General features: G+C 42.3%; 9 protein-coding genes and 2 long non-coding RNA genes across 62 annotated transcripts in view; 4 read left to right on the forward strand and 7 right to left on the reverse strand.

The window, feature by feature from the left end:
* ERI3 (ERI1 exoribonuclease family member 3) overlaps positions 1-43,272 on the reverse strand; it is a 200,039-nt gene extending 156,767 nt beyond the window's left edge. Inside the window, exons 1-5 of the mRNA XM_079980539.1 lie at positions 43,250-43,272; positions 25,155-25,423; positions 9,202-9,318; positions 2,890-2,949; positions 567-658 (exon numbers count right to left, since the gene is read on the reverse strand). Coding sequence (XP_079836665.1) covers positions 567-658; positions 2,890-2,949; positions 9,202-9,318; positions 25,155-25,400 — 515 coding nt within the window. The 5' untranslated portion in view covers positions 25,401-25,423; positions 43,250-43,272. The remainder of the gene's footprint in view (positions 1-566; positions 659-2,889; positions 2,950-9,201; positions 9,319-25,154; positions 25,424-43,249) is intronic.
* Positions 43,273-64,860: 21,588 nt separating this feature from the next.
* On the forward strand, positions 64,861-410,177 carry RNF220 (ring finger protein 220). 13 transcript variants are annotated; one of them, XM_079980326.1, is made up of 18 exons: positions 64,861-64,952; positions 70,014-70,105; positions 80,251-80,992; positions 199,622-199,696; positions 280,920-281,049; positions 300,057-300,113; positions 302,937-302,982; positions 318,046-318,141; positions 326,004-326,046; positions 343,183-343,304; positions 344,663-344,795; positions 368,328-368,424; positions 369,110-369,196; positions 371,645-371,700; positions 375,235-375,313; positions 393,806-393,914; positions 397,006-397,080; positions 406,964-410,177. In XM_079980326.1, the coding sequence occupies exons 3-18, from the start codon at positions 80,368-80,370 to the stop codon at positions 407,033-407,035; spliced, it is 1,902 nt and encodes a 633-aa protein (XP_079836452.1). In that variant the 5' UTR covers positions 64,861-64,952; positions 70,014-70,105; positions 80,251-80,367; the 3' UTR covers positions 407,036-410,177. The 13 variants fall into 13 exon arrangements, 12 of the variants coding, with proteins under 12 accessions (XP_079836452.1, XP_079836455.1, XP_079836451.1 ...); XM_079980329.1 differs by lacking the exons at positions 64,861-64,952; positions 70,014-70,105 and adding an exon at positions 73,260-73,475; XR_013839873.1 differs by lacking the exons at positions 64,861-64,952; positions 70,014-70,105 and adding an exon at positions 402,452-402,543.
* Positions 410,178-432,020: 21,843 nt separating this feature from the next.
* On the reverse strand, positions 432,021-437,319 carry TMEM53 (transmembrane protein 53). The gene is made up of 4 exons (XM_079980530.1): positions 437,147-437,319; positions 436,623-436,735; positions 433,471-435,434; positions 432,021-433,009 (listed from the first exon to the last, which is right to left on the reverse strand). Exons 1-3 carry the CDS (start codon positions 437,208-437,210, stop codon positions 434,778-434,780), a joined length of 834 nt encoding a protein of 277 aa, XP_079836656.1. The 5' UTR covers positions 437,211-437,319; the 3' UTR covers positions 432,021-433,009; positions 433,471-434,777.
* A 3-nt stretch (positions 437,320-437,322) lies between these two features.
* ARMH1 (armadillo like helical domain containing 1) lies at positions 437,323-454,917 on the forward strand. 17 transcript variants are annotated; one of them, XM_079980424.1, is made up of 14 exons: positions 437,352-437,600; positions 437,907-437,957; positions 441,612-441,638; positions 442,252-442,473; positions 442,886-442,954; positions 443,775-443,941; positions 445,501-445,697; positions 446,767-446,851; positions 447,764-447,886; positions 448,632-448,704; positions 449,737-449,866; positions 450,886-450,963; positions 452,418-452,532; positions 454,473-454,917. In XM_079980424.1, exons 4-14 carry the CDS (start codon positions 442,268-442,270, stop codon positions 454,535-454,537), a joined length of 1,308 nt encoding a protein of 435 aa, XP_079836550.1. In that variant the 5' UTR covers positions 437,352-437,600; positions 437,907-437,957; positions 441,612-441,638; positions 442,252-442,267; the 3' UTR covers positions 454,538-454,917. The 17 variants fall into 17 exon arrangements, with proteins under 17 accessions (XP_079836552.1, XP_079836550.1, XP_079836551.1 ...); XM_079980425.1 differs by having other exon boundaries at positions 437,910-437,957; XM_079980426.1 differs by lacking the exons at positions 437,352-437,600; positions 441,612-441,638 and adding an exon at positions 437,323-437,345.
* LOC307218349 lies at positions 438,302-450,875 on the reverse strand. 2 transcript variants are annotated; one of them, XR_013839933.1, is made up of 3 exons: positions 450,685-450,875; positions 444,096-444,205; positions 438,302-441,614 (listed from the first exon to the last, which is right to left on the reverse strand). It is a non-coding gene; the product is annotated as an uncharacterized lncRNA (long non-coding RNA). The 2 variants fall into 2 exon arrangements; XR_013839934.1 differs by having other exon boundaries at positions 441,561-441,614; positions 444,155-444,205.
* A 5,938-nt stretch (positions 454,918-460,855) lies between the features above and the next one.
* Positions 460,856-483,099, reverse strand: KIF2C (kinesin family member 2C). Of its 3 annotated transcripts, XM_079980310.1 has the most exons (21): positions 482,965-483,099; positions 481,028-481,122; positions 479,019-479,123; positions 475,969-476,017; positions 474,463-474,585; positions 474,169-474,288; positions 473,554-473,654; positions 473,051-473,146; positions 471,854-471,908; positions 471,266-471,428; positions 469,507-469,597; positions 469,132-469,195; positions 468,783-468,874; positions 467,828-467,970; positions 466,591-466,795; positions 465,294-465,404; positions 464,716-464,783; positions 464,181-464,289; positions 463,988-464,092; positions 463,640-463,763; positions 460,856-460,970 (listed from the first exon to the last, which is right to left on the reverse strand). In XM_079980310.1, the coding sequence occupies exons 1-21, from the start codon at positions 483,026-483,028 to the stop codon at positions 460,891-460,893; spliced, it is 2,163 nt and encodes a 720-aa protein (XP_079836436.1). In that variant the 5' UTR covers positions 483,029-483,099; the 3' UTR covers positions 460,856-460,890. The 3 variants fall into 3 exon arrangements, with proteins under 3 accessions (XP_079836436.1, XP_079836437.1, XP_079836438.1); XM_079980311.1 differs by lacking the exons at positions 481,028-481,122; positions 482,965-483,099 and adding an exon at positions 479,478-479,621; XM_079980312.1 differs by lacking the exons at positions 481,028-481,122; positions 482,965-483,099 and adding an exon at positions 479,322-479,408.
* Positions 481,101-512,133, forward strand: CCDC17 (coiled-coil domain containing 17). Of its 12 annotated transcripts, none has more exons than XM_079980240.1 (33): positions 481,101-481,341; positions 486,089-486,295; positions 486,668-486,805; positions 487,698-487,760; positions 488,519-488,636; positions 489,423-489,582; positions 489,807-489,926; positions 490,369-490,502; positions 492,206-492,340; positions 493,242-493,468; positions 494,091-494,176; positions 494,551-494,766; positions 495,275-495,497; positions 495,833-495,943; positions 497,089-497,246; positions 499,953-499,994; positions 500,312-500,453; positions 500,635-500,727; positions 501,678-501,885; positions 501,993-502,099; positions 502,580-502,720; positions 503,573-503,727; positions 504,034-504,154; positions 504,943-505,059; positions 505,474-505,571; positions 505,664-505,876; positions 506,270-506,444; positions 506,948-507,130; positions 507,934-508,185; positions 508,584-508,652; positions 509,538-509,615; positions 509,913-510,058; positions 510,119-512,133. In XM_079980240.1, exons 2-33 carry the CDS (start codon positions 486,107-486,109, stop codon positions 510,120-510,122), a joined length of 4,422 nt encoding a protein of 1,473 aa, XP_079836366.1. In that variant the 5' UTR covers positions 481,101-481,341; positions 486,089-486,106; the 3' UTR covers positions 510,123-512,133. The 12 variants fall into 12 exon arrangements, with proteins under 12 accessions (XP_079836366.1, XP_079836368.1, XP_079836362.1 ...); XM_079980242.1 differs by having other exon boundaries at positions 509,913-510,017; positions 510,647-512,133; XM_079980236.1 differs by having other exon boundaries at positions 509,913-512,133.
* Positions 506,298-509,546, reverse strand: LOC307218330. The gene is made up of 3 exons (XR_013839906.1): positions 509,038-509,546; positions 506,976-507,207; positions 506,298-506,431 (listed from the first exon to the last, which is right to left on the reverse strand). It is a non-coding gene; the product is annotated as an uncharacterized lncRNA (long non-coding RNA).
* Positions 511,905-530,929, reverse strand: NASP (nuclear autoantigenic sperm protein). 7 transcript variants are annotated; one of them, XM_079980296.1, is made up of 15 exons: positions 528,327-530,929; positions 526,434-526,490; positions 525,937-526,047; positions 523,420-523,500; positions 522,952-523,055; positions 521,178-522,032; positions 519,447-519,607; positions 517,376-517,452; positions 517,215-517,288; positions 515,950-516,138; positions 515,507-515,673; positions 514,814-514,870; positions 514,659-514,730; positions 512,525-512,674; positions 511,905-512,059 (listed from the first exon to the last, which is right to left on the reverse strand). In XM_079980296.1, exons 2-15 carry the CDS (start codon positions 526,481-526,483, stop codon positions 512,015-512,017), a joined length of 2,193 nt encoding a protein of 730 aa, XP_079836422.1. In that variant the 5' UTR covers positions 526,484-526,490; positions 528,327-530,929; the 3' UTR covers positions 511,905-512,014. The 7 variants fall into 7 exon arrangements, with proteins under 7 accessions (XP_079836422.1, XP_079836421.1, XP_079836416.1 ...); XM_079980295.1 differs by having other exon boundaries at positions 512,525-512,653; positions 521,178-522,128; XM_079980290.1 differs by having other exon boundaries at positions 521,178-522,128.
* Positions 530,930-531,072: 143 nt separating this feature from the next.
* Positions 531,073-549,308, reverse strand: AKR1A1 (aldo-keto reductase family 1 member A1). 3 transcript variants are annotated; one of them, XM_079980513.1, is made up of 9 exons: positions 549,140-549,308; positions 543,613-543,708; positions 540,532-540,651; positions 539,995-540,146; positions 539,081-539,276; positions 537,313-537,512; positions 536,395-536,467; positions 534,026-534,112; positions 531,073-532,600 (listed from the first exon to the last, which is right to left on the reverse strand). In XM_079980513.1, the coding sequence occupies exons 2-9, from the start codon at positions 543,700-543,702 to the stop codon at positions 532,535-532,537; spliced, it is 984 nt and encodes a 327-aa protein (XP_079836639.1). In that variant the 5' UTR covers positions 543,703-543,708; positions 549,140-549,308; the 3' UTR covers positions 531,073-532,534. The 3 variants fall into 3 exon arrangements, with proteins under 3 accessions (XP_079836639.1, XP_079836638.1, XP_079836640.1); XM_079980512.1 differs by having other exon boundaries at positions 543,613-543,707; positions 549,180-549,275; XM_079980514.1 differs by having other exon boundaries at positions 549,126-549,223.
* Positions 549,309-554,802: 5,494 nt separating this feature from the next.
* Positions 554,803-563,380, forward strand: PRDX1 (peroxiredoxin 1). Of its 2 annotated transcripts, none has more exons than XM_079980531.1 (6): positions 554,803-554,952; positions 558,030-558,146; positions 559,128-559,281; positions 559,914-560,036; positions 560,704-560,834; positions 562,892-563,380. In XM_079980531.1, the coding sequence occupies exons 1-6, from the start codon at positions 554,850-554,852 to the stop codon at positions 562,975-562,977; spliced, it is 714 nt and encodes a 237-aa protein (XP_079836657.1). In that variant the 5' UTR covers positions 554,803-554,849; the 3' UTR covers positions 562,978-563,380. The 2 variants fall into 2 exon arrangements, with proteins under 2 accessions (XP_079836657.1, XP_079836658.1); XM_079980532.1 differs by having other exon boundaries at positions 554,844-554,952; positions 558,036-558,146.
* Positions 563,381-565,471: the final 2,091 nt, after the last annotated feature.

The raw sequence follows: 565,471 nt of genomic DNA on the forward strand, positions 1-565,471 counted from the left end.
AAGCAAGAAATACAATGTTCCTTGCTCTTCAAGTTAGTCATCATTTCTGAAAGAAAGGATCTTCAAACAGACAGTAATGTGGTTCAAGAAAAAATGCACCTGCCATTATCCTGCACTCCGTCTGTTTACAATATGGACTATTTAGACAGGGGGAAAATGCTGAGATGCAGGAATTTATCAAAGCATGCAACTTCTAGGGATACGCGGGGACCTCAGCATCTTGTGTATCTGACCAAGGAAATGATGGGTGCCACCTTTACTCCCAAATGTGGCATGCTCCATAATGTCCCCTCCGAGATGGCTAAGTGCTGACACAGAGGCAGAGGGAGAGAGTGACAGGCATGATATGACCATCACTAGACATGTATCAGTACCATACCATTTGAAGACATTTTATTTCCAAAAGGGTGTGCTACCTAGAAAGTTAAGATATAGGAGAAATGGTAGCACACACTTCCCTTCTCCAAAATAAGGAAGATACATGAAAATCCTAGCACAGGAGGAAATATTGAGAAGTGGCAAGAGTGCTCATAGCATGAATGCATAATCCTCCATCCCATACTCACATTACTTTCAAGTCCCAGTCTCCACAGGTTACAAAAATCGACTTGACGCTGGGATCCAAGAGGCCTTCCTTTGCCATCCACTCATCGACCCTCTGAAAGAAACAGATGAGCTTTCTGAGACATGGAAAAGAGACACAACAGTTAAATGCTGATAAGCCTCACAATCACAAGAGAAGAAAATTGTGATCTTATCCGACACGGCTGTCCCCCCTCCCATCTCATTCTGTTCCCCTCCTCATCTCTATGAAAGTATGCTTGGACCTTTGAAGATTTCTGATAGGAGACATCAAGCGGCCAGAAAAGGGGTGATCTTATCAGGAATCACAACACTTCTGCTTACAGAATGGCCGTCACATTTTAATATTACTTGGCCATTTCCTGTGTGTCTTGAATAGCCTTCCCCACACCATAATACAGATAGCTTGTTAAATCAACAGTTACAAAAGGTCCTTTTTCAACATACCCAAAGCAATTGCCTACAGAATCGTGTTTGGATCTGAACAAGCTGGACTTTTAACCAAGGAGACCCATCAAGAAATCAAATGTGGAATAGCAGAGTACAAAAATAAGGGTTCTTATCCAAATCAGTAGGGAGTGAGAAAGCCTTGCAAATAAATAATCTTGTAAACATAATTATTCCACTGTTTTATTAATCTAACAAATATCAACTTATTCTCTGTAATAGACAGGTGTAAGGACACATTTTCCTCTTTCCAGAAGCAGAAAAGTGGTACAAGAATATGAAACAAGGACAGCAAATAGGGCACAGGGATCAAAAGGGGCCAACAACATGGGAACAGGCTATATAGTAGGAGCACTGGAAAAAACACAAGGAACCATGCAGGGCATTAAAATAACAGGTACTTTCACTATATTGTTTTCTGTGCCTGCTTAAAAAAACCTGTGTTCCATTATGCTTACATGAATTTAATTTTAACATGCAATTTTAACAAGTGATTTTAGTACGCATAATTGTTTTAAAATTACTGATTTTAGTTTACATTTTGTAATGTATCTTGTTTTTAATGTTTGTCTCTTATTAATAACTTGGAGGTATTTTGCTTGAGTGGTGTACAAATTTCATTAAATGAATGAATACCAAAAAAAAGACCCCAGGCACATTCTTGACACCTCCAGATACAGGTAGCAAAGACTTCTGTCTGAAACCCTGTAGAGCCACTGCCAGTCATTTTAGGCAATAGTGATCTAGATTGTCCAGTGGTCTGACTAAATATAGGATAGATTCTCATGTTCTCAGCAGGGTGTATCAACCCTTTGCTGGAGCTGCAATTCTTCAAGTGCCAACGTTACTCAGTAGCTCCACCCTTCTGGATGGAATTGTAAAATATAATTGTTTCATCCTGAGCACCCTATGCAAATTTTCTTCACTTGTCTTATATTGAATGGGCCTTCAGGGTATCGCTGGTGGCCCTAACCACAGAAAGGAGACCCAAAGAGTAGTAAACTATGAAGGTTCATTCCACCTGTCAGGGGAGATTTTTGAGCAAAGAGCAGAAGAAAAGTCTTCTCATCCGGGCCAGCTGAGGCTGCTTCTAATGCAGTCAGGAGAAAGACTCACAACTGAATAGCATCCAGGGATTCATAGCTGTCCCCTTTCGCTTCACTCAGGCAATTTCAAGCTACCCCTGAAGCAAGAGAGCACAACTTTAACCTCTAATCAGATTTCCTTACACTAGCTGTGGTTACAATTGTTTTGATTAAGAACCATTAGGCACAAATCCTGATGGGAGCAACACATCGAGCTGCAGTCAGAATAGGCTCTCCCTCCTGGAGGACTCCATCCATAGATGCCAAACAACAAAAGCTATTGATTGTAAAAGTACTTTCAGCTAATTAAGCCTTAAATGCGGCAGGAATTCAACATTAAGCAGATGGCACTATTAAGATTATCTCCTGCATTCAGGACCCTCACAGACAAGATTTCATGGGCACTATTCTTTCTGTTTATTACCGAGTATTTAAGTAGATATGTCCATTAATTTATCATCTTTCATGCAGTTGTCTTAATGCAACATTGCTGACCCCTGAAGACCATCTCCTGTAAGAGAGTCCCCCCAACACACACCTCCCCTCATGACTTCTGGCAGGAGTCTGGACATGCTGTCAGTACCTTTGACAAGAACAGCTGGAAATGACAGATCAATGGTTCAATATTCTCAACAGCATGTCACTGATGTGACAGCAAATGTTATTCTAATGAAGCTGTAATCATAGTCAAATTACGTGGTTCAATACACAGGAAGAGGAAGGGGGAAGGGAAAGGAGGTGTCAGAGGTCAGGAACTAAAGGTTATTAGGCTTACCTCAAGCACTTGCTGGAGACTGGGCTGTCCATCCACCATGGCTTGAATAATTCCAGTCAGCTGAAACAAAGGAAATGGAGAAAACAAAAACAAAGAAATCAGTGATAACACTAAAAAGAATGGATTTTTCCCCCTGCTCTTCTCACTGATACTGCAAAATACTGCTGTGCTGCATATAGATGATACCAAAGAACTGGCACTCATAGAAATCCAGATGAGGGATCTGTCCGAAGCAAGGAAGAATACTGTTCTAAGCTTCACAGTCAGCTAAGTTTGAGATTTTAAAGGAGACCCAAACACAACAGTTATCCCAGTTATAACATGAACGGTCTTTGGTTAGAACAGCATTTTCTCTCAGCTGAGATTTATTTGAGGCCTGTATCTTCCTCTTGCAGGCTGGGGCTCCGGCTCACCAGTTTGATCTATCAAAATTAATAGAACTAAAATTATTCCTTGCCCAGGCACAATCAATCTTGCCCACATCTCTTCTCTTCTTGTGCACAATAATTTAGCTAATAGAGCTGACATATTCAGGGGATGAGTCAGAAGGATCCTCCTCTTTCAATTCAAGGTGTTGGACTAGATGACATCCATGCTTCCTTTCCAGAGCCACACTTCAGTGATTCTATGAACCTGTTCAAGATGTATGTTCAGTGTCCTCCTTAATGTACCAACTGCAGTTGGTGGATGAGAGAGAGCCTTTTCAGCTGTGGCATCGAAACTGTGGAACAGATCCACATGCATGTTCATGCACTCTCTCAGCCTCAAACTGTGATTGTGAGCAAGTCAGTGTCTCTTACTTACACTCTAGTTCGCTTCTCATACAGTAGGGCAGAGGTTTTCAAGCTTTTTGAGTCCATGGCTCCCTTGACCAAGTACATTCTTTCTGCGGCACCTCTATGGGGCTCATGAGCCCAGTTATGTCACCCCTTGCCTGCAGAGCTGGCAGCCTCTCACCCTTTTTCGAACACCCTCCCTTGTGGTGTGTTCCCTCAGCCTCCTCCCCTCTCCCCTCTCCTTGGGAGTCCTATGGGCAGCCACAGCTGCCATGCCTGGTCTCTCAGCTGCCCCCCCTGCCCCAAAGAGAGGTGCCTTCTCACACATGGGCCTGGGAAGTACCCCCTCTCCAGCCCCAGAGGCACCATTCGCCTGCAGAGTTTGTAGCCAGGGCTGCTGCAACAAACAGCTGTGCAAGCCTTTGGAAGGCAGAGATGCAAGAGGGCATCGGAGGGAGGGAGGGAGGGAGGGAGGGAGGGAGGGAGGGAGGCACCCCTGACTATCATTCAGGGCACCTCAGGGTACCACAGCACACTGGTTGAAAACTACTGCTTTAGGGAATGGAAGAGAAGAGGCGACAGCCTTGCTGTTTGTCACAGAAGAACAGTTGTCATGTAATGATACAATGATATCAGGACCACTAGTGCTATATGAATACTTTCTCCAGAGTATCAAATATTTACCTTAGGGGAGCCCTGCAGTTGGTGCTCTAGTTTAATAGAATAAGTAAAACGCCTGCCATTTTAGTGTGCAAGTTTTTTCAGTGCCATTCCTACCGCATCCCTTATTTACATTTTACAGCCCAAGGTGTCTTCGGACACTCCCGTACACTAGTGATTAACACAAGAGAAAAGGAGCATAAATAGATAAATAAAATAAACCTCTCCGGAAAAGCGAGATGCTCAGGGCATCAGTGGTGCTGCTTTCCTGGGAATGGAGGAATAAGTATCAAAACATTATCAGACAGGAGTACAAAGCTATCTTTCCAATTTTATAGACATTCGCAAATTTAATTTGAGAAAAATACTTTGCATTTTTAAAAAGCGCAAAGACATCATTCTCAGTACTCTTTTTATACTTACACTGTTATTTCAAGAAGATCACCCATGGGTCTACATTAAGCCTGAAGCAAATAAGTTTCATAGTTAAGACAGAAACATAAGGTTGTGTACAATGCTGCTGTTCCATTTGCACAGCAGACTTCCACTTATGCAAAGAAAGTTCCCCCTCCTCTCCCCTGCAGCCCCCCACCACCTCAAAATCTGCTCCAGAAGGTTGGAGGGCCTTCGCAAGCTGATTTTGGGAGTGCACAAGGAGAGGCATGGAAGGGGAAGTCCTGCTGTTCACTTGCAGAGTATTGACTACAACTCAATAACTCTACAGCAGTGATAGCCTAGAGTGAAAGGGTAGAGTGATCATTTTGCTTAACAAAATACACCAAACTGATGACAAAAACACAAAGGTTAGTTAGTCCCAGGCCTCTGTTCTGATACAGGAAACCCTAATCCTTATGTACCATTGGGAGATGCTTAATAATAAAAACTCCATACACAAACCCTTCACAACTTCCCTCCCCCCATCCCACCAGGGTGATCTACCACCATGTGCCCTGTGGGAAGGATTCCAGGAGTAGAAGGAAGGCTGCTGCAGCTGGACTATTTCCTTCCCACAAGATCCTGATGGGTTTTTAATAGTATTGTTTATTGTATTTTTAAAGTATGTAATTGAATGTTACTTGTAAGCAGCCTTGGTAGGATTTATATCTCAAAAGGGAAAATATAAATAATTTAAATAAATAACACTAAATAAACACACAATTTGACACTTTTTAGTAGATTTATAATGGGGAAATTTCTTTCTATAACCAAATCTATTTAGCAAGCAGCTTTATTGTGAAAGGCAGATAATAACCTGCACCCCACAAAAGCCAGATTGTCACTGAACCTCTATTCTAAGAATTAAGCAAAGGCCAGACTTGCATTTGTATTTCTTTTTTGCTATAAAACTTCTGTTTCACTCTTACAGTGCACAACATTCTTCTCTATCCCCATTCATTCTTTTTGGTTTAATGCAACTAAATGTAAAGTGGTTTGAGTCTATAGTAGGGATACATAAGGCAAGTGAGCTGGCCAGTCTTTAGGATGGGGAACCTGTGGTCCACCCAATATTGTTGGACTCCATCAGCTCCAGCCAGCACTTTCAGTCCTGTTTCCCAACTGAAACCAAGCCCAGGTACATGAAACTTCATTTTGACTCTCCCTCTTCTATTGCCTCTCCCACAACCACAAGCCAGTTCTCAAATATTCAAAATTTAGGCTGTAGACTCCTCAGGGGCGTGTGTCCTGCCATTTCTTTATGTTGTAAGTGCCACTGGTGGTGCTATACAAATAATAAATAATATTAGATAGAAAACATGGTGCAGCACCAGCAAGCAAGATTCCATGCTTGCGTTTCTTTGGCTGGCTATCATTGGAGTGTGTGTGTGTGTGTGTGTGTGTGTGTGTGTGTATAAAGATTAAACTCCAGTTAAACTGTAATTGAATCTAATGAATACCAAATACCTGACTAGCTGAATAAGCAGCTCATAATGGAAAATTATTTTCTTGCAGTAACATCCCTAGAATGGTAACATATACCTTTTAGGGGGGAATTTTTAATTTTCAGAATGCAATGTTCCTCTAGGTGGACTCCTGAAGTTCATCAAGTCATTATTAGGTGGAATTTTAAGAAGAGAGGGGGTCAGAGAGGCTGCATTCTTGAAACTGTTTTAATATTAATCCATAGTTTAATTAGGTAATAGCAGATGCCTACAGGCTTCACATACTCTTGAAAAGGAAAATAAGTGTGTATGTTAACCGTTCTATGCCTCTTTCATTCCTTTTCTGTGTTATGAGAGAAAAAAATTCCCTAACAACCAAAAATGGACTGCAAAGAATAGAGCGACATGGACCAGAATCCAAATCTATTCTGTATATGGCATGGCTGTTCCTGCAAGTCCAGTTGAGATGTCTATTACAACATGTTCCCATATTTTCTGGAATCAATTTCAGTTTATGCACCCTGATGATGTGAACAGTTTCTTGCTCTCTTGACTCCTGTCCATTCTGGTTGGTGAAAGCCAGTTGAGGGTGGGGCCCAACCAGGTAGGTCCAGGGTGTGGTGAACACATCTTTGCACAATAGAGTGGTGCCTGGTGCCCTTAAACAAGCAGTAGTGCATCCACCCATAGAGAAGCCCACTCTGGACCCTGCAGTTCACAGTAACTATCTCCCAGTCATGAATGCCCCCTCATGGACAAGGCGGTAGTGATAGTGGTGGTGGTACTATTGTAGGAGTTCCTGGAAGAGACAATCTATTTGAAATTGGCTCTAGGAATCCCACAAGATTCCCTCTTTCTGTCTTGTGATTACCACCAGTATGTTTCAGCTGAAAATATGAAAAAACAAATAGTTCATGCTCAGGTTTATGCTTCCCTGACCCCAGGCTAAGAAGAAAACACCTACGGTCTGCCCACCTGGCTTTAATAGTAGCCAGAATTTGAGCACTTTACACCGCAGGCCATTGTGGAAGAGTACAGTGTAGTATGGAAAAAAGAAACTATGTAAGTTGGTCCATGTCTTCTAGCTCCCTCTGTTGACAAAGTATTTCTGGCCCTGTGAGCTAGGTTATCTAGGAAAAAAACCAGCATTAGCCCAGACTCACAATTCTGTTTAATTCCACATCAGTAAAATAGATCTCATGGTGCTCCAGGCAACAAGTCACATTTTTCAGATAACTCCACAGAAATTTGGATAAAGGTGTGCAATTAGTCAATTTGCCACATATGCTTCCCTTTACCTTGGCAAGCCCTGCAGCTTTCCCTTATGGAAATGGCGAAGACAGAAGAGGGCAGCACACCAGACACTTCAAGACAATGTCAACAGCATGGATTTTCCTCTGGTGTTTATCTCGTACACCATCGTATTTCTAGCTTGAGACAGTTTGCTGATTACATAAGCACTTGTCTCTGGCGTACCATCAGATAATCGGACCTGGCCTTTCTGTGCAGACAAAAAGACCTATAAAGCTTACTGTCTATAAGTAGAGGTGCAGAGACAAAGCCTTTTACCAGCATTTAGCAAAATCAGTGCTTTGGGGAAAGCATAGAGGAGGGTTGCCGTTCACAGCTATTTAGACAAAAGCTTACAATAAGAGGTGAGAGAGAGGATACACAGGGGAACAGAAGAATAAGGGGCTCATTAGGTGACCCAGGAGCTGTGTAGCCTGCTACCCATGCTATCATTCACCACACTAGACACTACCATGACAGCTAGAAACGCTGGCAGAAGATGGGAAAGGATTTAAATACCCTTGAATGTCATACAAAAGGGAGAAGTTGGGCCACGTTCACCTTGTCCCATCATAGTAACATGCAAAGACATGACATGCACCTGTTCAAATGATACCATGCATGCATCTGCTCAAAATGCCACATTTTGGCATTTTGGCATGGAAAATTGCAAGCAGAATTTCTGCTTACGGTAGAGCAATAGCCTCCCCTTTCCCCCATGCCATTTCCAATTGCTGTCTTTGATACAGAAGTTGATCTAGGTATCAGGATCCCAGCACTGAATAGATTGTGAGCATAATGTACAGTAGTTTGTCTTGAATATTTCACTGTACCACAACTTCTTTTCTTCTCCATTTTAAAACTAGGAAATAACTAGGTTATTTTGGTGAGGAAGCCAATACACCAGACTTACCAGCAAAGTTTTAGCATTATATGAATTAGCCTGGAGAGTTGATGGCATACACTCTCCCCTCTCTTCCTTTCATGTGTAGCAATTCCCTCTCCCTTTCCTAACTTGCAGCAAACCATAATCCAGGGTTTAATTTTTTAAACATTATTTTTACTCTTAAAAATGCTCCAAGAAAGGAGAGGGGAAAAGTGGCTTCATGATTGGCACAAGGGCCAGCCAATCAATGCAATGCAAATCCAGCTTCTGTTGAACATCAGAAAAACAGTTTCCCCTGAGTTTAGTCTGGAGCAAATGATTTTACACGCACTTCAGAGTGGGCTCACTGGTAAAATTATGTACATCTAGATGCATCCTGAATTTGGCAGCCATATTTAATCAATGCACAAACTACTTCCTGCTGAACTGAAGTTTTTGCATGGGAACTGGACAGTGGCAGGAAGGCAATAAGGAAACCGGGGGAAATATGTTGAACCAGTGTCAGTGGCTACGGCTGTTTAAGGTACAAATCTGATCCTGCTGCAAATTCTCACTAGTTCCAAAGCTTGTACTAGAAACTGCCTAAACATTTTCCACCATTTCTCCATGATGAGGAGAGCTAGAAAATGAGTTACAGCTATCAATCTTAGCTTTGTAAAAATCAAACTCCCTAAACTACTTCAATGATACAAGTATATCAGAAACTAACTAATGCATTCTAGTGCACTAATAAGAACAAACAATAAGCTAAGATTTCAGCAACTGCAGGGAAACTGCAGCAACAAGAAATATTCAACTCTAGGAAAATGAAGCATTTTACCTCTGTGCAGAAAGGTGTGAGCTGTGGATGGACCACTGGCTGCACATACATATGGAAGGTGGATTCAATCTCCATTGTCCGACCATTTAGCTTCAGGATGGGGAACTCAATGATCTCCTACAATAAGAAAATTAATACATTAAATGTTACTTTTAAGAAACATTCAGGGAAGTTAAAAGGCAAGCTACAACTGAAAGGAAAGTACAGGTACACGTAATATCTGACAAAGAGCAGTAGTCAGGATGGGAACAATGGCTTGAAATCGAAACCGAAGAACTACAAGCAGAATGAAATGAAATGGGGATTTCCTGCCCCCTCCATCCTGCTGAGCCCCTTGCACCCCTCGAAAAACCACTCAGGAGGGTCACTGAATGCAACACAGAAGACTGCAGCAACATGAGCAGAATTCCCTGCTGTTATGGCTCCGTTGGATGGATCCAAGGCAAAGGGATTTTTCTCAAAGGACCTCACCGTTCTACACAGATGGGCAAATTTAGTCCAATTTATTACTGCATCCCTTCTCCAGGACTTATTTTTTGCAGCCACAACACTCTCAAAAATCTTGCACTGAAGCCAACCACACACTGGTTAGGGCAGGAAAGGCAGCAAAGAAGGCCTATTTTGCTGCTGCCACTTCATCCTCTGCTAGTCAGCTGTCACTCTGCTTTGCAGTGATCTTAATGCCCTAGTTGGTAGAGAACCATATGAGGTGTCTAATGTCAGAATTGGCTGGGCTTTGTGGGATCAGCTTCAGTTGATGCAGCCTGAGGACGTTGACAAGTTGCTTGCGGCTATGCATCAAAACTACTTACTTGAGCTCAGTTCCTCAGTGATAATAAAACTTAGCCAGAAGGGCATGGCTAGGTGGATCCAAGCATTAAATGGCAGGGTGGTGTCTGCTGCTGTGAAAAAGGCAGTAGTGTGTCTATGCCTAAAATTGTTCGCCCTGCGCCCACTAGTCTGGCTATCAACTGGTTTCTAATACACCTTTCTTGGGAAGTTGATTGAGAGGGTTACGGTATGTGCAGCTGTAGGCATGCTTAGATGAAACTGATCTAGACCCATTTCAGTCTGGTTTCAGACCTGCTTTTGGGAACGAATCAGCCTTGATCACCCTAATGGATGGCCTTTACTGGGAGAGGGCTAAAGGGAGTGTGGCATTGCTTCATCAGCTTGATCTCTGTTATTTTTATACCATCAACCATGATATTCTCCTGGACTGGCTCCGTGGGATGCTCTGGAAGTAAAAAATGCTATTGCCTGCTATTGACTGTTTACTACATTTCTGTAGATCTTATTAAAATTGTTAGCATTAAATATTATCATTACTTATTATATGTGGCCATCTGTTACATGATACTTTGCAAAGAGCAGGCTTCACAAGTTCCTACCCAAGGGGGCTTTAAACCTAAGAATACACACATGAAATAGAGGAAAGGGAGAAAAATGTACATTGCATGTAAATATACAAATAAACTTCAGCTCACATACCACAATATCATCCCATTTGTCCCAGGTGCAAATATCTAGAACTGTAGGCACAGCCTGTTGGGTTTCCGCTTTTGAGAAACTCTTCCACAGAAACTCAAGACAAATGTTAGACTATCTTCCACCCACACACCATATCCATATATACACAAACACTCATGTACATAACCCTGTACACTGTAGACATTATTATGTTCTGTGGTAAATTTATACTGATAAGAAGGAAAGAGAAACAACAGCATGTTCGACTATTTGAAAAATCAAAAATTTACATGGGCTTGTTAATAAAAAGTTTAAGCAAATGCAGTTATGATAGATTTAGCAATTATTAAAATATACACATAGAATTTAAAAAAAACATCCAAGGAATAAAAACGATAAACTCCTTTGTCTCTTTCCTCCACACTCCACCCCCTCCCGAGTTTAATGTAAGAGGAGTGACAATTTGCTTGGTGTCTTTAAAGGATAATTTGTCTGCGTTATTTAATAGAGAAGCATGATGCTGGGGCTCTGGAGTGCAAATGAGCCCACTGAGTGATAGCCAAGCATTGAGCCTCTCAAATCACTTGTGGAGAAAAGAGAGAATAAAAAAAATTGCTTTTTAATATTCAAAAACAGTTTGCAAAATTTAATCAAAGCACAGCAAAAGCTAACATTTTTACCACTTTGACATTTTTATTAGTGCTTTCATAAATTTTTAAAACATGAATAGAATTAGTTTAAAAACAACAACAAAAAACTGCCTGAAAACATCTGGAAGAGGGAAAAGACGACGAAAGAGAAAAAGAAAAGCTCCTCTGCCAGGCAACATTTGCATCTTAAGAAGCCAACTGCTGCTGTGCAGGCGCTGAACAAAGCTTTTGGGCCATGACCATACCATCACTGCCCATCCTGACTTGTGAGGTCATAAATGTCAGGCAATGACATCAGTATGCTGAGAAAGCAACATGTATACAACAAACAACTTTAAGATTTTGACTGTGTATCCCTCCTTTGGAAATAAAAAAGGAAGATAAAGAAAAAAGGAACCAATGATTAAATTCTGTAAATACTCATCTTAAGCTTTTATTCGGTGGGCACCAATATAGAATTTATTAAAACATAGGATATACAGAGCTCTAATCCTGCAAACTACATTTAGGAGAGGTAGGTATCACAACACCACCCTCTATATCAGAGGCAGGAGAACTGTAGAGAGATAGGGAGAGTGAGGAGAATTTTTCTATTTACAATTTAAAAGTATGAAAAAAATCAGAAAGATATTAAACACTCAAGAGCAAAGTTAAGATGTAACTGCTTTTCAGCATTCTGCTATTATAAAGCAAAGAAAAGTATACTGCTAGGAAAAATAGATACTATTTGTCAGATGAAATGAATTTTAGTATAGGGAATCTCCATGATGAGGGCAGACCATCTGTACAAATTTCAAATAATTCAGATTAAAATGCCTTAGTTACAGCAGCTTACAAATTTTGGCTGGAGTGATTTTTGCCACTTCCAACTTTTTTGTTTGTTTCTGGCCAATAGATAATGTATCTTTTAAGATAACAGCAGTACATGACCAGGACAAAATTCAATAGGTACAATTTTACCGCTTGCTATAAACACACACTAAATTCCTGTTCAGTGATCAGCAATTACATGAAGGGTGATAACTGTTACAGAAGGTGCACTTCACAGCATTTCCTTTAAAAAACGGCGGGGGGCATTTTAGAAATCAAAAGATTTTTAGGGTTTGAAAATTACAATCGTAATATCTTTAGAGATTGAAAATTAAGGGCTTGCACCTTAACTTCTGCAGAATGTAAGCTTTCTAGTCTTTCTATAGGCTCACATGCTGCATTCATATGCCCTCAACTAGAGCAGAGTATGCCTGAAAAACTGATGTGCTGATAATACCCATTAGTAACTTTGCTCAATTTACTTTTGATTCAACATGCACATGAGCGGGGTCTGCAGTTGATAACAAATTTGCATGAGCTCGGTTGTCATATTTTAACATAGCATATATTGTATTAAACAACAACATGCCACTGCTCCTATTTCAATGCAACCACAAGCTGTAACCAGGGTTTGTTGCGGGGCTTGGAGAGACAAGCCACAAGTCTCTGTTTGGATACCATGCTAAGTAAAACCCTGGCTTAGCTCACAGGAGTGCAGAAGGAAGACTGGGAAAGGGGTCGGTGGCAGATGTTCTTCTCCAGAAACGTCCTGCTCTCCCCTCATCCTGTGCAATTCACCTCAAGGAACACTCCTCAGGTAGAGAAACAACATATGGGTATATACCCCACCTTCAAGTTTCCCTTTCCCCACCATGCTATATGCCCCCTGCTCACCCACGAGCCTCATGCAACACACAGCAAGAAGTGGACATGGTCTGTCAGTGATAGGGCTTTTAACAGCATCAAGCCTGCCTAAATCTCTCTCTTCTACTACTCCTAGCAGGTCAACTCGTGGGACAACAGATGATCTTAGGCATTAAGGGAGACAGACCCAGGCAAGCAGCACAACTTCAGGAGGGCTAGTTTAAAACAGCTGGAGGAAATAAAATGAACAAGTCTGAAAATTTTTATGATAGCCCAAATTATTGCCGGCCTATGAAAACTATCAGACTACAAAAGACTGACAGGGAAAAAATCAGATGCCCTCGGGAAAAATACAACAGCTTTACTTTCCCACCTCCTTTTCTTGGCTTTCTTGAAAGGAGCAGAAAGGGCCTTCCCAAAAGGCTGTTATCCCAAAGATCGGGGGGGGGGGGGGGGGGGGAGAGAGAGAGAGGCAGAGAGAGAGAGAGAGAGAGAGAGAGAGAGAGAGAGGGAGGGAGGGAGAAAGAGAGAGAGAGAGCGCAATGACTTTTTCTTCCAATGTCTGACAATGTTTGTTCCACCGTATCTACAACAACAGATACCAGCCCTATGAAATCAGCACCACTGCTCACTAACAATGTTAACCAGCCCCACAATGAAATGTAACCTGTGACACCCTGCGCTACTTTCCATTTAAAACTTCCATTTGAAGCACAGCAGAATTTGGGGAGCCTGCTGTCCATCCTGCTAATAAAGACAAGTGTTGGGACCTTTAAAGCTGCCATTCATCTTACGCCTTTATTAATTTCCATTTTCCTAAACCCATGATACATCATGAAATTAGGAGCTGACATTCCTGCAGAAACAAAAATATCTATCAAACATAAAGAGGGAGAAAAAGCGCTCCATTACCCAGAATTTATGGCTTAAAGCCGATCTGTTTCCACTTTTTTTACAAGCATATGGTTTGTTTTAGATAGCCAAAATGTTATTACAGATCTAGAATTTCATTAGGAGCTATTATGAAATGGTAAGCACTTACACACACACAAACAACAGGCTGTGTTTCAGAGCACATAGACACAGACTGGCAACTTATCCAGCTTTCAAGTACTAGAATACATTCACACTGTCAACCCAATTCACAAAGAATTGATGGGAAAAGAAGAACAGAGAGAGGCTGGCAGTTCACGTGGTTGACCTAGCTTGAGCAAAGGGAGTTGGTGCTGCAACAGTACCACCACAGGAAGTACAGGGACAGTTAAGAACGTTTCTGACTGAACCAAATTGGTAGTGCAAGTACAAAAAAAAAAAGCATATTTTGGAAGTTCAATCCACCTTTGCCTTTCCACCAATTTAAACACTCTCTTTCTTAGCATTCCTGTTTGTTTGTTTTTAAGTGAATCATGCCACTTAAGTCAGGCACGTTCCATCAGCAGAATATTATCTGTGTTCTGGCCACACCACCTCTCTTCCAAACTCTGACCTAACAAAGGAAATCCCCACCCTCTGCAAAGTCTTTTGCGCAGCATTAAGCCTCAGATTTTGCCCACTGTTGACAGATTAGCAATCCAGGACATGACACTCATATGCTTAAAGAACCCCATGACACCAGCACCTCAAACACTGAGCCTAGTCATCACACTGCACTTTCCAGGCAAGCAATAACTGTTGTATGCCCAAATTGTGCACTGTCTATTTTTGCTTTAGGATTTTGCCACAATGCCAGCACAAGTTCACTACAACATGAGATACTACAACTATTACTCAAGGAATTATTATGCCATTCCCTTAAACTATAAACAGAGCGAAACCTGTTTCTGTCTGCAAAGCACACTGTCACAATCTAACTAAAAAGGAAGGCAAGGATTCAAATTGCTGCTGATGAAATAATAATCTTTTTAATTCTCTCTATCCATTATTATGAAATCTGTCTACAATTACTTGATTTGAAAACGTCTGCACACAGCCCCAACTCATGCACAAACATATTTGCATTTATATGGTGGGAACACAGTTTCTCATAGCAATTCTAACCTATAAGAGAAACACTAAAAATCAGCTCAACACACACACACACACACACACACACACAGAGTGTGTAGAGAAAAAAGTTATAAATACTCTTACCAAACATGCCTGCTTTAAATCATTCTGTACACAAAAGTCTGCAGTACTTGCGTTCTAAGGAGTTGGCAGCCCATGAAGTGTTTCTGACCCACCACCCTCAAAGGAAAACACACACGCACATGCACACACAGGCAGCCCCCTTATGTAATTTGCCTACCCCACAAAAAGTCGTCAAGAAACAGATGGGAGGCTGAATCTCAACTGGCCTGTTGAAAACTTAAAAGAACTTCCCTTTCCAAGGGATTAGGAAAATTCATGAGGGCCTGTGATTTCAGCACTATAAACCCACCCTATATTTCACTCCACCCTCCTAAAGAAAAAAAAAGCACAACCTCCTTAGCATGATGTCGCTAAGACAAGGAAAAGGGGGGGACGGGACCTAAGGCTCTAGAAACTGTGAGCTTTCTTGCTAAAAGGAAAAGCTACAAGCTTAACTACCTAAAAAACTTCTGAAGAAATCTTGACTTGGGAACACAACGAAAAGAATTACACCGATATCCACAGCGGAACACTTTGTCCACAATATTGGAGGACCTTATTAGATTACAGAAATAAAATACCCACAAAAACATTCAGACTCTCAAATGTTTATCTGAGCAGTGGACAAGAAGCACTCAAAGATCAGTATAAATTTATTGGCAGTGGATAAGATTACCCTATTCAGTTCAAAAAACCACAATTGAGAATAATGTATTTCTGCCCCCCGCAACCGCCCTTGCCATTTTTATAAATAAATATAAAAAAATGAAAGATGCCACAGGAAAATCAGAGCTGACTGTTCTTCCTGCAATAAAAAAGCCCAGTGGCGATGATAGTAAGAGATGTTTCTGATAAGAGAAAGGGCAGCATTCCTTACTTAAAAGACATCCTATTTGCACCTCCAAGAGAGGAAGGAAGTCAGAGTTTCAGCAGCAGCAGCTCATTTCATTCAACAGTTTTTCTCCTATTCTTTGAAAAAGACAAGAAAAAGTCATTTTATGTACAAGGAGCTTGTTTCTTAAACAAACACTTGTGTTTTTGATTTACACCACAGGCTGCTCCTAAATAATTTATGGCGGGTTAAATTTATTGCATAGCCCTGGCCGGCTGCAAATTCGAATTGCCAAATAATTAGATTTTAGGGCAATGCTTATAAATTATCCGCCGATTTGTCCGGACTTGTTTGTCAGTCGCTTTGTGCTCCAGGTCATCTTTGGCATTTTGCTGTTTGTGTTTTAATTGCTGATTTACACTTTGACAGATGAGAGTTGATGCCTCCAAGTTGGGGAGGGGGAGTAAAAGATGTGATAGAAGAATCGGAGATCGTAGAAGGCAGGGGTACCATCCCCCATCTTTTTTTCAAAGGCAATTAGAAGAAGGGACAGCATGTGGACAGTACTGGCCTAGTGAATTTTTAATTATTATTTTAATGAGAGCTGGCTGAGTTGAGCAGTCCTACACTGGCCTCCAGGGGTAATGGACAACATGGCTAAACAGCCGTCTGCCCCCACCCCACAGAGAGACACACAAATACACCCTCAAAAATTCTACAGAACTGACCACACAGACTCATTACAAGAAAGAAAAGCCACTACTGTATTAGTTTAATGAAGGGTCGTTAACTATTCCAACACACATTTACATATATTGTCATTCCAGCTCAACACATCTGTCTTGAAATACTTAAACCGGTATGTTAATCAGTTAACCAAAAAGCCTTTCTAGAGAGTAGTCAATTCCAAATTACATTTGCTGCAGCTACCTGGAAAAAATAAATATGCATACTATATATGTAACAACATGCACACAGAACATAGAATTTTAAATTTAACTGAACTGTCAAATGTATATGTGCAGGAGAAGCAAGAAAATGCCAATTACATAAATGCTTAAAAGTTCCATGTAATGCCTTAAAAGAAAATATTATGAAAATGATCTACCGGTGGTACATGACCCCAGTCAAGCTTGCAAAAATATATCATTTGCCTAATAATAAGTGTTGGAAATGTAATGAGACTGAAGGCACTTTCTACCACCTTTGGTGGACCTGCCCAAAGGTTAAAGCTTTCTGGGAAATGATCTATAATGAAATTAAGAAGGTCCTTAAGTGGACTTTTCCTAAGAAACCAGAGGCTTTCCTTTTGGGCATGGTGGGCCAAGTGGTGTCAAGGAAGGATAGGATTTTCTTTATGTATGCCACTACAGCAGCAAGAATTCTACTGGCAAAGTATTGGAAGACGCAAGAACTACCTACTCTGGAAGAATGGCAAACAAAGGTGATTGACTTTATGGGACTGGCCGAGATGACGGGCAGAATCCGGGACCAGGGGAAAGAGACAATGGAAGAGGACTGGAAGAAATTTAAAATATATCTTAAAAATAATTGTAAAATTGAGGAGTGTTAAGATGTCAGGGGGTAAGAAGTAAAGAATTGCAGCAGTAAACAGAAAATTTAAGAATTTTTTTTTTTTATGAAAGGGAATTAGGACAACGGACCTAAGGGTTGCTAAAGAACCATTAAACAAGGATGCAGGGATGGGGAGGTATGGGGAAGTCAAAGAAAGAAGGGTATGAACTGATGAGCTTGAAGTTGTACTGTTTTATATTGTTCTTTATTATTTGTGTGGAAAATTAATAAAAATTATTATATAAAAAAAAAAAGTTCCATGAATAAGGTTTAACAACACAGTAAAGTGGCATGAGATAATGAAGCAGAAAAAGACAATTATATGCTAATTTCTGCTGCCAGAGTTCTGAATTCTATGCTTTCCCCTGTAACTTTTTCAATTCATAACCTTTGCCATTTCACACCATTAATAAATCCTAAATTTAACATACAGTGGTGCCCCGCAAGACGAACGCCTCGCAAGACGGAAAACCCGCTAGACTACAGGATTTTCCGTTTTGGAGGCGCTTTGCAAAACAAATTTCCCTATGGGCTTGCTTCGCAAGACGAAAATGTCTTGCGAGTTCCTGCGGGTTTTTTCCCTCCCCCCCCCTTTTTCTAAGCCACTAAGCTGCTTATCAGCTGATCCACTAAGACGATAAGCCCCTAAAAGCCGGTAGAAGCCGCTAATAGCGCTAATCCGCTAAGCTGTCAATGGGCTTGCTTTGCAAGACGAAAAAACCGCTAGACGAAGAGAATCGCGGAACGGATTCTTTTCGTCTTGCGAGGCACCACTGTACTAACTTAAAGTACTGTGTCCCAAGCATCTCCTCCTCTTAAGTCCAATTCTACAATATATCTCTGATTTGGTTGCCCTTACACTCTTCATAATATCTAGCTACATTCACTCTGCAGTAAATCATTGGCCTTTGATACTTGAGGTGTGTGCTTTTAGAACTCATCCTATTCCTTATAATTGTACAGTAGTTTGTTTTAACTGTTTTTAAGTCTGAAGTTCAAACTGTTGAAACCTGCCCTGGGACCTGCTGGAGAAGGGCAAGTAATAATTTATTTCTCCTACCACCCCCTTTTAAACACAAAATCATTATCATTCAAAAATTTAGGAACCTCAAAATGCAGTATAGTAACCATCCACTGAGGTCACTGTTGAATCACAAACCATACTACTTAGTGTGAGCTGAAGTTCACAAGTTTAAAATTAATACAATTTTTCATAAATGAAACAGGGGTGAAGTGTTAAAAAGAAAATTTATGCAAAGGCCTATAAGACTACACAGGTTGCCTTAAGTGAAGAATCCAATCTGTATAGTTCAACCAAGACTGGAAACAAAGAGACAAAATCTGAATTTTTAAAAATGTTTAGAAAGAAGGCAGGAATCAAGAATGACTCTTCAACAGGTATTAAGAAACAAGTTTAATATGGACAGAATGCCGCAGAGCTTGGGACCCTCAGGCCCATGGGCTGAATGCAGTCCTACAGGCCTCTCTATCCAGTTCTCAGGGCTCTTCCCCAGGTCATGCTCCCTCCACAAATACTTCTGCCTGGCTGGAATGTATCCTGCAACTGTGATAATGCCTCTTGCTTGCCTGCAAAAACCTCTGATTTGTGTGAGACTAAAATGTAGCCTGGTGCACTAACGTAAGAGCCACATCCACACCCACTTTTGCAATACTGGCATGTTGACTCCAGAAAAGCTGACCATGAGGAAATTCAGCCTTCAGGCTTACCCCTGAAGTAGATGGGATACCCATACACAGGCAGCCAGGACACCTTTGGTGAAGGCTGTTCTCCAATTGGAGCACTCACAGATCACAAAAGTAGAAGATGAGGAGGAGGAGGAGACACAGGCACTTCTTGTACTATTACATATTTCTTTCCTCTAAAGCAGGAATGGCTAACCCCCAGTTCAGGCAATTGATAACAGGTCCCCAAGGAATTTCTTCTGGCCCCAGAAGACCAGAAGATTTTGTCAGCTCTAGTAAAAAAGGGGGGGAAGTAGACATAGCACTCATTAATAACCCCCTCCTCAACTAATCTGCACAGATCTACTGAGAAGAGGCTGTGTGCCTGTATGTACAAGCAAGATTGTGGTGTGGCCACAAGACCCACCACTGACACGCAACCCTCATCGAGTGTTGGTCAAGGGTGAAAGTGGCCCTCAGACCAAAAAAGTTACTCATCCCTGCTTTAAGGCAGATGGTGGAGAATACTGTTTAAGATAGGATACCAGGCTCAGTAAACTGCTACCTTTATCCTAGCAAGGCTATTCTTATGTGGGAATTTGCCAGAGTCATAAAATGGAATGTGCAAGCGAAATGGAGGAACCAGAATAATGTAGAAAATAATATTAATGACCTTGAATGTCAGGAAAACAGTATGAACCAAAGCATGTCTCTGAGTCAATTCATATAACCACTGGATGTGTATTAGCTGCTTGAAATTCCTTTACATGCCAGCTCACTGTCCCTGGCTAGCCGCTCCATACAAATACCACCAGAGCAAAAGTCACATGTCAATAAACAAATGCTACATTGGTACCTGGTTTTCCATATATGGCACTGTCTGTACACCATTGTCTTGTCACAGGAAAAGAACTAGCGGGCAGGAACTTCAAGTAGTTACCACATATACGAAATGGTTGTATGAGGTTTCTGAACTCCAAAGAATGTAGTGCATGTGCCTGAGGCATAGACTTAGACAAGGCAAAGAATCTAGGGACACACACTTTTAGACTTATGATCAAGAATGCCACCCATCAGACTATATACACTACAATGCAACTACACAAAGCTACTGATGTAACAGGAAATGTCATTTTTGGTGACCATTAGTGAGAGCCATAATAAAGAAATAAATCTGAGTACCTCCAGAGCACATGGCTCTGGAATTCTTGGGGCACTTTGCTGCCTTTTTAAAAACTAAATTGCTTGAAGATTGTTACATAGAACAATTACACTAGTAGCAACGTTACATTAATTAAACATTAAACCAACTAGCACTGCTACAAGCAAAAAAAATTAAATACACCCTCACTAGATGAGATACATTGGACACTGCCTTTTTCTGCTACTGGAGCTGAGCATTTTCTTTTACTGCAGATTTTAAGCTTTTAACTAAATTTGTAAGCACTAGTAGCCCATGTCAAAGGATTCTTACAAACCTGGAGCTGTGAACGCTGTTTTCAAAGCTCCCCCGCAGGGATCTGGCAAGGTGGGGCCTTGTCACTGGCGGAGGAAGGGGGGGAGCGCACCGCCCCCGGCAGCGCAATCCCGGTGGGATGTGATCATGGCTGCCCCCCCACCCGCACTGGGCATCAGGCCCTCGCAGGCGGCGTGCCATGCCCCCAGGACACCCGCCAGCCTCGCCCTCGCCTGCTCTCCACCCCCCGTTCCCGGAGCATGAAGCTCCACCACTGGGCCTTGTGTGTCAAGGGAAGCTGCCTTATACCAAGTCAGACCATCAGTCCACCTAGCCATACCTGAAGATACCAGGGATTAAACTCAAGACCTTCTGCATGCAAAGCAAGCGCTCTACCACTGAGCTATGGAAGAGAAGTAGGTCCAGCACTAGCAACTGGAATACCTGGGAATTGAGCAAAGAGGACTAACCAGCATTGCTCTCCCCAGCCCTTCCCTTTTGCTGCTGCCAGCCTCCTCTAGAGGAGAAGAAAGGGAGTCAGCTGTAAGCCTGGTAGGAAGTCCCTGCCTGCTCTGAACTGAACTTAATCCAGGCTGCTGTGGGCTCCTAAAGTGCATTTACTAGCACCAGTTTTGTGGACCAACTTAATTTCAGTTTTTTTGGTAACTTTATTTTGGTTGTCTTAATTATAGATGTCATTATAATACAGAAATTACCCAATGATTGTTTTTATCTTATTTGAATGAATCAAAACCAGTGCAGCTGCTTCTCTGCTGGTGGTGGAGGTCGCAAGGCAGGTACGCTGCCCATGTGGGCACCTCCTCACTTCACCTCAGGGGCAGGACAGCCCTGGTTCTAGGCTACTTGCTCCATATCCCAGCTTTGCCGTGCCTGGCCCTCTATTTTATTTCTGACTTATCGCCCTGATCCTACAGACTGGTCCCAAGCACAACTCCTGGTCCTCATTGTGTAAGCCATCAGGAGTAAGTTGCATTCCATTTTTTAAGACGATGGCTTTCTCAGAATAAACCTGGAGTTATGCCCTGAAGCTAAACCTCTTATGCTGAAGTTCACAAGGGCAATGGCTGGTTAGTTCAGGTGTTGCTGTTCTTCAATCTGTCCTGAAGTCCAGGGCTCTAAAATGAAGCTCTTTAAATAATTTTCAGCAAAGGATTCTGCAAGCATAGGTTAGCTAATCTACACATCAGCTTGTTCTCCAAAAACGCCTCTCTATATTCACATTAAATGCACACAAGTAGAGATATATAACTTTGACACACAGAGCAAGTTCTCATTTTTAGTAAGATATTTTTGAGTAAAGTCTCTTTAGTGTCTCTATAGGTTCCAACAAAAAGCATAGCAAGACAGCCCTGGGCAAAGGAATGCATGGTGCAGGTGAGCCCTGGGCACAGTTGATGAAAAGATCCAATTGAATAACGTCCAACCTTAATGCACTATCTTCCCCACAAAATATATAGCCAAGCTGCAACGGCACATATTGTTACATATTCCACAGCAAGGACTTGGGGGGCATAGCTCCTTAAAGTTGTAGTAATAGTATTCCACTCATGCTCCATTTTTACTACCAGCTGTAAAATAGCTCCACATGCATCATGGTTTTGCATCAAAATGAACACAAGTCCAAAGGGACATGCTAGAGCAAATTTACAGCTTTGACAGGACTTTGCACCCAAGGCTGGGTGCACAGGAAACAGCCAGAGAAAAGTTAAGGTTTTCCTGCAGAATTACTCTCAAAAAATCAACCGCGCCTTCCCACAGACACACAGGAGTTTTGGAAGATTGTTTTTAGCCAGTTTATTTCAGGTTACTGTAAGCCTGTGACTTATGTGCATTTAACTTGTGAACATTCAGCTTTACGTGTGTGGCAAAAAAAATAATACGGGGCAGAAAAGGGCTAAGATTCCAGGAAAAAAGACTTTGGCAATCCCACCTGCCACTGAACCTAGTGGGTTTCAACTATACACAATTTTGGCTTCAGGCACAACCCCCAGAATGTAATGCCCGTGTAAGTTTCGGGGTTAGTGTAGTTCCTCTCCACACAGCAAAGTAACATAAAAGAAGGCACATCTACAAGATGGCTAATATTGAGCTGCATCTCCTCTAAGAACTGAGGCACAGATTAAAAATACTCTTTGAAACAAAGTAAGAAGAGGGCCTAGAAAGGAAGTTGAAGATGGTAGCGTGATTTAAAGTGAATATCACTCCAGTATTCTCCAGGGCACCAATTATTGGGGAATGAGAAGGAGGGGACCTTAATGAAATCTACACCCCCACCCTCCAATTTCCCCCCCCCCCACATACCCATTTAAGCTAAGCAAGATCCAACCAAATTAGTATTCTATAACTTTAGGTAAGAGGACAATACAAAAGGGTTGGGCCCTTGATCCACCACAACCACCTTCAAGCATTATGGTCCCATTAGAAACAAACAAATAAAACAAAATCAGGAGGAAAGTGCTTAATATAGCTTTAAAATACTTGAATGCTTAATGCATATTGGAAGAAACACACTTTGTCAGCCCAATGAAATAATATACTAACCATATTGGCTCACAATTCTAACTGCAAACCTGAATTAAAAACAGCCAGATGACATGGCTCTACTGAAACCCACAATCCTGAGTGTTCATTACCATGCTGACGAGGAGGCTCATTTTGATTTAGCAACCCTTTCCAATTCAAAATATTAAGCAGGGAGACTAGAGATCTCCATAGCCATAACAGTATAGAAATCTCAGCTGCATAATACATAACAGTCATATGCAATATCCTGAGAATCTCCACTTTCATTTTTTAAATTAATTTTCTTGCCCTGCTTAGCTGTGAATAATGCTGGATTATTCGCATTTAGAAGGGGAAACCAGAAGGGATACATATTGTTTGGGCTTCTGGTGATCATGAAGGAAAGAACTAACGCATCTCCCTAGGTCTACCTGCACTCATACTGCCAGAGTATCCCAGGTGTTTCTTTCCCTTCCACTGCTCTGCCAGAATAACTTCCCAAACTGTAAATGCCACCATTTTTAATTAGACTTACTGAGCAATCCTAACACCAGATCAACTTGCTACCTGGGAGTTAGGACTGTGGGGATGTGGTGTGTCCTCTGCTGACTGAAAAGAGCTCCAGCGGCTGGGGCTACATCTGCTGCAGAGGCCATTACTATGCCAGTGAAAAAGCACTTATCTACTGTTGGCAGTGTTCCCACTGACAGCAGTCAGCATTGGGGCCCCAAACAGGGTGTTCTGGGGCAGGAGTGCAATTGAGGCAGCCTTGTAATCACTGGATCCCAGGCCCCTTCCCATTCAATGGGCATTCCCTAGGAATGGTCCTCCCATCCAAACAAGCCTCGAAATAGATCTTCCGGGGAGGGGGGCGCTGGCCAAAATAGACAACCATGAATGCGGGGAGAGGTAACTGTGCCCCCCACACCTCTCATCCTGGACTGTCCATGCCAGCAAGGGCTTGGCATGTGGTGGTGGACCATCCATCGCTTCACTCCCCATTCCTCCCCACATCAGATTGCACTCTTAATCAAGTAACCCGAGCAAACAAATAAATTTGACTTTCTGAATAATTTTTTAATTTTTTATTGCAGAATATTAAGTATGTGTTGCATAGAAACACAGACCCAACTGGCAATATGGGAACCTACGCAGTGTTTCCAGATGTATTTTCCACGAGGATGGTAAATTCTAAGCAAAATTGCGGAAGCAAGTTGTGCAATCAAGATTGATCCAGAGACCCGGAACAGCTGGAAAGTACCTTTTAAAGTGGTAAAGAACACTGGACTTCAAAATTACCACTGAGTGAGAAAAATGCAAACAGGGAAAGTCAACAATTTGAGGTGCTGTAATTCCAGCTCCTCTGTCAAATCCAGCATACATTCACACTCAAAGCTGTTTCGCTATCTTGCAAATTAGGGGAGTTGGCTATTCCCACTGAAAAGAACACAGGCAGTGTAAAGGACAATAAATGCATTATCACAACTTAGAAAAGATGAACTTTCCTCCAGAGTCCATGCTTTCTTAGGAGAAAAGGCTCGATAAAAAAATGCATCATGAAGCTCCTCATGCCAAGAGAAAAACAAAGAGGTGGAACAGCAACTTACAGGAGTGAACAAAGGGAAAACATATGACAAATTATTATGAATTTCTCTAACACTTTTAAATGCAGAATATGTTTCTGTCTTCATAATGACCCTGTGTAGTAAGTAGTTTCTCATTTTAAAGATGAGGAACTGAGGGTGTAAGAGTGGATTGCCAAAGTGTGAGCTTACAAGGAAGCCTAAGATCTGAATATTCTAATCCAGATTCTACAGTATCTGCTAGTGAGATATAGATATCTCAAAAAAGGGAAAGAAAAATGCTTAGGAAACAACTACTCTTCAGATGCAACATGTTGGAAGACACAGATTGCAAAGCCCTCAATGCCAAACAGAAGGTCTCCTGTAGAAAACTAGACAAACTAAAGCCAAACAATTACCTGTGGATGGATTTGCGGCTTGTCACATGTGGCCTCAAAATCCAGCACTAAGAAGTAGTGATACCTCTGCGGGGGAAAGGATGACATTGCTGCCATGGAAGCAAAGCCGTGAGACGCCAGTTTCCCGGTTGTAATGGAACTGTACCGCTGGAGAAAAAACCGCAGAAGGGAGCGCAGAGTATTCCTCGCTCTTGGGAGTAACTTGAGGTGAAGCCTTGCTGCTGTGGTACGGACAAGTGCTACCATTGAACACCTAGCAGCATCTGGAACTTGAGAGAGAGAGAGAAAGAAGCTGGTGTTACTCCCAGATACACACTTTACAGATCAAAATTTGTATTTCCATGATGGCGGTAAAGTATTTGGGTGGAGAGATGGAAATTAATTCTTATTAAAATAATATTTATTTAAAATACGTACACCCTGCCATTGAAACAAAGTATCCACAGCAACAACAAAATAACAAGAACAGTAAAAATGCAAGAATCAAATTATTAAAATATCATATAATGCAGTTCAATAAAACAGCAGGAGAAATAAAAACCCTTTATACACCTCCCTTCTCAAATGCTTAACCCCTGCCCCCCAAAACCCTTTTTTAATACTTGCTACCAAATAGTGAAAATAGAGCTAAGAGAGCATCTGGTGAGCACAGTAACCATGAGCAGCCAACACTAAAAGTTACTATGCCTGGTCCAGTTCAGATTCAACAATGGATATGACAAATGGAATAGCACATGGGTCAGCAAACTAAGGCCTGGGGGCCGGATCCAGCCCTATTGCCTTCTGGATCCGGCCCGCGAATGGTCCACAGTGTGGATTGGTGTGGGAATTCTGATCTAACGCTGTGCCATTTCACACACACACACACACACACACACACACACATTGCAGTGGTGCCTCCTCCCTCCCTCCTCCTGGCTTCTCCCCACCCTGCCTAGAGGAGGAAGGGGGCTGGGCTTTGTTGAGCTGAGTGCCATTTTAAGCAGCCCCTCTCTGGAGCCAGCCCTTTCACACCGCTCATCGTCTGTCCGCCACCGCCAGCCCCTGCCACTCGCAAGGCACAGGTAAGCAGCCACTGGGGCTCGTCCAGTGCTGTGGAGAAAGGAGGGGAGAGTCATGGGGGGGATTCCCTCCCCCCAAAAAATATAGTTTGGCTGCCCACAAGGTCTGAGGGACCAGCCCTCAGCCCTCTGTGGAAAAAGTTTGCTGACCCCCTGGAATAGAATGAGTAGAACATAAACTAGGAAAACACATGTTCAGCTCCCTTCTAGAGTATGAAGCTCACAGGGTGACCTTGAAGAAGTCACAATCTCTCAGCCTAACCTATCTCAGAGGATACAATGCAGGGAAGACTATGTACATACAATGAACTCTTTGGAGGAGCAAGGTTGTTGTTGTTTTAAATTTTTTTGCTGCTATTTGGCATCACTGCAAACTATGTATACATATGATTAATAAACTTTTAAATCATACTGATCAGTGACTACCTTCAGTGCTACTTACTTGTACCATATTTGTGCAGCTTCTATAGCAGTAGCTTATACTACAGATGTCTAAAGACAGCCAACTGTAAGCTTCACCTGTTAACTCATTCTGACCACAAGAGACCTGCATACACATACCTAAGACCTTGGCACTGAACCCTCCCACCCACCCCCAACCAAAAAAAAAAAAAATCCTTCTCAAGATGCTTGATCTTCTGCACCTTTCCTAAATGGATCTCCAAGATAAAGTTACAGCCTTGCAGAGGTTTCCTATAACATTGTACCCTGGAATACTGAGCAAGGATTAGAAGAACACTCGGCTTTCCACGTTGAAAGCTCAAACTGAAAACAAAGAAACAGAGTTGAATCCAATGATGCATGAGCAGAGTTTCACTAGTGCAACGACACTTTCCCATCCTCTCCTTGTGTGCCACCAAAATATGCTCTGGGGGGTTCCCAAACCTCTGGAGCAGATTGGGGGGGGGGGAGCTGCAGAGCAGATGAGAGGGCAATTCCATTGCACAACAGAACAACCCGAAACTTTTAAGACCCTTCGAATCATTTGTCTATACTCAAAACTAGCATAACGTGCAGGATGAAATTATTCAATACCTTAGTATGTTAGACCAAGAACACATCTTAAGTTGGCTGAGTCACCCTTACTAGACCCAACAATACTAACTGAGCAATACCAGCACCACACACTCTACCTAAATCCATAACTTTTCAGTAGATCTTACTGTGCCATAAAGTTCATCCCCAAAGGCCCTGGCAGGTTAGTGCTAGTTCTTCTCTCCTGCTGATGGAGGCTACTTGCGGTGGAAAACTGCAAAGCTTTAGACCTACCCTCCATTGGTATGTATATTATTCACATCTTCCTGCTGCAAGCAGGAACAGGAAAGACCCTTTGATGACCATTAGGTGGAACAGAAAAGACTTTCCACCAAAAACACAAAGGCAGGAGGCAGAGTCCCTCACGAACATTAGGGGTTATTTATACAACAGACGCCAACTGCTCCTCTGTACCCGTTAGTCTATCAGGTAAATAATGCACGTGCCAAAATACACACTTAATGAGGTAAATAATATGCCTTAAAGAAGAACTAAAGCTGTATTTACCTGGGAGACCAGTGAAGGGCCAGATTAGAAGATAATTGAAGATGAGCAGGTCAGGTAAATACACATTTTATAACCTTCACACAGAAGGATTTTTGGTTAGAGAGATGCAATCACATGCACACAGAAAGGTTAAAGACTGGGCCACTTTGCAAGTGGAGATTTTTACAGAATAGGCTGGTTCACCCTGTGGTGCATTAGCACCAGGGGAGGGGGAGAGAGAAGAGGGGAAATGGCAGAAGTGAAAGATGTTGCTTCCATAAAGCAATGGACCAAGCCTCAGAAACTGGAAAGCCAAGCTACAAAAATAATAAGCAGCTGCCCTTGTAGCCTAACATTATATTTATCCTAGAGGTTCCTTGCCATAACTACCATCTTTCCATCTAGCGCCTTTTATTGTCATTAATAAATACATTACAGCCAAATAGAAGTTAGTAACAGTCACTTCCAACCCATCATAGAGTAACATGTATTTGAGAGAGACGCCTTTTAAATCTTCAAAGCTGCCAAGCTGTGTAGCTGTAGGGCTATCAGGCAGATGTAATGCTCTGGAGTAAAACAGCTTCGCTAATATTTTACTGTGGCAAAACCCAGGCCCTCGCCAACTGTACAGGGAAGTATACAGAACAGGAAGAGCCATTGTATCAAATATTAAAATATATCCAAGAAATGCATGCAGCTGTACCCAGCACCCAGCCACACATGCTTATTTCATATATATACACCTCTTACACATAAATAAATTTTCATGAGCATGAGCAATTAACCCTATTTTAGAATCTAGCTCTGTGATTTGTACAGGGGCTAAGACAAATTGCCCCTTTCCCAGCCAGTAACATGAAACAAGTTTAACTGATACTTTTCTTATTGAATTGAGATGATGGGATGTCTCCCAAACCTATTCATGTGTAAGGCTTCCACAAACAACTGCTTTGCTTCATCTTCTTAGATATGAAGCCTGCACCAGAGCTTGCCATCCTCAAGGGAGAAGAATTTCAGTCATGGAAGAAAAGTAAAGGACAGAAGTCCATAATAATCACACATATCCAGTGCTTATTTTCTTGAAAGAGAAGTGTCAGGGTTCATATCTGTCTGGATATCCATCTTCTAATATGGAAGCCCTGCTCCAGCTTCCAGATTTAAGATATACCATGGGGTAGGAGGACCGTGGTTCCTTTGGGGTTAAGGGAATTCATTCTACATGGGCTGAGAAAAATTCTCCTTCATCACCATTTAACTTCACAAGTTCTGAAGTACTGCTTTTAAAGCAAGTGCCAGGACTCATTGCACAGATTCAGAGGGGAGGAGTTGGATGAAATTAAGAAATGCCCATGAGAAAGAGCACACAAATGGCAATACTGACATTCAGACCTCAACAAGCTACTTTTAGAGAAGGGAAGCAGCGATAACATCCCAGAAGTAATTGTCTCTATAATAGCCCCAAACTTTGAAGAAGTTTTTTTCCTAGAAGCCAGCTCATACGCCATTTTAAACTACATTTCAGTGTTCATCTCCTCAGACCCACCAAAGTGGCATCAGTCCCCAGATACCATTCTGATTCTGAACAGTTAGTGTGGTACTGACTAAGGGGTGTGTGTGTAGGATCCCAAGTCCAAGCTGGGAGGATAAGAAACATTAACAAAATCTGTGTGTCATATTCTTTTTTAAAACATGTGTGTTCTGTAACCTTTATAAACTCTGACCTGGTTTGGGCCTGCCTGGTGCAATTTGGCCCATGACACTATTTCCCTCAAAGCAACACCAACCCACCCATCAGCTGATATTGCTGGTGGCATCAGCTGGTGGGCGGGACTTCCTTTAAAAAGCATGCTCTGCCCTGATCCCTTCAACCTCCAAAAAGGATCAGCATGGAGCAAGCTTTCCAAAGAATCAGCAAAAGTAGGTAGACCCAATTTTGTCTTCATCACTGTGCAACAGAGCAGTCACTGCCAGAGTCGGTCACCAGCACTGGCAGAGACTGCTCCATTGCACAGCAATGAATAAACAGGTGATGTTTTGCAGCACTCTTTGAAGCAGTCTCCTCCCTTTCCCTTTAAAGACCACTGGAGCAGTGCTTCAAAGAGCACCTGCTTATGGGCAATCCCCGCCCTCCCATGCTCAGATGGGATTGCAGGGTCTGCCTTAAAACAGGCGCTCTTTGCAAATGTTCCCCACTCCCTTAAAGGGTGCTCCAGCGATCTCTAAAGTGGGGATGAAGCTGCTGCAAAGAAGAGTTTCCAAGCACTTTTCAAGTGTCTTCACCATTCCTTTCAAGTGCTGATTGCCACAGGTGAAAATCACGTAAAGGGGGGGGCCACGGCACAAGACTAGGGGGCCACAGAGGGAAGTGAAGAAAACAGAGAAGTGACTGAGAAAAGAAAACAGAAAACGGAGAAGTGAAGTATTTGGTAGAATGAGATTTCAGTTGCGCAAATTATTTACGCAGCCTAACACGGAATCGCCTTAACATAATGGACAGAGGTTATCTTCGGTTATCCCTCACAGCAATAGAACAAGATATAAAAAAGCTTGTTTCTGGTCATCAAGCACAAAGGTCACATTGATCAAGAAATACTTAATAGTATAATTTTTATGTAATTGTATTTTGTACTAATTATAAAAATTATAAACAAAACATGCTCTATTTACAAACAAAACATTTAAATGGTTAGCTTTCTACCAGTAGGATGGGGGACCACAGAAAGGAAACAAGGTCGGAAGAGGGTCATGGTTGGGAAAAGGTTGAGAAACACTGATTTATAGCTTGTCAGTTGTCCAGGAGAGCTAAACCACAAGCCAAGATTTGGATAACACAACAAGAGAAGCCATGGTTTAGCACAGCATGGCACAGCAGAGGAACTGGGGAGAAGCAATGCAGCTGAGATCTCCTCTCCAGAAGCTGACACATTAGAGCTTAGCCATGATTTGGCTTAGCATGACATGTGAACTAGATCTCTCTCTCGCTCTCCCTCCCTCCCTCCCTCCCTCCCTCCCTATCTCCCCATTATGAGTCATGGGGAAGGAAAATGAACTATTCAGGGACCTGAACTCCTATCCTCCAACCACAGAAAATCCAGTTGAAACTCACTCATGTAGTTTCCACAACTTCATCAAGCATCATTTCATGTTTTCAACCTGTCACAGGTTCAATATCTATAATTTCTTCAGTAAATAAATGAAAGCTGAACTTCTGAGTTTTCAAAAGATCATTAAGAAATAAAATGAAACGTCATCTAGATAAACACAGAGAGAATGACGTTTTTCCTGCATGTCAAGGGTCAGATTATAACCTTTGACTGAGCAAACCATCCCAACTGGCCAGTCATGTCAATATTTCATATATATTTTCCAACTACAGTGGTACCTCGCAAGACGAATGCCTCGAAAGACGAAAAACTCGCAAAACGAAAGAGTTTTTTGTTTTTTGAGTTGCTTCGCAAGACAGATTTCCCTATGGGCTTGCTTCGCAAGACGGAAATGTCTTGCAAGTTTGTTTCCTTTTTCTTAAAACCGTGCATTCACTTCGAGGAGCAACTCATAGCACGCGGTGTGGTAGCATTTTTTGAGGTTTTTGAAGACTTTGGTGATTTTTGAAGCTTTTCCAAAGTCCGTGCTTCGCAAGACGAAAAAATCGCAAGACGAAAAAACTTGCGGAACGAATTAATTTCGTCTTGCGAGGCACCACTGTATTACTACTCCATGTTGCTATAAAATACGGCTAGGCATCATGAAGTACTTTAACAGAGTCAATGTGTGTGAGACATGGAAAAATGTACAACATTCAAACACCCAATAACTCGGAAAATATCCACCTGGAGGAGTGCAAGCTAAGACATTTATAGACCATTACAGATTATAGAAACTTGTCCATGATTTCATCTCCTACTATTGGTAACTTTTTCTTATGAAATACTAGAATGCTTTAAAAAAAGAGGAGGGGTTAGTTTGCTCAATACATTCTGGCACCTAGGGCAAGTTTGTCTGTGCTCTTGGTCACTAGTATATCATACAAATAATCCTCTCATTTTTCTATTGATCGGAAAGAAAACTACCATATGTCCCTAATCAACAGCTCCTTTCAGATGTTGCCTCCACAAGTAGACTAAACATGTGGAGAGGAGTCTTGCAACTGCCAGTCTCACCTCCAATGCACCCCATTTTCCCTATCCCCATCCTCAACTCATAAAGGTAGGTGCACAAGAGGGGCTGCCTACCCTGTATAGACGTAGGCACTCCACATACTGTGGAAGGTTTCCAATTGCATTGAGCATGTTCACACATACAGTTGTACAGATGATGGTCCCCTTCTCGGATCTTTAGCCCTATGCACAAAGCCTGTATGTGGAGCCAACATGTACAGTTACACGCCCCACATTGACTCTGTGCATTGAGGGAACATGCCAAAGGAACTAATGGCATGTGCATATTTTAAGCATTTTTATACATTTCAGGAACTAGAAATTTCACAGATAAGAAAAATGAAAATTATATCTGATTCAGATGTTGAAAGGTGCTGATAATGTAGATAATAATAATATTTTTTATTTATACCCCGCCCTCCCCAGCCAAGGCCGGGCTCAGAGCGGCTTACAAGCAATAATAAAAACAAGAAGAATGATTACAACTTAAAAACAAAAATAAAATACAACATTAAAATAATGGAACATTAAAATATTAAAATGTAGCCTCATCGCAGGAGGAGAAGGAAAAGAAAGAAAGAGAGAGAGAGGGGGGGGGAGGGAATCAAATTGGCTCCAAGCCAAAGGCCAGGCGGAACAACTCTGTCTTACAGGCCCTGCGGAAAGAAATCAGATCCTGCAGGGCCCTGGTCTCATGAGGCAGAGCGTTCCACCAGGCCGGAGCCAGAGTTGAAAAGGCCCTGGCTCTGGTTGAAGCCAATCTAACTTCCTTAGGGCCCAGGACCACTAAGGTGTTGCTATTTATGGACCTTGAGGCTCTCCGTGGGGCATACCGGGAGAGGCGGTCCCGTAGGTATGAGGGTCCTAGGCCGTGAAGGGCTTTAAAGGTCAAAAGCAGCACCTTAAATCTGACCCTGTACTCCACTGGGAGCCAGTGCAGCTTGAAAAGCACTGGGTGAATATGCTCCCATGGCAGAGACCCCGTGAGGAGCCTCGCTGCAGCATTCTGTACCCGCTGGAGTTTCTGGGACAGCTTCAAGGGCAGCCCCGCATAGAGCGAATTACAGTAGTCAAGCCTGGAGATGACCGTCGCATGGATCACTGTGGCCAAGTCGGGGCGGGAAAGGTAAGGGACCAACTGCTTGATGCGGCAAAGGTGGAAAAATGTCGCCTTGGCTGTTGCTGTAACCTGCGCCTCCATGGAAAGGGAGGCGTCAAGGATTACACCCAAACTCTTAACGGAAGGCAATGGCACTAATTGGGCTCCCGCAAGAGAAGGGAGTTGGTCCCTCATCCCCATGCCATCCCGACCTAGCCATAGGACCTCTGTCTTCGAAGGATTTAGTTTCAATCGGCTCCCACGAAACCATCCAGCCACAGCTTCCAAGCATCTGGTCAGTGTGTTCGGGGTCGAGTCAGTGTGGCCATCCATCAGCAGATAGAGCTGAGTGTCATCAGCATATTGGTGACAGCCCAGCCCAAAGCTCCGGATAATCTGGGCAAGGGGGCGCATAAAGATGTTAAAAAGCATCGGGGAGAGAATTGCGCCCTGCGGCACTCCACACACCAAGGAGTGGCGCGATGACATTTCCCTCCCTAGTGCCACCCTCTGACCCCGACCAGAGATAAAAGAGCACAACCAGTTACGGGCTATGCCCTGTATCCCCACGTCTGCGAGGCGGTGGTCCAGAAGATCATGATCGACCATGTCAAAGGCTGCTGACAAATCTAAAAGGATCAGCAGTCCTGACCCGCCTCGATCCAGGTGTCTACGGAGATCATCTGTTAGGGCAACCAGAGCCGTCTCCGTCCCAAAACCAGGACGGAAACCGGACTGAAATGGATCTAATGCCGATGTTTCCTCCAGAAACCTACCAAGCTGTTCAGCAACCGCTCTCTCAATTACCTTACCCAGGTATGGAAGATTTGAAACTGGGCGGTAATTGGAAAGGTCTAAGGGATCTAATGAAGTTTTTTTTAAGAGTGGACACACCACTGCTTCCTTCAGTTCCCCTGGGAATGTCCCCGTGTCAAGGGACAAATTGATAATTTCAACCAGGGGGGTCCGCACAACATCTGGACACTCCCTAATCAGCCAAGACGGGCACGGATCGAGGAGGCAGGTGGTGGGCCTACCAACTTGGAGGAATCTATCCACATCAGTAGGGAGTATCCGATCGAAATGGTCCAACACTGGACCTGAAGTCAGTCGAGGGGCCTCCAGTTCAGTCACTGTATCTAAATTGGCAGGGAGGTCACGGCGGAGCAACAGGACTTTCTCCGCAAAAAAACTCACGAATGCCTCACAGCTGTGGGTCGAATTTGTGCTTAAATTTGGTTGTCCTCCTAAGGACGTTATTGACCTAATTATTCTAAAAAGTTGTGCCGGGCGAGAGCTAGCGGATGCAGTGGAAGCTGCAAAGTAAGATTTCTTAGCAGCTTTCATAGCCGTCTCATAGGCTTTCATAAGCGTCCTATAAGATGTTCTTGAGGCTCCGTCACGAGATGTGCCTGAGGTTGAGGTATTATGTAAGTAACAGAAATTTACCCACCCACTCCCCTCAAAATAAATGAGACAACCTTTATAGAACACAAATATATCAATCCAATAAAATATTGAAGATAATTTAAAAGTATTTCAGAAATATTTTACATTTGAACATGGCAACACTGGGGTGTGATGAGCCATTCCAGTTGGCTGCATTATTAATTAATAATGATGTGATAATAATTAATAAAAAATAGACTACTAGAAATATTAAGAGGATACAATATCTTAGCTATAGAAGACACAGGTTCTTGAGTGTGTGTGTGTGTGTGAAAAAAACGGTCAGAGCTGAGGCCCATGATAGCCTCCACACACTGTAGGTGAAATTAACTTGGCACTTCCAATTGTTCTAGAAAGTTACCTGACCAAAATAACTACCTAAAGATTCATGAAGATTCACTTAAAGCTTAATTATATTTTGTATTTTGATATCCCTGTAGAACAGAAGCAATATTGTATTGAAATTGGAGCTTGCAGGGGCTGGGAGATTTCCCTTCTTTGGCAGGAGGTAGCAATTCAAATGTATTAATATCCCATTTCACATATTCCAGGGCCAAGCTCTGGCACAGAAACCGGGTTGCAGGACTAAGCCCTGGTAAACTCTGGCTCAATTGAGCTCTGATACTAAGCTAGATGGTGTGACCCAGGAAGGCACCACTTATGCTGCATTATGTTCCCAGCTGCACTACACTGTTTGCCAAGGGGCTACTGGGAAGCCCTGGCACCAAGGCTGCTACACAGCCTGGATATATCAGAGGAAAAAGTAATAGAAATAGGGACTGTGTGTGTGTGTGTGTGTGTGTGTGTGTGTGTGTGTGTGTACACATGCACATCCATCCCCAAGAGGGGGAAACAAAGGCAGACAATGGCAGGGAAGAGACCTCACCTGCCCCACGAGAAATGCTTAATGCCTGCCTTGCAGTTACAAAGAACAAACAAGCAATGAATGATACTCAGGCATGCAACTAATTTTTGCAGTGAGACGTGTTAGCCTATGAATCTTCGTTTTATGGGATCTTTGTGCATAATACTAATATTTAAATTTTACAGGCAAGTGTAATTAAAACAAATCAAACCCATGCATGGGCATAAATGAGACAGATAATTCCAATAGCTGGTTTTCAACAAAAAACCACACCAACCCAGATAAATTCATACAACAGTCAATCATTGGCGTTTGTTGGCATCATTCTGTAGCCAAGTGCTGCAAGGTTGTTGTTCTTTTGTGTAATTTACTAAGGTTATATGCCCTTTTCTTCTTTTTGGTCCTGTCACCATTAAGTCCAATGAGGCAGCATATTGCATCTTCAAAATATACGCCAATCCAAAAGCAGCACCTTCATTCCATCCCCATAATACAAGATCATATTTGCACTGTAGTGTGTACAACCTCTAAACTGTTGCTTTATACATGAGATAACCCACCCATTAAAAGATTCTGGGTCTCAGCCTGAGGGCAGTTTGTGATGCACACGCAAACCAACCAGTTGCAAAAGCTTGCACTGGTATGCCAAGAGCTGGAAGCATCCTATGCCAGAAAAAGTCCATGTATGCAATGGAAAAACCAGCATTCACTTTGTAGGGATATAAGGCCATAACAGCCTTCTCAGGGGTAAGCCTTTCACTTCACCTAGCACTTTCAGAGGGACATGTACCTACATTTCTACACTGGCAACACTGTCACAGTAGGAAAGCAATAAATGAAGCCCAAGTCCACTTCCACTAATCTCCATTCAAATTGCTTTTTTCCTTTTTTAAAATTTTTATTTAAATAATAAAGCAAAAACAGAACACCAAACGAAAAGAAGAAAAAGAAATTGGAAAAAAGTTCAAAAACATCGAAAACATACTTATTGCATATTACTCCCCCCACCCACCCGCAGCTTCCCTCCACCACAATTCAACTTCTTTAAATCTCTATAAAATTTCTAATATGTACATCATATTAGCTCCACCTATAAAAGGGGCTTCATCACCACCATCGAGGAAAAAATGTATATATTAAAACATTAAAATCAGAATGTTGTGGTGCTTTCAGAACTCTAATAATAATAATAATAATAATAATAATAATAATAATAATAATAATTTATTATTTATATCCCGCCCATCTGGCTGGGCCTTCCCAGCCACTCTGGGCGGCTTCCATAAAAACCAAAAATACAGTAAAATCACACGTTAAAAACTTCCCTGAACAGGGCTGCCTTAAGATGTCTTCTGAATGTCAGGTAGTTGTTTATCGCTTTGACATCTGCTGGAAGGGCGTTCCACAGGGTGGGCGCCACTACCGAGAAGGCCCTCTGCCTGGTTCCCTGTAGCTTTGCTTCTCGCAATGAGGGAACCGCCAGAAGGCCCTCGGCGCTGGACCTCAGCGTCCAGGCAGAATGATGGGGGTGGAGACGCTCCTTCAGGTATACTGGACCGAGGCCGTTTAGGGCTTTAAAGGTCAGCACCAACACTTTGAATTGTGCTCGGAAACATACTGGGAGCCAATGTAGGTCTTTCAAGACCGGTGTTATATGGTCTCAGCGGCCGCTCCCAGTCACCAGTCTAACTGCCGCATTCTGGATTAGTTGTAGTTTCCGAGTCACCTTCAAAGGTAGCCCCACGTAGAGTGCATTGCAGTAGTCCAAGCGGGAGATAACCAGAGCATGCACCACTCTGGCGAGACAGTCCGCAGGCAGATAGGGTCTCAGCCTACGTACCAGATGGAGCTGGTAAACAGCTGCCCTGGACACAGATTTGTTCAGAAGTGTTCAGAATATGTTTTTTTTAAAAAAAATCAGAGAAAGAAGGAAAAGAACAGAGGGTTATGGAACAAATGGATGTATGACCATGGTGCCATAACGTCCTCTCCCGCTTTCTCCTTGTGGCAGGAACAAGTGTGCCTCTGTTAGGATAACTAACCTATGGTGAAAATTAAGATAGAGACTCAGTCTGTCAGGAAGGATTAAATCAGCTTCATTTATATGCTAGGGTGTATGGTGTAATACCTCTGGTGGAGGACATGTTGTGCTCCTTCTGGGGTAGTTTCTCCAACTTTGGTCCCCACCCTGCACTCAACTGTGGCTCCTAGAAGCTGTCAGCATATGACAGCAGCCACACTCCAGGAAAGGGCTTTGACTGGCCAGCTAAGCAAGGTGAGGGTAGTCGATGGGTCTCAAACTCCCAATGAGTTAGGGTCTTCCCCTGCATGCAAAGACAGTCTCTGGCAGATTGAGCAGACGAGACCAATAGTGGGTCCAACAGTCAAGAAGGTGGTTTCTGCATGTGCTGTAGAGGGAAGTGAGGGGCAGATGGGGCTCATAAACCTAGGAAGGTAGCCCATCTAGGAGAAAGAAAACTCTGATCCTAATCCACCTCTGCCTTGCAAAAGAAAAGACTGAGGAGTGAACCCTACACAAATCCAAAGTGGAATCCTTAAGAGGGTTGGATGGCACCTTGTATGCCTTCTTCTGGCAACTCCTTCAGCCAAGCTGGTGTCAAATGTATTGCTCTGCTTTCCTTTGGTCCACATCAGTGAGGCCAAGAGGGGGGTTTTGTTGTCTAGGCAGCCCAGGACCTCCATACACACTGCCCAGGCTTGTGCCCCAGAGAGGTCACTTCGGTGCTGCTAACCCAGAGGTTTGACTTCACCCCCAAAGGTGCACTCCACTGTCTTTCAGGATAGGCAGATGCCAATAGTATTCTGAACCCATAAAGCCTACAGTCCAGTTTATACTTAAAACACATCTTGAGTGTATTTGAAAAATGTACTCATTAGTATGATGACTGAATGCAGTTAAACTGGTTTTGTGAGACATGAACAAGCCTAGCCTCCTCTCAGTTTTGCACATTGCCTCCTTCCCACATGTACAGGACGTTCTGAGGAGAACTTCAAAAGCTTTCACTTCTATTTTTGAATAACCATATCTTATTATGAAATTTGTACCCAACCAATTGTGGTCATTCTTAACTATGGCTAGTTTCAGAGACGCTAACTTCAAACCAAATTTCCTGAAGCTGGTTTACTTGAAACTAGCCACAATTAAGATTAACCTCCATTTGTTCTGTTTGGAAGGTTTAATTAAAAGAAGGAGAGAGAGCAGGAACCCAGAAGTCTAGGCTCATGGATGTCACACTAAACATAGGTTAGTGCAGGAGCAAGGAATCTTTTTCAACCCTTGAGTCAAGCCTAGTTAAGTCTCATGCTCTAGCGACCAAACTATCTTACTGTATCTAATGAAGATTCAGTGAAACCAGTGTTAGAAACTCATATATATAAGCTAGGCGCCAAATGGCTCCTTAAACCAGGATTACAGTCACCAAAATGGAATGTCTATTGCCATTTTCAGGCCAGGCAGTTCAAAAGTCGTATTTTTCAATATGACTTTTTGGTTCCTTAAAATTCAATCTGATTGTACAGATAAAATATAAGAGATACAATTCTACAGAATGTGTTGTGTGTGAAAACAGTCAAGATCCAAGGATGGTGGAGATGTCAGGCACCATCCTGGTCCCTGGGCATCTTCACTTGGTCGCAAGTGGCCAATAGTCAGGTGCAAAATGCACATGGTGAATTTTGAACACTGAGTGAAATCCACAGGTGCTATCCTTAACTGCAGGGTGCAGAACTTTTTTGGCCCAGAAGACCAGATCTTTATCTTCCTCCACTGCCACAGGCTGTGCTCAGTGCTTCCCAAGCACTGGGCTTGCGAAGCACTTTGCACAGAGCTTCTGAACTGCCCGACAATCAGCATACCTGTCAGTCAGCTCAGGACAGCAATACCTCAAGGACTGCCTCTATCCATATGAACCTACCCAGACACTGCAATCATCATCTGAGGCCCTTCTCCATATGCCTCCTCCATAAGAGGTCTGCAGGGTGACAACACGAGAATGGGCCTTTCCTGCAGTGGCTGCCTTGCTGGTGGAATGCTTTCCCCAGAGAGGTTTGGCAGACACCGTCATTATACACCTTTAGGTGCCAGGCAAAAATATTCCTCTTCAACCAGGCTTTGGGCTGATTAATATTCTACGGCCTTTTAAATGTGTTTTTTTTGGGGGGGGCTACTGGTTTGTGGGGAGGAAGTTGTTCTCGTTTTATTATGTATTTTGTGTTTTTTATCTTATATTTTTACATTGTGAAACTGCCCTGATATCTAAGGTATACTAAACAAATACATACATAAATAAATAAACAAACAAATTCATATAAATGTATGTCATATAAATGTAAATATGGCTTGCCCAAAATAGTCTCATAGGCCAAATGGGGAGGACTGGTGAGCCAAATTTCACCTGCACACCTTATGTTACCCCAACACAAAATACTGGAACCGTGCACAATTTATATTTTGTCTCTTGATGCAGACAAAACTCCCTACATCAAAGCAACTATGTGTGTACCATAATTAATAGAGCCAAAATGAAGCTAGGCATTAAAATGTTCTTTTAAGGAATAAACCCAAATGTGAAATCCTTCATCCAAAAGAGGTATTGGAACAGGATTCAGTTGCACGGGGGGGGGGGGGGGGAGTGGTTAGAGAAGAGGTCCAACATTGTTATTCTATCAGCTTGGTAAACCTATATGGATATTCCTAGCTGATCACATTTATTTTCTTTTTACAGTACTAAAACAGGTTTCTACATCTAGTTATACACTTCAGATTCCAGTAACTTCCATTATATGGTACAATCCTACATATGGCTATGGGCAAAAATTGCTAACTACCCTGGTTTAGAGTTAGTATAGAGGAATAGCAGGGCATCTGTGCATTTAACAGCTGTGTGGCAGGCAGAAATTCTAGTGTGGAAATACAATTGTGGGGAAAGCCTCAACTAATGGCATTCTGTCAGACATCTTAGCGCTTGTATGTGGCCCCTAATTTATTTGGCTCCTCTGTACCACCTGCAAAGTGGTCACTGGTTTGCCTATGATAAACATGCAAATTTTATGGAAATCAATGGCCTCTTGCCAGTAAGGTGGAGGGACTAAATAACATGCAGTGTACTAGGAACAGAAAACCCTACTGGCACCCATGAGCCATCTTCTGAATAAGTGAATCATTATGGTCAAAATGTTCACTGAACATTTTATATGCAGGAAATGTAGAACTGACCTACTGTAAAGCAATAGAATATGTAAGTAAATATTCCATCCTATAACTGAAGAATCAGGTTAAAAACTTTATTTAAAAAATCAACTTAGCTTCAGGAGCATATCTGAAACCACAGGTTTTCTTACCACTCCTCAGTGAGCCATTCACTTAACAACTTTTGGCACATCGATTATTTTTCAAACAATATAATGAGCAAAATCTCACATGCCAAACTTACATACAAGTGTCCTGAGCATTAAAAAGGACTACAAAAAATGTTTTAAGTAACACTACAAAAATAGAAAAATGTCTTACAAGGCAACTATTTTCAGAAACTCCCTAACAAAACTCCTCCTCCTAGCCACCCACTATCCCATTTGAGATAAAGTACAATTCAGTTAACCATGTCTCTGCTAGATCCTCAAGACAAACCTGTGTAGATTTCAAATTGTGCTGTAGAGATCCCCGAAACTTTTCATAAATTCCCAATGACAAAATCAATAATGAAAGCTAAGCTTTCCTGAAGCACAGTATAGCCACAACTGTTTATTAAGTGTTGGCGCATTCTGGAGTGTGTTCTTAGTTCGTGTAGAATGATTGTAAGGCCCAACTAGATTATCCAACACCACACACAAAGTGTGTGACTAAACACACAATTCAGCTACAGTGGTACCTCGGGTTACCGACAGTTCAGGTTACCGACACTTCAGGTTACAGGCTCTGCTAACCCAGAAATAGTACCTCGGGTTAAGAACTTTGCTTCAGGATGAGAACAGAAATCGTGCAGCAGCAGCAGCAGCAGCAGCAGCAGCAGTGGGAGGCCCCATTAGCTAAAGTGGTGCTTCAGGTTAAGAATAGTTTCAGGTTAAGAACGGACCTCCAGAACGAATTAAGTTCTTAATCCGAGGTACCACTGTACTCTACAACACACAAAGATATTCTTCAGCAAACAAATTAATGTGGAAACAAACTCTGGAAGCCACTGAACTAGAGGCAACATCACACAAGCCTGGCAATGGTATAGCAGAGAAATCTAATTCAATAATCATGGCAAGCTAGAAAGAATGCTAACTCACACCTCTCCATCAATATATCAATACAGTGGTACCTCGGGTTAAGAACTTTGCTTCAGCATGAGAACAGAAATTGCACTGCGGCGGCAGCAAGAGAAAGATAGCTAATGGATTTCTGTTCTCATGCTGAAGAAAAGTTCTTAACCCGAGGTACTATTTCTGGGTTAGCGGAGTCTGTAACCTGAAGCGTCTGTAACCTGAAGCATCTGTAACCCGAGGTACCACTGTACATGCCTTTCTATGTGAGATTCTTATAAATGGAAATGTGGTAAACAGTGTACACTGTGAAGGCAAGTACTGACAGAGTGATCCTCCCAACAATGTTTTACTCAGAAAGACATCTCACTCAATTCAACGGGATTGAATTCCTGGTAAATGGTTTAAGATTGCAGCCTAAATGTGCAGTGGTAGGCTCCTTGTCCTTGTGTTTCCCCAAAAGTATACTCCCCCAAAGTCCACATACCCACTTTTATATATTTTAATATTTACCACCCATCCATGCTTCTATTCCTCAGTTACTGGTAAAGTTTATGCATGTGTGTGAATATAGATTAAATGGTTAGTTTTTTCCAACTCTAGAATTCCATGGAACACCTGCAGCTGTATCAAATACAACCCTTAAATATTTAAAAAGAAATAATTTAATTAACAACCCCAGTCTACCCATCACCCCAATTCCTCCTGTCACTACAGTCCATTGCCTTAGATTCTGGCTTGGTCTCTACCAGATCTCAATTCTCAATGCATCCATACCTGACATAACCCAAACATAGCAGCATCACTTCTGACCCAAGTCTTAATGCTACACTGGCACACCTCTCTTGCCTCACTCTTCCAACTCCAGCTTTTCTCAACCTTGGATCCACAAAATGATGTGGTACTACAACTCCCATCATCCTTAGACAGCAAGACCAGTGGTCAGGGATCAAAGGAGTTGTAGTCCAGCAACATCTGGGGACCCAAGGTTGAGAAAGGCTGAGCTAGATCCTTTGTGCAGTATAGGAACAACCTATAACCCAATTAAACCAAAACCCCTTGCTTCCAACCCTTGGCCCAATGCAGTCTGCCTTCTAGATCCGATATACCCTCGTGTCTCAACACTACAAGAAGATCCTAGGCACAGGGGGGAAATACTGCACCAAAGGCATCCAGCCCCCTCCCCGCAAACCACGGCATTGCTACTCCGTGTTCGCAGTCTCCTATGCAAATTCCTCTATGCTCAATGGCACGCGAGCACACACCGGCTAGCACAGGCCCAGCACCCCCCAATGCACCTTTGCCAGCCAGGCCTTACTGGGTTCTCCCTTGCATCTACCTCAGCCCATCCCCCCCACTCGATCTTGATAACTCCGTTTCCCAAGCGCGTCCCGCCCGCGCTGACAGGGGCACCGGCGTCCCTTGATCCAAATACTCGGTGAGATCCCCCTCAGCCCGTCGCTCCAGGCCGAGCTCTGCCGCCCAATGCCGCCTGCTCAGCTCCCCCAACCCTGGCCGTAGGGCCCAAGCGGGCCCTTAAAGCCCCATCCAACACGCCCCTCAGCTCCACGCCCCTTAGGTATCTCCCTATCTAGCGACACCCGACACCCCCGCCCCCCAGGACGGCCCCGGCCACCCCCATCCCTCAGCACCACGAGTCCCCAACAGCAACCACTCACCTTCGCGCCCTCTGACCCTCGAACTCACTCTAAGCGGCAGCCGTAGCAACCAACCACAACTGCGGTTCCCGCCCTAAGGGGCGGGATTCCCGGATTCGGACATGCGTACACCAAGTTTGCCGCGCGCCGCTCTCTCCTGTGGCGTCGTGGGAAATGTAGTTTTCAGACCTTTCAGCAAAGCGGGGAGGCGGAGATGTGTGTGGCTGGAAGCATCCCGGAGCTCGCCCTTCCAGAGAAGGCAGGAACCCTTGGAATGGAGATTAAAGTTATGGCACGGAAACTGCTTTTAACACACGGGTTTCATATCATTATGTGCGCTCAGATTTGGCTTCAGCAAATCTTTTGAATTTTAGATTCCAAGCACTTTGTTTTAATTCAGACTTCTCGTTGCAGGACATTTCTCTTTATTGGGGAAAGCCTCACAAAAGTAAGCATATTTAGAATTGGGTTAATAGTCTTTAAAGGTGTGTTATGTGTATTTAAATATATGCTAGTGAATTTTCTTAGAAGTTTTATATTTTTGTACTTTAAATATTAACTTTAAAAGTTTTATGTAATGCAAACATAAAGTATGTATATAATAAAGTTTAATTTTAAGAGGGGATAAACCAAGAGTTTTAAATGAATTGTCAAATCTTGTTCTCCTTGGGATAGCACCCTTTTAGATAAGACAATAGCTCATCCCCATGTGTCAGTGATTTTGTATTTACACACCTTTATATTTAATGCCTCTTTATTATCTACCTTTTTTATAACTTTTCAGTCTAGTAACATGTTAACAGTTTAAAACTGTTGAGCAATACATCCCTTTTACTACTTAATAAGTAAGAGGAAAATATAAAACATATGTAGGATACGTTCCCATTTTTAATGGAAGGTGAGAGGCAAGAGTTTTTTGTGGCTACCCATTGAAGATGTGTCTAACCTAGTTTTTAAGACTGCAATCCTAATTATGTCTACTGAGAAGTAAATCCTGTTAAATTCAATAGGGTTTACTCTCCAGTAAGCGAAGTTAGGATTGCAATCTAATACAGTAGTATTATGTTATACTATTATTTATTTTTGTCCTGTTTTGTGGCCCAAAGGCTCCCAAAGAGGCAACCAGCATATCAATGGGACACACACACACACACACACACACACACACTAAATACAACACATAAATCAAAATAATCTAAAATAGCAAAATTACCAAATAACCCCCAATCTCATTGGATAGTGCCAATATAGACATGTCTACTCAGAGGTAACCCAAATGGGGCTTATTCTCAGAAAATTGCAGCCTTAAATAGCAACCCTATACTCCAACAGGGTAGAACACAACAGTAAATCAACCACAGCATCTGAAACTCTGTAGGCTCAAAGAATCATAGCATTGCAGAGTTGGAAGCGAGCCCAAGGGTCATCTAGTCCAACCCCCTGCAATGCAGGAACCTCAACTAGATCATACATGACAGATGGCCATCCAACATCTGCTTAAAAAGCTCCATTGATGGAGTCCACCCCCTCCAGAGGGAGTCTCTTCCACTGCTGAATAGCTCTTACTGTGAGAAAGTTCTTCTTGATCTTTAGTCTTGATCTCCTTTCTTATAACTTGATTTCACTGGTTTGGGTCCTACCCTCCAGAGGAGGGAGAAACAAGCTTGCTCCCTGTGATAGCCCTTAGATATTTGAAGATGGCTATCACACCTCCTCTCAGTCTTTCTTACCCAGGCTAAACATATCCAACTTCCTCAACCACTCCTCATGAGGCTTAGTTTCTAAGCCCTTTATAATCTTAGTTGCCCTCTGCACATGCTCCAGCTTGTCAATATCCTTCTTAAACTGTTGTGACCAGAACTGGACACGGTACTCCAGGTGTGGTCTGACCAAAGCAGAATAGAGCAGAACTATTATTTCCCTTGATCAGGACACTATACTGGAATAGTATTAACCCACAATGCCATTGAAGACAGAATCAGGATTCAAGATGATCTTAAGAGATTGTAGAACTGGGCCCAAACTAACAGAATGAATTTCAGTAGGGACAAAGGGACTTGGGTAGGAAGAAACTGCTGTAGAAATATGTTATGATGCAGAGAGGGGAACCCATAACATAATATAGACAGAAAAGTAAGAAATGGAGCTTACCTCTCGCCTCATTATGTTTGACACACACACAAAAAAAGAAGACAGAATGGCATTGAGAAATAAAGGGTCTCATTGTTATCTCCAGCAAAACTCAACTCCCTTTCTGTCTCTCTGTACACACATAGACCCAGAGGAATAAAGAGGGTTAATGCTGGTAGCAAAGTTCCTGGCATGGTCTAGTGTTCTGCTATGTCCAGTATCAGTGTGTGGCACCATCAGGCCAACGCTGTGGCCCCAGCATCCCCGCATCCCACAAGGCCCACTGTTCTCATTCAAATGTATTTGTTTACACCTTCAGTCATTTAAGGGACCTGTGCCTAAACCATCACTACTATCTTAATTCCCTCACAGTGCCTCTGGACTCCTGACATTGCTTCAGCTTGTGACTCTACATTCCAGCCCAGAGGAATGAAGATGGTGACAGATGCATTCTTCTGGTCTGGTGCTCCCCTCAGCACCAGCAATATATCCAACTACATTCTGCTTGGAGAAGACCCATTAGTGGATCTAATATGATCATGCTTATTGACTTAATTGGGTCTACTCTGATCAGGACTAGCACTGGATGCAGCCTCTAATGTAGAAGCATATCTTTCAGTAACATCTTCTTTCCCCCTCTTCCACATCTGAATGTAGCAAGGAGAACAGACGTCAGAAAGGAAAAATGTGGGTTAAAAATATACATAACGCCTTTCAAAATAAAATTATTCCCAGGGCAGTTTACATAGTTATTTATTTATTTATTACATTTATATACCACCAGGACTTTTTTCAGCTGCAATTCACTGGAACTCAGTTCTGACACCTCATAGATGGCTCATATTGCCATTATAAGAGAACAAGGGAGGTGTTCCCTTATACACTTCTTTTTCCAGAAAAATAGTACTGTATACAGTACCACCTTTTCCTCCAAGGAGCTCAAGGTGGTACACAATTCAAACTCCCCCCAATAAAACTACTTAAAATATAATAATCATTTCAACACAGTAAAATATTGTTAAAAGCAATATGCCAAACAGTAGTTCAGCAGAGTACTGAATAGCATAATACGAGTTTGTGCTAATTCTGTTTTACTGCTTCACTACTTTAACACTGTGCACTTTCTTATTCCTGATTCTTATATTTTCTTGGTTCTATTTCTGGCATCTATTTTGCAGAGCCTAACCTCTCATCTACATTTTCCATGTACGGTAATCACCTTTGATTTTATTCTCAACTTGGCTTGAACCTATGATTCCTGACTGTCTGGTTACTATCTTTGGCCCACTCCTGTTATCTCCATGCTAGGTGCAGTAGTATCTTTAGTTACAACCTGTGTCATACCAGGAAGGGCTAAAGAGGAACAGGCAAACTGAATTAAATTTGGGCAGGGCTGACCAGGCAGTCAGTCATAGGCACTGTCAGTGCATCCTATGTATTGGAAGACATCTAATTCTCTGATCAATGGTTTGGTTTGAGGATTAGGAATGAACCTTATGGGCAGGTGCTCTCTTCTTCCCTCACATTGCTTTGATTAATAGAACTTCCTGATTTGTCAAACATTTTGCTGCACACTGTGGTTTGAACAATCTCTCAGGTAATTCTTTATCTTCCAAACTATAGTTTGTAGGACTGTAGAACAAAATATCTGGATGCATTTTATTTCTCTTGGAATCCTGGAGGACCTCTGATTATTACATGGGATTTGGCCCTCTCAAGAGAGGTTTCATAGGGATTGGCCAGAGCTGTTATGAGGAACTGAAGACCAAAGAGCCAACTATGGCTCTTCTGGATGAAAAATAGAGTATGGAGCAACCGTCCTCCACTATCTGAGGCCTCTTAAAGAAGGATTTGTGGTGGGTCCTATATCAAGAAAAGCTGTTAAAAGCACAGGAACTGTGCCAGATTGGGTGCGGGGGGAGTCCTCTTGTAGAAAAGGCTTTGTTTTAAAGCAGCTTAATTAAAATTATGCGTAAGGGTTACAACAGATAAAGTTATATGTTCAAGAGGTAATATAATTTGGCAGAATAAGGGCAAGATCTCGTATTTTAACAGCACTCAAGTCAGTGGGAGGGTGAAAAGCAGGGAAAGAGATGGAATAACTTGAAAGAGCTTTGTATGCTCTTTGGCAGTTTTGGTCCTATGCTGGGAAATTGGGATGGGATTTAGGAAGCACGGGAAATTGCAACCGATGGCTGCCATTGCCTCAGGCCAGGGTGGTCTGCCATAGGTCCCCCACCAAATTTAGTACTATCCCATGGAGAATTAAACTTAGAGCTCTTCAAGAGCTTCAGCATCAGCCAGAATGGATTACACAACCGTCTTGTTTCTGAAAACAATTTCTGTATGCCAGCACAATCACTTTGGCTGAGTACAAATATTGTGATGATGTCTGTAATACCCATAAGGAGAAATATTATATTATGCTATGTTCTGTTTAACAAGTTAATAATGTGTCGGACCAAATCCTTAAGTTCCTAACTTTGCCAGTGGGACTAATTAACCATCTTGGAGGGAATACTAATATTCACAGTGAACATTTTTATATTCTTGTTGTTTCTTGCAACCATGCCTTTAACTGCAATGCGTTTGGCTTAGAGACATTACTTTGAAGATATTTATTGCCTATTTTCTCTCCTCAGTTTTTCTGCTGCTTTAATTTCCAACAAGATATTATGAGAAGTGACATCAGTAATAACTGTCACAGAGTAAAGGTGTTTTCTATGTGTTGATGTTAGAAAGAAGATGCAATCCCACAGATCTGTCCAATACCCCTGAGAATGGCTGTAGCATGAAAAATGGAAAAGTCCATATTAGGCCAATACCTTAATTAGACTGATCAAAATATTGCAAAATAATGTGCAAGCCTTTGAGTTCTCCATAACGTCATCAGGTTAGATTGTAAATGGAGAGAGGGGAGAACTGATTTATTTTATGTTCTTCTTGTTATTATTCTGAAATGGCGGTCAATATGAAATATTCAGCAAAGTGAAATACACCTTAAATGGGTAACAAAGACAATCAGGATGAGGATGATAGTTTTAGAGTAACTAAGTAGGTTCCACTAAATCCATAGTTCATCTCATATGAGTTGCTGTAGGTAAACGCGTAAAAAAGGAAAAATGGGTCAGGTTGCTCGGAGCCTGAAGGTTGCGAGTGAGAGCAATGCCATATGTACACCACTCCCTGGTTCCATATTCAATCATGAAAAGAGATTATAATATTTTCTACATCCATAATTATGCACTGAAAGATCAACATCTACCATTCTTTAACCACACTGAATCTGAGTACAAAAGGGTGATGGAAGTGCATTGAGGAGTAACTAATCCAAGTTTTTACTTAGACTTAACAAGGGCAGATATTAGATTTTTCTCTCTAGAACTCATGCATTTGGTAAAAAGGCTGCTTTGTGACTCTGAGGCTTCAATCCTATGCTCCACTGAACACAGAGGGACTTACTTCCAAGTAAGCGTCCAAAGGATCAGGCTGCAAAAATATTGTCCTGTCCAAGGAAAATGTCTAAACAGATTTTATAACTGAGAATGTGTTTTTTGTTTCTTTTATTTTCAGATATGCCTGACTTTTCCTTTCTCTGCTGAATAAACTTTATTTTATTTTTAATCAGTACTATTTCTATGTAATCTAATGGTTTCAGCCTAGATACCTATAAGCCTCAGCACACCTTTTTTTCCTTGTTACCTGAATAATACTGTATGTAGAAGGGCTATTGTGAGACTGGAAATCTTCTTTGAATAATCAAGAAAAGATGCATGGACTTCACATCAGTTCAGCTCCTTTTTAAAACTAGATGTAGCAGTCATAACAAACAAAAGTGTATCCCATAAGAGCCACCTTCTCATTTTCCCATCCTGAGTTACATTCTCAAAATCACAACAGGGAATAGTTAGATAGATTTAAATATGTGGTAAAAATATGGCATCTATTTTGTGTCAGAATTGAAACTGGCTAGGCTAATTCTGTACTAAGTCAACCTCAGTCAGGTTATGTTAAGTTTACCAGCTCATCTAAAAGAGCTCTTTAGTCTATGAAGGGATTCCAGAGATATAATAACATCAAGGTATGCCTAACAATATCATACACAAAATAGCTGTATTGCTTATTTTTGTCATATGTGGATTATGTTGCCTTTACATTTTTACTCCACGGCTAAAGGCTTCTCAAGAGCACCCTTCTTGTGCAACACAAAGCATAATTGTTGGCCAGCCAGAAGCATGATTATCTCAAATCATAGATATGGGGAGATTTGGTTGGGACCTTCCCCAGGGCTAATTAATTTATCTTGTAAAGTTTGGTTCAAAACTAGAAGGCCCTCCTCTTGGAGATCTTGGGAAGCAGAAAAAAAGCAAAATACAAAATTGGACCAAGTTACCTAAGTGACTGCCTCACCCCATATATTTTGTAAACTAGTCTGAGGTTGTTTTTGTTTTCTTTCTAGAATCAAGCAGTATATAAATTTTATGAAATAAATAAATCTGTGTAATAAATGTGTCCCTGCTTGGCAACTTATCAGATGAGAAGAGTACAACATGCCCCAGAGATGCACTTAGTTTGTACTTGAAACTGAGCTTTTTAGTGTTGCAGCTCCACCACCCTGGAATCAATTCTCAGCTAAAATTAGACAGACACCCAGTATCATTATATTTAGGCACCTACTGATTATTATTTTTAAATAAGGCTTTCATTGTGGTGTGACAGAGTCATAAGAACATAAGGAGAGCTTGCTAGATCTGACCAATGACTCATCTAGTTCAGCATCCTGTTCTCACAGTGGTCAACCAGATGCCTTTGCAAAGACCAAAAGAGGGATCTGAGAGCCGCAACTCTATCCCCACTTGTGATTCCTAGCAACTGGCATTCAGATGCATACAGCTTCCGTCAGAGGAGGACAGTCATTTATGAAATATTAATTGTACGTCTGTTTTTATTGTTTGTATAAAGGCCTTAAATTTGCTATTACAATTTTGCTCTCAACATTTCAAGAAACAGGGCTTGAAGAAGTCACATGGTTAACACCCTGAGTAGACCAGCCATTGTCCTAACAAGGGAGGTGTCTCCATATATGGTTTATTCAATGTTACTGGTTCTGCACGGAGAGGGAAGGATAGGGAGGGAGGTAGCAGGGAATGACAATATGAATAAATTGCTCCATTATTTCAGGGATGGCCAACCAGGGGATAGTGGATTAGAGGGGTTTTATCTAGCCTTGGTGGACCTCACCATCTTGAATCAATATGTGGCAAATTTTAGCCAAAATATTAAATCTTAACCAAAGCTGCTCTCAAAAGCAGTGGAAAATGAATAATGTGATTGGAGAGTTACACACTTTAATGTTATATTTATTTTTGTGCCTGAGCACATGTGTTCCACAACTGAAAAGTACCAATTGTGGTGCTGATTTTATGGTAGAGCCTGATCAGCCTTGAAGGAATCTGATTCTTCAGCAAAATTACCTTCTAGCCTCTACACTATGGCCCAGGGCCAGGGACAGTGTGGCCCCTATCAACGCAGATTGGCCATGCATTCATTTGCCAATGTACTTTTCTATACTTCAACTTCTCATTTTCTGACTAACCATATCTCCTGCTGTTGAGTTGGTAGGAAGGTGATAGTCCTTGCAATCCTTCTAAAGTGAGATCTGTGATCTGGAGCGGGGGGGGGGGGGGGGAATGAAAGAGACTACTGTTTCAGTCCCTTGGAAGTTCCTCACAGAAAAAGCAAAACTCTGTCCTTTAGAACTGAGCTGTATCCATTCATCGTATCATCTGGAGGTTGCCTTCTGATGTGGCTCAGGTGGAAACTGGCCGGGGCAGGAGGAACACTTTTTGCTAACGATAGCCTGACCACTGTTGTCAGTGTGCTGATAACCTCTGGGTTGGATTACTGTAATATTATTGAGGTTAGTCTGGAAGCTGTAGTTGTGTGGTGCCTTGACGGCTTGCTGGGACAGAATATCACCAACATGTTACCCCGCTGTTGGAAGAATTCCACTGGCTGCTAAATAGCTGTACGGCTTGTTTTGATGCATAAAGTCCTATACAGTTTGGGACTAGGATACCTGAAAGATCATCTCACCCCTTATATATCCAGCCAATCACTGCACTCTGTAAGTGATGGCCTCCTGCTTATACTGTACCATATTAACAGAAGGTCCATTCTGCATAATAAAGGAACTGAGCCTTTAGTATTGTGGCACACACCCTTTGGAATTCCCACCCCTTAAATATTAGGTGCATTCTCTGTTGTATTGTGCCTATGAAAGACTTATCTCTTTCAACACGTGTGTGTGTGTGTGTGTGTGTGTGTGTGTGTGTGTGTGTGTGTTTTCCTGGATGCCATTCATTAATTTATTCGTTCATTCATTCATTTTCTATACCACCCTTCAACCGAGGATCATAGGACAGTTTACAATATAAAAGCACAAAGATACACAATGTAACAAAAGCAATACCCCCTCCCCCGCCCTAGTTTAAAAGACCAGATTGTTTAATTAGCTAAAGGCCTGGGAGAAGAGGAATGTTTTTGCCTGGTACCTACAGATATGTAGCAAAGGTGCCAGGTGAGACTCCCTGGGGAAAGCATTCCACAATCAGAGAGCCACATTTGGGACAATCCCAGCAGAGATTTTAAGTCACAAAATATGCAACAAAGTAAAACATGAGAAATATAGACTTTTAGACCTTTAAAATAGATACTTTATAGTGATTTCTAAAATATCCCTTTTTAAAGTTTCTTTCCAAAGTTTCCTTCTTCCCTCAGCATAGGAAAAGACCATGTTTTGTAAGTTAAAAAATGGTTTACTTACAAACTCTACAAAGGTCAGATTCATGTTATTCAGAAATAGTTGCACATGCAGTAAAACATAGCTTACTTACAAAGTGTTGAAAGTTTCTAAATTATTGGTATAGAAACTCAAGGGAGAGAGAGCGCTGTGTGAACTGAGCTGGAACAACTGGCTCAAACTTCTTCACACACTGAGTTTCGCAGTTAGACTGGGGAGAAAGAAAGGTTTGATTACCTAGTTCCTCCTAAGGTGAGGAGAAGTGGACATAGCCAAGTCTGGCAGGTCAGCTTACTGTATGATATTAACCGCTTCATGCATTAATTAGACTTCAGCACATTGGTTATATGAGGATGGTTATCCCACACCTTTTAGGTAGAGAATTTTCCCAGTCTCTACTTCAATTGGAATTGTTTGTAAGATGCATTTATTGTGTTATTACTTGTTTACTACCCTAGGCTCCTTTGGGATGAATATATATGTAACAACAACAACAACAACAACAACAATAATATCATCACCATTTGTACTGTTGAAAAAGCAGACAGGTCTTCCTTTTGCATTGTGCAGCATTGCTGGATGCCTGCCATTCAGGGATGTTCCCTGGATCTCAAACAATCATTACTGTTGTGACCTGCAACTGAACTAAGAGACAGATGTCCCTGACTGAGTAGGCCAGTGTAGTAATGTGCTACCTTATCCCTCATGCCACCAACTTGGGTCTATTTAATTTTCTCTTTGATTTTAATACAGATTTATTGAAAGTTTCAGTTATCAAAACAAACTGCAGTGGCAAATTGGTGTTCGTCTGCAGCCCTACAAGCACCTATAAACCTGCCATGGCATGAAATAAATGGCACTATATTGGAGGTCAGTTATTGCAATAGTAATCCTCCTGGGATTTCCACTGTGCAGTTTAATATTTTTCTTATTACCCTCTTTCTTCATTGCTATTTATGTCTTTCTCTTTACATTCAGAGTAACATGCTGCTGTCCACCTCAATAGGCAGAAAGTCACCTCAAATAAACCTGTGAACGATGCACAGCCAGAAATCCCCAGAAAATATGTCTAAGAGAGGCCTCATGACACCAGGGACAACCTTATTAAAAAACATTCCGGCCAGGCCCACTGCTTGTTTTTCACCGATACCTCCAAAAGCTCTCTTTTCTGTTCTTTCTCTTACCAGCAGAAGTTGGTCCTTCAGGTAGCGTTGTCTCAAGTTCTGTTAGGACAGCAGGAGGGGTTAAGTAGTGCCCAGGCCGGAGGAGAGGTGCTGCAGGGGGGGAAGGGTCTGCTAGGTTGAATAGCAACATGATTTTCACAACCAAAAGACGAACAGAACCACACAGCAACAACTGGAACAACAACCACAACAGCAGCAGCAGCAGCAGGAGCTGTGCTGCAACCGGAGACAAGATTAAGGCCTAGGCAGCCTTCTCCACAGGAGACCCTCAAGGTAACACTGGAGCCGCTCTGGATGTGCTTCCTTTCTATCACCATGATGTGAGAGGAGGGGTGGAAAGCAAAGAATTATACTTGGCTGCCATGCCAGCACAAAAAAAGCACACCCTCATGAACCTCACTCCTGCCCCCCCAACCAACCAACCACACTTGCAGTGGGCACTATTATTTCCATGTAGCTGCCTTTGGGATTTCACAGATTGCTATCCAATAGATGCTGATTACAGTGGTACATCGGGTTACATACGCTTCAGGTTACATACACTTCAGGTTACATACTCCGCTAACCCAGAAATAGTGCTTCAGGTTAAGAACTTTGCTTCAGGATAAGAACAGAAAACAGGCTCTGGCGGCGCAGCAACAGCAGGAGGCCCTATTAGCTAAAGTGGTGCTTCAGGTTAAGAACAGTTTCAGGTTAAGAACAGACCTCCAGAACGAATTAAGTACTTAACCTGAGGTACCACTGTATATCAAGGAATCCCTGTGTTGCTGAGAGGCCAAACTCACCCTCTTTCCCCATATGGCACCTCAGAAAGTCTCCCCTACCACCGCCTCCCATGAAGGAACCAAGGAACTGTGCACTCTGATTTCCGGAAAGGCCTCCATTAGGACTGTTTTCTCTGTGTCTAGTGTTTATTCTCAGGGATGCTCAGATAGGGATTGCCTTCTCTGAACACTAGGGGTCGCTCAGCAGGTCTCTTCCTGCATTTCTCACAGGCTCTGCTTCTGGGCCTAGTCACCCTTGCTGCAGGGACCTTTCCTACAGCGGGGTGGTGGTCAGACAGAAATTGAGAACTTCAAACATTTACACACGTGGAAGCTACTGCTGCAGGAAACAGGTTTGGCTCAGCCCAGGCAAACTCCTATCACGGACTGGGGAAGGAGCGACAACCCGCTCTGGGTGGCAATGGCCAGCCCAGCGCATGAACACTCTCAGGGAAGCATTAGCTGTGGGATAAACAAAGGGTTGGGGGGAGACAGGCATCTAGCAGGAGGGAGGTCCAAGGCAACAGGTATCAGCAGGGCAGAGTGGGATAAGGTGCAGACCTGGACAGATGCCGTGAGCTGAGGGAGGAGAGGAGGGCGGGCAGCAAACAGGAGGGTCATCAGTAGGGGGCAGGCCATGTGAGTCAGAGGGGCAAAGAGGCCAGGAGGGGGCTTGACAGTATATTGAGGCCCTGCTGCTTTATGTCCCAAAGTATTTCCTGGCATTACATTCCTATCCTGCAGTACCAAGGCATGCAAAGCCACTTCTCTCTCGTCTCCCCTTCAGGTGCCCTGGTCTGAGAGACTCCTGCCCACCCAGGCTGACATCCATGGGCAGCTACCACACCAGCACCTCATTGTATTGTATGGCACATGCCACCTTTGCTGCTGTTTTCGAGAAGTGTGCCGTGTGTCCCCCCCTCCATATGACTGAGGCAGTGGAGCTGCGTTTTCAACGTTCACAATGCACACTTGATCACTATATGTGCTGAGCAGTGAGCCTGACTGTAGCATGCATTGTGCTCCGGCACATCCATCAGATAAGGGCCTCAGCAGGCAGCCATGGACAGTGGGACGGAGAAGACAATGGTCAGTGACATCCCACATGCCTTGTCAGCCAAACCAGGGGCGGGGCGGGCAAATGCCAGTGGTAGGCAAGGCCAAAGTCAAAAAGCAGGTGGAGGAATGCTGGTGATTCCTACCTTGGAACACTAAGCTACATTCCAGCCATGCAAAAAGTCAGAGTTTTCCACATACACATCTCTCCATCAAGGCAAGCAAGAGGCATTGTCATAGAACACATGCCAGCCAGGCAAAAATGCTTGGTGTGGGGCAGGGCCAGTGAGGGGTGTGGCTTGATAAGAGGGGTTATGGCATGGGAAGAGAATGTGGGCTAGGAGAGTCCCAAAGGCCAGATAGAGATGCCTGGGGAGCTACATTCAGCCCCCAGCCAGATGTCCCCCCCCCAATAATATGTTTTTCTCCAGTTTAAAAGTCAATAACTTTTAAACTGTAACTACACTGGATTGCCCTAATTCAGGGGCTGTCCTGCATACATCATTCAGAATTACCAGCTCAGCAGTTCCCGCTTCAGACTGGAGCATCTGAGGCTTTGTTATATCATTAGGGGTTTATTCTATTGCCACAGCAGCATGTGCAGCTGTGCCTATGAGGACAGAGTCTTGGAGGAAATACACTGTTCTATGCAGCCAGATGATTCACCTTTGCACATAAAGAAGTTTTGTTTTTACAGCTCTTGTTAAAGACATTTTCTCATCACGGCACCAGACATATTAAAGCCCACAATAAATTACACTCCCGCCCACCTAGAGCTCAAGCACACTGTTAGTTAAAGTTTCCTACCCAAACTTCATTTGCCTGCTTGTTGACACTGGGATGTTCTAATGGTTTGATGAATACTTCATTTTTCATATCTATATGCTATGGATTGGTTATATCTATACTGAGCACAATTTTGAGGTCAGGGTGAGAGCTAGGGTCAAGTTGGACGTATGATTTTGGCTTTGTTTGGGTTTTATGTTTGATGCACAACAAAGCAAATGATCCCTGAGATAAACTCATCCTCAGAAAACCCTCCAGAGAAAAGGTCTATGCTACAATTTTTTCAGGTCACTTGTCAGTTGTTTATCCACTGTACACCTTCTGTTTGTTTCACAGAATCATTGCTGAAGCTGTGCATCTTTGTGATGGTGCCCTTACAGGAATGCAAGGCAAGAAGACTACACGGAATGGAAAAGGCAACAGAAGGATGCAGAGGATACTGGAAAAGTAGAGCTGAGCGACCATCATTGTGAGCCAAACTTAATTTCCCATAGTCCCACATAAATTAGGGGTGGGAATGTTAGAAATGTCGATCCTATGTGAACCAGGTCAAATTAAATCACATTTCCAGGCTAGGGAAATTACTTTTGCCTGCAGCAAAAGAGAATGGCACACAGCACAAATTAAGGCAAAGAGCCTAGTGCCCCTGGGCTGGCTGCACTTGTATCCACTTAATGCACAACGGATGGAATCTGTAATTAGTGCATTGCAATGGATCCATGTGGGACACTTGCTGACTGTCTGGTAGAAGGTTACTTTGGCAAGGGAACTGGAAATGGGATCTGTCACAAATCTCTTTCTAGTTAGGAACTAAGCCCACCCTGGATCCATAAAGAGGTGTGCTCTTCTATCTCTCTTGATGTCCCAGGCAGGATTGCGAAGGGTCTGTGAAAGACTCCTGTTGGGAATTGTGGAGAGATGCTTTCAGCTAGTATGGACCATCCTAAACCAGCTGGATCAATGGTTTGATTCAGTATAAGGCAGCTTCCTATATTCTTCTTGTTGGGAGGCTATCAGCAGGGCTGACCCAATACATTTTAGCACCTGAGGCACACCACAAAATAGTGCTCCCCACCTCTGTCCAGGGAAGGAGGGGTGTGTGAAGATGTGCATCAGGAACAAGGGGGCAGAATAAAGATCTACATCAGGAACAAGGCTGGTAGGAGACCAGCAGCACCTCCCCAGAGACTGATATAGAGGCAGCATTGTGGGGGCTGCCGAGGAGGCGGCAGATCCAGCCCCCAAGGAGCATGCTGCAGCTGTCATTGCCACCACCACAGCAAAAGCAGGTGATGCATTCCTTGGAAGCTGGATCTGCTGCCCCTGTGATTCCTGCCACCTGAGGCATTTGCCTCACCTTGCCTAATGGATGGGCTGACCCTGGTAGTCAGGATCAAACCATTAGGCAGGGCTTAAAAACTAATCAGTAAGATAAAAAATCAAAGTGCACAAGAGCATGTTGGTCAGACAGAGTTCCATGGAGAGAGATAGCCCTCTTAATACTCCTTCCTCCTGAGAAAAAGCCAATGGCCAGCTTTGGCATAGTAATTCAGGAAAATTATTGCCTGAGAAGGTGTAGTGATAGTGCTCACCACATTACGACTGTCACTTTACTCAGAAGCCATAGTGTTGCAATTTGCAACATAGGACAATTGTCAGCATTTCCTGACATGCCTACCACCAATAAATGTTTAGGGTGATCTTCAGTGGCATACCAAGAGTCAATTGTCAGTTTACTATAAATTGACATGGCTGAAAGTCACATGGACAGAATTTCCCCATGGTTAGATAAACATAATCTATTGAGAATTAATGTGTTTTGTATAGTTCGGTGCATCCACAAGTTTCTTTCCCCCATGGCTGCCACAGATTATTGTCAGAATCAGCATTGAGAGTACTTGGAGATTTGTATGAGCTCATTAATGTTAACTTAGTGCTTTTGCATAATCTAGCACAGATCAGATGCTTTAGCCTTCACTGGGTTGTTGTTCCCATATGTTAAAAAATGACAAGTCATACTCACTCTCCAAAACAAATCACAATAATTCCTTTATTGAAGCATTTCTTTGTTCTCCTTGAAATGTTCCCATGATGCCTATATAGAAATGGACAAAGACTGGGTGGCAGGTCAAAAGGGATCACTGATCACTTGTATTGCTCCACTCTTTCCTGAGATTAACTGTAATTTTTTTTACCATTTGCTTTTCTTCTCCTGTATTTAGGCTTTGAGAAGCGCTATATTTCATACTCTGTAGGTTGTCTGATGCAATCATCCCCAGGTCTGTGGCTGGGATTCCTGAAGGATTATAGCTTTGCTTAAAAGTAATATTTTTATTTCCTTTGTGCTTTTCAAGCCCATAGAGTTACATCATAGTTGGGTTTCGAACAATTCTCTACCATATAGAAGAGTAAACATGAACTTGTTCCTCTTAAGGCTGTGCTTCTCAAATGTTTTGAACTTGGCCCCCTTTCTAAAACTACTGCACATTCTGCCAGCACCAACCATCTGCTGAGCGCACAGATATCCTTGCATGCATCTGAGTGCATGTATTCTGCTGCAGTGCATGGAGATCTATGTATCAAGAAGGAAGGATATTAAATATTACTTCTGTTACTCAGTTGGTAGAGCATAAGACTCTTAATCTCAGGGTTGTGGGTTCAAGCCCCACGTTGGGCAAAAGATTCCTGCATTGCAGGGGTTTGGACTATATGATCCTCATATTGTTGTTGTTTAGTCGTTTAGTCATGTCCGACTCTTCGTGAACCCATGGACCAGAGCACGCCAGGCACTCCTGTCTTCCAGTGCCTCCCACAGTTTGGTCAAACTCATGCTGGTAGCTTCCACAACACTGTCCAACCATCTCATCCTCTGTCATCCCCTTCTCCTTGTGCCCTCAATCTTTCCCAACATCAGGGTCTTTTCCAGGGAGTCTTATCTTCTCATGAGGTGGCCAAAGTATTGGAGCCTCAGCTTCAGGATCTGTCCTTCCAGTGAGCACTCAGGGCTGATTTCCTTAAGAATAGATAGGTTTGATCTTCTTGCAGTCCATGGGACTCTCAAGAGTCTCCTCCAGCACCATAATTCAAAAGCATCAATTCTTCGGCGATCAGCCTTCCTTGTGGTCCAGCTCTCACTTCCATACATCACTACTGGGAAAACCATAGCTTTAGGCCTCTTCCAACTCTACAATGCTGTGAATCTATTACCCTTTGCCTGCTCCATCTAGACAGACAGATGACAGAGGTGTAATTTAGGGAGTCCAGGAAATTTAATTTCCCACCTGTATTTCAGGCTACATATGTTTATTATGTACTCAGAAGTTCTTATATCTCTGGCCCATTTACTCGTTCCACACTTGGACAAGACATGATTGCATCTGATTAAATGGATCTAGGTGCTAGATTTGTATGTTTGTATTGCAAAGAGCTCCAAACTGGCTGTGAAGTGCTCCAAAATAACAAATGAGCTTCACTGTGAAAAATTATGCGAGACACAAAGGAGCAAAAAATCCTTACTTCAAATATATAATGAAGAGGTTCAAGCTGGAAGTAACTGACCAGAAAGGGATTTTGGGGTTAGGATGGACAGTTCCATTAAAATGTCAACCCAGTGTGCAGCAGCTGTGAAAATCAAATTTATTAGGGATCATTAGGAATGGGTTAAAAATAAAAACTGTATACAAATCTATAGTGTAACCAAGCTTGGAATATTAGTTGCCATGCTTAAAAATGATATTGTAAAGCTGGAAAAGGTACAGAAAGGGGGGGGGGACCAAAGTGATCAGGGAATTGGAACAACTTGCAAAGAAGAAAGGTTACAAAGCTTGGGGCTAACTAGTTTAGGGGGAAAGGTGACTAAGGGAGGGTATGTTATAAATGTATTAAGGCTTTGCATAATGTGGGGAAAGTGCTCAGAGATGTGTTTTTCTCTTTGTCCATAATACTAGAATCTAGAATAAAGAAATTAATGGAATCAGTTCAATAATCTGGAATGATGTGAGATTCAGGACAATCAAAACACCATACTTTTTCAGACAGCCCATAGTTAAAACTACGGAATTTGCTTCAACAACATATGGTGAACATAAAAGGGGAATTAGATAAATTCATGGAGGATAAGGCCATCAATTGCTATTAATCATGATGGCTATGTAACACTTCCAGGATCAGAGGCAGTAGGCCCCTGAGTACCAGATGAAGGAAGATGATGGCCTCACAGAGTAGTTGTGTCCTACTTTTCAACTTCCACTGGGGCACCTGGAGGAGAAACAGGATGCTGAATTCAAAGGGTCTTTTGTCTGATTTAGTAGGGCTCTTTTTTACCATCTTAGATTCACCAGCATAAAGTTATAATTATATGCTTCTCTGGAAAAAAAATGCAAAAAATAAAATAAAATATAAAATAAAATAAAAATAGTGACAATTGTTTTTTAAAGGAACCCCAGAAAAATCTGGGGTTAATTACACCTTTTTGCATTTAATCTTTAATATCTACATGAGTGGGCTTTCAAATCTTGATAGTCTTTCTTCACTAACACTTCATCCCTGAATTATGAATTCATCACTGACAGGCAGGCTTTGTGGGGCTGGCATAGAGGAGAGAGGAGGAGGAGGAAATAACAGGGCTTGCTTGGTTTCACATATTGATCTGAAAGGCTGAAACTGAAAAACTAATTCCTCCTGGATTCCTATCCACCCAGAGCAGAAGTTGTTTCATTGAGTTGAAGGCTTGGATTCTTATTGTATTACAAAAGATTAGAGACCGACAGAGTATCATGAACGTTCCTTGCTTCAGTATGTTAGGTTTAGATACCATCTGTTATTTTTTGGGATTTAGACTAGGCAACCCTAATTCCTAAATTCTGATTCTTTCCAGCAGAGGGCATGGGGCAAACACACTATTTTAGCGGGTAGTGATCTTTAAAAGCCTGTCCAAAAAACAGGGCTTAATATGAGCTAATGTTCTCTAAAGGTGGGTCCCAGAATTTGTTTTCCATCTGGAGCTCAGCCCTGGACATGTGCATTTGCATCCTGCTAAAAAAGAAGTAGCAGCTCCTGGCTTCTGCTTGCACTTATATTTCCAACAGTCCAACACAAATCATGTTTACTTGAAACACCCATCTCATGGATTTAAGTGGAATTGGCTTTGAATTAAATATGCTTAGAATTACTAGTCTTAAAGAGATGCAGAACAGAAAATCCCTATATTACATATCACTTTCCAAGCAGGTATTTTTATACCGTTAGATAACTTCCTTAGCTAGAAAATAAGTTAATCTACTTCAGTGTCTACAGTAAAACAGACTAATCAGTGTGAAGTTAATGCCAGATACTGGATCCATATCACAACTAGACTGCTTTCATGTGTAGGTGTGCCAAGACCCAGTTGACATAATCACCTTGATGTAGCAGTGCAGCCACTACAAATTACCATCTCCAGCTTATTGGCCAATCTTGTGACTTCTTCAGCATGTGTTGACATGGTGACTCTGTGCACATCTTAAAGCATTTTATGTAATATACAGTTTGTGGTCTTTTCATGTGTCAGAGCATTCCCTACTTTAGGGAGAAAATTACAGCTCCTGGGGCCTTCACCACCTTATCAAAATGGTTGTGGGAATAAGCCTGTACCTGAATGCTTTCCAGTTCCTTATTTCTCTCCAGAAACAAACAGCGGAGCCAGGGGTTCAGGAGAAAGCTCTGCTTTGTTTACAGCTTCAGTCTGAAGTAGTTGCTTGGCTGTAGTAGTTGCTTTGCCTATAAAGGGAAGAAGAACTAGTCATAGTCTGCTGGTCAGTCCGGGGGGCTATATCAGGGAAATGGGAGTGATTTGGATTCAAAGTCTCCTCTGCTCCACCCCAGCATCAGAGCCAAACCCATGCTTTTTTTCATTTGGGTCAAAGCCTGGCAGGCCTCAGCTGTCCCCTTTTCAGCCCCTGCCATCCTCAAACCATGCCACCACGATGAGGTTTCCAACCATTGACCTCCTCTTGTTTGTAATTACCTTTCGGTTTAAATGTTTAAAATGAAAACATAAAACAAGAATAGCAAAGTTAACAAGATACAATATCAAAGTGCACACAGCAGTGCCTCAAGATGTCACATTTCAAGTCAATAGGTAAATTACAATAAAATATAGTTATAAGCCAGAGTGGACTGAAATTACAGAGAGTTATCTTTAAGCAGAGTCTAACCTTTGAATATAACTTATTCACAATGTTATCTGCCCTGATGGATATGATATAAAGAGCTTCTATATTACATCAGATTTATCTCTCTTAGCAATGCTGCTAATTACTCAGTTTTGATATACCAGTCATTCTGATAATGCCATATCCCCAAATTCTGTCTAGCTGACCTTTCATGGTGAACCCTGTTGTCTTCCAATATTAACCTCCTTATCTGACTGTGGAAAGGGGGTTCCATGGTATCCTAAGACCCCTCAGCTGCCCTCACATACAGCAGAGAATTGCTCCCTTCATCTGTAATGGTACTATTTTACTGTAAGATGCATACCTAATTAAAAAGGAAAAACTCCTGCCTGTAAAAGCAACAACTTTGAACAACTTTGATTCTGGCAAAAAACTTAGCTCTGCTCTGCAAGTGAAACCAAAGCTCCAGCAAGTTCCAAGAGAGGTCTTCAATAATCAAACTAAATCCACAAATTTAATTGTATGCCTGAAAATAACACACCTGTGTTTAAACACATGGAACATACACTCTATATACAAAACCTTTTGATCCTTCCAGCCATAGGTGCTGGCTCCCTGGGGCCCTGGGTGCCCGAGCACCTACAAAATTCTCCATGAAAGGGCTGGGCACCCACAAATTTCGGCTCCAGGACCATGCACGCTTCATGGCACCCACAGATCTGAGCACCCATGGTCATGCGGCCAAGCTGGCACTCCTGCTTCTAGCTGATCACCTGTTGTTTCTTACCGTATTGACCCGAATATAAGCTGCACCCAAATATAAGTTGCACCTTTAAAATTGGGGGGGGGGGGGAGAAAAAATACCTGAATTTAAGCCGCTCCATTCCTCTCTGCTCTTGGCTGCATACTGGACAGGGGAGGGGGAAGCCACACTGTGTTGCCTTCGGCTTTTCCCCTTCCTCGCTCTCTCCCTTCTTGGCCTTGGGGGAGAGGACAGGGAACCAAGTATGGGGCTGGCGCCTCTTTGCCACGCTCCTGCTGCTGTTTGCTCCGTGCTCCTGGCTGCATACCGTAAGGTTGCGAATATAAGCCGCACTTTCACTTTTCATGATCGGAATTTCGGGGGGAAAGTGAGGCTTATATTCAGGCCAATATGGTATTTAATGTTTTGGTTATTTGGAATAGCATATCAGAAAAGCCAAATTAGGTCAGACCAATGGTCCATCTAGCTGGCAGTCCTTTCCTTAGCAGGAACCTTCCTAAAGAATCCTAAACAGTGCCCATATCCAGGTGCTTTAGGAAGGTCTAGCTCCTAAACGTAAGGATGCACTAAAAGCAACATGATAGATGCCTTTAGAACATGATATAGCAATAAATTTGTTGGGTTGTGTGTGTGTGTGTGTGTGTGTGTGTGTGTGTGTGTTTCTAGTGGTTCAAAAGAATGTGTCTGCTAAGCCCATACCATTGCAGTGAGTTATAAAAAGGGAAGGAATGACTAGAGTCATTACATTTCTGAGTACCAAGGCTTCTTCCTTAGGAATAAGAGAATCCAGGACTGTAATATTTAATTCTTTCCTATGATTTGTCATCACAGTAGTAGGGTATTAAAGTACCTGATCTCAAGAATACTTAAACACATGTTCAACTTTTCTCAAAAGGGATTATTAATTTGGATAAAGTTTCACATGTATTTTGAATAGTTGAAGGATTTGAAGCTCTTGTAGTCTCCTTTGGATTTGGAAAACATGTTCATAAGAAAGACTGCACTTATAATTGTCCCTGACTAATGTGAAGTTGATATATCCAGTTCCCTCCCTCCTCCACTCTTTCTAACAGACACACAAAATCTGCACTTCTGTGCATACACACTTCAAAAATCATTGAATGTAATTTTAAGTGGAATTCCGCCCCCCCAATAAATATCCTTCCTAAGTTGGAAGTACTACTGACAGCATACTTATGAATTTGGAAATACACAAGACAACTACCAAAAACATATAGGAACCAATATTTATTTTAAAATATTTATATGCTGCTGTTCTGGGCAAATGTTGCTTTTGTAATATTTTTAAATAAGGTTCTGAAGCTGAAAGCTATATATTACGTTTTGCTGACATGGAATAGTTTGCTGCATCAATAGTGCTGTATCAGGTTCTTCCAGATAATTTACTGGACCCAATGTTGACATTATTATTATTATTATTATTATTATTATTATTGCAGAAACCAACATGTATTCTTATTAATTTACATTTTGAAGGTTCCTGCTGAAAATACTAAATGCATCTGACTTCCTATCCTTTAGCATGCACCTATCATACTTAGCCTCGTTGGTGACATTTTTCAGTGGTATGCTTCCCTGAGTAATGTTGCTGGGACTGCCATAATATGGCCATTTGGAATAGTGCAGCTGCTCCTGCTGTTAACAAGGAAGATGTAAAGTGCCTAGAGAGTTCGCCCCTCAGCCACAGCATCTCACTGATTTCAGAGGCTTGGAATGTTGCATCATTTTTATTTTGGAATATTGTATGTGTAAAAGGGGAAAGCTTATTGCTTGGCTCATTTTATTCCCATCATCCCAAAGTTTAATCGCATTCAGGGTGGCAGTGGGAAGGGTGATGATAGGCTAAGAGGTCTGACTCTGAGGTGACTTAAAGTGTGTGGTTCATAGCAGCCCAGGAGATGTGCAAAAACAGTGGAAAATGTGCTGACCTCAGCTCAATTGCAACAGCACACTAAAAATTCTGCTTGGTTTCAGGCTTGTGGAACGCACAGTCACTATTGTGGATTTCAGCAGTTTCCAGAAAGAATGTGCTAGTCCAAAGACAACGTATTGGGATGACTTTAATGGTGAGTGTCGTTTATTGGAGGGATCCTATGCAGCATGCTTAGAATTGGAGTCTTTTTTTTTTATAAAATTTTTATTAGGTTTTCACATTTTATAAAACAAAAACAAAAACAAAAACAAAACATATATATTTTTAAACTCTTATTTTCATTACCCCCTTTCCCTGACTTCCCCCCACCCCCTCTTCATACATCCCAATTCCAAAAATTAGTTCAGCAAGTTCTTATCTCCCATCTTTAACATATTATTGTTTTTTTTAAACTTAATCCTTTTTACTTATCCAAATTTAATTTATCCAATTCTCTTTTAAACATTAAATCTTTTTTTTTCTAAGGTCGACCTAATTACCCTTCCACGAATTTCTCCCTTTGTATTTTTGTTAATTATATGTCATAATGGCCAGATACAAAAATCATAAAATTTTGAAATTCTGTTCTCCCCTCCCTCCCTACCCCAGTTTCCATCCCTTCCCAAGCAATTATCCTAGCCCGGATTCCTCACATCAGAGGCCTTCAAGTCTCTCTCTGCCGATTTTGTTGGTAGCCCTTTTTGTTGGTCCTCAGGTCTCGAAGGAATTCTATCTCAGTCACATCATATTTTCTTCCATCCAAGATACTTAATAGCAGTTGCTGCAAAAAGTCAGTTGATCTCCCATACTCAAGGAGGAAGTCCCAATCATATTTCTTTACTCTTTTGAATTCCAATATTCCAAGTGCTCCCGGGACTTCCTCCTTCATCTTTCTCATCTTTCGCAGATTTGTAATCCAAAGCTCTTCTTCTTTATTTCCTGACAATATGGGCTTCTGATTGATATTTTCCTGCACTTTTTCCATTCCTCCTTTTCTCTCCACCGGTTCCAAAAAAGTTTTTTCTGGTTCAGCTGCAGATTCCTTATCAGGCAAATCCTTTATGCATTCAGCAGAGTCGTTTGTTTTGGAATTCAAGGTCCTATGTTCTTTGTTCATAGCCGTACTCTGCTCTTGCAGGATTCCCACGAGAAAAAACATTCTTTCTATCTCTACCAGTAATTTTCCCTCTGCAGCCATTGTAATGTCTCTAGTTCCCCCTAGGGGGATTACAGTTGCTTGATAGTCCTTTTCCAACAGCCCGTTACTTTGTTGTTTATGACTACGTTGTTTCCAGCCACCTCAGTTCAAAAGCAACACTTTTAGTTCAGAAAGTTATTAAATAACAAAGTTCTTAAATTTTAGCCGCCCGTTTGACAGCTCCTTTGACAGCTGTCAAACTCCTTGTTCTTTTTCCTCCGGCTCACACACAGGACGCTCCCGGGTTCGGGAGGGGGGGGTTTACACAAAAGCTTCCAAAACTCCTCACTTTCTCTCCAGCACAAAGACTTCTTCTGTCAAACTCATGGAAATATTTTTTATCTAACACCAAAAACAGTACTCTCTACCTTAGTCCACCGATCCTTGCTTTAGATCGTTTGTAGATAGGGGGGTGCGGACTTCCCTTTAGCACATCCCCCGGTTGTACCGAATTCAAAGATATAGATTTTAAAGTCCAAATTCCATTCTACTCACGGGTTATTTGTTTCCAGTCCGAATTTTGGGAAAAAAGTCAGCGCTGTCCGGCCATGGCACGCGGCTTCGCTCCACTGAAGTAGCGGTCTACTCTCAGCACCACGCCGCTCCCCGTACCCTCTCCGTAGCCTTTAAAAAGGCTCTTCGTGGGTCAGGGAGGGCGCTTAAAGGTGCCCACCGAGTCACCAAGTCTGCAGGCTTCCGCGCCTGCGGTTTCTGAGGGTCCCCGCGTCGCCGGCGCGGTAGGACCCGTCTTCAGCAGAGCCGATTCCCTCCGGAGCTCGGAGGGAATCCGCCATTAGCCGATCGCGCTAACCCGGAAGTCTAGAATTGGAGTCTTTGCAAGGAGTGAGTAAGGTGGGTTGTCTCAATAGATCAGGTAAGTATGAAGAGGGGAGTAGGCAGGAAAGTTGGTAGTTCTAAATTAAATTAATTAGGTAAAGGGCTGCAGGACCAGGAAATGGAGCATGAGCAGATGGGCAGAATATGATGTAGTATCTGTGAGTTGCACATGTGAGGTGCTTTGATGAACAGACAAATTCAGCTAGCAGGAAGGAAAAGCAATTCAGTATAGGAACAGGAAAGGACAGAAAAGAACCAATCACAGTAGGAGCAAAGCAAAGATACAGTAAAACTACTTGGCTCTGTGAAGGCCTATAATTTGCCAAAGACATGCAGTAGCTCATGGTTCTCTGAAGTCCACCAGTGGCTGATTAACCGGAAAAAAATGAGACACAAACTTATAATTGTTGCACTTTTCTGTTCAGGGGACTAACTGCATTTGACTTTAGAATTTGTAAGTTTTGTTAAAATGCAGGCACTTTGAAAAGGTCTAATACAACTTTATTGTTGAAATAAGAATATAAATTGTAATTGTGAACATTTCACATTTTTTAAAGAAATACATTTTCACTAAGTCAAAAAAGTATTCAGATTAATAAACGATTTGAGAAAATATCTATAAGATTATGCAGGTAACTAAAAACTATAGCAACAGCAAACAGTTATCAATAGTTGAGAAGTAATTGCCTTGTTTCGCTATTTAATTAATGGCTGATTGAATTCAAATATTAAGGGCAACAAAATTGCTGGGTAAAGCAATCTAAAATCAGAAAGTCAACAAAAATATAATTAGATAAAGCAGCACTTAAAACAATCATTTTAAAACAGATAGAAAACTACCCCTCCCCTCAAAAATCAGCAATAAGGAATTCCAGAAAAATAAAAAGAAATTTTTTTTACAGCAAGCCATTCTAATTCAAACACATAATCCAGTGACACAATGACATACCTATGTTATACAATTATATTGCAAAACCCAATGACATCCCATTTAAAAAAAGATTTACTGGGTTAAGTCACATACATAAAATTAAAGTCATCTGTACAGTGAAAATGGAAGTTATGGGGTTTTTTCTCAGATGGATTTGCAATAAAGATAGGTGCCCATCATGAAGTTACAGGACTTGGACACTGAGGACCTGAGTTAGGGAGGTTTGTTGGTCACCAGTTCTCCCTAGTGTTATACAGTGTTATACTGTGGAGGGAGCGGGTGGCACTATGGTCTAAACCACTGAGCCTCTTGGACTTGCTGATCGGAAGGTCGGTGGTTCAAATCCATGTGACAGGGTGAACTCCTGTTGCTCTGTCCCAGCTTCTGCCAACATGACAGTTCTAATGCACACTAGTGCAAGTAGAGAAATAGGTACCACTGCGGTGGGAGGTAAATGGCATTTCCATGCACTCTGGCTTCTGTCACGGTGTCCCATTGCTTGATGTTTTCCTTGGGAGGGCTATGCCCTAGTAGCCCTAGTGTAAGAAACTGCAGTGATAAGATCATCGCTAGGTGGACAGACACCAAGCTGCTTCTGAATTTCTTGGATGGAGCTGACTGCTTGGTTGAAAAAAAGAAATATGTCAGTGTTCTCCCTCATCTTTGTCAATGGCTCAATCATTAGCACTGAATGATCACAACTCTGCTCTGCTTCTTTGCTCTCCATGAGGACATGTTGATTTAGTCAGACTGTGTGGCATCTGTCAGTGTCTTGCATGGATTTTCTGTTGCTTAATGAATTTATTTTGTAAAACAAACACCTTCTTACAGTCCACACATCTATGGGTTTCTAACACATTGGGGTTGGGGTTCAGGCACAAATTATATTTTTGTTTTTACTTCCTTTTTTTGAGAATTGGCCAAATGTTTTCTCACATTTGTTACGTGTAAAAGTTTTGTTTAAAAGTAGCATTGCTGTGAGGGTTGATTTCTTACTGAGGTTTTCCCCACAAATCAGTCATTTATAAAGTCTTGCCTGTTAATAGATCTTAAGGCAGGCATTCCCAACCTGCGGCCCTCCAGATGTTTTGACCTACAACTCCCATGATCCCTAGCTAACAGGACTAGTGGTCAGGGATGAGGGGAATTGTAGGCCAAAACATCTGGAGGGCTGAAGGTTGGGGATGCCTATCTTAAGGTGTTTCACAAGGGTAATTTTCACTTTAAAGTTTTCTCACACCCAGTATACTTGCAGAATTTAATTCTTGCTGGCACTTTTGGATAGATAATTACAACCTTCCATATTTTGAGTTGTATTGTAGGACAATATTGCTGTCTTTCCTGATATTCAGGTTTTGCAGAAGCGTCTCTTCCCCCATCGTTCAGCCCAGACCCTGAGGTCCTTCTCAGAAGGTCTTCTACTGGTTCCTTCACTACGAGAAGCGAGGTTACAGGGAATCAGACAGAGGGCCTTCTCGGTTGTGGTGCCCTCTCTGTGGAACACCCTCCCTTCAGATGTCAAGAAAATAAACAACAATCTTTTAGAAGACATCTGAAGGCAGCCCTGGATTGTGAAGTTTTTAATGTTTGATGTTTTAGTATGTTCTCAAATATACTGTGAGCTGCCCAGAGTGGCTGGAGAAACCCAGCCAGATGGGCAGGGTATAATAGCAATAATAATAATAATAATAGCAATAATAGTAATTCCAACCAGGATTAAGCAGAGGATGTAATCCATCCCTGAGTTCCCACATTATGTTTCTCTTCAACCATCACTCATGTCTACCTTCGCATCACTCATGTTACTTGCAACAGATGTAGGCAGTGTATACCAGAAGTTTAAAGCGGATCAAATGCTTCCCTGGTGTGCATGTTTGTTGCATCATCCACAATATCTTGTCCTCATCTTCAAAATGCAGCACTGGACTTTTTGGAAGCCCTTTGGAAGCAACTTTGAACCTTGCTTAAAGAGGAGAAAGTACTTTCCATTTAATGGAAACTGCTTCTCCTGCCCTGCCCTGTTCCTTAAACTTCTGATTTCAGCAGTTTAGAGGATCAACACAAAACAGCTTCCAAAAGATAATTTCTAAAAAGTGAGAACCCTGGCTTAAAATTTGCCTGGAGAAGTTCTCAAGAATCCTGAAGATTTTGTCAATGACCTGGAAGCACTGACATGGACCATAATCACCTGTGTGTGAGCAGCTTATCAAACAGCACTAAGCCTGGTTTCCTGTTGTTGGATACCCCAGCTCAGATGAACAGAAAATCCGAATCCTGTCCAGGGAGCAGCAAGGCAGAGCAGTTGACTGACTGCTGCATCCCATGTCTGCTGACTCAATAGGTGAGTGTGCATTTCTTTCTGGGTTTTTTTTTATTTTACTTCAGTTTCAGGCTGGTATAGTTGAAGAATTAGGGCTCTTTGGGGCCCCATGTGGCTGCTGGTGCCCCACATCAACCCCTGGGCAAAGCTCTCCGAACCAACAATGCTCCTCTCTGGCAACAGAGGCCAGTGGAGCAGTAACAACACTCTGTCCTGCCTGCCTCACCTTCTACATTGTAAGGGCATCTGATCCAGCATGCTGTTCTCACAGTGACCAACCAGATGCCTGTGGGAAAATCTTGAGCAGAGATTGGGCTCTGCTACAATTAATACATTTTACAACAAATTCTGAACACAGGCAGTGAATGAAGGGTGCAGTTTGCCTCATGATGCAAGTTACAGGTCAGAGAAATCCTGTTGATGATGGAGGTAAGGAGCCCATGGTCCAGACATTATGGGACTCTGGTTCCCACCCCCAACCAACATGACCAATGGCCAGGGATGAATGGAGGTGCAACCCAGTAGGTTCACTATCCCTGGTACAGAAAATAGATATGGGGTTGAAAGGATTCCTTTGTTCCTTAGCACAATACTTCATGTGAACATGACAGTAAAACACAGTGTTAAAGTCTTGCACCTGCCACTGATTTCTACATGCAACAAAGGACATCACCAACCTAGCCAGCTTCTAAATCTGTTTTCCAATACGTCTTACTTTCCAGTGATGGTAAGGAACGCCATGGAATGTCGCCGAGGCAATTAGATCAGTGCCTGACAAAGTTTGTTGTTCTAAGTAAGGCTGATGGTAGCTAGGTGGTGGTTCTGTGCACAAGGAAATGGTGATGAATTTGGATATGCTGTGAATCAGAAGTCCGGAAGAAGGAGAGCTGGTAATGATGCAGTGAAACACAATAACAATTTTTAAGGGTCTGGAATTACTTTCATATGGGGAGAGACTAAAATGTATAGGGGGAAAGGGAATATGACACACAACAGTACTAGAACCAGAAGCGCCAGTTAAAATCAATACACATAAAGTAAGTAACAAAACCAGTCTATGTAAAGAAGCCTCATATGTAGCTCTGTTGGTCTCTAGAACTAACTGGTTAAAAAAAAAACCCCACTAGAGCAGAGGTTTTCAACCTTTTTGATTCCATGGCTTCCTTAGCCAACTACATTCTTTCTGCAGCATCCCTGTGGGACTCTGGAGCTCACTTATATAACCCCTTGCCTGCAGAGCTGGCAGCCCCTCACCCCTTTTTGAACACTCCCTTATGGTGTAAGGGATATGATAGCCATGTTCAAATATATAAAAGGATGTCACATAGAGGAGGGAGAAAGGTTGTTTTCTGCTGCTCCAGAGAAGCGGACACGGAGCAATGGATCCAAACTACAAGAAAGAAGATTCCACCTAAACATTAGGAAGAACTTCCTGACAGTAAGAGCTGTTCGACAGTGGAATTTGCTGTCAAGGAGTGTGGTGGAGTCTCCTTCTTTGGAGGTCTTTAAGCAGAGGCTTGACAACCATATGTCAGGAGTGCTCTGATGGTGTTTCCTGCTTGGCAGGGGGTTGGACTTGATGACCCTTGTGGTCTCTTCCAACTCTATGATTCTATGATTCTATGGTGCTCCATCAGTCTCCTCTACTCTCAGCCCAGGTCGCTGAGCTGCCCAGCCCAAAGAGAGGTGCCTCCCAGAGGCACCATTTGCCTGTGGAGCTTGTAGCCAGGGCTGCTTCAATAAACAGCTGTGCAAGCCTTTGGGAGGCAGAGACGTGAGAGGGCATCAGTAGGGAAAGAAAGAGGGACAAAGGCCAGCGTTGCTCACAGCACCCCTGACCATCATTCAAGGCACTCCAGTGTGCCACGGCACACTGGTTGAAAACCACTGCACTAGAGTAACAAGGAAGTAAAGGACTATCTCCTAAGGTGGACAGGCCGAGTCCCATAGTCAGGCCGTATATCAAATGCACCTAATCTCTTATGGTACTCAAGACCAAGTGCTGCCGCCTATATGACTCTCTTACTATTAAAACTCAGACTTGTCATGGTGTTGTTCACAAGTGACACTTGTGTCCCAAGCACTCATGCTAGAGAGTAAGTTCTGTTGTACTCAGGGTGCTTCCAGGTATGGGGCTTTGTATTGTAATAGGGTAGTTTAGATATTGCAAATGGGTTGTTGGCAACAGTTTTTTTAACTTTACTCACCCCTCCCACCTGAACAGGTAAATCTGGATTAAATAAGGGTTAAATACACACTGGTGTTTTGAAGCTATGGATGCTGTGAAAACTCTGCATGCATCCCACTATAAACACTGGCAGTACCCTCAGTGTATCTTACTTATAAGGACAACTTTTAGCCTGTAACACATTTTCACAATAGAGTTTGGGAAGGACCTATGAACTTCACTTGGGATATGTGTGCAGTATGTAGGTGTTGTCAATTCAGCGCTGCAACCAGATGAGAAATCAAATGTTGTCCTGACCTGTAGCAGCCAATGTAGGCTTGACTTCAGAGTTACAGACTAAGCAAGAGGTGATTTAAATGTAAAGGGGGTGGGGAATATCAAGGTACTAAAACAAACAAACGAGATCGTCACCTTTAGTGTTACATGTGAATATGTCTATGAACAGACAGATAAAAGCGGTACCATTAGCACTGCAGGCCAATTTAAGCCTTTACAAAGGAGAATGTTGAATGCTGTTGATGTGGGAGAAAGCAGAAGAGCTGCTTTTAAATCGAAGAAATCACAGAAATTGAAAGGCAGATTTAAGCATTACTGGTGAAAAGAACTCCATCCTAGACGGGATGTGCTCGCTCACCCCCAACCACCCTGAGTTTGAAACGCGAAAACAGCTCGACCCTAACCTCCCCGACCCCCTTCGCCAGCTCCCAGCCAAAGTTCATGCCTTGCTCGGTGTGGGGCAGGACGGGGGGTGACGGACGGGCTCATCCCTGAGCAGCTGTGCGTCCCAGCTGTGGACTCCATTTCCCAGGCTTCCTCCCTGCCCTAATGTATTCCGTTCTCAGGCCGGCTCTGTGCCTGTGTGTGTGTGTGAGAGAGAGTGTGTGTTGTGTTTGAGAGCGAGAGCGAGCGTGAGTGTGTGTGTGTGAGTGAGAGAGAGAGAGAGCGAGCGAGCAGCTAGGAGTCCCTGGGAGAGTGGAGGCTCATTCACTGATTAGAGGCAGCTTCGAGAGGCAGCGCTGCGCTCTCCTTGGCTCCCAGCAGCCGTGTCAGGCTCCTGCTCACTCCCATGCTGGCCGAAGGCGCTTGCACACACGCGCCGGGCTTAGCACGTCCGGCTCTCCTCCCCGCGCAGTAACAGACCAGGCTCTCGCTCTCCGCAGCCTGACATTAAAGGGGGACGCCACCTCTCGAGGAATTTCCACGGTGAGTAGCGGGAGATCCCAGGGGTGCATGCGAAGAAGCCAGGGGTGCATGGTGCATTGTTTGTGCGCGCGCGTGTTTGTGCCTAAACGTATGTGTCGACCTAACTTTCCAGCAGGGGATCTCCGGGGTTTCGATTCAGTTCTCTGCCCTCGTACTTTCCCCCCTTTCTTCTTCTTCTTCTTTTTTACTTCTCTTGCAAATGCGGGCGCCGATGTTTCGAAAAGTCAAACTTTCTGAACCAAGTTTGCCTCTCCATTTTTTTCTCCACGCCCAGCTCCTCGACGCAAAATTCCCACGGAAGAAGATGCTCATCGGGGTCCAGAGGTGGGGATGCTGAAAAAGCGCGCACGCGGGGGGGGGGGGTTGGAATCTTAATGAGTTTTTTTTAAAAAAACAACAACAAAAATCTGATCAATATGGTGCCCCCTCCCCTTTTAAGGGTAGCTGTGTTCCCGGGACTCTCCTCCTCCTCCTGCTGTTTATTTTACTGGGGAGGGGGGTGGGAAGCAGGCGACACGGGGAGGGGGCTGGGTGGGATCAGGTGCCGGGGGAAGAAGCCTGCAAAACGCAGCCGAAAACCGCGCGGCTCCAATTAGCGCAAACAACATTTAGTTTTAAAAAGGAGAAAGAGAAGAGCGGGGGGGGGGGGGGGAGAGAAGCGATCCCTGTGTAAGCCCGGGAGATACTTCCCGGCTTTCCTTCGCGTGTCCCACGGTCTTTGGCTGAAATAACGCAGTTTCCCCAAACAATACCCAAGACTCGGGGTGGGGGGTGGGGTGAAGAGGACCTTCGTCGAAAGGGACAAGCCTGCTAGTCTCCCTCTGACACGACCTAGGTAGATATTATTTTTTGCACAAAACTCAAAATGTTTAAAAATCCAGCATTTGCTCTGTGCGTAGAAAGCACCGCATAGAGTCAGGATCGTCTTCGCCCTATCAGCTTTCAGTTTTACTACGGAGCGGGCGCACATGTGAACTTTGAGTATTAGAAATTACATAACCGCAATTAAGGCGTACTTTCCGCCTTTTTTTCCCCTCCTCCTTTTGTCCCAAGTTCCTTTTCCCTGCCGCGATGGTTGCGCACGTGAAATGCTTGCAGTTTGGAGGAAAGGTTGAAGTTCGGACAAACAACTCTCCTTCCTTCAAAGAAAGTCCCTCTCCGCCTGCATTTTTATCTCCGAGATGCAAACCAATTTTTTAAAAATTGGTCTTTAGTCGTATGTTTGCAATTATTCTCCTGCAATGAATAGCATAGCAAAAGCGATGTTGTGTTGTAGGGTCAACACCGGTGCAAGTGAGCAAATAGAGAACCCGGCTGGGAACCCGGTTGGCGAGAGGAAGTGGAAGGAAATTGGAATATGCATAGTTTAGCTGGGCTTCCTTAGCAAAACTTTCTTCACATTTTCAGCCCGAAGCCGAGGAACGGCCAGCTTTTGAAATGAAACAACAGCAGCCGCTGCTTGCAGCGGGGTAGGGAAGTCAGTACAGAGGTTGCAAGGAAGGGGAAATAATTCCTCACCTTGTAGATCGAAATACATAAAAAACATCTGCTTGGGCACAATGAAATCATTAGGCAATGTCCAGTTCAGGAGTTGCATTGAATGCTTTCGCCTTCCAGGCAGGAAACGTGCAGGGAAGGAATTGTTGCAATAAATTCAAACAGCACGAGGCATCCGCACATTTGATGAGCTTTGTTTAGTATTTTAAAAAGAAAACGAGCCTTGAACAGACTGCAGAGATTGGGGTGAAGGGAGATAGATCTCTGCTCCCACTCCACCCTCCCCGCACATATTTCCTGGAAGGAATGAAAAATTTGATTCCTTTGCAAAGTTGCGAAACCGATTTTGCACAGTTATTATTCTTATTATTATTTTTTCTTTTGTCGATGCAGAGCATTTGGCGGGGGTGTTCAGTGAAAAAAGTGACCAGGCGTGGCCGAGCGGGCGTATTAGCGGGGAATTAGTTTCCGATTCCTGTATCTCTCCAATGCACTTTCTGAAATCTCTACCCACTTTTTTCTTTTTTTATCCCCGATGTGGAGAGGACAGTGTGTATATAAAACATGGTTTGAAGTTGTAGTAAGCCGACCGAATTCTTTTTGTGCTCAGTTTAGACACCGGGAAAAGGACAAACACCTGTTTTGATTTGCAACTGCAGAAAGTGGGAGAAGGGCGGGTTAAAGCTCCTCCTATGAAATTAAAAGCGTGCTTGTTTTCTGCTTTTGCTGGAAATTGGAGATTTCTGGAACAGAACTTTAAGATCCAAATCGATCAAGTATTATTTCTCTACCAGAAAACGTAAGAGTTTGAATAGTTTAATTTTACACTCCACCCCCCCCCCGCCGCCGCTTAACTGTGGAAGCGTTGTGCGTCCATCTCGTGCCCCTTTTTGGGTCGGGGCTGGAGGATGAGATGAAGGCCCCACAATTTGCAGATCAGAACCTCCTTACTTTGTGTTGTTTACCGATGATTAACAAACGCCTTTTGGCGGCTTCGACTTCTGCAAGTTATTACTTTGCTTAACAAAAGAAGGATGCATTTTGCAGGGGTAGGGTGGAAATCTGTTATCTGTTTTAGTACCTTGGCCCGTCCCCGTACTTGAATTTTATTTTCCTTGTTATTTTGTTGTTGTTGCAAAGCCGGGGGGGGGGGTCGCAAAGCGAATTGGGGAGAGGCGAGGCGGCCCCTTTGTTGTTGCGCCAAGGGGCCCGATTCACCATTGGTTTCATATAAATGTGAATAGATCTTCGTACTTTCCGAACTGGCATTTTGGTCGCCGAAAAGGCAGTGCCCTTATTCCGCCTCGCCCCCTATCCCGGCCACCGTCTCATAATCTAGTTTGGACACCCACAGTTCCAAAACCATCCTGATGTTTAGTGACAAGGAATACAGACCTATAGATTTTCTTAATTCAACACTGGGATCTCCTGCTTGTTCTTGTCCTCAATCTTGCATTTGTTTTCATTTATTAGGAGGAAATCCAGTTTAGTTTGAATAAATAATCCAGTTGCACACTAAATCCCCCCAACAGCTGGGATAGTTTTGTTTTATATTATCAAGATTTTCTCAGTAGGAATAAATCTCCAAATTCCTGCTTCTAAAATTATGTGATTACAAAGTAACAAGAGCTCAACCTGTAGTTTCCAACTCTCTGTTCTTTCCTAACAGCTTGAACTCTTAAAGAAAAAGTTATTTCTTTCTCTCCGCAAACTGCAGGATTTTTTTTTTATTCCGTTTTTTTATTTATTGGAATTGGGAAATAGCAGGAGGATCACAAAAATGCAACCTGTTTTAGTAGTGCGGGATGTGTGGTTTATATGTTTTAATTAAGAATGGCAAAGTAATTTGTTACACAGAAACTCTGCCTTGCTTTTCTGGGTTCTGTATATTAATATAAAATTTATATTAATTAGCAAATGAGTTTTCCACCTGCAGCTTGTGACCAACTCTGTTTATCCACTTGCATGATGGCTAGAAGGATGCATGGTGAATTCTGCATTATCTTAGCCTCTCTTCATTTTAGTAGTTCTCCTCTGGGGTAATTAAAAATAACATTATAATAATTAATAAACAGAGCAACCAAAACCTAAGCTGTGCATAACATGTTAGATTTTGTTCTAAGTTGTGGGTTTGTTTTTGTTATGAATAAAGGCTGAAGCTTTTAATTGGGATTCTCTTGGTCTTGCCGCTTCACTTTGCATTTAAGTAATCGGTGCAAATGACGGGTGTTCTTGCAAGGAATCATGCTTATCCATAAAGCCAAGTGGTGATTTTAAAAATATAAGTAAACAATTTTTAAAAATTATTAATATTATTATTATTTGTGTGCTGATCTAACTCGGATACCCAGTGGACAGTTTATGTAGCTTCATAGATTTATCTCCACCCCCATGGCCTCCTCCACTCCTTGTTTAGTTAATTTAACAAAGACTTTTTGCAATCTGTTTGGAGTTTGTCTGATGCCATGGAAAAGTATCTGCTGATTTATTTGGTTGCTTTTCGATTTCTGTCGCTAGACCGTCTTTTCTCTTCCTTTCAGCGAGGATGTCAGCTGTTATTACTTCCTATTGATCCCTTTGCAAAGTGAGAAGTGAACTAAAATTAATGTCAATTCCACTGCTTGGATCAATAGCTGGAGTTATTTTAATCTGGATTTGCACAGGGTGCTAAATTAAAAAAATCAGCATAGAGGCAGAAAAGTAACAGTTACTTACTTTGGCTGTGCCCGCTCCCTTCCAGTCACCCAAATGTTTCATCAGGCTGGTTATCCTGCAATCCATATTTTTTTAATTAAGCAGGTCAGTTAGTTTTCTTATTTTGGGTTCCATATTTAAAAACCAATGACATTTTGACATTGGGAGTGTATTATCTATAGATTTTCATAATGACTGGCCTTGCCGCAGCCTCATCTGTACATGCTCCTAATGATGGCGGTGATAGGGGATAATCGTGTGGGGCAAAGAGATGGTGGAAAAGAAGGTAAGAGACAAGGAGAAAATGGGGGAGAAAAGGATGCAGGAGGTTTTTTTAAAAAAAAAATAAACTTGGCTTGGTGCAATATCATAATATGTTGATTTATTCTCTATGTAATGAAGTTTGCGAACGAATAGGGCGATTGGAGTGATTCACAGTATTCTACAAGGAGTGTCAAGTGTGGCTTCCAGATTACTAATTTATGAAATACATTTAACGTAATGAGGTGACAGTGGAAGTAAAAATAGAAAAGCAGGCACAGAGGCATTAGTAGTGTGCTCTCACCCCCCTCATTTATTTAAATCCTAGAAAGGCTATGGTTTTCCCTCAGTCCCATGGGTCAATTCAGATATTAATAGTGTATTTATGTATTTATCTGGGTAGGGTGTTCCCCTCCCTTTAAAAATAATTGAAAATGAGCATTCAGGTCTCCTATCCCCTGCTTCACCTTCACCTATTATTGCAGTTTTTTGTTTTAAATTTGTTTGCTTGCTTTTCTGTGACAAATCAGCTATGCAGAAAACAGTGCAGAAGGTAACTCCGAAAGAAGGCCGTCCAGATTCTCCATGGCATCTTTCTGTCCATGGCTAGTACTTGACAGAAAGTTATTTAAAATTTGGAAGCAACCAAAACTTTGTTAATGTGAGATCTATAATCTGGTGATTTAGCACTGATGTGTATCAGGAAGGGAGCCAAATGAGGAAGAGGCAAGATGATGCCCTCTCATCTTCACACTTAATAACAGTCACTGAGCGTCTGGATACAGAATGGGAGAAAAGGAAATGTTACTGCTGGACAGCATGAAAGGCGCAGTCAGGATTCCACAGAGTTTGTTAACCTAGCCTTGCTCATTCACAGAATACAAAAGCCACTCCATTAGAAAAGAGACTCTTTCAGTAAGTTTTATTTGCTATGTCTGACCTTCTGGATCTAACAGGCACATTTTGTAACAGCTTTTTTATTATATGATTTTTTTGTGGCCTTTTGAGTGCCGCAAGGCTAGCACATTGTTTTAAAGTAACAGTTCTCTTACATTCAAGGGCATTGTGGCATTCTGAATGGTTGGCAGTGGAAGCTTAAAAAGTGGAGGGGGGTTGATTCTAGGTTGAAGAGGAGAGAACGTGATTTTGATTTCAACTCTAAAAAGGGTTAGAGGGAAAGTTAATTTTATTATTTATACATACATGTAAATGTAAATATCTGTACTGATACTTTGCGAGTGGGGATAATAGGTTACTTAGAATTTGTAAGTAATTTAAAGGAAAAGCAAGCCTAGACGTTTTGTTAACATTTTTCTCTAAATGCTAATGGCATATCCAGGACAGTTTACAAATCTACTTAAGCATGAGCGCATTAGGAAGTAAAATTACTGATCCGTTTTGTGCTGTCCTCAACCTAAAAGGCAGATGCTTGCAAGAGATCATATGGCACTGGCTCCCATTATGATTTTAAATATTGTCAGAGACGCCAAGCACTTTATTGATGAAGTTGCTGCTGCTTTCGTAAAAGCACACAAACACCACATGGAACAATTCAGAGAAATGTATAAGAGAGGCATGTTTATGCCCACATGCACCATTGAATATAAAGTGAAATCTATAACTTGTATGTATATCTGCACAGGTAAATATTCACATGGGCCTCTACAACAGAAAACAGATACGGTTTCTACATTATTTTTTCTTAATGGGCTGTGCAGATATATGCAGAAATGCTTGTTTGTAAATTGTGAATAACTTACCACATTTTTAAAATAGTAATTACTTTCTTTAAACATAATAACCTAAAATTGCCACCACTGATTTCCACAGTCCAATATTTCCCCCCATATTTTTGTCTGTAAGGAGTCAGGTCATTTGCCTTTCATTTGCTCATTAAAGATTGTTTTCATCCCATATAGCCCTTATTCAGAGCATTCGGTCCCCACAAACCACTCATTCTGAACATGCACTAGTTTCTTGCCCTTCTTACAGCAGAAGGTGAGGTCAGAGCAAGTTGCACTACCTGCATGAACCACAGAGTAGTGTTGGTGTGTGGAAAAGTGCCCCGTTTTATTTACTTTTAGTGGGGATCTTCTCTTGACTTCAAAGTTTGGTGCTAAAGCTGGTAGCAGGAGAAAGACTTGTGCTGACACACCCTTAGTTAGAGACCCTTCTAGTTATTTGTGAACTTTTCTGAAAGAGAACACATGGAGGTTTGGTTCTTTGCTCATACAATTTTCTTGTTGCATTCATGATAGGTAACTGTCCAGGACTGAATGGCAATTAACTATTTCCTCCCCTTTCCCCTTCTTTTTCTCCACAGCTTTGGAACAGTGATGAAGCCTCAGTGAGACCCCCCAGCTCTACACCCAGACGTTGCTTTGTTTTCCATCCAGGGAAGACCGTTTTCCTTGCGGCCCTGTCAAGGAAAGAGACTCCGATGGACTTACACCGGGCAGCCTTCAAGATGGAAAACTCCTCCTACCTTCCCAATCCTCTGGCATCTCCAGCCCTGATGGTTCTCGCTTCTACCGCTGAAGCAAGCCGCGATGCTTCCATCCCTTGCCAGCAGCCAAGGCCCTTTGGTGTTCCAGTATCGGTGGACAAGGATGTGCACATCCCATTCACTAATGGCTCCTATACTTTTGCCTCCATGTACCACCGACAAGGTGGTGTGCCAGGAGCATTCACCAACCGTGATTTTCCACCTTCCTTGCTGCATCTGCACCCCCAGTTTGCTCCCCCCAATCTGGACTGCACCCCAATCAGCATGCTGAACCACAGTGGCGTTGGGGCCTTCCGTCCCTTTGCCTCCACTGAGGACAGGGAGAGTTACCAGTCAGCTTTTACACCTGCCAAGCGTCTGAAGAACTGCCATGACACTGACTCTCCCCACCTTCGCTTCTCAGACGCTGATGGCAAGGAGTATGAGTTTGGAGCCCAGCTCCCATCTGGCTCCCCCGGCTCCCTCAAAGTCGATGACACGGGGAAAAAGATATTCGCTGTCTCTGGCCTCATTTCGGACCGGGAAACCTCATCCAGTCCCGAGGACCGAAATGATAGATGTAAGTACCTCAACTTTGCTTAGCTGGGGCAGAAAAATGTTCAACAGCTATGTTTTGCAATGCTAGGAGGTGTCATAATACTTGTGCTCCTGTTTTTTTCTTTAAACTTATGATAATGGGTTACAGAGGGAGGGGGATTGAAGGGAATCTACGCAAGGAAGCTGTTATTCTCATACTAGATTGGGATGCTGAGTCACAGAAAAATGACCAACATTCCAGAAATGGGAGGGAATCTCTATGTTGTGAATTCATTGAAGGTTGTGTCCCTGTAGTTACGGAGGAACATTTGTTCCAGACCACTTGCCTATTCCATGATTGTTGCCCTACTGTCTTGTTGAACTCCCTTCCCTTCCTCCCGCCCCAACCCTTTCCCTCACATATTTGTCTCCGGTTGTAATCAGTGCACCATTATTTGCTCCCCTGATCAGTGTAAAGGCATTATTATTGGGTGTTTAGCGTAAGCCAACTTAAGCCCTTTCATCAAAGCAGAGAAAGAAAGAGAGCTGGTGATGCTCTAGGCAAGGAGATCACCCTGCCCCAATAACTCTTAAATGGGCAGAGATGTTTCTTGCAGTTCCTTCTTCAAATTCAAAAGTGATATTATTTTTTGCAGGCCGGGAGCCAAGCTGAAGCCAGCCTGTATAGTATTTGTTTGGGGAGCAATGCCTGTTGCAGCATTCCTCTCCCACAGCTCACCCCCTTGGTCATTAAGTGCCATGAGCTCCCCACCTAAGAAGTGGAAGATAAGGCAGTATTTGGCTTATGATGGTCCGCTCCAAATTCAAATGCACAGCTTAGATGTTGAGCTGAGATTTCCCCCCCCCCTTTTGTTCGTTCTTGTGGGACCTTGTCCCCTCCCGCTTATTTTCCTCCCGCTTATTTTCCATGGAAGAACCAGCAATTTATTTATTTTTTAAAAAAACTTCTACGTAGCTTCCCAGTTACCCCTTGGATACCATTTTTCTTCTGCTCCTTTATGATGCCGAGGAGAGTAATAGAGACGTTGTTGCGCTCTCTCCCCTGTCGGTGCTGCTTCCTCGGGCTGTCTCCTTGAATTAGGCACTGTGTTAACTTCCCAGTGCTACGAGGCATCTGCCGAAAGCCTGCGTACCTTGTCAATAAAAGTCACCATAAAATCAACCTGCCTTGTAAATCCATCGCTCTTTGGTTTTGAAATATGCCATGAGTGTGTCTTTTATGTCAACGTTTGTAAGTGTGGAATGATTCCCTCTTGAAGACAGAAGCTACATGTTGCACTACAGACGTGTGCGCTCTCTTTTGCCCTAGAGCGGCTTAAGCTGTGTAAGAAGAACTACTTGCATGTGCTTTTTGGTCTTTGATACCTGTGTGCAACAGTTAAATGTGTGTGTGTGAGAGAGTGAGTGAGTGAAGTAGGGAAAACATTAATAAAAGGAGGAAAGAAGAGATGTATCATGTTCCCAATTATATGTTTAAACTCCATATGAATATAAAACTCACTCAGATCATGCACACTGGAAGATAAAAATAGTGTAAAAAGCTGGCTTGCCAATTCAATATGTCTAGAGCATATTGAAGATTGCATGTTGCTAACTCCTGTCAAAAACTAGTATAAAATACCTTATATTAATAATTTGACAATATTTAGAAAGAGGATATGACGGTGGGCACATCTGTGTTTACATGTACTCACACACATTGTCTGTCTTCCTCTGTTCAGAAAGGACGTATCTTCCTTTCACTGACTTTGTTGTTAGGAGTACTGATGAATTCCCAGATAGTAAATAGATGAACCTCATTAAAATATGCCATCTAACGGGGGCTGGGTTGGGGAGGGTTTAAGGAGGAAGTTTTAGAAACACACATTGAAAGTTGGAATAAAATCTGTGCAGATGGTTTGAAAGGTGTCAAGATACAGAACGTTTTTCTTCCTTGATTATCCATTTGTTGCCATAAAAAACATATAAATTATTTTGAATTTATAAAGCTCTTGTGGGAACAAAACAAAAAATGACTTTTTACCCAATAGGCTAGGTAAAGTGCATATTAATGGAGACTGACCAGGTTCAGCTCTAGTCCCGAATATTGCCTCTCATCTAGTTAAAACTTTATTTTAGCAGGCAAGGGTTTTAGAGGCATTTTATTGAAACTTCGTGCATGCGTGTGAGCGAGAGAGCATTGTTGCAGCTACTTACGACCTTCAGATACCCTTGGCATGTTTAGATATTATTTCATAGGATATATATTTGTGGACATTTCAGTATTTTGGAGAAGAGTGGGGTGTATGTTCCATGTATGAAAGGTTCTTTGTTGATAGCTGATATAATGTGTCTGAGGGCTGAAATAGCTTTCTAGTGACACCACAGCTCGGAACAAAATTAGAGATATTTGCATGTATGTAAATGTGTCCTTATGGGCTTTTATAAATACCTGGTCATTGGCCCCTAAAAAGCTGTCTCCGTTTTCTTGCGCAAACAGTATATACAAACCTTTCCTGCGAAACAAGGATTCTTTTCACCACCACTCTAACATACATTGCAGATAAATGGTGGTATAGACAGGCTGGTCGGCAAAAGTGTATTGATGGAGGTAGTAAAAGCCATCAGATCAGCAAACCCTTTATGCCTCCAATAGACACCCTACAGAATTGCCGGACTGTACTGTTTATTTGTATTTTCCCAAATACTGCAATGGAATCATACCACATGACGGGTGAATAACTTTAATTGCAACACATAACATTCCTTGTGCCGCCACCAACAGACTAAATTCCATTTTTTGTTTGTGTCTTGTAATTTCAGAGTTGGATTTCTCACTAACTGGTTCATTGATTTTAAGAAGGGGAATGCTACACAGTGGGTTTGTAGGGTGTGGTTTTTTTGTTTGTTTGATAAAAAAACACCTAAAGACAAAGCTGTCCAAGGTGTTCTACAATATAAATAACAGGGCTTGATGAAGGAAATGTGTGGCTTTCTAGAGATATAAATGTGGGAATCTCATTGTATTAATTAGATACTAAGTGATACTTCGCGTATTTATATTCCCATGAGGCTACATTCTTATCTCTGTTAATTAGTGTTGTAAATTTGGATTGATTCTCATACCCTCTTGAAAGTCGTTTAGGATTTACTTTGGTATAATAGAGTTTTGGGTTCTGGCTCCAGAATATGTTCTGAGGTTTCACGAAATAGCCTAGTTTACGGGGTCGAACTTCAGATTTCAGTTTGGATTCAGCACTTTACCAGTGCACAATTGTACCCCAAGTCAATGGCAGAAGTTAACGAGTGCATCATATGCCTTTAACATATTTTTGCTAATTATTATTTTGCAATCCGCTTCCTGGAGAGAGGTCCGCGGTACCTTAGCAAATACACTTCTTTCCTCTGGATCCCTAGGGTTCCAGAAAAGTTGGAGTCTCCAGGAGTTGGGCATGATCTTAGGAGGGTTTGTTAAGGCAAATGTTTTGTCCAGGTAGCTCTGTTTAGATGTTCATTGAGCATGCTAATGACATTTATGGAACACTGCTTACACTGCATTTGTGTTGCACAGGCATCTACATGGGGTTCTTCAGACAAACGTGTCCTCATTAGTGTGGAAGTTTCCAGCTGGAGTGGATATAAACGTATCCCTGTGTGACAGATATCTATAACTCTCCTTTTAAAAACCCTCTTTATTCTTTGGCTTCTAAAATAAATTGTCCTGACTGCTCCCCACAGACTAGTTGCCGCAGTGTTTCCTCTCAGCAGGGGGAACTGGCAGAAAGGTCCGCAGCAGCACCTGGATCATGCAGAACAATTTTTTTTCCTGCTGAGCAGAACCACTTGGTTGTTGCAGTTCCCTTCCCTCTGTTCATTTTGGGGAACTCCAGAATGCATTGTCTCCTGTATCCCTAGAGTTACTTGCAATCTCTGCCCTTAAGTTTGAGTCTACAAATGATGCTTATTTCTGTTTGAGTCACTTTTATTCTTTATTACAGCTATTTCAAAGTTTAGCCTGTTGCAGAAGAATATTTCTGGACCTTGCTTTCCACATAATATGGAACATAGTTCTTTGTCTCTCTTTAGTTTGAAGAATCATATTTCCAGAGCCTCTTCTTGGCTCTTTGGTTCTTTCTAGCAATTTAGTACCAAGTGCCCCTGGAATGAAGCATGTAAACAAATGGCCAATCTAGGAGATCAGGACAGGGAATAAGGCACCATTGACTTCTTCATACTTCATTATTTTCTCACAATTTTGCGTCACAGTAGGGAGTGAACTTCTTGTTTGGGCAGCTTTTGAAAATCACTTCAGTAACTTGTAGCTTTGAAACTAATGAATGGAAACATCTGAGAGCAAATCAAAGCACTGTTCTGTTTAAATGCCAAACAGGAATTAATAATAATATATCAATTCCTGGTTTTTCTTTTCTTTTAGCATATTATGCAATGAACTCAAATTTTGCTTTAACTGTGGCTCCTTCAGCAGAGCACGTGTTGTCCAGCTGTTTGCATACTAGGGCCTATACTAAGGGAGGGATATGCATTCTAATTATTCCATGTGCAATTTGTAGACATGATGTTTGATTGGGTTTTTTTATTTGTTTTTTTACTGCTGTATACTGCTATATCTTCAAGCCTTTCCTGTGAAATGTTTTAACTACATTAAATTAGGAGCTAGAAGGAAAACCATGTTGTGAATAGCTATTTGGGATTAGGATTACTTTCAAACATAGTGAAAACAGCTATGTTTCTAAAGAGTTTTGTGTGTGCATGTTTGTATGAGGGAGGATACTACAGGTGAGTTTTAAATGAGTGAAAACTGGATTGTGAATACAGAAAAGATCGTCCTGACAGGTCCACTTTTGATGTCAGTTATGCCAATTAAAACTCATGGATTTCAGTAGCATCATTCCCAATTTGTACTGGATTTCAGATTTTTCCAGATATGTACTGGTTTGTCATACCTCAGACTTCAGTGGAGCCCACAGCCAACCTCTTTCCTACACCTTTATTTCTGCATTTTGGCTTCAGCTTTCCCTTTCTCCCCCTCAGCAAACTGTTGCCGTGACTCCTTGTCATTGTCCGTCTCTTTTAGTTGTATTGTTGGAATAAAGAAATGTTTGGGCCGTTAAAGTGGCGGAGAGCTGCGTGTGAGCTGCTCCAGTTCTGCCGGCTGCAGGACCATCTGGCCCTGGCTCGCATCCGCTGGTCTCCAGCTTCTCTTTCTCTTTATGTTAGCTAGGGCTATCTTGCACACTTGGAATGCCTAATCACCATGGTGAGAGGATGGGCCTTGCTGCCTGCCCCTTCCCGTCAATTGTCATGCAGAACCGATCGGGACAAGCGTTTTCTTTGCGGCAGTCGCTTGCCCGTCTTTGCCTGGCTCTTGGCAGAAGGACGGCTTTTAATTGATCATTTGTGGGGGAGGGCTGGGGTTGTTTGAGCCTCTCAAATGTTTCCCCACACAGTCTCTACCACCCGGCCAGATTTCTCATTTGTTGGGAAATGTTAGTGATTTAGCTTTTCCTTCGTCTTCCTTTTGGACTCCTGCTTGTTGCTGTTTTATGGGGAACTCTGAGGGCTTGTAACTGTGACTCCAAGGAGCACTGAGCAAGATATAAATGTTGTGTTTATCTATCCACAACTGGGAAAGCGGCACATATGGGCACTAAATGTTTATTGTCCTTCTTTCCACTGTGTGTTCATGTTTGTATTTGCATGAACGCTTATGGATTTATTATCTATGGGCAGGGTGAACTCTTAATCTATTTTGCTTCATGAACAAATCTAACCCTTTTCACCAGTCCTAAAAACATGCCCCCAAATCTGGTGGTTGAATCCTGTAGAGATTGATTAAATGCTGAACTTGACAGAGTTTTCTGTTAGAAGAAGATTTTAAAAATATATATACAGTATATAGAAAGAAAAATTCTTTTTGGATTACGGAGCACTGGAAGTGAGGGATAACCTGTGCTGATTTTTGAGGCTTGTGCTTTTTTGTGTAATCTTTAATGCCACAGTTTCTTTTAAGTATAGAAGAAGAACTGATGACCTCGAGCGCTGGTCAGCCAAGTCAGCCCTGCAGTTAGGCAGAGTGGGCGACTTGCCTCAGACAGCAGTTTTTTGAGTACAGTGCAGCAAACTTCTCAATTGATGGTGAGGAGAGGGAACTATTTTGATTTTTTGCCTCAGGTAGCAAATTGTATTGGGGTGATGGGATGGTTTTATTTATTTTTAAAATATTATTTCAAACTGCAGATTTTGTCATAGGCTATGATTGTGCCATTTGCCCCTGAAATTTAAGAGCATTCAAACAGGTATTTATACCAATAAACAAATATTTGGCTGCAGTACAGAATATATCTCTTCAGCTATATGTTTGAATCTACACTTAGCTACTGCTATTAAAATAAAACGAGCAAGTGAATGACATGGAAGCCGTTCATCTTGGAACCCTTTTCCTGCTTTGTAATGTACTAATATTTTTATTTAGTAGCATGTACATTTTGCAGCACAGTCCTATTCAGAAGTAAGCCCCATTGGCTCCAATGGGCCTTACTCCCAAATTAAGCCAGTATAGGATTGCAGCCTCTGTCACCTTAAGCAAACATCCATGGTAATTACAAGGATTTCTCTCGATTCATTTATCCCTAAAGACTATGGGTAAATGTAATACTATAAAATCTGTGTAAAAGTTAGTTAGAATAAACAAAACAGAGATCCTTTTGAGAAGACCAGTTAACAATGCAGTAAATGCACACTTGTTACTTAATCGTTGCAGGGTGGCTAGGTACCTTTCCTCAAGGAAGCATTTCTGTTGCTGGGATATCACATTTCGCCAGCATTTAAATGCAGTTTTGTCACAGGGAAAGCATCCTGCTCTCCTCATGTAGTGTATCTACGGCAATGGTGAATTTTATGTGAAATGGGATTGCGGGATTGCTTGATATTTATTGGACAGAGCTGATGACATTCTTAGTGGTGAGTGTCGCAGTTTCCAGACCCATTTGAAAACATAAACAAAGAACAGCAGAACTATACTTGCATCATCTCTTAAGTGAACACAAAATATAATGTTACTGGTAGAAATGTAGTTGCTGTATCATTATGGATTCACAGTATAAAAAATCTGAAAAGACTCGGATAGCTAGCAGAGCACTATTCTATCCATAAATGAGGGGCTGTTTGCATATTATGGTTGCCGCATAGATACCACTTTGAAATGCTCTGCATAGTGAACTATTTGTGTGCAGTGGCTTGTCAGGTGGGTTTGGTGAATTTTAGTACCACGAGCATCTGAGGTCTGCTCATAGTGAGCCATGGATAGTCCACTCTTTGGTAATAGCTGCCATTCAGTAATAAGAAAACAATAATGATACGGTTTCTTAATATAGCAACCCCTTTCTATATTCTATTAACAAAATGGAATGTAAAATGTGAACATTGCCTTGGGTGCCTCATGGCGGGGTATAATTTATAAATATTAGGAATAACAAATAAATAACAGATGTATGCAGAAGACTTAAGTTAAATAGTTGTCTCCCGATGGCTGACTATCCCTGCTCTGCACACATAGTGCAAGGAAGTGTGAGACAATAAAGAGATGAAGCAACATTTTATTTAGGAAGATTGCTAATGCCACAATCCTGTGCACACCTACTTGGGAGTAAGAGCTACATTGGTATATATGTACAGGATCATGCTGTAAGGTTTTTTGAGACAAAAGGTGTAAATCTATTATTTTTCTATTAATGTTCCTGTGGAAAGCAGGTGTGTGTTTTTTTAACCTCAAATTTCGCAATCTTTTGTCTGCTGCCATGTTTGTACGTATCATAGCTAATGAACTTTGCCCTCGCCATATTATTCAGAAGAGAAAAGTCACCTGAAGGTTTTACAACTGGATTTTTTGTTGTTGAAAACCCTGGTGACATCATTTCTACAGTGTGAAATTACATCATTACAGTTGTGTACTTACTGTGAAAGAAAAGTGTGTGTCAGATGGATCTGCCCTGGATGTTAAGTTTAACTAATCACTGTAACACATGTAATTCACAGAGATTTCAGTCGATGAACATCTTACTCTGGCGTATTCCTATAGACTGCAATAGAACTTCATTGAGAATATGCTGGTGTAAGTAGTTTGTGGATTGTTATAATTACATATTTCAAGTTAACAGCAAGTTCGGTTCTCCTCCTCCTTCTGAATACTGAAGTATTTACCGTGCTAATGCTGTGGGCTAGTGTCGATAGCTGCTGCTTCATGAGCTGAATACTTTACTCAACAAGAGTTTAATGATGTTAATTTGGCATCTTTATCAGATCTTTTAAAATGAAGAAACAGTTTGCAGCCTCCACGCCTCAAGCCTTGTAGTCACTGAAATGTTTCTGTGGCAGGAACTGGCTACATTTTGAATTTTGACAAATGCTGATGGCTTGTGTGGAATGCAAACAGTGATTTAGATAACATTTGCTTTTATACTGGACCTGCAACAGTGCCTATAACCTGAAGCTGGGGAAAGGCCCAGGGCATTTGGGACATGATGTGACAAGGACTAAGTATGCTTCTGCAAGAGGTGTGCATATATGTGATAACGATGTACACATTGACCCATATGAGGCGCATTAAAATATTTAGAATGCTAATGTTTTTAGAAATGCCCTTCTCACCATTTTCTACTGCAGTAGAAGATCCCACCCTCAGAAGACCTCTGATGTGATGTTTATTCATGGCGAAAAAGCCAAGTGGCAGCTGTTGATGCACTGTGTTAACAAGCATGACAATTTGCAGGAAAAATGCATGCATACCAGATAATTTGCATTAAATAGTTACATTTCTAGGCACCCAATCTTTTGAATTAAAAATGGGTGGTATTCAAGTAGGTTTTACTCAGAGTAGACCCACTGAAATTAATGTGGCTAAATGTGGAATGCCCTCCCATCAGATGCCAAGGAAATAAACAACTATCTGACTTTTAGAAGACCTCTGAAGGCAGCCCTGTTTAGGGAAGTTTTTAATGACTGATGTTTTAATGTATTTTTAATATTTTGTTGGAAGCCACCAAGAGTGGCTGGGGAAACCCAACCAGATAGGCAGGGTATAAATAAATCATTATTATTAATTTTATTAAATTAGGTCAATTAATTTCAAAAGGTCTCCTGAATAAAAGTTAGTTGAATAATAGCTGGTGGATTTCAACATCACAGGTAATATGAACTATATTTGCAAATCTGTTTTTAAAAGCCAAGACAAAAGCCTGTTCTCCATGCCATTTTGAATGTGTTGTTAAAGGTTTTCTGCTGGGCATTATGTAATGGTCTTTTATAGTTTAGGCTGCTCCCATTTACTAACCTGCCAGTGGCCTTTTCCTGCTCCTTTTTATAGGAGCTGATAAGAGTCTAGAACCAAATAAAGCAGGCGTGCTTGTGGCCTCCAATGAGCTTTAATTCCTCAAAGTAAGGAGATGCAGAGGCCATGTTCCTGATGATTGATAGTTTGCGAGGATGGCAAGGACTGGATAATTTATTTGATATTGTGCTGCATCTTCTCCTTTCTTCTGTCACAGAAGCACACAGCTGGTTACTGAGATGGGACACTTCCATCTATGGGGCAGGAAGAAGCATTGGCAGTAGTGATGTTGTATATAGGTGAACTATTTGCCTATCTTTTTACTGCTGTTTCCTCCTGTTACTGCTGGGCAGGAAGATAGCCTGTAGCTGTGTGCTTGAGATGGAAGCTACACAACCTCTTCTTGTCTCAAGGCTTTGAGGTGCTTCATTTTCCAGTAGGAGATGATTGGCAATGCAGCAAATGGCAGGAGCAGAGTAGCCAGCCAGGAACTGTAACATATACTACTCGATATTCTAGAACCACACATTTTTAATGCGTGTTTGTCTTTTCCCTTATTCTCATTCCATTTGACTATATAGATATAGAAGTACTAGATTTTATTGGTGCCAAAGTCAGGTTGTGCACAACCCAGTATGTCAGATGACCAGATGAGGTAACAACCCTTCCATTTGCAAGGGGAAATGACAAGTAACAACTGGTTGGTTAAAACTTATATCTCATCTACATCAGATTTGGTCATTGCCTGTTAGAGAAGATAAACATTTATGAATGATAAATATGATTTCTGTTTTTTATTGCTTCATTCATAAATGTTTATCTTCTCTAACAGGCAATGATTGTTAGCACCTTTTCCCTTCATTTAAATACATTCCATTTTCAGTCTGAAATTTGTGAAAATGCTATTTTCTCTTGCCTCACCTGAGCCCCTATGCAGCTCTGTGGAATGGTCATTTCCTTCTTATTTATGCTTCTAAGTTGCATAGAAGGATCAAGACTAGTATTGTTTTGACCGCTTATGCTCTGTTTGGCTTTGTCCAGGCTTTCCAGGATAGTGTAGGGTATCCTCTCAAGTTTTCATTTCTGTTTTGAAAGATAAAGCTGAAGGCCCCTTTTTTGTTTACCAGTCACTGTACAAAGTAGATGCTGACAGTGATAATAATGTTTACTTGCATTTGTTATAACTAGGACTGGAAATACTTTGCATACATCAGTCTTTTATAAAACTTCCACCCTGCACGGAGCTGGTTTTATTTTCTATTTTTAAAAATATTTCAATGTGCTGGTATCAAACTTTCTAGGTACCCAGGCAACAGGTTCCTGAGATTTGTCCAGCCCTGCTCACAACTCAAAGGAAGCAGCAAAAACAGGCAGACTGTGGTATTTCTTTATACTTTACATGATTTCTGCAGATTTAATGGCTGTTGGATGATTTCATGGCTTAACATGAAGTTCCCTGGACATAGCACTGTACTAGATGGTCCACTGATCTGCTCCCACTTATACAGAAGTAAGAAAGCAGTTGTGTTTTGCCTCGTTGCAGAAATTGTCTGATTAAGTACAGTACAGAATGTGGAAACTTAAAAGCACTTTGCTTTCTAAGAAAATAGCCAATTAGGCTATAGCTAAAATTGATTCCTGTTTGGAAAGAGTAGATTAATTTATCAAATGGTAGGGTCATTTCAAGTTTGGGGTTGGAAGTGAAAGACGTTACTATGGTTTTACAAGTTAGATGATCCACAAAGGCTGTAGTAGTTATGGAGTTTTGAATGCAGGGGGAAAAAACTGAAACAAAGGAAGCAGACGCAAGAGACATTTTTGCTGGGGTAATGCTGGAAGCTGTGAGGAATCCACTGCATTCCTGGAGGCAAAGCGAAGAATCCAGTTTCCTTCCTATACCATAAAATCTCTTTTTCGTCTTTAAAAGAAAACCTTGAAACAACAAGACTGGCTGCCTTAGCTTCCTTCCTGACACACCCAACCATGTGATCCTTCTGTATATTCTTGCTTTAATCATGGCTGACTGATTAACAGACCAAATTGAACCTGATCAAAAGGTGAAATAGGCAGTTAACCCTTCTGTCTAATTTAAGTGGGTTACTTTCTGCTTTGCTTGCCTTTAGCCCTTCATTCCCTAACATGTAGCACAACCCATGCCTCTGTTCGGAAGAAATTCCTGTTTATACTTCTGCTATGACCCTCGGCACCTGAGAGTCAGTAAGAAGTGGCTTGTATAGATTTGGTTTGTGCTCTTTGTTTGGGTTCAGTTTTTCTTTTTCTTCTTAATACTCTAACTAGCAAAGGATTTTAATACTATCTCCTTCTCTTCTTTGTACATGATACATTTTAGGTCCCGATAAAAAAGCAACAGCCCCTTGCATAGAAACCTGTTGTCGTGGTGCTCAATTTTCTCTGCAACAGTAACATAAGAATTCTCTCTTCCAGCTCTTTCAGCCAAACAACATATCTCCTCAAACCAAGGTTTATTACATGGGATGAATGCAGTTGTTCTCAACACGCAAGCATAAACACCTATTTAATAGAAACAGTCATAGAGTTGGAAAGGATCCTAAGGATCATCTAGTCCAGCCCCCTGCAATGCAGGCATATGCAGCTGTTCCTTAATGGGGAATCAAACCTTTGATCTTGGGTTTCTCAAGCTGCATCTTTGTGGTTCCATACAATTGTTTATATGTGGATAGATATGTTTTGCTGGGTGGGATGGTGAGTGGTGAATATGTGTGACTGGATAGATGAATTGAAGTGGTGTGTGTATTTGTGTGTGAAAGAGAGGGGAGTGTGTGAGAGTTGACTCTGGCCCTGCCCACCATTGGCATTCTCCCAAAAGTTTACTCTCAAGGAAATGCAGCCATTGGTGGGGGGGAAATGTTCCCCAGTCCTGATCTAGTGCTTCACTTCAATTCTATCTCCTTTTCTCTCTATCTGGCCAAAGCAGACATGATGTAGAAGATTCACCATGGGATTGCCATGGGATTTTTGGTGTGAGTTAATTTTAAAGCAGCCATAGTGTTGATCACAGTAGTAGTGTTTGGTAGGAGGAGATGTTCAGCCTTTTCCCTCCATGCAGTTTTTCTGATCTAAACTCCCTCCACTTGTCCCTTACTACCACCAGTATAGGGAAAAAATATAGGTACAGTATACGCACCTTTATAATAGGTTATGTAAATTAGGGAAATGGTATGGAGAAAAAAGGTTTTTTAAAACAACAAAAAACCTTTGCTGCTATCACAGCTCCAATAAATATCAGGACACTGACACACACACTTTAAAATAAACAAAAATCTTGGGAGATCTACTTGTAGATCTCCTGTGACACATCTATTCTGGCCCTAAGCTAGCTTTGCTAGCTGTGATACTTCATCTTTTCTTGGTGAAAAATTATAAAACTTTGATCCTTCATGAAATTTGGGAAATATGCAAGTTTGGGTATCTTACAATAATTGGCAAGGCCTTTCCCCCAACAGTGTCAATTATGCAAGTATCTCCTCCTGTTAAAAGAAATTATTTCCTCCTTCCTTTTTTTGTATTGTGCAGGTCATAATTTCATAGATCAGAGTTGGGAATTACTCTTTCATTCTTAAAAATTACCTTTGTGGACCACATGATGGAGCAGGAAACCCTTCTGGTCATGACCCAAAACAGCACTATACAGGTGCACATTTATTGTTTTTGTGGATTGAAACCTGGTGGTGTTTATCATTACATTTTAGTATTCATCATTACTGACTACCTTTAACTTTAGCTATCCAAGCAGTAACAAAGTTCCCTTATTTTTTTGAGTGGTGTCCAATGATGCCTCACCTGTATCATGAGAACTTGAATGATGACAGCAAGAGTCAGGGCTGAAGAATTTAGGAACAAGGAAGCAGCCTTATACTGTACTAGATAAAATTGTCCATCTACCCCAATAGTCTCTTCTGGCTGGCAGCATCTTTCAGGCAGGAGTCTTTCACATTCCCTGTTTCCCTGATCTCATAGATGTGGCTGTTGAAACTGTTTCTGCTGTGAATTCTCCAAAGCTCTCTGGGGGTCTAAAGCCTCTTCTAAGTTCTCAGCAGCTGGCAAAATATTTATTTTTGGGTACGTACAAATATCCTAATTTGAGGCAGTGTAGGATGTTCAGAGCGAGGTGGAAATGTTTTCACTTAACTGTTTGATGTTGCAAGATATTTCATTCTCCATCATGCCAGCGTGTGGGTGTCTAACATTCTGGGCTTGTACAATTTTCTTACTGTGATCAACCCTGTAGTTTGACAATGATTTTTCCAACAGGTAAGTCACAAGAGGCTTAGCAGTTTCTTTCTCTTCAGGAGGGACACTATTGCTTTGTGATTTTCCTGGAGTCTGTGAAATGTGTCTACAATGTCCAATGGTGAGTGGAGCATTCAGAAGGATGTATGATTAAAAAAAAATCCATGGAAGCAGGGACTTTGATAAATCTGCAAGCAAGTTTTCGAAGATTCAAACTTCTCTTCTGTCATGATAAATAATCTCAAAGGCACAAAACATGTTTCCAGATAGCACTGGTTGTCTGTCTGAAGAGGGGTATATAGATAAGATTTAGCAGAGCACAGATTATTTTACTTAACACCTACTTTCAATAAAATATTGGGTAACTTTCTTTCTCTTCTAAGTGAATGTCTGTGTGTCTGTTTTTTTCCTGATCTCTATGTGCAAATTATATATAGTTTGCCACTAAATATTGTAAAACATTTTCCTGGTTCTGAAATGCATATTTTAAAATGATAAAAAGGCAACTGGGAGGTGGTGGGATAGAATCTCAAGCACCTAATAGGCTTATCACTAACACATAGGTGGGCTTTGCTATACCTAAACCACTGCTTTCTGACCCTTATTCAGCTTACTCTTGCAGCCATCAAAGAAAGGAGACTCTATAATTTCCTTGTGTTACTTTTTTATCCCTTATCTGTTACAGGAAATGTTTCCTAATATCTTATCTACTTGATCTAAATTCCCCATCACCACCGGTAGAGTTTTGGAATCACCTGTTGGTATTGGCCTGTACCTGTTGGTATTGGCCTGCCACACATTTGTAGCTATTTTTCTTTATTTTCTTCTAGGTTTGTATCTTGCCTTATCGCTGAGGTCTCAAGCTGGCAAACAAAAACGAATATTAAAAACAACCAGGAGAAATAACAATAAAAACAGATGCCATCAAAAGGACAAAAGGACACTTGAGATTGTGCTGGGCACCTAAAAGAGTATAATGCCAGCAGTTGATGAACACAATATGAGAAAAAGGTTGAAATTTTGAGTCCCATCCCAGAAAAGACCCTGTCTCATTTCTGGTAGCTGTGGACTGAACTTCATGTGGCAGAAGCACTTGGACGGACAGGCTTATATAGGAGAAGATAGTCCTTCAGCTACTCAGATTCTAGGCTGATCAAGGCTTTAAATGCCCAAACCATCATGTTGAATAGTACTTGGAAGCAGACTAGTAGACACTAGCATAGTACTTTACTTCACTTCACTTCACTTCACTTAGCATAGGTAGTGTCCTTCATCTGTTAGGATCACAGTTTGGTATACAAAATTCATTTTAAAATGACAACGAACCTAATCTTAAAAATAAACCAATGACTGCAACCAAATGGTTAAAACAACAATCCAGTGACTATATTTCTGCAGCAAACCGAACATTTCAGTTTCAGCTAGTATCATCAAACAGCTCAACTCAATATCCTTCCATGTTCATCCCAGCCTAGATGCAAAGGTAAGTTTCAAGGCAATGATGAAGCCTCACAAATAAAATATGCCATAAGTGCCTCCAGGGAGTTGCATGTTCATAGTGAATGTTGCCAGTTAACAATTTGGCCTTCACATTTTGATCCTGGTGTAATTTCTGTACTGTCTTCAAAGTCGGCTCCATGTGCAGTTCATTACAGTAATCTATCTTGGATATAACTAGGCCATGGATTACTGTATCTAGATATTTTTTCTTCAGAGAGAGATGTAGGCTGTATGCTATGCTGACACTGGTAAAAGACTCAGCAAGCTATCATTGTGAGCACCTACTAATAAAGTTAGATTAAACAAAACTCCAGACTGGGCCTCAATACATTTCAGTTTTTAAGACTTGCTAATTGCATTTATATCATTTTCTTCCTTTAAGGTGTTCAGGGTAGTAAAGGAGTGATCCATTCTCTCCCCCTTATTGTCCCACAACAAAGCTGTGAGGTTGGTTAGGGTGTAAGAGAATGACTGTCTCAGGATCACTCAGGGATCTTCATAACTGATCAAGAAAAGCCTAGGTCTCTACACCCTCTACCAGGAGTTTCCCGTGGTAGAATTCTCATCAGAATCAGTGCATTTTGTCTTGTCACTTGGGCATCAATAACTAATTTTAAAATTTGCATTTGTCATTGATGCCCAAGTGACCAGACAAGAATTCTTGGTGTGGCTCTTGATGGAAGAAGCAATGTGGCAGCAATATATGCTTTCTTGCAAATAAAATCCCATTGTATGTGGTGCTAGTGAGCAGTGGTTCTATATCTTTAGAACTGAACATTGGAGTGCCTACAAAAGTTTCACATAGAATTAGTTCTGGGTATTTTTTCCTGCAAAAATTTTAACGTTTATCTGATCCTTTTCAGTTTTGCTTTCTTTATATGTGGCTCTCAGTATTGTATAAACTTAGTCACGTCTTAACCTCTTTTCCCCATCTGCGCGTGTGAACTAGACTCACCTTGCTCCACAACATAAGCTGTGGTGTGGGAAATAGCCATTATTGGTGACAGCTGCTTGAGAAAGTCTGAGAACAGTGGGGAAGCATGCCATTGGGCCATGGTTCTGAAGGCAGCCATGCTCTAGATTACATTTCAGGAGCCACTCCTAGGCATTTTCAGTAGCACTGCCCATTCCTGCCAGCTGCTCCCCCCCCTTCCTCTGAGCATGGTCAGTCAAGCATGCTAATTTTCCAGCAGAAGTGTTGTCATAATTAGGCAGCTTGTCTGAGGGTTTAGTGGTACTTAACCAGATGTGAAAAGGCTGGTCCCCTGGTCCTGGCTTGCTCACAGGAGCTTTTGCCAGATGCCTTGTCACTGATGTTCACGCTGCCCATAATAGGCTGCCAAGCTCCCTTTCCCACTGCTTGCCTCTCCTTTTATGCTAAGCATGCATCTGAAAACTTTGTCTACAACCCTCTTATTTGGTTGCCTTCTTAATAAATTTGAAACAACTAGAAAACGGGGCCTGTGTGAGGAGGTTGAAAATCCCTTATACAAAGCAGGAGACAAATTTAGGTAGGAAGAATGATAGAAGCACGCTTTTACTAATAGAGAACTACTTTCATAGTGGTAGAGCATCTGTTTCATAGTGGTAGAGCATCTGTTTTGTGGCCAGAAGGACCCAGGTTCAATGTCTAGCATCTCCATGTAGGTCTGGGAGTGTTCCCTGTCTGAAACCCTGGAGGGCTGCTTTTCAGACAGACCCACATTTCCTTCTGAGCAACAGTGGGACCAGAGGCAAAAGTGGGTAGAGCAACACCCCTCCCCCTGTATCCTCCACCCAAGCAAACATGAGGCATTATTGTAGTCCAAGGATATTCTGCCCAGCCAGAATTGTTCAAGGAGGCCACAGAGCAGGGCTGGTGAGGGTTGTGGCCTTGGGACAGAGGGCGTGGCTGAGGAGGAACTATGACCTGAGGAGAAACTCAAGATCCAGATAGAGAGGCATTTGGCCCCTGGGCCTGAACAGAGGAGGATTTATGGCAGCCCTACTGGTTCCTCCGCACTGGACACTGAACCTAGGGGGTTCTGAAGGGCATTGCAACTATGACATATTGAATTAAGCAGAATGGAAGGTGAGAGGTGGGGGGCACTGAATTTTGACCTTGTACCGGGCTCTGCTGAAAGATTGAAAGAGCAAAGTCTGCCCCTGGCCTGACGTTCCCCACCCCTAGTGTTAAGCAGAGTTTAGTTAGTCAGGGCGACTCATATTTTCATACCAAGTGTGCCGCAAAAGTACTTCGGCACAGAAGCCACGAGCTACACACTGCCTTGTCATGCTGGGGTGGGAGAAGTGAGCCCAAAATTTGACACACACTTACACCCTTGCATTGCCTTCCCAAAGCCAGGAAAGTGCTAACTGGGCTTTAGAAAGGAGGTGGGAGGACTCTAGAACCCTGTCAGAGCAATCATGCCTCCGTCCCAAAGCCCATCTCCTTCATTATCCTGCTTTGGGAAGGTGGCACAAGGGCTGAGGGGCGTCACACGTTGCTGAGGGATGTGTGTGGTCCTTGGGCCATGCATTGGACCACCCAGAGCTAGATGGACCAAGGGTCTGACTCTCTAGAAGGCTGCATACCCATTACTGTTTACTGTGGCTCCAGTGTGCTCCCACCACTGGCCTTTGAAGCCAAGTGCACCTGATGTCAGCCACAATCTATGTGTATCCTCTCTGTAGGGGACCGGGACCCACAACTTGGCTTTGTTTTAAGCTGCTTAGCCTAAGACAGCTTCCTATGTTCCTATATATATTTTGGAGAAGTGTGTAAACACCTTTTGTAGTAGTAGTCTGTCTCCAGAGATAGGACATCTCTGATTTGTATGACGCTCCCCTGTTTAGCCAGTCCTGTCTTTAGGCCCAATTCATATGGTCAGTTGAGGTCACAGTGGCTGGCTTCCTCTGACAAGCACAGCATTCATTTCATAAAGAACAATAGCTGATTTGTAATGACTTTTCATACAAGTAAGTATCCTATGATAATTACAGTTACACATGGTAAACAGGGTGGTGAGCCAATCCTGTCATTCTAATATTAAATTCCTTTCCTGACAGAAGCGTCTCCTGATGCTTCTGAGGGGTGTGCCGGATCTAGCTGGTGGGAAATAGGGTAATTTGCTATCAGTAATTTTATACCTCTTCTCCTGGTAATGAGAGACTAGCTTTAACTTTGGTATAGAATATTATGAAACAGCCCCCATATTTTCCAAGCAATGCATTTAAATCAACTTCAACTAGGTGTAAATTGGGCACATACTCAACATCAGCTAGCATAAAAACTTTGAGACACTAATTACTCCTTGCACAATCCAGGGTAGTTAAAGAGTGAGAAAATAACGGATTTCTCCCCACTTCTCAATGCATGCTGATGGATGGATTGTAAATGGCTGGCTACTACATAGATTGCACCCTAGGTTACATGCACAAGTCTGAGATTTCATTATTTTTTGACAATAAGTGTAGGGTGCGTGCGTGTTTTGTTTTGAAGCCTTGATCCAGGTTACCTTAGTATCAAGATACTCCTTGGGGGTCCAGTTCTCGCACAAAAAGTCTTTGCTAACTAGAGAATGAGCACTTGTTTTGCAGGGAATTTCTGCATTTTATGAGTACTAAAGGGGGGTGAAATTTCTGAAATACCTGAATGTTCAACCTAGAGGGAGCTCTGTTACACAGAGAAGATTAACTGCTATTCACACAGCAGTTGCTTTTACAGAATCCAATTATTACTGTTGTTATTTAAAAATTTTATGTGGCTTTTCAGCCAACCCCCGCTCCATAGCCCCCTTTGCAGATGGATAATATACTAGCTACAAAAACTTTCTTGGTTCCTCTCATTCTTCCATTTTGTTATATTATTGGAATGTCAGCATGTCATCCATAATGTTACAAAGTAGTGTTTTCTGATAGTTTTCTTGGGTCATGGTTTGTAGCAGCCATGGCTAGTAATAAAGTGTGACCTCTGAAGCTTCGGGCACAGCAAAGCTGCCGTTATCCCAAGTGCAGCACTTTAGCGTTGCCTTCAGGAGTGAACGGAAGCTGTTCACTTATATGGGAGAGAGGAAAAGAGTGCACTTGGGGTTTGTCCTGTGCTATACCTGAGCCTCATGCTCCAGTTTCTGGGTCAGAGGTAAGGTGCCCTGCCCTTGAGTTTCTTCCAAAGAACAGCCTATTTGTCTTGTCCCATAAAACTTAGTGGAAGCCATTATGAACTGAAGCACCATTTCCATAGCCCTAGCCCACAGTCCTGTCCTGAATTCTGTTTCTGTTTAGAGTTACATTCCAGAGTGAGATTATCCTCTTTTGGTGTAATAATTAGGATCAGGCAAAGTGGGGATGAGGATGCTAGCTTCACTGTTTCCTTCAAATGTGAAGATTTGAAGTGGGAAGCCTGGTACTCGTAGGAGCTCTGCATGTGAGTTTCAGTGGACAGGGGTGGAAGAACGGAAATTCATGCTGGCGCCTTCTCCCTGCAGGTCCTGGACCTGCCTCCAGGTGAGAGAAATAGAATGTTGTTCCACTTTCCCCATTGTTAGTTATTGGGCCACTTCACTGTCAGGTGTGATAGGCAGGTGTCATCCCCAAGTGTAGCATTTTGCATTTCCCATAGAGACAGAATGACTGCCATTATCTGAGGGTGCGTCCAGAAGAGAGCTCTTATGTGCAGTTGAAACATCACTCTTAGGACCCACCTTGTTTTTGTGATTGTAATAATTTTAAACTGTTCTTAATATTGCATTTTAAATGGTTGTAACTTATCCTGGGATCTTAAGGTGAAGGGAGGATAAGTAGGAGTAGGAGTAGCAGCAGCAGCAGCATATTTTAAAAGCCCAGTTAATTTCAGATACAGTTAAGAGTGGGATAAGAGATGGTATTATGATAGAGCAAGTTGGCATTTTGCAGAAACATAATCAGTTGCCTTTAATTTTCAATATAGTAGCAATTAACTCAGTTTTGTGTTTAGGGTATGTTCTAGCTTTGTAAGCTCTAGTTGGGTAGGAGGCACAGCCTAGGGTGGGCAATGCTGATTTTGAAAACACTGTCAAAGGGCAACAGAGGCCTTTGAATTCACCAGAGCTATCTTTGAAAGCTGCGCTTTTCTCTTTCTGCTAACAGGAAGTTAAATATATAAATCATTATTCAGGCATCTCTTCAAAGTTTGTCTGACTTGCTGAATTTCTAATCAGACAAAAATCAGAAAATGAAAAAGAAGAAAAAAGGACAACACCAATTTAATTTTTTATTTTTTTCTCTTGCCCGACTAGGAAAGTACTGCTACAGCTGCAGCTGTATATACCTCTTATACTCCTTGCCTCTCCACATACACCCATTCCCACCCCTCCCACATGGAGCCCTAGGCCTTTCCTAAGCTGCTTGGCGTGGTCTCACTTTCTTCAGCAACATTCTAACTTCTAAGAGGCTTAATAGCTAGGGAGATTTGAAGGGGAGTGAAAAGGTGGGGGTTTCTCTCTCTTTTTCAGCCCTGGCTTTGAGGAGTTTATTTTCTTAAGCTTATTGGGAAGAATATCGAGTGGACTAGTAAGGAGGTTGTGACGGGCAGGCTTTTTCCAGGATTTGGGAATGTTAAATGCACATGCTGCATTGTGGGCAGTTTTCTTCAAAAATTTCCTGGGGAGTTTCTAACCACTTCTCGCAGCTTATTTGATCACTTAGCTCATTTCTGCAACCAGGTTGATTGCCAGTGAAATTAACTCTCTGTCCTCATTGTGTAGGGTGGGGTGGTGACAGAAATTACCTCAAAAAAAAAAAGTATAAACCGTGTCACATAAAATGAAGGAGAACCAGGATAGTGACAGGACAAAGAATGCCCCTCTAGGGTGAGAGGACTTCTTATTGTGAAACTTCCCCAACTTGATGCCTTCCAGATGTTTTCAACTACAGCTCCCATCAACCCCAGCCAGCATGGTAAGGGATGACTGAAATTGTAGTCCTAAACATCTAGAAGGTTCTGATTGTGAAAGGCTGTTGCAGTGGAATGAACCACTATTGTTACTTTTAACTTGCTTTGTGTAAGCCTCTCTGAAAATGTGTTTTCATTAGAGCATGGGATATACATTCATAAAATGAAATAAGTGATTGCCCATTGGACATTACAATGAGATATTCAGGGAACTCTGGGACTCAGTTTGTTTACCAACCCTGAGTGCATTGTGGCAATGCCAAGAAGGAACAAAAGTAAGATGGCAAAATTTGGGTCACACTCTGTCACAAGACAGGTCTTCCCTTGATTATCTTGCACGAGCTCTTAAGTCTGTTGGCATCCTCTGTATCGTATTAAAAGGTAGCTCACTTTATTATATTATTGGGCAGTGTCCAGGTAAGTCATTTGTGTAGCCAGGTAACTAACATATGGATGCTCAGCTCTGAGGGATGACAAATAATTTGGTCCAAGGCAGCTCTTTTATGGGATCTTACAATTAGCAATTAAAGCATAAAAAATAGTTCCAGGCAGCAACTGCTAAATAAACACTTGTCACTACTGCTGACTGGGGCTGCTTTATTTCCCTGTGTGTTTCCGCCTCTCTGTATAACTTACGGTGCTGTAAATGCACAGCAGCTGTTAATATGATTCTGTCGATACATTTACCATGGTGATTTGGCAGTATTTGGCGACTGTGTGAAGAAATCACTCACTGGTTGGAAGGCAAGAAAGACAAGCTGTCAATATCTCAGAAGAAATGCTAATAACCCTGGTGACAAATTGTCCCAGGAAGTCTCGAAGGGTTAAAAAAGAGAGAGCATTTCCAGAAACGAGGATTCTTGTTTTTGCTCAAGTGAAGAGAACTCATCTCTCCTAACTCTGCTACCAACTGCTCTCTTGCTCTAGTTACTGGTTGTTTTACCGAATAAATATTCATGGGCTTGTGTGAGTTGACTTAGACATGCTACTATATAGATTAAAGTGTGAGGGAGAGGAGATTCCTTGCAATGTGCTTCTGTCTGATTTGGAGCAATTCCTGATTCCCATTGCAGCCCCACACCCTCATACTGCATCCCACACCACTGAAGAAGCTGCCACAACCCACTCACCCAAGGAAAGTCTTGTCGAGGAGTTGTCTGCAAGGGGGACAAGGGAATCCCCTTTTTCTGATCTTCCATTCATTCTATGGATCTCAGGATTCAGCCCTTGATGTGAAGTGAACATTTCACACAATGAATCATTTATTACTGTTTTTCGACCCCAAAAAGAACCCTTTAGACAAGCCTTAGATGAAACAAGGGTTCCTCTCCTCTCATTCCACATTCCACCTGCAGAGGCTAATAAGTTGGTTTTTTTTTAAATAGGGTTCCCAGATAACTTCTGTTTAAATATTTCTTGGAACATAACAGTAAATCACATTACCACCCTTCACAATTTAATCACATGACTCAGGGTTTTTAAAAGAAGATTGTATCAGCATGAAATCAAAGGAGGACAAAGGCTTTGTTTCTCAAATTTCTGCTCCTTAGGTTTGGTGGAGAAAAACCTGAAAATGTGACCATAGGGCACAATAAAAATTAATAAACCAAAAGCAAAATGTCATTATTCTTAAACCACTCCAGCCTCTAAAGAAGTAAGGAGCCCTTAGGAGGGATGAAACATGTATTTTACAAATACCCTGAGCCCTGACAACATACACAGTGCCTAAGTTGCAAATGAAAATATGAAAAATACATGATCACTGCTTTAATGTGTGCTGCATGCTTTCGAAATTGGAGATCCATCTGGCTCCCACATCTCTGATTTAGGAGTTTAGGATGTTTAGCAAGGTTTTAAGAAAACTTAGGAAGGAAAGAAACCACTTCAGAAGGTGAAGAGCCCTTAGGCTTTCTTAGTACAGGCATTTTCCCACTTATGCATGATTGACTTGTGTGTGTGGTGCCAGGAAATAAATAAATAAATAGATTCAAACCTGGGAACGATGGGAGAGAGCAGGAAAGTTCTTGTTGCTCATCATGAGACCCTCCCCAGAGGCCAAGGAGGATGTCAGTGAGAAATAAAGATTTTAAAGGCTTATTTTTTAAAAAAAATTATGGGCTCCAAAATGGCGCATGGGAGCTCTCGCTGATGTTGCGCTATCCCACTCAACAGCTGTTGGGAGGGAAGCTGTGTTGCAGCGGGCTCGGACACACGGTTCCCTGCATTTTCTCGCACTGTGGAGTCAAAGGTACAGTAGAAAACAAAAGGGCATTTCTGATGCCTCTTAAATCACTCTAGTTCCCTGCTTTGACGAGGCTCCCCACTTACATGCATTTTGCTTATATGCACGGGCAGGGATGGTGGGCATTCTAGAAAGCATCCAGATTGGGAAAGGATGCTGTAGCTCTCCTAGCCTTGCTTGTCTAGAAGTTTCTGTGACCATGCTCGTTCCCTGTGTCTTTGCATGTCCAAACCTTTGACAGGTCTGATATAACATACAGGTTTTTAATGAATGGTTTATTTCCTCTCATTTCCTCTTCCATGTGCAAATGTTCAATGTTCCTTTTCATCTGAGGGAATATCTAAGCATGAAAGGGTGCTGGTTCCACTGAGCCTGTCTCAGCCCCTTAACTGTGTTTATTGATGTACTCATTGTTCTATTAGCATTTTAGTGTTTTTGCAATCATGGCGATAAACAGATCCATAACTGTATCCTGCGGGTGTAGCTGCCCATGTACATTTAGATGCTGATGAGACCTCCATACAGAAAGTGTCTCCAGATGTGCCTCCTTGGCAGTGTGATACCAACATGCAGCGTCCCCTGCAACCAGTGGCTAGGGGGAAACTGCAGGGTACTGGGGCAGGGAATAGGAACAAACTTTATCCAAAAAAAAAAAAAAGTGCTGGAAAGCGCCAGATTTTGCTGATATTAAGTTATAATTCAAGGCAGTGAACATGTGCTCTGCTGGCAGCAATAAAGATTCAAATCATAAAGTTTTACAGTGGAACGGTTTCTGTAAAAGCATCGTTACAAAGTGGGAACCGTGCCTTTAATTCTTATGACATATGGGACCGCCTGCTTCATTTTGGTCTCAGCACTGTTTAGTGAATCGGTTGGGGTGGTGCAATGGGGGGCGTCTCTGTAACTGAAGTCAGGTTTCTTTTCCACCACCCTCCCCCTTATTCCCTGGTAACCCAAGTTCCTTGAGAGGTGCTAAAGGCCGCGCTACAGAAGTTACTATATCTTCATGATATAACATATTCAAAACACAGGAGTTTGGGGATTTTAAGGGGGGGATTTTCTTATGTGTTTTTGACTTCACCACCAATTAGAATAGATTTCATTTCTCTCCATAAAGAAAACAGCTTTTTTTTGTCTTTGTGGTATTGTCTTAATCACCACTGTCTTTTGTGTGTCTACTCCAGAGCATAGGTTCTCAAAATCAAGAAATCAACTGTAATTTTGCACATACACCTCCCACACCACATGTACTAGGACAAAGAAGCATGGTTGGTCTCATATTTTTTCTACCTTTGGCATATTGTTTCTGGTGTGGGAAAAGCAGATGAAAGGAAAGTGCATAGTGTGTTTCATAGGTCTCTGCCAAGTTTTAATCCCCTTGGGATGGAGGGTTCTCAGGATAGGTCCATTGAGCATCAACCCTTGCTATTAATGTGGAAAGAATTTACAATCCACCTTCTTATATTGCACTGATTGGAAGGGGTGTGTGTGATGGACTATTAATTGCCATCCTGATCCAATGTAGACCCTTACTGGGAAGGATGGAGGAATTCCCATCTCTTGTAGCATCTCTTCACATCTCCCAGCTTCAGAGTGCAAGTAGATTTAAAAGACTACTGTAGTACCATTAATATTTCGTGTAGGATATATTTTGAACACACTGTGACTAGCATTTAGCCCACAATAACTATTAATATCAATAAAATGCAGTGTGTGGAGGTGCATTTATGGGCTTCGTTGTGTCTCAGGTATTGTTGGAAGCAAGGGTGCAAGCTGAAGGTTGTGACTCTGAACCCCCTGCTGTGAGTTTGGTAATTCTGGATATGTATTGACCTATTTGGAGGTAGCATTCTGGCCCAGAGGTGGACCACAGCATTTCCCCCCCATAATTGCACAAAATAATAGGGTGCATCTGTTGGCTTGTGCACATGAAAATTCATCAGGTTGCTTACACATAATGAGAGAAAGGTCATATTGGAGTGAAAAATATGATATGGGGCCACTTTTTTGTCCAAAAGCCATATTGTGCTGACCTGTCCTATGAAGTATTTGGTGTCATGATATCTTGACTTTTCTTTGGGGCAGGATCTCTTTAGCCACTAGAAATGCAGCTTCTGCACCCCCTAAAGAGTTATGCGGTACACTGCTGCACAGGGTATAGGAATGATATCAGCCATATGTATGAACATTTCAGTTGGGTCATCATCATCTGAAATATTAATGACTGAATTTCAGGATAGAAGATTAATACATTTAGGTTTCAGGGAAGAAATATCCTTCAAAACCAATGAATAGTTGCTGACAGGGCAGTGGTAGGCAATTTAATCTGTGCCTAGGATACTGGACAGACAGGTTCTAAAACAGCCAAAAACTGTTATTTCCAAATGGAAACAGGAACAGGTTGGGTGTGGTGGGCGAAATGCTAGAGCCAATATATTTCTAGAGCAGAAATTGGTAGTTAAATTAAATTGCCTGTGAAATTGCCACCTAATCATTTATATCTCGCTCTTCCTTCAAGAATCTTGTGATGCAGATTAAGAGTTTTCCCAGTTTGAGGTAGCTTAGACAGTGTCTTGAATGCTCAAGCTTTTGCAGGGAGCTGAATAAGGATTTGAACCCAGGTATGACTGGACCAAATACAATTGTCTATCCAGTGTGCCAAGCTTGCTGTCATCGATCAGACACAGGTGACAGATGAAGTAGTTAGAGATGAATAATATTTTTTTAATTTCAGTACTTACTTTGTCCGTGTTTATCTTGTGTTGAAGAACTGACTTACAGGGCAATCTTAGCCAAACTTACTCAGAAGTAAGTGTTACTGAATTCTGTGGAATTTATTCCCAGGTAAGTGGGGTAGGACTGCAAACGAAGCTGTACTTGGTTTGCATGTTTGATGGTTTCTGTTTAAGGCTAGGGGTTCTCAAAGCTTCTATGAGTTAAACCTGGGATTTTGAAGAATAGTTCTTTACGAGTCTGAACAGAGCCTTCCTTACACAATATGGGGATGGGTGCTCTGGGAATAGCTTCTGAGCAATTGCTCCCTACAGATTGTAGAGCAACCATAGTGATGGTGCACTAAAATTACATAACTCTCATTGGCTTGAAGTAAAGAGAAGAAAGTATGAATTTGCCACTTACTTAGGTCTAAGGATGCTCTTTTGCCATTAGTTATTGACTGTTTACATGTCACACACTAAGCTAGGATTGGCTTGCTAGGCTATTTTTGGCTTGTGAGGGTGCAGTGAGGCTGGTTCAACTCTATGAGGGCCGCATGCCAGCGGCGGGTATAGCCAAAGCTGCCAGTGCATACTAATGCACAGATGTACACACTCTCATTGCACATACAACCCACATTCACACCCACCCACCCACCCACCCACCCACACCCTCACACACACCATGGTTTTCCAGTGATCAGCAGAGAAGCAGGGGGTTCCTCCACATTACATAACTGGGAACAGATGTTCCATTTCTTCTAGCCCAAGTGCTGCAATGAGATCAGTCTCCAAAGAGGATGAGCGACAGCACATCTTGGGTTTATGTGCTTTCCAGTTCTTTTTCTCTGGCACAGTTGCAGGGAGAAGGTAAAAAACTTCCACTTCCATTTTACATTGACCATAATTTAGTGTTGCATCCAAATCCTAAATTGTGGTTAGTCTTATCTAGGGTTTGATGAAACAAAACAAATTCATAAGGTGGAGCTTAACTTTGATTTGTTTAAGCAAACCATACTTAAGGTTAACCACAGTTTGTCTGGTCTTGGGTATCATTACTAGTTGCAGGAAAGCAAAAACTTTTGAACTCTTCCCACATCTGCACTGTAGGAGGATCACTTGCTTGTCCTTGTAACACTAAACCATGGTTTACCATTTCATGCTAACACAGCCATTATGCCTGTCAGTGCAGCCATCAACCATTTTATTGGATTTTTGTGACAGTGCAGCTGAATATCCCTATGTACACATGTTATGGCCCAAATTAGATTATGGTGTGCAGAAACCAGGCACTACTGAACTTCTAATGTGTTCTGCAACAGTCACAAAAGTGTCTGACTGGATTTGCAGGACTCAGCAAGGGATGGTATGGTACTGCTTCCTTGGAGGAGCAGATCGATAACAGAGGCTGGTGATACATGAGGGAAGTTAGGGATGGATAATCCGCTGAATTTACATGACCCTGACTGGCCTGTGAAAGGCTGCAGTTTTGTTGGGCAATTTCCAATTTACTTGCTGCCCATTGTATTTTAAAATTGCGACAAGACTAGTTTGGGTGCGTGGCAGGGAAGCTGACTTTTGTGGTTCAAAGGAGGCATATATACACCTCAGAAAGGAATAGAGTTCCTAACTGTAAGAGGTTTGTGTGTGGCTGATGTAGCACATTCCCATTCTTGCCAAATTCCTGGAAGGTCCTACTGTTTTTGTGCTTTTATTGTAATTTCATTGCATTGCTTGTTGTTTCTTGTGGCCCTTTGAACCTTTCCTTTAGGATTACACCACCTGCTCCTCCAGCTTTGTCACTTGTATGTGTTAATGTGTATACTGGTTTAAAATACACACCAGAAGAGTTAATAAGATATTGAAGACATGCTTCTTTGTTGTCCATCAGTCCTAATGGCAAACTCAGGTGGTGAACGCTGTGACAGAACTGGAGCCAAAAGGGGGCCACGGAGCAGGAGAAGGATATATGGTGCAGGTGCTAATAGCATGCTTGGGGCACCCACAAGGTTGCCATAACTTCAAAAATATTTTAAAAGTCAGACCTAAGAGTTCAACATCGCCTTCTGCAAGATCTTAATGAGCACTGAGCATGCTCAGTAGCCATGGAGTTCTGAATGTCAGTTGGAAAAGGAAAAGAGAGAGGGAGAGGGAATGGACTGGAATATCCTGAAGTACGGCATGGCTGACTGGCAATTTGCACAGGAGTACTGCTGTTAGGAGGTGAGGAAAAGTCCAATAGAAGATATGCTACAATAGAGGATACCCTTCAACATTCAGTGTAGGCCCTGTTTTCTACTTCAAAACCTGTAGTTGGTGACACAGTATGGATAACATGATGCTGAAATTATGTGCAGTAAACATTTCCATATACAGTACTGATATAGGACTGCACCAAGCTGTTCTTACGTTACAAAATCAAATAACCCTCCATTCCACATTTAGGTAAGAGACCATTTGGGAGGGGTTAAATCCCTTCCCCACCTTACCTCTCCCAGCTTAATGTCTGAAGGAGAAGTTTTGGATTTGACCCTCCCCCTCCTTGGCAGCTGGCCAGTTTATGAAGTAGATAGAAGGAGACAATAGAGTTGGTGTCAAAAAACTTGAGGTGATTCTGTCTGCATCATTTTGAAGAAAGAAAGAAAGAAAGAAAGAAAGAAAGAAAGAAAGAGACTACCTTCAAAATGGGCAAGTCACATTTTGGACTGTTCAGTAGCTTTTAGCACAGACATGTATAAATTATTTGTGTGCAGTGTCACTGCAGATCTCTTTCCTATCTGGGGCTTTAATTTTTTTTATATAATGACAAAATAATAAAAAAACTAATTAAAAAGGGCCTCGGCCAATAAGGAACTTCACAATGACAAAGCAGCACACGTGCCTGCTTAAAACATTTTTATTTAGGCAAGCCTATCCAGTCATGTAGATGTTAGTGTGTTTTGGTGTTTTTCACTGTTAATTCTAATTACCTTTAGATGTTTTTAAATGTTTTAAACTGTTTTTATTGGTAATATTAGTATTTATTGCACACCACTTAGAGGCTTTTCTACAAGCAAGTTGTATATAAATTCTGTTAAATAAATAATACATGAAGGAAGCGCTGCGATAATTCTGTGCATGCACACTGGAGAAAGAAAATACAAATGGATGCAAGATGGCATTTTCCACTTTTTGTGAGAGCATGCATACAAGTCCTTTTAAAAAATGTACATCATGTTTAAAATAAGATGTAAAATGCGTAAACACTTGTGAGTATATTATTATTGTCCGTATGACCTACATGCCTACATAATTTTGGGCCTACTCAAGGCCCAAGTTCTTTTCACTGTTTCCTGAGAGAGAGGGAGAGAGTACCTGCTGTTTCCAGCTTTACGTAAAGTATAGAACTCCCTCCATGTTTATCTACTTAAGAAATTAGGCTTCTCAACCTTTGCAATAAAACTACCTCACCCCCCCATCCCCCCTCAGATTCATTTGTTGTCATCACAGTGGTACCCTCCTTACTGTGTTTTAATTCCAGTCTCTAATCTCAGCGCTTCTGTGATAAATTAATTGTAATGATAGAGGCCACAGTTACGAGGGTTGCTCCGCTTGCTTGTAATCTGAGCGACAGGTTTAGGGCCTGCTTTATTTAAGATGCAAGGGTAATTACATGGGAGTTCGCATATGCAGGCAGAGAGATATGATTCATTCTCCCGGCGACGGCCATGACACAGCTGTTTGTCGGATAAAATAGCGGAGCCGTGTTGTTACAAAATGTTCTCCTTATTATACCTCATTAAAAACAAGGCTGCGATAAGTCAGTCCTGGCAATGAATAAAACGTATTGCCCCCTGTAAAAGCTGATAGGAAAAATGGGGCTCACCCAAGCAGTATCGGGTCATTTATTTATTTTTGAGACCTCTCCCATTCTCTTTACTTTATCCCTCTTTCTGTACTTTTGAGGCCGCCAAAGAGATATTATTTCCCCCCACTTTGTCACCCATTGATTTTGTTCCCTCTCTCCTGCTACCCTGCTTTTTCCCAGTGTTAACAGACAAATACAGAAAGCGCCTAGAAGCAATTAGCAAAGACTTTTGCCAAGAACAAAAGAAGGGATTTTTTCTTCTCATCCCAACATAAGTTGTTCCTCTTCACCTTTATCAAGAGCTACAGGCATCTGGAAAGGTAAAGATCTTTATGGGGCTTGACTCTTTCAAAAGCAGGTTGAAAAAGAAAAAGACCCTTCCTTAAAGGCAAGAGAAAATATCCCCTCTATTCTCTTTCCCTGCCCCCCCACCTTCCCAGCTTCCTTTTTTTGCTTTTCATTTTTAATAGCCTTAAGTTTAAAGTGTTGTGGGTTTCCCTCCTCTCTGTTCTTTGTTACTCTGAAAGAAAACAAAAAAGTTGAAACAATAAAAAGGCAATGTGGAAAAAAGTGAGTGACTTCTGAGAATGGCATCAGGGTGAGCTGTCGAGGAAAGGGCTCTCTGAACTGGCTTGCTGGAGCAGCTGCATCAATCCTGCATCTGCCACAGTTCCTGGGTGCTGGCATTCAAAGAATGGCTTTGGTTTGTATGTGCTTGGATTTCTTTTCGAATACACACTTTAAAGTATTGTGCTCTGCTGGGCTGCCCAGGATTTGGATTAATTATTAATTTCTTTGTCACTTTTCTGGCCTAAGGGTGCTTTTTAGGCTTGATTTTTACTGATAGGAAAAATCACATCTGTAAGGCTGTAAATCCTCTTCATTCTTCTCAACCTTTTCTAACATCTCCTAGAACAGGGATAGTCAGTGTGGTGCCCCATCATTCCTGGCCTTTTGCTATGTTGGTTGGAGCTGAGTTGGGAGTCCAACATTTGGAAGGCTATTTGTTCCCTGTAACCTGCACCAAAAAAGTGAGCATGAAGTTACCTGTCTGTACTGAGGAAACCTGAGGCCCGTGCTTACTTAGTATTTGATGTAGCCAGAACCGCTTGCAAGGTATTTCAGTTTATACAAATGTTCTGGTAAAGGAGGGGGGGCGGTCAGTCAGTCAGCTAATTAACCCCAGATTATCTATAATGTTTTTAGGAACCTTTCTACACAATGAATTGCCCCCAAAATTTATTACCTTAATGCAAAGAGGACATAGCTTAATTGCGACAGAAATTAAAAAGAATAATCTGTAGAAACTGGTTTATGATGTATGGTACCTCCCGTAACAGCAGCAGCAGAGTAGTAGTAGTAGTTACTATTATTTTTTCAATGCTTTTTCCAGAAAATAACATATTAGAAAAGCATAATACAAAAAGAAGGGAAGGAGCAAAAAGTTGTGCAAAACTCAGGAAAATTAAGGATGCATAGTAATATACAAGTGATTTTTGTGTAATCCTACCCAAATAGATACCAAGATTATTAAGTTTATAAGAAAGAAGCTTAAGGCAGTATACATCACTCTTTCATTTTATCTTCATAATATCTCTGAGAATTAAGGCAGAGCGGCAACAACTGCCTTAAGTTTGTCTGCGAATTTCATGGCTGAATGGGGATTTGAGCCTAGGTCTCCGCCTCTAACCACCTTACCACACAGGCTCACATAACCGTGATTAGGGCTGGGTGATATTGGATTTTCAACATTGTGGTGTATTGCCAGCCAGTCATCTGGGTTTGGAGATATACCGCGATGCTGAAAAAACCTTCAATGGCCCTAGCTTGTGAGATGCCAGGTGAAACTGCTGCAGCTTTCATCGTGGAAGCTGAGGTGCTTTCACCTAGAACATTGTGGGCTGCTCAGCCAGGGGGCAGAAAGGCTCCAGCTGAGCGAGCCTTGAAGCCTCTGCCGCTCGTGCTGGAGCAGCAAGGAGTTTGGGGCTCCTTGGTCAAGCTCCCTCTGCCTTCGCTTGTATGGGGGTGGGGTGGGCGAGTTACCGTGCCAGCTTGCCCCCCACTCCCTGAAGACGGACCAAGCGACAGTAGCCAAGTACACAGAGCCTGCCTTCACTTTCACACGTGTGGGTGCGCTGTCTCTTTCCTCTCATGGGGGGGGGGTCGTTCACCCCAGGAGGAATGATGCAGACCACCCTCCTGGGAGAAGTTCATAAAGCGCGGGGTGCAAAGCCACTCTATCCGCGCCTTACAGAGAGGGGCTGTTGGAGGCTGCTGCCCAGCGTTGGCCCACCAGCAGCAGCCAAGAGCCCCTACACGGCCTGGCTGCCTTCCACCAGCGCTGATTCAGCTTGATTCTCCCTCTGCTGGGGCAGAATGCGATGGCGGTTTCACCAGCGGTATGTCGCTGGTAAAACTGCCGCCATTTGAGTCCCTCTGCCTCCAGCTCCCATCTAGTTTGTTCATCACTCAGTGCGCTGGGCTCTGGAGGCAGAGGGACTCAAGTGCGGTGACATTTTCACCAGTGATATACCGCTGAGTGAAGCTGTCATTGTGGTCTGCCCCCACATACCGGTCCTGGGTGATATATTGATATATCACCCATGCCTAACTGATAAAAGTTTCTTCCTACTTCTGTGTTTCCCGTGATCCCAGAACAGCTAGTTGCTGTGGCAACAGTATCTTTATTTGGTGCAGAGAACCCCAACCTGACATGGTGGCAACAGGTGCCAGGTTGGTGGTGCTCATGTATTTTTTCGGGGGGTTTTGTTTGGAATTTTTTGGAAATGGCAAGCACTTTCTTCACCTGTGGAGGGGTTTTACTGAATGTGTGTGTGTTTGTGTGTGGTATGGACATGAGGAGAGAGATGGACATGAGAGAGAAAGGAAAAAATACATTCTGCCCTCTTCCATGTCCAAAAGGACCAGTTAGCCTCCAATCATGCGTCAGCTGGATGCAACTAAAATGGTTGCTGCCTGTGTGGATATATATATAAGTAATGTATATGTAAAGTGCTTGTGTGTGAACTATGCATGTGTGCCTGTGGTGCTGTATATACAAGAGAGAGTAAGTGTGGTGTGACCACCCCGATTATTTTTCCTGGCACTGGGGTATGTTCCATGTTGTTATTAGACAGCAACTGTGTGTGTGTGTGTGTGTGTGTGTGTGTGTGTGTAAATCAATATTGTGTGATTTCCATAGTCGGGACCAGCAGGACATAGGTGACTTCCTACAGCAAATATGAGGTTGCTTTGGGTAGGGGGAGTTTGTTGGGGAAACAGCAGTGACTGTACTCCCTCTAATTGTGTGCTATGCCATGCCCCTACAGCAGCCATTTTGTGTAATGCCATGCCCTCATAGCAGCCATTTTGTGACTGGCACCACAGCACATTGTCAAAATTTGAAATGTGCCCGTTGGTCTAGGATGATGGCTGGCATCGAGCCAAGCTGTGGCATAGATCTGCCACAATGATGTGTGTATCAAGTCTGAGTCCATTTTATGTGAATTTTGTTCCGTTTATCATTGCTCTAGACTAGATGCTTCATTATTTGTGGTGTGTCTTGAGGGGTTGACTTAGGCAGAGACTTCTATTGTACCTGTTCCTAGCTGAATTGTAGATTTGCTTCCTGTTACTACACTGTGTTTTGAGCTCCTGTTGCAGTTTAATAGCACCCCATAGCTTATTAGCAGGTGGTAGGGTGGCCATATGAAAGAGAGGGCAGGGCTCCTTCACCTTTAATAGTTACATAGAAGAGGGAATTGTGGCAGATGTAGCTTCCGTGGCGTTAAATCTGCTAAAATTCTCTCTTTAATTCTCTCTTTAGCTACACAACTGTTCAAGATGCAAAAGCCTTCCCCTCTTATCTTTTGGGCATTGTAGCAAGTGGATTTTTAGACGTAACTGTGTGAGTTTGCTTTTACTGGCCAAGTAGAGGTTTCACAATTCAAACCTGAATGAACTTCCCAAGTACTTTCCTTAGGGCATTTTTAGCAAATTTGTAAGGGAAAGGACTTGATTAAAGTAATTATTGAGACAAATCTTTGTGGTTTTATCTTTCAAATTAGATGAGAAAGTCCAAAGTAGCTAGGGCAACTTGTTTCTTGACCTCTATAACTCTCATAATCTCTGCATGCAAACCTCTTCCTAGCTCTCTGGCCTTTTCTTCATAGTTCTTGTGTGGAATTGAACGTTGCACTATTGCAAATATTCTGTCTGTGCAAGCGTTTCAGCTTGCCAGACAGAATGTCTCTCCTCACCCTGTGTGCTGTCCTGGGCATTTTCCTGATCCCACCAGAACCATTCCCAAGGGGCATGTGGTGGGGAGATGCGAAAGGCCTATTGCACAAGTGGAAGCCCTTATGCAGGGCTTCTGCTGATGTGGCTCATTAGATGAATTCTACCCCTTAGTCCTAAGCAGGATTGCTATGCCTTAGTTCAGGAATGGTCAGCATTTGGAGCCAAACGAAAAATACAGTGGTGCCTCGCAAGACGAAATTAATCCGTTCCGTGAGGCTCTTCGTATAGCGGTTTTTTCGTCTTGCGAAGCAAGCCCATTGACAGCTTAGCGGATTAGCGCTATTAGCAGTTTAGTGGCTTTTAGCGATCAGCTGTTAAGCAGCTTATCAGCGGATCAGCTGATAAGCGGCTTAGCGGCTTAGGAAAAGGGGAAAGGGGGGGAAAACCCGCAGGAACTCGCAAGACATTTTCGTCTTGCGAAGCAAGCCCATAGGGAAATTTGTTTTGCGAAGCACCTCCAAAACGGAAAACTCTTTCGTCTAGCGGGTTTTCCGTCTTGCGAGGCGTTCGTCTTGCGGGGCACCACTGTATTTCCTGACAATTTACCCCAGGTAAATTGTAGTTTGGTTTAAAGTGATCATTGTAATTTGCACAGAAGTTATGGCATCATCCCTTAATAGGTAGAAGCGTTATCTTTCTTAAATGACAGTGGGATTATTAAACTTTATTGAAAATAATAATAATTTTCTTATCTATACCCTGCTTATCTGGTTGGGTTGCCCCAGCCACTTTGGGGGGAATGTGGGGGGAATAAAATTCCGACCTTCTAAACTCTTGAAATGCACAAGTTGTGAGATGTGGAGAACAATGGATTTGGGTTTGCTTTTATATAATTTCTTTTTGTGCTGATTTCTGTAGCCCAAGGGTAAACAGAAGCTCCTGGCAGGTGAGCCACTGCTGCTTACTTAGGAAGGGGAGAGGCAAGGTGGTGAGGAAGGTGCAGGAATGCCACACTGACTCCACTAGTGTGTTGGTACAGCGCTCACCTCTCTGCTGCATTACCCCTCCCAATAAGCAGCAGCAACTCACCCCCCAGGAGGTCAGGTAAGCATTTCTGCTCCACCACACTGTCCACTAGTGGGAGTAGACTCTAAATCGCTTTGGCGTGCCAAGGCCTTGCACCCTGAAAAGTTTATCCATTTATTGGTGGGTAAGTCACTGTACAGAAAATATTTGCAACAAGAAAAGCCTTGGTGGTTAACTATGTTCCCTCTCCTATTCTAGCGCATATGTGCAAATTCATTTCCAAACACAAATGCAGTTACAAAGTCTAGAAATGTTCGAACAGTTATAGAATTTAACAGTAACCACCGTTACAGGTTAGTACTTTGTAAAAGGTATACTTTTATTGTGTATTATTTGGATTCCACATCCCTTCGAGTTACGCTGTTGATCCAGACACCCCTATCAACACTGTCTTATAAATGCTAATTAATTGTACAGGCTGTATTCAAATGTTTTACTCAGAATAGATCAATTCTAATGTATGAACATGACTCAGGCTGAACGATGTGTCCTCTAAGCAGTACCTGATGAACAGCATCATGAGAGGGCTGTTTCCAGCCACCCTTTGCCCTTAGAGGCCTTATAAGTAGCTGCTACAGGAAAGGGACACTGGGAGGGGTGTTTCTAGGACTAAGATGAAACTGTGATGCTCCCTTGTTATTTTTGATAGTGGGTGCTACATGTTGTTTAAGTAAATCTAGTTATATTTCTAGTACTGGAATTCTGGTTTTTGGTACATTATTACATTTGTTACATTCTGCTATGGTACATTATTACATTATTACATTCTGCTATGTTATTATGAAATTGTTTTCATAGTGTTTGTTTGAAATGCACCCCTGTTTCTTTGTTGTAAGCAGCTTTTAGCATGATTTTTTAGTGGAAGAGTGGCATACAAATTAAATGAATGAATGAGAATGCTCAGCTTACAGAATGTGACCTTGTAGGATGCTGAAACAGACTAGTTGGTCATTCTCTGTAAACCCCCCCCCCCACACCATTGCCTTTTGTTTAGGGTGTTCCTGCAAGGAAAGGAGTCTGTTATCCTTAGGGTCTATTCTGCAAGGGCTTAAACATGGCAGGGCACACTGTGAGCTAATAGTTTAGATACGTTTTCAACAAAAGAAATAGTAACTGGAATTTGGATTTTGATGGTCAATCTTTAAAAAATAAGATTTTTGGTGTTGAGATCTTCAAAACCTCAATAGTGCAGCAGGCGAAGTGTTTGTTTCATAGATTCTGAAGTCCATTAGTCAAGGCACAGTTGGTTGCTAAATGCTGCTAAATGGGCTAGATTCCATGTATGGAAGGAGAGGCTGGTTGGCCACACAACTGCTTCCACTCATTGACCACAACTACCTTTCAACTTCTGAAAGGTAGAATTAAGAAGAGTGGCCATGTTAGTTACGAATGCAGTGGGCTTGAGTGCCTGTGAGTGAGCACAAAATCCAATCCCTCTCGTGGTGCTGACTTCAGCATAGCGGATTGAGGTCAACTGCCATAGTCACCAAATGGTGTTTGCTCTCAACGCCTCAAGAAGCAGGTGAGTAAATCTTGTGGCAAGCTTTGTTACTGTGGAGCTCCTTTGTATTGCACACAAAAGTCTCCCAACTCTTTTATTTTTGGCATGTGTGTGTGTGTGTGTCTGTCTGTCCTCTGGAGCCCCTAGATCACCAGCAGTAGCAGCAGTGGTGAGGGGACAATAGGCTTTGTCAGGGCTGGGTTTCCCTCTTACATTGCCTCTGTCCTAGGGAAGGGGGGAGCCTGTGCAACTCAAGGAGGCTTTGTCTTGCTGGGTTTTATGCACTCTCTTTTGGAGGTAGGGATGGGGTGGGGGAGCCATGGAACTCCTGAATTTTAATCAAGTTGAGCTTTGAAGAATTCAAGGCGGGGTGGGGTTGTTGAGAAGGAGGGGAAAAGAGGGGGTTGTTGAAGAGAGGTTACTTTCTAACTCAGACCAATGTGTCTGTGAAGGGGTTCTTCCCCCCCCCCCCATCAACATTTGCAGCACCCCTTTTGGCCATTGAAGCCTCAGGTTTAGAATATGTTTTTTTCAAGATTTGGGGGAAACGGGAGGTGGTGATGGTTATGCTATTTGATGGAAGAGCGGTAGGCAGCTGCTTTGTAACTGTTCAGCAGTGGCAGCAGACACTTGTGGCTGTGTGGAAACTTCTGCCTGAAATGTGGGTATCTTTGAATGGCCTCTTCTCTGTCCAGGGAAACACCAGCCTAACTTCTTTCTCTTGCCGATGGCAGATTTGACTAGTTTCGGCTAAAAATTCAGTCAGCCCAGGCTGTCTTTTCTCCTTCACTTGAGAATTCAGGCTGGCCACAGCATAGATCATAGCAGCCTGCTTTGGGATAGCTGCCTAAATGCCAAGCAAACTATTATGGAAATACCTGACCCTGTCAGCATGCCCTTAGGTAGAGTGTTAAAAAGGTAAAGGGACCCCTGACCATTAGGTGCAGTCGTGACCGACTCTGGGGTTGCAGCGCTCATCTCGCTTTATTGGCCAAGGGAGCCGGCGTTTGTCCGCAGACAGCTTCCAGGTCATGTGACCAGCATGACTAAGCCGCTTCTGGCGAACCAGAGCAGCACACAGAAACGCCGTTTACCTTCCCGCTGGAGCGGTGCCTATTTATCTACTTGCACTTTGACGTGCTTTTGAACTGCTAGGTTGGCAGGAGCAGGGACCGAGCAATGGGAGCTCACCCCCTCGTGGGGAATTGAACCGCCGACCTTCTGATCAGCAAGTCCTAGGCTCTGTGGTTTAACCCACAGCGCCACCCACGTCCCAGGTATAGTGTTAGGACTGGACAAATTTATGGAGGATAAGGCTATCAATGGCTACTACCCATGATGCCTGTGTCCTGCCTCCACAATCAGTGGCAGTAATGTTTCTGAATACCAGTGGAATCCATGCGGGGGGGGGTGCACACATGCTCTTATGCTCAGGTCCTTCGTGAAGGTTTTCCATATACTTCTGGGTAGTTACTGTGCAAACAGGATGCTGGCCTGGATGGGCTAATGGCCTGATGCAGGAGACTCCTCTTCCAGGCAGTCTAGGGGTAGAACTATCAGCTCCCTTCATTTTTAGTCTCTGTTGCTCTTAATAGAACTCAGCAGGGAGAAAGTTGGAGACAAAACTAGAATTAGTTGGTTACTTCTCTCATTGGCTCTGGCTACATCTACACTCCCTGGCATAGCTGTCAACTTTCCCCTTTTTTAAAGGGAATTTCCCTTATTCCAAATAGGATTCCTCGCAAGAAAAGGGAAAAGTTGACAGCTGTGCTCCCTGGCTGCTGCCATACTAGTCCCAGTGGGCACCAGCCACCACTATTTGAGAGGCAAAGGGTGGAATGGCACACTGTGCAAACCTTTCTGAAGCCCCTGATCAGCACTGAGATAGCAGTGTAGGGCTGGTAGCAAGGGGGCTTACACTTTCCCTTTCACACTGTGGTTCCAGTGAAAACCCCAACCCAAAATCTGCTATTTGTCATAGGAGGGAATATTCCCTTACCTAACAAATAGCAGCTTCTGACAGTGGGTGTTTGTTGGAACTGCAGCATGGGAAGAAAGGGTTTTAAAAAGATTTCTAGACTGCTGGCCATTACAATAATTCTGGAGCTATAGACAAGGGAGTGCCTAGTAGTCTCACTTCTCTTTCTAGCTGCTTTGTGTACTCCTGCTAACTTCTCCAGTGATACTTTGGCCTTCAGGGCCACTAGCAGGATCTTCAGCTCATAGCATAGTATTTGCATTCAGTCCTCACCTCTCTGCTCCTGAGTGGTGCAGCTCATAGATGGCTGTACGACAGATCTCTGAAATGGCACTCTGTAATCTAAGAATTGGAAAACCATTTTCAGCCTGAAGGGCCACTTTCTTTCATGGGAAGCCTTCCAAAGGCCACATGCCAGTAGTGGGTGGGGTCAGAGGTAAATGTGGGCAGAGCAGTGCATGTGGCTCTGTAGGTCCAATAAGCTATATTCCAGCCTTGCAAAAATCAAAGGTTTACACACACACACACACACACACACACACACCCTTCATCCAGGCAAGCAAGAGGCATTATCACATTTGAATGACACATTCTAGAAAGGCAAAAGCAGAACAGGGTCATTGAGAGGTGCATCTTTGGAAGGGAGACTAGCCTAGGGGAAATCCCCAGGCACAGGCTCTACAGTTTACACCCCTGTCGTGATTGATTCATCTGTATCCTCTCCCATCTGCAATCTGCTCATCTTATATATGTTGCTCTCTTAGCCCATTTTCACATCAGCTGCTTTGCTCTATTTTTCTTTGTACAAACCTTCTGAACATTGTTTTATTTTAATTTCTTTCAAATTTACATTTCTGTCACTTTAAACCCTTTTAAGCAGCCACATTAGTGTAGTATTGCCACACAGCGCAGGAATGTGATTCTCCCAGTACTATACAAACCTGTGCCACTTTTTCCCAATCTCCTCTCAGAGTCTCTGTGTAGATGGCATGGTATCTTATTGTATCTGTGCTTAACTTTATCATTCAGCTGCCTGAGAAGTTACTTTCCTTTGTTTTGGGCAGAGTCATTTAATATGAAAGCAAGTTCCAAGGCATCCTTGCACTGTGTTTCTTTGTCATTGTTCTTGTCTTCAATAGGACCTGTTATATGCCCTGAACCCCAAGGACTTGCTTCCATTGATGCCTTTTTCTCTAGATCAGTTGAGCTCCTGCTTTCCACTAAGACACAGCTGTCCCTATGGGATTGACACTGCATCATGGCTCTAAGAAGATTTACAATATCCATGGCAATCTTTCATAATCACTGATGCATGCACGTTCCATGTGGGCAAGAGAAGTGCCTGTGTTGGAGCTTTCATATGGCTCCTGTTTTCTGGGCTCAGCATATCCTATGGCTCCTGCTCTCACTTCCTGTCATATTGAAGTGGCAGCAGTGGGAAGTGCAGAAATTAGGTGCTTTTAGACTGATGGGGTTGTAGCCAACTTATTTTTACTCAGAGTAGACTCATTGAAATTAATGGAACTAAGTTAGTCATGTTCATTTATTTCCGTGGATCTACTTTTGACTAGGAATAGTATTAACAACAACTCATGGCTCTTAGCTCTAATCAATCACTGCCCTTCTGCTATAAGCCACATGTGAAATTGCAATGGACTTCCACGTTTCAGGGGGTATGAAAATTGTTTGTGTGTACACCCCAATTTGTTCTGCCTCTACTAGTGTGTGCGACATAGCTGTGTCGGTAACATGGCCTACAAGTTGTTTTAGCACTAACTTGGGAGGAGAAACTCAGCACAGAAAAACAATAACAATAACAACAATTTTATTATTTATACCCCACCCATCTAGCTGGTACAGTGAAGTAAATGTTAAAATTTTCACTAATTTCATTTTAGCACTGTTTCACAAATATTGCAATGATTTTAAAAATGAAGCTGAAAAGGTAGAGCAGTTTTAAAAAAGGAAGGTGATACAATTATGTTGGCAAGAAAGTTAAAGTGTGCTGAAAGAGGTGAGTAGCACACAGCCGCCCCTCTCTAAAAAAGATGGAAGAATAGTGCTGAGGCAATCCACACCTGTGGAGATTGTGCTCCTATTCTGTACATCCCCAAAAGTCAAATTTTCTGTGGTCAAAAAAAAGGGATGGAAGAACCTTAAGGAAAGAACCACTGTTAAATTACAGTGTCATGTAAAAGTCCTATAAAAAGTGAATGACCAATGTGTGGCTATTGCAGAGTTAAATATCCAGGGGAAGATATGAGTAATTTGTGTAGCTACTAATAAGTAATACTCTGACAAACATTAAATGAGATGGTAAATAGGTGCCAGTAAATCCTGATCTGCCGTCTACTAAGCAGATCTAAAGATTCTTAACAGGATCGCCCGATAATTATCAAGAGGAATATATTCTGTTAATGCCAACCAGATTAATTCCTCCCAGGAGCTGGGGGAACTGAACAGACTGGTCTAATTTGTGATTTTTTTATCTTTGATTCATATTTGATTGAGTGATTGAATGATGGAGTAACTGATGCCATTTAAAAAATTAGCATTATTTTTTTTCCATTGAAGATGAGTTGACTTCCCTTCTGTTCCTGCAAATAACTTTTATTTTTAACATGAATTGATCTGGAATTTTGACATTGTTGCTTATTCTCACAAGTCCTTCGGATCTATTTTCTTTCTGTTTTTAATTAAAGTTCAAGTTGATAACTACCTGTTATGGGCACTAGCTAAGCTAGTGGTCTTCACAAGTTAGATGTATTTTATAATACCTAATTAAGCTGTAAGAACCTTCCTTCAAGTAAAACTATAATACAGTTTTAATGTTAGCAACCACCAAGGAAGAATAGCAGCTGTAACTTTAAAGCCATTCTTAGTATTCTTGCTTGACTTGTGATTTGTACATATTTGGCCTGCTATATGCCTCCTTTGCTAGGCAGAGGCCTTACATATTTCATTCCCAGCAGTGCTGGAAATTCATGGGTGGTTGAGTTAAACCTGAGACTGCATCCTACTTTACCTTGTGTTTCCCTCCCCAATGTTGTCTCCCTTAATTCTTTTCTGTGGTTTTGGTCCCACCTGATTCTTGCTTGCTGGATCGCTGCCCCTCTATCTCAAGGCTCAGTTAACTTTCCTCCTGCAGCACAGGTTAAGCCTGTGCTAAGGGATTCTCCTGCACACCCTGCTTGCCTTGCTCTGTTGCCGACAGCTTTTTTCATTATTTATTTAATGTCTTGTACCGTAAATAATGGTGACTTTATGGTTATTAGGAACGGGTTAAGGTACATGCGGGCAGCACCAGGCTGCCTTCAAAAGGAGCAGCCCCGGCATAAAATGTTGTGATAATTGCTTTACTGCTGAGTGCTTGGTCTTTATTTTGTGTCCGATTTGTCTCTTAAGCCAGCGTAACATTCTCCCCGCTGCAGGAGAATGCCGAGAGCAAATTGAAGGTCTGAGCGTGAACAATGCAACATGGTGCACTGCTGGGTTTTTCTTTTCCCTTTCTTCGTTCCTCTGCCGACCACCCCAGTCCCCCTCCCCTTCTAGCTCTCAGTCTCTTTGCAATTATTACACCTCCCCAACCTCTCCACACCATCTGAACTTAAGAGATACCATTGGTTCATCTGGTCCCACCATTCAGCCCCCTTGAATGACCTATCCTGGATGCCTCAAAGGAAAATTTAGTAGAAGCCATAGAGTTGTTCTTTAATAATTCACTGTCTATAAGTTAACTTCATTTCTATCAACTAGAAGTTTGGGGACCAGTAGAGCGTGAGGTTGAACCCCTACGCCACCTACTCACCCATGTGGCTGTTAGCTGCTAATGAGCTGTTTGGTGCCCCCACATGCTCTACCTCAAGGGCAATGGGAAACAAAGGTATGTCTCCAATGTTTCATGCAGGTGGTGGAGGTAAGGGGCAGTGCCTGTTTGAAGGAAAAACAAAATAAAGGATGAACAATTAGCAGAAGTTTTCTGTCGTTCCCCAGGATCTCCCAAATCTTGTCATCACCAGATTGTTTTTAGATTTTTACTGACCTTGTACCACTGTAGGCTGGCAAACCGCTGCAAAATAAATGTTTAAAATGTTTTTATGTGCCCAAAGCTATTTCAAGGTATCCTCCCAAAATTGCTTTATTACTTCTTCCTCATTGCAAAAGCGTCTGCTGCACTTACAATGCTTCATCTGCAACATTTACTGTACATTCGCTGCTGAAGAGATCTGATCTCTTCCCAAGTCAGTAACCAAAATGCAGAGCTCCTGATTAGATAGGAGGTCTTGACAGTTTAGCATCTAATGCCTGTTAAGGCTCTCCAAGTTCAGGTCCAAATGGCAATTTCATATTTATGTTTGGAGACACAGTGGCGAGAGGTGCTCTAACATACTTTTACTCTTTTTTAGATCATGTGGCCAGACAGGGGAAGCCCAGGGAAGGTGGAATTCAGTTTCCCTCTTCCCTCTTTGAATAGACAACATTATGGCATTTGGAACATTTTCATTATGAAGAATACTGTTTTTGCAGCGAAGGGGGATTATTGACAGTGTCGATTCAGGTGGGCGTTAAAGCTGAAATTTCTTGATCATTGATCATGGGCTCAATAAGGAACTTTGCTGATTCACTGCTACTGCTTTATCTCTCCCATATTTCAACTTATTCTTTGCATTATAGTGGTGTAAAAAACAAATTTCTGGCAGCTGTCAGGCCTCCCTTGTTAAATCTTGACAATGGATCTGATGGCAGATAATGAGTCTGTTTAATAATGGTATTACATTAGACCATTTCTGAGTTTGCTAATATAAATAGGCCATTTTCAAATGGCCATGTAAGTAGGGCTTACAAGTTCTATATTCATGTTTCCCATCAAAAATTGCTTATGGTTTTTTTTCTGTTTCCTAGAAGAGTTGGGCCAAGCCCCCATGAGTTTCCAGATAGATAATATCAATATGACATTGAGGGTGTCTACTCGATATGGCAGAAGGCAGGTAAACAATGCTACGATGTTTAGAAAGGCAGTCATGAGCTTCAGCCAACCTTTCTGCTCTTATTGTCTTTTTAAATGTCTCCTGAGTTTTCAGGCATTCCTGTTCTGTTCATTAGTCCCAAGCTTTGTTCTCTAATATAGGAATTAGGCAGTTTAATAAGAAGAAATCTTTGAGGTTTGGATCATGTTGGGTTTGTGAGAGCTTTGTGTAATGCCAAGGGTGAGTAGACTGAGAAGTTCATTTTTGTGTGTGAAAGAGCCAGCTCTTCAACTTATTGGGATGCAACATTTTGCAGAGAAGAGGGCAGAGTTTTTAGTTTCCCAGTATCTCTAGATGTGAACTCAATTAGCAAAGTACTCAGCTGGTGGAAGTAGGATTGCTTCCCCCGTTCCTTGGGACTATGAGGGCTTCAGCCAGAGAATGCTAACTATCTATCTTGGCTGGAGTCTGTAGGCTGCAGTCTTGGCAAGGGGCGAATGAGTGTTTGAAATCAGATTCAGATAAGCCTCCTTCATCAAGAAAATGGGGGCTGCTAATTGATAAAGAAAAGGGCATAAATGAAAATATGAATGTGAGCAGCCTGGAAGGATTTGTTTTTGGATATTGAATAGCTTCAAAATCTTTTACAGTTGGTGTCCCGTTCGAGTAATCCGTTTAAGAGGATGCTCTCTTTGGCTAACAAATGTGGGTACTGAGGGACAGAAAGCAGTAGGGATAGTGGGGGAAGGCAGGAGAGAGTGTCTGCTATAGGCAGTCCTGAGATTGGGGTGGCCCTGAAGAAACAGTGGCTTTAAAATAAATAAATAAAGGCAAGAAGCTTCCCAACTCCATTATGGGCCTGTAACCGGCCACCGAATTCAGCAGCAAAATGGCTAGCGCTTCAGCCTCTTCAGGCTTAATGTGTCCTGTTTTCTGACCCTGAAACATTCCCTTTATGAAAGGATCAAGTTGGGAGCATTGTCCCAGTGCCTTGAAAAGAGCGGCACAGAATGTGCTTTTGTGTTAACTTGCCTTTTTTTTCATTTTCTGAGCTACTGCCTGCTGTGCTCCCCCCCCCCCACCTTTTTAAAGGCGACTAGGCAGAAGGGGGACGGGACGGGAAAGAGAGGCTGGGAAGGACAGTGATACAGACAGAGACTGTCTTGATGAACCATCTGTGCTGGGGTGTAGTCCAGTGGAGCTGAAAAATTAAACAGCATTTTCAATTAACTTTCTGTCCCTCTTTCTCTAGTGCCTTTTCTCTTCCCTTCCCCCTTCCTGGTTTTCTATGGAAGTTTTTATTTTAACCCTTTGAAAGCTGTTGCAGGAGTGGGAAGATATTTGCTTTTAGGGCAGGTCCTCTGGGAGTAAATCCATGAATTGCTAGGCAGTGTCAGATGGTTGTACTCCATTAACTCCATTCCCCGTTTCTTACAGAAGTATTACTCAGCCCCTCCACTTTTGCAGAGGCTATAAGGCCTGTACCTATTCTTTGTTTTCGTATAGGCTCAAACCTTAAGGTTACTCTTTTTGAGCCATCCCATTATCGAGACCATGTTCACACTTGGGTTGCTGTAACTGTCACAAACTTGTCCTTGTTTATTGTTACAGGGAATTGTGCTTCCTTTTTTCTAAACTTACAGTCATGTTGTATATTCTGTATTTTTCGCGCTATAGGACGCACTTTTTCCCCTTCAAAAATGAAGGGGAAATGTGTGTGCGTCCTATGGAGCAAAGACACCATAGCCCTGCTACCCTCTCCCGGATGGAGAGGTGACACGCAGCTATGGCAGGAGCCTCTATAGCTGCGCGTCACCCCTCCAGCCGGGAGAGCGCGCGCGGGGCTAAAGAAGCCCCCCCGCGACCCTGTCCCGGCTGGAGAGGTGACTCGCGGCTATGGCAGGTGCCTCTATAGCCGCGCATCACCTCTCCAGCCGGGAGAGCGCGCGGGACTAAAGAAGCCCCCTGCGACCCTCTCCCAACTGGAGAGGTGACGCACGGCTATGGCAGGAGCCTCTATAGCCGCACGTCACCTCTCCAGCCGGGAGAGCGCGCGCGGGGCTAAAGCCCCACTTACCCTCTCCCGGCTATAGAGGTGACACGCGGCTATGGCAGGAGCCTCTTTAGCCGCTCGCCATAGCCCTGCAACCCTCTCCCAGCTGGAGAGGTGACACACAACTATGGCAGCAGCCTCTCCGCTGCGCCTTTCCGCTGCTCCCTGACCTGCTCTTTAGGGCTGGTGGTGGGCTTCCCCCCGCCAGCCCCAAAGAGCAGGTTGAAAGGAATCTGAAGCCTGGAGAGCGAAAGGGGTCGGTGCGCACTGACCCCTCTCGCTCTCCAGGCTTCCAAGGTAGCCGCCTGAACGCACCTTAAACGGCACCTTGTTTTAGAGTGGGAAAACAAGAGGGGGAAAATTCTCCCCCTCTCTGCGCAGCGCCTCCTGCCGCTTCGCTGAAGGGGCGCTGGGCAGAGAGGGGGAGAATTTTTTTTTCTTGTTCTCCCCCCTCTAAAACAAGGTGCGTCCTATTGTCCGGTGCGTCCTATGGTGCGAAAAATACGGTAAGTATTTTCTGTTTTCCATTTATAGACCTGTTACACACTGAGGCAGACCAAATGACTGCTACTAGTGCCTCCTCAGTGATATAGTACAAATGGGAGTGTGGCCCAGGAGTCCATTAGAATTAGGTGAGATGGCTAGTGAGGCTTAATTTGCTCCCCATTATTGAGGTGTGAATAGCTAAGGATTAAGTATCAATTGCCCCTGAGTGGCGGTGTTCACACTTCAGCTAATGAGCTACTGTGCAAGCTGCACATCTCACATGAATAAGTAGTAGGGTTACAGTGCCAGTTGGAGGGCACTGCTGGTCATTTTGCCACCACCTCAGGGATTGACCCCAACCCCAATACTGGAATTTCAGCAGCAATTGGTGCTGCTACACTCATTTTCCTCCTTCCTTTTCTCCTGGCTGTTTAGCTGTCTCACACAAGGAATTTATGTGTTTCTGGCTGGGCTGGCAATGGTAATGTTTGAGGGTTGCCATTATGGCCCAGGGTGACCTAGACTGGCATGTCCTTGTGTTTAGGTAAGGTAAATAAATAAGGTAGATAAATAGGTACCGCTGTGGCAGGAAGGTAAACGATGTTTCTGTGCGCTCTGGTTTCCATCACGGTGTTCTGTTGCACCAGAAACGGTTTGGTCAAGCTGGCCACATGACCTGGAAAGCTGTCTGCTTGAAGTGAGATGAGCTTGAAGTGAGATCAGCACAGCATCCCAATAATCACCTTTGACTGGACTTAACCGTCGAGGGGTCCGTTACCTTTTTACCTTTACCTGTGTTTAAATTTTTTGTTAGTGAATAGCTTTATGATTACTTTCAAGGGAAGATGACTAAAACAGCATGTCTCTGTCCTAGAGTTGGATGCCACTTTAGCGGCAGTGGTGCAGATGTCTCTGTACGACTTAGCTAAATCATGCTAGTCGTCGTGTAAACATACTCATTTATAAAATACTTCTCTCATTGCATCTGAGATTGGTGATTCTTCTTAAGCTCCCTGACATTGTGTGTCTTGTACTTTGCTGAGCCAAAGATAGCAAAAGTTGTGGATATTCATTCCTAGGTTATCCCAAAATAGCTTCTGTAGGGTTTAAATCCAGCTTTGAGAATAGCAAATGGATCCTTCATCCCTGTAGGCAAAACTGTGTGTGTAGCTCAGCACCTCATTTTGGCTTGCATTTCCTTCGCTTTGTTCGAGTCTTGTCCGCTGAAAGTCTGCCCTCTCAGCATCCGTCCCCTTTCCCAGGTCATTAATAAGTGTATTAAAAAGTATGGTGCTCAGGGGCTCTCCACAGTTAATCTTCTGCCTGGACCAAAAGTGGCCGTTCATTCCCACTCCCAGCTCCTCTCTTTCTTAGGTACTTTCTGACCCGTGACAATACTTTGCCTCCCACCCTACATTAGCTTCGTTTCTTTAGTAGCCTTCTCGTCAAAGGCTTTTTGAAAACTCTATATAAATTATGTTAGCTAGTTCTCCTCTATCTGCTCTTTGGCCTACAGACTGATACAATACCAGAAGATAAAGACAGAGTCTATTGTCTTTTGCAGATGCTGTGCTGGTTTTGTTAGCATCCTAATTGTGATTGTCATCAGGATTTATAATTCTTTAATTTTCGAAGTCAATCTACCTGTCACTCAAGGGTGTGTAGCAGCTCAAGGTTCCCATGATTCTACCTGCTTTATTTTTCAAAACAGATTTGAAAATTGCTAGACTTGGGCCTCATGGCAGATTTTATGGAGTGGTGTGATGTTTTTATTAGTAGGTGAGCCTTCCCATTGGACTTTTTGAACATGATTCATAAATCAGCCCTTTTTTAAATGGGTCAATAAGGTGAAAGTAAATTGGCTACATTTCGGTTTTCTTCCTTGAGTCAGGGACCTGACTTTTAGCAATACTCTTTCAAATGGGATGTATATGCATGGTGGAAGTGGCAGTAGAATAGAATCATAGAGTTGGAAGGGACCATGAGTTCATTATAATAATATAATATAATTAATATAATATAATATAATATAATATAATATAATATAATATAATATAATGATTGTGTGACATTATTATTTTTCTACCTTTCGCTCATTTTAGAATGGTGTTCAAAGGTACTTCAAATAGAGCAAGCAGCATTCTTAGGCTGAAGTTCTATACTTGCTTACCTGAGAGAAAGCTCAGTTGAAGTTAATGGGAGTTATGTCATAGTAGACATGCCTGGGATTGCTCTACGTAGAATCATAATGATAGAGTTGGAAAAGACCCTGAGAGTCATCTAGCCCAACCCCCTGCAATGCAGGAATCCTACCCACAGCTGTCCCTGTCAGTGGGTCTAGCTGTTAAACCACCAACCTTTTGGTTAACAGCTAGACCCACTGTGCCACAAAATTACATGACTAATTTAAGTGTTTTGTGAAAATACTCTGTAAGACAGTTATTTGGCATATCCCTCAGAATCATGTTCATTTCTTAATTAACAAGAAAGTAAATGAGTAGCATCAAATTTGTAGCATACTTTGGCAATGATGTCACAAAGTCAAAATGGATTTAAAACCAAGTTGCAGATTATACAGATTATACAAATAAATTGTTTAATATAGAAAAACAATAAAATTCATTTCATATGTAACATTTATCTTGAAATACTGCATTTTCCTTCCATGTCTTCTTTTGCACTTAGGTCAGCCAGCCAGATGGAGAACTACTGAAACACTCATGGTCATTCTCCAAACACGCACACACACACAAGGTGCTGAAACTACAAAGGAAATGTGTCTTCAGGACACTTGTTACTCTATTTTCCACATACAGTTCCTTTGAATCCAGGCCCTCCCACCAGCTTGTTACAAAAACCTGTCATTATCTCCTATAACACCATGTAACCAGTGCTGTCCCAAGACACTTAAGCACCTGAGGTGGAAAATTCAAATGGTCACACACAGACACTGTGATAAAGCAAAACAAAACCCAACCAACTCCAGCCAGGCAATTTGCTACCTGTCAGTGGCTCCCAAAATCTGTATCACAAGGTTACTATTTTGGTCTACCTCATGGTAGAGCTAATATCGGTTTAATTTGAAAGAGTGTCCTGTGTTTTCTCATAGGAGACCTTGCACCCTGATCCTGAGCATGTAAATTCCAAACTGACGGCTGATTGGGCCCAAGTAAAGGCAGGAGGCCATTGCCTTCTGGGACACTTTTCAGACCTGCTATTGCAAATGTGAAATGTGTGGGAGAGAAACCGGCAGCCAAAAAAACTCCAGGCTCAATCTCTCAGCTGGGCAGGGTTAAGAGGGTAACAAAGTCTATGTCCGCAGAGAAGGCAGGCTGGTGTGCTAACCATTGGAGCGCTGTGACTGGTTGAATCACCACCCTCACAATGGGTCAGGCTACAGTTACTATGGACTGCTGCTGGCATGACAAAGATGGGGGAGTTAGAGGAGGCGTGGGGAGGGAAAGTCCTCACTGAATTGCTTAAAGGCATTCTTGATTTGATTTAAACAAAAACAAAACACTAGCAGGCTGGGTGGGTGGGTGGTTGGCAGGCAGGGACCTCCCCTCCCTTCCCCCTCTCTCACACTCGGGTGGGGAGCTTTCATTCTGCTAGGTCAGCCCTTCGTCAGTGGGAGCCAAAGTGTCTGTCATGTTCTGGCTTCCTTTCTCTCCATGAAAGGGTGGGCGAGACCTTTGCATTCAAAGCAGTAGCGGTTCTGGGAGGTCCCTTTCCTCTCTGGGTATGGGGGGCGGGGTGGAGAGGAGGACAACAGTGGCACTGATGTGCAGAGGCTGATCCCACTTCCTTCAGAAGGGGCGCAAGAGATCAGCAAGTTGGTTTTTAGATCGGGCCGGGAAATGAATTCTCATCTCTCCTGCTCACTCAGTCATTTTTGTCTCCAGGCATCCCCTTAACAAAGCATTGTATTAACTATAGTATCTGATAGAGAATCCACTTCCAGGGCTGTATTAGAATTGATGGATTGGGGCCTTTGTCCCATGTGACTGTCAGGTGTTCTACTCCAGCCCAATCACTCTCATTTTCCTTGCTGTCAATCTAGCTTTAAAGCTACAGTCCCAAGTGATTCAGATGTAGACCAGATCTACCACAAAAATATCCTTCCCTTCCCTGACAGTTTGGCAGACAGGTTGTGATGCTGCTGCAGGAAATGCTCTCTGTTGCTCCAGACTTCTTCCTACTTCCTATATTTTTAGATTTGCACCTATATTGTTGTTTTGTTAAAGTGTACCCTTAAATACGTAAAGTGTGAATGGGACAAACAGATGCTTGAAAAATAGACCTGTCATGTAGATAGACTCATCAGAGCTGAGATTGACTTTGGCTCCCTACTGAGTGTACGCTCAGTGGCAAATCTAGGTTTTTGCAATATAATGGGGTTTGGTTTAGCCACTTCTTTTTTTGTAACCTACAATATGTTGGGAAGAATGAGAGTTAACTGTACCTTTAGTGAGTGGTGTGGCATAAACCCTCTTGTAACCAGGCCAGACATGGTTAAATATACAGAGTTGTCATTGCCTCAGACTTCAAGAAAAATAGCACCCATCCTCTCCATATTTGCTGCTCAATTTTCCTGCATTATAATGTCATGTAGTCAGGAGTCCAGTTGCAACAGAAGAACCAGTTGTACTCGGGAAGCCTTGCATCTTTGGCCTTTTGAGGTTCTCTGCGTGGGTTTGACTATTGCTCAGTACTTCTTAAAACAGTCACCTCTGATGACATTTATTTACAACATTTATTTACCAACCCATATGTAATGGTTCTAGGGGGTTGATCGTGCGTAAATCAGCGCCATGCTTGGCTGAGTTACCTGGGTGAACCCTTTCTGTCTGGACAACCACTCACCCGTGGCTGTCTCAATCACTGGCAGAATCCGTCAGTGGGCGTTTCTTGAACTTCTTCCGGCAAAGAAGCTCTTTGACGCCTAGTCTCTGCCTACTCTCCCTGCGCGGAAGCCTTCTGTGCAGGGAGGGTGTGGGCAGCGGAGGACCCGTGCTCTCCCCGCTGGTCTCCGGTGAGGAGTCATGGAGCCACCTCGCCGATTCCCCCATCTGCCCCCCTTCTCCACTAGTGTTATGCTGATTTCCTTCCCCAGAAGATGGGCTGCTTCTTTCCCTCCTGGTACGCTCTCCGGAATCCCTCTGGAGCCCTCCCTCTCCCTCTGGCTCCGATGGCAGCTTCCTGACATCCACCTCCTCCCCAGGACCCCCTCCACCCCCGGCACGATTTTCTGATTCAACCTCGTCTCTTCCCTCGCCCGACGATACGGGGAATCCCCTGAAGGAGCTGTCACCATCCTCTGAGGATTCAAAACCGTCTTCCCACCCGCTCAGATCTCTTCCCGGAGGGGGGACCTCCCAGTCTGATTCTTCTCCCTCTGACACCTCCCCTCCCTCCTCTTCGGAGACAGGAAAACCCACAAAGTCCCCTTAGTCGTCTGTGGTTCCAAATTCTTCCTCCCAGAATCTCGCTAGTGGTTTTGGCTTATCCGGGAACAAACTGTGGAATTCCTCCACCAGATAGCTGTCGTTGATTGATTCAGTGGGGACCCACGTGTTTTCTGACCCAGGTTCTCCCTCCCAAGCACATGTTCAGCGTTATTGCACGCAAATTCAGCCAACGATAGTTTCTCTACCCCATTGTTCTGTCTCCTGCTGACGTAGCAGCGTAGGTATTGCTGGAGTATACCGTTCGCTCTTTCTGCTTGTCCGTTGGTTTCTGGGTGCCTCGCCGTCGAGAAGCCCACCTCGACCTGCAGCAAGCTCATGAGCTTCTTCCAGAACCTGGAAGTAAATTGTTTCCCGCGATCTGAGATTACCCTCGAGGGAGCCCCATTCAGCCTGAAAATGTGATCCACAAACAACCTGGCTGTCTCCTCTGCCGTCACCGCATGTGAGCAAGCTATGAAATGGCACATTTTTGTCAGTAGATCGACTACTACACGACTGCTGTCTTCCCCCTTGACTTGGGCAAATCTGTCATAAAATCAATGGACACCACCTCCCAGGGCCTTCCCGGTGTAGGTAAGGGTTCCAGTAACCCTGCAGGGGCAGCCCTCTCCCCCTTTGCCCTCTGGCATCGGTCACACCCTCGTACATATTCCCGTACGTCTTCCCTCACCTTTGGCCACCAGAACTGCCTGGTGACGAGCAGCATGGTCTTGTGCTGTCCAAAGTGCCCAGCTGTTGGGTTGTCATGGAGTTGTTTAAGTACCTTCCCCCTCAAGGTCTCCCCCGGTACATACAGTGCCCCCTTATAGTACAGTAGCCCTTCCTTTTCCTCAAACCCTCCATGGTCTTCCCTTCCGTCCCGGAGTTCCCTGATTTTCGCTTGAGCAAACGCGTCGTCTCTAGTAAACCCTGCCAGTTCTCGTTTCCCAACCAAAGCTCCCCCACTCACCCATTGGTCCTCTGGAAACACGTGTCGGACCGCCAGTGGTCCCTCTCCTTCCATGTACTCCGGTTTCTGGGAGAGAGCATCTGCTCTTACGTTTTCCTCTCCCGGTACGTATCTGATCTCGAAGGAAAACTTGGAGAATCCTGGGCCCATCGAATCTGTCTCTGGTTGAGCACTCGCGCGGTCCGCCAGTATTCCAAGTTCTTGTGATCAGTACAAACCTGGATCTTGTGTCGCGCCCCTATCAACAGATGTTTCCATTGCCGAAAAGCTGCATAGATCGCAAGCAGTTCTCGGTCGTACACTGTATAGTTTTGCTCTGACTTGCTCAACTTCCTTGAGAAAAAGGCACACGGCCTCCAGTCCTGCTTGGCCCCTGGCTGCAAAAGGACCGCTCCAATGGCTCGGTCGGACGCGTCCGTCTCCAGTCTCATGGGTTTCTCCAGATCAACATGCAGGAGCTGCTCTTCCGAAGCGAACGCCTTCTTCAGTCTTTCAAAGGATTGCTGGGCACTTTCTGTCCATGCAAACTTCTTTTTGCTACTGAGACAATCTGTGATGGGCGCTGTCAAGTGAGCGAAGTTCTTTATGAACTTCCTGTAGAAGTTGCTGAAGCCTAAGAACCTCTGCACATCCTTCCGGGTTTTGGGGGCTTTCCATTCCAGCACTGCCTTCACCTTGCCTGGGTCCATAGCTAGGCCCTTGTCTGACAACTTGTACCCCAGAAACTCGACCTCTCTGGCGTGGAATTGGCATTTTTCCAGCTTGACCCACAACTGATGCTTCTGCAGTCTCTGTAGCACTTCCCTGACGTCTCTGACGTGTTGCATCTCATTGTGCGAATAGATTAAGACGTCATCCAAAAAGGCTATGCAATTCTTGTACAGCAGGGGCCCCAACACGTGGTGCATGAATCCTTGAAAGCAGGCGGACCCCGATTGTAATCCAAATGGCATGACTAAGTACTCAAAAGCCCCCAGGGGGGTGAACATGGTAGTTTTCCATTCGTCCCCCTCCCTTATCCTAATCAAATTGTATGCTCCCCTGAGGTCCAGTTTGGTAAAAAATTTCCCCTACCTCACTCGTGTTAAAATGTCGTCAATACTGAGCATTGGGAAGGTCACGGGTTCTGACACCAGGTTTAAGGCCCGATAATCCACTACAAGTCTGGGCTGATTAGTGTCTTTTTTTGTCCACAAAGAACACCGGACTGCCCCCCACTGCCTTTGATTCCCTTATGAATCCCCTCTTCAGGTTCTTGTCAATAAACTGCCGCAATTCCTGCATCTCCTGGTCAGACATGGCATACAGCTTACCCACCGGCAACTGAGCCCCTGGGAGTAGGTTGATTTGGCAGTCAAAGGGCCTGTGGGGGGGTAATCTATCTGCCTCCTCGCTGAAGACCTCCTTCAGGTCAGCATATTGTGGTGGCACCTCCCCCCTTTGTTCCACGGCCAGCCCAGCCATCCTGGCCACTGTCATTCATGGGTTCTCCCCTCCCAGACAGTGTCCTAAGCAATAAGCTGACCCAGAGGTGACTGACCGCTGATGCCATGACACTACCGGATCATGCAGTGCCAGCCAGCTCATCCCCAGTATTATTGGAGGTCCTGCCAGTGTGGCCACGTGAAAGGCAATGGCCTCCGTGTGCCTGGAAACCCTCATTCGCATTGGCGGGGTCTGGTGTGTCACTCCCCCCCCCCAGAAGTTCCCTGCCATCGATGGTGGTCACTTGCAAGAGAAAATCTAGAGGCAACAGGTGGAGTTGGTGCTCCAGAGCGAAGTCTCTGCTGAAGAAATTACACGAGCTGCCCGAATCCAGCAGTCCCTTAACCTTGACGGGGTGCCCATTCGGGAGTTCTAGCACCACTTCTATGGCTATAGCTGCCTTGGGGGGGTCAGGCTGGGGCACTTCTATTGGTTGCTGGCCTGGCTGCTGCCCCTGCTAGTTGGCAGCCAGGCGTTGTCGTTTCCCTACGCCTGCCCTTCCTCCTCCTTCTCGTCGCAGCCAGCAGCCCCCACCATCCCTTGCCAGGCTTTTCTTTGAGGGCAGACCTTAGCAAAATGTCCTGGTTGTTGACAGAGGAAACACTTCTTGGTAGTTTTCCACTCCTTTCCCTCCCTTTTACGACCTTCATTGGAGTTTGAAGCCTCACACGCGCCATCAATTTCCATTGGCTCCGCCACCTGGGAAGGCTGCCTCGGTATCTCAGGAATGCGGTAGTCATGGAAACGTTCCCCTCTTGTTTCCCGCTTCTCCTGAGCCCGCGCTTCCTGGCGTACGCCGATCGCCAACACAGCCTTCGTGAGCTCATCCAGCGACCGTGGTCGGGGTACGCGGGACAACTCGTCCTTCACTGCGGGGGACAGACCCTCCTCAAACAACATTTGTTCAGAGTCCAGATCCCACCCTAGCCGGTGGACTAACATCGCAAAACGCGACCAGTAGTCTCTGACGGACTGGCTCCCCTGCTTGCACCCCATCAGTTCCTGCCGAGTCATACTTTGCTGTACCTCGCTGGAGTACATCGCATCCATTGCCTGGAAGAATTTCTTAAGGTCCTTCAAGGCATCATTTTGCCTCTCCATTAGGGGCCTGATCCATTCGCGCGCCCCATCCTGCAGATGCCCCACAATGTAAGCCACCCTCTCCCCGTCATCAGCAAAGTCATCTTTCTGCAGTTCCAAAGCGTACTGTACTTTTGTTCGGAAAGCATTGTAGTCTTGGGGCTTCCCACCAAACTTGTGTACCAGCCCCGGTACTTTCCTTGCGATTGGGGTGGGTCTGACCTGTGCATCCTGAGCCTGTCTTTCATCCAGCCGCGCCGTCAGGATAGCTACATGCTGCTCCAAGTCTCGGTTCCTCTCGACCAGACTCCGCACTGCAGCTGGTTGCTCCGTCTCTCTCTGGCTGTCCCTGTTTGGCTCATCGTGCTGCCTCTCCGGGGCTGCGCACAAGCAACATCAAGGACTGACGGATTGCTGTAATGGTTCTAGGGGTTGCTCGTGCGTAAATTGGCGCCACGCTTGGCTGAGTTACCTGGGTGAACCCTTTCTGTCTGGACAACCACTCACCCGTGGCTGTCTCAATCGCTGGCAGAATCCGTCAGTGGGCATTTCTTGAACTTCTTCCGGCAAAGAAGCTCTTTGACGCCTAGTCTCCACCTACTCTCCCTGCGCGGAAGCCTTCTGTGCAGGGAGGGTGTGGGCAGCGGAGGACCCGTGCTCTCCCCGCTGGTCTCCGGCGAGGAGTCATGGAGCCACCTCGCCGATTCCCCCATCTGCCCCCCTTCTCCACTAGTGTTATGCTGATTTCCTTCCCCAGAAGATGGGCTGCTTCTTTCCCTCCCAGTACACTCTCCGGAATCCCTCTGAAGCTCTCCCTCTCCCTCTGGCTCCGATGGCAGTTCCCTGACACCATATCAATTTGATACAGGCACCAGTTTATAATTATATTTAAGCACAATAAGAAATAAATACATCCATTAAAGCTGTAATAACATAGTAGGATAAAAAATCTGCCAACACCTCTAAAAAGCCTGTCTAAACAAGCAAACAAAGTCTTAACCTGGGTCCCAAATGCTAAAAAAAGAATATGCTCATGGAGAAAAAATTCCACAACTGGAATGCCACCCCCTAACCACCCCCCAAATGCCCAGTATTTTGTTGTCACTGCCTTTCTCATGCTGACGGGCACCCAGAGAAGGACACAGATAGGATGTACACATACAGTATTAGGACTCGAGCAGAATGCTGGAACAGAATCATGTCCCATACTGTTAGACCTGGTGCTAGGGTTGCTCTAGGAATGTCTTAGCTTAGGACTGGAGGGGTGATACTGAAATACAAAATCATGGATTAGAAAATAATCAAAAGGTCACCCAGTCAAACGTTCCTTTCCTATAGTAACCTACATTCACAATTTCTTGTCACTCCAACTAACACAGAAATTATTTACCGGTACATATTACAGTTTGTAGTGTTATGCAAACAGAGACCAGGACAAAACAAGATGCATTGTGACATGTGCATGCACAATTAATCTATTTCCCTTTTTTAATGCAGATGGTTCAAGTAAGTGAGCCAAGCTATACAATGCTAGGGCTGTCAAGGTAGACACAGGCAGTTTGCTGTGGTGGGCAGGCTCTGGCAGGTGCTCTCATTTACTTATCATGATTCCGTGGTTTGTAGATAGAGGGGGCAAACAAGAAATGGCAGGATAGCAAGTATTCTTTATGGAAAAGATGGCAGAAAGCTGGCTAAAAAGAAACTCTCCTCCTTTCTACCAACACTCTGACAGCTAGGTATCTCTGGATCCTTACACAGGATGGCAGAATTCCTCTTCTAGGATTATAGGTAATTCAACTTTGGTCTGTCTGGCAACCTCATAGTTAAAAATGTTGCCCATTGCTTTCTCTCCTTTTCTCCCTCTTCTTTCCTTTTTCTCCCCCTCCTCTCCTTCTTTCCTTTTCAGAGTTGACAGGGGCAAAATAAAGACACTTAAAAAAAAAACAATTTTGTTCCTTCTGGGAGTGATGGAGCGAGAGTGAACAAAGATTATAGCTCTGTGTGCTAGAGACCTTCGTAATGGGGGGAGCGGCAGTGACATAATGGCAACCTAATGGCAGTAATTGCCCCTGGTTTTGACAGGGCCTATATCACGGCTCAAGGAAAAAAGAGATGTTTAAAGTAAAAATTTACACAAAATTATACGGTTTGGGGGGTGAAAACGGCTGTTTGTTTTTTTACCATTCTGTGTTGGGGGATTTTATCTCCCCCTGTCCTTTTCTCTGGGGATGTTTCTTGGGCCCATGTTTGTTGTCCCTGTTTTGTACATGTGTATTTATATCCATCACTTAATCTACACAAACAATTGATCTCCTCTGAATTGTACAAAGTTGTTGTTGCCACTGCTGGGAATGGCACTTTAATGTGCCTGCAAAAATACCACCTGTAGAGTTTTCCTTGGGATTGGTGGTGGAAACATGAGGTGTGGGCTAAGCCTCCTTGGTCCTGGCCAGAACAGCAATAGCAGAAGTTTGAAATGGAAGTTAAGCTTCATATTGATTTGCAGCCTTGATAGCTTAAGTGACTCTACTCTGTAAAGAGGACAACTGGGCTGAAATATGTGTTTCAGGCTCTGCCCACATAAATAGCTTGTTGTGTTGTGCAAATAGGCTTATGGCAGATGGCACTCAGGCAAATTACTCATCACTGGAGCCGTGCAATTTTTGAACACTGCTTTGGTCCCACCCACACTTGCAAATGAGGATTGTAGTGCACCTAGTTTCCCCACTTTCCGTGTGTTTTGTCACTGTGATGAGTCCTATTAATTTTTTCAGCTTCGGTTTCTTCCAAGTGGAAGTTCATTGTGCAAACTCAGCAGCATGTGCATGCAAGTGTCATGCAGGGTCTATATCAAATCATCAAAATGCCAGCCCATACTTTTGTTACATTTAATTCAGATTTTCACATATCGCAGAAAATTGGCTAACTTGAAGATAACCAGTTATAAATCTGCAGTCATCATTGGTGTGGAAGTTTGGGCAAAAATCGCATTATTTTGGGCAGGCAATATTATCATGTTTGCATGGTGATGTTTTGGTGGGTGTTCTCTATCACCACTTCTGCTTGTCCCTAACCTGAGCACAACCTAGCCATTTTGTTTCCGATGATTCAAATGTTTTGCTTGTTTCTGAAGGGACACCCAAAAGATAATTGCAGTACATGTACCAGCCTTTAAAAAAAATGCACAGGCCTTGCTCAAGACTGTTTTTGTAATATGTGATATATATATATATATATATATATACACACACACACACACACACACACACATACATATATAATATTATATATAATATATTATAATATTGCCCAATCAGGAGTTCCCACTTCCAGTGTGTTGTGCTCAGCATTGTGGCAAGGCAAGGTCCAACCATGGTGTAAGATATGGCAAGGGGGAAATGGTTCAGTCTGGACTCAAGGCAAGGCAGGGATCGGTCTGTCCTCTGGGGAACACAGAGTTCTGAAGTTGTTCCAGTAAGGAACTAGCAGAAACTGGGCCCTTATATACTAGTTGCAGTAGCAGCAGCAGCATCAGATGCAGCCTAATTGTTGGTGCCACCTGTGCAAAAAGATGTTGCTCTGTTTAAAGCCCTCAGCCTGTAAACTGCAATGGAGCAGGGGAACCTTGGACCTTCTGCAGCAGTGTCCTCTGAGTCAGAGGATGGCAGTGCCAAACCCTCAGGCTGGAGGAGCATTGACCCAGCAGATTCATCTGAGAGCGCTTCTAAGGCTTGTCCTGCAAATCCTTCCACTTCTGTTTCGGAGTCCTTGTCTTCACCCGCTGAAGATGAGGAATCTGACTCCAAGGTCATGACAATTTGCTGTGTGAGGAAGAAGCCAGAGTGGGACTTCTCTGGGTCCCCTAGAGATGTGAAGGCCTGGTGTAAAATACCTGGGGATTAACATGACATCTAAGAACGTAAACTTATTTAAGGATAATTATGATAAGTGCTGGACAGAGATAAAGAAAGATTTAGAAATATGGTCGAACCTGAAGCTTTCCTTGTTAGGTCGAATTGCAGTAATTAAAATGAATGTATTGCCTAGAATGTTATTTTTGTTTCAGACATTACAAATTGTTGATAAATTGGACTGTTTCAAGAAGTGGCAGAAAGATATATCTAAATTTGTCTGGCAGGGCAAAAAGCCCAGAATAAAGTTTAAGATACTTACTGATTCTAAAGAAAGAGGGGGGTTTGCCCTGCCGGACTTAAGATTGTATTATGAATCGGCAGCTTTCTGCTGGCTAAAAGACTGGCTACTTCTTGAAAATGCAGACATTCTAGACTTGGAAGGATTTGATAATAGCTTCGGTTGGCATGCATATATTTGGTATGACAAGGTTAAAGTGTATAAGGGTTTTAAAAATCATATTGTTAGGAAAGCACTATACAATGTTTGGATTCGGTATAAAGATTTACTGGAAAATAAAACTTCCAGGTGGCTTTCACCAGTGGAGGCTAAGGAGGTAAAGAAACTTAATATGAGAACTAACTGGCCAAAATATTCTGAAATTTTAGAACAAGAAGGTGGTGAATTTAAACTACAAAGTTTTGAGAAAATAAAGTCCAAGGTACGGGATTGGCTCCATTATTTTCAAATAATGGAGGCCTACAAACAAGACAGGAAAATCGGTTTCCAGGTGGAGAAATCGAAATTAGAAACAGAACTGTTAGAACCCAATACTAAGAATTTATCAAGAATGTATAACTTGCTGTTGAAGTGGAATACAATAGATGAGACAGTGAAGCCAGCTATGATTAGATGGGCACAGGACATAGGTCATGACATTATGTTTGCTGACTGGGAGCAGTTATGGACCACAGGTATTAAATTCACGGCATGTAATGCCTTACGAGAAAACATTGTGAAAATGATTTACAGGTGGTACATGACTCCAGTCAAGCTTGCGAAGATTTATCATTTGCCCAATAACAAATGTTGGAAATGTAAAGAGACTGAAGGTACCTTCTTCCACCTTTGGTGGACCTGCCCAAAGATTAAGGCCTTCTGGGAAATGATTTATAATGAGATTAAGAAAGTACTTAAATGCACCTTTCATAAGAAACCAGAGGCATTTCTCTTGGGTATGGTCGGCCAGCTGGTGCCGAGGAAGGATAAAAACTTCTTTTTGTACGCTACTACGGCAGCGAGGATTCTTCTAGCAAAGTATTGGAAGACACAAGAGCTACCCACGCTGGAGGAATGGCAGGCGAAAGTGATCGACTTTATGGGACTGGCAGAAATGACCGGCAGAATCCGCGACCAAGAGAAAGAGACTGTGGAAGAAGACTGGAAGAAGTTTAAAATATATCTTAAGAGCTACTATAAAATTGAGGAGTGCTAAAATGCTAAGGGAGAGGAAGACGTGGAATTACAGCGGTAAATTTTGTTTGATTTAGGGTGAAATTGAAAAGGAGAATGAATTTATATTTAATTGGCTAAAAGGGTTGTTGAATAATTGTTAAAAATAAAAGGATGCAAAAAGGGGAAGGTATGGGGAAGTCCGAGAAAAGAGGCTTATGGAAATAAGGTTAAGAAATTATGAATTTATGTGTTTGTTTGTATGTTGTTTTTGTTGTGTTTGTTAAAAATTGGAAAATTAATAAAAAATTATTAAAAAAAAAAGAGATGTGAAGGCCTGGGGGGGGGGAGCAGAAAAAAAGGGGAAACCCTGTTTCTGTGCCATTTTTTTCTGGTTCCCTCCCACACACAGTTTTTTTTAAAAAATGGTGGGAAATGCGAAAATGGGGACGGGACTCCAGACCTTGACAACCATAGGGTCCTTACAGCCTTTATCAGCATCTCTGGCTCTTTTGGAGATCCTATATCAGACAGCTCATACTTAAATGGCGGCGTGGAAGAGCTTGATCTGAATGGTTTTTGTGACTAGGTAATTGAAGGAAGAAGGGATCTTTCAAGGGTTCCTTAGGAAGAATGGACCATTTTTAGTTTTAGCCATTAAGCACATCAAAGCTGCTGTGCAATTATTCTTAACTCCCTGAATGTTTTTCATCATTCTCATGCAGTAGAAAGGGACAAGGCTTTCCTGTAACACTTTAGAAACTGAGGAGAGATGCTTCGTGGCCTTAGCTCCTACTAGCTAGCAAACCAAATATGGGGAAAGCAATGATGGGGATAGGTATGGGGAGCAGCTGCTGATGGTCATCTGGCCACATACAGTCAATATGTTGCCCACTCTGGTCTTTCGCAATAGCAAAGTTCACAAGCCTACTTACTTTTCATCTATCCACTATAAGACTCATGTACTCCAAGTAGAAAATAGCCTAAGCTAATAATTTGGTTCCTGCAATTACTTCCAAAGTTGATAGGTCTATTTTTAGGACCTCTGATGTACATTCTGAGTAAACATAGGATTGTGGTACATATGACTGAAAAATTTGTGGACAATGCATCAAGAACAAATGTTTGTACTTGTGCTATCTACACACTCCCATTTGCTCGGCACCCAGTGCATTCCCATTACTAGTTTAGGCAGTGGTGTACACATGATATTAGCCGCAGTCCAGCTATCCTGTATCCATTCTGTCATTTCTTATGAAATACGTACTGCATTTTGATGCATTCCCCCCTCCAAACCAGTTTTGATCTGAATTGAGAAAAAACACACAACCTAGTTGCATTTTAGCCTGGTTACAATTTCAAAGTCCATTCATTTTTTAAGAAAGGATTGGAGAAAGGCCAACATTAAATATTACAATCTCTGTTCTTGTCCATAGTTGTTTAGATATTTCTGGCGACACATGTTCATCTTGGAACTTGTGCTTGAATAGCTGCTGTTTGTGCACCTGACTGGCTGTATGCAAGTGTGTGGAACTCATTTCCAGTCCCAGCTCAAAGGTTTGCACAGCGGCAGGAGATGGTGAGGGGAAAGAAACATCTGTTCAAAACCAAACACGGCCTCCTGTTAAATGGCCTAGAACGCTCCTGCTGGTGGGGTCCGGGGTGGGAAAGTGAACCAATGCTGGGAATGTTATGTCTGGAGGAGCTGGATAGGGGGTGTATGTCCGTGGCAGGAGGGGGGCTCCCCCTATATCCTGAGAGCTGGTCACATCTGGGGAAGTCGTCTGGACCAAGTTGATGGCTCCCTCAGCTCACCTGGCTTTAATGACTCGTGATGCCGCAAGAAGTGGCCTTGTAATGGCCATTCCATGCTTGGCAAAGGAAAGGGGATGGAAGGCAGCCTTGCTCAGATTTTTTTATTCCCATTAGGGACCTGGCACTTTTGCGGTAGAGTTGCCTACAGCTGGACAACATGAATATACGCATGCCCTCATTTTTAAAAAAACAGATTCATGGAAGATCTGATAATTTATTAACAATCTATTGTATGAGTATTGCGTCCTGGATTGCTTCATCAATAGATTTCGGTTTTTTTGTATTCTAATTGCTCATTTTTAAATATTTTTACATTATGGCTCATTGCTCTCAGGATATTTTTATTTCACTAGATTGTGGGTGATTTTTGGTTAGGTATGTTTGGTCACCCTGACAGTATTCCACTTGAACGCTGCCCTAAGCCGGTATACTGTCATGAGGTGCCCTTTGAGTGGGCTGCAGCGTGATCACAGGACACTAGGCCTTGGAGTTTTTTGGCTATATCCTCTGCACCAAAGAGCCCCCACTTTCACAGACACTGAGTCATCAACCTTCTCGGACATCAGACACACCTTCAACCCAAACTTACATTTTTTTGCCATGGTGGGAATGCTGTTTTAGTGACCCACTTATGACCAGGTCTTGACTTGTCAGTTGGAGACCAATAGAGCATGTGGCTTTGAACCACAAGGTATCATATTCAAGTTTAACTAAACTTACCAGGTGTTAGAATCAAACCCGGACAGTAACTGGTGACCCATAAGGTTTTTGATGATCAAAATCCCAAATTGTTTGCATCAAATCATGACATCTAGCAAATCTGTCTAGTACAGGTTAGGGAACTCCCATTCAACCTGCTCTGCAGTTTAATACAGAAGAAAGCCCTATTTTGATTAACAGGGAATGAGTGGTTGTGATTGGATCACCATGCTAGAAAGTCTGTGACTGAACTAACTACTTGTTAAGAATGCCTAAGTTGTTTGTGATGCAGTTGTATCTAGCTTCTTTTATTTTATTCTTCTAGCTAACTGCTTCTTATTGCCTCCCCCTTGTAGGCTCAAAGGTACCTTCTGGTACCAAGTCCTTTCCTCCACTCATGTGCTTTGACCTCTCGGTTTGTTCTAAATTTGTATTTATTAAAACATTTCCCCCCTTCCTGTCCACTTGAAAACCCACAAGGCAGCAAGCAAAACTTCATTAAAACCTAGTACAAATTTTAAACAACATTAATATGTTACAAGAAAAAATCTGCAGCCATTCAGCAGAGCATCGAGCTATCAAAAGCAGTAAATAAGTGGCAGCAGAATACACACAAGACACCAAAGGACCACTTGAAAAGGACCATCTTTGCCAACAGCCCAGACCATAACAGAGAAGGACTCATGCTTTGAGGAAGTTTTACAGTGTGAGCACCACTGCTGAAAAGGTTATATCCCATGTGCCCATCCACTAAATCTCTGATGAGAAGACACATAGGGTGGCATTCAACTTAACTCTTAAGTGGGGTATGTGTGTGTGGAACAAGGCCTGCTCATGCAATGAGACTTTCCCTTCTTTCCTCCCCCCTGTGCATGGCCCCCTCATGTCCACCAAACCTGTTCTGGGAGTTTACCCAGTCATCCAGAGCAAATTTAGGGGATGTGGGTGGTGGGAAGTCCTGTTCTACGAGGAGACCTAGTTCCACACATGCAGCAACTTACTTGAATCCCACCTGTAGAGCAGGGCCTCAATGGAAGATTTTAATGTGTAGGTAGGTTCATGAGGGATAAAGCAATTGTTGAAGTATTCCAGGCCACAGACCTGTTTGGCCATTTATTTATTTATTTGACACATTTCTATACTACCTTTTGTCCCTATAAAGGACTCCAAAGGCCCTTAACAATGGCTGAGGTCTAGCTCCAAGGGCCTTCTGGCAGTTCCCTCATTGCAAGAAGTAAAGTTACAGGGAACCAGGCAGAGGGCCTTCTCAGTAGTGGCACCCGCTGTGTAGAACGCCCTTCTGTCAGATGTCGAAGAGATAATTATACGACCTTCCGTAGATATCTAAAGGCAGCCTTGTATTGGGTTGCTTTTAGTGTGTTCTGTTCTGTTCTGTTGTGTTTCTGTATATTATGTTGGAAGCCACCCAGAGTGGCTGGGGCAACCCAGTCAGATGGGCAGGTTAATAGTAATAATAATATTACACACACACACACACACACTGAAAAACAAAACCAAATTTAAACAACCAAATAGTTTTGGAAAAAAAGTAGGATTAAAACATAGTAAAGGGTTGCTGGAATAAAAAAATACATTGATTTCATTTAACGACATGAAATAGGAGGCCAATCTATTCTCTCTTGAGAGTGAGTGCCACAACTGGCATGCCAGCACTGAAAAGGCTCTGTCTCGCATCTCTCTAGCTTTTCCTATCTAGGTGGCTGAACATAACACAGGGCCTCCGAAGATGAACCCAGTTGAGAGGCTGCTTTAAGGAGGAAGAAGCGATCCTTCAGCTATTTTTAGATGAAACAAATGGTCTTCTTCATTCTGTTGCTTGTTTTCAGTTCTTGATCATTCTTGCAACCCCCTCTCCTTTCATGCTGATTTTGCATACTAAAAGACAGGAACATCTGGGTGGCCCCGACTTCACTACATGTGAGAAATGCAGGACATGGCAAGAGGGATGGACTTCTTTTCTTCTTGCTCTGTATAGAGTGTCACCTAAAGCTCATTGCCCAGTCCTGGGTTTTTCTGCAAAAAGTGACCTCTTTCAGACAAAGGATTCAGCAGTTGTTTCTGGAGTATTCAAGGATGTCTGGGGTATTGGGGTGCAGAAGAAACAATATAGCCAAAGGAAGTATGGCACTAAATAGAACTCCTGGTCTTTGACTGGCCTTTGTGTCCAAGTGGCACACTGTTAACTTTGCTGAGCATGTCACCTCTGTCATATGGCTGGAAGTCCCATTAGTCACTGGATAATGGCATCTTTTGAGTCTAAGTGCATATTTTTGACCCAGCTTTCCTCATGACGTTAGCAATGTGGGGCTCTTTTGAGTTTGCACCTGCTTCTGGCTTCATTATTCCAAGGTGGTGGGCCCTGGTTTTAAAGAGACCCAGCATCATTGCTTCAAGAAAAAAGGCTTTGCTGAAATGCAGTTGGATCAGGATTTGCATATGTAGATACAGGGTAGAGCGGGGAAATGCTTTGCCCTTTGCCGGCTGGAGACTGTCCGAAACATCAGTGGGAAGCAGGAAAGTTCCTCTAGCAAGGGGCTCATAAAGCTGCAGGTGTGGGGATGTTGTTATTTAGTCTGCCACCATGGAATGCGACAGTTTCTTTTAGGCTTGAAGAGTGGTCTACAATAATTAGTCCATTACGACTCTCTCACCCCAAGCGGAGTGGAGGGGGCGGCCCACCCTCAGACTTCTCTGAGTTTCACATCCTGAATTTTATGAACCCAAATTGTTGGGGGCATGGTGTTGTGTGGGAGGGGGTTGAGGGGGTCAGATGCAGTCATCCCCCTCAATCACTCTGCATTTCTATGGCAACCGAATGCTATTCGGACACTTTGCATTTTGACCAATTTGTGAAAGTTTCCGAGGGAGTGAGCGCAAAGTGAGCTGTAGTTTCTTTACTGCGCTTGAACCGTCTCCACTGCTTGCCCATTTTATTACACGCTTATCGCCTCTTTCCCTCCCGCTTTTGAAATTGATTTCCTTTCCTTTCTTTCCCTATTCAGGGCCTAAACGCTGAATGTTCGATATTTCATTTGAGGCTTGCTAATCGCATTACTGCCCTTGACGTTTTACAGATATCATATTATGGGCCCAAATTTGGCAAATTATTAGCGCTGTAATGTATAGCTTGTCAAAGGTATTTAAGACACTAAGAGCCCAGGGCTTATCAGGGTGAGCAGAGAGCGCTTGTTGAGCTTTTGAAATGCAGAGAGGCTGTTATAAAACACACTGGGTGATTCTTTTTTTTTTTTAGCCCATGAAAAAAAAAGTCGAGAAAGAAAGAAAATGGAAGGGAGGGAAAAAAGTGTCATCCATTTATCAGGGTTTTCCAGGACTGATAAGCAGAATTCTTCTGTGTGCGTTTCGCTGGTAATACGAGAAGCATTAAAAAATTTCACAAGCTGTCTGGGAACAAGGAACAAAATCTTTATTGAAAGGATGTAGCAATCATTTTACTGCCGTCTATCTCCTGGGAAAAAGGCTGTAACCAGCAGCTCCCCTACTGGTCACCAACTCGTATCATTGGGATCTTTAGGCATGGCAGCCCAGATCAGTCTTGCTGGGTTTTCCTTTGCTCCTGCTGGAAACTTCAGGACGTGTATGTTGGTAAGTTCTTCAGAACTACAGGATCCTGAGAGCACTTCTGATGCTGGAACCTTGTTGCCTGTTGAGATTGGTAACTTTTTCACAATACCCAAGGGGCATGTAGAAAACATTCCATTGCACACAAGCTGTGGGGCTGGTCTTCATTGGCTTGAAGCATCTGTTTTACACAGACACCTTCTTTTCATTTAAAGAATTTTCATAATGATGATTGTGCCTGTTAACTTACTGTCCCTGTTTTAGTTTGCCTGTCGGCATCTAAGAATAAAACTACTTTGGTCTTAAAGCCAAATTGAAAAGATCTAAGTTGGCTACTGGCCAGTCCTAGTCCACAGGTGAAAGTTATGAAAGCATGAAGAACTAACATTGCTGAGTGGAGGATGCTTCTGCCTCTTTTCTAGGTAGATAAGGGCTGAGTCATGTTAAGAACTAGGACATTCTCCTTGTATGTGCATCACTTGCTCCTTTTGGCTCAAAAGTAGAGAAGGAGGTAGATGAGCCAGGGTCGCCCTTTGCACTCACCATTGTGATGCTAAGAAGCTGTGGAGTTCGTAAACATTCCCCCCTCCTTTTGCAGTTCTCCTGGGGAGGGGGCAGTTCACTCCCTGCTGGCAGCAGAATGGATATCATGGCCCTTATTATGGAGTTAGACAGGCAGAGCCCAACCGCAGAGAGCTGTCAGTCCCACTTCTTGGTGACAAAAACAAGCCATAAATAAGCAAATGCTTCACAGCAAGGGAGCCTGTATATGTGTGTGTGTGTATGTTGAAGAAAGGGTAGAGAGAGAAAGGGAGAGAATAAAAGAGTGTGTCTGTGTGACAGTATTTTTATTCTGTGTATTTGTGCCTGTACAGAAAAAGTACCTGCTGTGTGTGTTTTGGTGCTTTGACTGTGTATGTGTGTTGTGCTGTGTATGTGTGCACATGTGTATGTACTTAAGTGTGTTTCTGTAGCTACATGCAAGCAATAATTTTGTAGATTTTTTTTGCATTAGTGGAGATCCAAGAGTACCTTATTTGTATAGGTGCAAATTAGTTTCTGTCTTGTGGCACTGAGGGCAACTATATAGCTAGGGATGCTTATATGCAAATATTAAAAGGCCAAACTGTGTTATATTTACAAGAGACTTGCATTTATTCACACACTGTGTATTTCAGCTTTTTGTGTATTTCAGCTTTTTGTACAGCATTTTGTGACTGTACCAGAAATGTTTGTGTACCTTGTGTGCAGCTATGCTTTGAATGGTGAGCATGAAACAGCATAGACATTTTTGCAGCCTGATACAAACATTTAAATTGTGTGAACTGTGTAACTTACAGAATATTGCAGATCACTTCCTTTAAGCAGGATGCATAAAAATTTACTGATTTCAGGCTCATCCACACTTCCTGTTGTGCTGCATTTTCTAGGCACAGGTCCGGAATTTCTATGTCTGTGCCTGAACACTGCTTTCCCTGGGAAAATCTGCTGTTTACCACTGAGTCAGAACAAATGACAACCAGTGATAAACAACAGGTTTTCCCAGGGAAAGTGGTGGGACAATACAAAAAACCTGCTTGGACGCTGACCTAGAAATGCCAGACCTGTGCCTAGGAAGTATGGCGCAAAAGAAAGTGTGGCTAGAGCCCTTCATGATGCATCCTGAATACAAAAGCTGATCTTCAGAGTTTCATGGATCTCTTCCTCCACCATTACTACTCACGTAAGTAAACTACATTGCTGAAGCTCATATCACATGGCAAAGGAAATGTCAATTGCAACAAGAGAAGGGGGACACAAGTATGGCATTGCCTTTGCGGGTAAGGAGGTAGGAGAAAAACAAGATGACACTGGAAGGGTCACAATATAGCACAGTTGTTTTGTGTTCTCTTGTCATGCCACACTTGTCCCCATAGCAGGAAGTGTAATTTGGGTTCCATATGCTTCTACTAGAGTCTGGAACAGTGGACATCAGTGGTACAACCTGCCGAGTGTCTCCTCACTTGCATGCCCCTCTCCACTAGCCATGCTATAAGCTTTTGGTTGAACCAATGCCAGTGCCAGCAGCTCCTTGCATGCTGAGTAAAGATGACTGGCGGACTTGAGTTCAAGGGAGGGGGAGGGAAGGAAGCTCTCCCTCCTCTGTGGTGAGAGGCTTCAAGAAGATGTTGAGGGAGATCAGAGAGATAAAAGGTTAATATGAAGCAGTAACAACAATTATTGTTTTTATTATAATGGTGGAGGATAAAGAGAAGAAAGCTGTTATAGAAGGAAGAAGTTAAGAAATTGCTAGCTGATTATGCCAAGCTCTGTGTCCATCTGCCACCATTTTGAGACTATCTGTGCCCCTGCACCACCATTTTGTAACTGATAGGCCTCAGTAATTTTAAGGGAACCCTGGGGCTTTGGAGTTTTTTAATCTGTGTATTAGAGGAAATAGCTACAGAGACCTTAACACCTTAGGTCTTCAAGAAGTAGTTTCTTATGAATCAAAGAAGATGATATTTGTTGAATTTTACACTTAAAAGTACTTCCTTTACTTTTACTGTGAATCTGTTTTGTTCCAAACAGCATATGAATAGAATATGATCAGAAGGAGATCCTGAACAAATGATTACTCCCCCTAGACAGCATCTAGAGAATTGCAGGAGGGATGAGTAAGTGCACCTCTGCCCACTGGAGGAGCAAAGAAGGCGTTTATACCCAAGGACCAATAGATTTCAGGTCCCTAATGTCCAAATCCTTATGATTTACCTTCTGGAATATTTCCAGCACTCTACAAAGTATTGGCCCTAAAAAGAAACAGTGATGCAGTGAGGACACCCTCATTTTTTGTCATTCCATTTGTTGGAGTAGAAATGCTTTAAGGCAGGTCATCACCCAGTACCAAAATTTGAATAGTAGGGGTTTTACAGATCCTGAGTTAGGTGTGTGTGTAACGTCATCTGAAGCTTGCTTTTTCTGTTTCACTCTAGACTGGGACTGGGTAGGAGGAGGAACTGTAGAAAGGGCCCTTTTCTTATGTCTGGAGTTAGTTCACTGGAAGTAAATAGCAGGTGTGTAAGATGAAATGTAAGTCTTTGTGAAAGATGAACAGTCAGAAAGTAAGGCTGAGGTCTTAAATATCCAGATCCTACCTCTCTGCTGGTTGGTCTTCGTGTCCCTTCACATTCAATGCCTCTATTTTCTACTTGTAGTTAACACCCGTCCCTACACACACACAAGGGAATTCTATCCATGCAAAGGTTTTATATCACCCGCCAGCATTGAATCCAAGTGGATTAATTAATTCATGTCTGTAAAAAGCTTGTTAAGTGCTGTAGCGATGATTATATTGTGGAGTGCCTAACAACAACACCCCCTTCCGGATTCCCAATTTGACTCTAAAACTGGAGTAAAGAAGATAGACAGCCAAATAGGGGCCATACTAGGAGGGCTTTAAACTTTGTTGCTCTGTCTAGGCTGAAGTTTGTGCTTTTCTCTCTCCTTTTTTGTGTATTTTGTTTGGGTTAGCGTGGTTGTGTTCCTCCCCTCCCGGCAGCTGCTCAGGATGCAATATTTCCCCCTCACGCACTCTCTCCCTTATGAAATGGCGTGTCGGTAAGTGCTACTTAAGAAAACACATGTTCTCCCCCTTGAAAGCAGCCCCCCTCCTCACAACAACACCTTTCTTTATTCGACCCAAACCTCACCGAAGGGAATTCGCAACAACTGCGGTGATAAATCCGCCCGCAGATAATTGGCAAGAAAACAACACTTGTGCAGTATATAACGTTTTATGGTTGTTTCATGTACTTTATTATAATACTAATGAGCAGTTATATATCAGGAGCTAACTGCACGCCGGATTAGCTTGTTAGCATGATATGAAATGGCAGAGCAAATAGTCTGGGCCTCCTCGTCCGCCTGCTCGCTCTTCCCCTCCACCCTGCTTGCATTCCCATTTGCACTGAGTAATTAGTATGCAAATTAGAGCCCAGGACCACACAAGTTCTAGTATATTACAAGGGCTTTATTATACTCTTGTGAGTGTATGATGGAAATGGCCCATGGCAGTGTTTATCTCACTACCTCTCTCTGTCTGTGTCTCTCTCGCTTTCATCCATACCTAACATTGGCCAAGAATAAACACACATTGCTCTGGGCCCGTCACGTTATGGGTCCCTGAAGAACTCACCAGCTTGGCTTTGCCCCAGCAATGGGATCTTCTGTCTGGAAATGCCATATCAATGATGTTCATGATAATAATGTTGATGTTGGTGGCTGTGATGATGATGGTGGAATGGTGGTGGATATAGCCCTTCAAACTCACTCAGCTTCCGCCGGCAGCGTTAATAACAGGAAGACCGGGGGAATATTTTTCTGAGGCAAACACTACTCTTTCTGTTTAGTTTGCTGCAACCACTTGACCACTCTCTGTGCTGATCCACTCTCCATACATGCTCTCTTGTCCCATTCTGAAATTGCTGCAGGTTTCCTGTTAATCTGGGTCAAGAACCTTTCTCTGTGAAAGCAGGGTTTTATTCTTTGGATCTCTTGTGTGAGATCCAAGGTACTGAGGGAGCAGAATGGCTGTGCCTTTCTTGCTGTTGGCACTGTGCTCCTCTCTGTACCGATTGTCTTTGCTTCCTTGTTCGAAGAACAAATGCAAATATAGCAAGACAACTTTTGTGTTGGCTTGCCAAGTGTGTCAGTCAGGCAGCAGAAGCAGGCTGGGTAAATCTGGTTTATATGGGGAAAGCTTCTGAAGAGACCTGATTTCAGATGCCAGTAAGATGAAGCTCTTGTATTGATCAAAGGCATTGGACTGATACGGAAGGATCCATTTGATAGAGCATAAAAATAAGAGAGGATTGGCAGTGGGGCTGTCTTCTGGGTATAACTGATGGACTACCTTCTCAAGAGTCATTTTCACATGCAAGACCAAGAGGCCCTTGAAAAATTGCAGGGGCACCAGGTTTTCTGGTTTTGGTCAAATGTGCCCCCTTTTAGCCATGTAATTCATGATCCTAAAGAGCTAATCTGGCAAGAGGGCTTTGGCTTGGCCTAGAGAAACCACTCTGCCTTACATCTTGTGGAGTGGTGTCTAAATGTACAAATATTTTTTGAGCTTTTGTTCAGTCCATGCAAACTTATTGTTTAGTGTGCTGTGCTGTTATTCAGAGGTATTACCAGCATTTCATTGTGTACACACATCCCAAATTACAGCAGCACCAAAAATATTACCATAATATAATTTCTCATGGCCTAGTAAACCAAAATCTGGGCTTACATGGGAGCACTCAGACTACTGTTTTAAGATAGATATATTCCACCCCAGCTGGCTAATTATTAATAATTTGGCACAAATTATTGAATATAGGGTTGCTGTATTTTCAAAAGTGAAAATCCAGACAAAGTTTTTGCCTTTTTTGGGGACGGGGACATTCCCCCCCCCCAAAAAAAAAATTGGACTTTTTTTTTAATTTTTAAGGCATTTTTCTTTAAAAATCGCCCTAATTGCCATATGTCCCCAGACATTTTGCTGATTCTGTGCAAATCCACCCAGACACCATTTTGACGGTTTGATTCCTGTACATATGGCAGCCCTATGAATATAAACTGCAAAATAAGTTTAAAAAAACAAACAAACACCCACCCTTCAATACTGAGGAGGGATAAAAGCTTTGGGTGGTATTCAATTATTGTGTCTCATCAGCAAAAGGATTCCTGCTTCCACGATGGGGTTTTGAACCCGGGGCCCTACCCAAATCTGCTCCATGTGTTTGGAAACCTCAGAACAGAATTAAGGCACATGCACAGGGAGGAGAGGGAGAGAATGTTCTGTTGCATAAGCAAAAAAAATGTATGGTGTAGCACTGCATTGGACATAACGATTCTGGTGTATATAGTTTGCCCTTGTAGGAGAGCATCTGCAGGTATGTTTTGTCATCTAGAATAACCCGCCTTTGCTGAGTGGGTTGTCCATGCCGGTAAGATGACAACAGAGGGCAATTTGCATAGGGGCAGATTGTTCACCTAGAGAATAAATATCAGCAGAGATGTTGCCATGTGTCTTAGCTGTGTACTTCTACAACAGAGCTTTGAAGGTCTTTGAGATCTAGTAAAGAACACGGAAGAGCCACAAGTCCCCAGGAAAAATGAAAAAACAAAAACAAAAAACCTTGACTGTATTAATACTTAGCATAAAATACATGGAGGGAGGGGTAGAATCTGTATAGCCGGCAGTTTTTGCAAAGCGCTGAAGTACGCCACACATCACCCTCTGACAGGCCCTGATGTTAGCTCCCAGAATGGATCACAGGAGACTCATTAGAAAAAACAAATATTATCGCACGCTGTGGTGATTTATGGGGAAAAATGAAAAATTTTGTGTTGTTGCATCCTCGCTTTCCTCTGCCTTCATGTAGGAAGGTTATTTATGGCACCGGGCCCTTAGCAAGAAACAGTGAAGCTGTTGCTGCTACAAACTGCTTGGGTTTGATTTTTATTAGCAACTTAAATTTTTCTTGGCCCAACCCCTTGCCCCTGTTGTTATTAAATTGGTCTCCTTTGAACATAACATTAAATTTGATCTTTTTGCTAGCACCCAGTGTCATGTAGCAGATTGGGGAGGGGCAATGAAAGGAATTGCTAGAAAATGTTTGTTTCCTCTCATTTGTGTAGCACCATTTTAATTCAGAAATGCAAGCATACAGTTATTGTCAGAGGAGCAACTATAACAATATTTTCAGTTCCAGCCTATTGTTTTCCACATCAGTTAGCATTAGTCTGTTGCACTTGAAGCTGCAGTTTGAATTCTACATAGCTATAGAAACATGACTTCAGGCTTGCAGGATCTACTTGGTTTCTTACAAGAACTCAGAGATCCACCAACTAGAGGCAGATGCAAAATGGTAGCCAGAGTGGAAGGTGTTGGTTTTTCCAACAGAAGGTGGGTGGCAGCGAAGAGCCAATTATCTATTGCAGAGGTTTTCAACCTTTTCGAGTCCATGGCTCCTTTGACCAACTACATTCTTTCTGTGGCACCCATGTGGGGCTCAGGAGCCCAGTTATGTCACCCCTTGCCTGCAGAGCTAGCATCCTCTTACCCTTTTTTGGGCACCCTCCCTTAGGAGTGTTCCCTCAGCCTCCTCTCCTTCCTCTTTGGGAGTCCATTGGGCAGCTGCTGCTGCCACCCCTGGTCTCTGAGCTCTGCCCCCCCCCTTCAAAGAGAGGTGTTTCCTCACACTGCCACACAGGGGCCTGAGACTTGTATGTCCATTCCCAACAGCAAGGGCTGGTGGACTGGCTGGCTAGGTTTCCTTGCCTGTTTGCTTGCATACTCCAAGGCTGCCGCAGCTTCTGGCAGCCAGCACTCCCAGGGTAGCCCCTGAAGCACCATTCACCTGTGGAGCTTGTAGCCAGGGCTGCTGCAGCAAACAGTTGTGCAAGCATTTGGGAGGCAAAGATGCAAGAGGGCATCAGAGGTGGGAGGGAAGGAAAGAGGGACAGAGGCCAGTGTTGCCCAGGCACCCCGACCACCATTCAAGGCACCCCAGGGTGCCACAACAAGCTGGTTGAAAACCACTGATCTATTGCATTAATATGACCTGACCGTACAATTACTAATCTACATCTGAGTTGCTGTTGATCAGTTTTTAAAAGCACAATCTGGGGGGTATGGGAGCTGGAAGCCCTTCTGTTGTTGCTATTGTTAAATATGTTGGAAACGGAAATAGTTGTTGATCTACTGCAAATCACCCAGAGATTTACTAATAGATCCTCATCTGCATTTTGCTTACCCCCTTTACAGAAGAATAGAGCTTCCCACATTTTAGAATGTATATCCTAATGTGGGTTGTTTTCACATTGCCACCCAAATGAGTAGCATGTTAATTCAACAATAAAGTTTTTTAATGGTTTTGTCATGGTCATCTGGTCCCAATCCAGTCTGTGGGTTTTTTTTTGGGGGGGGGGGGTTGTAAAATCTACCCCAAGAAAATAATAATAATAAAATACATGGAGATAATACTTGAGCACACTTAGCATGCTTACTTATTTTCTTTTGGCCCCTTGGCAAGCCATAGATTTCTCTGGCATAGAAAGAACAACAGACAAGTTACATTTGATGGCAACCATCACATAAGCGTCTCTAAGGAATGCATGGGGTGACCATGCCATGAGCGCACAGAGGTACCTCTATGTATGGGCCCTAAGACTAGGTCATACAGGATCCTGGCATGCACATTCTGCTAAGGAGTATGGCCCCAACCTACCATTTATAATATTCTGCATGAAGTGGTACTAATGCATGTACATTTGTATGTATGTGTGCCCTACCTACACAATTAGAGGTGGGTGGTTCTTCTACACACACACTAAATTCACACCAGGTTCACATTAAATGACTGCACAGCAGTGGGGCCTGATCCTGTGGCTCGTTTGTAGTCCAGTGCATGTTGAACATATTGGGACCTCATGTGAACTCTTTCTGCCTCTGTTGGGAAAGAAAGATGGAATATATTTGATATGGGAGTGTTGTCCAACTATAACACCTGCTCATAAGTCTGAGAAATTTGTATTGACCAGCTCACTTCCCCCAGATGTCTCTTTTTATCCAGCTTGAAGAATAAAAGCTGATGATTCCTCTGTACTTAATGATCAATGGTGTGTGTACGTTAATGCCTCTGCTGGGGGTCTTGTGGTGTCTGGTCATCCTGGCAGATTGAATAGGGGTGAAGCTAAGAGATAGGTTTGAAGTGGTGGGGGATGTGCAGGTGGGAATTTCTCCCAGATTTCTCCCAGATTTTAAGTCTGGGAAGGGTTACCAGGACAGTAGACTAAACCTCAGTTATGATGCAATCCATCGAATTCACTACAGTAATTAACTTGAAAAAAACAGTTTTCAAGTTTTTATTTCTTCTAAAACAGTCTACTTGGTTAGAAAGATCTAACTCATGGGGAAGCCTCTTGTCCAAAGGCTACTCTGTGTCATTGCTAAAAACTAAGCTGGTTTTTAAAACTTTTTTATTCCTTAACTTTATTGGGTTTTAACATATATATAAGTTTAACACTTGAAATTACCAAAGTTGAAAACTATTCATGTCACCCCTTTCTTCCTGTCTGATTTTGAATATAAATGTACCTCTGTATCTTTGTCCTGAATCCACAGCCCTTTAGTTTATAGTATCTTCTTCCTGTGACAGTCTTTAAAACTTGTTATTAAATTACCTATGAAGTTGAACAAAGAAGAACTCCATAAACCTCTCACAATAAAGTCAAGATTCTTTTATCAAGTGGCAAGTCATGCTTGACAAGGGGTTCCCTCCCCCAGTATTGATATGGCTATCAAGTTGCAGTTGACCATGTCTGCCCCTTTCAAGGCATGTCTACTTAGCTATGTGCCTAATGAAACCACCCCACTTCCTTTGTGCTTTAGGATGCGGTGGATTGTGGGGGGCAGAGAATTTCTTCTTAGTGCAGATGCACAGGAGGATACAAGGTAACTCTTTTGTTTGCTGTGGGAAGAGTTGGCACTTTGTTCTTTGTCTTTACGATGTGTTGCATAATGGCAACCTGCAGCCCTTGAATAGCTTCAATAGACATCACTCTAATGATCCCATGGTGCTCAGCAGCACAAGTGCTACTCTCAGCTCTTGTAATGCATACTGTCCTCACTCATTTCTGCCAGGCTCCTGGGCACTGTTGCTAAGTGTCCCCAGGGCTGGAGTGAGCATGCCAGCCCCCCCTTCCTCAATCTCTCTGGGTGGCTAGGCAGTCCCATTTTTTTTGCCTGGCTGCTCTTTTGCTAAGCACCCCTGCAGTGATGCAATAAGCTTTCCGGAGCAATGGTTATCGGTTGGCCTTTTACTCTTTTGTACAAAACCCAAATGTCCTCCTGTTCTTCCTTCTCAGCTCCTCCCTCTCCTCCCCCTTCCATCTGTGATTGCCTTTCAATGGAAGGGCCAGCAAAGGAGGGGTTAATACCCAGTGGCACCTGCAGCTTGGCTGGTGGTGTTGACATGAGGAGGAAGGGAGATTCTTGGTGGGTGGGGGGGGGCAAGCAGAATGAGGAGGGGGAATGGTTGGTGGCTTTATTATAAAGAGCTCAGCAGGCCATGGGCTCCCATTGTCCAAGTGGCAAATAAATAAATAGGAGAAAGCAAGTCCTCCCTATGGCTCCACCACGGGAGGTTAACAGCTGGGCATGACATGACAAATTGGACCCTTTTTGGTAGAGATGGATCCTATCAGCCCTGAGCAGTAGAGCTTAAGCGGGAGGGAACATCGCAAAGGGCTTGTTTAACTTTGGAAGGGATTTTCCTTCCTTGCTGCCATGTATGTGGCTTTCTTCTCTTACAAAGTTTACCCCTTGAAATAACAACATTATGAGCTTAATGTCAGAATAGACCACACAAGCCCATTTGGGGATGGGAAGGGATATGTTTCTTTATGTTTATTATGTTTCTTTTCTTTAGTCAAGAAGCCCTCTGCAGGGAGCCAGAACCAGATCTGTAAATTAGGTGCTCACCTCCACCACACCCCATTTCATGTTTCATACAGTCTACCTGTTTCTTCCACTGGGATTTTTGAAAGGAATATAGTTTTCTGATGAATTACAAAATTTTAGATTTAGACTGATACAGTGGTGCTGGGATGGGGGGGGGCGTGGTCCTAGGTGCATTTTTTTTGATGGGGCACAACCAGACACCCCTTTGACAAGCTCCCTCATCAGAGCCTGAAACAGCTGAAAGACACCAGATGCAGCTCCACTCTCAGGTCAAGCCTGACCCAGAGGTAGAGAGAGGAGAGTCGCAGCAATGTTGCTGTCCACTCTCCTCAGTTGCAGTGCGCCAGCCGCAGTAGCTCCACCCCTGCGTCAGGCCTGACTTGGGGTTGCAGTGAGCTCCCTCCAAGCCCCACCCCCCATGGGGGTGCACCCCATGCTCTTGCCCCAGGCAGTGCTAGCCTATGCTCTGCCGCTAGACTGATAACCCCCAGTTGCCCCCCCAACCCCCACAAAGAAACCCCAGAACTATTCGGCATGGTATGGTTGGTTTCTTAGCATTAGAATCCAATGGATGCCATTTTAAAACTCATGGGATGGATTTGCTTGTTAACAATAGGCACCTCAGAAGCTGCTTTATATTGAGCCAGGCCATTGGTCCATCTAGCTCAGTACTGTCTACACTGACAGGCAGCAGCTCTACAGGGTTTTAGGCAGGAGACATTAGCTCTATCTGGAGATGTTGTGGATCGAACCTGGGACCTTTTGCATGCAAAGCACATGTTCTGCCACTGAGCTGTGGTCCTTCCCCTAGCTAATTTCTGAATTTTGCCTCATTTTGGAACTGAAAAGTGCCAGGCAGGAGTCACCCACCCCATTTCGCTGCCTGCCCCACCTCTGAAGCCTCATTTATTAGGGTCCCATGGCTGTGGTTTTTTGGTTTCGGCAAGATATTCCAAAAAGACTGTGAGATCTCACTGGACGCCACAGCTGCTTCTCCTTGCTTCTTCAGTGGTGGTGGTGGGGTGCAGGTGGGGTAACCCCCCACCACCACAGAAGTGAGGAGAAGCAGTGGGGGAAAGGGTTTGGAGCAACCAAATTCAGAGAAGTAAGGCCCAGAATGGTAGAGGGTTCAGAGCCTTCTCTTCTGTGTGCTTGTCTTGCTGTTAAAGTATGGTGACCCCTCCCCTACTTTCTGTGAGTGGACTGGACAAGTGAAAAATGTCTCCATCACATTTAGTTTTAGCCTAATTCACTTGCAGAGGTGATTAGTGTTAGATTTTCTGGTCCTGTTCTTCGCCCCACCCTCCAGCCACTTTGAAAGCTATTCCAGACTTCCCAGAAGAGGACAGTAGAGACAAAAAGTGACGTCTGGCTACTGAGTGCTGATGGGGGAGGCAAAAGGCTAAGATTACAATGCCTGGAGAATACTTTTAGCACTAATTTAGAGCTGGGCAAGAATGAACTTTACAAAGCATGTATTCCATGCCCTTCTAAATACATTGCTGAAAGCAAATTCAAATCTCTTGTGTAAATCTATCCTTTAGAAATTTTAAGAAACATAGAGCAAGATCACTGTTTTTTGAAAGTTTGTACAATGAACCCCCCCCCCCTTTTGTGTGTAGGAATTTGTGACTGTGACTGTTGCTTTACTTAGGTGTATAAATGAATGCCTCACACTGCCGCCCCCAGCAAAAATAACAAAGGGTCTTGTGGCACCTTCAGTACTAACAAATTTATTATGACGTAAGCTTTTGTGGACTCAAGGTGCTTAAGTAGTTTTCAGTGCAGATGAAAAAACAACCTTAGGTGTGAATGTGACAGATATTTTAAATAAACCTCGTTGGGAAAATAAAATCCCACAAGGCTAGGCGTGTAGTAGAAACTTCTTCTGAAGGCATTCAGCACTCCCACTCTTTCTTCAGATCCAAATAACTTTCTCCTCTTGTTCCTCATTCTGCAAGTTAGGGTATAGGATAAGAGATACGGTAAATACATATAGGAGGGAGAGAACCTGGAAGAGAATGGCAGAGCTGCCACTTGAGCATCAGTATACAAGCTTCCTAAGCATTATAAGCATATGCTTCCTGGGGGTAGACAACATGCCTTCGTTCTGTAGCATGCAGCTGATTCTGTGGAGCCCACCCAAGGGAATAGTACTATTTTCCCGCTTGCATTCCAGCAGGTGAGACTGACCTCAAGACGTGGGGGAAACATTTTCTTTCAAATAAAACAAAACACCAGTCCCTCTATTTCAGAAGTTGACAAGCATATATGAATGGCACCATTTATGTACAAGGAGGGGATATTTGCAGGCTTGAGGGAACACCAAGATTTACAGAAGTACAAAAAAAATAATAAACAAAATACCCAAAGGGGAGACACCCCCCCCCCCCAGATGAAAAAGAACTGAGCATGCTTAGTTGCTGCATAATGCTTATTCATTGTTAGAGCTTGGAAGTGCAAATCAGGGAAATGGGAAGTATATCCTATAGAAGGGCATGGCTGGCTGACTGGAACTCTGAATAGGAAAACTCCATGCTGCAACATTTTGTTGCAAGTTCCACTTGTAAATTTCTGGTTTTCTGTGTGTCCAGAGAAGAGTCTGTACACCTGATATATTATTTTGGCCTGGGCTACATGTGTAGGTACATGTAGATGGGGTGTGTCTTCTTGTATGCATCTGCAGCCCTTTTGTTCATTATATGTATTTTTAAATTTCAATGTTGAATCAATGTTGAAAACTTACAGGGGCTGAGGGAATTCTGTTTTTCTAGTTCTATTCTGGGAAACCAGAGAGCACCCCTCTCTATGCTAGAGTATGATGCCAGCCCTGTCCTTCTAAGCAAGAGTTGCTATCCCAATAGTGAGACTGCTTCCTCAACCCATCAAATGGTCCCTTACCCATTTACGGTAAGAAAATTTTCCTTTCCCTCACAACTTCACCTGGGGCTTTACACATAAATACACAATCTCTCTCTCTCTCTCTCTCTCTCTCTCTCTCTCAATCTCTCTCTCTCTCTTTCTCTTTGTGTCTCATATCTCCACTCCTGCCCATAAACGCCACAGTGAGGCCACAGCCTGATTGAATTTGGAAGCCTTTGTTTACAGACGTCTGGCTGGACAAGAGGCTATTTATTGAATTTTCCATGAAATGTTGCTCCCTTAATGCTGTAAAGAGCAGGCTACCCACATCAAGAGGGAGGTTGTGTTAACAGATCAGGTTACTCTAAGATGCATTGTATGCCTGTCCCACACTCTTTCTGCATGCTCAGGCAAGCTTAAGTGTGTGCCTGTGTGTATACATACACATATCATTGGGGACTGATGTTGGGATTGCACTATAGTGGGGAACTGTCTTTTGCCCATGGAGTTGTATCTTCCTCACACCAGAAAGGACTGGTAGTTCCTTTCAAAGAGACTCTGTCATTACAAGGCTAGTTGTGCTGGTACATCACCTTCAGCATCGGGGTAGAATGTGCAGTTGAGAAAATTAATTACATAAGATTGTATCCCAGATTCTAGCTCCCACAAGCAGAAATTCATGATGAAGTATTTTGCTTTCTGCTTTTTGGAAATTTTGGCAGCCTAAGTATAAGACTGGCCAATACTCCAATATTTGGAAGGCTTGGACTGTTCCTCAAGAGCAGGTGGGGCTTGTGCCTGATCAGTGTCTGGGCAATGGTGGCTATTTATGGGAGTTAACCAATAAGTGTGATCTATGTATTCATAGATGCTGTTATGCAAAAAGGAACATCATAGAATGCATTACAGCAGAGATGTATTTTGTGATGCAGGCAGTCTAATTTTTGTTCTATTTGTTTTTGTTAGATGTCTTAAGTTAAAAAGAAAAGAACAAATTAATGTGACCAAATATTTTGGCGGAAGGAAATAAATTACCGGTATGTTGTGCGGGCTGCTTATAGATTAGTCCCTAGTAAATTGACCAAGAAAAATAAAAGCTTTTTTGCAAAGCATGTAAAAGATCCACACCACATCCTTTGACCTCTAATCCTGTTTCGCAATGGGGTGGGTGTGAGTTATATTCTGCCTAAAATAAGCTATGTCTACAATTTTCTCCTGTAGCAGTTATCATTACATGGGTTTCCTCTCCTCCTTGGAAAGAGAAAGTTATGTGTGCAAATGTATATTGAAAGGCTCTGAACTGAAAGCCCCAGGATTCCCAAGGAAAAATAAAAGGGCTTCGGAGAGTCCATGTGTTCACCATGTTAGAAAAACAAACCCCCACAAATAGAGCATACCAAACACTGTGAAGAGGAGGTGATTTCAAGGAGAACTGGAGGGGTGTGTCCCCAGCATCACAGCATTTCTTTGGGTCTTCCTTCATTGGTGCAGGCAGGAGGGCAGGATGGTTGTGGGATTGTTTTCTCAGACTTGATTGGTTTATTTATCCTTGGACCAGACTCCCATCTGGTCCAACTTCAAACGGGAGCTGTGGCAAAGCTACTGGGAGAGAGCAGCTGAGGAAAGCATAGAAGTATTCCTGGAAATAGAAGTGGCTGTGTGTGAAGGGGAATGGTCAGGATCGGCTCCCAGAGCCAAGCTGTATGACTCACTGTATTTTGCTTGCCTTTATTTATTTAATGAAAATGTTTATATACCATTTCTCTTTAATATGAAGATGGTATATAAGAAAACAATTCAATACAAAATAACAATTCAAAATACAATAAAAGTAATCCAATTACAACAGCATACTACAGTTTCAGTAACCAGGAATCATTCAGTTGATAGGTTCCAGCTGTATGTCAGGGGAGAGTTCACTCCACAAGCTGGGAGCCACCACTGAAAAGGCCTACCTCCAGGTTGCTGCAACTTAAACCTCTGCAAGCTAACATAACCTAATAGGGTTATCTCCCAAGATCTTAGTGAATGGACAGGTATATGTGGCAGAAGGTGTTACTTTAGATGGTAGTCAGTGTGAATCCTTTAACAGTTGTAATATGTGCACAGTAGTTTGCCTCACTTAGCATCTTAGTTGCTGCATCATGAGTTGCAGCTTCTGAACCAGTCTTAAGGACAATCCCACATAGAGGGCATTCCAGTTGTCCAGTCTTGAGGTTACAGATGCTAGGCTATCTAAGTCCAGGAATGGTCGTAACTGATGCAGTTACAAACGGCACTCTTAGCCACTGAGACATCCAGTGAAAAAGATGAATCAAGGAACACCTCCACCCCAGGCTACATATCTTCAGGGCTACATATCTTCAGGGGGAATACAACCCTGTCTTGAACAGGTACACTCTTTCAGGGCTTCAGTCTTATCAGGATTCAGCTGCAGCATATTGGCTGTCTTTCTGCTCTCTACTGCTTCCAGACACCATCCCTGAATCATTCCTGATTCAGATGTAACAACATGACAGAAAGAAAGCTGGGTATCATCAACATACTGATAATATTTAGCTCCAAGTCCCCTCAAGACCACCCCCAATAGCTTCATATAGATTGTAAATTGAGAAGATGATTCCTTGCAGCACCCCACAGCATAACTGTCAGGGGTCCGAAAATTCAGTGTTACTGTCTCAGACCATCCCTACAGGCAGAGCAGAATACAGGGCTTCCAACTCACAAATTATGGAGGTGGTCCAGGAGGAGATAACGGTCAATGATATCAAAAGCCACTGAGAAACTGAGCAAGCATAACATGGTCACATTCCCTTATCTCTCCAAATCATCTATAAAGGCAACCAATCTTTATTCCATCCCAAAATCACGTCCAAACTTAGACTGAAATATTAGATGATCAGTATCCTCCAGTAGTTCAGCTAAACTGAAACCACCCTTTTGAGCAGCTTACTCAAAAATAGGATATTACCAACTGAGTGTTAGTTGTTTTAAAAAAATGTACAGGATGCTTTTTTTCAGATGCAAGTGCACTACTTCCTCCTTAAGAATGGTAGATGCCACTCCCTCGTTCTTCATAACCAGGACCCACTTGATCGGCCCACTTTGGATAGATTGAATAAGCCATCTTGGGCAGGAGTTGAGAGAGAAGACAATTAGCTGGACAGTGGCAAGCACACTGTCCACATTTTCAGACCACAAAATCTAAAACTGATCCCATAAAGCCTGATCAGACAATACATTGAATGTCTCATTTGGACCTGCTACAACAGAGGTGGGAAACTGAATCTGGCTAGTAGAACATAGAGTTCTCTCTCCCACCTCCCATGGGTCTCATAAATCTCCTGATGTCAGATTACCTTTTTTGCTCATATAGGAATGCAGAGCCATTTTTGTTTCGTTGCTACAGATTTTGCATACATGCACACATACAAGCCCCAGTTTGGACATGATGACTTCCTTGCCAGTCCTACTTTCTCCCCTAACCAGACACTGAATACCATTCTAAATGCCTGCCCACCCCATGTCACTTACAGATTGCCACAAGAATCAGGAACTTGATTCTGCTTTCCAGCCAATAAGTGGTCATTAGCTGCCATTCAAAAGACACAATGGAGTTCAGTGAAGCAGGGGCTGATCCTGTCTACACCAGGATGGAGGTGTTTTGCCTTCCTACCCAGCAGTCTGCCTGTGAATTTAAAAGTAGTGCAGTGTAAGCCACAGTTGCATGTACATGGATCAAATTTGGTGGCAGGGCCTATGTGGAGAATGCAGGAGCTGCCTGAGACTCATTTTTCTATATTACTTGAGTGAACAAGCAGTTGGCCATGTGCCAAAGACAAGCAGCAGCTGGAGGTCACCCCTTCTTTCACTCTCTCACTCTCGCCCAAGCAAACCTTAGTCCTGTTAGGTTTCAGGCAGGGTGAAAGGGCAGGAGGTAAGCAGGAGACCGTGAGAGGGAAGAGCAAGAAGCAGCTGGAAGAAGGAAATGCTCAGTTCCTGTTCTTCGGGTCATTGCCTAGAGCAGCTGGGCGGGCCACTTATTTTCTTCTCATCAGCTCCCTAAATCAGAGAACCTATATGGACTGTTAAATAGATTTTTAAAGTGAGTACTATAGTGCTAACTATATCCTTGACATTAGCATAAGTTTCAGGTAGGTTTCACAGGTGAACTGGGCAAGTGATCTGGGGCCAGGACTGGAGGGAAACAGAGTATTTCTGCTGAAATAATCATCACAGTATCTTTATAGCCTCAGTTCACATCACCTAGCATACAGAGTCCATGCACAGAGTTGCTTGTGAGGAGCTCCACACACTTGCCCATCAAACAGAAGATTGGTGCTGGGTGAGAGGAGGCCTGGAATGACATCAAGCAAGATTAGAACTGCCTCAATGGCAAATCTATTCCTGAGAGCATCAGTCATCTTTTGTGTTGGCCATTTGAACTTGATAGACAATAAAATAAGAGTTCTGATCCGAAATCTGACTTGCTCTGACAGGACTTGTCTACAGAAGGGGAAAGTACAAGGAGAACCCTTCCTTGCCACTGACTTTTTGGCTTGCAAGACTTAGGGACACAGTTGTGATTTAGGGATTGTATCCATCTTGACTAATACTCATTGAGAAATTAATCATTAATCAAACTGTCGTTTTTTAAGTTTTAATAAACCTTGCTTCCCTCCTTTCCTTTGAAGTGAGCTGCACACATCTGATAGCTTCCATTAATTTGCTATGGGCCTGCTACACATTGATAACTTGAATATCTTAAAACCATGTAGGCCTCAGGGCTATATAACAATGCACTCTTTCCTTCAGCTGGAAAGTAGGTGGAAAAAGAGAGCTAGTATCATTCCTAGGAGTTAGACAAAGGTGTTTGGTTGCACTGTATGGGCACATTGGAAGGAAAACTTGCAAATAATGGGGTCAGCCTTTGCAGAGGCTGGGTTTCCCGTCCCTTCACTCCTTAGCAGTCCCTGTTAAATCTGATCCTTTGTTTTAAGGGTCTGCCTGGCCCTTATGGGCAGCTGCAAATGGCAGTTTCTAAATGATCTTCACGCCAACTCCGTTGGTGCAGCAAAAACATCAAAGCCTATAATTCACGCCCTCCTGCGTGCTGTGCCTCACAAATGTTGAACCTTTGATGTATACACCCCCTTTCTCCTTGTTACCTGCACATGGAGGCTAGTCTGTGTCGACTCTTTGCAACAAGATGCCAGACCTGCTCAGTAAGGCAGTTTTATAGGGCATCTGCTGTCATTCAGTGTTTTTGCCCATTTGACGGGACATCTGTGCAACAGTAGAAAGGGGGAGGGGAGGTGGAGACAGCTGCTAAACAGCACCTAGACCCTTTCCCTCAGCATACACACCTGCAAAGAAGTGGATAGACTTTGTACCAGATGTACCATGTCCACTCTTTAACAATTCATGCTGTGGCAGAGAACCTTCTGCCTATTGCCCTGTGCCTATTAATGTTCCTCTCAGAGAGCTCTGTGTATTTTTTCTTCTCTGCTTTGGAGTTTGAACTTGGTTGCATATACTGGGAAGTCTCCTTTTGTGGGGGGATTGGGGATGTTAGCATTTGCTTCATGATTACTGCTTTCTAGAACAATGATTTTCAATTTTCTGAGAATGACAATGTTTGCTATGAGAAGAACAGGAATGGCTGACAAGCTTCTCTGAATCATCACTTCTGCCATTTGCAGCTTTCTCTCTACTGTTTTACAACCTTTTGGGAGGACTGGGCATGTTCTGTTGCAGGAGTGGAGAAATGCAGGAGGCCAAATACTCCTCTTCGGGCTTTCCTGTCTAGCTCTTAAGACACTCCAGGCTACTTACTGTTATCAGCCACACACCCTCTCCCAAGGACAGTGTTTGTCAAACTTGGGTTTCAGCTGTTGTTGGACTACAACTCCCATCATCCCTAGCTAGCAGGACCAGTGGTCAGGGATGATGGGAGTTGTAGTCCAACAACAGCTGGAGAACCAGGTTTGGGGAACAATGCCCTAGGGTCACACTCCTCACCAGCCTTACTTCAAATCCTCCCTGGACGTTGCATGTTGTTTTTCTTTTCTGGCAGGGGAGGGTTTGCTGGAATTCTGATGATGCCTCTTGGTTGTCTAGATCAGGCTTCCTCAAACGCAGGCCTCCAGATGTTTTTGGCCTATAACTCCCATGATCCCTAGCGAGCAGGACCAGTGGTCAGGGTTGATGGGAATTGTAGTCAAAACATCTGGAGGCCCGAGTTTGAGGAAACCTGGTCTAGATGGAAGGAGCAGAGGAGTGTTTAAAATCTAGCCTGGTGTACAAAGTTAACATTTGCATTTGTTTCTTTTCCCACTTTGGACTCTGGCCTCAGCCACCACTGGTATTTGGCCCCTGAAAGGTTGTCTAGATGGAAATGCAGCCCTTGGGGTGATAATGGTTCCCTACCCCTGTTGTATGGCATGCCCTAGTATGTGTAGGATGTTTGTGTAGCAATGACAAACCTAGAAAAGCAATGACAAACCTAGATAGCATCTTAAAAAGCAGAGACATCACCTTGCCAACAAAGGTCTGTATAGTTAAAGCTATGGTTTTCCCAGTAGTGATGTATGGAAGTGAGAGCTGGACCATAAAGAAGGCTGATAGCCGAAGAATCGATGCTTTTGAATTATGGTGCTGGAGGAGAGTCTTGAGAGTCCCATGGACTGCAAGAAGATCAAACGCATCCATTCTTAAGGAAATCAGCCCTGAGTGCTCACTGGAAGGACAGATTGTGAAGCTGAAGCTCCAATACTTTGGCCACCTCATGAGAAGAGAAGACTCCCTGGAAAAGACCCTGATGTTGGGAAAGATGGAGGGCACAAGGAAAAGGGGACGACAGAGGACAAGATGGTTGGACAGTGTTCTCGAAGCTACCAGCATGAGTTTGACCAAACTGCGGGAGGCAGTGGAAGACAGGAGTGAGTGCCTGGCATGCTCTGGTCCATGGGGTCACGAGCAGTCGGACACAACTAAACAACAAAGTTTGTGTAGGTAACAGTGAGGTCCAACTTTCTTGGCTTGGTCCCTATATAAATAGAGGGTTCAACATCAAAGGTGTCCAAAAATCTCTCAATTGTAGGGATTTAGAGGCAGGTGTCTGGAGGGTTTCTAGTTATCATCAAGGGTAAGAAGTTTGAAAAACAATACTGTAGAAGAATAGATTGTTTTAATAGTTCATGTATACTACTTAGATGTTTTACTACAATCAACTAGTATATAATTTGAGTTAAATAAAATAAATAGAGCAATGCAGAACTGTAACAGCTCAGTTTACCTTTCTTCTTGCTCCCAGTCTACCCCCATGAGTTTGCCTCAGTATGAAAATTCCTGAGTGGAGGAGATGCAGGCTTTATTTTGTTTTCCTGATGTTCCCTTACCTGCTCATTCCCAAATTTTATGTGCTCTTTCACATGACGTAAAAGCCACATCTGGAAGTCTAGTGGAATCTAACAGAAGTTGGGCTCTGATTTCCATGTTAATGGTTTCCAGAAAAAAATCCATTTGCAACCCTGTAACCGGGCCGGGGTAGGGTGGGACTGCAGGAGTTTTCTGTTGCAATTTCACAAGACAAAACTTGGGTCAGTACCCTGGCATACAATTCTTTCCTGCTGTTTAAAAATTAGTGTGGCATGGCAATGTACCAATAAAAAAGCCACAGTTCCATAATGCAACAGGAAGGGAAAGGGAAAGGACCCCTGAAGGGTTAAGTCCAGTCAAAGGTGACTCTGGGGTGCGGCGCTCATCTCGCTTCAGGCCAAGGGAGCCAGCATTTGTCCACAGATAGCTTTCTGGGTCATGTGGTCAGCATGACTAAACTGCTTCTGACGCAATGAAACACCGTGACAGAAGCCAGAGCACATGGAAATGCCATTTACCTTCCCGCTGCAGCGGTACCTATTTATCTACTTGCACTGGTAGGTTGGCAGAAGCTGGGACAGAGCAAATGCAACAAGTACTGCAGTGCAAAAAGTATGGGACAGAAGGTCTAGCACTATAACCAAAAAAAGCTAATGAAATAAACCTCTTGTCTGAATGTAGTCACAGCTTCACACTGAAGCTGGACACTGGATGTATGCACTAGGGTCTGTAGGCCACCTACAGTAGCCAGGCACTTGCGTTTTTCAAGAGAAATGTGCTGAAAGCCCTGCAAGTTCTGTGGGACACTAGGCTGTGAATCATGCAATTTGCCTCTTTATTTAATCACATTCAACTGGTTTAGTTCTTCAATGTCAACATATATTATCTACTTTAAAAAGGTGTTTTACAGGCTTAGGAGTTCTAAATATCATTTATAAATAATTAATTCCACAATTGAGCTTCATGGAAGAAGGATAGCTCTTCATTATAATACCTGGGCCTTTTGAAATATCACTGTTATTTATTGTGGCACCTCTGTATCAGAAGGAATTAGTGTACTCTGGAGGCTATAGTGTGTAATCTTGCAGCGTTTCCAGCAGGAGCTGATGGAGAGACTAGCTTAAAATGGTGGGTTCTTGCCACTTAGATTTTTTAGGAGCAGGTTAACTGCACTTAGGATGTTATGTAACCCATGTGGATCAGATTTGGCACGATAAGGGCATGTCTGGATCCATTCTAAATCACCAGGGCTTCTAGAGAAGTTGTTGGAGATTGCACATACTGGCTCAAGAATCCAGTGTGTCCCTTTGTATTCATCTTTAGAGTATCCCATTGGCCAATTTGGGAATAAGAATTGGGCCATTTTAGCTCTGTAATTCACAGCAGATTGCTATTGTAGTGGGTGGAACAAGCTGCAAATCTGATCCTCCATTTGAGGAATGAGGTGGTGGTGGAAGGGCTGGAATTCTCCATCCCTCCCATATTATTTGTCATATTATTGATGATATAAGATGACATAATAAAAAACATTGCTTAATAGTTTTTTAAATTAATCAGGTTTGTGTTCTGTGGCTGTGTATTTGCCAGGGCATTAATGCACACATGGGTGTTGCCCTGTTTCCTTTCCTACCTCCTTTAACTTCAAGGGCCAATTTTATTACCGTATTTTTCGCACCATAGGACGCACCGGACAATAGGACGCACCTTGTTTTAGAGGGGGGAGAACAAGAAAAAAAATTTCTCCCCCTCTCTGCCCAGCGCCCCTTCAGCGAAGCGGCAGGAGGCGCTGCGCAGACAGGGGGAGAATTTTCCCCCTCTTGTTTTCCCGCTCTAAAACAAGGTGCCGTTTTAAGGTGCGTTCAGGCGGCTACCTTGGAAGCCTGGAGAGCGAGAGGGGTCGGTGCGCACCAACCCCTTTCGCTCTCCAGGCTTCAGGTTCCTTTCAACCTGCTCTTTGGTGCTGGCGGGGGGAAGCCCACCACCAGCCCTAAAGAGCAGGTCAGGGAGCAGCGGAAAGGCGCAGCGGAGAGGCTGCTGCCATAGTCGCGTGTCACCTCTCCAGCTGGGAGAGGGTTGTGGAGCTATGGCTTCTTTAGCCCCACACACGCTCTACCAGCTGGAGAGGTGGTGCGTGGCTAAAGAGGCTCCTGCCATAGCCGCGTGTCACCTCTCCAGCCGGGAGAGGGTAAGCGGGCCTTCCTTAGCCCTGCGCGCGCTCTCCCGGCTGGAGAGGTGATGTGCGGCTATAGAGGCTCCTGCCATAGCCGCACGTCACCTCTCCAGCCGGGAGAGGGTCGCGGGGGGGTTTCTTTAGTCCCGCGCGCTCTCCCGACTGGAGAGGTGATGCGCGGCTATAGAGGCACCTGCCATAGCTACGTGTCACCTCTCCAGCCGGGAGAGGGTCGCGGGGCTATGGCTTCTTCGCTCCATAGGACGCACACACATTTCCCCTTCATTGTTGAAGGGGAAAAAGTGCATCCTCTAGAGCGAAAAATATGGTATTTTTTGTAATGCTTTTTTTTTGCAAGAGCAGTTCTGTGCAAAACAACATACATACATGTAAATGTATGTATGTATGCATTTACTATGTAAGTGCTTTCAACAGCAACCTGTAGAAAGAGGTGCACTTCATCCACTTATTTGAGCTGATGGAAAGAACATGACTAGACGATGAGCACCCAGCAAAATGTAACCACATTCATTTTACAAAAACAACAACAGCACTGCAGTGCACCCACACTTGAGAAACATGGGATTTTATTTTGGATTTCCTCCTCTTATTGGATTATCGACCCATTGGGAAAATACACATTAATTGAGGGGAAGTGCAGGCTGCCACTTGGATAAGGACAGTGTCATGTGGATGATATGAAAAAACATGCATACGTGGATCGCGTCCACTTCAGACTGCTCTGGTATGTACACTGTGATTTCAAATAATGGAAGATTATTCAGTGTATATCATTTTTGATTAATGCTAGAAATGTTATACTGTACATGCAAGGTGCCAATGGAAGGAAAGGGGAAGACATGTGACCACCCCCTTCATAAACAACCTTCTCTTCTCTGCATCTGGTTGTAACCTTTCTGACATTCAGCACATCCCTGCCCTGCTTTGTTTTGACTCCTGACAAGCCTTTCAATTTGCTCTTTTCTTTGAAGAGCTGAGAAGTCATCAGTAGCCCCTCTCCTGCTCTCTCCTCTCAAATTATTGAGCGCTGGTGTTGAGTTTCAGCCCTGGCGGACATGAATGGGGCAGCACCATTGATCCACAGGGCTCAAGTTCAGCTGGCTGCCAGTGTGACCCTATTCCTGAGTGGGTTGTGGCTGCCTCAGCTTACAATGGCTCTTGCTTCTTTATGGAAAGGGACAAGAAGGATCCTGGGGTTCTTTGTGTGTACATGTATATATCTATGTGTGTGAACTGTTATTGTATCATGAGATGGAAAGGCAGGTGCCACAGTATGCTTGAAGCTGGGAGTCAGGCAGAATGAACAATACTTGGAACAAGGCTATGCTGTGAACACTTCAAGGAAGTGTGCCTGTTTCAGTGTGCATGTGCAGCATGGGATCAGCAGCTTAATTTTAATTCCAAATATTTGCAATAAAACAAATACTGGCATTTTGTCCTATATTTATGTTACTTCTGTGTCTCTGCCCCCAGTTCCCTATTGCATTGAGTTCTGATTCAGAGAATCACAAAATACTCTTCACAAAAGAAAGTTACACCAGTCATCGAGGAAGGCTTTTGTATTTCTTTATTTGTAGGGATGGAAAGACTTCGAGAATGTGGGTGCTGAGAAGGAAATTGGCTCAATACTTTGTAACAACTTAGACATCTAATTGTTTGTCAGGCATCTTCGTGAGGGCAAATCCATTGGTCTAGATAAAAAGTTAGGACTTTGCAGTGCCAGGTGAGAAATGTGAAAAAGAAAGATATATCTGTACTGTATTGCTCAGTGGGACAATTACTGTGTGTAATTTTAGCCTGAAAATAACTTCTAGATGAAGGGTGTGTTTAACTCTTTTTCTACGCAGCCACTTTCTCTCTAAAACTCACCCCAACACCTGTTTCCCCTCTACCCCCACAGAGTTCCTGATCCATATTTGAGAGGTTTACATGGTTTTACAACCCTATGAAGAAGAGGAAGCAAGTGGGAGTGGTGGTGGATTTCCTCTCCTGTAGCTTTGTCTATATGAATCACAATTTTCTCAGGGTCTATTACAATATAGTTGCAGTATAATGCATAATTTGGCCCTTTGCAGATCTCTGGGTTCCATTCTTACTTGTTGTTAAATCTGTCTCCAAAATCTTTCACCTTGCTGCATATCTTTATACCACCACATCTAATCTGGTCCAAGATTAAAGGTTGGCTTTTTAGAGAAGTTCAAATGCAAGCTTATGAAAGATAGAGTGGTTTGTTTCAATAATAATAATAATAATAATAATAATAATAATAATAATAATAAATTTATACCCCACCCATCTGGCTGGGCTTCCCCAGCCACTCTGGGCGGCTTCCAACAAAATATTAAATACAGTAATGCATCAAACATTAAAAGCTTCCCTAAACAGGGCTGCCTTCAGATGTCTTTTAAAAGTCTGGTAGTTGTTGTTCTCTTTGACATCTGGTGGGAGGGCGTTCCACAGGGTGGGTGCCACTACTGAGAAGGCCCTCTGCCTGGTTCCCTGTAACTTGGCTTCTCGCAGTGAGGGAACCACCAGAAGGCCCTCAGTGCTGGACCTCAGTGTCCAGGTAGAACAATGGGGGTGGAGACGCTCCTTCAGGTATACTGAACCGAGGCCATTTAGGGCTTTAAAGGTCAGCACCTTTAAAGTTGTAATGTATTTTGCAATTCTTGATTCTCTTAATAGAAGTCAATGTTGAATCCCTTCCATCTTCTTTATAGTCCAGTCCAAGGAATTCCCTTTATATTTTCCTCAGTACATTTCTGTTTTTGTACATTAACCATGGTCTAAGCAAAGTAATAAATCTAAGCACACACATATTCCTTGCTGTACAGCCTCTGAGACAAATAGAGAAAAGTGTTCTTTTTCTTTTTTGCTATAGGTCCTGCTGCCAAAAATAGTTGACTGACCAGTCAATGAGAGCCGTTTTTTACAGCTTCCCCCCTGTTGTTTGGGACAGCAAGACTTTAGTCTTAGGCTAGAATCACAGGGAAGTATTTCACATTGATTAGCTAGTCAGTGATGAAAGATGCCTAAAGCAAGATAAAATAAGGTAAATAACTAGTTTTGAGAAAGTCAGTAGAGAACAGCTGTAGACACTTCCATGTGTTGCTTGGAAATGATATTTTCTACCTCACTCTGCCAATGGAGCTAGCAAACAATGTGTTGTTGGCATCCATTTACCCTGAGAGACAATGGAGTGTGCCTCCAAGAGTGAAGTCAAGCCGCTGTGTTAGCAACACCGAAGTGACCTCCCCAGGGCACAAGCCTGGGCAGTGTATATGGAGGTCCTGGGCAGCCCAGACGACAACCCTCCTTTTGGCCTTGCTGATGTGGTCCAAAGGAAAGCAGAGCAATATGTTTGGCACCTTTTTGATTGCAGGAGTTGCTGGAAAGATGTGTACAAGGTGCCATCCAACTGTCTTACCGACTCCATTCCAGATTTGTTTAGGATTTACTTACTAGCTTTTGCTTCTCCTGAAGATATCCTGCAAGGCAGCAGAGGTTTAGGATCAGAATTTTCCTTCTCCTAGATGGGCTACCTTCCCAGGTTGATGAACCCTATCTGCACCTCACTTCCCTCCATAGCACGTGCAGAAATCACCTTCTTGACTGGTGGGTCTACTCAATCCACTGGAGCCTGTTTTCACATGCGGGGGAAGTCCCTAACTCACCAAGGATCTGACACCAATCGGCTACCCTCACCTGGTTTAGCCGACCAGTTGAAGCCCCATCCTGCTATTTACTGATGTTTCTCCCGTACTGGCCAAACCTGGAGACACAGGGTGGAATTCAGTATCATGCTATTACAAATGTTCTGTCTGCATAAGTATATCTTCTTGCTAGATTAAACAATCCCCCCCCCATATGCTGTACCGGGGGTTCTTCTGACCCTCCTGTCAATTTCTTGGGGGGCACAATGTGGGGAGATGAGAGAAAGCTCTAAAGTGCAAGCAGAAGTCCTTAGACAGCGCTTCTGCTGATGAGGTTCATTAAATGACTCCTGCTCAGTGTTTTAGTCTGGGTAAATGTTTGGCCCAGCAGGGCTGTTCTTGTGTATATGATGTGAAATTGAGTAGCTCTCAGTTCAACTAGAACTGTGGGTTTGCCTGGCCATACCTATCACATTCGTTATATCAGGAGCTTCTCTCTTGGGCTTGTTTTGCTCATGTTTCTAAGGGGGGAGAGTGCAGCTGTAGTGGTGACAGGTTTTGCAGCTGGCCTGGGAGGACCCAAACACGTGCTTTTAAGAGGAAGGAAAAAGTGCAGCTTTTATTAAACAATAGCATATCTTCAAATTGGATTATGGCAAATTTTCAGGGACACCACAGCATTGATTGGCTGGCCTGGAGTGGGAGAGGCTATGCATAGGCACGCCAGCGCGTGTGCAATCGGATCTCTTCCATTAGACTGATCAATAACTGCTGTGCAAGGGTGGTGGTGGTGTGGAGTGTTGACAAAACTGAATAAATATAGATGTGAGAGCTGAGAAATTGCATTACAACCAGAGGGTCCAAGCACAACACACATAACCCTTTCACCTCGCCACCCAGATTCCTGGGAGGGTTAACTCTTCCAAGGGCAGGGGCATGGCACTGGAAGAACCAAAGGTAAAGAAACACTATGTCACAGACCGGGCGTCCCAGACCCTTCAGCTTTTTTGACAACTGCTCCTTGCTTGCTACCCTTTTTTCTCTTGTCTTCCCATCTGATGAGAGAAGCCCTACACATCAAGTGAGGGAGTAGAGAACCCAGTCTACCCTCCCATTGCTTTATCCTTTCAAGAGGCAGCCTCTGCCTTCTTCAGGATTTACCTCTACCTCATTTCCATGACTTCCTCTAAGACTGACAAGCATCAGGAGGCATCTGGAAGCCTGCAGCCTTTTATCATGCCCATTGTAACTCACCTTCAGGACCACCCCTCCAAGCTGATTACCAGTTGAGCTACTTGCAAGCAAGCAAGCAAGCAAGCAAGCAAGCAAGCAAGCAAGCAAGCAAGCAAACAATCTAGCAACTGCTTCTCCACACACTCCATTGCCATGGATGTCATGCTGTGGAGTTCTGTTTTCCAACTCTGCCACTCTGGGCTACAATTATTTTGCTCTGCAAATGCTTGGTCAAGAATCAGTTCAGCAGGGATGAAGGAGTGAGTGCCTGTCCCTGGCAAAAGCCAGGGTTATTATTTCACACCAGTCAACATACTGCTCAGTAAGTAGGAGAACATGGTGTTGAATTGCCATGCTAATGATTCCAAGTTCCTGTCGAGTAGTGGGAATGATTTGGGCTAAGATGTGTGGTGTATATATTTTGTGTCTGTGTGCCTACAGTGAGCTCACATTGCAAACCATGCTTACTGAGGTCTACACCTACAGGCGTTGTTTTTATAAAAAAAGAGATACAAGTTGCATCAATGTCCCACTAGGTGGTAAACTTGCTTCCGTTTGCACCTGCTGCAGATTTTCTTCTCTCAACACCCTGTGACCTAAACAAGTCCTGCTGAGGCAGCCATATTGGGCCATCTCTAATTAGTGTTCATTGAACACACTGTTTTGCTTTGGCCAGACAACACAGCAGTGACCTCTTGACCTTTCATTTTGGTTCAGAGCCCCCTGACAGCTGTGAACCCTGGGAATGTCTTCTGCTCTATTCCCCTCCCCCTGTCTCATCCTTCTCACGCAGTGGCCCCAGCCACGCTTGGATGAAGGTGCTGACTGGGGTGGCATGTAGGCCAGGAGATAGCATCTGCCTCCGTAAGCTCTTTCCTGAATATGATTTAAAGTAATAAGTGAGGAGGAAACCTGTAATAAAGTCAGCAGCACTTTGCTCATTAAGGGGAAAAAGACTATGCTGGGCTAGGAATAATATTAATTAGACAGATATATGAGGAGCCGGGAAGCCTTTCGGAGATATATATCCCATTTATCCAAGATGGATAAATGGGAAAAGCAGCATCCACACTTTTGGCAAAAAAGAGATTTTGGGGGTAGAGTGGGATGGGCCTGAAGGCATTATGTAAACTAGGGTGACATTACCAAGAAAGGCACACTTCCAAAACAATCTGATAATATCATTCATAGATAACTGATAACTGATCCCTCAGGGACTGGCATGTTTAAGGTTGTTTTGTGGTATATAGTTCCAAGAATGATGCTGTTTGGGCTTAGCTTATCCTGCCAAGCTCAGAGAATGACACCGGTGTATTATAACTTTTGTGTTCCTGGGTTATAGTTGGCCCAACTTTTCTCATGGTTGATTCTCAGCTTGCTTCCTTAGTACCCTCTCCCCCTCCCTGTCCAAGTTAAATATAGCAGCTGACTTTGGAGGTGATTAGTAATAAAAATTTAACAAGCGTCTATATGAACGTCTTTCTGTCACTTTTATGAGGCCATTTACCGCTGGGGAGATATACCTTCATTTCCCCCTCACAAGAAGTTCCAAAGCTCAGAGGCAGCATACCGTATGGCCAGCCCTCCACATTTTGACAGGTAGTGGAGGAAAGGAAAACAACATACCCACCTTGCATTCCGAGCCAACACTGCCATTTCCCTCTGCACAGACTTTCAGGTGTTCTCCATTCTCCAGTGTGCATGGCTCTGACAAAAATCAATGAAGCAGCATAAGATGCCTTCTACTCCTCTTGCCTTCCTTCAGTCTTTGTTTCTGTTTTGAAGAGCCACCTTCTACTGGATAGCCCTTGCAGAGGTGAAGGTAGATCTGGATCTACTGGTAGATCTCTAGGTGATTTGCAGAAGATAGATAAGGCTATCTGACTTCAAATAGTGTAACAACAACAGCAACAGAATTCACCCCCTCCACTCTGAATTATACTGCTGAAATGAAGAAAGCTTAGAGTAGTTAGGAGTGTTATTTGTATGTAGAAGGGCTATGGTATCAGGTCAGGTCTGTATTCAAAAGCAAATTTATGGGCTCAGAATGATTCAATCCTAAATGTATGTCTTTTGCACTTGGCTCTGGATGATGGAATTGAAGTCTGCTTACCCCTTAGAGCATTAAGATACATAGATGAGTAATGACTCTAATATGAAGAATTGCTATGGGTACAGTGGTAATGCTGGAGTATTCAGGTGTCTTCCTATTCTGTCCCTTGGAGAAAGCCCACATGGCTTATATACAGTTTTGGGTTGTTTTTATGCTTCGAAAGCACTGCACTTCTTTCATACTTGTATTAATTAGCATTTATAAGATTGTGGTCCATGTTGCACAAATTGGTATTTTGGGAATATAGGCCGAGTTGATCTGGGTAGCATTTGGCCCTGTCCTGTTTTGGCTAGGGTGGAAAGCCTGTGGGATAACAGAAGTGGAATCCTACTTTCTCCCCTCTCCCCTTCCAGTTGGCTCAGGGGTTGAGAGAACCCACAGAACATCATGCCAGGGGAGGAGATGGAAGATGGTTCCATCAGGCAAGCTGAACCAAATGCATGAGCTGAGGGAACAATTGTCATAACACTGTTGAATATATTCAACCTGAAGAGGTGAAAGTGAGCAGGAGTTGGAAGAGAGTTGCAAGTAATGAATCACCAGCATATCGGGAAGCAGAGCAGAAAGGTATCATGCACCTATATCAGTAGCTGCTCTTCAGAACCTAGGATAGCTCAGAGAGTGGCACTGACATTTATCTGACAAAAGCTGAAACTTGATGGCAACTGCACTAAGCCTAGTCCCACAGGTGCAGTTGATGGAATTTAAAGGACCTGGTTTGTTGGAGTGAAGCTGTGTCAGTGAATGACAGGACACATGGTCCAGGGTACTTATCAGAGCCACCCTGTCTGCTTAGTTCCTCCTTGTCTTTCATTCATACCTGACCAGAGAGCTCAATGGCACCCCTGGTCTCCCTTTGCCAGCAGTACCATGCAAACTGTGTCATGTTTTATTTAAGGGAGGCTGTACATGCTGTTTTGCCAGGCATGTGACTATGTCTAGGAGCCCTTTGAGTATAGGGAGATACTAATTGCAATGGGCTTTTTCCATGGCAATATGGGGTAGAAACTGGGATATAGGAAGACTGACTTAGAAGTAGACAGAGAGAAGTATGGCTCTGCCTATGCTGTAGAACGTATGATCATTCTAGCCTCATTCTGCTGCTCCAGGAGGAGGTCAAGAAGGCAAAGTTACCAGAGAGGTGAATTATCAGAGGGAGTGGTAACAATGGGTCAGGCAGCTCCAAGCAGGGGGTAATAGAGTTAAGGGGCAGCATCTTGTGGGGAGCCCGGCATTAAAGCAATGAGTAGAGCTTAATCTGCCCCGAGCAAGGGCAGCGAGGTCTTTAATATTATGTCAGGCACATGGGCTGCGCTGGCGGGCTATCCTTCACAGCAGCTAATGCCACTGGGATAACTGAATTAGCCCCTTTTCTGACGGGGAGAGCATGGGGTTGGCGGCCGGGCGATCGTGCCTTGCAGCTGCGAGAGAAGCGAGCAATGGACTGCAAATTCAATCAGGTGAGCGGGACCGAAGGACGCAGGTGTTCCCTCACTTCTAAGCAACCTCTTCTCCAGCCCACCAGGCTTCATTCCAGTCCTAAGAGTCCTGATGCTCGGTCCCTGTCCTATTCCAAGCCACTAGAACCTGACTTTGGCTTCCAGTACTTCTCACCCCCTTTCTCCTCCCAGTGAATGCAGCAGTTCTAGTATTCTAGTATTCTGCGCCTCTCACTCTGCAAGAATTAAGGACGTCTTGTCTGATTCTCTCAGTTTTCTTTTTTTTTTTTTTTTTAAAATGATTTTTATTAATTTTCCACACATAAAATGAAGAACAATGTAGCACAGTATTACTTCATAATCATCAATTCATAATCTTTTTTCTTTGACTTCCCCATACCTCCCTATCCCTGCATCCTTGGTTAAAATTCTTTAGCAACCCTTAAGTCCATTGTCTTAGTTCTTTTTCATAAATATTTCTTAAATTTTTTTTTGTTTACTGCTGCAATTCTTTACTTCTTACCCCCTGACATCTTAACATTCCTCAATTTTACAATTATTTTTAAGATATATCTTGAAGTTCTTCCAGTCCTCTTCCACTGTCTCTTTCCCCTGGTCCCGGATTCTGCCCGTCATCTCAGCCAGTCCCATAAAGTCAATCACCTTTGTTTGCCATTCTTCCAGAGTAGGTAGTTCTTGCGTCTTCCAATACTTTGCCAGTAGAATTCTTGCTGCTGTAGTGGCATACATAAAGAATGTCCTATCCTTCCTTAACACCACTTGGCCCACCATGCCCAAGAGGAAAGCCTCTGGTTTCTTAGGAAAAGTCCACTTAAGAACCTTCTTAATTTCATTATAGATCATTTCCCAGAAAGCTTTAACCTTTGGGCAGGTCCACCAAAGGTGGTAGAAAGTGCCTTCAGACTCATTACATTTCCAACACTTGTTATTAGGCAAATGATAAATTTTTGCAAGCTTGACTGGGGTCATGTACCATCGGTAGATCATTTTCATAATATTTTCTCTTAATGCATTACATGCAGTAAATTTAATACCGGTGGTCCATAACTGTTCCCAGTCAGCAAACATAATATCATGACCTATGTCTTGTGCCCATTTAATCATAGCTGATTTCACCGTTTCATCCTGTGTATTCCATTTTAACAGCAAGTTATACATTCTTGATAAATTCTTAGTATTGGGTTCCAACAATTCTGTTTCTAATTTTGACTTCTCTTTCTGAAATCCTATTTTCCTGTCCTGTTTAAACGTCTCATTTATCTGATGGTAATGCAGCCAATCTCGAACCTTAGGTTTTAGTTTCTCATAACTCTGAAGTTTCACCCTTTCACCATCGTATTCTATAATCTCATGATATTTTGGCCATTTAGAATCCATATTAAGCTTTTTTACTTCCCTAGCTTCCATTGGTGACACCCACCTAGGGGTTTTGCTTTCCAACAAATCTTTGTATCTAATCCAAACATTATACAATGCTTTCCTTACAATATGGTTTTTAAAACTTTTATACACCTTTACCTTGTCGTACCATAAATATGCATGCCAACCAAAACTATTGTCATACCCTTCCAGATCCAAAATGTCAGTATTCTCAAGAAGCAGCCAGTGTTTCAACCAGCAGAAAGCTGCTGATTCATAGTAGAGTCTTAAGTCCGGCAGGGCAAACCCCCCTCTATCCTTTGCATCAGTTAAAATCTTAAATTTAATTCTGGGCTTTTTGCCCTGCCAGACAAATTTTGATATATCTTTCTGCCACTTCTTGAAACAATCCATCTTGTCCACAATCTGCAGCGTTGATTCTCTCAGTTTTCTGAAAGTGATTTAGCTAAGAGGATAGTAGTTTCATCTTGGTTATCAGGAGAGGGAACCCAAGCAACTCCCAAGCAGAATACAGTGGTACCTCGGGTTACAGACACTTCAGGTTACAGATGCTTCAGGTTACAGACTCCGCTAACCCAGAAATAGTACCTCAGGTTAAGAACTTTGCTTTAGGATGAGAACAGAAATTGTGCGGCGGCAGCACAGTGGCAGTGGGAGGCCCCATTAGCTAAAGTGGTACCTCAGGTTAAGAACAGTTTCAGATTAAGAATGGACCTCCGGAACGAATTAAGTTCTTAACCCAAGGTACCGCTGTATTGCTGATTATGGAGTTCAAGTGCCCTGGATGCTAGTTCCTCCTTGCTTACAGTTGTTTTCAATTGTAGGACTAATTCTGTTTCATGTCATGTGGGTTGGATATGAGAGAGAAAAACACTAAATAATAATTGTGACAGCTGTGGTGTTTCCCATTCTTTCATGGGATTCTGCTGTTCTGCCTAAGCTGAGCCAAACCGTGCCCCCCTCCCCATCGTAAGTTAAGTAGATTGTTAGGATTGTTGTTTCTCACAGAGGGTGAGGAACTGGATCCAGCTGGTGATCTGGATAATTACTTCTCCCACAGAACAACTTTGACAGGTGGGTTGAGCCACCCACGTGTTGATCACCTGATGTTATTATGGCACCAAGGGACAACTTCAAAGCAGTTTTCGGTAACCCCAAACCAGCTGATCAGTAGTTACAGTGAGTTGCTTTGAAGTTTGTTTGTGGGGTGGTTTGGATTCCGACAACTCCTGCAAACAGACACTTTTTCTCTGCAGATCTGCAAGCAGGCTGTAAACAGACAAAGTGGGGCTTGCAGAAAGCTCATTTGAAGGCACATTGTAAGTGCCAGTCAGTTTATCAACACTGACAAGAGTCCCATTGACTGCTCTGGTTGGTTGGCTCCTGTCTGTCTTGGGAGATAATGAAAGATGTGTGAAGTCAAACTGTTGGATCGTTACAGCACCTGCTTTGACTGTAGAGACCAATATGGGAGAGACATGTTTTGTTGCAGCTGGGGCAGATGAAGGCATCCGGTTGTGCTGTTGCAGGTGTACCATGCATTTCTTCTTTCTGCACTCCTTCCAGTGGTCATTCCTCCTCTAGTCTTTGCTGTGGATACGCAAGATGATTGATTGTCTCCAGGTGCTGTGGTTGTCTGCATGGGATTGCCACATGGTGGGGTTAATGTTGCCAGCCTCATGTCACGTTTACAGACATCTTTGTAACACAGAGTTGGTCTGCCAATGGCCTGCTCCCCATAGAGAAGCCAGCTCCCCAAAGAGCATGTCCTTGGGGATCCTGCCATTTTCCATTCTGTGGACATGACCAAGCCAGCATAGACGTTCCTGAGACAGGAATGCAAACATGCTGGGAATATGTGCTTGGAGAGTTCCCAATGGGGAACTCCTAGTGCTTCCAATCAGCTGGTTGTTCCTTTGCAGGTGGGACTCACTGCCAGCACCAATCAGGAGCTCACTTTAAGTTCCCAAATATTATTACTATTATTTATTCAATTTGTTTACTGCCCTTCATCTCAAGAGCCCAAGTCGGTTCACAACATAAAAATACAAAATGAGAATCCAAAATATATAAAAAACCAAAAACAAATCAATAACCCCTTCCCACAAACCTGTTTAAAAAGCCATAGAATGTTAATCAACTAAAGGCCTTGTTATAGAGATACATTTTCGCCTAGGGTCTAAAGATATGTCATGAAGGCACCAGGCAAGCCTCCCTGGGGAGAGCATTCTACAATTAGGGAGCAACTGCGGAAAATGGTCTCATGTGCACCCTTGTGAAAAGACCCAGAACGGGCACACAAACCCTAAAGGAGCGTTCACTTGCATACTCAGTCTTCTCCCTTGAGATGAGAACTGTGTAACTGACTAGACTTGCCTGATTCTTTAAAAGCAGAGCAGGAGTGGTGTGTTAAGTGTTGGCCAGCATCTTTGCTTATGCCTAGCCATATATCTTAGAATTCTGCTGATGAACTGTTGAACCTTGTATCCTGTACTTAAGAGTTGATGCTGAGACTGAGTGGTGATTTCATCAGTTAAGTTTTGGAATTTCCTGAGCCAAGAGTCTGAGTCTTTCATTTGATGATGGGAGCCAGGACAAGCTTAGTCTAGGCCTGTTTCCTACCTCACCTCACCCCTTTTTGTTCATGTGCAGGCATTCTAACTAGGCCTGGACGATATATTAATACATCATCCAGGACCAGTTTGAGGGCCAGATTGCAATGACGCCTTCACCTAGCGGTATGTCGTGGGTGGGGCTTGCCTGCCGCCTGGCACCTTACCTTCCTTTCCCTGCTGCCTCCTTCCTCCCTGCCAGGCGCTGGCAGTGTTGGGAGTGAGGCAGTTTCACCCGAGCGCCCTGTGGGGCCAGGGCCTATGCTTCTTGATCCCCTCTCCACACCAGACACTGGGAGTGGTGGTGGTTTTACATGATACATTGTGATGTTGAAAACCTGATATTGCCCAGTCCTAATTCAACCTAGGGCTCCTTGAAAAATCTGTCTTATGTTCCTCAGGTCTGCACTGTGGTAACAGTGCCCTGCCGGTAAACCTTTAAAAGGAAATACAGTGAGGGAGGAATACATTGGAATTTAATCTTATTTGTATTATTTGCAAGGAGGATATTACTGTGTCAAGTATTTTCAGTTCAATAATATGTATCATTTAGTCAAAGGACCCCTTGACAGGTGATGATTTCATACATTTAGACATAGGAAAACTGCATGTAAATCATCATCTGTGACAAGCATATGTATTTCTGTTGCCTTTCTTAGCATCCTGAATAAGAATGGGTGTGTCTGTGTCTGTTTATTTCACATTTTAATGCAAAACAAACATAATTCACATTTTCTGAAGAATAACACAAACCAAAACACAACTATCCTTCTAAATTTGCCCTTCTCTCTGTGTGGTGCAGGGCAAATATTGTGCATTAAAAAGAGTATATCATGAGAATGTGTACATAAAAATGCACATATTGGTGAAAATAACATAGAAAAATGCATTATATGAGGGGAAATTATATACAAAATGTGTATATGAGAAGAAATACACACAAAAATGCCGATATTGCAAGGGGTTGGTCTAGGTGACCCTTAGAGTCACTTTGAACTCTACAGTTCTGTTATTTGAAGACAAATTCTTATAATAACTTAAAAAAACCAAAAAACTCCTGCAAGTTCATGCGAAGATGTGGAACTGAACTCCATATTATCTGGAGAAGCTGAAAATGACAGATTCGCCCATCGCTTGTCCCAGATTCCTCAAAACTCATGGTAGCTGCTTTTTGCTTCCTTAAGGAGCACAATTTATGCTCCTTTCTCTGTTTTTCCATTAAGTCAGAGAAGCCCAGCTCATCAGAGGTGTGTGGCAGGAGTAGATAATCCAGTTTACCCTCACCCTCACTAGTTTCTTTATCTTCATTCCCTCCCTTTCCATGACTCCCTCAGAGGTGAGGATTCTGGAATCTTTCGGCCTCTCATCAGCCCCACATGAATCCCTATCTGGACTGACTTCTGGCTGGGCTACTCATGAGCAAGCAGTTGGTCTTTCCCACAGTGTGCATTTCACCACGTCTACTCTTGGTGTATGCATTGGAAAGGCGAAGTCAATCACAGTTCTCATCCTGTCTGTGTACATTCTGCAAAACATATCTTTTGGCCACACATGATGGTGTGAAATTATATCTCTATAGGGAAATGTTGCAAGCAAACATTAGCCCGTAATCTGTCTAAACAAGAGCAAGAAAATTATCTCCATGTCAAGATCAGTTGTACTATGTAGCACAAGAACTGTGTTTCAAGTTCTGTGAAATAAACTCAACAAGCTTATCCAGTCTCTAATTCTCTCTCTCTCTCTCTCTCTCTATATATATATATATAAATTCTATTAAGTTTTCATATTTTTCCTTTGTCACATTCATATCAAATCATATAATCACATACAAATTTGCTCATACCAAGCATCGACTCCCCCCACTCCCACTCTGTGGCTTTCTTAAGCAATCATAATCCTCTTAGCATTTCTTTATCACCCTATTTACCTTCTTACTATACTTTTTAAAAATTACTATAGTATTTGTAAATCAGTTTCAAAAATTATCATTACAAAATATTTTAAATCAAATCTGCAAAGGATTTCAAATGTTTACAATGTTCTTTCATATATTGTATAAATTTACTCCAGTCCTTTTCTTTTCTTTTCTTTTTTGATTTTATTGTTACCGTTTACATTAACACACCATACAGAAAAAGAAAATAAATTTCCATCACCACCAAAGAAAAAAGAAGAGAATTAATACATCAACTAATAACCTTCAAAACATAAAATAAAAGTGGTCTTTTCCTGTCGACCAGACTTCCTGTCTATTCCTTATTACAGATTCTGTATTATTTGTTCACTGCCATTGCATAACTAGTTTTGTTCAAATTCAGTATCCCTTGATCCATTCATAGGTTTTACCACATTCTTAACACTGCTACTGAAATTATTTGAACACTGCATATGACCTTAGACTACTATTATTATTTTTCAAATATATTTTAAAAACTTTCCATTTTGAGATAAATACCTGTTTTGGTTTATTTTTATATCTTTTCTGACATGCTATCTAATTCTGCGTATTCTGCCAATTTTTGAATCCATTCTATTCTTGATGGGACTTTATCACTTTTCTAATTTGCCGCAATGAGAACTCTTGCTGTGATCGTAGCATATAAAAAGATCTCTTTAGCCTTTTTAGGAATATCCGAATCTGTGATTCGCAAAAGGAAAGCTTCTGGTTTCCTATTTAAAGATATTTTAAATATTTTTTCCAATTCTATGTGGATGTCCTCCCAAAACACCTTGATTTCTTTACACTGCCACCACATATGGAATACAGTACCTGGCTTTTCTTTACCACCTCCAGCAGTTATTTGGGTCATTTTTTAACATCTTGGACAATTTCCAGGGGGTTAAATACCACCGATTCTGCATTTTAAGAAAATTCTCTCTCAGAGAGTAACAGGCTGTAAAATTTCAATTTGTTTTAGGCAGGCTTTCCCACTGCTTCATTGTTATTGAGTACCCAAAATCTAGCGACTACTTAATCACAGCCGCTGTAACATCCTCCTCCTTGACTTCCCAGTCAAGGAGGAGTTGGTATACTTTAGAAAGTGTTTTAATTCTGGAGTTCACCAAATCCTATTCAAATCTAGAAGTCTCAGTGGAAAAACCCTTTTGTTTGTCAATTTTGAATGGCTCAAATAATTGGTGATACTGAAACCAATCAGAAAGGCACTCGCTTATTTCCCCAAAGATTTTTAATTTCAGTTGGTTATTATCCTCCTTTAGGAGTACTTTATATGTTGGCCAGGGTTCTTGGGTATTTTTTCTCTTGACCTCCTTAGCCTCTGTTGGCGAGATTCACCAGGGAACCTTGGGTTCGAGCTGTTCGACAGTGGAATTTGCTGCCAAGGAGTGTGGTGGAGTCTCCTTCTTTGGAGGTCTTTAAGCAGAGGCTTGACAACCATATGTCAGGAGTGCTCTGATGGTGTTTCCTGCTTAGCAGGGGGTTGGACTCGATGGCTCTGATGGTGTTTCCTGCTTAGCAGGGGGTTGGACTCGATGGCCCTTGTAGTCTCTTCCAACTCTATGATTCTATGATTTCCTAATCATATGGTTTGAAAAATTCCTATGAACTTTTGCTTTCCCATACACTAAGTATGCATGCCATCCTCATTGATTGTCATAACCCTCCAAGTCTAAGAGGTCTGGGTCCTGCAGCGTACACCACTCCTTTAACCAGGTGAGACTCCAGTCCTTTTCAAACAGTTTGTCACACTGGTTTTGGATTTTCCCTGTCAGCTTTGCCAGTTCTGCATATTCAATCCTTTTTATCTGCCATTCTTCCAAAGTTGGAAGTTCCTACTGCTTCCATTTCTGGGCTAAAAGTGTCCTTGCAAGCCATGGTAGCATACATAAACATATTTAAATCTACTTTTGGAATTTCTTCTCCTACAATACCCAATACAATCTCTAATTCTTTGGTCATGTTAAAACACAGTTTTTCCTTTTTAAAAATTACAGCTGCAGGGTGAATCAAGATCACGACTATGATGTAGGAATGTAGGATTTATCCCTTTTCTTCAGTGCTGCACTTCTGGTGGAAATTGACCTGTTGGTGTTGCTATTTTGTACCAATGAGAAGCTGCTATTGGAGCCCAAAAGTTAATTTCTGCTGCCCAACAGATGACATTTGGAAGATAAATGGAAAATAACTTCAGTCACTCATATACAATAGATCACTATTTTCTAGGTATCTGTGGAAAGTATATAAAGCCCCTGAAGAAAGCATTTTGGCTGAAACACATTGGGCTATTTATAAAAAATCATGCAGTCTTTCTTTTTGGAAGCTAATGAGTGTTTTTACCCAAATGCGAACTACCTGCTTTACATTCTATGGCAATTCAGTGACAAGGAGGTAGTATTGGTTGCTAATGTGGTATTTAACTGAGCTGAAGGAGGCTGAACAAGGGGCAGTAGATGAAAATTTCAGTGGAATGTTTTCAAAAGAGGAATAATTTAACCAGGGATGCCAACTTGAATAAAATATTGAGGGGCCCACATAATCACATGACACAACACACCATCAACAATGCCCATCAACTTCAGAGGGGCCCAGCTCCCTCAAATATTTTATTGGGGTAGTCCAAGGAACCTCAGTCCCTAGGGGCTGGTTCCTGTGAATCTAACCATTCATTGTCAAAGAAAACAAGTATTTCCCTAAACTGTTAGAGCTGAAACTTCACAAATTCACTTAGGCACAGTTTCCATATTTTGCTGTACTTTATTTAATACTTTTGTATTTGTTTTGTAAAACTAAAACAAGCTACAAAACCTCCAATTTTCATACTAAATACAACTGAGTCTGAACATCTCCAGCTGTCTTTAGCAAGTCAGACCATTCGTGCAGTCTAACCCAGTTGTGTCTGCACTGACTGCCAAGATATCCAAGGTCTTAGGCACAGATATTTCCCAGACTTTGCTATCTATGAGCTTTCAAATGGAGATGATGGGAACTGAACCTAACATTTTGCACATCCAAATCATGTGCTTGTACCATGGGACCAGTGACTTATCTTCTAGCTGTGACTAGAAGTGGATGGACAGAGGAGAGCATACAACGAAAAACATAACTGCAGAATGAAACATATTCACCAGGGTTGATACATGTGCCCTATTCACTTTACCCTTCTGTCAGTTCAAGGGGAAGAGTTGGTGTGGGAGTTGGAGGCCTGAGGCAAGAAAAATAGCAAGGAAGGGAAAATGGGGTAAAAAAACCCCTATCTAGGGCTTGGGGATGGAAGTAAGTGAATGGGCATAGGAGGTTTAGAGGCTAGCAAATTGGGTTAGGGAAGTCAAAGAGTATTGACTATTGACTGTAGGATCTTGTATATATCAGCCATTTTTATCATATAGATCTAATTATTTTAGTTTATATCTTAACAGGTAAGATCTGCCAAGTTGGGATAGCGGTGGCAAGGTAAAGGCAAGGTTGAACAAGGCAAAGGAGGCTTATCACAGACTAGTTTTGTTGTTTTAAACTAGGGAACAAGACTATCTTAGAAGCTTTAATAGGGACAGGGCAATACTACTTGCTCCAGCTGAGAGGTCTGATTTTTTGCCTCTTGTCACTAAACTATCCCTGCCTGACTTCACTCGGGGCCTGGTTCTGAACCTACTATGGAAAGCTCAGGTACTCACAATAGCTTTATGAAATAGATTAGACACAAGGCTACCCATCACGTTTTGTCAGTCAGTGAGTGTTTTAACCTGGTTCTCCTGACCAGACCGAACCTTCAATTTACTCCAATATGTGTGCTTCATATACACAGATGCTTAGTGTAAGTACAAAGTATTCCTTCTTCATGGTGATAATACTCTGTTTTTTTTTTTACCTTCTTGCATTTTGTGTTCTCCTAGAGGGCTTTTTTTTTTAAGCCCTTTCTTTTGCTCCACCTCTCCCCACTCTCAAAAAATGATTAGAAAGAATTATTGCCATTAGGACGTCTTTCCTGGTGAAAGGAGAAAATCGCCTCATTCATAATTTATACCCTCAATTACTATTAATAAAGAAATATTTCAGCAGGAGATCGCCTGGGAAAATTACACGTAACATTGCATTAACATTCTATTTGAACATTTTCATCACATTTGTTATAGAGTTAATAAGAGGGATATGCTCCCCTGACTTCTTCATGAAATTATGGGCTGCCTGTGATAGTTTAATCTTTTAGACTTTATATAATATATTCACTTTGCTAATTGAGCCATCCAAGGAGCAGTTAGGGATGTTCTTAAATGGGGAAGACAAAGTAATCAGGGCCGCGACTTCCTGACTAAAGGATCCTCTTCCGGAGATGAAGAGCTGTATGTCTGAGCAAGAAGTACATACACTTTGTGTCTCCCTTTGAGACCGTTGAGGCCTTATAGAGCCACTTCATGCCATGTCCGTTCCAAATGTAAGGCCACATCGGGCACCTGATCATACAAACGTGTGTGGTTCTAGGTCTGCACCAGGGAGAGCAGGAATCAGATCATCTGACCATGTATGGCTAAAATTAATGATATATGAACCAGGTGCCATGTTGAAGATGAGATTAACGTGAGAGATAATGAAGTTACTGTAGACATCTACTGCACATCATTTGCTTATAGGATTCTGCTCTAAGACTTGAGCAGGGATGATGAACTTGTGACCATCCAGGTGTTGGACTCCCAATTCCCATCATTTGCAGCCAGCATGGCCAATGGTGAGGGATGATGGAAACTGTAGTCCAACAGTATCTGGAGGATGATAGGTTCCCCACCTCTAGTTTAGGAGGCGTCCTGAGCCCAAGGTTGTACCCTTTGACTGCCTGGACTAATAACCTTGATAGTATGACCCCACCTTTTACTATTCCCCCCCTCCACCCATGTTTTTACACACACAGCTGCCAATTGAAGATATCAGTTCAGAAACCTGATAGTGGTCTCTAGGACACAAAAGTGCTTTAAATATTAAATTTGTTAGTTAAGGTGCTTATATAGGACTCCTTTGTTATTTTTGCAGCAGACACACAGCCACCCTTTTGTCTTAATAACTGTCATAGAATCCATCACTATGCCCCAGTTGTTAGCTCAATTATGCCAGTGTCCTTCCTATCTCTTACTAATGCTGTAGGCCCATCATGTGCTGTATAGAGTTGTACCATCTTAGTCGAAGTATGTTGCCTTTCACACCTGTCAGATCCCTTCTAGGTTCCTGTGTTTGGGCAAGTGATAATAAAAGGTCCCTTTTATATTTTCCCAGTCACAGTCTTATGGATGTATTGCATTTTTCTTGTGTGTCTGAGGCATCAAAGCTGGTCCCAGAGGTGTGGTTGATGGTAGAGTTACAGTCTGAACTTGAAGGCAATTCTAGAGATGTATTGGAGCAGCCATGGAATTGTTTGATGTTGTTCTTCTCTTCCTCAATTGGTTCTTTTTCTGCTTCTAGGATCCTTTTTGTCCTCAGCCAGCTTGCCCCAAGTCTTCTGAGACCAAGGCCAAGTGGGAGTATCTGGGATGGAAATGAAGTCCACAAAGCTTTTAAAAGCAAAACAAGACTTTTCCAAACTTAGTGATTAGCATTCTTCATGGGATACATTCTTTTATATTTGGGTGTAAATGAATTTGGCATTTCAGATTGGACAAGTGGGGTGTCAGAAATGAATTAGAATGAACAGGAAGATCACTTAATTAATACTGCAGGAGGTGTCCATTCTATAAACAGAAAACAGTGGATATGGAGTTCACGAGAACACACTTGAACAGGCATGACAATACCACTCTGCTCCTTCCATCCTAGATAAGAAGGCTTCCTCATCACACCTCAGTGTGATCACGTTTGTCCTTACAGGCAGGGTAGGCAAGGAAATGGAGCACAGTGCATAGCTTGTAAAATACCATTGGATGAGATTAGAGCAGGATGGGGCAACAATGTAAACAGGACAAGCTTTGTAAACACAACTGCAGCTGGGATAAATTTAGCTGGTTGGGGTTGCAGCCATAGCACTGCAGGACACTGTGTCAGGGCATTCTTGCTAGGAGGGGAAACTGGATAAACAAACACAGCTTGTCGCTTCTTCTTTGCTTTGTCCCTCAATTGTGTCCCAACATTGTTATTCCAGTTGGACAATTGTGCCGCACACTGAAGGAACCAGGCATAAATTTATGGGTATTTTGATGTCCTCATCCCTTTACATTACTTGTACTTATGGATATTTGCTTATGAGTTTGGGTCCTTTCTGACTCTCCTGAGAGCCAAACTGTGCCCACCAAATGTTATCCAATTCAAATACAATCTCTGTTCAGGAGTGTGTGCAATCTGTGTACTGTATGTGTATTTTATGCATGGTTCCTTAAATATGTACACTTGAAGGAAGAAACTCTTGAGCCAACACCAGGAGCAGGGGTGGCAACTTGAGTAAAATATGAAGGGGCAAGTAAGCCCCGCCCCGCACAACTGATCACATGACACAGTGCGCACACACTATTTGAATGGCAATGCCCATCAACTTTGAGGGAGCCCAGCCCCCTCAAATATTTTATGGGGGGCTGAAGATGCCTCGGCCCCTATGAGTTGACTCCTATGACCAGGACTATAATTAAAACACACAAAAACACAAACAGACAAACTCAGAGGTAGCATTCAGAAGTATGAAAATACCTTTGAACATTATGCTACATTGTATGGGGAAATATATTCCAAGAAGTATTTGGCTGCTATAGATGTGTGAACTACAAAGGCCTTTAACTTGCTATCTCAAGATATCTGAGGGTCTGTCTATGTTAACTTAAAGAGAGAGCACTTTAATTCCCAAGCCTTCATTACAAGGCATTTTGGAGATGAAAGTCTTTAGAACTTTCTGAGTATGTGGATAACTTGCACACATACACTCAAAAGAAAAAGCCGGATAAATTTTATTGGTTTTTACTCTAGAAGCAATATGCTTTAAAGCAAGATAGATATACATGCAGTGTAGTGCTGGTCTATGCTGCAAGGCCATCTGATTTTCATTTCTTATCACATGGATGCCCGCATTCACCATTTCAAGCACATGCATTCTCACACCTACCTATTGGCAGAAAAATCTGCATACCCATAACATGCTGTCCACATTTGATATAAAATCCAATGACATGTGACATTTGGAAAAGGTCACTTCTCCCCCCAGAATTCATAATCCTGCTCCAGCCAAAGAATCCACAAGGTCATCATCTCTTCAGTGGGTCTATTGATTCCTTGGGGTGGGGGGGATGAGAAATGGGATAGGGATTTCTTTATCCATCCGGCAAAAGGAGCTGAGGATGGAGAGGTTGTAGGATAATTACTAGGTGATGGGGGAGTTGCCTGTTAGTCTGATGACAGCTTCAGAGATTGCATGAGAGAGGATAATTAGCTGAAAACAATTCAAGAGTCATGGACTCCATATAGAGCAGGTATCAACTACATGTTCATATGGAGTTATGAAGTAAAGGTCAGGAAAGAGGGGAGAATGGTTTTGCACTTGAGTCATGCTTGTGGACTTCCCATAGGCATCTGGCTAGCACTGTGAGAATAGGATGCTAGACTAACACACTTGGCAGGCTTGATATAGCATGCAGGCCAAGGCCCATGCCTAACCCTAGAGTGGATTACTGCAATGCATTTACAGGTAGTTGTCTTTGAAAACAGTCTTGAAACTTCAGCTAGTCCAAAATGATATCACTAGATTGTTAACTGGGACTGACCTTTCTGATCATATATGAGTATTTGTTGTTTGTATCTGTCTGTCTTGTGACACAGTGGAAGAATGCACCTTTTGTTGTAAAGTCAAACCTTTGGAGAGTTACAGTGCCTGCTGTGGCTGTAGAGGCCAATGCAGGAGAGACACGTTTTATTGCAGGTAGGACAGATGAAGGCATCTGGTTTTGCTGCTACAGGTGCATCATGGTCTTTCTTTTATCTGTGCTCCTCCCAGTAGTCATTCCTGCTCTGGTCGCTGCTGTGGATACACGAGCTAGCTGACTCTAGGCACTTTGATCATCTGCAAGGGATTCCCATACGGCGGGGTTAATGTTGTTAACCTTCATATCTCATTTTCAGACATCCTTGTAACACAGAGTTGGTCTGGCAACAGGCCTAGTGCCTGAAGCCAGTTCTCTTTAGAGGACGTCCTTGGGGATCCTGCCATCTTCCATTCTTTGGACATGATCAAGCCAGCATAGACATCACTGAAACAAAAGCGTGAACATGCTGGGAATGTGGGCTTGGGGGAACACATATTTGTTTGAGACTCAGTCCTGGAAGGCATTGAGGCATTGCTACTGTTGGGTGTCAGTTGCCTACAACTCATTTCCATAAAGCAGTGTGCTCCATGCTCAAGCCTGGTAGACCTTCATCTTGCTATTAGTTGTTAGCGTCACATTTCCCCATACCCTATTGGAGAGGTGAGCCATTGCCCCAGCTGCCTTGCCAATACACTTGTCCAGCTCCGTGTCGATGGAAACGTAGAGCCCAGGTAGACAAAATAGCTTACCATCTCAAGAGTGCGGTCACCAGTGCTGATGTGTGGAGTACTTGCAACATCCTGACCCAGGAAGTTGGTCTTTGTCAGGCTGATGGTGACGCCAAACTAGGTGCAGCCTTTTGCAAAACAGTTGATGAGTCTCTGTAGAGTGGTGTCAAGGCTGTGTCATCTGCAGACACCATCTCTCAGATAAGAACCTTCCACACTTTTGTCTTGAACAGACCCCTGTCAATCCTTGAATGGAAGTATACACCACCTTCAGTTGAGCTGAAGGCATAGGAGAGCAACAGTGAAAAGTATATGCCAAAGAGTGTTGGAGCAAGAACACGGTCCTGTTTCACACGGCTATTTATAGGGAAGGCGCCTGAGGATACTTCATACTGGACGGTGCTGTGCATGTTCTCATGGAAGGACACAATCATCTTGTGGAGCTTAGGTGGGCATCCTATCTTGCTGAGCAGTGTTAAGGGTCCTTTTTGGCTGACAAGGTCAAAGACCATTGTCAGGTCTATGAAGGTGATGTACAGGGGGCATCTCTGCTCTTGGCATTTCTCCTGGCTCAGTGAGAAAATAATGTCAACTGCTGACCTGAACTCTAAAGATGCATTATGACTTGGGATAGGCCCTGTCAGCGAGTAACTGTAATCTGTTGAGAACTATGTGGGCAAGGACTTTCTCTACAGTACTCAGCAGGGAGATACTATGGTAGTTGTTACAATCATGGCAGTCGCCTTTGTTATTATAGAGGGTCAGAATGCCGGGGTCGTGCAAGTCTTGTGGCACGGATCCTTTCCCCCAACTACTCCCATGTGAAGCGTGGGTCAAATTCAAAGTGCTGGTTTTAACGTTCAAAGCTCAAAATGTCTTGCGGCCAGGTTCCCTAAAGATCAACTCCTCTTACACTTACTTACACTGACCCTAGGACCTTTAGGAGTTCTTCTCAGGGTGCCAAATGAGGTATGGTGGGTGGCTGTCAGAGAAATGGCATTTTTATTGGTGACACCCAAATGCTCTCCCCAGAGAGACTCACCTGGGGCCTATGTTATGGTCTTCCTAGTAGCAGATGGCGACGTTTTTATTTTCCTGCTTTAAGATCTTAAGTGGCTTTACCTCAGTTGTGTGAGTGTAAGTTTTATTGTTGCTGGATTTACTTATTTATTTTACAGTGGTGCCTCGCAAGACGAAAAGAATCCGTTCCGCGAGTCTCTTCGTCTAGCGGTTTTTTCGTCTTGCGAAGCAAGCCCATTGACGGCTTAGCGGATTAGCGCTACTAGCGGCTTAGCGGATAAGCGGCTTAGCGGCTTAGAAAAGGGGGGGGGAGGAAAAAAACCCCCGCAGGAACTCGCAAGACATTTTCGTCTTGCGAAGCAAGCCCATAGGAAATTCGTTTTGCGAAGCACCTCCCAAACGGAAAACTCTTTCGTCTAGCGAGTTTTCCGTCTTGCGAGGCATTCGTCTTGCGGGGCACCACTGTAATACCATGGCAGGCTTTATTCCACTTAATTTTTATGGTTTTTAGTTTTTATTGTTAACTTCCCATAGGACATTGTTAATTGGGTGGTATACAAAGGATGCAAATCAATCAGTGGATCAATTTATACAGTCCTGGGTTTAACCACATGCTCATGGTGGTTGGATGAACATAGCAGTTGTGGCTTTATTACTATAGAATCAAGAGTGTGTGACGAACAGCCACCTGGACTGCAATTTGTTTTTCCTTAGCAATTGGTTATTGCTACAGGCAGTGGTAACCCTAGCTCTCTTGTCTCTTTCCTCTCCTTTGCATATTTTTGACTCATGCTTCTTCCATGAAGCTCAAGGATATTGTATCCTCACAATAAACCTGTAGATGTACTTTAAATTGCATATTTGTGATACAGGTTTATGTGAACTGATGTCATATTTCTGGTGTGTAGTCATGAGCAAGATCAGCCCTCATAATCACATAGCTGTCTAGGTTTGCATACAGCCAGACTGAAAGTAAGTACATGACTCCTGGGGAGGGCAGTATGGTTTTTTTTAAAAAAAATAATATTTATTACTTTTAAATCTTACCAAAAAAAAGAAGAAAAGAAGAAGAAAAGAAAAAAGAGGAAAAAAGGGCAAAAGAAATACAATACAATACAATACAATACAATATACAATGCACAACACAACATTAACACATTAAACTAAACATAAAAAATTAAAAAACATACATCATACCATTTCAATGCCCTATCTTTCATTCCCTCGTTTCATCGACCTCCTCTCACCTCCCTTTTTGTATTCCACTTCTATTAATTATTTCAGCAATTCCTTTCCCTCTTTCTCTATTTTCTGTCATATAATTAACTTAACTTATTTTAACCTTATCTTCAATTAATACCATAATACTTATTTATACTTAACTCCTTATAACATTTCTACTAAAGCCATATAATTTCATTCCAACATTTTTCTAACACTCATTAATTTTACAATATTTCTATAAATAAACTTTAAACTTTTTCCAATCTTCTTCCACCGTCTCTTCTCCCTGGTCTCGGATTCTGCCAGTCCTTTCCGTCTATTCCATATGGTCCATCAACCTGGTGATCTTCTGTCCGAGGCTCTTAACTCTTTTCCAAGTCCCTTCTGCAGATCTTCTTCATATTTATACATGCACTTTACTTTGTCTTCTGTTGATCTTGTTCTTAATTTCCTTCCTTTGATGCTGAGGAGTAGATCTCGAGGAGGCTCCAACCTAGCAATATTTTTATTCTTTCTCGACAGGTCAGCCAAATCTCCGTAATTAGCACTAAAGTCCAAAAGATGTTTCAGGACGTGTTTCAAAATCCCCCCCAAAACTGAAAGTCCCCACAACTCCAATCTTCTCCTGGCCCAAGTCCAAATCCCAAAAGTCAGTACATCCCTGCATGAGGGAATCTATCCAACTTTCCTTCTCAAATCCAAGCAGGGTTCCAATCCTCAAAATCTGACTTTCTCTAAATTCAGTCATAGAAGGCAACAACTTATATTCATCAAATTGCCTCTGTAAGACTGGGACTCTCTCCACTTGTATTACTTTAGGTTCAACAACAACTTTCTCCCTTGCCTTCTCAACAATTTGCCATGTCAAAGTAGATTCCTGAAACAATTCCGGAATAGTTTCTGTATAGATGTTCACTTTTTGTCCCAAATCAGTCACTTTTTGTCCCAAATTGTCAATTTTGATAGCCATCACATCCGTCTTCTTATGAAGCTGTTCCAATGAGGCACTTATCTTGCATAATGCAATCACCAAGGCTTCTTCTGTCGACATTCTTACCAATCCAAGGTCAATCCCTGGTTCTCACAGTTTTTTATCTCTGCAGCTGGTAATCCCCTGGGGAGGGCAGTATGGTCAGTGTTCCTGCAGAATTTGAATGGACTGTCTCTTATTATGGTACCAGTCTGCATGGCACAGTTAACAGCAAATAGATAGTATGGCTCTGTGAAGCTGAGCGGTACATCAGCATGTGAACTTCCTGGCACGTTCCTGTTGAATGCTGGAATGTATAGGAAGCATACAGAAAAGGAAGCCCAGTGTGCCATTGTACAACCTTTCAGTCTTACACTTTGAGAAGCAAAGAGTGTACTTCTTTAGCTTGCTCCTCATTCTTCCAATGTGCAGCACAAATACTTGGGTATCAAGCAAAATGCCAGAAATCAAACACACCGCAAGAATGATTCCCAAATAAATGCAACGTCTTTATGGAAGGCTCAGTTTGTAGGCGATTAAGCCATACAACAACAGTATGCTAGGATTGCTAGATTTTGTACCCATCTTTGCAATCAAAATGAGGTCTAGTAATTAGAATTTTGAAGGTACCAGAACAGACATTCTACAGTAAATTTGCCTACCATTGAAAGACAAAAGGCTGGGTTCAATTATAAAGGTGGCTAATGGGAGCCAGTGCAAGGAGTTCTGCTAGTGCAATGGAACTTTCTCTCCTCTCTTCTCCTCCCTCTGCATGCGCTGCAACCTAAATTGACTAAATGTGTGTTGGGAGAACTCCCAGAACAGCACAGGGAGAGGAGAGAGGAAATTGTTTCATTGGGCAAACTGAAATGCTTGTGCTGATGGAATGATTGGAAAAGTGTGATGATGAATTTCTCCCATAATGTTTGTGCTAAAATTGGATTGTAATTTAAATTGGATGGTAATTTGATTAATTGTAGGAATGCCATTAAAATGCATAATTATCAAAACAGATTTCAGAATATCCTTTTTACCACAACACACTGACTGAACCTAGCAGAAGGGCCCCAGTTCCAAAACTAATCTATGCCTACTGAATTATTTTGAGATATCTAGTGGGCATCCAGGAAAAAAATGCAGATTATAAAACCGGTTTATTTCTGGATTGGGAATTGGGGAAGTTTCCTACTCCCTAATTACAAGCCACACCATTTGTACAATTCTTAAATGTCTTGTTCTATGTCTTATTTTCCTCTTGGCAATAATGGAGCAGCTGTATGCTGTTCACGTTTACAAGTCTAGATCAGATGTAACACTTGCTGAATTTAAGGGTTGCAATTGGGAGTATACCTCACTGATTTTCAGGCCACCATGTGGGAGAGCATTCCATACTCCTATTGAGGTGACTTTTCAAAGCAGAGAGGACTATTGCGGATGTGGCCCTTTCGTGCTGTCCAAACCACTGTGAGTTATGGCTTCTCCAGCCTCTAATTATGCAGTCAGCCCCCAGTCGCCTGTTCCTAACGAGGCTGACAGGCTAATCTCTCAAGAGCCCTTAATGTGTTATCATCTCTCTCTGGGTGACCTCATATTTCTAACTGCTTTGGTGGGGGGAGGAAGGAAAAGTGTCGTCTGCTCTCCCCCCTCAACATAAGCCCACATCCTCAGGCTCATCTGTTCAGGCAAGGGAGATCAGCCCATCCATCACCTACCCCGTTGGGCTATTAGATGATTAAAGGCATTTTTTATAATATTTGGGCGAGTTTTCAAAGCTTCTTGCAAAGTGTCTGATTAACACCCGTTTTAACCCCTCACTGGTCAGATTGCAAACCCCAGGAGCAGGGGAGATGCACATGGGCAAGACTGTTAAGAGATGCCTGCCTTCAGCAGCATTTATTTTGTCCGCTCATGCCCAGATCACTGACAAGGTGTGATTCATGGTCCCTGGACACCTGCAGGAAACAGTTCTTCCTTGCCAACTGGGACCTGGTGGTTTATGAGGTTTTAACGGTTCCAGGGGACAGGAAATGGGACCCTGGTTTGTTATGCAACAGGCTGTGCAGGCGCTGATTATGTCTCCTCTTGGTAGCAGATCCATTAGTTGCCCTTAGGAGCAGAGGGTCAGGATGGATTGCAGTTCTGTGACCCAGCAGGGAAAGCAGCTTGAGATGTGAACACCACACAGTCTTTGGCATTTTTTACCTTATCCACATGCCTACCCTTGTGCCCATTTCCTAGGTTCACCCACACCTCAGGTCACACATTCCTTCCAGATCTGTTCCTTTGGGCAGTTATCTGTTGCAGCTAAAGGCATGGAGACTGGGAAAGTGAGCCATGGGACAGAATTGTGCATGGTAGTGGTCTCTTTGTCTACCAGAGCCCCCTTTGGATTTGGAACTTTCAGCCAACTCTGCTCAGGTTTTTCTCTACATTGATTAAAGTTAAGGCACACAGGGTTGTGTACATATGTGATGCAGTTGCACAGTATGTATAGTCATGATTAAGGCCCTTTGCATGGAGGAAGTGTAGTCATTAAAGGGCACTGAGTAACAAACACAAAACAGTTCTGGAGTTAAAAGTTGATCATGTCTCAATTGTAAAAAGTGCCAATATTTTAAGAGAGAGGGTAGCTGACTTTTAAGAGAGAGGCTAGTTACTTGGGGAAAGGGTGGTTTTTCTGCTTCATGCTGTCTGTACAATAAAATGCTATGCCTACTCAAAGAGCAGACAACTTTCTTTAACAGGTTTTTGAAGTGCAAAGTATATATGAGTTGAACATTCTTTCTACAGTTTATCTAGCCTTCAAGGCAAATATTCTGATGGATGATACCTTATGGGAAGCTGTTAGTTGTTGGGGGCTTTTGAGAAATGGTCTATTCACAAATGTTCCTTTTGTGCTTTGTTTGTAAGACCCCAGCACTTGAAGCAGAAGCTTCAGATGCTTAATCCCATGACGCTTGCTGAGTTTGGAAAATCTCTGCTGTTAAATGTCACTTGCTCAGTTGTAGGAGTCAATTGATTGATTGTCATCCTTTGTGATGCTCATTGTCATATTTCATAATCTCAATTTCTTGTCAATTGATTGCCAGATAGAAGCGACAGCCAAGGAGGGCCGCCAGCGTCTGCAGGGGCCAGCCAGCGCATGGCGTTAACTTTCCCTCTCTGTAAGTGTTCCCTTCTTTTATTACTGTTGTGGGGTGGTTCAGAAAATGAATAGAGGAATAGTTTGGGTAGATGATAATAGTCCTGGGGATAACTGTGCTGTTAGCATTATCAAACATGTCACATTTTTCAGGCAAGAAAAGAGAACATTTATTTTTAATAAAGGTGTTTTCTGGTGCTTGGCTGAGAATAGCACCTAGGAGTCCTGGCTTCCCAGCCCTCACTGCTCTAACTTCTAACTTCTAAAAAGAGCTGGGAATAAACTGAGCATTGTCTTGTCAGGGACAGTTAATTGTAATTTGTGTAGGCATGTTTTAAGGAAAATGTTATTATACGAAACAGAGATATTAGTCTAAATGTTGGTAGGGCTGAAAATTATGGGTGGAAACTACTTGCAAACTGTGTTCAGGGTGGTAGGTGGGATATATTATTGTTATGGGAGGTTCAACGCCATGTAGGCAAGCCCAATCAAAGCTCTGCCCTCTCCTCCTCTCACGCAGCTGGGAAGACTTCTGCCAAGATTACTTTCAGTTTCAAATAATCTCATTTTAATGCTACACGTGAAGCAGGAATTTTGGTATTCAAACCACAGTTATCAGGACTGGCCCAAGGCATTTTGCTTCCTGAGGCAAAGGACAAGATGGTGCCTCCTCCTCTTCCACATACAGAAACCAGCTGGACTGGCAGCTGATCTTACTTCAACTGTATAGCATCCTCCACTGTGCCTGAGGCAGCAGGCCAGGTTAGGGAGACAGTTTAATTTATACAGTTCTCTCCTCTAACAGAGGGGGAATGTCTGGTTTAAAGTTGTTTTGTTTAACAATGAACCAGTGTTCATTTAAAATCAGGATTCCTGGTTTGCACATTATGCTAACATGAGATTATTTGAAACAGAAATTTATGCCAGTAGAAATCCTCATCCCAGCCATGAGGTGGTAGGGGAAGAAGGGAGTGCACAACCTGAATGCTTTGCTTGGGCTTACTATGGTTCATCCATGCCACAGTTCCTAAACCATTGTTTACTGTTACCTGCAAACCAGCCATTGCTTGGGTGGGTCAGACAAATAATTTATCCTGGATTAGACAGTTTATTTTTATCTATTTAATTCATAAAATTTATATCCTGCTGAATAGCAGAAAAAATATCCAAGTGATTTACAAAAAAGATAAAACAATAAAATAATCACTTTGAAAATTGCAACCATAATTTAAAACATACAGAAAATAAAAGAGACTGAAACCAAATAAAATTCTTACAAACTTTCTAAACATCTAAACAATGACTGTCAACAGATGCTACTGAAGATATGCAACTGCTTTGCAGTTATGTTAACTCATGACTGTGTGTATTATGCTTAAAAAAGGTAAAGGTACCCCTGCCCGTACGGGCCAGTCTTGACAGACTCTGGGGTTGTGCGCCCATCTCACTTAAGAGGCCAGGGGCCAGCGCTGTCCGGAGACACTTCCGGGTCACGTGGCCAGCGTGACATCGCTGCTCTGGCAAGCCAGAGCCGCACACGGAAACGCCGTTTACCTTCCCGCTGGTAAGCGGTCCCTATTTATCTACTTGCACCCGGAGGTGCTTTCGAACTGCTAGGTTGGCAGGCGCTGGGACCGAGCAGCGGGAGCGCACCCCGCCGCAGGGATTCGAACCGCCGACCTTTCGATCGGCAAGCCCTAAGCGCTGAGGCTTTAACCCACAGCGCCACCTGCGTCCCTAAAAAAAAACCTGTGTAGTGGCTACAATGTGCTTATACAATGTTAATTCATGACTGTTTGTATTAGGCTTCTATTGGGCATTAGACCATACATAATTTGAATTCTACCATAGAACCTACAACAGAGAAAGCTGCTTATACTGAGTCAGACCATTGGTCCATCTAGCTCAGTATTGTCCACAGTTATGACTGGCAGCTGCTCCCCAGTTTTTCAGAATGGAACTTTTCCCTCGCCCTACTTAGAAAAACTGGAGATTAAAACTGGGACCATTTGTATGAAAAACAAATGCATTGCCGCTGATTTGTGGCCCTTCTCTTCAATTGCTCACCAAGAACCTCAGCTTTTAATTTATTAATTTTTATAGACTTCTGAGTTTCAGGAAAAACTTTGGAAGTGTATTGGAAATGTCTGATGAGAGCTTAGAATGCAATGGATGTTTTAAACAGGGCTTATAAGAACAGAGCTGCCCTTCTGCTCCTTGTTCCCCTGTCTTCTTCAGATTAATGTTACTCTTCTTTCTTTGCCCTGTGCCACAACCTTTCCATTGCTTACAACTTCTGAATGCAACAAAGCTCCATGTTACACAACAATATTTACTTAATTCAGATTAATTGAGCAATCTGAATGCCTAATTTGCCATGCCAGGGGGGATTGGGCTGGATCCCCTGAGGATTGCTGTCACGTAATGGCAATGGGTTTATTCCAGGCCTTTTTGCTGTGCCAGACATGAAGGTGGTGCAGTGAAGAGGCATTTCACCACCAGCAGCTTTTGACCTGGCGAGTGCAAACGGCAGGGCTGTGTTTGTGCTGCTGCTGCTGCTGCTGCTGCTGCTGCTGCTGCTGCTGCTGCTGCTGGCCAGGGCTTAAGACTGTAGTCTAAGTCCTACATCCTGTGTAACCTATTTGTAAAACACAATTTCTACATGAACATGTGAAATGTGATTGATCCATTGATTAAGTTTATAAGCCCACCCTTCACTAAGCATTGTCAGCCTTGTTTGAAGTAGGGAGGGGGGCTTCGCTTCACTTGCCCCCTGTATTTGCATTTTACAATGAAAGCCATTGAAACCAGAATCTATTTGATGGTCTTCTCCCATAATTTAGGACATCTTTGGAAATTCCACCCCCATATTGTTCAGGGTGAAAATAGAGTGTATGCACTAGACTAATAGGTAAACTGGTTTGGAGAGTGGCTGCTGAGATGGCTCCACCTGGTTCCTATGGCAGTGTTTTGTGTATCTTCCACCTCCCCCCCCCCCCCACTCCAAACAACCTTTACTGGAAAGCATATGGAAAGGAGAGCAGCCGACCTTTGGCACATTTATTGACACTCCCAGAGTTCATACTGCAACTCTACAATCTTTCCCTGAGATTATTAAAAATTAATTGATCACTTTTATATCCCCCCACGGTGCCCGACACTGTCGCTGCGAGAGGGGCCAAGGGGAGGAGGGCGTGTGCAGGCGTAGCAAACACACTGATAAATGTTAATTACTCTTTTATGGCCCTTGTCAAATTCCAAAGCAAGTCATAAATTCATTAAACTCTAACGGATTAAGCACATGCAGCTTATTTAGCCGCCATAAACAAGATCATTTGTATGTTGGTTTTTCCTTTTTTATTGCTTCAGCAGCAAAAAGGAGAAAAAATTGACTCAGGAGCTCCTGATAGGTTTGAAAAGTTGGGCAGTTAATATCCTGCTGCTATTGTCTCTTATTATTTTGTATACATATAGCTATGTACATTTGATATTTGGCATGATATATTATTACTGTCTTATTTCCGGATAACAAGAGATAATATAGTAATATACCTTTTAGAGAACCAAATTGCATTGGTGAAAATTCATTCTGGCTTTCAAGTTCTTCAGCAACAAATAGATCCAACTCTTTTGCCAGTTGACATTGATCCCAGTACAAAGCATGACCGCCACCTATTTTGTACAAGTACAAGTTTATTAAATTTGTGAGGTCCATGCCTTTACACAAAATGCCATAAAATGCCATAAAACATTATTAAAAAATAAACAATAAAATTATAAAAATAAGCTAACCTATTTTGTATCTCCCCTGTCATTACACAATGTATAGTATCAATATAATATTATGGTAGTTCTGGTAAAACATGCAGCCTTCTTTTATGAAATGGTTTCTGCTTGAATTGACCGCTTTGGAAGTATGCTCAGGAACACCACATTTTCTTAGGATTCAAAACAACAGTATTTTGACTCTACAGAAATAAGATGATTTCCTAAGCTGGAGCATGCATTACTCTACTACAGGCATAAATGTGGCCCCCAGAATGTCATGAGAACCTGTTGGATAGAACACCAGTCTCACTTAATTTCATTGACCTCAGAAGAAGAGATTTTCCTAATAAGAGAAATGAAAAGCTGAGGCAAAGGCACTTCATTGAATTTGTCCTTAAGACTGAAAGCTCAGGACTCATGGTTCAGTGTTATAGCCTGCACAGCTTGGTTCTGGTCTCCTGGTCAACTAGTTGACTGGGTCTTCCTTGGAGGAGAAATGGAGCACTGCAACAAAATAAATTCAGTATACTTAAGCTCCAGCTACTGGAACAATTGTCTCTGCAAATTCCCTGGAGTGTGGATTTTTAAGTACTGACAGGAGATACTGAAATGACAAAGGATGGAACTTAGAGGTTCCAAAAGACAAGGGCTTGCTACTGAAAACAGCAGCTGTTTGTTCAGGTCTCCCCTCCTCCTTAACATCTGGTACAGCTTATCCTGTGTCCTCCTGATATCATTATGCTGCATTTTCCTGTCCCAGTTCTACACGCTTCTGCCACTGGTATAACATTGGGACATGAGCAAAGTTGCATTACACGTTATGGAAACAGAGTCGACACAGGGCTGCAGAAGCAGACTTTTGTTCTTCCATAATGTGTTGTTCTGCTCTGAAATGCGACCGTTCAAGTCACAGGGAGACTTCGATCAAGCCTCAGTTGATCCTCTTTGACACAAAAGTCAGTGGTGAGTCTAATTAGCACGCCACATTATAGAAATGTATGTGAAAAGTTCTAACATTCATGCCCAAAATCACCATGTCAGCTCTGCTTTTTCTAGGCTGGCAAAGAGCTCTTATTTTGCATGCCTCAAAGTCTCAACCCCCCAAAACAGTATGGTTGCCTGGAGTTGCAAACACCTTTGAATCTGTGCATGGCTGCCCCATGTGGTGAGCTATCAGAACTGCAGCTTTTAACATCTACATGGCAAAGTATTCTTAGGATTTAGACTGGCCCTATCCACCAAGGCTGGCCATTGTGTCCTAAGAAGGGCTCTCAAAGTCTTCCTGCTGGGCTTAGGCATTACTTGAGTAGCAAGCTCTTTCTGGCTCTCTTTCTTTTAGGTGTTCCTCAGCTCTTACTCCTTGGTTCAGCTCTTGGCCCTCAGTTAACCTATAACAGATCAGCTTTGACAGATCAATCAATTTATTTTTTTACTGCAACAACATTATAGAACACATACAGGAATCTATTTTGCAAAACTGCAGATGTCAGTCAAAATGCTGTCTTAGATAGACAGGACCACAACAACCTATCATTACAACAAGTGAGATCTGGGGTGGTATAGTGGCTAAAAGACTGGGGTTGCCATCCTAACACACTTAACTGGGAGCAGATGCCAATGAATTCAATATGACTTACTTTTGAGCAGATACGGTTAGGGCTGTGTTGTGTGTGATTAATCAGAAAATTTTCAGTTCAAATCTTACTTTCCCCATGAACTGACTTGATTGCATTAGGCAAGTGATTCCCCCCTGCTCCCCATTTTCTGCAGCCATCCATCTCTAATATAGGAATGATGATAGCATTGAGCATTACAAGGTTGTTGTCTACAGCAGGATAATGTATGCCAATCAAGTGCTTTGAACATCATAAAATGTCCAAAGGACATAAACACCCCTTGCTTTCTGCTTAATTAAAATAAGTAAAACCCCAAAACTTCCATTGGGACAAATTTGACACCACTGTTTTCTCCTCTGTTAAAAAAGGGCCACTAATAAGCATCCAGATATGGCATTGGTCTTGGTCCTACCCATTGGTGCATTGGAATATCTGTGGGGCTCCCCTTGCCTCGAGACATAAAAATCTGCCCCCGTGTTTGATGGATTTATGAGCACAGGGGTGGGCAGTCAGGGGTTAATGGAAGAACTGTGCCCTGTGCTCAGCGGTAGCTAACAGCCACTAGCTAATAACTTTATGGCTTCAAAGCAAGGCATTTATCATGCTGAAGTTTGTTTATGCACTAGTTATACAGCACATTATGGCAGATCTAAGTTGGACTGATAAATTCTAGATGACAAGCAAAGCTACTGAATGGGGCTTGCCGAGTCCAAAAGACCAGTAGCTTTTTCCTGAACTCTGCTTCCAAGATAAGAATGTTTTCCCTCTCTATTGTTTAGTGTGCACAAAAGTGCATAAATTTGATGTAAAAGAAGACATGGATAATGTCCAAGACTTTTGCAAAACTCCCACCTTGTGAACAAGAGCTAGCAGTGTGTATGGATAGATGTGTGCATAACACACTCATTTCTGCAATACAGAAGTGGAAGTATGTGGCCAGAATAAGTACAAATCAGGCACAATTGTTTTCTCCCCCAAATGTCTTTTTTTATGTCATTTAATCTATGTGGATGAGGGGTTGGGACCAGCCATCAGGAATGTTTGCAAAGAGCAAGTGTTGAACTCTAAGCCCTTATCACAAAGCATTCCCTAAAGAACCCTTTGGAATTTTGAGCTGGCACTGGCACTTTTTGTATATTTTCAGTTTTCCTATCAGCATGCTGACTATAAGTTAAAATCAAACCTGAAATTCCTGTTCCATAAGTGTTAATTCCAAGTATGATTTTGCTTTGCTAGGAACAATTCTTGCAGAATGGAATATCTGTGGAATGCTGAAGGAAAAATGTTGGCATATTCTATTTTGGTGGAGACATTCTACATACTGCATTTTGACAAACCTAGGATTGCAACCCAGTGTACACTTTATGTACACTGTACATATATGCTGTATACCAGGAGTAGCCAACATGGTACCATCCATACATTGTTGTATTCCAGTTCTTGCCAACCCCAGCTAGCATGGCCAGCGATCAGGGATGATGGGGTATAGTCCAGTCTCTGGAGGATGTTGGAACTCTGAGGTGCAACTCAGCTTGCTGAGAGGGGTTTGCATGGTGTTAAAACAGAAACAGAAGGGAATCTCCAAATTCCCACACTGTCTCACTGCTCTTTGCCTGTGTTGACTTTATATTTGATCTTAGACTGATATTCCTAGGTTGCAGCTTTCACTTCTGGTCTCCCCTTCACTTCTCTTTTGGATCCTTTTGGGAGAGGTCATCCTTGCTTTGTCTGCCATGCACAAAGAGAATATTGTGTAGGCTATCTCTTTTCATGTCTTAGTCTCATTGGCACATTGCATTATATGGTATGTGCTTAATAAATTTCCCTGTGATATATTTACAGAAACAAACATAGGCATAGATATACTTGTCAGTGGCTTGTGTGGTTTATCATATAAAAGTGGAGTATAAAGAAATAAAGTTAATAAACTGGAATAAACACACTGGCCTGACAAGACAAGGAATGGAGATCTTGCAAGGTGGATGGAGACATGAATTCTTGGTCCCCAACAATGGAAGAGGTAAGGCACAGTAGTAGAATGCTCAACACAGGCTCTGCTTCTGTGTGGTGACTGGTACTTCAAGCAAGATCCACACTTCCACTGCGTGTGTATCCAGATTCCCAACACTTTATGGGGTTCCCACAGTGACCCATTTGTAGATTGGTTGGGTTGTGTAGTCTTCATCTATATCTATGGCAGTGTACTGACAGATGTATCCTGAACTGAAATGTTTTGTGTTAATATTTGTATACATTTGCATGTTCACCCCTGAATTGCCTGATAGTTCCTGCATGTGTGTTCCTTGGATACATAAATTTGTTCGTTCATGTGACTGGAGAGGTTTCTCTCCATAGTTGTGTATATGTGTAATGATGTGTATGGTGGGCATCTGAATTATATTGTTCTGTGAATTGTGATATGCTTACCTCCTGCTTCATGGCTGTGCACATATGTTTGTGCATGAACACATAGTCTGCTCTGACAGCGTGGTTACATTGTGTTCGTGGGTTGGTGTGCAAGTCTTTGTATGTGAGTGCCAGCCCTTGTGGGCTGTAAATCCTGCTGCCCAGCTGAGGAGGTTGAGCGGTTTATTGCTCAAGGCCAGGCCCATGAATCAGGCAGAGGTGTCGGAAGACGCATTAACTCGTAGCCTTTGCTCAGTTGCTGTGTGGTTCCAGGAGGGGCCCTGGAGGCAGCGATTAAAGGCGGCACCTTCCCCTTTCAGTTTTATGGTAAGAGGAAAGCAGTAAATTAGAGGCCCAGAGGCTTTAGGGCAGGCCTCGCCCTGACATTGCTACCTGCTGCTGCCCTGACAGCAAGCAAGTTAGGCCCAGTCCAGCCCTGGGACAGAGAGTTTTCCAGTGGACTGAGGAGCGAGATCTGTAGTGTGAGAGAGCTGATTTGTAACAACTCTCCTTGGATAACTTTGAGTTTGGGCCTGTATACAGGTACCTTTTCCAGCACAACAAACATTTATTCTTCTTTACAGGCAAATACACATAACACACAGGCAGTGCCACAAACTCTGTGTATGGTATATAAGGTCCCAAAGTGTATAAGTTTCATAACATGGGAATCAGCCAGTTGGGTTGGAAGTAGAAAAGCTGTACCTGTGAATGTTGACAAAAATTGTGACATGTCTTTGATGTTCACTTTGGGGACCAAGGACAGGGTGAGCTTGAGCAAAAGAATAACTTGAGAGCAAGTAGGTCCTATGCAGTTGCTTATACAGTGATGTCCACTTAACCACTTCAGTATCTTTAGTTCTTCCTTGTTGTTGTTGTTGTTTAGTCGTTTAGTCGTGTCCGACTCTTCGTGACCCCATGGACCAGAGAACGCCAGGCACTCCTGTCCTCCACTGCCCCCCGCAGCTTGGTCAGACTCATGCTGGTAACCTCGAAAACACTATCCAACCATCTCGTCCTCTGTCGCCCCCTTCTCCTTGTGCCCTCCATCTTTCCCAGCATCAGGGTCTTCTCCAGGGAGTCTTCTCTTCTCATGAGGTGGCCAAAGTACTGGAGCCTCAGCTTCACAATCTGTCCTTCCAGTGAGCACTCAGGGCTGATTTCCTTCAGAATGGAGAGGTTTGATCTTCTTGCAGTCCATGGGACTCTCAAGAGTCTCCTCCAGCACCATAATTCAAAAGCATCAATTCTTCGGCGATCAGCCTTCTTTATGGTCCAGCTCTCACTTCCATACATCACTACTGGGAAAACCATAGCTTTAACTATACGGACCTTTGTTGGCAAGGTGATGTCTCTACTTCTCAAGATGCTGTCTAGGCCTGTCATTGCCCTTCTCCCAAGAAGCAGGCGTCTTTTAATTTCGTGGCTGCTGTCACCATCTGCAGTGATCATGGAGCCCAAGAAAGTAAAATCTCTCACTGCCTCCATTTCTTCCCCTTCTATTTGCCAGGAGGTGATGGGACCAGTAGCCATGATCTTCGTTTTTTTGATGTTGAGCTTCAGACCATATTTTGCACTCTCCTCTTTCACCCTCAATAAAAGGTTCTTTAATTCCTCCTCACTTTCTGCCATCAAGGTTGTGTCATCTGCATATCTGAGGTTGTTGATATTTCTTCCGGCAATCTTAATTCCGGCTAGGGATTCATCCAGCCCAGCCTTTCGCATGATGAATTCTGCATATAAGTTAAATAAGCAGGGAGACAAAATGCAGCCTTGTCGTACTCCTTTCCCAATTTTGAACCAGTCAGTTGTTCCATATCCAGTTCTAACTGTAGCTTCTTGTCCCACATAGAGATTTCTCAGGAGACAGATGAGGTGATCAGGCACTCCCATTTCTTTAAGAACTTGCCATAGTTTGCCATGGTCGACACAGTCAAAGGCTTTTGCATAGTCAATGAAGCAGAAGTAAATGTCTTTCTGGAACTCTCTAGCTTTCTCCATAATCCAGCGCATGTTTGCAATTTGGTCTCTGGTTCCTTTGCCTCTTCTAAATCCAGCTTGCACTTCTGGGAGTTCTCGGTCCACATACTGCTTGAGCCTTCCTTGTAGAATTTTAAGCATAACCTTGCTAGCGTGAGAAATTAGTTCTTCCTACAAAGGACTTATTCTCATGTTGCTATTGTTGTTAATATTGTACACATATTTTATCCTCGCCTGAATGTTTTCTCAAGTTATGGAAACCTGACAAGGGGTGCTTGGTCCTCGCCTCTTAGGATAGTTTGCATTTCCTGGTTTGCCCATTTCTGCATTCATTTAATGTTGAGAAGCATCGTAGGGAATATGGGAGACACAGGCATATTGTAAGACTGAGAAAAATAACAGAAATTTACAGCCACACATTTAAGAGGTGACACCAAACTGTGTGCTTGCCTGCAGGACTGCTCATGATAGTGTTATGCAACACAGTAGAAAGAAATCCATAGGTGATTAGTGAGTTGTGTGAGGGCATTGTTTGCTGATTGGACATTTATGGGAAATTGGAGTAAGTACAGAGAAGAGGAAAAAGGATGAAAGATGAAGAATGTTAGACATATCCAGCTGAAGTTTACTTTATTTAGCTTGAAACTGACTTCCATTTAATAGAAGCTGCCTTCATTACTTAGCATGTTAAGCCTTTAGATCAGGCTTCCCTCTTGAAGAATCACTGTGGACTTTGATGCATGTCCTATGAAGAACTTGAGGACTGATTGCTTTATCGTAAAATATGTTCCATTATGTGAGATGCTTATTTAAGAAGAACATGATTGATTCTTTTGTCATCAAAATTAATTTCTGTGAGTCAATGTCTTAACAAACACATGGTGACTGTTACTATGGTGTCACAACTTGTGGCATTGGTGGTGTGGCACAAGGCAGTCTGGAATACCAGCGCAACATCATGGTTCAAACAACGGCCACCTTCAACATTCACAGGGAGTTGTATCCAACACTGCAGGCATGGAGTTTTGCTCATGCACTAGGATTTCCCCTCACTCTCTCTGTCGGGTCCCCCCCCCATCCCCAAATGTGCTCTGGAGGGTCTTCCAACCCTCTGGAGCAGATTTTGAGGGTGCATTGGGGACTGCAGGAGAGAGGAGAAGGAAATTTTTTGTTGCACAAGTAGAGCAGCAGCAGCATTAAATATGAAGCAACAGGGCTGGAACTAAAGATGCTACAAGAAGCCTAGAGCTGCTGCCACTCAGTAACTCTCCCCACTTCTTGGTAACATCTAGTATAACCTAACTTTTGACATGGTGTCATCATGTTGCCTGTTTCCTCCCTCTGTCTCCCTGACAGCCAATAATCTAATGTAGGAATGGGGATATGCACAACACAATCACTTTGAGTTACATAATGTGTTACATTAGACCAGCTTTCCCCAACCTGATGACATCCATGTGTTTTGGACTCCCATCAGCTACATACAGCACAGTTGTAGTCTAAAACATCTAAAGGGCATCAGATTGGGGAAGACTGTACTAGACATTGCCAGGAAGAGGGAAGAAAGATGGAGCAGCTGGTGCTCTGCGTCTCTGATAACGTCTTCCTTGTGCATGACAGTGTGAGGTGAAATATTTGTATGGGGCTTTGCAAGTGTTCCAGTTTTGTCATCCATTTTATCAGGTTGTACCAGAGGCGTCCCTGGTGCCTGGGTATGTCTTAATACCCCTAGCACCACTGTAAGATGTCTGCCAAGGGAAATGTTTCTTTTTTTTCCTTTTTGTATTGCTTGCCTTTTGGCCTAGAAAGGCAGCAGCCTCTTTTCCTCTGAAACCTTTTTATGACTCCGGGTATAATTAACTCAAGCCATAAAATTTTTTCGAATCCAAATAGATATAATTAACATTTAATGTCACCGGGTTTTTTGTGGATAGTCAAGACTATTAAGAAGTGAGTATTGATTGAAGAGGTGAAGCAGATGTTTCAGTTATTGGATCGGGACATCAGAGGGAAGAGGGAGCCAGGAGGCTGTGCTGGAGCTGATCCAGTGACACTTCTGTGCCTCCTGGAAGAGATTGGTGTGCTAGGAAAAAGGCAGAGATTTTGTAAGTATTTTGCAGAACTCCTCCTCACTTGCACTTGGCCTCATCCTCCTGCTGCTGCATAAGGGAAAGACAGGGAAGCAACATCTGGCTGGTGGCGGCAGCAACAGCAGGAGGAGGCCAAGCACAAGAGAAGAGGAACCTCCAGCCATTGAAGCCGTGCTGCTGCCACACTCGGCTCCTCCCGCTGTCCCAACATCACGTGTGCTCCATTGGCCTCCTCTCAATCTTCTGCACAAGTAGGCCCCTCTGCCTATGAGCATGGTTACCTAAGACTCCTGCTGGCCAGTCTGTATGTCCAGAAGGTAAACTGCAGAGGTGCTTTTTTCTGAAGTCAAAGCTGTTTGAGGTATAAATTCAGAAATAGAAAAAAGTGAGTGGTGTCTACATAGAGTCAAACTACACCTCACAAAGTTTCAGCCATTTGCCTCAGTATTGCACCCAATACCCATGCAACTGTTTAATCCAACTATGGTAAACCAAAACCAAGGTTATTCTGGTAAGAAGGTTCTTAGATAAGGGAAGGGGGAAATGGAATTGCTCTTTGGCAACATTGGATAGAATTGCAGATCTAGCCTACAAAATGCCTAAACTAAATATGACATGTTAGCTGTTGGGGTGCTAGCCTTTGAGGACTGGGGAACTGGAGGAAGTGGTACATTCCAGGAAGGCCTGTACAACAAACCTGTCCTGTGTGTGAATTCACTTTAAATTGTCAGAAACCCTTATTTTAGTTATTAGTTACATCTGTTTCACACACACTCAGTTTTAAAAATGCTGTCAGGAAGACTTTGGAGCTGGAGGGCCCATGTATTCCTCAAGATCCATCATAGCACCTCTTATTGGTCATGTCATAACTAAAGTGATCTTGACTGGACAGTTGCTGCTCACCTCCCACTGGCAGCTGTTTAATACCGATGAATGGTAACAACTACCTGGCATGGGCTGACAGATATCTTTTCCCTTCCTGGTTCTTATTTAGCTCCCTAACCCCTGGCCTCAATCCTGACTGATTATGCATCTGTTTTCCCTGGTCCTGCAGCATATCTGATTTGAGCCTGACCCCTTGGGCCAAGCCTTGCCTCCTTGCTAGATCCTAGGGCTCTTTAGATGACATTCTTGGCTGATTCCCCTGCCAGGCCTGCTTGGGAAGTGCCAGGCTGGGTGAGAGAGTGATGGCATGCCATATTTTGTGTGCCCCCTGATCCTGGGAGCAAGACTTCCAAGCCCTGGGATTGATTGGGGCTTCTGATGCTGACAGATGACATGAGCACAGGAACATGAGGCAGGTCAGCAGAGCAGAAACCAGCAAATGCAAAGAAACAGGCTGCATTGAGTTTAATAAATAAAAACAGTGACATGCTGTGCTAGGGCTAGGAGTAGGAGGCTAGCCCTGCACCAGCAGCTTCTGGCACCCCTCTGCAGCTGACACCAACGTACCAGCTCTGGATTCGCCCCAAATGCCCTAGACAGCACAGAGCTGCCTTTCTCTGCCCACACACAAACTCTGATTGTTTGGAAGCATCTCCTGCCCTGAATGTTTTGTGTTCCTTGTACTGATCAGTGATTATCATGGTAAGGAGGAAGGAAACACTGTTGGCATTTGTGTGCTAGCATCTCCATAGAATTTATTCACCTTTGCTCACATGTTTTATGATACTCAAATTGGTACAGCACTGTAGCTTTCTGAGTTCTTTAAGTACCCATCTTTCATTCCTCACGTGACCATTGAAAGTAGGAGCCATTCTTGTCCAGTATCCAGAAAAATATAAAAAATGTATACCAAAAATAATGGGATTGGGCTATTACAACAGAGGACCATTTTCTACTTTTCACACTAGTTGGCAAGACCAGCTTGGGTGGACATTTTAGCCAATATAAGGGCCTCCTCAGATCTTCTTCCTCCCCTAATAATAATAATAATTTATTATTATTTATATGCCACCCATCTGGCTAGGTTTCCCCAGCTACTCTGGGCAGCTCCCAACAGAATTAAAAACACAAGGAGACATCAAACATTTAAAACTTCTCTAAACAGGGCTGCCTTCAGATGTCTTCTAAAAGTCAGACAGGGTGGGTGCCACTACCGAGAAGGCCCTCTGCCTGGTTCACTTCTTGCAGGGAGGGAACCGCCAAAAGCCCTCAGAGCTGGACCTCAGTGTCCAGGTTGAATGATGGGGGTGGAGACAGTCCTTCAGGTATACTGGGCCGAGACTGTTTAGGGCTTTAAAGGTCAGCACCAACAGTTTGAATTGTTCTCGGAAACGTACTGGGAGCCAATGTACAAGTCTCTATCCATTTTGATGTGAAGGTGAATTGCAAAGTAAAATTTTGCCTATATGGATTCCAGGAATTATTTTTTAAGGGACAACATCAAGGGGAACTTGGCAGCAGGGTGGAGACACAAGGCCTTGCACATTTTCTATGTAACCTCAGAAAAACTTCCTGGGAGGCAAAGGAGGCAATTTCAAACAGCCCTTTTGGAAGAGGATTATAATGTGGAGAGACAAAGGGGTGGGAGGCCTCATGAGTCTCTCCCTAATCTAACATGGCAGTGTTGGTGGAGATTACAGATATGAACTTTCCTGAGGAAGCCCTCTTGGCACAAATGGACATGTAGCCACACTCAGGCAATGTGTTGTCCACCCACACTTGGGGAGGAGAGGCAGAACTGTCCACAACATGGCAAGATATGCTGCAATTGGAATTGAATCCTAACAATTCTAACTGATGTAATAAAGTTTCAAGTGACTGAATATCTGGCCTTGTAGTTAACTTGATGCATTAAACTTATGGTTTGGTCCTAGCAATCCTGTGGGCATATTTTTCCACCTAATCCTGCAGCAATCCATAAATTATGTATGAGGTTGTCCTGTGTTTGTGTGTTTAATAGAAGTTTTTCAAACTGTAAATTCTAACAGGTAGGTTTTCAGTATTTGATATTTCAGGCTGAGAAATTGGCGAGTACCCCACTTTGCACTTTTGGGATAGGGAAGGCATCACAGGGTCACTGTTGGAGAGGGATGAGGGACTCAAGGTGTTATACACCAAGCTCCTTGAGACCTCTGGCGCACTTAAGCGCATGCACTGTTCTTCTGACCACTACCAGCCTGCAAACCCTTCAGAGGATGCAGCTCTCATAGTGGAGAAGACTGCCTGGATAGAAGTAGAGTCAAAGCAATACTTCACCATGCTACAACTCTCTGTGAACTCTCTTGGTGAAAGGCAGTATCTCCCCACTTTTCTTTGGGGCAGCCTTCAAATACTTCCATTACCAAGGCCTTGTGGGTATCTGAACGGAGAGGCAGTTTGCATTCAGAAAGGATCATTTTGGGGGATTTGGGAACTATCTTCACCAGTGCGTCTGCATTAAGAGATGGGTTTTGCAGCATTTGCTGCTTCCAGGTAAATTCCAGTTCCAGGGTTTCATAAATTTCCCATTGAAACTGTAGCTAGCAGCAACTGAAATCATATTGCAGCACTTCATCTAGCAATGTTGCAATTATCTTTCAGTATATGCTTTTCCAAGCATAGAACCCTTGCATGTTATAATCGTTTTTGCTATTAACAACACCTTATTGGCATCCCAAAGTTACCTGTAGATCTGCAGACATGGCTACACTGCTTCCCCTCTCTCCTGCAATCAGAGTCTGTCTATCTCTACTATAATATCAGCCTGTTTCTCTTTAGAGTTGGATGGAGTTTGAGAAGGTTTCAGGCAAGGGTCTCTACCTGCCTACCTAGACTTGAATCTTGGACCTTCTGCATGCAAAGCACCTGCTCTACCACTGAGCTACAGCCCTTTCCTAAGATTAACTAGATTGCACTGAGTAATTCATGTAAGCCTTTTAGAACAGTCCATTCATGTTTCCTGAATGCTCATTCTTCCTCTTCTTGCAATTGCAAACTCAGTCTTTTGCTACTTCAAAAATAACCCATGCATCAAGGCATGTCAATATGGTGCAGTGTGTCAAATAAAGCGGGGAAAGAGCCTTAAAATTGGATAGTGATAGGGACAGATTTAATTTCTGCAGACATCAATTAGCTGGAGAAAACAGGGTGGTGGGTGTGGTGAACAGGTATATAGTGCAGTGATGCAGATTCAGTTCCTCCTGCTCACCTGTCTATGTTATAATAGAGTTGGGGTAGAAAGCTGGCCAGGATGAATGTCAGCATGACAGGTGCAAATTAGTTGTAGGAAGAGTTTATCATTTTAGGTTGTAGTCCTATACATACTTACCAGTGATATGCAGTTAATTTTTTTCATAGGGGAACAGTTAAGGCCAGAGGCACCAGCATGCAAGGGGACTGGGGGAGGGGGGACAACTTCATGCATGTGATATTGTGAAGTCCTGACGTTGTGCATGTGAGCATCGCACCTCCCTAAGCCTGTCAGAAGCTTCTTGGGCTTTGCAAAGGAGATGCCAGAGCTCTGACAGGATGCTAGAATCCTCCTGTCTCCTTCCGAAAGCCGATGGGCTTTGGCAAGATGGCAGGACAGATCTTGGACCCATCAGAGCCTTGCACCCCCCTTCCTAAGCTGAGCAGAAGCTTCCCGGGCTTTGGGAAGGAGGCACCAGGGGAACGTTTAGGGGACTAGCCTAGTTCCCTTAGTCCAATGACCACACGGCACTGATACTTGTCTGTGAATTTCTCACTGAACTCAGTAGGACTTACTTCTGAATAGATACACATAGGATTGCTCAGTTAAAAGGTTTTATACAAAATCACTCAAAAGGAGAATGTTAAATAGTGAAAGACCACAAAATAAGTTGCAGGCTGCATAACCCCCTTGTGCAAATATCAGCTGCAGCGCATGAAGAAAGCTGCCCTCTTAGATCTTTAACGGTCAGTGGTAATGGTGGGATGAGCTCCTGAAAAGACACAGGTGCAAGAACAATGATTGCACAAGTGATCTCCCAATCTGTTGACTTGGCTACACATTGACTGACGTTGAATCAATTGCTGAATAGTCCAGACCACCCTGGCCATGTAGCAAATCTTAAATTGTCCTAGAGACTTGTACCATGATAGACACAACTTGCATAGTGGAAACCACTGGTATTTTTCTCAGGATATTTCAAGTTCCCCCAATTCTGGTCCTCAAGACTGAACAGAGTACTTCTAAAACATATATATTATATATTTGACTGAACACAGTACTGTAGTTGATGGCTAGCAGGGCTGCATACAAGTGCATTGACTAGTTTTTCTTTATCTTTAGATTCGTTATATCCCTCTTTTTGGCCAAAGTCTTTGAAGTGGCTCACAATGAGACCATCATATAAACTACAGACAATAAAACAAAATACTTATCTTAAAACATAGTTGTTAATACCACTAATGCAACCTTAAAAGTAGGAATTGAAAAACAATAACAAGTAATTTTAATTCAGGGTTTACGATTTAAACATCAGTCCTATTTGACTCGGGGGTGGGGGGAGTGCACCCTGGCGAAGAGAGAAATTCCCTGAGCAAATTTGCGGTGTCGCACCTGAGAAGAACCTAAATTTTATAGCTGTCTGCTATACACCAGACAGCAGGGACACTTAAAACAGGGTTTTCCGAAATTATATCAAAACACGGGAAGGGATATGTGGAGGATATACTCCTCCAGATAGCCAAAACCCAAACTTTTATTATCTCAGTTCCCAACTTATTTTGGTCAACATTTCTCATGCTTACTTTATCATGCAGCAAACCCCTCTCTATTGCTACTATTTAGCCACTTATTTTCCTATTTTGTATTTGAGGTTTTTGGCCTGTGTTATCATTTTCTTGCAATTTAATTTTACGTGTCCAGTACTCTCAATTTATCAAGAGGGTTTTGAATGTTAACATTTCCTTCCAAAGTGTTCATGGTCCCTTCCAGCTTTGTGTCATCTGCAACTTTGATAAGTGTGCTCTACTCTTTTATCCAAGCCATTAATAAAAAGGTTGAATAGCAACATGCTTGAGATAATCTAATTACATTACTTTGGGCTGGAATGCATTCAGGATTAGCTCTTAGCCACTGGGTCACATTCTGTTCCCTCTGCTGGATCAAGCACTTCCTTCAAACTTTGGTTTAAGCTTGCTCCCCTGAAGCCAGAGATCTGAGTGTGATAGCATAGTCTTGCATTGGTGGAAGAAGCAGGATGGCGAGTGAGCTTGTGGGGCAAGGCGCCTGGGGAGCTGTTCATCTAATTCCAGGAGGAGAAGTGTGTCAGCCTGAGCAAAATTGGCTGGCTGCTGGATTTATTCATTTTCCCTTGTCTCTGCCTTGTGGCAGGTGTTATGCTAAGAGCCTTCGCCGTACAGCCATCTCGCTAAAGCCCAGGGCGGCTTAGCACTTTAAATGGTTTTGCTGCCACTGCAGTGATCCATGCTTGTCAACAATTTGAGAGCCCTGGAGAGTGTCCACACAAACAAGATGGTAGAGGAGGAGGAAGCAGCCAGCAGCAAAGCTAAAGCAGGTACAAATGCATGCAGCCTAGACACGAGGATAAGCTATTCAGCTTCTCTTATTGTATTTGAAATGTTACTTACCTATGTATGAACTGATTTATATCGGAATCCTAGAAATATCTCTCATCTCTGCACAAAAGCATCTTGCATTTCTTCTTTTCCAATGGCTAAATGTTAAGCACAGAGCCAAGGTTAGGACACTTAAATGCCAACAAGCAAGTAAAGTCAAGTTTGAACAATTTCTGCATTCAATGACCAGCATAGTAGGGGACAACATTTCCACTCAGCCCAGTCTTTATTTACAAGGCGAGGGCAAGAAATTGTATCCAGGAGGATTATATTTCCAATTGAAAATATTACCTAGCTACATGGCCGGTATGGAATATAGCCAAGCACGCAGACTCCTAAACAAAACAACCTGAGCTCTTGATGCCCAGGGTGTCTCATAAAGTTTCTGAAACATCTAAGTCATTTACACACAGGTGTTTGATGTGGATTCCCAAGGTAGCTAGTTCACTGTATCCAGAAGGAAGTTAAATTTTGAAACAGTGATCAATACAATTAGATTGGTGTTTGGAGCACTGAAACCTGCTCCCAGAAACGGAATTGCTTCTATGGAAGTACTGTATTAAAGGCATGTGCAGCCAGGCTGAACCAAAAGTGGTTGGCCTCTGAAGCCAGCTTGTGGTGTTCAAACAGTGTTGTAGATCTTTTTATGTCTTAGCATCAGGTGCTTTATCATTAATATTTTTATTTATTTACTAAATATCTATACCACCCTTCATCTGAGGATCACAGGGTGGTTTACAATATAAACACACAATAATGCATACCACAATAACAATAACACAGTACCCGCCCCCCCCCCCAGTTTAAAATGCCATAGATTGTTTAATTAGCCAAAGGTATGGGAGAAGAGGTGCGTTAAAGGAGTCACAATGTGGGCTATACTTTTCTTTTTATGCTGAAAGCACACAACTGTTTAAAGATTTTGTAGCCAGCTCCAGTTGCCTGATATTGATGGGAGAATCATGAGACTTCAAAAACAGAGGGGGTTCATTGTTTTTTTGTTGCCAAATCATTATCACATGAAACACTTATGCTTAGTCAAAGACACTTTGAAGGAACTTTTATTTTATTGACATTTATATCTTAATACTCATGTTTTAAGGTGTGTGCCCTGCTCTCTTGAAAATGGTTAAATGAATGCATATTTCACTATGAAGACCATGCGGGGAGAAAAAAAACAAAGCTACTGACCAAAAGTGCATCTGAGCAGCAAATTGGACATAAATAATCATACTCTTGACTGATTCTAGCACATGGGTGACAGACAAATTAAGACCATGAGATTTTGAGGTGCATCTCAGTAAGCACTGGGTGTAACTCTTGGTCAGTGGGTTCCCTCTTGGGTACAAATTGTTCTCACTGGACTAGAATCTGTGGAGCAAATTGCCAACAATCTATAAGCCACCTGGCCATTACATAGGTATCTAGGCCCTTTTCCATATTTTTATGTTTTGTTTTGCTAGTTCTGCTTGCCATCTCAGGTGGTGATGGTGGTAAAACAATCTCCATGAGACAAGGCAATGGTGCTGTGGCCTGCAGGATACCTAGCGTCATATTCCTCATATCTGGCAGGATTTGATATGGTTTCAGTTATCCAGCACAATGGAAAATTGTTAATCATATGACTCTTTCCCAAGGAGAGGGAGAAATGACTTTAACAGCATTGTTGGGTTAACGGCTTGGCCTCGCTGATATGGCAAGGAGTTCAGCTCATGTTTGGTTTTAATAACCATCCCTTATTGCTAGCAAAAAAGATTCAAAGCAAACAGGCAACAGGGCAGTCAGAAGCCCTGTTGCCTACAACTTTTTCTCCCAGCCCGCCCCATACATTTACCTAACGCTAATGAGATGTATTGATTGGAATGATAGGATTTGTAAAGGTCGTGGGGTGACAGTCCATAAAACCAGCTGTGCCGGATCTGCAGCATCAGGGCCGATGGGTCTGGGGGGACAGATTAAGCCTTTGCACTGCAAGAGCTGACATCAATTACCTTGCAGATGTGTGAGCAGTTATAATGTATCTTCCCATGAGGCAGTTAACTCCACAGAGGTTCCTTTCCCCTACTCAGTTCTCCAAAGCCTGTTGAGTTATCTGGTTTAATCTTAGTAAATCAGAAAGGGAGAGGGACACAGAACTGCTTGTGCCATACCCTCTTGGGAAGTGCTGGCCCACTTCCAATGCCTTTGTCATGTGCTGTGAATTCTGACTGAGTGATCAGCATAGATATGGTCCCGGAATCTAGACTGCCAGTTACCGTTTTGCATGATAGACACATAGTGTTTCTTTAAGGTCCTGGCCAGAATGCATAGTGAACTTCAACACACACATACACATTTCACACCTGTAACAATAGATGACTTCTCCTTACCATGTGGCAGGAGATGCTTTCCCCTTAATGTTTCACTCCAGAACATGTGGAATGGTAAAAACAGTGGGCTGTGAGAAACTCTGGAACACAGTAAGGGATTGGCTTGAAGATATTTTTGAAGACGGAACTTAAGGTAACTTAAATAACTGTCAATGCTTATCACTGCATTTGTTGTAAAACTGCCACTACCCATAAGCTCAGTTTGCATTAATCAGCACACTTTAGCCTGCATACCCTTAAGGAGGTGTTCCAAAATAAGGTATTTAAAATGCAGTTATCTCTTTTTACTAGTCCTTAAGATATTCCTGCCCTATGAAATTTCAGTCATTTGTGGTCAGCTTCTAATTTTTGCTTGTTTTTTATTTTTGAAATGAAGAAATTGCTGATTAGAATCATGACAGCTTCTCTCTAAGGGCATGTCTTTGCAGATCCCATTTTTAGATCTAGTACTCAGTTATCATCTGGTGAAAGATATCTCATTTGAATTTGCTGTCTACTACTAATAAATATTTTTTCAAGGCCTATGAATGTGTCTTACTTCCAACCCAGCCAGGTTATACTACATGTTGAAAGTAGGGCAAGTATCAACAATATCTGGCCTGCCAGTCAACATAAGCCTTATAGTTTCCTTCTTTTGGCCCACTAATTCCTGGTCTGGATTATTAGTTGTTCTTTTGATGCTATCATTCCAGACCTAGTTCAGGATTTGGTGGAAAGCCACATTCCTATTTACGTTGATTTGAATTTAGTGCATGAAGGCAGACCTAATCCCAGTTATTTCATTATTTAGCCCTTTGTTGACTTCCATCCAAGTACTAAAATCCAAGCACTTAATCTCTACAGGTACATAGACCAGCGCGTGCATCTATTCTAGTAATCACTCTCTGTTGGTGGGTAGAGATTGATACTTAGGAGGATTTCAGATCCTTACTGTTAGCAGCAGGTTTATTATGCTGAAATGATGTATGGTATGCACATGGTCCACAATGTACCACAATGGCAGGTCTGAGGCAGAGGGAGTTATTAGCCTGATCCTTGTTGTGCTCCAATGCCATAGATGGTACTACTGCTCTTTAGTCCAGGAGGATCTTTGGTACAGCATAGAATCATAGAGTTGGAAGAGACCACAAGGGCCATCGAGTCCAACCCCCTGCCAAGCAGGAAACACCATCAGAGCGCTCCTGACATATGGTTGTCAAGCCTCTGCTTAAAGACCTCCAAAGAAGGAGACTCCGCCACACTCCTTGGCAGCAAATTCCACTGTCGAACAGCTCTTACTGTCAGGAAGTTCTTCCTAATGTTTAGGTGGAATCTTCTTTCTTGTAGTTTGGAACCATTGCTCCGTGTCCGCTTCTCTGGAGCAGCAGAAAACAACCTTTCTCCCTCCTCCATGTGACATCCTTTTATATATTTGAACATGGCTATCATATCACCCCTTAACCCCCTTAATTTTTTTCTCAGTACAAGCACCTTGTTACTCAAGTTGCATTATGTAGTCTTATCTAATTCTCTTACTCAAATGAGCTAGTGGTAGGTGATGTAGTTCAAGCTACGTCACCTACCACTAGTTCATTTGATCTTTGTTTTCCTTCCTTGGAACCTGGCCATGCACTTTTGGGGAGCAAAGCTGCTTGCCTCTGGCTCTTAGGGCACTTTGTTGTTGGTTTTGAACTGAACATGCAATAATAAAAAATAATAAAAACTGAAAAGTGTGTTTTATCTTAATGTGCACATTTCCAAATTTATTTTATCTTAAAATATATACATTTTACACATTTTAGTACAGTTTATAAGTTGAAAACAGTATTGCAAAATTTGAAGAAGTATGAAATCTGAAATATAGTTACATTCATCCTTAGCCAAAGAGGTGTAGACTGCAGGGGAATTCATAGAAATCAAATTCTTCAGCCATCACTACTTTGCCTCTGAACATCAACAGACCTTCATACAACATATTTTCCCCAGAGGGAAAAGCATCTGGTCCTCTGTTCAAGGTGCAGTCAAAAGATACAGGCTACTGCATCTCACATTTAGTTTCAGCCTTGGATTGCCCTGCCTAGGCAATCCAAGGCTTCCCACATGATGCCACATCATGGGATGGAGCTGCTTCCTTTGGCTACTGTAGTCCTACTAAAATCCTCTAACCACAATAAACCAATGAAAATACATTTGTGGGCACCAGAAGACTCCACCTGATTTTGAAATTTTCCCCAGAGTATGTTGCCATGGGGGAATTTAATATTAAATCCCAGCAAACACCCTCACCCTCTGCTCTTAACTCATCCATGAATGTAGCAGCATCTGTTCCTTCTTCCACCCTGCCTGTGTTTGTGTGTGTGTGTGTGTGTGTGTGTGTGTGTGAAAGAGAGAGAGAGAGAGAGAGAGAGAGAGAGAGAGAGAGAGAGAGCGAGCGCTCTTGTGGGCTTGCTTGCTCTTTCTGTCTCCTGCTTTTGCTCTCTGCGCTGGTAATGAGTGGTTTGCAGTGGGAACTAAATGAAGTTGATTGCCCACTGGTGTCTGCCATTAGTGGTAATTAGTTAAAACATCAGAGTATAAACAGTAAATTGGATCTAATAATTAATACTAGCACTCAAGCATATGAGATAGACTGGGAGAGAAGCAGCAGCTTGTAAAATCAGTCGGGGATGTTTTAATTAAAAAAGAAAGAATGTAAGTAACACTGTATTGGAAAAAAGGACAAAAGGCATTGGGGCTGCCTGTGCTCATTAGCAGCCTAAGATTCTGTCTGCTCCAGGGCGCAGAGGAGGGACTACTAGCCCCCAGAAAACTCCAGGTGTGGAGCAAAGCAGGATCTTGGGTTTTCCATTGCATGCTGAAGGAGAAGGCGGAATAATTCCTCTGGCAAGTTAATTTCTGGACCAGCGTGACATTTATTGGGGTTTCCCCCATCTTGGGTTAGTAGAAAGGTTTTGCAAATGGAATTTTTTTTTATTTTTTTTTTTGAAGCTTGTAAAATTGCAATATTTTCGCATGCCCACCAGGGTTTCCTGTTTTCAAAATCATAAAATTTGCAACAGGTCCCAAGTTTATACTTTTTAAAAAACAAAATATTTTTGATAAGGGCAAAATATTATTCTTTTTTTTTTTTTGCTGAAGACCAGAAGGTCTACATATGTAAAATGAGAGGTGTAAAGGAATTAAAATAAAGAAAAGCAAATTACCTAAACAGGGCTGCAGTTTTACACACAGTTAAGCATGATGGGCAGAACAAACTGTAACAAGGCAACGTGTGGCATGAAGTACCATGTTCACCAGCCCATATTTACAGCCCTAGTGGCCATGGTAAAGGATAGGGTGGGTTTTTTGTTTTGATTTTGCTGCACTATCTGCCGTCTGGAACAGCAGATTGAGCACCTCTTCAGGAAACAGACTGGCCATGGATCCTGTGGATCTGTCTCTTGCCATACTTCCCCCCACTCCACCCCGTGATGCTCCGTTTTGTGTTCTTCTGCTGATCACCTCAGGCAGTAGCTTCCCAAATGCCTGTGAGGCCTCCAAGTCAGCTGAGCTGAATGGTGAGAAAACACTGCCTAATCCAAACCCCTTCTAGTGATGCTGAGCAAGGGATTAGGATTGCACTGTTGAAGGTTTTTTATTTCAGTATAAATGAAGCAACCTTTACTGTTGTTTCTGAATCACAACCAAGCATGCCAAAAAGGACAATGAAGTCAGAGTTCATAATAAATCAGAATTTGTTTCATACTTGGTGCAGCTTCTTTCCACCTTTGAGCCTATAGGTTTGGGGAGCATGTGCAGTTGTCTGCAGTGCAGTCTATTCAGACAGAAGTAAGTCCTACTGAATTCAGTGGGACTTTCTCCTTAGTAAGTGTGTACAGGATTCCAGACCTTTCTTTCTTTTTTTTTACTGAAGTTGGCTTTGTGCACATGTGTGGTTATTATCTTGAGGACAAAGCATACGAGGCTGACCACTCCTGAAATAACAATCAGTTATGGCCACTGGTGCCCTAAATATCATTCGAATTTCCTAGTGTATATCTGCACAGTTCTATATTCACAGATCTGATGGACTGTTTCCTTGCTTCCCATCTCAACTATCTTTATCCAGAGCTTAGTCTGCTAGTGGCCTGCACTGTTGATGCAGAGTGGCATGGAATCAGGCAAAGATTTTCAGTCCACATAGCTGGCTTCCTACAGTGAATGCAAGAGTGACGTGGAAGAAATAGTGCCTGATTTTCCTGATGATGCATTGATGTTTGTGTGTTGCTGAATATGCTACAAACTACCTTCTAACATTCTACCATTCGTGTAAGTCATAGAGCCATAGAATTGTGGCGTTGGAAGGGACTACAAGGGTCATCTATTGATCCCATAATGCAGGAATCTTTTGCCCAACGTGAGGCTTGAACCCATGACCTGACATTAAGAGTCTCATGCTCTTCGGAGTGAGCTATCTCTGGCTGTACCATGTTCACCTATTGTAGGTCCAGTCTGTGTTCCAAAGCTACATTTCCAGAAAGAAGAAGGAAAGATCTAACTTGGAGGCCCACATTTTTTAACACATGGATGGTGGCTGATATGATTATAACAAGGGACCTTATGCTTCATCCTCCTTTCCTCCCCCATTTCCTTCCTGTCTGAGAATTCATCCACTATCCCAGGTCCAGTGCCTTAGGCTGTCACCAGAGAGAGAGACATAATAAATAATAGTAGGAGTGAGGTGGTGCCACATTATGTCTTCATAATGTACCGAGTGTCTGTGCTAAAAGCATTAGTAAGAAGGTGAGATATCCCTCCACTGGGTAGTGAATAAAAGCTCTGAGTGTGTGTGTGTGTGTGTGTGTGTGTGTGTGTACGTGTGTGTGTGTGTGTGTGTGTGTGTGTATATATATATATATATATATATATATATATATATATATATATATATTCATTACAGCCCTGCTCTTCCTCAAATTAGCTGGAACTGGCAGATTCCTAAGAAATGGCCTTTCCCCCCTCCTGCTCAACACACAGAGGTTTTATGCATTTCCAGGAACTGTGGTATTAAACCTGGAGATGTTGAAATTGTTGTGGGACTAGACCTGAGTTGTATTGTGCTGAATTTTTCTGGATTTTGATTTTCATACAAATGTTCCAGGGTTGAGTGAGGAGGAACTAAAATGTTTATGACAAAAGCTCTACTTCCCACTTTTTAAATGTGTCTGTTCATGCCCATTCACAGATACTGCTTTTTAAATCTGTTACTGCTTTAAAGGTAAAGGTAAAGGACCCCTGACAGTCCAGTTGCGAACGACTCTGGGGTTGCAGTGCTCATCTCGCTTTACTGGCTGAGGGAGCTGACGTTTGTCCGTAGACAGTTTTTCTGGGCCATGTGGCCAGCATGACTAAGCCGCTTCTGGTGAAACCAGAGCAGCGCACAGAAACACCATTTACCTCCCCGCCGGAGTGGTACCTATTTATCTACTTGCACTTTGACGTGCTTTCAAACTGCTAGGTTGGCAGGAGCTGGGACCGAGCAATGGGAGCTCACCCTGTCGTGGGGATTCGAACAGCCAACCTTCTGATCAGCAAGCCCTAGGCTCAGTGGTTTAGACCACAGTGCCATCCGCATCCCTTTGTTGCTGCTTTAGGTCAGTGCAAAAGGGGACACATCTCTGTTGTACCTGAGTTTACCACATAGTGCTGAAATGACTTTCATTGCCTGCTAGCACTGTGAAGATCCCTGGTCCAAATGTAGTTGTGTTCAGTGCCAGATCTTCAAATTTTGCCATATAAGGCAAAAGTCTGCTCTGGCACCCACCTCTCCCTGATTGTGAACAATGGGCTGTAAACCTGCAACCCCAAATTAAACAGAGGGAGGAAGCCACAGATCCTGAAAAAGTCCTACAGACAGCCTTTTACAATGCTTAATTCTTTGATGCACCTTAACGTCTTTTACAGTAATGATTTTCCCCAACCCTAAACCAAGCTAAGCAAGTTTGCACCTAATACTTAGGTAGAAGACTTCTAGGGAAGCCATACCCAAGCTTCCTTGAAGGAAGGCTGGATAAAGTTTAGCAAATAAATAATTACGTAGTACTTTGTCACTTAGCTCAGTATTGCCTGAACAGACTGGCAGTAGATCTCCATGGTTCTCTCCCAGCTCTACGTGGAGATATGGGAGATTGAACCTGGCACTGTCTACTTGCAAAATAGATGCTCTCCCACTGAGCTATGGCCCCTTCCCCCTTGTGAATCTTGTATTGATTTTGAGGGGAAATCCCAACAACACAGATGAAGTATTTTACTCAGGATGGCAGCAGAGGAGGAAAGGGAAAACTTTCCCTCTCCACATTTGGATCACATTAAGAATCAGCGATTGATTAGCTAATGGGGGTGATTTTAGTAGGAAAATGACACAGGATTACCACCCACCCAGAGCACTGTAATCCTGAACTACTCTTTCTGCTGCTGCTATCTCCCACTAGTTCTGGCCCACTGCTCATTCCTTCACTAACTTTTCCCCTCCTCACCTTCCCATGAGCATAGAACAAACCCTGCATTGTTTCAGGCAGTGGCAGGTATGAGAAAGGTAGGGGCAGGGTACTGTTTGCTGCCACCCCTAACCTGCCACCCCGGGCAGTTGCCTCCACCCCTCAATTTGGGCCTGGTTATGACTCTAGGACAGAAAGTGGGTGGGGATGCACATAATCCCCATCTAGTTCCTTCCCCAACTAGGGGCAGGAGTGTTAGTCTGGTTATAAAATAATAGAATCATAGAACTGTAGAGTTGGAAGGGACCACAAGGGTCGTCTATTCCCTGCAATGCAGGAACCTCTTGCCCAATGTCGGGCTCAAACCCATGACCCTGAAATCAAGAGTCTCATGACTCTACTGAGTCATGCTCTACTGACTCAGCTATCCCAGATATGCTACCTTCCCCCCTTTTCAGTAACCCTCCCACTACAAACATTTTCACACCCTTTTACAAATGGGTGGAAAGAATTGCAAAATGCATCAGTTCAGAAGTTTCCCTAGGCAGCGGCTCTCACTTAAGTGTATGCTTTGAGGGCGCTTAATATTACACACTGTGCATCCTAAAGCATTTCAAGCAGATTCTCTGAACCTCTTTGAGGTTTGAGGCACTGGGAAGGGAACACACCCAAATCAGGAGGGCCAGACCAGGAGGGCTGCACATGCATGGTTGTTAATCATCTTCTGAATGCACTAACGATGCTAATGCTGTAAGTGACAGTGGCCCATCTTTAGGGCCATGATTTAGGGGCTCTGAGCGGAAGCCCAGCTCTAGGGAGTAAATGCATGAATTCTCCACTGATACTAAACCTCCTAATAAATCTTGCACACACCAAAAAGCCCTAAGCACTAAATCCCAGAATCCGGTAATTGAAACCCTCCAAGCTCATGGGGATGAAAAGGTAAATTGCCCACGTGTGTTTTTATTATAGTTTACCTGATTATCTCCCAGGGAGACAAAGGAAAGCAGGGTCTTCAAATTAACACACCACATTTCACACTGTGGAAACAGTATCTGTAACATGAGCATATGGCTGAAGGACTGAGTTCTATGCAGCAGGGCCTTGGGATAACTGCAATTTCACCTGATAAATATCCAAACCCGATGTTACACTATTGCCTCTGTATTGCATCTTTTTGCTGTTCTCCATTGCCCTCTGCTGCCTACTCTGTGGGAGAGCCAGATGCATTAGGAATGGCTTATAATATTGTTCACAACTGTGGTTGTGCATTTCATTCATATAAAGAAACAAGCTAGTGTTGTGCTACAATGCTAACTATCAACACAATGCTGCTGATGTTAAACATTATAAAGTTCAGCTTGCTATAGAAATGGTTGAGTTTATCTTCTTAATCACAAAAAGCTAGATGTGAGACCCAACATAGTGCTATTGGGTCTCTGCTGGCACAATGAGACTTTGCCTTCCTCTCTACCCCCTAAAGCCCCTTGATCCAGAAGGTTGGGGGGACCCTCTGGAACAATTTTTGGAGTGCCCAGGAGGCTGGATGCCAATCTAGATTGTATTTTCCCACTTTATACATTGTAAACTAGGATTTAGGAGAATCACTTGTCTAGAGCCATTTAACTAAGTTTGTGTCTGAGGAGGAATTTTATTTCAGTTCTTTTATTTCTGTAAACCTCACTGTTGAGATGGGCTGGTAGCAAGTGATGATAAAATCTATTACTGTGTCTGTGTGTTTGGGATTTATTAGTGGCAGTTTCTTGAAGGATGCCCTCATTTAGATAAAGAATAAAAAAGGTACAATACAACCCCCACATCTCCTAAAAAAGAAAAGTGCAAGCCAAAGATACATTGGTCCATTTCTTCTTACATTGGTCACCAGCATAGCACTAGATCACAAACCTACTAGGAAGTCTTTCATGAGATAACTCAGAGATGGGGCACTCAGAGTCAATGGCAAGATGGGATGCTCTGCTGGGACATGTTGCCCAAGACATGGTCAACGCCAGTGCAGTGCCTTGTTATTGTGGTGCTCTCAGGTTTTTCCTCAGGTCTTTTCACTGTTTCAAATTCTATCGATCAGAGTGCTACAGTTCAGGGTAATCCTTATAGCTCTAAACTGTTCAATGAGATCATGGTTCTTGGATCTCAGTTGTCTCAGGTTCAAAATCCGTAGCATATATCTTTGTATTGGGACCTTCTGGTATCCAGAGTGAAAGTTGCATGCTCCATGAGAACATCATCTTCACTTTCTGTAATAGACTCTGTGACCTGATGTTTTTTTGGGAAGAGACAAAAAAAAAAAAGCTTCATTCATTTTAAGACACCAGCAGGTGGCTCCTACAAACCACAGGGTGCTATGAAGTTGTCATTTTGTCATGAGCTCCCAGCATGCAGTCTAATTTCTGCCATTTAACTAACCCAGATTCAACTTACCCAGAACTCTAATGGAAGCCAGTGTGAGGGCTCCAGCTAACAACAGTATGGCTTCCTCCCCCTGCACCTCCCCTCTTCTCTAGAGGATCAGGAGAACCCACCCCCTGCAGAACAGCATGTGGGGAGAGAGGGGGGAGGTCATTCCATCTGGCAAGAAGAAATGCTTGTGCTGACAGAATGATTGGAAGAGTGTGATGTTGACTTCCTCCCACTGTGTTGAGGTGCAACCCCTAAGAAGTGTCAAAACAGACTTAAATGCAATTTGTTGTGAGCTAATGGCAAAATGCTAATTTTGCAGCACTCTGTGGGGCTACAGTATCCCATTTCCTCTAGCACCCCTCTCATTGGATCTGTTGCCTCATGTTTGTCTTCTTCAAGCCCATTAAGTTCATTTCCTTGAAGGTTCTCACCCTTCTCACATGGAAACATTCATGCATACAGCTGTACTTGCAATAGCTTCCTTCCTTCCTTCCTTCCTAGAAATACAGACCCATGGCAGGGGGGAGTGGAGGAACTCTGTATGCATCATATAGGCGGATGGGGCTAGTTGGTGCAGCCCCTGTGCACCCTTCCCCCCCCCCCAATACTTGCTCACCATGTAAGAATGATTCAGGGTAAGCTTGCCAGTTCCCTTCCCTCCTTTTCTTCTATTCAGTTCCATATTCTAGATTTTTGTTGGCTTCTATTTTATAAAATCAATAAGCTATAGATATATCTAAAACTGGAAGGCGACTTCTATATGGAAAGAGATTTTCAGATAGGTTGACTTTACCTGCCGAGTAGTCTGAAGAGTTACTAACCCTTTCCTTTCTTACTGGCTGTCCTGCCAACTGTACAGAATGAACTTTCATGGTAAGAACAAATTCCTTTGTGTTCCGCCTTTTATATTAAACCTTGTTTTTCAGGAAATCTCTACTGTCATTACAGATCAAGCAGAATGCTTATGACTATCAGTGTTCGACCAGGTTGTGAGCTGCAGCTCAAAAGATGCATATAACCCTGGGAGTGTTGGCAATGAAATGTCAAATTAAATGAACTGTTGATAAAGACAAAAATATGCAAGCAAAGAAAAATGCAGAGACAAATTTGCTTACAACGCTTTTGAATGAACTGCTACCTTTTTCAAAAGATCTTGAAAATTATTATGGCTAGTTACAAAGAACAAACAAAGGAAGCTTAAGAGAGAAATATTTACCCACATGCAATTAATCTTTGAAGGGCCATGCCACAAGTGTGGCAAATGCCAACAGCATAACTGAGTTCTAAATAAGATTGATATAAGATGGGGATATCATTTTCTAACAATTAAGATATCTGGGCCATACTTCCTTTTAAAATGGGTGTCCTTAAATATTTGACTAAAAAAGACTGGAAATAATCAGCCTTTATAAAATCTTTATCCAAATCTTTCTGTCCAGAGTGGGTTACTGGAGTTGCAGTTCTTATGCAGTAAGGCTGGTTTAATCATTGTTGATCTGTTTGCTTTGTGGATGCTTGTTTTGAAAGAGATGCTAAACATTAGAGTTCTCCACCATGTCCTCATTTTCTGCTTTGGGCCCTTGAATCTCTAAGCAGCTTCATAAAACGCACTCTGAAACTTGAATAGAGCTGGGGGCACATTCCTGGAAAAGTGCTGGAATCTTGCTGAATTTGAGGGGATGTGCATATTAAAACACTCCAGCTCAAGCCTTATGGAGAGGCATCCGCCCATCATTTCTCAGGTCACCGCTTGGCTAATGGTCTATTAATTTGTTCAGTCATCCCATGTGAGTCAAACTCAATTTCTGGTCTGTGATTCTTCCCTGTCAGCAATGTGATTGATTGGACGTATGACTGTCAGCGGCTGCTCCAAATCCGACCCCCACCCCGCATCGTCCACCACTGCTCACCAAGATGTCTTCCCACCGCTTTGGCAGGCACATAGACACACATACACCTACACACACAAATCTCTCCTAAAGAGCAGTCCGTCTACTGCTGTATACCCAAGGATTTGTCTCTAGCAATGAAAAATGACAGAAATATTTAAGGACAAATAAGGTTTACAAACCCAATTGAAAATTATTACAGGGAGGCCCGGGCTGCAGATGGGCCCAAGCTGATGTGCAGAGGCAATCAAATCGAATTTCCTTATCGCGTTGTTATTTTAGGGCGTTATCTGGTGCCGTAATGCAGTTATAAATTCAATTTTGCTGCCGAGCATTTATTGTTTACCATTGCCTGTTTGCTGGAAAAAATGTAAACACTTCATGGCTGTAAAATTAATTTCTGGCCTGAGAACTAAGGTAGGGGGTCGGGGATGGAAAGATGGAAAGAAAATAAGAAATCAAAACGGAATGCAAGGATAGAGTATGGGTTGTGTGCTGGCATTCCTGTATTTCTCCCCCCCCCCCCCCAACACCTAAACCTAAGTGTTTTTCAGTTCCTGCCTTTTGCCCACTTGCACCTGCTTCATTTTGCAGAATGAGAAGTGAAGTTAGGAGCCAACCATTTTAATTATCAGCTCTGTATATGAATGCTGTGGATATATGTGCATATTGTGTACATACTGTGATTCTCATAGTCATCGAGTCTCTCTTGCAGCAAACTCTGGTCTAGAGCTGGGCAGGGTGGGCTTAAATCTGAGAGGTTTGGGTACAAAGCCGGATCTAATACTCCCATGCACTCACTGAGTGGCCTTGGTCAGTGCACTGTCTCTCCACTTCAATTTCCCATCTGTGGAATGATCTCCCAGCAAATGAGCTGGGAGAGAAGATATGCCATGTAAAGCAGTCATAGAATGGGAGTAGACTGATTCCTCCTGGCCAGTTCTCCAGTGCCCTCTTTCAGGAGAGGCTGATACTGGAATAGCAGAGAACATCCCTTAGAATCACCACCCATAGTCTTTTTACAGCGACCCCGTTGGAAAATGTGGGACATGTCACATGATTCTCCAATCCTGAATCAAGTGCACCTACTCTTTAGTATGAAGCTGGACCATAACCTCCTTTTCCCTTCTCAGTTCCAGTGTCCTGTTCTTTCCCCTACCCCCATTCAGGCTGAGCAAAGCCAGGAAATGCAGGTTGCTGCCAAAGAAAAGTTGAAGGTCTCCCATTAATTCAAGACTAAAAATGACAAATTCATCTTCTACGACAATTAAATGAAGTCAGTAATTGATGCTAATTGATATTCAGCTGGGAGGGCTCTTACTGCTTCACTGCACTCTGTCGTTTCGCATGCCTGCTCCCCCTTCTCCTCCGCAGTGGCGTTCCACCACCACCCCAGGCATCTGTGCTGCTTGCTAGGAACCCGTCCCAGTGGCTACTCTTTGCTCTTCCACATGTTCGGCATTCTCACCCAGGAAAGTCATGTAGGCTTCATAGGACTGCGGTTTCGGCTTTCTCCGTGGATACCTCCCCCCACCAAGGCAGGTAAACTCCAGGCCTAATAGAGTTGGCAACAAAGGGTTTATAGCCCACAGCTGTGTAAGTTCCCACTTAATTTTTATAAGCCCAGCATCAGAGCCAGCAGGGGGTAAAGCACACTTGGATTTTCTCTCCTTAAAATATTATGGTGTTAGCACTTTTCTGCAAGACCCGAAAGGAATGACACGGGGGGGGGGGGGAGAGAGAGACCTGGATGTGTATGTGTTTGGATTTTTTTTTTTTTTACGAGATTCCTTTAATCTGAAGCCAATATGTCAAAATCAAATTAAGCCTTGGAAAGGGAATGGGCTCCGTGTGCCAAGTGAGCAAGCTGGATAGTAAATGTGCAATTGTTTCTGGGACTGTTATTAAGGCAACATGACTGTTGCCCATTAAGGAAACATGACATCACTTCCTCAGGAAATAGCACGGAGTTGGAGAGAGAGGCATTCACAGCCGGTTGTGCCAATCAAGTTTGTGATGAGCAGGAAACAAAAATAAGAGCATAGGTCTCACAATAAGGGGCATGGGTCAAAAGTCAGATGGACCCTAGTGGTTCATTCAGCTTGGCTGACATTCCTTTGCAGCCACAACAAGAAACTACATTTCAGCTTCTAAAATATGTACCCTCTTTTATCTCTCCTGATTATTGTGTAGTGGATTGGTCAACAATTTACATTATGAGATACTATAATAGGTTTGTATGTTATAAAGTTATTATAGGAATCGGTAGCACTTTCCTGTGAGTTTTCAAATCATCTGTAGCACTATCTTGCAGAAGGGTGATCTGTCTCTATCCATTTAGTTGTGGATTAATTCAAATGCGTAGGATGGTAATTTAGAAGGCAAAAACCCACCCTGAAAGTTTCCATGAGAAGTGACTTTGTCAGTGGTCTCTTCCAAGATCTTTATTACAAGGAAGAATTTCAAGTAGTAATGGAGCTTCAATGATGCAATTTCTGAGTCCTCTTTTAATGTCACAAATAAAAACACCACACAGCTTTCCTTTCAGGTCATTTGGGGTGTCCGCTACTTTTTGGGGGAGCCTTTGGAATATGGACAGAAATGGCCCATGTGTTACTTACTTGCTAGCTTGCTATGCCTTTGTGTGGCTTGGTGCAAATCAAACCCATCCCACTGCCTGTGGGATTCAAAACAGTTTGCATGATGCCATATGCTCTTAAATTTACCATGTGGTACCACTGAGGCCTTTTAATATTTTCATTATAGACCAGGCAAGTAATTCTGGCAAATTTCACAGACCAAAAGAAATTGAGATCTGGTCCCTCTCTCCAAGAGATTCTTAGTTTGAATGTATGTTGTTTATATAACTACAAGAGCATGGTGCTACAGGAACTGCAATCTCTTTTTTTGCACCAGAAACCCAGGCCATTTGAACACCTTCTGTTGGCTGGCACTCCACCATGCAACGTGAACACACAAAAGTTGCAAGAGAGCTGCATGTAAGAGAGAACATGATGGCCAAGGCAATGTGGATGAAGCAGGCAATTCCCAGACGCCCCATGCTCTCTGGTTTCCAGGAACAAAGAGGGAAATAAATAAAGTGATCCAGACAATTTTGTATTAAACATACGCGACATGAAGGCTTCTCTCCCTTCCCTTCTCTCCTTACTAAGTTCTATTAAACCTGACAAATTATGACATACAGACATGTAATGCAAACTGATCCATTATACATTTAAATATGCTGCACAGAAGCAGTGGGGAAGCAGTGTCTATGTGGGTGGGAGGGGGAATAGGAAGACAAGTGTATTACATGGATAATGTATTTGACGTATTAATAAAACAAGCAGCATTGCTCCAGCCAAGCAATGGTCGAATGCCGATAGGCGATGATGGATCACAGATTGATGGAATCCAGATGTTTAGAATCATAGTCTCGGGGCCTTTCTCATATTGACTAAAAGTAAAAAATGCAGCGCTGTCAGCACATTAAGTCTCCCTGCCGCTCTTGGAGGCTGCTGAAGTGATTATTTATTTCTGAAAGCCAGCACTACCCAACCCCCAGTCTGCTTCCTCTTAGCTGGGCCACCTGGCTGCAAGGTGTGGGGAAAACCTGGACCTTGTCCCTTACCTCCCAGTGAGGTCAAACTCCAGGATGTTCTCTGCCAAATCAAAAGCATGAACCAGCCTATGGAAATGAAACATTTTAGGTTTCCTGTGCTTTCTTTACAATGACCTGTTTGCTTAACGCTCCTTTCAAACTTTTTTCTCAGAATATTTTCATATAACCAAAATTAGCCCTGATTTGATTCAAAAGGGTGAGTTTTCACCTGAGACAAACGTACCTGCCTTGGGGACAGTGGCAGAGGAAGGGGGCAAGGGGGTCGCCCCGGGTGCCATCTCTGAGGGAGGTGATAAGATGGCACCGCACGGGGGGGGGCGTTGCTCTGCTGCCTCCGGATGTGGCGGCGCGAGCCGCTACCATCACACCCTTGCAGCTGTGTGCAGAGGACCCTTCCGTCGCCACTGCAGCCACGAGCAGAGGATCCCACCACCGTCCATATGGCACTCAAGCGACACCGTCAGCAAACTGCCCCGTGGCACATGTGCAGTGCCACTACGTACACCACATGCCTGTGTGCCATACATATGGTGCGTATGCCACCAGGCGGTTTGCCCCTACAAAGCCTTCCTTCGCCCCTGCTTGGGGAATGAACCTTTTGTCATCCCTTTTAGGACAGATTGTGATTTTAATTTACGTAAACTGCACTAAGTGGGGCATAAGCCTTAGAAAATTGTGCCGGAAATTGTATAAACAAAGCAAACTTTCAGAGTGAATGGCACACAGGAGCAAAGGGACTTCCTCTTTCAAGGAGAAGGTGGCTATGCAGAGTGTTGATTAGCTGCTCTTCTGACAATCATGAAGCCACTCTTGAGTTTTTAAGATTAAAAACAACAATAACCAAAGGATATTAGATTGGCTTTTTGGGGGGCCCCGGTAATATGAAAGATAAACACTGAAATGGATAAACATGCCAGACACTTGTGAAAGGAGCTCCAAGTGTCTGCTTGGAGCATAGCAAGAAGGCCAGAAATTCATAGTGGAGTTGGAACAGGTACATATGTTAACAGAGATGTGACGGTGGTGTGAAAAAAAACTGGCACCCATGCCTTGAAATAGATGCCATCTAGTCACAGGCTATTTTGTGTGCACTCACTGACCCCATGACACACATATGCCACAATGGTGAGCAGGCTTTGAAGCAGGAGTGGAGAATGGGATCCAGCCGATGGGTCAGATTCTTAAAGCCTCCACCCACAACAGAGCAAGTTTGACAGGACCACCCACCTGTCAGTCACCTGGAATCATATGATGTCAGGCGACACGTGTTGAACTTCAGTGGAGGTAGCTGTAACAAGCAATTGGCTGATCAGTGGTTTGAGGATTTCCCTTTGAAGAAGAAAAAATGTTACATTTTATAATGGAGTGTTTCCCACTCTGCAGAGGAAATAGTTTCAATCCTGCCATTTTCGCTGCCCTCCATCAAGTCTGCTCGCTGATTTGCTCAAAGACCCTTATAAATCAAGATGGTATCAGCACCTTGAAAAAAAAATTGAATCTTTGGGCATCGAGCTGGAGCTCCTGTACAATTCTAATGAGCAATATATTCTCCATAATATCCTAACTAGACTAAAGGATGTCGAGAGACAAAATATTATGGCAGCTGTAAACAAAATTTGCTCCCCCAGATTCTACGATTTAAATATCTTAGATTGCAGAGCCAATTACGTCTCTAAATTAATAATCCCAGCCCAACGTAGGGCTTTTATGCTGGCCCGTTTGAATGTTTTTCCCTCAGCATTTGTCTGGGGAAGATATCAAAACATTCCCAGAAGCAAGAGATTCTGCAGATGTTCTATGAATGTCCCGGACACTGTAGAGCATATCCTCTTTCATTGCCCATTGTACAGTACGCTCCGTCAACGCGTGCTGTCCCCCCTTTCGGGTGGTCTGGAACCCCAGCAAGCTGAATGTGTGGGACTCTACCTATCCGACGCTGACCAAAGGGTAACGGCGGGGGTAGCCGAGTTTTTGGCAGCAGTCCTCCAAGGAGCAGGTTAACAAGGAAAACCACTGATTCTATATGTATATATTTATATTTGTATGTAGCCAACTCCTGCCTTTTTATATATATCTCAAGGCTTTTATATGTTATTTTCCTTTTATGGTTTTACCTGCATAATGCCTAATAAAGGTTTGATAAGTAGTAGTTTCAATCCAAACTGCTTCCCCTGGCCCTCTTGGCTGCATTAGGGAATTTCCATTAGTGTTTCCTGTGAGCCCCAGTCAGCTGATTAGTCCTGAGAGGGAGTCCACCTTGCAAAGGACCCATTGGTAGCTCCCCATAAGCTCCCATTTCTTCCTTTGAAGCCATGTCTGTACCTGCCCCACACCTGGCATCCCATGTGATGTCAGCTGCAGGGCAGGCAGGTGTGATTTGTGGGAAACATCCTCACAGTCTAAATTGGGACCTGTGCCATACCTACTTAGGCCTGTGGGCCAGAGCTTCTCCACTCCTGGTTTAATGAATCAGGGCAAGGGCTCATTCTATAAAAATCTGAGTAATTCATCCACACTTGCTTATCACTTCATTACCATTTTGATTAGAACTTGACACTGAGCCAGTTTGGCAAGTGCAGCCTTTGCCAACTTGGTACCTTCTAGATTATTTTGACTACAACTCTGATAAGCTCCAGCCAGCACAGCTGGGATTTGTAGCCTAAACTATCTGGAGGGCACCAGGTTGGCAATAGGCTAGTGTTTCAGTTACCTGGCTCTCAGACTCCTACAACTCATGATACTTTGCTCTAAACCCCAGTGCTCAGAAAATTATGTGAAATGCTCAGCTTCTGAATCTCAAAATGCTTCAGTCATGGTTACAGACAAAAAGCTGGGAAATGTGACTGTTAAAAGCTCATAAAGCAGAAAGCAAATAAAAAGGTCTTGGATTTATTAGCTTTTAAAATCTTGTGATTTTAAAACCACTATTTTTGATTGGGTATAATCTATTGACTTTTGATGGTACAGCAGTCCCGTCGTCAGGCTTTATCTATTGATGCAGGTCATTTGCATGCTTGCGATTTCACCCTGGCATCTGGCTGACCACTATCAGAGGCAGAGTAACCTTGCTGTGACCCTTGCCTGTGAATTCTTATGTCCTGATTTTTGCTTTTGCTCTAATTAATTCAATTTCTTTTTCACTTCCCCCACTCAAAAGAAAAACTCAGGGTTGCATCAGATTCAAATACAGTCCTAAAAAAGGCAGGCTTCCAAATCAGTGTTTAAGAACATAGTGCTACATGCTACCCTCAATCTCTGCCAAGCAGTAGCAAGATTCCTGGGGGCTCCAGTTGCTTACGCAGGGTAGCGTTTCCATTGGGAAATTGAGGCACAGCAGAGACTAGTGTTTTTAAGAAAAAAATGGTTTTTTTTACACATGTTTACATACAGAGCCTTCAATGGAGGGGGTGTAGAACATTATGCCCCAAGAGTGTCTCTCATTACTCCTATCATAGCTTCAGGGAGCTTGGGTTCAAAGTCATAACCCTGGTCTCTTGGTGCAGCCTCCTCCAGCCAGTGCCACTTGGAGTGCTCCTTTCTTCATCCTTGTTCCCAGAACATCTTACCAAAAAACCTCTGTGTTGCATCACACCCATGGTGCCCTTGCAACCTTCCCCTCAGTGACCTGTAGGGTTTTGTGTTTTGTAGGTGGCTTAGTGGCAAGGCCACAATCTCCCTCTGCCCCTTTGTCTGGCAGAAAAACAAGCTTAGTATGTCAGCTCTGTTTAATTCCAGCACCCAATAATCTAGAGGGGGGAAGCCAGCACCCAGGGATCTCGGGAATCCCTGTTCCCCCACTAAACCATAACAATAAGAAGATTCTGCTAGGTGATGCCAATGGCCCATCAAGTCCTGCATTCTGTTCTCACAGTAGCCAAACAGATGCTTGTAAGAAGCTCGCAATCCAGAAGTGAGTACAACAACACTCTGCCCACCCACCGTTCCCAGCTACTGGTATTGAGAAGCATAATGCTTCCAACCATGGAAGCAGAACATAGCCAGTATGGCTAGTAGCCATCAATAGCCTTATGCTCCACAAATTTGTCTAATCCTCTTTTGAAGCCATCCAAGTTGGATACCATTATCCCTCTAGAACAGATTGCATATCTTAACTATGCAGTATATGAAGAAATGCTTTCTTTCATCCATCCTGCATCTTCCAACCTTCCAATATCTCTGCATTCTACTGTTATGAGAAAAGGAGGAAAACATCTCTCTATCCTCTTTCTCCATGCCATGTATAATTTTATAAACTGGTATCTTGACACCTCTTCCTACTCACTTTTTCTCTAAACTAAAAGGCATCAAATGCTTCAAAGCTTTCCTCATAGGTGAGCCATTTGTTATGTTAGTTACACTTGGGAAGGCTCATAAGTGCTACATTTTTAAAAACAAACAAACATCAGGCTGCATTCACAGCAACCTGTTCATAGCACAAAAACAGAATTGTTCTTAATACAAAATACCGTATTTTTTGCCCTATAGGACGCACTTTTCCCCCTCCAAAAATGAAGGGAAAATGTGTGGTGTGTGCGTCCTATGGGGCGAATGCAGGCTTTCGCTGAAGCCTGGAGAGCGAGAGGGATTGGTGCGCACCGACCCCTCTCGCTCTCCAGGCTTCAGGAAGCTATCCGCAAGCCTTGGGAGCCCGTAGGACTTCGCGCCAGGCTCCCAAGGCTTGCGGAGAGCTGCCTGTTCTGGGGGCTGGGGTAGGGGGAAGCTCGGGCTTCCCCTGCCCCAGCCCCGCGCCTGGGGGGGGATAATTTTTTTTCTTTATTTCCCCTCAAAAAAACTAGGTGCGCCCTATGGGCCAGTGCGCCCTATGGGGCGAAAAATACGGTAGTTCATGTTCGTCTTCAACATGCTGCTTTCAATCTAGATTGATTCTAGATCCTGTCTTCCTTCCCTTCACATGTCCCAGGGGAAGGGAGCAAGAAGTAGTGACTGTGACTGTGAAGTATATTGCCACCCTCAGTGTCACTGAGCAGATGTGGATAGACCCCCAATTACTAGGACCACCTACATCTGTTTTCAAATGGACACACTGCAAAGTAATGCAAAATCAATCTACAATGAGCTTTTATTTTTTTTTTGAATAAAACAGCATTTTCAATAAGCAGTTTGCAAGGGCAAAATATATGCAATAGATCTAAAATGTGTGTGGACTTGCATAGAAAAAAACAAATACTGTCTCTATTGATTTTAGAGTAAAATGTTGTGTGTACGCAGCCTTAGTATTAGAGGACCTCAGAAATTAAACTGGGAAGTGGAACTCAGTTCTTTACTTATTAGGAGTTCTGTGACGAGTCAAGTGAGTATCTTCTTTAATTAAGGATATTTCCCAAATATTGGATATACATTCCTTTAGTGTGCCTATCAGTAATTTCTCCTTAGTCTCTGAGACCTTAAGGGGCAAATAACCTCTGAGCTTCTTGCTGCAAATTAGTCTATATTTTAACATTGGGCTTAAAGGAACTAGGGTCCAGATCTGTGGGCCAAACTGTCTTGGGGACTCAAGGAGATGCATAGGTTTGGGAGAGAAACCTAGAATGAGGAAGGTCATTTCTGGTCTTAAAATAAAACATGCAACAGCATAGATTGCATAGTATTGTTAAGATTTATCAGAAGACAGGGAAGGCTCCCCCTCCTCCCTGGGAGAAGGATGGTGGGGACAGGAGAGTGACAAAGTATGCCGTTCCAGTAGAGTGGGAGATGGTCTGCTTTAGCTCATTAAATACTGCAATAAAATATTAATAGTTATTGTCCCTCTATTTTTTGTAATTATAATCGCAAAGAAGGATCTGCTGCAACTCACTAATGTATTCCCAGCAGTGGGCTGCTTTTTAATACCGCAGCGGGAGGGTTAGTGGGGAATAGAAACCTTAATATGTGACTAAGAAAATAGTAGTATAGTGAGGGTAACTAGTACCCCAGCCCTAGATGTTTTTTGTCACATATCTTCCTCCAGCTCAACCAGTAGGCAGAGTGAAGCAGCTGGCTCTGGCATCAGTTGCTTGGGAGTGGCAGTTAAGCATTGAAAGATAAAGTTGTAGTGTCTTGGGCTGGCCAGGCAGCAAAATGCCTGGGGCCAGTCCTTCTGTCCTCAACATGTGTGCAATCCTAGTTTGTGATATTCTGTTGTTGCAAGCATAGTTAGTGAAGCTGAGGATAAAGTTCCCTTCCTCTTTCTCTGGCTCCAGAGCTCCCCTATGGGTAACCTGTGCATTACAGAAGCGTAGAGCACTGATTTGCATGCAGAAGGTTCTGGTTCAATTCCTGGCATCCCCATGTAGTGCCAGGGGAAAAGGGGCCCCATTTTGAAACTTTGGAAAGCTGCTGCCAGTCAGTGCAGACAATACTGAACTAGATGGACCATGAGTCTGATTCAGTACAAGGCAGCTTCCGCTTTTCTTTTGAAATAGCATATGGTACTCCAAGTATTAGACCAGGTGTGGAGAACATTTGTCCTCCAGATTTTGCAGAACTACAACTCCCATCAGCCCCAGCAAGCATAGCCAATGGCCAGGGATGATGGGACTTGTAGTACAGCAACATCTGGAAGGCCAAAGGTTCCCCAGGCCTGTCTCTTCAGGGTGGAGTACCACCTCTTCTGTCTTTCCTAACCAGATTGTGCCAACTTGTGGAAGAAATTATATCAATGTATACCCATATGTCCTCTTTTTCCTCTGCTCACAGTGGGGGCACTCCAGGCTCCTAGAATAAGTGTCCAAGGGATCCATTGCTCTGGCTCCTTCACACACTGTTTTCTTAGTTTGTGTTTCATGTATGGTCATGGCCAAAAGTGCTACAGTAGCATTTCCAGGCTGGAGGGAAATTCCTCCACTGCAGGTAAGGAGAGTACTATATCTCCTATATAAGCTTCTCCTATGTCCAGTTATAAGCACTTACTTTCATGTTGGCTCAGCAAATCTGGTGGTGCTGTGAAGTTAAGCATCTTTACATGGAAGTTACTTTTACTGGAATAGGTTGGTGAATTTGCATGTGGTGAAATTATTGTGTGATGGCTTCAGCAGATACCCAGCTAGCAGCTGAATCCATATCTACCACAGCGGTACTCATCTTCCCAAGATAAGTTGAGCTGCAGTATAAATGTGAATGAGTTGGGAAATATACAGATGACAAAGCGGTTGCACAACAACATCACTATGTGCTAAAGTCCAACATCTATTCAACACACATTCCCAACACACTAGTTACTTGGCACTCAGAGTCAGTTCATACACTGGCAGGCGGCCAGATTCCCCCTTCCCCTTTTTTCCTACCCAGATTGCATCATGCTTGTGGCATAATGGGTTATATAAATAGTGTGTCATGAGCACAAATTGCAGTTTTGTATGCTATATTCAGCCAACGCTAGAAAACTTTGCAGTGGACTGCAAAATCATAGGCTATACTCATCATTAATTACTCAGACATCCCATTACCCAGGAGCACAGTGCATCTGGCCATGTGCCAAATGGCAATGCAAATTGACTCCTCGAATAAACATTGCTTTAGATTGTTGTAGCCTTTTCAGTAGTTCTGAAGTTCCAATCAGTGCTGCACTTCCTTTTTTAAAAAAACCTCTGTTCTTACAGCAGAACAATTTCTGACTTGCACATTTTTGTCATGAAATTCCCATTTTGCAGTCCCAGCACATAATTGGGTGCAGGACATACCTTGCCTCAGGTAGATGTTTGCGAACTCTGTTGTGCTGTAAGCTGCCACTTTGCATGGCTCCATCTCTAAGGCAGGTGAATGATCTTTGCTGACCCCTGCTGGGTATAATACATGTGTGCAAAGCAGGTTATCTTGCTTGATCTTCAAGCTGTGGTACCATTATCAATTAATTCTGTACCTGCTTTGTATCCCTGTCACTTTTTCCTTTCTTACATCCATGTTGTTTCCTTTACATGTTCCTGCATCTCTGTGCTCCTGCCTTCCACCCTTGCCTTCAGAAGGGTTTCTTACTTGCCTTTAATGTTGCTTATTGCCTGCTCCAGACGGGCCATATTGACTGAGTTTGGCTGATCCAGTCCCCAGATTCCTTTGTTGTTTCCACCATGGACTAATTGGCTTCTAGGCTTCATACCGGCAAGCCCCTTCTACTGAAGTGGGTCTTGAACATATGACTCGACCTGGCTGAAATTAGGAGTTGAATCCACCTACAGCCTGCCATATGATAAAGCAGTACCTAACTATTCCACAAAATTGGGGGGTGGGATTTCATCAGCTATTGATGTAAAACTGACGTTCTTACATATGGAAAAGAACACACATATGTAATACTTTCTTCCTTGCCTAAAAACCCAAATGAGGCTTTCTGGCATGTTGCTCATAATAAGCTGTGTTTTGGAAATTCCATAATTTTCATCTCCTCATCTTCTCATGCTCTGCTTGGACTGTGGGGGCAGCATCATTTTCTATTGCTTTGTTTGACCTGCAGAGGCAGTATATCCATATTTCTTGCAAACTACCCAAAGCTTATTGCTGCCAAGGTTATTTTAGCCTACCTTATTTTGTTTTCTGACCGGTCTAGCATATCTACTTAAAGGAATAGTGCAGAGTTTCTACAACCCAGCCATACATCTCATATCCTGAGTTAAATCCTCTATCCAATATTTACATTGTTAAACTTAATGTTGCCAGCATATTCTTGAGGTACTAAGTAGAAAATTCTTAGTTCTTTTCTGTGGCCCCTGTGTATGCACACTAATCAGCTCTGTGCCTGTGCAGAGTAAACTTGGTAGAGTAAACTTGGAAACTTCTTCAGTTTTAGCCAGGGAACTGGTGCTTCTTACCTCTTCTTCACAGAAAGGGGAGGAATGCATGCTTAAAGCTGAGGACCTTCTTGCTCAGTTCTCTTCTAACTGTTGTGTAAGCAAGAGCTTTGGAGAGCACTCTGCAGCATTTAGTCAGTTCCCCCCTTCTTTTGGACCACAAATTTCCCAATTTGTCTGTTTGTTTGTTTGTTTGCTTGTGTGTGTGTACAAAAGTTTAGTTGTCCACATTGTAAGCACATTGTCTGCGATGAAGTGGCTGCCAGGGCCACTTTGGTGGTGGTGGTGGTGGGAAGCTCCCCACATTGTCTGGCCATGATAGCCATCTATCATAAAACCCACATTTTACCACTGAATTGGAGCAAATGGCAATTGGGTTTTCCACAGGGACAAATAAACCCTGCTTGGACAAGGAGCTTTAAAGTGCGGACTTTTGCCTGGAAAATGTGGCACAAAAAGAAGTCTGGATAAGCCCTCAGAACTGTTCTGTCTGTAAAGGCATGAGTCCAAACTGTGCTTGCTCAGTGGTTAGGGAAACACATTCTGTGCATGCTCAGAGATACTTTTACTTCAGGACTTAGCCTTGCTCCAGAGGTTGAATCTTGGCACAAATACATAAAATGTGGCTTCATGATACAAGTCAGCCTGCCTGTATCAGTACATCTGCTACACCCTCCTCCTCCTTGTTTCCACTTGTTTCTATGTGAATAAAGTGGTTGGCTTTGCATACTTTCAGTCAAGCACTTTCACATCTCCAGCTACCAATTCTGCCCCCCAAATGCCTTTTTTTTCAGAAGCTCTTCCCACGTGTGTCTGGCTTATTGTACTGAGCAGCCAGTTTCTCCCAGAAAGACCCTGGCCATTGGTTGCACTATCCGGCAGCCTCACCTGCACAGAAGGTCTGGTCCCATCAGCCAGCAGGCGGAAGAGAAACGGTGGTGACAAGCTGCTAAGCGAGGTGGAATTAGGAGGAATGATAATAAATGTAGATGGTCAGGCGGGAAAATAAAATGATCCATCTTTTGCATGTTCGCCAAGGTGGCTGCCCCCTCCCCATGCCCATTCAATCAGAGCCTGTCAGACCTCCGGCAGCTTGGCATTTTTGTGAAGAATCTCTTGGCTAAAAATTGTTGTCATTCCTATTTCCTTGTTATCAGTCGTCAGCACCTCGCCAGCGCCCGGAGATTAACGCCGAATCACCGGGCAAGCATCCATCCCCCAGGAACCTTCTCCATTACGCCAAGCTCAACGGGTCCCTCCCGCCTCACCTCCCCCATCCATCATCTTTAACGCTGACAGCCCAGCATAGGCCTCTCAAATTTATCTCGCTGCGTCCTGGGCAGGCTCTATCCGTCAAACCAAGCAGGGCCTCCTCTCTCCCCTGGTTTGTTGGGGGGGGGGAGGAGGAGGAAGCCGCCCGCGTGAGGGACTCGGGGAAAGATTGGTCCGAGATACACAATTAATCACGGCTCGTATCAATTTGGTTGATTTACTCCCTGGAGAGAGAAGGGGTGTAAACACGGTGTGTGCAGAGGCAGCGTGGAGACATAATGTGTCTGTCTATAGGAAAAACATTAACAGATCATCCCTGTGGCTGCTGATTGATGGGGTTGATGGAAGAGGGACAGCCTAGTGCTGGCAGTAGTGACAGACAAGAGGATGCCAAGGTGTTGGTCCCACTTGAAAGAAGTATCCTCTTACCAAAGGCCACCTCTGCATATAAACTAGGCTCCACTAATCTGTCGAAATTGCTGTCCTGTTCACAGAGGCAGTGTCTCTTTTCCTATTTTTAGGGCCAGGTATGGAGGGCCCAATTTTAACCACATAATGTTGCAGTAGCTAATATGGCATCTGGCAGAGAATATATTTGTGTCCCTTCCTATTCTGTCCAGTGGGTTTACTAGTAACATAAATAGCACTCCAATGTTCTGGGGAGGTCATGGAAGGGCATGTTCACACACAACTTTTTCTAGAGTGCTTATCTTCTCTGACAGGTGAAACCCTTGTATTTAGGGAAGGAGAGCAAGGAATACAGTGGTACCTCTGGTTATGAACTTAATTCATTCCGAAGGTCCGTTCTTAACCTGAAACCGTTCTTAACCTGAGGTACCACTTTAGCTAATGGGGCCTCCCGCTGCTGCCATGCAGCTGCTGCATGATTTCTTTTCTCATTCTGAGGTAAAGTTCTTAACCCGAGGTACTACCTCCGAGTTAGTGGAGTCTGTAACCCAAAGTGTTTGTAACCTGAGGTGTTTGTAACCCAATGCACCACTGTATAGGCAAGACAGGAGAGCCTCGCCTAAGAAGGTGAGAGGGATGAGCTGACAGAGAGACATCAGGCTATAGAGCCAATAGATAGATTCCCTGAAGAGCTCCACTGTAACAACTTCCAGTGAGTCAATGCTGATATTTTAATGGAAAAAATAAATACATTGGGAGGTATCCACCAACCATGTTCAGTCAGTGCAAGAATTTCCGCTTACGCAATGGAACTGCCACTCAATTCTCTCTGTGTATGCCTCGTGTCCTCCCCTAATCTGCTCCAGAGGATTGAGGGAACCCCCAAGAACTTAGTTAAGTGCAGGGTGCAGTGAAGTTTGGAGGCAATCCAAAAAATTTGCTTCAGATTCTTTTTCCTTATCACATTGCACTGTGGAAAACAAGAACAAACAAGAAAATGTCACTGAATTGACACTGTGGTACTGCAAAGAATATGTATAAGATTTGTGTTAAAAACTTAGCTGCATACTTGAAACTAGTTTTTGAGCAAGTGGTAAGTACCTTTGGTGTCCGTCTGTCCCATAATTATATCCTTTCCTTTTGGGCTAATAGAAAACCAGCCCATTTTCCTGGGCAAGATTTGTTGCTTTTCCTTTCCCAGCTGGTGGCCTTGGCACAGTCATCCTGTGCCCCAAAGAGCAGTTGCTCACCTTGCACTGTGGTGTCTCCTGGATGTGACCTTGTTGCCTGTGAATGGCCATAATGTAGTATGGGGGAAAGACCGAACTTAGTACCATGCACATTGGGCCTAGACAAAAAGAATATTAGGACCAATATGATAGCCTATCTAAATGGATGCCAAGAAGATGAGGAGCAACTGTTTAATACAGATGTTAAATACAGATATCCCAGATGCACCCACCACCTTGTTCCCTGCTATTTTATAGACCAGCCTTCTTCTGATTTGCCATCCAGTAGAGCTTTTCTGGGTACTACAAGGCCAAATCTGGCCTATCTGGCCAAAAGGAGATGACAGAACCGACAGTGGCTCACTGACTTGTTTGCAAAGTATTTTGAGGATAAAATTACTTGCATCCGCCAGGATCTTGACTCCTCTGTTACAGCAGATTAATCTGTCTAGTTCTGTTGTGTTGGATGAATTTCAGTTAGTAAGAATAAAGGATGTAGACAAGGTGCTCGGATTGGTCAGGCTCCCACTTGTGCTTTGGACCCTTGTCCCTCTTGGCTGATAATAACTAGCAGAGGGAGGGGACAGCTGGCTGGGCCAGGGAGGTGATTAATACCTCCTAATGAGAGGGGGTGGTCCCTGCCTGCTTGAAGGAGGCTGCGGTAAATCTATTCCTCAAGAAACCCTCCCTGGGTTCGGAAAATCTAAATAATTACTGGCCAGTTGCCCATCATCTCCCCTTCTTGGGCAGGGTTCTTGAGTGATCCAAGTGCTCTTGGATTTAACTGATTTTCTAGATCTATTTCAATCAGGGTTTAGGCCCAGTTTTAATTCTCTTTAACCTCTCAGCAGTTTATGATACCATCGACAATGATATCCTTCTGGAGAGGCTATCTGAGTTATAGGTGGGTGGCACTTCTTTGCAGATGGTTGTTTCCAGAGTATGATGCTTGAGGAGTGCTCTTTGACCCTGTGCAGCCTTCAATGTGAGGTTCCTCAGGGTTCAATTTTATCCACCATAATGTTTAACATCTACATAAAACTGCTGAGTAGGTTCATCTAGAGTTTTGTAGTATGTTGTCAGCAATATGCTGATAACACACAGCTCTAGTTCTCCTTTACACCTGCTTCCTTCCAAACTTATTTGTGCATAATAGCTGGTAGTGAGTGTACACCCAACCCACAGTGTGGTATAGATTCTGTGTGTGAGTTGTGCATTAGTGCATAAACAGTGTAAAGCTGATGTGGCGAACCGTTGGCCCTCTGGATGTTGCCGAACTACAACTCCCATAATTCCTGGCCATTGTTTCTGGTGCAAATGGAAGCTGTAGTTCAGCAACACCTTGAGGGCCAAAGGTTTCCCACACCTGGTGTGAAGCCACGTCACCCATGCAAACACACCAATTGTAAGGAGTTACCATTTCAAAGAATCATAGTACAGTATTGTAGAGCTGGAAGGAACCACAAGGGTAATTTAGTCTAACCCCCTTCATGCAAGAATCTTTTGCCCAACATAGGGCTCAAAGCCATAACCCTGAGCTTTAAGAGTCTCATGCTCTACCAACCTGAGCTATCCTGGACAGAGCTTGCAGATCATAATGAGTGAAACTCCTGCTTTGCTGGTCCAATTCTGCTCCAACTGAATATCATTGTCAAATCTTCCTTTACTTCCCCGCATTGTCCTTAGGCAGATCTGGAATTGCTTTGGCAATAGCTTCTTTTTATTCCTTTCTCTTCCCCCCCTCCAAGGTTAATCATGCCTGGAGAGTTTTTTTGTTTTCTTTTATTTTTGTGGAAACGATCCATAATTTTGTAGTGGCTGTTTCAAATATATATACGAGCTGATTTTTTACAGCTCATTTTTATCACCTTTTTATTATCTTTGGTCAAAAGCTTTACTGGGTTGTATTCAGGGAATTATGCAAACTAAGAGAAAATACCATAGCAAAACTATAGATTTTCTCATTAAACTCTGCTTGGACATGTAGTTATTGTAGTAAAATTCTAGTAACTATTACGGTGCCTAATATAAAATTATAGTTTGACACCTTGACGCCAGTGGCCCTGCCTTCGGTTCAAATTAACCCCTCCTGTGCTGGAATAAAAGCTGGCTTCTGTGAAAGGAGATATCCAGTGGCTCCCTGGAGGCCTATGAATGGATTGATCACAATACTGCTGCCATGTAGAAGCAACCATCTGATTCTTTCCAAGCAGCCCTTACTCAGCAGCAGGCCAGGCATCTCTTTCCATATTTGTTTCAGAGGAGGGAGTAGGGCAAGTGGCCTTTAACAAAAGGGATGCTAGTGTTTTTTGGAAAATATAGCCTTGATAGGCTATTCAGCTTAGGATACTAGAAGCTGATGCAGCAATCCGCAATACACTTATTCTGGAGCAGTACCACCAATTGTTGTGCATCTCGCCTTGACCTCTAGTCTTGAGACACTGTTTATTTCTACAGTGACCTGGAAGTTGTGTCTTCTGTCCAGAAAACTCTGGAAAGCCTGTGTGGTATAGCGGTTTAGAGTGTCAGACTGAGGAGAAGCAGCTTCAGAACTCTCTTGGTCACAAAGCAGGGCACATTGGGATACTCATCATCTTGCAGCCTCATTTTCTATACAGGGTTGTGGTGAGAGATAGATGGTGAAGGGGAACCATATATGTTGCCTTGAGCTCCTTGGAGAAAAGGTGGGATATAAATTTATTTAATAAATAAAAGTTGTCTCAATCTTGCATGCATGGAAGATGCTAAGGAATAAACAAAAGACACTTTGAGCATGCTCAGTACATGTTTCCAAGGCTGTGTGCACATTACTGGCTAAAAACACATTGAGGTGGTTCTTTTTCTAGATTTGGATTGAAGCTGGTTGGGGCTATTCGAATGCATTGCCAGTGATCCTGATGAGCCTTCAGACCTTGACATCCAAGCCACGGGACTGGAGGTTTCCACACTGGTTGTCTGGGTTCCTTGCTGGCTCCTGGATCTCCCCTCATTATGTCCACGAGCATAGGAGTTGGCATGTGAGGCAGGAGCTTTCAGGGATGCTGGCAAAGTACCTGTCTTGCCACACATGAAGGGGGGAAATGCATGTACGCACCTGCCTAATCAGAACCTGGCTAAGAATTAGGAAGGGGTGAAGTCTCCAGTTCCAACATCAGCTCTCAGTGTGAACCCCAGCATTCCTGAAGCAACAGCACTCTGCCATTCTTGAACTTGGTAACGGACAAGAAGCTGTTGGAGCTTGGCTGTCCTCCCTTACTTGCATAGAACCTTAAGTGTGGAGAGAGGCCTGCATATAGAAATACCTCATTTTTGCACCAAAAGATTGTGTGAGCATGGCTAAGTTACCTAGGCATGAGTTCATACTGAAGACTTGCTCCTGTGCTCTACCCTGTCTGAAGCATGCATGCTCAGACTGTGTGCGAACTGGATCGATCCTTTAATAAAAGTAAAGCTTAGCATTCCCCCCCCCCCCCCGCAGTATAAATTCCCTCTTCCGGTTGCCCTGATAGTTTCATTCCCTTGGGTCTGTGAGGTTATATGTTGGGAGTGGCTGCATGTTCCTTCTGCACTGTCCACATGATTTCCTAGATAGTTATGCAAAAAATCCTTGGCCAGCATGGAGACAGTACTCCCAGCTGCCAGATCAACATGATGACTTAGTAATCCATTTGTGTCACCATTTTATAGTAACCTGACTTGCAAATTCTGTCCTTGCTCTTGAGGTTTTCCTTGTGTTCAGCTTGGCTAGAAATGAGACCAGATAAACAGTAGGGGTATGTATAGCGATATAATTATTGCTTTATTTAATTAAGCTAGTGAAAGTCTACTCAAATGGATAGGTTACTCTGGCTGGAAATACAAAAAAATGCAAGGTTTTATGTACGTTAGTTGTGCTCAGCTTCATAGGAGAGGCTTTCTTCAGACAGTGTCCTATCTGACTGACTGTTCTAAAGAAATTTGTATTGCGTGTAGCCAGGCTCTGGAAACGTTTCCTTTTGATTGTCTTATTAACATTTTAAAGCCACATAGATAATAACCTGGGGTAGCATGACAGTTCAGCAACTTCGTTTGAGGGAAACACTTAATCATATTTATTATGTAAACACAGCATGCCTTGCCCCCGTTAAATTATTAATAGTACCATTAACATATTTACATATAAATCTTATTGCAATTGATGAAAACTGTGAACAGAACCTCACACTGTCTCCCCTTTGTAGAATAGATTCTCTGTATTTTACAGAGACCCATTTATTAAAGGGACAAAATACTTTTTTTTTTGGCTCAAAGTTCATGTCGAAAATGTTGCCTCCGCAGTTTTGGAAATTGGCATTAATGTGAAACCCAGTGACACTGATTTCTTCCCCCACAATCTTCATTTCTTTTCAAAATGTCATTATTATATAGTGTAATTAATGGAAAGGATTGCATTGCATTTCAGTTGCTCTTGTAGCATTTAAAATTTTTTGATGAATAGGAACCAGCCCCCTGCTAATATAATTAGGATGGCTGATAGTTAAAGGAAAATATCAGAATTGCATGATTTTCCTTTGTATTGATAATTTTACTCTAATAGTCTTAGAAGATAACAAATGTAGACAAGCTGATATATTTAATTGGATCAATGTCTGGGGAATTTCAAAAGCTTTCATGGGAGTCCATCATGTGTATCTTGCAAGCCACATATTCCTACACAAATTAAGGATAGTCCAGTGACACTATCCCTTTCCTAGCCATCTTCTCCTTAGCAACAACTATAAAAAATAGAACTCAGAACCTATCTTCTCTCTTTTTGTTTTGTTTATTGTTACCTTTAAGCTTAACCTGGTGTGCTGAGCATGCCAACTTGATTGTATCATCTGCAACAAATTCTTTGGGGTTTCTTTACCATGGTAGAACTGTCCTACTCCAGACCAGTATTCCTCAACCTTGGATTCCCAGATGTGGTTGGATTACAACTGCCATCACCCCAACCTCTGCTTTATCTGTCTGGGGGCTATGGGAGCTGTGGTGCAACAATATCTGGGGACCCAAGATTGAAGAATATTCCTTTAGTCATCCCTCCAAGACTGAATCCCTTTTGGAAAGTAAGGAAGCATTTTATATTTTCTTTTTTCTTTTCTTTTTTGTATATATATATTTATTAAATTTCCTGTTTTATAATTTAAAATACTCATTTTACATCCTAACGATATCAATGACTTCACTTCTTCTCTTTCCATGGTTCATTTTACATATCATAAATCCCTGCATATTTTACAAAAACTATACCATTCAGTATTTCATTATTACATCCATCAAAACATATTTACACTGTTGAATTTATCTTAATGCTGTCAGTGTTTTCAGATTTGTACACAAATTATTTCCCATATATTCAATAAACGTTTTCCAATCTTCCTTAAACCTATGTTCTTCTTGTTCTCTTATTCTATATGTTAAGTCTGCAAGTTGTGCATATTCTGTCAACTTAAGTTGCCATTCTTCTTTGGTTGGGACCTTGCTCGATTTCCATTTTTGGGCTAACAAAACACGGGCTGCAGTAGCAGCATACATAAATATTTATATTTTCTTCCACTAGGACTAATTCCTGTTCTTGGCATAGCCATGTTACCCTAGGCTCCCTGTGCTTCAATTTATTCTCCTGAAGCTTTGAACCATTAGCATGAACAGGAAGGCAGTGGCAAAGAATACATGTTATCTACATACTCCCTATACTCACCTTGTTCTGAATGCTGACTATAAATTCTTTCTTGGAAAAAATAAGTATTTGATATAAGTGTTTGATCCTCCCCCCCACCCCCAGCAATTTCTCATGAAACAGGCACTTTCAGAAAAATCATAAGAAAGCAATTGTTTCAAATTGGTCATTTGGGACTCAAATTACTAATCTAATACATTTTTATGGAGGTTTTCTGAGAGCTCCTATAAAATACAGTCTGTGAAGCTGCCCCAACATACCAGCGTTTTGAGTCTGACAGATCGAACCCAACAATCTCTCTGGGCTATTCAGGTTTAGGACCTGTGAGGCTGTTGCTGCCACCATGATAGAAATGTTTATATTCCTTCATCAATAGTGCCTGCCTTGCCAAGAGTTTTAAATTCTTCTGGGGTGGATTTTCCACCTTGCCCTGATTGGGGGCGGGAGGTGGGGAGGGGACAGAAATGGAGCATTTGAAAGAGGAGAATTGAGGAGCACTTTCTAGATGAATTCCCTCCAGTTGCACCCTGTCTTGCCACCAATTTGGGATATCAAAATCCGAGTTCTTAGACTAATGTAGTTATTGGCTCATTTCTCTTTTTGTCTGGATAGAGAAGAGGTTGCTGTAGTGAGAAGAGTGTTGGGTCCCTTTCTACTAGGGCTCTTTAGTGGGACGACAACCCCACCCACCCATACCCTGGGAACATTTGTGGTATGACATTTCAGCAGGAGGCTATGGGACACACCCTGATTGGAAACAAATCTACCCTAAAAATATTGCAGGTGCAAACAATAGTGAAAGAGACATAATGCATAACTGCTCCAATATCATCATGAGGACAAATCATTATGAATGCATGATCTGAAGAGTTCCATAGTGCTGTATTCTCCCAAAGAATTCCAGTATTCCCATTAGCTATGGGCAAAATCCTAATTACATTTATTAAGCAATAAACACCACTTGCTTTGATGGGACTTACTCTCCAGAAAGTGCATTTATGGTCTCAGTTTTTGATCAGCGAAGGTTTCCCTGAGGTATGTTTTAAAGTAGTGCCTTCTTTTCCTGGCTACTAGCTCTTTATTGTTCATTTCCTAATTATACCCTTCAGTCAGCAAAAATCTCCCCATTTAACATTGTTTACATCAGCCCTTTCTCCCTGTACGAATTCCCTTCTGACCTAGCCTAGGAAATAACCAATTAAAGAGCCAGTAGCCAGGAGAAACAGGAGTGGCTGAAAACCACATTAAAAAGGTAGACCTTTACTGAAATTAGCCCTTTTCATTAGTTGTTCTTGAACTCACCAGCAGAATTATTGAAAATGGTCTTTAAAAAACAATACCTGGATCATCTAAAATAAAAATTATGCAATTGCGCTTTACAGTGGTACCTCGAGTTACAGACGCTTCAGGTTACATACGCTTCAGGTTACAGAATCCACTAACCCAGAAATAGTACCTCGGGTTAAGAACTTTGCTTCAGGATGAGAACAGAAATCGCACGGCGGCGGCACGGCAGCAGTGGGAGGCCCCATTAGCTAAATTGGTACCTCAGGTTAAGAACAGTTTCAGGTTAAGAATGGACCTCCAGAACGAATTAAGTTCTTAACCCGAGGTACCACTGTACAATCATGTTTTAATTGTACACTCATGTTTCAGTAAAAAAGCAATATCAGATTATGATTTTTTTAACGATGAAATTCCAGCTGCCTGGGAAAGACCCACATAGCAAGACATGTAAATACAGTGGCATCAGGAAATACAAGCAAACAATACAGGGCATCAGTGGTAGTTTGTCTTTCTATGCTGGACAGGTTGGTGCTGCAACTGAAACTGCATTCAAAGCCAGAAAATCACCACAAATCAGGTGTTTCAAAATCAACATGTAAAACATTAGAATTGTAACAGGTGGCCAGTGATACTGTCTAAGGGCTTATCCACACTTAATTTTTGTCCCACTCTTTCCAGACACAGGTCCATGCTTTAAAGCTCTGTGTCTGAGTGTGGGGTGTTGTTTTTTTTGCCCCAGAGCTTTCACCGTGAAAATGTGCTCTTTAGCAGTCAATTGGAGCAAACGTCAGTTCGAATTTTCTGTGGATTGCCATTTGCTCCAATTAAGCATTAAAGAACAGGGTTTTTTGCGGGGAAAGCTCTGGAGCAAAAAGAAAGAAAAAGAAAGAGTGTTTCTTGAGTTCTGTGTAATAACCATGGGCTGGGGGTGCACATTACTACTTACTTTGGCTCCAGTGTGCTCCCACCACTGGTGGTTCAAGGTGAGTGCACATGACATTAGCCACAACCCATCTGCATCTTGTAGTTTCTTGAGAAATACTGCTGACTGATGCACTTTCCCTCAGACTGGGTTCCATCCGATTCAAAAATGTAAGTCACAGTTAAGCTAAAGTTTGTACGTTGTAGACATTTTAGATGATGGCACATTTTAATAGGAATTAATAGGAGCTGCAGGCATGGAGAAACAAATCCGGTAATAACTTACAGTGTGTACACCACCACAGAATGTGACTTGACAAGGGGAAATGATCTCCCTTCATTTTAAGCCGCTAATTTGTACATGCCTTTAGTCTTGGACCAGGGAGAAGTGTGGTTAGAGCTTTACTCAGCCAGGCAATTTATGTGGCAGTGTTAGGGAAATCACTTTGGAAGAGACAGTCCAGGAAAGTAGTTGAAGAAGTGTGGCTCCTTCATCCTTTGGCCATGCTGAACATTTTGTTTGGTGCATGTGCATGTACACACAAGTGGATACAGAAGATGAATGTTTTTAACAGAAGTGTGGGAAAGCAGAATGTGGGGCTCCAGCCCATTCTCCTCATCTTACCCTTTTCTTGACTCTTCCACTTTCCTTGCTTTATCTCCTGCCACTTCCCCCATTCTACAACTGCTGCTTCCCCTCCCTGTGGTTCTTCGTGTATCAACAAGCTACTGCTGGTGTAACAAGACCAGGCTAAATCTGCTTAGCCTTGCCCCATGTGTGCCAAAGTAACAACCACATCTTGCAGAGATGTCGGTAAACAATACCTTGCCTCTTCTCCCCATAGAAGAAATGGAGAGTGCCAGAGTGCGCCATGAATGACCATGAGCCATCTGGTCAGTGTCCTGTCCCTGATGAACCACTTACTTAAAGCTTCATGGGGAGTATATGGGAAAGAAGTCTGTGGTGCAAGTATCACCCTGCCAACAATCTTTCCCCAATGTTTTAGCATACATATGCATACTTTCCTAAGCTTAAGTCATAGAAGGTCAGTTCCCCCCACCCCGCTTTTATGGTTCTTGTAAAAATAATTAAATCAGGAAGTGCAATCCTGTACATGTCTAGTTAGATGTCTCATTGAGTTCAGTGGGGCTTGTTCTCAGTTTAGGACGTATAGGATTGCAGCGTGGACCTTCTAATATTCTTCTATAGAAATCATATAGCAGTCAGTTCCACAGTTTAATTTCTTTTATAGGCTATCTGATTGTAAGCATGGTTGAAGCTTGTTGGTATGTGTCAAATCGTCTGTTGCTGATATGGAGAATTCTGCATTACTTTAGTAAATTAGACACTAGATTATCTTTAGCCGTTCTCCAGTCCTGTGTTTCTTAACAACGATTGAGCTTTAATACATGCAAAATTATAAAGCTTAGGATGTGTTGACATCCTGCCTTTTTGTGATCCAGGAGAGGTGGAGAGAGGGCCTAGCAGACTGTAAAAAGAAATCAAACAGTGAAGAGAAACAACCCCTGAGCTTGCCAAGGAGCAGACTCAATATTGTCTTTTCTGTTCTCCGATTCATTCCCCCCCCCCCTCTTTTATGAGCTGCTCTCATTGGCAGCAACATAAAAATGTGGTTGTAAGGAGGAGGATTGTTTTGATAGCGCCTGCTATTCTGGACTAGAAAGCTGAAGAAGCACCGGAGTGGAAAAGTAAAAAGATGGAGAGGAAATTTGCAAGGAACAACTGGGGGGAGCTGAACCAGTCTCAGTCTTTCTCTGGGACAGTTTACATTGGCAACCTTTGAGGAATCCAGTAAGCTGTGCTTCTCTCTTGAACATACAAAGGTTAGATAATACTTTGACATCAAATGACTGACATGTTTCAAGGCAAGCAGAGCTTTTTCTCACTAATTGTACCTTCCATAATGCCAGTTCTGTGTTTGTGGAAGGGAAGGGTTTGTGACTAAACCTAGACTAGGCATGATGATGATGATGATGATGATGATTTTATTATTTATGTGCTGCCTTGTATCCTAAGACTATATGTTACTTATATACAACAATAATAACTGAAAGTAATCACACTAGGCATCCCTCCCAGTACACATTTCTTACCATAAAGTGATCACAAGTGATCACCTTAAAAAAGCAGCTAAAAGCCATCCACTGAGTAAGCCAGCTACATATATCAACATTCAAATGGCACCCCAAAAAGCCAATGCTACTCATATATTCAGACAGCCTGGTCCCAGTTGTAAGTATGGCCACTTAATTTTGAGCCAGTTGAAATGTCTGAACTATCTTCAAAGGCAGCCCTATGTATTAGGCATTACAACAGTCTAAATTTGTGGTTACCAGAGCATAAACAACTGAAGTCAAGCTATCCTCATTGAAATAGGGGTGTAGTTGGGTCACCAGCTGAATCTAGCAGAAGGCACTTGGTGCCACAGAGTCCACCTGGACCTCCATGACAGTGATGGATCCAGGAGTAGCCTCAAAGTAGAAACCTGCTCCTTCAATGAGAGTGCAACCTCAGTCATAACTGGGTTATGGTTAGGTTCTCCCTGTCCAGATAAGTGTGTACCTGGGTCACTAGCCGAAGCTGATAGAAGACACTCAGCACCACTGAGCCAGTGTGGCGTAGTGGTTAAGAGTGGTGGACTCGTAATCTGGTGAACTGGGTTCACGTCCCTGCTGCTCCACATGCAGTTGCTGGGTGACCTTGGGCAAGTCACACTTCTTGCCTCACTCACCTCACAAAGTGTTTGTTGTGGGGGAGGAAGGGAAAGGAGATTGTTAGCTGCTTTGAGACTCCTTAGGGTAGTGATGAAGTGGGATATCAAACCCAAACTACTACTACTACTACTACTACTACTATTCTTCTTCTTCTTCTTCTTCTTCTTCTTCTTCTTCTTCTTCTTCTTCTTCTTCACCTGAGCCTCAAGTGACAGCAAAGGATCCTGAAGCTACATAATCGACCCTTCAGAGGGAGTGTAGCCCTATCAAGGGCAGGCAACCTCCCATCCATCCAGTCCAGGGAACCACCCACTAACAGAGCCTCAGTCATATCTGGATTTAGCTTCAGTTTGTCTCTCATCCAGTCCATTACTGGTGCAAGACAACAGTCCTTCATCTCCACTGCCACACCTTTCAACTCTCAACTTTCTAGTTTCAACTTTCCTTCTAACTTCTAACTAAGCTTGGTCCTTCAAACTAACAGTGAGCCAGTGGAGGGGCCCCACCCATTTGCCATCTCACACAGAGCCCCTTTCTTTTGTTTCCCTTAATGGCCCATCACCCAGGCAAGCACCTCAATTTAGGAAGCTAGCCTGGCTTATATTTTAACACTTGCAGAATCCAGGGGTTAGAAGGGTCTCACATACAGCCTACTTTCTCCCCCTCAAGAGCAAGAAATGCTTTGAAAATAAAATGTAAGTTTGAGTGGTTTAGTAAAAGGCTGGCTTTCCCAAGAGAGTCCTGTGAGCTGCAAAAGTGCTATTCAGCTTTTTCTAGTTTTTTGGGGGTGCGGGTGTCCTTTGTAATCTGTTGAGGGCCTCTTTCCAACTGGCACTCAGGAACAGCGGATTTTGCAAGTTCTACATTCCTTCCCCTAAATTAAACCTTTGTTAGCTCTCTTGGAATGCTTATACAATTCTGTATTTGTTCACGTGGAATCTGATGCAGAGACACTCCCTCAACCAATCAATTTAAGTTGACTACTGCAAAGCATGGATAATAATTATAAAGAAGGGAACAATATTTTTATCCGTTCTGTGCATAACTTTACAAACCAGTTTCATGTCCCTTGTTACGGTAGTTGCATTTTCCTTGAACTATAGTAATGGGGATCCTTTAGGCTTCCTGATGTTGTTGGACTCCAGTGTTCAGGGATGATGGAAGCTGTAGTCCAGTAGCATCCAGAGGGCCACCAGTTCCCTGGGGTGACCAGAACTGTGCACAGTATTTCATAAATTTATATAGTCATTATGATAGTGGCAGCCTTATTTTCAGCCACTTTCATTATCCTAGGATGAAATTTGCTGAATTTTGTTTCCTGCCCCACACTGAGATGAGGATCCAGGTCAGGGACCCTGTCATAATGGCTAGGCGGCATTAACACTGTGTGTGTGTGTGTGTGTGTGTGTGTGTGTGTGTGTGTGTATCCCGCTATTTGTATTAGAAGTAGAAATCCTATTTAATGGGTTTTACAACCACACAAGCCAATAAATAGCATCCTGTTGCACAAAATCTTGATACATTATTCTGACTGACTCACTGAGCTCTTCACCCTGATCCTTACCCACTTACACACTGCCATCAGTATGTGTACAGTTCTTTATATAAGTCCAAGAGGATAGGTGTCCTTGCTTTGAAGCTCTCACCATCTAAAATCCATATCACAAGCAGTTACATCCCATAACAGAGTGTTCCATAGGTCTATAGTGAGCAGTGAGAGAGAGTTATATTTTTATTAGTTTATAAAGCCTGCAACATGTTCATTTAACTGCCTTCCCTCTAGCTCTTTGTATTATGTGAAAATGTATTTAACTTTTTCTGATTAATTTATTATTCGATGTTCCTTTAGCTATGTCATTTGAATCATAATCATCGTTCTGGTAAAAGCCTCGAGCCGATCATTTCATTGCTGTTTTAAATGACTATGGTGCATTTTTGTTTTTCGTTCAGCAAGAATATGAATAAGTGCTTTCGCAGATGAAATTAGTGGGCAGAAATGACTCGTTCTACCATCTCACTTGTAAAAATATATCCTCAAATAAGAGGAGTGTTGTTCATTGGGGGGGGGTCTGACTTTTAAAAATTACAAATGAATGTAACAAATCTATAAGTATTTACTCTGTGAAACGTTTGAGCTGAGCAGTGTAAATCATTGCAGATTTACATATAGATTTGTGAGATGTGGGTGCTTCATATCTCTTGGACCCCAAGCTGATCCCTCTCTGCTTAGTATAGGCAGCACAAGAGGCCGACCTTTGCCAAAGTTGTTCCCCCCACTGGCACACCCACCCTGGGCAGCTATTGGGCACATTACGCCACTGATCCTCAGGAACAGGTCCAGTGACACAGCCCTACTCTCCTTTTTCCAAGGACAATAGCCCTACACATTACGGTGATTATGGTTTTCTGACAAGTAGACTTGGTCTGTTCATGCTGGCACATCCAAGAGACAGAGGTTGGGTCTACCCAGCTGGCTCAGTATCCGATTCAGCTTCAGGTGCCTCCGCAGTTGCCAGGGAAATAGTGCTAATATGAGGCAGGGTAGGGGCCAGTTCAGACAGCTCTTCCTCCTCTACTGAAATATCTAGCACTATCTCCTACATAGGTGCCAACTCCCTGAGGCCCTGGCTGCCCAAGCCCCCACCAATTTCAGTCCCAGGGCCATGCACGCTGAATGGCACCCACAGCCTTGAGCACTCATGGTTGCAGCACCAAGTTGGCACTCCTGATCTCCTGACAGGCTACTCAGCTGCTCCCCAGCACCAAGCTCAGCACTCTCATCCAGATCCTCCTTCCCCTCTGAACAATCATGCCAGAGAGTCTCTACAGAGCTCAAGACAGTAATAAAATTGTATAGTTTCCACTTTGTGCATGTATGAAGCTTTGTCTGAAGCATCCAGTGGAAGTCAGTGAAAGAGTCAGATACTGAGTTCAGAGGGCCCTTCATTGGAAATAGTCACACTTGTCCTAGCACTGCTCTTGCAAGGACAGCACCCTCATCCCACTTTTAATGATAGGAAATGGTAACTGCATCTATTCTCAGACTTGGTATATTGGTGAGCTGTCTGAATACTGTACGTAGATGTGTTTATTATCTGAATACTGTATCCTTTGCAGGGTCAAGATGAAATCTTCTCTTAGTGGAACAACACAGGCACAACTCTTTGTAGTCAAGCTCTCAAGACCACCAAAGGTTTCTTGGGACATGCTGTTGTTTGCTTATCTCCCTTTGATACCCTCAAGGTTTAGGTGGTCCTTATTTTTATGGCTAGCACTTAACAATCTCCTGTTCGCCTCCTGCTGATGAGACTTTCTCTCATGTCCATCTTGCTGGGACAATGTTTGAGGAGTTATTTATGTTAGCCAAGGAAGAAAGGCCCCTTGGGAGAATGGAATCTTGTGGCAGGAGGTGAGTCTGACACAACGTCTCTGAATGGGAATGCATGGTAAGAATTGGAAGAGGAAAAGGGAGGGCTGCCAAATTACAGTCTCATTTTATGTCCAGCTCTGTGTCCAAACTTCAGTTTAGACAGTGGCATGAGGAACTTAGGATATTTCCAGATCAACACACACACACACACACACACACACACACACACACACACAAATGCCTTACAGTGACAAGTGAAAACCATTCAGATTTACACCATTTTAGCTGGTGTCAAAGAGTTGTGAGGCCTTCAGATCTTTGCAAACTGAACTTATAACAAAGCTAAGGCCTCTGCTTGGTACTACTGGCCAAGAACATCTGTGAACATCAAGCTGCTGAATCAGTGTGTCTACAAGGATTAGGGGTGCAGGTGAGTCAACATGGCTTTTAGCTCGTTTCACACCCTCTTTTAAGAACCAGCTCAGCAATTCAAAAATATCAGCTGTTGGACAGTCCAAACAACACTTGTTACTGTGGCATTGAGCTAATCCCCTATTTGCAGTCTGAAGTGGTACAATTCAGGAAAGATTGTACCATGTCAAATTTTCCCCCAAAAGTATTAGATTCCTATTTTTTAGTATCTGGGATGTAGGATATTCTTGCTTGGTTTCCAATGTCTTCTGTCCTTCAGGTATAAGTTTTACATTCATAGAACTGGATGATTGACTGTTGAGTGTCAACACCAACATTTAACATAGTTCGCCTCAAGTGAAAAGGAATGACATCAGCAGGTTTTAGAAGAAGTTGGAATCCTGAGGTAAAATCAACTGCATTGTGAAGGTTAGCAAAAGGAACATGTTGACTTATTTTGGACTGCTACCTCTACCATTTCAGTATTCTGATCTCCATTCCATATAAAACAATGGCAGGCTCCATGCACCACATGGGATGGGCTCCCCCAAAAGTTCCAGAGGTGCCTTTCTAAAGTCCCCTGCACAACCAAGTAATGAGTCTTTGTGAGACCTGGACACCCCAAAATTTCCAGTTGTGCACCAACACCGAGAAAGATGTGTGTGTTCAAAGCTCTGTGCTGGCCCTTTGCCCAGGAATATTCTCAGTTACCATTTCTGCCAAATGAATGTGCCACTTCAAAGAACCTGCCTAGACCCCCCGCCAATTAACAACAGAGCTGGCCTTTGTTAGCCACTAAAATAATATTTCCCATCCTGCAGAGAGAAGCAAACCAACAGCTCGATCAGGGAGCCAGACTCAGCTAGTGGAGAGAATGATGCAGAGGGCCTCATGTATTGGGAATCTATGCAGGCAATCACAGCAAGCGGCTGTTGCCTGTTTTCACCACACTGAGGCTGAGCTGCAGTGTTATTCCAGTTTGCCAATGACACTTTCCAAAGCTCTTTATCCTCCCTTAGCTTTCCCCAGCCCCCACCCCACCCCCTTCCTGTTGTTCCTGCTCTCTCCAGTTATTGTCAATGCTGTAATAGAGCGATCAAAGTGCAATAAGCTAAACATGACCCATTAGCGGCGTCACAGGCATTTTTGATTTTTTTAAAAGAAAAAAAAATCAAAGGCATTTATGTTTGCTTATTATGCACTTTAAACCCTGGCAATGTGATGCAATCTGAGAAGGAGAGAGAAATAAGAGAGATGCCCCCCCCCACGCGCTCTGTCCCTCTGCCTGCCCTTCCCCCTCCCCTCATGTTGGTGCTCTCTGTGTTCATTAGTGGCCACAGCTGTGCAGCCGGCCAATTACTTGGAAATAATAAGTACATTTTGCAGTAAATTAAATATTAATTAGTGCTTGGCAGGTTGTTGTTTCTCCCCTTATTCCTGCACCACCCTCTGAAAAAAGAGGGGGGAAGAATCATTGGAGAATAAAGCATATATTGTCCTGTTTGTGCTGACATGTCAATAACAGGGTGACAGAATAGAGAGGTGGTGTTGTGTAGTGGTTAGAATGTCATAGACTAGGACCTGGGAGACCAGGGTTCAAATCCCCACTCAGCTATGAAGTTCAGTGGGTGACCTTGAGCCAGTCACTGTCTATCAGCCTAGCCCACCTCACAGGGTTGTTGTGAGGATAAAATGAGAGAATCTTGTACACTGTCTGCAGCTACTTGGAGCCAGTGGTGGCCCCCATTGCAACTAGTAGGGCAGAAGGCATGGAGCTCCAAACACTGGGCAGATCCAGAGCCAGTGACAGACAGAGACAACTAATTCTAGCTCTGTCCCCTGCTAAGTTCTACAAGGGGCAGAACAGAGTCTCAGGAGGATGAGGCTGACATCAGTACCCTCCCCCCCCGCCCCCGCCGCCGCTGCCGCCTTGACTACTTGTAAGCAGGAAGGCAGGCAGGTTGGGCTGGTTGAGGGCAGACTGGGGTTCTTGGGGCAGTGCCCCATTGGCCCTAATGAACCAATCTCCACTGCTTGGAGGAAAAATGGGATACAAAAAATATGGGATCTACCCTGCTTTCAGTGCGTATATGAAGGAGGGGTTGGGGTCAGTAATGGACCTCATCCCTTTGCTTGGTTGTGTCTAAGGCAGAGAAACCTGTTCCTCAACTCGAAACCCACAGACTTAATCAGCCTCACTGTTTCTTCTCTCCTGGCCATCATTGCTACTGAATCCTGAATCCTTCCCCATTACTGTTACTGGCCACTGGCATCCCAGTCGCACCACCAGCCATTTTTTCCAGGGGCAGCAGAAGTCTTTGGGTAGGGCATCAGGAAGTGTAACTTTCCCCCCTATTATCTTGTAGTAGATGAGAGTCACTTTTTATTCCATTTTCTTTCCATTCCTTCTCTGCAGAGATTGCAATATGTTTTCATCTAGGACTGGCTGCATGGTTTCCAGTCTAGTCTTTGCTTCAGTGAGCTTCTCCTTTAGCAAAATACTGATTTGGGATGCAGTCCAGCCAGAGTTAAGCATTATAAGTTCCACTGATACAGTGAGGAAATTAAGCATGTGCTTTACATGCTTTGATTGAAATCAGTGGGATTTAAGCCCTTTAAAAAAAAAAGAAAGATGACCAGTCTGTCTTCTTTAGTCTCTTCACTGATTAATTAATCTGCAATGGAAACGGTATGATACAAAGAGGAAGGAAATCCACAGACCATCCCCAACTCTTGATCCTTTTCTGTTCCCATTCAGCAAGTAAAAGTATCACTTTAGACAGAGTGGAAGAAGACTGGCTTTCTGTCACAAACTACAAGTGCAAAGCTTGAATCATTTGTACCTTTGAGCAGCCTTTCTCAACTGGTGTAGTGGTTCAGTCTACACTCTATTAACAGATCCATGAATGGAAATGAAATGGTGATTCAGGGGATAGCTGTTCCAATTAAAACCCAGGCAGGCATTTTTACAAATATGTACCTAGTTTCACAATAACCAAGCTGGGTTCATGTTATGCCTTGCTTATGTTCAGGTGCCAGTGAAAGCACAGCTGGCCAGTGTGAGGTTTCGGATTTTCAGTGTGTATCTTTTGTACTGGCTATCATTTATTTGTGTTTCATCTTGTGCAAGCTTCTCCTTCCCTGCTGAGAAGTGTGTAACGCCAGGAGCTCTTTGAAGACCTCTTCCTATAGGGGAGCCACCACCAGCATCCTCTTTAAACATCTGCCTTTTTGAAAACATAGCCTCCTTTGCTGCTAGCGTGTATATGTGCGTGTGCTATTGCAGCCAAATATTTAAATGTTTTTGTAGCAATTTTGCTCAAAAATACTATATCACTGGTATTTGTATATATGGGTGACCAGGAATTGTAGAATTAGATGTTGGCTTTTTAACAAACGTAATCTGTATTGGTTCTTGCTTTATCAATGTCACACACTTCTCACAGTCAGTTACAATAAGATCATCACACAGAACCACAGAATTGTAGAGTTGAAAGGGACCACGAGGGTCCTCTAGCCCAATCACCTGCGATGCAGGAACCTTTTGCTCAATGTGGGGCTCGAACCCACAGCATTTGTTCTCTACTGATTGAGGTATCCCAGTTTTATTAATAAGAAAAATGCCCATCACTACAATAGGGAGTGAGAAGAGAGGGAGAGGGAAAGTAGAAACAGTGCTTGAATATTATAAGGACCACTGGGGAATCCAGTGTGTCTCTGTTGAGATGCAATGCTCTTCCTCTGGCTCCCTGTCTGTGGAATGGAGAGTGGTCAGCTACTGTCAGGTAGAGAAAGGTTTTGTTCTTATCACAGAAGCAGTCAGTGTTTTAATAATATCCAACCATTCATTTATAAAGGAGAAAGTAAAATTAAGTTTGCTCATTCTTCCATAATCTCATCCTGGTTATTCTTTCAGTACAGCTCTGAGGCAAGGTGATCCAGTGCAGTTTTAAAAAATATTTTGATAACATAGTCATTTATATTTTCCATATTATAGTATGATTCAGGCAGAGGAAAGTTTGTCAGAACATTTAGGAGTGTTGCAGGACTCAGAATAAAAAAGATTTAAAATGTGCTGCAGTGGTTAGAGTGACTAACTAGGACCAGGGAGACCAGAATCCAAGCCCAACTGAGCTGTGAAGCTAACTGGGTGAACTTGGGCCACTCACTATTTGTCCACTTAGCTTATTTCACAGAGTTATTGAGAAAATAAAATGGCAGGGGAAATATATAGTGCTCTGGGGATTTTGGAGAAACAGCAAGACAAATTAAACGGATTTTGTTTCAAAGAAGACAAAATATTTGGAGCAATTGAGCTTAAATCCTTCCTTCCTTCCTTGTTGGCTTCCTTCCTTTCTTCCTTCCTCGCTGCTTCACCCCTCTTCTTTTTTTAGATTTGGTTCCCTACTTTGCTGCCCCCTGCTCCTGCCCTGTCTGTGAGCTTTCTGAATTCACTGAGGTCTTCCTCAAGGTGAAATGAAAGCGTCTGGTTGTGTTTGGTGGTGCAAGAGGGGGCAGCATGGCGATGTGGCCTGATCTTGTGATTAAACAAAGGGATTCAGCCAACATGTGTAAAATTAAGTGATCAAGAGTTGATTACAGAGTGCATTGATTGTGTACTGATGGATTAAACGGAGTCGTGCTCAGGATGCGATTTTCCAAGCTGGAGAGAGAGTGCGAGCAATTGACGTGCCGGCCAGAAGGACCTACCTTCTCTTGAGCTCTGCCTTTTCTACATTCTCCGGATAAATCTGCAGAGAGGCCTCTGGAATTATAATCGATTATCCATTTCTCAAAGTCACTTAGGGGCCCTGAGCTACAAGCTAAAGTGCCGGCACTGCGAAGAAGCATTGGGTATGCGCCGGCATGAGCGGATGCCGACGCGAGAGGTATATGTGGCGTTGACCCTGCCTGCTGCAAGCTGATGAATCTATTTTCTTGTAGGAAATAGTTTTGACAGTTCAATATCTGTGTTTTCAGTATGTGTGCTTTCCCCTCCCCCTTGTCTCACCAAGCTAGTGGGAAGAGGGAGGGCAATGCTGCGGGAAAGGAATGGAGAAGAAAGAGTGGAGGGCTCTGCCCCGTCACTGCTTCAAATTATAGGCATCTCAGTATATCACCAACCTAGCAAGTTGCCCTCTAAGTCAAGGACAAGTGCTGCCTACAAGGATGTCTTGTGGGAAAGAACTGGAGCTGCTGCCTTGTGCAAGATGGTTCCTGAGTGTCGCACCTGCAGAGAAATGGAACTAAAAAATAATAATAATAAGTGGCTCCTTTCTCACGATGTTCTTTGCATGAACTTTATGCAGGGAACACTGTGTTCAAACATTCAATGCTACAAGCATAAGGGTATATAGCCTTCCACAAGTCTATAAATATCCCCAGCTAAGGGAAAAATAGAAACTCTGGTGGAACTGGGAGTCATTATATTGGGGACTGGCTGGTGCTGCCCTCTGAAACACCCGGTTCTATTGGTATTAGAGATGGAGTGCAAACCAGAAAGGAATAGGGATTGTGTATACTCTGTAGTTGGAAAACTACAGAGCTGTAGTTTTTGTGCCCCATTCATTCTAGAAATGAGCATGTAGAATTGTAGCCACTACACAGGTTTTGGGTTTTTGGCTTGAGGTACCTATGTGCCTCTCATCCTGTCTGGTGGTGGCATTGGGCTACAAAGCGATCTTGATTCTGTTTCCTCCAGATTGCTAGTCCATGTAGTCTTTCTCCTTTTCAGAGGATGTAGGCCATGTTGACCATTCATGAGCTTTTCATTCCTTACTTGTCATATCTATATATTTTAGTTCAAAAGCCTGAAACGCACGTTTAGAACTAGAGGGAGCTAGTTAGTTCCTCCAGTTGCTCCACTATTGTTGTTCCTCTAAAACAGTTAGAGATGGACTGTGCGTAGGATATTTTAGTTTCCACTTCTTTAAATAGTGTGAAAATTTCTGCCATCATTGACTAGAAAAACATGATTTAGTAACTTTGGCCAATAGGTGTTTTTTTAGATAGACCCCTGACCATAGAGATACTTGGAGTTTTAGCATGCCTTGTGTATACAGAATACTCAAGGGCCATTAGACTACAGTAGTAAGAGTGAGACCAAATATATTTGTAAACCCTACATTTGAACACAATTTAAAGAGGAGATGAGTTTGCCTTTTCCAGATCTATAGTGTGGTCCCATCTGAAATGCTGTGTACAGTTCTGGTTACCCAATTTCAAAGAGGATGCTGTAGAGTTGGAAAAGATATAGAATAGGGCAACCATAGTGACCAAGGGATTGTAGCATCATCTCACCAGGAAAGGTGTAAGTGTGGGACTTCCTAGTTTGGGGGGAGGGGAGATGATGATGAGGAGACGATAGAGGTTTATAATATTAGGTATACTACAGATTTCAAGATTATCAAATGAAATTGATTGGCAGTAGACTCAAGATAGACAAAATAAAGAACTTCTTCATACAATGAACTCATTGCTGCCGTATGTGATGGCCACTAGCTTAGATGCTTTTAAAAGGGGATTAGACTAATTCATGGAGGATAAAGCTATATAAATGCCCACCAGTCATAATGGTTGTCTTACCTCCAAAATCAGAGGGAGTATGCCTCTGAGTACCATTTGCTAGGGATCAGCAGCAGTTATGGGCCGTTGTTTTCCTGCCCTGGCTATTGGCTTTTTAGAAACATCTAGTTGGCTACCATGTAGAAACAGAATGTTTGGATAGAACGACCTTTGCTGGGATCCAACAGGGCTCTCCTTAACCAAGAGAAAGTAATTTCTGGCATAGTGTTTAAGGACTCCTGTGCTACTATTGTACAACATACAATTAGCTCTTACAACACCTGTCTCTGCACCATAAGCCCTACCTAGTCAAACTATTCAAGTCAGGAGGGGTGGGTGGGGAGGTGCCCCTCACAAGCAGAAGGCTACATTAAAATCCATGGCCATTGCATAGTCATCCATTTTTGCCTTCCTTTAACATTTGAGTTAGTGGTACTTTTAAGCTTATTTACATAATCAGGAGAGCCAGAGATTTGCAACAAATGTTCTATGCAAGCTGAGGAAGTGTAAATGCTAAAATAAAAGCATATGCTCATGAAGATATTGGTCCCACACCAGCTGCTGCTGTTTCAGTGGCTTGATCCATCTGATTGTTGCCCACATCTGCGCTCCCCTCCTGTACTTGTCCCTGATCTTGGTTAGCTTCTGAGGACACAGGCAGAACTTACGTATTTAACTGTCCCTCTTGCCAATACTCACATAAATCTTCTGAATAAGATGCTAGAAAAATCTTTGCTGCACCAGAGACCACACCCATGAACCTTCCAGCTTCAGCTCAACATCCAGCATCCACTGACAACAAAAGGTATGGATTGGCCTTACTACACATTTACCCTAACCATGAGAGTACATAATCTGTGATCGGATCTCCTTTTTCTTTTAATTTAAATATATACCCTTTTCTACACCAAAAGATGCTCAAAGTTGTGTACACGTAAAGGAAAATATTTGGAGGAGGGGGAATTAAATTAAAACAAGTATGAACAGTAAATGAACAGTAAATATGAAGAAGAAAATAGTTTGTCCACATACATTTCTTTTAATGGGGCTAGGGGAAATTTTAATCAGAAAAACTGTGCTGGGGGAAAGGGTTAAGCCCATGGGTCCAATCCGATATCCATCTCTTCCCACTGCAGCTTCTGTTTGCTGACATTTAAAGAGGTGGGAGGTCTGATCTACTTTGGCCAGGGGTAGGAAACTTTTTTCAGCCCAACGACCACATTTCCTTCTGGGCAACCTTCTGAGGACCACATGGCAGTGGTGGGAGAGGCCAGGCAGCAAATGTAATTTTTGCCTTTATACGGTAGCAGGAGGCATTATCAAAGTTCAATGATCCCTCCTAGCCAGGCAAAAAACACTCCTGGTGCAAAGCAGGGCCAGTGAAGGATGTGTCCTGGGGAGAGTTCTGTGGGTTAGATAGAGAGGCCTGAGTTTCCCCTCCTCTGACTGACACCCATTGATAGTCTGTAGAGGCCACAATTCACTTAGGGATGGAAGACAGTTTCAAAAACAAGCACGCACAAACATACAGACTCTCACACACAAACACCCCCCTTCCCAAAAAAATATGTATATGATGCACTCACAAACTCTAAATCAGCAAGTCCATGGAGGAGGTCAAAGAATTGACTAACAGTTGAGCCTCGTGCTTCAAGAGCTCCTAAATCTCTGACATAAACACAAAGTGAATTATGTAAAATGGATTCTTTTAAGATTGCTCCAATCCATGTATACTGTTCTCTGATGCAGTTTGACACTGCTTACTCTAAGAGACAGGATCTTGAAGAAGATAGACAAGTCATTTGATCAAATCTGGCAGTTGCTCTTTTCTTATGATCACTCCTTTGCCTAGTAGCAGAAAACTTCTAACTTCATACAAAGGAACTGTAACAACTGTCTACTAAATTCTACAAGCTTAGTAATGCACATAGCAGCCAAGCAGAGCAAGGCCAATTGATTACCAGTGTTCTGGAGCAGCATTTCCCAACCCTGGATCCCCAGATGTTGTTGGACTACAACTCCCATCATCCTTAGCAAGCAGTGCCAGTGGTCGGGGGTGATTAGAATTGTAATTCAACAATATCTGGAGAGTCACAGGTCCCCGATCCCCACTGTAGAGGAATCCTCACCCCGTTCTTGCTCCCATAACCTCACCTAGTTCTCATGGCAATTGATCATCATTATTACTCTGGATTCTCTTGTATTTGTCTTGCTGCAGTTTCTGTGAATCATCTAGTAGCCAGCTGTACCAAAGACCATGCTTATGTACCCACCCCTTTGTCAGGGCAGAATCTCTCTTACAAAAGCAAAACTCCATGTTACACCATCAGAAACAGTTCAGGCTGCTTAGGAAGGAAGCTGGTATTTCATTTCATCTGTGGATGTATTTATCATTGTTCTTATTTTTGAGTACCTCTTGCAAAGTGATCATTAACTTGAATAAAAAATAAGTGACTGGGCCATGCATATAAAAGTTATGTGTGGTGATCCATTATGACTCAGTCAGGTGTTTGTTAGAAACTGAGTGTGAGACCAAGGATCAAAGCAGCTTCTAATGATTTAGAACTAAAGTCAAATTTTCTCATGAACAGGCTGCTCCCCAGCATGGAAAGAGTGGTCTGGTGGCTTCCTTTAAAGCTTCCCCCACCCCCTTTAATTATTGTTTTATTGAATAAGCTTATAACATCTTCCACAATACTCACATAAATGCACCAGTAACCTAGTAAAAGGAAAGGAAAGGAAGCCTGGAAAGGACAGGGAACAGTTAAAGGAAATACAAAGAAAGTTATACATAGGAGGTCATCATATCATCAAGCACCTATACAAGCCAGTCAATATGTAAATTTAGCATTATTCAGATCCTTTGCCCCAGACACTAGGCAAAGGTCTCTATATATGCTGACCATATCTGCCTTCCTTTGAAGCTTGGATTTCTTCAGATTGACCATGGGAAATGACATAGAATGAGGTGACAAGTGTGGAAAGTTTAGTGTTAGTGAATCTAGGTATGTTACCAGTTTTCCATTCTTTCTCTGCTGGGATGAGGGCAACACTTTCCCTCCATTGCTCATGGAGCTGGCTGCCCAGGTGGGCTTAGGGAATGAAGAGCTCAGGAAAGACAGGCTGGTGTGTGTGGCTCTTTCTTTCAGATCTCTGCCACGGTGTCTTCTTTCTTTCTTCCTTCTCATCGAGAATTCATTGTCTTGTCAGCCTCTAGTTAGCTGGCGTGCGTGCGAATCATAAATTACATAGCCTGGGCCTCTACTAGGCTTCAGCACAGACAAAAAAATTGCACTCCATCACTGTGTCGCCCAGCTTTTAGCAGTATTGATCAACGCAGCCCCCTCCCCCCCTTTCATTTTAACCGAGCTGGTTAAGTGCAGTATCTTATTTTGTGCTGGGACAAATGAAAAGAATATTAGCAGGGGTTGAAATATATCTCTTTTTTATCTCTCTGCTACTTTTTTATTGAATCTCTCTGAGTAGGTGGCTTTCCGCAGGATGACAGCCTCCTGACAGGCCCCTCATTAGAGACTAGACAGTAATTGTGATGCATTTCCCTGCACGGCCTTTTCACTTCTTTCCCCTTCCCCCCTTCCTCCTCTCTCCCTTTCTCCTGATTTGTAAAGTGATTGGATGTACAGACTCGCTCAGTTTCTTAAATTATTGCCCAGCTCAATCCATCTTCCTCTTGCTGAGGATGGGCAGCTGTGGGCTTAGAATCAGGAGCTGGAGACTCAGCTCCTTGTGGCAGAAACAGAGCGCTGACCACCCCTGGACATGGAATATTGGGCTGGAGGGGCCATGGAGTTGGCACTGTTCAGCAGAAGCACAGACCTCTGCTGTCTGAACTCACTGGGTACCATACCTGTGACTGTAATCCTGGCAAACTTGTGCTCTTCCTTATCTCTACATAAGCCTCAGTGAGCGTGGAACTAAGCTTTAAACTAGGGTGGAACTAAGCCTTCAGCTAAACTCCCCCTTCTCTCCAACCTCTAGTTCAACTCACCCTGTATCCTGACATCATTAAACAGTGTGATTCTCCACCACACTTGTGGCAAGACACACAGTAAGTTGTACTAGGCATTGTCAAGGGGAGCCTGCCATTTTCAGAAGTAGCGCTGTGTGTCTTAGATCCACCCTCCCTAAGGTCCTGACTATTTAAATGTTGTAGTAGATGTTTTCTCGGGACGTGAGGAAACAAAAGATGTGATTCCTAAAATGCTCCAAAGTAGTAGGCAGTTTTTCATACATGGTTCATATAAGCAGTTAAACAAATGGCTAAACTTTCTGGAATTTTTTTTTGGGGGGTTGAGGGGGTCGTTCTGTTTGAGAATTTAGAAGCATGGAAGTGTAGAGTTTGAAGGGAACCTGAGGGTCATTTAGTCCAACCCCCTGCAATGCAAAAATCTTAGCTAAAGCATCCATGGCAGATGGCCAATGAACCTTTGCTTAAAAACATCCAATAAAGAAGAGTACACCACCTTCTGAGGGAGTTGGTTCCTCTGTTGAACAGCTCTTACTGTCAGAGAATTCTTCCTCATGTTTAGTCAGAATTTCCTTTTTTGTAACTTGAAACCATTGCCTTGAGTCCTACCCTCAAGAGCAGGCAAAAACAAGCTTTCCCCATCTTCCATGTGACAGCCCTTTAGACATCTGAATATTGTTCTCTCCTCTTCACTCTCCTCTTATCCAGGCTAAACATACCCAACTCCCTCAACTGTTCCTCATAAAACTTGGTTTCCAGACGCTTTATCATCTTGTCAGGGACTGGCAGGGCTCCGAAGTGTGTGTGGTGGAGGCAGCGGTCAAGGGGAGTGACCCAGGAAAGGGGACCAGTGACATATGGGGTTTGACGCTGCCCACAAGGCAGGACCCAGGGCAGGGGGAAGATGGAGAGTCAGGGCAGTCCAAGATGGAGGAAAAGACTGTTCAGGTGACAGACGGGTCAGTAGACTCCTCACTTTTCTCTGCCCCACTGTCTCCTCGAACAGTGACAACTTCTGTGCAGGAAGCGTCTCAGGTTGTGGGTGCACAACCTGTCAGGGGAGGGTATATAAGCTGGCAGGGTGGAGGGGTCTCACTGTTGCCGCAACTGATCCACAGGGTATAGAATTGTGTGGGACAGTTGCTTAGTGGCTAGAGGTGTGTGTGCATCTGCATCTGGAGGAGGACGAGAGTTGTTGTAAATCACAGTCACAGGAATTGGGTGGGTACCAGAATCCCATTTTTAAGATGTCATATTATGGGGAAAAGAGTAAGGGGGCTTTAGTGAAATCCACAAGCCCCACTCCCTGCTTCCACCAATTTTAGCCAAATCACAATGTGTTTCCCCTGCAGTCTTCTAAATCTGTAGCTAAGAAGAACATCACAAAAGTTTAGGGGGCTGGGCCCAGTCTCAACCACTGTAATTCAAGCAGTGGATTTTCTCATTGGCTTGTGCTTTCTAGGGATAAATTCTCTGCTGGTACTTTAAGTATATGGTTGTGGTAGGCTGAAATCTGAGTGATACAGACTTAATGTATGGAAGATCCTGTTTTAGGGTTAGGGTTACTGAGGTTACTGTTCAAGGCTTTTGTGTCCATTTCTCTCTTTGGATTTTATGATGTACTCAAGGCCAGGCAAGGGCAGTCAAACACTTTTTTGCGTATTCCGTATTTGCCCTTTTCCCTCTGACCCTTGTCTCCTGCCTTGCTTTTGGTAGTATTAACTGCCATTGCCCGTATGAGGAAAAGAGGGGAAAGGGGCGGCACTTAAAAGGCAGAAAAAACTAAAGTAAGCCATTTGTTGAGGTGTGTACTTGTGTCCAGCGGGATGGACAAAAAAACCTCTCAGACCTGTGCCTAGAAAACATGAAACAGAATAAAACATGGACCAAACAGAAGTGTGAATGTTCCCGTAGTTGCATAAATCTATTCTGAACTTCTAACAGAAAGCATGACCAGACTGTGATATAAGTTGTCTAGGGAAGTTACAGAAGCAATGTCACTTTTCTGTCTTAAGTTTCTTCAGGTTTCTGCCTTAGAGAGCCTTTGTGGTTCCTTCCCACTTGATACATCAGTATGCAATGGTATTTAAGTGTACTATGCAATAACTAATTTGTTTTGACTAGCAATCTATCTTGCACATCTTTACATCGGCTAAATTTGATCTCCCCCTGAGTCTGCATCCCTGTGCTCTTTGGGATGCATTATTTTGACACCTGAACAAATTCCTCTTAATTGTCATGTAATTATCATCCTCGGGAGACAGTGACTGCTGTGCGCAAGAAGTTCAGTGTCCTCTTTGGTGCCAAACAAGAAATTGCCAAAGGAAGAAGGTACAAGCGAACTCAGAAGAAACTTGAGCTGATATCAGTAGCCTGAACAATTCAGCTTGCCTTATAGGGATTGGGTGTTTGGGCAGGTTTGTCAGATCCCTAGGGGAAAACGTCATTAAAGGGTTGGATCTAAATGCTTAGAATAAAAACAAACAAGCAAACTGTATATGAGTGCCTCCTTACAGCCATGAGCCGACAGTGTTTCTGGGTGCAGAAGCATCATTTGGTTGCTCCAAAGCTAATGTGGACCCTCCTTAGAATGATTGTTTTCTGAGCTGGAGGGAGAGGCAGCTTGTTGCGGCAGATACCTGCTATCAGCCAAGGAATAACAGCAGGCCCATCACCAAGGGAAGAATAATCCCCACAGAACCTTCAGGAGCTTGATTACAGACCCTGAGGCTGTGTCAGCATTTCTATTATGTTTCTGCCACTAGGCTTCTTCACAGCCTGTCAGGCAACAGGTCTCTGGTATGGGGATAGGGCTGCTCATTTATTCTGAGGCGTTTCAGAGTAAATGATTTGGGTAGATTTGTTAGGTCAGACAAATGTTTATGAAATGTGAGAGAGCGAGAGTGAAATTGCTTTGCTTTGCTGTTTGGCTGGAAAGCAGCCTTTGTTGCTGAAAATTAAGGGTATGTTGTCACAAAGCGTTGGCTATCAGATTGCTTGCATGCAAAGCACCTACGAATCTGTTTGCATCCTGGAGCATGTTGCCCTTATCCTGGGGCACTGTCTTTCAGGCTCTGTGTAAACATGGCAGATTACTGTGGTGTTGGGGAGCATCTCCACACCTACCATAACTCACAGATGCCCACAGAGGGGCAAACACAGTAAGAGTGTCTGCAGCACTGCTTCTTTGAGTTTGTGTAGAAGTGGCAGGAAGTGTGTGGGGGGGAAGCAAGTGGTAAAATATTTGCACCTTAAAATTAGAGAAGCCGGGACACTGTCAATGCAGTCATTCAGACCCAAGTGGTGTGATGAAATATTTGCCCTGATTTGCAATATAGATTCTTGGGTATTGCTTCAACAGGGAGCCACAGCTCAATGTGCATTTGCTTGGCGTAGTTGTGCATGTTTGTGAAGCCCCATCATGCACAACCACTCTGGATAAAAAAAGTAGTGCAGCCAACGCCTTAGTTTGCATATAGGAATCCTTTCTTCTTTTTTCCCTTTGCTAAAAATATATTTATTGATTTTCTGAACTGAGTACTGAACATAAAAAGGATAAACAGTTATCTAGACAGAATACAGAGCTTAGTTAATGAAGAAAATAAGTATCAGCTGAAATTTGTAGTCACTTCTATTCTAATATAGGCAGTCAAATAAAGGTGTTGCTCCACAGTGTTCCATGTGATGATGCTGGAGGGAAACCATGCTCAATTGATTTTACAAAGTCAATGCAAGCATACCATATTGTATAGAAGGTGTTCGCTTTTGCCCCGGTGTGATGTTCCTTTTGTAAAATGGTTAATTTTTCCATAAGGGTGATGTCCCATACTTCTGACAACCAAGCTTCAAAAAGGTTTGTATCTAGAGTCTTCCAGTATGTTGCTATCACTAATTTAGCTGCTGCTAATAACAGCAGAGTAAGATCGTTATTGGTTTTATCTTGGTTTTGTGAGGAATCCTCTTTATATAGATATTGGTTAGAAAACAACTACAACAAACCCCTTTCCTCCTCACAGCTATGCACTGTCTCCTATACAGCCATATTTTGTATTATTACACCTTACCCATTTAGCATGCATTATTATTTAAATGTCTAAAATTCAAAAAATACTCAGATGCGTCCTAGGTATATTCAGAAAGCAGTCTGTACTGTATGCACACAGTAAATTTTCAAAATTTTCTACAGTTGTCCCACAAAAGTGGTGGTGACATCTCTGGAATGCTTCAGGAATAAACTCATTTTTTTATTCCAGTATGGGGCATTACTACAAGTATCCCCTCCAGCCTTTTGTGAAGAGATGTTTTATTGTTATGACATCTACACAATGTGCCTGTACCTTAACTTGGCAGCAATTTTGGCTACATCTAACAGCAGAAAGGATGAAAAAGCCACTGGGGACAGGAAATTGTGCCGCTGCAGACCCATTGGCCCTGCAAATGTCTTCATATAACCTGAGACAATTCTAGCCACATTCATACATGCAGAGGTTCCTCCTGGGTAAGTGATAAAGTTGCTCAGTTCTCAGTGATGCAACCACCATGCCTCCTTCTTCACAGGCTGCCAGCAGGTGTGTTCTTGTTGCCCAGACAGACCCACCTAAGGCTGTGGTGTGTGAAGGGATTTCACAGAGCTGCTCTTGTGGTTTCTGTGTTGAAGTACCAACCCCCCTCTGCCCCGCTTTCAGGACAGGAAATATTCAGTTTCAAACACTTAGAACGAAGCATTTATTTGGAGCCCAGGGGAGTCTGCACACACAGGAGAGGGACGTGGCTGGCCCTTTTCATCTTTGCAGTGTTAGCAAGCCAAGGGCTGCAGGGGAGAGAACAGCCGTGCCAAGGAGGGTAAACACTGGAGATGAACCCTGCTGAGTTACAAGGGGCCAAAGGGAAGGGAAGGACAGGCAGGGAGGCCAAGCAAACACAAACACAGCTGCCAAAAACAAAGCTTGAAAGGGGCCATTTGAAGCCTGCAGCCTTGGCTGAAATATGGGGGCGTGGGAGCTCCTGGCACAATGGCATACTCAGACTTGGCACAGACCGGGTAGTGTGGTTGGTTGCTTGGCACCACACTCTCAGCTGCCTTCGTGTTTCCTTCAACAGGCGTAAGTTGGGAAGAAACAGAAAACTGTAGCTGGTGGGTTCTGCGGGAGGTGCCTCTGTAAGGAGCAGATGTTATCTTGGGTGCTGGTTGACTCACAGTGCTAAAGTCACTCTGGCAACCCTCTGGATGAAATGATTTCAAGTGTACCCTTGAAATGGGTCCTTTTTTCCTACAGTGAGTCTGCAATCTCTCCCTCCCAGTGTCACATAAATTAAGTGATCTGAAAAGTCCATTTCGATCTTAGGCCAGCAAACGATGGGTACCCATGCGGGTTACAAATCTAGTAACTAGTTTTGTTTCTATGCCGCCCTCTGCTGGCGATCAGATGATCAGCATGCGGGACTGTAGTTTTTGGCAAAACCTTGGCTTCGTATTTTAATTTTTTTTAACAGCTGAGAATGTGTGTGGGGTTTTCTTACAAGCAATTTAAAATCATATTTTTTCTGCCAAAACAAGGAAAATAATGAAGAAATTGCCCCCAGAAGAAGATGGGACAGAAACCCCATGAAAGTTGAAGAGCATTGAATTGATTGTCCTTTGGTGGCTCTGGATCATATCTAGTGGTGATGGACAGAGAAGCAGCTCCAAGGAACATTTCATGCTCTTGCAGTGCTGTGGGAAGGGGACAGCAAGATCACCCTGCATGTTTACCCATCCAACCATGCAGACTGCAGCAGGGATCCAGCAGGATTTCCCGTTTGCTCAAAGGCTGCCTGTTTGTTTTAGGAGGGAGGTCTCAGACACCAGCATTGTTACACAAATGGGACTATAGTTATAAATAGCAGCCAGTGGGGGACCTTCTGGGGTTATTTTGGACTTTGACCATACAAAAGTGGAATGGCTCCAAGAGGAAGTTGGGATTGCTCACCCTCCCAGTCAATGTGAGAGGATTGTTTAGGTCTGGCTATTATTGAAAAGCAGCAGCACTCTGTGTGTGATGGAGCAACAGTGAGCACTGCAAAACAGGCCAGTTGTTCTCCTTCTGATCTATAGCAGGTCTTATAGCAGGGGTGATGGTGGTAAGGACCAGCAATCTGTCTCTGTTCTGGAAGAGGAGTTTAACAATGCCTGAATAAGAATAATCTGAATAATTTGCTGGTATGAACTGCAGCATATTTTGTTTATTTATTACATTTATGCCCCCTCCAAGGAGCTCAGGGTGGCATCCATGTTCTTCTCTCTCCCCATTTTATCCTCACAACAACCATGTGGGGTAGGCTAGACTAAGAGTGAGTGACTGGCCCAAGGTCATCCAGTGAGCTTCATGGCTGAGTGGCCATTTGAAGCCTGGTCTTCCAGGTCTTAGTCCACCCCTCTAACCACTACACCACCCTGTTTGTTTGCTTATGTACATATTCAATCTAAATTGAGTGTCACTGGACAAATCAAGATGGCATGTAGCCGGGGTGTCTTTGCAATGCACTTTTTAGCATGTCAGTATGCAAAATTAAAAACAACATATTGAGTTCCTTGAAAAGGAGAGGGGAAGAGGCAGAGGAACCAGGGGCCTACAAAAAAGACCTGGGACTCAGGTTCTTTGGGCTACCTTGTAACAGTACCCCTTCACTCCATCCTGATATAAGACCTCTACTACTCCCCTCCTCCCCCCTGAACTCTGATAATTCAAACACTGTTTGCAGTTTTAGTTATAAAAGGGAACGATGGTGTGGTAGTTTACAGCAGGCGGAGAAGAAGCCTTGAGTAAGGTGCCCTCAGTTCAATGCCCTCAATATGTATAGAGAGAAATAAAACCCTAATTCCCATAAAGGGTTCTGTGGTGCACTTAGTGAATGTATTATATAGTGGGGACATTGCTGGTGAAAGACATCTTGTTCATAATTTGTAGACAAGGATGAGTCAAGGTTATTTCCAAACTTATTTCAGTCTGTTAAAGCGCCTCCCCCCTACACCTGTTTATGTAGCCCCGGCAAAGCGCTTGTGCCAACATTTTCTCCTTTGGGAGGTCTATTCCTTTCAAGGGGATTCATTTAACTGGGCTGTGCTTTTTGCTTGGGGCCATAAAATGGCACCTTTTGGCTTTTGATTGGAAGGCCATATTGCACGCAGCCTGCTTTATGGCGCATTACTGCCTCTCGCGCGGATTTAACCAATTTGATCCATGTCTAATACATAAATAAATAATCCAGCAGGAACGCTTCACATTAGATGACAATAGGAAACTATAAAGCATGCTTCCCTTCATGGCAGCCTTCAGATCTGGGTGTGCTACGCCCTCTGACGACCAGAGCAGCTATCACAGCTATGGAGCTCATGCTTGCAGCCCTGCAACTGTCTAATAATGTCTTTGGTCACTTGGTTGTTTGCCTTTAAAAAATATTTATACGTTAGCAGGGTGCAGAGTGTAGTAACATCTCTGAGCAGGGAAAGAAACTAGTTGTAGAACATAGAAAGCCAAACTGCTGCCTGCTTCTCAACAAAATTCGGTTGTGCTGCAAAAGGCCATGGAGGTCTTTCTGAGGCGATTCAAATGGTACAGAAATCACTGTCCCTGCTAGTTCAGAGCTCTCAGTATCTTTTGAGGTTGTGACTGGTTGAATTTGTACCAGAAGAAGCAGCCGAATAGGGTTGGTATAATTTCTAGTGCTAATAAATCACATTTCATCACAATCGTTTATTTGTATGTCGCCTTTCTACAGTTAAACTCAAGGTGGCTTACAACATCAAAAGATTTACATAATTACAAAAATATAACAAAACTTAAGTTATAAGCAATAAATGAAAACATCTTAATACATATATAATAAAATAAACAATCTCTACATAATTCATAATAAGGTCTAACAGTAAAGAGACAAAAGCATTATTCTGTACCAGTAACAGCATTTCCAAAATGAAATCTTGACTCCAGCAAAAACTCTCCATCCTGATAGCCTCTAGGCATCTTGAGCAGCAGCCTTGCGGATTCACAGCTAAGATGGTCTCTGACCGTTTTAGTAGCAACAGCTGTTTCTGTGGCTGGAATCAGTCAGCAACCCACCCTCCCAGGCCAGGTAGAAACAGGCCAGCAAAGCAGGGAGCAGGTCTTGCAGGACTCACAGCAAATATGGTCTTCTGCTCAGGAGACCTTCAAAAATACCCGTATATTTCTTAGGTTTTCAGTTTCCCTTCTGTTCATCAACACACACACACACACACACACACACACACACACACGTACGTGACAAGTCATTCAAGGAAGTTGCTTGTCTTTTCTGAATCATCTCAAGCTTACAAGGAGCCATGTATATCCAGTTTCTCCCCTGAAAGTTTGTTTACATGGCTTGAGTGCTAACTTGAGTGGTAGAAGTGCTTTAGTTCTGCTTGTGGAAGGTTACTATGACTTAATCCTTACTTGCACTTTTGATAGAAGTCTATTTTAAAACCACATTGTTTCTGCCTCTGCTTAGTGCCTTCTGAGGTTGTTCCAACCAGAGAAATCAATGGCATGGTTCCTAGCAGGGCGATTGGGGACAAAGAGTTAGAATATTGATACTGAGTAAAATATACTGTTGTAAGACTCTCTCACTTTTAAGGCCGTTTCATGCAAAATGAATTTCCTTCATGGATATAATTCCCATGTAAGAAAACTGGGTGTGTGCCCAAGGACCCCATTATAGAAATACATTGTGTACTCTCAACAGTTCTGTAAGGAAGTGATATTTATGTAGGCAAATTGTCTTGTGTGGAGTTGCCCTCAGTTGTTGTAGTACCTGTGTATAGGTAACGTTAGAAAAGTGCAAATATGATATTGCTGCCACTTCAAGCAGTGGTAAGCAGCAGTCATAGTCAGTCTGTCTGTCTCTCTCTCTGTCTCATGGTAGTAGGAGGTGGGGCATCTTGCTTCTTGGCCGATGGTGCAGAAAGAGGCTGCCCTAGTAATTTCCCCTAGCTGCTAGAAGTGCTCCTTCTCTCCCTTTAATTGCCTCCTTCAGCCATGTTTAATTATAGGATAAGAAGCTGAAGTTAATTTCTTCAAGCTAACTTCCCTCAGCACCTCCCCACAATCACCCCTTTCCAAGCTTATAAGGGTCTAATCCTAAGCCAGGGCCAGCTGCTGCAGCCCATTACATAGGTCCAAAGTTCTGCTGAACTTAGCCAATGGTGTGTGGCCTACAAGTGCACTCCTGAAACAGACAAGGAGCGGCATTCAGAAAAGCCAGTGGGTAGAAGAGACACAAATTGGCTACTGAGCCAGTAACTGAGGCTACATATGTTTGTGGGTTGTTGTTTTTCTAAAACACTTTCTATTTCCACGATATAAGAGTGGTGGGATGGTACTAATGAATGGATCTGAGGGTACCTGAAACTCAGTACTCTATCTTGTGTTCCATTACAGGCAAAAAGAAGGCAACACTTTTTGACAGCCAGGCTCCCATCTGCCCCATTTGTCAGGTCTTGCTTCGCCCGGGTGAGCTGCAGGAACACATGGAGCAAGAAATGGAGAAGTTAACACAGCTCAACATCAGGTAAGGACAGCCAGGGTCTTTACTAACCCATGTACGACCACAAGCATCAGTGTGCATAACCCCAAGACACAGCTAATGTGGGTCCCATCCCTCTATAGTCAGTGTGGCATGTACCAGCTGAGCAATCTAAAAATTTGTTCTTGTATACCTTGGTGAGGAATGTAACTCTTACTGCAGATTTTTAGAACATTAAACTACCGGTATCTGTGTACTCTTCTTTTGAACATGTGTCTTCAGTCCTAATAATCAATCAATCTGAGATGCTTCTCCCACCCCCAAAAAGGAGGAGGGAGGAAACTTTAGGTGTTGCAAAATATTCCCCACCAAGGCTCTCAGGCAATGTTATTTTCCTGATTGATCATACCACACAAGATTTATTGTGAGTGCAACACATTTTTGGAGATTCTCAAGGGCACTTTTTAAAAAAACAACTTTGATACACCAGGTACAGAATTAGGTAATCTTTGGTAATATGGTATCCTGAGCGAGCACAAAATTTGGTGCCCCAAAATGGATCTTCTCAATTTTGCACCTCCTCAGCTCGCTGCCCTTTTGGGGGAGAACTGCTGGCACTGCCCTAAATCCGATGTGGGGGACACTGGGAATACTTCACTAGCTCTCAAGCTGCTTCTCTCTGTAGCCAGCCCTGCCTGCATTGATGTCTCTGGTGCTGCTTCACTGGTTTCAGGGAAAGCTCCACGAAACTCCCAGCATGCATTTTTATCTCTTAACCTGTAAATTCCATACTGGCCTAGCCTGCCAATGAAAATGAAATTGAAAGGTTTGAAATCTCTGATCCCCTCCCCCTGGCTTTCATCGATTGCAAAACAAATGTATGATCTTACCAATATGGAAAACAACACTGCCAAAGAGTTTTGGTGGGGAATTACTGCCTCTCCAGGTTCCCCCTTTCGTGACTCCTATGAACAGCAGCCTCCTTTATTCAGGTATTCTTGCCTCCCCAGTGCAGCAGAGAAGAGGTTAAGCATGTGGACACAAAGGTGGAGTCGACCAGCCCACCTCCCAGAGGCTGCCACCTGCCCTGAGGCTGCCTCTCCCTTGCCTGCTGCTGCTGCTTTCACCAGCGCAGCAAAAGTCCTCTGTGTTTTTTTAAAAATAATAATTGCATTTTAACTGCTAGCAGTTATTTAGGAAATCGCTGCAGCCAAGGGTTGGCAGATCCCTGGCCTTCCCTTAATAAAACTGCAGCCTGGGAGAGAGCGTGTTTATTTCAATTATTAATGAATTCCCCGGTCATTAAAAGGTGAAGAAAGAGATCAGGCTGCCGATGGCAGCAAGGTGATGTCATCAGGTGGCTGGGAACAGTAGGAAGCAGAGAACAACCAGGTTTTGGACTGCCCAGCACCTCAACAGACCACCCCTCAAGGTTCGAAAAGAGGGCCCAGCTTAGCCTGGAGTCTTTTCTCAGTGTAACAAGGGGGATTATTGGACACAGGTGTAAGGAACCAGTTTCCACAGGGTATAAAAAGAGGGGCCTACTGAATCCAGGCTGGACCAAGACCTCCCAGATCCATACCGATGTAGGATCCAGTACCGAGCCAGAATCTGCCACTTCTCAGATGGGAGGAAAGAGGAGTGTGGGGGGAGGCAACAGCCAAGTCATTTATCCCATGTGACACCCGGTTCCCTTGTGCGCATAATTTATGGTGTAATTTGGGCTGCATCCAACTTAATAAAGGGCCACAGCAAATTAACGAACAGGTTTAAATGAACAGAAGCAATTAGTGCTCAGAGGAGCCTGTGGAAAGAGCGAGGCTAGTCTTGGAGTGGAGCTGGCCGAGAGCAGCCTGTGGCTGGCGTGAGGCAGGGAGGTGGGGGGGAGGTGGCGTTTAATGGGAAAGGAAAGGAAACACTAAATCATAAAGGCTGACAAGGGCCATTGTGGGCCAGCTGACAAATGAAAAAGAATGGCATTATTCCTTTAAATAACCACGGCAGTTAAAGGGGGAGACAGCTTACTCCTAGCCCTTGCCCGCTAAGGCTGCATGCATGGGGAAGAGCAATAGCAGGGTCTTTATTAATTATTAACTAATGACTCCTACCATGCTGCAATAGATAACGCTCAGTCTCCTCTGCAGATCAGGCCCCAGGGGCTAATCACCAGCCCGCTGCCGCATCCTGCCCCAGCCTGGCAGTGGGAACAAGCCACCTTAAATGTCAGGCTGCTTTTGTGTCTCATGGGAACTGGGGTTCAGGGCTTCCTTGCATAGAACATGGTATATAAACATGGCCTCTTACATGAACTTGCCCATCTTCAACACAAATCTCACTCTGTGTGTGCGTGCGTGTGTGTGTGTGTGTGGTGCTTTGTGTATTCAAGATGGTGGCACCATCCTTCCAGCTTGTGACCCTGGACACAGAAAGACTTGTGAAACAGAAGCCATCCATAATGAGAAAGGGAAGCTAATAACCAATCTCAAATAAGCCAATAAACTTGAAAATAAAATGTAGGCTTATAAATGTGATGGGCTAGAGTACAGGAGCCCAACATACCTCTCTGCCAAACTCCAGTCGTTACCAAAATGGCCCAGCAGCTGTTACTAATCACTGTGGTATGGGAAAATCATCCTGGGAAGTGGAAGAACCTCGCTTGCCAAAGGGAAGGATCATCTTCTTTTTTTACAGGGAAGATGTGCCCAACCACAGATTGTTGTTTCAGCTATTAAATAAACATTAGGGTAAAGGAAACCTCCTGTGGTGTGGGATGAAAAAAGCAGCCTTCCCTGGTCATGGCCACACAAAGAATGCCCTGGCCCATATTGTCTTCTCAGCAGGGCATCGGTGTGAACACTGCACAGTAAAGCGATTTGGACATTACTCAGAAGCATTTAACTCCAGTGTTTATGAAAAGCACCAGTGGCTCCATGGTTTGTGGCCTCTAAAGGCTTGTTTACACAGCCAAAAAGATTTAGAGGTAATGATTCCAGGGTTATCATCTTGAGGTAACAACCTTTATCTGCATTAACAAGGCACTGGGGGATGTTACAGCTACATCTCCTTACTGGTGTTACTCAATAGATGGCATTTTCTCACCAGAGATTATGACTTCACTTCAATTTACATGATATTTGTTTGTTTTCTCAGTTATGACTTGCCTTTCTTCCATCATGGAGCCCCCATCCTTTCACGAACCAGACTCAGATCTGTTTAGCTGCAGTAACGTTACTGTACCATATGCCTTCAGACCATGAATTGGATGGTGCGTTGAGATTCCTGTATTGCAGGGGGTTGGACTAGATGACCCTCAGGGTCCCTTCCTACTCTACAATTCTATGATTCTATGTCTTGGACTTGAGATGTGTAATCGTAGTATCTTAGAACAAAAGAGGAGAGTTGTTTCTATTTTTAATTGAGATGGCTGACTCTGTGTCACCTCACTTCAGTTTCTAATTCAACCCTTGCTTGGGTGAGCAAATCATTTTCCATCCCCAAACAACAGACTTATCTGTTACAGCAGGATTTGTCCCCTCTACCAGAGAAAAATAAATTCAACCTTGGCTTATTTGGGACTTTGTCATGAACTTTGAATGACAAACCTTCCTCTTCACACATGCCTTACTTCTTTTTGTTAGTTTTGCTTTAATTATCTCCAGAATTAGCACTGTCTCGTTTTGTAGATCCAGTGTAGGAACACTCTAGCAAGGCATTTTTTAAACCCTCAACAGGTGTGAAGCAAGTTGCAGCTGTCTCACTGGCCATGTAGCCCAGTTGCTTATTAGAATCTGAGCCAATTGGCCACTGCAACAGCTTTGCCCTTGCTCCGGCTATGTACACCCTATGCCATTAAAGCACATCTGAAACACATTCTTTCCCCTCAAAGAGTTACAATCCCAGTGAACCTTAACAAACAACAGTGTTCAGAATTCTCTGAAGAATGTGCTTCGAATTTGTTCTAAAGGTATAGTGTTTGTACACGGCTGTTTATCCAGTGAATGTGCAGTCTGTTGTATTTGTGCCTGATTGGACGTCCTGCATATTTTTGAATGGGAGGTGAACTGGAGCACAACGGTTCCTCTGAGCAAGGCTATCCTCTGCGGGCTGAACAATGAGTGAAGTGCATGTGACATTGGTAGCCCGCTTTAGTATTGCCCAATAGAGGGGAAGTGGCTGAATAAGCCCTAAAAAGAAACTAGATAGGCAACTATCCAGAGTGTTTTAGTCTGAAGGAATCTTGCTGGGGCAGGGGATTGGACTATATTGCCTCCAATTATATTTCTAATATTCTTTAATTTAAAAGCCGTGCCTAGCACCTACCTTGCCACAAAATGTTGCATCTATTTCCAAAACTGCCCTGTAAAAGTAAGATAGAAGCTTGTTTGTTTTTCAGAAGGACATGCCAGCGTGGACGGAGTTAATCCCCTCCAAGCCGAAGCTTGTAGTTTTGTTTTCTTTCAATTTATATCCTTCGCTTAAAAAGGGAGGGAGGAGGGGGAAGAAACGCCCGGCAGGTGACATATTCTAAGAGGGAGCAGCGAAATCGTGTTAACCACTTCAAAATCTCATATATTCAATCGGCCTCTGGCAAGACATCTGCCTAATGTTAGCGCTTAAATATCCTTTTCCATTTTACATGCATTCAAGTCTCATTTGAGTGAAATGAAACGGTATTATTAAAGGGAGATTTTGCACAAATGGCCTGAATTTGACATGTCAAGTTCAATGAGGCTGTTACATATGTAATGCTGAGAAGGGGCTCCGAGGCTCCTGGCACTTGAAACAGCGCCAGTGGCTCAGAAATGAAATTTGCATGCAGCCCTTTCTCTCCCCACCCTTCCACTGCCTCCCACGGAATGCCAAGTAGCTGCTCATGCAGTACACAGCCCTGGGTTAGGATCCGGGGACAAGGGACAGTGCCCCATGGTGAAGCACTGAAGGGATCTAGATGCTGGCCCCCGAAGCTCTATAGTTGACTTAAGATAAAACATTAAAAGAATCGCTGTGTTGAAAGGTGCCCCAGCTGCCCTCTAATCTGCCTCCACCCAGCCACCCAGTTATGGCAGAATCCTCTGGATCCTTTATGCAACTCTTGCAAATGGCCTTTCAGTCTTCTAATGTAAAGATGATGAGATTCTACAGTGACCTTGCTTATTTCCAATACATTTGCACATTTAAGCAATATCCAGGCATGTCTAACGTCAGTACCCAGCTTTATCAGCACCTAGCGTTGGCAGGTTCTCATGAATTGCTAAGGGCCCACTCAGCCAAGTTTCCAGTCCTGATGCAAATCCCAGTCTAGCTTCCTTCCAGCTTTCCAGGTGATCAAGAGACTAGTGAGAGGCTGCACTCAAGGATAATGGAAGTGTTTGAGCACTCTCATTGGAGAGAAGCGACTTTCATGGTACTTTTCTCCTTAGAGAGGGGGTGGCACAAAAACCTGAAGCCCAAGCCCTGCTAACTCCCCACCCGCCCATCTGTTCTATTGCTGCTGAATTAAAAGTGAATGGGAAGGTATCCTAACAAAGCTAGCTAGCACTGTGGTTTTCTAACACTCACTGATTCAGGCTGTGCCACCTGCACTGATCCTACAGGTTCATTTTGTAATTGTGGATTAGCACAACCTGAACAGTTTATGAGTGCATTTGCACTGATTCAGCATATCTAGTGCTCAGAAAATCTTTTGTGTTAATAAGTGGCCCTACCATTTAACCAAAATCTGTGGGTTTTATTTAGTGTAGAATTAAGCAGATAGTTCTCTCAGTGCAAGGATTTCTCCTTGTTCAGTGAAACGATTCTCCCCCGTTCCTCCCCCAGCATACTCCCTAAATCTGTTCTGGGATTTCCCCTGACACTCTGGAGCAGATTTGGGGATGGCATGGGGCACACAGAGAGAGGAAGAGAGGGGGGATTGTTTGACTAGTGCAACTACTTCACTGAATACCACATTGTTCCTCTACATCACAACACATGCAGGACGTTTCTTATTTAGATAAATGGGTCATGATGTAGGACAGAAGCTGAGAGCTTTGAGATTCTGTAGGACAACTAGATCCATAGTATGGCTGCATCCTTACATCAGGGATGGGAAACCTATGGCCTTCTAGGTATTGCTGGACTCCAACTCTCATCAGTCCCAGCCTGCATGGCCAGTGACCAGGGATAATGGGAATTGTAGCCCAACAATGTATGAAGAGCCACAGGTGCCTCACATATGTCAGGAATCAGGAACCTTAGGTGGTCTGAGATTAGTCTGCTCGTTTATTTTTGCTGAGCCATATGTATGGAATGCACACCCAGTGCTTAAAATCCTCCTTCCTCCTGTATCAGTATTTTGGTATAACATTGCCAACACCCTCCTATTCCATTAGCACTATTATGCAGACATAACAGGAGAAAGTAGAGAGAATGAGATAAAAAACAGGGCTCTTCCAGATAACCAGTGTACTGAGCATTCATCGCATGCACGCACGCGCGCACACACACACAGTTCTTTTTTCTGGGGGGAAGTAGGGGTACACATTCCCCTAAACATTTTGTGAATCTAAGTTTGGCCTCATTGAGGGGCAGTATTTCAATATGAGTAGGAAAATGAGAGTACCCCTAAACATTTTTTAAAGAAAAAAAGCACTGTATACACACACACACACATCATACAACATCACTATTGAGCATTCAGTTTGAGCGAAGGTTATATAGCATCACCTGACATTGCCATTATCTGACACTCTAAAGTGTATTTTCCCATCGCTTTACTTACCACAAAAAAATTATGTGGCTGTTTTTTGGAAGTGAATTTATTGTGCAAGAACTTAAGAGCACCAAATCCACTTTAATTGTGCAATCTAAATTTACTAGTATATGATAGAATCATACCTGCAAAATTGTGACAGTCTGGAAGTGGCCACACTGAGTATAATCACTGAGCTCAGTCTTGAGTTCAGGTAAGACACTCCAGTTTGAAATATGGTGTTTTCTACCCTTCTGTAATCATGAGTTGGGTTGATCCACTAGGAACTCACCTACAGGGAGCTTATGACAGGTACCACAAAGTTCCCTGGGTAATCCAGCAGTTGACTGCGCCAGCCCTCTTCAGAATCCTCCTGAGAAGCTAATCCTCAAGAGGTGTGCAAGATGTAATCCTTTCCCCCCAATAAGAATAAATGGAGTGCATAAAACATAAATAAGTCCCATTGTCACATGCCATGCATCAGGGTCACTGCTCTCACCTCTTGGCTCTCCTAGATTTACACCCAGTGACATAAACCGGCCAGGCAACGCACTGGTACCTCCAAAGCAACCAACACTCAGGTCTTACAGAGCTTCGAGCGAGGGAGATTAGAGACATTTATGAGCGAGGGCCTTTTTTCTTTCACAAAGCTCCATTGAAATACATAGTAAATCTCTCACCTTAAAAGCAACCTGACAGCCAAGCAGAGATCTAAAGAGACAGTGACTAGCCAGCATTACTCTCAGTGAGAATTAGACCCCGGTGGCCCCCCATCTCCCTCCATTCGCTAACTTTTTCTCATTAGTTTCCCTTTGATTCCCCCCCACCCATCAGCTTTTTAACATTTCATCCTCTCTTTCTTCCCTCTTCTCCTCCCCCTCCTTCCCATGGTATCATGGCGACATCTCCAAGCCAAGTACTTTTAATTTCGCCTGTGGCCCTTGCTGACACCGTGGATATGCACAGCAAGTTAAATTCCCGCCTGATCAATAAAGCAGAAGCCGTGTGTCCGACCGGTCGATACTTTTTTATCTGTCTTCAGCCCAGTCCTGCTGATGACAGGCCTCTTGCGCATTGCCAAAGACACTCAAGGGCAACCGGGCTTTCAAAAACACGAGCACTTTAAATATATATATATCATTATTATTATTATTATTATTATTTTATTATGTTTATAATCCCCTCCAAAAAAAACCTTTAATATATCCCTATAGGAAGACGGAAAGCAGTTCACAGTGTTTGGCCTTTGCTTGAAACATTTTTATGATTTATCTTAATTTTTAATTGAAAAAAAACTTGTGAATTAATTGATTTCTGGGGCTTGCCAATTAACATTGTAATTGGGTGCATGATAAATTCTGAGGCAGTGTAATTTTTTATTCTTGTCACCAAGAGGGGCTTGGTGAGGGCAGCTTTTTTCTGCATGTCCCCTTGCATAGAATGTACTCTACTTCCAAGGTACAGCCTTGCTTACTGCTACCAGCTTCTTCAGAAAGAGAGTTCAGTAACCTTTTCAGCTTTGCAAAATGGGATCTCTCAAAGGCGTAAATTCATGCCTGGTAGATCTGAAGGAGAGGGCAGTTCCCTCACAAGGTTCTTTTCCTTCTAGTTTTCCCTTCCCATTCCGCAGCATATACCTAATCAATGCTTCCTCCATTCAGTTATGGCTTAGAAAAGTGAAAGTCTTGAGTTGTTGCTCCTGAAGTAGTGTTGCCCAGTTGCAACTCTGGGAATATGCATATACCTTTGGATCTCCCAGTGCAATAGCAAATGAGGCAGCCACAGCTTATTCCATCCATTCTTTCTCTGCACACTTGGAGCCCTGCTTGCCAGCTGGTGGGTAGAAGAAGGGGGGCAGAAAGACTATGGCTACATTGCCTCCCACTTTTTGGAGGTGGTGGGGCTTCAAAATATATGAATATTTTGCAGGACACAACCTGGCAATACTATCTAAAAATAAGTTTGGCAATGGAGAGAAATAGAGGTGTTGTCAGGGCCTGGCCATTATGCTTTGGTAAGGGAATATGCATCACTCTGCTATGTAACATTTGAGTTGGCAGGTGGAGGAGATGCCCATCTTTAAAGTTTAGAGGATACTTGTGAACCATCACCCAATTGCTCAGGTTAAAGGCCCTTTTCCCAGTCTCATTCATTACCCATTACTCAAAGACCCTGTAGGCAGAACAGAAAGAAGAGGTGAAGAGGGTATACATAAAGAGGAATGGAGAGTCAGCCCTTTACAACTTTCAACCAATAGAAGACTTATCAGCTTCTGCATAGTCCAGTGCTGTTAGCTGAAAGGTAAATGTTACCAGAACGCCACTAGCGAGATACGGCACCACAAACCTGTGTGTGGCACAACATCATTGGAGTCCAGCAGAGTCCACAAACTGTGCATAGACCAATGCTATCACTAAACCTAATGTGGTTTAGTCTTTGCCTCATCGCTAGTTTATGTTCAGTGCAGATGAAGATGAAGATGGTTAATTATTATTAATTTTGTTTAGGAATCATTTAATTTATTAATCATTCCCATATATAAAACATAAAAACACAACCCCTGAGTCGGTCACAACTGGACCTAATGGTCAGGGGTCCCTTTACCTTTTTACCAGCACCTTGAACCTATCTCAGTAGCTAATTGGCAGCCAGTGTACATACAGGTGTACATGCAGTCAATAGGTTTTACGTTGATTGCTTCAGCCTTTGAAGGCATCCTACTTTCAGTGGGGAAATTGACAGTTATGCTGTAGTTAGCTACTGTGCCTTTATTCATGAATATGTCAGCCTCTCTCCAGACTTAAGCTCATATCATCAACTTTCATGCTTCTCCATTTTCTTGGGTACAGGTATGCTACCTTTAGAGTGGTGTATGCCCAAAAGAGTGTAAGTGAATGTTTCTTTTTCAAAAGAAAAGGCCAAGTAATTTTTACTTTGTGTTGAGTGTGGCCATCTTTTACAAACTCTTCAGCTATGCCTCTGTCAACATCCTGTGGTTTTGACAGGATCCTGATACGCAAAATTTGCAGAGGAAAAGCTTTTTCTGGCATAGATATAAGTTGTTGGAGGAGCTTCACCTCCTTAATTGCTGTGTCACAGGCTTCTATTATAAGCACAGGAGCAAGAGGAGTTTGTAAGCATGGCAAGTTGTTTTGTGTTGTGATTTCAAACTTCTGTTCTTGACAAGGGAGCAGAAGAAGAAGAAGAGTTTGGATTTGATATCCCGCCTTTCACTCCCCTTCAGGAGTCTCAAAGCGGCTAACAATCTCCTTTCCCTTCCTCCCCCACAACAAACACTCTGTGAGGTGAGTGGGGCTGAGAGACTTCAAAGAAGTGTGACTAGCCCAAGGTCACCCAGCAGCTGCATGTGGAGGAGTGGAGACTCGAACCTGGTTCCCCAGATTACAAGACTACCGCTCTTAACCACTACACCACACTGGCAGATGATGCTGTGGTCTAAACCTCTTGGGCTTGCTGATCAGAAGGTCGGCAGTTCAGGTCAGCGTGACAGGGTGAGCTCCTGATGCTCTGTTGCAGCTCCTGCCAACCTAGCTGTTTCGAAAGCATACCAGTGTGAGTACATAAATAGACGAGAAGGTAAATGGCGTTTCTGTGCACTCTGGCACATGTCACAGTGTCCCGTTGCACCGTGCTGGCCACATGACCCAGAAAGCTGTCTGCGGACAAACTCCAGCTCCCTTGGCCTGAAGCGAGATGAGCGCTGTACCTAATAGTCAAGATTGACTGGACTTAACCATCCAGGGGTCCTTTACCTGTACCTTTACCTTGGCAAACTGAATTCGTGCCCTGCCATATTTGCTATTGAGATGGGTCAGAGACCTGATTGTGACATTAGTGAAAATGGAGACATGGTGTGGTATTCAACTAAGTTTTATTCACAGAAGACCCATTTAAATTAATGACCATGATTAAGTTTGGTCCATTAATTTCAGTGTGTCTACTCTGAATAAAATTGAGTTGAATACTACCCATGTCCTCTGTTGTTGCACCTCTTCAGTACTGGGACATTGAAGCTTGGCCTAACTTTGTGGCTGAGATTCTGAATGTGACTGAGCTTGAACTAGGCCTCAGAACACAAAAGTTCAAGCTCCACCACATTCTCCCTGTATGACATTAAGTGAATCTGGCAACTCATCTGGGCCTCTGTTCCCCATGTGTATAGAAAGGTTAATAGAGGTTGTAATTTTAAATTTGTCAGTGATTGTGAGGCCACTTGAACATTTAGTTGTTGAAGGGTGCACCATATGATGAGCAGGTAAGCTAACAAAGTGAACCCAGGTGCCCTGGTGAAGGGCAGAGTAGGGAGAAGCATGGGCAGCAGAATAGATTGGGCAGCTAAGCTCATGGAAAATGTCTCTAAGTTTTTTCCCCTGCAAGCAAAATTCAACTGTAGGCCAGTCCTTTTGGTGGATCAAAGCTACCAGCTGGAGGATAATTATTCCCCCATTACAGCTACAGTAACAAAGATCAGTCTCCACATTCCCTTCCCCCCTGGCTTGTATCTTGTCTTTATTTGTCAGACTGGCTTTATGTTTCCCCCCCTCCTGTCGTTTTCTTTTCTGGGAAGAGTTAAGGAGCTGAATTTGTTGGGTTTCAACCCATAAGGAAAGGCAAAACAAAGCGGAAACCAAAATATAGCCATTTGGTTAAAAGAAAACACACACCCATGTTTCCCTTTACAGTGGTACCTCGGGTTACAGACGCTACAGGTTACAGACTCTGCTAACCCAGAAATAGTACCTCGGTTTAAGAAATTTACCTCAGGATGAGAACAGAAATCGTGCGGCGGCGGCAGGAAGCCCCATTAGCTAAAGTGGTACCTCAGGTTAAGAACAGTTTCAGGTTAAGAACGGACCTCCAGAACAAATTAAGTTCTTAACCCGAGGTACCACTGTACTTTATCACTGAGTTGATCTTATGGTGCAAGTGGATTCTTGGATTCATGGATTCTTATCCTGAAGCTGCTGTGTACAAATCGGAGATTACTGGCTATCGTGAGCTTGTGCAAGTGTTACTTTGTGTGGGGTTCCCCCACTGATAAATATAGTGCAGGCTAATGGTCACTGGTCCTCCTGATTTACAGGTTCTTGGTTAGGGTTGTAACAAGAGGGCAAGAGATCACTATGGCCTGATTTTAGTGTGGGCAAGTCAATTGCTTGTATTGGAGTTTGGCTGCTTCAGCAGATGTACCATTTCTACCCTGCTGCTGATGTGGGGAAGTGCCAAGATGAGTCTCTTGGGGCTAGCATTTGCTTAGCATTGAGTGCCAAGCTTTTTAAAGTCTACCCCATTCCCTGCAGCACTACCCTCCCATTTTGTGAGGGTAGATTTGTTTTCTGCTTAGTTCTTTGATGGTCAGGTGGTTGCTCTCTCCAACACAACTGTGCTATTACTATAGTAATTCTACTATTACTATTATTATTTATCAAAATTTCAATACTACCCTTCATCTGAAGATCACAGGGTGGTTTACAGTATAAAAGCACAAAAATGCATAACATTATACAGTAACAAACAAAAGCAATAACCCCTCCCCATAGACTTTCTCACTGTAACAGAATTGCCTGTGCTCCAATGTGTGGACTGACTATTCTGCTATTGTCTCTGAATGGTAGAATCAGTGCAAGGATAGAAGTGTGGTTGGGACATCCATTTACTTACTGTTATAACAAGCCCTCAGAAACCTTTACTCTACACTTTCTAGGCAGAAATCCCAAATAGCTGTTTGCTGTGATTCAGTTTTAAAGAGCAGATTTTTTGGGGAAAGCTCCAGAGCAAAAAAAAAAAGGGTGTGTGTGTGTGCTCGGACACAGAGCTTTAAAGTGTGGACCTGTTCCTGGAAAGAGCGGAGCAAATGGTAAGTAAGGATAAGCCCTAAGTCAAAATGAGTAGATGCTCCCTCTCTAATGTGGAGGTCAGGTGGAACTGAATTTATTGAGAAAAAGCTCCAATCCTAGCTCAGACAGCAAAGCACAGAGGCTACACCTGCCTTAGTACCACTTTCCAGGCAACTCTTACTTAAAGCTTTGGGTTGTTTCCAAATAACTCATCAGCCCGAGGATTTCTGCTCATGCAACAGAATTGCCCCTTTTTTTGTGTGCCCCCCGTTCCCTTCTCAGATCTTCTGTGGGTGGTTGGGCAGAAACCCAGAACAGATTTAGGAGGGCCTGGGAAAGGGAGTTCCATTGTGCAAACAGAAATCTTTGTGCTGATGAAATGAGCTAGTTGGATACCTATGGCTGTACACCATGAAAATATAACAGGGAAGGATAGCAGGCGGGAAAGAGAAGGGTCGTTGCTCAGTAGAGGAACACATGCCTTGTGTGCAGTAGGTTACAGGTTCAATTCCCAGTATCTCCAGTAAGAGCTGAGAAAATATTCCTGTCAGAAATCCTAGAAAGCTGCTGCCAGTCAAAATAGAGTCTGTACTGTCTGTCTCAGTACTGAGCTAGATGGGCCAATGATTTGACTCAGCATGACAGCTTCCCATATTCCTATGCATCTATATATATATATTTAATACAGATTGCTGTCAGATTTTTAAATACTGCCTGCATTCATGAAGGCTATAAATGAACTTATTTTATATGGAAGTTTGTGTCAAAGCAATGGAACCAACCAACAAAACTGCATGTTCTCTGCTAGTGTCCCTCATTTCATTTAGGTTTGAAGCACATCCATTATCAAACTATAAGCCAGGATGATTAACAATTTTACATTCATGCTCATGTCATCCTCAGATTTTATTTGGGCTTCTGGGAGGCTGGACTGAAGAAAAGTAAAAACAGACTTTTAGACCACTTTATGTTTTATCTAAAAGTGGCAGTGTGCAGACTCACTGTACTTATCCCCATTTGGCAAGCAATATTTTTCTCTCATGTTGGAGCATTTTCCCAGTGACTACTAGCTGATATAGGCCACATACACACACACACACACACACACACACACACCAAATCCCTGCTTCCTTCATGTTGAGCCTTCCCATGGAACAGTCACTGATTAAAAGTGACATTTAAAATTTCCGGTTTACTTTTTCACTGCCTCTGTTTATTGCCTCTCCCCCTCCTTCCCGCACACACACACACTTCATATGGTTGAAGCCAGCTCACTGCCCCTATTCCATTGTAGCACCTTTTGCTATTGGATGTCATTGTGTAAGCAGTGCATTCCAAGGTAAAATGTTGTTATTCCAAAAAGGAATTCTTATCAAGAGGCTTAATTTTAAACGCTTCTAAAACCAATAAGGGGACGCAGGTGGCGCTGTGGGTTAAAGCCTCAGCGCCTAGGACTTGCCGATCGAAAGGTCAGCGGTTCGAATCCCTGCGGCAGGGTGCGCTCCTGCTGCTCGGTCCCAGCGCCTGCCAACCTAGCAGTTCGAAAGCACCTCCGGGTGCAAGTAGATAAATAGGGACCGCTTACCAGCGGGAAGGTAAACGGCGTTTCCGTGTGCGGCTCTGGCTCGCCAGAGCAGCGATGTCACGCTGGCCACGTGACCCAGAAGTGTCTCCGGACAGCGCTGGCCCCTGGCCTCTTAAGTGAGATGGGCGCACAACCCCAGAGTCTGTCAAGACTGGCCCGTATGGGCAGGGGTACCTTTACCTTTACCTAAAACCAATAAGGTAGGCTGCTATTAAGACGCTGAATGAGGTGTCAAGAGTTTCACTCACTCACTTGGTGTCAGCTGGAGCTAGGAAAGCTCATGACCTCTTTAAAGCAGATGCTTCAGGATAACCCTCAGACTGCCCGGTGTAACGACTCGCTTAACACTGGGAAAGACAAGGTGTGAATGTCCATGTTCTATGCATATTGATCATAATTTGGATATAAGGAACGGTTTTATACTGAATTAGGCTAGTGGTCCATTTGCCCCAGTAGTGTCCACTGCTCTTCAGGAAGACCAAGTAGGGCCTCTACAAGTAGAGCTATCAGATGTCAGGCAAGACTTGGGAAGGGAGTTCATAGTCGTGCATCTCTAGATAGCTGGGACTCTTGTGCCATTGACAATTTAGAACACACTTTTAATTAGTTTGTAGAAAAGCAATCAAATTAATGTATTTTTTTAACAGCAGAAAATGAGGTCCACTCTAGATTGGAGTACTAAAAACTATATTTATTGCATGAAAGAGAGCAAGTAAGATGATGACTTATGTGGACCAAGTGGTGATCATAGAAGCAGAAGTTGCAAAGGTCCCCCCCCCTCAAGATTAAATATTCAAGAGGATAATAGATTGTTGAGTTATTGTATAACTCCCATTCATTTACATGTGGTTTCTCTTGGAGAACTTACCAGTTGACTTGCTCTTTGCCAAATATTAAATTACTCTTTGCAGTCTGAGTGTTCAGGATCAGTTGTGTTACAATCTCAGTAAAAGTGTGATCCTATGGCTTTGGAATGACATCCTGGGGGCCATAGGATACAGCAGATCTTCTCCACCATTGGTAGAGAGGGAGGTCTGCCATCAGAGAGGGACCCCAGGATGCTTCCTTATAGTGGTGGCAGAGAGCTGTGTTGTTGGTACTCCAATAACAGAAAGAACAAGGGTGTGGGTTTCCTGGGCACATTGGGGGAAGCTTTGGATTCAGTGGATCTAAAGCTCCCTACTGGGCATGCCCTTGGAACAGGAAATAATGATTTCCCTCCCATTAGAGTCTATAGAAGTGGACGCAGGTGGCGCTGTGGGTTAAAGCCTCAGCGCCTAGGACTTGCCGATCGAAAGGTTGGCGGTTCGAATCCCTGCGGCGGGGTGCGCTCCCGCTGCTCGGTCCCAGCGCCTGCCAACCTAGCAGTTCGAAAGCACCTCCGGGTGCAAGTAGATAAATAGGGACCGCTTACCAGCGGGAAGGTAAACGGCGTTTCCGTGTGCGGCTCTGGCTCGCCAGAGCAGCGATGTCACGCTGGCCACGTGACCCGGAAGTGTCTCCGGACAGCGCTGGCCCCTGGCCTCTTAAGTGAGATGGGCGCACAACCCCAGAGTCTGTCAAGACTGGCCCGTACGGGCAGGGGTACCTTTACCTTTTAGAGTCTATAGAGCTTTCCCCACCCTCTGCTGATGTGAGCCCAGCAGGGCTGGGAATCTGGTGTTTCTTCTTCCCCTCCCCAATAGGATTGCTTTGTAAATATGTGCTTCTGCTTCATAACAGATGTGTTTGCAACATAGCCAAATACTAACACATAGATTTGTGTGTAGAAAGTGGATCAACATGGAAACAATAATTTTTCTTAGAAATATGCAAAGCCCCAAGAACGAAAATCTTACCCACAAACTCCCCCTTAGCCTCATTAGGGGATGATAGCTATTCCCCATCTGTTAATTCCTGCCTCTTTGTGATCTGCTGCTGCCTAAAAGGGGCAAGTAAGTTGTGCTATCATAATGAACTGGATAAACAATTCCCCAAACAGATTAAAACTAACTGTAACTTGTAAAGGGTGGGAGGATGGGGGGTATGTAGTAATTATATTTTATTAGCTAGCAAAGCACCATTTTTTGCTTTCAAAGGATAATTCTATGTAAATCATCTTAATTAGAAGTGTCAGACAAACCTGTGAAGATCATAGTTAGCAAGTAATTTCCTATGTATGGGTTATAATTTAAACCACATGGATCGCTCGCTGTGTGGCAATATGCTGGCCATGAAATAATGTGGGGAATGTCGGTTGAGGTTATTACTATGTAAATGTGTGATCATTTCAGACCGCTCCTGACTTGCTTAGTGATTAAAGAGAATTCTGAGGTCTCCAAAGATTGTGCTCTTTGCAAGGGCCTGGAGCAGAAAACTTTAAAAGGTGCTGGAAAGTGTTTGAACTTTAAAGGTCGTGATTTCCCTTTTACCATTTTTAATTTGCCACCACTGTTTATGGGAAGGAAGGTTTCTCTTTGCTTATGGCCTCTCACTTTCCCAACCATCAGGCTAGCGATTAATGATTTGCTCTCGGAAGGACTGGACAAGAGAGAGTGTTGCCACTTTACACAATACATTTACCTATGCACATAACTTACCTGTGTGTTTAAAAACACGATCTCTGACTTGGTTCTTTAATCCCAGAAGAAAATGCTGAAATGGAGGCGTCAGCCTGTTCTGGGTTTTGTGTTCTTATAATGAAGCAACAGATATGCAATACTTTTAGGAGGAATGGTCCCTTGGCCTGACCTGGTAAGACTGTATTAATGCACTGAAGTGTGACCCACAAAAATCACATTCTAATTCTCTAGATGAATTAATCTGGACTAGTTACCACTAGTTAAATGATCTTCAGCATGTGCTGTTACTACTGAGAGTAGAATCAGAAGCACTTATACTCGTCCTCAGTGGCGTAGCGTGGGTTGTCAGCACCCGGGGCAAGGCAAGTAATCTGCGCCCCCTAACCCGTGGATTTGCACCCCCTAACCCTACCCCTACCCCTAACCCTAACCCCCAGATGTTGCGCCCGGTGCGGCCGGCCCCCCCTGCACCCCCCACGCTACGCCACTGCTCGTCCTCAAATATTGTCAACTTGCTTTAACTGTGCTCATCATCTTGAGACCCTTCTTTGTGTGCCCCCTACACAAGAGGCCTGGAGGGTGGCAACACAGGAGCGGGCTTTTTTTCTCTTTCCTTTTGGTTTTCATGTATCCATGTGGGGTGTAATGTTTGTTTGTTTGTTTGTCCATTCATTTGTAAGTTGCTTTGGGTTGCCCTGGGTATTGAAGCAACTAATAAATTCAATAAATAAAAATAAGAATCATTCATTTCCTCGCTGCATCATGGAAAGGAAGAATTGGTTAAATACCATAAAGCATATTTAACTGCCAACATCATAGGAACCACATTCCCTTCTGGGCAGTCCTCTGAGAGCCACATGTCAGTGTTGGTCAGGGCCAGAGGCAAAAGTGGGCAGAGCAATAAATGTGAAGGTAACTTCTGTATGGTAGACTAGTTTCTTCACACTCATGCATCTCTCTCTATCCTCCATCCAGCCAAGAAAAAGCCCTCAAGGAAGGTGCAAAGCAAGGCTGGTGAGGGGTGTGTCTCAGGAGGATGTATAACCTAGGGAGAGTCCTGAGGGCTATAGAGAGAGGAATGGTGGGCCACCATTGTTCCCCTGCCCTGAGGAGAAGTGTATGGTGTCTCCATGATTACAAATTTTAAAAACCACTTTTGACAATCAATTAGTAAGGATTGGTTCGAAAGAAAGAAAATAGTACAAAGAGAGCAAAACTAACTGGAGGGGAATGATGTTAAGTAATGGGCAATCTAACACTGGCTTATGCTGGCCAGGGTTTTTTGCCTTTTTTTGTTTGGGTGGCTGCTACTTTTTAAAATCTCTGCTTTGGCTTCCCGGCAGACATAGTTGAGGGACACAATCCTGGTGCCTCCCAGGCGAATGAAAGAGCTGTGAACCTGGCACACCCATGACCGCCTCTGACTCAGTCCCAGAACACCCAGTTTGGGGGGCTCCCCACAGTGAAAACATCACCAGTGAATCTAGGGGTTGCAATTGCTCTCTAAGTAGGTAAATATCTGCAGTGCAACTATGCAGTCCCAAGTGATTATCTTCATTCTCACACATGCCAACACACACAACACACTTCCCTTTTGGTAAGGAATTGGATAACTTGGCCTCCTACCTCCCTGAAGCATGCACAAAAGACCAGCTTTTTGCCAGTGACCCCAAAGAGTCACATCGGTTGCTATTGAGAAGGGAGGTAGAATTGAGGTGGAGATGACTTTTGGTCTTCAATTTTTGAGGGGGCTGTGATTGCGACAAAGAAGCAGTGGTGGCATGGGAAGCTTTGCAGTCCCCAGGAGCCAACACCTTCAAAATACCCTCCTCACTTCGTTTTTCTACACCCAGCCATCTGCCAACAAAAGGCAGATTAAAGCTAGCCAAATTCAATTTCTACTCACTGCTGCCACAGCTCGACATCTGGGGCTAAAGTGTCCCCGACAAAGCGAACATGACAGCCACATTGCTTTTTTGTCACATCCAGTAGCATGTTGATCTTCTAAAAGTCTCATAAAAATTTATTGATGTCTCCCATATTGCTGTGATTGGGAAGAAAAGTGTGTGTGTGTGTGTGTGTGTGTGTGTTAATGCTTCTAGAATAGATCTGATTTGATATGTCTTGTTCTATTGTCAGCATCTGTTTAGCAAGGCTTTTTAATACTTTCTGGCTGCCGATCAGTCATCCCTAGCTTGGGATGCCGACTTGCATACAAATTTTATTATTAAGTACAATTCCTTCTCTCCCCACTATCCTCCCCCCCACACCACCCTCCCCTCTACCTATCCACCCATCCATCCATCAACCCCCCCAAGGCTAAGAAGAGGGACCTCCAGCTGTGGGAGCCCTGCAAGCGCAAGACATCAGCTTGGGTAACATATTTCAGAGCCCCATTTTTGCCTGTTGCAGGTGCTTTGTATCAGTAAATCGAATCATGGGGAAATCATTTATTTCCTAATGCTGTTTGTGGCATGTTAGCTGGAGAATTTACATGAGAGAGATTACTTTAATAACCAAAAAAATTACAGTGCGAGGTCTCCCCGCCCCGTCGCCTTTGAGATGTAATTGTTTCAAATTTAACCTGTCTGGAGTGAGGGTGAAAGGCATTATTAAATCTGAAGCATCTTGCTCCAGGGAGGGCGGGGAGGGGGAGGATCACCCTAGTGTGAACCTCCTTCCAGCCGTTAAATAGAAAGGGAGTGAAATTAACAAATCAACCAAGCAGAGAGAAAGAAGGAATTCCTACAGCCTGGAGAAAGGCCCTTCTAATTTTAGTAATTTGTCTCTCTTTTCTCTGCTCCACATTCTCCTCCTGTGACCCAGTCCTGTGTGATACCTAATGCTCTTCATTCCTGCTAGCGTCTCTGTACATTAATTTTGTTCAAGGACTGAGATCCATACTGGACCAAGGGTCTCAGGGAAAATGTGAACTGCAGAGAAATGTAACCATTTATATTTAGAAATGTAATTCCTTATCAGGTATCCTCTGACTAATAGGGACTGTAATCAGTGACAGAGCAACAAGGCAGTGTGTATGAATGACTGCACCCAGACAGGGTTATACCAGGAAGGTGCCTGTCACATCAGCGTCCCACAGGACGCTAACTTTGCAGCAGGATTTCTGGTCAAACAAGGTGGCAAGTGCTTGTAGAGTTTTCAACCAGTTTCTGTGTCCCATAAGCAGTAGGAGCAGGTGGTAATGTGAGACAAGTTATCCACAGCACAGCTAACAACTTTTCTGCATGGCAAGTAGGTCTCTTAATGGTTTCCCAAATCACCTGTTTTTTTAGCACTCTTTGGTTTCAGTTTCACCCCTTTACCTGCCTCTCCTGAACTGGGCTGTGGTTTCATCCAAGATCCTGTCTTACCCAACATGGCCAGTTCAAGAAGTCATCAGGGTTGGGAATTTGCCAGGGCCCAGAACCAGTAAGGGGACAACTAACTGAAAGTGAATGCTGCCACTTTGACTGTCATTTGCTACTATGATTGGCTAGGTTTGGAAGGGACACTAGAGCAAACCCTTAACTAAGTCAAGGTGTTTTTTGTGTTTTTTTTAAGAATCTGGCTGTGATTTGCCAAGTGTGTATGCCATTAGTTCTGACTAGTTTGCATGCCTTGCTTCCTTTTGCCCTTCAGGGCTGTGCTTTAGTTCTCCCCACCCCCTCAACAGCTTAATCAGGGTACCATAGAGCTCCCTTTGTGCATCCACTCTGCAATGTGGTAAAGTGCTACCCTTCGCTCCAGTCACTAGGTAATACCACTGCTACCCTGTCTATGAGTCTTCTTTAAGCTAGTGGGTGAGCAGCCTTTGATCTTGGGAATGGGGGGATTGCCAGCAAACTGACTCCACTTGCCGCTGGATGCCAGAGCCAGCCTAACCTCTTCTTATTCCCCGTTGGCACAAATATTTGGAGTAAGTTACCTGTCAGCCTGGCTCATGGGTCACAGGCCATAGAGTGCCTTCCAATTGTTTTGCAAAGCAGTGAAGCCACTGCTGCAACTACAGCTGGACTGCTCACAATGGCAGGTTATGAGGGGAGGATAATTGGCTTTGGAACACCCTGTTTTGGGGTTTTCTTCTGGCCTCCATCAGTGTGGAAGAGGGGACAGCATGAGACAGGCCACATATACAGGAGCCTTGAGAGATGTGGTATTTGGGGGCAATTGTTGCTTTGCCTAGGTGAGAGAAATTGGCAAGATCTACTCTTGGGTTCCTATCAGACAAATGTAAGTTAAGAGAAAGCACTGCTGTGGGGGAATGCTCGAGGTATGTCTATCCAATCTTTGAGCAATGGAGTCTTTGGTGTAAGAAGAGTTGTGAATGGATGTGTAGTGGTTTGGGCAGGCCATTGTAACACGGGCATGAGAAACCTCCAGACCATCATGCCTCAGAACCAGATCATGGAGGTCTTTGCAGCCCATGCCCCAACTTAATGGTGTGCCAGCTGCCTCACTCCATGCTCTGCTTCCAGTTTGGTTGCCTCTCTCCCTCTGATCTTGCTGTCCCTCATTCTCCTCTGCAAAAATGAATGAGGAGAGCCAAAGAGAACAAGGAGAGTTATTAAAGGGCCCTTGTCCAAGTTGCCCAAGAAGTATCCAGAAGCTGGAGCCAGTCCAGTTAAATGGCCATGGTTTCAAATTGCAACACTATGCGTTACTTCTGTTTATGATACTTAATGGTGTATTTTCCCATAGGGCCAGGCATGGGACATGGAAAGCTTTATTATGGGACATGTCCTAGTAGACATGGAAAGCTTTATTATGCTACAGGAATAATGTGGGTGTAAAAGGCAGGTGCACTTCAGAGCTTCTGTGATACCTAGAATATGATTTTGGATACAGGAAGTCAAAGTTATATCCTTGCTCAGCTTCCAAGTTGACAGGGTAGCACTGAGTGTCACTGTCTCTCAGTCTAATCTGCCTTGCAGGGTTTTTGTGAGAACACCATTCCTGCTCTGAAGAAAGGGTAGGATTCAAATGCAATATATAAATAATAGAGATAGAAAGTTGGGTACAGTGTGGTGGTGATGGTCTTCTGTGTGGAAAGTGAGTTCCTAGTTGTCTGGATCTCATCATAGAGGGCTTTACAGCACCAAACCCCCCCCCCTCCCCAAAGGTCTGAAAAGTCTTACCTTGTAGAATTTATCTGCCCAATTTCAGTATGGTACTGATACTCTTCTTTTCTCTCTTGACAGTAAGAACTCTATATTGAAGGATGTCATGGCTCCAGGTACTCCCAAGGTAAGTGAGCCAAATTTGGTCACATATTGTTTTCCAATATCCTCCATGCCCCTACAAACACTGTTTCTTGGTCCTATTTGATCTTCCTTTCATAATCTTCATAACAGTATGTGGAATCAAACAGTTGTCTCATCCTGTACACAGACCCTGAAGTTCCCTGGGCAGAGGACAGTCACTTAAGTCTTTATTTCTGCATCCCTCTTTATATTAGTGCCTCAATATGTAGTGGGCATGCTTAGAACCCATTGCAAAACCATTTCAGCATTCTAAAATACTTCCAGATTTTACTAGAATTGGCCTTTGGGTCCTTGCAATTGGAGATTAAATCATCTTAACTTGTGACCTTCACACTGGGTGCTCTGGAACCAGAGACACTAGTTTGGTGAAGTGGATGTCTGCAGCAATTCTATCTTCTCTGTCTCCAACCTCCATCTGTAATGTGTTAGGGGTGGGGTGTGATTAGCTGTGTCTAAACAAATGTGTATGTGGTGGCAAATGCAGGGTCATTGCCGAATAATGTAGGAAGTGGCCCTTAGGACCAAGCAGAAAAACTTTGTAGGTTGTTGTGTCACCTGCTGTCATAGGCTACTAGTAATGTGTGCGCCACACCCTATGCAGTGTGGTCTTAGTGCTACTCTGGCAGATCATGAGCTGCCGTTCCTGATTCAGAAACAAACATACACAGCAGAAGCAGGAATGCAAGTAAAAGGGAACACATCAATTAAAAATCAAGAATCTTCTTATTCGCCTTTGTGCCTCACAAGGGAGTAGGAAAGAGCAGCATGAAAAGTAGCTCTTGTACTGTGCATTTTGGTTGTGCTCATTGCTGGATGGTGATAACTCATCTGTCCCAAACACCAAGCCTGAGGAGGCGTTCAATAGGCAGATTAGTTGTTTGGAAGTAAATATAGAGAGTTAGAGACAGTCACCAGATAAGGAAGAAAAAGGCCTTTTCTCCCAGCAGGGACTGAGCCTTTGAAGCTTCAAGCAACAAAGAATCCCATTTGCTTTGAGTGAAGGGATTAAGGCAGGATAGTTGAGGGGTCCTGTGTAACCAAGATCACTTGTCTGCTGTCACCACATGGCGTCCCCCTCCCTTCACTCTCCCACCATCACCTAAGAACGTTAAGAAGAGGGGGCTTTTGAATTCTTCTTACAGCCTCTTGGCCGCAGAATTGTTATTCTCAAGTGGCACTTGCTTGAAGAACAGGCCTGCGTGATGCAAAAGGTGCTGCGCTTCTCACTTAATAGCTAGACTAAGTGTAAGTCTGCCTTGGTCTTCAACTGGTGGGTCAAGATTCCCTATCAAGTCATGGGCTGATCTAAGGTGGGTTGCAACAGCAGTGCTACCACCATTTAAGTATATGGTGAAAAATAAAGAAAGAAATTTCCCTTAAATATATGTTTAGGTTAAAAGTGGGTACTGGGTCTGAAAAGGATGAAGAGCAGTGGTCTAGAAACACCATTCTCTGACATAGAAGTCCTTCCTCCTCAATCCCTGGTTTGCTGGGATTCTCTATAGTTATTTAGTGGCAAGAGAAATGGGTCCCACTCACATGTTTCTGGAAATAATCTTGGCATTGAAAAAGACCTGCAAATTGGCCCTGGAACGATCCAAGATGCCAAAAATTGTGCAAAGAAAATAGGCAAATTTACTTAAATTTCACATTTTATGTAGGCTTGCACATTTTGGATTTTAATATTCAAAATGGGATCCCCCCCCCCCCCCGCCACTAACAGTTGACTAAAATAAATGTTTGGGTGCAAGTTTTGAGACACAAGGATTATTTGTTGAAGATGCAGTGCGTAATGTTTGGTGGGTGCTAAATGCTTGGGTTTAAGAAATGTTAGGATTTAATTAGAACTGGTATGTTAGGACTGGTAATAGCCAGACTTGTGTGTATTTAAATTGTGGGTTAGCCACTGTTAATCCCCTGGAATTAGCATATGGAATTAGCATATGTGAAGGGTTAATTAACGTAGGCACACTTCCTGGGTTGTGTAATATGCACGAAAGCAACAAGTGTTAATGAAGTCAGGCTTCTTTGTGAGGTGATGGGCGGTGGGATAAGCAATTAGAGAGATCAGAGGATTAGGTATTAACACAACACAGGATCAAAGGAAATAGGTGTGAGAATACAAATGTGTGGTCTCTTTCTGAGGAGAGTAAAAAAGGAAAGCTGATAAGCTATGGTGTTATTTCCTGGGTTGTGTCCTGCAGTGCAAGAGAGGCTGCAGAGAAAAGGATGGGGCTCTGCTTACCAATGTTGTTACTATGGAATGAGCTGGCAGCTATTGGGATGCTACAGCTGTGAGCCCTACCATTGACAGCTCCAGGTTGTATATATGTGTAAATAAACCATCTATCATAAAGACACTACAGCCTTTGTTGAACCTCATTCCCAAAGGAAACACTAACCCTTGATAAGCATGCCTGAAACCCCGGGAATCTTGCGCAGCAGATTGGAGTGACGTGTAACAGTGCATTGAAGTTTAAAAAGAAGAGAGGGAAGGGATGGCAGGGAATTCTGATGCTGCATTATTGTTTCTGGTGGTCTGCCCAACCACTAACGTCCTCTGAGGAGGAAGAGTTTGATGAAGCTGTTTCCAGATATCTCACAGTGGATAGATTCTTTACTAAATTTTCTCTGTACTTTAAGCCAGAAAAGGCACTATGTACCTAGATTCCTCCATCAGTGTTCCTGAATCCCTAGTAACAGCTTTGCCATGTACTTCTGTGATGACCTTGGGGAAATCACATAATACCTCAGGGCTTCATCTCTAAAAGTGATAGACGATAAAAGATTAATAATTAAATCTGCTCATTGTGGCTGTAGGGGAGAGGGAGAGACCAGAGAACTGTCCATGTATATTTGAAATATGTCAGCACTTAGGGCTGGTATTCATGTGGGAGAAAGACTGGGAAAAAGATTGGGTAGTTGTAATTAAGTTTGGAAACATATCCACTAAGGCTGTGATCCTAAGTATACTTTATTGGAAGTGAGCATTATTGAAATCAATTAGTCTTACTTCCAAGCACATGGATTTAAGAACAGAATTCTTTCCTTCCTGTCAACCAACAAACCAAATGGATTTCCACATATTCCACATATTTCCACAATATATTCCACATATTGAAAATTCACAGGAGACGTGGAAGACACTCTGGTGCTGGTTTTTAAAAACTAGTTCGAACATAACCATATAGAGTGTGTGACGGATGATCTGTGTGCTCTAGGCTGAAATGAGGTTTAGTTCTGACTTCTGTGTCCAAAGTTGAGTGGAAAATAGTATCAAGAAACACCTTTCTTGAGATTCAAGGAGGATGTCATAGCTCAGTAGTAGAACACATGTTTTGCATGTAAAATGCCCCAGGTTCAGTCTCTGGCAGGGATGGCAATGAACCACTGGCAGTCAGACTGTAGACAATGGGCTTACCCTAACTTCCTCTTCTATCACTGTCTTTCCCCCGGGGGAGGGGGCACTTATTAGTGTTCTAACAGAGCAAACAACAAGGGGGGGGGCAAACAAAAATGCCCAGGCACCAGTGGCGGAGTGTAAACCAGCGCTACCTGGGATGGGTGCGTGGGGCGTGCCCCCCAGGGGGGCGGTGCACAGAGGATGGCCTCCCATGTGCCAGTGTCCAGGGGATAAGAAGGACACGGAAGCTGCCACCTACTCTCCTCCTACTCTTCGCCGCTGGATCAGGCCTGACCCAGGGGCAGAGCTGTGGCCAGGCACAAGCACAGCAGCCAAGGCGCAGCTCCTTCTCACATGGAGCCAGGCTCTAATGAAGGATCCTACAGTGGGGGTGCCCATTTGCACCCAGGCCCCCCCCCCCCCGTGCTACTCCTATGCCAGGCACAGAACTTTGAAGTGCAGACCTATGCTTGGGAAAATCGGGGCAAATATGTGTGCAAAAGCCCAGAGAGCAAAGTTATTGGGATTCTTTGCATGGCAACATACTAGCATGGTCAAGTCTTTGCCTTCCCCAGCTTTCATTGAGGCATAGAGAACCGTGCACTGTTCTCTGGTGTAACTCAAACAGTGGTTCAAATTGCCAGAAGCTGAAGTTGGCTTTCCTCCTTAAGTGCTGCTGTGGCTTCCTGAAGACAAACAGACAAAGGAGCCAGTGGGAGTATGTGAGTTTACTGGGCATTGGGAAAGTGTCAGAGAATAAAAGATGCTGGTGGTGTTCGCGTCTTGAGATGCTGAGACCACTAGTGCTGTTACAAAGCACAGCAAAAGCTGGTATCACTCATTGCATTCGGGTTACAGTTCCCAAGTGATAACAGCTATTAGCAACACTTTGACTGCTTCCCCACCATGCAGGGGAGGGCAGGAGACAGAAAACATGTCAAGCCATCACCTCCATGTTAAGTGATAAGTACCTATTTAGATGGCAGAGTTAAAGTCCAACGCATCAGGCAGGAAACACTTTGCGCAGGAGAAAAGGGAAAGGCCAGAGCGAGATGTAAAAAGCAGGGTTAGGGTATTTGTTGTGCTGACAGCAGCTGTGATTGATTGTTTAAGAGAAATAAACTGCCTGTGTTTTCGGGGCTATCAAAAAGCAGGAGCCCAGCACTTAATAGTCTCAAATGGGTGGCCTTGAAAGGAAACAAAGTGTCACTGCTGCCGGCTCACCGCTTCCCAGTGCTGACATCTGACCTGTCTCTGAGACAGGGAGGGGATAGTTTTAGGAGAGGCAGCAATGAGCGTATGTTACAATCTTGATGTGTTTTCTTGGCTGTGGGCTGCTCCCAAATCATAGGTGTCCCTTGCCTTGTGCTTGCTTCCACCCATGTCCCTGGGGTCAGCATGGCACACTCACATGTTTATGTAAGCACATACATGTATGCATCTGACATGCATGGGCACCTCTTACACACATACACACAGAGTGACTAGTCATTCACCTAGCCCAGGCATGGCCAGGCTTGCAGAGACTGGTTCATTTTTTTACCAGCACTTTGAGCTCCTGCAACCAGTACCAGAGGCAAAAGGATGGCTCCAGGGAAGAAACCAGTTACCTATCTCCACTGCCCCACACCTCCCCTGGCCACTTTAGTCTTGCATATCCAAGTACAAATATCTGAACTCTGCAGTAACTCTGGAACCCTAGCACCTCAGTTTAAGGTTTCTGCTATTGCTGATGTTAAATAACTGAGAGGCAGAACCTCCTGCTGATGTACTATGTGATCTGGCTATCTACCAGTAGATTCTGATATACCTTCTAACATGCAGATGATAAAACAATTTCAAAACACTCACACCTGCATGAGTTTTTCTTGCCTGTGCGCATGAACACATAGGCGCTCTCGCAATCATTCAGAGATATATTCAAGAGCACCAAGATCTATCCTGTATGTGGACCTATACCTCATTTACACTACCCAAGTTTTTGGGATGGGTGAGTAGAGGTAAGGAGGGATTTTCTTGCTCTCTTTTCTCCCACAACAGGTACCAGTGGCAGAGTAGATAAAGGGAAGAGGAACTGGTAAGCAGCCATTGTCATTGTCCTCTTCTTTCTTCATTTGAAAGAGTCTCAACCCCACCTCTCCCTTCCTCTTTTACCTGTGGCTCCCAAAGTGGCCCATTCCTATATCTTTTTCCTTGCTGAAGAGGTGCTGTAACCTCTTGAAAGAGAGCACAGATATCCCTGTTTGCAATGAGGATGTCTCATGCTGTCCCCTTCCGTTCAAGCTTAGTGACTTATTGACTCCCTCCCCATTTCCAACTCCCCTGCAAGAGGGGCCTCCCCACCCCCATCAACAAGCATTTTGAAGCAGGTTGCGTTCGCTCGAGAGTGACATTTTCACAATCACAGTTGCAACATCCTATAAGGGCTTATTGGTTTCAGTAACCTGATAGCAGTTTATCCAGTGTTATTGTCAAACAAATTATTACAGAACATCTAGTCAAACAAATTACTTATGGCCTGCAGAGAAAGAAACCTTGGAGGTAACTGTTTCTCTGCCTTTCTAACTGCTTGAGGTGGTTACTTTGTTAACAGGAGTATTTACTCTGACTTTTCTGGGTAGGAGCACCACACACCACAAAACCAAAAGACTCAGGGCTCATCCCCACTTCCTCTTGTCCTGCTGCTTTCTCCTGGGGAAAACCAATCTTTAGTACTCAATTGGAGCAAATGGCTTTAAAGAGAGGGGTTTTGCAAGGAAAGCTCTGGAGCAAAAAAAGAGCACTCAGACATAAGCTCTGAGTTCTGTGTAATAACTTTGGACTGTGTGTGCACATTGCTGCTTGCTTCAGCTCTAGTGTGCTCCCACTACTGGTGTTTGAAGGGAAAGGATTGTGGCAAGGGGGAAACTGCTCAAACCCATGCCTAGAAAGTGTGGCTCAAGCAGAAAACTGTTCAGATCTGTGCTTTCCAGGCACAGGACAAGCGGAAGTGTGGATGAGCCCTGAAACGGCAAATAGTACAGTATCAAAAAATGCAGCATTAATGTCTGAAAGCCTGCATAAACACAAACAGCCAAGTTTTAACCTGATGTCTAAATAGCTTCTTACACTTTACAGTGTCAATTTATAGCACTTTTCCTGACTTTGTAAAGAGTTGTTCACTTTGATTGCCATTGATAATAATTTTTCCTCTTACAATCTCAGTCTGCACAGAATTGTATGGGGGGCAGGCATTTTTACATAGGGGCAGGCATTTTTCTCTCTGTACAATTCACTCTGAGTGCAGCATCAAGCTATGTTGCTCTCAGGGGGACTTGCTGTATTGTATTCAAAGTATGCAGTGGCGAAAAGGAAGGAGCCCCATGCACTACTAGCTGCTCCAGAGTGTGAGCAGCTACATTACCCAGGGCTTTTTAAAGGGCAAGGGGAAAAAATACCATACAGAAATGGTGCTGTAGTCATTGGGAGCCTCTTAAAAGGATCTACAGAATCTAGTGGATTCATGATCCGATCCTGGTTATGATCCATCCAGATCAAATGAGGTGAGTCTGCTTTGGAATAAAACTTCTGCAGATTCCTTCCCCATCATATATGACAAAAAGAGTACACTAGTTTAGGATTGACTAAAGCTGCTGTTTAAGGATACGTTAGCCTTGTGCGAAGGGATACTCTTGATTGAGAAGCCACAACTTTCCTTGACAACCCAGTCCCAATTTTTAATCACTTTTCCCTGCTGAACAAACTGCACCTTAATTTCTACTTTCAATCTGTCCGGTAGTGCTCTCTCCCTGTGCTTTCTGTCGCATATTATAACTGATATTTCTCTTTTAGCTTGTTCTTCAAAGGGGGATTTGTCAAGTTGGAAAGCATTAGAGCAGAAGCAGAGAAGAAAGACCCCGTTATTCCTATGAGCTAAGTAGGTTGTTGCTTGGAAGCTGGCAGGGGAGGGAAGCGAGGGTGAGAGCAAGCCTTGGACAAGATTGATGGCCTCGTTGCCATTAAGAAAAAAATTAGCCGGTGGCGGCTATCATATTAAAGGGTGAAGAAGCCGTGAATTATTTTCTTAAAGATCTTATCGCTTACAATGATAATTTTACCTTCCAAAAGGCCACTTTTAATGAGGCGAGCCAGGCAAAAAGTCATGATTTAATGCCAGATTTTTTTTCCCAAACACATTTTACTGCTTTTTTGTCCATGTTTAAAAAGCACCGGTGACCTTTTTTTATTTAGCGTGCCCCAGGTGTAATGCTGAGGCTGATCCTCTTAGGGTTTATAACCTCAACAGAGAGTGCCTTTACCCAACGGAGGGATGATTTAAAGGAGGGCTAGAAATATGAGGCCTCACTGGTACTCGCACAAGTCTCTTGCTCTGCCTTTCCAGAGTGAAATGGTGGCTTGCCTTGGAAATGGTATAGGGAAAGGAGCTCTCGCTGAGAAAGGTTTGGTCAGGTTGTTGGTTGCTATTACAGATTAGTGCTTGGGAAGGAGGGGAAGGCTGGACTTCAGAGTGCTAGTCCTGCACAATTAGCACTATTACCAATACATCTGCATCCTCCATACTAGATTGCAGAGTAGGGTAATATAACCAAAAAGCTCCATTGCTATGTAGAAGACGAGCCAAGAGAAATCTAGGGTGAAATTCAACATCTTGCTATTGCAAACATTCTGTCTCCACAAGTATATCAGCTGGCCAGAGAGAACAATCCCCTCTCCCCATATGCTATTCTGGGTTCTTCTTACCCTCCCCCCAGCCAATTTCACAGTGGGAATAGTGGGAGGAAAGCCCTGTTGCAAAGGCCTTCAACTGATGGGGTTTGTTAGGTAAATCCTGCCCCCCGATAAAAAACACCTTCATGATTATAGTGTCAATAGTTGTATAGTGTATACTTGTCCTGTACCATTGGGTTAATTGATTTGGAGGGTTGAGGATTTGATGAAATTCTCCAACACTTTTGTTTATTTAGAAACTCAGGGATGGGGAACCTGTAGTCCTCTAGATGTTTTTGGACTCACAGCTGGAAATTCCCCTAGCCCAGCTCTTGTAAAGCAACCAGTTTCAAAAACTTCCACTAGAGGGTACAGTTTCTATTTCTATTAGTGAGTAATGTCCTCTTTTAAACACAGTTCACACAATCCAAAGTTAGTTTCAGTTTTCAGTTACTTTTTACTCCTTTTTAAAAGCAGCCGGAAACAGTAGAAACAATGTATTTCTCTTATTTAGCTAGCTGTCAATGAACGTTCTAAACACTGTCAATGAACATTCCAAAAGACGTCAGTCCTGCTAGCAGCCCGTTTCCAGGGTCAGAGCGGTGGTATTTTAGCTCTCTTCGCTCTCTCCTGAGGCATACTCAGTCCACAACTCCCCCCCTCTTCTCCTGCCTCCAAGGGGGGGTTTAGTGTTCTTTACCGATGGAAATTTAATCTTTTACAAAGGGCTTTCCAAGACCTCAGCTTGCTTCAGTCTATTTACAAAAGGGGAAGGCGGACTTCCTGTGTTGAGCCTCCCCGTTACGATACCAAATTAGACGTTTAAAAATCCAATTCTCCCGCTTCAGCTCTACTCACGGGTAATTACTTTGAAGTCAAATTGTCCACAAGAAAAAGTCAGCGCTCTCCGGCAACAGCTATGCGACTTCGCTCCGTGGAAGAAGCAGACCATTCGAAGCACCGTGCCGCTCACCCCACGTCGCTCCGGACCCCCGAAACCGGGTTTCCCTGCCAGTAGGGGAGGTGCAAAGGGTGCCCACCGAATCCCACGCTCACAGGCTTCTCCCGCCTGTGATTTTTAGCGGGTCTCCGCCTTTGCCGTGGTGGCCAGACCCAGATTCCCACGAGGCAAATTCCTCCCGATCAGAGGAATTCCACCATTACCGGAGGCACCAACCCAGGAAAGGCTCAACATCAGGCCTCCCTGCTACTTCTGCTTCTGCTTCTGCACCAGTACACTCAAAACCAAGAGGAATGACGACAGAAGAGGCCTTAGCGGTTGCATTAAATAAGATAAATGATTCACTGGAACAGCTTAACAAGAAAACAGACGCGATAAATGTGAAAGTGGATGCTGCAACTACTAAAATTGACTTAATTACAGAAAGTATAAATAATCTGGGACAAAAGGTGAATACCAATACAGAAACCATCCAGAAATTGACACAGGAATCTACTTTAATATGGCAGACTGCGGAAGAAGCCAGGGAGAAAGCCGTTGCTGCTGAATGCAAAGTAACACAACTCGAGAGAGAGAGAGAGTCCCAGCCCTACAGAGGCAACTTGATGAACATAAGTTGACGCTTGCTATGATTGAACTTAAAGAAAAATAGACTAATTTGCGGATCAGAGCCCTACCTGAATTGGAGAAGAAAAGCTTGATAGATTTTCTCACACAGGAATTTGCTGACTTTTGGGACTTGGACTTGGGCCAAGAAGAGTTTAGAATTGTGAGGGCCTTCGGACTTGGAAGAGGAGGGGAAAAAGAGAAGAATAGATTAAGAGACTGCTTGATCACTCTTCGAACTAAAGAAGAGAGAGATAGAATCTTGGGTTGGCATTACCAGAAGAACCTAGAAGTACAACAGTCAAGAGTGGAAATTTTTAAAGACATCCCGAAATATCTTTTGGATTTTAGGCCTAACTACGGAGATATTGTTGCCCTGCTGAGAAGGAATAAAATCATCTTTAGGTGGGAGTTTCCCCAAGGTCTGTCCTTCAGTTTCAAAGGAAGGAAAATAAAAATAAGATCAGTAGAAGATAAAGTAAAGTTTTTGAATAAATACGAAGAAGATCTGCAGAAGGGACTTGGAAAAGAGCCAAGAGCATCAGATAGAAGATCACCAGGATGAAGTTGATGGATTGTATGGAACTGGCGGAAATGACCGGCAGAATCCGAGACCAGGGAGAAGAGTCGGTGGAAGAAGACTGGAAAAAGTTTAAAGATTTTTTACGGAAATACTGTAAAATTAATGAATGTTAGAAAAATGTTGGAATGAAGTTATATGGCTTTAGTAGAAATGTTATAAGGAATTAAGTATAAATAGATTAATAGAGTATTAAAGGAAAAGAAGGTTAGAATGTGTTAAGATAATTATAGGATAGAAAACAGAGGAAGATGGAAAGGAATTGCTGAAACAATTAATAGAGGTGGAATACGAAAAGGGAGGTGTAAGGAGGTCGCTGAAATAAGTGAATGAAAGATAAGATACTGAAATTGGTTGATGTGTTTTAAATTGTTTTTGTTTTGTTTTGTTTTGTTAGTTTAATGTGTTAGTGTTATGTAGTGTTTTTGTTTTGTATTGTATTGTTCTTCTTTTTTGTAGTGTTTAAATTGTTGGAAAAGTAATAAATATTATTTTCAAAAAAATATATATAGATGTTTTTGGACTCCAGCTCCCAATAGCCCCAGCCAGCATGGCTAATGGTCAGGGATAATAGCTGTTTTAGTCTAGGAAAACCAGGAAGGCCTCAGGTTCATACTCTGCCCTCAGTTAGGTAGACTAAGTACAGATTATCTCCTGTTTTGGCCCATTGTCTGCATGAAGAAAGAGGTTTTCTGAGGAGAGCATGAGCTGGGACCTAATTTTTCAAAGTAGATGTGCATCCATACCTTCTCCTTCAGGATTTTCTTTTCAAACAAAAATACAGGAAAACAGACTCCATGCAGGAATAAGGGAACCCAGAGTCCATTGGCCACATTAGAATGGGCCCAGTTAACATTTCGATCACAATCCACAGGTTGAAGAACACTGCTCATTAGTCAATAGGTTATGTGACCTCAAATTGATATTCTTTTAATTCAGAAAGGTGCAAATTGTAAGCACTAAAACAATGGACATTTTGTATTTTCTGGTGGCAGACAATGCGCCACAAATAAAGACTTAATCTTCCTCTCCCTCAATCTATCATCCACCCATCCATCCCTTCTTCTTGTTTCCTCTTCACCCTCAAATCCATTTTTACCTGCTATCAAAAAGATGGTTGTGGTGTCATTGGGGTGACCCACCTTTGATCAAATCTGAGTCCAGCTTTGAGCACAATCTACCAGCCAACAACCAAACACTAATGCTGGTAGGAAGGAGGAAGATGGGCATTTAAAGCTGACAAGATTTCTAATTCTAAACCTTCTGCTCCCATTCCTCCCCCTCCATCCCATCTATGTGCCTGATAATTCTCCTGACGCAGCCTAAATGGAGAAGCAGTTGCCATTCCACCTTGGTGAAATGAGAAACACAAATGAAGTGCAGTTTGGTGCTAGAGCAGGGGCTTGACTCACTGATACAGTGTTTAACATGCTGCCGAGGTATTTAGAATAGAACCGCTTGCTACCATTTTAAGAAGACAGTTTATTCATCTAAACGGCAAGCGTATGTAGAAGAGGGTCTGAGATTGACGTCTTTGGGATTAGTTTAGCCCTGCATTTTTTCTGGAGGTCGTTGTCATGGTGCTCAGGAGGTTTGTCGAATAAATGGGGCCAGCGTTCTTCTTGGGACCACATGCTAAAAACTAATACATAACGTTTAATTTACTGTCTCCGTAGCTAGCCCAGCCATTTTTCAGATAATAATATTGGATTAGAGCGACTTGCAAGGGTGGATGGGAGTGGGCAGGCAGGCATGTGGGGGCTGATGAGGAGCAATGAGAGTCGTTGTTGAGGTTCCTTGAAGCAGAGTCGATGGCTTGTGCACTTTTATTTCTTCACAGAAGCAAATTGAAAAGGGAAGTATCTTTAACTCCTGCGATCAGGTTGTTACATGCAATCTGAGAAAGAAGGCAAGGGTTTACATTGCAACCAGAGCCCTCCCTGATGTCAAAATGTTGTATCTAGCCTATTATGATATGGGGAGAAGGATCCCATCCTTTAGCTTCAAATTTTATTTTGCTATCTTGGCCCTTTCTGATACAAAGATGGTCACATTTTTGCAAGGTGGGTACTTCTCTGAAAATTGTTTCTTGCTGCAGTTAGAAGACCAGGGTATTTGTTCCTCAAATGGTTGGTTTGTGTAGGATTTTATAAACATTGTTTTATTTGCCTATTTATTTAATAAACTTACACCCCTCTTTTTCAAATAAATTATAATAAACTACATGATCACAAAACACAGTAACAGTTTTCACCCCCTCCAAAGTGACCACTCCATTATCTCAAAAGACAGGGGCTTTCAGCTGTCACAAATTTAGGTTTAAAGTGTCTGTGTATGTGACTAATCTGAGCTGAAGTTGAATCAGTCAAGATTATAAATCCAAACCCAACTATAAGGCTGTGGTAAGTTTAATGAGGAGCTGTTGGTTAGTTTTTGCACATTACACACCAGCCCAGAGAAATTAATGTAATTGGGTTGGCAAATTTCCTAGAAAATAGGCTAATAGCCATTGACATGCAAATATATGCACATTTTAAGTTGTTCACTACTTAGCTGAGCTTATTTTACAGAGCTCAGATGGTTTGGAGTGGGTGGGCACCTTGCCTCGGGTCACCACTGGGGATGGGGGATAATCCAGTGGCAACAGAGAAGTGGGTGATATGAGGCTAGGCTGGTTCAGAAAGGCTTTGCTTTTTTAAAAAAATAGTGGCCTGAATAGAGTTACTTAGAGAGTTATCAGCTGGATTAATGGGAAAGAGAAGAAGACTATTTCAAGTATAACAAGCAGCATGGTAATTACACAAAAATGGAAGTCACATGAGACAACCTGTTTGCTTGTTTGTTTGTGGGACAATTCTTTGCTCCCCTAAAGGGCAGCTGAGGAACTATAAGATTGGTAGAAGGGCCACAATGCTAACAGAGAGGGAGTCCAGCTGCCCAACTGACCACCAGTGAGTCAGAAAGCTCCACCAATAACACTGTCCCACTGACAGTGTTTTGTGAATGATGAAGACCAAAGCAGGACGTGATCAAAGGTAGCAGGGGAGGGTGTAGATACACAGGATACTAAGATCCATCATTATCTTGACATATCCCCCTCCCAAGAAAGAAAGAAAGAAAGAAAGAAAGAAAGAAAGAAAGAAAGAAAGAGTTCCTGAAACGTCCTGGAACTAAAATTGTGGTTAATGAGGGGGGAAGAAGAGTGAAAAAAGAAAAAGCTATCTCCTGTTGCTGAGCATGTGAGCTTTACCTGCTCACCTGCTGTTTGTCAGTGACCACTGATTTTTTTTTGGGGGGGGGGCTGCACTCCACCTGAAAATGAGAACATTTGCACAAATGACAAAGCATATGCAAATCTATGCAAATGGGTGGAGAGTCAAATCAACATATAGTGAGCCCAGAAAATCATGTTAGCATCCTGTTCTCAGTAAATGAACCTCCTTAAAATATTGTCAAAGCACTCTATCATTTCCCATAAATCTTTTTTGTGCATGGAATTTATACCTCTGCCATTACTCTGAAGTTTGCACAGTACTGATAACCTTCACAGTTTCAAGTAAACTGCTGACCATTTTGCCTGCATAGCTTGCGGTAAAAGAAAGGAAATTCTGTGTTATTTGGGATATTTCTGAGATTAACAGTATAGGAAATCCTGTACTGTAACAGTATAGGAAATCCTATACTGTAATTAGAAAAAGGTTTAATAATATACTAATATTTGTAATTACTGAATGGATCTGTACAGTTGAATAGTGTTTGGCACCAAATGCTTCTCCCCACTGATTCTGCATTACTGCTTTTATGTCTTTTTGTTTGAGTACATTTTCTGAGAGATTTTCTTGCACATTAAAAGTTAGGAGGCGCAACTGAGGTGCTTTTGCTTGTATCCCTGTTTAAACCCTCAGATAGTATTTCAATGGCTAAGAAAATGTAAATAAAAAAGTTTTCTTTAACAAAAGCAATATTTAGCATGGGCTTCTTAGGGAGCCTCATATGTGGTCATTTGACCAAGGCACTGCTCACCTTTATCCTATGCATTTTTGGTGGCATCTTTCTTGTCCAGGTGCAGAGATAGTATTGCACATTCTTTTATAATCCCAGATGATGTATACTTTACCTGTATGTATAATTATGTAGTTTCCCAATGTGTATGCCAGTGATACTGGAGTGGAGATGATGGGGGAACATTATTTCATACAGTGCCTTTCACTTAACCCAAAAATTCCAAGTTGTTGTCTTTACTTTTTCCAAATCATCTCTCTTTCCCTAATGGGCGGTAGTTCCTGCAAGATGTAGTTGTGTACTGGTGTTTTTATGTCAGTACTGCCAGTGTTGTTCTTCAGTGATGTATTTCCATGTGAGAGATACAAAGCTAAATAATACAGCTACCTCTGCCACTAACACAAACATAGGAGCACAATGGAGGACAGAGGAGGGGCAATGTTCATGCATCCATTCCTAAACATAGGCACTGTATGCAAGCCACCACACATGAGGCCCAGAAATGATATTCTTGTTTGTCCCATACTGGGTGACAGGTTTGGCATGAGGTGAATATTTAGCTCTCTGAATGACTTCCTGCATCATTCTCAAAAGCCATCTCAAGAGTTATCACACCACATGTCCATCTAACTTAGAAGATGTCCCTCTCTATAGCTGGTTGTTGGTGATCATGTTTTCTTAATTAGCATTTTTTGCTATTACATATCACACATCCTACGCTTCCTCTTGAGAACAAGGAACACTTTGCATTGTTAACTGCTTCTCCCTTTCCCCACTTCTTCCACAGTCAATTTTGTTGTCAGCCTCAATCAAGCGAGAAGGAGACTCTCCAACAGCATCACCTCACTCCTCAGATGATATCCATCACTCAGACAGATACCAGGTGAGAGAGCAACCAGGAGGACTCAGCTGATGACTGGAAACCAGGAGTTACTAAGTTCCACTACTAGTTCTTTCAGTGCTGCCATTCAAGTCCTTAACTTTTTAGCCTTTTATGTTTTTCAGGGATTATAATACCCCACTTATTTAATGCATATGTCCTTGCATCTGGGAAATCTTGCGAAAAAAAGTACTATGGTATACAAATGTTAAATAATACCCTTAACAGGTTTGCACCCAGTATAGCTTTCTGGTTCCTAATGCTTCTTGGTGCATCATGGCATAAAATACAGTTGTTAAGTTAATAATACAGTTACAGTTGTTTATTATTATTATTATTATTATTATTATTATTCCCCACCCATCTCTATTTATACCCCACCCACTCTGGGTGGCTTACAGCATATCTAAAAACATAAAATCTCCCAGTACAGGGCTGCCTTCAGATGTCTTCTAAAAGTTGTCTTCTAAAAGTTATCTCCTTGACATCTGAAGGGAGGGCATTCCGCAGGGAGAGTGCCACTACTGAGAAGGCCCTCTGCCTGGTACCCTGTAACTATTATTGAATAACGTTAGTTTTAATATTTTGGGAATGAAAATAAATTCCCCGTCCGGAATATTGGGTCCAGCAAGCTTCCCAGTTCAGCTCCGTATCCCTGGAAGCTCTGAGCTGGCCTAGCAAAATAATGCAGCGGTCCTGATTCCATGTGAGAAAGGGATAAATCAAGTCCAAAAGACAGATCGGTTCTTATCTTTAGAAGCGTTTATTTACAAGCCATAAATCAGTCTCTCCATCGGAGTTTTCCTGCATTCTCCGTGCTTCCAAAAGCACACAGACACAGCCTGTCTGTTTAGCTGTGTCTCTCAGCGTCTCTCGGTAGAACTGAAAGTAACTCTCACAGACAAAGCCTGTGACGTAAAGCCCTGCTTCCGGCCCCTCCCAGATGCAGGGCACCACGGAGTTTTAACCCTGTCTGTTCCAAACTCCACAAATATTACTGTATTTTGTAAATGGATGGAAAATAGGACTAAGCATAATGCCCCAATTAGCCAGAAACAAGTCACCACCAGTGGGACTCCATTCTGTAAATCATGTAAATGGAATTTGCAGGTGTAAAAAGTGTTGTAGCCTTGTCAATTTTATTGGTCAGTAAGTTTTGTATAGTTTATTAAGGTGTGAACACAAAGGTTATCTGCTGTACTGCGTCCAAAGCCAATAGAAGGTCACTGTACAACTACAGTTCCTATTAGAGTCTGAAATATGCGCACGCACACATTATGGGGTGCTGCCCATCATCTCCATGGGTATATGGGCTGTACTACTAGTTGGAATGCAGCCAGTGCATAACTGTGCTAATGAATCAGTAGTGGTCTGAGGCTGGGATGAAGGTTTGTGTCTATTGTATGACTAATATATCTAGCATTATATGTCTTTTCTTAATTGTTAGTAGCTCCTGCCATAGTCATGGTTTATATAGTTCAGACTATGCCAGAGATATGAAGTGCTCACACTCTGTACTTTCTGCTAGTTCATGCTCTCAAAAATGAATCAACACTGTTCTGAATATTGTCAAATACAGATAAACATTGCTAATAGTATTCTTCTGTATGCAGTAAGTGATCCCAGTTTGCATTTGATGGCTTTACTTTTCACAACAGGCACTTCACAGAGACTCATAAATTCTTGATGGAGAGGCAAATGGGAATTATAGTTTGCTTTTATAGGGTAGAAGGCCGGAGGATGATCCTTTTTTGTATTTTTTACTGCTCTAGAATTTGCAGGCCAGAGTAGTACAAAGCAACTCCATGGTATAACTAGAATATGACTAGGGAAATACACAGGCATCAGAGATAAATCTCCTCTGGGAACTAATCCAATGGGCTTTATGCAAATAAAATAAAATAAAATTCTCCCCTTGATTCCAAGAGCTGCAAGCTGAGCTTTTCACGTGCTGGATGTGTGCCCTGATTATATATTTCTTTAAAACCGCAGTGCTGGTAATTTTGCATTGCTAGTTCTTTATGGCATTTATGATCTGCTAGGAAATATACTGTATATATTAGTGAGAGATTGGGAAGAAAACTTTTGCTTATGAGGTTGTTCTGAAGGAAATTTCACGAAGTTTGCACTGATAAGCTCTGTTGGTGGCTTAGCAAGGACAGAAACAGTTCACCATTTAGCCCATAGTGATCACATGGAAACTTAACCTGATGCACCTGCAATTACATGGGGGAGCTCTCTATGATAAAGCAAATATTTCCACATCCCTGCTACCAGTGATATGTAGAGAACATATATTTTATGTGGGTAAATGGTGCAGTCAGCTGCCATGAGGTTACAAAAGGTAGGTGCAGATTACCATTTACTATGTAATTGCCACTTGCAAACACTACAGCATGCATGTGTTTGCAGGTGGCAATTACATAGTAAATGGTAATCTGCACCTACCTTTTGTAAAGCATCAACAGAGCTATCCTGTCCAAGCTTTCTAAAATTCCTTACAGAATAACCACATGAACCACAGCCATACATCTAGAACTGTCAGAACTGGGCCATGGGTTGTGGTCTGCAGTTGGGAACATGGAGTCAGGACCCAAGGGAAGTGAGAAGGGTCAGAAAATAAAGACTGAATAGCAATTAGTACCAGAGGTGAAATCAGAAGACAAGTCTCAGGAACCTAGAGTAATAAGGAACAGCGGACAAAAAACCAACAGAGCCAGTAGGAGTCAGGACCATAGTAAAATCAGGATCAGAGGGTAAACCAGAAGGCAGAACTAGGATACCTCCACATGACCTGTTTATTGAACATTCATCCTTGTTTTATTCTAAGTTGCTGCTGGAAGAATTTTTTTATTTTGTTTCATCCTGGTTTGTTTGCACTGTTATATGGCTTCCCGTCAATCATTTCCAACACTTTCTAGTGCATTGCCTCATCACTTTCTGCACCACAAAAAGTCCTTTTTCTAAAGTGGGGTTGTTGTGCAAGAGCACCAGAATGCTTTAATCTACTTTAACTGTGCAAACCTAAATTAGCTGGTATGCAATTGAATCTTTCCCGCAAAATAGTAACAGTCTGGAATGGATCTTAGTAGAACAAGCAAAGTTCTACTGAGACAGGAAGCCCTCTTGTTTTCCTTCCTGCCTAGACTTGAATAGTCATTCTGGAAGGTACCTGCCCAAGAAGTTGTAGTGATTTTGCTTGCCACATGGGGTGATTAATGGTCAACAGTTCCTGAAATATGTATTTAGATCTAGTTGGATACAAATGTAATATGGTAAAGCAAGGGAAAATTCAGTAGGAACAGAATTAGGAAGTGAAGCATTATTATGAGAGCTAAAAGGTTGATCAGAAAACTAGGATCTAGTCCAAGTTATAATTTGGCAGCCAAAATTAGTTGCTAGCTCTCTCCTACTTGGCTGTTTGGTACCTATACTGCATTTTTCTGTGTTCTTATAGAAAAGGGGAGAAATGTTTTAAGTTAACAGTGTTGTCCCACATGCATTTGATTTAAACTAGAGTTATAGAAAGGCTACTACAAATATTGTTGTGGAATTATGGTATAAAGAAAAAGAACAGATTATGTTGCAATTGAAACTGTCCCCTCTGCATTTGCAGCTCAGGCCCAGAAGCCTTGAATTGTTTTCAGAGAGAGCAAGTGAAACTGACAGGAAGTTGTTGGTTTTTTTGAGTGATCATGTTGAGTGAAATAGCAACAGCAGGATGGTTGAGGAAAAGAGGTGAAAGGAAGCAGAAATGTAGGTAGGTAGGTAAATGAGAGGTTTGAAGTTGCTCTGGCTGCATTAATCTGACATCTCTTGAGTAACACAAGGAGAACAGTATTGCTTTTTGAAAATGGAATTTTTATACTGTGTCCTTTCTTCCCAGCTTTCTGCATAAGAATAGGATTAATGACATGACTGTTTCTTGACAAAAAGAAAGAACTGTTCCAGTTAAAGAGTATGTTAGCATTCTAACACAGAGAATCAATTTAGGTCAGGTCCTAGAAAATATTGGAGCACTCCTATCTGTCCTTGTAATAAATGTGAAATGAGGATGCTAAGCACTAGACAGAGTCAGGTTCCAATATTCCAGACCAGGGTTTGGATAGTAAGTAGAGTGGAGCTGCTTGGTAAAAGTGCAATTTGCCTGAAGAAAAATCCTTTAAAAATAGGATTTCACCCTCTCTCTAGGCAGTCAAACTGAGAGAAGGAGCCAATCTCATTCAGCCCAGGTACATTCTGCCTTTGGCAGAATCAGTAGGCTATAGCTCCTTCTGTAAATGTGCCGGCCCATGTTCCCTCCACCTTCCATAGATATTGCCAGCATGTACAGTACTAATCAGGCCATTAAAATATGCTTACGTTATCCAGTTTATTACAGAGATTCGTTTTTGCTTTGCACAAGTACACACAATGCCTTTGTTGGTTGCTGGCTGGTCTTTATATGGGCTGATCTTGTCTTCCAAAGATTCATAATACGCACATCCTTTGAAGATGTGCTTAAACAGTAGAGTGAAGGAATTCCCTATGGTACTCCCTAAACTCCAAGATACGTTACAGTATTTTGCACCCAGAAATATAAAGACTAGTATATTGTGATGTGCTGCATTCTTGCACGAGTCACTGAGGGATAGTCCATTGGCAACTCAAGTGCATCAGATAATGTGGATAAAGCTTCTAAAGAAGAGGCTCAGTGTACTAGAACGAAGCTGCCAGCCGAGACTTCACTTGAAACAATTGCCCTCCTCCTCTCTCCTCAAAACCTCAATAATATGTATTTTACTACTTGTTTTAGCTTACAAACTATTGTCTTAACATCTGTGAAATATAAAGCATTTCATTCATATATCAGTTTGTGACAGATGCAAGGCATTCACTGTTTCTTAAAATCAGTGCAGACTTAGCATACAGAGGTGCTAATTAGGAATATAAATAGGCAGCAGACAGTTGAGATTGCCCAAAATACTTGATTTTTCTCTTTCCCCCCCCTTCAAAATCATACTGTCTACTTCTGTGCATATTGACCTAAGATATCTTATCTGCAATTGACCCCAGTGAATTACAATGAATATGAATGGGAACAGACTACAATAAAAAATTAGTAATCTCTCATTTAAGATTGTACAGCTAGTGTCCCCACCTTGTAGGGGAGCTGTGCAAGAGATATCAAAATGAGTTAAAAAGTATAATAGCAGAGAGATCAGAAGGGTGCAGACCTGTCCCAAATTTTATCCCTTAAGTTAAGTATTTACTGAAAAGAAACATGGAAAAGCCCAGTATATTGAAATAATTCAAAAGCTTAGGAAAAAAGCATTTCGAGAGGCTTACGGTTTTTGAAGGTTTTTTTTTTTATATAGCAATTTAGGCCTCAGGATTGCAACACTGTCACACATGTTTGCCTTTAAACACTTGGATAGTCTTTGATGGCTTCAGCAGGATTGCTAATAGGATCAAAGTGAATCACTTCCCTTAAGTGTTTGCAGGATGTGGACCCTGGTTGGCAGGATAAAGGCCATTTTATAGATTTATCATTCTTGCAATCACTGACTGTGACTTTAGAGTCATAAAAGAATAAAATAATGACTGCTTTGTCCAATAACATGTTGTATTTGGTAAGGTTTTATCTTCATTTCATCCCTGTAGAGAACTTCAGCTCATCACTGCCTTTTGACAGGAAAAGGGAGGAATGCTTATGTTTCTAGGAGTCTACAAGACCTGCACACACCACTTTTTGTTAGCCTTTTTATTATACATGCACACAACAGATAAAACACTAAGTATTTCACATAGCTTAATAAAACACGAGACTTTCCACGCATGCCAAGAACAATTTACTGGATGTGATTCTTGCAACATACAGTGATACCTATAGCATTTCTTAGAAAAGAGGTGCCTCTCTGAATGGAGACATCAATTTATTAAGAGGGGTACCTTTATACAGTTGCAGCTTGTGTGCAAGTGTGCACTGCTGGGTTGTTGGTTTTCCTCTGCTTAGCCTCACAACTATTATTGCTGAGGGTTCTTAAGGTTCAAAGTTATGAAGCTGCTTATACCTGGAAAGTTACTTTATTGGTGCAGGGCACCCAAAAAGGCAGCTTGTCTTCTACAGAAAGTTGGTGTTTGTTCCTGCACTTTCTGTAATAGAAATAAGCCGTGCTTTTTTCTTAAAAAAATGTTTAGGCATACTCTTATTTTCCTACTCATACTGAAATACTGCTCCTCAATGAGGCCAAACTTAAGATTCACAAAATGTTTAGGGGTATGCGAACCCCTGCCTCCCCCCAGAAGAAAAGCACTGGATATAAGCTTGAACTTTCTGTTTACAAGGGAGAAAATATCGGGGTACTTCTGTCCCTAATTGCAAAGTTATCTTTCCAAATTTTGTTAGCTTGAGCGGCTAACTTGCCATTTTTCTGCTCATTTCTCGGCAAGTTAAATTTCTGCCTGGGGAGCAGATGCATCTTGTCTGTAGTTGTACAGGAATGCATGTACATGTATGAACACTTAAGACACAGGGAGGCAGCCTTGATGTGACGACAGGGGTGTTGCACGCATTTAGCAGTCTCCCTGTTTCCATCGCCGACTTGCCGGAGGATTTGCTTGCGTAAAAGAATGTACCTTCCGTGCTTCTCTTCAAAACACAGACGTCCACTAAGGGGGCAGATTTTGGGGGAGACGCCGAGCGACGGGAGAGGAAGTGCTGCTTTGTGCCGGGGACGTTTATAGCCCAGCGTGGGGATATGGGGAGTGAGCAGTTGCGTCTCGGGAATCCTGGTGTTGTTAGAGGAGGTGCTGAGGGAGATCGCATCAAGCCGAGTGGTATTTGCGGCGCGAAGAAGGAAGCGTGGTAGCAAAAGCAAAAGTCCCGAGTCCCAGACCGCTCTTTGCCGCCCCGTTGCCATGAGAACAGCTTCCTCCCCCTGAACTCTCACCCCGCGCAGGCCGCGGAGACGCCTGGTCACATGATCGGAGCTAACATGGCGGCGGCCGCTGTTATGGGGAGCTGATTGCAGGTGCCGGGGCCGTTGCCTGCATCCGCCCTCATCCCCGGCCATGCAGAGCGAGAGAAGGGAACCCGGTGGTCGAGAAGAGGTGCGAGCGGGGCGCGTCTGAGAGGCCGGAGCGTCTCTGGGGCCGGAGCCGCTAGGGCAGGAGATGGGGCTTGTTTACATCCGAACGGGGGTTGGGCCATCATCCCTGAGGTGGGAGGGGTCTGCTTATATCCATATCCATAAACTTGGAGGGTGCATTTTTTTTCATTTAAGGACGAGGCATACCCTCCTCCCATCTTCGGGGCCGTGCAGAACGGCTTTGTTTATCTAAGGATGACACGGGTCCCTGGAGGGGAAAGACCAGGAGGAGGTTGTTTATCTTTGGTATCTAGGAACTAAGAGCAATACAGGTATACTTGTTCATTTGTAAGGAGATTAATTTATAGCTAAGCCAAAGCTAGACAGCATTCTGCAGGCTGCTTTTCCCCATACAGTAGTCTTGTAGGCTGAGGAATTAGGGAGTGGGGAAGTGGTATGGAACCTTGCAAGCAGTTGGGATGAACGGGGCGCCTACATTTGGGGTGCTGTGGATATCTATATTTGGACAACAGCCAAGTCAGAGGAAATGTGGGTGTATTTGTGTTTGAAGAAGTTATCTGGGGAAGATTAAATTGTGGTATTGGTTTGAATTGGTAAATATTGGCAACACCCAAAAGGGAAGTTTGTCAGGTAGATGAGAGTGCTGTGGTGGATTTTTCTAATCTAATTCCCCCATACACTCCCTAAGACTGCTTCTCAGAATGGGGTAAATAACTGTGGTTTTCTCACCAGCAAGTTCCTAATGCTTTTTTGCTCCTGATCTTCTCTTAACAGACCTTCTTGCGAGTGAGGGCAAACAGACAGACCCGGCTGAATGGTGAGTGCAGCAGAAATCCTGTACCATTTTCCCCCTTGTTCCAAGATGAAGACTTTCATTATCTGGGCCTAACAAGTATAATGCTTCCTTTCTTTACAAGATTCCTGAACTAAATATGCCCCAAAGGGTTAAAGCTTCAAATCAATCATTTGTATTCCTAACACGTTTTGTTCCTCTCTGAACACTGTCTTAAGTTGCTGCCCCTGGGTTACATTTATGTAGGCCTCCCAATGACATTGCTTTTCAGGCAGCTTGCAAACATAAAATATAATGCGGTAAAACAACAATTGCAGGAAAATATTGTCAGCAAAGGTAAGAGAGAGAATCATTTACTCAGCATTATTAAAAACACACCATGTGGAAGCAGTAGATTACAGTTCAAAACTTTAAATAATCACAGATCTGAAAATACTTGGGAGAATATTTTTTTTAAAGTATTTTACTTGGCATTGAAATGGCCATAAAGAGGTGGCAAGCAGGCCTCTCTGAGGAGGGCATGCCACAATTGGGGTACCACCACTTCTTGTTAAATGGCCTGGTTGATATTGCAAAGGAGAAAATATCAATGCCAAGTAGAAGAATTATTTTACTGCTTGCCGTTTTAGAAATAATGATTTTCTTATGGGTGTAATGAGATTAGTCTTTTTCCCCAATGGCATTGTTTTCACTTGGTTACCTGCTATAATCTCCAGCTGTCAACAATACCTGCTTACAGCTAAAAAAATACATACAACTATAATTCCTGTTTGTTTCATTTATTACAGCTTTTTTTTAATTCCACCTTTCTTTCAACACCCTCCCCCAATGCTGTTTTGAAACAATGTGCAGGATAAAGGCCTGTAATATCTCACCTGGTTATATGGACCTGATACCTCAGTAATTTGCAACTTGGAGCTGAACCTAACTATTACTACTGTGTATATAACAGCAGATTCCATAATTTTTGGTCTTAGGATAGACCTGCCTTCAGAGAAGTAATTAATTCAAGATGTATTTTGTAATTTTTATCCAATAGTACGTAAAACACAGTGTATTGTCACTAAGCAGGAATAATTTTTCAAATATTTTATATAGTGACCCTTTATTTTAATTGATTCTACTTCCACTGCCAGTGAACAGAAAAACATGTACTTTTATCATCTTTAATTTGGTCAAGAGTAAAGATTATGAAAATTAATCCCTGAAAAATTAAGAGCAACTTTAAATTATCCTGACAGTGCAAGATTCAGAGCTGTAACATACTATGTTGGATAAAAGGAGAGAGCTCTTGAATTAATGAGGACTGTGCACTATGTAGTGAATACACGTGATCTGACTTTCACATACACAACTACAATATATTTCTGCTACTGAATAATTCTGGGATATGATTAATGAATACAATTGCAGTATTCTATTGATCATCTTGCAAACATTTCCTTAGGGCACTTGGAGCTATTACTGGAAATGATTATAGCAGAAATGCTAATTAAAGAACATGATCATTTTTGAAAGCAGACCTAGGTTTTGCCAAATATATTGTATGTTGGCTGTATTTGGACATAATGCTAAACCAGCATTCCCCAACTGGTTGCCTCCAAATGCTTTCAACTTCATTTCCCATCTTCCGCAACCACTGAGTACGCTGGCTGGGGTTAATGGGAGTTGGCATTCAAAGAATCTGGTGAGCATCAGATTGGAGAAGGCTGTGCTAAACCATGGTCTTGCATTATAAGAACAAACCTCAGTAAACCTTGGGCCAATATACCCAACCCTCCCCTCTGGCTTGGCTATAACAGGAAGATCATCACCAGTTTAACATGTTGTGTAAACCATTAGCTGTCATTAGTTTTAACTGTGGTTGGCTTAAATAAATTATCATCACAGACGTATAATATGAAGTTGTCTTGTTTCCACTAACTATAGTTTGACCTAGTTCAGAGGACACAGCAATCTGCATCTAAAACCAGCATTGAAAGTTTCCAAACTCTTCTGCATGGCTGTGGTAGTGATAGGGGCATGAGTCCTGGGCAACCTGTTGTTCGTTCTCACAATGCTAAAGTGTGGTTTATTATTGCATCTAAACCATTTCATTGTCTCTGTGTTAGATCATTGTGAGTGTTTGGTGTCCCAGCATAAACACATCACTTGCTCTTCTTCCTCATTATCTTTACCAACTGCTGTGTTGTGTTAGTTGTATATCTTATGGTATTTGAAGAACAGCTAAAGTTATAGGATAGTTGGGAGTCTAAAATCAGCAAGGAAAAGACTGGAGCTTGGGTCTTAAGTTCTACAGTGCTTTGATTTTGCTTTGATTTGTTAAGTCACATAACATACAAGATTCACATTCCTCTTTCAGTCCCCCACCCCACCTTTTCTATGTACCTGAACACCCTTACAGTTTCATTATTTGGAATACTGTTATTAGTCAAGCAGAACTAGCCCAGCCATAAGCTTAAGTAACAAGAATGATTATCTGCCTAGGATTAGCAATATATGAGTAGTTCAGAATCCTTCAGTTGGGGATTCCTTTACACTTGCTAAACAACTTAATCAACTCTTATTTTTGTTCATGCTTCCTTCAGGTTATTTTTAGTCTAGATTGGCACTTTCTGTAGACATAGGCAGTTCATTTATCTTTTTACTTTGGGGTTCCACTGAACTCTTGGGATAGAAATCTGTCATTGAGACTGTATTTTCCCACACCACTGTTTCCAAAGTCTCTCTCTCTTTGTAGTCTTTTACAAGGACTTGGTCAAGATGTCTTTGAAGATCCAGGTGTGGTAAAATTCTCTTTGCAGATCCTCCGCTTCTAGTAACTCATTTTTTTGGAAAATCAGTAACACTTCCAGCAACACAAAGTTTATTGTAAAGGGAATAGAAGTCAACTGATCTCTGCTGAGTGGAGGAAGTGAGTAGATTAGCTTGCTGTTCCTCTCTCTATACTTTATGTGAATGGGCTAATGTCTGTACCTTGGAGAGTGCTGTTGCAAACTCATTCCAATGGAGACACTATAGAACAGAGTATTGGATTAGATGGGCTTTTGGCCGGATCCAGGAAGACTGTTATTATGGTTTCAGCTGATGGTCTAAAGCTGATGGAAGGCACTCTGTGCCACTGAAGTCACCTGAGCCTCAAGGGACAGCAAAGGATCCAGAAGCACCACCAAGCTATGTATCCGCTCCTTGAGAGGGAGTATAACCCCATCAGGAGCAGGCAGCCTCCCATTCATCTAGTCTAAGGAACTACCCACTAACAATGCCCCTGCCTTATCTGGATTGAGGTTCAGTTTATTGGCTCTCACCCAGTCCATTACCGAGGCAAGACAACAGGCCAGCACATCCACTGCCACACCTGCAGATATAAAGGAGCAGCAGAGCTGTAAGTCATCATCAGATTGCTGATGTTGTACATCAAAACTCTGGATAACCCCCGTCAGCAGTTTCATGCAGATGTTAAAAAGCATAGGGGATAAAATTGAACCCTGAGGAACCCCACACTGAGGGCTCCACATTGCTAAAGAGCACTTCCTAAGCATCACCCTCTGAAAACAACCATCCAAGTAGGACCAGAACCACCGCAAATTGGTGCCACCCACCCCTATCTCGGACAGCTGCTCTAAAAGGATACTCTGTGTGATGGTATCGAAAGAAGCTGAGAGATCAAGGAGAATTAACAGGAACACATTTCCCCTGCTTTTCTCCTGACAGAGATCATTCAGTGTGACCATAGCAGTTTCTGTGCCAAAACTGGACCTAACCATCATTTGAAATGGATCTAGAAAATCAGGTGAATAGGAGGCTTTGCCTGTACTGGATATTGCATAAGATAAAACTTACTTTTATGTTTCTTTTGTTTGTTTCTACTCTCTATTCCATGACTTAGTCAAAGGCCTTAGAAGGTTCTTTATGAGAAGCCATGTTAGAAGAGTGCTAGTTTTTTTGGTGAGTTTTTTAAAAAAGTGGGATGCAAATCTACGCAGATCACAATAGCTGACTCTCTTCATTTTCCTGTGCCTCAAATAATTTAGCAAATAGTGATAGCTGCAAAAGGTGCACCACCTCTTTATTAGCAGAATTAGAGGTGTTGGAAAGATATGTCTTTGAAAAATCTTTGACCTTGATATTGCTTCCCACTTAGAGTAGTTGTATGTAAAGATGGCGGTGGTAAATTACACATATCAAGGGGTGCAACAGCAGATCTTTAAGGATGGGCAGCTTCACATGAGACAGTCCTTCATGTAGCTTGGTTTCAAGCCATTTAGAGTTTTATAGGTAACAACCAGCACTTTGAATTATGTTCTGAAATGGATTGGAAATGAATGTTGCTGATGGAATAAAAGGTTCACATGATCCCATCACTTTGAAGTGATGAAGAACCAATGTGATCATTCCTCAAATACAATCATGCACATTCTACCAAACATAGGACCTTCATTTTTACTTCATGAAAATAAACTCTAGTTTGCCCAGTAACTCTCAAACCTTGCTTCAAGCTGTCAGTCATGAACATTTCAGTTTGTTTATGTGTTTGACTTGGACCAATCCCACCTGTTCTGAAGCAGAACAGAACAATGCTGGAAAGAAAAAAAAGACAATTTTGTCCAGTGCTCAGATCCCTATATTCCCATAATTATTCACATAAATTGTCATGGCTATTTGTCACTAAAAAAAAAATTCTTATAGACTCTTAAAAAACAACAACCTCTAGAGTTAAAAAGAAAAGAAAGAATGGAAGAAAGCATGCAAAATGTATATAATGTGAGAGAAAAATGCAAGGCCTAGTTATAAGAATGCCCAAATAATGTAAATATCACTCTATTAATTAGTTGTAAAGTAACATGTTTTAGTGGTCACATTTGCACCAAGTTTTAGAAAATATATGAAGAACTATTAATGAAGAAAAAGATACTAAAATTAAATATTTGGCATTTTTAAATGATTAAATTAAAAAATTGGCATTTTAAATCATTTAAATCAATTCACTCTGACTAAAGTAGGTCTTAATATCCAGAAATCCTAATGCATCTCACAACAAACTGTTCAGGTACCTTGTTAGACCTCGTATCAGCACTGTACTTGGGACATGCATGCAGTCTTGTCCAGCACAAGAAACTGAAATGGAGAGGACTTGAACCAGTAATGATTGGCAAGCGGTCAGGACTGAGTTAGGAATCTGCCGGCATTGCATCTTTAGCAGCAGCAGGCTGATGGAATCTACTCTACAAGCTTCAGGATGAATAAATGGATAGACGAAACAAGTTAGGGGGTTAGAAGTGATATTGACTGGGCCTCTTTAGCACAACTGGGTGCCTAGGATAGATGGGGTGCAGAGTTCAAGCTTGGGTTTTTGTGCATAAATGGCAGACAAAACATAGATCAAGCATATACAAGGTAGGTATGTAAGAGAACTCAGTATGAATTCCATGCTTCCACCCAGCAACAGCTCAGCTTCAGAAGAGTTCCAGGGATCTGCTGCACAGTACACATGGAGGCATGGCAAGATAAAGGCAGGGGATTTGTGAGAAAATGAAGCAGAATAAGAAAAGACTTCAGAAAAGGAGGAGTGCTCTCATGCCCAGTAAGAATCATGAGAAGCCTACTTGTTTCCTAGAAAGACCTGTCAATCAGGAGCATAACAAATGATAAACTCCCTTAATAGAGCAAGAAAACAAGAGCCTGATAAACATGTCAGTAACATAAAACATGTCAGTAACATAAAAGATAGAACTAAGCATTAGTTCTTCTATCTATGAGAGCCAGTGTGCTATAGTGTTTAAGAGTGGTGGACTCGTCACACTTCCGGAGGCGGCGCGAAACGGCAATGGCGGTCCTCTTCGCGCTGTGAAGAGGGGCTCCGCAGGAAAGGGTCGTCCGCTACGGCAAAGCGGAGACCCATTAAGAAAAACCACAGGCAGAGTGAGCCTGTGGCCGTGGGACTCGACGGGCACCAGAAGCCCCCCCAGAAACGAAGAAGGAACCCCGTAAGGGGCTCCAGAGCGTGGAAGGGGGAGCGGTGCTGTGAGTTCATCGCTCTTTCTGCGGAAGTGAAGCCGCGCGGCTGCTGCCGATGAGCGCCGACCTTTTTTCCTGGAACATCAGATTCTAAACTACAAACCCGTGAGTAGGGGATTTAAAAAAAAAAAATTTGGGACTAAAGTGATTGAAATTTGGCTAAAAGCGGGAGACGTAACCAGGAAGTCCGTCTCCTTACCGTGCTTAAAGGATTAAAGTAAAGACTTTGACAAGCTGGAAGCATTCAAAAAAGGCTGTAAAAAGTGTGGAATTTCGTGCAACAATTGAACTTTGTTTTTAATACTAACAATTTGAAAAGAGACAATCTTGCTTTAATTTTGTTGGCTTGTGATTGGACCTCTCCTTTCCTTTGTGGATTTACAAATAACTGAGAAGCCCAAAGTCCCGGACTGCCGGGGCAACAAAGAGCTGTCAAATTGCTGAAAACGTATTGAATTCTGAAAGTGCTACATTTGAGTGTTACAGTTTAGCTACAAATTGGTGAACTGTATCTTGCACACCTTTTAAGACTTTGTTTCAACATTGAGGAAGCTCTACAACCCAAAGGGAATCTGAAGGCTCTCTTTAAATTTGTTTTTAACTGCTGGGATGTTGGTGGAACAGCTCTTTCTTTCTACTGAAGTACAATTGTACTCCCTCTAGAGGACTTTGGATTCACAATCCTTTTGGGAACTGTGTTTTGTTTTGACTTTCTGCTGCCTTGTTGTTTACTTTTTGGAAATGTCTTTCCCACGGGACTGTATATAACTTAACCTTGGCACGTAGTCAGGATTGGAATGAGTGGCACAGGGAAAGCAAGAGCGGCTAAAATGAAAGCTAAACAACTAGTACAAACAACTTTGACTTCTCAGCCACGCAGATCTTCTGTCCCAGCTGTTTTAGTACAAGAAGAGGTAGTTGCGCAAACTGCACCAAAGGATATGGCATCTGGAGAATCTGAAACAGTTTTAAATCAAATTTTGGAACAACTGGCAATTTTGAATAAAAAGGCAGATGAACATTCGTCCAAAATTGACCAAGCAACAGCCACTATTAGCAAACTGACTGATCAAGTTGCTCAACATACACAAGCAATTGGGAATATTCAGGAAGCAACTGTGGAAAACCGTAAATTGGCTGAGGAAGCCAACCAGAAAGCAGAGGCAGCCAACCAGAAAGTTGATGCATTAAAAGTGGAGGTAAAGCCCTTGCACAAACAGATCAAGGAACAGCAGGTCTACCTGGCTATGACGGAACTGAAGAATAGGGAAAATAATCTTAGGTTGAGAGCTATCCCAGAACTTGAACAGGAAGACCTGATTGGCTATCTGACATCAGAAATTACAAAGTTCTGAGGTATAGAAGAAGATAAGGACTTTAAAATTGTAACTGCTTTTAGATTGGGAAGAGTGGTGAGGAAGGACAGATCCAGAGACTGTCTGATCATCTTGAGATCTAAGCAAGAGAGAGATAAAATACTAGGCCTTCATTTTGGGAAATCACTTGTTATTCAAGGCATCAAGGCAGAAATCTACAAAGATATCCCAAAACAACTTTTGGACCTTAGAGATACTTATATAGAATTAACAAGACTACTGAGAAGCAACTCAATTCCCTTTAGGTGGGAGTTCCCTCAAGGACTATCCTTCAACTTCAAAGGAAAGAAAGTTAAAATCAAAACAGCAGAGGATCAACAAAAGTTTTTGAACGACCACGAAGAGGACCTACAGAAAGGAACAACAGGATCTTGGCCACCACCTCCACTTATACCTACACCTGCACCTACACCCTCGGGACCAGAGGACCAAAAGAAAGAGACGCCACCACAGGACTAACAGACTGATCCAGGATGTCTCTGCAGCTTCTTAGTTGGAATATAAATGGCAGAAATTCCCCAGAAAAAAGAAGAAGAATTTGTCATATATTGAAAAAAGAACAATTGGACATTATTTGCTTGCAGGAAACACATGTGACTAGGATTCATAGAAAAGTGTTAATTAATAAAAGACTAGGTCAAGAATTTATTTCATCGGACAAAGTTAAGAAAAGAGGAGTGGTGATTTATGCAAAGGAAAGCCTGTCACCAAAACTCTTATTTAAAGACGAGCAAGGAAGAATTTTGGCAATTGAAATACAGGTTCAAGGAGAAAAGTTTTTAATATTAGGAATTTATGCGCCGAATGAGGGGAAATCAGAATTTTACAGGAAACTGCATGAGACAATTCTGGACTATCTGGACAATACCAACATCATTATGATGGGAGATATGAATGGAGTGGTCTCTACAAATATGGATAAGTCACAAAATCAAAATTTAACAAATGACGGCAGACTACCTAAAACTTGCTTTGAACTAACTGACAATATGGATTTGATTGATATATGGAGGACAAAGAACCCCTTAGGCAGAGAAGGAACTTTCTTTTCTGAAGCCCACCTGTCATGGACAAGAATCGACCAAATATGGATAACTAGAGGACTGGCACCTAAGACTAGAAAAGTGGAAATCTGCCCAAAAACCTGCTCTGACCATAATGCTATGAAAGTGGAAATGAGACTTATTCCAACCGGTTCCTTCAGATGGAAAATGAATGACACCCTATTAAGAGATCAGGAGATTGTCAAGAAGGCCCAAAAAACTTTAAAAGACTATTTTGAAATAAATTTGAATACTACGGTGGAAAAAAGAATAATCTGGGACGCAAGTAAAGCAGTTATGAGAGGGTTTTTGATACAACAGAACACAATAAAGAAAAGACTTTGGAATGAAAAAAAGGATAAGATTATAGACAAGATAAGAGATGGTGAGAAAAAATTGAGATCAAAACCTAAATCACAGGAGGTTCTGAGAGAAATTAAATTTTATCAAGCACAATACGCTAAATTGATAAATCAAGAAGTTGAGTGGAAAATTAAACAAATGAAACAAAGATCATTTGAATCAGCGAATAAGTGTGGGAAACTGCTGGCATGGCAGTTGAAAAAGAGACAAAAATTGAACACGGTTACCAATTTAGAGATTGAAGGGAGGAATATCCAGAAACCAGAGGAAATTAGAAAGTGCTTCCAGAGATACTTCAAACAACTTTATATGCAAGGGCCGCAGGAAGAGACTGAGATAGACCATTTCCTAAAAATTTATGGACTACCAAAATTATCCCAGGAAAACAGAACAATCCTAAATGATAAAATAACGCAACAAGAAATTGAGGGTGCCATTCAGAATATGCAACTAGGCAAATCTCCAGGACCTGATGGTCTTACCTCCAAGTATTACAAGACATTGAAAGATTTTTTGACACAACCACTAATGGAGGTCTGTAATCAGATCATGGAGGGGAAGAAGGCACCAGAATCGTGGACAGAAGCTTTCATCACATTGATACCTAAAGTGGAATCTGAAAAGACTCAACTTAAGAACTACCGTCCCATCTCACTCCTAAATGTGGATTATAAAATCTTTGGGGATATTTTGGCAAGTAGACTTAAAAAAGTGCTAAATGAAGTAATTCATAAAGATCAGGTAGGCTTTCTTCCAGGTAGACATTTGTTTGATAATACCAGGAACATTATAGACATTTTGGAACTTTTGCAAACTAATATTAACACAAAAGCAGTGTTAATTTTTATTGATGCGGAGAAGGCCTTTGACAACATCTCTTGGAGGTTTATGAAGAAAAACTTGGAAGGGATGGGAGTGGGACGGGGGTTTGAAAATGGAATAGAGGCAATTTATTCAGAGCAAAAAGCTAAATTGATAGTTAACAATGTGGTGACAGAAGAGTTTAAAATTGAAAAAGGAACACGACAAGGTTGCCCCTTATCCCCTCTGTTATTTATTTCAGTCCTAGAGGTGCTTTTGAACATGATTAGGGAGGACCGGTTGGTGCAAGGAATACAGGTCGGAGTGAAACAGTATAAATTGAAAGCCTTTGCAGATGACTTGGTAATAACATTACAGGAGCCAGAATCTAGTACGAAAAGAGTTTTGGAACTGATATATGAGTTTAGTCGGGTGGCGGGATTCAAATTGAATAAGCAAAAAACTAAGGTTTTGGTAAAAAATCTGACATCTTTGGAAGCAGAAAGGTTTCAGAATGAGACAGAGTTAAATGTGGTTAAAAAAGTGAAGTACCTAGGGGTTAATTTGACTGCTAAAAATTTGAATTTATTTAAAGATAATTATGAAAAATGTTGGTCAGAAATTAAAAAGGATTTAGAAATTTGGTCAAGATTGAATCTTTCCTTGCTGGGTCGAATTGCAGCTATAAAGATGAATGTATTGCCAAAGATGTTGTTTTTGTTTCAGACTCTACAGATTGTGGACAGAGTGGAATGTTTTGGAAAATGGCAGAAAGATATTTCTAAGTTTATCTGGCAGGGCAAAAAGCCCCGAATAAAATTTAAAATATTGACCGATGCAAAGGAAAGAGGGGGGTTTGCCCTGCCAGATTTAAAGTTATATTATGAAGCTGCAGCTTACTGCTGGATGAAAGATTGGTTACTTCTTGAAAACACTGATGTCCTAGATCTGGAAGGGTTTAACAATGCTTTTGGTTGGCATGCATACTTGTGGTACGACAAGGTAAAGATTCATAAAATGTTCAAAAACCATATTGTCAGAAAAGCAATATTTATTGTTTGGACAAAATATAAAGACTTACTAGAAAGTAAGACCCCGAGATGGTTATCACCAATGGAGGCTAAGGCCCGGAAGAGACTCAATATGGAGGCCGGCTGGCCGAAATATTGGGAATTAATAGAAAAAACTGGAGACAAATGGAGGTTGCAGAGCTTGGAGAAATTAAAGAATAAGGTGCAAGATTGGTTACATTACGCCCAAATTCAAGAGGTTTTTAAATTGGACAAAAAGATAGGATTCCAGGTGGAGAAGTCGAAATTAGAGACAGAACTGTTGGAACCAAAGACTAAGGTATTGTCGAGAATGTATAACTTGCTGCTTAAATGGAATACACAGGATGACACTGTTAAATCAGCCATGATAAAATGGGCTCAGGATATAGGGTATAACATTATGTTTGAGGACTGGGAAAGGTTATGGACCACCGGAATAAAATTCACGGCATGTAATGCTTTGAAGGAGAATATTATGAAAATGATATATAGGTGGTACATGACCCCAGTCAAGCTTGCAAAAATATATCACTTGTCTGATAATAAATGTTGGAAATGTAGAGAGGCTGAGGGGACATTCTTTCACCTCTGGTGGACATGCCCTAAAGTGAAAGCCTTCTGGGAAATGATCTATAATGAACTAAAAAAGGTATTTAAATATACCTTTGTTAAGAAACCGGAGGCCTTCCTCTTGAGCATTGTCGGCCAGAAAGTGTTAAAGAAGGACAGAAGCTTCTTTATGTATGCGACAACAGCAGCAAGAATACTCATTGCAAAGTACTGGAAGACACAAGACTTGCCCACACTGGAAGAGTGGCAGACGCAATTGATAGACTATATGGAACTGGCTGAAATGACTGGCAGAATCCGAGACTTGGGAGAAGAAACAATGGAAGAGGACTGGAAGAAGTTTAAGGACTATTTACAAAAATATTATAAGTTGTATGAATGTTAAGTATTTGCACGATTTAGAAAATACCAGCTCCAGCGAATAGGCTTTGTAAAATAGAAATTTAAGTTATAAGTAAGAAAAGGTCAAAATTTAAGGCAATATTTTGTTTAATTTTAAGGTATGAGCAATTGATAAAAATTACTTTAAATTTAGAAGTATAATATGTGGAAAGTACAAAATAAGGTATGAAATAAGGTAATAATTTGCTGACATTCTGATTATAAATAATGCAGGGTAAGGAGATGCGAGGAAGTCCAGTTAGTTATATAAGAAAAGTTATATTGAATGGTTGGTTATATTTTTTTCTTTTTTCTTCTTTATTTTTTCTTATTTTTTATTTCTTTCTTTCTATATGGTTTCTTGGTGTATTTGCTTTGGTTTTTTGGTGTAGGGATCTTGTATTATGTATTTTAAAATTTAATAAAATATTTATATAAAAAAAAAAGAGTGGTGGACTCGTAATCTGGGGGACCGGGTTCGCGTCTCCGCTCCTCCACATGCAGCTGCTGGGCAACCTTGGGCCAGTCACACTTCTCTGAAGTCTCTCAGCCCCACTCACCTCACAGAGTATTTGTTGTGGGGGAGGAAGGGAAAGGAGAATGTTAGCCACTTTGAGACTCCTTCAGGTAGTGATAAAGCAGGATATCAAATCCAAACTCCTCCTCCTCCTCCTCCTCCTCCTCCTCCTCCTCCTCCTCCTCCTCCTCCTCCTTCATCTGCAGTGCACCTCTCCTCCTCCTCCTCCTCCTCCTCCTCCTCCTTCTTCTTCTTCATCTGCAATACGTCAAGGACCACCTCTCTCCATATGAACTTACTTGGACCCTGAGATCATTTTCTGAGGCCCTTCTTCATGTACCTCCTCCACAAGAGGTCTGAAGGGTGGCAACACGAGAATGAGCCTTTTCTGCAGTGGCTCCCCATTTGTGGAATGCTTTCCTCAGGCTGGCACCTTCATTATACACTTTTAGGAGCCAGGTGAACATGTCCCTCTTTAACCAGGCCTTTGGCTGAGTGACATCTGATGCTCTTTAAAAGTATGTTTTGGAAGTGGGGATTATTGAGGAGTTTGTGTTTTTATTATGTATTTTGTGTCGTTTATGTTGTGATTTTATGTTGTCAACTGCCCTGAGATCTACAGGTATAGGGTGGTATACATTTTATAAATAAATAAATTGGATCAACAAAATAGAGGCTGTCACAGATGAGTGCTCAATGTGGAAGGGCAGGTCTCCCCCTGTATTTTAGGGTCCAGGCATAACAGTGCAGCTGAAGTAACTTTCTGCTGCAACTCAAGGGCCAAAGTCAGTGTAGTCCAGGGTGAGCCACAGCCATAATGAAGAGGGAAATTTGGCAAGATAGATTGCTTGACATTATGGACATGCTGGTGCACTGGCATCATTACTGTAATATAAGTGGCCTCCTTGCATCCTGGGTGAGAACTGGAATAAAGAAGCTTTTTTTAGAAGAGATCCGCACTTAAATGAGGGACATTTAAGTGAAAGTCTTTTTTTATGCTGTTTTATATTCAGATTTTTTTTTTAAAAAAGCCCTGTGACTTAAGGGTAAGGAAAAATCAACCCAGCCCCCCTCTTTGCTCCTGCGACAGGAATACAGGGGAGAAGGATTAGCGAGCTAATTAGAAATGATTGCATCTATCAGCACTAATTAACAATACTGTGGTCTCACTTGTGTGTTCTTTTGAGCTGTTCTCCTTCGGGACAGCTCAGCAGTTGCCCCCCTTCCTCTGGGGCTCCTCCATCCCTCCTACGTTGATTAGAAGTGATAGTTGAGCTCTATAGTAGCAATTGGAAATTCTGTTCAGTGGCTTTCAAACAGCCCCCGTTTTTTCTCTCTCACACTCCAGATCCACCTCTGCCTGTATCAAGCTACTGCAAAAGGTGTTGGAACAGAAACTTTTTGTTAGCTCTTCTTCACTCCATTTACACTTTTGTTCATGCTGCTCTTACTTTGTGAGCAAAGCAATTTTTCTTTGCCCAGTGTCTCATGGGTCTCTAAGGTAGACTGTGTTGCTTAGAGCCCCTAATGCTCTTATTTGCTGGATGTTGTTGAAAAGTTTGCCAGCTGAGGCACAAAAATCCTTTGCATTAGTACTGTGTGTGTCATGATAGCACACAAGCAATGATGGCAGAAAAATCTGCTGACGTATAACCGGTTCAAAAAGATTAAGGATCAGTATAATGACAGGTCTAAAAGTTTTGCAAGGGCACTTAAAATTCAAGTTTAGTTTTTCATTAAGTGGACTTTTAAGTTTATAGAAATGATTATTCATGGACCCTGAGTTTTTATGAAGTGGTTTTCAAGTTCTGTTTCCGTTATTCTCACACCAGACTTATGGAATAAGTTACATTATGTCCATAGGGTTTGCAGTAAAATGTTTTACAAATCATGCCACTGGGAGTCAACAGGGAATGTTGCCCCAGCTGCTCCTTGAGGGCAATGAGAAATATTTCTGAAATCCAGGTGGTTCGAACATACAGATTTAGGACAGATTTGCAAATCATATTCCTTGGGTGAATTAGGATTACCTTCACTTGCCAAAGTGAGAGAGCCCTGTGTGCAGCTTCTTGTGGAAGGGCTCTTGCTTCCACCTTGGAGAAAATGGGAAAGAAAAGTCCAAGAAAGCAACCTCTAACAGAGACCTGCCGAAGATGGAGCTGCAGTCAGGAGATAGTGCCTGAAACTGTTTCCTCTTCCTCGTTTCCCAGAAGTGTGAGAGAAATAGTTAGGTGTGCCCCATCCAGAATGGACTATCTCTCTTCAGAAGGCTGCATCAACTCTTCTCATTCTTGTACTCATTCCCACATGCCAGAAAGGAGCTTTGTTATTCTAAACACAGTGCCTTAGCTGTTTAGACTTGCCCTCTTTTGTCTTCCTTTCCCTGCTGGAGAAGGGGGGACAGAAACTTTGAGTCCTCTTAGCTCCACTTTAAGTATGATGGAGTTGGCTTTTTTGTTTCTTGAGAGAGTGTTTTAGTTCTAAGTATAGGAGGGAGAAAGTGGGCAGGTGCCCGTTAGCACTACACTGTATAAACAGCCTAGTGATAATGGTAGCTGCACCTCTCTGCCCTGTGTTCTTCAGATGGGGAGAGGAGCTCTAGAGTAGTTGGAGTGAGGATAGTGGCGATGGCTCAGGCAAATGGATTGCAGATGGATGTCTGATCATCCTCTGCTGATTAACTAGCCTGTATTGCCAGCCCAAAGTGCTTGAATTTGCTTATATGTTAACTCCAGAGAAAAAGGCCCCAAACAGAAAAAAAATTAATACCTTTATTGAGTCAACATTGGTCTGGTTAAAAGCTTTTGCTGGGTTCCTGTATTGCCTCCTTGGATTATGACTAAAAGCCTACCCTGCTTATGGCATTTGTCTTACTTTCCAGTGCCTCCCTTAATTTAGTTTTTGGGTCCTTTCTTCCCACTTGGTGTGTGCAGCATCTCGTTCTCGCAGTGCAGTTGCAATACATTACAATTTCTGCAGCAAACTGGCAGGCTCATAATGTCAATAATTGTTACTGCATTAAGTGACTTCTCTGTCATGTCATCTCTTGTTACTACACAGAATATCCTTGGGCTCTTATTTTGGTCTCTGTCAGAATTCTGACCTTCCTTATTAAGTTGTTCATTTCCCCTGTCTGTGATTGAAATATCTGATAATATTTGCTTAAAGCCATCTTTCTTAATGATCAATGTTGTTTTAATGCAAATTTTTCAGATGTTTTGTCCACATTTAATGAGGGTTCAAATTAATCAGCAGTTTGGTAAAGGAAAAAGTTCACCAGAGGGGCATGTCTCTTGAGCCTACAATAGAATTTTCTCCCCAAAAAGCAAACTTCAAGCTCCATAATTGGAATTACTTGTATATATTCTGCATTGCTTCTGCTTGTAGTCATTTTGGGATGAGATGTAGGAGATTAGGGATAGAATCTGAAATTGTAGGATTGAGCAAAGAGTACAAATAGGAATAGAGGGACATGGTGCTGTTCTAAGTGAAATCTTCTGAGCACAATTAAGTCCAGTATAGTCCTGCTGTGATTTCTAAATACTTACTGGAAACTGCCTGTGTGTGTTTGGGTCTTTTCTCCATATTTCAAAGCCTGCTTACCTTTTAAGCAGAAGCTCTCTTTCATAATTATAGAAATCATTTTGACAGAAACCCTTCTTTCTGACATCTTCACAGCTGTGCAGATTACTAGGCTCTTGGGGCTTCCCATTCATACTGATTGGTGTCTTTTCTTAGAGCAAGCTTCAGGTAGTCATGTTAGTCTGCAGAAGTGTTTTGTGGCATCTTTTATAGCAGTTTGAAAACTGTTCTCTAGTCAGTATATTGTAAAACACAACTATTGAATAAGTCTGATTAGGAACAACGGAGTCAAAAATAAAATTGATGACTTATCCTAGGGTGGATTCAGGAGGCGAATAGGACCCAACTAGTATCTTCATCCCGACAGTGTGGGTTTTGTATTTGCAGGAGATGCTGAACATGAAAATAGTGGTTCTTAGGCTTTCCCAGGGGAGGAACAGTATTATAAAGATAATGGAATCAGATATGCCCTTTTGAGGGCAAGGCACTTGGTTTGTGTTTAACTTACCGTATTTTTTGCACCATAACACTCACTTTTTTCCTCCTAGAAAGTAAGGGGAAATGTCTGTGCGTGTTATGGAGCGAATGCCTGCGGGTGGCGGGGGGGGGGGGATCTGTTGCAGTCGTGAGCAGAGGATCCATGGTTCCCCTTCCTTCCCTCCTCCGTGGATACAAAGCATGGATCCACATGGATCCTCAGGATTTTTGCATTGGGCTACTCCAATCTTACTGTCAGATCACATGTCTGTGGCCACAGCATGAACCACAAAAATCATATATCCACTATTTTGTTTTAAAATTTTTTTTCTTGTTTTCCTTCTCTAAAAACTACATGCGTGTTATGGTCTGGTGCGTGTTATAGAGCGAAAAATACGGTAATTTCTACTGTGCCGTGAGGATGGTCGCTGTTTTTGTTCACTAGGGGGGCATTTGGTTAAATTCATTAAAGGTTCTGTAACTGCACAAGATGAAACTTGAGCACAGCTCCTCAAGATGAAGCAGGTGGGGTGTGGTGGGGAGGAAACCACTGAGGCTCGGTGGAGGAAAGAGCAAATGTTTGCCTTGAAACCTTGCATCTATATCACACTCACTCTTTGTAGCTTTCAGTTATTCATATTGTTTAATACCTACAAAGCACCTGCAGTTTTAAAGTTCCCTATATATCTTAAATTAAGCTCACAGATTCACAGTCTTAATAGACATAATACAAAAGAAAAAAAGAAGGGAGAAGCAAGTGAGCATTGGAGGAGCAGGTCCTTTATTGGCCAATGGATGGGGCCAGGTTGGTCTCCCCATTGCCAGTGTTCTTTCTGAAAGGCATGAGATGAAGCCTCACAGGGGCTCTAGGCTTCCTGGCTGACATCAGAAACTAGTATGTTCTTCCCTTTGGTTCCTCAGTCACTGGGCAACTATATAACCCATTGTGTTTTTCTTTTCTCTCTGCTTTCCTCGCATAGCTCGGATTGGAAAAATGAAACGGAGGAAGCAAGACGAAGGACAGGTATGTCCCCTCTGCAGCCAACCTCTCTCAGGATCCGAGGAGGAGAGGAGTAGGCATGTCGAACAATGCCTTGCAAAGGTAGAAGCACTGAGGGAACCCTACTGCCTCTCTCTCATTTCTTCCTACCCTCTGCTACTCCTGTGATCTGGGGAGAAACCAAATTTGCAGATTGAAGTCCACATGGCCATGTAGATCTGTACTTGAGTTCTATCTTGAAGTTTGGAGTTCTGTCTTGAAGTCTGGATTTGGCAATCTCATTACTCTAAAGACAGTTTTCCTAACCTTTCAAATGAGAAGGGATAGCAGGTACTATTTTTGACTGTTAACTAGGAGACCGCCTGGCTTACTGCTAGACTTTGGTTATATCAGACAACTGTGGTTTAACCAAAATCCAGCAAAGCTCAGAGATGGACATAGATTGGAGAGAAGATGGTTATTAGTGTGCGGTTGGGGGACTCTGGTAGTACAACTGCACAGTATTAACATTCTGAGCTGATTTCACTTAGGTTCTGGTCTTCCTGCAGGATAGGTGACACTACTCCATCAGCCTATCATTCTGGTCATGGTGGCTTTTATAGCAGCCTCTGATACAGCTGACTGTGGACTTCTGTTTTTCAGTTAACATACATTGCTGGCATAACTGGAGTTGCCTAATGGTGATTTGAACCATATTTTCAGGGTTGGAGTAAAACTGGCGATAAGATGATTAAGCATTGCCCTTGAAATGGAGCATTCATTGAGGTTCTCTCCTATTGGCTGCATTGTTTGGTGTATTTGTGTAGTCCTGCCAGTGCTATATTAATAAATAAATGTATTTTTGTAGCAGCACCTTCATACACTTCAGGCTGTGCTAAAGAGTTATCCGATAGCAACAGCAATCCTGAAACTTGATGTAGAGTGTTACCCTTTTGCTCCTAGAAGAGTTGCAGCTCCAGCTCCACTTTTCTGCCTTATCTAACTTTCTAGTTTTGCCTAGTTCAAATAGTTTCTAAATTTTAGGCATACTTTCCACACAATAGCAAAGCTTATATGTGTGAAAGAACTTCATTCCTTTCATTGCAAGGAAGTATAGTTTTGGTCAGAAACTGAACTGGGAAGTCTTGAATTCAAATTTGGCCATGAATTTAGTTTTTGGCCTTGGGCAATAATGTCACAGCCTCTGTCCCTGTGGTTAAATGGGATACTCACCTCATCCCACCTTGGGGGAGCCAGTAATATAAAGTGAGCACTCAATAAGCAGCAATGAATGTGGATGACATTCTTTTTCCTGCTTCGTTAGCTCTTGCCAGTACCCTGTGTCGACATGTGCTTGCCACTTTGTCCACCATTCAGCTTTCTCTATACAGCATGCATTGACAGGAATACTACCTACTAGCACAGTTTTTAACCCAGGACACTGAATTGATGCTTGGTGCTTCATTCTTTTCACTTAATAGAGGGAAGGCTCATGCATGATGGAGGATGATGCAGTGGACATTGAAAATGAAAATGGTAATCGCTTTGAAGAATATGAATGGTGTGGGCAGAAGAGGATACGTGCCACTACTCTCCTGGAAGGGGGATTCAGAGGTAAGAGGGGCATTTTGGGGATTGCTGAGATGTGCTGCCCACTGAACAGTGCCCAGATCCCCTCCCTATCATCCCAAGAACAAAACAGATTATTAATATTGGAGCTGTTGCCCTCCAAACTGTAGCCCAGACTAAGGGCTCTTTCCCTCAGCAGTTTTTGTTCATGCAAGTATACCCCCAAAAGTTATTCCCGTGACAGACTTAATATCTTCACAATGACAACATGTGGGTGCTGATGACGGTTGAAGCAGCTTGTCATGCATGTGTGACTCTAAAGGAACATGGATATAAATTCATCCAGAGAGTTGGCTTTCATCATAGTAATGATCTGTGGTATTAACATTAACAGAAATTTTATGTTACTCGTCTCCTGCCAGAAAATGCATTCACAAAAAGCAATCATACCTTACAAGATCAAGACAGTAAAGTTGCTTTTGTAAATTTCCCTTTGTAATTCTTAACTGTTAGAGATTTCTTAAGGGAAGTGACTTTGCTGACATGGTCAGGAGGAAAAATGTTTTTTCCCATTCATTGCATCACTTGCCATTGAATGTTTTTTAAACTGTGTAACAGGCCAGGTGCTTGCTTCTCAGTGTAGGTGGGAAGTTGCACTTCTGCCAGCACCAATATTTATTTTCCTATGGCTATGAAAACAGCATAAAATAATAGTAGTTATGAGTAAAACCCTGCTTAAATTAGCCTTTGAGGAGGAGGAGGAAATGTGGCCCAAAGTTGGGAGACAACAGGAGCAGCTACAGGACAATCACTTTCAGCAATATTGTGCATATTTTTAAAAAATGGAAGTGGAGAATGAAATTGTAAAAAGCCCCAGTCTGGAGTGACGAAAGCTGGTTTATCAGCCGCTGGTGATGTATGGAAGTTGACAGCTAAGTCACTTTAGCACATGCATAAAATATTAAAGGGCCGGTTATGCATTTATCACTCCATCTTTTTTAAGGCTGATAAATGAGAATTCAGCAACCTGCCATACACCTCCAGCACTGCAGCCCTCAGGGCTCCCAGACAAACACATCTTATTTTTCCTCCTTCTATTCCTTCCCCTGTGACAGGAAAATCGGCTGCAAAAGAGAGAATGAGTTATGGCAAAATGTGACCTTTGTGAGTTTTATTGGTGAATGTAATTTTAGCTGTGCACCTGACTCCTTTCTTACATTCAGCCTTTTGCTCTGTGTCAGAATTGACTAAACTGTCTGGTGTGAACATTGTGATTCTGTAGAAACAGTGTTCCACCCTTCCTTGACCAGAGAATCTAGTACATTGCCTCATCAAAGTAAAAGTTGGCATCCTCTTGTATTTTCATAGATTGCCCTGGATTCTAATTTAAAATATCCCAAGGAAAATCCCACTGGGAAAGGAAATCGGGCTTAAAAGATGCATGAGTTACTAGGGCTTATAAATGATGCTCTTTCTTTCCTGTTTTCCTTCACACTTTAGTCTATGGATAAATCTGTACAAAAAAATAGATAAATGAGACTTGAGAGGTAAGCAGCACCATGACAGATATTCAGGAGTTCAGCCATATGGGGAAAGTATATTCTTTTAGCTACCAATATATTCAGAATTTTGTCTACTGAATTGCAGTAGACAAATAATTTTTTGTTGTCCCGTGGGTTCCTTGCACCCACAAATTTTATTCATAATTCTCATTCAGCTGATTGACTGTTGCAGGAATGTGTTAACTTTTCAGACCCTGGCTAAGCCTATGGAGTTGGTCTTCCTATGTGCCCCAAGGTCTGGGAGACAGAAGCAGTTAAGTTCCTACGTAACCAGGAATGTTGAGCAGTCTGCACTTTTGTGCACAGTCTTAGCATGGAAAACATAGGCAGCTAATGTAAATTATCCCTGTCTTGTTTTTGAAGTGGAAATATGGACGCTCGTCAGTCATTTTCACTGCTGTTTTGTACCCTTTCCTGAAATACTTTGGATTAGTTTCTCAGCCTTTTTGGTAGGGATTATCATTTTGCTTGTTGGCTTTGTCAATTAAGGAGCAATGGAAGCCATTTAGATATGTGTAAAGAAGCAAAATCTACTCTCCACATATTCCCTGGAGTGTTTTCTTGATCAATCTATTGGCTTGTTTTTACCACATGATGTTTCTAATCTATTGTCTCATTGTGATAGGTTGAGACAGGATTATTTGCATTGGGTTCTGCTGTTGCAGTGTTAGAAGATGATGCTAAAAATGATTGAATAAGGTATTCCATAGTGGATATATTTGAAAAGTGTAATTCCACACTTTATAAAGTGGAATAGTAACTTTTGTAGCCTTTAAGGCCTAATTCACCTTTAACATAAGAGGTCACTTATATTGACCGTGTTTGGATGCAACACTTGGCCATAAAGTGCACATAGGTCCTGCTATCGGAAGGCTTGCCATCTGAAATTTCAGTCATCTGAACACAAAAAATTACACCCAAACCTTGCTGCCCAAGTAGCTCATCCAGTTATCTAAATAGCTGGAGTTTGCTTATTTCCTTGCTTATTTGTGTTTTGCTGGTCAGTGGCAGCCATTTTGATTAGAAACCTGGGACGAACGGAGGAAGGGAAAGAGATTGGGACAAATCAAGGAGCAGGAAAGGTTGTTTTTTGCTAGTTGGCTGCAGCAGTTTGGGGTGGAAACCAGGGAGAGAGGGAGATCAGACAATTCACAGATTTGAAATGTTCCCATAGGAAATAATGGAAATCATCAGCTCATTGTGTGGTTGCTTGCCTAATGAATGATTTCCTGGGGACCCATTGTGTTCAGATAGCAAGACCTGCATGTATAGATATGTGGATTAGTATGTTCATAGATGTGTGTTTGTGCATGCAGTTCAAGCACTCACTGTTGTGGTCTTCTCTTCTCAAAGCTGGGAAACAACTTGCAGAACTGCTGGCTTAGCGTCATGTCCAAACCAGCTCTTTTGGCTTGTTTCTCATTAACAAACCACCACCAGGAACCCAAGGGTAGTTCTTTGTTTCTTGATTATAGTTTATTTGAGATAAAGCAACCAGGAGCACTGGTTCAGGTTTTGGTTCAGCTGCTGAATCAGATGCTTCTTGGTTTGTTTGCGTGCACCTGGAAGGGTGGAATGAAGTGGGAAGTGCTTGATTTGTTTAAATGTGGTTTATGGCCATCATTGCATCCTAACATGACCATTGAGGGAGAGAGACAAAGTGTGGGGATACAAGAGGCCTGATAGAGCTAGATGGGCTGTGAGGACAGAGCTTAGACCTAAGAAACAGGGCACTTGGTAGTACAATCCATACACTTTACCAGTTTCCACTTTCAATAAGGTAAGAAATATGATACAGCTGCTTGTAGTAATCGGTTAGCTTGATATGTTGTCCCCTTGAATTTAGGTTAGTGCAGGCATAGGCAGACTCGGCCCGGCAGATGTTTTGAGACTACAACATCTACAATAACGCTTGAGGAAGAGCTGAAACAGAACTACACCCCACCCCACCCCGGTTATTTGGAAGGAGGCATGTTAGAACGGTGAATCATGCAGAGGTACAGCAACACCCTCTATGTGGGTGATACTTTAGGGCAGCATTTCCCAACCTGGTGGTCATCAGATATTTTTGGACTACAACTTGCATTAGACTAGTGGCTACCAACTTTTTTTGACCACTAGGTGTATTTTAATTTTTGAGTGGGTTTGTAGGTTATTCACAGAACAGCATGTCACCACGACATAGAGGAAGTAAAGGTGGAATCCAACATAGTACTAAGTCTCTCATTCATTCAATCAAGACAAGACTTTCTCCTTGCACAAAAGAACCTTCTCCCCCTGAATACACCCTAAATTTATTCTATGGGTTCCCCCCACCCTCTGGAGCAGATTTAGGAAAGAGGGGAATATCCCATTGCACAAGTTGAAATCCTTGCATTGATAGGGCATGGTAGTTGAAAACCACCCTAAGTGTTCATTTTGTTTGACAATCTAAATATTTACAGGTTGGACAATAGTAAGTATACATGATACTTTTGTGACATTTGTAATACTTGACCTAAAAACCACATTTCTCTATTATTACTTTTTTACATAGAAGAGTACACTTAATTCAGTCCCTCAATAAAGGTTATGAATTCAGTGTTAAGAGAATATAAAATTTAAGATGTAATTTTAAACTGTTTTTAAGGGGCACACTGTGCCTGATATTTAAAAAACTATTATTTAAATAATAACATTTGACATGAAAAATAGTGGGGCATTGGTTGGTTCAACTAGTGCTTTACCAGCAGTTTTGATTTCTGGATGCTGAAACTTGGGAGTGTTAGGCATAGTACAGCAGCAAACTGTGCCCAGGTTGGAGAATTCAGACTTACCTCACAACATTGTAAAGTTTTGTTGGAGACTCCCCAATCAGTGGGGCCTGAATTTATATCTACTGAACTTTATGAAGAATTGTTCCTGTGTTCTAAGTCTAATGCTCCATCCTGCATCCTACTTGCTGAAATGCGGGAGGCATTGGGTTTCTTCTCACTTTTTTCCCTTTTAAATTCCCTGCATTTGTAGCAATTCCTCACTTGTTCTAAAGAACAGCTACTCATTTACTCTAGCTGTTTACATTGCAAGATTATTCCTTTAAAGAATTGCAGAGAGAAGTTGGGGGGGAAGTGGAATGCCTTTTTTTCTTTGAAAGCTTAGCAGTTTTGTCTGTGCGTCTGTTATTTGTGTGTGGGAGGGAGGAAGAGCGGGTGAGAAAAAAGTGCTTTATCCGAAAAGAATCATATTGGCTTTGTGCTGATAGAGGCTGCTGTCATCTCTTAAACGGCTTAGCCCAGTCAAAAGGCTAGCGGACTTAAAACAGTGTCTTACACGAGGATCGATGGAGAAAACACAGCAGTGGTAACTGTGAGGAAAAAAGGGTGAATGCAAGAGAGATAACAGTAATGATTGCATGGAGGGGAGCTGGAGGCAGGCTTGCTCTTTGTAGGAACCTTGCTTCAAAGGAGTCTGAGCTGCCTGGTCCCCAGGATGTTGCTGCCTCTGTGTATCTAGGAAGAGAGCCCAAGCCCCCTCCCCCTTTGCTGGAGCAAATGGGCTAAGTAGATTAAAGCATGATAGGTTATCTCTTCCCTCTATGTTGTATCACTTTTAGGAGATTTTTTGGTCAATCAGCATATTGTGTCATTCCTTTAGCCAAAGGAGGTGAGTTGGTGTTGGGAAGGGGGGTAAGAGTCTAAACTGCACAGTGAGGGAGCCATTGGGAAAGGGGGAGTTGGGCGGAGGGGGGGTGAAACGGTATGTCAGTTTATCGATCGCACCTCAGCCAGGAGAGCTGCAGGCACAGCTATGCGGGCACGAGCAGCAGCACTCCTAATGTGATTGAAAGGCAGTTAAAATGGCGGTGACCTTTTCAGGGGGAATTAGATTGCCTGCCAAGAGTGGTTAGAGGGAGTGATAACGCCAGCTTGAGGAAGCTGTCCAGGCAACTTCAAAGAGAGAGAGACAGAGACAGGAAAAGCAAGTGAGCGCAAGTCCCATTTAAACTCTGAGCTGTACTGTCTGATAGAGCCAAGATTGCTGTCCTCTCTAGATATGAAGGGTTTGAAGAATGTAGTCAAGTTGCCTCTCCTTGCCCTTCCTGCACTGCACCACCTTGTCAAGGAAAGCAACAACTGGCCAGCTGTCTATTCACCTGACACTCTTGGGGATTTCAGTTGCCTTGAAAATAATACACAGAGGCAAAGCCCTAATGACTGAAAGACAGTATGCAAGGCTTCCTAGAAGAGTGATTACTAGAAACCTTCCTATGAGGAACTGTGTGGTATGTTCTGAATTTGGAAGGTCTTTCACTTACAAGCAATTCAAAGGTGCTGGTGTTCCTACTAAATGAGAAACCCCATTGTTCTTGGTGTTCCAGGTTTCTTTGTCAAAAGATTACTAACCAGCTGGGTGGCTCCTAAATTGAGCCTTCATGGCCAGAGGCAGGATCCTTTGGAGTACCAGATACTGGGGCCAACAATGTAGGGAGGTCATATCTTGCCGTTCAGCTTCATGGGGGCATCTGGCTGGCCTCTGTGGGAAGCAGGATACTGGACAAACCCGTGACCTTATCTAGTAGACCTTTTCTTAATTTGGAGATTGAAGGACTGGCTCAGGAGCCTAACTTCTGTGCCAGAGCAAAGTATTTAATAGATGGTATTGTCACCTACACTTGTTATGACTATTTGAAGAGTCAGATGAATTGCTTGGCATTTCCTGCAGATGGCTGTCATCCCACTCTTGGCTTACAGCCTGTTTCTCCCTTTAACTTCAAATGCTTTTTGCTCTGAGCACTGATGTCACAGCATACTTTTTGCAAAATAAACTGCAGAAGTGGCACCACAACCAACAACAATAGTGATTGTACTTTTATGTGTGTAGAATCCAGAAGCATGTGAAGTAGGTATCTAGGAGTGGCACATGTCTGTTAGTACAATAGGGGAAATACAATTATGATACGTAATAGTTTTATAATATGAACATTCATGGAAACCCTGCACTTGACATATGGAAATGCATAGTCTCATCTCACTCAAGCTGTTTTGTTTTCTAATCATTTTGAAATAATCTGCCTCTAGCAAAATGTGGATGTCATACAGTTGTTCTGCTAGGAATCTTAAAATATACAAAGGGTGACATCCCGCCTACTTTCTTTTGAAATTACTAGCTACATTTTCTTGTTTTTCCCCCTCTGGAGCACAAATAGGAAGATGCTTTTCTTTGAGAGCGCCTGCAAAGCTAACAGGCGTGTGCCTGATTTTCATCATCCAGTTTGTTCAGTTAAAGTTGCATTTAAGGTCATATCAAAGAGAGCTGGCAGTAGCATTAGACAATGAGATTTCCCAGAGGACTGACCAGGAAATAAAAGGTATCTGTAGTGTGTACAGATCCTTGGATGAATGAATCTGTAACTAATATTTGTTATCCATGGATTTGAATGGACTTGGCAGAAGGAAGGAGAGCTGTCAGTGGAGCAGCTTTCGAATTTCATATCTGTGACGTCCTTAATGTCTCTCTCCTTCTCCCAGTTTTGAAAATCTGTTTCAGATATTGCTTCTTGGTAACATGCTCTCTTTTGCCTTATCCCACAAATTAAAAAAATATCCCGGACTGTCTGCTTCCATAGTTTAATGCTGTTCTTTAAAAAAAACACACAACAAAAACAACATTTCATTTTAATTTTTTTTTAATTTATCAGTTCAGAAACAAGTACACTGTGTGTCTTGAACAGTTGAACAAGAACCAGTAAAGACAACTAAAGGAATGCTCATGTTATTTCTGCTCTTGTTAGCCCCTACAGATCTTTTCTAGCCCTTCTGCTGCTGCACAAATGTGCATACACAACACTTTGTTTTCTTTGTTTGCTTGGATAAAGATGAAATGCCATAGAATGAAACTCCCTTATGATACAAACTGTAATATGTATTTGTTTATATGTGCATGTCTCTCTCATTTATACACTAAGCAGCATGTTCGCTATTGCAAGGTGCCTGCCACATAGCTATCTCTTGTTTCACTCAAAGGCAGAAATTGCTCAAGACTGCTAACTAATCTAGTCTTGCTTGTCTTGAGCTGGCCTGCAACAGTTTTCCTTGGGTGATGTGGATTCCTGTTGTAAGTTTTTTGTGTATACTGCACTGACATGCAAAAGTCCTGCACCAAGGAAATGTATCTCTCTGCAGAAGATAAATTAAATTGAAATACCTGAATGAATTTACTTCGTGCAATCATCACAGGATTTCTGAAGCAGAATTTAGAACCCTTTCCCCTCCATTGAGCAGTAGTGACTTTAAAGATGTAGATTTAGCGCAGAGAGTTTTTTTGGAACAAAACACACTTTGGAAAGAAATTCAAATTGTAGTTTCTTTCAGAATGGCACCACGAATAAGATAAGTAAAACCGACACAATCCAGAAGATGGAGATGTAATATGTTTGGTGCTTCTGTGCTATCAAAAGAGAAAGAGAAAGACAGAGAAAAGAGCCATTGTATTTACTAAGAGCCCTTTCACTAACTGAGGAATCCCATGCAATTGTTATGGAAGTCATATGCGTGATATCATCTGTTGGCTAAAGCTGAATCCTAACCCCACTTTTCTGGGAGTAAGCCCCACTGAATTCAGTAGGATTTTCTTCAGAGTAGGCATGGTTAGGACTGGGTAATAGTCTGAACCAGAACTCAGGAACCAGGTCCTTACTTTTCAGTGCAGAGTTTTATTCTCATTTGGGATATTAATTATTAGTTCATCATAGATGCCTAACAGTTAAGCAAACCCTGTCTTGGCATGGTCTACCTTTCTATTACCTAAGAGGAGGCAGGATGAGCATTAGTGGACTCCTCTAGTTTCCAGTCTACCAAGTGGGAAAATTTTAAGTATTTGAAAAGTTAAGTATTTGAGGTGTTTAGTGAAATACGATTTAAGGATTTGTGGTATGCTCATTCACACACATAGTGGAAGATGATATCTGGTTGCCTGATGAAGCACCCAACCTTAGAATTAATACGGTGCTTGGGAAATACTCTTCTTTTCTTAAACAACATACAAAACTTTATTGAAATTAGTTTTATGACATTTCTAGTTTACAAGGCAGAGAAACTACTCAACATCCTAAGTAGCTTATACTGTACAATGAAATGCTGGGAATATTTTTTTTAATGTTGTTTATAGTTCAACACTCTGACGTATACTGCTACATTGTATAATCTGTAGCTACCACCAACCACTTTGTCCCACTTAATGCATCTAATGCATTCTTTTTTGAACCTCCCTGAGATCTGTGGATGAACGGTAGTATGCAAATTCAGTTAATAATAATAATAACAATCATAATGAAGTATCCTGTATAAGTTTTTCCCCCACAATAAATCGGCAAGTTGCTAAAGTTCTGGTGTACCTAGGACCTTTTTTGGCAACAGCACAACAGCAGAAAAAATTGCTATAGCCTTCATGCTCTGTACCACTTTATAAGTCGTAAGAGAAAGATATAATTGAAAGTTTTTCTACTTCAGCAACTTGTTGTCTTTCCATACAGAAAGATATATTTTTTAACCTGAGAGATTTTAAAGGTTCACTTGGTTGCTTTTGTCACCCCGGAAGGCTATACAGTGTGTATTTCCTGAATGCCTGCTCATTTCCATTCAAATTTCTGGAGTTTTGAAAGCGTAGATGACATATTTGAGGTCTCATTTCCTCATGAACATGGTAGAATACAACACAGTGTTAAAACTTATATCTGAGTATTTATTGTCTGACTACAACACAAGCATAGGGAATCTGAAATGAAAATGACAGAGACGTGCAGCATTAATGTGTTGTAATGTATCTTTGTCCCCTAAGAGGAATATTCCTGTTCAGAGGCAGACTAGGGCAAAAGCTTGTAATACTTTCTGAGTGTGGGAGCACACACTTTTTTCTCTACTTGCCTAAAGCCGTCCCCACTATGCTATTTAATTCTGAAGGGCTCAGGACAATCTATGTACCATTTCTTGCTGCCTATCTTGGGGAGGACAGTTTCTGGAGAAGGAGAAGGTATACTTGGGGGAAAAAAGTTATTGTGTAGTGCCTCAATTTTTCTTCCCTGATAATATAAGCTACTAAGCAGCATGAGCAAACTGGTTCCCTGTCTTTCTCCCTCTGGTTCCTTTTATTTTATTTTATTTGAATTGACAAACTCAACTTCATAGTTCCTAAAAGTTCACAGGTCCTTGTCGTGCTGACCACCACCCCCACCCCAGTTTTTCTTTTTCAATTAATTTAGAAACTACTATACTTCTGTATACCTAGGACATTCCCATGTAGAAACTACTACCTTATTTTTAGGTGAGTCAATTTTGCTTATGAACAGGGTTGCCCAAGTGGTATTTTCTTGAGGTGGGGTGAGGAATAATAGCAATGTATTTATAATGGCCTTGTGGGATGGATAAGTGGGAAGAAGTTCATGTTACAGAAAGACAGGCTTCAATTAAATATTTGGGAAGGTTAAACTAGGGTTCACTGCTCTCCTGTAACCTTAAAAAAGCAGGATAAGTATTGCATGAAAATAATTCTGGTGCCTGTTGCATGACAACTTGTGGCACCACTATTTCATTAGACAGTGCAGTTTAAATAAAGGGAATAACTGATGCTTTATCTATTGCGTGCAAGATTACTGAAACTTGAAAGAGTTTAAGGAGAATCTTAGTATCTGTTCTCAGTTTACTCAAATGCAGCATTTGAGTAAACCATTTCCTTTATAGCATAGCCCTCATGTGCTGCAGGAGGGACGCAGGTGGCGCTGTGGGTTAAAGCCTCAGCGCCTAGGACTTGCCGATCGAAAGGTCGGCGGTTCGAATCCCTGCGGCGGGGTGCGCTCCCGCTGCTCGGTCCCAGCGCCTGCCAACCTAGCAGTTCGAAAGCACCTCCGGGTGCAAGTAGATAAATAGGGACCGCTTACCAGCGGGAAGGTAAACGGTGTTTCCGTGTGCGGCTCTGGCTCGCCAGAGCAGCGATGTCACGCTGGCCACGTGACCCGGAAGTGTCTCCGGACAGCGCTGGCCCCTGGCCTCTTAAGTGAGATGGGCGCACAACCCCAGAGTCTGTCAAGACTGGCCCGTACGGGCAGGGGTACCTTTACCTTTACCATGTGCTGCAACAGGGGCGGAAGAGATTAACCGGCTGTCAGGGGACAAAATTTGATTGTTAGGTGCACTAAATTGGCAGGAGGAATCTAGGGTAATGGGGTGACATTTAAAAGTACTCCATGCTGGAAACTGAGTAGGTTCCAAGTTGAGAACATACATTTTAATGTACATTTTCTTGGCTGTTTGACTAGCAGGCATGAGCTCATCTACTCTTGGTTCTCACAGCATTATTGAAACAATATTTTGTGTATGTGTGCACCCCCATGCTTGGTATGAAGGTTCTAGTCCGTCATTTTTTTCTCCTTATCCCCTCTCCTCCCCCTGCAAAGCCATCTGCCTTGAATACAGCTTCTCCTGTGAGCTTTGGGGTTGCCCTTCAGCCTCAGCTGTCAAGATATTGATTGACGCAATTTTAATAGCATTTTAAAATACAGTTGTTAAGTTGGGGCAGTGAGACTCTTCTCTTACTCCTCCTTCCTACACCTCCACCACCACCAAAGAGGGGAAGTGTGGTTTTTCAATGACTTTAAACTGCTTCTTGTCTTTGCATGTTGTCTCTTGCACCAAGCGGTGAAACGCATTATCGAGTAGTGCCCAGAAAGTGGTTAACTGCGTTTGACACACGCCAACTCCCTGCCTCCACACTGGATAATTGCATTGTCAACTATTCAGTAAAGTGGCAGGTGACACTGCTGCTGGATTGATTGTCCTAGCATTGAGGCTCCTAAGACTGTCAGCTTCCCAATCGATAGCGTTTACACAAGACACCGTGACTGCATCTGTAACTAATTTCAGTTTGAAACTTGCAAGACACTGCGCTGCCCCTATTTTCTGGCTACATGTGTTTAGTGACTTGCTTCCTCTCTTTGGACCACAGGCTTGATACCATCCTGCTTCACCCCCCTCCTTCCTTGGAAAGTGCATTCCTGTTTGTATTTTGGTGTAGCAGGTGAAGAAATCGATGCTGTGTGCTGTGCCCTCAAAAGCAGGCAGAATTACTGCAGATGGCTAACTAGCAGCTCCAGTTTTGTAATCAATAGCCTGATCAATTGATTAAATTAACACTGATTTTCTTCCGTCTTCCTGGCCTATATGAAAAATTAGTTTGCAGAGAGCATGCAGGTTTGGCTTATAAAATACAGGCCTTGTTATACTACCCCATGACTCTTTTCTATCAAGTTTGAGTGCATTGTTATTTAAATCAGTGGACAGCAAGGCATGCTGCTTCCACTAGTGCCTTTAAATGGGGACATCGCTCTGGGTTGCTTACCAAACTTGAATACTTCATGCTCTGCTGCTTTAGAAAAGTCGTCCCCTCAGCTTTTCCGCCTTCCTCTGTTATTGGCAGAATTGCAATGTGACTGTGATCCCTGTCAGTGGTGCTTATTGATCCAGTGATGTGAACCTGTTTAGTGATTCAAGATTACTTTAATTCCCCTCTTTCCGTTTTTGTTTTCCCTCGCTCCTTACATGAACAAAAATTCCCCTGAGCCACCTTCATGGAAATTACGCCAATGATTGCTAAGCCTCTGCTTGCAAATTTCCCTTTGTATGGCAGCCTTCCACATACAAGCACACAAATGCATGCACACCTCCTGCTGAACATTAGGCTGGCACAGAACTGGAGGAATTGCCATAGCAGCTTGGATATGGGATCTTCTTTCCAGCTGTATCCACTGTGTGATGGAGGCACAAAGGGGAACTTGTGTAGTGCTCTCAGCCAAGTTCTGAGGTGCTGTTTACAGGAGGAAAAATCCTTTTGCAGGCAACCAGCTTGCCCCCTGAGGCACAGGCTTGATGACTTTCACCTTGGCATGCAGCAGTACCACAAAATATTAATGGCCATAAAATTATACAGCCCCCTCTTAAAGTCTCCTCCTTGGTGTGTTAGTAAAGATGACTACAAGCAGTTGGGATGCAGACTTGCAGCCTAGGCTCTGTTTTCTTACAGCGTGAAAGATGACTTTAGAGTGGCAGCTCTACTACAATGATCCATATGCATGGCCTCAAACACTGAAGACCTATGTGTGTATTTTATAAATCCCATGATCCTGATTTAAGTTATTTCATAGCAGCCAGTGAAAACCAGACTTTGCATTTTTCTGTGGTCAGGTTAGTTTTCCATCAACCTGGAGTCATGAACATTACTAATCCAATTCATCTTTACCTGATCGTTTATAGTGCAACAGGGTAATAGAACAATGCAATTTAATAACTAATTCCAACAAACATTAGCCATCAAAGGTTGACTACAGCGATCCTTTCCTTTTGCCCTTTCTTTTTAAAAGAGTCAAGGCAGTTGGCTTTTCCCCAAGCCATTTTTAAAGGAAAGCTACATCCGTGCCACTATGCTCTCTTGATGCTAGTTTGGGGATGTTTCGGCAGCTGAGGAAACAAACACTGCCAAGAGCTGTTCCCAGGAAATGTGTGTGAGGCCTGGCAGCATTAAAACACTTTTATTGCTGTTTTTGGGGGGTGGGGGTGGGGGGTGGGGGAGAGTTATTCCTTATCCAGGAAGGAGCAAGCAACACTTTAGGCAAAGCAGGTGAATGAGCTCAGCCAGAGGTTGGTAGATGTTGTGGGAAAAGTAATTAACAAAACCTGCTGTTTTTTTTAGTCTTTAACTAGAGACTGTATTTTTTACCAAATCTCTCTATATTACCCACAAGCGTTGTAAACACTCATCTGATTTCTGGCCATTACAGCCTTGGATAGGTCTCTGCACCAAGTGAGAGGTAGAGCATAATTCAGTTTTTGGAGATTTTTTATATTGAAGAATCAAATGTTGTGCCTTGTGCACCTTGAGCACATTAGGGACCAACACTAAAGACTCTTCCGTCGTAGGAGCAGGACAGGCAAGATACGCATGTCATAAGCAGATTAGCTCTTCTGCTCTGCACTAGAGCATTGCTAGAGGTTCTTCTGGCAGGTCATTATTTCATTTGTTACTTATTTATATTTTGGATTTATATCCTGTCAGTTTTACTCAAAAAGAGCCCTCTAGGTGGCTTACAATTTAAAATCAATAACAATACACAACAACGTATCCATAAATGACAACCAGTGACACACAGTTAAATTATAAGCAGTAGCAACTTCAGTAGGAAGTAACCATGTGTGAGCAAATTTGGAATAATAAATAGTGAGTGAAAACAAATAGTCGATTCTAAGCATTCCGGACAGTGGAACTCTAAAGCCATTGTGTGCTACTACTCACAATGCCTAAATGATAATCAGACAAGTGGGAAATTTACCCCTTAAATGCTGTAAAGAATAAAACAGATTCTGTGCTTTATTTGCTTCAGTTCTATTCTTCACTTATATAAAGATGATGTGCAGTCTCATTTCTGTACAGAATCTGTTTTTAAGCACTAGAAAGTTGCATACATAATGGTAAATAACCAGCCCAACTAAGGATACAATTGTACCCCAAGACCAGTTGTTTTTTAAAAAAAGTTTTCTTATTGCTAAGGAATTGCAAAGTGAATTACAATGCAACTGCTACTTATAACCAAGCAAAGCACGGTTCACATATGGCCTTATTATGATGCACCGTTGCCTGTACTCAGTGCTGGTGCCAGATATTTTGCACCCTAGGTAAGGCTAACCTTGCACACACGCATACCCCCCAAAATGGCTAACTTCAGTTTACAAAAAATGATATATTGTAGAAATCATAAAATTCTTCAAAATATAAAATATTACTAGAAATTCATAAGCTGTAACAAAAAACAATCTGTAAACTGTGCCTCTAAAAGGTCAGCACTGCGCCCCTCTGAGGTCTGTGCCCTAGGTGGCTGCCTAGTTGGCCTAATGATAGCACTGGCCTCCCTTTACTGAATCCATGGTTCTGAACCCCACCTATAAGCAAAATTGGAATATATTTTTGTTTCTCTAGATTGAGTTGTGCAAGACACCGTATATGTTTCAAGTTTGAATCAGGTGAAATAATATGTTGCCTATCTTTGTGGTAAAAGCAGACTTAAAAGACAGGTGGCAGTTTTGTGCACATCCAATTGATTCATGACTGCTGATGCCTGGGTACTTTTGGACTCCACCAACATTTGTAGGGCCCAGGAACAGAATTCCCATGCAAATTGGTCGCCACCTGTATTTATCTTTTTAGAGAAGATGGGCATGCTTGTATATAAAGACTTTAAACTATTTAAAGCGTGGAATGAGCTGTCCATGTTTGTGTGTGAGAGAGAAAGGGGGTGGGGACTTTCTGCGTAATTTCATTCATTTATTTACATTTATACCCTGCACTCTCAATTTAAAGTCATGTTTTCTAATGCAGAAAAGCTAAAGCAACAACTAAGCTATAAATACCAATTTTTTTAGGAAAACAGAAATATATTTGCTAGGTACCTTAATGATAGTAGTAAGAGTGCTAGGTAGGTCTCTTTGGGAAGGGTATTCCAAAGAAAAGGCACCATCATTGCAAAGACTGGCTCTGTTACCTTCTGCTGCACTTCCATTTGGTGGGGGCTCCAAGAGAAGAAACAACAGAGGACAATCTCAGTAGATGAGCAGATTGATCCAAGATAAAGTAGTGAAACGGGTATCTGGATGCTGGGCTTTAAAGGTTAAGAACAACCATTTGAATTGAGCTTGGAAAGTTGCCTGGAATCAGCAAAGCTCATTCAGTACAGACAAGATATGATCTCTACAGCTGGTCCCTGTTGGCTGTTTAGCCTCAGTATTCTAAATTAGCTTCAGTAATCCAACCCAGAATTTACCAGGACATGGCTAACTATGACTAGATTTTCAGGGGCAGGGGTGGGGGGTGGGGTGGGCAGTTATCAGCTTGAGTTTAGGTCTTTTGTGCTGCTGAGGTTACTTGAGCCTCAAATGATGAATCTGAAAACACTCATAGTCTGAGTACCTGATCCTCTAGAGAGGGTGCAATCACTTTCAGATCTTGTTGAATACCACCTCTCTGCACCTCCGTCTTGTCTAGATTGAATTTCAATTTATTGACCCATATCCAGTCCATTACTTCTCCCAAATACTGAATCAGTACTTTTCTGACTCAGTTGGGGAAAAAGTAGAGCTATTATTGTATAACAGCAATATGGAATGTTCCATTACTTCCAGCTTCCGGAAGTGCAGTTCTATTGCAGCCCCAATTTTATTCGCAACACAAATATAATGGTGTTAGTTAGGGCTTTGCAACAAGAGGAAAAATATTTACATCTTTTAAAAAATATGTGGGTTTTAGTTCTGGAGTGATGGAATACAAATTCTTTTATGAAAAATAAATTTATTGAAATGGAATGCAGGGAAGATGTAGAGTTATGCACTTTACCAGTGAACATTCATGTGAGCGCTTACTCTGTATGACGTATAAAATATATATTTGTTTTTAAAGGGCATGGGATTTTATCTTACTAGCGTAGTCATGGGTGCTGTTAAACATACAGATGTCTAGCAAAACGGTGCTTCTAGGTTGCACTTCGAGTGGGGAGGCATTAGATTTTTTGGAAGTAAAAGGCCATGTATCTTCCCATCCCAAACGTTCTAGTTTGATCATGATTGAAAAAACAGACCCACACGTTGCATGCAAAAAGAGGATGGGGGAAGCGAAAATATGTCACAAGAGTGGAAAAGGAGAAAGATGTTGTGTTTATAGTCACCCAAGAGAATAATGCTGAAGTCACCTTCATTAATAAGATAATTAATTCATTTTAATCTAGGTATGCTTGTCATATCATCATATTCTGTGGCAGTGAATGCCACAGACTATTGATGCACTTCTGTTTTGCTTGTAAATGAATTTCATCACACCCTCTAATCTAGAAGTATACCAAGTAGTAGGTCAGTGTTCTCTATTATTTCCCCCCCAAACTGCTCATGATTTCAGTAACACCTATGTCATGCTATATATCTTATCCACTCATACAGAAGAACCGTGGAAACAGATTATAGAAAAATGGTTCTTTAGAAAGGCATAAATAATCATTTTTAAACTCAGAAATTGGAGAGGGGGAGAGCTGTCTAATGTGTGCAGTTTAGATCTAGCCTGCTACACATGTGAAATGGGCCTCTTTACTCATAGCAAAGGTCCTGTGCTCATATCTCTGTGGGGCTGTTTCTTGCTCGGAACTCCTAGAATGTTCAGCATTAACTCAATTTTGGTGCTGGGTCCAGCTGCTCCAAGGCCAGGCAGAGCAGAGCTGTGTAAACAGTGCTCGAGGGCTACTGTGCTCTCAAGGTAAGTGATCTTGATAGGTACATTCTGACTGATGAGAGAGTTTGTCTCCCGAACTGTCACAGGGTTTATAGAGGTGCCACTCAACAGTGGTGCTGGAATTGCTTGTCAGAGCAGCCGCCTACAAGAGCAATGGGGATCGGAGACAGAACAGTAACTTTGTTTTTTCTTGGCTTAATGGCTCCCGAGTCTGACCTGCATGCTCACTCTTGTTTGTCTGGACCTTTAGAAAGGCATCTTGGATTAAGACTGTCAGAAAATGGTGTTGCTTTAGCTTCAGTAGGGTTAGTTATATCACCAAAAGTAAATGGTATTCAGCCAAAAGCTAGCAGATTGGAAGAATGAGTTGGCAAAATTATTTTCTCTAAGGAATGCCAAATTGGGAATTAAGAAGTCTTACGACACAATTTTAATAATTTTAAACTTCAGTGATGAGGCAATACACTTGCCTCATCCGAAAGCAAAAATATGCTTTATCGCTTTAAAACTTCTCTTCTTCTTCTTCTTCGAGTCTATTTAAGCTGCTGCATAAATACTAGTTAATAACACGATAGCATGCTTTGTGTTCTTTTAACCACCCCAGATGAGAAGACATCAAAATGGGCCTAAATACACAGCATTTTATTCTGATTAGTCATATTTGGAAGAATGTGGTGATGCCCAATGGCTTTAAACAGAGATTTAGCAAATTCTTGGAGGATAGCCCTGTCAGCTGCTACTGGACATGATTACTAAATGGAACCTCCATCTTCAAAGGTGGTGCTCCTGGGTACCCATTGCTGGGGCTAGCCGCACAGGAGGTTGCATGACTTGAAAGTACTGAATGATAAGAAAGGGGGAACTTAATCTGGAACAAAGTTAATCATGACCTTTACTGCCCTCTGGGGGCTGGGTTTGGCCAAGATTCTGCCTTGGAATCTGATTTGTATCCCATTCAACAGCCCTGGAATTTGTGAAATGTAAGAGAACGTATCTAAGCACTAGTCTGCCCAATCTTAAGTTTAATAATTTCTAGAACAGCAGGCATAGGTTCCAAGTAGGCTTCAGACCCAGCACATATATTTTTGAAAACAAAACAGAGTTCTCTTTCCCAAGCAGAGCTCAACCATCCTCTCTGAACCAGTGCAATTTTTTTTTTTTAAAAAATGCACCTCCTCTCTCCCGCACCTGAAGTCCTAACTTGAAAATTCATTGCTTTCTGGCTGCTACAAGGGAAATGTTGCCAGTGGTGTTCAGGATGAGATTGCTTATGGCTGACCAGGGAACTGAGGAAGCAGTGAGCTAGCCTAGATGAGTGAGGCTTGGGGATTTCATTGATGCATGCATGCACAATCCCACATCCTGCAGCTTTCTCCTCTACATAAATGGTTACTTTCTAAGTGAGAAGGTGGTAGGACTGAAATAAGCTTTGAAGTGTCTGAGAGCAAAGGTTTTCTGTTTTATTTTACAGTTAGAATTTGAAGCAAGGACTGCCCTTTTGTTTGTTGATAACATTAAGAATTGACAGGGAGGCAGCAGGAGAGGCTTATGCAGTATGAGTCCATTACCAGAAAGTCCCCGATTGCCTACCAATTAATAGATCTTAATGGCTGATTTACGAGCAGGACCCAGGCAGATTCGTATGGGTACAGACTTTTCCTCAAATAGCCTACAAATTAAGAAAGGGATATGCATTCATAAACATGGAGGACAAATTGGTTTGAACCCTAAAAGCTAGTATGATTATGTCAGGTAAGAGGTCTGGTCTCCCTGAAATGCATTGCCCCAAGCAAGCAACCACCTGGGTATATTAGAACCATTAGCCTTATGGGCAGGGAAGTCATGGAATTGCCTTCAAGCATTTTTGTTGGAATTCTTCTCTGTCTTGGACTTCCTGTCCTTTTCCCCACTCAGGGTGGAATTGCGCTTGTGCCAAAGACAAGTAGTGTGGTTGTTGTTTTTTAGATCTTTACACTTCATATGCACGTGTGCATGCACATATGTGCACACATAGCAGCTATGGTCCTATTGGGTTGTCCTGCTTTTATAAACCCCATTTAATTCATTTATAAAGGTTCTTGTCCAGAAATCTGGTTTGAATGAGCCTGGGATGAATAATTAATGTAAATCGGTTTAGACCTCCAATATTTAAACAGCTGCTGGTGTGTTTTCACTGGCTCTGTACAGTGAAAAAATGTGAGTGAGTTGGGACACAAAAGTGTAACAAAAGCCTTGACCCTGTTGGAATCGTCCCTATATCCCATCCTTATGCTGGGCACAGGGTCCCTTTTTATAGGTAGTGTCAGCCATGTAGGAGTCACTCTTGAGATTCTGGAGATACTATAATGTTACCCAGTGGCAACTCAAGAAATAAAAAATAAATAAATCTCCCTCAGTTACTGCATCATAGAGCAGAGACCCATGACTTTCTGAAGCTGGCAGGTAGATTGCTTATGCATCAAGTCTTCCTGTAGATGCATGAACTTGTTTTGTTCCACACAATGAGAACTCCAGACCACTTCTGCCCCCATAACACTTCTGTTGTGCTCTCCTGATGAAGCATGAGAAGCTTTACAGACTTAATTTTCCTTCTCTGGCAAAGTCAGTTGACTGGAGGACAGAAAGGTAGGATGCTAAGTGTTGACTACAGTAAGTACGGTAAATTTCATGTGCATACATGCACAGCATTCCAAAATATGAAAGAAAAAAGATAGGCGAGTAGAACTTTTATGCATAATGAGTAATGCAACATTTTCTTAATTTACATTTTCTGGTTGCAGAATTTATTATTGTATTTAACAAAATGTATATACCACTTGCTAGGCTTCTTGTAAAGGGCTTAGAAGTTTTGCTGCAATCAAGTGGTATGTATGTGTCAGAGCTGCCTCTAGGTCCCAGCTCACAGAGGACCAACGCTAGGCTGTCGTAATGTACAAAAGTCTTTATTGAAGTTCAATTTCCATTTCAAAGCCGCAGCGCGCAGCCCTACATCTTAAACCCTAGATCGGCGAAGTCCCGTCTGAATCTCCTCCCCTCTGACACCAGTTTAAGATCCTAGCCCTACTCCACCTTTTCCGCTGCTCTCTTCTCCTCTGGGTCCTCCTGCCCGCTGGGGCATTCCCCTTTCTGGACTCCTCTGACGCTGAGTCGCTTAGCTCCTCCCCCTGCCTCCGGCGGGCTTTAGGACCCGGTTCTCAATCCTCATTCTCTGCTGTCCCACGCTCCTGTACATTTGAACTTGCCTCTCGCGCCAACCGAGGGACCTTCCTCCTGACCGTTACACTACTTCTGCCACTGCTTCCCTCTTCCGAGATACTGGCCGGATCTGACCTCCCCTCCGTTGTCTGACTCTCCGATGGAGGCGTGGTCAGCCCTGACTCCTCTCCTCTCCCTGCTGGGGGAGACGCTACTCCCGATACCTGTGACTCTTCCCCCCCACTATGCTCTGGTGGGGAAGCTGGTCCTGATTTCCAACTGCTGCTCTGGGAGTCCCCGCTGGCGCCTTGCTTCTGGGGTGTCCCCCTTGGGACCCCCCTTGCCCTGGCCACCGGCGCCCCCTTCTGTGAATCTTCCGATTCGCTGGAGAGGCTCATGGAATCCCTCGGTCCACTGTCCTCTTCTCCTACGCTCCCCTCGGATTCTTCCCCTTCGCTCTCCATCTCCTCTCTTCCCTGTGCCTCTGCTCCTGAGCCCCTGACAGTATGTTTTGTTAAATAAAGTAGTGACAACATTCCCCTAGTGTTCTGCAGTATCACCAAATCTTGCAAGTGATTCTGTAAGTCAGTATGAAATTTTTCTTTCCTTCCTTTTCTCTTCTCTCCGCGCCCCCACCCTGTGGCTATGGCCATTTCTAGCCAGCCACCCATTTCAATTTTTAAGCCTCTTAAATACAGTACTATGGGCTATAGTCAACTAACTTGTTGGGCAGGTTGGCATAGCTTGGGGAAAACAGCCTGGCAGACCAAGATTGGGCCAGGATTTGACAATATTTACTGGGTTCTAACAAGAATTTCAGAAAATAAAGTTTCAACAGAGAGAAATCTGATCAAAATTCTACTTACGACTCTTCCTCCTATCAGGAACCCATGTTAGCCTTGCCCACTTACTGTCTCATTAGGACTTAATTTCAGGCTTGGTTGAAATGAAACTATGATCATACTTTAGGTTCCTTCAAGGTGCAGCCCTAGTATTCCATATAACAATTTGGACTCCGGTGGCATCATAGGCTTCTCTCTTCTACTTTGCAGTCTTTGAACTGAGCTTCCTGAGCACATATAGAAAAATGCAACTGTGAAAAGGAGATTCTTGTCTCTGACTTTGTATGGTAAACTTTTGTTGCTTGTACTGTGTTCTGGTAGCTTAATTTGACATATAGGACAAGAAATTGGATTTCCTAAAAGCTGCTTCTTTCTCCCCATTTTTGTATCAATTCTGTTACTGAAGTGAAGCAGAGATGAAATTCATTTCTATTCAAGATTTCCTCCAGCCTCAAATCTTGTTCTACATCTTTAATATAGATGGCATTCAGATCACAGCCCAGGTCAAGCCATAATTTCTGCTTTGTATTTGAGAGATGGTGGGAAAGAAAGAAGCTTGTGTGTTTAGAGGTTGGGCTTTTTAGAAATTACAAGCTAAATTATACCCGATACTGGCATACTGCAGGCCAGTATCTGTGTGACCTCATTGTCTCTACCAGTGTGAAATAGCACTCATGCTCTTTGGGCAACTATGGAAAAGTACCACAGTCTTTAGCAACTCTGTCCTGTTTTAAATCTAAATAAACTGAAAAGTTGGTACTTGCTAGACAAACCATTGCTGAGGAGGCTTCAAAATCCTGGGCAATTGGGGGTACTTTAAGATGTGGGCGTTACAACATAAATAAGTTACAAAAATCCAGTTTTTCTATGTGTGGGTTTTAGCAGATAAGTTTCCACAAATTCCATTTTTTCAGTCATGAATATTCATTGCTATTCCATTTTCTACACCAGTGGGTAGAACTTGGTGAAAAGTATCTGGGCTTTTTTTCTGTCCCCTATGTCAGTCATTCCCCATCCTTTCCCCCCCTCCACTATTGTTCTGGGGATTTTTGCAGGTATTTCAGTTCCTGTGCATGCACATCTTTAAAGAAAAGCAAAAACCCAGGAAGTCTGTAGGAGCAAACATTAGCAACCTAAGTTATCATTTTTCACAGTGGACAAAATGGAGGTGTGCAAAGGCTAGCCAGGATTTCTCTATAAACTGTATTGCCAAATTGTGTGTTGTCTTGAAAACATGGCATCCAACTACCATTGCAAAATGGCAGAAAATATCTGAGCTAACTTCTTTTGAAAGTAGTATTCTGGAGCAAAAGTGAGAAAGGTTGCTGATTTTTTTCTTTCCAAACATGTCCCCTTCCTGGAAGGTTGCTCTGGAAGCTCAGGGGACCATCTGAAACAACATGGGAGATGGCACTGAAAGGTGAAGGGAAAATCTGCAAAATATGCCGCTACCCTCTTCCTCCTAGAGGAGGAATGGAGCCCTTCCATTTTCAGAGGTTGAAATAGAAACTTACTCATAGAAAAATAAGTTCCACACTACAGCCCAAAGTGGGTAAACAAAACAATTTTGCTTTTAAATCCTTCATTTGAGCTGTATAACACTGAATTATCTGAGTGCAGAATCTGGGATTCTAGCACAGAATTTTCAACTGCCCATAAGAGAGTTGTACAGGCAAGTACAATATTAGACTTAGGGGCTGGTGCAACTGAAAGGAATGAAAGGTTGATGGAGGGATTTTGCATTTGTGCATAAAGTCTAGATGCCAGATTTATGACTAGGATTGGATGCCTCTGGTAATTTGAGACGAGGATATTCCTTATAACATCACTCAATTTTTGCTTCTGTCCATTCAATACTAAATATACTCCTTTCTTTGAAACACCTCCAATAAACAACACCTGTGTCCCCTTGGCTCTCTGCTCATTAAAATCTTTGTGATGTGATCTAACTCAGTGCATGGGCACGGGGTGGGGTGGGGTGGGATGGCAAGCAATTCAGTTTTATGAAATTGTAAAGATCATGAAGGAAGTGATGATAGTGTTTGGAACCAGTTTCCTTCCTGCACACAAAAGTATTCTGCTTTACATATCAGTTTATGTGTGGTCCATCAAGCCTGCATTGAATTCTTATTTCTCACTTCCCCATTTTTGCATTTGGAGTCTATAGAATTCTTCTGTGGTATACAAGCCTGGAGTGTGTTTTTCATCTCCCATATTAATTGGATGTTTCTACGCATTTACCACCTCCTGTTTGCAACAAACCTAATAAATCACAGACTTGCTAGTTTTTGGCTTGAGTACACTTTTTCTGTTGCTGAGCAGTTCTGGTTCCCAGTCCAGTTTATCTCTGACAGACTGTGTCATGACTCACAATTCTCTTTGCTCCCCCAGCGCGCTCTGTCTCTCTATATAGAGAAAGAGATTTATAGATCAAGATATATCGTGACCTCTCTTCATACTTATTTTACAATGTTACCATTGTATTACATACAGTTGAGACAGGGAGATAGCCTGGATCAAACCATAGCTAAAATGAGCCTGGAGGAAAGTTACTGCTGGAAACCTATGCAGCTAAAAGACTGCTTTCTCTCTCCCATGCCATCTTTCCCCTCCCCTAGACTTGCCCAGGCCACATTTTGTTCCTCTGTGCCCTGTGGTGACACATTGCACATCTTTTTTTTTTCCTTCAGGGTCCGGGTTTGTCATGTGCAGCGGCAAGGAGAATCCAGACAGTGATGCTGACCTTGATGTGGATGGAGATGACACACTGGAATATGGAAAGCCACAGTATCATTTTCTAGAGGTGCTGAACTCCCACCAAGAGACTGTGGCTCTGCTATGCCACTGAAACTCTTGCTGCTCTTGCCTAATTCATACGTTTTCATTCAGTTAGGAGAGGATTCCACAAGTTCCCTGTTCACTGAAATTGCTCTGTTAGCAACTTTATTTACTAGTCAAGAGCTGGGTAGTAATTTCACCAGTTCCAGCATCTGATTCGTCGCTGAGGAGCGATGATTTCCTCTTCTGCTGATTTAAGATGAGCATGTTCTTATTATCAAACAGCTGTTATTGTGTTTACACGTTCCTTGTGGTGAAAGGAACCTTGTGGTCTTTGAAATGCATTCTTTAGAACTTCAGAATTTCTGGTGCCATTCTAATTGGTGCACTATATTGAATTTGTATGGTGTGTGTGTGTGTGTGTGTGTGTGTGTGTGTGTGTGTGTAGAAACTAGCCTAGTGTTGAAAGGTACATTCACATTCATTGATCTGCCCATTTTGCATCTGCCCCTGCTCACCACTGCTGTGTGGGCCCCAGAAAAAGTTACCCAGAAGGAAATGTGGCCCTTGGACTACAAACAGTTCCTACCCATCCCTCAAAGGAATTCTTGGCTGCTCTGCCTTGATGGCTTGGGATAAGCATTGAAAGCTTCTTATTCATCAGGCTGTGCTCTCCTTAACCCTCCATGCTTAGATACACAGAGGCAGATATCATTCCATGCACTGGGGAAGAACCAGGTGAAGCCAAGGAGAGAGAGGCGCTTCGAGGTGCAGTCTTAAAGTAAGTGTGGACTTTTAAAAGTACTGTCTGGGAGTGGAGCAGGACATGCTTCATGGTGCTGGGTGGGCGGTGAGGACGTTTCTCAAAGCAGATATATCATATCAGTGTGAGATGCAAGGCAGGAAGAACTTCGGAAGCAGCTACTTACAAAGAAATTGTTACCCATCTATATAACACAGCAGTAGAGTCCCACCCTACTCCTTGGCCACATTTATGCCAAAGGTAGTAGTTCTTGTTCTTTGAGAAATTAAATCCTGACTCTGGACATAGCACCTCGTACATGGGGCATTGTTCACTGGAAAAAACTCTCAGCTCGCCCATTAGAAATATTAAAATCAGGTAGATTTGTATAATACTGATGAGCTTATTTATTTACAGTTGAGAAATATAGCCTTTGTACAATTTAGAATTTTTGATAAGACCCACATTATGAATTTTTGACAACAGGGCAGGGTGCAAAAGTTTTTCATTGTGTGGATAAGGAAAGGAGAAGGGGTGGAAACCCTGTTAAGCATGCTTGTGCCCCATTTGAAATAAGTAAGACAAGTGCATACAGATCATAGAACTGTAGAGTTTGAAGGGACTACAAGGACCATCTAGTCCAAACCCCTGCAATGCAGGAATGTCAAACCCATATACTGAGTCAATCATTGGTCCATCTAGCTCGGTATTATTCACATCAGCCTTTGCAGATGTTTTCTACAGCTTCCATCAGGTGCAGTCAACGCATCCATGCTGACTGAAACTGATGGGAGTTGTAGTCCAAAACAAACTGGGGGGACCAGGTTGGTGAAGGTCAGTCTACATTAAATATTTGAGGCTGTCTGTGGTTTCATATAGGGGTCTTACCTGCAAATGTCAGGGACCTTTTACATGTAAATAATGTGTTCTGTCACTGAACTATGACCCTTCCCCTTCAGTGGATTAATTTTGCTTTTTTAAAAAACTACTAGCACTCTTTGACCAGATCTCATTAAACGATAGGGAAGCCTTTTTCCACTGGTTAAGGTGGTACTCAAGAGTAGTTTTTTCAAGTGACTCTGGCAATTACAAATCACAGTGACTGAACCACTGGCAAAACCAGCTAAATCCCCCAGATCATTCTGGATTCTGGTAGGATCCATAAGTGTCTAGGAGTTGACCACTTTAATGGATCTCAAGGTCCTTGCAGTGTTGATTATGTATTCTGGGCTACTGTCTGCTAGACTTCTCCACAGGCTTTGTGTGGAAGATTCTGGAAAGCATTTCAGGCAAATAACTGAATGGGTGTTAACAGAGAGCTAAGAAATGGATTGGTTTTTCAAGCCCTCTGCCCTGTGTGGAAACAGCACTTACATTGCTCCAGTCTCTTAGGCTGAGTGAGCCTTGGAGGTCAAGGTTGAAGAGATTGATAGAGCAGTGAAATGAAGTTTTCCTACTGCTTAGCTTGTTACAAGCAGTGGCCTGAAATCAGATTTCACTTCATAGAAACACATATCTGCCTCATACTATTGCTGCCTCCAGTAATTTGAATTGACAGTGACTAATATTTGATGTTGAAAGGAAGGCAGAAATGCCAGGGTGTTAGTGGGGAGTTCTGATGGTTAACCTGCCCTATCCCTATAGCCCATAGTAGGTGGTAGCAATAATGTAAGCAATGTAATAATAATTTATTATTTATACCCCACCCATCTGGCTGGGTTTTCCCTGCCACTCTGGATGGCTTCCAACAAAATATTAAAAATACAGTAAAGTAACAGTAATTTAAAATTACGAAAACAGTGAGAGTATCTCTAGGTATGCTTAAATTTAGCCATTTAACGTCTGCATGAATGCTTCTGAAAAAAATGCTATTTCAAGTATCAGTGAGTCTTGTTGGGAAAGAATTTCCACAGTTTGTAGCATCATTTCTGCATGCTATTCAAAGCTTAGCATGTGGCTGACACAAGTAAAGGAAGGTCTTGGTGCACTCTTGGTAAATCTTAAGAAAGTGACAGAACCGAAGATGAAAGGTGGGCTCTAAGTTCTGTAAATGCTTAAATCACTCAAGAACTAGGATCTTGAATTGCATGCAGAAGATGACAAGGAGTCAGTAAAGATGTAGCATTGGTGTAATCCACTCTTAACCCACCATTGCAGTAGCTGCATTCTGCGCTGACTAGAACATGTGTTATCTCCCTTCCAGTGGATACATAGTTATGGCTAGGCCTGGAAGGCCTCTGTTCAAGTCCATCTTCTGCTAGGGATTCATTGCATGGGCGGACAGATTTTTTTATCAGTTTCCCATATGTAAAATGAAAATAATAGTGTCCTGCTTTAACACAGTTGTGAGAGTAAACACAAATTGATTGTAAGGCAATTGACAAACTTTAAATACTATGTACATAATCATTCCTAATAATGGTGAGAAGAAATGCATGCTGTGGGATTTTTCCTGGGACAAATTTTCACTGCTGTCTCTTTTTCCAGTGGTGGCACGCCTAGTACCCGAATAACACCAGAATTTTCTAAGTGGGCAAGTGACGGTGAGTGTAAGATATATATGTGGCAATCTGTTGTGTTGGCTTGCATAGTGACAATCGGTATTTTATGGTGCAGTTTTAGTATTCAGCATATTGGGAGTATTATTATTCCTGTGTGCCCAACACCAGAGATCTGAAGTAGTGTAATAGAGTGGTTACCAGTTTTTGAGTTTTGATAGGAGAATCCATGCAGCAGTTTAATTTGTGCTCCTGGAGATGGAGACAGGTTATTGCCTCCATTTTCAAATAGAAAAAACTGAAACTATGGAGTCACCCAGAGAAGATTATGGTGCATTATTTCTATCCCACACTTCTGCTAAATGCCCCCAGAGTGTTCTGGACTATAACCCAAGTCACAAGAAGTTTGAATATGATTTTCTGGCTTTGAATCCTGTGACTAGCCTGCAATGCATTCTCATTCCTCTTGGTTTGGAGGATGATTTGAGAGACATGAAAGCTTTCCATTTATTACCATAATTGTGTTTGAGGTTATTATGCATTCTGAGATAGCAAATCCCGCCCCCTGCTTTTTTGCCTTCTATAGATATGCATGCCAGTGTCACAGTATTTGTTTATATTACTAAATGATCAGCCATGAATATCTTTCTCAGAAGCCTTCAGAGGTAAGGTGTATAAGACCTTTTCAGTTCTGGGATTTTAACTTTGAAATGCCTGCCCAAGAAGGTTCATCTGGCTCTGGGTCTGATGCAATTTCAGTGCCTTTTGAGATATCTTTTTAATTTTTGATGTGTTTTGGTTTTTCACCCTTTTAATGCAATACTTTTATCTGGCTTCTGTTCATATTCTGCATTTTAGATACTGTACTTTTCTCTCTATAATACGCAGATTTTTTTCTCCTAAAAAGTAAGGGGAAATGTCTGTGCGTGTTACTGAGCGAATGTGTGGTCCCTGGAGCCGACCCTCCCGAGCGCAGGGGCAAAAATCAGGCAAAAATCCAATCGCGCGCGTCAGGGAGAAGGGAGCTCCGTGAGAGAGGAAGCTGTTGCTTTCCTGCATTCTGCCTCAGGGTCTTACTGCCCACCCGCTTCTGTTTCGGTTGCTGTTTGCTCAAACGGAACAAAGAGCAGGCAAATCCCCTCCCCTCCGGGCAACCCCTCCCCCTCCAGGCAAGCAGAGGGGAAAGGAAAGGATCGCGTCCTTCCTTCTAATTCCTCTCTGTGCTCTGGTGCTGCTGCGTCCAGGGAAGCATTTTAGGGACTCGCAGGCAGCCGGAAAACATGCAGGTGGGAGAGAGAGAGAGAGAGAGAGGGCTGGCTTGGGTGTGTGTGTGGGGAAAACTTTTGCCTTCCTTTCCTCCCTCCCGTTAAACCCCTCTCCTGCATTCTTAGCCAGCTGCTTCTCTGCACACCCCTATCGTGCTCCTTGTCCCTTCTGTGTTTTTCCTTCCCTCCCCACTTAAAACGTGGTTACAAAGCACGGATCCACATGGATCTTCAGGATCTTTGCATTGGGTCACCCCAAATTCACCATCAGATCACATAGCACCAAAAAAATCACGCACCCACTGTTGCCTGGGGCTGCAATGGTGCAAAAACGTGGTTACAAAGCATGGATCCACATGGATCGTCAAGATATTTGCATTGGGTCACCCCAAACTCACCATCAGATCACATGCCTGTGGCCACAGCATGAGGCACAAAAATGATACACCCACTGTTTCATTCAGAATTTCCCCCCCTTGTTTTCCTCCTCTAAAAACGATGTGCGTGTTATGATCAGGTGCGTGTTATAGAGCGAAAAATACGGTACATGATCTTTATATGAATTGTTTTATTTTCTTTCTGGTAACTGCGTAGAAGCAGTGGACTGAAGAACAGGATAAAACTTTTCATAAGAAATGTAAAATATTTATTTTAAGGTATAAACAGGGCAGCGTTCATGAAGTCCCACCATTTTTATTCTCTCAACCCTGTGAGATAGTTCGGTTTTTGAGAGAAATTGCACTTCTAGGAGCTTGATGACTAGGGTGTCCATAGTCCAAATCCCCCCCTCTCTCTCTCTCTCTCTGATATTGCCTCTCGGTTGCTATAACTATTGACAAGTGACATTTACATACAGGTTAGAAAAAAGATGGGGTGCTAATAGAAAGTATGGCTGGAAGTTCCCAGGCAGGATGTATTGATGGGGGGGAGAATTCTGCATTTGGAGTAGAGGGATATTTTAAATAAGTTTGGCGATCATTATTTTCTGGGGGTTTTTTCTGTGTGATTCCACATTCTTGTTTGTGATTTCACACCATTTTCTTTATCCATGGTATTAAAGAATAAAATATTATCACTATGGAAATTAGCTCAGGAATTGGGACAATACTGTGCAACTAGAGTTCAATTCCAGTTAAACTCCTGAGAAGTTCCAATGCTAGCTGTCCTGCAGTGATTTTGATTTATTATATTTCTGTGCTGCTTTTCATTCAAATGAATCCCAAAGCAGCTTACAAACAATAAATAACAGCAACATAGTAGAACATAATGGAACATCACAAATACAGCATAAATCATATAGAATAATTAACAAATAATCAATGAAGCAATTATAATAAAAAATAAGCTAAACATCACAGTTAAAGCAAAAGTCATAGTATATGATTAAAAATTAATACAGAATTTATAATCTGTAAAACAATAACATTAACAAAATAGCAACCCCAAAAAATAAACTAGGCACTGTTAAGTTTATACACACACTCTCTACAACCCCATGACTTTCACGCTATTCAGCACATTAAAATACACCTACACATAATGCCCCTGGCAGCAACTCCTTTCTGAAGGTTCCTCGGGATGGAAGTGAGGCAGCAGCTGCACCTGTAGAGCAAAACCAGCTGCCCCCTGATGGCAAACAGTCTCTCTCTTCTCACAATTCTTCCTCTGGAAACAGTACTCCTCCCCTCATGATTTCAAAAGGCTTGTGAGGAAATTCTCAGCTTCTTCTGACCACAGAAATGGCGTTACTTTGATTCCTATGTGTGGGTAAACCTGTCTGGCTTGTAAACACATGTTTCTTCCAGAAAACCCCTTGAATAGAAAACCTCCAGAATCCTAACTGCAATTCACAGCATTGACAAAGAACAAATTGCACATACAAGCCATTTACCAAATCGATTTCAAGGAAGTTGAAGTGGATCCTTTGTGTCTAACTGGTTTGAAAACTGCTCGTAATTCCGAGTGCTTCGGTTTTGGGTGAACAGTTGCCAATGTAAAGCAGGAAATTGATGGATTGCTGCAATTTGTCATAATTTGGCATCCCAGCCTCATTATTTGCTTTGAGTAATCCATGGCCCTATCAATTCCAGAACTACTTTGTGGGCTATGAGTTCTGCAGGTCTGCCATACTTGGCAAGTCATGAATACGTCTTGAGTGATACAACAGTACTTGTCACTTGGACACTCCAGCATGTTGTTGGTAGTTTCTTCTTGGGAACCAGCACTAGAACAATTCACCAACAATTGGGTTTCTCTGACTTTTTGTGAATAAACATTTCCCTTCACTGATCTGGGCTCTTCCTTACTTTTGCAGAAATGCCATCAACGAGTAACGGAGAGAGCAGTAAACAGGAGCCTATGCAAAAGACCTGCAAGAATAGTGACATAGAAAAGTGAGTATGGCTCAGGAATGTCTGTCTTTGTTAGGGATGGCAAAAAAGACTGCCAGGAGCTTTCTATCAAAGGGGCATCACTGTAGCACTGACATGCTGCTTATGGCTTTCCTTGTGTAGTTCCCACATGTTTCTCATGCAAAACATATCCAGCTTTCAAACTCACACACAGTATTTATCTCTCCCCTAGCTGAATGTCAGATAGGTCCCCCCCCCCCATTTTTGCTTGTTTTTCATTCTTCATAGGAATTCCCCATCTGTAGGATGGAGGAAAATCCATTTTGTTTGTTGGCTCTAAAAGTGAAAGGATGATTTTATATTTCGTTTCTAAGTCCCTATTGTAGTTTCTACAGCTTTAGAGGGATGATGGCAAATCTTCCCCTTGTGTTAAATTCTCAACAGTATCAAAGTGCTGCCCTTTTCCTTCCCTTGGGATGTGTTATTTTTCAGAAGCTTTACTTGATATGGCCTGCCTCTGGAAAAGAATAAGATTATCTTAACCTTCATTTCCATTGGGGATGAGTCACATGGGACTGGATCTTTTGCTTCACCAAAGTGCAGGGGCAAGCCTAAGGATGATACATGATGTTGCACTGTCTCCTTGCAGCAAGGCAATACCATGTGCAGTAATATCCTATGTCATTTTTGTATGCTCCTAATTAGCAGAGACAAAATTGAAGTCTTAAGCATAGAAATAGGCTAAGGTCATGAGAACAAAAATAGGAGACTTGAGACTATAGATGCAAGTTCCTTAGACGACTGCACCATGTTTCCGATGTCCCACAGTGCATACAGGATTATTAGCCAGTGATTTGTGTGAACAAGCCCAAAGTCTCAGGGCAATTATCTACCAGAACAAGGTGCTGGGGGGTCGAGTTGAATTCTCTGTTATTGTAGTCCAAAGCAGAGATAGGTATCCTGAGACCCTCCAAATGTTATTTTACTCCTATCTCCCATCACTTCCACCTGGGGTGGCAAATGGTCAGGGATGATGGAAGTTGTAGTCCCAGAGCATCTGGTGAGACATTGGTTCCCTATGTCTGCTCTTCTAGATTAACACTCTAGATTGGGCTACAATTTTAAATGAAATGCAGAAGGAAATATATTGCCTGCCTCAGCCTCCTGCATTTGTGTGCCTAGGAATTAAAAGCTAGGATTAAGGATTCAGGACGTTGGAGGCGGAAATCAAGAAAGGGGTGAAAGGAGAATTTCATGATTTGATTAGGCATGAATGTTATTTGCCAATGCATGCCAGCTTCCTTTGCAGGGATTTAGCTGCTTGTTGCCATTTTTTCACCTATCGCTTAGCCATCTTTTGATACTGCCTTCCATTTAGGAGACAGGAGAATTCAGTCTTCTTCAGCAGTCTGTGTCAATAGCATTAGTTACCAACACTTATCCCCCTCGGATCCTGGCCTCCCATGCAGAGGTTTGACATTTTCCAGAACGATCAGTTGATGTCATCTTGATCAGATAATTTTAAAAGCTTTATTCAGTGTCTCTTGGCAGACCCCACATTCTTTCCAAGGTGGTGCATGCTATAATTCGGAGTTGTAAAGTATGGCACCCTCCTCTTTGTGACAAGTTAGGACCCCTTGTAGAGAGCACTGAAAACTTCCTGACTTCAGAAGTCAAAAATTACACTTGGATACTCAGCCTGCTACTTTTCTTAAGAAGGTAAAAACCAAATGCCATTTATTGCACTTTACAGCAATTTCTTGGTTCATGAGAAATCCCTTGTGGTAAAGGGTTACTGCTTTTTAGTTAGAGACTTAAGTTCCAAAGGGAACAGAAAACAAAATGTTTAGAAGCAAAGGTTCCAGCTGTGCTGTCCCTGCTCCTCCGGGAGTTGTGTGTGATAAATAGTTTGTGTTGTGATGGTTAAGGAGCTAGAATGTTGTGTGCGAAGGGGTGGGCTCTGTTAAATTAATTGATAAGTGGGATCAGACCTTGGGGCTTGCAGAAAGGAAGGTGTTCTTTTATTCTTACTGTCTGGCTGCTTTCACCTGCACTGCCAAGCCATGATGTATGGTGACCCAGTCCAGCTAGCTAAATTGATTCATCTCCAGTTCCTGGTTCTTAATCTAGAGCTAAATTGGTTTCATTTTTCTTGTTTTGGGTGGTGATTGTGGTGAGCTCTCCATGGGATCACTTCCTTCTGTTCATAACTTTAATTTTTGCTTTTAAATCTGGGCATTATTGATTAGTGTGTTAAGCTCCATGTAATGTCTGATTAGCATTTTAAAAAGTGTTTAGAAGCACATGGTTTATCACCTGTGTCAGCTGGGCTGTCCATTTAGAACAATGGTTAATGGAGTTAGCAGTGATTCTCTTTATTGATCCTACTTTTATAAGAATGACATTCATTTTCTCTTCCCTTTCCAAAACAAAGTCTAGGCATGGAGCGTATATTTTTAATTAGCTAATACAATACAGTAAACTGTCCTTGTTTGGGCGCAGAGCTAATGTACTTGGGTTGAAAGTTAATGGAATGTGTGCTTCAGGCTGCTTGTAGCTGAATCACTTGCATGCCAAGCAACTTACCTCGGTTCAAGAGAAATGTATTTGCTGATGGATTCTTCTTTGTATCTCATTCATCTCGTTTTTTGTTTGAATTTGGTATGAAAGCTGCTATTGGCTCAGATCAGTCAAAATGGAAAATTGTGATTTGTTGTTGCATCTGAACTGGGTCGCTATGACAAGAAAAAAATTAAGATTTCTCTCTTTTTTCCCCTTTAACTGCATGTGATGATTTCTGTATGTAATATAATGTAATATATTTTTAGTTGTTTTTTTTAATGAGGATATTGCTTATATCTGATGGTTGTAGTCTAGAAGATACTAAATAGAGCAGCGTGGGATGAAATGTGGGGTTCAGCTTTGGTTGTGTTGGTTGATGTTCAAACTGGTTTTTCTAGTCTTCAGTGCTTGAGCATGTATTCAGAAGTGATAGAATAACAGGGCTAGAAAGGGTTTACTGAGCTGTACAGCCAGCACAGGCATGCAACAAGAGCATCTGGTATAGGTTTTGCTAAGCTTAAAACAAGAACCTTTCAGTGCCTGGGATCCACCTTGGCTCCTGAACAACATGCAACCTGGGACTCAATATTCTATCTTGTGTGCTTTTTAAACTATATTTATTTTATTGTTTAATATGTTTCATAGATCTTTAATTCCCCTTTTAAGAATAATCTCTTCACAAAGCACCAAACATTTTATACATAAGCCACCTATATCCACCTCTCAGTCGCCTTATTTTTCTCCATCTCTTCTTTACATCAGTCTTTCTTCTGTAGTCACAGAGAATCTATTACATGCTGCTAGACCTTGCTGTACAGATGCAAGTGTGGCTTAGCCATCTGGATGGGCAACCAAGCCTCAGCTAGGGAATGCAAGAGTTTAAGGAGAGTCTAGTTAGCCATCCTGACAATAGTTATTCTGTACTCAGGAAATCCAGCAGGCAGTCTAGTCAGTCTAGTCAGTCAGTAATGACTACAAACTAGTCCAGCAAGTCAGAAGCAGAATGCTGTAGCAGCAACTGCTTTTCTTGACAGGCAGATGCTCAAATTATTGTGAATAGCTGAACCTTGTAGTAAGGCAAGGGTTTTGCCTCCTTTGTTAATTCCTGTGGGACTGCTTTGTGGGGGATTTGGGTATTGGTGGACTGAAAGGGCTGTCACATGGAAGATGGGGCAAGTTTGTTGTCTCCTGCTCCAGATGGTAGGACCCAAACCAACAGATTCAAGTTATGGTAAAGGAGATTCCAACTAAACATCAGTAAGTACTTTGTGATGGTAAGAGCTGTTTGACAGTGGAACAGACTCCCTCAGAAAGTGGTGGACTCTCCTTCCTTGGAGGTTTTTAAGAAGAGGTTGGATGGCCATCTGTCATGGGTGCTTTAATTGAGATTCTTGCATTGTAGGGGGTTGAACTAGATGACCCTCAGATTCCCTTCCAACTCTACAATTATATGATTCTATGATTTAAGTTAAGAGGCTAGTGGGGAACATTTCTCGGGGGCCTTGTGAATGCACATAGAGGTTGTGTGGAAGAACTCCACAGGGAGTCTGTGTCTGCAAAGGAGCTAATTCCTCTGAGCATTCATCCTGAACTAATCTGGCAAAGTTGATAATAATGGATGAAAGCTTTTTGACCCATAATCCTGCCATATACTTTGTAAACAGGGTCTCATCCGTCCTCAAACAGTTTCCCCCCATCTATTCTTGCCACTGGAAAAATTGTCCCAATTCATTGGCATATGAAACTTTGAGACCATAAAGTAGCACAGAGGTAAAATGAAGCAGCTGCAAGCCACCAGCTTTCCTGCTGTTTTTTCTTCCAAACAGCTCTCCCAGTCTTTTTTGGTGTTCTCTGTCATTCCACAACAGCATCCACCATCACCTTTCCATCCAAGCTTTCTCTATAGCCTCTCCATTCATTCCTAGGCCAACATGCTTCTCTTTCCTCCCACTATTCCAACTCCCATCCATCTCATTTTTAATATGGGATGCTTCCTTCTACTGAGTCAGGCGTCTAGCTCAGCCAGCAACCCTAGGGCTTTGGACTGAATGCCAGGGCTTGAACCTGGGATATTTTGCTTGCAAAACATGTGCTTCACCAATATATGATTGGAGGGGGATGGAGCAGGAGCAAGCCTTTGGGGATTGTTTGGGCCTGCAGTTTCTGAAAAATAAACTACTCAAGAGCTATTAGTGGCTCTTGAACTTCAGCTTGGGATCCCTGCCCTAAGCCTTTCCTCTTGGAGTCTAATGCCAGTGCATCTTATTCTGCCATCAGAATCAATTCCTACCTAGGAACAATTCTGCTGCTCCTCCTCTACAACAGCTTTTAAATTAGTTTAAGACTTGATGTCAGGTTTTCCTTCTTTCGGTAGTATCTGCTTAGATCAGCCAACCTTTTCTGTCATTTCGGCCATCCCTCCTGCATTGCTGTTCCCTGAATCTTAGCAGTGGTGCTAAGACTAGCCCACCTGTGTGTAGGCTGCAAACTCGGCAACGGCTCGTTTTCTCCTCCCTGAAGATGCGAGCCACGTTGCCTGGTGCCATCTTGAAATCAAGGCTTCCTGGGGTTAAGAAGCCAGCCTCTTAATTCAGAGTGCCAATGTTCAATTTTGCTTTCTGCCACCAAACTAGATTGCAGGCCAAGGAAAGAGTCTGGGTTAGTGCCCCACTGGGTCACCTCCCATTTGTTTTCCTCAATTTTGTGTTGTCATAAATTCATTCCAGCCCGTTGTGCTTGATCAGTTTATCTCTGTTGGGGCAGGGAGCCCTGCTAGCATGATATATGACATGAAACATTGTAGCCAGCCTCTCCATGAATCACTCCAGCTGTTTGTTGTCAGCATGAAAAGCAAACAGGCCAGGACTGCCGAGTGTTGACTAGGATGAGCTCAGGTTGGGAAGAGACATGACGTATGAATGTTTATTTAATAATTCTCTAATATTTCCAGCGGAGTGTGGCTGTGCCTTCTGAGGTTGGGGGGGGGGGGAGGGGGCGGTTGAAGAGGAAACTCTAATCTGTCAGGGTGGGTCATAAATCAGGCAGACAAGATCATTAATCAGGAATGGAGCAAAACTAGAGGGAGGTGGGACTCGGCTGCCGTTCCCAAGAGCAAAGGGGCACGCTCTTCTTTTCCATAAAACAAATCTCATTTTGGATGCGGCTCCGGCTGTGTCGCTTACATAAGAGCAAAGCCAGGGCACTGGGCCAGTTAAGCAAGCGTGTGTGCTACCTTTGTCATAAGCCTTGGCAATTTGAGCTCGCCAAGCATTAAATCCCTTTATAATTATCTTCTTTATATAACTCTTCATGCTCCTCATGGTTGATTGGGCAAGGTGCTTGTTTGGTTTAGAAGAGGGTTTTTAAAAAGGGAGGTCAGTGTGTGTGTGTGTACACTCACGTGACAATCTTCTTCTTTCTTTCTTTTTTACTCAAATCCATTTTCTCGAATCCACTCCAAAAGTTAAGCTTTGGCATATTATCCTACAAGAATAGAAATGGTGTTCCAGAATTTGGCTCCTGAGATAAAACCAACTTTCTGGCTTTCATAGTCTGACAATTGCAGAAGCTAACTTCCTATGACATTGTTTAAAAACAAAACCCCATTTCTAGCTTTTAAGGATATGAAAAATGTTGCAGGTGATATCTGTCTACTCAGGTGCTGATGGGAGTCTCATGAGGACCTAGGGCTCCCATTCTGTCAGTAGAGGGAGCTGAGCCATTCATAGAATTGTAGAATTCAGTGGAGAAATTGGGTTTTCTCCACTGAAATGATGGGGAAATTGTTCCAGGCAGGGGTGCAGCTATAGAGGAATGTTAGCTTGAAGAACAGATGATTGATTTAATGTATGTGGCAGAAATGAGAGAAGTTCCCGCTGTGGAAGAACAAGAGTGGGAAAGTCCCTGCCCTCTTTTCAAACTGTTCTGTAGCTTAAAGACCACCTCATTCCTTCTGTTGCACACTTTATACCATATTTCCAGACATTGCCTTCTCTGTTTGCTAATATTATAGTCCCTTGCCAGATTTCAGCAAAATTCTGTTCTCAGGAAATATCCAAATAGGACAAATGGAATAAATTGTATACAGCTAAACAGATGTATACAATTGTAATTATTTTGTCTCAATATAAAACTTTGGCTATTTTGACCAAACTGCGGGAGGCAGTGGAAGACAGGAGTGCCTGGCGTGCTCTGGTTCATGGGGTCACGAAAAGTCAGACACGACTAAACAACTAAACAACAACAACAACGTGTTCATTTAAATTATGGATGTGGGGGATGGGGTGAGGCAAACTATTTAAAGGGACTATTACTATTTAAAAGGACACAGCCACTGGAGCACGGCAGATGCTGCCAAGTGTGCCTTAGAAAGCCATAGAGTTAATGCAGATTTTTAAGAGAACTCTGGGGATGGGGCCATGCCTCAGTGGAAGAGCATCTGCTTTGCATGTAGAAGGTCCTTGGTTCAGTCCCCGGCTTCTCCAGATAGGTCTGGGAGTAGCCCGTTTGAAACCCTGCAGAACTGCTGCCAATCAATGTAGGCAGTCCTGAGCTAGACGGGCCAATGGTCTGACTCTTTATAAGGCAGCTTCCTGTGCTTCCTACATGAGATTTATTTGTGCTTAATTCAGCAAGTTGTTTCAGAGCAGAAAACTGGCTAATATAAAATTACCCAAGATGTTATCTGCAAGCAGTTCCCCATAAATGTTTTGGGATTAATAGGCTAAAAATACAGAAAAAGCAGACACATGCCAAAAATAAATATTCAGTAACACCACAAGCATAGCTGTTTACATCTGGAAATCCCAGTTGCCTGTTGAGTTTGTGACTCTGTTTGCAAAATGTAAGCCTCAGTTAGCCAAGGTCATTAACTGTTCAGTACTACTTCCTGCATTAATCATCTTCAGGGCATATGTAAAAGAATCTGTGGGTTTGGAGAAGAATTTAAGGCAACAGTAAGCAATTCACACTATTTTACTGGGAAAAAAGGGTGGATGCTACTAGTGTGTCTGGTACAGGATTTGGCATCCTATAAACTTGGGCAATTATTCACGATTGGGGGGGGGAGTTTCATGGTAGCCCAGAGTAGGTTTACACTAATGGTGTAATACACCATCTGCTGTAATTTCTCTTCAAGCAGAGTTCTAGCCTAGCATACGGAAGAGATCAACCCCATTTACCTTTCTCAAAAGCATTTTGAGTTCTTAGTTGCAGTTTTCCTTGGGATCCACTTGAGAGAAAAACTCCAGCACTTCTGAAGAGTAGGGCAACTAGTGTGGGAGGCCAAATCAATTCTCCGAGGTAGCACAAGCAGTAGGACTTTCACTGCAGACTTTCAGGGGCAATAGAGAAACAAGTGAATCACACTCACCCACACCCCTTGCTAGGGCTCTTTAGCACATAGTTATTAGACATTAAAATGAAGAAGTTGGATCACCCTCATGGTATGAACTCAGCTGAAAGTTGCAACCCTTTGATAATAGATATATTGCTTTTATATCCTCTCCTTTTGAATTAGATGCTTTGTATTTGCTATTGGTTTTATTTAAACAAATTAAGTTTAAAAAATTGCTAAAATGTGTCCTTGAACTCATGCTTGTCTGGATGGGGGATAGAGGAGAAAGTGAGGGAGTTTAGAAACTAAACTGCTGCACATTGGTAAAATGTACATTTGTTCCTTCACTCACTTTTGTCTCTGATCCTGCCTACCACTGGCATGTGGCCCCCAGAAGGTTTCCCAGAAGGGATGCGGCCCTCAGGCTGAAAAAGGTTCTCACCCTTGCACCAGGGTCATTTGCAGCATGAAGCACTGGAGAGCGCCACCCTTCCCTCACCCTGCAGCTGGAATACTTCCTGCTGGCCCTAGCAATAAGTAGATTTAAAGGGGAAGTGGGTGACTGGATTGTACAGAGGAATGGGTTGGAATGAATAAACTGAGAATTCTTTAGCTTGGATTCTAGTCTGAGTTTGAGAATAATTCAAGTCTCCTAAGGCTCACTTCTTCTTTGGTCAGATTCAAACCCTCCAAAACTTCTATCCATAGGAGTTCCAGAGCTATGGATTTCACTGGCATCTCTACTCCTGGAGACCACTCCTGTAATCATCATTTCTGTGGGGTCTAATGTCGCTCTGTGCATGTTCCACAGTACTTACTGAAGTTGATTGTATTGGGAGCATTTAGGGTTTAGATGGACTATGGCCAGAGTAGAGGTTCAAGCAGTCGTTTGAGAATGCAAACAGGTGCACAGGATTTAAAAATAGAGTAGACTGTATGACGCTGCTAGTGGCAAGTGGCCTTCCACTCCCAACCCACGTTTTGTGGACTTGAGGTGTATTTTACTCTTATTCTATTGTTATTTTCAGGCATTGTACATTCCATAATTGTATTGCTCAAAGTACATGTATTTCATGTATTTTTGCAATGCTGCCTATCAGTCCACCTCCCCTACAGCAATACCTTTACATTTTGTGGATCTTTTGATATGATTTCATTTATTCAAAGGAATTCCCTTTCAAAAGGTTTTAATTGTCTGGAAATGCCCTTCACCTTTGGATTTTCCTCCCTCTCCCCCAAACACATTGAACCCCTGGTGTTCAGGTATCTTTTCGATCCCATTTTCCCCCCTCAGTTATTTCAAAGTTTCAACAATGCTGTTAACTTTAATTTGTAGAGTTGCTCCCTGCAAGTGAAAAATCGATGGGGGGCTATCACAGTGTGAAATTCGACTGTCAGTCTTGAGCTTATGGAGTGAGTAAGACATCTTAGAAGGGGGAAAAATCACAGTCTGTGCAGTGCTCAGCTGGGCTATTTCAAAGAGAAGGCAAGGCTGATGGGCCGTTGGAGAGTATTTCAGTTAGATGGATGATGATTCTCTGTGAAATACTGGAGTTAGCCTACAGGTAAGGGAAACCAGAGGTTAGAAAATACAACTAGTTTCCCCTGAAGAACTAAATTACACCTTGGGAACCTTGAGCTGTGTCATACAGGAACTAAAACCTGTCCCTAAAATCGGCCATTGCCTCTAAACAACAACCAGTAACAAATTAGTCATCATAACTTGCAGTGTTTCGGTTTTGCTCCCTTGTAAAGTTTATAATAAGCTCTTTGGGGCAAGTATTCCATCAAGTGTATACAGCACCTAAAAATGATTTGTATGCTTCAGTATAGGATTCGTGTGTTGTACATGACCACAGCGTAACTTAAGATGATGGACTCAATTCTGAATCTTGGCCATATAAGTTGCTGTTTCCTGTGACAGCCTTCCATGCCAGTACAGGGGCAGATTGCATATCTGACAGCAGAAAGTGGTACCCAAGAGACAGAATGAACAGTATAAAAAAGAAGCTCTGAGCTGCATGAATCACATGTGCTTTCCTTGCATTGTATCTATTCTTATATCCTGGCTCAGAAGTCTGCAGAACTCTGCTCCCTTCTAGCACAGCAGTTTAAACCTAGGGGTGAGAACACTTTCCCCAAAAGTGAGTGGGCAGGGCCAGAAGCAAAAGTGGGCAGAGTAATAGCTGCATCTCTTACTTTTGTACAGTAGGCGACATTCCTACTGCATGGAAGTCTGAGGTTTCTGTACACACCACAGACACCCCTCTATCCAGGTAAGCAAGAAAGAGCACATTCCACCCAGGCAGAAGCACTCAGGGAGGGTGAGAGCACAGCTGGTAAGGGATGTGGCCTTGGGGGAAACTCCTGAGAGCCAGGTAAATATGCCTGGAGGGCTACATTTGGCCCTTGGGACTGAGGTTCCACCTGATTTAAGCAGGGGTTTGTCCAAACAGGTGAGGATCAGAAACTAAGATTTTATCTTGGCTTGTTTGGGCAAATAATAACAGTTTGGATAAAAAGGAAATCAAGGCTTCCAAATTGCTCCTTGCAGTCAGGCCAGAAAAGGAATGTGGGGAAGGGGGAACTCATAAACCTGAGGCTTGTTCACATACCACTAACCTATGATTTAGTTAATGTTACAGCCAGATGCAGCACTATTGCAGCCCAAGAACAGCTCAAATTAAGGGAGGAAAAGATCAAACTGGTGGAGTCCTGTTCCATTCTGATCTTTTGTGTTGTAGCTGCCCATTCTCTTCCCATTTGAGGATAAATGTGATGAAGCAAAACATGCAGAGTTGTGGTTTTTTTAGTGAAGCATTGTAAATTAATATTTTTACCATGTAAATTCACACTGGCTAATGTGGGTGAAACATGTCTCATGTTTCACATCCCCCCCCCAAAAAATGTTTGTGTGTCTGTTACTATCACCAAAATTAATATGGCCTTAGTTTTACTATATTTTGCCCCCCTCCTATTAAAAGGCAGCTTCCTAAGGGCTAGAAGTGTGCTGTTTTTTGCAGAAATCTCAAATTTTCAGGACCTTGAAATCTGCACCATTCATCTCTGCCTTGCACATCCAACTATAGCTTGGTATAAGGTGGTTACAGGAGTTTTGCTCAAATCTTCTCCCTTTCAGTGGTTCATATTTGAGAATAATAAGAGCATAAAAGCTAGGGCCCTGAGACCCCACAAGCTTCACCTTAATAGAAAGGCTTTTGTTGATTATCTGGGTGTTGTCTGTTTCCATGCACAACTCTCAACATAGCAATAATACAGCAGCCTGGTGGCAGCCTTCCTTCTTCCTGAGAGGTAGCTGTCAGGAGAGCAAGTTGATGTCTGTTCTGATATGGGTCTTTGTGCAAAAAAATTAAGCCGTTGTGCAGGATTTAGATGCATTTCCTCAAAGTAGTACTTCTCTTGTTGGGAAATTGCATTTCTTCATCATTCAATGAAAATATGCAGTCGTTTTTTCTGCACCGCTAGTGCTTCAAATATAAAATACCCTTGATAATTGCTGATGGTGAACAGCACAAGTCCTTATCCTTCATTCCTGTTATTTTGTGGCCTTTTTTCTTTAGATTTTAATTTACTAGAGAACAAATGTTCCCATCGTGTAGCACTGAAATGCAGAAGTTTATGTAAGAGTTCAATTGTTTTTCAAGGTGATAGACACCAGCAACACTGCCCTTTCCTCCTGTGGTAATGCCTGCCCATTTTGTGAACATTTTTACTTACATTTGTTCAGTTATTTAGTTCTGTGAATGATTTCAAGTTATTCAATGCATGTCTCTACCCTTCTTTTTTTGTTTTTAAAGTAGGGAAGAACACAGTTACAGAGTTCCTATGAAGCAACACGCACACAAAGTGGAACAGGCGCTTCTGGTCACCAGCTGCTTATCAAATTTAGAGTTAGTTGTTTGCCAACTATCTTGTAGATGCATGATTGCCCGGATTATGCATAAGAACTTCAGTGCAAGCTTAGCCTTTCGGTACCCTCCTCCTGAAATAAATTAACAAAAATCCTTCTCGGTGGCTAACAGATCTCCACATCCCTGCTGATTCTTCTAATCGTGCTGACTCGGAAACTTCTTACTGCTTTCATTGATTGTTGGTGCCATCTGTCTGCAGTTTGATGGGGCCAGGCACGTGAGTCCCGGAGGCAGAGAAGGCCGAGTGCCAACTCCCGAACTCACTCTCTGGTTCTGCAGAGACATTTTGGGCTCCATGTCAGTGAAGGGATGGGGGGCGTGAAAGCAGCATAATGAATTCTTCTGTAGGGAAAATCTTTGGGGAATCGTTACCAGGTCCTAGCTAAATGTAGCTTAGAATGCCTTCTTGTGGCAGTAAGCTTCCCCTCCATGCCACTGTGATAGAGCATGCAAGTGTAAGAAGAATAATTCCTCTGCGGAGTAGAGCAACGCAACATGTTTGCTTTGCATGAAGATTAAATTAGTTAACAGAACTCCAAACTTGGCAAGCAGCTGGTGGCATTAACAAATTGTGCAAGCAAGTATAAAATAGAGGCACTTGTGACGCAGAGGGCCTCTGCTTTGCAGACGCGCACCCTTGCATGCAACTTCTTCCAAATTTTCAGCTTAGAACATGGAAATTAGGCCACAGAACACTACATTATTCATAACTTGGCAACCAGGAGCTAGGGCATGTTGCCAAACTAAGTCACCCGCTGAAAGTACAGGTGAACAGCATTCTTAATATATTGTACTACAGGAATGCACAATTATCAAGATGGGAGGACACTCCTCTTGGAGAACAATATATTAGCATCCCTGCCAATTCCTCAATAGAGACAGCATTCCTGCACAGAATTCCAAGTCAGCCTTTTTCAGAGAGGTTCATCTAAAAAGATACGTAACTGAAGACATTTCAGGAAAGTCAGCTCCTTTATTGTAAGAAAATAATTGGGCATTTTGTCATTTCACCTCAATTCGATAATTTAGCTGTTAATCCACTTTCCCCCATTTGAATTAGACTGGAGTAATCCAAGCCTATTTTAATTTGTATGTAAGGAGAAATTTTAGTCTTTCTCATTCATACCAGTACGCATTCTCGTTTGTGTTTGCCACTGCCTTCCAGTTTGTTGATTCTGTTATTCCAGTTAAGTACCAAGAGGGCATGTGTGCACTTGCACCTTGTTTGCTTGTTTTGTGGAAAACTGAGGGATTAAAAGAAAAAAATTAATATATACAAAAGCCTAAGTTGCTGAGTCACCCTAACATGCTGGAAAAGAAATTAAGGCAATTTTAAATTCTCAGCACACACTTATCAGACTGCTTGTCAGTATAAATGATGTAGAAATGTTTAATGTGCTTTGGTGGTGCAAGTAAAGGAGGAGTAGGTTCTTCTTGGTCTACAAGTACCTAGTAATGCTGCTGCAGACACACCCTTTTGGGGTTGTTGATCACTCCAGAAAAAAGGGGAAATGGAGGTGTCCAGTTAATGGTTAAATCTTGGGATCACTTATGCCACTTATGAGTAGGCAGTGAGGATGTTTTGCTTCACTGAGTGGTCCTGATGAAGATTTGACTTTGATTCCAGATAGAGGGAGGAGAGAAACAACCTGGAGCAGCCCAGCTTTTAAAAATTCTCCCCTCTCCTTTGAAGGGAGACATAAGAGCCCTTGTCACATTTCCCAGAGAGACACCTTAATTACCTATGTGCTTTTGAATACTTTTTGGGAAATACATGACTGCTTGGCTTGGCTTACATGAAATGATTGGGGCAAGTTGCCAATTTCCTTTGCATGGTGCAGTTTTCTGATTTTGTGCAAATCTGAGGGATCAGAATGAAAAACCCAGGCACTTTTCAACACAAATAGTTACAAGCCCAGCCAGTAAAGAAATGAAAGTATTGCGGAGGAAGTAGGGTTGTGCCCCTGTGCACAGTTCTGGAGGTTCTCCTGAACCACCTTCCAGCCAATTTTTTATGGTGGGGGGATGAAGATACTGCACAAGCAGAAGCCCTTCTGTGACAGGGCTCCTTAGGTGGATCCTGCCCTGACTTTTTGTTGCAGCAGACTAACGATATTACTCCTCTGGAAATAGTTTTTACCAATTCTCCACCAGGCATATTTTCTAGCACATTTGTCCTTGTGCATGCATAGCTGTCAACTTTTCCCTTTTCTTCCGAGGAATCCTATTCAGAATTTCCCTTAAAAAGGGGGGAAAGTTGACAGCTATGTGTGCATGTGATTCAGCTGTAGTGACATCTAGTAGTGTGTGTCAGTAGTTTACTAATTATTGCTACTACTACATTAATTTTGTATGCCACTTTCCCACATAGATGTACTGTCCCTTAGTGTTGCATTACAGGTTGACTGATTTTTCTCTCACAGGTTTATGCTCCCACTTATTCTGGAAATGACAATCTATTGTGCATCTCTGCTCAAAAGCAGTTCATCATCTCATAATTTTATTGTGAACAATACTTTCTTTTGGCGGAGGGTTGCTTTGGATGCTTATCTTTTATTTAACATAAAGTTCCAGGAAACAGTCCTGTATCTTAGCATCTATTTCTCGCCGCTAGAAAGAACAAGAGCCTGTGGGTTGTATGAGAAAACCTGAATTTTGTCTGAATTCTCAGACTCCTGAACACCAAAATAAATGACTGTGAAAAGAGTGAAAGGTCCAAGATTTCAGGTGTCGGAAGTAGCCTATGAAGTTTTATTGGTGTTGGATATAATCAGTTCTAAATGTGTTTTACAAGGGACATATAAACAGCAGGGCTATAAAATTTATGGAATGTTATGTACAGTGTGACTATTTATGAAGAGGAAGGAAATTTGTATTCTGTTGAAATAAACCAGAGAGGGAAGATGGGAAGGGAATTTTTTGAAGCAAAACTGGGAAGAAGACTACAACAATGAGACAGTACACACACACACACACACACACACACACGCTTGTGCTCATATCAGACCCAAATAATAATTAGAGGGGCACTGTGGTCATGGCCCTTTCTGAGTTGCTAGACCTGCAGATTTGTGGAAGTAGCAAAACTTTTGGTTATTTTATGTTTTGTTTTTCTCCCAGTGGCACACCAAGGCAGAATAAGGTAAACAGCCTGTTGCGTCGTCCTTGGGAGTGGGGTGGAGATATTTTATCCTATGATTCTGCTCTAGTGCTTGACATTCCTCGTTTGATTCAATTCCAACTTCTGGTGTGAGACAATTCTCACAGGCTAAAAGTTTGATATATTTAGTTTGATAGGTTTTAAGTTTCCTTCCTTTCCATTTTGGTGTCTCTCTGTTCTTGGAGTCTTCAGTCTCCCCTCACAAAGCCCTGCCTGTTTCTGCCCTCTCTTTTCCAACTTCTTCTGCCAGAGGCCCAGATTCCCTTCCAGGCAATCTTCCTGGGGTGTGTACAGTAGGCTAATTTCTACACAAACTCTCACAACTACCTCTGTCCTCCCAACCAAGCAAGCAAGAGGCATAATCAGAGTTCATGGACGAATTCCAGCCAGCAGGGGTGGTGAGGGCTGTGGCCTAGAGAGGGTTCCCAGGCGGGGGGTTTCCCACCCCTGTAATAAAGGAATAAAACACTTCTGAATATGATTAAAAAAAGCTGGCAGCATTACTTTGAATTCATTAACTGGCCATTCCTGCAGTGGTAATGAAGGGATAGTCTCTTTCTGAAGCCAGTTACTTATTCTGCCATGTTAAAGCCTGACTGAACCTTCCATGCTGGAGCAGCTATGTGGACTTTGGTGTGCTGGCTGAGCTGAAGTAGAGTTTGTACTTGTTCAGGCTTACTCTATGTCCCCTTCTCAGCTTTGTTAATAAATGTATATTTAACAATGTCTGGAGCATATGAAGTGATAATAACTAAATCAATACCTCCCTCATTGATTGTCCAGGATCCCTCCAGCGTGACGCATGCGGCAATGCAGTAATTTTCCAGCTAACTAACACCCTGATCTACAGCCTCACTATTGATTGACCATTGTATTGGGCAGGCACTGAGTGTTGTTGCTTATGCCTCTATTCTGCCTCCTTCTCTGATTCATTCGTTTATCACTGGACAGGGATGATCATCTGAGAGACTTTCACAAACTGTCCAGCGAGGGGAAGCCCATTAGACTCCTATAAACAAACCATTTCATGTCATTGCCTGCCTCTTCCTGACCAAGGTCTAATTCCTGTTGGTTGGTAGTGTGGTTTGTTATGATTGGAGTTGCTGCCCAACTCACCTGGCTATCAGTTGCTCATTTCTTTAGTGGCTCCCCACTTGTGGAATGCTCTCCACAGGGAGCCTGACCTGGCACCTTCATTACGTATCTTTAGGTGCCAAGCATGAACATTCCTCTTCTTCCAGACCCTTGGCTAATTAAATAATCTACAGCCTTTTAAACTGGGTGGAGGGGTAATTGTTTTTGTTTGTTACTATGGTATGTATTCTTGTGCTTTTATATGGTAAACCACCCTGTTATCCTCGGATGAAGCAGTATACAAGTATCATCATCATCATCATCACCATCACCATCACCATCACCATCACCAAATAACATTGGTTTCAGACATCTTACTTAGATTGCTGGAGAGGTGAGCTGGCCTAAGCTATGTTATAGTATTGTTCCTGCTAGATGTCTTTGCTCTTGATACTTCAATTCATGGTTTAGCCTACCCCATGGGTCGGCAAACTAAGGCCTGTGGGCCAGATCAGGCCCAATTGTCTTCTAAATCCAGCCCGCGGATGGTCCAGGAATCGCTACGTGGGTTGCCAGCGTGTGTTCTTTCCCCCTCTCTCCCTCTCCCTCACATGGTGGCGGTGGCACCTCCTCCCTCCCTCCTGGCTTCTCCCCACCCTGCCTAGAGGAGGAAGGGGTCTGGGCTTTGTTGGTGGTAGCCCCTCTCCGGACGCCTTTCATGTGCCATTCATCTTCCCACCACCACTGCTCACAAGACACAGGAGTCGCAGTTGGCTGAACACCCCTCTCGAGCATCCACCATTTAACGCAGCCCCTCTCTGGAGTCCTTTCGTGTGCCACTCATCGTCCCTCGTTCATTTCCCACCCCCCAAAAATATATATAGTCTGGCCCCCCACAAGGTCTGAGGGACAGTGGACCGGCCCCCTGCTGGAAAAGGTTGAGGACCCCTGGCCCACCCTATTCTGGTACTGAGAGCTACATTTGTTAAAGTAGCAAACAGAATGGAACAATTGGTACCTGCAACAAAAAGTTGCAGTGTGGAGTGCTCCTGTTCAAGGTTCCAGCTTTCCAGCCAACCACACAATTTTCTAGGATACTCTGTTCTGCTTCTCCCATCTTCCCAACACCCCCACCCACTCACACAGTTGGTCAGCCATGCCAGGTGCACTGGTCATACACCATCATCATTGGGTTGTTCTTCCAAGGTTTCCACTTTGTTTCTCAGGTTTACTTTTTTCTCCCTCAGCAAACCTTGGGGTTTCCCAAGTCTTCTGATGCCTACCTCTACTGCCATTTTGTCTGCACTTTGAATCCACACATGGACTAGGATCCTGTTTTGCTATAGAGGTTGGTTGGTTTCTCCTGGAGTCTGTGCCCAAGCCTTGCAGTTAGTTCCCACCAGAATGGGTATTTGTACTTCTTAGGCTGTGTACTCATGTAACAGAGTAATCTGTGGTTGCTTGGCTCTCTGTCATAACTTGATTTATAATATTCCCTGGTTGACAGGGCAGTGGCTGTTTTGAGGAGAGAGAAAATGAAATGCTAGACTAAAGAAACATAATTGTTTTGTGTGGCATAAATATCAATTTATCCGGTTTATTTCGTTTCCTTCATTCTAATTGCTATATTTGGGTTTGGATGCTTCTTGATCTCTGCAAGGTTTGCAGTTACTGATATAATATATTGGTTGCTTTTTTTATCCATTGTCAAAATGTAGCAGTGATTTTAATGCTAATAGCCAAGTTGCGCAAATTAAAACTTCTTGTTACAGCTACATCCCTTTAGCTAGAACATTCCAGTGTTCAAGTTTCATGGGGGCATCTGGGATCTTGCTGCTTCCCCTCAGCTTTTTTTTCTATTGCATGGGTATGTTGCAGCCCTTGTGCAACACTACACTTTCAGATGTGCCTGTCCCCCTCATTTATGTTAATTTGGCATCATCTTGCTTGGTCCTCTTGGAAAAGGGACCAACACAATTTCAATACAGTGGTACCTCGGGTTACAGACGCTTCAGGTTACAGACTCCGCTAACCCAGAAATAGTACCTTGGGTTAAGAATTTTGCTTCAGGATGAGAAGCGGCAGCAGGAGGCCCCATTAGCTAAAGTGGTACCTCAGGTTAAGAACAGTTTCAGGTTAAGAACGGACCTCCAGAACGAATTAGTTTGTGATCATGCATGCTCTCTCACCTCCTCTGGAAATACTATATGGCATTGATCCACTAGGACCGGGTTCGTGTATTCTGTACCCTGCTCCTTGACCTTTGTTCTTAAACCTGGTGGCTAAAGTTGATTCTCAAGCCTCAGGCAGTCTCTGCTGCTTTGATTCTATTTCTTGAGTTACTTTTACCAGGAACCAACATGCAAGCTGCCATCATGTGGCTTTGCTCTACAACATTTGGCACATAGGAAATCAGTGATTTTTCCCCCTCTTAAGAATTCAGCCAGCCCTGACTTTCTCATCTATTTTAGGATTACAGAAGACTCAGCAGTGACAACGTTTGAGGCGCTAAAGGCTCGTGTCCGCGAATTAGAAAGGCAGCTTTCCCGTGGGGACCGCTATAAATGTCTCATTTGCATGGTGAGTAGCTTGCCAGTTGTGGTCATGAATAAGAAAATGACTCTGTACCTCTGCCTGCCCTATAGGAAGGTGGCACAACTGGTGTGGAGAAACTAAAACCTTGTCTTTTGTCCCTCGATTCTGGATGAAAACGGCACAGCTCGGGAATATGTTTCAATGTGTGCTGCTGTGGTGTGGGCGACATATTGGACCCTGCAGATCTCCGTGTCCATGTTCCTGTCTCCCTGCATATACTGTAGGGTTAGAATACGGCCTATTAGCCAAACTCTTTCAAAGTTGTTGATTGTCTACTACACCCTGATGAGGAGTGCCTTGGCTCTTATGATTCACTTACTAAAGTGCTGAAGCGCCCTCTAGTGGCTTGGTGTCTGTAACTTTTTACATCTCTGGTTGCAGGGATGCTGGTATCTTTCCTTCAAATTGTGTCTCTATTTAAGCCCCTCCAAGCTCCCCTCCCCCTCCCCCCCCAAGTATCTACTTGTCACGTAGATACTGGTAAGTGTGCGTGTTTCTCCTGTTAAATTTTGAATATGATTCCCTTTTCGGCCCTTTTAAAGCAGGGATGGGGAATTGGTAGCCTTCTGTATGTTGCAGGACTGCAACCCATATCATCCTAAATTGGCTGGAGATGATGGGACTTGGAGTCCAACACACCAAAGGTTTGCCATCACTGCTCTATTTTTTAAAAAAAATAATATTTATTAAAGTTTCAAAAATTACAGAAAGAAAAAGTAAAAAATGCCACATTAAACAAAAACCAAACAACACATCACAATATAAAAAAACAAAAAAGAAAAGAAATAGAACCCGTTAAACAAAAACACAAAAAAATTGCATCAAATCTCCTCATTACTAATCTTTCATTAGCTTATTTCCTTGACCTCCTCCCACCTCCCTTTTTTGTATTCTAGGTCAATTATCCATTTCAGCAAATCCTTTCCCTCTTTTAAAATTTTTGTCCTGTAAATTGTCTTAATATAATGTAACTTTACTTATCCTCCTTTCACCAATTAACAGTCAGTTATTCCCAAATCCTTTATATCATTCCTGCTAAAATCATATAATATTATTCCAACATCCTTCTAACAGATATTAATTTTACAATGTTTCTGTAAATAGTCTTTAAATTTCCTCCAAATAACATTTCTGCTAAATCCATAAAATATCAATCCACCAATTATCTATCGCTCATTAATTTTGCAATATTTCTATATATAAACTTTAAATTTTTCAATCTTCTTCCATCAACTCCTCTCCCTGGTTTCGGATTCTGCCAGTTGTTTCCGTCAATTCCATTGCCACCACTGCTCTAAAAGAGTACTGCTACTGGCACTGTAATTGCATAGTTTTAATATACTTTTGTGTCCCCCACCCCCAATAAAATAAAATAAAATAAAATAAAATAAAATAAAATAAAATAAAATAAAATAAAATAAAATAAAATAAAATAAAAGTCAAAATTACTTGCAGATCATTTGGGATAGAAAGGATATAGATATTTATAAAATTGTATTTTCTTAAAATAAGAAAAATGGAAAACTTGCTCTCCTCCTTTGCAGCAGTGACCTCCAATTCAACTTACAATATTCGCTGAAGAATGAACATTTCTCCTGTCCATACTATTTATTAGGAAAGGCTTTTCTTCCTGCAACAGCTTATCTTTCCTTCCTCCTCATCCCCCTGCAATATTACATTTGTACAGTTGTCACACTATTGCTGCAGGACTAGGGCTCACATCTGCATAGCATCAATGGGAAGGTTGCTTCCATTACTACAAAAATAAATAAAATAATAGCAATTCTTGTACAAGTCCTTAGATTTAATGTTTTAGTTTTCTTTGGTTATGAAAACAACTGAAATAAACTGTGGGTGCTAGGAAAGAAACTCAAACGACAGAGTAAAAGAGTGAAGTGCCTCTTTTCTGTTGTGAAAAGAATAATCATACAATAATTAGCTATCATAAGAGATACTTGGCAAGTCTTACTGTAAAATCAGGATATTCAAAATAAGGATTGATGCTGTTTCGGGCAAGCAGCTGTCATAAACCTGTTGATTTTTATTCCATTGCTGTTCCCATTTGTGGAGCAAGAGGTGATTACTATAACAGCTTGTTTTGTTTCCATCTACAAGTAAACATTGTGCTACATTGCAGTTGGATTATTAATAACAATACAGTGGTACCCTCAGTTGCAGACAGGATCCGTTCCGGAGCTCCGGTCGGATCCTGAGGTTTACACAACCGGAGGTGCCTGTTCTGTGCATGCGTGTGGTGCGGTAGAGCACTTCTGCACATGCACATGTGGCGAAACCCAGAAAAATACTTCTGCGTTTGCCCCGTACGTATTCCAAAAGATACGTAACCAGAGGTGCTCGTAAGTAGAGGTACCACTGTACTGTTATTATTTCTTACACTTTCTTAGGTGAGGCCTTCTAAAAACAACCTTGAGGCAATTTGCAATATAAAATACAAGCAATATAAAAATATAGAAGAATTAAAACAGAGACCACAGCAACCAACTAGTTGATATAAAATCTGAAAAGTCAAATGACCAGCAGAACGTAACAATATTAACAATCATATGCCTGGGTGAAGAGGAAACTTCCTAGCACCAGAAATATATTAAGTTACTGACAGGCAGACCTTGATGGGTAGAGCAGTCTGTAAACATTCTATTAACACTGAAAATTTCTTTTGTCTGAACTTCTCTTATGGAGGGTACATGGATGAGGGTCTTGGAAGATGACCTCAGGGTTCATTCTGGTATGCCTCTTTCAGGAGAGGCCCAACTCTTTGAGGTTATGCTGCTTTCCATTTCATGCCTAGCCCACTGTGTAAGGAGTATGATTACTATTATTATTAATTACCAGCCTAGTAATTAAAGCACAATATTTAAAAAGTTTAATCCCCCAGATGTAGTGTATTCTCAGCTGCATGTGAACCTGAAGCTATGCTGTGTGGATCACATGAGAAAATGAAGGTGTACTGGTACAGTATGTCCTCTACATCCTGCCCCAAGAGCTCAGGCTCTAATAGGGGATTTCTCAAAAAATTTGAGTATATGATGAGGCTGTCTCAATTTTCTTTCCACAGGACTCCTACACGATGCCCCTGACCTCCATCCAGTGCTGGCACGTGCACTGCGAGGAATGCTGGCTGCGGACTCTGGTGAGGCTGTTAGTTTCTTGGGTGGTGATTCATACATTGTTTCTTATCCTCAAGTATTTTCCCATCGCTCTCAGCCTTTTGGCTAAGATCAAGTGTAGTAGATCTTTTGGCTAAGATCGAGTTCAAGTTACAGTTGGATTGGAGTCTTCCCCAGGGATTCAGTGAATTTAATTTAATTTAGGGTGTATGGATTCTCCCACCTCCTTCTCTAACACTAGTGGCAGGATCATACACCTTCTTGTTAACTTTGTTGCATGTGATTTGGTTGGAAAGGTACTCGGCCTCATATCCAACATCACAAGTTGGATGATGTGAAGGGTATCCCAATGAGCTGTGCACATTGGGCAGTATCCCCTTGAGACTCTAGCCCACTGGTTTTCACTTTGCACCCCTGCTTCACCTACCCATCCCTATAGCCTCTCTCAGCCCTTTTGAAGAAGATGCAAGAAACTGAACCACTGAGTGTTGAGTATTTAGGTCATGTACTAGAAAGAAAGCATGCTCCAGGAGTATGACTAAATAACTATGGAGGTGCAGGATTCAGAGGAGATTGCAGACAGTCGTGGAATGGTATCTGTGGCTGTATTTAAAAACTGCTAGCCATATTGTAAAAGTATAATGTCTCATACAACGTTTCTATCACACTATTATGACACATGCAGGCTCCCCACCCACCCCGGCATTCATTGTAAAACCAATAGGATTAACAGGCAGATGCCCTCAGTGCCACTTTCACAGACTCGGGGACCCCCATATTCCTGACAGAAGCCTGCATATGTATTTTGCCACCCAACACCTTTCTGTAATGTTAACTTGGATGGTAAGCTTGGATGGGCTTGGATGGTAAGGTGTCATCAGTTAAATATTGTAGGGGGACCTGGTCTGAGGAACAAATATGCTTCCCTAAAGAGCCCCTCAAGCTGCTGTTTAGCTGTGAACGTTTGCTGTCCTAAAAGCACATCAAAAATAGTAAAAAATAAAATTTATTTGAGGTGCACACAGTATTACAGCTTCTTCAAGTAACTTTCAGCAGGGTACAAAACCCAGAGTTGTAAGCTTTGGGGTGGAATACATCTCTTACTGTCTCGCTTTTGAAAAAAACTTAACTGTCTTTGGAAGTGAAACTGGAAGGAATGTTTTACTACACCTTGATTTAGAAGTTGCTAGGGCTACTGGGCGGGACGCAGGTGGCGCTGTGGGTTAAAGCCTCAGCGCCTAGGACTTGCCGATCGAAAGGTCGGCGGTTCGAATCCCTGCGGCGGGGTGCGCTCCCGCTGCTCGGTCCCAGCGCCTGCTAACCTAGCAGTTCGAAAGCACCTCCGGGTGCAAGTAGATAAATAGGGACCGCTTACCGGCGGGAAGGTAAACGGCGTTTCCGTGTGCGGCTCTGGCTCGCCAGAGCAGCGATGTCACGCTGGCCACGTGACCCGGAAGTGTCTCCGGACAGCGCTGGCCCCTGGCCTCTTAAGTGAGATGGGCGCACAACCCCAGAGTCTGTCAAGACTGGCCCGTACGGGCAGGGGTACCTTTACCTTTTACCTTTAGGGCTACTGGGACCCAGATGCAGTTAATGGACAGGATCCAGCTTGTGGGCTACCAACTGACTATCCTTGATCTTATTAGCTGACAACAGTTGCTTTCTGAAACTAGGTGTTCAATGGTTTTGTTCCTTTTGTTTTCCTTTTGTTTAGCAAAGCATATTTGCATGCATACCACTTAAATTAGATGGAACTTGGTGGCCTTACTGCTGCCCCCTTCCCCATCCCAAAGTTTCAGTCCGAGTGCCTTTTTGTTGTTGTTCATAAGATATGGCTCCCAGTACTTTTCCGAGCACAAGTCAAACTGTTGGTGCTGACCTTTAAAGCCCTAAATGCTCTCAGCCCAGTATACCTGAAGGAGCATCTCCACCCCCACCGTTCAGCCCAGATCCTGCGATCCAGCACTGAGGGCCTTCTCGTAGTGGCGCCCACCCTGTGGAATGCCCTCCCATCAGATGTTAAGGAGATGAGTAAATTATATAACATTTAGGAAACATCTGAAAGCAGCCCTGTATAGGGAAGCTTTTTAAGGTTTAATGTTTTATTATGTTTTTATATATGCTGGAAGCCAGCCAGAGTGGCTGGGGCAATCCAGTCAAATGGGTGGTGTACAAATTATTATTCTTATTATTATTATTATTATTATTAAATTAATTAATTACTTCTACTACTACAAATAATTCTTGAAGGAAGTCTTAAAATGCTTGCCTCTCTTTCCAAGGGAAGGTAAAAGGATCACTAAAACTCCAGAGGCAAGGCTAGAGCATGTACCTAACCCCTGGGTAATATCCATACATTACTGTTCCTGTATATTCCCTTTGTGTGTATCTTGAATGAGACACAGGTAGGTCCACCTGTATCTTCTTTCTTTCTATTTGAGTGCCATGCAAAGCAGTCCTGCTGTTGTTTTTTTACTGCAACAACTATATTTGCAAAAGGGAACAGTGCTGAAAATTGGGATAGCATTGATGGAAGGAACCCATTCAGAGTGGTGCCCCAACACAGCCTGTGCATGTTCCCTGCACTGACCAAGCACAACGTTCAGAGTTGGGAATTGCGCAGGGGATGTAATTAATAAGCAGCCGCTCATCTGTTCCCCAGCCCTTGCCTTTTCCCTACAGCCCGCAATTTATTAAAGCGGGACCTTTTGCGAGGCAGGCTCTCACTAAAAAACCTCTCAGCCTATGTTCACATGTTTCTAATGTAACCATTAAAACGTAGCCCGAAGACAGCAATAAAAACCCTGGAACGCCTTAGTGCTTTTGTGTCTTGATCAAAGTCAATGTGTGTAATCTCGTTAAGGCTGCCCTTCCCTCCTCCTCCTCTTTATGAATTTAATGGCACGCGGCAGCTGGGCTGGGTGTTTCATACTCTCTGACCTGCATTGTTCTAATTAAGGTATCTCCTTTTATTTTGGGCACAAAAGAGACGCTTGTGTGTGCCTACTGTGTATGTGTGGTTTTTTAGAGTAGCAAGGAACCTTGGCGTAATGGATTTAATAATTGCCACAAGTTACCTTTCTTTGGATGCAAAGCTGGCTTTCTTCCCTCTTGGTGAGGAGAGTGCCGCGAGTCCTCTGTGTGCAGCACACATGGAAAAATGTGCTCCGTAAAGAGGGCAGCATATTTCTCATGTTGTGCAATAAACAATTTGTTGCAGTTAATGGGAGTTATGGGGCGAGGCTGGCTTGCTGGGCTTCCTGACATGTTTGAACATTTCTGGAGATTTGCCATTCTTCCCCCCGTTAGGGAAAAAGTCAAGCTTTTCCTTCTGTGTCTGTGTTTTATATGACCAGACTAAATGTTTGCTTGGACTTCTTTGTACTGAGGACTAAGTAAGGAAACTGGAAACAAAGTGGGCATGAAATTCTTAAATTTACATAGGGATGAACATACTGTATGTCTCTGCCTGAGCCAAAGCATTCTCTATTCACTAACACAGGAATCACTGAAGAGCTGACCTGCAATATTTCCCTTCATTTTTGACTGGCCTCCCAGAAATGACTGTCACGTTCTTCACTCTGGGTGACAGTTTTACCTGCTAATCATTAATATGTCATTTTCAATGCATAAAGTTATTTTCCATCCTTATCCTTTTCATCTCCCCAAGAACAACCATGTTTAGCTGCTTTCCCATTTCCCATCTGGGAACTATAGCTGTAACAGCCCTGATATTGGAAATACAGTTGCTGCATTTGTTGAAAGGAAACAGAGTTTAAAAAGGCAGTGGGAATAAAAGACTACCCACAGCGATGAGAGATTTGGACCCAATTTAATCCTGTTTTCTGGTCAGCTGGAGCAACTGCTTCCAAAGTAAGAAAACAGTGCAGTCTGGGACATAGAGAGTTATTAGGGTGAGGAAACTGGAGCGGGAGAAAAGGATGTTTTCTTTGCCTCTTCCTCTCCATGTATAAAATTAAGTTTGTAGCAGAAATGCTTGTTTGCCTTCAATATAGTGACCCAACTTAGATGTAAGGGAGGTAAACAAAGAGCCCAGGTTTAGACAGCACACTATATAGCTTAGCCCCAAAAAAACATGGCAGCAAGGGAGGTAGGAGCAGAGCAGCTGTAATTTCCTCTCTGAGAGCCTGCAGGTTAATGCTAAACCATGGTTTGACTTAGCATTATGTGCAAACTGAGCCGGTAGCAAAGCTTACCAAGTTGCATTTGAAGATGTACAGGTAGCACTTGTCTCTAGTGCATAGCAGTTGGGGTTCCTGTTGCCTGCATGGCTTCCTGGCAGACCTTGTGGATAATTATCTTCTCCACGTAGAATACTTTTAAGAGAGGGAACATACTTTGGCAAGTAAGATGAAACAATATTAGGCTACACAGACTAAAGTCTGATTCAGAATAAGGCAGCTTTTTAAGTGTATACTGCTCAAATATTCAAAACTCTTTAAAAACAGCAAAATGCTGGAACTGCATAGAGCCCAAGCAAATTTATTATTGTTATTTATTAAATTTCTATACTGTCCTTCAGCCAAAGATCACAGGGAGGTTTACAATATAAAACACCAAAACATACCACAATAACAAACAAAAACAATACCCCCATATGCACACAGTTTAAAAGGCCATAGATAGTTTCAGTTAGCCCAAAGATGTGGGAGTAGAGGAATGTCTTGCCTGATGCCTAAATATATGTAACTTATGCATGGATTATATGACTGTATTCATTCATAGATAGATTTGAGTTTTTGTGCAGGATTTTGAATTGTTTTAGCCCAGAGTCCTTCTCCTCTCTGTTGAAGATACATGCATCAAGTGTCTGATAGTTGGTATGCAAACCCTAGAAACAATGTAGACCCCTGACTGCAGCATACAATCTAGAGCAAAAGTGAGGAGCCTGTGTCCCTTGGCCTAATCTCATGTGGGTGGGGGAGCCCAGAGGGACAGAAGGAGAATGGGGTGTTGAAGGAAGCAAGCTGAAAGGTAACAATGGAAATGGGAGGTGGGTCCCCTGTAATTGATCAGTACAGAACTATAGTAAGAGTTATCTGCCCCTCTCCTGGCTTGCCTGCTGGGCAGGGAGAAAGTAGGCAATTTGAAGAAAGGGAGAAGGGATGGCCTGCCCATTCTTGCTTCTGGCCATGCCCACTGCCCAGTATGTGGCTCCTGGGAGATTACCCTTGAGAGATTTCTGCCCTTTACAGAAAAAATAAAAATCTTGATGCAGAAATTGACAAGACATATAGGGGGAAAGTGAAAGAAAAGGAAAGAAGTGTCAGTGAGGATAAGCCAGGGCGTTTAACCTCACCCCGATGAGTACATTGTTCTTATAACCTTTCCCTGCATCTCTCCTCTCTCTTTTCCTCCATACACCCTATGCAGGCTTGGGTGAACGGCATAGCTCAGGTGTTAGGATCATGATTATGCTTCTTGCCCCTCCAGAATCTTGTGGTCTTGGTCCTCTCCCTCCTTTGGTATGTGTTCCTCTTTTTCCCCATCCATAACATGGTGATTGCATAGTTCTCTTAGGCAAGGCATTGATGAGCTTGTAACCTTTGAGTGAAATTTGTTCTCTCTAATCTCTTCAATGGCAAAGCTCCCGCCTCTTTTGCAGATTAGGCAAAGGAATTATCGTGCGCTGCAAATGTTCAGTTTTCCAGGTTTTGAAGAAAATTCTCCATCATGTTCTCAAAGCACTGTTCCTTCCTGACATAGTGTGAGATATAATGACTTTGCAAAGTGGGTAGTACTCATTATTTTTCAAAACTCCCCAAAGTGATTAGCCTGCATTCTAGATCAATCACTTGCCAAAATTTAATTAAGAATGCGTGGGGGCAAATAAAACCCTTCTCTTCATCATTCCTTTTTGGTGCCGTGTTTCAGCCCCGGAGCTACGTTTTGCAGCCGGGTTTTATAAACCCTGGAAAACGGGGGTTTATAACGGAAAAGCTGAGGTGGCCTTCAGTGCAGCATACACTGCTGTTACCCATCAAGGCTTTTCCATGGGGCCACGATGAAAGGAGCAGGAGGACATTTCAGATATTTTTTTCCATGTTCAACAGGTGTGGCTTATTATTCCACAGTATTTTTATTTCAAGGGAAAAGTTTAGTAACCCCAGCTGGCAGGTGAGCAGGATGGGGTTGGGGAAGGAAGTCCTTTTTCACTGGCTCCATGCCAGGGCATGTGTGAGAGGCTTGTTTAATTGCTTCTGTAACGAGTACTATATGCAGGGTTGAGAAATGTTTAAATAGAAGAGTGAGCCTGTGAGTGCCTTAAACTTCTGTTGCGCATAGCCCACATCCCTGGATGTAATCAGCAGGCCTTGTAGCTTGCCATTCAAAATGCAGTTTCTCTCTGTGACTGGGGTGGGTGGGCTGGGGCGAGATCTGTTCTTGGAATAAATTGTTCATGTTAAGCTTCCTCAGAGTAGGTCGGTATAAGTCCGCAACCTTTGTCTTGCTTACCTTTTTGTGTGCAAAATACCCTTATAACTCATATTTCATTTACCCTCATAGCATCTGCTGTTATAAACTAGGCTACATCATCCACAAAAAATTGAGACAAGTTTCCAATACCTGAAGCTCATTGGGTTACATTTTGTTGCATAATCACGATTGGTATATAGGTAACATGAAATATGGGTTGGGGCTCATAAGACATGGTAGAGGTAAGAGGGGTGGGAGTGGTTCTGAGAGAGCCATTAAGTTCAGCTACTGAAGCATGTAGCATAAACTTGATGTTTTCATGTTCTCTGCAGCCATGATGGCTACCTACTTGGGAGCCAGCACTGATTTCAGCATAGTGGTTTACTAGACCTGTTGCTGATCAAGGAGGCATGGGGCAACTAGCACAGGGGAATCTAGCTGCAGGCACAGATTTGGCAGGGTCTTTCCTCCCTCCTCTAGCAACAACTGTATATGCCTCTACTTTGTGTATATTGACGTACTAAGGCAGATGGGGTGAAGTAATATAGTACTTGTTTTTAAAATCTTGGGATTGCTTATCAAAGGATTTTGCTCAGATTGTTTTACAATTTTAACTACCTTTGGCTACTAATCTTTTAAATCCTGGTAGCTTCATCACTTAATTCCATTGCCTCTGTATTATACAGTTCTCAGAGTCTACCTCTTACATATCTTCTCCATTTAATTAAATATTTATAAGTGACACTTTTGTGAAAATACAACAAAGTAGTGTACACCATTCAAAAATTACAGCCTGTGATTCCAGAGCTACATGGCGCATTCACAACCACAAAAGGGAGGTTGGATTGCAGACAGAGGATGAACTGATCATTTTTCTAAAGTTAGGTGCTAATATTTGATTCCCTCTCATTGCACTTCTTAGCTGATGTCCTAGGCTGCATTTGCTTTCAAAAAAGACACATACAGTGTTGCCTGTCGCTCTTCTCATCTGCTGTCTGTCACACCTGCCAAATCAGATGATGACTGGCGTATCTTGACCCATATTCAGAGACTTAAGTTAACACCCCGACCTGTTAGGTTAATTGATAAATTGTGTCAGCCATTGTTTTGCTTCATTCAGTTTTCAGCTTCCTTTTTCCTTGCCCAGGTTTGTTTCCCTTAGTGGTGCAGATGAATTCTTTATGTCTGTTCAAATGGAAGATGAGTTTTCTGTCTTTGGTTATTGAAGGGATTAATAATAATAATAATAATTTATTTATACCCACCCATCTGGGAGGCTTCCAACAAAATATTAAAATACAGTGGTCTGTTAAACATTAAAAGCTTCCCTAAACAGGCCTGCCTTCAGATGTCGTCTAAAAGTCTGGTAGTTGGTCTTCTCTTTGACATCTGGTGGGAGGGCGTTCCACAGGGTGGGTGCCACTACCGAGAAGGCCCTCTGCCTGGTTCCCTTTAACTTGGCTTCTTGCAGTGAGGGAACCGCCAGAAGGCCCTCGGCGCTGGACCTTAGTGTCCAGGTAGAACGATGGGGGTGGAGATGCTCTTTCAGGTATACATACTGGACCAAGGCCAATGTAGGACTTTCAAGGCCGGTGTTATGTTGTCTCAGCGGCCGCTCCCAGTCACCAGTCTGGCTGCCGCATTCTGGATTAGTTGTAGTTTCCAGGTCACCTTCAAAGGTAGCCCCACATAGAGTGCATTGCAGTAATCCAAGCGAGAGATAACTAGAGCATGCACCACTCTGGCAAGACAGTCCGCAGGCAGGTAGGGTCTCAGCCTGCGTACCAGATGGAGCTGGTACACAGCTGCCCTGGACACAGATTTGACCTGTGCCTCCATGGACAGCTGTGAGTCCAAAATGTCTCCCAGGCTGTGCTCCTGGTCCTTCAGGGGCACAGTTACCCCATTTAGGACCAGGGAGTCCTCCACACCCGCCCGCCTCCTGTCCCCCAAAAACAGTGCTTCTGTCTTGTCAGGATTCAACCTCAATCTGTTAGCCGCCATCTATCCTCCAACCGCCTCCAGACCTTCACTGGTTCTGATTTAAAAGAGAGGTAGAGCTGGGTATCATCCGCATACTGATGAACACCCAGCCCAAACCCCCTGATTATCTCTCCCAGTGGCTGCATGTAGATGTTGAAAAGCATGGGGGAAGAGGCCAGAACCCTGAGGCACCCCACAAGTGAGAGCCCAGAGGTCTGAACACTCATCTCCCACCACCACTTTCTGAACACGGCCCAGGAGGAAGGAGCGGAACCACTGTATAACAGTGCCCCCAGCTCCCAGCCCCTCTAGACGATCCAGAAGGATGTTATGGTCGGTGGTGTCAAAAGCTGCTGAGAGATCCAGCAGAACTAGGAAACAGCTCTCATCTTTGTCCCTAGCCAGCCGGAGATCATTGACCAGTGCGACCAAGGCAGTTTCAGTCCCATCGTGAGGCCTGAATCCTGACTGGAAGGGATCCAAATGGTCCGCTTCTTCCAGGTATGCCTGGAGTTGTTCAGCAACCACTCGCTCAATCACCTTGCCCAAGAATGGAAGATTTGAGACTGGGCGATAGTTGGCTATATTGGCAGCATCTAAAGATGGTTTTTTAAGAAGCGGTTTAATGACCGCCTCTTTCAGCAGGTCTGGGAAGGCTCCCTCACAGAGAGAAGCATTCACCACCCGACGAAGCCCATTGCCCAGCCCTTCCTGGCTAGCTTTTATAAGCCAGGATAGACAAGGATCAAGGAGACAGGTGGTTGGTTTCACTCGTCCAAGCAGCCTGTCCACATCCTCGGAGGTAACTGATTGGAATTGATCCCAATAAGGTTCTCAGAGGCTGTAGTCAGACTATGCGTATTCAGCAATCACAGAACTGACTTTGTGTGACTTCATTTTGGAGCTCCTTCTTTCTAGCACCTTTCAAGTTTCCAGCATTCAGTGTTGCAAGATGAATCATACCTGGGCAGCAAAAACGCCTCTACTTCTCAAGCATTTTCCTCCATCTCCTCTATCAACCTGGTTCTTGCCAAAATATTTTGAACACACATTTAATTTCATACATGTGCCATGGTTTTTCCCATCTTTGTGCTTTCTGCTCTGCCTGTTGGGAACAGCTTTACTCTGAAGCCGACAAAGTGTGAGGGATAGCCTTGAGGGCCCAGTGCCAGAACAAGTAATGTGAGAAGTGGCCCATGGAGTCAGTTTGAAAATGAAAGCAAAAAGACGATGGTAGCAAATAAACTATGCGTCAGGTCCTTCATTTCTCTTCTGGTCTGCTACCAGCTGCCATTAGTAGCAGCTTTATGTGAGGAAAGAGAGTCTGCCTCTTCCCTAGATTGAAGTCTAATTCACATAGTCTGCTTCCTGCAATTATGGGAAATAATGTGTAACTTCTGACTGCTTCCCTTTCTTACTCTATAGTGATGCGTTTGAGGTAGGGTTCTTTCTCTTTCTAACTTTCTCCCTCTTTATCTCCCACAGGGTGCCAAGAAGCTGTGCCCTCAGTGCAATACCATCACCTCTCCAGGGGACCTCAGGCGTATCTACTTATGAAGGACATGGCTGCTCAGACCAGGGATTTGGGGGAAAGAAATGGCAGCAACAATGAAAGACATTTGAAAACAAAACCTAGACTCCAAATGTGAACTAGAGGCTGAGGGAGCAGCGCAATGCCTCTGCTTCCAAACCTGTCACTGGTGCCGCCAACTCCACGGGAAGGCCAAACCAGAATCCTTATTGTGAATCCCCGCCTTTTTTTACAGACTGATGTTCCACACCTGTCCTATTTCTTCAAGAGTGAGGTTCCATCTTGGACGACTTTCAAGCCTTTCCAGGGGAGTGTCTTGACAAGCCAACCTGGCCCAACCCCACATGCCAACTCAAGTAGGGACTGGATCTTCCACAGCAGGAACTGTCATAACCTGTCACTTGTGTTCTCTCCCCTCCCCTTTTTGTGGTGTTCTAGTGTTTTTTTAGAAGTCAGAGAGAAAGAGAGAGCCTACACTTGCAAACCCACAAAGGCAGAATGAAGCACATGTAATATAGACTATATGTTTACAATGTTGTGTATAAATGGGATAGACTCCAACATTACATACTAATATGTTTCCCTTTTATTTTTTCCTTTGTTCTTGGGTTGTACTTTTTTTAAAAAAGAGAAAAAAATAAGCAGAGAACATTAAACCCATATTTTTCTTGGTTCTACAAAGTTTTGGCATTAAAGTCATTAGTTTAAAAGAAATATAAATATATATATATATTATACATATATATAATATAAATGGTTTAATGTTCTGTGGTGTATATTTCCTCATTCAGATATGACGTTAACAGCTTCTAGTAACAGCTGTAGTTTTTGCCCGTAACACAACCTCTGGGGGAAGTAGGGAAAAGTAGCTAATGGGCTCTTTTTATCAAATCTTTATCACACTGAAACAGTTTTAATTTTTCACTGAGGGGAAAGCAAGAAACTTGCAGATCAGGCTTACAATGCTTTACCCCATTGCCAGCTGGGAAAAGGACAGAAGTTTACATGAAGACAGAGGAGCAAAAAATAGGTTGGCAGTGGTGGTTATCAGAATTCAGGGCTGTGAGTTTCTCTCTTAAAAGCTGAAGTCCTCTTTAGTTCAAGCATATTGTATTCACCTGCCTCTGTGCCTGCTCTGTAGCTCTTCCTGCAATGCAAGAGTAAATGCAAAAACAGCTGAAAAAAACACCATATTCTAGCCACCCAGTATCTGAGCGGGGGGTGGGGGCACAGGAAGTACTCTAGCACTTCCTCCATTCTACTTCCTCATGAAAGATGATGTGTTTCACTAGTCAGGCAGGTTCTGTATCACTCTGGCATACTGTTTTGCCATGCCCAGCCACTGCCAGTCTGCCTTGCTCTGAAATGCTTTTCCGTGCAGGTGCAGCATGATGTCCTAGTTTTTCAGAGGTTCAGGTCCAGTAAAACATCAAATTCCAGTTTTGAAGAGAAAATAAAGTGGGGTATGTGTTGGCTTTTTGTGACACTGGTTTCGTTTCCTCCTGTTATCTCTCCTACTTGTACTGTGGCAATAGTGGAACTCAGCCCAGGCAGGTCCACACAAGGTTGGATTCAGTTAATCCCACTTTGCCTGTTTCTGCAGCGTTCGTGACATCAACCTTTTACTCAGACCCCTGTTCTGCATTTGAAAATATCTCCAGCTGTGGCTCACGTATATTCTGCTTACTACCTGCCTTAATCAGAAACAAGCAACTGACATTTTTAAATACATAGCCAAACAAGCCGCCTGCATTCCACCCAAGGGAAATTTTACAGGGTTGCCGGAAGCTTGAAAGGGGAAGCAAGCACTTTGCTTGGCAATAATTTGGGTAGGCAAATGTCCCTGTCATGAATCACCTTTTAAACTGAGGCAGACTGCTGCTCTGGGATATCCTGCAAGGTATTTTGTTCTTTTTCTCTAATCTGTGACTTAAGCACTAGAAAGTCATGGTTGCACTAAAACATCTGGCTATCGTCAGTCATGCTGTTGTCAAAAGGATTGGTTTTATATGAATGAGACTTCTACCACAAGAGAGTTGTATTTTGCAGTACAGGATTCCATATTCCTGTTGCAATTTGGCTGATAATGTGCTACTGCTGTCTACTGAATGCAAGCTGGAAATGGCTATTATCAGCAGGGCCTTGCTGTTTGACTTCACCCTGTTCAACACACACTATTGTCTAGTGGGAAATAGTTTCATACCCTTAGAGCAGGCACAGCCAATATGGTGCCCTCCAAATATTGGGACTACAACTCCAAATATCCCTAACCATTGGCCATGTTGGCTGGGGCTGATGTGAGTTGGCAGTCCCCTAGCAGCTGGCAGGCACCATAGTGGTTACAACCGCAAAATTCTAAGCTTCCATTGTGTCCAAAGAACTTCTGAACTGCTATGTCTCACTCAAAGTGTTTCTGACTGCTGCTACATAGGAACGAGTCTGAGGAAGGGCCATCTGCAGCCTGTATTAACAGGAGAAACACATTTTCAAGCAGCAGTCGATTGGCATCATAAATAGGTAGCAATAGTTTGCAAAAGGCACAAAGTTTCAGCAACTGCCTTTGCTCACGATGGGGCTTCCTCCACTGGTATAGCACTTAAGCCTTCCTAAAGGCAATCAAATGAAATTTGTCATGGTGGGGATGTCTGAATTGCACCCAAACCTGCTCACCTTGTACAAGCAATCTCTGCTCAGGCATTTAGGACAGAGCTATATTTCTCCCAGATCTGTTTCAGAATAGGCAGTGCTGAGGCAGCTCATTTTTGATTTCCCAGTCCGGGAACAATGAGCTTTCTCTGGTCCTGTGGACCACCACTAAGCCAAATGAATATATATAAACCACATATAACTAGTAGGCTTTATTTTTAAAGTTGATTTGTCCCTGCTTTTTTTCTTGAGAGGGTAGGGAGGGGAGAGAAGACCTGATGGGAAGATGCAAGGACTTGTTACCTCCTCTGGAGTGAGGCACATTTTGCAAAACTCTGTGACTTCGTCCTCAAAAAGCTTAAAAAGAAATGAACTATCTTTGCCCAAAGATTCCCAGCTGCACAAGGTGATATTCAAGTTGTGTCTATGATTGTGTGTCGATGTATATTCTATAAAAAGGTACTTGTCATTCCCGTTTGTAAACTACATTGACATTAATTAAATGAGTATAAAATCTTCCAAGTTTGCCTCCTGCCCTCTGCTTGCTTCCTGGTTTCATCCCTGGTTTTGGCAATTGCATAAACATATGATTCCGCTCCTGCTGCCCTCAAAACATGGTAGCTGTTAAGTCACATTCATCCAGGACCCACTGAATTATCCACCTGCTCCAGTGCCTCATGGTGTGGGCGAGGAATCTTTTTTCATCCCAAGGGTCATGTTCCTTCATGGGCTACCTTCCAAGGGGCTGCATGCCAGGAGTGTTCCATGTTTTGACTTTTCCTTAAAATATTCTCAAACCATTTGTGCAAATATGCAAGGAGGCTCTAATGAGCCCTGTCAGCAGAAGCCCTGTGCAAAAACTTCTGGTTGCCCAATGGGGCTTCCCTCCTACCTCACAGTTGGCTTTGGGGAAGATTAGGAGAACCCTTAGAGTGGCACGAGGCGAGTGGGATCATTCCATGTGGCAGGCAAACTGAAACATTTGTGCAGAAATGATCAAGAGGCTGGAACAGTGCCCTTAAAAAGGGAAAGTCAAAGTTTGGAGCTCCTAATAAAAAAGGTTTGGGAACCTAATAGACAGGAAAAAAGTACTCATGATGTGTAGAACGTGCTCCTCTATCTCAAATCTAGAGTCCAAGGTCATCAAGCAAATCTGAATGTTGGGAGATTCAGGACAGACAAACTATACCTCTTCACCTAGCGTGCAGTTAAGTTGTCACTAACTTTAAAGAGATGATAAAGCTAGTAAAAAGCTAGTATAAAAAAGCCAGAGCTGCTTGTTTTTCAAACCTGGTTTCTAAATATTAAAATGTTTAGCATAACTCAAGTTATTTTAAGTTACAGAATAAATAAAACAAGGAATGGGGAAGCTGTTGCAGCCACCACATTTGTGAAAACTATATACATAATCCCATAAATCATGTAGCTAAATGCTGAGTTAGAAGGCATCTCCTGAGGTCATCTAGTCCTGCCACCTCTTCAATGCAAGGTCTATATAGTGCAGAATGAAATGCCTTCCTAGATAACAGCTAATTTAGCCTCTGCTTAGACCCCTCCAGCAAGAGAGACAGTCATGTCTAAGAATGTGCAAAACCCCATTGCCCATTTCCCTGAAGTTTTGGGCTGTAACTTATTTGTAGCTTGCTGACAACCAATACTGTAGTATCTGTACACAGATCAGCCAGATCTACTTACAGCATGGAATCTAATTAGTAACACTAGGTAAAGGCCCATGGAATTTCACAGGGCTCCAGCTCTTTACCCTCCCATTCTCATTCTCCTACTCATATCCCAAACTTCAAACCCTAATTCAGGCTTCCTCAACCTCGGCCCGCCAGATGTTTTTGGCCTACAGCTCCCATGATCCCTAGCTAGCAGGACCATCCCTAGTGGTCAGGGATGATGGGAATTGTAGTCCCAAAACATCTGGAGGGTCGAGGTTGAGGAAGCCTGCCCTAATTACTAGCAAAATCCTACATCTTGCCAAACAGAGGGTAGGGGCCAGATCAGGAGAAACAAACATGTTCATCCCCTTGTTCTGCTTGCAGCAAGGGTCTCGGAAAGGATCTCGCCAAGGAGAAGAGGTACTGAAGGAACAGCATGAGGCAGAGAATCAGCAAGAATAGGATATGAGCAAGTTGTCCAAATAAATAGCTGCTTTCCCCAATTGAGGGCATTTGTAGGAGCATATAATAAACTATGCATGCCTTCATTCACTGTCTTGAGACTGGAGCCACACATTACCCTGCATTGCATGGTCCCCAATCCACATCTGCACAGATAATGAAAACGTGGGGGCAGAGGGGCACTTGTAGATAAGAAAGAGTGGTTGGGTGAGTCTTGAACCCTATCTGTGCCCAGAAACTTTCCTGTATAAATCCCCCCCAGGAGGGTCTGAGTGTACCTAGGCAAAAATGAATAAAGCATGCCATGAGGTATTTGCAAGGGAGTATTAGACACAAAAAGGGTAAAGCACCCTCCCTGTCTGCTGAGTCTCCTCTTGCACATGCTGCCCTCAACATTATAATGCAAAGTCAGGGCTGGGAAACTCCATGATTATTATTTTTTTAAGTTATTTACTGAATTTATATAGTTGCTCGCCAATAAATATTCTCTGGGCAGCTTGCAAATACAATATATCATGCTAAATACAATAAAAGCAAAAAACTTGTTACACTAGCCCAGATTTAAAACACAATTAAAAAGTCTAGGTGAATAAAAAGGTCATGGAACATGAAGGTGGCCCTAGACTTATGGAATTCACCTGTCCCCCCCTCCCCCCCACGGTTTTAGTGCCTGATGCAAATTGAGCTGCAGAGATGGAGAGGGTGGCTTGTTAATAGCATGTTGAGTTTATAATGGGCTATTTTAGTGCTAGATACTTTTTAGATTACAGTATTTTGAATGATGCTTGTTTTAAATGTTTTAAAATTGGTAGTTTTGTGAATATTTTTTCCTTTAAAAAAACAGTTATAAATTTATATGAACTTAAACTATAGTTTAGTTCTCTCTCTCTCTCTCAAACACACACACATTTGCAACATTCTTAGAGTTCAGGGTTATGAGAATATACCTATAAAATGAAGGCTCTCAACAAATACCATAAAAAAGCATTAGCTGAATAATTGAGAATTCACAAAAGTTTAGGGTTAGAGAAATGTGGTTTGAAAGAGAATTAAGAATCTAGTTTAACAAAAATACAAGATTGGTTTTGGGGGGCGTGTCCAGATTTCATGCCAGCTAGTGTTTGTTTTAAACACAATACCATTATGCATTTTTTTCTGGGGCAGATGGGTTGACACTTGGAACGCTCTCAGAAAACCCACATAAATGCTATAGCATCTTCTGATGCTATAAGAAATTGAAGCTAGACTGCAATCCCCAACTGGCTACTGGAGTTCCTGCCTTACAAAAGATAAAGCATTCCTGTGCTAAGCTGCTGCTTTTCATTCAAGCAGGTAGTGGGAAATCTCTGGCCCTTGGGTCCTTAGGCCATTCCCCTCAGTGGTCTTACTCTACACCCTCTTCAGGTGCTTGTGCCTGACTGAAATGCCTCTGGCAGAACAATGGGCAATACCTCTTCTGGGAGACACCTTGAGATGCTAACAAGCAGATGTATGATGATGAGGCTGTCTCCCATTTAGGGGTGTCTCGGCCCATTTCACCACCTGAGGCGAAATGGGAAGGTGCTGCCCTGTGTGTGCACGCTGCCCACCACCCCTGTTGAGGCTTCACTATCCATGGTTATGCAGCTATGCCTTCCGGGTTCCAGCAAGATCTCTCAGGCTCTCACAAGATCTCACCAGAAGCCGCTACAGCCACTTCTCCAGCAGAAGCAGGGGGGGACAGGGGACAACAGAGGCACCCCTTGGATTCCACTGCCTGAGGCAGCTGCCTCAGTCTGCCTCATGGAAGAGCCAGCCCTGCTCCCATTGTCTGTCCCCCATACAGTAATTGAAGCACACCAGCTGCAACTAAGGGACGCAGGTGGCGCTGTGGGTTAAAGCCTCAGCGCCTAGGGCTTGCCGATCGAAAGGTCGGCGGTTCGAATCCTTGCGGCGGGGTGCGCTCCCGCTGCTCGGTCCCAGCGCCTGCCAACCTAGCAGTTCGAAAGCACCTCCGGGTGCAAGTAGATAAATAGGGACCGCTTACCAGCGGGAAGGTAAACGGCGTTTCCGTGTGCGGCTCTGGCTCTGGCTCTGGCTCTGGCCAGAGCAGCGATGTCACGCTGGCCACGTGACCCGGAAGTGTCTCCGGACAGCGCTGGCCCCTGGCCTCTTAAGTGAGATGGGCGCACAACCCCAGAGTCTGTCAAGACTGGCCCGTACGGGCAGGGGTACCTTTACCTTTACCTTTAGCTGCAACTAAGGTCCTGGAAGGCAGTGTTTCCCAACCTTTTTCCAACCGTAGCCCCCTACCAACTTTGTTTCCTTCCTGTGCCCCCGCCCCAGGCGTAGTAGCCATGGAAGGCAAGGGGCATGTGCCCCCCAAATAAGTAAAAATCAATATAAATCTGAGGTTCTGCCTCCCCTAACAAAAGCCTGCCCCCTAACAAAAAACCTGGCTATGCCCATGCCCTTCTGTTGTACCAGTAGAAAGGTAGCTATTTAAATGTTTTGTTTGTAACTAGAACATGTTTTATTTATATTTTGTATAATTTATACAAAATACAGTTACATAAAATGATAGGAACATAATGAAATACAGTGGTGCCTCGCAAGACGAAATTAATCCGTTCCCTGAGGCTCTTCGTATAGCGGTTTTTTCGTCTTGCGAAGCAAGCCCATTGACAGCTTAGCGGATTAGCGCTATTAGCGGTTTAGCGGCTTTTAGCGGATCAGCTGATAAGCGGCTTATTAGCGGATCAGCTGATAAGCGGCTTAGGGCTTAGGAAAAGGGGGGGGAGGGAAAAACCCCCACAGGAACTCGCAAGACATTTTCGTCTTGCGAAGCAAGCCCATAGGGAAATTCATTTTGCGAAGCGCCTCCAAAACGGAAAACCCTTTCGTCTAGCGGGTTTTCCGTCTTGCGAGGCGTTCGTCTTGCGGGGCACCACTGTATTGTTGAAGCAGAAAAACAGAGCCTAATAGAGCTGGAAGGGACCCCAAGGGTCATGTTTCTAGCCCAACCCCCTGCAATGTAGGAAACTCAGCTAAAGCATCCATGACAGATGGCCAGCCAACCTCTGCGTAGAAACCTCCAAGGAAGGAGAGTCCAGAACCTCCTGAGTTATAAAAAGTAAACAACACTTATTTGACACAGAGGGGGAAACCTACAGATACAGTCCAAAGGCGCACAGGGAGTTCTGTATATATGGGAGAATTTTAAAAAGCAAGTGGTCTTCACTGACCTGGAGCAAAAAGATCTTGTCATGCGGAGGAGCCCTGGGTGCCTAGATAAAACACTACAGTCTCACACACCCTTACCTGGGAGTAAGGCCCACTGAACACAGTGTGGCTTTCTTCTGAGTAGATAATTATTTACAAGATGCAAATCAGCAGCACCATCCAACTCCGCTTGGTTAAGTGCTGGGGTGGATTTCACCCCACACCTTGCAAAGCCAGGCTGATGCTGCTGACAGGCCCTGCACCCCTCAGCAACATCCAAACGCCTTGATCCACTAGGCGCTGAGGTGGATTGCACCCTGCGCCTTGCAGAGTCAGGCCCGGGCTGCCACCTGGCTCAGCACTGGCAGCAGCATCAAAGCTAACAGCAAATGCCAAACAACCTACTCAGAGGAGTTTAGAATCCAAAGGAGTTTCCAGGACACCAGTTCTTATCTTGCCTCTCCAAAGTGACAACATTTCAGAAACCAGAGCACAATCTGAAATTCAGAGCTACTTCTCAAATCCCAGGCACCATCAAGAGCAATAACAAGCTAAGCAGATCAAGGTCGGGCAGCAGCAGTTGATTCCTGAAATGTGACTGTTTTAATATCTGTCCTGGGCTTTGTTGCTCCCTAGAGCCAAAGGGGTGGGAGAGGAGGATTTTCCAGTTTATGGGGCAGAGCGAGAAAAATCTTAGTATTGACTATCCGTAAAGCGTTTATGACTTCACATTGCACACACTGGATTGTGAGTGAGTTTGGAAAGTGCAATAACTGCCTCATCTAGCCCTCCTTGTTTGGAACTGCTTGTCCAGCAAATGGTCAGCTGCCCTTGGGACAAACGAAGCCCCATCCCAGGTGAACTCACCCTCTTGTTTATTTTCCTATCACCCAGTAACCAGAGTGATGCACTCCTAACAGTACAAACCTTTACAAACCAGAGCAAACACAGTAGGATACAGGTTCTCCAAACTGGGGAGAAATAAAGGTTTGAGTAGGAATTCAGCCAAACCAAAATATTGAGTGGATTTCACCATGGTACTAAGGCTGTGTCTGTACAGCACATGCCTGTGCTTCTAATTCGGCAACTCAGGAAGAAAAAAATCACTCTCCTTACCTTAGAAAGTCCTCCTTTCAACAGCATGAAGCCATGGAAGCAGCAAAGTCTTTTCTGGGCCATCACCAACCATATAGGGAGACGGGTGAGCAGATGCAATAGAGAACAAGGCTCCTGTTAACTTTTAACAGCTGCACTGAAGAGGGTTGATCCAGCATGTGACCTCTGGGGAGTGGATGAGCTGCACAAGTTTATTCAATCCCTCAAATTACCACAGTGAGGCTGCACCTTGATAGTGAAAGCATGTCAGGTGTGCAATTTTACTGGCAAGCTAAGGTGAACTCATCACTTTACTTACTCCAATTCTGTGTAGATCATTAGTGCATAACATGGGTCTAAATTCTCACACAAAACTCCTTATTCTCTCAGTGAAAGGCAGTTTTCAGATTCTTCTTAGGGTCTCCATTAGTAAATCAGCACTAGACTCATCATGCATCTGTGAGGAGTAAACAGGACTATCAGTTCCAACCATGACTTCCAGGGAGGCTTGAACCTTTGTACCCCTCCTTTTAGTGCTAAGCTTTCGCTTCAAGTAATTATTTGTACATTTGTGAACATTAACAGTCTTAGTTTAATGTTCACATTAACAGTCATAATTTAAATCACCCTACCAAAAGGTGTAGCTAAAAATAAGACCAGGGAAGTATTTGGGTTTGTCTTATTCTATTTTTGAGGTCTGAGTAGTTAATATCCTGCTGTGCTCACCAGCTGGGTCACTGGCACCAAACAGCTTCTTTATATCAAATTAGGAATACTCCCCAAAATATATCAGAAACACCTGCTCTCTCTCTTAAACTCTGAGAATTTTTAAGGAAGTGGGCAGATATTAGATCTTTGGAATAAACCTCCATCAAGCCAAGTCTGGCTCCATGGTGCCCCATAAGAAGGCCTGAGAGACAGGCCAAGGGACTGCTGCTCCTTCCAGAATCCTTCAGCCACATGCCTACCTCGTCGTCCAGCCTCCCCAGCACATAGTTCCCTGCTGATATATGTTCCCTTAAGCCCTTGTGATTGTGGGTTGGGGAGTTTATTTTCAAGATCTAATTCCACACAATAAAAACTGTATCGGGTCATAAAGAAAGCAGCTCTCTCATTCCCATTCATATGCTCAGTATCAATAGGTAGTTAGCTCCCTGGAGCTGGTGCTCCATTATGCTCAGGCACAGTCCCTCTGAGCCAGGGTCATTTGAACAGGTACAGTCTTTATAGCCCCTGCTGCCAACAAAACCACAAAGTTGTATTCATGCTCACCCCATGTTTGAAAGAGAAGAGGTTATTTTAATGTTGCAATCCCCCTCAACAGACCCCTACTACCAGATTCCCCATTATCATCAAGATTTTGTTAGAACATACTCCTATAGACCACAATTGTTATTTCAGATCACCATGCTGCATTCTGAAAAATATCAGGCTGGTGTATTTGGGGGGGGGGGGGAGGAGCAGAGAGTATTCCAGGAGTTAACATTCACCTCCTGACTCCTCCAGAGTTGCAGAAAGGTTGACCAGAGAAAACAGATCCATGCAAATGAAAGCAGATTACACACAGAAAGGCTCAGAATATGGGAGGACTACCTTACCATCCATCAAAGTCGGGCTAGCTCATGTTGCTCAACATCAAATATCCCAGGGCCTCCCGTGCATCTATGCACTGTACCACAGGGCAAATGCAGAGTAGTGGAAGTGTTAGTGAGTCTTGTGTGTGGATCAATGCTGACATCTGCTGGTAAGAACAGTCTTTCAAAGCAAGAGAAATTGCAGTCAGCAAAAGATCAGGGTGGTTCAACCTCTCAGACCAAGGGAGCCGCAAGAGTACTTCGACACAGAACTTGCAGGCCACTGAACTTAAATTTTCATATTGCAAATTAAAATACAGCGGTACCTTGGGTTACAAACACCTCGGGTTACAAACACTTCGGGTTACAGACTCTGCTAACCTGGAAGTAGTACCTCGGGTTAAAAACTTCGCCCCAGGATAAGAACAGAAATTGTTTGGCGGCAGCACAAGGCCCCATTAGCTAAAGTGGTACCTCAGGTTAAGAACGGTTTCAGGTTAAGAACGGACCTCCGGAACGAAATAAGTTCGTAACCAGAGGTACCACTGTATGTGCAATAAACTTAATATTATTTAATATACACAGTAGATTTATTGTCTTTATTTATTAAACAAAATGTAATGCAAAAATTATTTTAGAAGGCTATGCACAGCCTCCCCACCCTCTCCTCCTCACAGGCCCACTGGTGCCACTGCAGAACACGCAACCATTACAGGAAGGCTGTGAGGACGGAACCAGCAGCAGGGCGGCTGCCACCATCATTAACTTCACTCTCTCTCTCTCACACACACACACATACACACCACCACCCGACAAGGGCGCTGCAGGACAGCACAACCTGCAGCCCCCACTCTTCCCTCATCTGCCCATCTCAACCCCCCGCCATCATCCACAACAAGCATATGTAGGAATGACATCTGGAGGGCCACAAATTCCCCATCCCTATTGAACTTGTGGACATTTACTCAGGAGTTTGTCCCATTTATTCCAATGGGTCTTACAGCCTATGTGCCCTTAACAAAAGCTTCATTTATGGTATGCTAAGATCCAGAAGCAGCACAACAGCTGACTTGCCTGCCTTTTCTTTTTTTAGCCACTCTGTCAACTGTTCCTGTGCCCACAGTAGCTATGTTTAGGCAGGCACAGTGCAACAAGGACACCTGAAATGGAAGGGAGTGAGCAGACTGGAGTCCAAGCAGCAGAAGGGTGAAGAGATCAGGTGGCCCGGGGCATCCACTGCCCTGCTCCCCAGCCCAAAGGCAGAGATGAGGGAAGTCCAGCAACATCTACAAGGTCACATGTTTCCCATCCCTGCCTTAAACACAAAATCACCAGGCACTGCCATGCAATAGGTACAGGGAGTAGGGGTGCCAACCTGAATAAAATATGGGGGGGCAGGTAAGCACCACCCCACATAATTTGGTCACAAGACACACACACACCCTTTGAATGGCAATGCCCACCAACTCTGTTGAGCCCGGCCCCCTCAAATATTTTAGGAGGGTCAAAGGGACCTGCCCCTAGGAGTTGGCTCCTATGACAGGAAGCATTTCATTTGTATTCATCAATAGCAGCAAGATATAGGCTGGTCAAATTTCTTTTTCCTGTACTCTTAAGAGTTGGATAACAAGCAGCAAGATGCTTCCCTCCACTACTGAATCCACATACCAAGAAAAGCTTGACCTGCTGAATGTCTGCTTATCATACAGCTACTGAAAACTTAAGTCCTGCCAGAAAAGAGGTAGCAACTCTTGGAAAGATGACAAAAGGTGTTGTGGTAGGACATATTAGAACCCCACTGACTTTTCAGGTTAATATTTTTTAAATCGTAATTAAATTATAAACATTCATTTAAAAGCCAGGCTTAATCTTTGCAAGTCTAAGATGTTTTCAGTCCTCCCATGGTCATCCTAATACAGTATCAAAGCTTCAATAAAGACATCAGATAAGTGGGCATATCTGTATGGTTTTAAGATGGTTGTTAACTGCCCTGGGCTCCAATAGGAGGAAGTGTGGGTATTAGTATAATTAAGAAATAAACAAGTGCCAAATATAATGCATGCCTAGGGCAGATGAAGCAAGTGTCTTGTTTAACCCCAGGATTTTAACATGAGGGATTATCGGGGGCAAAATTCCTTGGAATTATAGAGAAAGATAATGGCAACAAGTTTAAATTAAGAAATACTTTATGAAAAGCTATGAGTCATCATGCAAGACAAAGAGATGGCTCAGAATTAACTGTGAGTCCATAGGATCTTAAGGGAAGGCAAGCTGGCAGGGGGAGCTGAGCAAAGTCCCTTTAACTGAACAGATGACAACCATCCTCAAAGAATTCTCTAGTGGCTCTTTGCCCACAGTTGCAGGCAAATTCTAAAGAAAATGAATGCATATTGAGAATCAGAGTCACTGAAAGATGAGGAGGGATGACTTTAAAAATTATGTTCAACTCCGAAATATTTCTGACAATGAGAAGCACTTGAAAGGCAAGAAGAGATGACAGAAACTGCTACCCTTTGCATCTCACAGCTCAGTAAGCAAACAGTGAGAGTGATTACTGCTGTATACAAATGTAGCAGTTTTTGTGCATTTGTCCACTAATAGAAGAACTATTTTCTCAAAAATTACTGTTGTTTTTTGCCAATATGTTGAAGTTTAAGAACACTGAACAACTGTCAAATTGCTAAGGATTTTATACCGTCACAATATTATTATTATCTTACTTATGCTGCATTGTAAAATATCAACAGTTAAAACTTCAAACCAAACTCAACAAGAGAGTTGTTCATACTATAGTGTTGGAAACCACATCTGGAGTACTGGAGTCAGCACATCTGGAGTCAGACCTCACCTGCAGTACTGTGTCCAGTTCTGGGCACCACAGTTCAAGAAGGACACTGACAAACTGGAACGTGTCCAGAGGAGGGCAACCAAAATGGTCAAAGGCCTGGAAACGATGCCTTATGAGGAACGGCTAAGGGAGCTGGGCATGTTTAGCCTGGAGAAGAGGAGCTTAAGGGGTGATATGATAGCCATGTTCAAATATATACAAGGATGTCACATAGAGGAGGGAGAAAGGTTGTTTTCTGCTGCTCCAGAGAAGCGGACACGGAGCAATGGATCCAAACTACAAGAAAGAAGATTCCACCTAAACATTAGGAAGAACTTCCTGACAGTAAGAGCTGTTCGACAGTGGAATTTGCTGCCAAGGAGTGTGGTGGAGTCTCCTTCTTTGGAGGTCTTTAAGCAGAGGCTTGACAACCATATGTCAGGAGTGCTCTGATGGCGTTTCCTGCTTGGCAGGGGGTTGGACTCGATGGCCCTTGTGGTCTCTTCCAACTCTATGATTCTATGATTCTATGATTCTACATCTATCAATGATGGGCTTTTGATGCTTTTTATATTTCCGGTTCCGGATACCCACCACTTTTTTCCTACTTCTTCAATCTATTCTGCATGTAACCTCCTTGTAACTTTGCATTAATTAGAATTCATAGTGGAGAAATAAGCACCACCACCACTTTGGTCTCCAGTTCAGCTGGGCACATACAGATAATGCTCCAAAAGGGGATGTGCATTTCCATGCACATCAAAAGACTCATCTAGTCAATTAAACGGTGATCAGATAAGCACTGAACGTGCATCCGCACCAACTGTGGTTATGGAAGCCTGATTCTCCATGTGCATTGCCTTTGCCCAATTGGGGCATTTACCTCTCAAAACTATTCACATCCACACTCATTCTTCTTTTCTAGAGATCAACCCATGCCTGTTCCCTCATCCCTTTCAAACCTTTATAGCACAGCCTTTCCTCTCAATTTCTCCTATTTTCATAACCTTCCTAAAGTCCTAGAATAGCCATAATTCCCTTTGGTCATGGCAATACTAGATTATTATGTTGTATGTCACACGTTCACACATGAAGCCAATCTGAGGGCGGTCAGCTGATTGAGTTAAGAATAAATATTTGTTGAGTTTTCTGACAACCCCTTTTAGAGAACCTACACCTCCAGGACTAAAGCTATCAGTCTCTAAATACTGAGAAAGAACAAAAAGGGACCAGATTGATAACCACAATTCAATTTCTTGATGATAGTCTCACATATTCTTGAGTTGTGTTGAAAAGAGGAGGCACCCCTTTCTGAAGCACAAGATGTTATTGCTGTAAGAGATGGAAAAGCAGCTAAACTCTGAAACTAGCCAGCACCGGCATTGCCCATATTCCTATTTCACCCTTTGCTAGTGCTGCCTGAAACCACCTGCTTAGTCTTTAATGGTTCCCTGATCCCAGCTGAGAGCTGAGAAACCGATTAAGATTGACTGGTATGTGCCTGTCCCGGCTGTCCTTTGACACTGTCGATACAGCCCAGGGAGGTCAAAGGTTAACGTCACACTTAGTGCAGTGAAGGAGGGTGTCAGGTTTGTTAAACACTCTGGTAATGAAGTCAGGGCAGCTGCATTATTTTGTCATTTCCCTGGCCTGAGAGAGGGAGACCCAGGCACAGCCCAAACAGATCTATAAGGGCTTACATTAGAAGAACACAGGCTCAGGTGTAGAGTTACATGGGCCCCAGTACCAAGTCAAAGAAAGGCTGGGAATCAGGGGCTGGAGGTCAACAGATCTGCTGACTTGGAAGATGGAGGTGGCGCCATTACTGCAAGTGTGCAAACATCATGCAGACAGGTCGATCCAAGACACACATACACAGGCACCCAACCACCTTTCTGTGGGTCTGCTTTGGGGGAAAGGAAATTCCCAGGTTCAATTCTTGCCTCAGATTACCCACATGAGAAGCAAATTACTGCCTTCTTAGCCTCAGCCAAAATCCAGTTGTAGTGCCACTTCTGCCAGAGGCACTCTCCAACATTTTGTGTCCTGGAATTTTTGTGTGTTTCACAATAATGAGGAAGACAATTGGTGGGACAGACACTCCCACACACACAAAGGCAGCAGAGGACTGGTTGTGAAGAACAGCCATGATTTCACTTGTTCCAGGGCTAAGCCCCGGCATTAAACAGGATGGGGACAGGAGTTTGTGTTCAAAGCCAGTCCTAAGGAACTGAAGCCAAGTAGCAAGCTAGCATCAGTACTCTTCATTATAATTCAAAAACCAAAACAACAATAACAAGAAAGATAAGGGAAGAAAAAAGAGATCATAAACACGACAGACGAATTTAGCATCTTGGGCTGCCACTGTCTCCCAAGGTGGCTTTAGACAAATCATCCCACTCCACAAAGATAATAGGGTTCAAATGAGGGCAAAGAGATCCACTCTACATTTCTGGTCACTACCTGGATGCATGTAAATGGAAGTGCTGAAATAAATAATTAACTACTTCCTGCCCAGCCTGATAGAGCATTCATGGGATGGGAGGAGGGACATAAATCTCACAGATTGAGCAGCTAATATTTTATTTAAAATATCTTCAAAAAGAGAGAGATGATCTATTGAATGTATTGAGAAAATGCTAATGCATAATAGCACGTGTCAGGAGGCTCGTCCATCACTCTCTGCCGCCATTCGGGAGATCCATATCTAATTAACGGTAATGAATGAGGGAGCCACGCTGAGGACAAGCCACCAGTTTGTTATGGAAATCAGGCAAAACAATTAATTAAACAAACCGTCTTTGCCATGGCAGTCCAGCCTCTGGGTCCTGACTTCTGTGCTGTTCTATCTACCAGCAAATGGGAGCAGTGGCATAGCGTGGGGGGTGCAGGGGGGGCGGCCGCACCGGGCGCAACATCTGAGGGATAGGGTTAGGGGGCACAAATCCACGGGTTAGGGGGCGCAAATTACTTGCCTTGCCCCGGGTGCTGACAACCCACGCTATGCCACTGAATGGGAGGGCAAGGGGAGGAGAGAGCTACACTCTTAGCTGACTGGGGTTTAGGGTACCCCACTTGGAACTAGAAGAATGCATGTTCAAATCCCACTTCCATACACACACACACACACACACACACACACACACACAACCCACCAGCTCATTGGCTTCTGGTCAAGTACTTCAGGCACAGTGACTCACTAACCACAGTTCATTGGCATGGGCAGAGTGACCCTGGCCATGGCTACCAACTAAAGTGCTTCACTCTCAATGTAAATCCTGTTTCTAGGGGGGAAATGGCACCTATGTCCTTATACTATAACAATTATGGTCCTGTTGACTCATTATAATCCACAATGCAAAACAAATTCTAAAATGCATTAGCTCTCGACTGAAACATCCATGTATTTGTGGCAGAAGCAAACAGGGTGTGGAGACAGCAATCAGGCACTCATCCATCATGCCTAGATCCAACTCTAGCCTAGTGCTGCTGCTAGGCCATGTCAAACCCTTTGAACAGTGATGTATATTATAGCAGTTTTGAAGCACACAACTAACATTTCTCTTCTCTGCTGCAATTCCATGTTTTTCAACTGTTTCTAAATTGCTGTTTTGTTAGAGCAAAGCCCTCTCCCAAACAGTCTGTCAACCCTGATTAAACAACAGCAAATCTGAACATTTACAAATTCACATTTTAAATCCACTTAAATCACAGCACTATCATAACTACAGAAATACAATGCAGTTTGCTTCTGCTTACCTGATGATAAACACATTTACTTGGGAATAACTATCATTTCGTTGTAGAAAAAGGTTGTGTCTTTTTAATGTAAAAATAATAAAATGAACATTTGGAACCATGTATATGACTGCTGAGCTGCTTCCTGACTACAACATATATTTCAAATTAAAAAGAAAGGAAGGATGCTATAGTGTCCAGTATCAGACAGGTCAGTTGGTAGAGCATGAAACTCTTAAACTCAGGGTCATGGTTCAAGACCCACATTGGGCAAAAAGATTCCTGCACTGCAGGAGATTGGACTAGATGACCCTCGTGGCCTCTTTCAACTCTACAATTCTATGATCCTAAGTTGGCCCATGTGCTCATGCTGGACCTGTTTGCTGCTGCCCTCATCGCACGCAGTTCTCTGGGTGGCCATTTGGGGGCCTCCTGGGCTGCCTCATTAATTTATCAAGGAAGGGGAGGCAGAAGCCAGGCAACATACCTCAACACACACCCAGCTGAGAATCCCTTCCTCAAGGACAATTATGTGCTGGATTTTAATTATCATTGGTATAAGATATTTATCCCTTTGAGCCACTTTGGAAGCCACTTTGTATCTCAAAGGTAGGGTAAAAATAGATAAAAGTGACTTGTAGTTTATCAGGTTCAGAGTAGATTTGAAGTCCTTGAAATACGAGAGGTCCTGCTTGTACGTATCTGTAACAGCTAATTCCTACCTAGCTTCCAAAGATATCTCTTTGTGTTCCGTAAGAAAAGACACAGATGCATTTAGAAATTATAACTATGGGGCACAAAACAGAAGAAAACTCATTCAAGGGCAAGCACATCCATAGCTTACGGTACGTGTCTCTGAGTTCTAAATCAAATACCCCATCACCAAATGAGATCAGGTTACAGATACGACTGCAAGTGTGCATAATGGGTGGAAATGATGGGTTTGGAGCCCAGTTCGTATACTGAAGTGAACGCAACCCGCGTCTGCGCAGGTTGCGTTTTGCCGCTTCCGCGCATGTGTGTGACATCATTTTGACTGTCTGTGCATGCATGCGCGGCAAAACCCAGAAGTAACGTGCTCCGTTACTTCCGGGTTGCCGTGGAGCGCAACCTGAAAATACTTAACTTGAAGCACATTTATCCCAAGGTATGACTGTACATTATCAGGTCTGTGCACATTCTATAAGTTAGATGTACACTGCAGTCCTGAATATGAGACAGATGTTGGCTCCAGATCTCAACTTTCTATTGTTACATTTTCAGACTTCCTTGGGGCAGTGAAGTTCAAGCAGTACCTGCTGAAAGCTCAAAAATATGGGTGAACCATAAGAAAGGGTTAAGTGGGTAGGGAAGACATGTCCCACTCCTTAAAGCTTGCCCGTAATTTCTGTTATCAAACCCTGACCTATGCATTTCCATTCTCTAACGCCACAGTTATTGCTGGTTTTCTACAGGTTCAATGGGAGCCCAAATTAAACACGGATTGTAAAAAAAAAAAAAAAAAAAAAAGCCATGTTCAAATTATTGTCCATGGCTTCATAACACATGCACTTATAAAGATGTGGAAAACGCTGTCACTATGTGTTTCTCAGTTGCCTCAGCCCACCTTCTGTTCCACACCAATTCCATTGCAAGCATCCTGGCTTGCATTAAGGCAGAGTTATTATTTACGTATATCTGAGCCAGAGAATTCTGGTTTAATGCTAACAAACCAGGATAGCAAGCCAGATTCTTCAGTTTGGACGTAACAGAGAACTCTGACTTAAAGAAAGTCAGGATCTTCACACGACGGCTGGTACATTATGGGAGGAGAGGAGGTGCAATGGCCATGGCGGCATGAACCACAGCTTATGAAGCTATGGATAATCATCCAAACATAGCCAATATACACATGCATGTGTAATTTACTTCTTATTGAATAAATATTTTTTTAAAATACAAACACCTTCATCCCTTTTATAATTGATGAACAGGATGAGCCTTGACTTTCTGCACCTGAAGAGGAGTAGGGGAGAAGTGGAAATGAGGCACCAAGCAGGATCTTTGAAACACAGTGGTTAGGGTATGCAAAACTTCATTTGCACACACATCACGCCAGGCTGAAAATCATGCCTTGCTTCCTTGCCCCTGAACCCTGGATCTCTGTCCTTACACGTCAATGGCTCCTCAAGATCTCTGTGCACATAACACAGATTTCCAATCAGAGGCGTGTACTTGGCTCCTGGTCTATTGACACTGAAGCAAGAAGGGCTCAAGGTTAATTCCTTATCAATACCCTATTGTCAGCTCGTTAATCAAAGTGAGAGGTCAGAGGCAACTGAAGTGTGAAGACAGCAGAGAGATGGACACTAGCTCCACCACTTCCTAAAACCCATCTTTATCTTTCTCACTGTACTACTGTGGTACCTCGGGTTAAGAACTTATTCGTTCTGAAGGTCCACCTGAAACTGTTCTTAACCTGAGGTACCACTTTAGCTAATGGGGCCTCTCACTGCTGCCACCGCACAATTTCTGTTCTCATCCCGAAGTTCTTAACCCAAGGTACTATTTCTGGGTTAGCGGAATCTGTAACCTGAAGCGTCTGTAATCTGAAGCATCTGTAACCTGAGGTACCACTGCCACTGTATCCCCAATTTGGGCACTTCAGGTTTTCCAACACATTTTGGTCCTGTGACACATCTACCAGCTCTACTAACACAGATATTTAAATTAAGCTTGAGATTAGTGATCACATTAGCATAAATCCTAAAAAGGCTGGAAACCAGTGGGTAGAGAATTGTACTTAAATCATAGTTCATGTTCTGTCACTGATGTAGACTTACTATATGTCCCTGGGGAACTTCCTGAATTTGTGCCTCAGTTTTCCAGTGATCAAATGGAAGAATATTGATTTATTCACAGGGTTGCAATGGGGCAAAAATAAAGCCCATAGAACAATTAATATGCTATCTAACGAAGTACTAAAAGAATATATTGTTTCATGCCACCCTAATCTCTGAGCAGTGCAAGATTCCAGGGGTTTCAGGTAAGCACCTGTGTTTCCTTTTTGGAACGAGGCACAGTGGAGACTGGTATCTTTAGGATATATCGTTTATTTACACATATATACAACCTAAGCCTACAATAAGGGTTCACAGTATTGACACTCCATGCAGGTGTTGCTTTCCCATAGCTGCAGCCCTGGACAGACACCAGCCATGGTTCTGACTCTGCAGCTTGTTGACTTTTTTCAGATTGTAAATTTTCCTCCAGCTCACATCACAGCCAACACTGAAAACCCAATCCTAAACATTACTCTACTTCAAACTCTGGCCTTTGTCTTTCTAACTATCTCAGAGCTGAAGGATGCCCCCCCCCCTCAAAAGCATCTGGCACAAAGCCTCCTCTCCTTGACCATTACTTTCCCTTTGTTCTTGGTTAATGGTTAGTTTCCCAGGTGATTAACTCACGAGGAGACTGGCCTGGTTATCATAAAATATAATCTGAATCCAGGAGTTCAGTGCCTTCTATCCAGTGTAATACAGTGGCACCTCGGGTTAAGAACTTAATTCGTTCTGGAAGTCTGTTCTTAACCTGAAACTGTTCTTAACCTGAGGTACCACTTTAGCTAATGGGGCCTCCCGCTGCTGCTGCGCTGCCACTGCGCGATTTCTGTTCTTTTCCTGAAGCAAAGTTCTTAACCCGAGGTGCTATTTCTGGGTTAGTGGAGTCTGTAACCTGAAGTGTCTGTAACCCGAGGTACCACTGTACCGCAAACATTGATTAAATTCTAACAGTTACTGGATCTAGGAATTTAGGAGAGTATGGTACCCCTGAATTCTCCCATCCACAATTTCTTTTAGCTTGTACCACTCTACCTTGATTATTTACTGGAGAATGGCAATACTCTTCCTAACCAAAGTTGCTGGGCAATATCACAAACGTTTATGTCATTCCATGCCAACCTTGATCGCACAATTATATTCTCTCCCTGAAATGTATGTTCTGTGGCCAGCTTTTTTTATTTCACTCCATAGCCAAAAGGGTACTTAGAGTGGCTTGCAAGTTCACTAGTAACCCTTGAAACAGCGCATTGACTAGTTTGCGTTCTATGTCTAATAACAACACAAAATAAAAGAACCTGGAGTAGACCTCATAAAACATAAAAAGCTCTGCTGGATCAGACCAAAGGTCCATCTAGTCTAGCATCTTTTTTCCCCCCAGTGGCACAACCAGATACCTCTGGGAAGGCCACAAGTAGGGCATAAAGACAACAGCCCTCTCTTGTCATTGCTCCCCAGCAACCAGCATTCACTGCCTCTGAATATGGAGCGTAAAAAAAAACATGATAACTAATAGTCTATGATAGATCTATCCTGCATGAATTTCTCCAGTTCCCCTTTAAATTCATCCAAACTAGTGCCATCCCCGCATCCTGTAAATTGCATTACTGTAATTAATTATGCATCCATTAGAAACAGTATTTTCTTTTGTCTATCCGAATCTATTGATCAATTTCACTAGATGACTATGAGTACTAGTATTATAATTAAACCATATCCACTATCTGAACACTATCTTTGTGAAGACCTCTCTTTAGTCGTTTAAAAGACAAACACAAAAAAGCACGGAAGTCCCAAACATTTTAGTCTTTCCTCATCCCTGATCATTTTGGTTGCCCTTTTCTGCCTTCACATTCAGGGTTTAGGAAATAGCGTTATGAGTGATATGATCTCTTGAAGCACATTTCTCTGGGGCTACTTTCCCCCAACATAACATGTCCCTTACGGTGTTTCACACAATTCAGGTGCTATATAAACACAGTACAACCACCATTGCTAGGTTTGGGGGGCAAGGGAAGAGGAACAAGTGGACAGCATAAAGGTGCTGCATTAAGATCTTCCTAAGCTCTTTCCTCAGTTCTGTAGGTTTATTGTGCTAGCCAAAGGCCATGACAAAAACATGGGAACACAGGCAATTTCAAATACAAAATATAAATCAAGGCATCTGCTAAAACAAACAGAACCATCAATTCCTAGCAAGACTATAATCAGGGAGCACTCCGCTACTACACAAAGTGTATTCAGATTTAGACCTCTGAATCCCCATTACAGTTCACAGCTATTTTGTCCAGTTCTTTCTTCCTAATCTTCCTTGCCGCCAACACAAAAAGGGCCACTTTATGAGTCACTAATGCATTGCAGTCACTCAGTAACCAGTGAACCCACTCCATCAGGGGAAGACTGCTTCCTTGAACAAACAAGGATTTTAGAAAGTGGCTCCTTGGGTCTGTGTGTAAGGGGCAATATACGTAACAAAAAAATGAGTATCTTCTAATTGTGATTGCCCGCATATACATAGTCTATCTGCGTATGGAATATTGTGGTAATGACTATCCAACATTTGAAACTGCAACTCAATAAAGGCAGATCTTAATGGTACAGGCAGAAATATAGGCAAGGAACTGGCTCTGAAATGCTTTGTTTTCAGCAGAGGGAAATACGGGAAACATTTAGATTATTTAATCACTTGTAGGTCCCTTCTGGATTCTATCCAGTAGAACCAATCCCTTAGTTGGTGCTTATTCCATCTTCAGAATTTCATTCAGCTCCTGAAAACAAGAATCAAGACTACATTGACTGTTTAATTTCCCCCCGTGTGTGTTCCCAGTTCTATATAATGCTTATTGTGTAAGAATGCAATTCTTTTCAGGCTTTAACACTGGTGTGGGGAACCTTTGGCCATTGTCCATGCTTGTTGGGGCCAACAGTTATAGTTCAGCAACATCTAGAGGGATAAGTGTCCTGCACCCCTGCTTTAATTGCTGCTCCAATACCTTCCAAAGTTTCTGGACCACCCTGCTTCTTACGACTGAATGCCTCTCCCACACCAGTACAAGGCTTTTTCCTCAGCTTTATAACAACAAATTGATATAACAGGCAAATGAGGAAACATGAAATGAATTTTCTTAAATGGGGTTCTGTTGCAGACACAATGTGAAGTTGCTCTCTTCCAAAGTAATCCAAGCTGCATCAGCCTATTTTCCAAAGCAGAGTCAAAATTGTACCTAGTCTTCAGTGCACAAACCTAGCATTTACTGCACCAGGTGCAGAGTACCATTCCCATTTACACAGACATACATGTCAGTTTTGTACTATAATTTATCTTTTTAGAGTCTGACAAAGATATTGTGCATATAGGCAATCTGTACAACTAAACAGTTCTGCAAGGACTTAGCTGTGCAATGAAATTTCCCTTCTACTCTCCTGCAAAACCTCTAAGACTATTCTGGGGATACCCTCAAACCTTCAGGAGATTGAAGAGTGAAGTTCCATTGGGTAGCTAAAAGTCCTTGTGAACTGTTTAGTCGGATGCCACCTTGAAAAATTATTTACCTAATTACATATGTACTGGTGTTGAAAAATATGACTGATCAATGAGAGGACATCAAATATCAGCTTCTAAACTGATCCATCTGTAATGAAAATTATGATTCTCATGTACTCTACTGAAGCATGCCTAGAGACAAAATACTGGGCAGAAAAACTGAATATGGACTTTCCTCATCTTAAGTGTACAAACAATTCTCTTCCTACATTGCTGATAAATGGCTGCTTTATTATCTATGCAAGTCAAAATAGTTCAAATGCAAAGGAGAAACAATGCAACTGTTAGATGAGCAAATGAAGCTTAGCTCCTGTTATGAAAAAGCTTAATAGTTTAATCAAAGGGCACTCTGATGCTATAAAAAAAGGAATCCTGACCCTTTTGCTGTTTTGACTTAGAACCACTAGAGAGCAGCAAGTCATACTTTCCTCCTTTACTCCCAAAAATCTATGCTACAACAGCTGGAGAAATTCCTTCTACAAAGAAAAACGGATTTTTATCAGGGAGGGAAACCGGGACCTAAAGCCAACATCTCCATCAGCATACTTAAGCAGCCATTTAGAGCCCTTACTTCTGGTCTCAGGTGGTAGAACCTACACAAAGGCCACCACTAAAAGCCAAAGATTATTGCAAGCTACTAATCTATTTTAGTCAATTTCACAGATGACACACCTGGGGTGATGGGGTGGCGAGGAGAGTAGCAACACAATGTTATTTTTTTCAGAAGTCCTCTTTGTGTTGTTAACTCCTCAGGGAAACACTTGGCACCATCATTGTCAGTTTTTAGGAACCCAGCTGAGACATTTTTATCTCCATAGGCTTTTGAGTTTTTGATAATACTTGTGTATGAATTTAGCCTCCACCATAGTGCTCATCTTTTAGTTAGGTAAACAAGACTTATCTTTTTTATTGTATTTGTGAATGAGAACTTTAGGGGGGTTTCTTTTTGCACCTTCTTTTTATTTTTATATTATATATTGATATTTTATATTCTTGTTAAGTTCCTTTGAGACACCTTTTTTATAAAACAACAAACTAATGGAATAACTAAACAACAACAACAACCTTTGCAGTAATTAGTTTAATTGCTGCTTATGTAGTGTTTTGTTTTTATCAGTGCTGCTTTCAGCTTTAGTCAGTCTAGAAGATAGCCTGCTGCTATCTGATTTGGTTTTTATTTTTATTCACTGTGATATTTTCAAGATTTTTTATTGCTATCCTTTGGAAAATGAAAAGTGGAATATAAATGTTTAAATTTAAACAAACTCACTCAAGCTGTGGGAAGCTTGCAGAAGTTCAAGTGAAAGCAACTGTCAGTGCAAACAGCACAGACCACCATAGGCTCGATAATAACAAAAAAGTAGGACGCACCCATTATGTATCATATAAAATGATCCAACCCAAATATCTCTGCAACACAGCACAATTTGTCCTATAATACAATTTAGCAAGATCTTCATAAGTTATCTTATTCTGTCCTCACAACAACCCTGTGAGGTAGGTTAGACAAAAATGTTGTGACTGACCCAAAGTTACACAGAGATTTTCACAGTTGAGGCTACAATCCTACACACATTTGTCTTAGTAACTTCAACAGGACTTAACTCCTATTTCAGGGCAAAAATGAACTGGTTTGATCTGTAAGCACATGAACTAAAGTCCATCTGGTTGAAGTCCAAATCTGACATCCAGTGTATCAGAAAGAATAAGACATTAAAACACAAGACCATGATGCCCATTTTGTATTATTCAGCATAAATGCATCTGCAAACATTAGAAAGCCCAATTTTTAATTAAAGGCTACAGAGTGATTCCTGGAATTAGATTTCAGTCTCTTTTTCTATAGGTGTGCAAACAGCTCAGTTCTTCCACTCTGACAATATTGTGGGAAAGAGCAGTAAAATGAATTGCATTCAACAAAGGTGGCAATATAGGGGTTTTGTTATTAACAGATAAAGTATGAATGCACTACCTGTAAAATCTATTTGAGAGAAGCCTTAAAATCTCCTAATACCACATCTGCAGCTAGGGCAACTGAGGGACTATTTATATTTAAGGCTTTAAAACCCTTATTCTTCAGGAGTCTCACTAAAGGTTTAGATCTAGTTGCCTATTATTTCTGAGTCACCTAGCTTGTTATCATCTTAAACACTTTAGCACATATCAAACAGCAACATGTTTTCCTCTCCAGTTATTTCCCCCAGTACACAGTTATGAACTGGGGGCAAAATACCCTGAGCTATTGACCCATTGATAGGGGAGACACATGGAAACTGACACCAAGATAGGTAAATCCACCCATTTGAAACATAGTAATTAGCTACAGCAGCTCGGCTAGAACTTCAGTCAATAACCTTCACTGTTTTAAGCATTTCTACAATGGACACATGATCAAGTTAATGTAAAATTGATTAGATACAGTGGTGCCTCGCAAGACGAAATTAATCCGTTCCGCGAGTCTCTTCGTCTTGCGGTTTTTTCGTCTTGCGAAGCACGGCTATTAGCGGCTTAGCGGTCAGAAGACATCTTAAGGCAGCCCTGTTCAGGGAAGTTTTTAACGTGTGATATTTTACTGTATTTTTGGTTTTTATGGAAGCCGCCCAGAGTGGCTGGGGAGGCCCAGCCAGATGGGCAGGGTATAAATAATAAATTATTATTATTATTATTATTATTATTATTATTATTATTATTATTAACGGCTTAGCGGCTATTAACAGCTTAGCGGCTTTAAGAAAAAGGAAAGAAACTCGCAAGACATTTTGTCTTGCGAAGCAAGCTCATAGGGTAATTTGTCTTGCGGAACGACTCAAAAACGGAAAACTCTTTCGTCTTGCGCGTTTTTTGTCTTGCGAGGCATTCGTCTTGCGAGGTACCACTGTATTGAAAACTTTCTAGCCACCTCTGTACTCACAAGACAAGACAGCAAAGAATGTTTCACCACCCCACCTCCGTACTGTTACCAAAGTTATAGCAAGTTTTCCTGGATCAATATGGAATAAAAGAGTGTGATTTCATAAATGCAGAAGACAGATCCAGAAAAGAGATAGGCACAACTTTAGACATGTCCTTTTAATTCTGTGTTATAGTCTATAGCTTAGTTGATAATATGAAGTCACTAGCCTGGCTTTAACTCACAAGAAGCCTCCTCCTATCCTCAGCTAAAAAGTACTTGGTCACAAGGCAAGTATAAGAGAGAGAAAAGCAGCCCAGAGATGGTGGTGGGTCAACTAACTGCAGAGTTGTATACAGCAGCACAGAAAGGAACTGATTTTGCTTCACTAGGTGAAACCTTGAAGAGGTGGAAGAAGTTAATGGAAAGATGAAATGAACATCGGCAGGGTTCTACATTTAAATTCTACATACATCAAAACACAAAATTTTATATCTGCCAGAGGTACACTTGAGAGCCAGTGCTTACTAAAATCTGAGAAACCAAACAGGAAGCTATGTAAGATTTCAAACAGTTAGGGACGGGCTTCAGCAACCAGTACAGGTCCTTGCTCCCCATGATCAGGAGAAGCAGGATAAAATACAGCAGACCCTTGGGTTACGTTATCTTCGGGTAACGTAACTTTTGGGTTGCGAATGCAGCAAACCCGGAAGTGTATACTTCCGGATTTCGCTGCGCGCGCATGCACAAAAACGCTCTACGCACCTCATGCATGCGCAGAAGTGCTCTGCACACTGCACACAGAAGTGCTCTATCGCACTGTGTGTGCGCGCAGAAGCGGCGCCTCATGTTGCGGACTTTTCGGGGTACATAAGGACGAATTAAGTTCGTATCCAGAGGGTCCACTGTATACACTGTATATCAAATGAGTGTATGCAAAAGTGTATACTTAAATAAAAGTTGCAGAATTTCGTTTTTCTTAGCTCGAAAGTGTGCATGTTTAAATGCACAGATAACACACAGCCTATTAGAGTACTTTCCAAAGCCCATGAGCCAAAGTCAAGAAGAATGAAGATATTGCAAAATGCATCAGTGTGGGTTTGCTCATATTTATCCTACAGTCCCACTCTCTGCTACTCAGCTATATGACAATTTCAGACATTCAGATTCTGAGAAATACTTTGGCTTGCATTAGTAAGAGGCAGCAACAGAATTTTATCAAAAGCAATGATGAACGGTTTAGAGTATAATATTAGTGGGAGAACAGGCAGATACTAATACCTTCACAACAGCCACCAAATGAGCCTAAGTGCTCCCAATGCAATTATACATAAAGGAGGTGCAATGAGTTGTGTATAAGGTGGGATATGCTCGCAGGTGGCTGACATGATCAGTGTCCACAAAGTCCACAGCCTTAACAAGGACCTGATGCTGCTTCCGAGCCTCTATCATATTCTCCACATCACTTGCTTGAATAACAGAATCCGCCTTGGAGTAGAGGTATAGCTCAGGCCATCTAGAGAGTTGCTTCAACATGGCATCATAGTGGCTCTCATGTACAAAACGGGTCACAGGATACAGTACCATCCGCCATGTCACCACCAGAACTGCAAATGTCAGTAAAAGGGCATACTTAACACATACATTGTATGACGATAGGACAACTGAGAGGGCACCAAGCGCACCCCGCAGATTCTTCCTGCCAGGAGCACTGTCAAACACAGTACCCACCACCCTTAGATGCTGGAACTGCTGGTGAGTGTGAAGAAGCTCCACAATGTAGCGGTACAGCATGACACCTCCATTGCTGAAGACATGAAAGAGCAGGGGCTTCGTCTCTACTTTGTAGTCAAAGAGGAGCTCCAGCAGCTTCTTTGCCAAGTTCTGCAAGGAATTTATACCCAAGGATTCTGAAAAGAAAACCAATCTCCAAGGAGCTGTATAGCGGATCACTACACATCCCTGTGAGGAATACACAAGTTTTAGTGTGTGCCATACAGTAAAAAGAACAAGAATTGGACAAGGTGTGCCAAGAAAAATATTCATATACTGCATATTTGAGAATTGCTCTCAATTTTCACTTCAGGAAATGGAAACATCTTAAAAGCAATACTCCTATATAGACTAGCAATTAGGTACATGTTAGGTTATCGCAAAGGGTGAGTCCTGAGGAATGAGTAACAAACTAAATTACCTGCAGTGGACTACAGTGATGGGCAAATGAAGCTCTTTCATTTCAAGTCAGTGACTCATCCAAAAAAACCTTAACTCCAGTCACAAATCCCATACTTGTCAGCTGACATGCTTATAGCGTGTTTTATACCAGTGTTTGAGCAAGAGAGTGGAAAGGAATCCATTATGGCCCAAATGGCTATAACAGCAGGGGGAGAGAGACAACTGCTCAGTCTCCCTGCCTTTAACATGGAAACCACATTTCAGTCTAAAACATCTATTATCAGAAAGAAATAAAGTGAACATCAGACAGGACCTCAGTTAATTTTCAGAATCTTTGAAGAGCTAGGCAATAAATAGAAAATAGTAGGCTTTTGAATGTCCCCTAGAATACATTTTAAAGAGGATGCCAAGCAAACTTCTTAAGCTAAAGTTGCTACCAAAACCAAACACTTCAAATATTCCCAAGCTTTCTGTTAACATAAAAGAGTTGAAAAAGATTTCAATCAGGCCATATAGAAAATTCAACTTTGAAATCAGTCAAGCTACTCTCTGCGACTTATTATGCATGTATGTAATTTGTATACCACCCTTCATCTGAAGATTGCAGGGCAGTTCACAACAGAAAAATACAAAATACACAATAAAACAACAACAACCCAATAATCCCCCCTCCTATAACACACATTTTAAAAGCCATAGAATGTTAATCAGCCAAACGCCTGGTTGAAGAGAAACATTTTCACTTGGCACTAGAGTCTACTCTATGCAAGTCCTGGGAATGATCAGGTCAGGAAATTCTCACCCTAGAATTTTCACTTTTTGAGTAGTTCTTTTATACACAATGTTCAGGTGAGCCACATGCCACCCAAAGTACAAACCATCCAAGTGTTCTTGATGTATCTCTGGATTGGCCACGAATTGTTCTTTCTCTGAAGAACACTGCAATAACTGCAGTCAAGTAAGTTTACTACTCACCTCCTGAAGGTAGATGGTGCTGTATTTCTGCAGGTACCTATCCTTGCAGCCAGCCCACCCAAGCAGTATCACCACGGGCAGATTGCCTTTACTTCTCTTTGCAGCACCGGACTCTGAAAAAAAGAAAAGAAGATTAAATGTCTGTCTTAGTCTTAACGAAAGGACTACTGTGCCACCAGACACGCAAACTTTTGGGAGCTGCAGCCGCCTCCGCAGAACATCCCTGCACTTGTCAGGAAATTCCTGGGTAAGATGTGCGCGTGCGCGCCGATTATTTGCGATTAATTCATACTTCCAAAGGCGAAGCGCCTCGGCAATGGAAGCAGATTTCGCGGCCAAGCCAAAGGGAACGCTGCCTAAAATCAAACTCTTAAAAAAAACAAAACAACCCGACCCCACGAAGACAGCCCTCGCCTATTTCCAGTTTCTAGCTTCAGCACGTTGGTCGGACCTTCCTTTCCCTCTCCAACGGCCGCTCCGCGAGTGCCGCACCAGCGAAACCTCCCAAACCCTCGCACACTCACCAGCATTTCTCTCCCGCGGCGTCGGGGGCAGCTCCACTACGCACCCCAACTCCTTGGACCCCATCCCTACGGCGGCTACCTCAGAACTGCCGCTTCCGCCTCAGCCCCACCGGAAATACCCGCCCTCTTCGAGTCGCCTGACGAATCAGGAGGAGCAGGCGAGAGCGCGCGCGGCCGCTCCGTGACCCCCACTTCGCCGGTAACCGGAATGCTGCTTAGCAACGCAGCGGCCTTAGCAACCGAGCGGCCACCCCTTTGCATATGCAGTACTGTATAAATACAAATACACACACACACACACTCCCCGTTTTCGTCAAAAACAAAACAAAACCGAGCTGGGCTTCCTCGTTGACAGGTTTGCCAGAGGGTCCCCGCTGGAAGTTTTGAAGCAGCCCAGGAAAGAAGGAGCAGTGGAGGCTAGGGCAGTCTGTATATGGCAAGAGCAGAACGAGGGGTGTGTAGGGAATTGCGAAGGCTTCGAGACTGAGAGGGTGGTGGGCAGAGACCACGAACTGAGAAGCTAGAATTCAAGCCTGGGTCTCTGAACGAGGAGAGAAAGGCACTGGACACTTTGCTGCATTATTCGTTTATTCTGCACCTCAAATTCCAAAGCTGAGCTCCAGCAGAAAATCAGGGTGGGAGAAAACAAGCCCCACCCCACTCCGCAAGAACATATTTCTGGGGATGCAAAGAAGTTTTGCATTTTGTTGTTTATGTTTGCCCTGGCAGGGTTATCATTTGTTTTGTTTTGTTTTCCTAGCAGGATTCCTGTGACTTTAACAACTGCATGATGGAGTAGTTCAGACACTTGGTGAGTTGAACCTTAATGTCTTTCTGCAGGAAACTCATCACAAATCTGAACTACAATGGACAGCAATTTTTAGCTCACAGCTTATCTAAATTTTAGGTTCTAGAGCCTACAGTATATTGTTTTTGCCAAGCACATCACTATGAAGGATTCTTGATTGGGTTGTTTTCATTATGCCTATTTTTGAATGGGTTAAGATGATTCTAATACCAGGCAGAAAGGATCTCCTTTGGGGAGTACTGTAATATAATTAGTTCTTTCAGGGAAGAAGAGTTAGAACACATTCCCAACCATTCCTACTTAAGAGTAAGTTCATTGAATCCAACGGAGCTTACTGCCAGGTAAGTGAAATTATGATTGCAGCCTTAGTTACTGGGAAAGATTTTAACACTGTGTGTATCAGATGTGAAAAAACAGAGAAATCAAAGGGATATCTTCTAAAATGATTTTAATTAGGTAACTAGGCCACTTGATATATGAAGAAGTTACTGTCCTTTGGCTAAAGTATGTGCTTTTTACTTTATGTCCTACAATTCATCAGGCATATTGATTGTACACTTCTGCTTCCATAGAGCGTTGGAGAAACTGAGATTGGACTCCACTACATGGTTGGATCACTCTGTCTATTGGATCTTTAGTTTATATAAATAGATAGTTAGTGATTATGTGTATTTATTAACACTTCCAGGATCTTTATAAACTTGACATCTCATGAGAAATAGGAAAAACCCACAAATTTCAATAACTTTTTGAGACATGATATATATGACCAAGCCCATAAGAAATATTTTTAAGGTGGAGGAATTTTAAAAGCTTAAGTTGTTAGAAATTAACAAATTGCAAAAGATACTACTGGGACAGGTTCCTTCACTCAAGATGGGAGCCGGATAACATAATCAATATTCTGAGTGTTTAGAAGTTTCTGTTTTCTGATACTAAAGAATATATAAAAGCTTAAAAAGGACTGGTAGTTTTCCATTAGAATTCTGTGAGCACTTCTCAGAAGAACTTGTACCACATTTAACTCCATTGTTTAACAATATACTGAGGTGCCCAAGGTTGAAACTCCTGATATATGTAGGGAGGTGATATTAGTAGTTATCCAAAAGCATTTTGCCCCTTGGGGCAATCCTGTTCATATATTAGATGTGAAAATGTTCATATATTAGATGTGAAATGGAAGGATTAATTATACTCTTATACATTTACACACCCTATATTTAAAGCATATTTATACCACTTTAACAGCCATGGTTTCTCCCAAAGAATCATGGAAACTGGAGCTTACCCTTAAGTGAATACAGTTCCTAAGATTCTTTGCGAAAGCCTTATGCTTTAAATGAATCAAATGCTGTGATTATGACCCATAATCAGGTTGTGAATATCATTCAGTTTCATGAAATGCCCAAAATCCTAATCATTTTTCTCTGGATATGGACAGTACATTGGATTGCTTGAAAAAGATTGCCTTAAAAGGCTTTCAAATAAAATGAATTTTAGGGAATGTTTTGTATGGGCCTTTGGACTGAGAAGGAGCATTAAATCATGTTGCTTTTCTGTGAGGGGTCCGTAGCCACTGCTCTGAAAGAGATTAAACAGGTTTGCTCTTCCTGCGGACAATACTAGGTTGTTTTTGAAGAACCTGCTGCAGTTCTTGCCTGCTCTGCTCAATAACCTAAGAATGTACAGTATTATTCAACCTTTAAATCACCTTAGACAAATTGGAACAGTGGAAGGAATTCAAAGTCATGCTAAAACAAAAGTTCCATCAGCACAAACATTTTTGCTTGCCTGATGGAAATACCTCTCCTCTCCATGCTGTTCTGGGCGTTCTCCTGGCACCTCCCCAAGCTAATTTGTGGGGATGCACAGGGGAGGAGAGGAAGAAAAGTCCCATTGCTTAGTTAAATCCAGCCCTTTAATACCCAAGGTAAAAAAAGAAATAGTATTTTGCATTGAAAGAAAATGTGTGGGTTCAGTGGCAGTGTTTAAGGCTCCAGATTACAAATAAGCTTAAAGACCTGAAGAATGGAAGTTTTGCTTTTATACTGTTCAACATTAAGGATGCTGTACATATTTTGAATGGCTGTTAAGGTCTCTCTTAAGGGATGTACAGCAACACTAAAATGGCAGTGTTTCCTAAAGTGTTAGATCTGTTTCAGATTGTGCTTATGGTTCCATTAAAGTGGTTAACAGCTTGGCAAAAATATTATATGGCAAGGCAAGAAGCCAAGGATTGCTAGATTTACTATGCATTAGCCAGTTAAGCATGGTGGGCTTCCTGTTCTGGATTTCACATTGGATTGCTATGCTGCTGAGTTTTGTGATTTCATTAGTTTGGTACAAGTGCCAGAAAACAAATATTGGAAGAAGATGGAAAACAAAGGGATACCCAATTACTCAGGTACTGTGGTAGGTTTTTCTTTCTAAATATAGACTTAAAACCTGGCAGCATTATATCCCTGACTTCATATGGGAGAAATGGAAAGAAAGGTTACCTCAGATATCTCCCCTCTTACTTTTTAAAAATCCTCCATAGCAACTGTGTTTGTAGCACTCAAATGTATACCCAATTGGCATCTTGGATAAATAGGCAGTTTCTGTTTGTGGCTCACGATATCCTTGTACACTAATTCAAATGTCTACAAATAAAAAGGCTGGTGAGAGAGAGAGCTCTTGAAAATACTTTCTACAGAATTAAGTGCTTTTGTCATTTAACAATATGTACACATGGCAGATTTCTCATGTTCTGAGTTCAGCACTTGAACAGGTATGTTTTTACCTCACTGACATCCAGAACATATCTGTGCAGATGGCAAACTTGTGCCAGTCTCAATCTTTTCCAACTCAATCCAGAAGGCAATTGTGGGCTGAAGTCCCTATGTGTCTGGATTGCAGAAGATAGATGTGGAACATATAATACCTTTTGAGAGTTTCTCTGTGGCTGTGCCTTTAAAAATGCATTTTCCTTTGTTGGAAGCCTGAATCTCTTTGTGTCAACTGTGAATAAAGGTAAACATATTCACAGTAGGTGGTGCCATTGAATCTTCAAATAAGAACATGATGTGGCCATGCAGCCTTCTCCCCTGTGACTGACTTCTGTGTATCAAGTGCTGCAGCCAAGTAGATGAAGATTTATCTTTAGCAGTCAAAGGACTCATTGCTTCCTAGAAAAAGGAGGGAATATATGCCCCCATAAAAATATGGAGATGTTAATTTAGAATCAAACTAGCCATTGTTTCAGTTGGAAAGTTCTTTTAACTAGATCAGTGTAGAGGACACAGGTGCACAATATGGAGCTATAATTTATAGTGAATGTCCCAAGATGAAAAACAACTTCTGCCAAAACGCAAATATCAGCTACAAGGCTCACAAGTAAGATTTCACAAATATTCTGTAAATCAAGTGAATGAGACTCATGTTTCACTTCTTCCTCTGAAAGGCTGCTACAGCTGTTCCCTTGTCAGTGCTAACATTTGTTATGGCTAATAACACTTTCAATCACAACTATTTGAGGAAAATTGATTTATTTAGAACCTTCTCTCCTGTGCTGAAAATACTCTGCCAAGGACAAAAGCTCCTGCAAACCACAGGTTGTTAATTCCCTGATGGATTCCTATGCATGTCTCAGCACTGCTTCTTTATACATTTTTGAAGGGGCTGTAAAGAAAAAAAATGAAATAGGTAAGCTCTTCTTTATATTTAATGTTGCCTTTATCATAGCAATTCTGTAGATGTTACCCCTCAAATTTTTGTATGTGAATCAAATTTGAGTTTCATGTGCTGTCTATAGGATAAATAAGATTAGTGGGGCAGTGCTGACATAACTTCCAAGATGTCTGTGTTGAGTTTTTGCCTTTCAGACCGACCTACAGAATCCATTTTAATTAGCCACTTTACCAAATGCCAAAATTTGGTAACTACAGAATGACACTGCTTGTTAAGCCTACATTACTGAAATACTTGTTAGTACCTTGACAAAACAAACTAGGCTTTAATATGGTTCAAACTATGGTTTAAAACAAGCATGGTGACTTGCTTTAAATTACAATTTTAATGTGAGATACAAGGTGTGCCAGTGTCAAAGTTAGGCATAGGCAAACTCGGCCTTCCAGATGCTTTGAGACTACAACTCCCATCATCCCTGACCACTGGTCCCGTTAGCTGGGGATGATGGGAGTTGTACTGAAACATCTGGAGGGCCAAGTTTGCCTATGCCTGCTCAAAGTAGATGGGGCTGGTGTATTCTCTGATCTCACAAATGCATAGGTCTAAGGTTCTCTTCTCTTCTCAACAGAAGGACACAACCAGTCATGACTTCCATAAAGGAGCAGGCAGCCATCAGCAGATTAATAAGTTTTCTACAGGAATGGGACAGTGCTGGCAAAATTGCTCGAAGCCACATTCTAGAAAATTTTATGCTAACCAACCAAGGCAAGACAGGTCCAGAACTGGAAATAGAATTCTCTCAAGGAGCCAGTTTGTTTCTCGCCCGTCTAACTGCTTGGCTCAGGTTGACGTATCCTCTTCCTTGGAGATCTCTTGTTAAAGTGTAACAAGAGCCAAAAAAGAAAGCAATAATTTCTCCATTAAAATTACCAGAATTGGCTACATATTGGCTTGATAAATTATATTTATTTTTATACCAGTTATTAGTATAAATTGCACCAACTTTTGCTATTTTTAGGGCAATTGTGCTCCAGTTATGGTAGCAGAATTTAATAATCCTGGACTCTGACTTTTCCTGCAATATTGCCCAATGTCTTAAGTTCACAGAAAACTTTGCAAGTCCTACTTCAGACATGTCATTCCTCTAAATAAAGTATGAACTCCTGCAAAAGGGCTGAGGTGGGTAGGGAGAAAATCAGATTCAGCTGAGGTTTAGTGTGCCAGAATGTATTTAATTTAAAGCCTTCACAAACTCACAATAGTTACATGTATGGAACGTGCCTAGAGCAACAATTGAAGTCCATTGGCATCTTCCTATCAGCTGCAAGTGGGTAAGTAAAAAATGTACCATTTCTATATTTGGATAGGATCCTGAGGTTTTTAGCACATTATGTTGGTGTGAAAGAGGTAGTGAGAACGTGGTGTTTGGGAAAATGTAATCGTATTATCAAAGAGATTGGCAAATATAAAAAGCTCTGCTTTCTGTGGCTTGGTGCTTCTTTGTCTGTTGCCTAAATAACCATTTTATCAAACATGAAATCATGTAACTTGCACACTGGCATGGCTTCAGGAATAAAAACTACTACAGCAACAACCATAGGGAATGTTCTTGGATGAAGCATTCCTATAATCTCCTTGGCTGAGATACCAGGTTGTAAGTGTTGGATTTGGGAATACCTATGCCCAGTTCTTTCGAGGTTACCAGCATGAGTCTGACCAAGCTGCGGGGGGCAGCGGAGGACAGGAGTGCCTGGCGTTCTCTGGTCCATGGGGTCACGAAGAGTCGGACACGACTAAACGACTAAACAACAACAACAACATGCCCAGTTCTGTACATGGAGAATATGGTCAAAGTTTTCTTCCCCCATAAGAAAACTGGAATTGCTTTAGTTCATCAGCTTGCATTCCTGTAAAGAATGGAATACTAGTGAATGACTGAAGTGCAAAGTCTTTCCCTTGGCAGCTCTGCTGCTTTAGTAAAGGGGTTACTAAAGTGGTGTTTAGGAAGAGAAGCAGTGGAGCTGCCAATTACTTTGCCTATGAAAAGAAACGTAACTGTTAATAAGTGTGAAATAATAACTGAAATCATATTATGCAATCTTGTTGCAAATAGACTTTAGATCTGTTGCTTTCTTCTCCACATTTTTTCAGCCAGCGATACATTATTGAATTCCTGGAAGTTGGTGGTATCCTCACATTGCTGGAAATACTTGGGCTCAACCAACTGAAAGAGGAGGACAAAAGGGAGTCCATAAAGCTTCTTCAGTTAGTAGCAAGATCTGGCAGGAAGTTCAAAGAGATTATTTGTGAAAGCTATGGTAAGGCAGATTGTGACAAATGAGATGTACTGCCAGATATTTAAGTGAAGTGGTTTTCTGACCTCAGGGTTTTCCCCACAGAGCTCAGCTTATTCTTTCCACCCCAGTGAATACCGATGATAGAAAAGAGTTGCTTTCTTCTTCAGTATCTCACCTGTCACAGGTTCATCAATAAAAGGGCATGGAAACATTTGATTCTCACAAGGATCTTACTTTGTAGTGTTTTCCTTTCATTGCAGTATATAGCAGCCAGGATATTTCTACCTGTAGAAGACGAATAGATCTCTGAAACATCAGCATATTAATATCTCTGTAAAGTTTCCTTTCTTGGATAGAGTAGGATGAAGTGTTTTAACTACAGTATTAAAAATTAGTGTATGGGGAGTTAAACGCAAATAAATTCAGCTAGGCAGGAATATAAACTTTTTTTAGTATCTACCATAAAGTGACAGTGGATGCTTGTTTACTGCATTGCTCCACTGAAATGGATGAGTGTGATATATGTCCATCCCAGTCCAGCAAGGGAAAGCTGTATGTGAAAAGTACACTGTAAATGGGGATGCAGATTTTGCATCTGGATGTGCATTCACATAGGAGTGCTCAATGAATCTCATTTAACTGGTTGAATATGGCTTTTCATGCAAATCTGAAGCTACATCCAAATTCAGAGCCAGTCATTGCTGCCCATAACTAGTTGTGTGAGCTTGAACTATATTGATTAGATTGGATTTATATTCTGCATTATCTCACTGGCTCAAAGCAGCTTACAGTGGCTTTCCCCCTAAACCTTAATAGTCCTGTCCCCTAAGCTCCCACTTCCTACTTGCTGCAAGCCATATATGAGAGAGGCGCTCTCTCTCTCTCTCTCTCTCTCTCTCTCTCTCTCGTGTTTACCCAGAAGTGAATCCCACTGAGTCCAATTTGGCTTACTCCCAAGAATACAAAGTGCATGTTTAACAATTGTAACCTTAGACCAGCACAATTTCAAAAACAAGGATTGATTGAAACAGGGATTAAATCAACTGAATAAGGAGGCTATTTATTATTTATTTATTCATTTGCCCTAAAGTCTACAGAATTTTTACATAAATGGGCAAATACTTGAAAACTCAAAGTCTGAAAACCATTGCATATTTTAGTTAGTGTGAGGTGCAATGGCTTCACTCCACTTTGTTTTCAGTTGTAGACTCTGAAGGTATATGGAAAACAGGATTTACTTGAAGATAGCCCTGTACATTGATCCAAAATTTTCCATACATGATACCATTTGAGAAACCCATTTAGTGATTAAATAGATGTGATGTTAAGTGTGGCTTTACATAAATCACACACATTTTAAGAATTGCAAATAGCAATTGGTTACAATCATGTTCACTATTAGAGTGATTGCCTGCCAATGGTACTCTGCATATTTATCAATGTATAATAAGGGTGTCCTTTGTTACTTACAAAATACTTGTATTAAAACTTACATATTATTTAAATACAAGCTAAAACATGGGGCTGCTTAGCTGAGACTTTCTAGCCTGCGTGTTCAGAAAGCTTTTTTTCCTTTATAGGTGTACGATCAATTGCTGAGTTTTTTGCCACCTGCAAGTCAGAAGAGACTCAAGAGCAAGTACAGATTCTTCTGGATGCTTTAGGCCATGGCAACCCCAAATACCAGAATCAAGTGTACAAAGGGCTGATTGCTCTTCTAAAGTGCACCTCTCCAAAAGCCCAGCAACTGTCCCTACAAACATTGAGGACAATACAGGTGAGCAACAAGATGGAGTGGGGGGGGGGAAGGCATGGGGTTGCAATCTTTGTTTCATTCACTATATGGTACTTCTTCCCATCATCTGTTACAGACAACATGCATTTTTTCCTCAGGGGCATCTGTGTTTCTAGCCAGTGCAGGGTCTACAAACTGCACATATATATTGCTATTAACAGTTAAATGGATCTAAGTGCCAAATACCATGCCAAAGGAACCAACTATATTGGGCAAGAAAGGCTAACAGATCTGACCTGAGTTTGATAATTGAAGTATAAGTAATGGAGATATAAGTAACCCAAATACATTGCCTTAAAATACAATGTTTGTAATTGTATTTAAATAGGTTTAAAGGGAGTTTCTTTTAAAAAATTACTGAAATCCTATTCTGCCCCCATGTCTAAAATCTGAAATAGTACCCCTGAAAATATGTGGGTTTTTTAGCTAAGAACTGTCAGCTGTAGAACACACCACCCCAATTATGGCTAGATCTAGAAGTTTGGGGACACATAGAACTTATTGACACCTCCCTTAACCATTCTAGCTAATGATTATTTCTAATTAATGCACTTATAAAACTGATTGGTATAACAGAGTGAAGAAAGAGTGGTCTCCCTAAATACTGCCCTTGCATCTTTATGGTTCATTGCAGCATGTTGTCTGATCTCACCTGGGTGAGAGTTCACATTACTGCATTAGAGAAGTTGTTTTTTTGTTCATTTTACAGCTCTTGCACCCCACGTTGTTTATATCAGCACAGCTTTAATTTGCAACAGGGAACTTCAATCAGTTACAGCAATCTTCCTTTTACATTATTACAAAATGAATTGTCTCCCCTCAGAGTGTTTCATGTATATGCTAAAATATCGTCTGACGTGCTCCTAAAAGGGATTTGGATCACCAGGTCAAAATATAATCTTTTGTCTGCTTGATCATGCTGAAGATTTGGGTAGCCCAGCTCTTCCTTGTGATCTCTTGATTGTGACCTATATTTTTCATGCTTGTTCTGTATTAGAGCATACTAAGACGGGGTCTCAAATATTCTTCTCTTGCTCGTTTACTTTGGCAGACAATTGTGGGAGATGCCCATCCAAGTATTGTGGACTCAGTGCTTAGTGTGCTCCGTTCTCTGCACCTGGAGGTGCAATATGAGGGTAAGATGACTCTATGCACTCACCTCCACTTTTGAAGCCAACCCTCAAATTGTTGAGTCCAGGTGACTACCACATACTGAAATTGAAAATCAGTTTTAAAATAATGCACCAGTGAGCCAAATGTCTATAGGAAGGGAAGAACCCTAATAACTAAGCCATTCATGAAAAAGCAAATTTTATGTGAGGTACAGCACAAGGTAGCCTACTTACAAGGCATACTGGTCTTTGGCTGGTGCCAAAGCTGGGTGAATCCAGTGTGTGTTCTAATTTGCATGGAAGCTACCACAATTTTCTTTTTTAATGCTATATTTGCTTCAAAACAGATAACTTACAAATTCCCAAGTAGCATAAACATCATGTCTTCAAAGCAGGTGACTCACTGGCCTTTATTCCATACAGTTAAGCTGTGTGGTTAGTGCTACCAATTTTTTTTTAAACTAGTCTACTCATTTTATGAAAGAACCAACAGACGGTGCCTTTACGGAGGGATTGAAGTATTTAGGAACTTGAGAACTGCACAATTAACGTGCTATATTGCCCAGTGCATTAACAAACCCACTTTAAAAAAATATGAGTGTTCTTTGTCCTATAACTGCCATATAAACGTAAGAAGGACCTGCTGGATAAGGCCAGTGGCCCATCTAGTCCAGTATCCCATTCTCAGTGGCAGCCAGCAGCCTATGGAAAGCCCAAAAGCAGGACCTGTGCTCTCCCCACCTATGATTCCCAGTAACTGGTAAACACACTGGAACAAATGATTAACAAAGACTGGACATAGTTGAACCACCTTTTAGGCTTTGTGTAGGCAAATTATTCCCCAAGAAAAACTGAGGCTTGCTCTGTGCAACAGGAGCTACCTTACTACTGTTACTCTGTGACAAAGCACCCACTTTAGTATCTTCCTTCTTCTAGCGATTCAACTAATCAAGGACCTCATGGCATATGATGTGCGGCCAGCTTTGCTAAAAGGACTGGTTGCATTGCTAAAGCCATCAAGACAGGAGACTGCCAAAATGCAAGCCAGAATCCTGGAAGGTGAGATCCACAAATGCTGCCATTTGGACCCACTTATGAAGATGTTCCCCACTTCTACATCTCCTTCCCTATCTCTAGAGTATATTAGTCTAAGGCTGTGTTCACATTCTCGTTTACTGTGCACTCACTGCATTTCCGGTTTTTGTGTTCACAAGATGTTAGCCAAAATGCATGTTTACTGTACTTCATACTACTGTTTGGTGCATTGTTTCTCAAAAAAGCTTCACACCGATTGGAGTTATTAAGCTGTTCCCAATTTGTCTCCACCCTTGTATGAACATCTCTGCATAGGGTAAAGATATTCCTGCCTGTCAACATTCTCTGGTGCATATAGAAAAAGGAACAAATTGAAGCTGTGCAGATGTAAACAGCTTGGGGTGCAAGAGCTATGAAATGCACTGAAAAAACAACTTCACTGCTCTCTAAGGCAGTATTGTGAACACACACTTACTGTAGCATTAATATTCTTCATGTGTTGAGAAGGGAAGGCATATATTTTAACAACTAAAGTCCATCCTCTGTTCCTTTTCTTTTATCATGGGGCCCAACCTCTTTCCTCATTCATACCTGAAAACCTATATCAAGTTCCAAGTTTGCTCAGAGCGGGACTGTAGGGGTATGGAATGAGAACCCATTGTGATAGAACAGAAATTCATCTCAATCACCAACTGGAGCAGGGAGGGCTGCAGGCAAACATTGACTATGAGACACAGTACCTGACTCCTACATTGTTTCCTACATACAGAAGCTGGTACATTACACCTGATGGAGTCCTTGCCAGCATATATTCAGCAAGCTGCCGCTGCCAAAGCCATTGGGTAAGAGATTATGATGGGTTACTGGAACCAGTTGCCAACACAGAGGCAAACTGTGAAACACGCTTAGCCCAGTTTTGGGTAGGCCACAGATGCAAACTAGAAAACACCTCACTTACTGTGTGAAAACAGCTATCAGTCCATAGTCCAGACTGGCAGATTATATACACCCATTTCACCTGCTACTCAGATGGAGGCAATAGGGCACTGTTTTATATATTTTTAATTGATGGTGTTAGCTATATGTTTTAATCATACTATGATATCTACTTGCTGCATTTTGTTCCAACAACCTCAAAGTAGCAATTTTAGTCTCTTAACATAGCACACTGGCTAAGAGTGACTTGCATTGCCCAAGGCCAGCAAGTAACCAAGCATATCTATTTGAAACCCTCCCCACCCCCATCCAAACATTACTACAAAATGGCTTTCAAGGGTTGAAGTTGAATCCATGCCTTCTGCTTCTTGATGCAACATTAGACAGCCAGCATCACATCCAGTCCCTTAAAACACATTCAGAACTAGAATACCTATATAATCCAGCCACTATCCTCTTACCTTTTAGAGTTTATAATATCAGCTAGAATAGTCAGGTTATCAATGGAGCTATACATAAAATATCCTCTGAATATACAGCTCCTCTCTAATCATTTTACGGTTATCATCTTCAGCACTAGACGAAGTATTTGCTGCTTAGCCAAATTCATGTCACCATCCACCTTACTATGCTTAACACCATAACAACTCATTCAATACAACAGATTTGCCCAGTCAGCTTATTTTCTTGGCAGCGTGTGCCTTTAACAACTGTTGCAGAAATCCAACAGTGCAACAGGAAAGCTGAACCTATTTGATGTCTCCTATTACTATTGGATGTCTCACTGTCAACCAGCTGGTAAAGGGCACAGAACAACCTAGATCTCTCTGGCTTGTAAATTAGTGGGATGCTCCCTCTGCTCTTAAACCCCCTTCCCCCTCTCTTATCTGTTTATTGAAAACATTTTTATCCCACTCTTCAAACACTCAACTTTGCAGAATTCTGGCCCAAGACTCCAGAGATGTGGCTGAGGAGCTGGTCTTCTTGAGAGTGGTGCATGGTCTCATGTGTGCCATGGGCAACAAAGATCACACTAATTGCCAGAGGCAGGCCAGCATTACCCTAGAGGCAAGTGACTTTGTTGAAAAGGATGGAACTGGGCATAGATGTCTATTGTCACCTTTTCAAAGCTCTCTAACTGAAGGGGTTGTTTCGGTGGGTGGAATGGATGGATTGGATGAGATAAAACGTTAGTCAGTGGATTAAGCACTAAAGAATACAAAGATCAGACTATGACAGGAGTAAGTAAGGGTTTCTTAGAATTTAACATGCATGGCTTGTAGATGTTGGAAGCATGGGAGCAGAAACTGCCTGTATATTTAAGCCAAAATATACAGAAGTATTTTAAAACTGTTTCTAATATATTTTAATGCCCTGGGATCTTAGGGTGAAGGGCGGGTAATTAATAAACTAATACTACTAGAGAACTTTTAAAGTCTCAGTTGTGCTGGGAAATTATGGTTGAGGCTAGAGCTTTGGAAAGGGATAACGGCAGCCCCCCACTAAAGATTCTGAGTGATGAAGACCAGAACAATAAATACTAATGAAACCTGGATAGTAAATATTAGATTGCAGAGTTTTATACTCCTGTAGCTTACAAAGGGCTGCATCCAACATTATACAGTCAAACATCGGATCCCGAACACCTGTGTTTTGGAATGTTTTGACTACCAAACTCCGAAAACCCAGAAGTAAATGCTCCGGTTTTCAAACGCTTTTCAGAAGCCAAACATCCAACGTAGCTTCTGCTTGAGTGCAGAAAGCTCCTGCAACCAATCGGAAGCTGCACCTTGATTGTCAGACATTTCGGAAGCCAAACGTTCGACAACTGAGGTTTGACTGTACAAGCTAAGTTTCACTTGTGCAATGGAGTCCTGTTTCCTCACCTCTCTGCATTCAAAATTTGCTCCAGAGTATACCCAACCCTCTGGAGTCTGGAGAGTTTAAGGATGCATCATGGGCTGGAGAGGAGGGAGCAGTTATGTTAACTCAAGCAGAGGTCTGCTGCACAAACAGAAAAGCAGAGTTAGATACAACCCAAGGATTATTCTTATTTTCCCTATGAATTAAATTGTATTCCCCTGCAGCATTTTGTAAGGATGTTCATAGTGGTGGAGAATCAAACCCGGAGCGCCATGGGAGAAAAATTGTTCGAGCTCTTTATGGTATGTCTTGTCTAGCCTCTGTACTAAGGTTATGGGACTCAGATATGAGATGTTTTATTTGCCAAAAGCAACAGTGAGATTTAAGACAAAACACCTGAAATCCCAAACCACTTTTCTGAATTGTTTAGAAGTCTTGTCTTCCCCCAGCAACTATAGTAAGAATCACTATCTTCTGTGGCATAGCCAGTGTAGACAAGATCTTCAGTAACTGTTAAATTCAAATGAATGCTTTAAGAGAGCCAGAGTTCAGAAAGGGTAGTGGTATCTGCTTACTACTTCTGCCATTGTAAAAGCTGCTTTCTGTTTACCAGGTTTCTCTTATCCTCTTATCTTAAACCACTTAGAAACCTATTTTAAGAGCATTAAGCAGTATTTAAATTAATAACAATCTTGAAGAGGAGGAACATAGAAAGTGGCACAGTAGAGGGAAAGCACAGCTCTAGACCTTTTTTTCAGAATAAGGCCAAGAACATCATCTGCCAGAGTAATTGCAGAGTAACACTGCTGCCTCCAGCATATGACTGTGGTGATGAGGCTTTCCAATTTGCTTATGACAGATTAACCAAAAAAGTCTGAGAATGAAGAAAATAATCAAGCGGAGGCCTAAAATACTTAACTTGCCTCTTTAAACCACAACACCATCCGATGCAATATTCCAGCCTTCTTTCCGTACTGTGATTCATCTTCCTAGCAATTTTTGCTTTTCCATTCCTAAGTAAACATATTCAGCTATATTTCTCAATTTCTGTAAAAGTTGTTCTGAACATTGGATTGGCAGATTTTGAAAGAAATTAATTTGGGAAGCCTGCATATTTTAAAGTGTGGATTTACTAGTAAAGCTAATTCTAATACAGCCTCTGTCTTCATAGCTGCTTTTGAAGGTTATAATAACCAACCACCTACAATTATTGAATGATGTTTTATACGAGGTCTCAAAACTATTTACAATAAATATTTTTTATTTTTCTAAACATTAAAACACAAGGCATTAGTACAGCAGCACTAAAGTCCAGATTGAGCAACTGCAACAATATAATTAAAGCTGCCCCCTATGTCAAAGAATAAAAATGATATTCCCTGGTGGCAAAATGATAATAAAATTGTCATCAGGTGTGCCTTTCTGGAGAGAGCATTTTAAAAAGATGGTGAACTATTACAGAGTAGGCCCATTCATCTTTCTTCTAAATTTTCCAAATATCCAATTTCAATCAAAAGCCAGGCAGCCATTAGTCCTTTAGGTAATTAAAAAATTCCAAGAAGTTCACTGTTCAGATACAGTCATCCTAGCCTTTGAGTGAAGAGACATGTAGAGACAACTCCATTAGAGTGGCTCTTGTTTCAAGGAAGAGATGCCAATGAACCATCAGGAATTGCCCTCCATTTATTTCCAGCCCTGAACCTTGGAAAGTTCCTGCTTTTCAATAAAGTGCCTGTCTTACCTTTCTTCCCTCTAGCAAGATGCTACAAACTTGTACCTGAATATGGATGCTGTGCAGGCTGTTATCCTGGCCACCAATATAGTCAATATTCCGGAATATATTTTGGCTCAGGCAAAAATGGATATTCCAGGTATGTTGGGCACAGTAGTGGACAAAATAACTTTGGAATATGTAGATACCTCCTTAATGCTAAAAAAAAGGGGGAGGGAAGGGAAATAATGGGATGACATATTGTGTAGGCAGGTTGTGAATAAGTACAAAAATATGAAATGGGACAAATTAGTTCACAACAGTATAAACAAGAAGGGTCTTATGTTAATTCAACAAATCCAGAGGGGACAGAAATTACATATGAAATCTGTAGAGAGAAATGCTAGTTAGATGACAAGAAAAAAAGTACTGTGTCTACTCTTGAGAGCGATGTGCATGTTGGCATGCAACCCTTTGAGGGCTGGCAAAGCCTCAGTGTGGCTCTCAAGCAAAAAATGTTAGCCACCCCTGTATTATGCATTTATAATCTTTACGGCTTCGCTTGTGCATACTGCATTTTATTTTATGGAAACTGCCATGTGAGGATGCTTAGCCTGGAGGCGGTTGGAGGATGGATGGCGGCTAACAGATTGAGGTTGAATCCTGACAAGACAGAAGTACTGTTTTGGGGGGACAGGGGGCGGGCAGGTGTGGAGGACTCCCTGGTCCTGAATAGGGTAACTGTGCCCCCTGAAGGACCAGGTGCGCAGCCTGGGAGTCATTTTGGACTCACAGCTGACCATGGAAGCACAGGTCAAATCTGTGTCCAGGGCAGCTGTCTACCAACTCCACCTGGTACGCAGGCTGAGACCCTACCTGCCTGCGGACTGTCTTGCCAGAGTGGTGCATGCTCTAGTTATCTCCCGCTTGGACTACTGCAATGTGCTCTACGTGGGGCTACCTTTGAAGGTGACTCGGAAACTACAACTAATCCAGAATGCGGCAGCTAGACTGGTGACTGGGGGCAGCCGCCGAGACCACATAACACCGGTCTTGAAAGACCTACATTGGCTCTCAGTACGTTTCCGAGCACAATTCAAAGTGCTGGTGTTGACCTTTAAAGCCCTAAATGGCCTCGGCCCAGTATACCTGAAGGAGCGTCTCCAGCCCCATCATTCTGCCTGGACGCTGAGGTCCAGCGCCGAGGGCCTTCTGGCGGTTCCCTCATTGCGAGAAGCAAAGCTACAGGGAACCAGGCAGAGGGCCTTCTCGGTAGTGGCGCCCGCCCTGTGGAACGCCCTCCCATCAGATGTCAAAGCGATAAACAACTACCTGACATTCAGAAGACATCTTAAGGCAGCCCTGTTCAGGGAAGTTTTTTAATGTGTGATATTTTAGTGTTTTTTGGTTTCTATGGAAGCCGCCCAGAGTGGCTGGGGAAACCCAGCCAGATGGGCGGGGTACAAATAATAAATAGAATAGATAGATAGATAAAAGGCAGCTTACCAGTACTTTAAGTAAATACAGTGGGGTACCTTGGGTTACAAATGCTTCAGGTTACAAACACTTCGGGTTACAAACTCCACTAACCCAGTAGTAGTACCTCAGATTGAGAACTTTGCCCCAGGATGAAAATGGAAATCACGCAGCGATGGTGCGGCAGCAGCGGGAGGCCCCATTAGCGAAAGAGCACCTCAGGTTAAGAACAGTTTCGGGTTAAGAACAGACCTCCAGAACGAACTAAGTTCGTAACCCGAGGTACCACTGTATCTTGTTTGTATAACAGCACAGTGGTACCTTAGTTCCCGAACTCAATCCATTCTGGAAGTCCGTTCGACTTCCAAAACATTCAAAAACCAAGGCACGGCTTCTCATTGGCCCTGGAAACAATGCCGACAGCCAAAACGGATGTTCAGCTTCCAAAAAACATTTGCAAACCAGAACACTTACTTCCAGGTTTGCGGCATTTGGGAGCTGATTTGTTCATCAACTAAGTTTTTTGGGAACCAAGATACCACTGTATTTAAAAAATAAGCTACCATACTTGGTACTGAAGTAATGAACTGAGTTATATTTCTTGAACTCTTTTTCCTCCCTCAGAGAGAAACTCAACTGCAGAAGATGAACAGGAACAGCCGTCTCAAAATAGAGAGTTGCTGCTTTAGTTAGTGACCTCTCAATTGTCCTCATTTATTGGGCTGTTGTTCATTTTCATCTATTTTTTTCATGCATTCTGTTTCAGGCCCTACTACCCATCCCCATGAGAAAAAGATGCAAAGCTCCAAGTGCCTTATGACAGGTGACTTTGAGTCCCTGTCCCCCTCCCTTTTCTCAAATCTGAAATCTACTTAGTTTGGTTATCAACCACCAGACACATCAATTGCTCTAATTGTTCTTCAACAGCTGCCTTTGCAACAACATAACCATAGACTAACTTGTGTCATACTTATGAAAATAAAGAATAATCCCTTGTACAGCCACTTTGAGTTCTGAGGAGGAGACAGGATATCTATGTAATAAATAAAAACAGTACTGAACAACTAAATTTAAGTCTCTGTGATCATACATACCAGACACAAGACTTCACTCCAATTTGCAGGTTCAACTGAAACTGAAATAAATGAACATACAGAAGATACATGGGCATCTGGTTAGCCATTGTGAGAACAGAATGCTTGGCCTTATCTAGCAGGCTGCTCTGCTCTTACACCGTGAACTCTAAATCCCCTTGCCAACTTATTTTTGTGCAGACAGAATGAACCCTAATGTAGTAGAGCATCCAGAAGTCTACCATAAGACCCACTGTTCTTTTCTTGAGAAATATTATTAAAGGCAAAACATTTACATGATTTGCAAGCCAAAAACAGAAACTGCCATTCTCTAGCAGCGCTACTGGGAAAGCAGCAATGGCTTCTCTAGTTATGCATTCAGCAATATAAACACTCTCTTGAATACTTCATAGCTTTACAGATATATAAAGGGATTTTTGAAGTAATACAGCTCTTTAAGAGAAATTAAGGAGCAATAGTATGCTTAAGCCCACTGATTTCAGATACGGTTTTGTATAGGATTTGGCTGCTCTTTTCCTGAAGTGTACTTTAGCACAATGGATAGTATGTATGCTTACAGATCAGGCCTATCTACTTCATAGAGATGGAGATAAAATGTTGAAACTTCATATCAGTTGTTTCCCAACTCCTAGCTCTCTTCTCTTGGAAAGCATGCTATGCCATTAGCATCTCCTTAGCCACTTTGTATGCCTTAGATTTTAGGAATCAATTAACACTTGCATGCAGTAATGACACCCTAAATTCACTTTATAATTGGCAATGCCAGCAGACAAAATTAGCATCATTTGAAAGCTACACTGATTGTTGTTGTTGTTGTTTAGTCGTTTAGTCGTGTCCGACTCTTCGTGACCCCATGGACCAGAGAACGCCAGGCACTCCTGTCCTCCACTGCCCCCCGCAGCTTGGTCAGACTCATGCTGGTAACCTCGAAAACACTATCCAACCATCTCGTCCTCTGTCGCCCCCTTCTCCTTGTGCCCTCCATCTTTCCCAACATCAGGGTCTTCTCCAGGGAGTCTTCTCTTCTCATGAGGTGGCCAAAGTACTGGAGCCTCAGCTTCACAATCTGTCCTTCCAGTGAGCACTCAGGGCTGATTTCCTTCAGAATGGAGAGGTTTGATCTTCTTGCAGTCCATGGGACTCTCAAGAGTCTCCTCCAGCACCATAATTCAAAAGCATCAATATATCAGACTTTTCCTCATAGGGTGTAAGCACATACCGTATATAAATAAACACACACACACACACACACACACTTGTTTAACACTTTGGGGAAGGATACTGAAGCATACCCACACACTATTTTGCTCTTGAGTAGTCCAAATAGGTGCAAATTTTAAACTTCACAGTTACAATGAAATGGCCCAAACAGTTTTGCCATTCTACTGATAAAATGCAAAAACTCAGAAAGGCAGAAATTAATTTTCGTTTCAGAACAGACTAACACTATAATTGATTTTATTCTGTTTATCGCCCTGAGACCTCTGGGTACAGGGCGGTATATAAATTCAATAAATAAATAATAATTGTAAAGATTTTTGTAGACTTTTTTCAAAATAATAGCCATCAGAGATAGTTTTCTTTTAAGCACATGATTAATGCATAAAGCCAATAAAATTGTTTAACACTGACAGATTTCAATACCAGTGTTTGACTAGTTTCAGAAGTCATAAACGGAATTCTTGCCTCTACATGAATGAAGACTATCACAGTCCAACACATTGACTTAAATAGATATGATTATGGTCATTGTCCATTTGCAACATTTATAACAGGAAAAGCCAGGAGCTGTGTACTCTCAGGTCTGCGTGAGAAAATACCCAGACCTCCCAGGGACTAATAACATTTGGTACTATATGGGCCTAGGTTGTTAAATTGCACACATGAGGGTAGTGTTCCCCTCCACGAAGCCTTTGAAGAGCAGCAGTTGAAATAGCCACAGTAGCTAAGGAGCGGAGTCCTTTCTATCCAAGTTGGCTACCTTTGTCTTGTCAGGCAGAGCGGCTGGGTGTAAATATTTTAAATAAATCCACAATGTTTTAAAAACTTTTATTTAAGCAGTTTTAACAGCCTTTATACACACATTGCACAGTATCCATCACTTATCTCTTTTCCCGACTTCCCAATCCATCTCTCTTGTAGATTAAATTGTATATTGTACCCTCTAAGATAATCTCCAAAATACCTCCACTCTACTCTTCTCTTTAACTCATCCTTATTCCTTAGTTTTGCAGTCAAGGTTACATATTCTATCAGTTTGTTTTACCAAGTTTCCTTCCTGGGTCTCTACTTCTTTCCATTTTTTTTGCATATATTATTCTAGCTGCAGTGATTGCGTGCAGAAAGATATTGAGTGCCTTTTTTGGAATGCCATCACCTATTATCCCTAACAGGAAGGCCTCTGGTCTTTTGGGAAATGTGAATTTTAAAATCTTTAATTATTCTTTAGAGCAGGCATCCCCAAACTCGGCCCTCCAGCTGTTTTGGGACTACAATTCCCATAATCCCTGATCACTAGTCCTGTTAGCTAGGGATGATGGGAGTTGTAGTCCCAAAACAGCTGGAGGCCATCACTTCTCAGCCTTTTGGCTAAGATCAAGTGCCAAACAGGTGGAGGGCCAAGTTTGGGGATGCCTGCTCTAGAGTATTTACACGACCACCACATATGAATTAGGGTTCCCTCTACCTTGTGGCACTTCCAGCATAAATTAGACCCTTTTTTATACATGTTCACTAATTTATTGGGTTGTCAAGTACCACTGGTACATCATCTTTTGTAGGTTTTCCTTAATAAGTTAACAGGCAGAAAAATTCATGGTTTCCCCCCCATAATTTTTCCCATGTGGACAATTCTATGTTGCAACCAATATCTATGGCCCAAAACCTTCTAGGTCTAAAATGTTGGTATCTCTTAGCTCCATCTATTCTTTTATCCAACAGAGACATGCTGCCTCATAATAAAATCTAAGGTCTGGAAGGGCAAAGTCCCCTCTTTCTCTTACATCTGTCAGATTTTTATACTTAATTCGGGTTTCCCCACTACCAAATGAAGTTTGTCACATCCTTCTTTCACATTTTAAAACAGTTTGGGCTATTACCATGAGTGTTTGAAATAAGATCATCTTGGGCAAAACATTCATTTTGACTGCTGATATTCTTCCTAACAAAGAAAGGTTCAGTCTAGTCCATTTTTCTAGATTCTTTTTATTTCATTCCAGATTTTAACATAGTTATCCTGAAAAAGGTTTAAATTCTTAGCTGATATCCATATCCCCAAATATTTTTCTGTTTTAATTCCCATAATATTCTCAAGTCTTTCTTTTGCCTGTAAGTCTAAATTTTTTACTATCATTTTTGTTTTTTCCTTATTTATATAGAATCCTGCCAATTTGCCAAATTTTGTTATAGTTTCTATTGCCCTTGGGACGCTTTCCACCGAATTTTCCAACACCAACACGTTATCTGCAAAGGCTTTCACTTTGTATTCTCTCTGCCCAACCTTAATTCCTGTTATTTCATCATTTTTCATATTTCTCTAGTTAACACTTCTAATACGTATTAGGATACACAACAGTGGCAACAGGGGGCACCCCTGCCTTGTCCCCTTCTTGATGCTACTTTTTTCTGTGACATTACTATTTATTATTAAGCTCGCCTGTTGCTCTGTGTATACTGCATTTATCCCATTAGAGAATATGGCATTCAGAACAGCATTCTCCACTAATTTCTTCAGGAAGATCCAGAACACATTGTCAAAGGCCTTTTCAGCATATAAAAATATTAGTGCTGCTTCTTTTTCATTCATTTTTTCCAAGTATTTGATCACATTTCTAGTATTATTCCTTGGTAGAAAAACCTCACAAATAGGTGATTCTAGGACCACCATCAGCTTTTTTGCCATTATTGCAGTGTACAACTTATAATCATTGTTCAGTAAGGAGATCAGCCTGTAGTTCTTGGGTTGGAGTATATCCTGATCTTGTTTGGGGATTAGAGTAATGTAAACGTTCTTCTACAATGTTGGTATTGTTCTCCCTTGTAAACTTTCATTCATAAGATCTTTAAGAGGCCTGGTAATGTTTCTCTTAATGTTTTATAATATGCGACTGAAAGTCCGTCCAGACCAGGAGGTTTGCCAGACTTTGCCCGCTTGATAGGTACATCTATTTCCATCATTGAGATGGGGGCATTCAGACTATCTACTTGGTCCTTTGTTAGCTGTGGTAGATAACATTTTTGCAAATATTCTTCTATGTCTTTCTCACTCTCCTTTCCATTCACATACAAAGTCGAGCAGTATCTTAAAATTTCTTTTCTGAATTCTTTTTGGTTATATATCCTCTCCCCTACCATTATCTTGTTTATTATATTGGGGGTTTTACTTTCCCAGCTTATTGGCAAACTCAAATTGTTTTTGTTTTAAAGCTTTTTAGTCGTTGCTCTATTTCATTCTGTGTGATCATGGCAAATTGCATTTGTTGTATTTTCAGTTTCTGAATACAAACTTGATATTTTCATAACACACCATTTCCTTCAAAATTCTTTTTCTTCCTCTTTTCTTTCTATAAATTGGATTACCAGCATGTCACATCCTGATCCATTCCTTTACTGGAGTTCCTTAGTTGTTTTATCGTTTTCTGTCAACACCACCGCATTAAGTCCTCTAATATTATTATCTCATTACATCTTTCAAATAATTTGCCTTCCAGCTCTCTATAGGACCCCAGTGTTTTTTTTTTTTCATTTAGCTAGCCTACAAGGTGATTAGCTCCACTTTCTACACATACCTGTGTTAGTAATTTTTTTTTTAAACAACCTGGAAAAAGGTCAGATGAATTCTATCTTGTCCTCTTCTGGTAGAGTCCAGAAGTTTTGACTAGCGTTGACCACCCACATTTTTCCAGAACCCCTGATCATTTCTCATAAATAGGGACCATCTTTCCTTAAAGTTCAACCAAAATAGAAACAACCTTGGCTGTCATCACAACCTATCTGGACTAAGATTGCCTAATGTGTTCAAGTTACAGTCCTAAACATTCTTTCCATGCTCCTGTAAATATTTAAGGGCGGGGGGCAAAGATCCACCAAGTTCAATAGACTTCCTCTGGTAAGTATACTAGTAAGTACAATTGCTGCCTTCCTCTGAAACAAAACCAGTTGAAAACCAAGATAAAAGGCCAGATTCAGCTAAATAGTTGTGCTAGTGCAACAAGTCATGTTAATAGGAAGATGGGAAACTGGTCTACCTGGCAAGCAGAAATGTTTGCAATGACTGAACAAACATAACAGCACAATGCTGAACTCCTCCCATAGTATTTCTAAGTAAAATATGTTTATAACCAGTCTTACCGACAAATCTCAAATTCTCTTTTAGATGTAATAGATAAGGTTGAAAGTAAGCAAGCTGTCCTTACCAAGTTGTTGCTCTCCAAGCCAGATGTGCATACAAATCCAACATATACAAGTGGCCTCCAAGAACAGCAGAAGACCTGCAGAACACACTTCAAACCCCTCACAATACAGGACTTGATGCATTCAGAAATATTTATTTATAAACTGCTTCAATTACTCATTATTTATATTTTAAAAAGTCTCAAACAGCAAAACCAGTTCAAGATTCACTGGATTGCATTCAATGTTAACATTTCAAAAGTATTTAGTGAAATACTTTATTTACACTAGAAAAATGTACAAGCTTACCAAGAGACACCAAAGCAACTCTTCTTCTTAGCCTTCAGTTGTGAAGAGGAGCAATGGTCCCAGAAACATCACATTCTGGCTGAGTACTTTCCTTTGCCTGCATAAAGGATAGCACCCTCTCCCCAAAACAGGGAACCCTCAAACAAGATAGGATGAACCTTCTGCTAGCATTTTAAATACAGTTAACAGCAAACCAAAGAAGTGACAGACAAATAGAGAGGGAAGAAATTCATTTAACAAGTGGGTAACTACTGAAGTGGCCGCTTATTCAGATGCTTGCTGGCTTGTTCTTCCATCTGCATGGCAAGGGTTAGTTCTTCCAGAGTGTCTATGGAAGAGGAAGACAGAGAAGATAGACGTCAGCATGAGACCCCTTTGGAGGGCATCCAGAAAACAAAAAAAGAAACACACATCTAGACACTCCATTTCTTTCTTTCTGACCACTCTGGTGGCAGCAACAGGATCCAGCCAGCAGGCAAGAGCCTGAGTTCCCTTACCAGAACAAACCATTTTGACAAGAGGGCGAGGCCCAGATGTCAATCACCTGACACCCCACTTCAAAACTGGGCTGCAAAGAACAATACCCAAAGGCCTTGCTCTAATTGTCAATCAGCTGATTGGAGCTTACAGCAAGTCCTGTTTTGGGCAGGGATCAGCAGCACTATGGAGTTCCTATTTGGAATTCAGATTGTGCAGCCAGTCTCTCCAGGACTTGCTGTCAGCCACTGCTGTCTTGTCCCATTCAAGTATATGAAAAATAGCTTGTGGCAAAATAGCATTGTGTATGAATGAAAACAAAAGTGAAACTAATTTTTTTGCCTCAGGATTGTAATGTTTGCAAAGAGAGCCACCTAGTGAATGCTTTGTAAAATGCCTATTCCTTTAGTTCTGGAACATCACAGTACAGTGTAGGGGTTATCAACATTTTGGGGCCCCACAGGCACACTTGGAAAACTGAGAAACACTCCACAGCAATGCATGAACCCACCCGAGTGCAACTGCCTCACTCAGTAACAGTGCAACCTCTTACATTCCACGCCCCACACTGAACACTTCTCTTACAAGGACAGCATTTCAGAATTAAGCAGCTCCATACTGACCCCCTCTTCCTCTCCAAGGATGTGCACTAAGAGAACAGTGGTGATTCTCTTCCAGCCTGTGGCAATGTATTCCTGGGAATCACACACCATGTGTTTAACCAGTCCAATAGTCAACCCACGGTATTGCCCACCAACTCTACACTTTAGCACAACAAAGCTCCTTATCAAAAGCGGAAAGAAAGTACAGTATAGAGGTGCGCAAACAGCAAGTTGTAAGAAAGCATAATTTGTTACACTGCACATTATTGTTGAGCACTGGGCATGCTGTTAAAGGCACTAACCTTAGCTTTGAATTTTTGAAGTTTTGCGGAGCTTGAGTCAACATGACATGGTTTTAAGTCCAGAGTTAAAATCAATTAATACACGCAGCTAATCTTTTGTAAGGGAGGCAGGCACAATGCAATAGTAACCTAAACTCTACCTGAAATTTCCATTCCTATACCCTTCTCTCATGCAATCAGTTTGGCAGAAGGCCATCTCTATTTTATCTTTCTACTATTTCTTTTTTTTCATTTTTTATACTTCTACATCATACAAACAAACATTGAATAAAACAAACAAATAAACACAAAAACACAAAAACAAAATTACAAGGCTATAAACGTTATATCAAACTACAATCAGAAAAAAGAAAAGAAAATAGTGACTTCCAACTAACTCCATGTGGATCTTTATTCCTCATATCACTGGTTGCCTGTAATGGTTAAATTTTGGAGAAATATTTTAATTACCTGTGAGATTTTTATTCTAAGCTAAACCAAGTATGGATCCGGGAATCAGTTCTCTTCATATAATTTATAAAGACTTCCCACTCTCTCCTTATTTTCTCATTAGAATAATTTATTATTAAACCTGTAAGTTTGGCCAGTTCAAGATATTCTGACAACTTAAGAACTCATTCTTCTTTTGTCGGTGTTATGCTATGTTTCCAATGTTTAGCAATTATTATCCTGGCTGTTGTTACTGCATACAAAAATATTCCTTTGGTTTCTTTTGGGATGTCTGTTGTTAGTAGGCCCAATAAAAACATATCCAGTTTTTTGGGGAAAGTATGTCTTAACATTTTCTTTAATTCATCATAAATAGTATCCCATTTTTTTTTTAATTTTAGGGCACGTCCACCACATATGGAAGAAATTCCCTTCTTTGAGTTTACACCTCCAACGTTCTCCACTGGTGTTTTGGTACATTTTAGCCAATTTCAAGGGTATAAGGTACTATCTGTACATAATTTTTTAAAATTATTTTATTGTATAATATGCTATAAATCTTATGTCTCTTTTTCAAAAAAATTCTCATTTTTCTAATTAAATTGTATGACCGAGGTCTTGTGCCCATTTGACCATGACATCTTTAACTTCATCTCTTCTACTATTTCATTCATGCCTTTTGCCTAGAATAGAAGTCTTTCTATTCAAACCATTTTAAGTCTCCACACATCATCTGATTCTATGCAGTACTGGTAGCAACCGCTTTGCAGGCAGTCAACTGATGCATGAGTCCTTTTGGACCTGGAAAAGGGCATAACGGGGGCAGGCTTATACGTGCTCCACCTATGCACATGGGGGCCAGGAACGCAACCCTCAAGCAAATTGAGAGTTGCCTGTACTTTCTGGACAACCCTAGCTACATTTTACCTTCTCCTTTCCTTACCACTAATCATGGTAAAGCCATATATCTCTCCCTGGCCATCATCTTATGTGGCAAGCAATTTTGGATAGCAACCGCATTGCTTCTATATTCTATGCAGTGTTTAACATACAAATGACAGTTTTTGTAGCATAGCTGAACATCCTGTCACAGGGATGTTGAAAAGCCAACTCCCAAAAGCACAAAGCATTTTAATTTCTATGCTACTTCCTGCAGTGTGTTAGTGAAATACAGCACCCTCCAGTACCTTTCAGGCGGAGGAAATTTTTGGATCCTTCATTTACGAAGCACTGGGCTTGATACACAAATGCCTCCAGGTCATATTCTGGTTGTTCTGCAATATCCAGGAGACAGTTGCAGTCGTTCATTTTCTGAGTACGAAAGGTGAGGAAAGTTAGGAGTTTCTCTTACAATTATGGAACAAACTCATGTTACTGGAAATATTGGCTTAAAATTTGCACTGAAATCTTGTTGCATGCTCCTTGATCTAGGATAAGCATCATTTCACCATCACAATTTCAGTTCTTAAACAGTAAAAGCCACTTGAACCCAGAGACTATCAAGAAGATTTGGTGCACTACCCACCAATACATACCTCCCTGACATCCTTAAGCTCCTCTATTGCCTTCTCCTCAAGCTCACTTATCCGGGTGACAGCCTCACGGAAACTGGACAGATGAGACAGCTCATCATCAGAAAGCTGTTGTTTTGACAAGAGAAAGTATTAGCACAGCCTCGCTAAGCTCTACTCGCCAAACAGATTGCCCTCCCGTTCAGCACATGCAAACCTCATGAAGGTGGGCCGATTCTTCCTCACTGATATCCACCTCTTCATTTTCGGTTTCCATGCAGTTCTGTGCTTCTCCAGCTGTTCCATTGTGAGGGAGCTCCTTCACTCTGAGAACAGAAGGGAAGAATCCAGCCTTGGTAAAGCACTTAATGGCCTGTATACAACACAGGTGAAGCCTGAGGGTGGAACTCTTCTAGTCATTCTGTCTGCGCAAGCATTCCAGCTTGCTAGACAGAACAATACCCCGCCCCCCACACCCTGTTCTGGAGGTTCTCCCAACCCCCACAAGGGGCCACAGAGGGCAGGACAGGGGGAACACCCCATTGCACAAGCTGAAGCTCATGTGCAGGGCTTCCACTAGTGGTGCTTGTTAGATGAATCCCACCCTTAAAGTGAAAGCCTGAGGCCATTTGAAAACTGCAATTCTAAAACAGTTTTTCCTTCCACAAATACATCATGACTAAGATCACTTGTATGACCAACAATTTACCCCAGTATTAAGGATGAGATTTGTAAGTCCAGAAATCACTCACCTATCAGCATACCGCAAGGTATTTAGGGTATATTCACAGGAATTCATGCCTGGGGAGATCATTGCAATCTGAAAGCAAATAAAAAAAATAGCCACCCGTATTCATCTCTTACTTTCTATACAATTACAGTCACATCCATCCAGCCTGCAATCCTGTCCCAGCAGTTCTGCTTCACTGATCCCATCAACAATGAAGCACCTTAAGTTTTCTTGCACCTTCATCATATTTACTTGGAATTTAGACTCCACAGAAATCTATAGGCTTTTTCCAAGCAAACATGTTTAGGTTGTCACCTTAATGCAACTAAGACCCCGAAGGAGAGCAATTTTAACATCTGTATGTTGATAGGCTTTGCTCTAGATTGCAACATACCGGCTCATGAACCAGTGCAACAAAAATATTTGATCAGGAAGCTTGTTTTGGCTTTCTGCATAAATCAAGAACTGGGTATAATTTTCTTAAGATACACTGGCATAGCTATTTTACTTGTTACTAGAAACAGAAGAATTTAAAATCAAGTGGTAACTTCAGCAAGTTCCTGCCATTTCTGTGATCACAAGGCCAGCTATTTAACTTACCATACAGGTTCTGGAATTTGCTCCAATGAAGGAATCCCTCAGCACTTGGGTAAGTTTGCTCTCCCGAAAAGGTGTGTGTTGTTTATTCTGGCCTAGAGCGCGGATACATTCCTGGGGATAGGAGGAGAAATAGTCATATTTGAACAGTGTTTAGGATCATCACCATCATGGCTATAGCTAAACACTTTTTTTACCTTAAGTAGAACCTAGTGGACTTCTAAGCACTTACTTAGGATTGCACAGTAGGATGTGGCTCCAGATGTTGCTGACACCCAACTCCCATCATCCCTGGCCATGTTAGCTGGGCTTGATGGGAGTTAGAAGTCTAACATCACCTGATGGGCAATTGGTTCCCCACCTTTGAAGAAAAGGTTGCAAGAAATCCTGCAGTGTCTCAAGTCTGCCCTGCTTTAGGTAACTTTGAAATATTATCACAGGTGCACTTAAAACTTTTGTTTGCCTTGTTGTTTAGATAGTAGACAAAAAAATTGCAGTGCTCATCACCTACAGCCCCTCAAGAAAAGCAGTGATTATCTAGAAAGATCCAAGAAGCAACATTCTGTTTGGTAAATTTGGCCTCTTGCTCGGTTTTATGAACAAAACTAAAAAGACATCCCAGAAAGGTGTGTGTGCAAGTTACATCACTATTTAGAACAGATATCACAACTGGAGTACACTAGGGCTGGGTGATATCTGGTTTTCAATATCACAATATATCACCAACTAAATATCACAATATCTCGATATATCATGATATATATCCGCGACAGGAAAAATCACAAATAGCTTCTAATCTTTTTTGAACCACTTAAACAAATCAAACTTTTATAGAGTTAGAATTGGAAGGAGGTTCAAGAGTCATTTTAATTTAACTTCCAGATAGCGGTAGCCAATATAGACACTGCAGTTTAGCATTTTGGTATCTGTCTATGCAAGTCAGTTGCAATGCTCAGGCTCCTGGTGAGTTTCTAATACAGCTTTCCATGCTGAATGTTGCTGAGCTCCTTTTCACAAATTATTCCTCGTCCTCTTATTCTTCAGTGGCTATTCTGCAAGCTCCCCAAACAGCTTTGTCATAACTAACAGGTTTAGCAAGTGTCTTCTATAATAAGAGTTGCAAATCTGTTTCCATACATCCTGAGTTGGTTTGTCCAAGTCTGCAGAACTGAACAGGCAAATAAACAGTGCTAAAGAGGCTGGTAGCCCAGTCCTGGATTTATGCCATCAGCTGTCTATTCTGCTCTTGTCTAAAACTGCCACGAACTCTTATTGCCTGTGCCATGAAGTTACACTGTACCTTCAGTGCTAGCAAGCTCTTGTTTATTTCTGCTGCTTCCAACCGTGTCTGCCGATCATTGCTGGAGGTATCAGCACCTCTTTCATTCCCCGCCAAGTCCACTAAGGAGAACTTGCCATGAAGTTTTCGTTTTCTGCGCAGAATAATTTGAAAACAAGCATGGGAACGCGAGGAGCTGGCGTTTGCAAATGTATGCCCGGATGTCCTACAACAGAGATAATAGTGTTCATTAGATCATGGGTATGAAATATAATTATATACCAACTGTTCCGTATCTTCGCCTCAGAATATGTCAGTATAACTTGTGTTGTTTGTACCTCATCTGTTATGTTCCAATTAATGCTTCTACTTCCAAGTCTAATGTGAATTTAATATATTAAAAGGGTACTAGCCGTTGCAGTATCTGCATGGATCTAAGCATGGGGTCTCCAACCAGGCACCCATATGAATTATGGCAGCCATCCATCCCACTTGGTGTCCACCAAGTCCCTCTGCCCCTCCCTAGTGGGAGTGTTTTAGGGAGGTTGCCTGATTTTTATTTGATGGAGGAAGAGTCTGAGCATTACCAGTTTTTCTTCTGTCATGTCTTCAGGAGTTTTAGATTTGTAAGTGTGCCCTGGAGCCCAAAAAGATTGGAGACAACGCCTAATGTCTCCATTGGTTGATTTTTGCCTACTGGTTGGTTGATTTTTGTTCTTATGATGTATTTTGTGCTTTAATATTGTATTTTTATGTTGTGAACCACCCTGAGATTTGCCAATGAAGGACAGTATACAAATTTTAAGTAGTAGTAGTAGTAGTTGCTGTTGTTGTTCAGTGTTTTGGTGTTCCGGTGACATGAATGACTCTCCCTTCACAGTCCCCAGTCACTTTCTCCAAACTCTCCACATCTATGAATCTCTTTCTCTAGGAATTGCTTTTTGTAGCAATAAAAAGCCCCTAAGGTTTCAAAGACTGGAGAAAAATAGTGAGTTTATAATAAAAGCAGGTAAATTTAGAACATGCAAGTTCAGTTTTACTGGTACAAAATTTAGGTTCCTATACAGCTCTTCTTGTTTTACCACCAGAAGACTAAAGGCTATGGATAGTCCCCACCCTTTCTTGCAAATTGTCTTCTAAGTAAAGGTAAAACTGATTATATATTGTCAACTGCTCCTTTTCCCTAAGAGTTAAGGGGGAGATGATAAATGGTCAGATCTACATCCTGCATTAATATTAAGCATGCAGCACAACCAACCTGCAGGCACTGCCTATCTCAATCATCCGGATAACATCCTCAGCACAGTTCACTTGCATTTCTTGCAGTCCAACGACCTGAACCTGCTGTTTGCCATCCTCCAGCACTCGCAGCTTTGCTTTTTTGTTTAAGAGATCGAATAGCTGGATTGGAAAAGAGGGAAATACAAAAAGTTGCAGAAAGATCAGGTGCTAGAAGTGTAGCATTTGAGAAAGCTGCTTCAAAAGGTCTCACATATTTTAAAAATCTTCATGAAAGCCTCAACATAAAGCTTTCCAATAAAGAAGGGTACAATACATTTATGCATAATGGACTGGAATGTCACTGCAAACTCCCCATGGCTAGGAACCTTATGCCAAGCACCACAAAGATTCAAAGACACCACATTTCCCATGAATGTAGAGTCTGGACTAGGTATTAAAATCAAGAAACTAATGCATGCAAACTGATGAGTGGCTTAAGAGGAGCTCAAACCTCTCTTCCAAGAGCCTGCATTTTCTTAAGAATGTTCACCTCCTAACTGGGGATGGTCACATTTTCTTTATGTAGCTTGTGGTGTAGCCTCAAGAGCAGTGGGTATATCACATCTCATTCTCAAAAGGACTCCCTCTTCTCAGGTTAAGAAGACTTGTTTGATTCACCCAAGTGAACATTAATTCCCAGTGCAAGACCATGCAATGTAGTGAAGTGCTCTGCTCTTAAAATGTCTCAAAGATTTCCATTTAGCAGTGTTTAAGATTATACAAACTGTAACAAAGCTGTAACCCTAAGTCTAAAATGGCTTATAATGAGAAGACACCTCTCACCACTGCTAGGCTACCCCAGCTGCAGAAGGGGGATGTTAGTCTAATACTCCCTGCCATCACCAGATTATATATAGAAGATACCAACTCATCTCCAGCACACTCAGATCTCAGGAGATATGAAGAATATTTAAAAATACACATGGCCTCACCTTTCCATTATATATTTCAAAGAAAGTCACGTACACTTCCAGACCTAGAGCCTTGTATCTTGGCTGGTTCTGAAGAAGGAAGACATCCTGTGCTGGTAAGGGAAAGACATTTACAGGACAATTATCAAGAGCTCTATGTGCTTTAGGGTCCTTTCTAGAAGTTCTTTTACAGCTTATAAAGTGGTTATCTAAAGCATTTGCTGTGGACATTAGTACTTAATGTATACCATTTAACCAGAAGTTTAATTGGAAGAGCAGGCTTCACACATGCAATAGATTGCATATTACAATCTATTTTCCCTTATGTTTCCAACTTTTTAAATAAAATTCAAATGAAAATGGTACATACATGCAAAAGCATATATTCCTTTAGAGGCCTTCTGCACTTTCCCAGAGAAGTCACCTCCCATAGTCTAGAAAGAGAAAATATATTAAGAGACAGGTTCTCAGCAGTTATAAGGGAATCTATTTTCTGCAACTTTGATTACAGTATTTGCAAGCACAGAAAGTCAATGTTTAAAAGCAGTGGAATTCAGACTCTGCAGGATCATGCAACAGCAGCCCACACCCAAAAGCTCATTTAAAAGCCACATAAGTACAGCAGCTATGGCTATATAGATAAATGCTGTGATAGGGCCTTAAGTTCACCAAGCTAAGTCAGAGTGAAAAAGTTCATTAATATCCTGCAACACATACACACATCCCTCAAGAACAAAACACTTACATGGGTTTTTCCACTTCCAGTCTGACCATAGGCAAAACATGTAGCTTTCCCTCCCTCAAATATCGTCTGCACAAGTGGTCTAGCAGTGAACCTGGTCAAACCGTAACAGGAAAATGCAAAATATGAATGAATGAGTGAAACTATCACAGTACAAGTGAATTCTGAAAACTCAAATCCCCATAAAACCATTTACAAGAGTACCCACAAAAATAACTCCATTATAGCTTAATAACTCAAACACTGATAAGATCAGAAGTCTAGAAATTTGCTTGATCACAAGAGCATTGCAGACTGAATAAGAGAGGTTCCACTAGGCTCAAGAGCTACCTTTCTACACTTTCAGCACTCAAGATATAATGTTGCTTTAGAAGGGGCTATCAGAAGCTCTTGGGTTGCTGAACCCTTTGCTACTATGTATTATCATGCTACTGCTGCATTGGTAAGTTAATGAGGGCTGATTAGCAGTACCGTTATTCTATTCATCTGATTTTGTGTTTTATATCATTTTTTGTAAACTGCTGTGTGACCTTTTTAAAAAAATTAAAAGTGGGATATAGCTGTAGTCCTAGCAGAAAGGATTATGTCTACTCCCTGGGGACAGGAACAATCCCATTAGAGCTGAAGAGTGAGGCACAGGGGTTCTGCCCCTCTAGCTTTACACCTCTGCCTTAGAAAAACCTTCTCATCTCAAGTACTTCCATAAGCAGGGATGGGGAACCTCTGACCTACAGAACACACTTGGCCTGTGAGGCCATTCTGGGCAAGTCTTGCCCACCCTGCACCCAATGCCATGCATGATGTCAGGTATGGGCAGGTAAAGGCAGAGCTTCAAAATAACAATTGGGAGCTTCAAGCGAACTCTCAATTGTTCTATTTTAGCAGCATCGTAAATGGAAACTGCTTCTCCCTCCCAGTGCTACTCTTTGAACTTCTGGTTTGGCTCCAAGAGCAGCAGAGACTATTTGAAAGCCCTTTTGCAAACAGTCCCACACAACTTTTCAAACATGCAATGCAAAGGGGCTTTCAAACAGTCCCAACAATCCAGGTTTCATAGCAAAAAATCAGCCAACATCATTGTGACGTCAGATTTGGCTCACCAGGTGTGGGGAAAAAAAGATCTAGCCTACTGGCCAAGGAAACTTCATCACCTTTGCCGTAAAGGACTTCCCTGTATACCACGAAGACTGATGTTTAAATACTAAGGGGATAAAGTTTCTGCACCCAACGCTGAGAACAGATTTGGGAAAGGTAGTTAATATGTTTTATTTCTCAAGTATCAAGGATTTCCAGTTGTTTTGCCTAACAAAAAATTGTGATTTTGTGCAATGTATTAATTGATCTTTAGTGTAAAATTTTTCGGGTTCCTCAGGAGGAATTATCACAGAATGTCAGATTTCCAGTGCTGCTTCAGATTCACCACCTCCCAAATGAAGCCTCATCATAAGCCCCTTACCCATGAAGGAGCTCCAAGCAGCAGATTCCCCAGGTAAGAATCTTCCACCTATCTAGCAACTTCTGTGCATGCAGTGCCAGCATATAAATGATGCACAGATATGAGCTTATACAAGAAGCAATGAAGTGTTTTGAAGTGGCATCTGCTGCCTGGAGGGCCTGTATGGGTTAAAATCTTTGACAGCTGCATGAAAGAAGCTTCACATGTGAACTGGCCCTCCACGTCTACTGTCCCATTCTGTCCCTGTCACAACTCTCTCTGTCACAACTCTTCATTCACTGCCAGGAAAGGAAAGACATGCATTACCAATAAACCATTTCATTGGAAGCTTTTTCATCAAATGAGAAGTCAAATCGAAAAGCCTGGTTTTCAAGGTATTTCGTCAAATCCACCTTCACCTTTGGTTCATGCACTAGGATGCTGTTCTTGCTGGCAACAGTAATTATATCACACTCTTTCTTCCCAAGTTCTGTTTAGGAAACAAAAGTAGTTCACACTATAAAGCTGAACCCTATTGATTTGCAGTGTTTTGTGGAACTGACAAACTGAGCAGGAAAGCAAAGGTTGAACAACTTGGCATGGGATTTTTAATAGGAGATGAGCAGCACAAGGGAAGCACTGAGGTAGTAAAATGTTAATTGAAAGAATTAAACATTAGAGGGAGTTGACAAACTGTACAAGCATCCTGCTAGAGGTTTGCTAAAGAGGTCTTCTGGTATCTTATTCCTCCCTCGTTGGAGCAAAATACATGACATTGTTTTTAAAAGACAACCATTTTCAGCACTAACGAAGTTCCAACTGAAAGAAACCTGCCATAATTTCTGCATTGACATTCTCCACAGAATCCAGCATAAAGAACCTGTCAATTGTTAAACTCCACAGATGCCACTTTACCTTGTTTATTTAAGGGTCGTTTCCTCACACAGACACAAATTCTATGCTCTTCTATCTTTAAAAAAGGAAAGAAAATTTCACATTAAGACCAGCTCTTTGGCATCTTTATTCACTAAGCTGTATCAGAGAAGGTGATGATGGGATACTCTGCAACACCCAACAATACAATGCAATTCCCTAGTATAAGAAAGTTTTAAGAAGTAAGAGTTTTTGTTGCAGTTGATCACTGTCAATATTAGCCCTTTTTCAGTAAGTCATATAGCCAACAAAGGTCCCATTCCTATACAGAATGGCACCAGCTGTCATGTGCAGTTTTCTTACTGAGATAGTTCTGCATATATGCAAATAATGTTAATGTGAAATACCACAAAACATCTATGGCCCCAACAAAGCATTTTTCAAAACCCTGTACTGAACTCAGTCATGAAATTTTTTTAAAAATCTTTTTCCATTGTGTTTTTCTTTATTTGCAATATATATATTAGTCATAAACATTGATTAATGCAAAGTTTATTTTTATTATTTTACAACCCACCCCCCCCCCACGATGTTCCAAATATCTATTTAACATCATTTAACTTAAGTTGTTCCAGTTTTTAAACAGTGGTATCATTCCACAAATCACCATGTGTTCTTGGAGGACAATAACCACATTTATCAACATTATATGTGATAAAAATATATCAGGTTGATGAAAAATAGATATCATTTATATGACTTGTCTAGACAAAGCAGGCAAGTAGAGAAAGTCAGTGAGAACTTCTGGAAGTCACATGCTTAATGGAACTTTAGCCCAATGATAGCTGTTCCACTCCCTTGATTATCACTTGTGAAAATTTTAATAATTTGCCAAGTCACAGTATGATCCAGTAGCCTACCTATTTCACTGAGCACTAGATCTCTGTTTAATGTTCAATGCACATTCTTTGACACCATTTTAAAATTCTTCAGGACATACAATCAATAAATGAGCAAGATTACTTTGATAATCCCAGATAATGCATTGAGAGTTGAAGTGGAGTCCCATTCTTTAATAGTTAATTCAGTTTCCTAGATCTTGATGTTCATAAAGTATTTGTTACCTCCTTAAAATATAGCAAATGTATACCAATAATTGTGTTTATTTGAAGATGAATACTAAATAAGACGACACTTGGAGGGGGAAATGTGGCTAGTTAGTTGCAAGTATTTACTTACGGGGTCATTCATTGATATCGACTGACAAACAATATTGGCTCTATATTCCTTGACCATCCGTGCAAAATCCCAGTTTGGACAACTACTGTCATATTCCTGTAAGGCAAAGTAGTAATTAACTTGCAATCTTGCTATAGAGAAAAGAAAGTTGGTCTAATTGTAGTCTTGATATACTTAAAGTATGGCAAGCAGCTATCGTTTTTTCTTAGACAGGTTTTAGAGAAACTACCCAGGCAGTTTTCTTTAATGTGTCTGCCATAAGGACCTTTCAAAATTAGAACAAGGAATAAAAATCTAGAACTCAGTTTGGTATGCTAATTGCTTTTAACTTTGAGAAACCAGAACTAATTTCATTCCATGCAATGAGAAAAGCTAAATTGCTTATTTTAGTCAGATTACATAGAGAACAATGATGAATATCCATGCTCTGCATGGCACCCAAGATACAGCTATTGAATGAAACATCCTGCAGAATGTTTCACAGGCAAGTATCACATTCTTACCTGTGCCCGCTTATTTCTTATTTCAGAGAACTGGGCCCTTTTCTCTTCCCTCTTATTTTTCATTTTGTCCATCTCTTTTACAATGTTAGATTTCCTACGAGCTAGAAGAAGCAAGAATGTTATTACTGCTACTGAAATGAAATGGCCTACATCAAAAAGCTGATCTTCTGTCCACAAGTCTCCCAGAGGCAGTCTTAAAACAAAAATAAAAATCAGGAGATGTATCATTTTATTGTTGCGTAAATTTCTACAGTCATAGGTGATATTTAAGACAACAGGAGTGTTTAGGTTCTTCAAGTTTCCTTGGAAGTCATCCACTTTGGCTGGAAGCCCTTCCTGCCAATTCTAGATGCATGGAAACTTGTGGTGATAGTGAGCTCTCTGTAAATGCCAAAATACACTTGAAACACTACTTCCTGTGTTCAGGAACTAAGCTTTTATTTAAGCTTGGATTCAAGACTGAAGACCAGTTCAACCTAAGCTTTAGTGTCCATCCTCAACTATATTCAAACCTCCATTAAGATGGTAGAACAAAGCTCTCTACCAGACTAAACAAAGCTATTGAAGATATTGATTTAAAGAGCCATGAAAGCAAGCTGGGAACTATATTCCTACCTTGAATTGCAGCAGAGACCATTCTCAAAGTCTGTGGAGTGTCTTCTGTCATTTCATTGCCATTTGGTTGTACATTACATCGATCAGTAGAATAGCTGACCCTAGATCGAGTTCGTACAACTGTTGAGACGGGAAATCAGTGGTTAAAAGCATTACTCAAGGCAACACAAGAAATAGTGAGGGTTTGTAAATTTACAATGTCCTTTTATGCATATAGGTGAGAGCTGCTCTACCTGTGAACACTTGTGCAATACAAAGGCAAAATCATAATGTATTGTACTTATTCCTACTCACCAGGAAGAGCAGAGTGGCTTCGTGTTCGTACAGGAGCAGGCAATTCCACCTCCATATCGTTTTCCAGAGGGCTGTTCTGAGTTTCTGCTATGACAGACATCTTGCTAGCTTGCGATCGCAGTACTAAGGAAGCAAGGGGAAAGTGCCATCAATTACCAACTTGATAATATTCAGCAAAATTGACTCCAAAAATGTTTGCGTATTTTTGTGTGTGCACAAAGCAGTACAATACAACTTCAGCAAGCATTTGGGAAATACTAGAGGTCGGTTTGGTAAAACCCAGTTTAAAGGCAGTATTTAACTAACTTTTACTTGGAGTACACCCAATGAAATTAATGCCACGACTAACAGATCCTGTTAGTTGAATACAACCCCAGAGAACAGTATAAGGGTGGTATTTAACTAAGTTTTACTTGGAGGGGAAGATGTGGCTCGTCAACCTGGGAAGGTAGCCTATGTAGCAGAAGGAAAACTATGCAATTTTAATAAGGTATTCAGAAAGACATGTTTCTAAAACCTAAATTAGAATAAAGGACTTCAAAAATGGAAAGATGAGGGAGTACAGTGGTGCCCCGCAAGACGAATGCCTCGCAAGATGAAAAACTCGCTAGACGAAAGGGTTTTCCGTCTTTTGAGGTGCTTCGCAAGACGAATTTCCCTATGGGTTTGCTTCGCAAGACGAAAACGTCTTGCGAGTTCTTGCAATTTTTTCCCTTCCCCCCCCCTTTTTCTAAGCCGCTTAGCCGCTAATAGCCCCTTAGCCGCTAATAGCGCTAATCCGCTAAGCCGCTAATAGGGGTGCTTCGCAAGACGAAAAAACCGCAAGACGAAGAGACTCGCGGAACGAATTAATTTCTTCTTGCGAGGCACCACTGTATTACCACAGAATTGATGAGCAATATAGAGGCAACAAGATACTGCTAAGATTTATTTCCTGAACATAATTCAGAAAAGGAAACACCTCCGGAACATATAGTTCTTGTGATACAGAATAACCAAACTTTTATTTTTTTTAAGTTCTAATAAATGCTTTGGGATGAACAACCATTAGTATTATTTTAATTTATTACCTACCTGCCCTTCACCCTATGGTCCCAGGCCAGTTTACAATAAGTCAAAGTACAAAATTAAAACCTGTTTTAAAAACTTACAAGTACAAAAAATACACCACCACTGCAATATAGAGAGTGGGTCCTTATTAATATTAAGCATGTATCATGACACTTCTGTATGGGCAGCTGAGGGAGAAGAGGCATAAGCACAGAATAGACCTGCAGTGTCAAAGCTACAGGTGACAGTGGCTATATAGAACGTCCAAAAATAAGAAGTGAGGGGAGAATCAGGCTCTGTGATACATTTACTAGGATTCATATGTCTTCCAATTCCCAGTCACCAAGTAAATCTGAGACAAAATTGCTTCAAAATCAGATGCAGTGTACAGAGTTCTGTTCCAATAGAGGGCTAAAACTATTCATAATATCTCAAAGCAAATAAATTTGTTTTTACCTTCTTTCGGAGCAGGAATTTTTGAGAGTGTTGTTCTGCGGGTTTGCCTCTGAAGTAAAAAAAAAGTATTGTAGTCTACTGAATATTAACACAGACCCCACTTTGCAACATAATAAATTTGGAATATTAATGGAATTGTTTTAATGAGAATTGCTAACTGTCAACTTACAAATATTGTAGAGAACATAGAAATACATAATCTAAAAATTACAAAACTCAGAAAATTTTAGATGTTCTATTAATTTCTGTGTATTCCCCAAAATATGAATCAAAAAGAATTTTAGGACAACCAGATTGGCTAATTTGAGCCAGGGAGATTGAGAGTAGATTACAGCTAAATATTTCAGTGGATTTTTAACTTTTAACTTGAATGTCATTGGAAAACTACTAGCAATGTTTATCAAACATCAAATGCCTCCCACAGGAATTTAGCTTCTGATTAGTTAATAATGCAATTATAGTTATCTGGCAGCATAAGACAATTCAAAAGGCTTATACTTCGCTTCCTACATGGGGATGTAAACAACAGCTAGCTGAAAATTAGCTCTTGAGAAGAGGGATACACTGGCAAAGGAACATGTGCAAACCATGCTTATGATACCATACAGAAACCAGGTACACAAATAATCTAACTGAAAATAGAATGGGGCTTTGTTACAGTGAAGAAATCCATTTTCATTTTTATCTTCATAAAATTCCCTAATTGTCATTACAAATAGTTTGGCAAATGCTTAAAACCGTTTGGCCTGTTTTATAACATATTTAAAGAACCACCAACACTTCATTTGGCTGATTTGTTTTCATATGCTTGGTGCTCCTGCTGAAGGGGGTGGGAGGGAGATTTATACAAATTCCTTCCCTGCCTCTGCAACCTGCTGTAAAGATGTACCAGAGAGTTGGGGGGACCTTTCAAAATAGGGTGGTAGGTGGTACAGAAACAAGAAGTGGGAATTAGTGAAAAGCACTACTATACTGTTTTGCCAATAGGTACTGTTGGATATCAGCCCCTTCCATTTATGAAAGGAGATACAGTACTGTACAGTACTTGAATACAACCACACTTTTCTCACCCGACCATTCCTATGAATGAAGCAAAAGTTAAGTTCAATTCCCAAACCAGATGATGTTTCTGCTGTATAATACTGCCTTCTATTAAATATGGACAGCAAGATTTTAACATGTATGCTAGGAGGGGTACTGAATGCTACTTTAAAAAAGAAAGTCATCAAACTCAGATTATTAGGGAAATAAGCAATATAAAATTGCAGAAGAAATGGTTAATTTATTGATGGTGAAGTTTTGACAGGATTAAGTTTTAAAAGACATTGTTCTGCCTCATTTATATTAACTGGCCCTATCTGCTATCTCACTAGGTAGGTATAATGATTTCCCTGTTGGCAGAAATGACTGGCAGAATCCGCGACCAAGAGAAAGAGACGGTGGAGGAAGACTGGAAGAAATTCAAAGCTTATCTTAAGAACTGTTACAATATTGATGAGTGTTAAAATGTCAAGGGGAAGGAAGATACAGAATTACAGCCGAAAATGTTTGATGATAAAATGGTTGCTGAAAAATTGTAAAATAAGGATGTAAAAAGGGTGAGGTATGGGGAAGTCCGAGAAAGGAGGCTTATGAAAATGAGGTTAAGAACTTATATTTGTGTGTTTGTTTGTATTTGTCGATGTTTTTATGTTGTTGTGGTTGTTTTGTTTTAAAATTTGGAAAACTAATAAAAATTATTATAAAAATATAATGATTTCCCTGTAGGTGACCGATGCAACAAAAAACTATCAAAATGCAGAACTTGGTTTTATATCTGTATGCTGCTTTTCCAGCAACCAAGCTGAGCTCAAAGCAGCTCACTATAGTATCAGATGAGTCAGCCTCAAGTATTTGCAGCCAAAGAATCTAGTCTTAAGGGTGCAGAGAAAATAAGAAAATAAGAATTTGACTAAGCATTTTGCGATCATGACTAAACAACAACACGCGCGAGCATCAAGCCTGTACCTGCTCCGGAAGCTTATATTTAAATCACCTGACATTATATGATGTCAAGTGATTGACAGCTGTGCAACCCTTCCCATCTGTCAGAATGGACCACTCACCCAAAAATCCCCTACCCCTGGACTATATGATAATGTGCACAGGGTAAGCTGCAGAAATTGACTGCACATAAGCCATAGTGAAGTGAAAGGGCAAATCATCCAAGATCATGACAACGGAGCAACAAGTGCATGGGAAAAGGCAATTTGAACAGTGGCAGAAAGCTTCAGGTAGGGCAGTCCTACAAAGCAGTGGAGAGCAGGGGCTTCTGTATGTCCAAGAACAAAAGAAAAACCAGTATTTTCAAACCCAGGCCTTCAGGAAAAGCTGCAGGTCCTACAATTTCCTCCCTCTTGGCAATTATCTGACACAGAAGCCCCATGTGCTTTTGGACATGGTTCCATTAGCTTTACGTCTCGTCATCTGCCTAAGCTAACACTCTGTCCAAAATACTCTTTCTACATATTGCCCCACCATCTCTCTCCTTTTCCCATCAGATTTTCCCTTTCAATTGTCATTGCCTCATTCCTAGTCCTCTGAGGCAGTGTGCATATCCGTATCCCTAGGACTCCTCTACCCAATGTCTTGCTCCTCCATCACAAGAGAGTTTGGCCATACTGCTTCCCCCCAGCACCACTGTTCAGGTGATGTAACTGCTATTAAAACATGGATGCAGAAAAGCTTCAATTAGCACTTTTAGAGGATAATAGAATAAAGACATGGGTGGGGGTGGAATCAGAAATTATCCCCAGGAAAGTACATGAATAGAGATGCTGTTTGTATACTTTAAAAAAAAATAGAATTAAAAATGCTGAAAGACGTAAACTTCTTTTGCATTGTTAATCCATATCTTGAGACCTCAAATCAATATAGAGGCAAGCATGAAATAGTAAAATATTTAAAGATATAAAAACAACTCATGAAGTTTCAGCCCATCTTTAAAATTCAGTAAGTTCAGATTCTTGCTGCTTGGCAAGAATCAAAGGGAAAACTCTAGGATAACCTACCTGTGTGGTTACATTCTCCTGGGCAAGATGGCTTTCTTTCGCAGCAGCAACAACTGGAGATGTAAACAGCTCTGGATTTATTGCTACCACATCATCAAGGTCAATCTGCAAAGGGAAAACAGACACAAAACACAGGATGAGCCATTTACCACATAATTAATCATCAGCCTTAAGGGTATGTGTTAAGCAATCTACCACATGCCTAAGCACCAGGACCACCAGTCAGCAATTTGTTTGGCATGACCAGTTTAAAGCAATGAATTCACAGCTCTCATAAATTGATATATAAAACAAGTTGCCCACCAATATAGTGTTCCAGGAGGCTCTTATTTCACAAGACACCAGCAAAGCCCATTTGCTTCAAATGCTTTAATCTCTAGTAGCTAATCTTAGTACATCCCAGTCATTCCTTGATTTCCGCTGTAAACTCCTAGTATTTGTAAAGCAAATATTACTTACTGAAACAAATCCTTAGACTGTCATTCCAAAAAAATGAAGTGTTTACTAATCTAAAACTAATCAGTTAGGCTATGCAACTGATTTCTCCCTCTTAGCTTTGTGAATGTGCAGAGGTAGAGTGAATAAGTCATGCCCCACAGCCCATCTGCTTTACCTTAAGAATGACATCATAATCCTATTGCTAGTGCTGCAATATTCTAACAGTCATTTTCCTGAGCTACAGAGGCACCCATAGAGCAGGTAGGAAGTATGAATTTGAAGTCTCCAGATCAACTATTCAGCTTCTACACATATCACACCATGTTGGGAAATGTTGCCTTATTCATTTAACACAACAAGAGTTTGTTTTGTGGTTAACAAAAAAAGCTCTGAGTAGGTGTTTAGTATATACACTTATTGGCTAACATTCAGCCTGATCCTAGTCATGTTTACTCAAAAGCTAGGCTCTACTGAGATCAATATATTCATTATACACCATTTATCAGGGTAGGCTGAAGGTAGGCCATGATCTACTGGATAATTTTTATAGAGAATGTTAGTCCTTCACTTCATCCAACATAATAGATATTATGTTCTTAATAATACACATCAAGATCACTTAATACAGCAACATCTTAATTGGTAAGATCCCAGAATGCACTCTTGCTTTGCATAATACATTTTACAGACGCAGATGAATTATAAAATTCAATTAAAAAAAAAAGTCAGTCAAGCACTATCCTAGTAACCACACTGTGCAGTTTAGGTGGGACTCCCACAAGGAAAAAGAATGGTAAATGAAAAAAAAAAAAATCAAGTTGGAGGTAGAAAAGGAATTATTTTTGAGGATCATATGGTGGAAAGGCAGGATATGATTTATTTAATTGGCATATCTACAAATATCCATTCAAAGACATGCAAAAGGGTTTTTAGAGTTGGAATTCTTACTAATTCTGGACAAAAAAGCACCACGTATATGATGCAGGAGGTAGGTTTTAAACCAACATTTATTGAAGATTTCCAAATAAATGGTTTATATGATGTCTACTCAATCATAAGCGCCTTGCTGGATCAAAGCAAAGGCAAATCCAGCCCAGCATTCTGTTTTCCAGTGGCTAGCCATATGTCTAAAAGGAGCCAACAGGCAATTGGTATTGCTGGAGAATCATTGCTGAATTGTATGCACCTCAATAGCTCATAGGCCCTATTATGTTCAATAGGACTTATATGTAAACATGTATTGGACTACCAATCCTAAATGGAGGGTGGAGTGGAGAGGGAATGCATTGATGGACAATCTGCCACTTCTAAAGTCTACCAACTTGTACAGGCAGGGCAAGTGAAGGGAGAATCTGGAATTTTACTTCTTATTCTCTGGCAGTTAAACAACCTGTGGAGCTTTCTGTGGCCATAGCTATGGTCTGCAGCTTAGACACCTTGCTCACCAGAGGAAAGGCACCTCCACCTCATCCTAACTCCCTTCAGCCAGCATATTTAGGGGTTAGGGTTGCTCTTAGCCTCAGCTGCTTGACTGCATAAGTAAAGAATGGGGATATATTTCAAATTCTCACCTCTTTCCCTTTGACAGTGTTATTTTCTGTCCATTCTACAGATACCACCATTTTTTCCAGACTCACTGCCTTGATTGTGGCACCATGGACTGCACCTGAATAGGGGGGAAATCATTTCAAAAAAGGCTAGTTTCCTCAAATCAGAGAACCACAGAGGAACTAGATGCATTGAAATATCAACTAATCCGAAACATGCAATGTGAAACTTGTCACAAAAGTACAAACACATCTGTGAGCTTCCACTCTAAGCAGAAAAGTATTAATGGAGTACCATAGGTAACAATTTGCTGCCCTCTTTTGAGAGACAGTTCTAGGTAATATAATTTTTTTGCAGTAATTCTTTCTCTTCTCCCTGGGTCATTTCCTTGACAGTCTTAATAAGTTTGCTTATGCTTAACACCAACTTGGACAAAACCATTTTCTACATACTAACATGGCCTACGATGTAGGAATGATATAATGATATATCACAATGTCTGAAATAAGGATATATCACAGTCTGAAATAAGGATGGAGCTATGTAGAGGCATTGACTGGCTTCCCGCATCATGATTTTTGCATAATGCACAAACAGACACATCATGATTTGCAATATATTGCCAGGTGAAAAATTATGAAACAAGTATCACAATATGAACATCAAACTAGTTTTAGATGATGTATCAATATATGGCCCAGCCCTACTACTATTCCTAGAGAAGCTCAGTAGTTTTTTGGCACCCCCTCCCCCAAAACACGGTTAGTTATACCTCTGCTAGCTATTGTTGATAGTTTCCAGGTAGTACCATTACCAACAGAATATGCCTTCTTATATCCAAAGGTCAAAATTTATTTTAGAAAAGTGTCTGCAGAAGAGGCGAGGAATCCCCAGCCAAGGGGGGCATAGGTGATTCTCCTAGCTTCTCTAACCAGCCCTTGGGACTCTCCCCAGGCTCTGTTTGGTACCCACTTTGAGTGCTTTTGTCTGGCTGGAATGTATCCTTGAAAGTGATACTGTAATGACTCTTGCACAAATCTTTCAATCCAGAAAAGCATGTGTGGATAGACAAACCTCTAGCTTTTGCGTGGCTGGAATATAGCCTACTGTACAAAGGGTTCCAAATTCTTATCTGTCCACTTTTGCCTGTGGCCAAGGTTTGCACCTCCACCCCCAAAAAACAAGCAAATCAATAAAAATACTTAGCTAACCAAAGTTCTGACCCCCCCAGAAAGTCTGTCCCCCTAACATAAACCATGGCTATCCCCATGCCTCTGGCCCCTGTAAATTTGCCCAGAAAGGAATGTGGCCCTCAAATGGAAAAATTGTATGTAAAAAGTTGTTTGAAAAAGTCATTAAACCATTTCGTAAAACTAATTGTTCACTATAAACTGAGGCAAAGTGATCCTGTGAACAGCTGCATTAGCAGCTTGTTAGCTTATAGGCACAATTCAGAGTTATGTTATTCACCTATAAAGCCCTTAACAGCCTGGAACTCAAATTACTAACGGAAACGCCTCATCTTATTAGCATTGGAGTGTGGGGGAGGGAAAGAATTTCACCAGATTTGTATTCAACTACGCAACGTCTGAGGCAGCTCTACTGCATGAGGGAACCTTGTTGCTGTTAAACAAGTCTGTGGATGGTCAGTGCCAGGATGGGAGACCACCGGGGAACAGCGTGCAACGCCTTCTTGGCTTCCATGACGGAAGAAGGGTGGGAGATAAGTACTGGATAATGAAATAAAAACCAAGCAGGGGCTTCTCTATATGGCTATATGCTGGGTCCCTTCTTATCAGTAAGTTCCATTGCACGCCAGAAGGAAGGCGAGGATAACTGCAGCGCATGCGCATTAGTTCTACAAAGCCCCAGAAGAGGCTGAAAACTTTGGCTACGGCAAGAGGAAAGAGACATACCTAAACAGATCGCGATTTTTGTCAGGCTCTATTCCTTTACTTACCATTACTACGCTGAATATTAATCACTGACCCGGGCTGAAGGCATCTATAAACGCTTGGGTCCATAGTACTGGAAAAGTCTGGTTCTCTAGCGTCAGCAAAAAAAAAGGAGCACCTCTCACTTCATAGACCGGTATCGAAAAGAAGCAGCGTATCAACTGCCGCCGTTTTGAACGGGGCGCGCCGCAAAGCCTGCCGGGAAGCTACGTCTGTCAGGTGACGTAAATGCCTACAAAAAACTACATCTACCAGCACGACTTGCGGCGCCCGCCCCCTAATTGTTTCCCCATGTTTTCTGGAGATTTACACTTCCGAAAATGACGTGCAAGCCAAAGTTAATGACATGGAGCCTACCCGGAGGAGCGTTCTAAGGGGGAAATGGCCTCTCTTGTGATGGAGAAGCAGCTATATAGGTAGACGAATGACGGGGTCTTTTAGTGCAGATTAATTGGTATCTCGTAATTTTTACCTTTTCCGTTTTCAACCTTTTTTGCGTTTTGCCCGATTCATTTATTTTTGCCTTTTGGTATACAACTTTTCCTTTTTTGAATCTATGGGAATCTCGTGACGATTGCCAAAATTCAATATTATGCACATATCGTATTCATGGCATTTTATCCCGCTCTTCCTTCAAGCTCAGGCACCCCGCCACCCGTTTTTATTACCTTTACACCCTTATAAGATGGGCTGCCTGAGAGACACAAGCCCAGTGTCACCGAGGGAGTTTTGTGGCGGAGGGGGCATTTGCACAGGGTTCCCCAAGTCCGATGGGCTAGCGATCAGAACGCTACATTTCCGGCAGTCCTTCATTCATTGATATACAGTAAATCGTAATTACCGGTAACTTCAAAATAAGCAGACTTTTTAAATTCTTGCTTCCGCCTAAACACGTATAAAACTTCGCTATGGGTCGGCATTAAAAGAAAGGAACAGCATCATGCCTTTAACAACACTGTTTTATGCCTGTTGATTTTTGTGAAGTTGGTAAGCATTCAAATCTATTTTTAACAGCAAAAAAGTAGCCCCACCGAAGCGGGGCCTCAAAAAATTAGTTGTAAACTCATAACTGTTCCTCTCCACGGAAATCTTTAGTAAAAGGCGAAAGATTTATACGATCTGAAGAGAAACCAGAGTATAAACTTAAGCACCGTGGTAGATTTGCTGGAGTAACCACGCCTGCTTCTTAGGTGACAGCAACTCCTTTAAACCAAGGGTTAAAATCTTGCTTTTCAACAATGAGTTATATTCCGGAATTTCTACTTGCTTTTAGAACCAGCACATGTAATATTTCACAACAGAAATAAACAGAAAATACAGATAAAAGAATTAATTCAGCGCACTGCATTATGGTTGTGACTAAATGCAAAATAAGCTCACAAACTCTTCCTTCTTTACGCCCCGCCCTCACCCAAGCAGTCAGCAGCGGCTGGATGCCCATATCTGTCAGTGGCTTCCCTTGCTGCTACAGACTTGTTGGGTCTTGTTCATAATGGTGGTTCAATTTTCTACATACAGTACTTGGAAAAATGACACCACTGGATAATTACGTAGTGAGCAATGTAACTAACACGCAGGAAGTAGCAAGGCCCCATAAAAATCTACACTTGGCTATGACAACACACTAATGATTAGTTTCTTTTCAATCTATCATCTCCAAGGAAGAAAAAAAATGCCCTTTTTCAAAAAGAGGATTTCATACTAAAAATATATATTTGCCAACAAATTTTCTTTTCAAATTCTAGTCTCAAACTCAACAATAACAAAGTTGCCAACCCGAACCAATGGATTGAAGTTACATGAAAGCAGATTCTGACTAAACATCAAGAAGCACTTTGACAGTAAGAGCTGTTTGACAGTGGAACAGACTCCCTGAGAAGGTTGTGGACTGTCCTTCACTGGAGGTTTTTAGCACTGGCTGGCCACCTGTCCTGGATGCTTTAGTTGAGATTCCTGCATTGCAGGGGGCTGGACTAGATAGCCCTTGGGGGTCCTTTCCAATTCTACAATTTCTATGATTCTATGATACCAATACTTGGTGTCTGTTTCTGCATTTTCTTTTAGGGTTATCACACTCCCCATAAATACATTTTCCCTGTGCTGGTGGCCATCAATGCGTCCTGTGGGAGCAAGTTCCTTAGTTTAAATATGTGCTGCATATATAAACTACTTTTATCTGTTCCAAATCTTCCAACATTCAGCTTCATTGGATGTCCTTGAGCATTATGAGAGAGGAAGAAAATCTTTATCCTTTTTCTCCATACCATGCATAATTTTATAATCTTTTATTATGTCACCACTTACTCACCTTTTCTTTAAACTAAGAAGTCCCAAATGCTGTGCCACCTTTCTTCCCAGGTGAGTTGCTCCATCCCATTTATCATTTAGGTTGCCCCTTTCTGAACCTTTTCCAAGTCAAAGGCGCACAAATGTGCGCGTGGAAACAGACCCATGTATGCACGAATGCCGGAGTGTAGGGACAGCCTTTATTGCCCTGCATATAAACAACAGAAGAAGAAGAATGGAATTGCTTTAAGAACATATACTCCCCTTAACTGTCCCTCCCCTCTAGTGACTGATGCAGGGAGGTGGCTGACACCCCAACCAGTTATTATAGACTCAGCTCCTTCTTGGATTCTCAGATTGCACTTAGAGTTTCCCAGTAACAGCTCTTACTGATTTGGTTAATATTATTGCATTTACTTTAGGCCTTTTTATTATTACACCTTTTCATGTCATAAACTTTTTTCCACTTTGTACATAAACATTTTTATTGAAGTGCTTGTGGATTAGGCTTGCAGTAGCACACAATCCAGGCCAGATATTACAGAGTGCTATCACAGAAAGGGCCCTGTCAGAAATATAAAAAGCAAATAGAGACCAGGTGCACACACAGATCTCCTCTCCTTAACAGATCTTAGGTAACAGCAAACATAAACAGTAGCTACTGCCATGGTGATTATTCCAATCACTCTGGGCTACTTTGCTGCATCATTTTGGCTGGCTAGCACCACCTGCCAGTTACCAGCATAGCAACTATAGAAACTCCATATGCTGTTGTAGTCCTTTCCTGCAAGGAAGAACAAGTGCCCAGTGCCTTCCAAATAAACACCACCCTTTGTGGAACAGCAGCAGCAGTCACTCCTCATGATGACGGATCTGGTGGCTTTCCACTGTGCTAACTGCGGGATGGGGTTCCGCTCCAGGCGGCTGCTAGAAAAGCACATGGAAAAATTCTGCATTGGAGAGGAGACTGCATCTGATGCCAGATACCGAAACAGGCAAGCCCTCCGTAAGGGGAAAGAAGCTAAGAAAGCAGAGACTCCGGACAGCATGGTAAAGACCTGGCAATGTTTGTTAGACTTTCCCCCAACATTTTGGGACCTACTAGCTTGTGTGCTGGAGGGGGAAAGTTATGTGCTGCAATTTTGCTGACTGCATTGGCGTATAAGGCTTTTCCAGTCATACCAAAAAGCCATCAATATTTTAAACTTTTTCCTGTGTATGTACACATACAAGCAGAAGGAGGAGGAGGAAGGTGTGCCTAGATTTTCCCCCACCCCAGTTTCGAGGTGTTTCATGAACTGAGAGGGTTTTGAAGCCTTCTGTTTAGATATTTTAGCTCCTATGAATTTGCATTTGAGTAACAATATATTTTCCTGACACCCCCTTCCATTTCTTTTCTGGGTGGTGGTTTCTATGGCACAGCATCATCAGCTACAAGCACCAAAAACAAAGAAGCATCACTTGGATGGTGAATATGAGGAACAAGCACACCACTCCAGAAGCTTTGATCATAAAGGAAGTGTTTCAGACAGCCAGGCCTTGAAGAAACTGACTGAAGAGGTACTGCAGAAAAGAAGAGAGGAGCGCAGATCTTTGCTCCATCATAGATTCTCTGTTTACAGTACTTCCATTCTAAACTACTTTACTTAGTAGTTAATTCATTCAAACACTTAGGTTATTTCCCCTCATCTCTGATGCCTTTTATTTTTTGTCACCACAGATGAAAAATTGAGCTGATGAAACAAAGGGCTCATCATCTGAGTACAGCACCACAAGTCTAGCTTTCAGCTTATGCACTTCTTACAAGCATTTCAGAAAGCTCCCTCACCCCAACATTTCAGTTGAGCTAAGGGACGTCTCCCACTAGACGTGTTTTTAGAGCATTTGACAAACTTACTATTAGGCTTAGAAAGGTCAACTAGTAACATTGGCATGGAAAAGGTTGTATGAAACATTGGCCTATAGATTCAGAGAATTTGGCCACTAGTGTTGATTTTCTCGAGTTCCATCTGAAATTCTATTAGTGTTGTGTTCACCAACAGTAAAAAAGAATGGAAGAGAGCCAGCTCTTTTCTCTATATGATGTGCCAACAGCAAGATTGCCAATGGAAATGCAGGCCTCTTTGGACAGCTGTAAGAAATTCAGTAGGTGAAACCTTTCCTGTCACTGAGACAGAGTGATGGAAAAGCTTCACCTGTATCATTTCTGCTTAACACACAGCAGAAGACACAATAGTCCTGCCAGAAAATAAGCTGGCAACCTTAAATAAAACAATAAACAAACCCTAATTAGCACCCATAACTTGAATAAGTTGTTTCAAGATCTTTTTAATATTGTGTTGTAGCTGTTGTAACCCACCTTGGAACCTTGGGGTGAAGGGTGGGTAATAAGTTGTAGTAGTAATTATAATAATAATCACTAAATCACTAAAGGAATTCTTCCCTTTCACAGTTCCACAAACTGAGGATGTCACTGGAAGACACTCTTCCTACATTCAGGACATTCCAGGCAGAGGTAAAACAGTGATTAAAGACTTCTAAAAAAAATGTTGCAGGCTTCTAGCAATTTTAATTCTGGATTGCAGTGGAGTGCTTAAAATTGCCAGAATTGTGTGAGGAACAACTTTACAGAAACTCATTGCCATGGGGAGCTCCTTCCTGTGCTGTTCCATTTTCAGACCAGAAAGTGCAGATCATAGCTCAGAACAGGGGGAGCAACACTAAAAGCTCTGCTCTGAGTTAATGTGGAGCAGACCTGAGATCTTTGGAATTCGCAGGATAAACTCTCCCACTGATCACAGTGATCTAAGGAATACGGTGGTCTTCCCAGTAACCTGTCCTGGTAACAGATTAGTAGCCAATGCAAATCCTACAAGCAAGTTGTTATATGCTAGTGGTAGTTGTTCATGAGATAAATATTTGAAATCCATTCCAATATGATAATATTTTTGTAATGGCTGTGTCCTGTCTTTCCTTACAAGGAATTTAGAGAACAGCTTTAAGCTTTACCACTTAGGAAGTAGGCTAGTCTGATAGAGAGTGTGATTTATCCAAAGCTGAATGGAGATTTGAATCTGGGTTTCTCACATCTAAGCCCAGCACTCTGCCACTAAATCATGCAGGCTTTCAGTAGAGGGCATGCCGAGATCACTACTTCTGGAATTTACAATTAATTCACCACAACATACCATTTCTCATGGACATTTAGCTCTAAAGCATTACATCACTGGCATATCAAACATATCAAACTTGTCATCTTTCCTTGACTCCTAGGATAACGACAGACACCAGCGGGAATACTGGAAGCGCCAACAGCAAATGGCAGAAGAACATGAGCGCCATTTGGCAGATATCCAGGCCAGAAACCAGTACCTGGAGCAGCAGAAGGATGGTAAGAGAATGAGAGTACCTACTAGATTACTGCCTTCTTGCTTCAGTTAAAGGGAATGACCTGGAGTTCAAAACAATAAAGGATGAGCAAACAGCCACCACTATCCAGCAAATGGCCAGGCCTGATACACAAGGCTCATGATACCACAAGTTCTACAGAAGGGAAGGAGGCAGTTAGACCCATCCACAAATACTACCGACAGCTAATTTTGTACTTGAGAGCTTTCTTGTATACTTACATATATTTGGAGGATGCATAGGCCAAGTCCTCAGAAACAGCAGATGACATGGTAAACCTGTGTCCAGACTGTTCCACTTCAGACTGTGTGTGAAGATTTTCATGACTGAATTCTCCTCCATACAAAACAACAACACAAAACCCATTTTGCATATAGAAGACAATCATTTCAGGGAATATATTTATACCCTAGCCTTCTCCCCAATATGCAAGTTTTCTATATGTAAGATTTTTCTTTTCTTTTCAGAGTGGGGTGGGGGGTAGGGTATTAAGTACCGGTAATAAGCACACATCTGCAATCTTTAGTACATATAAAGTGCAGGTTTGCTTTCCTTATCAGGTGTTTCTGAGAACTAGGACAAAGGATGCATATTAATTCACCAGGGATAACGTGTTCCCAGCTGGGCAGATCAGGGCTCTGATACAGGATAATGGAGAGAAATGATGTATCTATATTTTGCATGGAAATCCAATTCAGGGAGCCTCTGGAAATATGTTGACTTGGTCTAGGTGTTCTAATAAAGTGTGTCACATTTTCTGTTTATCCAGAGATCCATAGGCGCCTGTCTGAACTGAAACTAGGGAACTCAGCTACATCTCATATTGAACAGCTGCTGGTGGAGTTGACTACCCAGGAGGGAAAAAACCAACTGGCTTTGGATGCTCTGCGGAAACAAGTGGAACTCCTGCAGGTATCAGCAGAGACCAGGTAAGGCTCAAAGAGGGACCATTTCTGGGAATGGATAGAGTTCCATCAAAGGCTGGAGAAGCCTAAGATCATTCCCTATCTGAGGTTGGAATAGGGGAGTCAGAAAAGGTCAAAAAGACCATTTGGGGAGTCTATCCATGACTCAAGCATTGTGGGAAGCAAGTATTATCACAGATTGAAAAAAGTAAGATGATACTCACACACCTTATTGGTTTTTTTTTTAGAAGCAAACCCAAATCTCCCATCAACAGACAGACAGACTTTGCTGAGGGCAACATAGAGAAAAAGGTCTTCAAGTCTATGTCATTTCCAGCAGCAGTTGGACCCCTCTCTTCAGAGATACAGTGAGTAGGGAGGGAGCTGCAAGACTAAATGGGACAATATTTTCTGTAAACAGAATTGACTATCAATTTATTAGATCTTTCACTATTTGTTGCCTGTGGAGCTTTCTCCTGGATTCCTCTCTGTCCCACTCTTGGGAAGCTCTGCAGTTGCAAGTTGCTACTCTGGGTGGATGGGAAGCAGATACTTTTCAATGGATGAGAGAGGAAACAACTTTCTTCCCAGTGGGCACAGTCAGTCCCTTTTCCCCACCATGTTGCACATCTTCATGAAATACAGGTATTTAGCAAGCCCAGCTGTATTCATCTTCATGCCAAGAAAAATAGTTCCTTTGATTCCCCACCACCACCATCCTGAGCTAATAAAGACTTTGAAATGCTGTCAGAAGGAGAAAATCTAGCAATAGCACCAATAAATTGATGATGCATTTGTGTTTCCCTGCAGGGCACTTTACCTGGCTTATTTGCAGGGGGGAGGCAGTGACCATAACATCCTCCGTCAGATGTATGAGCTGCAGGTGGAGGCCACAGCCCTGGAGAAAGTAGGAGCAAGGCCTGAGCACAAGGGCAGAAAGAAGAGTGAGCTTTGTTTCCCTGTTTTCTTCTCTCCAAACTTGGATATTGTTGTGTTGCATGCTACACCAATATCCAAGTAGTGTGAAATTCCAGGGGTTCCAAGTGCTTACTCCACAGTGGAGACTGTGGTGTCTTTATGATATATATATGATACACACACACACACACACAACCTGAGCCTACAACAGAGGAGCTCACAACATTATCAGCCCAAAAAGCCACTTCCGGGCCTGGCCTAGGAGGTGGGGTTGCGGGCTTCACGCCCACCCCACGTGAGCGGGGGCTGGCTCCAGCCCCCACGAGAGCAGGAGAATCCCCGTCGGGCCGGCCCCCCCCCAGCCAGCCAATCAGCTGGTCGGCTGGGGGGCGTGGCTTGCCCTATTTAGGGCCAGCGCGGAGGGGGCTCGCCCTCTTTTCGCCGGCTCGCCCCCACGTTTTTTCCCACCCTCCCTCCCTTTAAGTGGGTTTAGGCTCAGGCAGGCCTTTGACATTGCTATGGACTTCGGTCTGTCGCCGCAAGGGGCATGGTAGGAATTTTTCCCAATTGGCAATTTCGGGCCTTTTGGTTTTTCGCCTACCTCGTAGCAACTCGTCACAACTTCTCGGCATTGGCGGTAGGCATTGGTAAGAAGGGGTTAAGACGATGTGGGGGGGGGAGGAACGCCATCACCTCCCCCCAGTGAGCGAAGGGTAGTCCGTTAAAGGACCCCGGGGGGCGTGGCCCTGTCCGAAGCCTATGGAGGTGTGGGCCAAAGGCACGCCCCAGAGCGGTGACCCGGGGGAGCTCCTAGTCGACGTGCCTCACGGGAGTCTCCCCCGATATAAGGTTAACCCTTCCCCGTGTCTCCAGCAAATGGGCTGGAGCCGGATAGTCGTTAGGACCAATGTCTAAGCCAATGCCTCTCATTCCTGAATTCAATAAAGTTGTGGCCTAATTCGCCCAATTAACCTTACATACGGTGTCTTGTGTCTTTATTTATCCTGGTGGGGGCGGGAACTCGCCACGCAACAGTTTTGCTTATCCCATAGCCACAGGCTTGAATGCCGGCCATCAGAAATTTGGCATGGTTCTCACAAGCATTTTGCTTCTTTCCTTCTGGCTTCTAGCTCACATCACTGCAGCTTTCAACTTTGTATTTGTCCTTCAACTCATCTCACAAAGAACCCTTTCCTTTGTTTACCTTAATGGCCCATTACACAGGTTATCACCTCAACACAAGAAGGTAGCCTGGCTTATATTTTAACATTTGCTGGATTCAGGTTAGATTTAGAAGGATCTCACATACAGCCTACTTCCTCCCCCACCCCAACTTATAACAGTATCATAGACTAGGCTGACTCTTGGACCCTTGGGACAATGTGGCACTCTCTAGATGCTGTTGGGCTTCAATTTCTATCAGCCCCAGTCAACATGGTCAATGCTCAGGGATGATGGAAGTTATAGTCCAGCATCTGGGTGGCATCATGTTGGCTGTCCCTGCCTTTAGGCCTTGAGCTCAAAAAGGCTTTACTATTCACAGCCAAGTGAGAATCAATTCCACTGGACAGTATGGTCCTCTTACAAAGCTCATGTGCTATCATAAATGTGTATGATGCCAAATGGTTATTTGCTGATTATGCAGATTGAGAAACCTCAGTAAATACTTCTCGCTCTTTCACGTCTCCAAGCCATCTTTGTTGTTGATTGGCTCTTCTTGTCCTTGCAGAACATGAAGGTAGCCCGAACTCCTACCCACGGGGTTTGGATGCTGAGCTCCTGTCTGTTGAGCTGGAGAACCAGAGGCTGGAAGATGAGATATTAAAGTTGAAGATCCTGAAGGACAGAAGGAAAATAGAAGATGGTGGGGACCATAGCCACCTATTGAAGTTGGGCCAAAGAAGTTTAAGATACAGTAGCAGGCATCAATCTCTGCAATTCAGGGCATTGGCATATATATCACCTAAGCAATCACTTTGATTTGGGGCACTTTGATTTGGAGGTTTAAGTGGAAGTGCAGAGTATTCTCTTTGGACAGTAACCAGATCTGTTTGCTGTTTGCGAAATTCAGCCTCCATAGTTGTCCATTATGGAGAGAAATAATGAAAGATGGCAGAGATGGGCTGAGTATTCTACTGCAGTGAGCTTGCCAACCAGATTGTGGTTCATTATTCTCCTGGGCATTTGGGCGGTGCTAAGGTGTGGTGTTTGGTTGTTTATTTTTTATGTTCATCCTTATTCAAGGTGGGATGTGGCTATTTTACATTGTTGGGTTTTTTTGTGGATGAACACTTCTAGTATATTTGTTTTGCTTTATTGCATTTTTATTGATATTGTTTGTTATCCCTGTAAATCACTTTGGAACTCCTTTTATGTGAAGCAAATCTACTCATTTGACACATAGATTATACTGCCAGGATTTCCAAGCAGGTCCTTTTTCTTTGTGATTCTACACATACCCCAAATTTTCAAGACCACCCAATCTGCAGTATGGAGGTTGCTAATGGCCAAAGGTGCTCCTTGAAATGTTGGGCAGGAAGGGGGCAACATTTCCACAACTAAATGGCTTTGGAGATGTAGCTGAAATGTTCAGTAGTGCCAGTCCAGCAAAAACAAATAAGGACATTGAGCTGGCTTTGTTTTTACAAAGAGCCAGATGAATAATATGCAGGCTCTTGTCCCACCTCATAAGGATTCTTTCCCAGTATTGGCACAAGCAATAACTGTGTTAATGGGCTCCCCCTGCTCATCTTCTTTTTCATCAGGGTCTTCAGGCACAGAGCTGGTGCAACTGCAGCGGTTACACATGGCAGAGATGGCTCAGCTGCATGCAGAGATTGGCAGCCTGAGACATGACACAGAGAGGATGAAGCTAAGACATCCCAAGAGGGGGTCACCACTACCCCGGCTGCCACCTCCTATAGCTCCACCCCTGCCACCTCCTCCCCCTCTTCTTGGATTGCCTGACCCTACCTTTCCAGCTAGTAACATGGTTAAAAAGGTAAAGGTACCCCTGCCCGTACGGGCCAGTCTTGACAGACTCTGGGGTTGTGCGCCCATCTCACTTAAGAGGCCAGGGGCCAGCGCTGTCCGGAGACACTTCCGGGTCACGTGGCCAGCGTGACTTCGCTGCTCTGGCCAGAGTCAGAGCCAGAGCCAGAGCCGCACACGGAAACGCCGTTTACCTTCCCGCTGGTAAGCGGTCCCTATTTATCTACTTGCACCTGGAGGTGCTTTCGAACTGCTAGGTTAGTGCCCCTTTAACTTGGGAAACCTCAGGCAAAAGTCATACTGAATATCTGCTTTTGGAGCGGAAATAGTATAAAAATACTTCTATAGTTTTAATAATTCAGAGCTATCATCCTGTGTGGCTGGCTCTCTCCATATCTGTGTTCACTCCAGAAAGATGCATCCAGTGGTTCATGCTCTGCTTGTTGCAAATATGCTGACCATTTTGCTCAGGGGTGAATGATTTATCTGAAGCTGTTGAGTTATATTCTTAAGAGTTTCCTTGAGGCAGCAAGCCTCATTATTCCTCCTAAGACTGATGCTGGTATTTCCTTTTTCTATTCTTTGGTAATGTACAACAGCTCTCATATTTCTGCCTGCTATAGGACCCCATGAGAGCATCTGCCACAGCTATGAGCCAGTACTTCCTGGACCCTTCTGATGCCCTGGGACCAGCGCCATATGATCCGGCGTATGTCATTTCTATTACCTGTATTATTCTGGGTTGAGCTAGTGGGAGGGCAGCATATGTTTTTTTTTCCTGTCTCATTCTTGCATGGAGTATTTGTAGACACTGCCATGTAAAGTGAAGATGTTCATTTTTTCCATCCTAATACCATTCCTAGGGATGCATTTTGGAATCTAGCCTGTTGAGTCTTTTGGACTGCAGCCAGCTCATAGAAAATAGCTGTTGTAAAGAGTTTGGGGTGGTGGGAGATAGGAGGGTTTAGGCATACAGCCTAATTACTGGAAGTGCCTAGAACCCCTGGAATTTCACTTAGCTTGGGGTGGCATGCAAGCTGTGTTAACTATTACATGAGTGTGACAATTATCATCTCTCTGCAGGTCTGGCTTTGTGATATTCTATGATTTTCTTTTGGGCCTGGATCCCACATTCTATCAAGTCTGCCTGGTCTCTGGCCTGTTCCGCAATGGGCAAGAGCTGGGCAAGCCCACCCCACTGCCCGTTGTCTCCTCTGATATGGGTCAATACCCACAGTATGTGACTGATGGGCAAAGAGGGTGCTGCGCCATCTTAGCAGCTAGGCAACCAGTCCCAAGGTGAGTTTCAGTGGCTTTTGCCATAACATCTCATCTCTTCTGTTCCCGGGTCATTATCTGGGCAGCCATTCCCAGTTGGCAAAGTTATTTGTTTTCATTGTTTCAATGTATATAGTTTACAGCAAGATAATGCTCAAGACAAATGCAATGATAAGTGGTAGAAGAGTCCTTTCTAAAAAACAATGCAAAGAAAACCATCTATCATGAACTGCTTTTATCCTGACCCTTTAGAAGACCCAGGGCCCTATCATCTTGGCATGGGAACCACTCACTCTGGGGATTAGTATGAGCTTCAGATTGCCATAAAATAGGCTGTTTCAGTCCAGTTTTGCACACGCCAGATTATTGTCTGTTCTTATTTAGAGGTCATATACGTTAGTGTCATATAGAAGATAGTCTTCTTTGCCAAACCCCCATGTGAAACATGGCTACAGTGAACTCTGTATTCAGATTTGTAGAGAAAAAGGTAGGCTTGTATGTATTACCTTTGTCTGTTCTTGCTTTTCAGAGTCCTTCCTTCAACCACCATCACCCTCATAACTGAGCTTCAAGCATCTGGAGGCTTTGATGCTTATGGACTGGAGATCCAGAATCTGGCCCCCAGGGGGTGGGCCAAAATCAACATCTTTGACCATCTACATCAAGTGATGTGTGGGCGCTGGAAGATCCCCATCCGAGTGCTTCCTATGAAGCCAAGCCTTACTCCAGAACAGTTGAATGGTGTGCCCCAGGTGAGGACCTTTAGCAAGGGTCAGTGCAGAGTGCCCAGAAAATTATTTCCTGACCAACATGAAGGGAGAGTGTCATGCTCGTGCTCTCAGGAGACTCATGGTGAACCATTAACATTGGCACCTAACACTGAGCTCCTACTTTCTGCATTGTGCTGAGTGTGATTTGAGACAGATTCAATCTCAGGCCTCATTGACTGAATAGAAACATTCCTGGAATGATGACTGTTCCTCAGAACACCTTGGCCAGATCAAGATAAATTAGTCCAACATTGTCTTCAGTTATTTTCGTATCTGTTTTAATCCCAACCGGACCACACCTTGTTTTTTCCTCACAGCTGGGCAAAGCAGAGCTGTACTTGCGACTAGTGAATGCAAGAGATGCTGACATGCAGTCAATGGCAGAGATTCATCAAGGCAATGCCTCCTTGTACAAATACCCTCCTACAGTGAGTTGAACTGCATGGCATTATTGTCTCTTTTGAAGTTATTTTTAACTCTTTTTCTAGTTAGCATTTCTTGAGGACAGATTCTGAAAAACAGGTTCTTTGTGTCCTCAATATTTATTTGCTGCAGAGAACCAGAATGACACCAAAAAGAAAGACAATTTGAAATAATAGATAAATGGTGAAAAATTGGGAAACCACAAGGAGAACATGAGCACAATAATAGCCTCCCACTCCTGTTCCCCAAAAACTGGTACTTGGTGGGATTCTACCTCTGATCCTGGAGGTTATAGCTATCATAACTAGTAGTAGCCACTGATAGCTGAACTGGAGGTTAAAGCTATCCAGAATCCATGGAAGATAAGGCTAAGAGCAAACTCAGTGAAAATGTATTAATTATATATTTCAAAGGAATAAATGAAGTATGCTACCATCTGACTGAAGCCTTTTAAAATCCTAGCTATTAACTATTTAGCACATTCATATAAAACTCCAGATGAATTAATAACTAATTCAACAATTAAGTAGCTACTTTAATTCCTAACATAAAAAATAATTCTATCTGTCACTCAACTGAAAAGTCCAAGGTTCTCAAGTAGTGTCTCAGTGAGATGGGGTGCCATCACTGCAGTCTCTCAAACACAGTGAGGCAGCATGGCAGAGCGGATAGAAGCACTGGGTTGGTGGCAGCAGGAACAAGCATACACATCTATACCTGCCGCTACCAATCCAGTGCTCTCCCACCCTTGCTGCTGCACTGACTTGCACAGTCCTGGGCCCAGCAAGCACATCATACAGCACAACTGGTTCCAGGTAAAAAAAAAAAAAAAAGGTCCCAAATTGTTGGAAATCGTGAAACAAAAGCTTACAAGTTTTCCAGATAAAATTAGTACTGTATTACCGAGAGGCGAAAGCAAGTTTTAAATTTCCATCATCCAATGCTAATACTGAGTGGAAGCAAGATGGTTTGTAGAAATGATGGCAGGTGGATGGCAAACTCTCCACTAGAAGGAACATTTGAAAAGTAGGATCAAGAGATTGGAAGCCTTCCTTTCACCCCCAGTATATTTACACTGCCCTCGCCCTGGTTGTCATGCTACCCCACCTCACCTGTTTAATTCTGTTGTATTTTGTTCTTTCAAATGCAGGTGTCCAGTTGCACAGCACCCCCTACAGACTTTTCTCCAGCCCAGCGCTCTTTCCACCCTGCCCCCACCAGCCTGTTCTTCTCTGTCCCTCCTTACACTGGCTTTGTTGACTCTCCTCCTGATCAGGAACAGCCTCTCCAATACAAACCCAATAAAAGGTGAGAAAGGAGGAAGACCACCCCTTTCTCCTTTCAGGACTAGGCTTTCCTTCTAATGAAGATAAGTCAGCATAGAAATGCCTACTGTCTTCCTTTGTATACTTCTCTGTGTGTTTTGTGTATAAATGAAACAACTAAAAGATTATGCATCTCTAATCCACCCACGTCTGTGATTTTCTCTGTATTTTTAATTAAGGATATGGGGGCTGTTTTTAAGGGTGCATCTGGCAGGATTGTATGTACTTACCCATCTGCACACCAGAGGGTAGTTATAGTCTGCTCTGCCTGCAACTGACCATATAAACTAAAGCACAACATCAGTTAATATTTTCTTTCCACAGACTATACCATACCACAAGGAGAGCTTTCTCCTGACCTTCCCATTGGCAGCAGAACACAAAAATGTGTTCAGAATAACTGTTTGTACATATGATCCCTAATAATGTACCGTATTTTTTGCACCATAACACTCACTTTTTTCCTCCTAAAAAGTAAGGGGAAATGTCTGTGCGTGTTATGGAGGGAATGCCTACGGGTGGCATGCCTACGGATTTTCCTCCTCTAAAAACTACGTGCGTGTTATGGTCGGGTGCGTGTTATAGAGCGAAAAATACGGTAATTCTTCTGCCATGATTATCTAGAGTCTTCCTTGTTGTGTGTGTCTGTCCATGTCAATCACTACAAGATTAAAGACATTCACACATGCATGGCACATTAGTCTATCAATAGCTGTTAACTGGAACATCCTATATTCAGAGGCTGCCTCATTAGCAAATGCTGAGGACGCTGCCTTTGGCTTTGTTTATGCATTGGAGAGGATATAACAGAGGCACCTTTTTAGTCCTAAAAAAAATAATACAAAAATCCGCCGTAAAACCAAACTGCCTCTATTAAAGTAGGCTGATAGGATCATGTTTCTAATTCTTTCTCTGAGTCAATTTCAGTGTGATTACTTTATATTGGAAGTCATGTACTTGAAGTGCTTGTGAAATGCAAAAAAACACAAAAAATATTGCTGAAACATTCACCCTCTTCCTTTAGAATTAGTGCCCCATCCACCCTTTTGAAGTGATCAATTCTGCAAGTCTTCCCTCTTTAATCTTTAAGGGATCACCACTGGATAATATTTTAGTGTATTATATTTTAGTGATGTCAAGGGATGCCAACAACAACAAGAAGAAGAAGGTTCTCTCTGTGACTGCAAGAGTCATTCCCCTCTGAAAATTCTAAGCATCTTGGTAATATCTGCTAAATTAGCATTTTAAAGTGGTTCTGTCCCTACCTCCTAGAAACTGTTCTGGTCAGTACCCCAGAGGATAATCCTTTCCCACTCATCTAGAATCTCTTTGAAAAAGAAATGTCAGCGTTTGCCTATTTCCTTTAGGTAGGAAATGCTGGCTGTCATGGTACCAGCAGGGATGTATGTAAGAGGCCACCCTGGCTTAGTAAAGTCTAAGTTTTAGAATTGGCTAAGACCAATACCAATAAATGTAGGCTACCAAGAAGTAACATCTTCTATTTTTGTTTCTTTAGAAGCTGCTTGCTCTCTTTGATGTTTCCTTCCGTATGTGCTCATCAATAAGTGCATTCCTGTGTTTGTGGGCTCTAAAACTGGTGCAAATCTATAGGACGCCTTCTTTTTTTTAAACCATTGTACTGTGCCTAGTTACTTTAGCAACTTAACAAAATATGTCTCTCCCACATCTCTACAGCCACAAGAGGAGTTGCAAACTTCCAACAGTTTGACTTCACCTCCAAAGGTGCATTCCTCCACTGTCTCCCGAGACAAATGAATGCCAACAAAAATTAGTACATAATATGGAAAACAAATAATTGCACACAAGCTACTTTCATATTCATGCCCCAAATGTCTCCTAGATCAGAGAGCAATAAAACAAAGAGGGAAATGATTCTGAAGCAACTTCACATAAACAGTATAACAAGAGAAGCAGCCCCCAAGCTGACTTCCTTTTAGACTCCGTGCTTTTCTTCTGTGTCTTTTTCTTCATTCAGTAGCCATAAACCTATTGCCCTGTTTTGTTCCACATCAACATGGCTTCTACTATAGTTGAGAATCTTACTTGTATTGGGCCTCATTCAGTTTTATTCCCAATATTGTGGTGATTACTTTCAGTGCCTAATATTTTCAATGGCAATTTTGTCGAGAATGTCCTACTGAAAAAGGGAGGTGCAACACCATTGCTCACTCCAGATACAGAAAAGGAGTAGGGATGGAGTACTTGACCAAAGATATCAGGTAGAAAGATTCCATTCAGCTTTCTGTCATCCTTTTAGACTACCTCATGCCAGTCTCCAGCTTGTGGTGGTCGACTTATTATTTGGTATGAGCCTATTTTAGTTTTGCATGTTGCAGAGTTGTCCTGTAGCTTGCTAATGAAATACACATGATTCACCAGATCCTCCCAAGGGGAACCTTTATGCATATAAATTAAACTCAGCAAAAGTATTTTTCCTTCCTATGTCCTTTCTGATTTGTCACATTTTACTTACTCTTACCCTTATATAATCAACTACCTTCAACATTCCTTCTCTGCTCCCCTAACACCCAACTGGGCAGTATATATGGTTCTTCAAGAAACCCCTTTCTTGCCTTTGTGCTGCAGTATGCTCACATGCATCAACCTTCCCCTCTTTTTTCATTTCCCCCATCTCTCCCTGTTACCTTCCTGGCTGTGGCACTGGCAGCACCCAGAAACAGAAACCAAAGGCTTCTCCATACCTTCCTAGGTAAATACGAAGTATAGTTTGGATTTTCCTTTGCAGGGGTATATTTCTCTCCACATTCTGCTGTCGCAATAGAAATTGGCAATGAGACAATTGCTCTACTTGACTTTAAAAGCCAGATATACAGTATATCAATATACAGTGGATCAATTGCTCTCTACTTTTCTTGTAACCCAGCTTTATTGCTTAATCTAGCAAGGTTCTGATTTGGTGGGGAACTGCCATTTTGCTGTTCAAGAAGGGGAAAGGTGCTGCTTGCTGTTGAAGGACAGGGGCAACAGCTGAAGAGCAGTGGGTTAATAAGCCTCTGATTATTTCAGGAAATTTGAAGCAGTGCTCGAGTGGCCACAATCCCAGCAGAATGAAAGAAGACAATTAGGGTTCATCCTTGATAGAGTAAAAGGCGCCCCACCGGGAGATGGGGCTGTCCGGCTAACTGGTTACCATCAGAAAACTGGTCAGGTATGGAACATGTGTGGCTCTGTCAATAGCCCCAGTGTCATAGTTGGTGTTCAGCTAGCACCCTGGTTCAGCATTCTAGCAGAACCATCCTGGAGTTCTTTATTATTTTAGGAAGAAACACCAAGAAAGCTTAAAAAGGAAGTTGGACCATGTGTTACATTTTTCTCAAACTTGATTTCAGGTGATTACCACCAAGGACTCGGGACTGAATTACTGCACCGATTCCATGAGATCCAATATTAAACATGGCTACTTTGTGTTTGGAGAACAGGAGGTACAGAATGGTGCTTTGGCAGGAGAGTGTTAGGCTTGGAGATGGACTTAGGTTTACATCCCAGTCCAGCTGGGAAGTTCACAGAGTGTCCTCAGACAGGTTATTATCCTTGCACTGATTGGGTGGTTACTTAGCACTACCATTGCTGCAAGCGCTAGAATACTGTCAGTGGCGTAGCGTGGGGGGTGCAGGGGGGGCCGGCCGCACCGGGCGCAACATCTGGGGGTTAGGGATAGGGGTAGGGTTAGGGGGTGCAAATCCACGGGTTAGGGGGCACAAATTACTTGCCTTGCCCCGGGTGCTGACAACCCACGCTACGCCACTGAATACTGTACAGTGGTATCTTGGGTTACAGACGCTTCAGGTTACAGACTCCGCTAACCCAGAAATAGCACCTCGGGTTAAGAACTTTGCTTCAGGATGAGAACAGAAATCGTGTGGCAGCGGTGCAGCGGGAGGACCCATTAGCTAAAGTGGTGCTTCAGGTTAAGAACAGTTTCAGGTTAAGAACGGACCTCCAGAATGAATTAAATTCCTAACCCGAGGTACCACTGTATTTGTGTCTCAGAAGCCAAGTTTGCTCAGACCTCACCACAACTCAGTCACCTGTTACCAGAAATGGTAGACCAGTTCTCTGATGCTAGATAAGTATTTACATTGGTTTAGAGTATTTACTTTCCCCAATCCTGGGGATAATTCTTGTGGATGCCCATGCTTAACTATAAGAAGCACTCATGTTGCTTGTTTGCAAAATATGGGCTTTGGGTTTTCTTGCCAATGGTGTAAAAGCAGTTCTGAGCTCAGAGAAAAACATGCTCATTCCTAATCCATGAAAACAGTTAGGTGGTTTTTGAGTATGGTGTATGGCAGAGGGATTGAAGGGTAGAAAGTGCTGGAAATTATAGCACTACTCTTGGCTCACCTGAACTGCTTCTTTTTGTTTCCTTCAGGAAACCTTCTGGGATGTTGAGCCACAGCAGGACATGATCCTTATTGCTCGCTTTTACCACTGGCCCAGTGGGAGGGTGGCACCCACCCCCTGGGACAAAGGATTCAAGCCTCAACACCAGCCACTACTAGGGAGTGATGAATGGCTGGCTGCCTGGGCTGTGCTCAGACTGACCAAGATGTATAAATCCCATAAAGTGATGGTTACAGGTATGCTGCAGGCATTTCTGGTTGCCTGGTGCTATGATTCCCCACAGGAATTAAGGTTTTCCTATTACTAGTCTAGGAATTAAGTTTTCTGCATTCTGCTTTCACAGGTGCAATGAAGAAAGGGGAACCTGGGATGCCTGTCTGGAACACAGGGACTCATACACTGACTCTGTATCATGGCCCTGTGCCACCTGTTGTAGCTCTGTCAGTGATGGTAAGTCCACTCCTGTAAAGCAAACCAAGGTTAACCAGGTAGGTAAAGTACGCCAATATTAATACCAGCAAAAGGCTGAAGAGATGTTAAACATCTAATGACTCGTTCAGTCTTGCTGCTCTTATTGATGCAATACTCCTTACTGGCTTACTCTAGTAAAGACTTACAACTGTAATCTTCATAGAGCAGTATTTTATATGGAAGCAACAGTATGTAATACTTAAGAGGACTGAATCATTAGTTAAGCCTCCATTCTGTTGTGTGTTGATTCCTTGGACCATATCCAGTGCTGCAGCTCCACTGGAATAAAACACTGCTATGCATGCAGTAGAAGCACATGGGGGCAGAAGAAATGGAATTTCTGTTGTGCCAGTGAAGCTATGTGCACAGAGCACAGGATAAAGCCCCATGTTTTAAGCTGTGCCTTATTATGCTTTCCTCTTGTTTCATTCCCATCTGCACATAATGCTTTGCTCCTAGTCAATGGAAGAGAATCATCAGGACTTCAAGATATATGGTGATGCTACTTTAAGACTGCACGTCTTCAGCACCCAGAAACCTGAGCAGCCTTTCCCACCAGAGTCACCACCTCCACTTGACCCAGCAAAAACCTGGCCTCATGTGAGTGCTGGGCAAGGACGGTTTTACAGTCCCTACAGGGCTTGGGATAATTGGGACAGACCTTCCACCTCCACTCAGTACACAATCTGGCTGCACACGTATTATACCTTTAAAGTGTATCTGAAGAACCTCCTTTCCTTCAAAGAATTCTGGGCACTGCAATTTACAGTTCTTTTATCTGTCCTGAATCTTCCAAAATTCAGCTTCATTGGGTCTTCAGGAGTTCTGGTGTTATGAGAGAGGAAGAACAACTTTTCTCTATATACTCTATGCCATGCTTAATGTTATAAACATATGTCACATCTCATGCACATTTTCTTTAAACTAAAAAGTCCCAAATCTGCAAGCTTCCTTCACAGGGGAGTTGCTCCATTTTCTTGATCATTTTGGTTGCCCTTTTGTGAACCTTTTCAAACAGACAATATCCTTTTTGAGGTGAGGTGACCAGAACGGTACACAGAATTCCAAATGCAGTCACACCATAGATTTGTATAAAAGCATTATGGTATCAACAGTTTTATTCTCAGTTCTTTTCCTAGTGATCCCTAGCATGGATTTTGCCTTTCTCACAGTTCCTGTACACTGGATCAACATCTTAATTGAGCTAACTACTATGGCCCCCAGGTCTTGTTCCTGGTCAATCACTGCTGCTTCAGACCCCATTGAGAGTATATGCGGCATTAAGATTTTTGCACCAGCATGCATTTCTCTACATTTGTTTACAACGAATTGCATTTATGTTTGCTCTTGATAATAAACTGTTCGGGATTGTTAAAACAAAGTGATTGTTTAAACTGAGTGAAAGTGCAGTAAAATGACCATTTAGTATCATCACAACTTTTCCCCCCACAGGAAGCTTTTATTCATCATTTCAGGGAGACCCCTCCTGTAGAGCCTTTCAGAGCTGGAGATGGCTTTGATCTATACATTGATGGAGCCCGCTTCCTGCCTGATGGTGTCACTGTTACCAGGGTCACTGCTCGCATCTTCACCAGTGGTTTCATGCAGTAAGGAAGAACAGTTCTCTGGGTTTTTCTTCCCTAAAATGCCATCTTTCCTCTGCTTCTCCCAGGCTGCATACGTGCTACGGGTGGAATTCAATGGGGCACTCTCACAATTGTTCTGTCTGTGCAAGCCTTCCAGACAGAATGACCCTCAGTCTCCTACCCCTGATTTTAATGTTTCTATGGTTATGTCCTGAAGCACGCAAAGGGTTTTGCTTCAGTTCAAGGTGCCACGACAACAGAGGAGCTTAACAATGCCCTCTTATGGAAAACATCTAGCTGAAGGTTGTTTCTGCTTCTTCCTTTCAGAATTGGGCCAGACATTTGCACTGGGATTGACCTGAATAGCAGCATATTTGATCCACTTTACAACTACTCAGTTGAAATCAGAGAGCCAGTGATAGCGCCTTGTGCAACTCTTCTATTAAAGGTTTGTGTTGGTATGGGTAAAGGGCGAGCAAAGAATGCTGCCAATGAATGAAGCATGTCCTGTTGGGGGTCAAGAGTTAGGAAGTTAAGGATTTTTCCTTTCCTGGAATGGAGCTGGAACAACTCCCCTGTGTGGAAAAGTTACATCATTTGGGGCTTTTTAGTTTAGAAAAAAGAGTAAGGAGGCAAATGACGGAGCTGTATAAAATTATGCATGCTGAGGATAAACTGGATAGAGAGACATTTTTCTCCTCCTCTCATCATATTAGAACTGGGTGCTATTAATGGCTCCAGTGGCAGAGGCAACCTCCGAATACCAGTTGCTGGGGAACACAAGTGGGAAGCGTATTGTTGGGGTTAGGTCCTGCTATTTATTTACTGTTTAATGCCAAAATAGGCTTCTAAGCAACCTACAAAATATAAGAGTTGCACAAACATTAAAATATAAACACCCATAATTAAAATGCAACAAAACATGTGTATACTAAAACAAAGTAGTAGTTAAAACTGGAGACTCAGGTCAAGAGATTAAGAGAATGCCTGTGTAAGCAGGCTGAGGCGTATCTTCAAAAGACAGCAGAATGCTTGCAGGCTTCCTATAGGCATCTAGTTGGCCACTATGAGAACAGCATGCTGGACTAGGTGGGCCTTTGGTCTGATTCTGCAGGGCTATTAATATATTTTTCATGGAGGACATTATGGCAACATCTTCCTGACCTCCAACACAAAACAGAACTATGGGTCTAGCTGCCAGGGGGGGATGAACTAATGTCTCTTGGTATTTTACAGGTTTATTCCATCAATCGCTTAACCTCTGAGCTCATCCAAATCGGTTGGGCAGCTCTCAATGTTTTTGTGCAACGTGGAACACACACAGCCCCTGAACCAGAGGCCAAGGGGATGCAGGTGAATTAACTGAAGGGGAGTTCAGGGGAAGCAGCCTCAGTTCTGAAAATGAAGTTAGGACATGGTTTATAATGCTGATAAGCTCCAGTAGGAAAATGCCTTCTTTCTTCATGGGTATTTCAGGAACTCTCATTCTTTTGCTGTCAACCAAAGTGCTACAAGAATGTTTCACATTCCCACTAGATCTCACAGGATAGGTTTTTACTATTAATGCTCATGCTTTCTAGTGCCATACCAAAAATCCCATCCCACCATAACTGCTGTGTGACCTGGAGCCCTACCCAAAAATCTTGCTGTTTCTCCACAGTTCAGATGCAAATGGTAGGAGGGAAACACAATATATTTCCCATTACCTGTTTCCCAAGGAGGAGGAAAAAGGGTCTGTGGATAGATGTTGATTACTGTTTTCCTCAGGTCTCCCTCAATGATGGTGCTCATCAGCTCCGTATTTTTCACAACAGTCCCTGCCCAGATCAGCCCTTCTCTACCAGCTCTCTGACATCAATAGGACGGTGAGCCCCTCTCACTTACATCATTTCCAATTCCTTCCCCATCTTATCATCATAAAACCTTCCTAATATCTGTCTTCTCACTTTCCCTGTAGGTATGTGCCCTGTGCAACCCTGCTAGTGAGGCTTATCAAGGCGCCTGTAAATTCCAGCCATAAAACTTTACAAAGAAGCATGGTCCCTCAGACAAACTGGGCCAAAGTGGGCCTCTTTCAGTCCAGGCCTGACTATTCTGATGGTGTCTATTATTCAGACTCGGCCAAGCCTACTGCAGGAGAAAGTTGCTTCTATGAAGCCATGACCAACAGGTAAACTGAGTTTCTGTCTCCTCAGTGGCTGAAGGATGGATGGAAGTTAAAAAGGTGGAATCATAGCAATTGTGGAAAAGTCTCCCTTAAGAGGATTGCCAGCTATTACTTTTAAGAATTTTTGGTGTCACTGTAGTCGCATATATAAAAGCTGAGTCATTATAGTGTGTTCTATGGTGGACTATGTATTTGATGAGCCTATTGATTGGAAAAAAAATTTAATCAAAGGGCAGAAGGAACCTTACAAAACGTTAACAGTCCATCTTACATTCAAATCAGATTAACAGAAGGGTGAGCCAAGCATCTCGCCCCATGCATCAACACACTTTGGTAGGAAATGATAGAATTCCGTAACTGTGGGCTACAGCAAAAACAGCTTTTTGTTTCACACAGGTCTGTTGTTTCAGTGCGGGAAATAGTTCACCAGCTTGAAGGTCCTAAGAGTTTAAGCACAGATGAGAAGATTGTCACCTGGATCCATCAGAAACTAACCCGGGTGCCAGGCAGCAGTCCACAGCCATTCAGCCTCACCTATGTCTCCAGATACATTCCCACCTACGGCATCAAGGTGAATAGCTATCACACTCACAGAAATGCCGTTTAGCACAAAATTTTATACATGGCTGGGATAGAATACTATAGAGATGGAAGAAAGCTGTGTTTAACTCAGTAGTCACATCAATAGGAATGCTGGCTGCTTATAACCAGTCTTGAGTAATTTCTGCACTTGAAAATAGTTATCAACCTTTAACCTGGTCTCTGTTGCTGTGCCTTTAGCTACATGTTGATTAACAGGCATTTATCAACTTCTGAAGACAACCACTAGTATTCTTAATTTTCTAAACAAGTTGACTTTCTCAGCTGTATTACTTCATATTGCTAAGGACAAAAATTCTCTGCTCGCAGAAAACTGGCATGTCAGAGTAATTTGAAATGGTATAGTTGAGAAACAAATTTAGTATTTAATGTTTGTGAGCAAACTAAGCCGTGTGTGTGTGTGTGTGTGTGTGTGTGTGTGTGTGTGTACAGTGCTCTTATCCAGACTGACATCTAATCTCTGTGGTATTCCAGTTTGCATTGGACAGAGGCATGAATTTACCATGGTCTGGCTTGACAATCGCCCAATTCTGCTTCAATCCACCTGGGGCATGTTACTTTGGGGCGCAATGGCTGAAGTATGATTACCCCATCTTTGTTGAGGAGCTTGACAAAAACAGCTACCAGCAATGGCCTGTGTGGCTTGATGGCTTCAAGGTATCACATCCTTTATTTTGTTGTTCGTCACTCTGTAAGCCACCCTTCAGTCACAGGACTCTGAGAATGGCCTACAACTAAAAAAAGATGACACTGGGTGTTCCACTCAGCAAAGGATAGGCCGTTGCCTTTCAGTACGATGGGTCCCATGCTGTAAGAAGGAACCAATCTGTATTTCAACACTGGTTTATCTGGTATTTTTCACAAGTAATCTGTCTTATTCAGCAGAGTCTACAGCAAAGTGGTTAATGCCTCCTGAGCCTAGTAAACAGTTAACTAAGATACACTGTGTGGAAGGTAACTAGGTGGAGTTTTAAGCAGAATTATTAGCTCCAGAAAAGTTCAGCAAAGTAGAAACATTCTCTCTAGTGAATTAGTATTGCAATAATTAGGCTGATTCCCTACCACCTATGCCTACTAAATCTGTAGCCTATATTTTGATATCCTACTGGGGTTCAAACATTTTTGCTAGCAGCGAGGCTCAGGGTTCTTAATTTCTGTTCCACATAAAGGAAGTGTGTGCATTCCTTTCATAAATCCATTGCTGCCCAATTTTTTTTACAGAAACATGTCATATCACCAGCATTTACTCACTGCCTTATACCAGGGGGCTCCGGGTATGTGAAATTTAATTCTGTGTTAAGGAGACCTGGCATGATTTTGAATGAGGCAGTCTGCCCATGGTGGAGTACAGCGTAAGCTTTCTTACTGATGACCATATTTATTTCTAAACTCATATTTGTGAACCTGTACACAACAGGTGGCTCAGCCTTTCCTTTCAGAACCTGCAACTTGTTTTTCAGACCTGTCCCCACAGAGTTTACCATGAATATACAGCCATTATTATTCACCTGTACCAAGGTGTGGTGAATCCTGCCCAATGTGCCTCGGGTGAAAAAGAATGCCAAGCAGCACAAAGAAGAGTCATGCTAAAAGGGGAACAGTTACATTACACTCAGAAAAGTGGGGCATGGACAGCTCTTCATGTGTTTTCCAGAGGTTACTGCAACACTGGCATTTACCAACTGCCCTTATACCAGGGGGCTCCCAGTCAGGTATAGTTAACTTAACCAACCAGCTAAAAGTTAGACATACATGCCAATTTTCTTGCAAAAACAATCAAATTCCAGCAGCTGAGCAGGGGCATGCACTTATTAGCGCGCACGCGCACACACATATTCTGTACAATGTTTCCCTGCATCACCTGTATAACACCATTCTGTCAAGCTGAAAGTTACCCACTTTTGAGCTTTATGTGAATGCAACAAGATGTTGTTTGGGGTGTGTACAAAATTAGTAAGCTTTACAATGCTACTTTGTATTGTTTTGGGAACACTTCTCACTATTTCTCTCACTTAAGGAATCTCTTGCAGTAGTCTACTAAAAGAATGCTGCAAAGAAACAGTAGGTGGTTTGTTCTTTTCTGGTTCAAGGTTTGTTCTTTCCTTAACAGATCATCCTGGCTTCCTTATCTGAAGGGAAATGCAGCAACATTATGAAGAGCATGCTCCAAAAGAAAGAGGTATGAGACTAGTTAAGCATAGAGCAGTAGCTTCACAAAGCTTATCCAAGAAGTAAAACGGTGAAGTAAGGGGAGCACTTGCAATCCTTTTCTAGATCGTATTATAGAGGGTAGTAACAAAAACTGATGCAAAAGGTAGACTACACAAATCCCAATTTTCTCAAACACTACTGCAAGTGCAGAAAGTTCCAAGGAGCATGGCTGGCAAAGATTTTTGGGAGCAAGACAGAAGGTGGTTTGCAACATCAGCCCCACCATCATACAAATGGATTCCAAAATGTGTGTTTGTGCTGCAGAGAGATCCTCCTTGAAGGCTGCCAAGTCAGATAAACCAATGTACAAGACTATGTTTCTTTATAATGTAATCTTTAAATTGAAAATTTACCTGAACCAGTGGTTCTAAAATGTTTTTCTTTCAGCCACACTTCCAGAATAAAAACTTGCTCACGCCATACCAAATTGTTTGGTAAGAAATACATTGAGAGAAAAGAAACTCAAATTAGTGTTTTTTTGTAAATATATTTATACATAGTCCGCAAATAATTTTTTTTTTTATACTACTGTATACTACACTGAAATGTTTAAATATTTGATTGTCCTTGAATCTTCTTGCCACACCCTTTGAGAACCACTGCTTTACAGATTCATTTGGGTGCAATGGGGAACATTTATGTGGTTTACTAACCCTGGAGTAGAAGGCTCCAGTATAGAGTAAGGAGGCACTTGGATATTCTGTAATTATATGAAAACCTCAACAGCCTCAGGTATGACAGGCGCCTGCAATCTATGTAAGCCCTACTTTATCCCCAACGTTTCACCATTATTCTTGTTCAACAATCACACATATAAAAGAATGTACTTAATGCTATAGTTTGAAACTTCCAGATCCAGTTGGTGCCAGGTGCATCTGTGGTTGTGCGCATAGCAGATGGAAGATGGGATGAACTCAGATATACATCAGGGGTACGTATACTAGCTAAGTGAATCTAATCATCACAAACTTTTCATTCCACCCAGGAAAACAAAAGGATGAGCATACTAATTAACCATCCATTGGAGAAAACCAAAAGCAATCTCACTTTCATGTTTACCATTTATCAATTTTCTGTGCAGCCAAATTGTAAAACAGAGCCAGGTGACTTGGTTATAGTGGATTGTCAGAAATCACGTATACTAAAAAGGTTACCAGTCACTGTTCAGAGCACAAACTAACCACACATTAGATCATCACATCCTAGCTGACCTTGTCATTTGTTTCAGAGTATTGATCAATCTTATCTGCCAGAGACAACAGATCTGTACAATAAGGAACCCTCTGGAAGAAAAATTGCAGAATTAATGTTGCAGGAGACTTCAAGAAAACAGGTAAAATTGGGCTATAGCTCTACTTATGAATGGAACAATTTGTCAACTAGCAACAGCCACAGTGCAGCTCTCCTATGACATAAATGAAATTATAATTTAAGGTAACTGCAAGGTTTGAAGTACACCCATTCTAGTGAGATCAGAACAAATGGAACTTGCTACATACATTTCCTGACCGAAAGCTTTGCTCCACATTCTCCATACTGAAGAAATGAACCTATGCTGCCAATTCTTGTAGACCAGCAAGCAGCATATAAGCGGCACACAAAGCACTACCAAACCATTCTACGTTCTAAATCTTTTATTAATAATCCAAAAATTGAGAGAACAAGGTACAAGATCTACTAAAGAAGCCACAAACAGAAAACTCATTCAAATTGTGTCCAAAAGTAAGATTCAGGAGCCTGGCTAAAGGAACTTTAAAGACTGAATCTTCCTTTAGGACAAAATTTAAATGAGTTTTCTGTTTGTGGCTTCTGTCTCAATTTTTGGATTATTAATATAAGATTTAGAACGTAGAATGGTTTGGTGGTGCTTTGTGTGCCGCTTATGTGCTGCTTACTTCTTACTGGTCCACATTCTCCATAAGCAGTGCAGGTTTAATTGTGACTTGCATGTTTTTCTTTCAGATAAAGTTGAAGGCATTGGAACAAATTTAAAGAGAAGGAACAAGACATCTTAGGCTACATACTAGCTTACTCTACTGGCAATCATTGCAAGACTTTATTAAGTTTATGAAGAATGTCCATCCTGTAGCCTAATACCTCAAGTGGCCACCTGTGTTTTATTAGTGGTTATGGTAAAGTATATTAATGTGGCTGACATCTTGGCAGTGAATGAGGGATAATCACCTGCTTGAAGCAGCCATGCTATTTTGCTTTTTTAAAAAAACCCCAGGTGTCACTTCCTTACTTGGAAACTGCACAAACATTGGCTGCTGTGCACCTAAACCTGCATCAGTTCTCCGGACTGAGTATTTTCCATATCTTCTTTATACCATTCCTAAGTAGTGGTTTAATTCTAGCACCCATGAGCCTCTCACCCTTATATCATCTCTCCCCAACAGAATCCTACTTTAACCTGGGCTCTTCTTCCAGCTGAGTTAATGTAATGTGTCTGACACACAAATGAGACATTTTGAATCAAACACAAGCCTGATTCAATTTTTTAGTTTGTCAAAGCAGATCTATTTTAAGTTCCACCCTTTGTCTTCCCTCCTATTTGCAGCTACTCTAGCCTGCACTCTGCTTGACTCCCACAAAATTTGCTAGGAGGCTCATCCTCTCAAAACTATTTCCAGTCTGACACAGTAGACATAAATGGTTTAGTGCAGGGGTCAGCAAACTTTTTCAGCAGGGGGCCAGTCCACTGTTCCTCAGACCTTGTGGGGGGCTGGACTATACATTTTTTTTGGGGGGGGGGGGATGAACGAATTCCTATGTCGCACAAATAACCCAGAGCTGCATTTTAAATTAAAAGGACACATTCTACTCATGTAAAAACACGCGGATTTCTGGACCGTCCGCGGGCCAGATTTAGAAGGTGATTGGGCCGGATCCAGCCCCTGGGCCTTAGTTTGCTTACCCATGGTTTAGTGCTTCCTCAGACTTGCAGTTTCAAACTAAATCCAGGAAGAAATGCCACCAACATTTAGGCCCCATATCTGCTCAGTATCTAGGCCACAATTTTCTAACCACAAAAAAATGCTACTTTGCTTCCTAAACCCTTACAAACCAGACATTTACAAGTTAGTACATCAAATGAAAGCCAGCCTGGCACTGCTGTTGTAGAACTGTCTAGGAGGCAGATGCAACCATCTTTAGGTCTGCTGATGGAGACAATAGGTATTTATGCATGAATACGGCTGAATTTTATCAAAAGGCAGTGTTAAATGTTTGAGTAATCTTTATTGAATACAAAAGTTGCCAAAAGTGAAAAAATACATTATATACAAAACCCACTGGCCTTGGGAGGGAGTGTCCAATATTAAAACTGTATCATACAGCACTTTGAACTGTTTCAACTTGTGGCCTTTCCTCTGCCTGTAAAAAAAAAAAAAAAAGTAATTTAGGACATGCATTTGTTTTATCTGACCAGTTTAATACAGCTCTTGAAAGCATTCAACATACTTATGTACAATTGATTACTTAAATGTAGCATGGCTGCTGCTGCCTCTTGACCGAAGCCATTAACCAAATTACGCTTAATCTGTCTTAAATCTCTTTCTCTACTTCTGATAATGTAAAGAATTAGGACTCCTACATAAATAGTACTTTAAGCAAAGTTGCTATTTCAAAGCATCCAAGAGATACATACTGCATTCTGCAAGTATACAGAACTAGTCTAGCAGGTTTAGTTTAGACAGATTCCAACATGCATTTTGACACAAGCAAATTTCCAACTTTAAGTGGTCTGGGAGAGAAGACCAACAAGCAATTAAAGGCAGGCAGGAAAGATGAGCCTGGGAAACGGAAAATATACAGAAGACTCCTGACTCGACAGCCCACCTCCTCTTCCTTTTTCTCTGCAACCACATTTCCACTGGGGGTAGCATCACCACCACCATTGACAGCCGGTTCTGGTTTAGATTTCTTAGCTTCATTATCTCCCTGTTGAGTTTCTTCCTCGGGTTTCCTCTGAAGACAAAATTGTTTAGTCTTCACCAAGCACAATTTCAAATGTAAAGTATTAATAAAGAATTTCTAGTGCTATTATGCATTTACTATTAATAAGCTGCCAACTGAACTGTGCTTTAAAACTGTTCTGGGCTACAGCAAAGGTTACAAGGTGCATATTGCTGCTTCAGCTATAGGAAAGTTGTCCTCCAATACTGAAAGCAATCTAGTTCTGGGTTACCTAACAGTCTACACATAGCTCTCAAAATCAGAAGGCAGACTGTAGAAGAGATCAAATATATGGAGAGATTTTGTTAAGAGGGTATCTTTATTTTTGCCATTCTGTTAACATTGTATCTTTTCTCCTTTTCAATTAGATGCTATCAATAGACGGGCAGCCACTGTTGCATATAAAAAGATTTCTCTTATATTTTTCGGAATGTCTCTACCCAAGATTCCTAACAGAAAGGCTTCTGGGTTCTTTAAAAATGTTAATTTGAATGTTTTTTCATCTCATCATAAATATTCCAAAAATTTTGGACTTTTCTGCATGTCCACCACGTATGATAAAAATCTCCCATTTTTTCTCCACACTTCCAACACTTATTCAAACTATTTTTATACATTTGAGATTTTTGATGGTGTAAGGTACCACCAAAACTGCATTTTCATCATATTTTCTTTGATGGTGTGACATGCAGTAAAGTTCATGTTAATTTTCCAGAGTGATTCCCATTCTCTCATCATAATGGGACATCCGATATCCTGCGCCCATCTAATCATGACCACCTTCACCTTCTCGACTTCCCAGTCAAGGAAGAGTCAGTACATCCTTGTGATAATCTTGGTGTCATTATTTAACAGCACTATTTCAAATTTAGAGGGCTCATTGGCAAATTCATTTTATTTGTCCTGTCTGAATGTCTCAAAAAGTTGATGATACACAGACTATGTGGAAATGGCTCAATTAACAAATAGGTTAAGAGGTAACACCAAATAATGATTTTCTCAAAAATGGGAAATGTTTAAGAGATACTTACAAAAAAATAACAGTGACATATTATCTATGGTAGTATTTGAATGACCCTTGTCTACATAAAATATTAAGAAATAAAGGAAAATTGGTATGCTAGGTTGTAAGAAAGTATTAAAAAATATTGTATTAATTGTAAGGTAATAATTATAAGTACATTCAATATCACAAATGTCAACTATATTGGGAAATCTATATTTCTTTTACTTTAATTTGTTGTTGTTTTACTTTATGTACCATTATATGATTTTAGCTTAGCTGATACCTAAGTGGAATTAGGTTAAATTAACATTCTAAATTAAACAAATTTAAGAATATGTATATATTGTATGTATGTGTAAAGTTAAATTTGTAATGACATTAATGAATTTCAATAAATAATTTTTTCATCAAAAAAAGGGGGGTATCTTAAGATACAAATAGTTTGCTTGTTTTAGACTGTCTTTGCTATTTTAACCAATTCTCCTTTCCACTTGAAATATGGGAACCCAGCTCAGCCTGGCTGTGACATTGTTTATATGTATTTTGTGCTACCTGTAAAATCTGAATCTCTACCCTGGACAATTTTGCAGGTCCCCAACACATCTAAATTCTCAAGAGCCTGCAGGACCCACACAATTAAGCTTTGAAATTAAACCAGGGTGAGTCAGATGAGCACAGCACAGCACAAAACCATCAAAAGCTACCAAATGCGCTAGATGGTTCTCAGGCTGATTGGCTCCCAGTGGAGAAGATATTATGCAGGATTTCTAAAATTTGTAGAAGCAGAATGATCGAAGCTTTTAAGTGATGGCTTAAGTCAGACATAGGCAAACTCGGCCCACCAGATGTTTTGGGACTACAACTCCCATCATCCCTGACCACTGTTCCTGTTAGCTAGGGATGGTGGGAGCTGTAGTCCCAAAACATCTGGAGGGCCAAGTTTGCCTACACCTGGTTCAAGTACTGCAAGCCAGTGGTTACCTATTTTTGTTAGTTGTATAGGACACAAACCTTTTTTCTAACAAGATGGGAGATGTCTGTAATACACTGAGGAGCTCCATCAGTTTTTTGCCCAGGTGAGATCTGTTACAAAACAGAAGGCAAAATATGAAATACTATAGAACAGCAGAATTAAACTGCTTGCTTTAGGGATTAGTATCACTTACAGCTGAAGCTGGATTGCTTTCAGTTGCCTGTGGAAAACTAGAAGATGATCCACCAACCTGGAAACAAAGAGATCTATCAGTCTAAAAGTCACTATTAAAAGCCTACTGGGACTAAACTATAAACATGTACAATGAAGAGCACATCGGTTTTGAAGAACAATTTATAAAATTTAAGGTGTAATGAGAAGCAATAATGAGGAAGCTGGTCTGCAGTTAATTTTTCAAGCTCCCAATGTTTTTTAAGACCACAAGAGAAGTAAACAGGTGTCTCATCTGTAGTGTGTGAACCCCCAAGCTATTTTGCAGTTGCTATCTGCAGTCTTGCTTTAAGAAAAAGGGACATATTCAAGCCTGCATTTCTACTGATGCAACAACTTCCATTCCTATAACAGTGCTTCATCTACTGTCACCTCTAGCTAACTTCCTTCAAAATCAGCTCAAGAGTTTGGGGGATCCTCCGGAACAAATTTTACATGTCATCTTATCATTAATTATTCAACTCAGTGCTTCAAAAGTCATCTCCTACCCCCCCCCCCAAAAAGTAAAAATTTAGCATTTTCCACTATAAAACTAAGCATCAATGGCATCCTTTCTTCCCATTTACAGCTGTGTATCTCAGCTTAATTTATTTTGCTATCTGCTCCTCTCTAGCACAAGTTCACAAAAAACGGTAGTAGTAAGCCTAGGACTCACCAAAGTTGCTTTCAGAGCCAGTTCGGCTATTCTTGCGCTCTTTTGAGACTCCTTTGAATCTTCTATCTTCTCTTTAATTTCAGGAAGCAGTCCCTCGAGTTCTACAATTTCCTTCTCATCCTCAGCTGATCCCTCCCCTTTTGTTTTTAGTCGCTCAGTCAACATCGCTAAAAAGGTGATATTTAGGTGATATTAGTACTTTTAGAGCCATTTACTCATCAGTTTTGGGCTTTGTCCCAGTGTATGTTAAAACAGATTCTCAAGAATCAGCAGCAGCTGCCAAATTTCTTGCAGTGTTTGCTAGCTGACACATTAGCTCTCTGAACACCTCTTCATGAAGAAACTAGCTCTGTAGCTTTCCCAACACTGTACATTTGGAGCTTGGAGGACACAGTAACGGTGATGCTTAACTAAAACTGCATGAAGAACTGCACTTCACTTACCCATTCTTTTATCAATGACTTCCATCGATTTACTATACTGCAACACTGCTTCATCATACTGATTATCATAGTGAAAGGCCAACCCCAGATGATAATGAGTCTCTGCAAGCAAGCGGTCATGGGCCTCTAAGTACTTCTGCTGAAGAGCCAGGCAAGAACGGAACTCTTCTATAGCTTGAGAGTAGTTTTCTGCACAATAAAAACAGAAAGTAAAGCACAGGACTTTCATATGAAGGTAGAAATTTGTACAAAGCAGAATTCAATCATAGTGTAGAAAAAAGGTTTTCAATCAATAGTTTTATAACCTGTCGTGATTCCAGTATCAATTTTTGAATAATATAGGACATTTTACATTTAATATAGTCTGCAGAGACTGGTGGAAACAGTGGCTAGAAAGCATATCTGGCTTGCTCAACATAGTTCAACAGCTGAGAACAAATGAGGAGACTGCAAGCTTCCTTCCCATACCTTTCCCCTTATTCCTCAGCTACATCCTGGTTTGGTTAAACTCCAATTAGCCATTATATTTAAAACAGGGAACTATAGTTTAAGTTCCTGGTTAGTAGATAGACAAAGTTGCATTTAGGAACCAGGCAGAGGGCCTTCTTGGTAATGATGCCGTCCCTGTGGAATGCCTTCCCTTCAGATGTCAAGGAAATAAACAACTATCTTACTTTTAGAAGACATCTGAAGGTAGCCCTGTTTAGGGAAGTTTCTAAGGATTGATGTTTTCAGATATGTTGTAAGCCGCCCAGAGTGGCTGGGGAAACCCAGCCAGATGAACAGGGTATAAATAAAATTCGTGTAATTATTATTATTAGGCAGAATAGCTAACTGAAATTTAATTACCATTTAACCAGGGTGTAAACACTGAGAAAGGACCAAGGCGAGGGGCCTCTATTCGTTCTTTAAGGCTTCTAAGCTATGCTTTAATAAGCAGGGAATCATGCATCTGAACTAGGCCACAGTAGAATAAAAGTAACCAATCTACCAGCATACTTCCCAATAGTATAGGTAACTGTATTATAACGAAGTACAGTATGAGGTGTCCAAAATAAAAGGCTTAGTTGATAAACCCTGAGCTAGTTGATAAAGTCTGAGCAGCTTTGAAAATATGAATACTGTAAAGTGAATATAAAATATATTACTGACAGTTTATATAATATGTAATGGACATGCAAAAACTAAAATATATGCAGTGGAAATATGAATAATAGTATCAGAAATTAATCCACTGCATGCCTAAGCAACTTTAAGGTAGTTACCAGATTCGATGCTAACTTCTCCTAGTTTTAGGTGAGCCTGAGCAACAAGGAGCTGAGCTTCTTTCGTGTCCTGTCTAGATCAAGAAGGCAGAATCAGCAAGATTGTCATAACACCTTTAGTTGTATAAAAAGGCATTATTTGTCAGAACTACCAGACATACCTTTTGTATATTACTTTTGCTAACTCCAGCATATCCCAAGCCAGTTCTAAGTTCCCAACATCGTCTTCTTCACTCTCCTAAAGCAAAGTTATTTGAAAGTCAAAGAAATGGATAGAAAGGCAATTGCTAAGGATCTTGGCAGACCACTTGATTTTTCTGCTTGTTGTAGCAACTGTAGTGCCCTGTGCTAGATGCTCCATGATTCCAATTGTATTTTTACAGACATAACACAGACCACCTGAATGAAGCTTGTGGACCACTGGTGGTTGATGGACCAACTCAGGAACTCATGCCTTAAAGTAGGCAACTGAAGAAACCAGTCACCATAGGAAACAAATATATAAACTTTAGAAAAGGAACATCATACCCCTTCCACAAACTCCTATGCTGAAGCGTTTGTTAGCAAAATTTAGCACTTTATATTAGGGAAATCAGCACTTCTTCCTTACAAAGGTGCCAGTTCTATTGCAGGGAGTCTTGAACACAGCAGAGGTAGCTCTATTAATGTCCCTTTCCTTTAAGTTGCTCAATACAGTGTGCATGGTTCTCTCTCTCCCCATTTTATCCTCACAGCTCTGAGGTAAGACTAAGAGACAGTAAGGTCCAAAGCCAGTCAGTGAGCTTCATGGCTAAGTGGGGACTTGAACCCTGGTCTTCCAGACCCTGCCTAGTACCATAGTCTTCACCGCAATGCTTCTGCCAGTTCCAGAACCTAGTGTAATGAAAGCTCACCTTCTGGTAGACAAAGAGAAGACTTGGAAGCACAGGTTCTGCAGAAAGACCAATGGCTAGCTAATGATTCAAGTCAAGATTTGTGGACTGTGATTAACTGCTTGACAAAAAGGATTTACAAACAGCTTTGGAGGATTATCTATTTTCCTCCTGTATTAGTTTTGAACTGCTTGTCCTTCACATTGTATCTCACTCCTCTTATGAATTGGCTGTTCAGCCAGCAAATCCTTCACAAGCAGAATTAAAACCAATGTTTGGAAAGTGCAATCAATTTTGCATTGAACACTACATATTCCTTGTCAGTAAATGTGATTCAGAGTAACCCTACTCATATTCATTCTACATTGTAATTATAATATAGAATTATAATTAGTGGCAATTATAATTCTTGCTCCAAAAGCACTTTGCATGTCATTTCAGTTCTTGCCCAGGTCTTTCCTGAGGCTTCCCTGATGAACAGCTCAGCTTATCAGCTGGGTAGCTTCCTCATGTTTGACCTCGCTGTCTTCATAGTTTGAATAGCAGGAAAAAATGCAGTGCCCAGTTCTTTAAGGCAAAAAAGGAGATGTCACAAGAGGACATACTTTCAACTGAGTTAAAAATTGGTTGACTGCAGAGAATTACTTCAGAAGGTGGTGTACTGTTGCAAAAAAGCTGCTTCAATAGCAGTTTTTTAAAACAATAGCAAGCTTCTGATAATTAAGCAGATACCATGCACATTATCAGGCACAGCCCTTTCCCTTTCTGTAGCAAATCACTATTGCTGTGATATGAGGCAGAGGAGATGCAACCTGTTCCCAATTTCCTGTAGGTTTTGGAGGCCTGCTTTTGGGCTTTTAAACAACTGTAATAAAAGACACTCAACAGGTTTAGAGAAGGTGGGAACAGTTACAGAAATTAGTTTAACCATGGGTGCGGTACTAGACGGAGACCACAATGCTTCACTGAAACTAGTTTATGAGTTTCAATGTATGAATGCATTGTGTCAGTAGACAAGAGATTTTGATAGCAGAGGGGACAAGGAAAGAAGGGGGGAGCAGAGAGAAGGATAAGGGCTGTTTTTTTTAAGAATGGAGAACGAACAAGCATCTAGAAGGAAAAACAGGCTAAAGTTTTAACAGACTAAAATGTTAAAATGCTGCTTTGAACCAGAGTACTCAAAGCCACACCCCTACTACAATCTTGAACCTTCGGAAGGAACTGCCTACTTCAGTCTTCCTATGCTCTAGAAAACATACGTAATCGGAAATAGTTTCCCTGAAAACAATGTTCCTTTCTCCATGACAGAAACATTGAACCAGCTCTTTAACAGGCTTGAATGCTCATTTTTATACTTCACCTTTTCTTCAACTGTAGAATCATTTTCTTTATCCTCTTCGACTGCAGAGTCATTTTCTTTATCCTCTTCAACTGCAGAGTCATTTTCTTTATCCTCTTCAACTGCAGAGTCATTTTCTTTATCCTCTTCAACTTTATCTTCCTCTTCTGATCCTTCCATCTCTACAATAATAGTTTCTTATTAATATACAACCGTTTATACATCCATTTTACTTGACTATTTGTTTTATTCAGCTGTGAAATTCTTCCACCACTATTACACTTCCAACCTATGTGTTCATGAGGGTTGGCTTGGTAGGTTTCTGTGCAATCTGCAACATGTGTTTATACGAAGTTTTGAGGGGGAGCTACATAGATTAAAATATTCAGCGTTAGGATATTCTTTCTCCTTTATGCTGCTTGCATGGCACCCCCTGGCATGTCAGTTAAAAAGAATTTGAACAAGTTTTAATACTTTTATAGCTTCTCCATAGAAGTTTTGTTTTCATAGTAACGGGGGAGACAAAGAGAAGAGCTTTAAAATTGCACTCCTTAGAAGTAGTCACATTTCATAGTTAAGATAAAACAGAAATATTAATATTTCTAGTTAAGTGTCATTACATGGCTTCTTAGGGAAACTGACAGGTATGTACTATTGGGTGTCAGGCACAGGAACTTACATAAACTATGGGATAGCTCAGACACCTATTCTGCAGTGTCAGGGAACATATACCCTCTTATGGAGCAAGAAATCTGACCTCCTACCAGCTATTCAGTAATCCAGATGCTCAGCAAGCACAATCTCAAACTGCCTTATGCTCAACAGCCTTCATGTAACAACTACTACAGAAGCCAAGGGAAAAAGTATTGCTGTAAACACTGGACTTAAAACTAGAACAGGGATGGCTACCTTGTATTCTTCTAGATGTTGCTAAACCACAACTCCCACCAGCTCCAGCCAACGTGGCCAAAATAATTAGGGATTATGGAGTTTTAGTTCAGCAGTATCTAGAGGGTCATGCTTTTAAGCTACTCTTGGACTAGAAATGCATAGGACGAGGCTCTAGTTGCCAGAGCAAACTTGCCACTGTACTGTATCCCTATTATTTATTGCAATTATTAGTCACTTTTTTCAAATAGGAACACAAAGTGACTAAATATTTGTTAAACAGTTGTATTATGCGAAGGTTTATCAGATTTACAACTATTTCACTACTTAGAATCTCACTTGTAAACAAACATTTTCAAGGTATTATAAGGTAGTTAAACAGCAATGCTAAAGCAAGAGAAGCAGGACATGAAAGCTGTGATGTCTATTACCTGCACTTGTTTCTAGTTATAGGCCTCAAAGCATGATAGGTTTTAGGTTGTTTAATACAGGTCATTAAGCCAGCACCCTCGTTGTTGCTGTATTTTTGTGGATCTGGTTGTCAATATATAATCTAGTACTATGTTTTTAATTGTTCAGAGTTAATCTTGCATTCACATAAAAACATGCAGTGAACATCCATTCAGTGTTCTCTATGAGCCATTGCTTTCTATATTTGCTGCTCATGCAAATCAGTCCCCAAAAAAGCCAATAATTTATTGCTCAACTTGTTAAGTTTTGTTTCAATTCAACTGTTCCTTGCAGCTTCAAAATTCTCCTTGGGTGGATTCATCCCTGTGGCACAGAGAATTCTGAATGGATTAGTCTTACTAAGGGTTAGCTCTCTAAATAGATCCACCCACAAGTGTCTTCTATCCCTGTTACCTTCGCCCTCTCCCATCTCGTCATCCTTTTCTTCTTCCTTTTCTACCTTAGGAGCAACTTCAGCTTTTTCTTCTGGTTGTATTTCATGTGACTGCTTGATGCTCCCTGAAGGAGTAGTTTCATTTGGAGCTGAAGGTTCTCCTTCTCTTGAATCCAATGTTTCTTCCTTCTCTTTCAAGTTCACCACCACCTGTTCTGTGGCAGGCTTCATGTCCTCTGTCTTTTCAGCAGTAGCTTTAGCTGGTTGTTCTTTTTCTGCCTGCCCTTCAATTTTCTCAACAGCTGTCATGAATTCTCTCTCTAACTCACCTGAAGCTTTTACCAATTCCTCTACTATTGGATTCTTTTCTACAATTGCGTCTGCCTGCTTTTCTACCTCCTCTTCTCTCCTCTCTTGAGCTGCTATCTCAACTACCTTCTCTTTCCCAGGTGCTTCCCCTGCAGCCACTTCTTTTTCTAAAGTAGTATCTCCCCCAGCTGCTTCTGCAGCCTCTTCTATTACTGGATTAACTTTCACAGCAGCATCTTCCGAAACCACCACTCTGTGTACAGCAGCATCTTCCCTAGCCTCTTCTACCACCACTGGCTTATCTTCTCCAGCTGTCCCTTCTGCATTCACTGGCTTCTCTTCCCTAGCAGCACCATCTTCTAATGCTACCTCAGTAGTTACTTCATTGATGCTTTGTTCTTCCGTAGTTGCCTCTACCTGCTTTTCTGCCTTCTCTTGCTCTTCCTTTTTCTCCACAACAGTGATATCTTCTCCACCCAGAGCTGCTGCTTTTTCTTTTTCTTCCTTAGCTACTTCTTCTTCCTCAACCTCTTCCATTTCAACATCCTTCGGTTGCATCTCCACTCCTGTATGCACCAGAGACTCTTCAGGATTTTTTCTGGATTCATCTTTTTCCCCCATGGCATTATATACCTGCTCTCTTAATTCCTCCCTTGCTTCTTCTACATGTTTAAGGAAGATCAAGCACAAACAAACCTTCGAATTTAGTGATAAACATTCATGATCTTCACATCCCACCCTCCATCCCACTGATGTCTTGCTTCAAAGTTACAGGAATCAATACAATCCTTTTGGACCCTTAAAGTGAGAACAAGTGCCTTCCATAACAGGGCTTGCAAGGAGTTGCGCTTAAGCAATGAGTTGTAGGCCAGCATAGTAACAGCCAAGCAAGAGATGCCAAGCTTTGTCTAGACAAGACATTGCACTGGATTGCAGAGGAAGATGCTACGAACTGAGGGACAGGGCAAGTATTGAAAATTAGACAAACTATCCACTTTCTTAAGTGAACATGGCCTATTGTCACAACATGATCTTCACAGCATCAAACCTTATTAGATGCCACAATGTGCTATACACTAAACAGTTTTGCAATAAGCAGTAATACTGGGAGTTACTATTCAGTTTGTTCACAGAACCTTTGCCCAATTAGTTCATGGTTCTAGAAACAATTAGCTGACTGTCCTTAAGATCTTGAAGCATAGAAACCAATGCTTTACTAAGAAACAAAGTGAGGCCCCACATGGTTCAAAACAATGCTTTAATCTATAGGTTGTAGACACCCTGGCCTTGTTAAAAGGCAGATTTTTAAGTTTTTTAAACAAGTTTTTGGTCAATTTTATCATTAAAAAGACTTTTAGAGAGTCTTTTTAGTTGCGGTTTTAAGATTCAAACAACTTGATAATAATAAAATTACCCTTGTCTAGTATCCACTTGGAACACACACAGCTTGGCATCTCTATCATGAGTTAAGACAGCACTACATACCATCTATATTATCAGCACTTTCTACCATTGAGTCTTCTGTTTTTTCTTCCTCTTCTTCCACCTGCACTCCTTCCAAGGCATTTCCCAGCACACCATTTTCCATTCTAGAAGATGTAAGTAGGCATTGCTGTTATCTTTTCCCTCACCAGTTTTAGCATTCAAAGCTTGAACTCAAGGCTGTATTGATGTAGCATAAGAACACCAGTTAACAGATCCTGCTCCAGGCATCTTGGAAGCAAATACATATTTGGTTGACAAGGAAGACCAACCAAAGTTTGTTGACCTGATTATGTAGCTCTAGAATGGCTGCCACTATTCTGAGAAAAGGTTACAAAAGGTAACTTCAGTTCTGTGTGCAGGAGAAACTGGTGAAGTGGATTCCAGTCCATGTAAAATTATATTAGCCTTCCTAATCTAGATTAACTATTCAAACCACCAAGTGGCCCAAAGCAGGTCACATTAACTTACCTTGCCAATTCCAGAAGTGATTTCCCGTAAAAAAAGTAAGCTTCTGCACACTCATTTCCAGTTTCACCATACTTATTAGCCCTAAAAAGAGATTACCAGATTAGCAGGGTGGATTAATTTAAGTCATGTTTCCCATTTACACAAGCGGCGAAAATTGTGGAAACTTTTGGGGGAAAGTTTATTTCCAAGGTTTGATGGCTCATAACACCACTTTTTTTTTAGTAATACCATAAAATTATGTATCAAAGGAAACATAATTTAATGAAGAATGCAATGCAACAAGGTTTGTTCAATTATCTGTATCCTATCAAAAGTTAGAGCCAAATAATCAGTAAAATGAATGCTTTAGAGAGCCAATCAGGTGTCATTATTTAGGAAATGATGGCTCATAACATCACTTTTTTGGGGAGTAATACCATAACATTATATATCAATGGAAAGATAATTTAATGAAGAATGCAATGCAATAACTTTTATGAAGGATTATTTATTACAACAGAAATAAGGAGGACATTTGTCAGTGTGCTGTGATTGCTATCAAGTTGGTTGGGTTTTGTTGTGTTTTTTGTTCTTTCATTTAGTCAGCTTGTAAACCCAGTCAGATAGGTGGCAGTGTTCAACAAATATATGAAGTAATACACTAGTGGCCAAAATTGTTGTATTTCCAAGGTTTGATGGCTCATAACGCCACTTTTTTTGAGTAATACAATAAAATTATATATTAATGGAAAGATAATTTAATGAAGAATGTAATGGAACAAGTTTTGTTCAATTATCTGTACTCTATCAAGCATTATAGCCAAATAATCAGAAAAAGCGTTTAGAGAGCCAATCAGGTGTCATATTGTTTTGGCAATGATGGCTCATAAACCACCTTTTTGGGGGAGTAATACCATAACATTATGTATCAATGGAAAGATAATTTAATGAAGAATGCAATGCAATAACTTATTATTATTGAGCAGACTATAGATCATTTTCATTCAGTGGAACTAAACATTTATGTTTGCTAGTTGGACTGTAAATAATCATTTGAAAAAATAATCGAACTGGCTCTTGATTTAAATTAGGAAGCCTCTGTTAACTATGTAGCTGGTAGAGAAACTACTTCATTTTAAAGAATAACTGTAGCAAACATGCTTTAGTTAAGATATAATATTAACAGCACGGTTATTTGAGAATTTATTAAATTTAAAATTCCAGAAAATCCAAACCAAGTTTTAAAATCTATTTAAAAATACACCTTTTTAATCTACCTGCAGATTATATCCCCTGCCCTTTCCACATAGTATCAGGAAGTATTAAAATGGACAATATTTTATTCAATAGAAATACTGACACATACATACACAGGCCATATGGCTTGAGAAAAAGTTTTGTCCAAATTATTTGGGGGTGGGGAGACATACTTTGGAAGTTCTCCTGAATTCCATCTTTTCACTGGAGTGGCTTCCACTGCTGGGTGGTTATTCCCAGTTAAGTCTGGTTAGTGGACCAGGATAACCTAGTGTCAGTTGCCTATGCTCTAGTGACCTCCTGCATGGAGGCTTGGAAACTAAATACAGTATCTAAAAATACTCCAGTACCAATCATCTCAGTCCCTACAATAAGCAGGTGATGCCTTGGTGATGCAACCACCAGATCTGCTTGGTTTGCACTGACCCACAACAGGGCTTTTTTGGTGTTAGTTCTCTTTCCAGTTCTCTTGGTTGGTGAGCTGTGCCTATTGCCATTATTAACTTTCATGAGAAATTTGAAAATATTCCTGGTTATGCAGGAATTTGGTGACCGAATTTCCTGGCAACCTTGAGATCACTGGATGGAATAATTAAAAAAAAAAAAAACCACTAATTGTTTTTATAATGTTCTAACAGTTTTAGAATGTTTCTGCTTTGCTTTCTGAAGTGTGGATCTGTTTGCCACCCTGGGGTTCCTCGTGAGGAATATAAATTCAATAACTAAGTAAACAAATAATGTGCTAAAGTTACTTTCATTCATTTTCCAAAACAGGAGCTGTGTTAAAAAAAAATTCTTCTACATACAGTGAACCCTCTGGATACTGATTTAATTTGTACTGGGGGTCCATGCGCACCCCAAAAAATCCATAACCAGAGGCGCCATTTCTGTGCATGTGCAAGCGGCGTAACACAGAAAAATATTTCCAGGTTTGCCACGTTCGTGACCTGAAGGTTACATATCCAGAGAGGTACGTAACTCGAGGGTACACTGAACTTGAGAGTAACCCTGTAAAACCCAGTGGGATTTACTTTTCAGTAGATCTACATAGAATAAAGAATTCTAATTTGGGAAAGAAAAAAATGAAGCAGTATTTATTGCAGATATTAATTCAGAATACTTGTTTCTGGCCCTGTGCACCACTAGTATGCAGTTCTCCACTGACTACCCCCAAGAGAATGCAGCCCATAACAGAAAGAAAAAAGGTTGTTATCGCTAAGATAGGCTAAATTCCCTTCATCAAATGAAAATTCAAATGAAGGGATAAATCTCATTACTTACAACAGAGAAGCAGCTTCCTGAAATGCATTAACAGCAGCTGGAATATCTCCCATTACCAGATTTTTCTGCCCCAAGCCGAGGTATTTCTTGGCTTCTGCATCCACATCCATACTAGAAAAATAGAAACAAGGTTATAGTTACAGGTAGGTTGCCGTATTGGTCTGCCATAGTCGAAACAAAATAAAAAAAGTCCTTCCAGTAGCACCTTAGAGACCAACTAAATTAGTTATTGGTATGAACTTTCGTGTACATGCACACTTCAGGTAAACTAACTTGGTTGGTCTCTAAGGTGCTACTGGAAGAAACCAGGTTGTTAGCCACAACATATAGCTGTTAGAAGCAAGCTTGGTCATTATTTACCTTTTTTACTATAGTAAATCAAGAGTGTCAGTGTTTAAAAACTGCTCTTGTTTCATTCATCTATTCCAATCAATTTAACTAGTAGTAGCTCTATTTCAAACGCACATGCACTATTCTTACACCTAATTATATCTTACCTCTCAGTTTTGTCAGCGGAAGTAGAAGGAGCAGCAGATTCTTCTGCCATTCTGAAACTGAAAATTCTAAAGTTAGAATACTTAGGAATGTAACTGTATAAGAATACTTAGGAATGTTACTGTAACATTACAGTAACTGTAATGTATGATTTATAAATAGAATTATAGCAAATTAAGAGTAAGGACCATCAATGGTACATTATGCCCTACATAGGCTGCTGAAGCAAATAACTATCAGCTGGCTCCTTCATGTATGCCACAACCTTTCCCTGTTAAGTCAAAAAGCTCCCAATCAAACAGCCTGTGCACTGTTCAAGAGGCATGCTACAGTCACAGAAAATTATTTAAGAGTTTCAATTTCATTTTAAAGGAACTTTAAAGGATTTTTGTACAGATGCCATTCTGTCAGTAGTAGAAGGTATACAAAGTGCCAGTTGAAATTACAGCCCTCCTAACTAGTATATTTATATGGACTCCTCACACAGGCTTGTTACCAATGTAAAGAGCATACTCCAGGAACAAAAGTTGCCACTCTCGTGGAGTTATCAGTACCAGTATCCTTGACAAACCAATTTCCAAAATTCTTCAGGCAAAACAATGTGCTTTAAATGCGTGCTGGATGCATTTTAAATCATTTGACAGGTCTAGCAAAGCATAAATTCAATAAATATTGGAAACAATGAGCAGTATTACAGTGACTTAGAAGTCCTCCTCTGCTATATTGCTGAGGGACCACAGTCACTTAAACGACACTTGCTCCATAAGGGGAGGTGTAAAAACAAATCAAGTCTGTTATAGTACTGTATAGGCTACACCATACCACACAAGGGCTGTACAGGTCTTTTATCAATATCCAGATGACTCTTGGCTAGGGAACTATCACTATGCGGGTTTCTAGACTCTTACAAGTTACAATCTCTCCAGCAGAAAATAATAATGAAGGCCAATTAGTCCTAAGGCGAGTAACAGAATAGCGCTTCAAGGAACGCTCCCGTTTAAGTGTTCACTCGTTAACTGTGGTGAGATGAGAAAACGTCGACGGAGAGTTCCTTCCAAAAACTACAGTAAAGAAGGCATTTTCCAATTCACCCCGCAGTTCCGCTGCAACCAGCTACTTTTCGGTACCACAAATGAATTAACCCAGAGTAGACCCGACAAGCCTTAAGCACCCCCACCCACCTTGGAGCGCACGAAAATATACCAGAATACTCATATGCTCGGTTTATCGAACGAGTTAAAAGGCAGAGCGTTAAAAGCCGCTCTTAACTCCTCCCCCGGAGCCGCCAACGACGCTAAGAAAGTTCTCTCTGGGAGAAAGACGTTTACCTCAGCAGACAATGGGGTTCGTTTCCCGCCTCCGCCCCTCCCCTCGTCAGATCTTTTGGCGCCGAATCTCAACGGCCTCTTTCTACAGGCCGAGGCTGCCTACCACGTGACGCGGCTCTTTTTTTCCCCTCTCCCCCCCGCCCCCTTATCCCTCCCTCCCTCCTTTGCGCGCGCCGGATTGATGGGCCTTGAAAATGGCGGCCTAAACTCCGAGTCGGGTCACGTGGCGTCTCGGTTTTTAAGGCGAACCGCCGCCTCCGCCCCCCATGCCGTGAGAAAACGGCATGCACCAAACCTCCGGTGGGAGTAATAGGAGGTGAAAGGATGGAGGGGGGGGGGAGAGAATGAAACAAAACGCCACGAGGTAAAGAGGACCAGAATATGCCGCCGAAAGCGAAGCTGAGGGAGAACAAATTCTACGAAGGAATACCTGTGTGGCCGCCCCCATTACTCGAACAAACAAGTCGGCGTTCCCTTCGTCCTTACCCAGTTCCCGAAAAGACAAAACCTGAGCCGAACCCCGCCGGCGGCGGCGGCGCCAAAGGTGATGGCAGCCCCACAACTCACCTCAAGACCCCGACGGAGTGACAACAATCAGCCGAGAAACGCAGCCCACCGCCCCTCCAGATGCTTTTATAGCCCCCTGAGGACACGCCCCAGCAGCGCGAGGCACGCTCTCAAGGCAAAGAAACTACGACTCCCAGCATGCCTCGCGCCTCCCTGTGAGGCCTTTCGGGAAGCCGGAACTCGTCCTGAGGCGAGTTGAAAATAACCGCAACCCCCTTCCCCAAAAAGCCAACGGGACGAATGTCAGAGAAACCCTCGAGCATGTTGGAAACGTCGCCTCACTCCCTCTGTTTGCTGTTTCGGGAAACGTAGTCCGCGGACTCGGAGTAAACCTAGACCACTACTTTTGTAGCATGCCGGAAAATGTAGTTCCAAGTCAGAGTGCTTGTAGTCCGTAGACGGTAGAAGAGCATACTGGGAAAGGCTGTGAAATAAATAGCATCCATTCAGAGACCTACTAGCTCTGCGGGCGGCTGAAGACAAGAGGCAGAAACTGTCTTAACCCTCTGACCTCTTTAACTGCTCTGACACGGATCATCTAGTGTCTGCTGGGCAACCCCCTTCCTCCAGCGTTTTTTATAAGACCATTTGTGTTTATGTATCTTTAAAAACCAAGGTCCTGGATCACACCACGCATGCTTCAGGTGTGACGAATGAACACAACACAGGGCAGCTCCCGATCCCAGAGAGTTCCGTGCATCAAAGTAAAGAGTGTGACCGGGAGCGGGTGGAAGTGGCGCGACTCACCTGACCCTCATCTCTGACGCCGGGGTCTCTACCGGCAGAGGGCAGGGTTAGCCTGGCAATGCAGTGGTGTCCCCAAGTGCACCTCGCAGTCTTCGGCTTAGAGGGAAATGGAAACCATTCGCTCAGGCTAGGGAAAAATAAAGCACTGCGAGTGGAGGAAACAACGCACATAGGATAATACCTACCCAGGTCTTCCCTACTGAGATGTGTGCATACTGGATATGTCATATTTCAAGCCCAGCAGACTGGGCTTAGAAAGTGATTGACCCAAAGATTAAGCTTCATAGCTTTGCGAGGATTTGGGACCTATTTATCTGCGGTTCTCTTATTTTTCAAGCCTTGGTTCCCAGGCTACAATTCCCATCCTCCTTGACAATTGGCTAAGCTGGCTGAGCAATACTTACCTGCTGCATCACTAGCTCTCAGTAACGTTGCTATTGATAAAAGATTGTATCTGAACATGTGCAGGCTATGTAGTCTCCCTAACAAGTATGCTTAGGATTGCAGCATTAGAAATTAACCTTACTGGTGCATGCCAGTAGCTAATTACGACCAAGAAACTGACAAAATGCTGCAACATTTTTTCTGGTTCAGTACTAGCCTTATAAGAATGGCCTATTGTGTTCATTAGGCTTTCTTCCAAGGTCCACAATCTCCCTATGCAAAGTTAAGCATGCCTAAACATGTTTATTTCAGTGGCCTCAGGCACACCTAACTGCACAGGACTCTGCTGTAAGTGTGCACAAATTGTCGCCTTATGGGAGTAAACACAAACTGCTAACATAGAACAAAATCCTACTAACAATACTACTAGGAGTTGTCTTTAGTTAGAGAACAGTTAACACCTCTTGAAAGCGTATATTACTAATAACTGGGTTAAAAACAGGACAGGATTCTGCACCCTTAATAGTTGTGTAGGGTGGAATTTTAGCAGACACAAGCTTACACCTGCTGAAAATTCTTCTACACAACTATTAAGGGTGCAGGAGCCTTATCTTGTATCTGGCCACCTAGCAAAAATAAGGGAAACTGCACTAGTAATAACAGCAATGTCTTTTAGGCAGCAATAATTCCCAGTCAAAAGATACTGACCTAATCAGTATTAATGCAAAGTTCTCTAAAGATTACAGTTGAAGTAAAGTTTGGTCTGTAGTTTGTTTCCACATCTTCTTACATAAATTAAGTCTTGTGTGTGCTTGACTGTTGGCTGTAAGGCTTCTGTGAACCACCCACCAATCTGAAACTTTATGTTACCTGTTGTATTGTCATCTATGGTATGAACTTCAATATACTTTTTCAGTTAAGAGTATTTTTTTAAAAAGCTGAGTCTCATTTAAAAACAACTAGTGATGGAGAAGATTTTTAAATGAGTAGACATTGACATTGATTATGCAGCTAAGAACCTCATCACTGTTCTGCTATCAACAGCTGCTGCTCCTCTCTTGTTATTAGCTCCCTGCTAAAAGCTTCTACCTACCCAAATGTCATCCTGCTGGGTCTTTACTTTCATAGGCTGAATAATTAACTCCATTCATTAGATAAGGTAAATTGCCTGCCTAATGCAAAGGTTGTAGATGTTAGCCATGGAGGAGACAGTGGTTGTGGTGCACGTTGGCACCAGTGACATGGGAAAATGTAATCTCAGCCTTTTCTCCTTTTTTGGCTAGTTTAACTTTGCACATCTTCTCTTCAGTCTCACACCATTTTTGATTCTCCCTTACAGCTTGCATAAACATGTTTCTGAAGTTGTGCACATCCAGAGCCCTCACACCTCCTTCCCAAAGCCCAATGCTCAGAAACTCGAAGGGGTCAAATGTTGCAGAGGACCACCCCTGCTGGGTCAGGTGGGCCTTTGATGTGATCCAGCAGGGTTCTTGTGTTCTTAATCTCACGTAAACATGCAGCAGTTGCTCACTGTATCAAAGAGTGCACTAGCTGCAGCATATTGCAACCTAGGTGAATCTTCCTTGGGAATAATTTCAGACATATACACACTTGCTAGCATATACAAAACTGAATATATTTACCAAAAAGACAATATAGGTTTTCAGACAAGGTATCTTAAGATCCCAACCAAGGGAATCATTATATATATATACCCAGACAGCTGACAATTTTACTAAGAAAAATACTAATAACAAAACTGTAGCTTGTATTTTGGATCTGGATCCCTGAAGATGCAATATATGTCTGCTTTTAATTCAAAACGCTTTAACCTACTGCAGCAATCCGAACGTTACCTTAAAAACACTAGTACCCCTTCAACTCCAGTATAAGATACTGTATAAGATACATGTTTGGACATAATGTTCTTAGTGTATCAAAGTCACCAGGAATACCCGAGGATTTGATTGTTTCAGCCCCGCACATAAAATACAATTTTTCTATACAAGGACATCCTGAATAACACTGAGTTGGATTTTTGTAAGTTGAAGGAGGAGGGGAACAGGGAGCTAGAGAATATGAAAGGGAGTGGGTGACTGTGCTCCCTTTTGTAAAATAAAAAATAAAAAAGCAGAATTTCATGGATGTAGACATTTAACTTAATTACTTCTCCATGGTGCGGCACTTCACTGAAGGACTGCATAGCTAAATCCTGAGCACCACTTTGGCAGCAAAACAGCTGGTATTTCAACACTAAAAATAATTTTCAATCCCATCAATAGTACAATGTTCAGAAGATCGGTTTACAGTAGCTCTTATGAGGAAGTGGCTCTTCATAGGAGACAGACTAGCAAGTCCTCAGACATTTGGACTCCATAATAGACCTGTTTGCACGATGGGTCACTATGAGGTCTGACCTGTTACAGGATTCTAGTGATGATTAAGATTATGTGTACCCCTTTCTCTACTTTTCCCTCTCCCTTTCTGGTTTCTTTTTTGTTCTCTTCTTTATGGGAAAGAATAACAATTTAAAATCAAATAAAATTAATTAAAGAAGGTCTTCCATTACAAAGTACATGTATATATACATATGTAAATAAGGGAGGACATTTTGGAAAAGATTGACAGAAAAATGTGAAAAGGTTGTTTTAAACTATCCTCCTGAGAGTTCATACACGGCTGGAGGAGATGGTTCAGTTAATACACAATGGGGTTAGCGATTTCCATCTAGCATTAAATGCAGTAGCAGTATCAAGCAAATTCTGTTTCAAATTATGTTCACTGTAAGCAGGCTTGTGATATTAGAGCACATTCAGTGTTAAATCAGGCTAACACTGCTTGTCATAGCATAAGCATAATTTTGGACCAAGGTGGGACTTACAAACTTGTGCATTTATTTTTAATGCTTACACATGTCTCTTGCAATTTATTTCTGTTCCTGTCATTCATTTCTTTATAAACATGTAGAAACAAATAAAGGCCACATACACAAAAATCCCAGAAACCGTCTTTTTAAGTCTAATAACCCATGGCAGTCTTGAGTGAAATTCTATCTTCTGTCTTCTAAACTACTGGAGTTAATAGGGATCATTGAAAGGATAGAGGGGGTGTCCAGCATCCCTTGCAACAAGTTTGCCCTCGACCTGTAGAAGATAAAGATAAAGTGAAAAGGAAGTACAATTGTTACAGTTATTCTAGAAAATGAATGCTAGCTTTCAGGTGCATGTGCATAACCAGTGGGGAAACTGTCACAGCTAATAGAAGCTGATCAAAGGAGCAGCTATCTTCTATAGCAATTGCAACTTAAAGTAATAGAATGTTGGATATACTAGCAAGGCAAAATTAGAATTAATCCTACTGAGCTGAGTACGAGCCATGAATCTAATGAAACAGCATTGATCCCAATTTGAGGCCCTTTTATAAAACACACTGGCAACATGGGAGCATGCGGACAAGTCTCCAATGAAGATGACAGAAAGTTTTGAACGTATTTTGCATATGGTAAAATGAGATGGTTTATAGGTGTGAATATGATTACACTGGGGGAAATGGAACATGTTTTGAAGGATACACACACACACAGAGCACAGAGAAAAGGAAAACCAATAAGGGTGACAAGAGGGCAATATGATGCTTTTATAGAAACCCTTGGATAATGTACAATAAGGTTCTGTTGATAGAGAATAGTTTTCTTCCTCATCTCAGGAGCCACTAGGGGGCATGCAACACAGGCAATACAGCTTGTACCATCACAAATGCAAATTTAAAAATTGCTTGTTCATTAAATATTGCATTAGAAGGGGGGGCAGGAAGCAAAATGAAACCTACAGAACTTTTCAAGGACAAATTAGTAATTTATTCTCTTCATGCATCTCTCTTAGCAAGGAAAAATATCTGATCTATTTTTACACAGAAGGAAAATCCTCTGTATCTTTATCACATATCCTCAGCTACCAGGGCCAGCCCTCTCATCAGACAACATGAGATACTTTTCTTGCTGCTGTTTGGAAAAGCACATATATCTGATCTTTGAAGAATTTGTAAGTAAACCATTTTCAGTTTGCCAAACGTGGTCTCTTTCACAAAGAGGAAGTAGGAGCTTTGAAATAAACTTAGAAGAGGATATTTTAAAGATCTAACAGCCTATATTCCGGCACTTTACTTTACTGCTCTTTTTGTGATTTTAAATCTTTTCTGGGGCTCTTTCACCAAAGAGTACTTGCCCTAAACCTGAATGTAGGCCATCCAGGGAATTCTCATTTTATTATTTTAAGCCTAATTTACAGCTAAAAACACCAACACATTTGATATCTGTTTTAAAAATTAAATCAAATGATGCACTGCTTGCTAGCCAGTAGCATTCACAAGAAGTAATCATGTTAAGTAAATAGCTTGTCATCTACACAATGGGTTACCCCAAGTTCTACTTCAGCTGTTTTGTTTGAATGCCAGTTACTAAGGGATAAATGAATAAGAAGGGTTAGAGTGTTAAACACCCTCGTGGGAGGCGAATGATACAAAGCCTCAATTATGGTGAAAATGCCTTAGAGAGCAAGAGGCAACATTACCGTAACCATTGGAACAATATATCGCCAGTTCTTATTCAGGCTCCCAATAAAGCTCATCTCTTCCGCTGTCAGGTTGAAGTCAAACACCTAAAACCAGAAGCAGATACTTTAAATGATAATAATGTTTTATTTATACCCTGCCTTTCCCGGTTTAAAAACTGGGCTCAGGGAGGCTAACAGCAAATATAAAACATTGATTAAAATGCAACTTTAAAAGAGCATAAAACAACATAAAATACAACATAAAACGCAGCATCAATATCAATAAATTTCAAGAATTCAGGGGTCATTTTGGGAAAAGAAAAAAACACAAAATAGTCAGTAGACATCAAATGATCACCAGGGCTAACTGGCCAAGTTGGTCCTACTAGGGCCAGCAAGGAGACCAGGGAAGAATTTAAATGTGGGGTCTCATAAAGGGTTTCTTCATAGAAGAGGAAAGGGAAAAGGGAATGGAGGATCAGGCTAATTCAAACTGAATTATTTAAGATATGATTTTCACTCACACTAATCCACAACCCTCTCTACCTTGCCTTTCTAGTCACAGTGCATTCCTTATATTGAGCAGGTTAGCATTAATCTTACATTGTGCAAAAGATGGACCATATAAGCATTTTCTTTACTTACTGCTATCTTATTTTTTTAAAAAAAACCAGCTTTAATCCACTATAAGATGTTTTCAGCTACTCTGCATGTCCGGTGCATATGAAGTATGCTTCTTTTCTGCATCTCCCCTACTAAAGACTAAGTGGAAAAGAAACAAATTTTGCTCCTCAGTTATCAGCAAATCTCCTTAAGGAGCTGAATAGCAGAGATTAGGTGGAAGTAACTCCCTCTGGGTTGACAGGAGGCAGAATTAAGATGGATGACTTCCTCCAAAAGCAAGGGCTTCCTTGCAAGGCCACTGTGCATGGAGTTTATAAAACAGATCCAGCCTTTGGAAATGAGACAGAGAACCATTTGTGCACAGCAGCTTGCAATGGGAAACAGACACTAGGGAAACCCTCTCTGCTCACAAGCTAAATAATTTCAAATAGCCTGCCCTACAACCCTTGAGCATATAATAAAAGGCTATTATTGCTTTCCTCGAGGTAGAGGGCAGTTTCTCCCTCAATAACAGAAGCCTGAATTTGTTGCTAGACATAAACATCAAATTCCCAAGAGAAGACTTATTTAGTGATATGAGGCTTGAATACCCTCCACAAATCTTCAGACACAAAGATGACCAATGAAAAAAGTTCTGACTTCCATCAGGGAGTTCTCATTCGTAGGCTTCTCAAATCTAGTTAAACACCAGCTGAAGGCAATGGTGACTGGGTGGTGAAGGGGGGTGCAGCAGGAAGAACTCTCATAGGCTTCTTCAGCAAAACCAGCATTGCCCAACACAAAGCCCTCTCATTCAGTAGTGAAGTTGGAATGAAAGTTAAATGATCTGCTTCTGAGAGAGTTCCTGTCGAGCTCATCTCTTCACCTGCCCTGCCTAACTTTGCTATGCAGGAGATGGAGTTGCTGTCAGTGTTTGGTAGTTGTCATGCAATTTTTGTGTTTTGTTTTGGTTTTTATAATCTCAAGCAAAACCAAAATCTGCCGTCTTCCTTGAAATGAAGATAATCTTAATCCTGCCTCCTGTCATCCTAGAGAGTGGAACTTCCTAGTCACTCCACTCCAACACACACAATCCAAAGAATTTGGGAGGATCTCCCCGAAAACACTATAATATTGCCAACATGATTCTGAACTTCATTTTAATAGCACTTGAAAAGCCATGTTCTGGCTTAGTGATAAAATTATGGAGTAATTTTTCAGCAATGCTCTCAAAATGGGGAAGGCAGAAATTTATTTTTGCCTGGACTATAGAGAAAAGCCCTGGAGAAAAAGATCAAAGATTATGGTGAACTCATTTAAATCCAAAAGGAACATGCACAATTAAAATTGATTGAAGCGAGGCTTTAAGAGAATACAGCTACCCAAATCAAAGCTGGAAAGGAAAATCCCTTTGAGGCACTGGAAACAGATGGCAATGAATGCACACAATTGAGGGTCAGCTTCAGCAGACTGAACATGTAGAGTACAAAGACTGGATGTGCTAAACTAGTATGTTCCAGTCTCTAACAGTCAGATACCCAGATAAGCCTCTGCTGATACATATAGTAGAAAAAGAGTTGATCAACCACTGCACTGTGTGGCTGCTGCACAGAATGAACTGGAACTGGAAAATATGCATGCATTGGCTATATAAAACTACTACATGGTAGGACCACACCTTACTTAGACAATGTCAGTAAGGACAGACAGGGAGAACAGAAGCCTTAGTACTGCAAGCCAAGGCAGTGCTGCTTCTGAAAGGCCTGGCAGGAGGCCTCACTCACCTGGAGATTCTGGAGTATGCGAGCAGGAGTAACGCTCTTGGGAATGACAACCACTTTGCGCTGTACTTGCCATCTATCAGAGTTAAAAGGAGAATCTGTGATTCCTCCACAATGTCTAAATAAAATCCAAAACAGTCAATCCAGATAGCAAAATAGTATGTGCCACAGACACTGCTGCCATCCTCTTTGTTTCTACAGGCCTCTCATGCCTTCTAAGTCATCTTTGGGGCTCAGAGTGTGACACAGCATAATCTTAAGAAGACAGAGCTCCAAGCTCTGGGAAAGCTCAGTTGCTGGGGAGCAAGACAGAGCTCCAAAACAGCTCCTTTCAGAAAAACCTCAGAATGGATTCTCAAAATGAATGGTTATTTTTGAAAAGTTGAGCCCACTTGGGCCTTGATAATGCTTGCAATATAGCCAAGAAATCCCAGCATATTCTCTGATATTACGTTCTCCTTTCTCGCTTGGGGAGCTTTTGTTTCCTCCAGTATCTCTTCTCTTAAAAGGATCTGACTCTATCTTGAAGAGTATTGAATCTGCTTAGAGCCTACCGCTCACCATAACCTTTCAGCCTTTTGAAGAAATGGGAGAGGCAGCTGAAAATGCTTTATTGCCATTGAGAAGCCAAAGTCAGCTAAACAGACCATTTTGGCTAAAACAAGGATGAGGAACCTGTGGACTCTCCAGATGTTGCTTGACTACAACTCTCATCATTCTGGACCACTTGCTCAATTTGCTGGCTGGTTAGACAGGAGTTGTAGCCCTGCAACAGTTGCCCAGGGCAGGCGGTGACAGCAGAGGTTTCCCACCCCTTGGGCTAAAACAAAGTTCATAGTGAATTCACACAGAAACCAAAAAGATCCATTTGTTCCAGTAGGTCCTCACCATGTCCTCTACCAAATTCTAGCCTGCTATTACCTGAGAAGAATCTGAGCAGGAGATTTGCTGTATTTTTCAGCTAGCTTTTTTATCCCAGGTTCTTCCAGCAACACAGGTTCATCTGGGTGCTTCCACATCCGGTCAGGGGAACCAAGAGGGCTGTAAGCAGTTACCACCAGCCCTTTCTGATGGCAGTGAGCTATCAGTTCATTCTGGGCAAGGTAAGGGTGACATTCCACCTATTTTAAAAAGCAATATATAGTAATGAGAAGACTGCTAAAGGGTGGGGGGAGAGACACCCACCTGCACTGCAGAAGCAGGAAAGGCAGATGCAGGTCAATTCATATATGGGCAGAAACGGCAGTATGGCATTCACAAGCCACATTATTTCTGCTCTTAGAGGAAACCCTCCCACTTGTGGCATAAACATTCTAAAGCAGAAGTGCAAAATTGATCACGGTTGGGGCTGGATTAACTGGGAGTAGAATAACCCAAGTCACTGACCATTTCTTTATCTCCACCCTGCAGGGGCTGATAACATTTCCTTTACTACACATACTAGCTACAATCTGCAATCTGTTTATTCTGCAGCAGTCCTGCTAATTTTAAGACAACATGCAGATAACACACTATCCAGGCATAACAGCTTTGTAAAACCATGTATGCCGTTATAGAATTTTTGTATAAAAAAGTATATATTTTCTGAAACAATCAAGTTTTGGCTTCCATTCCTTTCTCAAGACACCTGACCTTAAGGATCCCTATTGCTTTACAAAATGCCTTCTATTACCAGACTCTCGTTTGCAAATACTGTAAGGAATGCTGTGAGACCGGTTGTGTCATGCTGAAATCAATGTTGAAAGGAGAACATTATTAAGAGAGGGTTTTTTTAAACAAATGTCTCTGTTGCAGAGGATCATGCAAGCCACTCAAGAGTCTGCAGCACTCCACCACCCTTTCCTTTGCCATAAGAATTCTGGTTATTGATCACATGTTTTAGCAAATCGTTGATAGCACTCACCAGGATCTATCACAGTTAATTCTCAATCTGGGTACCAGAACCAGTAGTATACTATGCAAAATAAGTTTAAAGATAACTAATGGCTCAAGTGAGTCTGAAGTACCCATTCACTCAAATGATCACATCTTTTTGTCAAGAGATTCACTATAAATGCATCACTTCTCCCTCCACTCCTCATTTTCTGCCAAGGAGAATACAATATGTTGGGGGCCCAATTTAAATTAGGGAGGAGGAAGAGTCAAACCTCTTACTCTAGTACTGCTTCTTCAAAATAACAGCCTCAAACAGCATGGGCAAAGCTAAAAACAAAACCACCAAAAGAAAGAGTGATAACTAAGAGTGGGAAAGCTGGGCTATTTTGATTGCATTTCTCATATTAAAAGGAAACCAACCCTTAAGAGTAAACAGTCGCTTTAAGTAAAAACTGCAAGTCCCAACTGCTTGAACCTTTCTTAGAAGAAGTGTGTATCTGAAGAAGTGTGCATGCACACGAAAGCTCATACCAAGAACTAACTTAGTTGGTCTTTAAAGTGCTACTGGAAGGATTTTTTTTATTTTGTTTTGACTATGGCAGACCAACACGGCTACGTATCTGTAACTTTCTTAGAAGAGTCAAGCGGGGTTTTTTGTACAGGACGTTCCATTCTGCAGAGGCAGTTCCACGGCACAGCCACCCCACGCCCAACAGAAACAGAAGCATCCATCCTTATGGCCCACCTTCTCTCCCCTGCCAAGAAAACCATCTCAGAAAATAACCTGCTCCCTCTTTTTCTGCATCTGCCTTACCTGTAGCACAGCTGGCTTTACAGAAGCTATGCCAAGGATATCATCAATTTGACGGCTATTGAAGTTTGATAACCCAATGGCTTTCACCAGACCCTTTCCCACTAGCTTCTCCATCGCCTTCCAAGTTTCTTTGTAGTCAGTGTAGTCATAGCGCATTGTGCCATCAGGATTCTTGGGGAAGAGGTTGTCCCCCCGCCTATTATAAAAAATATGCACAGCAAACAGATAACTAGCACAATCTTAAGTCTATTTAAGTTCAACTCAGTAGAAGCACTGCTAAAATCCATGTCATATGACCCAGATCCAGATCCAGATCCAGCTCTTCTCCTTTCCCACTTACAATGTGGTCAAGTAGTTGATATGATATTAATTGTTAACTAATTGTTAACTACAAATCAACCCATATAAATTTATGGCCGTATAAATTGAGTTATGACTGACCAAGTAACTCCTATAAATCCACAGCTTTGGTTATAACAGCACAGAATCTAGAAGCTGGCACAGAGCAGGGTGGGGAACCTATGGTCCTCCAGTTGTGGTTGGACTACAAGTCTCACAATCCCTCACTAGTTGGTTGGGGTTGATGGGAGTTAGCATCTAGCAACAACTGAAGGACCACAGGTTTCTTTTCAATAGGCCTCTTAAGAATTCGTTTTCATTCATTAGGCTTTTGTTTCCTCCCTTTTTTCCCTTTTGCAAAAGAAAGAAGAATCTCAAACCCTCAACAGTGAAGGCAAACAAAACGAACTGTGTTTGCTGTAAACCTGAGGAACAGAAGGGGCAACAGGGCTGGCTCATCATTCTGTGACAACAAATTCCTATCTGTGCAGGTGGTGAAAGGTATCTGACCCTCCCATACCCTCTAAGTGCTGCTGTGGTTTCATGTTCCACATTTCCTTCCTACGGACACTCACTCGAAGGCATGTGGCCAGTGCATGAGGTAGAGGTCCAGGTACTCCAGTTTTAGATCTTCCAGGGTCTTCTTTAGAGCTGGCTCCACATCTTCTGGGTGGTGCTTGGTGTTCCATAACTTGGAAGTCACAAACAGCTCTTCCCTCTTAATGGCCTTTTAGAAAGAATGGGGAAGGGAATCTTTTCAGTGCTCAAGAAGTTTCTCATCCCTTGATTAGATTTTTGTGTGTGCCTTCTGTGCTATTATGCTAAGGAAGCTTCATTTCCAGAGTCAACAGAACAACACAGACATGTTTTTAATGTGCCCTGTGAATTTTTTTTGCAGCAAAAGGACATTTAGCAAAGGGACAGGCAGAATGTCAAAGCAACAGAGCCCACTAACACACAGCAGGCAGCAGGAACAATAGCTGATTGCCATCTTGGTAGGTTTATATGGAGATGTAATTACACTTTGTAAGCAGAGCCAATCTGAAATAAACATGAAACTTCCACCCACCCAGCCTTTTTGCAGCAGCAATATTCTCGCTCCTTTTTTTTACCTTGTCATTTCCAACCATCTCTTGGAGAGCATCACCTATCTCTCCTTCATTGCTGTAAGCCGGAGCACAGTCAATGTGGTGATAGCCAGCACTAAGGGCATATTTTACTGCCTCCTTTACCTGTAAGAAAAATAGGGAGATTGTTGAATAAGAATGTGGAGACATCTGCTTCATTTTAGCCGACGGTGCCATTCCAAATCTACAAGAACTTATGACAGAAGGCCTATACATCTTGGAGAAAGTTTCATAATTTTATAAAATGAGAGATTTGCACTTTTTTATCCTTTTCCCTTTACACTTTAAGGTGATTTATGCCAAATAGCAATGTAGTGTAGGGGTGGTTAGAATGTCAGACTAGAACCTGGGAGACCAAGGTTCAAGTCTTCACTTGGCCATGAAGCTTTACTGGGTGACTCTGAACCAGTCACTACCTCTTTGCCTAACCTACCTCACTGTGTTGTGGGGAATAAATGAGGATGGAAGAATCATGTATGCCACCTTGAGCACTTACATCATTTAACAGTGAACACCATACACATACTACCACAAGTCCCATTGTCTGGTTGCACATCCACAAAGAGATAATGTGTATGTAAGTGATTCTCAGCAAGGTCAATACACTTTCTCACATTCTCTCCGTGTCCTCCGCCCACCGGAACTATGCCTATTTTATTTTTTTAAGCAATGTTTTTATCCAGTTCTCCAATTAGAAGAACAAACAACATTTAGCAAAGGTTTCCGTGGAAATAATAGAATAAATAATATGCCTAGATGATGTTTCATCTGATAAAAGCTCCTGCATTTTTTGTTTGAAAGGAGATGAAACAATATTCACAAAAGGATGATAAGAGCCTTTGGTTTTAGGTTTTTGTTGGGGTTTTTTAAAAAAGAAAAAGATCAGAGCATCTGATGCCTCTTAGATTTAATTTCCTTTTGCTTATTGGAAGCCTGGGCAATGGATAAAGTGTGTCACAAACGCTCTGATGTTCTAAAAAGCCACATTAATTAGAAATCAGTTTCCCTTAGTCATAATGATAAAATAATTCTGTTTCTCTCACTTTAACACCAGCTGCAATATTTTTCTTTCCTCTAGCCTTGGCATGATTCATTTTATGGTCACCATTATTATTCAGAAAGTGGAGAAGTTGCTATAAATACACTGTGAATGGAAGTTCAGCTTATTAAATTCTTGCAACACACTTCAGGTTACACAAGGCGTTGTCATCACTGTAGAAAAATTAAATGTGGCACACTACCAAATGAGAGCAATTCTACCGAAGATGAAACTTGCAGATGCCTTTAAAACTTTGTAAACTGCTTTGAGGTTTTCATTTTGTTTAACAATCAAGTTGTATATACATTTCATTTTATAAAGTAAAATAAAGACAAATAAAGCTTTAAAACATGTTATTTAAATTGGCTGTTCTGTCTCCACCTAATAAGCATTGCAGTTGCAATGGGATTAAGAGCAGGAGAACCAGTTTTGGCTGCCAGCAATTATCAATAAATCATTATTTAGATTTTAAACATTTAAAAACACATTATGCAAAAATGTCACCTCCATTATCAGTGCCTGAAGATATTATTATAATTATCATTATTACTTAAATTTGTATACTGCCCATCATCTGAAGATCACAGTGTGGTTCACAACAAAAATGTACAAAATGAGAACACAAAATACAGAGAACAAACCAGTAGCCTCCTCCCTTCCCACAAACACATTTAAAATGCCAAAGAATGTTTAATCTCATTCTGACTAAGTTTCCCTCAGCTGGCTCCCTTTTTTTGTGCAAAGGAGAAAGTGAATGCAAAGCTTCATGACTTGTGACTGGAAATTAGTCTCTCCTCAGAATCCGTGTTGAAGCTACTCTATTAGTTACAGGAAGGCAGAATAAAGAATATGTACTCCCTGCTTGTTGGTTCCTGATAAATCCTTATTTCCCACTCCTCCTAACTATTTTTCTTCCAAGTTGAGGGAAGAAAAGTGTCCTCCCACCAAGGCTGGGTCAGACAGAGAATGAGACAAACAGACTGAAAAAGAGACTAATTAAATTAATTGCGGCTAGTAACATGACTGGCCTCCCTTCAAAGGAATATTGGACCCCACTAAGTTGTAAGAATCTATAACCGCACTGAAAAAGCAGAGCCAGCAAATGGCACTTCAGTGAAGTGGAGACTGGCTGTTTAATAGGACCTATAAAATTTATGCAAAGTGGGTGTTCTTCCTCCTTCTTTATCTTGCTTTTGGAATGTGCAAAATCAATCAGTATAATGAATAAAAGATGGTGCAAGAGAATTCAGAGGCAGAGACAGTTCCAACCTATGTTCAAATGGACAAGCAAAGATGTGAATTAAGGTCACATTCATACCACATGGCTTCCCCCAGAGAATTCTGGGAACTGTAATTTACCTCCCACAGAGCTACAATTTCCAGAAACGCTCTGCAGGTCTGTGGCTGAGGTAGAATTTGACTTCCGGACTCTTCTGTGGTGAACCTCAGCAGCACATCTCTCACTGCTAGATGAAAGTGAATCACTAAGTCATGCCACTATTGCACATGGACTCAGACTCAAGTGGCCACTACGCCAAACCCATCCAACATCTCTGCCCCTGTCCAGCTAAATCAGAACATGCATTGCTATATCTACATTCAGGATAGCCATTTCAGTTCAATATCCATTTGTACTTTCACATCAAAAAGAGGAAGGCAAATGAAGAGAGAAGGGGGAGGTGCAACAAGTAGGTTAATGCTATCCAAGCACAATCTGTATTCTTCATGACTGCTGCTCTTGGATGAACACATTTATTCAGTATCATGCTTAAATGCCAGAAAAGTAATTGTGCTCTTCTCTATTACACCTTGCTCCTAACACAGCATGCATATGTCTGAGGAAAACTCCCAGTCATTTAATCACAATTAAGAAATCGAAAAATGTTCTATCTGCACAGAGTACATACAGTAGCTTCTGGTCATGCAACCTCACCTTTCTATGCAGCCACAGATTAAAAGAAAAAGAATCAATGGTTTTAACAGAGTTCTAGAATTCCCCTCTCTCAAACACTAAATTCACGGCTTACCTGTCCAGTGTCACTCTTCCAAGTACCCAATCCAACAAGAGGCAGCTTTTGCCCAGTATGAAGCAAAGCACAGTTGGCCTCAGAAGACATCTTTACCTAAAATAAATGCAATAATAAAAATATTAACTAGGACGCTATACCAATTTGTTTCACTACACAGAACAGAATGTGTAGTAGACTTGACATTATTCTTATTTAAGCTGAAACTGAGAGAGTGGAATGCAAAGTGTAAATATATAATAGGATGAATTATATTACATTTTATCCATGTAGAAAATTTAAATCCTGCCCTTCCATGGCAGACTCCATGTTCACAGTGGCTTACAACAATTTAAAAACATCTACACATACACACACAAAATAAAAATCCATATTTGGACAATACCTTTATTAAACCAACAGCATATTAAGAGGAATCACTGTAGACGTAACCTGCAGGATGGGAGAGTTGTGCCTTTGCTGATAGTACTGTAAAGACAGGCTTTCCTTAAACAAGAGGTGCAGCTCAAGTTATTCTTTATAAATTAGAAGAGCTTGCTTTATTCCAAAAAGTGAAGCATGGATGCTACAAGTCTGAGTTTAGAAAGGACTGACCACAAGGATTTAGGCATAGTATTCCCCAAGCTCATACCCTCTCCTTCCCCTACCATGTACCTTGGGATGTACCGTAACTTGAAGATATCGTAAGTCTATGCACTTCAATGAATAAATCTGTGCATAAACTGGCTGGCAGGTCTGTACCTGTAGCCTGATGCTTGCTTGTTATCAGAACAAGATATCAGTTTATCTTCTGACAAACTTAGAGAAGCATATAAAGGCAAGGTCTCTTGGTCTGTCCCAAAGCGACGGTCAGAGCCTGTTTCATAACAAGCAGATCTACAGAGCAGTATCAGGTTTTCATTCTCAACTTTCTGTTCACTGTCCAAAACTTACACAATATACCACCATTAACTAACTCCTTCCCTGTTTCCTTCACACCTATTGCCTGAAAGTTGCAGATTCAATGGATTTTTATTCAGATGCAGGTTTCACTGAATTCAGCTGCAGTCTTACTCCCAAGTGTATGTGCATGGAACTGAAAGTAATTAAAAGGCATTCTGCTCAACTCTTTGTTGGATTAGTTTAAGGTAAAGGTAAGGTAAAGGTAAAGGACCCCTGAACGCTTAAGTCCAGTCAAAGGCAACTATGGGGTGTGGCACTCAGCTCACTTTTCAGGCCAATGGAGCTGGCATTTGTCCACAGACAGTTTTCCGGGTCATGTGACTAGCATTACTAAACCGCTTTGGCGCAATAGGACACCGTAACGGAAGCCAGAGCGCACGGAAACACCATTTACCTTCCCGCTGCAGGGGAAGGTATTTATCTATTTGCCTATTTATCTATTTGCACTGGTGGGCTTTCAAACTGTTAGGTTGGCAGAAGCTGGGACAGAGCATCGGGAGCTCACCCCGTCACATGAATTCGAACCACCAACCTTCCGATCAGCAAGCCCAAGAGGCTCAGTGGTTTAGACCACAGCGCCACCCGCGTCCCTTGACTTACTGTACGTGTTTGTGCTGATTGAAAAGTATTTTGTTTATGAAAGAGGAACATCCTACAATGCGATCTAAAAGCTGCTTTGCTGGCTGAACTGTAAAAGGAAATGATGTTTCAAGAGATTCCAGTCTCCGTCAACTTCCTCAGCTTTTGCTGAGATCAGCTGTATAGCAGTGTCCCATGAAACTGCTTCCTCCATTTAAGCACCAGCTCCTTTAGAAAATTAAGGCAGGATGAAAATTATATTCCTACTTTTACTATTAAATTTCTAATAAAATAATCATAAATGCCTATTGGTTACTGCCAATGAGGAAAACGAGCTTAAGTTACAGGGCCTACGTGCAAACAATGGCTTGGTGTGCAGAACTAGTCTCCCTCTTTAAAACTCTTATCCACACTATATATTCACAACACATGTATATTCATAGCTTCCTTGTTTTTAAAATCATAGAACAGAATCATAGAGTTGGAAGGGACAAATATATATATACATAATCCTATACATAATCATAAGCAAGTCCCATTCAGTTTAATAGGCTTTTCTCCCAAGGAAGCATGCACAGGTTTGCGGTGCAACCCTATACATGATTACTCAGAAGTAAAGTCCAATTGAATTCAATGGCATTTACTCCCAAGTGATTATGACTTGCAGCCTCAGCCTCACCATTATTCTTGGGGAGGTCCTTGAAACCAGCATGCTAGGATTCAAACTCATGTACAAAGCTAGCATATTAACCACTTGGTTACACTGATCCATTGTCCTGTGAAAATATGACATGGAAGCCTTTAAGAGGACAACCAGCAAAGAAAAGTACATGTTATTTTAAAAATGCCCAAGAATCTCATTTGACAAAGCATAATTAGCACCTATATGATTTGAATTGTGCAGTTCAGTATACTAGCAGAGGCTGATGAGCAGACTCTTGGGCTGGGGTACTGTTTAGGGTTTTTTTTTGGAGGGGGGTCTTGTTGCTGTTGTTGCCAGTTCTTTGTGTTTTTATTTTAGTTCTTGTGATATATGTGGCAATTATTCCATATGGTTGTATATTTTTTGAATGTTTTATTTATTGTTTTATTTATTGTTTATTACTAATAAACGCAGGTGGCGCTGTGGGTTAAAGCCTCAGCGCCTAGGACTTGCCGATCGAAAGGTCGGCGGTTCGAATCCCTGCGGCGGGGTGCGCTCCCGCTGCTCGGTCCCAGCGCCTGCCAACCTAGCAGTTCGAAAGCACCTCCGGGTGCAAGTAGATAAATAGGGACCGCTTACCAGTGGGAAGGTAAACGGCGTTTCCGTGTGCGGCTCTGGCTCGCCAGAGCAGCGATGTCACGCTGGCCACGTGACCCGGAAGTGTCTCCGGACAGCGCTGGCCCCTGGCCTCTTAAGTGAGATGGGCGCACAACCCCAGAGTCTGTCAAGACTGGCCCGTACGGGCAGGAGTACCTTTACCTTTACCTTACTACTTGTGTTATTTTGCAGTTCTGTATTTTTTTCATGTTGTAAGCTGCCTTGAGCATAAAAAACTGTGGAAATGTGGCGTAAAAATAAAGTTATATATGCACTGTATGTATACTATTCATTCCAGCTCTGCACTTTAGGTAAGATACACATCAATCTAAACTTTAACCTGGGGCAAGTTATAATATATAATCAGTAACTTGATCAGTAGATGCCAGCAGTTTCATCCTATTTCACCTGACACAGAGGCAAATAAACCCAGTTCCAACTGCAGCTATAGTGCATAGATTGCAGAATTAAAACAGCAAAGGCTATAATTGATTCTGTTTTGAAGACAAGTTATATGAATTTTTTCATTTATGCTTTAGTCTAGACATCTCTCCTAAAATTATTATCCTTTAAAGTGCATGGTTTACAAAGTCTATCATATTACCAAGATGGTTCAGGGTTACTCTATACAGTGGTACCTCAGGTTAAGTACTTAATTTGTTCTGGAGGTCCATACTTAACCTGAAACTGTTCTTAACCTGAAGTACCACTTTAGCTAATGGGGCCTCCTGCTGCCGCCGGAGCACGATTTCTGTTCTCATCCTGAAGCAAAGTTCTTAACCTGAAGCACTATTTCTGGGTTAGCGGAGTCTGTAACCTGAAGCGTATGTAACCTGAGGTACCACTGTATCTGTAAAATAGAAACAGAGGCTGATAGTGACTTTTTTGTTGTTTAGTGACTTATCCAACACCATAAAGTTAGTCCAATCAAAGTTAGGAACTAAGTTCAGGGTTCTTAGGAGCTAGTTTAACCCACCACCAGCCATGAGGCCACACTGGTTCAAACTGCTTGCTTTAGAAAGCAAGTACAGTCCAGCAGATAGTGGATTTAGAAGCGTTGACTTTAAATCACTGCTGAACAGCCTTGGGCAAAGGGCACACAGGACTTTGGGCGGCAGGGGCAGGAACAGTACAGAAGCTGTCCGAAACAAAATTACCAGCTGATAGTATTACAAGTAATAGTTGATTCACACAACATTATTGATGTGACAGTATCTTCTAAAACATATGAGCTGCAGTCTAGTTTGGGGTGAGAGAAAAGACATTCCGTGAGAATGCACACAGCTCTCTCCTGCAAGTAAGGGGAATAGGGGTCCTGGGGGTGCTGTTGCCTCCCCACCCCAAAACTCAACTATCAGCATACTTACTTGTGCACTGAGCAACAATCCTATGCACACCCAATTTTTACTGAACATTACATACGCAGGAGGAAACTACAAGTCTAATTAGTTTGCACACTAATCCCAGAAAAAAATGCCCTCTGGTTTTAGTTAGCTTTCTTCTAGACAAATTTATGATTAGGATAAAACCTACAAAACTTTTTCTTTAAACACTCTGTTAAATGGTTTCTGAATCAGGTTAAATTGTGAATATGATCAACCAGAGCAATTTAGTTTTTTCAGTTTAGATATAATTGAACCAAGTACAAATTGAGGCAGTCTGAATAATTGAGACAGCAAAATAATTAAGAGAACTTGCTCAAGCAAATCTTCAGGGAATCCCTTAGCACCTCAACTTGCCATAGTGCCAATTGTTACACCACACTCCTAGCTATTGGATGCTTGTCATTTGCCTCAAGGTTTATTGCAACCACTCGCAACAGAAATGCATGGGGAGTGGGTGGGTGATGGCAAGTGAGCAGAGTTTTGCCCAGAGGCATGTGATACAAAATGTAGGCTCCCTGCATTTTGGTAGAGAATCCCCCAACTATGTTACTTGTACCTCTATTTCAAAATTAAAAAGGCATTGCACTCAACCCACAAACATTAGTAGTTTAACCTTTTCTGTTTCTCCAAAAAAATATATGGTTTACCCATGCATACATTACTGGCAGACATTACCAAGGATTTCTAAACAGGACTGCCAAGGGGTAAACTAAGCTACTCCGGGGTGGTGCGTGCTCAGTGGTAGTAATCTCCAGGAAGAGTGGTTACAGCACCCATAATTAAATATCTGTTAAGTGTGGAAGCAACTGGATTTTGATACAGTCGCTGCAAAATACACTACAGATACGGTTGTACTGGTGTGAATACATGCATCGCCTGCCAGAGTTCTTAATGCAGCCAGATATTTCTACACCTTCACGGGGAGGGGAGGGACAAAAACCCACAGCTTTCAATGGGACTTATTTCCAAACAAATACTGTATACGTAACTCCTATGAACACTTAGTTGGAAAGAAGACCATGTGGAACTCACTTCAATGCAAACACGTGTAGTTTCACTCGCCACGTATAATACCACGTTGCGCTTAATGCACGTTAGAGGTACACGTTGTTGTTGTTGTTTTCCCCCCTCCCTCCTTCTTTTAACAATTTTTCCATCCCCAAGCCCACCAAAAGGGGAGGGGAATCGAAATAAAAAAGCAGAGCCTCCGGGACAGGAGCGATTCCCCTATTTTCTACCCCACCTCCTGATTATACACGAATCTGACTGACGCCAATCAAGTCAGGCAAAGCAAGAGATTAGCTAACGACGGGAAACTCACAGCCAGTTTGCAGCGCGCCGCGTCCTCGGGCGCTCCCTTCCCTCACCGCAGTTCAAAATACTGTGCATCGACAACTCCCCCGGCCTCCAACTTCAACGTTTCCGTTTCCGGGTTTGATATGTAACCGTTTACTCCTCACTTTTCAACATTTTCCAGCTCACGTGGGCGCGATGCGTTAACAGTTATTGCTCTATATTCCCCCTCTTTCGGAAAGGGTTTGGTAGAATTAAATCGCTTCCATTACAATCTGGCAGAAAGCTTTACTGAAGAAAGTTTGCATTCCAATTTTGGGTATATTATCTACGACAGCTGGGGTGGGGTTGCCTGGTCATGCTGCAACCAGAGTATGATAAAAGGACAGGATCCCAGGATTGCCTCATCTCAGTCAAAGCTAGAAAGATGTTCATAATTAGATAAGGAATGTGGCGAAAGATACTACCAGGATTGTCAGTGGTAGCAATAACAGAAACTATGCCAAAAGGTATCTTTACTCCTGCCTGACTCCATTTGCAGCAATTCATTTACACGGGAGAAATGTGCATTCAAGGGCATGATGAGACCAGGACTAAATGCCTAACTGCCAACCTCTGATAGCTTCAGTTTCTTTCAGATTTGCTGGTTGCAACCTATTTGTTCCATATAACGTAATAAAGAAAACAGAACATTTCCTTGTCTGACTAGTTACACCCAATGCTTTTTTTCTTAAAAAAAAAAGTTTAGGGGTACTCACATTCTCTTTTTTTAAAAAATATTTTTATTGAGCTCTTTTTCATTCTCGTACTCATATTGAAATGCTGCCCCTCAATGAGGCCAAACTTAGATTCACAAAATGTTTAGGGGTATGTGTACCCCTGCATCCCCCCAGAAAAAAAAAATGGGTTACACCCCTTTATATGCACATACCCCACCTTATATTCTACTTCCACTCATGCTTGAATCTACTCGCTTGAACCCACTCCCATCCTTTTTTAATGGTAAAGCAGTTTGTGGAGGTTGAAGTGTGTAGTCCTGTCACGGGTCCCACTACCACCTCACATACATATGTGCACAGGTAGAGCTCTTGTTCCACCCATGGTTTTTGGGATCCTACACACATCAGGCTGTGTAAATATATATATGTCAGTATATGCCAAGGGCTCTTCATGTGAATGCAAAATGCATAGCTGACAGCAAATTGAGCTACACAGTGCTGACGCTGCATCTCCCACATGCATTATTTCGATGTGTGAATGGGCTGAAGTGACACGTCCCTCCTCCCCAGTATGACAAATAAAATTTATTAAGTGTTTGTAAAATACAAACATTTCTTCCTTATCTTCTCCACCTATCATAATAATAGGCATTATTTTAGTCATAATTGCACAATGTGGTAAGGAGTCAGATCCCTTGGCAATGGAGGCTGGGTCTAGTCTCTGGAGCAGGCATGTTTTGCCTTCCCTACACAATTGTTTTCAAATGCAGTACTTTACCTTTCTCCACAGGTGTGAATAGAAATTATTCATTTATATACTGTATAAAGGTAGCCAGATGCAAGAGGATAGGACTCCTGCACCTAAGAGTTGTGTGGATAAAGGAATTTCAGGCCTCATTTACGTAGATAGATTGGAGATCAAGAATGCAGTACCAACCATGCCTACTCAGAAGTAAACCCTACTATATTCAGCGTGGACTTGCTACCAGGTAAATGGAGTTAGGATTGCAGTCTCAATCTGCTACTTGCTTCTGACAAACTCAGCCATTGATAATCAAGTCTATATTTGTCCCCCTTACCTGCTGCCTTGCAGGACATTTTAGGGAGAAGATAAGGCTAAGAATTAAACTACACAAATCTGGATTGGAATCCCTAAAATGGCTGGATGGCATCTTGTACAGCTCCTTCCAGCAACTCCTGCAGCCATGCTGGTGCCCAATGTATTGCCCTGCTTTCCTTTGGATCACATCAACTTTCCTTTGGATCACGTCAGCGAGGCTAAGAGGTGGGGCTTGTCATCTGGGCAGGGCCAGATTAAGACTTTTAAAGACTTTTAGAGCACTTAAAATGTTTTGGTGCCCCCATATATATCCAATTCATAATATGAACCATAATAAATTATAAAATAGTTAGAAACACTGTATCTTGGTATACAGTAATTCTTATTATGAATGTAGTTCCTGTGACCCTTCATGAACTCCCACTGAAGAGATTATATGGCTCACATGAGTAGACCAATGGCATATGAAGTAATTTAAGGAGTTAAATCATGTGCAGTAACACCTGCATTCCTCTCCCCCCACCCCGAACCTGTTGTAACATTGAGTGATGAAGCAGCCTCAGACAGATGATATTGCGTGTCATGAAAGAGTAGCAAATTGTTAGCTATTTAATGTATTGTTATTGTATTTTTACTGCAAGGGAGAAGTACTACATGTGGGATTTTCTGCCTCTGGTGTCAAAATAACTTGGCCAGCCCTAGGGATTGGGTGGTGGTAGTGTTTTTTTATTTGCTTTTTGCATCAGGCAGCAAAAAGTATTGTACCAGCTCCGGTTCTTTCACTTACGGTAGTTTAAAAAATTCCAGATTGTTTTCTAGACCTCCCTAATTGAGGTCTAATGGATAGTTTCTAGACCTCTTTAGATTATGAATTTACACAGAGATATTATATAATTTACATTTATGAATAAATACATGAATACATTATTTCCTTTTGTATAGGGAGTTGGTAATATGTAACACATTCCTTACTATTTTAATAGAATCATAGAATCATAGAGTTGGAAGAGACCACAAGGGCCATCGAGTCCAACCCCCTGCCAAGCAGGAAACACCATCAGAGCACTCTTTTGCACACTTGTACATGTGGCTTGGACTTTAGACATTAATTCTGCTGTTATTGATTAATCCATCTTTCCTTCCCCCCCTCAGATTAGCATTTTATAGTCGTGAATTTCAAATACACTATTCAAATCATATAAAATAAAGTTAAACATAAACCCAAAAGATAAGAATATTATCCTGTATAACATTATGTGTTTTAAAGAATTAAACACTGAGTTTCAGATCATTATTCTTGCAACATAATCCATGAAAAAAATCATAGTGGATCAGTTCAATCATACTTCTAATCTAGCACAGTGTTTCAATACTAAACTTTGTTACCCATAAGTAAGCCTCGCTGAGTTCAATGAGTTCAAACCTACTTGGAAGTGTGCATTGAGCTTTTTGTGTGTCTTACTTCTGAGTAAACATTTATTGAATTAGTTTGCCCATCTCGTTTTTCCTCCTCCTGGATTATATAATCACCAGTCCTGAGTGTCATTATTCCACAATGCATACTAATTCAAACTCTTGATTCTTTACAATAATGTAATAGCAGCCTGTATCTGAGAAGTAGCATAGCATTAAAATGGAAATATTGTTTCAATAAATGGAAACACCGACATGCATTTAAAGGCAACTGGGACTTGGGGCAGGTGTTATTTGCTTCTGAAATGATTCATTATTCCTCTCAGTCAACCTTCATGATTACTGCAGTCATTTGGCCCAAATCCATACATCTCAGAGGCACAGAAACAAATCCCCATTTGGCTTCTCACATGATTACTTCTCCACAGTGTTATCTGTCTCTTGGAATCAAAGTAAAAAAGAGGTATCCCAGAGGAAAGGAACAGAAAAGTTGCATAAGAAAGTTGAGCAGAGAGAAAATAAAGCAACAATAAATACCTGAGTTGAAGAGAACAGATGAATAAGCTATTCAAAGCAGCATGTATGAGCCACTGACAAGAGAATAGCTCATGTGAATAAGACTAACTAATGAATAGCAGAGATTTTAAAATAATTAACCTTCAAATAGGAAAAATAGATTATCCAGTAACATGCCACCTCCCTGGTTACAGGGAAATATGGCACTGGTATCTTGAAAACACTGTTGATAATGTTGTTTTTGGCTGAATCAACAAAATACTGAGTTTCTGTTTGCTTCCAGTTACAGCTAAGTGACTGAAAATGTGGCTTTATTTGGCCTTGCAGGATAATGTGCACATCAATGGTTAAGAATAGTATATGCCTCTGAGCGTAAAGTAACATTCTCTCACCACTAACAGCCCAAAGGTAATCTGGGATTATGGAAAAATCCACATCAAGCAACTCCCATTTTATAAAACCTGTTTGAACAGAACTATTGGCTATTCAGTGTTGTAATTCCAGCAGAAAACTGACAAAACAATTTGATTGAATTTTATACTACTTACAATCAGTGCATTTTCTAGTAAAAAAATAGGTGCTAGTACTACTACGATGCAGGTGGCACTGTGGTCTAAACCACTGAGCCTAGGGTTTGCCAATCAGAAGGTTGGCGGTGAGCTCCCGTTGCTCGGTCCCTGCTCCTGCCAACCTAGCAGTTCAAAAGAACTTCAAAGTGCAAGTAGATAACTAGGTACCACTCCGGCAGGAAGGTAAACGGCGTTTCTGTGTGCTGCTCTGGTTCGCCAGAAGCGGCTTAGACCCGGAAGCTGTACGCCGGCTCCCTCGGCCAATAAAGGGAGATGAGCGCCGCAACCCCATAATCATCCATGACTGGACCTAACAGTCAGGGGTCCCTTTACTACTCATTTTGTTAACAGTGTGTTGTCTGGGATGCTTGGACACAAAATGGAGAATTTTGTGTACGAATGCTGCTTGTATTCAGGATTTACAGGCCATTGTCTTTTGCTTTATGTGGGACAGCAATTTTGGGTTCATTATAGAGGAAGATGGGAGACTGTAGGTAGCTATTGTTAGTCATGTTGATTATATATCACTTACAGGTTCAGAAGTACCTTGATACTTCAGCTCTAGAGCAACAAAGGCAGAGGGATGTGTTTTCACCTTCTGCTTTTGGCCTCCCAGGGCACACCTGATTGTGCATTGTGGAGAACATGATACTGGACAGGCCTTTGGTATGATCCTTAAATAAATATATTATGACTATTCCTATGTCAGCAAGGAACAGGAATTCAGTTGTAAATTGTATGGCAGGAACCCAACTAGTCTGAAGCAATGTACAGGTCTACACCGAAAACTAAAGTTGTGAAATGAAGGATCCCAGGAATGAATAGAATCCATGAGGTTTCCACATTTTTACAACAAAGGGACGTGATAGTTTAAATGCCAACGTGTCACATCTATCTGAAAACAGAATTCCTTATGTGACCCAAGTTTCGCTCAAGCACCATCGTTGTGACCAAGCTGTGGTGTTAACTGGGCAAATCCCAAAGTCCTTCCCTTTCACACAGCAAACTGTCTATTCCACATGACTTTGCATTTTCAATTCAGATCGATTGCACAACACGGTTTCAGTGAAACGACTGCAACCACCGCCGCCGCCGCTTTGTAGTCATGCATGGTTTGCATCACCCATAAAACCCGAGTCTAATGCAACCATAACTCTGCAGCTAGAATTCACGTTTCTTCCCTTCCCCACGCGATTTGTCGAAGGGGAGGGGGCACCTTTCCCCAAAAAAACTATCAAGATCTGTGCAGTACAGTTGGCCCTGATTCCCACCCACCCACCAACTACAAAAAACAACAACACCCGATTCTAAAACCAGCAGCACCAAAAGTTATGCTGGCGAACAAAAAGCCGCAAAATGCAAAGTCATGCTGGCGCAGCAGCTACGCCAGAAAGCAGGAGAGCCGGGAAGGAGGCGCCAACCGACAAGTTCTTCGGCTTCGTGCTCTCGCGAGAGTTGAGAATGTATAAAACAGAAGGGGCACTGCCTGCAGGGCTGGATCTTTTTTTGTTTCGAGCCGGGAGCGGCAAGAGGATATTTGAAGAAGCGGGTAATTTCGCATTAGGTAAAACATACCTCTCTCTCCGCCGTCCAAAATGAGAATCTGGGCCAGGGCAGGGCTGGCCTGCAGTTCGTACAGGTTTTGTTCGTTTGCTGTAATAGAATGTGCTTCCTAATAGTATTTGAGATCTGCTGTTTTGTGTGTCAAATTAATTGTAGACGGTTTCATGATGGAGATCTGTGTGTGTAACTTAGCTGGGCTTTGCTCCCCGGCGCCTGGTAGCCCAACAGGTGGAGGGAGAGCCGAGCTGAGTTCAGTTTCCTGCCTTGGTCGAGCTTCGGGTCGTTTTTCTTCGCCTCGGTTTCCTGGCGCAACAAAAGATCCCGGTTTAAAGAGGCTCGGAAGTTGGGAAGTGCAGCCTGCAGGGTGGGGAAAAGCTCTGGGTGCGATCGACGCCCGAGCTATTAAGTGAAATTGTGCTATTAAATCAATGAACTTCAAAGGACGTCGCGGTTCTGGCCGCGCCTGCTGCAGTCGGGCTGGCCGCCGGCTCCTTCCGCTGGTCGTTTCAATGGGCTGATGGTGGGTTTGGTTGGGCGTGAAGCTGCATTTATCTTGGTAGGGAGAGAAGTTGGGATGCTTGGACGCAAAATAGGGAATTTGGGAGTTGGAAGGCTGCTGCCTCCGCGGGTTAGGGGCCGTTGTCTTGTGTTCCACGAGAGATGGCAGTTTTTAAATATAATTATAGAGTAAGGTCGAGGTTGTAGCCCTGGGCTCAGGTACCTGAAAAGGTGCTACTGAGCTCCATGGAATTTAGCGAATGAACATGACGCACAGTGTGCAAGAGAGTTGAAATGGGCGAAGGCTAGCTAGTTATGAACGAGTTTCCTCTTATCGGTTTCATTTCCATACCATTGCGTAATGGAAAACTAAACCGTTTAAAGTTAACTGCACTGATTTGAGTAGTGTTACTATTATTTTTGGCATATTGGGGTTGAGATGATCATCTGGAACTCTGATTTGTGCACCGTTGCCTGTTTTGGGATGTACTGAGTTTGTACTTGGAATACTTCTTGTGCATTACGCAGCTAATCTCAAGGCTTACTTTTAAAATAACGCAGCTGTTATTTTCTTGTGCTAGAGCCAAGTTGTATGGGGAACGGTGTTAGAAACTGAGATATGAAAGCTCAGAGCTAAGTGGCGCCTTAAACCTGGGTTATGGGTGCAACAATGGAATGTTTAGGCGCACTTTTTATAACAAGAATACAAAGCTGAAAATGAATGAACTGCAGCTAAAATATTATGTTCATTTTTCACATGGTCTAGTCCTTCCCCTAATATTCTTAAGAGGGTCTCTTCTCCAGTTTTCAGAGAGTAGCTAGAAGTGGAGAGGCAGAAAAAGGTCCTCCTTTCCTTCCACTCTGCATTTTTATTCTGAAATCTTAGATGCAGTACTGCACCCAGAGCTCAGAAACCGCTTACCCTAATTAAATTCCCTGTCGCAAAATGCGCCTAGAACAATAGGAGTTTCGAACACTGATGGGGAGCTACCAAAGCCACTGAAATGTATTGTGGTTTAAAATTCCTTTTTAATTTTTTGGCCCAAGGGCTGTACACACTTTCACATACATGTGCATGCACACACAGAGTCAGACAATCCTCCCTATGCAGCTGATCCAGGCAGATCTCCTGAAGGGGAATTACTGCTCCTCATGTGGTTATCAGATTGCTCCTTTGGGAACTGTTTGCAGCCATCCTTATTAAATATGCTTACAATGCATATTTCACATTACCTTTAATTTTATATTTTTAATAGTTTTGCATTTTATTATATACTTATTGTATACCGCCTTGATACTTTAGCAGATGGTGGTATATAAATACTTTTATAATTTTAGTCTAGAGGTTTTCCACTCCCCAACCCAGTTCTGCATGTAATATTTTTTTCATTTTGCCCCTGCTGCCCCATGGGTGATGGTGGGAGGGGGAAAAATGTTTGTGGGAGCCACTCTTGTTCTACAGAATGCTGTTAAGTTTCATGTTCCTATTGTTAGTATAGATTATCCCTTAAAGTGTCTCTTGTTGGACAGTGGAACAGACTTCCTTGGGAGGTTGTGGACTCTCCTTCCTTGGAGGTTTTTAAGTGGAGGTTGGATGCCCATCTGTCATGGATGCTTTAGCTGAGATTCCTGCACTGCATGGGGTTGGACTACTAGACGACCCTTGAGGGTCTCTTGCAGTTCTGTGAATCTGAAAAAAACAAAATTGATACATTTACACTTGACTGAGCGCTTCCCTCAGTATCTTTCCAGTTTGCTTAAAGATGGCAGGATGCACACATCTAATCTTTTTCTGCTCTGTTGAGACAATTAATGTTGGCATTTAAAGGTGATTGGTATGTATTCTTGAGTCATATTATATCTTAAAAACTATGCTAATGCATAGTTGGCTACAATCACAGTAGAAAATTTGGTTGTGTTAAGGTTCAGATATTTAAAATTATGTGGCAACATAAACTTAGTTGAAGTACATACTTTAAAATGAATTTCAGGCTGCATGCATGATGGCATTTGGCCTTGCTCATCATTATTTATGCAGACCTTTGGTAGAGGGACCCTATGACTCCTATTGCGACTTCATACTCTGCAGTTCAACTTTGGTGGGTGGGGCCGCTTTCCTTTGCCCATGTTCGTACGGTAGTTTGAAATCAAAGAGTATGGGCGTAGCTTGCTTGCCTGAAATAACCTCTTGGGCTGAAGGCTCCCCCGTGCTGCAGAGTAGATACTGAAGGGTAAAAGTAGAGTTTACTTACTTGTACCCATGGAGTTTATAACTCAGCAGATACTGCTTAAATTAAAGCATGTGGAACATTTAACATCTGTTTTGTGTGCTACATCGATTGTGTTTTAAAAAAGTATTGAATATACAGATAGTGAAGGTTCTTTTTCTTTTGGTGCAAATACTGAGGTAATGAAATAGTTGTTCCTACAATATCTTGACAAACCTGCAGTAGTTCTGTTCAGTCCAGCACATTCTAAATTGTATTTTAAATGTATGCTAAACTTTTGCTAATGGGTTTCCTCTTCTGGGGTGGGTCAATGTAAAAGCCACAGAACCTAACAAGTTCAAACTTTCTCCAGCTCCAGTCAGAATGTCAGCAGGAGATGCTCACATTGGGAAGCCAGCCCCAGACTTTCTGGCCACGGCTGTAATGCCAGATGGGCAATTCAAAGAAATCACACTCTCTCAGTACAAAGGTAAGTGCAATAAAGCATGTTGTATTTGTATTTGTTGGCAAGGGTTTACTGAGGTACTGATAAGTATGTGACATGTATAAAACCCTAACTTAACTGTCTGGACTAACAACATAACCTTCTTTGATTCTGAAATGGAAGTTTTGTTGGCATTCACAAAAATGCATTGGATAGTATTGCAAATAAGTCCTCAGAAAGTTACTAACACATCTGCATGTAGGTACCCTATTCTGTTCTAGTATGTATGTTGTCCTTGCATGTGTCACTTCTGCTAGCTTGGAAGAAAATAGTTACGACTTTTATTTGCAGCACTTCTTTTGTTTATTTGGAGATCAAGGAGAGAAGAGAGCATGGGTGGGAAACTTTCAGCCTACAATCCAAACTAGGCTCACTAGGCTGTCCTATATGTGACCTCAGGTGTGGCAGATGCCCAGGGAGTTCAATCCTGCTTTGTGATGTATACAGTGGTACCTCTGGTTATGTACTTAATTCGTTCAGGAGGTCCGTTCTTAACCTGAAAATGTTCTTAACCTGAAGCACCACTTTAGCTAATGGGGCCTCCCGCTGCCTCCACATTACCGCCGCCCAATTTCTGTTCTTATCCTGAAGCAAAGTTCTTAACCTGAGGTACTATTTCTGGGTTAGCGGAGTCTGTAACCTGAAGCATATGTAACCTGAAGCGTATGTAACCCGAGGTACCACTGTATATCTCTCTCTTAGCCCTCCCTAGTCGTCCAACTCACCTGTCAAATCAACTGGTGGCAGTATGACATCAGATGACTGACAAGTAAGGTGATCGTGTGCAAAGTTTGCTAGCCATGGTGGCAGAAGATAAACAACTGGCCTGCCATGCCAAAAAAGGCTCCTCACCTCTGGGGTAGAATGCCACAAAGCTGTTAATGTTTGGAATCAGAAATTTGTGACTTTTGAATTGCTTCCAGCTTTGCTGTGGTGGGAATCTTAACTTGTTACCTTCTTCTCCAGGGAAATATGTTGTGTTCTTTTTCTATCCACTTGACTTTACCTTTGTCTGCCCAACTGAGATCATTGCATTCAGTGACAGATCTGAGGAGTTTAGAAAAATCAACTGCGAAGTGATTGGTGCTTCTGTCGACTCTCACTTTTGCCATCTTGCCTGGTAAGAATATTTGGACCTCAGCCTTTTTATTCTCTGGGGGTCTCCTACGTTAAAAGTTATAAGCCTATTAAATGGGTGAAAGAAGTAGCTACCAACAAGTGACTATTGCCAGCTATTTCTCTCCCCCCCCAACCCATCCTCATGACCTGTGCAAGAGAGAGAAAACACCATCCTGCTCACAAATCAATTTGTGCTAGAAAGAGGGTTGGTTAAGGGTTTTTTGCCCACCCTTCACAATCCTGTTCTGATCCAGTCCTGTAGCTTTTTAAGTGTAGTCATCTTAAGTCCCTGAACTTGAGCAGCTTGACCCAATGAAGCTGCTTCTCTGGTAAGAACCATTATGGTAAGAACAACGTGGGTTTCCTTTATTGGATATTGTAAGAGCAGTGTGGAACCGGACCACTAGGAAGCTGTTCCCACACCACTCCAGTAACATGGATTGGGACTTATTCCAAACTAGTGCTTGAAACTAGACAGGAAGTTTTGGGTCACTGCCTCTTTTGCAAAGACCACTGAATCTCCTGTACTTTAGATATTCTGCTCCAGTCGAATGTGTAAGTGTACAGAAGGACAAGTATATTATTGAAATACTAACCTGCTTTATAAAATGCCTTTCTTCTTCTTGTTAACAGGATCAACACACCCAAAAAACAGGGTGGACTAGGCTGCATGCGTATTCCCTTGGTGTCTGACACAAACCGTGAAATTTCTAAAAAGTATGGAGTATTAAAAGAAGATGAAGGCATTTCCTACAGGTAAGGTTACCACTGCAGCCTCTTAGTGACTTGTGGTATATAGAGCACTGCATGATAAAGGTTCTAAAAGATAAAACTTAATCAGAGGGAGAAGCCCACAGAAAATAAGTGAATCAAGTTTTGAGTCAACATGCACACTTTACTAGCCCTGTTAATAAGGCTGCCCTTAATTATGAATGTCCTTTTCACTGGGAAGAGGAAAGTGAATGTGTGAATATGTGCAATCTCCATTTGGCATCTTCCCAGATCCGCTATCAGCACCTGGGTTGAAAAACACCAATTCAAATTTAAACTCCGTTCTTCAGAATAGTGCTAGTATCTTGTAACAAAAGTTTGAACATTCAAGTTAGAAGTCTCTTGAAGGGTGAAAGGTAAAGAGGCTGTACGTAGAAAGTTTTACCACATTCCTTTATGAAATGTTCTATATAGGTTTTAGTGCTTGGAATTGCAAATGAGTCTCTCTATAGTTTTGCTTTTAATTTATATATAGTGTGGAAGTTGTACCAGATCTTAAGAGAACTGGTTTTGCTGTTTTCAGAAGAACTAAAAGGGTACAGAACTTGGTATTGAATGCTAGCTTGTAGTTTTGTGTATTCTGCCACCATACATTTAAGTGGTTTGTGTGTGTGTGTGTGTGTGTGTGTGTGTGTGTGCCTTCTCTCTTTAGGGGCCTCTTCATCATTGATGATAAGGGAATCTTGCGCCAGATCACAATCAATGATCTCCCTGTTGGTCGCTCAGTTGATGAAACACTCCGGCTAGTTCAGGCTTTTCAGTTTACAGACAAACATGGAGAAGGTAAGACTGTCAAATTCAGGCTAGGCAAGCTTGAACTGCAGTACGTTTCTCAGTGAAAAAGGAGGATGCACTTAACAGTTCATAGCGTATCCTCTTCCCTGCAAAAGGGGATACTATGTTTAAGGAAACATAAATGTGAAAATCTAGGACTATACAGTGGTACCTTGGGTTACATACGCTTCAGGTTACATACGCTTCAGGTTACAGACTCTGTTAACCCAGAAATAGTGCTTCAGGTTAAAAACTTTGCTTCAGGTTCAGAACAGAAATCGTGCTCCGGCGGCGCGGCAGCAGCAGGGGGCCCCGTTAGCTAACCCAGGAATATTACCTCAGGTTAAGAACTTTGCTTCAGGATGAGAACAGAAATTGTGCAGCGGCGGCACAGAGGCAGCAGGAGGCCCCATTAGCTAAAGTGGTGCTTCAGGTTAAGAACAGTTTCAGGTTAAGAACGGACCTCTGGAACGAATTAAGTACTTAACCCGAGGTACCACTGTAGTTCTCTAAAACAGTATCTCATTGATAAAAATCCAGTTCCTGAGTAGCATTTTGTATGGCTAAAAAAAAGTCCAGGAATAGGTAAATAGAAATAGGCTTTTAAGAGTCTCTGTGGTTTCTAGCCATATCTACAGGACAAATAAGAGATAGTATTGACAGCTGGTGGAGGGGCAGAACATCTTTCCACCGAGAAACTAGAGTCATAGAATCATAGAGTTGGAAGAGACCACAAGGGCCATCGAGTCCAACCCCCTGCCAAGCAGGAAACACCATCAGAGCACTCCTGACATATGGTTGTCAAGCCTCTGCTTAAAGACCTCCAAAGAAGGAGACTCCACCACACTCCTTGGCAGCAAATTCCACTGTCGAACAGCTCTTACTGTCAGGAGGTAGACAGCAACTACTGTCCCTGTAAAGACAGTATCCCATATACACAGTAGCATTTTTCCACATAAGTGAGTAGCTCCCATTCATTCCCATGGCGTTTGGGGGCTGCTGTGTTAGAGAAAGCATTGGCACCTCACATTATTTGCTTGTCTTCTCTGTGGGATCCTTGTTGAGGCCATTTCCTACAGAACATACCATATTTTTCCGTCCATAAGACACCCCCATGTATTTTTGCAGCAACAACCAATCGCTAGTCCAACCTCAACACTATCCATGTATAAGACGCCCCCTAATTTTTCACATCATTTTTTAGGGAAAAAACGTAGACTCAGGGCACAACATGCATCCTTTTCTTCCCTACTGCCAACAAATAAATGTCAGTTATAGCTCATATATATTACTATTCTGCCACATTGCCACAATATTGTGATATTCGCAGGCTCCCTTGCAAAGGTTTGTTTCCAGGTGGGCACTAAGGGCATTCCTCCTTTATCACTGAATCAAGACTTTTCTTAAAAGACCTGCATCAACCACCTATTTACTTACAGAAAGCAATATATTCTTAGTCAGTGAGATATATTTACATTAGACTCTACCCTGACCAGAACAATTAAAACAGAAACATGTATTTACTTAAGGAACATAACGTCCAGGACTGTGTACAGACTGTTCTAACTTTCATAATGTCTATCCTTTTCTACATATGCCTCTCATTGGCTCGCTAAACTCATTCCCATTTCATTCAGTCCCTCAAAGGGACTCTTTCAGCTGTTACTTTTCAATGGACACACAATCCTAGTCTTTCGCTCTCAACTCTGGCCCATATTCCATCCAACCTCCCTGCTCTCAGTCATTATTTCAGTCTTCTGTTGCTGTCAGGCATTTATTTGGCTAGTAATTTATATGCATAAACTGTGAATCGCTTTGGTTTTTCCAAGAGGCGGCTGTCCTGTACAACTCAGGTACACAATTGCATCAAGAAGCCCTTCTGTAGGAGAGGTGGGGTGGTGACTGCTGCTAGTTCCAGCAGTTAGTCAAATAGATGACGGAGCTTGTAGTGATCCAAGTCATCTTGTGTGAAGTCTAGTGATGGACATAACAACTTAGTTCTTTGTATGCTGTTTTCGGTCTGTACTCCTGGAGTAACTTAAAAGTTAATATTATTATCTCCTCAGTGTGTCCTGCTGGCTGGCATCCTGGGAAAGACACTATCAAGCCTGATGTTCAGAAGAGTAGAGAGTACTTCTCCAAGCAGAACTAAATGTGCTGTGTGATTGTTGTTGTTTTTTGTACAAGGCATCTATTCTGTAACCTGTAAAAGTAAAAGCAGACCTGTACTTGTCATTCCCTTTATTTTTAATAATAAAATTATTGTGAGCTAACTGGTTTATAGTTCAGATGCCATTTATTCTGGATCAATCCAATGTATGTTACTAGGACAGCTTTGGAGTAAATGGATTATGAACTGAAAAACTGGTCAGTACTTAATAGCTATTGTTAATAGTATATGTCCTTTTGATCAGAACCAGGAAAGGGAAATTGCTCCTTGTGCTAGTGTGGATAAAAAGGACCAGTACCATGTATATGATTGGCCCAGGGATGCATGTAGAACAGTCGGTTTTTCTGATGTTTTGTACTGTCATTAAACTCGGGGGAAATCGGAATCCTATGTCTCTAATTAATTGAGTGATCTCAGTATAGCAGGAACATGCAATAGCTCTTCTGAAAGGGCATTATTTCTGTTAGAAAGCTTATCTTTGTACTCCTTTGAGGGGAGATGGTATTTCTGAGCTGGGTGTGAAAAGATAATTCAACGTGTAAAAAACCCTAAGCTTTATGCAACCCCTGCTACATAGATTTTGTTAACCATGTTGCCAAACCCTTTTAGCCATGTAACAGATGCTGCAGCCTTCAGTCTAATAACTCATGACTTACAGATTTTCACTATCCAAAACCTGAATGGCAAGCCCAAAATCATCGATTGATCTTAGTCCTTGCATAGTCCTAATTGCCTTCCTATCAGTACTGGCTCTGATAAGGTCCTTTCCCTCTCACAACGTTTTGGTACTTACGCAGTTCTGGAATTTCTCTACATTATTTATTTTCTGTTTTCAAGTGTATGAACTGCCAAGTCATAGAAAAAAATCATGGCAGTATACAGTACAATAAAACAACATAAAATACAAATCAAATTACCAACAAGGAATCAAATAAATCATCTAAAAATGACTGAAGAAAGCAACTTTTATCGGTGGCAAATTATCAAAGTGGTAATTCTTGAAACAATGTTCCAGAGCACCTGTGCTGCTATGTTAAATGTTGGTTCCTGTAGAAACTTAATCTATGTCAGGAGGGCTTCAGAAGAGTGCTGTGATCTGGCCGGTTTATAAGGGATAAAGTGGTCATTTAGGTAACGTAGATGTTTAGAAGCATTGGGGATATGATGGTACCGTGAGAGACCCAATAGTAAAAATTCCAGGGGTTTATAGTCCTCCAGAGTCATTCTCTGAAAGGTCCTGCAGAAAGGAACAGAACCAGTGAAGTAAAGTGCCACAAATCCCCACCCAACACTGTTGGTCCAAGTGGGTACCTTGATTGTTGTCAAAAAAGAGTGAGCTGCGGGGTCACACTCTCCTGTGATCAAGGTCATCCATCAGGACCACTAATGCTGACTAGGTCCCAAAACAACCTGAAGCCAGACTGAGGTAGCTCAAGATTACATGTTTCACACCTGTGCTCAGTAAATTGGAGGATCAACATACTTCCCAGAAATCTGAAAGGAATAAATATATGATATATAATTTGATAAAATAGCATCTTAAAAGCAAACTTCCTGTTCTTGTCCAAGCATTAGAATACAAAAGAGCTGCCAAAAGTGCTTGATCTTGAGAAGCCATTCAGGTTGAAGAACATCCTGCAATTTAGGGCATATCCTGAGGAAGCGGGAAACAGTACTTGCTGCACTAACTGATAGAACCCACAATGTGGCACTGCCACCTAACATTAGGAAATATCCCCACAAGGCACTATATTAAAAGGACTTGATTTCCTAAGATTGCAGAGCATCCATTGAGATGGTGATATTCAAATACCTCCTATAGCTGGGATCCTCTCTTAAATTGATAGCGTCAAGTGGATTAATGCAGTAAGGATTACTAGCAGACTTCTGGTTAATTCAAAGTACATTCTTCTGAGGCAGTGCCTTCACTTTATCCCCCTTGCCCTGCTTCCATGGGTGCCTCTAAGAGGACTGGCTGGAATGGGCTGGCACACACCCAAGACTTCTGTAGCTGTTTTCTATTTTCTGTGAGCTTTGTACCCAGGGCTGAGTGTTCTTTGGCTCTCCTTTCCTTCTGATTCTCCATGTTTGGTATCCTCACTTGCCGTCATACTAGTCTTTGCTGTGTTACACACCTGTGAAGGTAATAATAGGCATCTGGTGTATCACACAGACAAACAGAATTAACGGCTAGAAAAATTAGAGGGGAGCTAACAAAGGCAGTTGCTATTTCTTCTTGTGTACAAGGAGTAAGATTAGTGAGGATTAGGAATCAGAAGAGCTTCATACTTCTGTACCAAGAACAATTGCCACATTGATCCTTGCATGTGGAGCGCACAACTTTTCAACATCATTATGATATTGGCAGATAACACTGTAGATTATGGATGTAGAAATCTAGCTTACCACACCTCCAAAGCACGTGAAGATAAGCAGGATAAGAACTGGTGCCACAAAACCTGGAGATTAATCATGA

This window comes from Podarcis cretensis, assembly GCF_951804945.1.
Source record: "Podarcis cretensis genome assembly, chromosome: 6".
NCBI classification, from domain to species: Eukaryota; Metazoa; Chordata; class Lepidosauria; order Squamata; family Lacertidae; genus Podarcis; species Podarcis cretensis.

What these genes read in the sequence shown, in the direction of transcription:
- ARMH1 (XM_079980426.1), top strand. Translation starts at nt 442,268, where the DNA reads ATGACTTCCATAAAGGAGCAGGCAGCCATCAGCAGATTAATAAGTTTT. An exon ending in GATTATTTGTGAAAGCTATG is followed by an intron (nt 443,942 to 445,500) that starts GTAAGGCAGATT and finishes TTTCCTTTATAG; the next exon opens with GTGTACGATCAATTGCTGAG. An exon ending in AAACATTGAGGACAATACAG is followed by an intron (nt 445,698 to 446,766) that starts GTGAGCAACAAG and finishes TTACTTTGGCAG; the next exon opens with ACAATTGTGGGAGATGCCCA.
- AKR1A1 (XM_079980512.1), bottom strand. Translation starts at nt 549,207, where the DNA reads ATGCACAGTATTTTGAACTGCGGTGAGG. An exon ending in CCTGCTCAGATTCTTCTCAG is followed by an intron (nt 536,468 to 537,312) that starts GTAATAGCAGGC and finishes TAACTCTGATAG; the next exon opens with ATGGCAAGTACAGCGCAAAG. An exon ending in GCATACTCCAGAATCTCCAG is followed by an intron (nt 534,113 to 536,394) that starts GTGAGTGAGGCC and finishes TTCTGGTTTTAG; the next exon opens with GTGTTTGACTTCAACCTGAC.
- NASP (XM_079980290.1), bottom strand. Translation starts at nt 526,483, where the DNA reads ATGGCAGAAGAATCTGCTGCTCCTTCTACTTCCGCTGACAAAACTGAG. An exon ending in CAGGAAGCTGCTTCTCTGTT is followed by an intron (nt 523,501 to 525,936) that starts GTAAGTAATGAG and finishes ATCTCTTTTTAG; the next exon opens with GGCTAATAAGTATGGTGAAA. An exon ending in CAGAGAAAAAGGAAGAGGAG is followed by an intron (nt 512,060 to 512,524) that starts GTGGGCTGTCGA and finishes TTTTTTTTACAG; the next exon opens with GCAGAGGAAAGGCCACAAGT.
- CCDC17 (XM_079980236.1), top strand. Translation starts at nt 486,107, where the DNA reads ATGATGACGGATCTGGTGGCTTTCCACTGTGCTAACTGCGGGATGGGG. An exon ending in CAGAAGGAAAATAGAAGATG is followed by an intron (nt 492,341 to 493,241) that starts GTGGGGACCATA and finishes CTTTTTCATCAG; the next exon opens with GGTCTTCAGGCACAGAGCTG. An exon ending in CAGAGGCCAAGGGGATGCAG is followed by an intron (nt 505,060 to 505,473) that starts GTGAATTAACTG and finishes TGTTTTCCTCAG; the next exon opens with GTCTCCCTCAATGATGGTGC.
- PRDX1 (XM_079980531.1), top strand. Translation starts at nt 554,850, where the DNA reads ATGTATAAAACAGAAGGGGCACTGCCTGCAGGGCTGGATCTTTTTTTG. An exon ending in CACACTCTCTCAGTACAAAG is followed by an intron (nt 558,147 to 559,127) that starts GTAAGTGCAATA and finishes CTTCTTCTCCAG; the next exon opens with GGAAATATGTTGTGTTCTTT. An exon ending in CACTTTTGCCATCTTGCCTG is followed by an intron (nt 559,282 to 559,913) that starts GTAAGAATATTT and finishes TCTTGTTAACAG; the next exon opens with GATCAACACACCCAAAAAAC.
- RNF220 (XM_079980326.1), top strand. Translation starts at nt 80,368, where the DNA reads ATGGACTTACACCGGGCAGCCTTCAAGATGGAAAACTCCTCCTACCTT. An exon ending in CGAGGACCGAAATGATAGAT is followed by an intron (nt 80,993 to 199,621) that starts GTAAGTACCTCA and finishes ATTGATTGCCAG; the next exon opens with ATAGAAGCGACAGCCAAGGA. An exon ending in TCGAACAATGCCTTGCAAAG is followed by an intron (nt 343,305 to 344,662) that starts GTAGAAGCACTG and finishes TTCACTTAATAG; the next exon opens with AGGGAAGGCTCATGCATGAT.
- KIF2C (XM_079980310.1), bottom strand. Translation starts at nt 483,028, where the DNA reads ATGGACCCAAGCGTTTATAGATGCCTTCAGCCCGGGTCAGTGATTAAT. An exon ending in TAATATTCAGCGTAGTAATG is followed by an intron (nt 481,123 to 482,964) that starts GTAAGTAAAGGA and finishes CCCCCTATTCAG; the next exon opens with GTGCAGTCCATGGTGCCACA. An exon ending in TCCAATGAAATGGTTTATTG is followed by an intron (nt 469,598 to 471,265) that starts GTAATGCATGTC and finishes CGGTTTGACCAG; the next exon opens with GTTCACTGCTAGACCACTTG.
- TMEM53 (XM_079980530.1), bottom strand. Translation starts at nt 437,210, where the DNA reads ATGGGGTCCAAGGAGTTGGGGTGCGTAGTGGAGCTGCCCCCGACGCCG. An exon ending in GCCGCGGGAGAGAAATGCTG is followed by an intron (nt 436,736 to 437,146) that starts GTGAGTGTGCGA and finishes TCTTTTTTTCAG; the next exon opens with AGTCCGGTGCTGCAAAGAGA. An exon ending in GCACCATCTACCTTCAGGAG is followed by an intron (nt 435,435 to 436,622) that starts GTGAGTAGTAAA and finishes TATTCCTCACAG; the next exon opens with GGATGTGTAGTGATCCGCTA.